The sequence below is a fragment of the Lissotriton helveticus genome, chromosome 10 (genome assembly GCF_964261635.1).
Source record: "Lissotriton helveticus chromosome 10, aLisHel1.1, whole genome shotgun sequence".
Classification (NCBI taxonomy): Eukaryota; Metazoa; Chordata; class Amphibia; order Caudata; family Salamandridae; genus Lissotriton; species Lissotriton helveticus.
This window is the reverse complement of record NC_136071.1, coordinates 530323476-530900191: the sequence shown is the minus strand read 5'-3', so window position 1 is coordinate 530900191 and position 576716 is coordinate 530323476. Positions and strand designations below refer to the sequence as shown.

The 576716-nt window shown below is 46.5% G+C and overlaps 1 protein-coding gene across 2 annotated transcripts; it reads left to right on the top strand.

Annotated features, from left to right (window-relative positions):
- The first annotated feature begins 138028 nt into the window (after positions 1-138028).
- NPRL3 (NPR3 like, GATOR1 complex subunit) lies at positions 138029-481740 on the top strand. 2 transcript variants are annotated; one of them, XM_078663074.1, is made up of 14 exons: positions 138029-138236; positions 170053-170122; positions 177843-177881; positions 203910-204039; positions 222740-222814; positions 257630-257783; positions 262048-262129; positions 322891-323028; positions 344098-344254; positions 363066-363172; positions 380419-380548; positions 403489-403678; positions 409889-410081; positions 480748-481740. In XM_078663074.1, exons 1-14 carry the CDS (start codon positions 138119-138121, stop codon positions 480911-480913), a joined length of 1749 nt encoding a protein of 582 aa, XP_078519200.1. In that variant the 5' UTR covers positions 138029-138118; the 3' UTR covers positions 480914-481740. The 2 variants fall into 2 exon arrangements, with proteins under 2 accessions (XP_078519200.1, XP_078519201.1); XM_078663075.1 differs by lacking the exon at positions 177843-177881.
- The last annotated feature ends 94976 nt before the right edge of the window (positions 481741-576716 follow it).

Below are 576716 nucleotides of genomic sequence, written 5' to 3'. Positions count from 1 at the left end.
ATTAAACACCAACAGCTGGAAGGCCCAGTAGTATATCTGAGTGTCGGCCATTCCTAGGCCCCCATCATCAACTGACTGTCTACATTTATCTAGGGCAATACAAGTGGGCTGGCCGCCCACAGGAAGGCATGCATCTGCAAGTCTGTTCAGGTAGACAGGTTTGCATCTGGGAAACAGAGGGGAGACTAGTTACCAAAACCACTCTTTTCTGTAGGTGTGTAGCCCCCAGGTAGCCACCTCCCAAGCTCCACACACCGAGAGAAGGATTCAGCCATCTTGGGAGTGGGCAGGATAGTGCACTATGGGATAGCTAGATGGCGCACATTTCAAGAAGTCGTCATCAGGCAACAAATGACCAGGTAGCCCATTGGCTAGTAACCGCTGTTTCCCTGAGGGCACTTTCATAAATATGGCACCCCTGGCACCCATATTTCAGCTAATGGAGAGAGGACTGAAGAAGGAGTGCCATGCTGTACCCTGGACCTGGCAAGAGAGGCTGCACCAACCTCCGGACTGCACCTGCTGATACTTGGGCTAGTGCTTGTGCCTGGCTTGTAGAAATGTCGCTTCCAAACCAAGAATACGTTGGTTGACTTCCTGTTACAGCACCACAGACACAAAATCTGAAGCCCGTTCTGGTCAGTCAATAGTCACAATTGCTTGTTGACCTCTGACCACTGACATGCAGCCCAGACACCTTAGTTCTGGTGTTCAAAAGTTGCACCCAAGTCTGCTGGACCAAGAGAGTAATTGGAGAGCAGTTTGGTGGCCCAAGATAGTCACTAGCCTTCACAAAAAGGAACTGATGATTTCACTGTGATCGCATACCAGTAGTCCAGTGGAAACATAACTTTTGCTTGATTCAAGAGAACTTCGAGGGACATAAACCTCTGTGACCACACAACATCTTCAGTATTCTGTATCCCTTGCAACAGAACCACTACATTAATGTCTATGGCAGTCAGCCCATACAGCCTGGAATTGTAACTGTCACAGAACCTCTTTCCGGCCCCTTTGACCTCCTCCCTGCTGAAGAGGGTCACCCAAATCAGGCCGGAGTAGCCAAACACAACTCTTTAAAAGTTTTACAATGTTTCCAAAGTTTCTGCTAACTGTTTTAGTTACCATTGCTTGTTGGCTTTTCGAGTGAAAAGCAGTGATTTAAGTTTTTCTTAAAAATCTATATCTCCGGAACCCTCCAGTGACTTTTGTTCATTTTGGTGTTTAACAATGTATAATAATAAGATATATTTTTATAAATTGGTGTCAGCTTTCTTTCGTGTTGCGTGACATTTGTAATTCGTTGTTTTGGTACTTCTAAATACTTTACATTTGTTCCTTTATTCAAGCCTGACAGCTACCCATGGATGAGCTAAAGGTTTTTCAAACATGCCTCACTCGTTCCAGATGGTACTGTGAGTGTATTACATGGTGAGATCTCACAATCACACTATATAACATATCACTTCCCTCATACAGTCCATTCCTCTATTTGGGTGGTGAGGTGATCCCACCAATTCTTTATTACTCTGCAGGACCAGACCATGTGTCAGAAATATGTCCTGTGGAGAAAGTTAACCCCTTCGGGGCTGATGACGAGCTGGGCTCGTCATGGCGTAGCCTCCTCGCACGCTCATGACGAGCCCAGCTCGTCATGAGCCCCACCCTCGGGGGAAGCGCCAGCGCTCCCCCCGAGTCAGCCCGATTTTTTTAGTTTCTGCGGGGATGGCAGGGGAAGACCTTCCCCTGCCTCCCCCCGCCCTCCCCGCCCGCGTCATCAATGACGTCAGCGCGCGAGGCGCGCTGACGTCACCGGAGGCTCCTTTTGTTTACCGACGCGCAGGGAAGCCATTTGCTTCCTGCGCGTCGGATGGGAAAGAGGTTTGTTTTGCGGCTGGGGCGGGGGAGATTGCATTTTCACTTCTAACGAGGGAAAGGAAAGGCTTTTCCTTTCCCTCGAGGGCACTTTAGAGGTTTCTTGCTGCACGATCGTGCGATCGTGCAGCAGGAATGTTAGGGATTTTTTTTTTTTTTCATGGATGATCAATTTCGTAGTTCGGGGAGCGGCCCCTTGGGGAAGGGTCGCTCCCCTTGTTGGGGGAACATTATCTATGAAGTCTTCTCTTTGCTGCAATGTTGTTGAAAGGCCGTTTTTTCTACAAAAATGCCGATGGGGGTCATTTATAAAGTAAAATAATAGTGCTCATTGTAATGAAGGATGCAAGTGCCTCTGTCCTTCATTACTTATACTGATGTGTGTTTCTGAAGTGGCTAAAAAACACACCTGTGCTGCCTAGGCAAAGCTCACTAGTGTTTTTGGCCTGATGAATGTTTTTTTTTTGTGTGCTGCTTTTCAAACACATGCTTTGTCTCCAGTGACCATGTGTGTGTTACTATGCCATGTGCGAAGGGGTCCCTTGAGTGAGCTGTCCATCATAGTGGGAAGCTCACAAATGTTTTTGGGCTGTTGATTGTTACCTGAATTTGTGCTGCAACTCTAGCGCCATCTTTGTCTCCATTGACCATGGGTGCGTTACTATGCAACTGCACAAATGTGCGCAGGGGTCCCTTGAGTGGGCTGTCCATCATAGTGGGAAGCTCACAAATTTTTTTGTGTTGATGATTGTTTTCCTGAGTTTGTGCCGCAACTCGAGCGCCATCTTTGTCTCCAGTGTCCATGTGTGCGTTACTATGCAATTGCACAGATGTGCGCAGGGGTCCCTTGTGTGAGCTGTCCATCATAGTGTTTGGGGTATGCACGAAACATGTCGACGATAGGAGTTGATAGGTACATCTGGACACATTACGTTTAGGGCAGCCTATCTTTCCACCCCGTTTATTACCACCTAGAGGCAAGAATAAAGTTTATTGTAAACCTACTGGGCAGGTATTTCACACATCACATAGTCCACTCCTCAAATACACATGCACCACACATAGTCTAATAAAGTGCTCCTACGTAACTTTCGCAAGTCGCAGCACGCCCCAGCCCGTAGAGGACTGGGATGGCCCCAATGATGAAGCATGTCACCGTGGGGCAACCCTGGTGAGTGAGGGGACACCTAAAAGAGGAGCATTTCTCCCCTTTTTTGTACACAATACCATATTTTCACAATCGACCCCAGTGTGTGTTGGTTGTTATCTGAATAAACTAGCAACGCTCTTAGGTATCTGGAAGCAGAGACCATTTGTTCATCATAGTGGGAAGTTCACAAATGTTTTTGGGCTGATGATTGCTTTCCTGAGTTTGTGCTGCAACTCGAGCCCCATCTTTGTCTCCAGTGTCCATGTGTGCGTTACTATGCAATTGCACAGATGTGCGCAGGGGTCCCTTGTGTGAGCTGTGAATCATAGTGGGAAGGTCACAAATGTTTTTGGGCTGATGAATGTTTTTCTGAATTTGTGCTGCAACTCGAGCGCTTGCTTTGTCTCCAGTGTCCGTGTGTGTTACTATGCCATCGCACCAATGTGTGCACAGGTCCCTTGAGTGAGCTGTCCATCATAGTGGGTAAATTTAGGAAAGATGGTGCACTCCGCTAGTTGGTGGGCGTTGCCAATAGGGGATCTTCTGTGTGAGTTCACATGCCTCTTATGTGTATAAATGGTCAGAGACTGTTGAGAGCAGCAGATGGGGAGAAAGAAGCTCCTGGTCATAGGAACTGTTTTAGGATTGCGCTTGTGAAAATCAAGGATGCAAGTGCCTCTGTCCAGCATCGCAGTTAACCACAGTAATTCTGTTGTCCCCCTCCCCATGAGAATCCCTGATGATGTCAGCGCGCACAGCACGCGCCAACATCTTCAGGGATTCCCAGGCGGTCGGGAAGCCATTTGCTTCCTGCGCCTGGAGGTGTTAGGTTGGTTTTGAGATATTTGGGGGGGTTTGCAAAGAGGCTTCAGGGGAGAGGTAAGTGATTTTCCTCTCTTCTGATGTCTCTTTGCAGGGCATTTCTGGCTCACGGTCGCGCACAGCATTGCGATTGTGCGGTGGAAATGCCCTCACTAGCACCAGGGATTTTATTTTAGATTGTAGGAAGTGACCCATTGTGCAAGGGTCGCTTTCAGGTGGGTCGGATTTTAAATTTAGATGTTCTGGCCCCCCCCCCCCCGGTGGGCAAATCAACCCGTACTTTTGTCCGTTTTGCCCTTTTTGATGGCCCATCTGTGTGGATGTGATTTTGGGGGTACATTTGTGTATTGTTTATTCATTTGTTATGTTGTTTGTGAAATGTAGTATTAAATTATTTTTTTTCTTCTTTGTTTTTGATCCAGGCTTTTGCTGTTTGTATTGGTGTAGGTTGTGGTTCGGTTAATGCTGGTTTTGCAGCTTGTGTAGTTGCATGTGCTTGGTAAGTAAATGTTTTTTGTACTATTTTTCCTAGATAAATGTGTTGTTATGAAAAGTGAAGTTATTGCTGTTTGTGTGGCTTTGTGTTTCTTGATTGTTAACTTTTTTTTTGTATTGCTGCTTGATGTGTACTTTGTCTAATCTATACTTGTTTTTTTTTCTTTCCAGTGGGATTTCCTTTCTTTTTGCTGTGTTTCAGCAGAGTAGGTGCTGGTGAGTCTTCTTATATTTGGTTAGATTTGAATTGTTTTTGAGTGTATTGATTTTTGTGTGAAGACTCTACCTTGTTTACTTCTTCCTTTGCACAGTGTAGGTTGTTGTTCACTTGTGTGTGTAGTCTTCTTGATTTGTAAGGATAATGGCTGCTCGCAGGATTACTGCTAAGCAGGTTGTTAGTTTGCTTTTTGAGTCTTCCTCTGACCATGGTCCAGACACTGACTCCGATTCGGAGCTTGAGTTAGGTGCAGAAGATTCAGGCAGTGAGTTTTCTCTTCGCATGGTATCATCGGATGATGATTCTTCTTCTAGTGCTGATGAAGTGCCTGTGGTAGAGAGGGACATTGATGTGCCGGTAGAGAGGGAAGAGCCATGTGAGCGGCAGCCTAGGTCCTCAAGGTTTCCCTTTTTTTCTCGTCAGGAACAGGCAAGTGTGGTAAAGGCTGCGCCCAAAAGGTTTCACATTGCTGTGGTGCGCCAAAGGTTATCTGGTGCTGCTAGTCTTCCTGTTGTTGAGCAGCATGAGGCATCTGGTGCTGCTAGTCTTTCTGTTGTTGTTGAGCAGCAAGTGGCATCTGGGGATGCGAGTTCTTCTGTTGATGTTGAGATGCAAGAGGCAGCTGGGGATGTGAGTTCGTCTGTTGGTGAAGAGATGCAAAATGTATCTGGGGATGCTAGTATTCCTGTTGGTGTAGTGAGGCAAGAGGCATCTGGGGATGCTAGTGTTCCCGTTGATGTAGTGCAGCAAGAGGCATCTGGCCTGCAGGCTAGGGTGGCTTCTTCTCCTCATGTTAGTGATGACGTCTGGGTTGCCCCTGGCATGGTGCAGCCGGAATTGCCAGACTTCACTGGTGTTCCAGGGTGTAGAGTGGATACTGACAATTTTTTGCCAATTCAATATTTTCAATTGTTTTTTGACGATGAGTTTTTGCAGGAGATTGTGGAGCAAACTAATTTGTATGCAGAGCAGTATTTGAGGGACCACAGTGCCAGCCTTAAGCCCCATTCCAGAGCTACCCATTGGTCTCCCACATATGTTGAAGAGATGAAGAAGTTTTTGGGATTAACTTTTTTGATGGGCTTGCTAAGGAAGCCATCAATGTCTTCTTATTGGTCCACTAGTCCCTTGATGGCAACATCTATATTTCCAGCACTTATGACTCGTGATCGATATATGCTTCTTCTTCGCATGATGCATTTTGTTGATAATGATTTAGCGTTGCCACGCGATCACCCTGATTGTGACCGTCTTTTTAAGATTCGGCCTGTCCTTGATCACTTTGTTGATCGTTTTCCTGAGATGTTTGCACCTGGAAGAGAAATAGCTGTGGACGAGTCTTTGGTGTTGTTCAAGGGCCGCTTGGTTTTTAGGCAATACATTCCTAGTAAGAGGGCACGCTATGGCATCAAACTGTATATGCTGTGTGACAGTGAGACTGGATATGTTTATAATTTCAGGGTGTACACCGGTAAGGATTCCAGCATTAACACTTCTGCTTGTCCGTCCACTTTTGGAGTGACTGAGAAAATTGTGTGGGAACTAGGTAGACGATTATTTAACAAAGGCCACCATTTATATGTAGATAACTTCTACACTAGTGTGCGTTTGTTCAAGGAGTTGGCCAAAGTGGGCACTGTTGCATGTGGCACGATGCGCAGTAACCGGAAAGGTTTTCCAATAGAACTTGTTTGCAAAAGGCTTGTGCGGGGACAGTCTACTGCATTGCGATGTGGGAAGCTTCTAGCTGTGAAGTTTTCAGACAGGAGAGATGTTTACATGCTGACTACTATCCATGACGAAAGCACTGAAGCTCTGCCAGTTCGGGGTGAGACTGCTGAAGTGCGTAAACCTGTGTGCATTTTAGACTATAATAGGCACATGGGTGGTGTTGACAGAGTAGATCAGAGGTTGGAACCTTATGCTGCTCTTCGAAAGGCTTACGTTTGGTACAAGAAGTTGGCTATCCATCTTTTCCACTTGGCATCCTTTAATGCTTTTGTTGTTTTCCAGAAATCTTGTCCTGAGTCAAAGATGCCTTTTGTTAAGTTTCAGGAGACTATAATAGGCAGCCTTGTACTAGTGGAACAGGCAAGTGTGCCAAGATTTGGAGTGGTGGAGGAAGTGGCTAGACTGAAAGATCGCCACTTTCCAGAATACATTCCTCCCACAACTGCAAAAGACAAACCCACTAAAAGATGTAGAGTCTGTTGGCGAAGAGAAGTGCGGAGGGAGTCTCGTATGCACTGTCCTGACTGTCCTTCAAATCCTGGATTGTGTGTGCCAGCTTGTTTTAAATCGTACCACACACAAAAGAAGTTTTGGGAGTTTCATTGAGCTTGTAAGTGTACTGTCTGGTTTGTTTTCTGTAATATTTTTTTGTTTGCTTTTAGGTTTGCATTAGTGCAAAGCATTTAGGTTTTGAATTTGTGTTAGCAGATTTGTAGGTTTCTACATTTGATTTGTGGTATTTCTTTAAAAAATTCTAATTTTGATGGTGGTGTGTGCAGGATTGTGCTTGGATTGTTGGTGTGCGTGGACAGGCGCTTGGCTGGTGGTGTGCGTGGTCTGGTGCTTGGCTGGAATAGTGCATGGATTGGAGTTGTGCTGGGGGGGTTAGTGGATTTTTGCTTGGCTGGCGGAGTGTATGGTTAGGTGCTTGGCTGGCGGTGTGAGTGGAGTGGTGCTTGGCTGGCGGTGTGTGTGGAGTGGTGCTTGGCTGGCGGCGTGTGTGGAGTGGTGCTTGGATGGTGTTGTGTTTGTGGAGTGGCGCTTGGCTGGTGGTGTGCGTGGAGTGATGCTTGGCTGGTGGTGTGTGTGAAGTGGTAGTTGGCTGTCGGTGTGCGCTGAGTGGTGTTTGGCTGGCAGTGTGCATGGTCTGGTGCTTGGATGGTGGTGTGGGTGGACTGGCGCTCGGCAGGCGGTGTGTGAGTAGTTACTTTCTGTTGGTCACTACACACACTGCTAGTTGAGTGACACTCCACACAGTCCATCATTTTGTGTAGTTGCAGTGTCAGAAATGTGGGCGTGTGAAAGTGATGGGCCCTTGAATGGCGCTGTTTGCTGGTGTGAGTGTTGAAATGTGATGGGTCCGCGGCTGGCGGTGTGAATGTTTTGTATGTGTCACGCGTACGAAAGGTGTATGAATGGCCTGTAAAGAGGTTGGTGCCTTGACGTGGCTTTACAGCTCACGAGCTGCGAGTCAGTGGTTCAGTTTATCATACTTTCAATTATACGCAGTGTATTTCATTTTTGATGAAATTACTTGCGTATCCAATTGTATGTACTGAATCATCACTCACCCTCGTGCCAAATCCAACCAGTATGTGTGTGTGCTTGCGGATTAGATGGGTGTGCAGTAATAATTGTTTTTTTTCTAATTTCTGCAGTAGGGTGTACCTTGCCCCTTATTGTGATTGTTGTTATGTGTTGCTTTTCCATTCGGATGGTGTCAATGGTCTGGTTTGTATCAGGTATGAAAGGTGCGTGAATGGCCTGTAAAACGGTTGGTGCCTTGTCGTGGCTTTACAGCTCACGAGTTGCGAGTCACTGGTTCAGTTTTTATGCATTTATTTATTGACAGAGCATTTCATTTTTTTGAAATATCTTGTTAATAAAATTTTATGTACTGAACCATCACTCGCCCTCGTGCCAAATCCAACCTGTATGTGTGTGTCTTTGAGGAATAGATAGCCGTGCTTGAATGTTTGACTTTTGAGTAACTCTGTTAAGGTGTGGTATCCTTTTACTTGGGAGAACAAGGGGAGCGCAGGGTGGTAGGACTTTTTTGCCGGCACGGCGATCCCACGCCAAAATGTTTGGAAAAGTGCTATTTTTACCTATTTTTAAGGTTTGCAAGGAGTTCTGGGTAGGAAAACATTGGTGGACCCACACATGCCATACCTCCCTGGACTCTCCCGGGTGTCTAGTTTTCAGAACTGTTTGGGTTTGCTACTTTCCAAAGAATACCACCCATCCCGGGCCAAAAACTCAGGTGCCTCCCCCCCAAAAAATCAAAGTTATATTGCTTCAGGGTATTTTATATTCACCACTGTTAGATTTGGACCTTTTCCTGTTGCAGCCACTATGGCTACCCACGCAAGTGAGGTACCGTTTTTATCGGGAGACCTGGGGGAATGCTGGGTGGGAGGTAATTTGTGTGAGCCCAGTGATGCCACGCTTTCCCAGACTACAACGTGTGAAAAAATTGATTTTTTTCTGCTAAAATTGAGGTTTGCAAGGGATTCTGGGTAAAGGAACGTTGGCGGATCCACGCAAGCCATACCTCCTTGGAAGCGCCCGGGTGTCTACTTTTCAGAAATGTGTGGGTTTCGTAGGTTTCCATAGATGGCTGTCTCGCACGGGGCCAGAAACCCAGGTAACCCCTAAGTCCACCAGCTTTTGCAAGAGGGGTTACCTGGGTTTTTGGCCCCGTGCGAGACAGCCATCTAGGGAAACCTACCAATCCCACACATTTCTGAAAAGTAGACAACCGGGGGCTTCCAAGGAGGTATGGCTTGCGTGGATCCTCCAACGTTCCTTTACCCAGAATCCCTTGCAAACCTCATTTTTTGCATGGTAAAAAATCAGTTTTTTCACACGTTTTAGTGTGGGAAAGCGTGGCATCACTGGGCACACACAAATTACCTCCCACCCAGCGTTCCCCAAGGTCTCCCGATAAAAATGGTACCTCACTTGCGTGGGTAGGCATAGCGGCTGCTTTAGGAAAAGGCCCAATTCATACTGTGGAGACAAAAACTTTACCTTTAGCCAAATAATCTTATTTTTTGAGGGGGTCACCTGAGCTTTTGGCCCGGGGCTTGGCAGGCATCTTTGGAAACTACCAAACCCAAACAGTTCTGAGAACTAGACACCCAGGGGAGTCCAGGGTGGTATGGCATGCGTGGGTCCCCCAATGTTTTCCTACCCAGAAACCCCTGCAAACCTGAAATTTTGGTCAAAAAATCCACTTTTCCATACTTTTTTGGGTGGGATCTCGCTGCCGGAACAAATGTCCTACCACCCAGTGTTTCCCTTGTTCTCCCGAGTAAAATGATACCTCACTTGTGTGGGTGGGCCAAAGGCATGTGACTTAGGCTGGGGTGCTTAATTTGTAAAACGTAAATATGAGTAAAAACTACTTTTTTCAAAATTCATTTTTGGCGTATTCTGCTTTGGGGCACCCACACAAGTGAGGTATCCTTTTACTCGGGAGAACAAGGGGAACGCAGGGTGGTATGACTTTTTTGCCGACCCGGCGATCCCACGCCAAAAAGTTTGGAAAAGTGCAATTTTTACCTAATTTTAAGGTTTGCAGAGAGTTCTGGGTAGGAAAACATTGGGGGACCCATGCATGCCATACCTCCCTGGAGTCCCCCGGGTGTCTAGTTTTCAGAACTGTTTGGGTTTGCTACTTTGCAAAGAATACCACCGAGCCCCGGGCCACAAACTCAGATGCCCCCCCCCCCAAAATCAAGGTAGTTTTGCAATAAGGTAATGTAAATTCACCACCGTACAATTTGAACCGTTTCCTGTTGCAGCCACTATGTTTACCCACGCAAGTGAGGTACCGTTTTTTTCGGGAGACCTGGGGGCACGCTGGGTGGGTGGAAATTTGTTGATCCACGCAGATTCCAGAACTTTCCACCACAGAAATGTGAGGAAAATGTGTTTTTTTGGTCAAATTTTTATGTTTGCAAGGGATTCTGGGTAACAAAACCTGGGGGTAGGCAGGCGAGTCACCCCATCCTGAATTCCCCTGGGTGTCTAGTTTTCAAAAATGTATAGGTTTGCTAGGTTTTCCTAGGTGCTGGCAGAGCTACGGCGCAAAAACAAAAGGTAGTCTTTTTGTCCGAATCGTGCTAAATTTCACTGGGAAATTGAGGTGCGACCATGCTGCGTTTTGCGCTGTTTCATGTCGCAGCCACTATGCCTACCCACGCAAGTGAGGTACCGTTTTTTTCGGGAGACCTGGGGGCACGCTGGGTGGGTGGAAATTTGTTGATCCACGCAGATTCCAGAACTTTCCACCACAGAAATGTGAGGAAAATGTGTTTTTTTGGTCAAATTTTTATGTTTGCAAGGGATTCTGGGTAACAAAACCTGGGGGTAGGCAGGCGAGTCACCCCATCCTGAATTCCCCTGGGTGTCTAGTTTTCAAAAATGTATAGGTTTGCTAGGTTTCCCTAGGTGCTGGCAGAGCTACGGCGCAAAAACAAAAGGTAGTCTTTTTGTCCGAATCGTGCTAAATTTCACTGGGAAATTGAGGTGCGACCATGCTGCGTTTTGCGCTGTTTCATGTCGCAGCCACTATGCCTACCCACGCAAGTGAGGTACCGTTTTTTTCGGGAGACCTGGGGGCACGCTGGGTGGGTGGAAATTTGTTGATCCACGCAGATTCCAGAACTTTCCACCACAGAAATGTGAGGAAAATGTGTTTTTTTGGTCAAATTTTTATGTTTGCAAGGGATTCTGGGTAACAAAACCTGGGGGTAGGCAGGCGAGTCACCCCATCCTGAATTCCCCTGGGTGTCTAGTTTTCAAAAATGTATAGGTTTGGTAGGTTTCCCTAGGTGCTGGCAGAGCTACGGCGCAAAAACAAAAGGTAGTCTTTTTGTCCGAATCGTGCTAAATTTCACTGGGAAATTGAGGTGCGACCATGCTGCGTTTTGCGCTGTTTCATGTCGCAGCCACTATGCCTACCCACGCAAGTGAGGTACCGTTTTTTTCGGGAGACCTGGGGGCACGCTGGGTGGGTGGAAATTTGTTGATCCACGCAGATTCCAGAACTTTCCACCACAGAAATGTGAGGAAAATGTGTTTTTTTGGTCAAATTTTTATGTTTGCAAGGGATTCTGGGTAACAAAACCTGGGGGTAGGCAGGCGAGTCACCCCATCCTGAATTCCCCTGGGTGTCTAGTTTTCAAAAATGTATAGGTTTGGTAGGTTTCCCTAGGTGCTGGCAGAGCTACGGCGCAAAAACAAAAGGTAGTCTTTTTGTCCGAATCGTGCTAAATTTCACTGGGAAATTGAGGTGCGACTATGCTGCGTTTTGCGCTGTTTCATGTCGCAGCCACTATGCCTACCCACGCAAGTGAGGTACCGTTTTTTTCGGGAGACCTGGGGGCACGCTGGGTGGGTGGAAATTTGTTGATCCACGCAGATTCCAGAACTTTCCACCACAGAAATGTGAGGAAAATGTGTTTTTTTGGTCAAATTTTTATGTTTGCAAGGGATTCTGGGTAACAAAACCTGGGGGTAGGCAGGCGAGTCACCCCATCCCCATCCTGAATTCCCCTGGGTGTCTAGTTTTCAAAAATGTATAGGTTTGGTAGGTTTCCCTAGGTGCTGGCAGAGCTACGGCGCAAAAACAAAAGGTAGTCTTTTTGTCCGAATCGTGCTAAATTTCACTGGGAAATTGAGGTGCGACCATGCTGCGTTTTGCGCTGTTTCATGTCGCAGCCACTATGCCTACCCACGCAAGTGAGGTACCGTTTTTTTCGGGAGACCTGGGGGCACGCTGGGTGGGTGGAAATTTGTTGATCCACGCAGATTCCAGAACTTTCCACCACAGAAATGTGAGGAAAATGTGTTTTTTTGGTCAAATTTTTATGTTTGCAAGGGATTCTGGGTAACAAAACCTGGGGGTAGGCAGGCGAGTCACCCCATCCTGAATTCCCCTGGGTGTCTAGTTTTCAAAAATGTATAGGTTTGCTAGGTTTCCCTAGGTGCTGGCAGAGCTACGGCGCAAAAACAAAAGGTAGTCTTTTTGTCCGAATCGTGCTAAATTTCACTGGGAAATTGAGGTGCGACCATGCTGCGTTTTGCGCTGTTTCATGTCGCAGCCACTATGCCTACCCACGCAAGTGAGGTACCGTTTTTTTCGGGAGACCTGGGGGCACGCTGGGTGGGTGGAAATTTGTTGATCCACGCAGATTCCAGAACTTTCCACCACAGAAATGTGAGGAAAATGTGTTTTTTTGGTCAAATTTTTATGTTTGCAAGGGATTCTGGGTAACAAAACCTGGGGGTAGGCAGGCGAGTCACCCCATCCTGAATTCCCCTGGGTGTCTAGTTTTCAAAAATGTATAGGTTTGCTAGGTTTCCCTAGGTGCTGGCAGAGCTACGGCGCAAAAACAAAAGGTAGTCTTTTTGTCCGAATCGTGCTAAATTTCACTGGGAAATTGAGGTGCGACCATGCTGCGTTTTGCGCTGTTTCATGTCGCAGCCACTATGCCTACCCACGCAAGTGAGGTACCGTTTTTTTCGGGAGACCTGGGGGCACGCTGGGTGGGTGGAAATTTGTTGATCCACGCAGATTCCAGAACTTTCCACCACAGAAATGTGAGGAAAATGTGTTTTTTTGGTCAAATTTTTATGTTTGCAAGGGATTCTGGGTAACAAAACCTGGGGGTAGGCAGGCGAGTCACCCCATCCTGAATTCCCCTGGGTGTCTAGTTTTCAAAAATGTATAGGTTTGCTAGGTTTCCCTAGGTGCTGGCAGAGCTACGGCGCAAAAACAAAAGGTAGTCTTTTTGTCCGAATCGTGCTAAATTTCACTGGGAAATTGAGGTGCGACCATGCTGCGTTTTGCGCTGTTTCATGTCGCAGCCACTATGCCTACCCACGCAAGTGAGGTACCGTTTTTTTCGGGAGACCTGGGGGCACGCTGGGTGGGTGGAAATTTGTTGATCCACGCAGATTCCAGAACTTTCCACCACAGAAATGTGAGGAAAATGTGTTTTTTTGGTCAAATTTTTATGTTTGCAAGGGATTCTGGGTAACAAAACCTGGGGGTAGGCAGGCGAGTCACCCCATCCTGAATTCCCCTGGGTGTCTAGTTTTCAAAAATGTATAGGTTTGCTAGGTTTCCCTAGGTGCTGGCAGAGCTACGGCGCAAAAACAAAAGGTAGTCTTTTTGTCCGAATCGTGCTAAATTTCACTGGGAAATTGAGGTGCAACCATGCTGCGTTTTGCGCTGTTTCATGTCGCAGCCACTATGCCTACCCACGCAAGTGAGGTACCGTTTTTTTCGGGAGACCTGGGGGCACGCTGGGTGAGTGGAAATTTGTTGATCCACGCAGATTCCAGAACTTTCCACCACAGAAATGTGAGGAAAATGTGTTTTTTTGGTCAAATTTTTATGTTTGCAAGGGATTCTGGGTAACAAAACCTGGGGGTAGGCAGGCGAGTCACCCCATCCTGAATTCCCCTGGGTGTCTAGTTTTCAAAAATGTATAGGTTTGCTAGGTTTCCCTAGATGCTGGCAGAGCTACGGCGCAAAAACAAAAGGTAGTCTTTTTGTCCGAATCGTGCTAAATTTCACTGGGAAATTGAGGTGCGACCATGCTGCGTTTTGCGCTGTTTCATGTCGCAGCCACTATGCCTACCCACGCAAGTGAGGTACCGTTTTTTTCGGGAGACCTGGGGGCACGCTGGGTGGGTGGAAATTTGTTGATCCACGCAGATTCCAGAACTTTCCACCACAGAAATGTGAGGAAAATGTGTTTTTTTGGTCAAATTTTTATGTTTGCAAGGGATTCTGGGTAACAAAACCTGGGGGTAGGCAGGCGAGTCACCCCATCCTGAATTTCCCTGGGTGTCTAGTTTTCAAAAATGTATAGGTTTGCTAGGTTTCCCTAGGTGCTGGCAGAGCTACGGCGCAAAAACAAAAGGTAGTCTTTTTGTCCGAATCGTGCTAAATTTCACTGGGAAATTGAGGTGCGACCATGCTGCGTTTTGCGCTGTTTCATGTCGCAGCCACTATGCCTACCCACGCAAGTGAGGTACCGTTTTTTTCGGGAGACCTGGGGGCACGCTGGGTGGGTGGAAATTTGTTGATCCACGCAGATTCCAGAACTTACCACCACAGAAATGTGAGGAAAATGTGTTTTTTTGGTCAAATTTTTATGTTTGCAAGGGATTCTGGGTAACAAAACCTGGGGATAGGCAGGCGAGTCACCCCATCCTGAATTTCCCTGGGTGTCTAGTTTTCAAAAATGTATAGGTTTGCTAGGTTTCCCTAGGTGCTGGCAGAGCTACGGCGCAAAAACAAAAGGTAGTCTTTTTGTCCGAATCGTGCTAAATTTCACTGGGAAATTGAGGTGCGACCATGCTGCGTTTTGCGCTGTTTCATGTCGCAGCCACTATGCCTACCCACGCAAGTGAGGTACCGTTTTTTTCGGGAGACCTGGGGGCACGTTGGGTGGGTGGAAATTTGTTGATCCACGCAGATTCCAGAACTTTCCACCACAGAAATGTGAGGAAAATGTGTTTATTTTGTGAAAAACTTAGCTTTGCAAGGGATTCTGGGTAACAAAACCTGGTGGTAGGCAGTCGAGTCACCCCATCCTGAATTCCCCTGGGTGTCTACTTTTCAAAAATGTATAGGTTTGCAAGGTTTCCCTAGGTGCCGGCAGAGCTAGGGTGCAAAAACTACAGGTAGGCACTTTGCCAAAAAAGGGTCAATTTGTAACTGCTAAATTTAGGTGTGACCACGTTGCATTTTCCGCCGTTTCCTGTCGCAGGCACAAGGCCGACCCACACAAGTGAGGTACCGTTTTTATCGGGACACTTGGGGTAATTCAGATTTGTAAATCAACTGTTATTACCAATTGAGCTTTCATGCATTTCTCCCTTTGAATGAAAGACATTGAGTAAAAAAAAAATCTTTATGAAAAATGACCAATAATTCTCATGCTAGTATGAGTATTCCCAACTTTGAAAATGTGCAATTATATACTGTTTCTGAAGTCTATAATTTGTACCCAATTCAGAAATACATAGGTGTCTTTCATACAGATTATTCCATGTATACATTTTCCAAGACAAAGTGCACTATACCCAGTAAATGAAAAAATACCATTGCAAGTTGCTGCTCAGTTTTTGGATCTGGGTTCGTCGGGTTCTTGGTGAAACTACAAGTCCTATATATCCCCACAACCAGGAAGGTCTAACGGATGTAACGGTATATTGCTTTCCAAGAGCTGTCAAAATTAGAAAAAGTTATAGGTGAAAACGTTGAGACAAAAGGCTGTTTTTTTCAACAAAATTTCAAATATTCCAATATCTAACTGTTAGTTTCTATAACGAAACCTTCATGGATTTAGACAAATGACCCCTTTCTGAATTCAGAATTTTGTCTACTTTTCGAAAATGTAAAGCTTTCCAGGATCCATTATTGCTTTCAAACTCATTTCTACCATTAACTGGAAGGAGGTGGAAAGCTCTAAAAATAGCAAAAATAGGCTATGTCCCAGAAAAATGCCAAAACTGAGTGAAAAATTTCGGTTCTCTGACAAAAGTCTGTCATTCCCTGAAAGCTGAGAAAATGGAGATTTCAGCCCCACAAACCTTTTTGTGATACCATTTTCAGGGAAACACCCAGAGGCTTTCATTTGCAGCCCGTTTTTCCCATTTTTCTGAAAAAAACAAAAAAATCACTATATTTTGCTAAATTTCTGGGCCCCCTCCAAGGGAATCCACAAACCCAGGGCGCCTTTAGAATCCACATGATGTTGGAAGAAAAGGACGCAAATTTGGCGTGGATACCTTATGTGGTCAAAAAGTTACAAGGGCCTAAGCGCGCACTACTCCAAAACGCCAAAAAAAGCCTCAGCACAGGAGGGGAAAAGGCCTAGCAGCGAAGGGGTTAAACTGAATGAGATTCAAACAAACATTTATTGTGACGCAGCAAACATATTGTAGGGCTCGATCCCATTCAGCGTCATGAGCAAGGTACCCAGATCTCGATCACATTTGCCTCTCAATGAGGCCAGAATCTTAAGCCTAGTGCTTCCTATAGCCTATTAGGCAAGTGTAATAAAATGCTTGCCCTTACCCATGGTTTACAATGTACAGGTGAAAGGGTCTACCAGTGTTCCTCACAGCCCCTCACCCTGACTCCCCCGGTACGTGCCACCTCCTTTGTCACAGTCACATACATCAGGAACTGCCACAGGGGGTGATCATGCACCTGCTGTAATTCCTCAAAGGGCAGGACATAGACAGAGTTGTATAGGTCGTCAAGTTTTGTTATTCCCGCTCAGGCCTACAGACATCTGATCGCCTTGGTGGTCAGCCGAGCAATCAGGGGAAAGACCATAATGAGATCTCTAGGGGGTATAGGGTCGAGCCAGACCGATGACATAAGTGGTTAAGCCAATTTGGCATGCCTCCCTCAAACGTATAGACCCAGGCTGGGAAATTTAACGCTGGCCCAAGATATAGTCTGCCATGTCTTCACAACAGAGTCTATCCCTCAGGTAGGGAAACGTAAAGGAAGAACCTGGACAAAGCCATCCCTTGGAGCTGGGCGACTAGATAGTAGGACTCAAAGCCCGGGACCTCCAAGCAGCCATTATCATGCTCATGGAACAAGATGTCCAGAGTGGCTATCCTCTGTCTTGCTCCTCATACCATTTCCATCAGCAGCATGGCTGACTTACAGAAAAAATGGCCTATCTGCTATAAAGGGATATCAACAAAGAGGTACAAGAGCCGGGGTACTAGTCCATTTTGGCTAGGACCACTTAGCCTAATTCTGACGAAGGGAGCTAGTCTAGAAACCAATGAGGCCCCTAACCGAGGTAAGGGCCCTCTCAAGACTGCCCTGCACGACATCTTGCCAACCTCTATATACGTGTACACCCAGGTACCTATTCTCTACCGGGAATCCTCCAAAAATGGTGCAGTCAAGCTTTATCTGGTATGGATAAGGTTACTGATAACTAGATGCCAAAAAAGCAGTGCTCTAGTCCTTGGCCTTTCTCTTACAAGTGATTGTTTTCAGGTGTGCTACTTAACAACTGTAGTATACCTGGGATACAACTCTCGGAATTCATTAGATTGTAATATCAAACCTCTGGAGCGGAGCACCACGTCCTTGGTAACATGGAGTCATGTGCACGTGAACCATGGCAGATTTGGAGCTCACGCCCATTGCAAAGCTGACACAAGCATATGAGCTACCTCTCATGATTTAGACAGGAGATTCCAGATTGTTTAAGCTGAAAATCAAACTATTGTAGTTTTCTCCCATTTAAACCTTTTTCCCACCTAAATGCACGTTGATGAAGACTTTAGTTTTCAAAGTTTTTTTTCCTAAATATCACTTTCATTTGTTCGCAAATGTTGAGATGTAATATAGAGCTCTCAAACTTCCCAGGACCGTAAGTGAGTAACTCATCCAGTCCAGGTTCACATTTTAGGACTTGTAGTCCTGTTTATCACACCATAAAATCAGAACAAGTCTCAGAATGAAACCCAAAAATCCTAGATTCCATAAACTACTTGCACATTGACTTGGGAAACTTGTAAGCTTTGTCTGTATGACACAAGTCAACCAAGACAATCATCTATAAAAACATGTAATGTATATGTGACTAAGCTAATGTGCGGGTGTAGTTATAATTGAAATTTACATTAGGGTCACATGTAGTGACCTGCCGGCCGCAGATGGTCATGGGCTTTGTTGGTGATACTATCTGTACATCTCCCTCTACCTTACTATTCACCACCAGCAACAGCAACTTCTTTGCATGATGACGAGCTGTTGTTGACTCCCTGTGTGATATGAAACATAATAACTCTCCATGTATCTATACTAAAAGAAAAATAGACATTCTTTTTTGTATGTGTAGCATTTATGTGTGCGCAGAGCTCAGGCGAAGGTTGTGATTTGGGCTGAGGTATGTACACCACTTAATACAGAGCCGTGGATGGATAAGACCAGGTTATATTGTGAAAGCTAATAAAAGTAACCAGAGGACCAGTGAACAAGTAGTTCTGGAGTATGGGAACATCTCACTGTCTCCACTGCTGTGCTCCAGTCCAACATAAGGTTGGTGACATTGCGGAGGCAGTCACACCCCACCAACATCCTAGCCAACAAGATTCCCGGCATGCCTGCCGGATCTGCTGTGTGGATTCTGTGTACTTACATGGTATGTGGCCCCATCAATACCGGTGTACCAATTCTGTAACCAGCCATGTTATGGCAGCCATGCAGCCTAGTCATGTGGTCCTCAGAGGCACCGCCATGGAAACCTGCCAAATGCTTCAGGCTTCGCTGGACCTGATTTATCGTGTCCACTGGGGACTGCATTTGATGCGTCATTGTCTGCCTGAACTGCCCAGTGATCACAAGGTGGGCAAAAGAGAATGTAAAACTGGAAAAAAGAACAGAAAGGGTTAGACTGTGCTCCTTGAGCAAACTTTACCCGAAGAAACAAATCCAACAGGTGAGCAAGGTATCAAACAGTTGCAGTTGGAGTAGCCCACACCTGCCTATCCAAGACACCAACTCTGATCAAGCTGGTCACACCTCAAGATCACCTCAATCTGGCAAGGAGGGACAAGTTGAAAGCACAAGCATCAACCCACATACTCTTCTCACTGACTGCCCATTCCACTATCACCAAACACTAAACACCAATACATGTCATTTATCCTAGCTATCAAACCATTCATTTTATCAGGGTCACCATCCTCACAAGTACCCATGTGAAAGCTGTGGGGGGAAAGATTTTAAAATGTTCTTTGCTGTCTCTGCAGTCTCAGAGGAAAGAATGAGGCATCTGCTGTTACATCTAGCGGGACAGGACATCTTTAAGTGGTCCACCCCACACCTACCGCACAATAGCCATGACCCTCATATTAACATTTTGCTCTGACGGCCATTCTGGATTACATAAGGTTCTTGCTTCAGGAGGCCCAGATGAATCAATCGATGAGTTTCATAATCAACAGAAGTAATTTGTGAGTACTTGTACAATACTAGACAAAATTGAAGAACAAATTGGTCAATTGATCAATGGATGTGCCTCTGTGAAACTACAAGTTCAGATTCTGACAGAACCTGGAAAATCCATGACCAAAACTTTGACGTTGAGGAGCTCATTAGATCTTTCCAGTGCCAAAGCCTCCCATAAGGAAGCAGTGCTTTGGAAGCCCATTAATTCTAAACCAGTCAATCAAATCAGACTGTCCGAAACATACGAAGAAGCCTAAAATTGCCGGTGTAGACATTCAGGCGAACTGACGTAAGGTAATAACTGCTTGTGGGAAACAAAATCATCTTGCCAAGATATGTCAGTTCTCTCACCCCTTCTGACAGGTCAAAAAGACAAATGTAAATGCTGTTGCCCCAACCCTTCAAGAAACACTGGCATAAGATATGGATGATGATGAGGGGAGTGAAGGAGACCAAAGGGTGCTCCCAACACACTTTCAACCCCGCTGCAAAATACTTATAGGATAGCAACTGGTGAGTGCACTCTTTGACACAGGGTCATCGATCGATGCCATGTCAAAGATGAAGTTTGAGTCCCTAACCATGCGGCTGGAACTGAGGCCATCAAGATAAAACTCTATGCTTACCGACACCAACACCAATCTTTTTTTTATTTTATTTTAATTTTATTTAATGCGATTTTATATAGCGCGAACTTTACCCGAAGGTGTCAGAGCGCTTTACATAAGAACCAGTTGCAAAACATAAGGACTATGGATTACATGCATTACATAAAAGATACAAACAGAAAAAATTACAAATGTACAAGATGTAAAGTCACACAAGGAAGAGATACACACAGAGAGAAAAATTGCAAATGTACAAATAGTAAAGTCACTCAAGGAAGAGATACGAATGGATATACTCTAAGAGGCACAAAGGAATGGTAGAGAGTAAAAAGTTCTACTGCATATACTAGTGATTAGAGTTATCTCTATATACATAAGGAAGGGATACGAATGGATATACTCTAAGAATCACATAGGAATGGTAGAGAGTACAAAGGTCTACTGCATATACTAGTGATTAGAGTTATCTCTATATACATAGGGAAGGGATACGAATGGATATACTCTAAGAGTCACATAGGAATGGTAGAGAGTGCAAAGGTCTACTGCATATACTAGTGATTAGAGTTATCCCTATATACATAGGGAAGGGATACAAATGGATATGCTCTAAGAGTTACATAGGAATGGTAGAGAGTACAAAGGTGTACTGCATATACTGGTGATTAGAGTTATCTCTATATACGTAGGGAAGTGATACCAATGGATATACTCTAAGAGTCACATAAGAATGGTAGAGAGTACAAAGGTCTACTGCATATACTAGTGATTAGAGTTATCTCTATATACATAAAAACAGAGTTCCATTAAGTGGGGTCGCAGTCACAGCACCAAGGGAGGGTGGGAGGGATACACGGGTATGAAGAAAAGGCAAATCAGAAAAGGGAAGAAACATTTGAGGATCGTCAAGGGGGAAACGAGGGAAAATGGTTAAGGGACGAGGGAATGGGCAAGATGGCGGGTCAGGGTCCAGAGAAAAGCAGCCGAGAGCAGCAGCAAAATGGCGGCCAGGACAAAAGAAAAAGTAAAGAAGTCCAGGAGAGTCCATGGCGTAGTTTCTTTCCTTCGAATGTGGCTGCAGGGCTGCTGCCTGCATCTGGTGTTTTCACGGCCCCGCTGCTTTGTTTTGCGGAGGGTGTGTGTGCCCCGAGGCCGCTCCGCATGGGCCCTCTCTACTGGCCCAGAATTGCGGGGGCTGCTGCAGACGTGGGGCGGCCAGGGAGCGCGGCCAGGGCTCACCTTTCTTGGCGGGGGCTGCATGGTGATCCTGCAGGTCCGGAAGAACCATAAATCTCTGGTGTGGAGAGGAGCCTCCGGTGCTGCTCTGGCTCCCGGGGGCACGGGAAGCCCGGGCTCTGCTTCAGAGCGGGCCGGGGGAGCCCCTGTTGTTGGGGGGGCGGGCTTTGGAGCTGCTCTGGCTGCTGCTGAGATCTTTGCTTTGAAGAGTCGCCCCGCCTGCAGAGCGCTCACGCGGCGAGATGTGAAGCAGTCTCGGCTGCCGCTGCGGGTCGCTCCTCTTGTCCGGCTCTTACCCCGCTCTCCAGAGTTCTTGCATCGGATCCCGGGGGCCGCGTCTCTCCGGTGGCCCTGCGCGGTCAGACCATCATCATCGCCCAGCTCGGGAGCGCGATCATGGGGCGAGCCGCAGGTCTTCCTTTTCCATTTCATGCCTTGCTGCCACTTGCCGCACTAGAGCGCTGACCTCCCTATGAGGGTGGCCCGGCCCCGGGGTGCAGCCTGGGCATCTTCCCTCCTCCCTGGGCAGCGCTCATCCTTTCGGTCCCGGAGTGGAGGCCTCGGGTCTTCATGCCTCCCCCCGGGTCTCAAGAGATGACCTGAACCTCTTGGGCCTGAGCTCTAAGAGAAATCTTTTTGCTGGGATAATCACTGTTGCTCTCACCCGTGACAACCAAATGATCAAGGCCAAGATCTATGTCACCGATGAGTTTCATAATCAACAAAAGTAATTTGTGAGTACTTGTACAATACTAGACAAAATTGAAGAACAAATTGGTCAATTGATCAATGGATGTGCCTCTGTGAAACTACAAGTTCAGATTCTGACAGAACCTGGAAAATCCATGACCAAAACTTTGACGTTGAGGAGCTCATTAGATCTTTCCAGTGCCAAAGCCTCCCATAAGGAAGCAGTGCTTTGGAAGCCCATTAATTCTAAACCAGTCAATCAAATCAGACTGTCCGAAACATACGAAGAAGCCTAAAATAACCGGTGTAGACATTCAGGCGAACTGACGTAAGGTAATAACTGCATGTGGGAAACAAAATCATCTTGCCAAGATATGTCAGTTCTCTCACCCCTTCAGACAGGTCAAAAAGACTAATGTAAATGCTGTTGCCCCAACCCTTCAAGAAACACTGGCATAAGATATGGATGATGATGAGGGGAGTGAAGGAGACCAAAGGTTGCTCCCAACACACTTTCAACCCCGCTGCAAAATACTTATAGGATAGCAACTGGTGAGTGCACTCTTTGACACAGGGTCATCGATCGATGCCATGTCAAAGATGAAGTTTGAGTCCCTAACCATGCGGCTGGAACTGAGGCCATCAAGATAAAACTCTATGCTTACCGACACCAACACCAATCTTTTTTTTATTTTATTTTAATTTTATTTAATGCGATTTTATATAGCGCGAACTTTACCCGAAGGTGTCAGAGCGCTTTACATAAGAACCAGTTGCAAAACATAAGGACTATGGATTACATGCATTACATAAAAGATACAAACAGAAAAAATTACAAATGTACAAGATGTAAAGTCACACAAGGAAGAGATACACACAGAGAGAAAAATTGCAAATGTACAAATAGTAAAGTCACTCAAGGAAGAGATACGAATGGATATACTCTAAGAGGCACAAAGGAATGGTAGAGAGTAAAAAGTTCTACTGCATATACTAGTGATTAGAGTTATCTCTATATACATAAGGAAGGGATACGAATGGATATACTCTAAGAATCACATAGGAATGGTAGAGAGTACAAAGGTCTACTGCATATACTAGTGATTAGAGTTATCTCTATATACATAGGGAAGGGATACGAATGGATATACTCTAAGAGTCACATAGGAATGGTAGAGAGTGCAAAGGTCTACTGCATATACTAGTGATTAGAGTTATCCCTATATACATAGGGAAGGGATACAAATGGATATGCTCTAAGAGTTACATAGGAATGGTAGAGAGTACAAAGGTGTACTGCATATACTGGTGATTAGAGTTATCTCTATATACGTAGGGAAGTGATACCAATGGATATACTCTAAGAGTCACATAAGAATGGTAGAGAGTACAAAGGTCTACTGCATATACTAGTGATTAGAGTTATCTCTATATACATAAAAACAGAGTTCCATTAAGTGGGGTCGCAGTCACAGCACCAAGGGAGGGTGGGAGGGATACACGGGTATGAAGAAAAGGCAAATCAGAAAAGGGAAGAAACATTTGAGGATCGTCAAGGGGGAAACGAGGGAAAATGGTTAAGGGACGAGGGAATGGGCAAGATGGCGGGTCAGGGTCCAGAGAAAAGCAGCCGAGAGCAGCAGCAAAATGGCGGCCAGGACAAAAGAAAAAGTAAAGAAGTCCAGGAGAGTCCATGGCGTAGTTTCTTTCCTTCGAATGTGGCTGCAGGGCTGCTGCCTGCATCTGGTGTTTTCACGGCCCCGCTGCTTTGTTTTGCGGAGGGTGTGTGTTGGACTTGGCCCGCAGGGCAGGTTCGCCCCTAAACTTTTTGCCTTATTTGTGACCCTGTGTCAGTGATTTTTGGGTCTCTGCGCACTTTCCCCTGGGTCCCAGAGTGAAAGTGCGTGCGTGTAGTATGGCTGGCCTGCCCTCCCATAGGAATGCATGGGGAATGTGTGTGTCCCTGGTAGTTCCTGATGCGTGGGGAGTACAGGCTCGAGTTTAGTATGTATGAACTCGTGAGAGCGAATGCTGCGCAATGGTATGTGCGGCTTGTGTGTGTCTAGAAGGGAAGTGCTACTTCTGGACATTGATGTATGTGTGCAGTGAGGATAGTGGAGCGTGATTGGCTGGAGCTGGCTGGCATGCCAGGCTCCAGGAAGTCTGGATGGGTCTGCCCGGTGGTGAGTGTGAGATCAGCATGAGTGATGTGTGGGAGGAGTAGATCTGTGTCCTGGATGGGCTGGGTTTTTCCCCACACAATGCTGGCTCCGCCCCCCTGTGGTTTGTCTAATGACCCAAGCCTCCCCAGTGAATGAAAGGGGTGGTTGGGCCATCAAGGGTACTCCCAAGCCAGCTGCAACTGGTTTCCCCCCACCCTGCACCTCCTAACAAAGGAATTCTCTGTATAAATATGGGGCTGTGTCCCCACAGAAATTGTTCTACTTGTGGATCCTTGCCAGAGGGGGCTGTTGCTGCTGGGGCCAGGAGGACCGCCACTTGGCTTGTCTCCCTGCCTGGAGACCCAGTGTGCTGGCTCTGGCCCTGCCCTGCCCCTCTGCCTGCCTCCAGTCCCTGCTGGAGCTTTTGCTTTGACTTAGAGTGCCTGGAGGCGCTCTTATTTGATTTATAGCGCTAGGAGCGCTTTCCTGGTGCCACAGCGCTCAATAGCGCTTTTGCTGATATCAATAGCGCTAGGAGCGCTTTCCTTTAGCCCCCAAGCGCTGGGTGCGCTTTATTTCTATTATAGCGCTGTGGAGCGCTTTTTGCCGCTTTTTGGCATAGCGAGTGCCTACCTCGCTTTACCTTTATTTTGAAGGCCGGTGCCACCCGGCATTGCCCCGTGGTCTGTATTTATTTTCGAGCCGGTGCCACCCGGCATTGCCCAGGACATCACCGCCGCAGCCCGGGCGCACTGGAAGCTGCCGGGCCGCCGCGCTGCCTGCAGCGACCCGGAAGTCCCGCCTCCTGACCCCCAGGGCCGCGCTGCCATTGGCGGCCCCGGCGGAAGTCAGGCGGCGTGTGGAGGAGACAAGGCCAGGCGGGAGACGAACGAGGCAGCCGGTCGTGTCCCCGAGGCTCCCCGAGTGGAGAGAGGAGCCCCGGGACGAGAGGAGCCCCGCCCGCCCTGAGACAGCCGGTGAGTGAAGCAGAAGGGAGGGGCGCCGGGACACATTGTCGGTGTCCGCCCCCTCTCCCCCCGGTAGCGCGATCTCGCGCCCATTGAGAGAGTGAAGCCACGAGGGCTTCAAAGCGGCATACCCTTGGTTTTCTGAGCGGCCCCGGTTGGCAGAGGGCCGCTCCAACGTGGGCAGCATTTCTTTATTTTGAGAGCCACGAGGCTCTGAGGGGCCATTCTGTTCTTTGAGCCCGAGAGGCTCCACCCGCCCGCATTGGTTCTTTTCGAGCCCCGAGAGGCTCCAGAGCCCACAGTTGTTCTTCGAGCCCAGCGAGGCTCATCGCCCTCATTGATTGCGAGCCAGAGAGGCTCTGGGGGCATTTTTATGATTTGAAGAGCGCTGAAGCTCTAATTGCGCATTTGTTTTGCGAGCCACAGAGGCTCTAGGGGGACACAGGCAGTTAGTTGGTTGTAGCCCCGAGGCTCCCACGCTGTGTCTCCCCACCTGTGTTCTTGAGCCCACGCGGCTCCAACGTTTGCCCAGTGCATATTTACAACTGTCCAGCACTTAGTGGACAGTTGCTACGTTTAGGCTTTTGTGTCTGTGCTGCCTGCGCAGACCTCCCTGACACTGAGACTCAGGGCATTCCGCCCCTTTCGAGGCCAGTTGGCCTGAGGGACATTTTGAGTGTTGTGCTACATGCACCCTGCGCATTGTGATTTCTTTGCTATATGATTCTTGCGCAAAAGTTCTAACCTGCACCTCTGAATGTGTTTTAATGTTACATGTGCAATTCTTGTTTATTATTACCTTTGCTAAAAGTGACCTGCTTAGGTAATTCTTTATGTGTTTATCCCCTTTGCTAAAAGTGACCTGCTTAGAGGAATGTTGATGTTTAATTGCCTTTGCTAAATGTTACTTGCCTAGGTGATTATTTTAGGTTTCCTTCCCCCTGCGTGATTTCCCTACAGAGACTAGGGTGGCGTAGGAGGTATTTTCTCTTTACCAGTAGTTACTGGTTGTATGCTACATTTACTATTTCTGTGTTACAGTCATTGTATGTTTATGTGCTAAAGTGTTATACCTACAAGTATTATTTCTAACAAGTGCATACCCCTGACAGTGGTCCAAGTGGCCCTGTCCTGTACATAATCCCTTGTAAATCTTGCCCGTGCCTGTTGGCACATTGTAAAGTGTGTGTGTTATCTAATGTGTTTTTATTATTATAATACAAAGGCTATTTTTGATATAACCTTGTGTGGAGTTTCCTTTGTGGTGGGCCTTGGGTTGTTGTCGCTGGGGTGCGCGCGCAAACGCTTTACACATCGCCTCTGAGATTAGCCTTGCTGCTCGCGCCACGTTACCTAGAGGGTGAGCGGGGGTTATCTTGGTGTGTGACTCCCTTGCCCTGACCTTGGAAATGGTGATCCCTGACTGACCTTGGCGCAAGCCTTGGCCAGCCAGAGGTCCCGTTTCTAACATTGGTGGCTAGCGGTGGGATAAGGATTTGTGTTTGCCTTGTACCTTGGTAGCGGCTGGCTGCACCACAAAACTCTGCATTTTAGATAACCACATTTTGGGGATTATTGTTGTTGGTAAAATTCTATTGTTTCTTCTCCTGAAGAGTGTCATTTGATAATTGTGTCCTGTACATTTGTCCCCCGCCCTGCTTCCAGAGTTTGGTACCTGTGTCGCTTTTGGTCAGGTTGAGAAGTCAGGGGTGGTAGAAACTGCCTTACCGATCCGAGGGGAGGGTGTGTGTGGATGAATGGTGTGTTTTCCTGGACGCATGAGTGAGTTCTTTTTTAAGGAGAGTGTGGAAGTTTTGGAATTGTGTACTCCTACTTCAGATTGCAAGGTCCCTTGTGTTGCACGTGTCTGTGAGCATCCTGTCAAGATGGAATCGCCTTTTAACCTTTGTGGCCTGTTTAAGTACAGTGTGCATGAGTTGGTACGGTTATGTAAGGAGAGAGACATCCCAGTGAGTGAGTCAGACACCCAGTCCAAGCTTAGGGATAACATGATCCTGTGGCAGAAGAGTGACTGGGAGCGTGAGCACAGAGAGAGAGAGAGGGCCCGGGCCGCACACCAGGAGGGTGGTGGGCCTGAGGGGAGCCCTGAAGAGTCTGATGTGGAGAGTGAGTTTGACAGTGGGTGGGCGCCAGCAGAGAGCGAGTACCCCCTAGATAGGGAGTCCCTTGCTGGGTCCAGTGTCAGATGTAGCACCCCATCCCTTTCCCTGTCCCCAGAGGTGTGGTTGGATAGGAGAGAAGAGAGGGAGCACCAGCTGGCCATGGAAAAGCTCAGGTTAGAGCATGCCAGAGAGATGGCGCAGTTGGGTGTGAATGAGCGGATTGCAGAGGCTGAGAGGGCCTTTGCCAGAGAGAGAGTAGCTCGGGAGGGTAGATTATCCCCTGACCGCAGTCATAATGTTCTGGATCCCCCAGGGAGGGTTGAGTCCAGTGGTGGCAGCTATTTAGGTTCCAGTATAGGAAGTCCCACTCCCAGTGCCCCGAGTATGGTACCTGTTTCCCAAGAGGAGGAATATAGGTTGACATTCAGGAACAGTAGGAGGAAGCCGTCTCACCGGGTCTGGGGAAATTATGTGGATGACTGTAGTAATGCACTGATGGATTGGTTAGAGGTTAACCCGCAACAGGAGTGGCTTGGAGTGATCTACATGGTTCTCAAAGAGCAGTTCCTCAGTATTTTGTGTCCAGAGTTGCGCCAGCACCTGTTGAGGTTGGAATGCTTTGATCCTTATGAGCTGGCAGAGGAAGCAGACCGCTGGGAAGGGACCAGAGGTTCTGTAGAGTCATTGGTGAGTGATTCCAACAGTAGTGGGTCAGGGATCTTCCAGCCCAGCGTGGTGGAAGAGGCTCAGTGTAGCCCAGCTAGGTCCCAGTATAGTGAGAAGGGTGTAGGGGCTGACTGCCTGGCTCAGTGGAGCAGGAGTCAGTGGGTGGCTGAGAGCCCCCAGAGGCCCGAAGCCCTGTCTCAGAGCCTGGGTGGTTTCTTGAGGGAACACCAGGTTGGGGACCTAGGCTGTCCTGTTAGCCCATTTGAGGAGGATCTCCTAGTGAGTAGAGGACCTGGAGCGTCTGTAACCAGAGCTCCTGTGGTTCTAGAGGCTGGCAGTACCGCTCCGGTAGGGAGGGTACAGGAGTCCAGCGTGAGGAGTGATTGGGGGATGAGTTTCCCAGTGGATGCACCAGTGGACCAGAGACTAGCCAGTTGGGCTAGATCTTCTTGGAGGGACCCGGGTGGCACCACTTCTGGTCTGGGGGATCGTCCCGCACTGTCAGGTGGACAGAGGGCGGGAGATCTGCGCCAGACAGACAGTCACACAACAGATGTGTCAGTTGTTAACCTCAGGGGGATTGCGTGTGAATCCCCAGAAGTCCTGGAGTGCCAGGCAATTGTTCCACCAAAGGTTTTAGACCGGAGGTTGGATGGCCAGGTTCAGGATCAGCCTGACCTGAAGGGTAGGACGACTGTAACCAGTGTCCTGACCGGTTCTTCTTCCAGAGGAACTTCTCCAGGTGGGAGAGGGCAGACCTCTGGAAGGGGGTGCAGAGGGTGGGAGAGCCCACCTCTGACCCCGGTGCAACCTGAGGGGTTAAACCCTGGGTTGGAATGGCGTTCTAGGTGTCCCCCTCGCACGGGGAGGAGGAACCCTAAAAGAAGAGGTAAGGGGAGGAGAGCCTTCCCTGAGACTCCTGGTCCACCTGAGGTTGTAGACCCTAGGCTGGAGAACCAGTGGCGGTCTGGCCCTGTCTGGCAGACAGGAAGAGTGGAGAGTGGCTACTATGGGCCTGGGGTTACTACCCCCCACTTCGTGAGTAGGCAGGAACCAGTGGCACCTGGGTGGCCTAGGGCCTGGTCCTGGCCGCAAACAGCTGAGGAGTACCAGTGGGGTAGCCCAGCTGGTCCTTACGGTAGCTTTAGAAGGAACCCTAGGGGTTCACCTTGGCATAGAACAGGAGGGTGTCCCGGCAGTGGCGGGCCTGCGTCCGTGTTCTATCGCCCCAAGCAGGGAAGTCCATCACGGTGGTGATTGTTCTCCCCTGCGTTTTGGCTGGAAGGGGGTTGTGTTGGACTTGGCCCGCAGGGCAGGTTCGCCCCTAAACTTTTTGCCTTATGTGTGACCCTGTGTCAGTGATTTTTGGGTCTCTGCGCACTTTCCCCTGGGTCCCAGAGTGAAAGTGCGTGCGTGTAGTATGGCTGGCCTGCCCTCCCATAGGAATGCATGGGGAATGTGTGTGTCCCTGGTAGTTCCTGATGCGTGGGGAGTACAGGCTCGAGTTTAGTATGTATGAACTCGTGAGAGCGAATGCTGCGCAATGGTATGTGCGGCTTGTGTGTGTCTAGAAGGGAAGTGCTACTTCTGGACATTGATGTATGTGTGCAGTGAGGATAGTGGAGCGTGATTGGCTGGAGCTGGCTGGCATGCCAGGCTCCAGGAAGTCTGGATGGGTCTGCCCGGTGGTGAGTGTGAGATCAGCATGAGTGATGTGTGGGAGGAGTAGATCTGTGTCCTGGATGGGCTGGGTTTTTCCCCACACAATGCTGGCTCCGCCCCCCTGTGGTTTGTCTAATGACCCAAGCCTCCCCAGTGAATGAAAGGGGTGGTTGGGCCATCAAGGGTACTCCCAAGCCAGCTGCAACTGGTTTCCCCCCACCCTGCACCTTCTAACAAAGGAATTCTCTGTATAAATATGGGGCTGTGTCCCCACAGAAATTGTTCTACTTGTGGATCCTTGCCAGAGGGGGCTGTTGCTGCTGGGGCCAGGAGGACCGCCACTTGGCTTGTCTCCCTGCCTGGAGACCCAGTGTGCTGGCTCTGGCCCTGCCCTGCCCCTCTGCCTGCCTCCAGTCCCTGCTGGAGCTTTTGCTTTGACTTAGAGTGCCTGGAGGCGCTCTTATTTGATTTATAGCGCTAGGAGCGCTTTCCTGGTGCCACAGCGCTCAATAGCGCTTTTGCTGATATCAATAGCGCTAGGAGCGCTTTCCTTTAGCCCCCAAGCGCTGGGTGCGCTTTATTTCTATTATAGCGCTGTGGAGCGCTTTTTGCCGCTTTTTGGCATAGCGAGTGCCTACCTCGCTTTACCTTTATTTTGAAGGCCGGTGCCACCCGGCATTGCCCCGTGGTCTGTATTTATTTTCGAGCCGGTGCCACCCGGCATTGCCCAGGACATCACCGCCGCAGCCCGGGCGCACTGGAAGCTGCCGGGCCGCCGCGCTGCCTGCAGCGACCCGGAAGTCCCGCCTCCTGACCCCCAGGGCCGCGCTGCCATTGGCGGCCCCGGCGGAAGTCAGGCGGCGTGTGGAGGAGACAAGGCCAGGCGGGAGACGAACGAGGCAGCCGGTCGTGTCCCCGAGGCTCCCCGAGTGGAGAGAGGAGCCCCGGGACGAGAGGAGCCCCGCCCGCCCTGAGACAGCCGGTGAGTGAAGCAGAAGGGAGGGGCGCCGGGACACATTGTCGGTGTCCGCCCCCTCTCCCCCCCGTAGCGCGATCTCGCGCCCATTGAGAGAGTGAAGCCACGAGGGCTTCAAAGCGGCATACCCTTGGTTTTCTGAGCGGCCCCGGTTGGCAGAGGGCCGCTCCAACGTGGGCAGCATTTCTTTATTTTGAGAGCCACGAGGCTCTGAGGGGCCATTCTGTTCTTTGAGCCCGAGAGGCTCCACCCGCCCGCATTGGTTCTTTTCGAGCCCCGAGAGGCTCCAGAGCCCACAGTTGTTCTTCGAGCCCAGCGAGGCTCATCGCCCTCATTGATTGCGAGCCAGAGAGGCTCTGGGGGCATTTTTATGATTTGAAGAGCGCTGAAGCTCTAATTGCGCATTTGTTTTGCGAGCCACAGAGGCTCTAGGGGGACACAGGCAGTTAGTTGGTTGTAGCCCCGAGGCTCCCACGCTGTGTCTCCCCACCTGTGTTCTTGAGCCCACGCGGCTCCAACGTTTGCCCAGTGCATATTTACAACTGTCCAGCACTTAGTGGACAGTTGCTACGTTTAGGCTTTTGTGTCTGTGCTGCCTGCGCAGACCTCCCTGACACTGAGACTCAGGGCATTCCGCCCCTTTCGAGGCCAGTTGGCCTGAGGGACATTTTGAGTGTTGTGCTACATGCACCCTGCGCATTGTGATTTCTTTGCTATATGATTCTTGCGCAAAAGTTCTAACCTGCACCTCTGAATGTGTTTTAATGTTACATGTGCAATTCTTGTTTATTATTACCTTTGCTAAAAGTGACCTGCTTAGGTAATTCTTTATGTGTTTATCCCCTTTGCTAAAAGTGACCTGCTTAGAGGAATGTTGATGTTTAATTGCCTTTGCTAAATGTTACTTGCCTAGGTGATTATTTTAGGTTTCCTTCCCCCTGCGTGATTTCCCTACAGAGACTAGGGTGGCGTAGGAGGTATTTTCTCTTTACCAGTAGTTACTGGTTGTATGCTACATTTACTATTTCTGTGTTACAGTCATTGTATGTTTATGTGCTAAAGTGTTATACCTACAAGTATTATTTCTAACAAGTGCATACCCCTGACAGTGGTCCAAGTGGCCCTGTCCTGTACATAATCCCTTGTAAATCTTGCCCGTGCCTGTTGGCACATTGTAAAGTGTGTGTGTTATCTAATGTGTTTTTATTATTATAATACAAAGGCTATTTTTGATATAACCTTGTGTGGAGTTTCCTTTGTGGTGGGCCTTGGGTTGTTGTCGCTGGGGTGCGCGCGCAAACGCTTTACACATCGCCTCTGAGATTAGCCTTGCTGCTCGCGCCACGTTACCTAGAGGGTGAGCGGGGGTTATCTTGGTGTGTGACTCCCTTGCCCTGACCTTGGAAATGGTGATCCCTGACTGACCTTGGCGCAAGCCTTGGCCAGCCAGAGGTCCCGTTTCTAACAGTGTGTGTGCCCCGAGGCCGCTCCGCATGGGCCCTCTCTACTGGCCCAGAATTGCGGGGGCTGCTGCAGACGTGGGGCGGCCAGGGAGCGCGGCCAGGGCTCACCTTTCTTGGCGGGGGCTGCATGGTGATCCTGCAGGTCCGGAAGAACCATAAATCTCTGGTGTGGAGAGGAGCCTCCGGTGCTGCTCTGGCTCCCGGGGGCACGGGAAGCCCGGGCTCTGCTTCAGAGCGGGCCGGGGGAGCCCCTGTTGTTGGGGGGGCGGGCTGGGGAGCTGCTCTGGCTGCTGCTGAGATCTTTGGTTTGAAGAGTCGCCCCGCCTGCAGAGCGCTCACGCGGCGAGATGTGAAGCAGTCTCGGCTGCCGCTGCGGGTCGCTCCTCTTGTCCAGCTCTTACCCCGCTCTCCAGAGTTCTTGCATCGGATCCCGGGGGCCGCGTCTCTCCGGTGGCCCTGCGCGGTCAGACCATCATCATCGCCCGGCTCGGGAGCGCGATCATGGGGCGAGCCGCAGGTCTTCCTTTTCCATTTCATGCCTTGCTGCCACTTGCCGCACTAGAGCGCTGACCTCCCTACGAGGGTGGCCCGGCCCCGGGGTGCAGCCTGGGCATCTTCCCTCCTCCCTGGGCAGCGCTCATCCTTTCGGTCCCGGAGTGGAGGCCTCGGGTCTTCATGCCTCCCCCCGGGTCTCAAGAGATGACCCGAAGCTCTTGGGCCTGAGCTCTAAGAGAAATCTTTTTGCTGGGATAATCACTGTTGCTCTCACCCGTGACAACCAAATGATCAAGGCCAAGATCTATGTCACCCAAGGAGTAGCAGGGATGCTCCTAAGCTGCCAGATGGCAGAAAGGCTTCATTTAATTCAGTTCATGTCAGCGTACATGCTGGGGAGCTGAACAATCTACTTCAAGGAGTAGTCATCCTCCTTCAAGGCATTGGCTGCCTGAAAGGGAAAACGAAAATGATGCAGCTGCATACTGACTGTTCTATTCGATCAGAGTCCTTATGCCATTGCAGAGTGGCTTTCGATTTTCGCCCGAAAGTAGAAGCAGAGTTATGCAAGCTGGAAGAAGCTGAACAACAAAAAGAACCGGAGGTCTGAAATGCCTCAATTCAGGCAGGTCAATCACACACTCTCACTAGTAGTGTGTTGTCTTAATTGTACAAAGAATACACATAACACAGGGACTCATGAGAAAAGAAAAGAGATCTACACATGGTATATAAGGGAGAATCCACGTATAACAGAATCTGAATAACCATCAACTCTTCATAGTGATCAGTTTTATCATTTGGTCATCCAGTTAAAGGGCTGGTGTACCTCTTGATCATAGAGAACACCATGCCAGTATGTACTCGGCTGGATCCTGCCCAAATATACTCTGGAAAAGTACAGTGAACCATACTCTACTAGATCACTAAAAAAATTGAAGCAGTGCAGAACAAACAACTGTGAGTGGTGAATTAAAATAGGGTGGTGTTCCCCAGATTAGCTAACTTTAGTCGAAGTGCGGACACTACCCCCTAACTAAAAACAGAACAGTGCAAAGCACAGTGTAAACAAATAACTGCAAAAATGGGCCAACATGTTTCAGCCAAGCGGGCCAACTGTCCCTGGGCTTTCTTCAGGGCCTCTGCTCTCTACCATTTGCTACTGCATCTATCGGTCAAATCTTAGTCTAGGGGGAGACTCAGTGAAGTCCTGAGGTACCGACGGAGAGAGCGGGCCTCCACATCCTGAGCACGGTCCAGGTGAGGTGAGGTCCAGTCCACGGTCAAGCTGGATGCCAATTGCATTCCTTGATGTGTAGGATTATGTTTCAATGTATTCACGTCATTACACTGATGTATCACAGCAAGTATTCTGCATGATTAATTTTCACTAAGATTTGACCGATAGATGCAGTACCAAATGGTAGAGAGAAGAGGCCCTGAAGAAAGCCCAGGGACAGTTGGCCCGCTTGGCTGAAACATGTTGGCCCATTTTTGCAGTTATTTGTTTACACTGCGCTTTGCACTGTTCTGTTTTTAGTTAGGGGGTAGTGTCCTCACTTCGAATAAAGTTAGCTAATCTGGGGCACACCACCCTATTTTAATTCACCACTCACAGATTTTTGTTCTGCACTGATTCAATTTTTTCAGTGATCTAGTAGAGTATGGTTCACTGTACTTTTCCAGAGTATATTTGGGCAGGATCCAGCCAAGTACATACTGGCATGGTGTTCTCTATGATCAAGAGGTACACCAGCCCTTTAACTGGATGACCAAATGATAAAACTGATCACTATGAAGAGTTGATGGTTATTCAGATTCTGTTATAGGCGGATTCTCCCTTATATACTGTGTGTAGATCTCTTTTCTTTTCTCTTGAGTCCCTGTGTTATGTGTATTCTTTGTACAATTAAGACAACACACTACTAGTGAGAGTGTGTGATTGACCTGCCTGAATTGAGGAATTTCAGACCTCCGGTTCTTTTTGTTGTTCAGATTTCAGTAATTGGGGATATGAACCTGGGCTGGTCTTAAAAATTTCCCTACGACCCTCCCTCTCCCTGTTTTGTTATGATAGCTGGAAGAAGCTGACATAATCAAGCATGTTGAATGACCTATACAGTGGGTATTCCCCTTCATAGGCATACAAAAGTCCAAGCAGCCCGATGAAATGCAGTTGTGCTCCTACATACGCCTTCCACCATTTAGATTAAAAGAGAACAGCACCGCACATTGTCAATTACTTCTTGATTGAAATCCACACTGTATGTTAGGCTTCAAAAATATACTTTAAATCAGGTTACCAACAGCTGCTACTTGACGCAGAGTAGTGGTATATCATGGTATTCTCGACTCATGTAGTCCTGTGAAGATATAAAAGAATACATTTTGGAATCTTCCGTGCTGCAGAGGTGCTCCAGAACACTATCAGGGAGGTACTATGTGGGTAAACAGCCATCAGCAGTGTCAGCGATGACTTCCTGGTGTGTGCACGCACGCAGAGAGAACATCAACTATGGCTAAGAAAAGCGCTGCAGCTGCTTCAAGATTGTGGTCTCACCCTCAACCAAAACAAGAGCAAGTCCTACAACAAGATATTAGTTTCTTTGACTATTGATTTGGCAGAGGGGTAGTACATGACTCAACCAAGGTCAAAGGTATCAAACAACTGAATGGCAACAACTGAAGAAAGACTTTTTCTCTGAATGGTCACGTATTGTGGTTGATTTATTAAAAAAAAGTAACATCTCTGTTCTGACTCTTCAGAGAACTCACTAAGATGAAATTCACTAGAGAGGGTTTCAGAACACCAAAAATGCACTAGCTGCTGAGATGACCTTGCTGAACCTCGATCCAGCTGAAGAGTCTGTGCTAATCATGGATGCCAGCCCCACAGGCCAGAGATGATTCTGTCTCAGAAACAGACATGTGGTGAATGTGCATCTGTTACATTTGCAGACTGGGCCCTGCTCCCAACAGAACAAGAATACTCATAACTTTCAAAAAGAGGAAATCCCTATATGCAGGGGGTGCTGCCACTTTCATTTACACTTATATGAACATCCTTCCATGGTTTGTACAGACCATAAACTTCTTGTTCCACTGTTTCAAGGGTTGGCTTTAAAACCTTCCCCCAGAATTGAAAAGTGGATTTTTCAATTACAAGAACATGCCTTCTTTATAATTTATTGATCCAGAGCTCATAATTCAGCTGATTACCTATCATGGTACCCCCAAAAAGCTACCTGCTAAGACTAAGCTTCATCTCATATTGCCCACCGACTTTAAGCTTGCCTTTGACCATGTACATCGCTTTGATGTTTTTTGGCTAGGCTTGTGCTATAGAAATGCCATATACATGCATACATACACATATAGACAAATAAGCAGAGATAGTAGTGGAACTGTCTCACTAGCTTTATATGTCACTGGAAGAAATCAAGAAAGCCACAGACAAAAAGTGACTGCTTACAGCTCACTCGGAAGGCTGAGCACTAAGGCAACCACAAAATGGTTACCTCACATGCCAGAGGTGGCCACATCTTGATATCACTGGGGAACATGTAGCACGAATTAGCCTCGTTTAATGAAGGATGCTTGGCTTATGATCCCCAAAGTTTTAGTACTGCAAGCTGTGCACCAAACTCAAGCAGGATAAAGGTGAAGGCAAAAAAAGACTTTGCAATAAAGTGTGGATTCAGCTACTAGAGGATTTAGTAGAAATTGTGGTGGGCAGATGTTCGTTGCATTGGGCATCAATCAATCCTGACCCCTTACTCACTATCATCACTGAGGACATTCCAGAGTTTCCTTGGATATAAGTTGGTGCTGTCATTAGGAGCTTACCCAAATGTCTGAACTCCCTAATAATTAATAATTACTCTAAGCTTGCTGAAGTGTAAATCTTGATTACTATTTCAGCAGATGAAGTGATCCCAAAGTTCAAAAAAGTGGTGGCTACTTATGGGATCATCCAAGAAATCTGTTTGGACAGGTAACCGACTTTCTTTTCAGGGACAGGAAATAGTTGCCTTTTTAAGCAAATCCACACCAAGCATTGATAAATGATTCTCCTCTGGCCGCAAGCCAAATGAGAAGTGGAACGCTTCATGAGGGCACTTACGAAGGTTAAAGGATTTCTTTGGCCAAGAACCATAATGTGCATTGAGCAATGTAAATTCCCAAGGGAATACCATCAGACCCCTCACAAAACCACCCAACGAAGAGTGATGGCGGATGTGATCCGTCATCAACAGACTTGGATCCAGCCATAGCATTATGCCATGCCTGTAAGATGAGTTAAGCACAAGCATATCAACATTTGGAGTAGGGACAAGGAGACGGTCTCAGGAAGCAAATGTAGGTGTCCATTACAATTGGCCCCATGGAGGAAAATACAAACTCATGGACCCTGGCCACTGCCCAGAGATGGTCTGAAGCGGTAAGTGAGAATGTATCCTATTTTCATAGGTTCCATGATCCCCACCCATTGGCCTCACAGTCTGAGCCAGTTCTGAATATTGATGGTGACAACTCCAGGATTAGTTCCCAAACTGACTGTTCATCAGGCGTAATTTAGAATTGGCAGCGAGGCCTTGCTTCCTGTACTCTGTCTGGAGGGACTACTACTGCTGGTGGGAAGTGCAGAGAGCAAAGAATTGAAGTCCACCTGGAATGTGGCAGAGCCCAATATCAGCATTACTTTGACCATCCGAGGTATCATCTCTAAGCAAATCCAGCTCCCTCTCAAAGCTTTGAAGGATATGAGCAGTAAAGTGCCTGTTTACATAAGAGTCTAATGGTGATCTTAACTGTGTATAGGGTCCGTGTGCTGTTCCATTTGTTATTAAAGTTTAGGAGGAATGTAGTATTTTTGCCTGTGACACACTCTGGGGAAGGTCTTGATTTGGCCTAATGTATGTGCATCCCTAAAAACACAGACCAGAATTGTGTAGTGTTGCACAAACTTTGCATAGAATGTTATCCCCGCTGATGAGGGGTATTGTTTTTGCCTTCTTCATGTTAATGAAGAGGACCTGGCTGCACTCCTGTGGGTCATTGTGTGTGTTGAACTTCCATTCCCCAAGTGTGGCTCCCAACCATTGTGGCCTACTTACTTCCCACCACCACGGAATAGCGATGAGGATGGATGGTAAGCCACCCTACTGGCTCTGTGCACCCAGACCTGGCAAAGAGCACTGCGACGGAGGTTGGAACAAAGCTGAGAACCTGATCGGCCTCAGCCTAGTGAGGAGCACATTGGCAGTCCACTGCGACCAATCCGCTTGGTGCAGACCATAGTGCCGCCACAACATTGTGACGCCCTGAGAAGTGAGGGCAGTGTGCAATGCGGGTCGGCTCCAGGGTGTAGGGGCCAGTCTACGAGGGGGCAACCACCTGAAAAGACCAAGGAAGCTGCAGCCTCATAATTATGGCTGCAGCAGCACTGAAGGTGTCCCTTCAGCAAGTTATAAGAAAACTTCGATGAGCAGAGATAGTCAGACTGTGAAGGGCACCAGACTACTGACCCAGTCCTATCCATGTGAAAATGCCACACACGGGGTGGCAGACAGGCTTCAAAACATCATCCCAGACACAGTGGGAGCACAGACTACTGGTAGCTCTGATCTTATTGTGGTAAAGGGGGAATAAACGCACAAAGCTCCGGCTCAGCCGAAGATTCAGGTCTTGAGGCGCTACCTGAAGGTGTGCAGAGTAGGAGAGCATCTGATGTTGACTGGGAGTTCGTTCCAGGTTTTCGCCACGATGTAGGACAAGGCTCTTCCACCCGCTCTCGTTCTGCGCATGTGCGGGGTTTCTGCTTGGGCGAGGTCGGCAGAGCGGAGGGTTCTATTGGGTACGTGGAAGGAGAGTCTATCGTTGAGGTATTTGGGTCTGATGTTGTGGAGGGATTTGTAGGAGTGGGTGAGTAGCTTAAAAGTTACTCTTCTCTTTTTCTTCTACTTTTGAAGGTAAGGGCATCTCACATGAAGGTAGCCCAACACAAACCCATTTAAAGTGAGCTGGTGAACCAAATCACAAAGGCACTCACCCATTGAAGAGAGGAGAATGGCAGAAACTACACGAACCCTATGGGTACTGCAGAGTACTGTGCTGTCACATAGGATATTGCCCGGCCAGTGGGAAGAAGTGCCCACCCTGTGTGAAGATAAATTACTTCACAAAAATGCACAGATCTTCCTGACCTCTACAGCAATCTCAAAGAGAATGGTGAGCACTGTAGAAAAATCAGCTGTTTTGCAAGATAAAGACATGGAAGATGACAATGCCGAAGCAACAGTGCATATGGTGTGCACCACTGATCAATTTCAGATGTGAACCCATTGCCTACTCAAATGTCTGGTGCTGGTATGAGACTGCCCAGTAATTGTCATCACTGACATAGGGACATCAATCAAAGTGATAGCCCAAGAGACATTACACCACACACCGTCAATTAGACTGGCTGTTCTAGTGCATGCCTATGGGCATCCTTGTCCTCTCCCAATGGCTAGAAATGAAATTACAGGAATAAAAATAAAGAAGTGACCACCTCTGCCAAGTTATATATGACGAAGGGAGGAGCAGGCATGCAGTGAGCTGCCACACAGCAGAAAGGTTTCAACTAATTCAATTCCCACTCACTGTACACCCCACCTTTTAGTGGAACTCAAAGAATTCTTTCAAGGTTTGGATGCCTGAAAGTGAAAATAATACAATATACATGGCCCAATCTGTACAACACTATGGCACCGTTAGGTGGCATTCCACCTCTGGCCCCCACTGGGTGTCCAAAACTGAGGCGACCCACAAGCCAAAGCAGCAGGGGAAGATGAGATTCGGCATCGATATGCGCCTCCCAAATATGGCAATCAGACGTGAGAAAGACATCTCCCCAATGGTAGATGAACTGCCTGGTTTTCCCAAATGAACCTCGGATCCGGATATCACCATATCATGTTGGGACCCCAGTCCCAATAAATTGCCACCTTCTCTATCCTCTTGTCCCTCTGCCAAAATAAATGCCTAAACTTCGGAATAGCCAGTGTGACAGAGGTTTTCCAAAACCAAGTATTGGAGGTACTGTTGGGGCTAATTGGGAGTCATCAGTGCAATCAATTATCTTTTAGTCTATGCTCCAAGGAACACCATACCTGCCTGCAGGAAGATGATTCTCAAACTTATAGACTCGGGCTTCCCCTCAATTCTGACCAGGTTGAGTTCCTGAAACTGCATATCAGCTTTTTCAGACACCACTTCTTGGCAGATGGGATGGCCCCCTGAACCTGACAAGGTGAAGGACATATAGATGCCGCCTTCCCTGACTTCTATGCTAAAAATAAGAAGTTGCCTCAGCATGGTAATTTAGTGTGTGGTCTAGCTCCCCGCGGTCACGTGACCTGGCCAAGGATCGCGAGAGATCGTGACGCGGGGGGCTGGCCACTGGAGACTGCGATACCAGGGACAGTGGACCGGCTCTCCCCTTCATGTATTATACGGAGTTGAAGTAATGCCAATAAAGTAAAGTTAAGCTGCCCTATAGTGTCCCCATCATCCTTCCGAGGGACATACACCCCCCCCCACAGTGGCGACGAGAGGAGACGGACTGGCGCACCGCTTGTATGCGGTACGGTAGGGGAGAGCCGGCACTTGCGACCAGGGGTGGCGGCACACTGATCACGCACCCACTTTAGCCCCGCTCCCAGCGGCTACGCTTCCTGCATTTTGGCTCCCCAGCTTCAGGGTGACGGGTGCATGCTGGAGCGGAGCGCGGCCTCCCCGCAGTCATCTCGGCGTGCAGTTCGGCGCGCAGCGGGGCTCCACCCATTAGGCTTCTTCCCGCGCCGTGTTGCCAGTGCGCAGAGCAGCCTCGTCCTGGCCCCATTAACGAAGATCCAGCCAGTACACCACCCTGCAAAGCAAGCTACTAGCAGTCATCAACAGGAGCAGTCACCTCCTGGCCCCAATTAAGGACAATCCAGCAGCTACACCACCCAACAAGCACGCTACAGGCAGCCATCAACAGGTTTAGGCATCAACTGTATAGCCAGCTACTGCACAAGTTCGTGCACAGCACTGGACTACCAGCGGGTAGAGCAGTCACCTCCTGGCTCCAATTTAACAGGATCCAGCTATCAGACCGCCGACCAGGCACCCCACAGGCTGCCACTACCAAGCGTGAGTGTTGCGGCAGCAACCAGCCACTGCATCAAGCAGTGCGAAGGGGCATAGTCCCCAGGTCCACCTGCATGGGCGTTCTCCTCTGCATGCCTTTCAGCTCGGCGCGCATACCGGCGAGCACCACCCAGACCGTCAGCATTCCCAAAGGCCTGTGGTCCCCACCGCCTCCTTCATCTAGAGACCTCAGTCTGCCCTCCTGCAACCCTGGTAGTTTCAAGAAAGCACCAACCCCAGCCAGCAGGAGCCCCCGGAGCTCTATAAGAACCATACAGAACCACTGCTGTCCTCGCCACACACACCATGTGTGCCCAGACCTTCTCCTTAACCAACCCTGTGCCCTTTCAACCAAAGCCTGGCTAACCGGCCATGAAGTGGGCCGATTGGAAGGGGTACTTCTTAAATTACCTCTCAGCACTGGAGGAGGAAGGCAAAGAGGAATTCTCCAGCAAGCGGTGGAAGAAGATACTGCTACATATTCTGGGACCGGAGAGTCTGCACGTTTACTACCAGATGGTTAAGAAGACCAGGGCCTCGACGGACGACGATATATTCCAACATGCCCTCGAAGATCTGGACAGCCACTACCAGCCCGTGATATGCACGGCCATCGACCATTACAATTTCTTCCAACAGAAACAGGCGGAAGCAGAGTCGGTGAATGACTACGTGGCGGCCCTCAAGAAATTGGCCATTAACTGCAAGTTTGGCACCCTACACGATTACCTCATATGGGACCAAATCATCATGCACTTCACCCACACAAATGTTCAGGAAAAGCTCTGGGTAAGCGGTGACGCACCCCTCACAAAGATCATCGCCACAGTGAAACGAGCTGAATTATCTAAACTATGCGTCCTAGCAGCCAATAAAGACGCAGCACCACAAGTCACGGTGTGCAAGATCTCCGACCGCAAAGTTCCATCTCCAAAAACCACAACAGACTCTGCCGACCCGCCAATCTACATCTAGGAACAGAGGTCCCGGTCGCACCCCTCCAAGCAAACAAGGAGCCTGCTACAGATGCGGCAGCCACTCCCACATGGGTAATGACCAAAAATGCCCGGTGTTTCACGTCAAGAGCTCCTTCTGCGGCATCACAGGACACTTCGGCAAAGTTTGCCATCAGAGACCCAGAAACGCAGTGGTCAAATACGTCCAGGATGCCTCAGAGGACCAAGAAGGGGTGGAGCTTTCGGACCCGGACAGTATCCTGTGCATCGACGACTGCATCCTGAGCATAGGGGGCACCCCAACAAAAAAAACTCCTGCGTCTCCATAGGAGGCGTCCAAGTCATTATGGTAGCAGACTCGGGATCGCCCTACACCATCATCCAGAAACAGATCTGGGATTGAGACTTCGCCCAAGTGGTGGGTGACCATCTGCACCCCACGGACGTCCATCCAGTCACATACATGGGTGAAAGGATCCCCATGGTGGGCTTCAGGCAGCTCCCATTCGAGTTCAAAGGACGACACACCACAGCGAAGTTGTACGTGGCACAAAAGGGCCCATCGGTTTTGGGTTGGGCCAACTAGGGTGCTCTGGGTATTCAGCTCAACCCAGGCAGCGACACGCAGGTACTATTAACGGAGGATACGTCCATGCCATCCTCACTCCTAGCAGAGTTCCCCTCTATCTTCAGCGACCAAATCGGGAAGTTGAGCAAGTTCTCCCACAGGATCGTCCTAAAAGATGGAGCTGTACCGGTTGCCAACAAAGTCAGGAACATCCCGTTCAACTGCCGAGAGGCAGTACAGCTAGAACTGAAGCGCTTAGAAGACGGGGGCATTATTGAACCAATCGAATGCACTGAATGGCTCGCGCCTTTAGTGGTGGCGCGCAAGCCGAGCGGGAAGATCCGCTTATGCATAGATCTCCGCAAACATCGTTGTGGAAAGATTTCCGTTGCCAACAATCAACGAATAACTCGCCCAGACCAAAGGCATCGAGTGGTTCTCACCATCGACCTCAAAGCCGCCTACCACCAGGTATCACTTCACCCGCCATACCGAAAACGTACATCCTTCATCACCCCCTTTGGGTGCTACAGGTTCAGATGCATGCCCTTTGGCCTCGCATCCGCGGTGGCCGTTTTCCCAAAACTAATGCACAAGCTGTTCCAAGGTGTCCACGGTGTCCTCTACTTCTAAGACGACATCCTCTTCATGGGGAAATCCAAAGCTGAACACGATGACACACTGCGCACCGTCCTACGCACGCTTGCAGCCAATGGCCTCAAGGCCGAATTAGAGAAGTGCAAACTCGGTCTCCGCAAGGTCACTAATCTAGGGCATGAAATCAGAGACACAGGGATCACCCCCAAAGCAGCAAATGTGGAGGCCATACGGTCAGCTCCCGCCCCGACATCCAAAGACGACGTTCGTTCGTTCCTGGGGCTGGCGGAGTTCTATAGCAAGTTCGTCAGAAAGTTTGCAACGAAGACGCACAACATACGCCAACTGCTCAAGAAAAAGAACAAGTTCACCTGGTCGGAGGAAACGGAAGCGGAGTTCTTGGCCATCAAACAAGACATATGTAAGGCTTTTCCCTTACAAGGATTTGATGGCACTGCATCCAGCATACTCACCATGAATGCTAGCGACAAAGGGCTGTGAGCAGTCCTCTCCGAGCGGGTCTCCGATGGCACCGAGACCACTGTGGGCTTCGCATAATGATCTCTCACCCCCAGTGAAGAGAAGTACAGCGTGACCGAGTAGGAAATACTGGCTGCCATATGGGCGATGGAAAAATGTCGACAGTATCTGTGGGGGGTCAAGATTCACACTCCGCACTGATCACAAGCCTTTGATCGAAGTCCTTACATCCAGCGTCAATGTAACAGCCACGCCACGCATTGCCAAAATGACGTTGCGTCTGTTGGACTTTGTCTATGATGTGGAATACATCCCAGGCTCAAAGAACAAAGTGGCGGACTTCTTGAGCAGAGCGGCAGCCATGGAAGAACCCGTCACATCCTCAGAGTGGGATGAATACAGTGTCGCCTTCATGACTAATCATGAACACACCATCAGTGCCCAAGACTGGGCAGAAGCCTACACGCAAGACACGGAACTCACTCAGATCAAAGGGTACGTCATGCGAGGCTGGCCGGAGAATAGACACATTGACGGCAACCTCAGGAAATACTGGGAAGTCCGCAAAGAACTCTCCATTGGTGAACATCCCATATTCCTGCTACGGGGAGACAAAGTGGTGCCCCCGAAGGCGCTGTATGACTGCATTCTTCACATCAACCACAAAGGCCACCTGGGCATCGTAAAAGACAAACTGTGGATAAAACTACTATACTGGTGGCCCGCCATGGATGTCCAAGTGGAAAGGTTTGTGAGGGACTACGCCCATTGCGCCAGAGCGAACAAAACCCTGGTCACCATGAGGCCCCCCATGGGAGAGTTATCCACTCCCAACAACACGTGGGAGGATTTGTCCTTTGACATCGTAGGCCCGGTCCTAGATACCTGGGGCACACCCAAACACCTCATTGTCATAGTGGACCGCTACTCCAAGTGGCAGAGGTCGAAATCAGAGACTCTGTAGATTCCGATGCCATCATCACTTTCCTCACCGACATCTTCTTGAGGGAGGGCATTCCCAAGTCCATCACCAGCTACAATGGACCCGAGTTCACGTCGGCAAAATGGACAGCCTTCACCAGCAGAAATGGGATCTGGACGAGGCACACCCCGGTCTACCACCCTACGGGTAACGGCCAAGTAGAATGCTTCAACCGGGTGATCATTGGCTCGATACAAGCAGCCATCAGCGCCGGAAAAAACTGGGAGTCCAAAGTCAGAAACACGGTATGGGCATACCGCATCACACCCACCTTGACAGGCTACAGCCCGTTTAAGATTTTAAGAGGCAGAGAACCGTTCACCAGAGACAATATAGCCTGGATGACCATGATACTCCAAAGCAAATGGTCACCAAGACCAAAAATTGTTTCAATTACAAGATTCATTCCTTCTTCTGCTTCCATAGAAAGTTTATGCTGTTTATTTCTAGCAAAAATAGCATTAGGTTTTGCATCAATATTCACAGCTTGGCACTTTTTTTGATAGACCACTGTCATTGTTTCTCAATAACACACTAAGCACCTACAGTAGTAGAATCAGTACCCAGCCAACTGACATCGTTCAGAGCAGTACAGGAATGTATATTACATTTGCTTCAATAACGTTCCAGTCCGTGAAATGCCCACCATTTGCCCTATATCTTAGCGTGCTTTCTGAGGGCATCCTCTCACCTGGTAGATCAGCAGTTACATTTTAATGCACCAGCCCTCCCTTCTGCTTCCACTCCTCCATGGTGAAGGGACCTCCACTTACATGCAATGTCTCGCTTGGTAACCATTATAGCCACTTCCACCATCGTCTGTTCATGTTGAGGTCCATGAACTCTTCCAATATGCTGAGAAGACCAACACGTGGGTTCAAAATCTGTGAGAGAGTCTCCATGATTCCTCACCAGAAGCGGGATATGAGAGGTCATGTCCATACCATGGAGAAGAAATTTGCGTCAATGTGAATGCACTGAAAGCATGTGGGGTGGGACAGTTTACCTGCATGCCATAGGTGCCGGGGCATGAAGTATGTGTTGTATAGGTATTTCAGCTGGATCAGCCTTAGCCTGGAGGTGATAGCTAGCTCCCGGGTAGCCATCCAGGCATCTCACTAATCAGCTTCATCAAGGGGCCCCACCCATTCCTCATATTTCTTTTTAAAGTTAGTGAGCACCTCTAGAGTGTTCACCACTCGTAAGCGGTATATCTTGGATATTGCTCGCCCTTCTCAGGGACCCCGTCAGGAGATGGGCTTCAAGAAGGGTGTACTCCGGTAGGTCAGTACCACCACATATGTGGCTTGCCAGAGCATGCCACAGTTGAAGATATTTGTGGAATTAAGTACATGACAGGGAGAACGGTGAATAGGGGTCTTGTAAGGAATACATGTGGCCGTTATGCCAGACGTCACCAAGGGTCATGATGCCAATCCTGTCCCATGTTGCAAACCCTTTTAATTGAGCAGAATGGTGGAATCACCTTCCTTTCCACAGTGGGGAGTACTGAGTCAGTTTTCTTTCCCAACCAAGGAATCTCTTGGCCAAATACCAGATCTAGAAGACCACCATTGTCACTGTCGGGAGGCGACAGGAGAGTCGGTCTCCATAAAGCAGCCACAAAATATTGTCCATGCACAGGCAGGAGAGCTCAACCCAGTATCCTGGGTCGTCCTACCCGCCCGTCAACAACTCATTAAACACCAACAGCTGGAAGGCCCAGTAGTATATCCGAGTGTCGGCCATTCCTAGGCCCCCATCATCAACTGACTGTCTACATTTATCTAGGGCAATACAAGTGGGCTGGCCGCCCACAGGAAGGCATGCATCTGCAAGTCTGTTCAGGTAGACGGGTTTGCATCTGGGAAACAGAGGGGAGACTAGTTACCAAAACCACTCTTTTCTGTAGGTGTGTAGCCCCCAGGTAGCCACATCCCAAGCTCCACACACCGAGAGAAGGATTCAGCCATCTTGGGAGTGGGCAGGATAGTGCACTATGGGATAGCTAGATGGCGCACATTTCAGGAAGTCGTCATCAGGCAACAAATGACCAGGTAGCCCATTGGCTAGTAACCGCTGTTTCCCTGAGGGCACTTTCATAAAAATATGGCACCCCTGGCACCCATATTTCAGCTAATGGAGAGAGGACTGAAGAAGGAGTGCCATGCTGTACCCTGGACCTGGCAAGAGAGGCTGCACCAACCTCCGGACTGCACCTGCTGATACTTGGGCTAGTGCTTGTGCCTGGCTTGTAGAAATGTCGCTTCCAAACCAAGAATACGTTGGTTGACTTCCTGTTACAGCACCACAGACACAAAATCTGAAGCCCGTTCTGGTCAGTCAATAGTCACAATTGCTTGTTGACCTCTGACCACTGACATGCAGCCCAGACACCTTAGTTCTGGTGTTCAAAAGTTGCACCCAAGTCTGCTGGACCAAGAGAGTAATTGGAGAGCAGTTTGGTGGCCCAAGATAGTCACTAGCCTTCACAAAAAGGAACTGATGATTTCACTGTGATCGCATACCAGTAGTCCAGTGGAAACATAACTTTTGCTTGATTCAAGAGAACTTCGAGGGACATAAACCTCTGTGACCACACAACATCTTCAGTATTCTGTATCCCTTGCAACAGAACCACTACATTAATGTCTATGGCAGTCAGCCCATACAGCCTGGAATTGTAACTGTCACAGAACCTCTTTCCGGCCCCTTTGACCTCCTCCCTGCTGAAGAGGGTCACCCAAATCAGGCCGGAGTAGCCAAACACAACTCTTTAAAAGTTTTACAACGTTTCCAAAGTTTCTGCTAACTGTTTTAGTTACCATTGCTTGTTGGCTTTTCGAGTGAAAAGCAGTGATTTAAGTTTTTCTTAAAAATCTATATCTCCGGAACCCTCCAGTGACTTTTGTTCATTTTGGTGTTTAACAATGTATAATAATAAGATATATTTTTATAAATTGGTGTCAGCTTTCTTTCGTGTTGCGTGACATTTGTATTTTGTTGTTTTGGTACTTCTAAATACTTTACATTTGTTCCTTTATTCAAGCCTGACAGCCACCCATGGATGAGCTAAAGGTTTTTCAAACATGCCTCACTCGTTCCAGATGGTACTGTGAGTGTATTACATGGTGAGATCTCACAATCACACTATATAACATATCACTTCCCTCATACAGTCCATTCCTCTATTTGGGTGGTGAGGTGATCCCACCAATTCTTTATTACTCTGCAGGACCAGACCATGTGTCAGAAATATGTCCTGTGGAGAAAGTTAAACTGAATGAGATTCAAACAAACATTTATTGTGACGCAGCAAACATATTGTAGGGCTCGATCCCATTCAGCGTCATGAGCAAGGTACCCAGATCTCGATCACATTTGCCTCTCAATGAGGCCAGAATCTTAAGCCTAGTGCTTCCTATAGCCTATTAGGCAAGTGTAATAAAATGCTTGCCCTTACCCATGGTTTACAATGTACAGGTGAAAGGGTCTACCAGTGTTCCTCACAGCCCCTCACCCTGACTCCCCCGGTACGTGCCACCTCCTTTGTCACAGTCACATACATCAGGAACTGCCACAGGGGGTGATCATGCACCTGCTGTAATTCCTCAAAGGGCAGGACATAGACAGAGTTGTATAGGTCGTCAAGTTTTGTTATTCCCGCTCAGGCCTACAGACATCTGATCGCCTTGGTGGTCAGCCGAGCAATCAGGGGAAAGACCATAATGAGATCTCTAGGGGGTATAGGGTCGAGCCAGACCGATGACATAAGTGGTTAAGCCAATTTGGCATGCCTCCCTCAAACGTATAGACCCAGGCTGGGAAATTTAACGCTGGCCCAAGATATAGTCTGCCATGTCTTCACAACAGAGTCTATCCCTCAGGTAGGGAAACGTAAAGGAAGAACCTGGACAAAGCCATCCCTTGGAGCTGGGCGACTAGATAGTAGGACTCAAAGCCCGGGACCTCCAAGCAGCCATTATCATGCTCATGGAACAAGATGTCCAGAGTGGCTATCCTCTGTCTTGCTCCTCATACCATTTCCATCAGCAGCATGGCTGACTTACAGAAAAAATGGCCTATCTGCTATAAAGGGATATCAACAAAGAGGTACAAGAGCCGGGGTACTAGTCCATTTTGGCTAGGACCACTTAGCCTAATTCTGACGAAGGGAGCTAGTCTAGAAACCAATGAGGCCCCTAACCGAGGTAAGGGCCCTCTCAAGACTGCCCTGCACGACATCTTGCCAACCTCTATATACGTGTACACCCAGGTACCTATTCTCTACCGGGAATCCTCCAAAAATGGTGCAGTCAAGCTTTATCTGGTATGGATAAGGTTACTGATAACTAGATGCCAAAAAAGCAGTGCTCTAGTCCTTGGCCTTTCTCTTACAAGTGATTGTTTTCAGGTGTGCTACTTAACAACTGTAGTATACCTGGGATACAACTCTCGGAATTCATTAGATTGTAATATCAAACCTCTGGAGCGGAGCACCACGTCCTTGGTAACATGGAGTCATGTGCACGTGAACCATGGCAGATTTGGAGCTCACGCCCATTGCAAAGCTGACACAAGCATATGAGCTACCTCTCATGATTTAGACAGGAGATTCCAGATTGTTTAAGCTGAAAATCAAACTATTGTAGTTTTCTCCCATTTAAACCTTTTTCCCACCTAAATGCACGTTGATGAAGACTTTAGTTTTCAAAGTTTTTTTTCCTAAATATCACTTTCATTTGTTCGCAAATGTTGAGATGTAATATAGAGCTCTCAAACTTCCCAGGACCGTAAGTGAGTAACTCATCCAGTCCAGGTTCACATTTTAGGACTTGTAGTCCTGTTTATCACACCATAAAATCAGAACAAGTCTCAGAATGAAACCCAAAAATCCTAGATTCCATAAACTACTTGCACATTGACTTGGGAAACTTGTAAGCTTTGTCTGTATGACACAAGTCAACCAAGACAATCATCTATAAAAACATGTAATGTATATGTGACTAAGCTAATGTGCGGGTGTAGTTATAATTCAAATTTACATTAGGGTCACATGTAGTGACCTGCCGGCCGCAGATGGTCATGGGCTTTGTTGGTGATACTATCTGTACATCTCCCTCTACCTTACTATTCACCACCAGCAACAGCAACTTCTTTGCATGATGACGAGCTGTTGTTGACTCCCTGTGTGATATGAAACATAATAACTCTCCATGTATCTATACTAAAAGAAAAATAGACATTCTTTTTTGTATGTGTAGCATTTATGTGTGCGCAGAGCTCAGGCGAAGGTTGTGATTTGGGCTGAGGTATGTACACCACTTAATACAGAGCCGTGGATGGATAAGACCAGGTTATATTGTGAAAGCTAATAAAAGTAACCAGAGGACCAGTGAACAAGTAGTTCTGGAGTATGGGAACATCTCACTGTCTCCACTGCTGTGCTCCAGTCCAACATAAGGTTGGTGACATTGCGGAGGCAGTCACACCCCACCAACATCCTAGCCAACAAGATTCCCGGCATGCCTGCCGGATCTGCTGTGTGGATTCTGTGTACTTACATGGTATGTGGCCCCATCAATACCGGTGTACCAATTCTGTAACCAGCCATGTTATGGCAGCCATGCAGCCTAGTCATGTGGTCCTCAGAGGCACCGCCATGGAAACCTGCCAAATGCTTCAGGCTTCGCTGGACCTGATTTATCGTGTCCACTGGGGACTGCATTTGATGCGTCATTGTCTGCCTGAACTGCCCAGTGATCACAAGGTGGGCAAAAGAGAATGTAAAACTGGAAAAAAGAACAGAAAGGGTTAGACTGTGCTCCTTGAGCAAACTTTACCCGAAGAAACAAATCCAACAGGTGAGCAAGGTATCAAACAGTTGCAGTTGGAGTAGCCCACACCTGCCTATCCAAGACACCAACTCTGATCAAGCTGGTCACACCTCAAGATCACCTCAATCTGGCAAGGAGGGACAAGTTGAAAGCACAAGCATCAACCCACATACTCTTCTCACTGACTGCCCATTCCACTATCACCAAACACTAAACACCAATACATGTCATTTATCCTAGCTATCAAACCATTCATTTTATCAGGGTCACCATCCTCACAAGTACCCATGTGAAAGCTGTGGGGGGAAAGATTTTAAAATGTTCTTTGCTGTCTCTGCAGTCTCAGAGGAAAGAATGAGGCATCTGCTGTTACATCTAGCGGGACAGGACATCTTTAAGTGGTCCACCCCACACCTACCGCACAATAGCCATGACCCTCATATTAACATTTTGCTCTGACGGCCATTCTGGATTACATAAGGTTCTTGCTTCAGGAGGCCCAGATGAATCAATCGATGAGTTTCATAATCAACAGAAGTAATTTGTGAGTACTTGTACAATACTAGACAAAATTGAAGAACAAATTGGTCAATTGATCAATGGATGTGCCTCTGTGAAACTACAAGTTCAGATTCTGACAGAACCTGGAAAATCCATGACCAAAACTTTGACGTTGAGGAGCTCATTAGATCTTTCCAGTGCCAAAGCCTCCCATAAGGAAGCAGTGCTTTGGAAGCCCATTAATTCTAAACCAGTCAATCAAATCAGACTGTCCGAAACATACGAAGAAGCCTAAAATTGCCGGTGTAGACATTCAGGCGAACTGACGTAAGGTAATAACTGCTTGTGGGAAACAAAATCATCTTGCCAAGATATGTCAGTTCTCTCACCCCTTCTGACAGGTCAAAAAGACAAATGTAAATGCTGTTGCCCCAACCCTTCAAGAAACACTGGCATAAGATATGGATGATGATGAGGGGAGTGAAGGAGACCAAAGGGTGCTCCCAACACACTTTCAACCCCGCTGCAAAATACTTATAGGATAGCAACTGGTGAGTGCACTCTTTGACACAGGGTCATCGATCGATGCCATGTCAAAGATGAAGTTTGAGTCCCTAACCATGCGGCTGGAACTGAGGCCATCAAGATAAAACTCTATGCTTACCGACACCAACACCAATCTTTTTTTTATTTTATTTTAATTTTATTTAATGCGATTTTATATAGCGCGAACTTTACCCGAAGGTGTCAGAGCGCTTTACATAAGAACCAGTTGCAAAACATAAGGACTATGGATTACATGCATTACATAAAAGATACAAACAGAAAAAATTACAAATGTACAAGATGTAAAGTCACACAAGGAAGAGATACACACAGAGAGAAAAATTGCAAATGTACAAATAGTAAAGTCACTCAAGGAAGAGATACGAATGGATATACTCTAAGAGGCACAAAGGAATGGTAGAGAGTAAAAAGTTCTACTGCATATACTAGTGATTAGAGTTATCTCTATATACATAAGGAAGGGATACGAATGGATATACTCTAAGAATCACATAGGAATGGTAGAGAGTACAAAGGTCTACTGCATATACTAGTGATTAGAGTTATCTCTATATACATAGGGAAGGGATACGAATGGATATACTCTAAGAGTCACATAGGAATGGTAGAGAGTGCAAAGGTCTACTGCATATACTAGTGATTAGAGTTATCCCTATATACATAGGGAAGGGATACAAATGGATATGCTCTAAGAGTTACATAGGAATGGTAGAGAGTACAAAGGTGTACTGCATATACTGGTGATTAGAGTTATCTCTATATACGTAGGGAAGTGATACCAATGGATATACTCTAAGAGTCACATAAGAATGGTAGAGAGTACAAAGGTCTACTGCATATACTAGTGATTAGAGTTATCTCTATATACATAAAAACAGAGTTCCATTAAGTGGGGTCGCAGTCACAGCACCAAGGGAGGGTGGGAGGGATACACGGGTATGAAGAAAAGGCAAATCAGAAAAGGGAAGAAACATTTGAGGATCGTCAAGGGGGAAACGAGGGAAAATGGTTAAGGGACGAGGGAATGGGCAAGATGGCGGGTCAGGGTCCAGAGAAAAGCAGCCGAGAGCAGCAGCAAAATGGCGGCCAGGACAAAAGAAAAAGTAAAGAAGTCCAGGAGAGTCCATGGCGTAGTTTCTTTCCTTCGAATGTGGCTGCAGGGCTGCTGCCTGCATCTGGTGTTTTCACGGCCCCGCTGCTTTGTTTTGCGGAGGGTGTGTGTGCCCCGAGGCCGCTCCGCATGGGCCCTCTCTACTGGCCCAGAATTGCGGGGGCTGCTGCAGACGTGGGGCGGCCAGGGAGCGCGGCCAGGGCTCACCTTTCTTGGCGGGGGCTGCATGGTGATCCTGCAGGTCCGGAAGAACCATAAATCTCTGGTGTGGAGAGGAGCCTCCGGTGCTGCTCTGGCTCCCGGGGGCACGGGAAGCCCGGGCTCTGCTTCAGAGCGGGCCGGGGGAGCCCCTGTTGTTGGGGGGGCGGGCTTTGGAGCTGCTCTGGCTGCTGCTGAGATCTTTGCTTTGAAGAGTCGCCCCGCCTGCAGAGCGCTCACGCGGCGAGATGTGAAGCAGTCTCGGCTGCCGCTGCGGGTCGCTCCTCTTGTCCGGCTCTTACCCCGCTCTCCAGAGTTCTTGCATCGGATCCCGGGGGCCGCGTCTCTCCGGTGGCCCTGCGCGGTCAGACCATCATCATCGCCCAGCTCGGGAGCGCGATCATGGGGCGAGCCGCAGGTCTTCCTTTTCCATTTCATGCCTTGCTGCCACTTGCCGCACTAGAGCGCTGACCTCCCTATGAGGGTGGCCCGGCCCCGGGGTGCAGCCTGGGCATCTTCCCTCCTCCCTGGGCAGCGCTCATCCTTTCGGTCCCGGAGTGGAGGCCTCGGGTCTTCATGCCTCCCCCCGGGTCTCAAGAGATGACCTGAACCTCTTGGGCCTGAGCTCTAAGAGAAATCTTTTTGCTGGGATAATCACTGTTGCTCTCACCCGTGACAACCAAATGATCAAGGCCAAGATCTATGTCACCGATGAGTTTCATAATCAACAAAAGTAATTTGTGAGTACTTGTACAATACTAGACAAAATTGAAGAACAAATTGGTCAATTGATCAATGGATGTGCCTCTGTGAAACTACAAGTTCAGATTCTGACAGAACCTGGAAAATCCATGACCAAAACTTTGACGTTGAGGAGCTCATTAGATCTTTCCAGTGCCAAAGCCTCCCATAAGGAAGCAGTGCTTTGGAAGCCCATTAATTCTAAACCAGTCAATCAAATCAGACTGTCCGAAACATACGAAGAAGCCTAAAATAGCCGGTGTAGACATTCAGGCGAACTGGCGTAAGGTAATAACTGCATGTGGGAAACAAAATCATCTTGCCAAGATATGTCAGTTCTCTCACCCCTTCAGACAGGTCAAAAAGACTAATGTAAATGCTGTTGCCCCAACCCTTCAAGAAACACTGGCATAAGATATGGATGATGATGAGGGGAGTGAAGGAGACCAAAGGTTGCTCCCAACACACTTTCAACCCCGCTGCAAAATACTTATAGGATAGCAACTGGTGAGTGCACTCTTTGACACAGGGTCATCGATCGATGCCATGTCAAAGATGAAGTTTGAGTCCCTAACCATGCGGCTGGAACTGAGGCCATCAAGATAAAACTCTATGCTTACCGACACCAACACCAATCTTTTTTTTATTTTATTTTAATTTTATTTAATGCGATTTTATATAGCGCGAACTTTACCCGAAGGTGTCAGAGCGCTTTACATAAGAACCAGTTGCAAAACATAAGGACTATGGATTACATGCATTACATAAAAGATACAAACAGAAAAAATTACAAATGTACAAGATGTAAAGTCACACAAGGAAGAGATACACACAGAGAGAAAAATTGCAAATGTACAAATAGTAAAGTCACTCAAGGAAGAGATACGAATGGATATACTCTAAGAGGCACAAAGGAATGGTAGAGAGTAAAAAGTTCTACTGCATATACTAGTGATTAGAGTTATCTCTATATACATAAGGAAGGGATACGAATGGATATACTCTAAGAATCACATAGGAATGGTAGAGAGTACAAAGGTCTACTGCATATACTAGTGATTAGAGTTATCTCTATATACATAGGGAAGGGATACGAATGGATATACTCTAAGAGTCACATAGGAATGGTAGAGAGTGCAAAGGTCTACTGCATATACTAGTGATTAGAGTTATCCCTATATACATAGGGAAGGGATACAAATGGATATGCTCTAAGAGTTACATAGGAATGGTAGAGAGTACAAAGGTGTACTGCATATACTGGTGATTAGAGTTATCTCTATATACGTAGGGAAGTGATACCAATGGATATACTCTAAGAGTCACATAAGAATGGTAGAGAGTACAAAGGTCTACTGCATATACTAGTGATTAGAGTTATCTCTATATACATAAAAACAGAGTTCCATTAAGTGGGGTCGCAGTCACAGCACCAAGGGAGGGTGGGAGGGATACACGGGTATGAAGAAAAGGCAAATCAGAAAAGGGAAGAAACATTTGAGGATCGTCAAGGGGGAAACGAGGGAAAATGGTTAAGGGACGAGGGAATGGGCAAGATGGCGGGTCAGGGTCCAGAGAAAAGCAGCCGAGAGCAGCAGCAAAATGGCGGCCAGGACAAAAGAAAAAGTAAAGAAGTCCAGGAGAGTCCATGGCGTAGTTTCTTTCCTTCGAATGTGGCTGCAGGGCTGCTGCCTGCATCTGGTGTTTTCACGGCCCCGCTGCTTTGTTTTGCGGAGGGTGTGTGTTGGACTTGGCCCGCAGGGCAGGTTCGCCCCTAAACTTTTTGCCTTATTTGTGACCCTGTGTCAGTGATTTTTGGGTCTCTGCGCACTTTCCCCTGGGTCCCAGAGTGAAAGTGCGTGCGTGTAGTATGGCTGGCCTGCCCTCCCATAGGAATGCATGGGGAATGTGTGTGTCCCTGGTAGTTCCTGATGCGTGGGGAGTACAGGCTCGAGTTTAGTATGTATGAACTCGTGAGAGCGAATGCTGCGCAATGGTATGTGCGGCTTGTGTGTGTCTAGAAGGGAAGTGCTACTTCTGGACATTGATGTATGTGTGCAGTGAGGATAGTGGAGCGTGATTGGCTGGAGCTGGCTGGCATGCCAGGCTCCAGGAAGTCTGGATGGGTCTGCCCGGTGGTGAGTGTGAGATCAGCATGAGTGATGTGTGGGAGGAGTAGATCTGTGTCCTGGATGGGCTGGGTTTTTCCCCACACAATGCTGGCTCCGCCCCCCTGTGGTTTGTCTAATGACCCAAGCCTCCCCAGTGAATGAAAGGGGTGGTTGGGCCATCAAGGGTACTCCCAAGCCAGCTGCAACTGGTTTCCCCCCACCCTGCACCTCCTAACAAAGGAATTCTCTGTATAAATATGGGGCTGTGTCCCCACAGAAATTGTTCTACTTGTGGATCCTTGCCAGAGGGGGCTGTTGCTGCTGGGGCCAGGAGGACCGCCACTTGGCTTGTCTCCCTGCCTGGAGACCCAGTGTGCTGGCTCTGGCCCTGCCCTGCCCCTCTGCCTGCCTCCAGTCCCTGCTGGAGCTTTTGCTTTGACTTAGAGTGCCTGGAGGCGCTCTTATTTGATTTATAGCGCTAGGAGCGCTTTCCTGGTGCCACAGCGCTCAATAGCGCTTTTGCTGATATCAATAGCGCTAGGAGCGCTTTCCTTTAGCCCCCAAGCGCTGGGTGCGCTTTATTTCTATTATAGCGCTGTGGAGCGCTTTTTGCCGCTTTTTGGCATAGCGAGTGCCTACCTCGCTTTACCTTTATTTTGAAGGCCGGTGCCACCCGGCATTGCCCCGTGGTCTGTATTTATTTTCGAGCCGGTGCCACCCGGCATTGCCCAGGACATCACCGCCGCAGCCCGGGCGCACTGGAAGCTGCCGGGCCGCCGCGCTGCCTGCAGCGACCCGGAAGTCCCGCCTCCTGACCCCCAGGGCCGCGCTGCCATTGGCGGCCCCGGCGGAAGTCAGGCGGCGTGTGGAGGAGACAAGGCCAGGCGGGAGACGAACGAGGCAGCCGGTCGTGTCCCCGAGGCTCCCCGAGTGGAGAGAGGAGCCCCGGGACGAGAGGAGCCCCGCCCGCCCTGAGACAGCCGGTGAGTGAAGCAGAAGGGAGGGGCGCCGGGACACATTGTCGGTGTCCGCCCCCTCTCCCCCCGGTAGCGCGATCTCGCGCCCATTGAGAGAGTGAAGCCACGAGGGCTTCAAAGCGGCATACCCTTGGTTTTCTGAGCGGCCCCGGTTGGCAGAGGGCCGCTCCAACGTGGGCAGCATTTCTTTATTTTGAGAGCCACGAGGCTCTGAGGGGCCATTCTGTTCTTTGAGCCCGAGAGGCTCCACCCGCCCGCATTGGTTCTTTTCGAGCCCCGAGAGGCTCCAGAGCCCACAGTTGTTCTTCGAGCCCAGCGAGGCTCATCGCCCTCATTGATTGCGAGCCAGAGAGGCTCTGGGGGCATTTTTATGATTTGAAGAGCGCTGAAGCTCTAATTGCGCATTTGTTTTGCGAGCCACAGAGGCTCTAGGGGGACACAGGCAGTTAGTTGGTTGTAGCCCCGAGGCTCCCACGCTGTGTCTCCCCACCTGTGTTCTTGAGCCCACGCGGCTCCAACGTTTGCCCAGTGCATATTTACAACTGTCCAGCACTTAGTGGACAGTTGCTACGTTTAGGCTTTTGTGTCTGTGCTGCCTGCGCAGACCTCCCTGACACTGAGACTCAGGGCATTCCGCCCCTTTCGAGGCCAGTTGGCCTGAGGGACATTTTGAGTGTTGTGCTACATGCACCCTGCGCATTGTGATTTCTTTGCTATATGATTCTTGCGCAAAAGTTCTAACCTGCACCTCTGAATGTGTTTTAATGTTACATGTGCAATTCTTGTTTATTATTACCTTTGCTAAAAGTGACCTGCTTAGGTAATTCTTTATGTGTTTATCCCCTTTGCTAAAAGTGACCTGCTTAGAGGAATGTTGATGTTTAATTGCCTTTGCTAAATGTTACTTGCCTAGGTGATTATTTTAGGTTTCCTTCCCCCTGCGTGATTTCCCTACAGAGACTAGGGTGGCGTAGGAGGTATTTTCTCTTTACCAGTAGTTACTGGTTGTATGCTACATTTACTATTTCTGTGTTACAGTCATTGTATGTTTATGTGCTAAAGTGTTATACCTACAAGTATTATTTCTAACAAGTGCATACCCCTGACAGTGGTCCAAGTGGCCCTGTCCTGTACATAATCCCTTGTAAATCTTGCCCGTGCCTGTTGGCACATTGTAAAGTGTGTGTGTTATCTAATGTGTTTTTATTATTATAATACAAAGGCTATTTTTGATATAACCTTGTGTGGAGTTTCCTTTGTGGTGGGCCTTGGGTTGTTGTCGCTGGGGTGCGCGCGCAAACGCTTTACACATCGCCTCTGAGATTAGCCTTGCTGCTCGCGCCACGTTACCTAGAGGGTGAGCGGGGGTTATCTTGGTGTGTGACTCCCTTGCCCTGACCTTGGAAATGGTGATCCCTGACTGACCTTGGCGCAAGCCTTGGCCAGCCAGAGGTCCCGTTTCTAACATTGGTGGCTAGCGGTGGGATAAGGATTTGTGTTTGCCTTGTACCTTGGTAGCGGCTGGCTGCACCACAAAACTCTGCATTTTAGATAACCACATTTTGGGGATTATTGTTGTTGGTAAAATTCTATTGTTTCTTCTCCTGAAGAGTGTCATTTGATAATTGTGTCCTGTACATTTGTCCCCCGCCCTGCTTCCAGAGTTTGGTACCTGTGTCGCTTTTGGTCAGGTTGAGAAGTCAGGGGTGGTAGAAACTGCCTTACCGATCCGAGGGGAGGGTGTGTGTGGATGAATGGTGTGTTTTCCTGGACGCATGAGTGAGTTCTTTTTTAAGGAGAGTGTGGAAGTTTTGGAATTGTGTACTCCTACTTCAGATTGCAAGGTCCCTTGTGTTGCACGTGTCTGTGAGCATCCTGTCAAGATGGAATCGCCTTTTAACCTTTGTGGCCTGTTTAAGTACAGTGTGCATGAGTTGGTACGGTTATGTAAGGAGAGAGACATCCCAGTGAGTGAGTCAGACACCCAGTCCAAGCTTAGGGATAACATGATCCTGTGGCAGAAGAGTGACTGGGAGCGTGAGCACAGAGAGAGAGAGAGGGCCCGGGCCGCACACCAGGAGGGTGGTGGGCCTGAGGGGAGCCCTGAAGAGTCTGATGTGGAGAGTGAGTTTGACAGTGGGTGGGCGCCAGCAGAGAGCGAGTACCCCCTAGATAGGGAGTCCCTTGCTGGGTCCAGTGTCAGATGTAGCACCCCATCCCTTTCCCTGTCCCCAGAGGTGTGGTTGGATAGGAGAGAAGAGAGGGAGCACCAGCTGGCCATGGAAAAGCTCAGGTTAGAGCATGCCAGAGAGATGGCGCAGTTGGGTGTGAATGAGCGGATTGCAGAGGCTGAGAGGGCCTTTGCCAGAGAGAGAGTAGCTCGGGAGGGTAGATTATCCCCTGACCGCAGTCATAATGTTCTGGATCCCCCAGGGAGGGTTGAGTCCAGTGGTGGCAGCTATTTAGGTTCCAGTATAGGAAGTCCCACTCCCAGTGCCCCGAGTATGGTACCTGTTTCCCAAGAGGAGGAATATAGGTTGACATTCAGGAACAGTAGGAGGAAGCCGTCTCACCGGGTCTGGGGAAATTATGTGGATGACTGTAGTAATGCACTGATGGATTGGTTAGAGGTTAACCCGCAACAGGAGTGGCTTGGAGTGATCTACATGGTTCTCAAAGAGCAGTTCCTCAGTATTTTGTGTCCAGAGTTGCGCCAGCACCTGTTGAGGTTGGAATGCTTTGATCCTTATGAGCTGGCAGAGGAAGCAGACCGCTGGGAAGGGACCAGAGGTTCTGTAGAGTCATTGGTGAGTGATTCCAACAGTAGTGGGTCAGGGATCTTCCAGCCCAGCGTGGTGGAAGAGGCTCAGTGTAGCCCAGCTAGGTCCCAGTATAGTGAGAAGGGTGTAGGGGCTGACTGCCTGGCTCAGTGGAGCAGGAGTCAGTGGGTGGCTGAGAGCCCCCAGAGGCCCGAAGCCCTGTCTCAGAGCCTGGGTGGTTTCTTGAGGGAACACCAGGTTGGGGACCTAGGCTGTCCTGTTAGCCCATTTGAGGAGGATCTCCTAGTGAGTAGAGGACCTGGAGCGTCTGTAACCAGAGCTCCTGTGGTTCTAGAGGCTGGCAGTACCGCTCCGGTAGGGAGGGTACAGGAGTCCAGCGTGAGGAGTGATTGGGGGATGAGTTTCCCAGTGGATGCACCAGTGGACCAGAGACTAGCCAGTTGGGCTAGATCTTCTTGGAGGGACCCGGGTGGCACCACTTCTGGTCTGGGGGATCGTCCCGCACTGTCAGGTGGACAGAGGGCGGGAGATCTGCGCCAGACAGACAGTCACACAACAGATGTGTCAGTTGTTAACCTCAGGGGGATTGCGTGTGAATCCCCAGAAGTCCTGGAGTGCCAGGCAATTGTTCCACCAAAGGTTTTAGACCGGAGGTTGGATGGCCAGGTTCAGGATCAGCCTGACCTGAAGGGTAGGACGACTGTAACCAGTGTCCTGACCGGTTCTTCTTCCAGAGGAACTTCTCCAGGTGGGAGAGGGCAGACCTCTGGAAGGGGGTGCAGAGGGTGGGAGAGCCCACCTCTGACCCCGGTGCAACCTGAGGGGTTAAACCCTGGGTTGGAATGGCGTTCTAGGTGTCCCCCTCGCACGGGGAGGAGGAACCCTAAAAGAAGAGGTAAGGGGAGGAGAGCCTTCCCTGAGACTCCTGGTCCACCTGAGGTTGTAGACCCTAGGCTGGAGAACCAGTGGCGGTCTGGCCCTGTCTGGCAGACAGGAAGAGTGGAGAGTGGCTACTATGGGCCTGGGGTTACTACCCCCCACTTCGTGAGTAGGCAGGAACCAGTGGCACCTGGGTGGCCTAGGGCCTGGTCCTGGCCGCAAACAGCTGAGGAGTACCAGTGGGGTAGCCCAGCTGGTCCTTACGGTAGCTTTAGAAGGAACCCTAGGGGTTCACCTTGGCATAGAACAGGAGGGTGTCCCGGCAGTGGCGGGCCTGCGTCCGTGTTCTATCGCCCCAAGCAGGGAAGTCCATCACGGTGGTGATTGTTCTCCCCTGCGTTTTGGCTGGAAGGGGGTTGTGTTGGACTTGGCCCGCAGGGCAGGTTCGCCCCTAAACTTTTTGCCTTATGTGTGACCCTGTGTCAGTGATTTTTGGGTCTCTGCGCACTTTCCCCTGGGTCCCAGAGTGAAAGTGCGTGCGTGTAGTATGGCTGGCCTGCCCTCCCATAGGAATGCATGGGGAATGTGTGTGTCCCTGGTAGTTCCTGATGCGTGGGGAGTACAGGCTCGAGTTTAGTATGTATGAACTCGTGAGAGCGAATGCTGCGCAATGGTATGTGCGGCTTGTGTGTGTCTAGAAGGGAAGTGCTACTTCTGGACATTGATGTATGTGTGCAGTGAGGATAGTGGAGCGTGATTGGCTGGAGCTGGCTGGCATGCCAGGCTCCAGGAAGTCTGGATGGGTCTGCCCGGTGGTGAGTGTGAGATCAGCATGAGTGATGTGTGGGAGGAGTAGATCTGTGTCCTGGATGGGCTGGGTTTTTCCCCACACAATGCTGGCTCCGCCCCCCTGTGGTTTGTCTAATGACCCAAGCCTCCCCAGTGAATGAAAGGGGTGGTTGGGCCATCAAGGGTACTCCCAAGCCAGCTGCAACTGGTTTCCCCCCACCCTGCACCTCCTAACAAAGGAATTCTCTGTATAAATATGGGGCTGTGTCCCCACAGAAATTGTTCTACTTGTGGATCCTTGCCAGAGGGGGCTGTTGCTGCTGGGGCCAGGAGGACCGCCACTTGGCTTGTCTCCCTGCCTGGAGACCCAGTGTGCTGGCTCTGGCCCTGCCCTGCCCCTCTGCCTGCCTCCAGTCCCTGCTGGAGCTTTTGCTTTGACTTAGAGTGCCTGGAGGCGCTCTTATTTGATTTATAGCGCTAGGAGCGCTTTCCTGGTGCCACAGCGCTCAATAGCGCTTTTGCTGATATCAATAGCGCTAGGAGCGCTTTCCTTTAGCCCCCAAGCGCTGGGTGCGCTTTATTTCTATTATAGCGCTGTGGAGCGCTTTTTGCCGCTTTTTGGCATAGCGAGTGCCTACCTCGCTTTACCTTTATTTTGAAGGCCGGTGCCACCCGGCATTGCCCCGTGGTCTGTATTTATTTTCGAGCCGGTGCCACCCGGCATTGCCCAGGACATCACCGCCGCAGCCCGGGCGCACTGGAAGCTGCCGGGCCGCCGCGCTGCCTGCAGCGACCCGGAAGTCCCGCCTCCTGACCCCCAGGGCCGCGCTGCCATTGGCGGCCCCGGCGGAAGTCAGGCGGCGTGTGGAGGAGACAAGGCCAGGCGGGAGACGAACGAGGCAGCCGGTCGTGTCCCCGAGGCTCCCCGAGTGGAGAGAGGAGCCCCGGGACGAGAGGAGCCCCGCCCGCCCTGAGACAGCCGGTGAGTGAAGCAGAAGGGAGGGGCGCCGGGACACATTGTCGGTGTCCGCCCCCTCTCCCCCCGGTAGCGCGATCTCGCGCCCATTGAGAGAGTGAAGCCACGAGGGCTTCAAAGCGGCATACCCTTGGTTTTCTGAGCGGCCCCGGTTGGCAGAGGGCCGCTCCAACGTGGGCAGCATTTCTTTATTTTGAGAGCCACGAGGCTCTGAGGGGCCATTCTGTTCTTTGAGCCCGAGAGGCTCCACCCGCCCGCATTGGTTCTTTTCGAGCCCCGAGAGGCTCCAGAGCCCACAGTTGTTCTTCGAGCCCAGCGAGGCTCATCGCCCTCATTGATTGCGAGCCAGAGAGGCTCTGGGGGCATTTTTATGATTTGAAGAGCGCTGAAGCTCTAATTGCGCATTTGTTTTGCGAGCCACAGAGGCTCTAGGGGGACACAGGCAGTTAGTTGGTTGTAGCCCCGAGGCTCCCACGCTGTGTCTCCCCACCTGTGTTCTTGAGCCCACGCGGCTCCAACGTTTGCCCAGTGCATATTTACAACTGTCCAGCACTTAGTGGACAGTTGCTACGTTTAGGCTTTTGTGTCTGTGCTGCCTGCGCAGACCTCCCTGACACTGAGACTCAGGGCATTCCGCCCCTTTCGAGGCCAGTTGGCCTGAGGGACATTTTGAGTGTTGTGCTACATGCACCCTGCGCATTGTGATTTCTTTGCTATATGATTCTTGCGCAAAAGTTCTAACCTGCACCTCTGAATGTGTTTTAATGTTACATGTGCAATTCTTGTTTATTATTACCTTTGCTAAAAGTGACCTGCTTAGGTAATTCTTTATGTGTTTATCCCCTTTGCTAAAAGTGACCTGCTTAGAGGAATGTTGATGTTTAATTGCCTTTGCTAAATGTTACTTGCCTAGGTGATTATTTTAGGTTTCCTTCCCCCTGCGTGATTTCCCTACAGAGACTAGGGTGGCGTAGGAGGTATTTTCTCTTTACCAGTAGTTACTGGTTGTATGCTACATTTACTATTTCTGTGTTACAGTCATTGTATGTTTATGTGCTAAAGTGTTATACCTACAAGTATTATTTCTAACAAGTGCATACCCCTGACAGTGGTCCAAGTTGCCCTGTCCTGTACATAATCCCTTGTAAATCTTGCCCGTGCCTGTTGGCACATTGTAAAGTGTGTGTGTTATCTAATGTGTTTTTATTATTATAATACAAAGGCTATTTTTGATATAACCTTGTGTGGAGTTTCCTTTGTGGTGGGCCTTGGGTTGTTGTCGCTGGGGTGCGCGCGCAAACGCTTTACACATCGCCTCTGAGATTAGCCTTGCTGCTCGCGCCACGTTACCTAGAGGGTGAGCGGGGGTTATCTTGGTGTGTGACTCCCTTGCCCTGACCTTGGAAATGGTGATCCCTGACTGACCTTGGCGCAAGCCTTGGCCAGCCAGAGGTCCCGTTTCTAACAGTGTGTGTGCCCCGAGGCCGCTCCGCATGGGCCCTCTCTACTGGCCCAGAATTGCGGGGGCTGCTGCAGACGTGGGGCGGCCAGGGAGCGCGGCCAGGGCTCACCTTTCTTGGCGGGGGCTGCATGGTGATCCTGCAGGTCCGGAAGAACCATAAATCTCTGGTGTGGAGAGGAGCCTCCGGTGCTGCTCTGGCTCCCGGGGGCACGGGAAGCCCGGGCTCTGCTTCAGAGCGGGCCGGGGGAGCCCCTGTTGTTGGGGGGGCGGGCTGGGGAGCTGCTCTGGCTGCTGCTGAGATCTTTGGTTTGAAGAGTCGCCCCGCCTGCAGAGCGCTCACGCGGCGAGATGTGAAGCAGTCTCGGCTGCCGCTGCGGGTCGCTCCTCTTGTCCAGCTCTTACCCCGCTCTCCAGAGTTCTTGCATCGGATCCCGGGGGCCGCGTCTCTCCGGTGGCCCTGCGCGGTCAGACCATCATCATCGCCCGGCTCGGGAGCGCGATCATGGGGCGAGCCGCAGGTCTTCCTTTTCCATTTCATGCCTTGCTGCCACTTGCCGCACTAGAGCGCTGACCTCCCTACGAGGGTGGCCCGGCCCCGGGGTGCAGCCTGGGCATCTTCCCTCCTCCCTGGGCAGCGCTCATCCTTTCGGTCCCGGAGTGGAGGCCTCGGGTCTTCATGCCTCCCCCCGGGTCTCAAGAGATGACCCGAAGCTCTTGGGCCTGAGCTCTAAGAGAAATCTTTTTGCTGGGATAATCACTGTTGCTCTCACCCGTGACAACCAAATGATCAAGGCCAAGATCTATGTCACCCAAGGAGTAGCAGGGATGCTCCTAAGCTGCCAGATGGCAGAAAGGCTTCATTTAATTCAGTTCATGTCAGCGTACATGCTGGGGAGCTGAACAATCTACTTCAAGGAGTAGTCATCCTCCTTCAAGGCATTGGCTGCCTGAAAGGGAAAACGAAAATGATGCAGCTGCATACTGACTGTTCTATTCGATCAGAGTCCTTATGCCATTGCAGAGTGGCTTTCGATTTTCGCCCGAAAGTAGAAGCAGAGTTATGCAAGCTGGAAGAAGCTGAACAACAAAAAGAACCGGAGGTCTGAAATGCCTCAATTCAGGCAGGTCAATCACACACTCTCACTAGTAGTGTGTTGTCTTAATTGTACAAAGAATACACATAACACAGGGACTCATGAGAAAAGAAAAGAGATCTACACATGGTATATAAGGGAGAATCCACGTATAACAGAATCTGAATAACCATCAACTCTTCATAGTGATCAGTTTTATCATTTGGTCATCCAGTTAAAGGGCTGGTGTACCTCTTGATCATAGAGAACACCATGCCAGTATGTACTCGGCTGGATCCTGCCCAAATATACTCTGGAAAAGTACAGTGAACCATACTCTACTAGATCACTAAAAAAATTGAAGCAGTGCAGAACAAACAACTGTGAGTGGTGAATTAAAATAGGGTGGTGTTCCCCAGATTAGCTAACTTTAGTCGAAGTGCGGACACTACCCCCTAACTAAAAACAGAACAGTGCAAAGCACAGTGTAAACAAATAACTGCAAAAATGGGCCAACATGTTTCAGCCAAGCGGGCCAACTGTCCCTGGGCTTTCTTCAGGGCCTCTGCTCTCTACCATTTGCTACTGCATCTATCGGTCAAATCTTAGTCTAGGGGGAGACTCAGTGAAGTCCTGAGGTACCGACGGAGAGAGCGGGCCTCCACATCCTGAGCACGGTCCAGGTGAGGTGAGGTCCAGTCCACGGTCAAGCTGGATGCCAATTGCATTCCTTGATGTGTAGGATTATGTTTCAATGTATTCACGTCATTACACTGATGTATCACAGCAAGTATTCTGCATGATTAATTTTCACTAAGATTTGACCGATAGATGCAGTACCAAATGGTAGAGAGAAGAGGCCCTGAAGAAAGCCCAGGGACAGTTGGCCCGCTTGGCTGAAACATGTTGGCCCATTTTTGCAGTTATTTGTTTACACTGCGCTTTGCACTGTTCTGTTTTTAGTTAGGGGGTAGTGTCCTCACTTCGAATAAAGTTAGCTAATCTGGGGCACACCACCCTATTTTAATTCACCACTCACAGATTTTTGTTCTGCACTGATTCAATTTTTTCAGTGATCTAGTAGAGTATGGTTCACTGTACTTTTCCAGAGTATATTTGGGCAGGATCCAGCCAAGTACATACTGGCATGGTGTTCTCTATGATCAAGAGGTACACCAGCCCTTTAACTGGATGACCAAATGATAAAACTGATCACTATGAAGAGTTGATGGTTATTCAGATTCTGTTATAGGCGGATTCTCCCTTATATACTGTGTGTAGATCTCTTTTCTTTTCTCTTGAGTCCCTGTGTTATGTGTATTCTTTGTACAATTAAGACAACACACTACTAGTGAGAGTGTGTGATTGACCTGCCTGAATTGAGGAATTTCAGACCTCCGGTTCTTTTTGTTGTTCAGATTTCAGTAATTGGGGATATGAACCTGGGCTGGTCTTAAAAATTTCCCTACGACCCTCCCTCTCCCTGTTTTGTTATGATAGCTGGAAGAAGCTGACATAATCAAGCATGTTGAATGACCTATACAGTGGGTATTCCCCTTCATAGGCATACAAAAGTCCAAGCAGCCCGATGAAATGCAGTTGTGCTCCTACATACGCCTTCCACCATTTAGATTAAAAGAGAACAGCACCGCACATTGTCAATTACTTCTTGATTGAAATCCACACTGTATGTTAGGCTTCAAAAATATACTTTAAATCAGGTTACCAACAGCTGCTACTTGACGCAGAGTAGTGGTATATCATGGTATTCTCGACTCATGTAGTCCTGTGAAGATATAAAAGAATACATTTTGGAATCTTCCGTGCTGCAGAGGTGCTCCAGAACACTATCAGGGAGGTACTATGTGGGTAAACAGCCATCAGCAGTGTCAGCGATGACTTCCTGGTGTGTGCACGCACGCAGAGAGAACATCAACTATGGCTAAGAAAAGCGCTGCAGCTGCTTCAAGATTGTGGTCTCACCCTCAACCAAAACAAGAGCAAGTCCTACAACAAGATATTAGTTTCTTTGACTATTGATTTGGCAGAGGGGTAGTACATGACTCAACCAAGGTCAAAGGTATCAAACAACTGAATGGCAACAACTGAAGAAAGACTTTTTCTCTGAATGGTCACGTATTGTGGTTGATTTATTAAAAAAAAGTAACATCTCTGTTCTGACTCTTCAGAGAACTCACTAAGATGAAATTCACTAGAGAGGGTTTCAGAACACCAAAAATGCACTAGCTGCTGAGATGACCTTGCTGAACCTCGATCCAGCTGAAGAGTCTGTGCTAATCATGGATGCCAGCCCCACAGGCCAGAGATGATTCTGTCTCAGAAACAGACATGTGGTGAATGTGCATCTGTTACATTTGCAGACTGGGCCCTGCTCCCAACAGAACAAGAATACTCATAACTTTCAAAAAGAGGAAATCCCTATATGCAGGGGGTGCTGCCACTTTCATTTACACTTATATGAACATCCTTCCATGGTTTGTACAGACCATAAACTTCTTGTTCCACTGTTTCAAGGGTTGGCTTTAAAACCTTCCCCCAGAATTGAAAAGTGGATTTTTCAATTACAAGAACATGCCTTCTTTATAATTTATTGATCCAGAGCTCATAATTCAGCTGATTACCTATCATGGTACCCCCAAAAAGCTACCTGCTAAGACTAAGCTTCATCTCATATTGCCCACCGACTTTAAGCTTGCCTTTGACCATGTACATCGCTTTGATGTTTTTTGGCTAGGCTTGTGCTATAGAAATGCCATATACATGCATACATACACATATAGACAAATAAGCAGAGATAGTAGTGGAACTGTCTCACTAGCTTTATATGTCACTGGAAGAAATCAAGAAAGCCACAGACAAAAAGTGACTGCTTACAGCTCACTCGGAAGGCTGAGCACTAAGGCAACCACAAAATGGTTACCTCACATGCCAGAGGTGGCCACATCTTGATATCACTGGGGAACATGTAGCACGAATTAGCCTCGTTTAATGAAGGATGCTTGGCTTATGATCCCCAAAGTTTTAGTACTGCAAGCTGTGCACCAAACTCAAGCAGGATAAAGGTGAAGGCAAAAAAAGACTTTGCAATAAAGTGTGGATTCAGCTACTAGAGGATTTAGTAGAAATTGTGGTGGGCAGATGTTCGTTGCATTGGGCATCAATCAATCCTGACCCCTTACTCACTATCATCACTGAGGACATTCCAGAGTTTCCTTGGATATAAGTTGGTGCTGTCATTAGGAGCTTACCCAAATGTCTGAACTCCCTAATAATTAATAATTACTCTAAGCTTGCTGAAGTGTAAATCTTGATTACTATTTCAGCAGATGAAGTGATCCCAAAGTTCAAAAAAGTGGTGGCTACTTATGGGATCATCCAAGAAATCTGTTTGGACAGGTAACCGACTTTCTTTTCAGGGACAGGAAATAGTTGCCTTTTTAAGCAAATCCACACCAAGCATTGATAAATGATTCTCCTCTGGCCGCAAGCCAAATGAGAAGTGGAACGCTTCATGAGGGCACTTACGAAGGTTAAAGGATTTCTTTGGCCAAGAACCATAATGTGCATTGAGCAATGTAAATTCCCAAGGGAATACCATCAGACCCCTCACAAAACCACCCAACGAAGAGTGATGGCGGATGTGATCCGTCATCAACAGACTTGGATCCAGCCATAGCATTATGCCATGCCTGTAAGATGAGTTAAGCACAAGCATATCAACATTTGGAGTAGGGACAAGGAGACGGTCTCAGGAAGCAAATGTAGGTGTCCATTACAATTGGCCCCATGGAGGAAAATACAAACTCATGGACCCTGGCCACTGCCCAGAGATGGTCTGAAGCGGTAAGTGAGAATGTATCCTATTTTCATAGGTTCCATGATCCCCACCCATTGGCCTCACAGTCTGAGCCAGTTCTGAATATTGATGGTGACAACTCCAGGATTAGTTCCCAAACTGACTGTTCATCAGGCGTAATTTAGAATTGGCAGCGAGGCCTTGCTTCCTGTACTCTGTCTGGAGGGACTACTACTGCTGGTGGGAAGTGCAGAGAGCAAAGAATTGAAGTCCACCTGGAATGTGGCAGAGCCCAATATCAGCATTACTTTGACCATCCGAGGTATCATCTCTAAGCAAATCCAGCTCCCTCTCAAAGCTTTGAAGGATATGAGCAGTAAAGTGCCTGTTTACATAAGAGTCTAATGGTGATCTTAACTGTGTATAGGGTCCGTGTGCTGTTCCATTTGTTATTAAAGTTTAGGAGGAATGTAGTATTTTTGCCTGTGACACACTCTGGGGAAGGTCTTGATTTGGCCTAATGTATGTGCATCCCTAAAAACACAGACCAGAATTGTGTAGTGTTGCACAAACTTTGCATAGAATGTTATCCCCGCTGATGAGGGGTATTGTTTTTGCCTTCTTCATGTTAATGAAGAGGACCTGGCTGCACTCCTGTGGGTCATTGTGTGTGTTGAACTTCCATTCCCCAAGTGTGGCTCCCAACCATTGTGGCCTACTTACTTCCCACCACCACGGAATAGCGATGAGGATGGATGGTAAGCCACCCTACTGGCTCTGTGCACCCAGACCTGGCAAAGAGCACTGCGACGGAGGTTGGAACAAAGCTGAGAACCTGATCGGCCTCAGCCTAGTGAGGAGCACATTGGCAGTCCACTGCGACCAATCCGCTTGGTGCAGACCATAGTGCCGCCACAACATTGTGACGCCCTGAGAAGTGAGGGCAGTGTGCAATGCGGGTCGGCTCCAGGGTGTAGGGGCCAGTCTACGAGGGGGCAACCACCTGAAAAGACCAAGGAAGCTGCAGCCTCATAATTATGGCTGCAGCAGCACTGAAGGTGTCCCTTCAGCAAGTTATAAGAAAACTTCGATGAGCAGAGATAGTCAGACTGTGAAGGGCACCAGACTACTGACCCAGTCCTATCCATGTGAAAATGCCACACACGGGGTGGCAGACAGGCTTCAAAACATCATCCCAGACACAGTGGGAGCACAGACTACTGGTAGCTCTGATCTTATTGTGGTAAAGGGGGAATAAACGCACAAAGCTCCGGCTCAGCCGAAGATTCAGGTCTTGAGGCGCTACCTGAAGGTGTGCAGAGTAGGAGAGCATCTGATGTTGACTGGGAGTTCGTTCCAGGTTTTCGCCACGATGTAGGACAAGGCTCTTCCACCCGCTCTCGTTCTGCGCATGTGCGGGGTTTCTGCTTGGGCGAGGTCGGCAGAGCGGAGGGTTCTATTGGGTACGTGGAAGGAGAGTCTATCGTTGAGGTATTTGGGTCTGATGTTGTGGAGGGATTTGTAGGAGTGGGTGAGTAGCTTAAAAGTTACTCTTCTCTTTTTCTTCTACTTTTGAAGGTAAGGGCATCTCACATGAAGGTAGCCCAACACAAACCCATTTAAAGTGAGCTGGTGAACCAAATCACAAAGGCACTCACCCATTGAAGAGAGGAGAATGGCAGAAACTACACGAACCCTATGGGTACTGCAGAGTACTGTGCTGTCACATAGGATATTGCCCGGCCAGTGGGAAGAAGTGCCCACCCTGTGTGAAGATAAATTACTTCACAAAAATGCACAGATCTTCCTGACCTCTACAGCAATCTCAAAGAGAATGGTGAGCACTGTAGAAAAATCAGCTGTTTTGCAAGATAAAGACATGGAAGATGACAATGCCGAAGCAACAGTGCATATGGTGTGCACCACTGATCAATTTCAGATGTGAACCCATTGCCTACTCAAATGTCTGGTGCTGGTATGAGACTGCCCAGTAATTGTCATCACTGACATAGGGACATCAATCAAAGTGATAGCCCAAGAGACATTACACCACACACCGTCAATTAGACTGGCTGTTCTAGTGCATGCCTATGGGCATCCTTGTCCTCTCCCAATGGCTAGAAATGAAATTACAGGAATAAAAATAAAGAAGTGACCACCTCTGCCAAGTTATATATGACGAAGGGAGGAGCAGGCATGCAGTGAGCTGCCACACAGCAGAAAGGTTTCAACTAATTCAATTCCCACTCACTGTACACCCCACCTTTTAGTGGAACTCAAAGAATTCTTTCAAGGTTTGGATGCCTGAAAGTGAAAATAATACAATATACATGGCCCAATCTGTACAACACTATGGCACCGTTAGGTGGCATTCCACCTCTGGCCCCCACTGGGTGTCCAAAACTGAGGCGACCCACAAGCCAAAGCAGCAGGGGAAGATGAGATTCGGCATCGATATGCGCCTCCCAAATATGGCAATCAGACGTGAGAAAGACATCTCCCCAATGGTAGATGAACTGCCTGGTTTTCCCAAATGAACCTCGGATCCGGATATCACCATATCATGTTGGGACCCCAGTCCCAATAAATTGCCACCTTCTCTATCCTCTTGTCCCTCTGCCAAAATAAATGCCTAAACTTCGGAATAGCCAGTGTGACAGAGGTTTTCCAAAACCAAGTATTGGAGGTACTGTTGGGGCTAATTGGGAGTCATCAGTGCAATCAATTATCTTTTAGTCTATGCTCCAAGGAACACCATACCTGCCTGCAGGAAGATGATTCTCAAACTTATAGACTCGGGCTTCCCCTCAATTCTGACCAGGTTGAGTTCCTGAAACTGCATATCAGCTTTTTCAGACACCACTTCTTGGCAGATGGGATGGCCCCCTGAACCTGACAAGGTGAAGGACATATAGATGCCGCCTTCCCTGACTTCTATGCTAAAAATAAGAAGTTGCCTCAGCATGGTAATTTAGTGTGTGGTCTAGCTCCCCGCGGTCACGTGACCTGGCCAAGGATCGCGAGAGATCGTGACGCGGGGGGCTGGCCACTGGAGACTGCGATACCAGGGACAGTGGACCGGCTCTCCCCTTCATGTATTATACGGAGTTGAAGTAATGCCAATAAAGTAAAGTTAAGCTGCCCTATAGTGTCCCCATCATCCTTCCGAGGGACATACACCCCCCCCCACAGTGGCGACGAGAGGAGACGGACTGGCGCACCGCTTGTATGCGGTACGGTAGGGGAGAGCCGGCACTTGCGACCAGGGGTGGCGGCACACTGATCACGCACCCACTTTAGCCCCGCTCCCAGCGGCTACGCTTCCTGCATTTTGGCTCCCCAGCTTCAGGGTGACGGGTGCATGCTGGAGCGGAGCGCGGCCTCCCCGCAGTCATCTCGGCGTGCAGTTCGGCGCGCAGCGGGGCTCCACCCATTAGGCTTCTTCCCGCGCCGTGTTGCCAGTGCGCAGAGCAGCCTCGTCCTGGCCCCATTAACGAAGATCCAGCCAGTACACCACCCTGCAAAGCAAGCTACTAGCAGTCATCAACAGGAGCAGTCACCTCCTGGCCCCAATTAAGGACAATCCAGCAGCTACACCACCCAACAAGCACGCTACAGGCAGCCATCAACAGGTTTAGGCATCAACTGTATAGCCAGCTACTGCACAAGTTCGTGCACAGCACTGGACTACCAGCGGGTAGAGCAGTCACCTCCTGGCTCCAATTTAACAGGATCCTGCTATCAGACCGCCGACCAGGCACCCCACAGGCTGCCACTACCAAGCGTGAGTGTTGCGGCAGCAACCAGCCACTGCATCAAGCAGTGCGAAGGGGCATAGTCCCCAGGTCCACCTGCATGGGCGTTCTCCTCTGCATGCCTTTCAGCTCGGCGCGCATACCGGCGAGCACCACCCAGACCGTCAGCATTCCCAAAGGCCTGTGGTCCCCACCGCCTCCTTCATCTAGAGACCTCAGTCTGCCCTCCTGCAACCCTGGTAGTTTCAAGAAAGCACCAACCCCAGCCAGCAGGAGCCCCCGGAGCTCTATAAGAACCATACAGAACCACTGCTGTCCTCGCCACACACACCATGTGTGCCCAGACCTTCTCCTTAACCAACCCTGTGCCCTTTCAACCAAAGCCTGGCTAACCGGCCATGAAGTGGGCCGATTGGAAGGGGTACTTCTTAAATTACCTCTCAGCACTGGAGGAGGAAGGCAAAGAGGAATTCTCCAGCAAGCGGTGGAAGAAGATACTGCTACATATTCTGGGACCGGAGAGTCTGCACGTTTACTACCAGATGGTTAAGAAGACCAGGGCCTCGACGGACGACGATATATTCCAACATGCCCTCGAAGATCTGGACAGCCACTACCAGCCCGTGATATGCACGGCCATCGACCATTACAATTTCTTCCAACAGAAACAGGCGGAAGCAGAGTCGGTGAATGACTACGTGGCGGCCCTCAAGAAATTGGCCATTAACTGCAAGTTTGGCACCCTACACGATTACCTCATATGGGACCAAATCATCATGCACTTCACCCACACAAATGTTCAGGAAAAGCTCTGGGTAAGCGGTGACGCACCCCTCACAAAGATCATCGCCACAGTGAAACGAGCTGAATTATCTAAACTATGCGTCCTAGCAGCCAATAAAGACGCAGCACCACAAGTCACGGTGTGCAAGATCTCCGACCGCAAAGTTCCATCTCCAAAAACCACAACAGACTCTGCCGACCCGCCAATCTACATCTAGGAACAGAGGTCCCGGTCGCACCCCTCAAGCAAACAAGGAGCCTGCTACAGATGCGGCAGCCACTCCCACATGGGTAATGACCAAAAATGCCCGGTGTTTCACGTCAAGAGCTCCTTCTGCGGCATCACAGGACACTTCGGCAAAGTTTGCCATCAGAGACCCAGAAACGCAGTGGTCAAATACGTCCAGGATGCCTCAGAGGACCAAGAAGGGGTGGAGCTTTCGGACCCGGACAGTATCCTGTGCATCGACGACTGCATCCTGAGCATAGGGGGCACCCCAACAAAAAAAACTCCTGCGTCTCCATAGGAGGCGTCCAAGTCATTATGGTAGCAGACTCGGGATCGCCCTACACCATCATCCAGAAACAGATCTGGGATTGAGACTTCGCCCAAGTGGTGGGTGACCATCTGCACCCCACGGACGTCCATCCAGTCACATACATGGGTGAAAGGATCCCCATGGTGGGCTTCAGGCAGCTCCCATTCGAGTTCAAAGGACGACACACCACAGCGAAGTTGTACGTGGCACAAAAGGGCCCATCGGTTTTGGGTTGGGCCAACTAGGGTGCTCTGGGTATTCAGCTCAACCCAGGCAGCGACACGCAGGTACTATTAACGGAGGATACGTCCATGCCATCCTCACTCCTAGCAGAGTTCCCCTCTATCTTCAGCGACCAAATCGGGAAGTTGAGCAAGTTCTCCCACAGGATCGTCCTAAAAGATGGAGCTGTACCGGTTGCCAACAAAGTCAGGAACATCCCGTTCAACTGCCGAGAGGCAGTACAGCTAGAACTGAAGCGCTTAGAAGACGGGGGCATTATTGAACCAATCGAATGCACTGAATGGCTCGCGCCTTTAGTGGTGGCGCGCAAGCCGAGCGGGAAGATCCGCTTATGCATAGATCTCCGCAAACATCGTTGTGGAAAGATTTCCGTTGCCAACAATCAACGAATAACTCGCCCAGACCAAAGGCATCGAGTGGTTCTCACCATCGACCTCAAAGCCGCCTACCACCAGGTATCACTTCACCCGCCATACCGAAAACGTACATCCTTCATCACCCCCTTTGGGTGCTACAGGTTCAGATGCATGCCCTTTGGCCTCGCATCCGCGGTGGCCGTTTTCCCAAAACTAATGCACAAGCTGTTCCAAGGTGTCCACGGTGTCCTCTACTTCTAAGACGACATCCTCTTCATGGGGAAATCCAAAGCTGAACACGATGACACACTGCGCACCGTCCTACGCACGCTTGCAGCCAATGGCCTCAAGGCCGAATTAGAGAAGTGCAAACTCGGTCTCCGCAAGGTCACTAATCTAGGGCATGAAATCAGAGACACAGGGATCACCCCCAAAGCAGCAAATGTGGAGGCCATACGGTCAGCTCCCGCCCCGACATCCAAAGACGACGTTCGTTCGTTCCTGGGGCTGGCGGAGTTCTATAGCAAGTTCGTCAGAAAGTTTGCAACGAAGACGCACAACATACGCCAACTGCTCAAGAAAAAGAACAAGTTCACCTGGTCGGAGGAAACGGAAGCGGAGTTCTTGGCCATCAAACAAGACATATGTAAGGCTTTTCCCTTACAAGGATTTGATGGCACTGCATCCAGCATACTCACCATGAATGCTAGCGACAAAGGGCTGTGAGCAGTCCTCTCCGAGCGGGTCTCCGATGGCACCGAGACCACTGTGGGCTTCGCATAATGATCTCTCACCCCCAGTGAAGAGAAGTACAGCGTGACCGAGTAGGAAATACTGGCTGCCATATGGGCGATGGAAAAATGTCGACAGTATCTGTGGGGGGTCAAGATTCACACTCCGCACTGATCACAAGCCTTTGATCGAAGTCCTTACATCCAGCGTCAATGTAACAGCCACGCCACGCATTGCCAAAATGACGTTGCGTCTGTTGGACTTTGTCTATGATGTGGAATACATCCCAGGCTCAAAGAACAAAGTGGCGGACTTCTTGAGCAGAGCGGCAGCCATGGAAGAACCCGTCACATCCTCAGAGTGGGATGAATACAGTGTCGCCTTCATGACTAATCATGAACACACCATCAGTGCCCAAGACTGGGCAGAAGCCTACACGCAAGACACGGAACTCACTCAGATCAAAGGGTACGTCATGCGAGGCTGGCCGGAGAATAGACACATTGACGGCAACCTCAGGAAATACTGGGAAGTCCGCAAAGAACTCTCCATTGGTGAACATCCCATATTCCTGCTACGGGGAGACAAAGTGGTGCCCCCGAAGGCGCTGTATGACTGCATTCTTCACATCAACCACAAAGGCCACCTGGGCATCGTAAAAGACAAACTGTGGATAAAACTACTATACTGGTGGCCCGCCATGGATGTCCAAGTGGAAAGGTTTGTGAGGGACTACGCCCATTGCGCCAGAGCGAACAAAACCCTGGTCACCATGAGGCCCCCCATGGGAGAGTTATCCACTCCCAACAACACGTGGGAGGATTTGTCCTTTGACATCGTAGGCCCGGTCCTAGATACCTGGGGCACACCCAAACACCTCATTGTCATAGTGGACCGCTACTCCAAGTGGCAGAGGTCGAAATCAGAGACTCTGTAGATTCCGATGCCATCATCACTTTCCTCACCGACATCTTCTTGAGGGAGGGCATTCCCAAGTCCATCACCAGCTACAATGGACCCGAGTTCACGTCGGCAAAATGGACAGCCTTCACCAGCAGAAATGGGATCTGGACGAGGCACACCCCGGTCTACCACCCTACGGGTAACGGCCAAGTAGAATGCTTCAACCGGGTGATCATTGGCTCGATACAAGCAGCCATCAGCGCCGGAAAAAACTGGGAGTCCAAAGTCAGAAACACGGTATGGGCATACCGCATCACACCCACCTTGACAGGCTACAGCCCGTTTAAGATTTTAAGAGGCAGAGAACCGTTCACCAGAGACAATATAGCCTGGATGACCATGATACTCCAAAGCAAATGGTCACCAAGACCAAAAATTGTTTCAATTACAAGATTCATTCCTTCTTCTGCTTCCATAGAAAGTTTATGCTGTTTATTTCTAGCAAAAATAGCATTAGGTTTTGCATCAATATTCACAGCTTGGCACTTTTTTTGATAGACCACTGTCATTGTTTCTCAATAACACACTAAGCACCTACAGTAGTAGAATCAGTACCCAGCCAACTGACATCGTTCAGAGCAGTACAGGAATGTATATTACATTTGCTTCAATAACGTTCCAGTCCGTGAAATGCCCACCATTTGCCCTATATCTTAGCGTGCTTTCTGAGGGCATCCTCTCACCTGGTAGATCAGCAGTTACATTTTAATGCACCAGCCCTCCCTTCTGCTTCCACTCCTCCATGGTGAAGGGACCTCCACTTACATGCAATGTCTCGCTTGGTAACCATTATAGCCACTTCCACCATCGTCTGTTCATGTTGAGGTCCATGAACTCTTCCAATATGCTGAGAAGACCAACACGTGGGTTCAAAATCTGTGAGAGAGTCTCCATGATTCCTCACCAGAAGCGGGATATGAGAGGTCATGTCCATACCATGGAGAAGAAATTTGCGTCAATGTGAATGCACTGAAAGCATGTGGGGTGGGACAGTTTACCTGCATGCCATAGGTGCCGGGGCATGAAGTATGTGTTGTATAGGTATTTCAGCTGGATCAGCCTTAGCCTGGAGGTGATAGCTAGCTCCCGGGTAGCCATCCAGGCATCTCACTAATCAGCTTCATCAAGGGGCCCCACCCATTCCTCATATTTCTTTTTAAAGTTAGTGAGCACCTCTAGAGTGTTCACCACTCGTAAGCGGTATATCTTGGATATTGCTCGCCCTTCTCAGGGACCCCGTCAGGAGATGGGCTTCAAGAAGGGTGTACTCCGGTAGGTCAGTACCACCACATATGTGGCTTGCCAGAGCATGCCACAGTTGAAGATATTTGTGGAATTAAGTACATGACAGGGAGAACGGTGAATAGGGGTCTTGTAAGGAATACATGTGGCCGTTATGCCAGACGTCACCAAGGGTCATGATGCCAATCCTGTCCCATGTTGCAAACCCTTTTAATTGAGCAGAATGGTGGAATCACCTTCCTTTCCACAGTGGGGAGTACTGAGTCAGTTTTCTTTCCCAACCAAGGAATCTCTTGGCCAAATACCAGATCTAGAAGACCACCATTGTCACTGTCGGGAGGCGACAGGAGAGTCGGTCTCCATAAAGCAGCCACAAAATATTGTCCATGCACAGGCAGGAGAGCTCAACCCAGTATCCTGGGTCGTCCTACCCGCCCGTCAACAACTCATTAAACACCAACAGCTGGAAGGCCCAGTAGTATATCCGAGTGTCGGCCATTCCTAGGCCCCCATCATCAACTGACTGTCTACATTTATCTAGGGCAATACAAGTGGGCTGGCCGCCCACAGGAAGGCATGCATCTGCAAGTCTGTTCAGGTAGACGGGTTTGCATCTGGGAAACAGAGGGGAGACTAGTTACCAAAACCACTCTTTTCTGTAGGTGTGTAGCCCCCAGGTAGCCACATCCCAAGCTCCACACACCGAGAGAAGGATTCAGCCATCTTGGGAGTGGGCAGGATAGTGCACTATGGGATAGCTAGATGGCGCACATTTCAGGAAGTCGTCATCAGGCAACAAATGACCAGGTAGCCCATTGGCTAGTAACCGCTGTTTCCCTGAGGGCACTTTCATAAAAATATGGCACCCCTGGCACCCATATTTCAGCTAATGGAGAGAGGACTGAAGAAGGAGTGCCATGCTGTACCCTGGACCTGGCAAGAGAGGCTGCACCAACCTCCGGACTGCACCTGCTGATACTTGGGCTAGTGCTTGTGCCTGGCTTGTAGAAATGTCGCTTCCAAACCAAGAATACGTTGGTTGACTTCCTGTTACAGCACCACAGACACAAAATCTGAAGCCCGTTCTGGTCAGTCAATAGTCACAATTGCTTGTTGACCTCTGACCACTGACATGCAGCCCAGACACCTTAGTTCTGGTGTTCAAAAGTTGCACCCAAGTCTGCTGGACCAAGAGAGTAATTGGAGAGCAGTTTGGTGGCCCAAGATAGTCACTAGCCTTCACAAAAAGGAACTGATGATTTCACTGTGATCGCATACCAGTAGTCCAGTGGAAACATAACTTTTGCTTGATTCAAGAGAACTTCGAGGGACATAAACCTCTGTGACCACACAACATCTTCAGTATTCTGTATCCCTTGCAACAGAACCACTACATTAATGTCTATGGCAGTCAGCCCATACAGCCTGGAATTGTAACTGTCACAGAACCTCTTTCCGGCCCCTTTGACCTCCTCCCTGCTGAAGAGGGTCACCCAAATCAGGCCGGAGTAGCCAAACACAACTCTTTAAAAGTTTTACAACGTTTCCAAAGTTTCTGCTAACTGTTTTAGTTACCATTGCTTGTTGGCTTTTCGAGTGAAAAGCAGTGATTTAAGTTTTTCTTAAAAATCTATATCTCCGGAACCCTCCAGTGACTTTTGTTCATTTTGGTGTTTAACAATGTATAATAATAAGATATATTTTTATAAATTGGTGTCAGCTTTCTTTCGTGTTGCGTGACATTTGTATTTTGTTGTTTTGGTACTTCTAAATACTTTACATTTGTTCCTTTATTCAAGCCTGACAGCCACCCATGGATGAGCTAAAGGTTTTTCAAACATGCCTCACTCGTTCCAGATGGTACTGTGAGTGTATTACATGGTGAGATCTCACAATCACACTATATAACATATCACTTCCCTCATACAGTCCATTCCTCTATTTGGGTGGTGAGGTGATCCCACCAATTCTTTATTACTCTGCAGGACCAGACCATGTGTCAGAAATATGTCCTGTGGAGAAAGTTAAACTGAATGAGATTCAAACAAACATTTATTGTGACGCAGCAAACATATTGTAGGGCTCGATCCCATTCAGCGTCATGAGCAAGGTACCCAGATCTCGATCACATTTGCCTCTCAATGAGGCCAGAATCTTAAGCCTAGTGCTTCCTATAGCCTATTAGGCAAGTGTAATAAAATGCTTGCCCTTACCCATGGTTTACAATGTACAGGTGAAAGGGTCTACCAGTGTTCCTCACAGCCCCTCACCCTGACTCCCCCGGTACGTGCCACCTCCTTTGTCACAGTCACATACATCAGGAACTGCCACAGGGGGTGATCATGCACCTGCTGTAATTCGTCAAAGGGCAGGACATAGACAGAGTTGTATAGGTCGTCAAGTTTTGTTATTCCCGCTCAGGCCTACAGACATCTGATCGCCTTGGTGGTCAGCCGAGCAATCAGGGGAAAGACCATAATGAGATCTCTAGGGGGTATAGGGTCGAGCCAGACCGATGACATAAGTGGTTAAGCCAATTTGGCATGCCTCCCTCAAACGTATAGACCCAGGCTGGGAAATTTAACGCTGGCCCAAGATATAGTCTGCCATGTCTTCACAACAGAGTCTATCCCTCAGGTAGGGAAACGTAAAGGAAGAACCTGGACAAAGCCATCCCTTGGAGCTGGGCGACTAGATAGTAGGACTCAAAGCCCGGGACCCCCAAGCAGCCGTTATCATGCTCATGGAACAAGATGTCCAGAGTGGCTATCCTCTGTCTTGCTCCTCATACCATTTCCATCAGCAGCGTGGCTGACTTACAGAAAAAATGGCCTATCTGCTATAAAGGGATATCAACAAAGAGGTACAAGAGCCGGGGTACTAGTCCATTTTGGCTAGGACCACTTAGCCTAATTCTGACGAAGGGAGCTAGTCTAGAAACCAATGAGGCCCCTAACCGAGGTAAGGGCCCTCTCAAGACTGCCCTGCACGACATCTTGCCAACCTCTATATACGTGTACACCCAGGTACCTATTCTCTACCGGGAATCCTCCAAAAATGGTGCAGTCAAGCTTTATCTGGTATGGATAAGGTTACTGATGACTAGATGCCAAAAAAGCAGTGCTCTAGTCCTTGGCCTTTCTCTTACAAGTGATTGTTTTCAGGTGTGCTACTTAACAACTGTAGTATACCTGGGATACAACTCTCGGAATTCATTAGATTGTAATATCAAACCTCTGGAGCGGAGCACCACGTCCTTGGTAACATGGAGTCATGTGCACGTGAACCATGGCAGATTTGGAGCTCACGCCCATTGCAAAGCTGACACAAGCATATGAGCTACCTCTCATGATTTAGACAGGAGATTCCAGATTGTTTAAGCTGAAAATCAAACTATTGTAGTTTTCTCCCATTTAAACCTTTTTCCCACCTAAATGCACGTTGATGAAGACTTTAGTTTTCAAAGTTTTTTTTCCTAAATATCACTTTCATTTTTTCGCAAATGTTGAGATGTAATATAGAGCTCTCAAACTTCCCAGGACCGTAAGTGAGTAACTCATCCAGTCCAGGTTCACATTTTAGGACTTGTAGTCCTGTTTATCAGACCATAAAATCAGAACAAGTCTCAGAATGAAACCCAAAAATCCTAGATTCCATAAACTACTTGCACATTGACTTGGGAAACTTGTAAGCTTTGTCTGTATGACACAAGTCAACCAAGACAATCATCTATAAAAACATGTAATGTATATGTGACTAAGCTAATGTGCGGGTGTAGTTATAATTCAAATTTACATTAGGGTCACATGTAGTGACCTGCCGGCCGCAGATGGTCATGGGCTTTGTTGGTGATACTATCTGTACATCTCCCTCTACCTTACTATTCACCACCAGCAACAGCAACTTCTTTGCATGATGACGAGCTGTTGTTGACTCCCTGTGTGATATAAAACATAATAACTCTCCATGTGTCTATACTAAAAGAAAAATAGACATTCTTTTTTGTATGTGTAGCATTTATGTGTGCGCAGAGCTCAGGCGAAGGTTGTGATTTGGGCTGAGGTATGTACACCACTTAATACAGAGCCGTGGATGGATAAGACCAGGTTATATTGTGAAAGCTAATAAAAGTAACCAGAGGACCAGTGAACAAGTAGTTCTGGAGTATGGGAACATCTCACTGTCTCCACTGCTGTGCTCCAGTCCAACACAAGGTTGGTGACATTGCGGAGGCAGTCACACCCCACCAACATCCTAGCCAACAAGATTCCCGGCATGCCTGCCGGATCTGCTGTGTGGATTCTGTGTACTTACATGGTATGTGGCCCCATCAATACCGGTGTACCAATTCTGTAACCAGCCATGTTATGGCAGCCATGCAGCCTAGTCATGTGGTCCTCAGAGGCACCGCCATGGAAACCTGCCAAATGCTTCAGGCTTCGCTGGACCTGATTTATCGTGTCCACTGGGGACTGCATTTGATGAGTCATTGTCTGCCTGAACTGCCCAGTGATCACAAGGTGGGCAAAAGAGAATGTAAAACTGAAAAAAAGAACAGAAAGGGTTAGACTGTGCTCCTTGAGCAAACTTTACCCGAAGAAACAAATCCAACAGGTGAGCAAGGTATCAAACAGTTGCAGTTGGAGTAGCCCACACCTGCCTATCCAAGACACCAACTCTGATCAAGCTGGTCACACCTCAAGATCACCTCAATCTGGCAAGGAGGGACAAGTTGAAAGCACAAGCATCAACCCACATACTCTTCTCACTGACTGCCCATTCCACTATCACCAAACACTAAACACCAATACATGTCATTTATCCTAGCTATCAAACCATTCATTTTATCAGGGTCACCATCCTCACAAGTACCCATGTGAAAGCTGTGGGGGGAAAGATTTTAAAATGTTCTTTGCTGTCTCTGCAGTCTCAGAGGAAAGAATGAGGCATCTGCTGTTACATCTGGCGGGACAGGACATCTTTAAGTGGTCCACCCCACACCTACCGCACAATAGCCATGACCCTCATATTAACATTTTGCTCTGACGGCCATTCTGGATTACATAAGGTTCTTGCTTCAGGAGGCCCAGATGAATCAATCGATGAGTTTCATAATCAACAGAAGTAATTTGTGAGTACTTGTACAATACTAGACAAAATTGAAGAACAAATTGGTCAATTGATCAATGGATGTGCCTCTGTGAAACTACAAGTTCAGATTCTGACAGAACCTGGAAAATCCATGACCAAAACTTTGACGTTGAGGAGCTCATTAGATCTTTCCAGTGCCAAAGCCTCCCATAAGGAAGCAGTGCTTTGGAAGCCCATTAATTCTAAACCAGTCAATCAAATCAGACTGTCCGAAACATACGAAGAAGCCTAAAATTGCCGGTGTAGACATTCAGGCGAACTGACGTAAGGTAATAACTGCTTGTGGGAAACAAAATCATCTTGCCAAGATATGTCAGTTCTCTCACCCCTTCAGACAGGTCAAAAAGACAAATGTAAATGCTGTTGCCCCAACCCTTCAAGAAACACTGGCATAAGATATGGATGATGATGAGGGGAGTGAAGGAGACCAAAGGTTGCTCCCAACACACTTTCAACCCCGCTGCAAAATACTTATAGGATAGCAACTGGTGAGTGCACTCTTTGACACAGGGTCATCGATCGATGCCATGTCAAAGATGAAGTTTGAGTCCCTAACCATGCGGCTGGAACTGAGGCCATCAAGATAAAACTCTATGCTTACCGACACCAACACCAATCTTTTTTTTATTTTATTTTAATTTTATTTAATTCGATTTTATATAGCGCGAACTTTACCCGAAGGTGTCAGAGCGCTTTACATAAGAACCAGTTGCAAAACATAAGGACTATGGATTACATGCATTACATAAAAGATACAAACAGAAAAAATTACAAATGTACAAGATGTAAAGTCACACAAGGAAGAGATACACACAGAGAGAAAAATTGCAAATGTACAAATAGTAAAGTCACTCAAGGAAGAGATACGAATGGATATACTCTAAGAGGCACAAAGGAATGGTAGAGAGTAAAAAGTTCTACTGCATATACTAGTGATTAGAGTTATCTCTATATACATAAGGAAGGGATACGAATGGATATACTCTAAGAATCACATAGGAATGGTAGAGAGTACAAAGGTCTACTGCATATACTAGTGATTAGAGTTATCTCTATATACATAGGGAAGGGATACGAATGGATATACTCTAAGAGTCACATAGGAATGGTAGAGAGTGCAAAGGTCTACTGCATATACTAGTGATTAGAGTTATCCCTATATACATAGGGAAGGGATACAAATGGATATGCTCTAAGAGTTACATAGGAATGGTAGAGAGTACAAAGGTGTACTGCATATACTGGTGATTAGAGTTATCTCTATATACGTAGGGAAGTGATACCAATGGATATACTCTAAGAGTCACATAAGAATGGTAGAGAGTACAAAGGTCTACTGCATATACTAGTGATTAGAGTTATCTCTATATACATAAAAACAGAGTTCCATTAAGTGGGGTCGCAGTCACAGCACCAAGGGAGGGTGGGAGGGATACACGGGTATGAAGAAAAGGCAAATCAGAAAAGGGAAGAAACATTTGAGGATCGTCAAGGGGGAAACGAGGGAAAATGGTTAAGGGACGAGGGAATGGGCAAGATGGCGGGTCAGGGTCCAGAGAAAAGCAGCCGAGAGCAGCAGCAAAATGGCGGCCAGGACAAAAGAAAAAGTAAAGAAGTCCAGGAGAGTCCATGGCGTAGTTTCTTTCCTTCGAATGTGGCTGCAGGGCTGCTGCCTGCATCTGGTGTTTTCACGGCCCCGCTGCTTTGTTTTGCGGAGGGTGTGTGTGCCCTGAGGCCGCTCCGCATGGGCCCTCTCTACTGGTCCAGAATTGCGGGGGCTGCTGCAGACGTGGGGCGGCCAGGGAGCGCGGCCAGGGCTCACCTTTCTTGGCGGGGGCTGCATGGTGATCCTGCAGGTCCGGAAGAACCATAAATCTCTGGTGTGGAGAGGAGCCTCCGGTGCTGCTCTGGCTACCGGGGGCACGGGAAGCCCGGGTTCTGATTCAGAGCGGGCCGGGGGAGCCCCTGTTGTTGGGGGGGCGGGCTGGGGAGCTGCTCTGGCTGCTGCTGAGATCTTTGGTTTGAAGAGTCGCCCCGCCTGCAGAGCGCTCACGCGGCGAGATGTGAAGCAGTCTCGGCTGCCGCTGCGGGTCGCTCCTCTTGTCCGGCTCTTACCCCGCTCTCCAGAGTTCTTGCATCGGATCCCGGGGGCCGCGTCTCTCCGGTGGCCCTGCGCGGGCAGACCATCATCATCGCCCGGCTCGGGAGCGCGATCATGGGGCGAGCCGCAGGTCTTCCTTTTCCATTTCATGCCTTGCTGCCACTTGCCGCACTAGAGCGCTGACCTCCCTACGAGGGTGGCCCGGCCCCGGGGTGCAGCCTGGGCATCTTCCCTCCTCCCTGGGCAGCGCTCATCCTCTCGGTCCCGGAGTGGAGGCCTCGGGTCTTCATGCCTCCCCCCGGGTCTCAAGAGATGACCCGAAGCTCTTGGGCCTGAGCTCTAAGAGAAATCTTTTTGCTGGGATAATCACTGTTGCTCTCACCCGTGACAACCAAATGATCAAGGCCAAGATCTATGTCACCCAAGGAGTAGCAGGGATGCTCCTAAGCTGCCAGATGGCAGAAAGGCTTCATTTAATTCAGTTCATGTCAGCGTACATGCTGGGGAGCTGAACAATCTACTTCAAGGAGTAGTCATCCTCCTTCAAGGCATTGGCTGCCTGAAAGGGAAAACGAAAATGATGCAGCTGCATACTGACTGTTCTATTCGATCAGAGTCCTTATGCCATTGCAGAGTGGCTTTCGATTTTCGCCCGAAAGTAGAAGCAGAGTTATGCAAGCTGGAAGAAGCTGAACAACAAAAAGAACCGGAGGTCTGAAATGCCTCAATTCAGGCAGGTCAATCACACACTCTCACTAGTAGTGTGTTGTCTTAATTGTACAAAGAATACACATAACACAGGGACTCAAGAGAAAAGAAAAGAGATCTACACATGGTATATAAGGGAGAATCCGCGTATAACAGAATCTGAATAACCATCAACTCTTCATAGTGATCAGTTTTATCATTTGGTCATCCAGTTAAAGGGCTGGTGTACCTCTTGATCATAGAGAACACCATGCCAGTATGTACTCGGCTGGATCCTGCCCAAATATACTCTGGAAAAGTACAGTGAACCATACTCTACTAGATCACTAAAAAAATTGAAGCAGTGCAGAACAAACAACTGTGAGTGGTGAATTAAAATAGGGTGGTGTTCCCCAGATTAGCTAACTTTAGTCGAAGTGCGGACACTACCCCCTAACTAAAAACAGAACAGTGCAAAGCGCAGTGTAAACAAATAACTGCAAAAATGGGCCAACATGTTTCAGCCAAGCGGGCCAACTGTCCCTGGGCTTTCTTCAGGGCCTCTGCTCTCTACCATTTGCTACTGCATCTATCAGTCAAATCTTAGTCTAGGGGGAGACTCAGTGAAGTCCTGAGGTACCGACGGAGAGAGCGGGGCCTCCACATCCTGAGCACGGTCCAGGTGAGGTGAGGTCCAGTCCACGGTCAAGCTGGATGCCAATTGCATTCCTTGATGTGTAGGATTATGTTTCAATGTATTCACGTCATTACACTGATGTATCACAGCAAGTATTCTGCATGATTAATTTTCACTAAGATTTGACCGATAGATGCAGTAGCAAATGGTAGAGAGAAGAGGCCCTGAAGAAAGCCCAGGGACAGTTGGCCCGCTTGGCTGAAACATGTTGGCCCATTTTTGCAGTTATTTGTTTACACTGCGCTTTGCACTGTTCTGTTTTTAGTTAGGGGGTAGTGTCCTCACTTCGAATAAAGTTAGCTAATCTGGGGCACACCACCCTATTTTAATTCACCACTCACAGATTTTTGTTCTGCACTGATTCAATTTTTTCAGTGATCTAGTAGAGTATGGTTCACTGTACTTTTCCAGAGTATATTTGGGCAGGATCCAGCCAAGTACATACTGGCATGGTGTTCTCTATGATCAAGAGGTACACCAGCCCTTTAACTGGATGACCAAATGATAAAACTGATCACTATGAAGAGTTGATGGTTATTCAGATTCTGTTATAGGCGGATTCTCCCTTATATACTGTGTGTAGATCTCTTTTCTTTTCTCTTGAGTCCCTGTGTTATGTGTATTCTTTGTACAATTAAGACAACACCCTACTAGTGAGAGTGTGTGATTGACCTGCCTGAATTGAGGCATTTCAGACCTCCGGTTCTTTTTGTTGTTCAGATTTCAGTAATTGGGGATATGAACCTGGGCTGGTCTTAAAAGTGTCCCTACGACCCTCCCTCTCCCTGTTTTGTTATGATAGCTGGAAGAAGCTGACATAATCAAGCATGTTGAATGACCTATACAGTGGGTGTTCCCCTTCATAGGCATACAAAAGTCCAAGCAGCCCGATGAAATGCAGTTGTGCTCCTACATACGCCTTCCACCATTTAGATTAAAAGAGAACAGCACCGCACATTGTCAATTACTTCTTGATTGAAATCCACACTGTATGTTAGGCTTCAAAAATATACTTTAAATCAGGTTACCAACAGCTGCTACTTGACGCAGAGTAGTGGTATATCATGGTATTCTCGACTCATGTAGTCCTGTGAAGATATAAAAGAATACATTTTGGAATCTTCAGTGCTGCAGAGGTGCTCCAGAACACTATCAGGGAGGTACTATGTGGGTAAACAGCCATCAGCAGTGTCAGCGATGACTTCCTGGAGTTTGCACGCACGCAGAGAGAACATCAACTATGGCTAAGAAAAGCGCTGCAGCTGCTTCAAGATTGTGGTCTCACCCTCAACCAAAACAAGAGCAAGTCCTACAACAAGATTTAAGTTTCTTTGACTATTGATTTGGCAGAGGGGTAGTACATGACTCAACCAAGGTCAAAGGTATCAAACAACTGAATGGCAACAACTGAAGAAAGACTTTTTCTCTGAATGGTCACGTATTGTGGTTGATTTATTAAAAAAAAGTAACATCTCTGTTCTGACTCTTCAGAGAACTCACTAAGATGAAATTCACTAGAGAGGGTTTCAGAACACCAAAAATGCACTAGCTGCTGAGATAACCTTGCTGAACCTCGATCCAGCTGAAGAGTCTGTGCTAATCATGGATGCCAGCCCCACAGGCCAGAGATGATTCTGTCTCAGAAACAGACATGTGGTGAATGTGCATCTGTTACATTTGCAGACTGGGCCCTGCTCCCAACAGAACAAGAATACTCATAACTTTCAAAAAGAGGAAATCCCTATATGCAGGGGGTGCTGCCACTTTCATTTACACTTATATGAACATCCTTCCATGGTTTGTACAGACCATAAACTTCTTGTTCCACTGTTTCAAGGGTTGGCTTTAAAACCTTCCCCCAGAATTGAAAAGTGGATATTTCAATTACAAGAACATGCCTTCTTTATAATTTATTGGTCCAGAGCTCATAATTCAGCTGATTCCTATCATGGTACCCCCAAAAATCTACCTGCTAAGACTAAGCTTCATCTCATATTGTCCACCGACTTTAAGCTTGCCTTTGACCATGTACATCGCTTTGATGTTTTTTGGCTAGGCTTGTGCTATAGAAATGCCATATACATGCATACATACACATATAGACAAATAAGCAGAGATAGTAGTGGAACTGTCTCACTAGCTTTATATGTCACTGGAAGAAATCAAGAAAGCCACAGACAAAAAGTGACTGCTTACAGCTCACTCGGAAGGCTGAGCACTAAGGCAACCACAAAATGGTTACCTCACATGCCAGAGGTGGCCACATCTTGATATCACTGGGGAACATGTAGCACGAATTAGCCTCGTTTAATGAAGGATGCTTGGCTTATGATCCCCAAAGTTTTAGTACTGCAAGCTGTGCACCAAACTCAAGCAGGATAAAGGTGAAGGCAAAAAAAGACTTTGCAATAAAGTGTGGATTCAGCTACTAGAGGATTTAGTAGAAATTGTGGTGGGCAGATGTTCGTTGCATTGGGCATCAATCAATCCTGACCCCTTACTCACTATCATCACTGAGGACATTCCTGAGTTTCCTTGGATATAAGTTGGTGCTGTCATTAGGAGCTTACCCAAATGTCAGAACTCCCTAATAATTAATAATTACTCTAAGCTTGCTGAAGTGTAAATCTTGATTACTATTTCAGCAGATGAAGTGATCCCAAAGTTCAAAAAAGTGGTGGCTACTTATGGGATCATCCAAGAAATCTGTTTGGACAGGTAACCGACTTTCTTTTCAGGGACAGGAAATAGTTGCCTTTTTAAGCAAATCCACACCAAGCATTGATAAATGATTCTCCTCTGGCCGCAAGCCAAATGAGAAGTGGAACGCTTCATGAGGGCACTTACGAAGGTTAAAGGATTTCTTTGGCCAAGAACCATAATGTGCATTGAGCAATGTAAATTCCCAAGGGAATACCATCAGACCCCTCACAAAACCACCCAACGAAGAGTGATGGCGGATGTGATCCGTCATCAACAGACTTGGATCCAGCCATAGCATTATGCCATGCCTGTAAGATGAGTTAAGCACAAGCATATCAACATTTGGAGTAGGGACAAGGAGACGGCCTCAGGAAGCAAATGTAGGTGTCCATTACAATTGGCCCCATGGAGGAAAATACAAACTCATGGACCCTGGCCACTGCCCAGAGATGGTCTGAAGCGGTAAGTGAGAATGTATCCTATTTTCATAGGTTCCATGATCCCCACCCATTGGCCTCACAGTCTGAGCCAGTTCTGAATATTGATGGTGACAACTCCAGGATTAGTTCCCAAACTGACTGTTCATCAGGCGTAATTTAGAATTGGCAGCGAGGCCTTGCTTCCTGTACTCTGTCTGGAGGGACTACTACTGCTGGTGGGAAGTGCAGAGAGCAAAGAATTGAAGTCCACCTGGAATGTGGCAGAGCCCAATATCAGCATTACTTTGACCATCCGAGGTATCATCTCTAAGCAAATCCAGCTCCCTCTCAAAGCTTTGAAGGATATGAGCAGTAAAGTGCCTGTTTACATAAGAGTCTAATGGTGATCTTAACTGTGTATAGGGTCCGTGTGCTGTTCCATTTGTTATTAAAGTTTAGGAGGAATGTAGTATTTTTGCCTGTGACACACTCTGGGGAAGGTCTTGATTTGGCCTAATGTATGTGCATCCCTAAAAACACAGACCAGAATTGTGTAGTGTTGCACAAACTTTGCATAGAATGTTATCCCCGCTGATGAGGGGTATTGTTTTTGCCTTCTTCATGTTAATGAAGAGGACCTGGCTGCACTCCTGTGGGTCATTGTGTGTGTTGAACTTCCATTCCCCAAGTGTGGCTCCCAACCATTGTGGCCTACTTACTTCCCACCACCACGGAATAGCGATGAGGATGGATGGTAAGCCACCCTACTGGCTCTGTGCACCCAGACCTGGCAAAGAGCACTGCGACGGAGGTTGGAACAAAGCTGAGAACCTGATGGGCCTCAGCCTAGTGAGGAGCACATTGGCAGTCCACTGCGACCAATCCGCTTGGTGCAGACCATAGTGCCGCCACAACATTGTGACGCCCTGAGAAGTGAGGGCAGTGTGCAATGCGGGTCGGCTCCAGGGTGTAGGGGCCAGTCTACGAGGGGGCAACCACCTGAAAAGACCAAGGAAGCTGCAGCCTCATAATTATGGCTGCAGCAGCACTGAAGGTGTCCCTTCAGCAAGTTATAAGAAAACTTCGATGAGCAGAGATAGTCAGACTGTGAAGGGCACCAGACTACTGACCCAGTCCTATCCATGTGAAAATGTCACACACGGGGTGGCAGACAGGCTTCAAAACATCATCCCAGACACAGTGGGAGCACAGACTACTGGTAGCTCTGATCTTATTGTGGTAAAGGGGGAATAAACGCACAAAGCTCCGGCTCAGCCGAAGATTCAGGTCTTGAGGCGCTACCTGAAGGTGTGCAGAGTAGGAGAGCATCTGATGTTGACTGGGAGTTCGTTCCAGGTTTTCGCCACGATGTAGGACAAGGCTCTTCCACCCGCTCTCGTTCTGCGCATGTGCGGGGTTTCTGCTTGGGCGAGCGCGGCAGAGCGGAGGGTTCTATTGGGTACGTGGAAGGAGAGTCTATCATTGAGGTATTTGGGTCTGATGTTGTGGAGGGATTTGTAGGAGTGGGTGAGTAGCTTAAAAGTTACTCTTCTCTTTTTCTTCTACTTTTGAAGGTAAGGGCATCTCACATGAAGGTAGCCCAACACAAACCCATTTAAAGTGAGCTGGTGAACCAAATCACAAAGGCACTCACCCATTGAAGAGAGGAGAATGGCAGAGACTACACGAACCCTATGGGTACTGCAGAGTACTGTGCTGTCACATAGGATATTGCCCGGCCAGTGGGAAGAAGTGCCCACCCTGTGTGAAGATAAATTACTTCACAAAAATGCACAGATCTTCCTGACCTCTACAGCAATCTCAAAGAGAATGGTGAGCACTGTAGAAAAATCAGCTGTTTTGCAAGATAAAGACATGGAAGATGACAATGCCGAAGCAACAGTGCATATGGTGTGCACCACTGATCAATTTCAGATGTGAAGCCATTGCCTACTCAAATGTCTGGTGCTGGTATGAGACTGCCCAGTAATTGTCATCACTGACATAGGGACATCAATCAAAGTGATAGCCCAAGAGACATTACACCACACACCGTCAATTAGACTGGCTGTTCTAGTGCATGCCTATGGGCATCCTTGTCCTCTCCCAATGGCTAGAAATGAAATTACAGGAATAAAAATAAAGAAGTGACCACCTCTGCCAAGTTATATATGACGAAGGGAGGAGCAGGCATGCAGTGAGCTGCCACACAGCAGAAAGGTTTCAACTAATTCAATTCCCACTCACTGTACACCCCACCTTTTAGTGGAACTCAAAGAATTCTTTCAAGGTTTGGATGCCTGAAAGTGAAAATAATACAATATACATGGCCCAATCTGTACAACACTATGGCACCGTTAGGTGGCATTCCACTTCTGGCCCCCACTGGGTGTCCAAAACTGAGGCGACCCACAAGCCAAAGCAGCAGGGGAAGATGAGATTCGGCATCGATATGCGCCTCCCAAATATGGCAATCAGACGTGAGAGAGACATCTCCCCAATGGTAGATGAACTGCCTGTTTTTCCCAAATGAACCTCGGATCCGGATATCACCATATCATGTTGGGACCCCAGTCCCAATAAATTGCCACCTTCTCTATCCTCTTGTCCCTCTGCCAAAATAAATGCCTAAACTTCGGAATAGCCAGTGTGACAGAGGTTTTCCAAAACCAAGTATTGGAGGTACTGTTGGGGCTAATTGGGAGTCATCAGTGCAAGCAATTATCTTTTAGTCTATGCTCCAAGGAACACCATACCTGCCTGCAGGAAGATGATTCTCAAACTTATAGACTCGGGCTTCCCCTCAATTCTGACCAGGTTGAGTTCCTGAAACTGCATATCAGCTTTTTCAGACACCACTTCTTGGCAGATGGGATGGCCCCCTGAACCTGACACGGTGAAGGACATATAGATGCCGCCTTCCCTGACTTCTATGCTACAAATAAGAAGTTGCCTCAGCATGGTAATTTAGTGTGTGGTCTAGCTCCCCGCGGTCACGTGACCTGGCCAAGGATCGCGAGAGATCGTGACGCGGGGGGCTGGCCACTGGAGACTGCGATACCAGGGACAGTGGACCGGCTCTCCCCTTCATGTATTATACGGAGTTGAAGTAATGCCAATAAAGTAAAGTTAAGCTGCCCTATAGTGTCCCCATCATCCTTTCGAGGGACATACACCCCCCCCCACAGTGGCGACGAGAGGAGACGGACTGGCGCACCGCTTGTATGCGGTACGGTAGGGGAGAGCCGGCACTTGCGACCAGGGGTGGCGGCACACTGATCACGCACCCACTTTAGCCCCGCTCCCAGCGGCTACGCTTCCTGCATTTTGGCTCCCCAGCTTCAGGGTGACGGGTGCATGCTGGAGCGGAGCGCGGCCTCCCCGCAGTCATCTCGGCGTGCAGTTCGGCGCGCAGCGGGGCTCCACCCATTAGGCTTCTTCCCGCGCCGTGCTGCCAGTGCACACAGCAGCCTCCTCCTGGCCCCATTAACGAAGATCCAGCCAGTACACCACCCTGCAAAGCAAGCTACTAGCAGTCATCAACAGGAGCAGTCACCTCCTGGCCCCAATTAAGGACAATCCAGCAGCTACACCACCCAACAAGCACGCTACAGGCAGCCATCAACAGGTTTAGGCATCAACTGTATAGCCAGCTACTGCACAAGTTCGTGCACAGCACTGGACTACCAGCGGGTAGAGCAGTCACCTCCTGGCTCCAATTTAACAGGATCCAGCTATCAGACCGCCGACCAGGCACCCCACAGGCTGCCACCACCAAGCGTGAGTGTTGCGGCAGCAACCAGCCACTGCATCAAGCAGTGCGAAGGGGCATAGTCCCCAGGTCCACCTGCATGGGTGTTCTCCTCTGCATGCCTTTCAGCTCGGCGCGCATACCGGCGCGCACCACCCAGACCGTCAGCATTCCCAAAGGCCTGTGGTCCCCACCGCCTCCTCCATCTAGAGACCTCAGTCTGCCCTCCTGCAACCCTGGTAGTTTCAAGAAAGCACCAACCCCAGCCAGCAGGAGCCCCCGGAGCTCTATAAGAACCATACAGAACCACTGCTGTCCTCGCCACACACACCATGTGTGCCCAGACCTTCTCCTTAACCAACCCTGTGCCCTTTCAACCAAAGCCTGGCTAACCGGCCATGAAGTGGGCCGATTGGAAGGGGTACTTCTTAAATTACCTCTCAGCACTGGAGGAGGAAGGCAAAGAGGAATTCTCCAGCAAGCGGTGGAAGAAGATACTGCTACATATTCTGGGACCGGAGAGTCTGCACGTTTACTACCAGATGGTTAAGAAGACCAGGGCCTCGACGGACGACGATGTATTCCAACATGCCCTCGAAGATCTGGACAGCCACTACCAGCCCGTGATATGCACGGCCATCGACCATTACAATTTCTTCCAACAGAAACAGGCGGAAGCAGAGTCGGTGAATGACTACGTGGCGGCCCTCAAGAAATTGGCCATTAACTACAAGTTTGGCACCCTACACGATTACCTCATATGGGACCAAATCATCATGCACTCCACCCACACAAATGTTCAGGAAAAGCTCTGGGTAAGCGGTGACGCACCCCTCACAAAGATCATCGCCACAGTGAAACGAGCTGAATTATCTAAACTATGCGTCCTAGCAGCCAATAAAGACGCAGCACCACAAGTCACGGTGTGCAAGATCTCCGACCGCAAAGTTCCATCTCCAAAAACCACAACAGACTCTGCCGACCCGCCAATCTACATCTAGGAACAGAGGTCCCGGTCGCACCCCTCCAAGCAAACAAGGAGCCTGCTACAGATGCGGCAGCCACTCCCACATGGGTAATGACCAAAAATGCCCGGTGTTTCACGTCAAGAGCTCCTTCTGCGGCATCACAGGACACTTCGGCAAAGTTTGCCATCAGAGACCCAGAAACGCAGTGGTCAAATACGTCCAGGATGTCTCAGAGGACCAAGAAGGGGTGGAGCTTTCGGACCCGGACAGTATCCTGTGCATCGACGACTGCATCCTGAGCATAGGGGGCACCCCAACAAAAAAAAACTCCTGCGTCTCCATAGGAGGCGTCCAAGTCATTATGGTAGCAGACTCGGGATCGCCCTACACCATCATCCAGAAACAGATCTGGGATTGAGACTTCGCCCAAGTGGTGGGTGACCATCTGCACCCCACGGACGTCCATCCAGTCACATACATGGGTGAAAGGATCCCCATGGTGGGCTTCAGGCAGCTCCCATTCGAGTTCAAAGGACGACACACCACAGCGAAGTTGTACGTGGCACAAAAGGGCCCATCGGTTTTGGGTTGGGCCAACTAGGGTGCTCTGGGTATTCAGCTCAACCCAGGCAGCGACACGCAGGTACTATTAACGGAGGATACGTCCATGCCATCCTCACTCCTAGCAGAGTTCCCCTCCATCTTCAGCGACCAAATCGGGAAGTTGAGCAAGTTCTCCTACAGGATCGTCCTAAAAGATGGAGCTGTACCGGTTGCCAACAAAGTCAGGAGCATCCCGTTCAACTGCCGAGAGGCAGTACAGCTAGAACTGAAGCGCTTAGAAGACGGGGGCATTATTGAACCAATCGAATGCACTGAATGGCTCGCGCCTTTAGTGGTGGCGCGCAAGCCGAGCGGGAAGATCCGCTTATGCATAGATCTCCGCAAACATCGTTGTGGAAAGATTTCCGTTGCCAACAATCAACGAATAACTCGCCCAGACCAAAGGCATCGAGTGGTTCTCACCATCGACCTCAAAGCCGCCTACCACCAGGTATCACTTCACCCGCCATACCGAAAACGTACATCCTTCATCATCCCCTTTGGGTGCTACAGGTTCAGATGCATGCCCTTTGGCCTCGCATCCGCGGTGGCCGTTTTCCCAAAACTAATGCACAAGCTGTTCCAAGGTGTCCACGGTGTCCTCTACTTCTAAGACGACATCCTCTTCATGGGGAAATCCAAAGCTGAACACGATGACACACTGCGCACCGTCCTACGCACGCTTGCAGCCAATGGCCTCAAGGCCGAATTAGAGAAGTGCAAACTCGGTCTCCGCAAGGTCACTAATCTAGGGCATGAAATCAGAGACACAGGGATCACCCCCAAAGCAGCAAATGTGGAGGCCATACGGTCAGCTCCCGCCCCGACATCCAAAGACGACGTTCGTTCATTCCTGGGGCTGGCGGAGTTCTATAGCAAGTTCGTCAGAAAGTTTGCAACGAAGACGCACAACATACGCCAACTGCTCAAGAAAAAGAACAAGTTCACCTGGTCGGAGGAAACGGAAGCGGAGTTCTTGGCCATCAAACAAGACATATGTAAGGCTTTTCCCTTACAAGGATTTGATGGCACTGCATCCAGCATACTCACCACGAATGCTAGCGACAAAGGGCTGTGAGCAGTCCTCTCCGAGCGGGTCTCCGATGGCACCGAGACCACTGTGGGCTTCGCATAATGATCTCTCACCCCCAGTGAAGAGAAGTACAGCGTGACCGAGTAGGAAATACTGGCTGCCATATGGGCGATGGAAAAATGTCGACAGTATCTGTGGGGGGTCAAGATTCACACTCCGCACTGATCACAAGCCTTTGATCGAAGTCCTTACATCCAGCGTCAATGTAACAGCCACGCCACGCATTGCCAAAATGACGTTGCGTCTGTTGGACTTTGTCTATGATGTGGAATACATCCCAGGCTCAAAGAACAAAGTGGCGGACTTCTTGAGCAGAGCGGCAGCCATGGAAGAACCCGTCACATCCTCAGAGTGGGATGAATACAGTGTCGCCTTCATGACTAATCATGAACACACCATCAGTGCCCAAGACTGGGCAGAAGCCTACACGCAAGACACGGAACTCACTCAGATCAAAGGGTACGTCATGCGAGGCTGGCCGGAGAATAGACACATTGACGGCAACCTCAGGAAAAACTGGGAAGTCCGCGAAGAACTCTCCATTGGTGAACATCCCATATTCCTGCTACGGGGAGACAAAGTGGTGCCCCCGAAGGCGCTGTATGACTGCATTCTTCACATCAACCACAAAGGCCACCTGGGCATCGTAAAAGACAAACTGTGGATAAAACTACTATACTGGTGGCCCGCCATGGATGTCCAAGTGGAAAGGTTTGTGAGGGACTACGCCCATTGCGCCAGAGCGAACAAAACCCTGGTCACCATGAGGCCCCCCATGGGAGAGTTATCCACTCCCAACAACACGTGGGAGGATTTGTCCTTTGACATCGTAGGCCCGGTCCTAGATACCTGGGGCACACCCAAACACCTCATTGTCATAGTGGACCGCTACTCCAAGTGGCAGAGGTCGAAATCAGAGACTCTGTAGATTCCGATGCCATCATCACTTTCCTCACCGATATCTTCTTGAGGGAGGGCATTCCCAAGTCCATCACCAGCTACAATGGACCCCAGTTCACGTCGGCAAAATGGACAGCCTTCACCAGCAGAAATGGGATCTGGACGAGGCACACCCCGGTCTACCACCCTACGGGTAACGGCCAAGTAGAATGCTTCAACCGGGTGATCATTGGCTCGATACAAGCAGCCATCAGCGCCGGAAAAAACTGGGAGTCCAAAGTCAGAAACACGGTATGGGCATACCGCATCACACCCACCTTGACAGGCTACAGCCCGTTTAAGATTTTAAGAGGCAGAGAACCGTTCACCAGAGACAATATAGCCTGGATGACCATGATACTCCAAAGCAAATGGTCACCAGCCATTGTCCGCAGCCACATAGCGAACGTACCAAGTATCTACAAAGCACATTATGACAAAAGAAACAATGTGCGTGACACCTCATTGGCAGAGGGCGAGTGGGTCCGAGTTAAAAAGGGCCAATCAGGACTTAAAGGAGACAGCAAATTCAGTGAGCCCCTACAGGTGGTAGAAGCATACTCCCGCTCTGCCTTATTGAGTGATGGCAAGATCTGGTCCCAATCCAGAATGGCCAAGTGCAACAAAATCCTACATTGGGGCATAGGCGACAGTGAGCTGGGAGAAAGCCCTGGGGCAGCGGGAGCGGCCGCACCCCCTTGAGACCATATGAGTGAGACCGGACCAGCCAGGGCGGAAGGACAATCACCCTGACAACCAACGCTGTGTCCGCCCAACCAGGACGCAGAGGAAGGGGGCATCCCGGGTGAGACACCCTCTGCCATCCAGAGAGATAAGGAAGAAGGCCCAAGGTCAATCGGACCCCGCTGAGGAAGAGAGCAGGGGACCGGACACACACCTGCAAGGGCCGTGTGGTGAAGCTACCGAAATACCTCAGTGACTTTCAGTTGTAAACCCTCTCCATATCTTTTCTCTGTCCTTGCCTCCCTCTCTTTCTCTCTCTCTCTCTCCCATTCTAACCATTTCTCTCCCACCTAGGGGGGCGCACCTACAGTTGTCCGTGATTGTTAAGGGGAAGATGTGTAGTGTGTGATCTAGCTCCCCGCGGTCACGTGACCCGGCCAAAGATCGCAAGAGATCGTGACGCGGGGGGATGGCCACCGGAGACTGCGATACCAGGGACAGCGGACTGGCTCTCCCCTTCATGTATTGTACGGAGTTGAAGTAATGCCAATAAAGTGAAGTTAAGCTGCCCTATAGTGTCTGCATAATCCTTCCGAGGGACATACATCCCCCCCACAGGTAAACTATTGCAGAGGCTTTATAAAGAAGCTGACATACCAAAATGCCCACCTACGAGAAGTCACCAAGACATCAACTGTCTGAGTCTCAGAGGAAGAGGCCAGGAAGGTTCAAATCATAAAAGACACACTGTCTGCCCAAATCACCTTGGTGACATTGACCCATAGAAAGGGTCTGAACTGTTGGCACACGCCAGCCCCATAGGACTGAGACGTGATAAAGCAAAGACATGCCTGTGGTTGATGAGCATACGCCAACTGGGCTCTCAGCCCCACTGAACAGAGATGCTGATTGAGAGAGAAGCAACTGCAATACATTTGGATGCCTACATTTTCATCAATCAATCAATCAAACAGCATTCGTACAGCCCAGCACTGTCACCCCCAGGGGTATCTGGGCGCTGTGTCTGCACTGAACAGCCATGTCTTGAGTCTCTTTCTGAAGTCTTTAATAAGATAAAGTAGCTTTCCCCAACTGGGGGTTGTCCCCTATTGCACTGCCTAGTATCCCTAAGGAAGGGATTGCATCAAGTTCATAACTGTAAATCACGAGTTGTTGATCAAAGTTCAATCTGTATTTGTTTTTCAATGGTGTTATTGGGTATTCTTCATCCCACCAGATTTGTATTAACAATTCTTCATATCATAAATTTCCAGAATAAGAAGCATTCATTTTTCATCCCATTCCAATGCATTTCGGGCTGGTATAGCCCTTCGTCAGGGGATAATCAATCTTGCTTATCCGCCAAACCGCCTCCACTGTGCCTCTGTCTCGGGGGGGGGGGGGGGGGGGGGGGACTGCCTTCCGCCAGTTTTGGTCTGTGCAGGGGGCCTCTGGTGGGACACTGTCAGGCGTGACAGTGCCCCACCAGAGGCCCCCTGCACCAGCTAGTCACGTACATGCACCTAGACTAGTTAGGAAGTTCCACATACTACATCCTTCTAAGCCCAAACCTGTGGGGGGGAAAGTAGGGGGGGTGTACTGTCACACCTGCCAGCTCGCCTGCCCGTGTACACCGTCCAACAAAGATGGCCGACCTAGACTGCGCATGTGCGAGGGAGGTCAGGCAGAGCCAAAAGCCTGACTTCCCCAGTTCCTGACGCTTCGCGCTTTAGTGTTTCGGGACATTGCCGTCACGTCACTTCCGTTGACCCGCCCGTCTGTTGCACCCTTGTGAATCCTAAAGTTCGGACCCGTGTGAGAGTCTGTCTCTACGTTTTCTGGAGCTATTTTGGTTTCCTGTGCCCGCAAGTGGGGATCTCTGTGCTCTATTTCCCCGAGCACGTAACCCTATCTCCGCCTCCGTTAGCATCCCCCGACGGACCCGGAAATCCCTATTCTGCTGTTTGCCCCTTACCGGCTTTCCCCGCACCGTTTCATCGGAGACCTCTGCTCGTGGCCCACAATTCCGCCCACTGACCGGACCCGTGTTCCGTTGGTTGGCCGGACTAGCTGGGAGCTTGTGGGGTGTCAAGGAGAAATGGTGTATGGGGGGTCTATTTGGAGGAGTCCCATAACTTCTATCCCTTATTTTGCTTTCCTTTGACCCCCCCGGGCATTTTCAAGACTGGCAGTCGTCACAGAACTACAAAACCGAAGACCGGATATCAGAGTCCTGAAACCCGTTATTCAGAACAAGTTTTACAGTTGTTATCCTCACCTTACATGGCAAGGAAGAGTCCTTTTTATTTTCTATTGTGAGGAGAGAGAAAAATACTTAAAATACCTGTTGGTCACTGCACTACATATAAGTATTGAGGTGAATATACAAACATTATACCTTTATTGTGTTTTAGTAGCAATTGTGTTTATTAACTTCCACACATTCTTTCCAGCTACTGCTTCCACCTTGAGGATACCAGTCCGTGGAGTCGTGTTTTCCCTGCCTATCCTTGTTTTGTTCCCTCCTTTCCCTCCATATCACCGTTGTGGTCTAGGATTTGATAGACACAACCGGTGCAGGAGGGAGGGGTTGGGTCTGTCTTCGGTTCCTGGCACTCCTGCAGAAACAGCTACGGGATCCTTACAGAGCGCGAAGCCCACGTTGTTTTTTCTGCCCGAGTGCCATGACCCCCGTAACCATGGAAGACTAGGCCAATATGTTGGGTAATTTACAGTTAGAGACCCAAGCTCTATCTAGCAGAGTGGATGCATTACAAAGAGAGAGAAGGGCCGACTCTGAAGTGGGGGGAGCAGGTGGAGGTTCTACAGCACCCATCATACATATATCTAATCCCACAACCGTTCCCTTAGCACCACCGAACGCTTTTTTGGCGACACCACCAAATTCGCTGCGTTTATCAGTCAATGTCAGTTGCACTTTATGTGTAAAGCCAGTTGTTTTCCGACCGACCAATCAAAGGTGGCCTTTGTAATATCGTATTTGGGAGGGTCAGCAGCCAATTGCGCCATATCGTTGATAGAGAGGAATGATCCCCTGTTATAGGATTATGGCACTTTTAGGAGAGAATTGAAGAAGCTCTTCGATAAACACACTTTTACGCATTCGGCTGATACTGAACTGTTGTCACTGAAACAAGGAACAAAGGAACTTTCTGCGTATATCACTACATTTCAAAGACTAGTAGCAGAGGCAGGTTGGCCCGACGAAAAACGTAGTGCTTTGTTCTATAAAGGCTTACGTGAGGACCTCAAGGATGCTTTATCCCAAGTAGTAGATCCGCCTGAAGATTGTCCAGACCTCATTGACTTGGTAGTAAAGCTAGACCTCAGGATCCAAGAACGAAGGAGAGAAAGAGGACGTTCAGATCACAAGCCCTTTGTATATCTAAAAAAGACAGAAACGGAAAAGACAGTAGATGAGGTAGAACCAATGCAGATAGGGACAGTAAGAGGACCTTTGACTCCTGAAGAGAGACAAAGAAGGAGAGATATTAAGCTATGTCTCTATTGTGGCAAGGCCGGACATTTTTTGAGAACCTGTCCCACCAAACCCGCACAGGTCAAGAAATCGGAAAACTAGAAAGCCCGAGGTCCTGTTAGACTGAGATTTCGGGTAATTCAGGTCTGATAGTCTCTTCCCTTGAAGTTCCAACAGACCATGCGAGTCATTTCTTTGTACCTGCTCGGTTAATCCATAACCATAAGACTGTGAATGTTCCCATTATGTTGGATTCTGGGGCTACAGGGAATTTTATGGATAGGGTATGGGCTCGTCAACATTTCATAGACCCGATACCAAAGGAGATATGGGAAAAGGTCACTACAATTGACGGTAGTGTAATAAAATCAGGACCCATCACTCATAAAATGGTATTATTGCATTTAGTACTGTTACAGACACATCAAGAACAGTTGTCGTTTGACCTCATACAGTCTCCTCTGTTTCCAGTATTACTTGGGTCACCATGGCTCCGTACTCACAACCCTTGTATAGATTGGATTAAAGAAACCCTTGTGTTTAATTCGGAGGATTGTCGAGATCATGTGGTAAGGGTAGTATTTGAGAAGACGACCGAAGACACTTGCTCCGCCTCTGAAATTCCAGTCCTGCCTTCTGAATACCATGACTTTCAGGGAATTTTTGATGAAAAGCAAGCTACGAGTCTTCCACCTCATAGGCCCTATGATTGCCGTATTGAATTACAGGCAGGTGCCAAAATACCCTGCAGTAGGGTGTATTCACTCACTGAAAAGGAAAACTTATACTTACGTGACTATTTAGACGACATGCTTAAAAAAGGTTTTATTCGTCCCTCCCGGTCTCCAGCCTCTTCGTCTCTCTTCTTTATCCCAAAGAGAGAAGGGGGCTTGAGGTGTTGCATCGATTATAGAGCACTTAACGGCATCACCATTAAGAACAAGTACCCTCTTCCTTTGATTTCCTCCCTCCTTGACAGAGTAAAGACCGCTACCATCTTCACGAAACTGGATTTGCGGGGGACGTACCATCTTGTGAGAGTCAGGGAGGGAGATGAATGGAAGACGGCATTCTGCACAAAGTTCGGAATGTACGAATACCTTGTGATGCCGTTTGGGCTCTGTAATGCCCCTGCGGCCTTTCAGTTGTTTATTAATGAAGTATTGAGTGTCCTATTGGAAGTATGTGTCATAGCATACATTGACGATTTACTAATGTTTTCTTCGTCCATGGTGGAGCATCACACTCACTTGCGGACGGTTTTACAGAGGCTGGAGGACAACTTTCTTTATTGCAAACTTGAAAAATGTTTGTTTCATGTTCAAGAAGTGGCTTTTCTAGGTTTTATCGTGTCATCAACAGGGTTACGTATGGATCCAAAAAAGGTAGAAGCAATCCATAAGTGGCCTACCCCTAAGAGTGTCAAGGAAGTACAAAGCCTATTAGGTTTCGCCAATGTTTACCACCGTTTTATCAATGGCTTTTCCAGGGTGGTGGTTCCTTTTACGGCTTTGTTAAAAAAGGGTGTCCTGTTCCACTGGTCCCACGCAGCCAATTCTGCCGTTGAAACCTTGAAAGAAGCTTTTACTCAAGCCCCTATACTGCGTCATCCCAATCCAGCCCATCCATTTATGGTAGAAGCAGATGCTTCCCAAGTGGCAGTGGGTGGCATACTCACCCAAGTAGATCCAGAAACAGGAACATATCATCCTGTAAATTTCTTTTCACGCAAACTTACTCCCGCTGAGATTAATTACGGTACAGGAGACAAGGAGCTCCTAGCCATTAAAAAGGCGTTTGAAGAGTGGAGGCAATACTTGTTGGGGGCCAATCATACAGTAATTGTGTTAACCGAACACCGCAACCTGCAATTTCTGAAATCCGCTAGAGCACTCTATGAGACAACTTAGGTGGACTCAGTTTTTTAGTGAGTATGATTTTAATATCAGGTATCGGGCAGGACATAAGGACGGTAAGGCGGTAAGGCGAACGCCTTATCCCGGTTAGGATATGACCCTGTTGAAGAAGATAAGGAGGGAAACATCCTTTACAACGCAACTTTTACCACGCAGTGCTTTTACATCGCAACTTTTACAACGCAAACCATTAAAACGCATTGCACTGGGGGGTGCTCTAGGATAGGGAATAGATTTAATTTACTATCCAACACCTTCCCTACTATCCACGGGGACTGGAGTTGGAATAGTAAATTAAACTATTCACTATCCAGCACCCCTCAACACTATGCATTGTAAAGGCATGCGTTGTAAAAGTTGCGATGTAAAAGCATGCGTGGTAAAAGCATGCGTTGTAATGTCATACATCCAGATAAGGAACCACCTCCCATAATAGCCCAAGATAGGTTCGTAGGAGGGGTTAGTTCAGAGGAGGGTTTTCTTGAAAAGGTTAGGAAGGAACAAGAGTCTACTAAGATGGAACAAATCACACAGTTACAAGAAATGGTCAAGGTGGGAGAATACTACTATGTTAACTGTGGTCTAGTTCTTCCTTCCTTAGAGTTACAACGTCAAGCTCTCGATTGGTGCCATTCCCATCAGTTAGCAGGGCATCCTGGATATAGAAAGACAATGGAAACTTTGAGAATATATTTTTGGTGGCCAGGGATGGGACAAGACACCAAACAATACATACGAACATGTCACATTTGTGCCCAAAGTAAGGTATCCCATCAAAACCCTGTAGGGCTGTTACATCCGTTACCCACTCCTCCAGGTCCATGGCATACGGTTTCCTTAGATTTTATTATAGAGTTGCCTCACACAGTCAAGGGACACAATACATTGTTGGTTGTGGTAGACACATTTTCTAAGTTAGCCCATTTTATACCCTTGACAGGACTCCCTACAGCACAAACATTAGCCGTGGTGTTTTTACAACACGTGGTTAGGTTACATGGACTCCCTTCTGTGTTGATTACAGATAGAGGTACCCAATTTGTATCCAGATTCTGGCAAGGTCTATGCACACTCCTGTCTGTCGATGTGAGACTATCGTCTAGTCACCACCCCCAGACAGATGGGCAGACGGAGAGAGTTAACCAGTGTTTTGAGCAATATATCAGATGCCAAGTTTTACAATCTGTGACAGAGTGGGATGAGTTGGTCTGGATCGCAGAAATGGCATATAACAACAGCCACCATTCATCCACTGATTTTACACCATTCTTCTGCACTTATGGTTATCATCCCCGACTTATACCTAGCCACACATCCAAGTCCACTTCTTCTTTTTGTTCTACACCTGCAGCCAACGAACTGATACAAGACATACAACGAGTTTATAAATTCACACAGGACAATCTGCAAAAGGCTAAAGATAGGTACAAGAAGGGAGCTGATCTCCACAGACGTAAGGAACCCCCTTATACACAGGGAGATGAAGTATGGTTGTCATCAAAGAACATAACCCTGAAGGGAACTTGTAAATTTAAACCCAGATTTATAGGTCCTTTTAGAATCCTGAAAGTAGTGAATCCTGTAGCCATGAAGCTAGACCTCCCTGCCTCTATGAAGATACACCCAGTGTTCCATGTGTCTCTACTGAAACCTGTTGAGCCTGGTACAAGATTGCCGACGTCCCCTCCGCCTGTGAACATAGGCGAGGAGCAGGAATACGAAGTAGAAGCCATTATTGATTCTAGGAGAGTCAAAAGAAAGCTGCAGTATCTCATTCATTGGAGAGGATATGGCATAGAGGAGCGTACTTGGGAACCAGCTAGTCACGTACATGCACCTAGACTAGTTAGGAAGTTCCACAGACTACATCCTTCTAAGCCCAAACCTGTGGGGGGGATTGTAGGGGGGGTGTACTGTCACGCCTGCCAGATCGCCTGCCCGTGTACACCATCTGACAAAGATGGCCGCCCTAGACTGCGCATGTGCGAGGGAGGTCAGGCAGAGCCAAAAGCCTGACTTCCCCAGTTCCTGACGCTTCGCGCTCTAGTGTTTCGGGACATTGCCGTTGCGTCACTTCCGTTGACCCGCCCGTCTGTAGCACCCTTGTGAATCCTAAAGTTCGGACCCGTGTGAGAGTCCGTCTCTACGTTTCCTGGGGCTATTTTGGTTTCCTGTGCCCGCAAGTGGGGATCTCTGTGCTCTATTTCCCCGAGCACGTAACTCTCTCTCCGCCTCCGTTAGCATCCCCCGACGGACCCGGAAATCCCTATTCTGCTGTTTGCCCCTTACCGGCTTTCCCCGCACCGTTTCATCGGAGACCTCTGCTCGTGGCCCACAGTTCCGCCCACTGACCGGACCCGTGTTCCGTTGGTTGGCCGGACTAGCTGGGAGCTTGTGGAGTGTCAAGGAGGAATGGTGTATAGGGGGTCCGTAAGGAGGAGTCCCATAACTTCTATCCCTTATTTTGCTTTTCTTTAACCTCCCGGGCATTTTCAAGACTGGCAGTCATCACAGAACTACAAAACTGAAGACCGGATATCAGAGTCCTGAAGCCCGTTATTCAGAACAAGTTTTACAGTTGTTATCCTCACCTTAAATAGCAAGGAACAGTCCTTTTTATTTTCTATGGTGAGGAGAGAGAAAAATACTTAAAATACCTGTTGGTCACTGCACTACATATAAGTATTGAGGTGAATATACAAACATTATACCTTTATTGTGTTTTACTAGCAATTGTGTTTCTTAACTTCCACACATTCTTTCCAGCTACTGCTTCCACCTTGAGGGTACCAGTCCGCGGAGTCGTGTTTTCCCTGCCTATCCATGTTTTGTTCCCTCCTTTCCCTCCATATCACCGATGTGGTCTAGGGTTTGATAGACACAACCGGTGCAGGAGGGAGGGGTTGGGTCTGTCTTCGGTTCCTGGCACTCCTGCAGAAACAGCTACGGGATCCTTACAGGCACGCTGCTGCCTCGGGTACCGGCGGGAGAGCCACGACAAGTGTACCTGCTATTGCGATGCTCGTGTCCGGTTGTAGAAGTACCAAGCCTCCCCGGTGCCCGAAATCAGGTGTCTTAGCAAAAACACGGACCTGTGTGCCTAGATGTTAGGTGCATCCCACGTGGGGGCACTCTATACCTTTATGTTGCTCTATTGTCTGCAGTTGCAAGTTGGTTTTGGTGTTGGAGGTGTCCTCGATGAGCGAGAAGATCATCTATACTTTTTTGGGCATGCCCTTTTCCACATGGACGATAAGCTGCTTATTCAACTATTGAGAGGCTCAGCTTCCAACCCATTGCCCTGAAAAGAAAATTGTTACTACAGCCACAGGAATACTATGCCTCCTTGAAAAATAAACCAGCGTCTCAGAATCTTTCAGACTACCTGTCTGCCACTTCGGTTGGTCACAGGAAAGGAAGAGCTAGCAGTGCTAGAAGCAGAGTATTTGCAGCTGGGTGTCGAATAGCCTCAACCTCTGTCAATCTCCTTAGAAAGGATTATTAGTATGACTGAAGCAGATGACTGCCGTCAACTGGATGACTGCCAGAGGACTCTGGAAGCTCATCAAATGATATCCTCCTTATACAACATTCAGCATGAAATGGCTGCTTTGGAGGAGTGCTATTTTATTAGAGGACCCCACCTGGTTATCCTGCAAATCAAGCCCTGCGAGTGGTCCACCTGGCCTAAAGGGGTTAAAAAGAATTTGTCAACACCAAAAACAGGAAGAAAGTATGGTTTTCCTAGTTGGATGCTATGGTGGTACAGGTAGTCAGAACACGTTAGCTGTGCCCAGATACCGGGAGTCCTAATCTGCTGGCGCCCGTCATCACTGAGTCTGTGTTAGTGCCAAATATAGCAGTCTGCCAGAGGCAAAACACATACTGGTAGTAATTGATGATTATTCTAAGTAGCCTGAGGTTGAAATTATAACCTACACCTCTGACTTCGAGCAGATCTCCAAGTTGGAGAAAACATTGGTGAGCATGAACAAGTAAAAGAGAGTTGGTCAATAACTGATAACTGAGACGCGTTTCAAGGTCAAGAGATGGATGAATATCTCTAGTCATTTTGTATTAGGCAACTTATCAGCGCGAGCAGGGCAGGCGGCGGTTAGGGAAAAATTGAGGTTTTTTAGGTTAGGAGATTGGGAGGCTTCGTTTTGTGATACAAGCCTTGCTTTTAACCCCTTCATTTTTCTGCTAGTTTTTGGGTGGGGGTTTTATGTGAGGAGATTGGGAGGCTGTCATTTTGTGACACAAGCCTTGCTTTTAACCCCTTCCTTTTTCTGCTAGTTTTTTGGTGGGGTTTTTATGTGAGGAGATTGGGAGGCTGTTGTTTTTGTGGCACAAGCTTTGGCTTTAACCCCTCATTTTCTGCTAGTTTTTGGTGGGTTTTTCTTTCGGCTTTGCTTTAGGATGGCAGAGTCAAAGGCTGTGAAGGAGGCACTGCACATTTTATGGTGCAGGTCGTGAGGACCTATTGAAGCCTGGTGTTTCAACAGTTTTAGCGGCAGTGGGGAGACGCCCGAAGAGGATGGCAGCCCAGGGAGTTTCAGAAGCAGTGGCAGCTTGTTAACCTGCGAAGAGCCAGTCGCAAGGGGCTGTGGGTCGTGCTGAGGTGGAACCATCGACGCTGCAACATAGAGATCATGCGTTTCAGAAGCAGTGGAGCCAGCAGGTCACAGGCTACCAGACGTCACTCGCTTCCCGACAAGTCTTCAGGTCAGTTGAGGGCGGTATCTGCTCTCCGCATGGGTCGTGCTAGGAGGAGAGTACAGGGGAAGGTGGTACTGCCTCCAGAAGCCTTATACAACAAGTTCCCTCTCAAGCAGGGGTAGGAGGGTTGTTATGACATTGAGGTGAAGGAAAATTTGGTTTTGCCGGCACCTCCGCCAGTTTTTAGGGGAGCGCACGTCAGTGGCAAGGTGCTCACAAACATTGCTAATTTTGAAGGAATGTCTTCCATTAACATTGCGCCTCCTGTGTCTTTTGAGGGACGCTCTGCTGTTTTGGTGGATTATTCCAGTGACAGTGGTGATGACAGTGATGGGGTGCAAATTTTGGCAGCTGGAAAGCACAATAGCCCGAACGATATTTTTGCTCAGGTGTAGGGTTCTGCAGGGAAGGGAGCCGTTCCTGAGGTGTTTTTGGCTCTGGTGCCTAGGGGCTCGCCTGGGGAGTATGTCAACTCATATTTACAAGACAATACGAACAATTTAGCTGTTGATTTAACAGACTCGGCTTTTGAGGAGGTTCAGGATTTGGATGGAGTTGACTCCCTGTCTCATAATATATACCCTACGTCACGCTCTGAACCTCCTGGTTATTCTTCAGGATTGGAAGCTATTTTTCCAGAGTCTCGTTCTCCTCCTTGTTTCTCACAGATTTCTTTTGACTCTGCATTAGGGCCGTCGAGGGCAATGGGTCTGGGTAGATCATGCCACTCCATCTTCGGAACGGGCTGTGTCACGCAGGTTTGGGATGGTGGTAAGTTGGTAGCGGCGTCTGGCACGATCGGCTGGAAGTCTTCATCTTACAAGGCCCCGCAGATGGAGGCGGGCGTTTCCACGTACAAGAAGGCAAAGCAGGGTGCGGCTGTTGGTAAGGGTGTTGTTTCACAGAGCGGATCAAAGGCGGATTTTGCTGTGACCAATTGGGATTGCTATGATGGCGGGGTGGGTGACGAGGAAATGCCGAGTGGGAGTAATACTGATTTCATCATACCTGATGAATATGCTGGTCAAGGTTTGGTGGATGAAAATATACAGGAAGGTTTTCTATTTGATGATGGGATTTTTGATTCAAGATCTATAAGTCAAGAACAAGTGGCGTCAACAAAGGGTTCGGGGTCAACTGTTGTTGCTAGTATTTTTCAGAGGTCACGAGCGAACAAAACAACGGAGCAGGAACGGCTTCGGGGGCAACAACGGCGAGAAGATCCAAAGGAGTTCCAGAAGCGGGCTACTCAAGTGACATCAGGTAGGCCTCAGTGGTGGTCTTCGTGGCCGCAACCTTTGACAGTTAAACCCAGTGTACGTTCAGTGGGGGTGGGTGATGACTCAGTGAAGGTAGGTTCGGGTTTCGGGGAGGGGGAGATGGTTGGTAAATCTGCAGAACAGGTGAGAGTGGGTTCAGGTGCTGTGGGATTAAATAAGGCGACAAACACTGATAAACAGGTTAGCACTGATAAGCAGATTTTGGATGGGTCTGAATCCTCATCTGGGCACGTTTCAGGTGCCGTTCACCCTATACATAAAAAATTACCTTACATGGGTTTGTCCATGCCCTTGGGAACGCATTTGGCTGAGAAAACTAAGAAGAGGATTTGGGACCAGAAAATTGTTGACGATTTCAAGCTCCTTCATAGGGATATTCAGGTGAAGGAGGGGTCCAAGGAAGAAGAGTGGGAGCTTTCGAGGCGTCCCAGGGTTCCACAAAATATCGAAAATTGGCGGCAGCATTTTTAATCTATGCAAGCCTCTATTGTGAAAAACATCAGGACAGGACTGTCGCAATGTTTAAGTATATTGATATCATACGCAAGGCACACTTACAGTCCGGGGGGTTCGCTTGGCTCAACTATGATGAGGAGTTTAGGGCTAGAGTAAGTCTTTTCCATGATAAGCCTTGGGGGGTTGTGGTTCAGGAACTGTGGCTTCAGTGGATGTCCTCGACTCAAACGCCCGCGACAACGCATTCTGCAAGCAGGGTCCCAATTACTTATCTGCCCTTTCTGCCTCGCCCTGCCCACTTTGGGGCAGGTGTTGTGGGTAGAGGACAACTACCAGTTAAGGGATCCTGTTGGAACTTTATTCGAGGTTCCTGCATCAGGCAATTTTGCAGGTTTAAGCACGAATGTTCACAGTGTGGTGGGAAACATGCCATCATCCAGTGTTTTGCCAACCAAAGGTTTGGGTGAGGGTCCAGGTACCAAACTTACATTCTTATGTATTGAAATTGACACAGAACTTATAATGGCAAGGTTGCCAGCGGCTAAGGTGAGTGAGATTAGGTCCTTTTTATTGGAAATCATTGACAAGTTAAAAATTCAGCTCAGGCAGGTTCAACGTCTTTTGGGCTATTTGAATTTTGCTTGCCATATGGTGCATGCTGGCAGGACGTTCTGTAGACGTTTGGGGATGGCGATGTCTGGGGCATTTCTTCCTCATCACAGGATTAGGCTCACCAAGCAGATTAAGGAGGATTTACTAATTTGGCTGCAATTTTTGAGGGATTTTCATGAAGTCTCCCTATATTTTGCGGAGGATGATACCATCTGGCATTTTCAAATTTTTTCAGATGCCTCTGGAGCACATGGCTTCTGCATTTTTTGGGAGGGTCGTTGGTGCGCGGAAAAATGGACTCCACATTGGCTACAACAGGGCTGAAGCATAGCCTTTCTTGAATTGTTCCCTCTCATTGTGGCTGTTTTAGTTTGTGGGGAGGAGTTTGAGGACAGGAATGTTCTTTTTCATACTGAAAATATGGCTGTTGTGGAGCTAATTAACAAGCAAAAGGCAAAAGATGTGCATGTATTACACCTGTTGCGTGTTTTTATGCTGCAGAGTCTCAGATTAAACATTGTTTTTCGAGCGAGACACATTCCAGGTGTTAATAACTCAATTGCAGATGCTCTGTCTTGATTCAATTGGCAGACATTTCACAGTTTGGCACCTGATGGCTGCAAAACTTCGATCCCGAAAGACATCTGGGTGCTGGGGGAATGAAAATCGTTGATCTGGTGGAAACTCTATAGCCCCTTCTACTAGACGCAGTTATCGTCAGGCCTGGTTGGAGTTTTTAAGTTATGTTAAGTTACACAAAATGGATTTTTCTACAGAGGGTATCAGAGAGATTATGTTACGGTTTGTTTTGCACTTGGTTACCTTGGGGTTATCTCATACAACAATCTCAGGTAAATTGGCTGGCATGTCTTTTTATAGTCAGTTGTGGTGGGCACAGGAGTTTATTTAGGCGCATGTTGAAGGGTTTGGGGAGGGAACATTCCTTTTCTTCAGAGTTGCGGGAGCCAATCATTTTTCACATTTTGCAAACATTTTTAAAGCAGTTAACAGTGTGCTGTTATGATTTGTGGGAGGTTTCACGTTTTAGGCTTTCTACAAAGCTAAAAGACTTGGCTGTTTTTTGGCGCTTTTAGAGTTTCTGAGTTGTTAGGTTTGCGGGATCAGAAAGGCATACAGGTAGAAGATATTCAAGTGCAAGGTGGGTCGGTTAGGATTCTTTTGAGGAAGTCAAAAACTGATCAGCTGGGTAAAGGCACTTGTATCTTTTTAAAGGGTAGCGGAGTGCAGGATTGTTGTCCAGTAAAGGAATGGGAGTCATTTTTTGTTTCCTTAGGCCTGCAATGTGGGGACATAATCATTCACAAGAATGGGAGCAAAATGACTAATGGACAACTTTTGGCAGTTTTACATAAAATGTTGGCATTGTTGGGTAAAAACCCCACACTTTTTGGGACTCACTCTTTGCGGATAGGGGCAGCGACTGAAGCGTACAGATTGGGTTGGGGTTTGGATAACATTAAAAAGATTGGGAGATGGAAATATGAGTGCTGCTCACGTTATGTAAGGAAATGAGATGCTATTTACTATGTGGACTAATTTTGGTTTTTTCCCGCATAGGTCGTGATAAAAGTTCAGTGTCATCAAAGAGGCGGACATGGATAGTGGGCCATTCATTTGTAAAATGGTCAGCTAGCTTCGCTCAACAGCAGATTTATGGCCGAGCTCTTGGTTTGGCTAGCAAGGGACATGAAGTTGTATGGCAGGGGAAAGTGGGGATGAAGTGGGATGATTTATTTCCTATGCTTTCTGAGCTGTCTTCTACTAGAGGTTTCCCTGATTTATTAATAATTCATTTGGGGGCAAATGATCTGGTGGCATTGTCTGGTTTATCCCTTTTGAAGAAAATGAAATTGGACTTGGCGGTGCTCAAAAATAACTGGGTTGGTACAACTCTGGTTTGGACTGAATTTATTTACAGGCACCATTGGGTGGAAGCTCGCAACCACACAGCGATGGAAAGAGCTCGCAGGAAACTCAATCGGGAAATGAAAATCTTTTGTTCCGCAATGGGTATAAAGTTTTTGGCTCATGATAACATCACGGGTGCGGAATATCATCTTTTCAGGGAAGACGGGGTGCACTTCTCACAAATGGGCCAGGGATACTATTTAATGGGGTAGAGAGATCTGAAGAACCGGGATAACCCACTTACTGGGTCTTGGCGGTGGGGGAACCGGCCAAATCTTCCATACCTTCCATACTTAGTAAAAGGAGACACGGGAGCCTTCGTCTGCAGGAGGAACCCAGATTTATTTCAATAGCCCGGGCTATGGAACAGAGTCCCAAGCTAGTCAGAGACAAAACCCAGGAGGCTGCTACTTCACTCTGTAGCTTAGAAGCCTTTTATACATTTTTCATCCCAGTCTTTTGGCTGGGATGGCTCTTTTGGCAGACCATTGTTTAACCAGGGCAGTATTTACAGTTGATAACCAGATCCAGACGATGTTTGTAGTTAGTGACCTGGTCTAGGCTTGTTATGTTATGTTATGTTAAGGGGTGCTTATAAAGCGCACTGTCACCGTGGGTTTCCTGGCGCTAATCTGATACTGAGGGAGGCAAAAAGAATTAACCAGATTGTGGGAAAAGCCAGGTTTTTAAGGATTTACGAAATTGAATGAGCGAGTTAGAGGATTTGAGTGAGGGAGGGAGAGAGTTCCAGAGTTTGGGGGCCAGGAGAGCAAATCTCCGGCCACCGGTTCTGCAGAGATTAAAGGAGGGGACGACCAGGAGACGGAGGTGAGAAGATCTAAGATTACGTGAGGGGCGGTAGGGACAGATGAGGGATTTCAGGAAGGCAGGGCAGGGGCCGGTGAGGGATTTAAAAGTAAGGCAGCCGATCTTAAAGGCAGCCCTCGAAGTGACCGAGAGCCAATGAAGTTTAGCAAGAAGAGGTTTGGCGGATTGCCATTTCGGAATCCCAAAGGCCAGTCTGCCCGCTTGGTTCTGAACGATCTGTAGTCTAGAAAGAAGAACCTTAGGCAGACCATGGTAGAGAGAGTTCGAGAAATCCAAGCGGGAGAGGACAAGAGCCATGATGACTAGAATCAGGGCTTCGGGGGTTAAGAGGTATGCCACTTTCTAATCCTGCGCAGCTGATACATGCAGGTAGAGACCACCGTCCCTATTTGGGGTTTAAGGGATAGTTCGGAGTCAGTAATGACTCCGAGGCTCTTTACCGAGGCCACGGGAGTGGGGGAGGGACCGAGCTCTGCCGGCCAAAAATGCGGGCCCCAATGGGCGGAGCTCTTACCAGGGAGGAGGAGCTCCGTCTTCCCGGGATTCAGTTTCAGTTGGTTCTGGCTCATCCACTGAAGAATGTGGACCATAACTGCCTGGAAATTAGAGATAGCGAAAGAAGAGTCAAGAGGGAAAATAAGTTGCAGGTCGTCAGCGTAATTAAAGACGGTGACATCCACTGCCTTAGAGAGAAGAGAAGGGGTTGGAGATAAAGATTGAAAAGAAGAGGGGATAAGGAGGAGCCCTGAGGGACCCCGCAGAGTGAGCGCTCCCTGGGTGCCCTAAAGGTGCCCAGGCTGACTGTCTGAGACCTCCCGGTTAGGAAGGATTTAACCCAGGCCAGCGCCAGGCCCTGGATGCCGGCCTGCTCGACACGGTGGAGAAGGATGTTGTGGTCCACCGTGTCGAAGGCGGCCGACAGATCTAAAAGAACCAGGGCCTGGGGGGTGCCCCTGTCAACGCCGACTCTCAGAGCATCCAACACAGCCAAGATCACTACCTCCGTGGAGTGGCCAGGTCTAAAACCTGCCTGGTTGGCTTCAAGGAAGTTGGAGCTCTCGATGAACTGAGAGAGACAGGCGGTGACGTGGGCTTCCAGGATTTTAGCAAAATAGGGCAGAAGGGAGATAGGTCGATAGTTCGCCAAAGCTGTGGGGTCGGCGCCAGGTTTCTTCAGTAAGGGCACCAGGACGGCTGCCTTAAAGGAGCTAGGCACCGAGCCCGAAGAAAGAGAGGAGTTCAACAGAGGGAGAATGCTATCAGGGAGAGAAAGGCATATGTCGCGTAGTATGGATGGTGGACAGCAATCGTCCGGAGAACCGGATTTCACCCGAACGGCCAATGTTGCCAGGGATTTTGAATCAAGAGGGGGAAGATGTGAAAGGGAGAGTGCGTTAGGAGGGGGGCAGACAGAGTTAGAGCCGTGAGAGGTGACCGGGATGGTGTCCTTAATCATAGCAATTTTCTCTAGGAAAAACGTGCTGAGGGCATTGCATGACTCCTGTGTGGGGGCCTTGGTCGGGAGCGTCCGAGAGTCGGAGGTAAATTCGTCAAAGACTCTAAAGATTTCCTTAGATTTACAAGAGGCAGATAGAATTCTATTAGATACATAGGCTGTTTTAGCTGCAGCGATGGCTTTTTTGTATTTGTTGCGAGCAGCCACATAAGTGTCTCTGCTCGTGGGACAGTAGGTTCTTCTCCACTTACGCTCCAATTGGCGTAGCTCCAGGTGTTGGGTTTTTAGTTGGAGATCAAACCATTTGTGGGAGTTACTGTGCCGAGAGCGGGGAAACTTGGTAAACGGAGCAAAGATATCGCTAGCTGACATGAGCCAGCGAGAGATATTGCCGTCTAGCTCATCGGCGCAGATATCGTTGGGAAGGGAAGGACAGAACTGAGACAGATGGGAGAGGAATTTAGAGGGGTCGACAGCCCTCCACTTACGGGCGACACCGCCCTCCAGAGGGGGGGCCCTGGTGTTACCATCGACTAAGATTGTAGTCTCGATCAGGGAGTGATCAGATCACACACAAGGAGTGATCTGCGGGCAGGAAGACTTCACCCCATGAATCCAGATGTGGTCGAGGATATGACCACCGCTATGGGTGGGGGTCTTAAGAAGTTGAGTGAAGTTTAGACTTGAAAGAGTCTCGAATAGCTCAGTGGCATGTGGCCCGGCATCCTTATGTTGGAACCAATAATTAAAATCGCCAAAGATGGCGACACGAGGGGTGGAGGTGATGAGATTGGCAAGCTGCTCAGTGAAGGATGAGGGGAAGAAGGGCATAGGGGAAGGGGGGCGGTAGAGAATTATGACTGTGACTGCACCCACCTCAGTTCCCAGGCTAAGCACCATATTATCCACTTCGGGGAGAATAAGAGAGGCGGTAGCGATGGTTTTTAAGTTCTTGCGTATTACCGCTGCCACCCCGCCACCGGGACGGCCCCCGGGGCTTGGTACACAGATCATTGTTCACTCTGCTTTGATCAAGGCTCAGTTTTTCAGGTCTTTGTTCAATTGCCTTGATCAAAGCCCGGTCCTTCAAGTCATTGTTTAATCACCCTGATCAGGGTCCAACAGTCAGACCATTGTCTAGATAATCTGATCACGGTGTCAAGGATGTTTACCAGGCTGGGAGCAGGAGATGGAAAACAAGCTTGTTTACACAGTGCGTGGGTGTCTCATGGCTTTCTGTTGAACTGCAAAGAACAGGGGGTTGGGTGTGCGTCAGTTCCTGGGCAGAAATGCAGGCTGCAAGATGGTTTTTGTCGTGTCAGTTTAGATTTTCCTCAGGCATCAGCAGAAATGACCAGGTGGGTTGTGTGGAAGTGTTTGACACGAGATGGCAATGAAAAAACAATGGAGTCCCGGTACAGATGATGCTAATCAGAAAAACACTTTTCCTCAGACCCTTTTTTTGCCATTGAGTGGCAAATACTTTTAAGAAAGTCAATGTTCATAAGACCATCTGTTTCTTGTTGGAGCATCATCATCATCATATTGGTGTTGTGAATGTTAGAGGGTGGAGGCTTGATGGTCTGGACACACATTGTACAGAGCACTGGCAGGCACTGAAAGCACAAACAGCAGGAGACCAGGACAGCTACTCCCAAGGCAATGAAGATGAGGACCCTCCAACCCCACTGGGAAAGGAGGCCCCAGATCCAGCCGGTGAGGGACCAGCTGCCTTCATCCAAATGATTTTCGGAAGAAAGGCGATGCAGACGTCGGATGGCATCGTACACTGTAGGTGCGTTGTCTGGGATGTACACGCAGCAGCTGGAGCCGATCAATTTACATACACCACCATGATCAGCAAGGATGACGTCGAGGACCATGCGGTTTTGGAGTGTTATAAGGCGGTCTGCCTGTAGCTCTGCAGTGATATTGGAGAGGCCACCAGCTGTTACTGTGATGGTGGCCTCAAGAGCCCTGGTCAGTCCTCGTACAGCCCGACTGTTTGCCATGGGGCCCCAGAATGGAAGGAAACCTTTAAAGAAGTCCCCGGCAGTTACGGGGGAGCCAAGTGTAGGCGGCAGTGCCACAAATGAAATAGGTGTTTGGGGATGCCACCAGCTTCGGAGGAGGTGTAGAGTTCAAAGCTTTTGTGATATCACACGTACTGGTACCAACTTTCTTAGTCCCTAGGCCATGGATGCAGACACGGCCTTGCACATTTATGACATTCACAGTGTCTCTTTCATCAGGCAGTATCCTTCTTGTGCGGAATCTGGAAAATGTTTGTCGAGTGGTTGAGTTGAATACTACCATTTCACTGAGTTCATCTGGTGGTAGTAGCAATGTGGACGAGCTGGTAGGGCAAAAAGGAGCATTGGCATTGCCAGATCTGTTCCGCCAGAAGTCCTCCCGAAATTTCCCAAGGATAGAATTGGTAGTACCATTGACAGTGTAGGCCTCCTGCATCAGCATCCACCATGCAAGACAAGACCCAGTGATGGAGAACGGGTAAGGAAAGAATGGAACAGGGTGTATCATGGAATGCGGCATCAGTCAACAAACCCAGCAGTTGGAAGTGTTCATGATCAGCTGATGATGATGCACCATTTGGATGAAGGTGTTGTTGAAGATTTCTGCACGGCGGGGTAATTTGTGGGCTGGTAGTGTATAATACTGGTGTTCTGCAGGAGTCGGGGTAGGAGTTGGTGAGGTAACAGGATGGTAGATTCGTAACAGCCAACCAAGGATAGACAGGATGAGGGAGACAAACAGCGTCACCAAGGTGGCTATGAAGCATTTACTATGTCGGAGACTGACATCTTGTTTCTGGATTCGGGTGTTTTGGACGGCTGCCATTGTGCTAAGCCAGGGACCTCTAGCGGCTGTCTGTGATTGATGGTAGCTTCACTGGGCGCAGGTGCCAAGGAGCCCTATGGCATACCTTAGTCTGACACACCAGCACTACTCTCATCTAGGAGGATCACAGCCCTACAGCCTATCGCCACTTGGCGAAGTCAAGGGCAAGCCTTCCCTCGGGGGCGCAAGTTATATCGGTCGGAAGTAGGAACAGTATGGTCAGGGAACAATTGTTCTTGGTGTTGAGCAGAGTTAGGGGAAGGTTCCACGCTTCCTTTCAGTATGTTGTCACTCTCTGCTTCCTTAGATGTAGAATGCAGTCTGGCTTCGCTGAATGGGACAAACGTCGGAACTGTTTCTAAGTCTCCTTGCCCTCCCCTCACCCACTGATCATAGGGGTGGGGCAGAGGCAGTGAGACGAATGAACCCAATTCTTCCGATCTTCTACTTTCACAGCTGTGCGGATGGCCAGTAACACCTGACGGGGCTGTGTCCAGCAGGGCTCGAGGCTCTTAGTCCGTTGAAAGTTCCGGATCAGGACATATTCTCCAGGTTGGATAACGTGTCCTGGGCCCTCGCTTTTGGCAGGTATGGCCTTGTGCACCTGGTGCTAAAGAGTACGAAAGGTATTAGTTAGACTGTACAGATAATCAGTTAATACAGGGTATTCAACATTAGACAGTTTCTTAGGCCGTGGGACACCCCAGACATTGGCAGGCCTCCCGAACACGATCTCGTGGGGGGATAGCCCAATCAGGGTGTGTGCCGTTGTTCTTGTAGACAGTAGGGCTAAGGGCAGAGCATCAAATTAAGTGACACCTGTCTCTGCTACTATTTTGCCCATTTTCGTTTTTAGGATGCCATTGTACACTTCTACTAGACCTGCTGACTGGGGGTGGTAAGCTGCATGAAATTTTTGTTTTATACCCAATGCTGTACAGACATATTCCATAATTTGGGCTGTAAAGTGGGTCGCGTTGTCACTCCAGACCAAGCCGGGCAAACCGAATCGTGGGAGGTATTCTTTTAATAGCACTTTGGCGGTAGTGATAGCAGTGCAGTCTTTGACGGGGTAGGCCTCCACCCATCGGCTGAAGGTACAGACCACCACCAGGACATATTTTAGATTGTTTGTGGAAAGTAAAACACCCAGGCAACACACAAACACTGGCAAAGTTCAAGTGACAAATTAAATAATCAATAATAAAGCACTAAGTTAGCACAGAAAATATAATTTAATAAATTTGATAAAAGATGTCATGAGAAAAATCATTGACATAATTACTGATTAAAAAACTGTAAAAAATGTGTTGTGTTTTACTTACTTTCCACAAATTACTTGCCCTGACCCAGGAACGTTATCCTCATCAGGGGGTCCTTGTTGTCTACATATTTTAGATTGTTACATCTGTCCATCTGGATGTAATCCATTTGGAGGACTTCAAAAGGGACGGTAGGAGGAGAGAATCCTCCTTTAGGAGTAACTGTGCCTTTTCCTGGGTTATACATTAGGCAAATCATGCATGTTTTAACCAGCTTTTCAGCATATGCTGGTATCTTAGAGTTGTACCAAGTAGGTTCCAATAGCTTGCATATCCCTTTTACACTAATGTGAGCAGGACCATGGGCCATCGTAACTACTGGTGGCACGTGACTGTCAGGTAACATCCATTGTCTTTCCATAGTCGTACGACCCAGAAACCATCAATTCCCTCCTTTGCTAATTGCTCCTTCCACACCCTTAGTTCCTCAGGAGTAGCTTGGGACTGAATATCTATCACGCTTTGTACTGTGTTTCAACCATGCCCTCATCTGTCACCCACCTAGCGGGACCTCCTACATACATTCCTTCTCTTTTCCTAAGAGCTGTTTATCTGGCCGCCTTGTCAGCCAGGGCATTGCCTTTCCCAACATCATCTGTCACTTTCTTATGGGCCTTACATTTTATAATGGCCACCTTTCTGGGGAGTGTCAGGGAGTCTAACAGTCTGTGAATTAGGGGGCCAAGTTGGATCTTGGTCCCATGGGAAGTAAGGAAATTCCTTTCTTTCCACAATCTCCCGAAGTTTTGGGCCACCCCATAGGCATATTGACTGTCAGTATAGATATTAACTGTTATTCCCTTGCTTATCTCACAGGCTCTAGTGAGGGCCACTAATTCTGCTGCCTGAGCAGAGAACTGTGGAATATGAGCTGTTTCTACTACTTGCCCCAATGTCGTGAGGGCGTAGGCGGCTGAGGTGTTACCATCTGGCCCTCTGAGACATGATCCGTCCACATACAGTGTACCTTCTGGTTCTGCTATCGGGGTATCCTGTAAGTCAACCCGTCCCTTTGTCTCCTCCTCTGTCCTTAATATGCAGTCATGTGGGTCTAAGCGGGCATCCTGAGTATCCAGTGGGAGTAATGTGGTGGGGTTCAGTACAGTGCATCTTTTGATGTTGATATGGCTGGCAAAGAGTGTCAGTTCATATCCTGTGAGTCGTGCGCTAGTGAGGTACTGTGTCTTGGTGTTATTAAGGAGGGTATCTACAGAATGGGGGACCATGAGAGTCAGGGGGGAGTTCATGACGATTCCCGCACTCTGACGGACCATGAGGGTGGCCGCAGCGCAGGCATCCTGGGAGAGCCCTTGAAACAGGATCTAAGGTGGCTGAAAAATAGGCACATGGCCGTTGGTGACCTCCAAACATCTGGGTCAAGACATCGCATGCACAGCCGTCTGTCTCATGTACAAAAAGAAAAAATTGTTTGCTATAGTCAGGAGTACCGAGGACTGGAGCAGTACACAGGGCCCTCTTCAAATCTTGGAAGGCCTGCGCATGCTCTGTAGTCCATGGAAAAGAACTGTCAGATAAGTCCTTAGTGGTGAGGGCAAGAAGAGGTTTGACCATGGCCGAAAAATAGGAAATCCACTGTCTACAGAATGAGGTTAGGCCTATGAAGGCTCACACCTACTTTTGTGTTCGTGGGGCCGTCATAGCATTGATAATGGCTACACGATCAGCGGTGAGCTGCCTACCCTCCTTCCAGAGTAGATGACATAAATAGGTCACCTTCTATTGACAAAATTGAAGCTTTTTCAAAGAGACTTTGTCATTATGGAGGGCAAGGTTGCGTAACAACCAGAGAGTAGCTTCTTTACATGCTTGGGCAGAATTTGCAGCAATGAGGAGGTCATCTACATATTGTAATAGTGTGGAATTATCAGGGAGTTCCAAGGAATCTAGTTGACTTTTTAGGGCTTGACTATAGATACTGGGGCTCTCGGTGAAACCTTGAGGGGCGCGGCAGAATCTAACGCTCCACCCACCAAGGGAGAAACCAAAAAAATGTCTGCTGTCAGGATGTATAGGAATGCTGAAAAAAGCATTCTTCAGGTCTATGACTGAGAAGTGTGTGGCGTCAGAAGGGACCGTCGTTAAGAGGGCTGTAATGTCGGGGACAACAGGATATTGGTATGTGCATGCCTGGGCCCCTCCTTACCCTAATTAAAAAACTCCATGAGCACAATTTTGCCCAGATTAGGTGGGGAGGCCCTGGTAAAGTCACCACACAGTTTCCTGTAGAAACCGGAGTGCGCCAAGGCTGCGTCTTGGCGCCCACTTTGTTTTCTATGTACATTAATGATATGGCTAAGTTGGTAATAGATTCCAATGTTGATGCACCTTCCCTCGCTGGGGCGAAAGTTCCCATTTTAATGTTTGCGGACGATTGTCTTTTAGTAGCAAAAACCCCGAGCGGGCTGCAGAAGGCCTTGCTGATTTTCAAAAACTTCTGCGCCACCCGAGGATTAGAAGTGAATGTGCTTAAATCTAAATTCATCTCTTTCAACGCTCCAAAAGCCTTTAGGGGAACTGTTTGCATGAATAATCCACCTCTCTAGAAGGTTCAGGCCTTTAGCTACCTGGGGGTTTGCATCCAGCATGATCTCTCTTGGAACCAGCAGATCGAACTGGCCACCCTAAAACATCGCCAGCTTACAGGCGCCCTGAATCTGGAGCATGCAAGGTCTCTCACCAAACCGATTTCCCCTGTTTTATCAGTATATAATGGCAAGGTGGTTAGGTCTGCATTATATGGAGTGGGAATTTGGGGGTTTGAGAACCTACGGGGGATGACTGTCTCAGAAAATCGTTTTCTTAGAAATATAGTAAAATTACCACAGAGCACCCCCCTAAGCCCACTATTCCTAGATTTGGGGTTGTCTCCCATTGCCCTAATTGCATCCTTACGTCCAATCCTATACTGGAGGTGGATTTGGACAACTCCTGAATTGGAAATATATACCAAGGGGCTATTGGATGTAATAAGAAGCGACTCCTCTCATAAAATCAAGTGGCTAGCTAACATCCGAGGGGTATTAAGAGAACTTGGTCTTGGGGAATTATGGGATGATCCAACAAAAGCTAGTTTTCTTCCAAAGAAGGTACTTAAAGATTTATATTGGAAGTCTGTAGCCTCCAAATCTTTTAGGAAAACTGCTCCCCTTTCTCTGTCTGGCATGTTCTTGGACTTTAAAGATAGCCCAAACTTCGAACCCTACTGGGACGTTATTTCAAAGCCTTTAGATCGGAAGCTCTTTTTTCAAATGAGAGTTGGGAGCTTGCCGATCCGAGCATTCGTCAACAGGTGGACTAGCGGAGGCAAGGTAGCGTGCCCTGCATGTTCAGCACCCTTGGAAAGCATTAGTCATCTGCTGTTCGAATGTCCTGCGTATGCAGTTCCTCGGCAAATCTGGCTACGTCCCATGTGTAGGCTCTTGGGTACCAGGAGTGGTTTCGTAGCAGTTAGAATAATTTGCTCTAGCACAAATCTGACTGTGTGTACAGCTGTGGCCAAATTCCTAGGCTGGGCTTGGACAATCAGAACTAAACTGACGACAGTGTAATTTTATCCTCTGGGGTGATAATTCTATGCATGTGACATCTGTTTTTGTCTTTTTACATTGTCATTCACTTTTATGAATTTGTAATTTTATAATTGTATAATACTTTGTAACATTTATTCAACTCCTGATGTTTTATATGTATAAAATGCTTTTATGACAATCGTCGAATAAAGCTTGCTAAATGAATGATATTGGGAGATTGTTATTTTGTTAAGAACTCTCAGGTCAATCACAAATCGGTATATTTTAGGGGAGAGAGCATCTCCATTGGTATTTTAAAGAACAGGAATAATGGGACTGTTACAGATATTGCCACGTGTCTCCTCCACTACGCCCTTGTCCATCAATTCAGATATTATTGTCAAAAGGACCATTTCTCCTTCCGTGGGTAGTCAATACTGTCGGAGGCGGGGGAGAAGTGCACCTGGCTGGATGCGTACCACATGAGGGGGAATGTTGAGACACCCTACAACAGTGTCTGTTGATGCCCAGAGGGAGGAAGGTAAAGACTGCAACTCTGGTGGGAGGGGACCGGACAGATACATGTAGGAAGCTGCGGTGGGAGAAATTGTTAGGGATACACCTTGGGGATATCATGATATGGTCGCATACAGAGCTTTCAGTAAATCCATGCCTAACAAGTTTTCACTGCAACCTGTAGTAAGGACCAAGGGAGCATCAACATGTGCAGGGCCAAATTCGAGAGGGAGGGGTTCAGAGACAGGGCTGGTCACAGGTGTTCCTGCAAAACCCATGGAGACATTCATATTGCCAGAAAGGGGTGCCTCCGGGACTGACAGACGTGCAATAGAAGACCTGGTGGCCCCAGTATCCAAAAGAAAATTCTTATCGTTCCCCACAACTGACATTTGAACATACGGCCCCTTTGATCCACTGGAATTTGCACTCTGGTAATACCCCTTTGCTGGTTGTCCTATGCTTGGTAGAATCCTGTCTCATCAACTTCGTCATAATCATGATTGTAATAAGTGCGTGTTGCTTCGTACCCATCAAACCTGTTGGCCGGGCGCGGCCGGACGGGAGCGTCATCCCTGGGCCTACTTTCTTTATCCTGTGGATGGGGCGGGCCATGGTCCCTAGTCGGCCTCGCGCTCCTAGGGAAGCGAGTCTTCCCTGTTCGGATGTTTTCAGCTAACACGGGACACTCATCTATCCAATGGCCGTACCCCTTACAATAAGCACACTGATCTGTTTGGAGGGATCCTGTGCTTTGAGGGCTGGAGGGGGTAGACTGGCGAGCCCTTAGAAGGGGTTGGAGTTGAGGTCTAAAATTCCCCCGGGCATTGGGATCTCAGGGAGGGTAAGCCTTCTGCAGAACTGCCTTAGTCTTAAGATCCCTGACCTTCCTACTTTCCCTGTCTCTATCTTCATTCTCCCTATTCTCGTGATATTGTGCCATAGCCAAGATACCAGTCATAGTTTGGGCAGACCACGTACTTTCAACTTTCTTAAGGATGGAGGAGATCTCAGGAAGCAAGTTGCTGACAAACTTATCGACAAATACTGGGCTAGAACCTGGGGTCCGGGGATCCAAACCACTTGTATTCTGTCTCAAAACGGGTAAAGAAGTCAGCCACATTCTCATCTTTTCGCTGCCTACAGGCATTTATTTTATCCCAGTTAATGACAGTTTCCGGCAAAAGTGTTTTTTTAAACGTCATTATTTTACCGGGCAAAGTCAGGATGGCAGCTTCTGGTTTAGTCCCTCCTACCCTTGCTTCTTCCATAGCCTCTAAGTCAGCCCATTTACCTCCCAATGCCACTTCATGGTCAGTATGTCGAATCTTGTCCCAAATTTCAGTGGGGACAACCGTACCAAAAAGTACATCTATATCCTCAAGAACAAGAGTACCTGCAGATATAATCTGACCTAATTCTCTGAAAAAGGCAGCCGGATTCTTCCCGGGATCTGGTAATTGTCCTTTTAACTGCATTACTTCTGACCTTTTCCAAGGAACATGAACCCAAAGCCTGCGCCAGTGTGCTTCAACAGCCCCTCGGCCACTATTTTTGGCATCGGTAAGTGCGTTAACAAAGACAGGGGCCGCCACTCTCATTGGCATAGCTGTGTCCAGAGGGGTGTTGAGAAAAGCTGTCATATCACGGTAAGCCATTACAGCAGACATAGCGCCAAACACCCCCTCTCCCTGAACATCGCCTCTTTTTATTTGTGACCTAAGGTCCATTCATCCGGTGGGTACCTGTTTAAGCGCATTCTCAAATCTTTGCATGACCAAAGTACACATATATTCAGCCCAGGTGGTCTGTTCCATAATCGTCCACTGAGAAAAGGTGGACCCTATTTCTTTAAAGGTATAAATATTCCCGTTATTTATGCAACATTCACACTGTTGCCTCTGTAGGTCATTTTCTCGAAGGGACGAAAAGCTGACTGCAGAGCGCAGAGAGGCCAGTCGGGGGGGAATTCAACAATTTATATAAATCCTGCTTAACTGTAGACCACGGGGAAGTAGGAAAAGGGCGGGTAGGGGTAAGGCCGCAGGGGTTGGGCGGATGGAGACTTGTTGTCATTCCCGCAGCGAGGACAGGGTTAACGGGTGTGGTTGGTGTCATAGGAAAAGTCAGGAGGGTCGGTGTGACAGGGAGAACAGTAGGAGGGGCAGGAGTGGGTGGTGGCGGGAGGACATGCGGGGTGTGAGGCGTCAGGGCAGGGTACATTGGGGCATATGCAGGAGGGCTTTCTAGCATGGCATCAAGCAAGGAATCACCTTCTTCTCCCCTTCCATAAGGCCAATTCCTTTCTCCTCACGAGCTGGATAACATTTTTGTACCCGTGCCCCATGCTCCCTAACGTCTATTTCTACTGATTTTGTCATTTGATTTTGTAAATTTTCTCTGGCGTGGTCGGCCATTGACATACGTTCCTGTTTTCTTTCTTGAGCCTTCTGTTTTCTAGCTCTCTGCTCTATCTCTTTCCTCCAAAATCGGACAGATTCAAACATAGACGGGCGCGTTTTTCTTTTTATTAAATGTTCCTCTAAGTTGGCGAGAATTTGGGAATTAAAGGAGCGATAAAGTGGCCACTGTAATTCCGCGTTACTTTTTTTTTTTTATATTTTACCCAGAATGAGGAAAACATTATGGCAGAAGGGCCATGTTTAACATACATCGTATGGCCAGGGGTCCCTTCTGGAGGAAGCGGACAGGCCGCCTCCAGCTGGGAGTCTTGCGTACACATACAACAACATAATCTATTGAACTTACTACTGACTGGCATGCTTAAAAACAGATAACAGACACCAGCAGGTTTTTTAAAACTCACCTCGCTTGCTTGGCTTTTGCAAAAGTCAATAACAGCAGAATCATACAGAACAGACACCAGCGGGTTTTTAAAACTTCACCTCGCTTGCTTGGCTTTGGCTAAGGTCAATAACAACATGGCTTTTGCGAAAGTCAATAACAGAATCATACAGACTTGGTGGATGATCAGTCCACCCTTACCATACAGGGGTAGTTCTCTTCTGCAGACATAGGGCTTTGTCCTGCTCCAGAAATTATTTGCTAGGGGACTCCAGCGAGAACGCGGTCATGTGGCCCAGACCGGGTGTGGAGGGACAGCGGGCGAGTCGTTCGGTCTACCGGAAAACAAGAATCCCTCGGGTAGGGCGCCTCCGTCGGAGTCTCTCCGTGCACCTCCTCACATCCACCGGGCCTGACCTTCGTGCTCGTGGAGTACCTGTTCAGGCGCCATTTGAAGAACTGGGATAATCCACTTACTGGGTCTCGGCGGCGTGGGAAGCGACCAAATCTTCCATACCTTCCATACTTAGTAAAAGGAGACACAGGAGTCTTTGTCTGCAGGAAGAACCCAGATTTCAATACCCCGGGCTATGGAACAGAGTCCCAAGCTAGTCAGAGACAAAACCCAGGAGGCTGCTACTTCACTCTGTAGCTTACAAGCCTTTTATACATTTTTCATCCCAGTCTTTTGGCTGTCAGACCATTGTTTAATCAGGGCAGTGTTTACAGTTGATAACCAGATCCAGACGATGTTTGTAGTTAGTGACCTGGTCAAGGCTTGGTACACAGATCATTGTTCACTCAGCTTTGATCAAGGCTCAGTTTTTCAGGTCTTTGTTCAATTGCCTTGATCAAAGCCCGGTCCTTCAAGTCATTGTTTAATCACCCTGATCAGGGCCCAACAGTCAGTCCATTGTCTAGATAACCTGATCACGGTGTCAAGGATGTTTACCAGGCTGGGAGCAGGAGATGGAATACAAGCTTGTTTACACAGGGGGTGGGTGTCTCATGGCTTTCTGTTGAACTGCAAAGAACAGAGGGTTGGGTGTGCGACAGTTCCTGGGTAGAAATGCAGGCTGCAAGATGGTTTTTGTCGTGTCAGTTTAGATTTTCCTCAGGCATCAGCAGAAATGATCAGATGAGTCGTGTGGAAGTGTTTGACACGAGATGGCAATGAAAAAACACCCTCCCTATAAGAAATACAAAAAAAAAAGAAAAAGAAAAAAGTCACGTTAGGTCAGGAAGCATTTTTCCGGTTCGCTGATTTTCATTGGGGGCGTTTTTTCTTGGGGGTTGGATGGTCTGGAGCGGGCTTATCCTTCCCTCTGGGGTGGGGGAGGGGGGTTGGAAAGATTGATTGGGATTGTGCATTTCATGGGGCATTTTTTGTCACCATACATATATATATACCTTTTATGCTAAGTGCAAATATTTGGTGTGGTTGTTCTTATTGCGCGATTACTTTGTTCAATGCTATCAATAAATACACACAACAAAAATATAAAGATATCAACCTTATGTATTTATTCAAAATAAAGGTTCATTACAGATAGGAAAAGCAGTTAGTAACTCATATAAATGAACAACAAACTGTCATAAGGTCTGTCTTCCAAAGAAAAGCTGCAAGAGCTCTCAGGAGAAAGCAATACATTTCAAAACAAATATCTTGAAGAGCAAAATCTGCTAGCAAGAGGTTTGGCTCTTCTCCAAATAGGACATTTCTTTACAATGTTTCAAGAACAGAAAGCATACACATTTCAAAACATGATATTACGCTGAAGGGTTGTAAAGAAATGTTGCAGTTATTACAACCAATAAATCTATTAGTTCACACAACACCACTACAAACTCATAATCCCTAAAGCATCCTATTGGTTAAAGCTGTACATTTTTAATTAAAGACATTGTTATGTTGTGTAATATGTAATGTACCTTTAACTTTGCACATTCCACATTCTATGGAATTGAGTGTACGGTGTTCCACTATGCTCCATGTGTTCTACATTTATTCAGTTGACGCTGACTGACTATCTGTCAGCTGTGGGAAAGAGAATTGCATAGCTGATTTTTTGTCTAGAATGCCCAAACAGCTTGAAGAATGTGAAGATGATTTGTGGAATTCTTTTCAAGTTGCGTATGTGCAAGACCTGGAAGGTACTGGTATTATGAAAGAGAAGTGGGATGAAGAATATCTTAATGATGATGAATTAGCATCAGTGAAATCACATCTAGCTGGGTCCTGGCCGAAAAAAGTGGATAGTAAACATCCTTTAAAGTTCTTTTGGGAGGTCAGATTTGATTTAAGTGTCAGGGAAGGTAATATCTGGTTTGGTGAAAGGGTCATTCCTCCCAAAACGTTGCGTTAATCTATCATGGCTTTATGCCATGAAGGACATTTTGGCATTGTCCATTCCAAACGCACTGTTAAAACTTCATTTTGGTGGCCTGGAATGGATGCAGATATAGATAAATTTGTGAGGAATTGTAAATCATGTCAAGCTGCTGATAAATCTTTGGTGTCGTGAAGCCCCCTATGGGCACTATGGTGGAACCTAATTCACCATGGGAGCACACAGCTATTGACCTTATGGGTACCATTGGTAATGACCAGAAGTATATTTTGGTGTTGATGGATCTTTTCTCAAGGTGGCCTTTTGTAAAGATTGTTAATAGAGCAGATACTGATACTGTTTTACAATTTTTAGATAATTCTTTCACTTTGGAGGGTATTCCTTCTGTTTTATTAAGTGACAATGGCGTTCAGTTTATGTCCAGTAAGGCTAAAGAGTACTTTGATAGATTAGGTATCAAGCACAAAACCACTGCTTTGTATAATCCAAACAGCAACGGCATGGTTGAGCGCTTCAACCGAGTCATCAAAAACACCATTCAGATGTCTGCAAGTAACAAGGATTGGGAAACTCAGGTGTTAAAAATGGTTTGGTCTTACAGAACTTCTGTTTGTGAAGCCACGGGGTTTCCTCCTTTTGTTCTTATGCGTGGTAGAAATCCACGAACAAAATTTACTCCTGGGTGGTTGTTCAAATCTAATGTGGTTAATTGGTCTGAAAATTTTGTAAAAGAAAGGAGTCAGGCTTCACACCTAAAGAGTAAAGCTTGGTATGATTCAAAGCATAATGTTCAAAATGTTGATATTACTGTTGGTCAGTGGGTAAGAGTTAAAAAACCTAACAAATCTCCGAAGGAGGGAAGTTGTTTTTATGAGCCTATGCAAGTTGTGGAGATCATGAATAATTCTGTTCGCCTTACCGATGGACGGGTGTGGAATCTTAAAAGGATAGCTAAATGTTGTGATCCTTTGGATTCCCTTAACAAAGTGAATCACTGCCGTTTGTTTTGATACAGTCCGTTGACTGTTGCGTTGAATCACATGCTTTTATTATCGAGTCTATGATCTTTGGAGTTCAACGACTAAGTTGAGTTTCTAGATTATTTGGATTTCTGTCATTCTTTCATTTTGTATATTCTTCCTCTGCCGTTGTTTGTTCCTTAGTTTACACTGTAAATTGTGTTATTGTAGGTCTGTTATGTGTAGCTGTATGAGCACCATTCGCCATCTGTTTGTAGTATTTCTTTGATACACTTTGGGCTTTATAAACGGGTTGTTTTAATGACAAAAGGCTTTTTTCAAAAAGTTTTGTCCGTCGGTACCTATACACGTCTATTTGTATTTTTGATGCGTTATGTCATGATAAACTCTCCTAGGATGGTTAGATACACTTCTCTTCTAATAATACCACAGCTATAATCGGCAGGGGGAATTTTTCATAACATAAAATTCAGACAGGAATTCGAGAAAGATTAGGACTCTCAGTAACTACCTCAAATAGTCAATCAGTCCATACAGCAATTGCCAATTTTTGGGGGAATAATTTGGTACAAGAAAAGGAAAACCGCTTCCTTCCCAAGAGAGATTGCACAGATTACAAGATTTAACAGTTCGGAGTTAATCCAATAATAAAATCTTTAAGCAGCATTACTATCTGGAAGAGATAATACGGAAGCATGCAGCAGTATGCCAAGCAGTGTTAAACGGTCTTTTTAATTGAGACAAGCCATACTTTAATTTCCCTCATGCATTGAATTGATTTATTCTGACTGCTGTCTACTGCTTCTTACTCTGATTCAAGCAGGGGAATCTATGAAAGATCAATACTGGAGAAGAAAAAAGTTGCCTACTTGTGATGGTAGTTCTGCATTATTGAGATCTTTCATAAATTCATGTATAACCCACTCTCTTGCTTGCGAAAGGCTGACCTAAAATTATTGGTCCTTCACAAGTGCTTTGAAATCTGAAGGATGGTGGCCTCGAAGGGTGTGACTGTCATTCTGATTATCTCCGATGGGCTCACGTTTGGTTGTTTTAAAATGACGTGACTAGGCTACTTAGGAACCATGCTTACAGCCTCTGGGCTGCATTTGGCCTGGGACTACTACTGTAGTGGTACGGTGGGACTCCTAGCTAGACTTCTGGGATTATTCAAGCATGTGAACCTCCGGGGCTAGGGATCACTTTTTTGTGAATATCCCCGTTTATGCCCGTACGCCCACCCCTTTGCTTGACACCGCAGCAGTGAGCATTGCCACCGCCTGGCTGTGGTTTGCCATCTTTTCCTGGCAAGTTACCTGTAGCCTAGATTGCGACAACGAGGCTCCCCCTGATTTGCTGCGGACCAGGGAGTAGATTTTAACATCATCGGAAGGAAATGCTGGTCGGCCGCGCAACCATTCTCCCTGAAACTGACACTGATACTCGTGGAAGAGGCTGATGATCCCCCTGGGACTATGTCTACCCGGTGAGTGGATTGAAATAAGCTGAGTCTCATCACACCGGTGCTGGTGAGTCCCGCCGAAACAGCGAAATCGCTCCAGAGGGACCCCTGTGTGGTGCAAAAGCTGTGCTAGGTCTCCTGAATTCAGACCCCGCAGACACTGGGTTGAGCCTGGACACTGATACCATTGCAGTGCGCCCCGGGCTCCGATTGCTACGTAGGCAGAAACCTGAAGCCAGTTCACTATCACTACCTCAACTGTGTGAGATCGGCAGAGGGCTGCAGGGCTACTATTGTTTTGAGCACGGGGTACTCCAGCCCTTACTATCAGGCAGAAGTTGCCTACTCGGTTTGTCTGGCTTCTCCGGATGGGCCGTCCTGGTCCTGCTGCCACGCTGAATGGCCGCAGGCTTGGTTATCTGTAAAGAAGGGCGCCAATTTTTGACTGTCCTTGCTGGGGGCCATTGGGGGGGTTTCCATTTTGTCCCCTGCCACTCATTAGTGAAATCGGAGAAGGGGAGTTCCCTGGTCTCTCGGTTCACATAGGCATAGAAATGGGGCTGTTCCACCCTCTACACTTGGCGGCCATCTTGAAGCGGTCATGGTCAATGCACCACGAGGAAAGAGACTAAACAGACTACAATTGAAGATCAAATCCTCCAAAGTAAAGCATCCCAGTTTGAGACTAGCAGATGCGCCAGGGGACTGCAAAAGAACTCTGAGAGGGACACCCCATAGAATATGCCTGCAAGAGGTGGCATTGAGCCTCCTAGGAACAACTAGTCCAGTCGAGGCGGCCAATAGATGCGTAATATATATACTTTATATTCAATTTTTAAAGCCAAAAACTTGCCTATCTATTAAATTGCTGTCTTGAAGCTGCGATGTAGTCACCCCACACAGTGATCGCTCCTGAAATACTGCCTGTACCTGCCTAAAATGACGTCCGCAACAAACCCTCCTGCGTCTCTCCTGACCTTATCTCCCTCCCCCCCTACGCCCTACCCCTCCCCGCTCTACTCTTCTCCACTTTCCTGCTATTGATATTTGCCCTCACCTATCCTGGCCCTTAGTCCCCACCCTGTTTATCTGTGAACTTTCCCTCGTCAATTGAGATCTAGCTATTTTGTCTGCTGCCCGATGGAGCTACCTGGTTTAGCTATAGGGGAGACAGGTCGGGGATTCCCTCCTTGGACATCACCTACCCAGTCTGTCTTTAGACAGACTTCCTTTCGTCTCTCCTATCGTCTCTTCCCACATCCTCCCTCTATTTATGTCTCTCCGTCTCTCCTCTCTCAATGTATTGAGACCAAACTATTTTGTCTGATGCCCGATGTAGCTACCTGGTTTAGCTATAGGGGTGATGGGCTGTGGATTCCCTCCTTGGTCGTCACCTAACCAGTCTGTCTTTAGACAGACTTCCTTTCTGTCTCTACTTGTTGTCTCTTCCCTTATCCTCCCTTTCTCACCTCCCCTGCCCCCTCCACTACTTTTCTCTCTCCTTCCTCTCCTCTCCTAATGTATTGCCTATTTTATTATGTATTGTGTAATTGTTCATGTTTTTCTGTTACATTGTTGATTCTCATGTAAAGCGCTCTGATACCTTCGGGTCTAGCCAGCGCTATATAAAACTCTTTAAATAAATAAATAAAAATAAAACAAATCTTCTGATCTGTTTGATTCTGCTTCTTTGCACTCGTTTAGCAAATCCTCCAATTTGTTTGACTTGGAAGATTTGATGTGCTCAACTTCATCTGAGCCATCTAATGTGAATGTCTCCAATGAGGATGTTGTTAGCTCTAATTTAGCTGTTCCTCGTGTATCTGGTTTAGCTAATCAAGATGTTTTGACAAGTTTGACTGTTCCCAGTGTTCCTGCTTCAAGTTGTGCCAGTCAGTAAGTATCCAACACCAACAGGAATTCTAGACGTGAAAAAAGGCCTCCAGTTTGGTTGGCTGATTATATTTCTGAAAGTTTTCCATTATAAAGCAGGATATACATATATATATATATATATATATATATATATATATATATAATTTATTTCGTTGTTTTTTTTGTTTTGTTTAAGAAAAGGGATGATGCTTGTTATAAATTATTTTTGTGGTTTTTTTATTGTGTTCCGAAGGGGATGTGTTATGTTGTGTAATATGTAATGTACCTTTAACTTTGCACATTCCACATTCTATGGAATTGAGTGTACTGTGTTCCACTATGCTCTATGTGTTCTACATGTATTCATTTGACGCTGACTGACTATCTGTCAGCTGTGTACCTGCTCGCTTAAGGATTAAACCTAATTTTAACCTACATTGAAGTGTCCTTCTTCAATTCAACAGACATCAACTCGTGCTTTTTAAATACAGAAATGCAATGGCGTTGTTGCATCCAAGGAAGACAGATCCAGTCCAATAGTTTAAGTAGATTTATTCTTATAATAAGTACAGCTCTCTAACTGCCAGAGTGTCTCTCTATCAAGCTTCAGTCTCAAGTGAGCCATTAGAGCCTAAACATTCTAATATCTCTAAGCAACAATGACATGTACAAAAGGCTTAAAGGAGAAGCATATTAATAACGTAGATAAAGATTAACTTAATATATATACAAGATGTTCATAAAGAAGAAGAATACTGATACAGGGATATAACACACCTCCTCACCTGTAAAACAAAAAGTTAAGTCACATAGTCCTCAAGATACCTTGGAGTAGCCCTTTGTCTGGAGCTGACTCTAATGGAAGGGTCAGAAACAATCTCAGGACTGTCCAATGCATCATCAGGAATATCATTATTTACAGAAAATCTATTACAAGGAAATGAAAAAGGAACATTGGAAACAAAATTGTGAGAATCACCATCGGGGTGTAATGATATATCATTTTCAGCGAGTGTTGTAGAATTATTACCAACAACTTTAGCAATGCGTCTGTTGCTCCACCATTTGCCACCTGTGACCATGACAGAGTGTTTACCAATTTTTATAATTGTAGTTTCAGGATAAAATCTAGATCCTCTGACTTTACTTGGTCTCCTTATTCTGACCTTGTCTCCAACAGAAAAACATAGATCCTTAACATGTTTATTGTCATCATATCTAACTTTTGACAGAATCTGAGAATTCTCAACTCTATTCTTTACTGCATTCAGGTCAGGAGAGGTTTCACCAGATTTGGTTTTGGTAACCACCCATTGAGGGGATAATTCATTAAATGATTCTCTACCTCGTAACATAGCAAATGGAGTAATGCCTGTGGTGGAGTGAGGAGTGTTATTGTACGACCACACTCTGTCACTGACAACGTCTTGTACAATTTGTCCAGAAGAGATGGCAAGTTGAACAGAGTCTTTTAAAATACGGTTCACCCTTTCTACTAAACCATTGCCTTGTGGACTGTACAAGGCAGTGGTTAGATGTTTAATTCCATAATTGTTCAAAAAATCTCTCATTTTGTGTGAAACAAACTGCACTCCATTGTCTGAGACAATATAACCAGGAATTCCTTCTGACCTAAATAATTTGGACAAGAAACAAATCACATTTTCTGTATTAGGATCCTTCATAAATTTAAAAGATACCCATTTAGAGTGATAATCTACAACAGTCAAAATAAACCTATAGCCTTGGTTCAAACCACCGATTGGTCCTAAAAAATCTATACCTAGTTTTACCCAAGGATTTTCTGGAAATTTCACAGGAGATAAAGGTGAGTTGACTGTGCGTAAAGACTTTTCTGCATGAGAACATTCGGTACAGTTATTTAATAACGTTTCAACCGAAACGTCCATGCCTGGCCACCAGTAATGTAGTCTTAGACTTTTCTTTGTACTGGTAATTCCTCCGTGTCCTTTATGAGCTAAAGTAACTACTTTGTCTCTGATAGATGTTGGAGGAACAAGTAAAGATCCTCTCATTATTAGGTTTTCTTCAAGGCTCATTTCGTCTTTAATTTTAGCAAAAGGAATCATGTTTTTATCAATCTGACTTTCTCTCGGCCAGCCATCTGAAATCCATTTCTTTAAGAGAATTTGGGAGTTGTCACTATTAGAGGCTTGTAGCCATTCTGACTTGGAAATGACCCCTTCAGTTAACTTTAATACTTCCACTAAACTTATTACTACTTCTTTATCATCAAGTACTGATTCAACCTTCGAAGAATTCACAGGACATCTTGATAAAAAGTCTGCCTTAAAATTTTTTCCTCCTGGGATGTGTCTCATTGAAAAATTAAAGTCATATAGTTTTGAAAATAAGCGAACCAATCTAGGACTTGCATTTCTTAATCCTTTATCATTCCATATGAAAATAAGGGGTTTATGATCAGATACAAGTGTAAATTCTTTGCCCCATACATAAGTGGAAAAGTGTTTGACACCCCAGACACAAGCAAGAGCTTCCTTTTCTATAGTACTATAATTTTTCTCTGATGGCGAAAGTTGTCTGGAAGCAAAAGCAATTATGTTTTCATTTCCATTGTCTAACTGACTAAGTATAGCACCTAGACCCATGTTACTTGCATCAACAGTAATGTAAGATGTGAAATCCTCATTGAAGGGTTTAAGTGCTGGGGCAGAAATGATCAATTCCTTTAATTTCTCAAATGCAGAACTTTGATTATCACCCAAGACAAATTTGACTTTGTTTTTTGTTAACAATCTTAGAGGTTCACTGATCAGAGCGAAATTCTGTACAAATCTTGAATAGAATTCGCTTAATCCTAAAAATGATCTCAATTGATCTTTATTGGATGGTTGAGCACATTCACGAATAGCTTTAAGTAAGTCTTGTTTGGGACTAATGCCTTCTTGAGATATGACATGACCTAAATATTCCACCTTGTCGAGTAAAAATTTACATTTCTGTTTCTTTACAGTCATTCCATGTTTGCCCAAAATGTCTAGTACCTGATCTAATTTAGCTATATGTTCCTGAACAGTATTCGTGGATATAAGGATGTCATCTTGGTAAGCTAAAACATCCTTTACATTACCAAACAATTGTGACATTAGTTTTTGAAATACTGAGGCCGCTGAGGCTAGGCCAAACGGTAGTCTAAGAAATCTAAAAGGGCCAAATGGAGTGTTGAAAGCAGTGAGGTCTCTAGACTCATCATTTAGTTGGATCTGGTGATATGCTGCTCTCAAATCAATCGTAGAAAATATCTTCGTACCTTTGAGTTGTGCAAGCATATCCTGGATGCGAGGTAAAGGAAAGCAATCAATCTGAATATTTTTATTTAATGACCTAAGGTCAATGCAGAGCCTGATCTCATCACAATTCTTTTTAAGAGCAACGACAATTGGAGAAATCCATAATGATGAATTAATCTGCTCAATCACACCTTCATTACATAATTGATCCAGATGAGTTTTAAGTCTATCCCTGATGCTTAATGGAACATGTCTGACCTTGTGAATTACAGGAATTGCATCAGGTTTCAGGATAATTTTATGTTCATATCCTATGACTGAACCCAACTTATCAGAAAAAACACTTTGATGTTTATTAATTATTGTGTCTAATGAAGGATGTTCAATATTAACAGCATTAATGTTTTCAGAACGGTCTAGGGAAATAGGATTATCAGTGCCTGGTCTTAAAACCATTTTAAATTTCCCTTGGTCCTTCCAACCTAAGATTTTATATCCTTTCTTAGAAACATATATTTTTGTATCAATGGTTCTATCCTCAAAGGTGATAATATCTAAGAAATATCCCATCATTTTAATTTCAATATCATTGAAGGCAACAGTGTGTATATCAGTCGGTAATAAATCAATCCCAACCCATTCTTTAAAAAAGAATACATCAGGAATAATAGTTACTGGAGAGCCAGAATCAACTGTGACTTCAAGAGAAACTTTTCCTATGATTATATCACACACAGGATCACCACCATCTGTGTCATCTTGTGAATTAATCATTGCAACAGACAGTAAAATTTTGTTAATGGATATGTCTTTGGATACTAAGTTCACTTCAGTTGTGGGATTATCTGATGACACATACATAGTTTTTGTTTTAAACTTACACACCGAGTTAAAGTGACCTATTTTCTTACAGTTAGTACATTGTTTTTTTAAAGCTGGACAAGTTGGTGAGTTGGCAAGATGAGACTTTGAACCACATCTATAGCATTGAAGAGACTTATCAGGTTTTTTCCATTCAGTCTTATTAAGCGTTTTGTCTTTTTCGCGTTGTGAAGAGGGTTGTGAACCTTGTTGAGAAATCTTATTAACTGTTTCTGATATGGAAGGCTTGTTATTACCTAATTCTTTGGAAGCTGATACTGATCGTTCTATTCCTCTTGCAATTTCCAAAGTTTCAGTAATTGAAGGATTTCTACAACAGAGGATTCTCTTTTGTACTTCGTTAGAATGACAATTAACCACTAGTTGATCTCTCAAATACTGGTCAATAGGGCCTTCAAATTCACAGGAAGCTGCTAATATTCTCAATTCTGCTAAAAAGGTATCAATACTTTCATGTTCCCTTTGTTTTCGAGTGTAGAATTTGTGTCAGCTGTGCACATCAGCGAGTGCACGGAGCGAATGTTTTGAAGCGCGTTGTTGATGTTGTTTGGTTGCTAGGAGTTTTCTAAGATGGCGGATATGTCGTATGACGTAGCAGCGTCGTGCGTGCGACAAGCTTGTGGGAACAATGAAGGAGACTCGTAATGGATTCTCGTAGGTGCTTATCCAGACGTCAGCAATGAAGAGTGTTCGCGCTCTCAAGTCGCGCTGAGAAGTCTGGTAATGTTCTGATCCGGTAAGCAGTTTCCGTTGATATTTTAAAGGACGCTTGTGTTTGAAAAGTTCCACGCGAGCCTCAGACTGCACCCTAAACTGTCTGAAGTTAAAGCAATGTGACAATAGTAATCAGAAACTTCAGTATGCAGTGAAATTATTTTCTCCGTTATTTGCCAGATAGAATTCAAAGCAGAGGTTGCAGTAATTAAGGACGCTAAGATTGTAGGTGTCCATAAAGATCTGTGCGTGCCTCAAAATTGCACCTTTTTGACCGTCCGAAGTCAAAGCAATGCGTTAATATCAATCACAAATCTCTGCACAATTGTAATGAAACTATCTCACTTGTCATTTGCTAGACAGAATCCAAAGTAGAGGCCGCAGTAATCAAAGCGCTGATGTAGTGAGAGAGTCTATGTGATAATCGAGTTCAAAAGTGAAGGGTTACTTGTGTCTGTGCTGTGCTGTGCATCAATTAATCAAAACAATCAGTGAATGTCTTAACGGAGTGCACAAGGCTTCAGTTTGAAAATAGAAGTATGAAATCAAGTTGAGGTTTGAGTTCAAGGTTTAGTAAGTTCAAATTTGTAGGTTTTCAAAAATAGGTATCAAAGTTGAAATTGCAGTTAATTTTCAATTAGAAGATAAAATAACTTATCTTGAATAGATGTGCTGGTTGAATGTTGAATTCAATATTGTTGATTGAAGTTTCATGAATGAAGAAGTTTTGAGGAGGGCACTGCAGTCTGGCAGTTGATGTAGAAGATGTTGATGAATATTGTAGTTTTAGATTTGGATGTGGGTCCAAAGAGGGCTGACTAGACCACCTCGTCGCCAAGTTTATGTTGCATCCAAGGAAGACAGATCCAGTCCAATAGTTTAAGTAGATTTATTCTTATAATAAGTACAGCTCTCTAACTGCCAGAGTGTCTCTCTATCAAGCTTCAGTCTCAAGTGAGCCATTAGAGCCTAAACATTCTAATATCTCTAAGCAACAATGACATGAACAAAAGGCTTAAAGGAGAAGCATATTAATAACGTAGATAAAGATTAACTTAATATATATACAAGATGTTCATAAAGAAGAAGAATACTGATACAGGGATATAACACACGTGTTCAATTTCCAGCAGAACTCAGCTAAGCAGCCTTGACATTGTTACAGTGAAATATACTCCCCCCTTCTCTCCGGCTGAGCAGAATGGATTAGACATGTATAACCAGACATACTTACTGTGGCTGAATTTTTATTAAACATCTGAAAAAGAGGGAGACACAAACGTGTTGAAAGGTCATACACCTAAAATAAATGTGCACTTTCTTTTCTGCAGCATTTCGTGTATGATTGTGAACGCGGCCTGATAAGGCATAGTTATGCTACCTGAAGCATGCCTAAATTAAACATGATTCTTTTTATGTGGAACATATATTTAACTAATGAAAGCATTGTCAGAAAAATCTACTGACAAGTTAAACGATTCAAAACGCTGCTGAATCGCATCATTTGGCCTCACGTCTAGACTGCCGACTTTGGAGGTGGGACACCAAGGTTCGATCCTCTGTAGTCGACTCCACATGCTGTGATTCTGGGCAAATCACTTAATCTCCCCGTGCCTACCACAAAAAACAAATTCTCCTTGTGTAACTTAACTGGTGCTCATGTAAAGCGCTCCAATAACTTCGGGTCGAGTTCGCGCTATAATAAATCTGAAGAAAAAAAATACCAATATAAACTTTTATTGTAAAAAAACAAAAAACGGAACATGCTTTTAAATACCAGGTGAGCCTCACTAAAACTTGGCTATACATTGGCGAACTAACAAACGAGGACGTCCGATTTAAAATTTTACGTTTTCTATCAGGACTGAAATTTAATGTGCTCCAAATAATTGCAGTAGATGACAGAAAGATGTACAAAAGTCAATCGACCACAGTTATAACTTTTGATTTCGAACACATAAAATGTGGAAACTAAGTTCACGAGTGAGTAAAATATACGGCTAACCAAGTCATGTTTTCACAACATCCGGTAGTCGCATCAGGAGGTTGCCTATTGGGTGCTTTCGTTGGCTTGACTAGCCAATCCAAGCCGGTTTGCTTTGCTCTGTCCATTCCAAGCGCACTTTACACGCCAATACGAGAGCGCTTCATTATAAGTGGTGGTAGACGGTCATGTGGATAAGTAAACTACTTCTATGAAAGATACATACATCTATCCCATCCCAGGATAAATACATACATGAAGCAGTGTAGCCAGCAACCTCAGAACAGTGAAACAGTGATTGTTGGTTGATGTGTATGGGAAGGAGCTTGTGCGTGCTGCAGCTCACTCAATCGCTCCCTGTCGTTTTGTTAGGACTAGGTTTGTTTTGGGTCTATTTTCTGCAGAATGTGTCGGGCCAACCCTTTCCGTGTTTCCGGTTTCGCGTTGCTTCGGTGTTGCAGAGCTGTCAGATTTGCGACAGAGGTGCCTTTCACTCAAGGGGCTCCGTTCCCCCAGCCTGCAGGCATGGGAGAGAACAGCAGCCCCATCAGTGTCATTCTGGTGAGCTCTGGCAGCAGGGGCAACAAGCTGCTGTTTAGGTTCCCATTTCAAAGATCTGCAGAGCATCCTGCTTCACAGACAAGTAAGTGCCAGCAGTGAGCAGTTGGCTGCAGAACAGCAGAGGGTAGAAGCTAACAAACTAGCCTCAGAGAAAAAGACTCGGCATGCCGGCTTGACCAGGGTGCGGACAGGCTTTTTGTGGCAACCCCCAGGGCTTTCATGACGGCAGACTGACAGAACACACCCTAGGCTGAGTGAATATACGTCATTTTCTGCGGGATCCCCGCTCTCACAAAGGACAACAACCGTGTCGTTCTAGGATAGCAGTCTCCCCCAAAGGGAACCACAAGCTTCTTATATCTCACGTAGAGCAATTTTATAAATAAACGTTGATTCGCACATTCTTTACTGCACTGCAAATGTCATTTTGCAGTTTATTTTCACTGCAAACCTGCCATTCGAAAAATACTGTTTACTGCCTCGTTCATTGTATATTACAATTAACTTAACAAATGGAGACCATTGTAATTGTTACATGTCCTCTTCAGTTTGAAAGCATTGTACAGCACAAATGTAACTCTTTATATTCTGGTTTTTGGTTAAGTATCTGTTAAAAAAAACATGAAACAATACAATGGCATAAAAATACATGCAGATGCGCAAAATGTAATACGTTATTTATTACAATTTTGTGAAGGAGAGGAAGGGCAGTATGACTGGCTCAACACTTTGCATCTAGATAATCATGTCCACTACCCACACACAACGTTGTTAATAAATAGCATATTGCACTCTGTGAATCGACATATACGCTATGTAAATTGACATATACATACATACATTTTAATGTCAGTGGAGCAGGAACGATCCATCCATTTTTTAAGACGAAGTTTCACAGCTTGGCCTGTTGTGAGACTTTATTTTGAAATGAACAGAGTAAGGTGAGCTCAATCGCTTTCATTTCCATATTCAACATTAACCCCTTGAGCGCTCATGACAAGCTCAGCTCTGGCACTATGCTCATGGCGAGCTGAACTCGTCATAACCGCCGCAGAAAGCCCACGCGGGAATAGTTCCCCTGCTGTGCTATTAAACGGGCGTGGTCATGACGAGCTCAGCTCGTCATGAGTACAGCGCCACTGTGCTGCGTGACGAGCTGAGCTCTTCACAAGCACCGCAGCGCCGCGTGCAGCCCCCCTCCCCCCAGCACCGTGGGGTTAAATAATGGAGCAGCTGATCAGTATATGAAGTATTTCAGCAGTTCAGAAACGTCGAACTGCCCTGAATTTGTGCCCCATTCTACCTATTTACCCCCAGATGTTTGCACCTTATTTACTTATATCAGGTTTTGTTTTTGGTCTGTACACAAATTATTTCTTTACATTCTCTATTAGGTAGTAGAGAAGGATAAAACCTCCAAAACAATGTGCTCATCCTGCATAGTTTTGCTGTGATGTTTAATATCATGCATTACCTCCTGTTATAAGTGGCATCTAAAATAAACGTTTCCACGCCACAGTAATCACAGAATGAGCTGAATAAAGCTATACAGTGGGAAGGAGGACTAGGACTCGGAGTAATGAATATTACCCGTAAGTAACCGGGGCATTTCACTCCATCTACAGAACGTGTGCTGATATTGTGTAGCCAAATCACTATTTATGGCATGTTTCATATATTTCACAGAACAGGGTGTACTAAAAAGGTTCCCCCTTCAAAATATATGTTAAATTATTATACCATTCATCCCGGTCCTCTGGTTGCTATGGGGCAGTATTCCTTGTGGGAATGAATGTTAACCACTATTGTCCTATATCTTAGGATTCTATTAGACTCCAATTGAAAATCCAAGATTAATATGCTATACTTGACTTTCTGGAGTTAGTATAGTCAAGTGCTCAAGGTTTATTCTAGGCAGTGTCGGTAAATACTCATACAATTCCATAAACGGCCAAAAATTGCAATGGTATTCTGAGGTTACAGAAGTACATGTCTTTGTTTACAAATAGTACTTTCAGAGCAGTTACATTTGGTAAAGGTTACAACATACATAGAAAGGTGTATTTGCTATTAGAGACCTGCACATCAAATAGTGTCCCCTTATTATAAAAAATGCATACAAATACTAAGTTCAAAGCATCAAGTATTGAGTGCAACTTTGGTGTTTGATGCGCATCTACCTAAGGCACAGCTTTCCAAACTTTTCATGTTGGTGACACACCTTTTTGTGAATTTTTTTTCAGGGACACGGTAACGCGAGCGCAGCGAGCTAGCCCGAACCACCCACAACCCCACCCACAACCCCACATACACAACCCCCCCCCACACACACACACATGCCCAGACACCCACACACACACACACACCCACACAACCACACAACCCCCCCACCCCCACAACCCCACCCCCACACACACACAACCCCACCCCCCCACAAACCCACACAACCCCCCCCACACACACAACCCCCCCACACACACACAAACCCCCCACACACACACAACCCCCCACACACACACAACCCCCCACACACACAACCGCACACCCCCACACACACAGCCCCACACACACACACACACCAGAGCTGGAATTAAAACCAAAAGTTCCAGATCACCAGGTCACCAGTAGTTTTGCCCCTAGACTAAATCTCTGTGGTCTAGAATCCCAGAATGTTGCATGTTCTTTGAGGAATTCTGTCTCGTAAAACTCTGCTCTTCATGGCCACACTTTTGATCTAGTATCCTGGCTTCAGCTGGGTTTGCTTTTCCTCGCAGTGGGCACTGCCCTCACTGCAGTGAGAGCCACCACTTCTCCCCATTCTTATGCTTTCTCTCGTGGTTTCCTCTCACTTTAATCACCTGGCTCTCTTCCTCTTGTTGTATTTCTCCTCCTGTTTCACCCCTCCCCTCTCCTATTACACCTCTACCCCCAGAGCTCACCCTAGAGTGCAGGGCCTCTTCCCAGAAGCTGCTCTTAGAATGTGTGCCTTTCCATTCCTGGTGCACTACAGCTCTCACTCAGGCGGACCTCTCTCCAGGGCCACCTCCTGTCTCTGCCGAAGACTAGAGGGCATATGTCCTGCACCCCCTCCTTTCCCCCATGCCACATTTCTACTGCCTGGTAACGTTTGCTTTTGTAATTTGCTCTCTTGTAATGTTCTCATGTATCAGTTCTGTTCCTATTGTGAAGTGCTCTGACACCTTCGGGTAAAGTCCGCGCTATATAAAAACGCATACATCCATTTTTGGACACGGGGAGTTTATGCTATTTACCCATGTTAGACCTGGCCCCCTTGGCGTCGGTCCCCTTACATTACTCTCCCCCACCCCCCTCCCAGCAGCCCCCTTTATGTAACCCAGGCCTCTGCCCTCACCAACCCCGGGGAAGTAGGAAAGACACCAGTATAGCAACTCGATCCCCCGGACTCCTGAAGCCCAGCCCTAGAACGAAACAGTCCCCAGCCTAACTAGACTGCACCCGTCCTAAGACCCCCTGGCTCCGAAAACCCCCCATGCAGGGCCTCGAACCAAGAAGAACAGGAGCGCCAAACGCTCATGCCAGGCCTCGGAGCAGCGAGCATTTCCCAAAGGAGGGGGGTGGAGGAGTTTCGATCCCACCTCCTACCTCCCCCAGAGATGGCCCCACTCCCCGCTGGTCGCCTGGGCATCGGGCGGCAAAACTTCAAAGAAGCTTGACACCAGCTGGCAGGAAGCCCTCGATCAACCCCAGAGTGTGTGCGAGTTTCTGTAGCACAAACTCCACTGGAAGGGACGCCCCTGACGTCATCACATCACATCCCGCGACACACCTCCGCATAGGGCGCGACACAGTAACGTGTCGCGCCACACAGTTTGGAAAGCTGTGACCTAAGGCATCAAAAAGACTTTCCGCCCACAGAGAGTCCAGCAGATTATCACAACAACCGAAACAAAACACCAGCGCACATCACATATAGTAACTTTTATCATCAGCACTTTTCGTCAATTAGTATTCTTGTAGGAACACTCTTTTCCAATCCAAGAAAGCCACGTTGTGTAGACAATTCAAACTTTATTTCTCTTAAAAGACAATGCTCCACAGCAGATGAGCCTTTCGTCCTATGCGGGCTTCCTCACGGCTTGTTCACAACGTATTGAGCACTAAAGTCATAAAAGCACAGGTTTTGCCAATGTATGAAATTATTTGTATAAGATTCACCGTACATGTAATCCAACTCATTCGAGCATGTAAAATATATGTAGTCAGGTCCTCTTTATTTTCAATAATCGTAGAGCCATGATAAGTTCCATCATAGATCATAGTAGTCCCGAACTCCGTCAACTCTCCATGCACGATTTCCGACAAAGTCTGAATTGTCTACACAACGTGGCTTTCTTGGATTGGAAAAGAGTGTTCCTACAAGAATACTAATTGAAGAAGAGTGCTGACTGCACTGAGGATAAAAGTTACTATATGTTATGTGCGCTGGTGTTTTGTTTATGAAGGTAAAGGTTATTTAACATTTAGAAAATTATACTTGAGCAACCATCAGTCTTCAGGGTAATCACTAAGTCTATGCAGTAATCATAATGCACTCCTGTCCCCAAATTACAGTAAATCCACAACAAGAGTTCGGAATTGCACCACAGTCAAGAAACGGACACAAGCGGACTGATCGAGAGTTTGGTGGTAATGGCAAATCCTTTAATTTCTTGGGGAAATGCAAAATATCGAGGGGAATTCACCGGTGGAATGTAATGCACCGTATTAACGCTATATTGAAGGAATGAGTCTTCCTGAATTAATCACTTCCTTCATAAATCGGAGATTAATATTCCATTCAGTCCTCAGTGAGTTGGAGCCTGTACTGCAGAGTCTCTGCCAAAGTTTAGTAATAATTTGCCTCTCAAATGAATTGAGGATTTCAAATCACTGGTTTGCAACTGGACCAAACCCTAGTCATTTGTGCATGGCATACCATGCCTCCTCCATTGCTGGTAACTGAAAGTTACCCAGGACCAGTACAGACTCAAAACTGCTCCAATTTACTCATGGGTGGGGGCAGGATAAGCTGTCACAGGCTCTATTAGTACTTTGTGGTTGACGCCCAATCGTGACAGAATCCTTTGGGTTCGTTGCTCAGAAACAACTGGTTACGATCATAACTTTGTTGTGGCAGAGGCCACACTGTTCTAGTTTCCACTTTTCAGGAACAGAGGGCATCCTTTTTTTAGGCTGGAGTTTCATAAATGATCAGACTGCAATAACTTCAAAACCTTAAGGCATAGGATAATGGTTCCAAAAGTATAGACAGCGCCAACAAGAAAACAGATCTCGAATTCTTAAGCATGTTGCAAGACCTGAAGCTGTAGCAATTTGTATGATATGCTGTATCCAAAAGTAAAGCAGTTGACCCATGAACTGGGCACCATATTATATTCTTGAACATTAAGTTTGCCCAATGTATTCCTTTTTCTACAACTGACAGCAACATGTTGTTATAACAACACGATTCTTGTAAGTTTATGACACATGATATATCTTTGTCCGGCGTTTGATGTTAGCCAATGAAGCACCACTGGTGGATGGATGAAATGTGTCATCCTCGTGCCCATCTACCTGGACCCTCATTCGCCTCAGCTTTTTGGGCAGGTACACAGCTGATATTTTTAATTCTTTTTGTGCTGCTAAATCCATGTTCAGACATTGAAGATGTTGGCTGATACAACACATTATTTTCAAAATTGGAAGTACATGTTTCAGTTCATGCCATCCTTAAAAATATGTGAGCAGAGGGAAAGGCTTGTGCGTTCTGTGGTGAATTGCAAAAATCTAGTCACAGCCCTTAAGACTCTCCTTTCCCAAAATGTGTTTTCTGATCTGAAGTCTTTGTGGAAACCGAAATAGAAAATTTTAAACAAAGAGCAAGGCTGGCCACTGTCTATAACTCCAATTTCACTGTGGCAATTCCCAAGATTTGCCACACGATGAAAGTGGCATCGCTACATACATAGTAACTTTAAATTCTGAATTAAATTGATTTAATTCCTTTCTACACCTTGTCTTCCTTTGTGTTACCTTCTATTAAAACTCCTTAGATTTTCCTGCAGATTTAGAAATGAGTGACCTCTTGGTAGAATGCTTTAGACTCTTGTTTGTTCAGCTCTGTGAAGTCTAGCATAAAGTGTAAGAAAGAAATTACTTTGATTTCAAGTCATTAAGAAACATCTTGTACTTGGTGAACTAGTAATCTTTACAAGCACAACGGCGCTCTAGTTAGAATACTAGAGACTCACAGTTTGTCTTGAGATCCACCAGTGAGCTGACATGCCTTGTCTGTCAGATACGATCCACCAATTGCTTTAACTGCTTTTCAAGATTGTCTATTTCCTGAAGATCCCTTCCTTGCTTAGGTGAATACAAATACTGGTTAAAGCATCATGTAAGTGCTTCTTCGAAACTGTCTAAATAGATGGTTCTTTTTTTTACCGCGCACACAGCAAGTTCTACATTATTTATAAACTACATAGTGCACTACTGCAATGTAGCCGTGGTTGTCCCATGCCTAGTAAGCAAACATGTTATCAGGTAACTGCTTACCACTTTCTGTTGTGCTACCAAGTTCGTAACTGTGCCATTTTTATTCAGACCAATACATTTCTAACCCGGTATCTCCAAGGATAATCCCACATATTGCAAAGAATTAGTAAATCACATTTGACTCCTCATGCTCTGGAACGTTTCATGTTTACATTGTCTCCCATGTGTAGTGGGATTTGCATCACACATAAATCAGTTTTTGTATTAATATCCCTTTATCAGTTCACCCATTTGACAAGATACTAATAAATCTGGCATTTTGTATCACTTCAGTTATTTAAATGGTATCTGAAACTGCCAGCAAAACACCTTTGCATATGTAGTCATAGATGTAATGGTCCATGTTCCAATTGGGGTTGCTAAGCTTTGAGAACATAGCTAAGCGCTCACAATCTTTTACTGCCTACTAGACTCTATTAAGACTTTTAATTGTATTTTCATGTCAGATTTTGCTAGGAAGCCTGCTTATGCTATTGCATTGCACCTTTATGTAAAAATGTTTTTCCCATGTCTTATACTTTTATTGTGCCTTTCCAAATTCTCTTTTTTTAGTTGTTGGTTATCAATCAATCAATTAGTCAATTTGTAAAGCGCACTATTCACCTGTGAGGGTCTCAAGGTGCTGGGATGGGGGGGGGTGCTGCTACTGCTCGAACAGCCAGGTCTTGAGAAGTCTCCTGAAGGTCAGCAGGTCCTGGGTCTGCCGCAGGTGGGTGGGGAGGGTGTTCCATGTCTTGGCGGTGAGGTGGGAGAATGATCTGCGGCCAGCGGTCACTCTTCGGAAATGGGGGATGGAGGCGAGGGTGAGGTCACTGGAGCGAAGCTGGCGGTTCGTGGTGCAGAAGGTGAGTCGTTCGTTGAAGTATGCTGGTCTGGTGTTGTGGAGTGCTTTGTGGGCCTGGGTGAGGAGCTTGAAGGTGATCTTCTTGTTGACTGGGAGCCACTGCAGGTCTCTCAGGTGGGCGGTGATGTGGCTGTGGCGACGGATTCTTAGGATGAGGCGTGCGGAGGAGTTTTGTATGCGTTGGAGTCTTTTCTGGAGTTTGGCCGTGGTTCCCGCGTAGAGGGCGTTGCCGTAGTCTAGCTTGCTGCTGACGAGGGCTTGGGTGACCGTCGTTCTGGTTTTGATGGGGATCTATCTGTAGATCATGCGGAGGGTGTTGAAGCAGGAGGAGGAGACAGTGTTGTCTTGTTGGGTCACAGAGAGCGTTGAGTCCAGGATAAATCCCAGGTTGCATGCCTGGTTGGTGGGTGTGGAGGCAGCTCCCAACGTAGCTGGCCACCAGGAGTCGTCCCATGCGGAGGGGGTGGAGCCGAGAATGAGGACCTCCATCTTGTCGGAGTTCAGTTTCAAACGGCTGGCCTTCATCCACTCTGCGACGGCCTTCATTCCCTCGTGGAGGCTGGATTTGGCGGTGGCCGCATCCTTGGTGAGGGAGAGGATCAGCTGGGTGTCGTCGGTGTAAGAGATGATGTTGAGGTGGTGCTTTGGGACAATGTTGGCGAGTGGTGCCATGTAGATGTTGAAAAGGGACGGGCTGAGGGATGATCCTTGGGGTACGCCGCAGGTTATCGTGCTGGCTTCGGATCTCAATGGGCAGATGGACTTTCTGGGTTCTGACAGTGAGGAAGGAGGTGATCCAGTTCAGGGTTTTGTCACAGATCCCTGCGTCGTGGAAGTGTGTGTGTAGGGTGTGCTGGCAGACGGTGTCGAAGGCGGCTGAGAGGTCCAGGAGGATGAGGGCAGCGGTTTCGCTGTTGTCCAATAGGGTACTGATGTCGGTGGCGGCGATGAGGGCGGTTTCAGTGCTGTGATTGCTGCGGAAGCCGGATTGGGAGGAGTCCAGGATGTCGTTCTCCCTGAGGAAGTGGTTTAGTTGTCTGTTGGCGGTCTTTTCAATGACTTTCGCCGAGAATGGGAGCAGGGAGATAGGTCGAAAGTTCTTGAGGTCCTTTGGGTCCGCCTTAGGTTTCTTGAGAAGGGCGTTGATCTCTGCGGGTTTCCAGCTCTCTGGGAAGGTGGCTATCTTGAAGGAGCTGTTGATGATCTTTTGTAGTTGGGGTGCTATGATGGTATTTGCTTTGTTGAAGATGTGGTGGGGGCAGGGGTCAGAAGGGGAGCCGGAGTGGATGGTGTTCATGACTTTGATGGTGTCTACGTCGTTGACGTGGTTCCAGGAGAGAAGTAGGTCGGTGTGTTTGGTGGGTGTTGAGTCGGGGGTGTCGGAGTCTTTTGTCGATGTCTGGGTGTCGAAGCGGTCGTGGATGTCAGCGAACTTGCGGTGGAAGAAGGTGGCCAGGGAGTCGCAGAGTTCTTGTGACGGCGGGATGGCATTCAAGCTGGAGCTGGGTGAGGGGAGTTCTTTCACGATGTTGAAGAGCTCTTTGCTGTTGTTTGCTTTGCTGTCGATGTGTTCCTTGAAGGAGGTCCTTTTGGCGGATCGGATGAGTTGGTGGTGCTTGCGTCTGGCGTTCTTGAGGGCTACATGGTTGTCTGGTTTCCGGTCTTGGCGCCTCTGGTTTTTGAGTCTTCGGCAGGTTTGCTTAGAAGTTTGGAGGTCGGCGTTGAACCAGATGGCTCTCGTGGCGGCGCGCCTGTTAGAGGGCTTCCTGATCGGGGCGAGGGTGTTGGCGCAGTCGTCGATCCATTAACTGAAGTTGTGGTTCGCTGCGTTGGTGTCCGAGGGCTCGGTAGGAGGGTCTCGGGCGAGGGTGGTGAGGAGCTGGTCTTCGGTGACTTTGTTCCAGCTGCGGTGTGGGATTCGATGCGGTTGGATGTGCGCGGTGTGTTTCTTGAAGGAGAAGTGGATGCGGTGGGGGTCGGTCCAGTGGAGTTCGGTGGTGTGGCTGAAGGTGACGGGGTTGCTGGCAGAGAAGATGGGGTCGAGCATGTGTCTGGAGGAGTGGATGGGTGTCGGGATGAGCTTTTTGAGTCCAAGGTTGGCTATGTTGTCGATCAGGGTTGTGGAGTTGCTGTCGTTGGAGTTCTCGGAGGAAGTTCAGGTCTCCGAGGAGGATGTAGTCTGTGGAAGCGAGGGAGTGCGTGTTGATGAGGTCGGCAATAGAATCTCTGAACTGTGGTCGGGTCCCGGGGGTCTGTAGACAAGGGTTCCTCCGAGGGTGGTGTTGTGATCGGCGTGGATCTGGAAGTGAAGGTGTTCAGCCATGCTGAGGGAGTCTTCGATGTTGGTCAAAATTCTGATGGTGTTCCTGTGGACGATAACGATTCCTCCTCCTGGTTTGTTGGTGCGGTCCCTGCGGGTGATGTTGTAGCCATCTGGGTTGACTATGGCTATGTCGGGTGCCGATGAGGCGTTCATCCAGGTCTCCGTCAGGAAGGCGACTTCCGGAGAGGATGAATCGAGAAGCTCCCAGAGTTCGATGGCGTGCTTGTGGACTGAGCGGGTGTTGAGTTGTGTGCATCTGAGACTGTTGTGGCCTGCTTTGGTGGGATGTATAACACAGAAAACACAGAGGGTCTATTAGCTTAATTATATAGCTGGACTGCTTTGGTGGGATGGGCAGGACGTGCCGGTGTGCGCTGGCTGGTGTAGCTGCAGTCTCCGCAGGTGAAGGGTCCGTGGGTGTGCTTCGGGGTGGCCTGGAAGCAGGTGGAGGTTCGGCCAGCGTTGAATGCATGGGGATGTTGGAGTTGTAGGGGCAGCTGTTGTCGAGGCGCTCGCGGGGGCCAGGGAGTCTGGCACTGGGCGCGGACGGGCGCAGACGGGCTTGCCTTAGGCGCACACCGGTCAACATTAAGGAGGGGAGGGAGGCTCAACTGGGATGGCGCGGTTGGAGGGGAGGGGCAGGGGCTGCAGTGGCGGGAACGGGGGAGAAGCTCGAGGGGGCGGCACAGAAATGAGCAGTGACACATAGCAAGCACAGTTACACAATTAAAAAATAAGATAATTTGGCCAATGACAATAGCAAAACAAACAGAAGCGTTGGAGAGAACCCAGTAATACAATTTATGAAAATATCACAAAGTGACCAATGGAGACGGAAGAAAAACCTCGGAGGCAGCAGCCTCGATCACCCAGGACAGGGGGCTCTGCAGGCAGCGACGAAGAGCAGGAGCTGTGGGGAGAGTGCAGGCTTATGACCGGAGTCAAGGTCTTACCTATATAGACCGCTTTAGCTGTCTGCAGGCACACCAATTGTTTCTAACACAAAACATATACTTAGTGTGCATGTTTTGGCTCCCCAGTCATAATTGAATGGCTTTGTTGTCCACCTCAGTAGTCTACTCTTGATTTCATGGGGGGGCAAGGAGATGTCACCATAGACTTCCCGGTGGAGCGGGGAGTCCGGCAAGGATGTTCAATGGCCCCTACACTTTTCTCCCTTTTTATTAAAGGAGTAGTGGCTCGTATGTTATCTGCTAATGTGGACGCTCCCACCTTTGGCGGGTATTAAGATACCGATTTTAATGTTTGCAGATGATACCCTGATTTTATCAAAGACTCCGAGCGGTTTACAGCGAGCATTACTCATTTTTGATAAATTCTGTGGGGAGCATGGCTTAGAAGTCAATGCAACAAAAACTAAGCTAATGGCTTTTAATCCCCATCGAGGCTTTAGATCTAAACTGAGTATGAATGATCGCCCTCTAGAGATAGTCAAAGCTTTTATGTATCTGGGTATTCACGTAACAGACGATTTTAGATGGTCCCAGCACATAGATATTGCAGTTCTAAGACATAGACAATTGGCTGGGGCTATTGGTTCGGAGCATAGAAAATCCAGGACCAAACCGATTAAGCCAGTACTGCAGGTCTATGAGGCCAAGGCCCTTGGCTCTGCACTATATGGAGCCGAGCTGTGGGGCTTTGAGAAGCTTGAGGCATTACAAACATCAGAAAACAAGTTTCTCAGGGCAATCACTGGTCTCCCTAAAAGTACTCCTTTACTTCCACTGAGGTATGATCTGGGCAGAAAGGCTGTAGTAGACATAGCTAGGCTTCGTCCAATTTTATATTGGAGGAGGCTCTGGACTACCCCCGAACTTTATCACTATGCCGAGGGATTTCTAGCTATAATTAACGCAGATGTGTTTCATAAAATCGGTTGGTTAAAGGTCCTTAGAACTATGCTGGGTGATCTTGGTCTCCAACTGCTCTGGGATGATCTTATAGGTTCCCCATTCCCAAGTAAAAAAGCTTTAAAAGAAATTTATTGGGAACATGTGGCAACCCGGAATTGGAGAGTCACTAAGGCTGGCTCTATGGCTGGAGGTTATTTAGAAGCCAAACTGTATCCCAGTTTAGAACTCTATTGGGATGCTATTACCTCGCCTAGGGATAGGAAGCTCCTTTTTCAAATTAGAGCTGGTGTTCTCCCCCATAGGTCCTTAACAGGCAGGTGGGGGGGGGGTTATCTAATAGCAACTGTCCAGTCTGTGGTGCACATAAGGAAACTATTGGTCACTTCTTATTTGCTTGTAGAACCTATGCTGAACCCAGGCGCATCTGGCTAACACCCGTGTGCAAAAGTTAGGTACTACTAGTAGTGATGTAGCTTTAAGAATAATTTGCACTAGCACTTTTCTGCCCCTAATTATAGCTACAGCTAAATATCTTGGATGGGCATGGACTATCAGACAGAGGGTTTTATGCAGCTGACTGTTTTTATAGTATCCAGGGATAATCTGTATTTTATTTTACCCGCATACTCTATTTGCAACTTTTAATAATGTACTAATGTCTTTTCTTTTTTTTTCAAAACAAGTTTTATTAGTTTTATTTTGGGTGTTGAAGCATTGCAAAAACGGCACCACTCCCTGAGCACCAGAGAGATAGTGTGCAAACAGTAATCATCATCATCAAGCAATGCAAGCAATATTCAATAGGTACACCCATCCCTAAACTCCCTTTCCCCCAAACCCCCATCCCAAGAGTCTCCCGCCCGGATCCCACCCCTAACCCCTCACAGTGTCAGCGTGGTCCAATAGTTAATACAATGCAGTAACAAAGTTTGTGCGTGAGTCCGTTCACCCCAGGTCCATAAGCGAGTGTCCATCATCACCATCTTGACTTGTCGGCGGTTCCAGCCACAACCCCCTATATTCCGCCCATCTCTTCCAGATTTTAAAATGCTTTTGGGGGCAGCCCCTGGCAACAAACACTGGACGCTCCAGCCCCATACAGAAGTCCAATCCCCTTTTCCATACCCCTAGCAAGGGAGCCCTTGGGTCTTTCCAGGCTCGGGCGATATCACGTTTGGCCACTGTAAGGCCTAAAAGTAGTAAGTGTCGTTTATAGATGTTACCCCCCACTTGTTCCATAACATGCAAGAGGCCCAATTGCGGGGAGCGGGGAAGGTCCCACCCCAACACTTCAGACAGACAGTCCCAGACACCAGTCCAGAATCTCGCCAGTGTAACACATTCCCACACCGTATGTACGAAGGTTCCAATCGCACTGCCACACCGCAAGCAATCAGGGGAGGCTATCGGGCCCGCCCTCCACAATCTCTCTCTAGTATAATACGCCCTGTGCAAGTATTGGAACTGGATAAAGCGCAGGCGAACCGCTATCGCTGCCCCCTCGGGGCCTCCAGGGCTTCCCTCCAGTCCTCTTCCTAAGGTCTCCTATGGCCCTCTCCCAAGCAGATCGCAGAGTGTCTAGAGAAGAGGAGCAATGCGTGATTAACGTTTGATATATGCTGGAAATTTTCTTCGTGCCTAACTCACCCATGAAGACCTTAGCCTCCAGCGGGCTGAATTCGGGCAGGGAGTCTAGGCCGACCAGGAAGGGAGACAGGGCGTGTCGGAGCTGCAGATATCGAAAAAACTGTGTTGGGGGCATATCATATTCCTCTCGCAGGGCTTGGAACGTCTTAAGAACCGTGCCTTTCATTACATGACCCAGGGCCGATATGCCTATCGCGTCCCAGCCACTAAAGCCCCTCAGGGATGCCAACGCCGGCAGCCACCCATTGTGCCAGAGGGGAGTCTCCCCTGTCAATTTGTTCCACCAACCCATGCGGTGCAGCGCGCTGCCCAACACCGAAAGACCACCTGTGTGACCTCCGGAAGCTTCTTCCGTGTCGCCGCTGAATACAAGATGGTGTGTAGCGTGTCTGGGTCCATCAAGAACCGCTCGAGGGCATAGGCCGGATCGCTCCGATCCCCACCATTCGTTTAGTATCAAGAGGTGGGACGCCTGATAATAGGACAGAATGTCCGATGTGGCCAGCCCCCCGCAGTAAGTGGAAAGAAAACAGGTGCGAAGTGCCACTCTCGCTAACCCACCCGCCCAAAGGAACTGGCTTAGCGCCGAGTTCACTCGGCGAAACCATACCAGTGGAATAGGGTATGGATGATTCTGCAATTGGTACAGTAGGCGCGGGAGAGCCACCATCTTAAATATGGCTGAGCGGCCGTAGATATTCAAGCGCATTCTGGACCACGTCATCATGTCCGAACGTACACGATCCCACACAGGCAGTATATTACGAGCCCATGAGACCCCGGGATGTCCGTCAGGAATATCCCCAAGTACTTAATTCCTCCAGTAGCCCTCTGCAACCCCTCCGCCCAGGGCCCCAGACTTACGCAGTCTCCCAGCATCCACAGCGTAGACTTCCGCGGGTTCAGGCAGAGGCCCGACAACTCACCAAAGACACGCATAATTTCCAGGACTCTCGGCCCGGACCTATTTAAGTCTGTAAGAAAGAACAGGACGTCGTCGGCGTAAAGTGCTATTCTGTCAGACGGTCCCGCCACCCATTCCACGCCTCTCAGTTGCGCGTCTACACACACCCAGGCCGCAAGCGGTTCCATCGCCAGGGCGAATAGGTAGGGCGAGAGGGGGCAGCCCTGGCGTGAGCCCCGGCCTATAGGGAACGGGCTGGACACCGCTCCCGCCACTCTCACGGACGCCGTCAAGTCCGTATACAGCAGTTGTACGTAGGAAAGAAACCGGGGCCCCAGGTTCAGGCGAGACAAGAGGGCACGTAGGTAGACCCAACTCAGGGAGTCAAACGCCCTGTCGATGTCTGCTAGTAGAAGTGCCGCCGGAAACCCGGCCGCTCGAGCCGCCTCCACCACTACCTGGGCACGCCTGCTATTGTGGCGTGTCACCCTGCCGGGCATGAATCCGGCCTGGTCCGGGTGGACCAGGTCTGCTATGTATGGGAGCAAACGATTAGCCAAGGCCTTTGCCAGGAGTTTCGCCTCCACATTCAGGAGCGAGATCGGCCTATAAGACTCATGCTGTTTAGGAGACCTCCCGGGTTTACAGAACACAACAATTTCAGCGTGTAGCCAATCTGCCGGAAGGCGACCACTATCCTTGGCCGCTTCTAACGCTCGCCTATAGTATGTTCCCAGCTGGAGATGAAACGTCTTCATGAACTCGCAGGGAAAGCCATTGGGCCCGGGGGCCTTGACGGTGTTCAGTTCTCCCAGCGCTGTGCCCAGCTCCTCGGCCGATAGGGGAAGGTCGAGGTTGGTTCGCCCCTCATCCGACAGCGCCCGTGGTGGGAGATCTGCCAGGAATTTGTCTACGTCCTCCGCCGAGATAGATTCCCGAGGAGTATATTGAGACTCATAATAGCGCGCGAAACTAGCCGCAATAGCAGACGGGGCCGTCACCACTTCACCCGCCTCATCACAGAGGCCTGGTAGGGAGTGCGCCTGGAACGTAGTCTGGCAGAGCCTATAGAGCATGGCGCTGGATTTGTCCCCCCACTGATAGATCCTACTTTGTGTAGCTAACCAGAGTTGGCGAGCCTCGTCCATCAACAAGGAGGTGTATGACTGTTGCTGCAGAAGCAGCTGTCCCACAGCAGCGGCATCATTCCCAATCGTACACTTCTCCTCCAGGTCTCGGACCCTATCTGCTGCGTCAGTGATAGCCTCCCTACGGGCCACTCGGGCTGCGGCACACCAGGCAATGTCCACCCCCCAAAGCACAGGTTTTAAGGCTTCCCAAAGGGTCACCGCATCCGTTTCCGGCCTGTCATTTTCATCCCAATAATGGGCTATTGCGGTCCTCATATGCGACTGATAGTCTACTTGCTGCAAGTGCCAGGTAGAGAGGCGCCATCTGAAAGGCTGTCGTCTCCTGTCTAGGTGGAGGTCCAGCAGGACCGGGGAGTGATCGGACAAACCGCGGGGGAGAATGGAAGTGGAGGCCACCCGCCCAATACAGCTCTGAGGGACGAATAAGTAATCGAGTCTTGAGAACGACCCATGGACTGCGGAAACATAGGTGTATTCGCGGCTATGCGCATGTTGATACCTCCATGCATCAATCCAGCCCATCCCCTGCACCATGCCGTTCAGTCTAGTTAGGGTATCGGCTAGGCGGCCCCCTCCCAGTCTATGGCGATCCATACTCCCATCCATCACGTCATTCCAGTCACCACCTACTATCGCCAACGCGGTCGGGATTTCAGCCCACACATCAAACAGTTTCTCTACAAGGGCTCCCTGCAGTGGAGGCGGGGCATACACACTTCCAAAGACCATAGTTTTGCTCCCCACCTTTCCTTTAATGAATACATATCTACCATGGCTGTCTACCCATTGTGCTTTGTGAGAATAGGACAGTCTACGATGGACAAGGATCGCAACCCCCCGCGACCCTCGCACAAAGCCATCATGATATACCTGCTGATACCCATAGCGCTGTTAGCTCAGAGTCTTGGACCCCAGGAGGTGCGTCTCCTGCAGGAGTAGCACATCTGCCCTTTCTCTCTTTCCCAGCCGCAAGACCGCACCTCTCTTGATTCTGTCAAGCATACCCCTTACATTCCAGCTCACAACTCGCAAGGACGCCAGCGGGGAGTCAATGTCATGGGTGTCACCCGCCATCAGGGGGCAAGTACAACAAGGCCCCGGGTTCCATAGACCGCACGCACACATAGGTTGTTGAGCGGACACGAATAGACACTGTGACTGAACAAGTTACCCCAGTTTCCCCAACTTCCCCTCCCGCCCCCCTGCCCCCCAACCTTCCCCCCGCAGCACCCCCATCCCTCCAACTCCACCACCTCAACCCACAACTACCCGACCACCCCCCACCCCATACCTCACCAACATGGAAGTACCTGTCGCGGAATAGGGTATCACCAACCCCCAACGGGGGGCCAGGTACCTACTACCCCAATGGATCCCCACCAACTACCCACTCTAAACTTACCTACCCCTTACCCAACTAATCTACCAGCTCCGTGGGTACGTCCGCCCTCTCACAGGCATTCCCCAACCCACCACCCCCATGTACACATGCTGCATGGAGCACACAGTGAAATGGGAATTCACAAGCAATATCTTCTCGTCCAATGCAGCCATGGTCCATCGAGAAATTAGCAGAGCCTTCAGGCCCGGGTGTGCGGTTGAGCTCGGGGCCTCAAGACGCTGATGTCGGTTTTTCCGCCTCCTCAGCCGCCCCAGCTTCTCCATTGCGGGAAGGTTGAGTCTTCTGGGAGCGCGAGCGCCAGTTGCTTCTGCTGCGCGACCTCCGGGGAGCCCTCGAGGGTCCGCCTGTAGAGGAAGAGTCAGAGTCTCTGCCCGGAGGAGTATGCACCCTAATGCTGACTGTTTAGTCCGTCCAAGCGAAAACCTCCTCTGGTGAATTAAAGAATTGTGTCCGAGATTGGAAGACCACCCGGAGGCGCGCAGGGTAAAGCAGGGCATACTGTATTTTTAGTTCTCGCAAGCACGCCTTTGCCGCAGTGAAGGATTGTCTTTGTTGCTGCACAAGCTTAGTATAATTAGGAAAGATGAGGATCTTGTGGTTGTCAAACATCAGGGGCTCCTTCGCTCGCGCCTGTCGCAGTATAACATCCCGGTCGTGATAATTGAGCAGTTTGGAGATCACATGCCGAGGACGGGCACCCAGAGGTGGCTTCGGGAGTAGCGCTCGGTGTGCCCTCTCAACCACAAAGCAGCGCGACAGGGATTCCGGGGGGAGCCACCCCTCCAACCAACGGGTCAGGAAGTCCGCCATGTCGCCCTTCTCACTATCCTCCGGAAATCCTACAAAGCGAAGGTTGTTTTTCCGGGCCCGACCTTCTGCGTCCTCGACCCTGAGCGCGAGGCCCTTCTGCAAGCCCTCCATGGTAGCCACCTTCTTTTTAAGGATTACCACCTCATCTTCAACCTCGGTGATTCTAGACTCGGTTTCAGTAATGCGGGCCACAGCGTTGCGTAGATCCTGTCGGAGCAGAGTGACATCGGCGCCTACGGCCCCAATTTTTTCGTCAAGCATGTCTCTGGACTGCGTAATAGCAGCCATGAGGGCCGCGTTGTCAGGGCCTGGTCCCTGCGAGCCTCCCGCGGCCCCAGCTCCGCCGCTCGGCCCCAGCTCCGCCGCTCGGCCCCAGCTCCGCCGCTCGGCCCCGTGAATTTGTCGATAGGGCCTTGTTTTGCAGTGTTGCCGCTATTGCCTCCCCTCGTCATGGTGAGCCCCTGGCACAGGAACGCAGTCCAAGCCGGCCGCGTGGGCGTCGGGTGCACCTCTTCCTCACCCCGGGCGTGGGCCCCCGGACACAGTCACTCGGTCTCTGTCGGCCTCACTGAAGAACAAACGAGCCTCTCAGTAGGGTGGTGACACTGTAGCACCCACCGGCCCCAGGAATAGCGCCAGCGCGCAGGGTATAGCGTTCAGTATCCCAGGTATTAGGGGGCAGAGGCGTCAGCACCCAGGCAACCGCGCACCCCGCCAATCGGCCAGCCGCGTCCGACGATTTCCATGCAGGAGCTCCCTGTCAGCAGGTCCCACGAGCCTCCACCGTTGGGGAGGGGGGCTCGAGCAGTGATGGCTACAGCGGCAATGATAACGAGCCCCCACCACCCCTGGGCCGCCAGGCTCCCGCGGTCCGACTAGGCCGCCGAGTGAGAGCTGGCCCAGTCGAGGATATCACTCCCTCCCCGCAATGACTCCCGCCAGAGTCGGCGGCTTGCCCGGCCCCCGATGGTAGGTCGGCCTCGGGAAGATGGCGGGCTCCTCCGCAGCAACCGCCGGCGGATCCCAGTGCAGCTCCAGGTCCGACCGCCTCCAGATGTGGGGCCCGGCGACTTCCGCCTCGCTGCACTCCGCGTCGGCTCACTTCCGGCCGGGCGCGGGCTGGCGCAAGGTCCCGGCTTTCTCAGGCGGCGCAGGCCCGTCAGCCGCGGGACCCGGATCCTCGGCGTGGACGCCGCTAGCGCTCTCAAGACCCCACTGGATCGTTCTCCGCGCTGTTAGCGGCCAGGCATCTCATCAGGGCGGTAGTGGGTTAGGGCAATGCAGGATAGTTAGTAGGATCTTGCGCCGGCGGGACGGAGCTCTTTAGAGTGCGTCCGCCATGATCGCCGCCTTGGCCACGCCCCCTACTAATGTCTTTTCAAATGTAAATGTGCTTTTTTATTGATGTTTTTTATATTTGTGATTGTATGTGCTTTTATGAGGAAAACTCGAATAAAGCATCTTTGACTTGACTATCCTCTCTTTTCTTGTGTTTGTCCCACCCAGGAGCATTTCGGTCTCACAATGTTCTGATTAGATGAGTTGTATCCTTTAATTGCTGATGTCAAAGCACATGTTTTTGCTTTATTTTTTTCTTGTCATTTTAGATTGACCACTCTGTGGGTACGCATATTCTGCTCTTCAATGCTTCTCATTCTATTTCTTTCTCTCTCTTGAGAGAGAGAGAAAGAGCTCTCCTGCTGTTTAGCTTACTCCTGCACTTGGTGAGTTTAAAATGATTCAAACTCTATGTAACGTTTTGTCATAATCGGCATGTGTTGTTATAGACACTTGCTCAGTAAGGTGGACTAATGCAATGGGGGTTTTACTTTTACTATAGTTGCAAAGTTGTTGCATTTAAAAAATAACTGCACTCTACTGCCCCAATGCTTACCCCATCGTTATTTTAGGCACTCATTAATTTTCCTCTTCTTGAACAGGGGTTAAAACCAAGTCATCCACCACAGCCCTAGCCATTTTCTGTTGACCCCACCCTGCTTCCTCTGCCCAGGTTCTCCTTCCCCCTTCACCAAGCACTGCTGCAGTTTGGTGTCACCCTCTGATAGCAAATATATTACTTTCAGTTTAATTGAAAGCAATACTTTTAAAATAAAATGAGTCAACCGTGCAAGTGCGGCTGAATTGCTATTGTAAAACATCTCTTACATTGGCACAGAAAGGGTATATAGCCCTGGGCTACTAGAGAATAACCTCAGTTGTGTCATTATGCTGTTTTCAGTAGTAGATTTTCTAACCTATAAGCATTGTGTGGGTTTGATTAGGTCTTGCCTACGCAGCACGCATGTGCTGCATAGGAGGGCTTTTAGCCGTCTCTCTTCTCATTTTTTTTTTGTAAAGCAGTCATTTACTGCATACTGAAATGGTAATTTTCCTGCAATTCATTCGCTCTCGCTTACAATGTAAACAAATAATAGCGGTTTGCAGCAATCAAGGAGGACCGCGTAAAATATAGGCTGGGGCTGCCAGGCCACCAACTTTCTGAATGCCTCACTGTGATGAGATGAGGCCTGTGAATTTTACTTGGGCACAAAGAGGCCTCGCTCGTTTGCTTGGGAAACTCCTAATTGAACAGGCTTGGCCTTTTGTTGCCGCCTCCCTTTCAGTGGTATTTATGGTTCTAAACTGACGAGGCTTCTCTGCTTTGTGAAAGAGCCTTTCTTTTTGAAATAAAAAGATTTAATACTAAACTGCCCAGGCTTCCCTTGACTTTCAATGTACAAATTTGAGCACTTTTTTCTTCTTCACTTCTTCTCGGCTCCCTTTGTCCTGAAGAATGACATCGTGTTAGGTTTGCTTTCAAAAGCCAAACAGGGGAGGCTGGATCCAGTGAGGGAGGCTGCAGGGAGGGGCCTGGGGGCAGAACCACTTCCCATTCTATCAGCTGCCTGAATGGCTATTTTACATAATTACAGGAGGAACCTTCAAAGGGCCCTCTCCACTTGGAACCACATGGAGTGAGAAAAGGGCATAAATAAAATGGATGGAAAAAAGAGTAGGTTTTGGCGTTTTTTCCCTTCTTGCAAATTGATATATATATATATATATATATATATATATATGTATGTATGTATATATATATATATGTATGTATGTATATATATATATATATATATATATATATATATATATCTTCGCTCTCTGCCCCAAAGATGCGTGGCACTCTTGTAGGCGGGTGCGGTCCAAGCGCGTCGGAGCCTCGCGCTGTATAAATGAAAGCTCAATCCCTCCCGATCCCGGGTTGGGAAATAAGGACTGCACACACGGGGATCTTTGATTTCCAACAGCAACTTTACTTGCACAGACGCGTTTCGGAAGCTGCGCTTCCTTCCTCAATGTAGTTACATCGCACCGCGCTTGTAGGTGCCATTTTATTTACCAAAACACACAGGTCAAAGTGTGGGACGTAGAGAGAGGACTAGCGCATAAGCGCCATATTGTTAGTACAGAAAGTCATAAGTACTAAGACGATGTTATATTGATTTTTTACAAAAATAACAGATCTGTAATAGAAGCATGCATATTTTAAGAAAAACAATGAGAAACCACATTCTCAAATTACGCCGTGAATCGGCAAATGTCCTCTCATTTTATCACATTTGGGCAGGAAACAAAAATCTTGCCGTGGATCGGCCTATGGCAACCATTCAGGTTGCCCCCTTTTTAGAATCACAAAGCCCATTACTTGATACTGTCCCACTTCATATGTTCTGTGTCAATCATTGGAATAATAAAGCTAAAATCTTTTCAATGTCACTAACAAATTCTTGACTTCTGTCGCTATTATGTTTGATGGAGAAATGTCTTGCGACTGGATATGAGAAGTCCCTATTTGCTATGGCCCTCATATGTTCCAGAATGCGCAATTTAACGGGATTGATGGTGCTCCCTATGTACTTGAGCCCGCATGGGCATTTCAGGCAGTAAACCGCAAATGGCGTGCTACATGTAAGAAACTGGTTAATTTTCCTTTGTCTGCACCCTATGATGTCATAAGTATAAACCCTTTTACTATTGGCCTGTGCCATCAAACATAATAGCGACAGAAGTCTTCTACAATATTATTGCTTGGACGCAATTTCCGACAACATCAGGGGAGGAGATAACTTGCAGAAATTGCGCAGATTAGAATCTCGACATATCATAGATTGTCAGACCAAAACCCCTGAAGGACTTAATTGCGGGGAGGAATTAGCTGTACATTTAGGCAGTTAAACAATATGAAACTGTGATTCGTATGAACTCATACTCTGTTATCTTATAGGGCTTTTAGCATAATTGATGAATGAGAGTAATTGATGATCACCATCCATGTAATGGACATAATGTTTCAAGTATGTTTATATTTTCGGATTTTGCAAGAATTTGTTAGTGACATTGAAACGATTTTAGCTTTATTATTCCAATGATTGACACAGAACATATGAAGTGGGACAGTATCAAGTAATGGGCTTTGTGATTCTAAAAAGGGGGCAACCTGAATGGTTGCCATAGGCCGACCCACGGCAAGATTTTTGTTTCCTGCCCAAATGTGATAAAATGAGAGGACATTTGCCGATTCATGGCGTAATTTGAGAATGTGGTTTCTCATTGTTTTTCTTAAAATATGCATGCTTCCATTACAGATCTGCTATTTTTGTAAAAAATCGATATAACATCGTCTTAGTACTTATGACTTTCTGTACTAACAATATGGCGCTTATGCGCTAGTCCTCTCTCTACGTCCCACACTTTGACCTGTGTGTTTTGGTAAATAAAATGGCGCCTACAAGCGCGGTGCGATGTAACTACATTGAGGAAGGAAGCGCAGCTTCCGAAACGCGTCTGTGCAAGTAAAGTTGCTGTTGGAAATCAAAGATCCCCGTGTGTGCAGTCCTTATTTCCCAACCCGGGATCGGGAGGATATATATATATATATATATATATATATATATATATATATATATCTTTGCAAGAGTACTCAGCAGCATCGCGGCTCCTCCCCCACCAGCCTCGCCCCTCCTCCCCGCCGCAAAAAATCCCAAGCGTAAACATCTCACCAACATCACGCATTTTAAAATCTGTGCCAAATGTAGTTTATGTGAAAGTAGAGCAGAAACATCGTCAAAAACCACGTCCATTCAGGATATTGAGTTCAGCCAGTACTGCGTGACAGAAAACACGTGCACACAACACACAGCTACGATTTCCGTGAACCACGGCCCACTGGCTTCATCGGATCCTAAATTCGCTCCATGAGAACCCCACATATTTCCCAGCTGCCTGTCATACTGCGGTGTGCATATGATCGGCTGGAGGGAGCCGGGCTGCCTCCTGGGCAGACAGTGTGTGTTTGATTACAGCCTGTCAAGTTCACACCTTGGGCTTCAATTATGCCTTTTTGAAACCCAAGTCCCCTCAAGTTACACCCTGAAGGAGCTCAGGTGTACCAGCTATTGGAAAATGTGCAGCCTGCAGGCCGCTGCAGCGATTGACTCCACATCTTCATAACGCATGGGTTTCATTTCAAACATTTAGCGCGACAGTACTGACCCGCATCGCCGCTCCTCCCCCACCAGCATCGCCGCTCCTCCCCGCGCTGGGCACTCCAACTATTGGAAAATGTGCAGCCTGCAGCCCGCTGCAGCGAATGACTCCACAGACTCATAACGCATGGGTTTCCTTTCAAACATTTAGCGCGACAGTACTGACCCGCATCGCCGCTCCTCCCCGCCGCTCCTCCCCGCACTGGCACTCCATCAGCTGGGCACTTGTGTCGGTCCCGCGCTCCTTCCAGGGCTCTGTCCGGACACCTAACGCCGCGTTTACGTACCGCTACGCCCACACGCCATTGCGCCTCTGGAACACCGCGTGCATATCACTGCATGCATACGCCCGGACTACTTTTCCCCTAACGTTCTTCCCCCCCCTAAATGTATATGGTGTGGTGCTGTATAGCCTATGTCCATCTCCTGGACCTCCCCTTTCCAACGCTGTATTGGGTGTTGTGATTGGTGGTGTACTTTTCAAGTTTACCCGCCTCAAAGGTTCCCAGTTCTTGCTTTATAATAGTAGTATAGATATATATATATATATAATCTCCTTTCTCCAGCAGCCCTGTTTCAGGCTTAGTTGGGCACTCTTTCGACGGTGCAAAGAGGCTACGGCACAGCCCAGCCGTTACAACATTTGTTCCTATTCTCCACAGAGATTTGCTCATGCACTCCTGATAGGGTATATACAACGATTCACTCCCAGTATGTGGTTAGGTTTTCTTTAATTCATTACAGCTCAGCCAGCAAACTGAGTTGCTGCTGGCTGAGCTGTAATGAATTAAAGAAAACCTAACCACATACTGGGAGTGAATCGTTGTATATACCCTATCAGGAGTGCATGAGCAAATCTCTGTGGAGAATAGGAACAAATATATATATATATACACATACATACACTTGTATAAAGTCAGCCACCCTCTCAACTTCTCTCGCTCTCCATCCATACATCCAACCAATTGTTATCCATACATCCTTCTCGCCCTCAGTGTCATCTCTCCATTTTTGCGTTAATCACACCACTCACACTCCATCCATACATCCAGTCCTTATTTTATCCAACCATCTGTCCATTCATTGTCATCCAGCCACAACCCCATTATTTATGTTGCAGTTACGTCCATCCCGCCTTTCCCCGCCCATCAGTCACACCCTCCTTACACTCCTTCTCTTCCATTTCCATTCATCCATCTATCCTTCCGTACAACCATCTGGTCCTCCCATTACCACGCTCCATTTATCAACCAATTTACTCCCCCAACTAATTTGTATTTTATGTTTTTAGCAGGCTAAACATATTGCCTTCCCTTTATGTCCTTCCTTAAATTTTCGTCTTTTTTTCCCCTCCATCTTTCCACCATCCATCACTCCTGCCCGCTAACCCTCATTGTCTCCCAGTCTCCGGTCTTGCATTCATCCCTTCCTTCACACTATTCCATCCATCTCGCCATCATTGAGTCTTTCCATCCATCCATTCACAATGCTCTACAACACATATTAAAAAGGTTAACAAATCCAATAGCTCTGTCTAAACACTTATACCGCCCCAAAGGTGAGACCTATTGGCTTTGCTAATGCTCGTTTTGTTTTGAAGTTGTGTATAGTTTGTTGGGCTTCGTTTTTTCTGCCTATCACAAACTGGGCCATTGCCTCTTGTTCATGAGACAGCCTGATGTTTGTTACCTCAGAAGTGTGCAATAGGAAATCCTATTATACTCATCATCAAAGACACATATGTCTTACGATATTACAGAAGAGCACAGTCAGCAGTAGCAGGATTCAGTATTGTTTCAGCGCTCACCAAAGAAGTGTGCCAGTTAGAAATGCCATTCACAGTACCTCCCCAGAAGAGAATTTCAGCTAGTTTCAGTTCATTCAGGTGAAGTGGTGAACCCCGTCCAATATTCTTTATTCACGACCTGATAAGGAGAAGCTCAGAAAAAAGTTGAATTAGAAGTGAGCTTGAAGGTTCTGTTTTCAGGCCTTTTCTGAACAAATTGTTCAGTTTAGCCCTTGGACATGGACTCGGGAAGTTCTACACTCCACCATCCAGAACACTATCCTCAGCGTTATCTGCAGAACAAGAGGGGCCTTGATTGTCTTGTAGGTAACGTTCCAGTTCAAAGAACAGTACAAGATCTCTGGCTTAGTATTTTCCACTGGCTCTTGCCATACAGTCACATGAAGTGTCTCTGTTTATCTGTGCCTCGAAGTCAGGAATGTCTCTTCAAATTATGATGCTCATGGTCTGTTCATAAACAATCCTGCCCTATCCATTGCTTCTATCCTCCCCTTACATGGACCGTTCACTATGCTGTAATTGTTTAGTGGGCGCTGTTCGATCCTATGATTACTAACACAGCTAACAACAATTCTGCCAGGAGAGCCTGGAATAAGATCAACCCAGGGCTCTTAGAAACCCAGCTAATCCAAAGCTTTCCCGCCCTTGAGTTGGAGGCAGACGGGTCAGAGAGAGGTTATACTTCCTGGCTAGACCTTAAGTTCACCAAAGCAGCCCCTATGTCCGAGGTCAATAGAAATCGGAAGAACCCCTCGGCCCTATGGTTCACTGAAGCCCTTAGACTTGATAAACAGGCGTGTAGGAGACAAGAAAGAATATGGCAGAAAAACAATGACACAGCTGAAAAAGAACTTTACAAGCTTATGTTAGCAAAATATAAAAATAAAATTATTACAGAGAAGAGTCATTTTTACACGCAGAAAATAAATATGGCAGGGAAGTCCAGCAAGGAGCTTTTATCAATCATATCCAATCTGACTACCTCTAAAAAGGATAGCAGTCAAAATTGTACCCAAGATTTTTGCAACCTAGTGATCAGACTTTTAAATCTAAGGTAGATCAGATTTTTTACCAAAGCTATTGGCCTGGGAGGCAAGGCCCTGTCGATTGTATCATCTTTTTTATCAGATAGGTCTCAGATAGTGCAACTACGCGATTTTAAATCTTCACCTTTTACATTGCCGTGTGGGGTGCCTCAGGGCTCCTCTTTGAGCTCCACACTTTTTTAATATATATGTGTCTGGAATGGCACCCCTGATTATACGTTTTAACATAATCCTGACCTCGTACGCAGATGATACTCAATTGGTTATTTCAACCATTGATAAGGAGGTCGATCATGCTAAAAATCTGCACAAATGCATGATTTCCTCGAGTTCCTGGATGAGCAAACACTGTTTGAAGCTCAACTCAAGTAAAATCGAGGTTGTGCTTTTTGGTAAACTGGCCCCTCTCTGGCCTCCAGCTTGGCGGCCAAGCGTTTCCCCCACCTCCCCCCAACGCCAGTGGTGAAGACTAAAAACTTGGGGGTCATAATCGATGAGAAGCTGAATTTTAAATCCCAAGTCTCCAAGGTGTTGTCTTCTGCATTCCTCACCATTAGAACAGTGCGCAAAATCCTTTCATTTGTTCTGGAAAGCGCAAGAAAAACAGTTGTAACCTCCCTTGTATTGTCCAAGCTGGGTTACTGTAATGCCTTATACATTAATTTACAGTCTAGTTAACTTAGAAGACTGCAGTCAGCACAGAATGCTGCTGCCAGAGTGGTACTCAACGTCCCAAAACACTAGTCCATAAGGGCTGGAATACAGAAGCTGCACTGGCTGCCAGTAGCTCATCATGTAAAATTTAAAGCCTTGTGTTTAGCACATAAGGCCTTACACAGAGTTGGCCCACGTTTTCTTTGGCAGATTGTTAACTGGTATTCCCCTTCTAGACAACTGCGTTTGGCTACTGCCTTCTTAATGCCTACCTACAGAATCAGGACAACCAATTGGGGTGGCAGGAGTTTCAGTCATAGCAACATTAGGCTCTGAAACTCTCTCCTGCTTACTCTCAGAAAGATACCATCTTTGATAGAGTTCAGGAAAACCCATAAAACATGGCTATTTAAAAACTAAGCTCTTTGTGCAGTATGCGGTCCACAAGTGCCTAGACACCTAAGGGTACTAGTGCGCTATAGAAATTGTGATAACATAACATAACATGGCGTTCTCTGTCTTCTGTTTATCTTACTGTGAGGCTTGCAATGTCGTCTTTGCAAAACAAATTTATAATCCTCCATGTCACAATTTCTTTTCCTCCTGTTACATTTCTCTACAGATTGGTCAGGGCAAATGTAATGCATTCCTCTTATCATGTTTCTATACTTGTTTTTCCATCATTCAACCACAAAGGACTTAGCTTTCAAATTTTCATTCTCTCCATGTAAATGCTGTTTAGCCTTTTTGCGGGTTTGCTACAGTTTTGTATAGAACCACGGAAGTCGATTCACCAAAATGCCAAGGATAGCAGAAGTGACATCTCATGCCCTTTGACCTTAATGCAGAGGTCTTCAAACGTTTGGGTGCCGAGACCCCCCTGTCAACATTTTCTGTCGTAAGGACCCCCACCTGACAAGCAATTCTAAACCTGTAGGTAGAGCTACTGGAATTATGAGGCAGGTGAGGACCAAATTACACGACAGGCTTGACTAAATTGTGTGAGAAGAAAATTTAAATAATGTTATGTGATGCCACCTTATTTTGGGATAGAATTGCTTCATTATTTTGACATTTTTTGCACACAGTATCACTGATGAAAGATTTCACCGCATCAGTACCAGTTTATAACCAAACTACAGCAATTAACATCAGAAAGATCTCTAGTCAACCTTTGTGATGGGCCTTCCGCTCCGCAGGAATACGTGCTGCCACATTAGACGCTCACCTAGCCCTGGCTGGGAGCAGCATGGGTCTCTTAAAACCCTGGCGGTCTTGTGCAGAGTTAAGCAATTTACCCATGCTGTTTTCCTCTCACTCCTCCCTTCCATCCCTCTCTCCTCTCCCAATCCCGGATCCCTCTTTTACTTTGCAGCCCATTTTCTTTCACCCCTTTTTATAACTTCTGAACTCTCCCCATTCAACTTCTCACTTCACCCTTAGTCACCTCTTGCCATTCTGTCTTTTCACTGCCTTCATCTCTAACAGTCTCTTGCATTTATCTCATGGCCTCTCTGGCCCCGTCACCTCCCGTGCCCCTCAGCACGTCTCATTCACCCCAAGACTCTCCATTCAAATTGTTGTCTATTTGTATCTTACACTGCTCCAGTCCCCCATTCATCTTTCACATCTCCCCTTTGTTCTTCCACACCTTCTTGAAACAATGGCCCTCTCCCCTGTTACCTCAGCACTAGTGCTTAATTTGAGTAGGTGGTTTCCGGTGCTCTGCACTGGCAACTAATTGTGCACACTGGCACTATGACCGTCTGCCAAATGGGTGCTCTGTCTGTGTAATTTAGAGATGAGCAGGACAGCTGTTTATTAATTCAATATACATTAAAAACGATAAAATCCTGATATCCATGCCATTCTTATAGCTTTGGGGGCTTGAAATAGTCACACTTGTACAAGTGTTATGGTTGGTAGTTGCATAGGTATTATCCTTGGTGGCCGCACAGGCAAGGCAATGGGTGGGTGGTTACAGTTGCAGTGGCCTACTGGTGAGGTCCCTGGCACATGTTTTATTACAAATTAATCACTGCTCAGCACCCACCCTAGTACTCCCTCTCTTCCCCTATCGCTACTGTCCCTCACCCATGTCGCATCAAATTACTTTTTAGGTCACAGATCATCTCTCAGCTATCTTCTCTCACAGTTTGACTGTAGCCCTTCTCTGTGCCTTCAACTTTTCCTCCTTACTTGGAACAGCAAATATAAATAGAAAGCACTTTTAATTGTGTTCTAGGGCTGCCTCAATGATCCATGACTGATAATTAAAGGGAACACAGAGAAAAGTCACATTACGAATGACTGCATATGATTTTATTTACAATCCTGTTTAGTGTCAAGAAGAGCCCTTTGCAGGCTCTTTAAACATCAAATGGCTGGTATTTTCTAGTAACCCTACTTTATATTTCTTTCCAGGAAATGCATTCTCACAGTACTGCAGTAAATGTATAATCCAAATGTAAGGATTAGGCAGAGTGGGGGCCCAGGTGGTACTGGAAATAGAAAAAAAACTAAGCCTCAGTAACCAGTTTACAAAAGGTATATAAATATGTAAATGGTCTTTAACGACCTGTGAAAAACTCAGGCGTGCGGGGCTGTGCTGGAGATAAGACTGCAGACACAGCCCAGCGGAGCCCACAGCAGCTTGAGCTGAGACACACTACGGAAGGTGGGGGGCTGAAGCCCTTGTAGTCCTATGGGCCTGGGTAGAAGTGTGACCGGGAATGTGCGTCCCCCTTTCCATCCCTCCACGGCCCCATTGGGGGTCGCGCCCCACACTTTGAAGACCCCTGCCTTAATGACATCAGAGGTAGTGACATATATGAGCTTTGGACTGAATTTTCCCACAAGGTCATGTCCAATAAGTGACATTTCTAAAGTTCCATAATAACTGCACAAATATAACAAGACAAGATGTAAGCGTCTATTTTTGATGCCACTTATAACAGGGTGCTGACATGATCTTTGAAAATTATGTGGCATAATACTAGCCCTGAATTGTAGCAAGTGAGTGAAGAAAGTGAGACAGGCTTCTTCTAAGAGGGTTCGGAATTCCCACCAATGGTAACATTTTGAAAAAAATGAGGTCAAATAGTGCATTTTTGAAGCACAACTTTAAGGTAAATTTGTGAAAAAGTCATAGGCTCTAAAGCAACATTCCTTAAATATTCAGGTCCTCTTATGGTGAGCATAGCCAATGAAACCTGACACTGCCCAGGAGTTGACCCACTTTTTTCAAAAGGTGCTATGGTTTCCCCCAATGTCAAAATTACCTCCATAGTGCCAGGGCCAGTATTTTGACATGGGTGACAACTAAGCCCAAAATTACATGCAATGTACCAGAGCTAAATGATTGCCATCCATATAAAGTGGGTGACCCTTATGTCAAAAACGACCTCCGTACTCAGGTTCAGCATTTTGTCATGGTTGCCCCCCTCGCATATGCCACAGGTGTCCTCTCTCATGACAATAATGCCCTCCAGTGTGGCAGTGCCAGCATTGGGCCATGGGCGCCCCCTGTGCCAAGAATTCCTTCAAAGGTTGCCTGCTCCAGCATTTTTTCACTGTGCCAAGAATCACCTCCAGGATGTTGGTACCAGTATTTTACGAATATGCAAAAAATTACATCCTGTCAGCCAGTATTTTGTCACAGGTTCCTGTCATGCTTAGGATTGCTAATACTATTATTTTGCCATATGTGGCTCCATAGGACAATAATTACCATCACTATGCCAGCGCAAAGGGAAGACTCAAAAGTATAATACCACATTTGCACTTATACTCATTTACATTCTCTTCTCACACTCATTCTCACTCAATCACATTTACTCATTTTCACTAACTTGCAATCATTCCATAATTCTCACTCACTCTCACTTATCACTCATTCTGTATCACATAGCATCATTCAATAATGCTCACTCTTCCTCAGATTCACTCTTACCTTGACTCAATGATACTTCCCCACTCACAGTTACTTGAGCTCCGTTTCACTCTCACTAAATCTTTTTTCTCATTCACTCTCACTCATTTTCACGCTCATTGATTCTCACAATTTCTAACATTCCCTCACACTCACTCGCATTCACTCTTACTCTGACTTACTCACAATCTCTTACTGACAGTCACATTCATACATTATCACTCACTATCTGTCACTGACACTCCCTCACTTTAACTTACACACATATGCTTACACATACACACTAATTGACACTTACACACGCTGTCTGTCACATAAACGCACTCTCCCTTTCAAGCAGACTCAACATACACAGCTGCCAGGTAAGGTCCATTCCATCTAATTGTACTCCATTTTTTAATACACTACTAGTGAATAGTATAATATTATTTACAAGTAGTGTAATAAAAGATTGGTAGAAAACCAGAGGTGAGCCCCAACTGACGCCCAAAAGAACAAGCTGCCCCTGTGTTCCTGGGACTGAATTTGCCACCTCTTGGTTCAGGGTTGCAAAGGCAGTGCCAGGGGTCGCAAAGGGGCAAGACAGCTGCGATCCCTGATCACCCCTAAATGACGTCATACTATATAATACTACATAGAAGTAGATTTGGAACTGTACCTTCTTCATAACCGAGATGGGAGATTAGCTGGTCAGCGGGTGTCCAGTGGTGTTTTCTGCATTCTCTCTTTTAGGCCTAAGTAACCTAATTTGTATTGCTCTGACTCCCTTTGAGTTGAACCTTTTTAGGTCGAGCCTGGGCAGCGCATGCACTACGGGGCATGCTATATTAAGGTAGGCACCTGAAGCTCTGCCAACTCTCCGCCCAACTTTTAATTGGATTGTGTCCTTTTACGCTGTAAACTCTGGCTGTTCATTGGTCAAAAGACTTAGTAGTCCCTCCTTAGTACCACTGTGTCTCATTTAGTAACCTCCTATGGCGACACCCCCTGTTACGTGTGTTGTTGCTCAGTGGGCTTTAATTAAGCCACCAAGCACTATTTTCTCAAATAGCTTTGTCCTGCCTGCTGTCGCAGGCAGGACACAATTTCTTCTAAGGCTTTAAAAAAAATTTTTAGCACGTATTTGCAATGCAATAGGTCTCGCATTTGCGAGAGTTTAAGATACTGGCATTGTAAAAGAGAATGCCTTTTATTTATCTGTTTTAAAAACAACACATAAATAAAAGACATTGTCATTTACAGTGCCAATAGCTCAAACTCTCATAAATGTGAAACCTATTGCATTGCAATTGCTTGTTTGTTATTGCACTCCCCAGGGGTTACATATGCTATAAAAAAGATCTGCAAGCTATGGTTTGAAATATGTACTTTATCTTACAGGCAAACCCCGGAGCCGATATGCTTTAAACCATTCTGGCGATAATAATGATGATCAAGATGGAGACTCCAGGTAAGGTTACCATTGGTGAAATGCACAGGATGCTTTCATGAGGATGCACAATCTTATAGACTCTGACTGTTGGTTCCAGAGATATTGGACTTTTAAGCATATTTGGCAGGCTTTACCATTCTCAGTCAGCTTACTAAGTCCTCTAGACTCCTCAGGCACCAAAGACGTTTGACCTGGACTGGCCTGCTTTAAGATAGTGGCATGTGAAGGCCCTCTTCATTGGGGCACCCAAAAACTCCCACTTAATTATACCAGTTAGTCCACAGTGACCCATGAACCTTTCCCAGGACCCCCCAACTATGAGTCTTGGAGGCACCAGCTAACACATTGCTGCAAAAATGAGTTGAAGTCACTGTGAAGAAGAGGCATTCCCCCCACCCTGTGTGACTTAGTTCTTGGCGGGGAGGGTCTAATCATGCATTTGCTCTGGCTTTTGAGGCCACCAAATTGACTTGTCTTACAATTGTCTACTTTTAAGGCAGCAGTCAAGGGACAATAAGAGTAGCCCCCGATGCTAACCCAGTGGCGCATCTGTGGCTACCTTTATTATTTTATTGACTACATCTTTAAAAGAGCCAGTAGTAAAATCCCCGACGTCCCTAACCCCGTTACTAACCCATGTTCTATGCTAAACCGATAATGACAGTTCAGCAGATTCCCCAAGGAAACAAGTGAGGTATGTCTGGGGTCCAGGGGCTGGACACATTTGTTTGTGATCTATGCAATCTACTCTTTCCTAAATGTATGTTCCAGATGGATTATCTTCAGAAGACATACCTGTGATTGGTTATTCAACATTGTTGTGTGCACTAACTACTGAGATATTGTAACTGAACCAAAACCCTTCACCACCTCCTCTGGTAATCCTTGGCTGCTCGATCGCAGCTACACTTGAGAGTGTAGTGCACCGAGGGAGCCTTGAGTATATGTAATGCAAACTGAACTAACAAGCGACCTGCTACTGAGAAGATACTTTACTGCAATAAACAGCTGGTACTGCCTAATACTCTCTGCCACAGGACGTGGTAAAAGGCCTGGCAAGCTCCAACACTTCACTACTGATGGCAGTAATATGCAACTCAGTCTGATGTTTCTGAAGCAACCCCAAGCTGGAGTATTCCACAGTAGTCGCCATTATTTATGGGAGTGGTGACTCCCAAATCCAAGAAGGCACTTGTGCAGCTGCACAAAAAAGTGAAACGACTCCAGTGAGTTTGCAGATGTCGGACAAAAACCAATAGGGCTCTGGAATTTCTGTTGACCATCTACCCAGAATAGAATGAATGCATCAAGGCGAACCAGTCTGCATATTTATTTTGTCGCTACCTGCCAGTTTACAACGAATAACATTATGATTGCAGGAATGATTTGGCTACTACAAGATGTGCATCCTTGAGTGTAAAAAGTTCAAATTAGGACTTATGGTCCTTTAGCTCTAAGCGATAACTTTTACGGTGAGGGCTTCAAGACCAATAGCAAGTTGTAAACTCCCCTTGCGTTAATAATAGTATAAAACCAAAAGTTAACGATTTGTGGCGTTTTATGATGCTTTCTGATGCTTCTTTAAAATACATGCAGAGGAATGGTAGCAAGATTTTTGACGACTTTACTTTGTAAGCAAGCAACCTACCCAAAAATTAGGTGGTACCTGAAATAAATAAGGCCAGAAACAGTTTCACTATAGTTTATTACTTCTAAACTACATTGCATTTTAAGGACCACTTTAGATATAATATTTCAAAAGCATCATGTAATTAAAGTTTTTTGGGTTCCTGCCAATATTGAGGAGGAGAAAGACCAGTAGGCATATGACCTTCAATTGGTGCAGAATTACGACGTTCATAAGTTGCCAAAAGTTTTTAGAAACCTGGAAACCTGCGGCAGTTGCAGGTTTCCACACTCCTTGCAACGTTTTGTAAATTTAATTTCCTATAAATGTAATCTTTGCATGAGTAATTTGTGCTCTTGCTTAAAATCTGCAAAGCAAGTGCACATTTGCTTGTTAAATCGGTTATTTCTGGAAAATGTTGTCCCACCGTTAAGAAACTCCCTTATTACCCTAAAAAATGTTTTATTCCTTCCTGTGCCAGGAGTATATGTCCAGCTTTTTCCAAGTTGTGAAATGGTTGGAGAGACGTTGCTGAAAACCGTAAACATATAAGTTTGTTGGTGTGCTCAAACTCACACACTATTCCAGCCCTGGAACCTCCTGCGTACACTTACTATGTGGCCACAGTTATGACAAACTGGAGAACAGTGGCACAGTTAGATGAAGTGATCTGCCTAAGAATTTCACCTGGTGGTCAAGTGGATAGTGTCAGATTGAGGGCGATGTCCTTGACCACTAGTTAGCAACCAAGACACTGGTCCGTATAGAATGTAACTTTATTTATAGTAATATTTTCTGAAATTGAGTAAATGCTGAAAAGTAAAATTGACACAGCAAAGCACACGACATTCCTTAGAAATCAAAGTAAGAAAGAGAGAAATTATATATGCGAAACACTGCTATAATTAGAACATTGGGCTAATGAAAGTGTGGCATGTTCAGAGTCCTACCGTGAGCTCAAAGCATGCCTAAACGGTAGCCATTCTTAAATAGAGCCTCTGCACACGCAGAGAGTGTACCTATTTAGAGAGATAAGATGCAAGGAGTCCTGGTTTGCTCATCGTCTGGTTTAATCAGAAATGTATACGATGAGAGCCTTACTAGAATCAAAACCCTTACCTAATATGAACTCTTGCATATCACAGAGCCTTTATAGTGGTTCTGATATATTGATATTGTTGCCTTGATTTTGCACCTCATTATAGAGCATCAAAAGGACAAGTGCATTTGGTTCTGTAGGACAAGCAGATTTCTGAATATCTAGGCTATTGGACAAGTAGATAGCTCTAATAAAACTCTACATGCCTAATAATAAGGTAGTTGGACACAAATTCGAACATGGACATTATGGCACAACTTTCCATGTAATGACCGTAGAGCCTCAGGTACAGGAAATAAGATTTTATTTTATTTTTCAGCTTGCATCAAGTTTGGCAAGGTTTCCTCAATGAACCTGGTGTGCATGGACAAGTCTGCTTGTTGTGTTGTTTACCTTAGTATTACTACGGAAATGGAAATTGGGATACTTGTTTAGACTTCAGTTCTAAGACAAATTACGTCGATGCTGTTAAGTAAGAGAGGGAGGCGGGCTGCAGATGACTTCATATTGGGGGAAGGTGTCCGGGTTGGAGTTCCTGTGCGACTGGTCACTTGATTTCTCAGTGATGATTACAGGATCCTGAAATAGTGTTCTTCAAAGAGGTGTGTCTTCAGCTCTTTCCTAAAATGGAGGAGGCCTAGCGCAGCCCTGGTGGATACTTGGATGTTGTTCAGATCCTGGGTGCATAGATTAGGATACCTATTGCATTCTGTCTCTGTTAATCTGAGAATATCAGTCCAGCAAGGATATTGTTTCGACTTATGATTGCCCATCGCATCCAAGCTATTTTGCTGTTGATATTGGCTGCTTATCTCCTGTTTTGGGCATTGTTAAATGCTGTTCCTTGTTTATCACACAGTTCGAACAGATGGCACCGTTTGGTTTTGGATTCTAGCTTGGAATCGAACACACACTTATTGGCATAGAACTTGAAAGGTCTGACTAAGATTTCAGACCAAAATGGACATTGGAAAAACAATGGATGTTCTAAAACAGCATGTGTCTTTAGTGAACCCCTTACGGCATGTTCGAGCTACATTTTCAGACTTCTTGCTTCTATGCCCAAACTCTGTGCTAAATTAATCCGGCCCCTTGTTGTCTGTGCTCCCAAATATGCGTGACTGGCATCTAAGATGTACACAAGACACGCATACTTTTGCCTTGTCAATCTTTCAATGAGAAGCAATCTTTCACCAGAGATCACCTTTAATAATACGTGAACGTCCCTTCCTTTTGCAGACCTGATCTTTCTTTGTTGGTGATCAAGGCAAAAGTTATTTGGGTTCAAGAGGCTGTATCCTGTTTCATGACTATTAAAAGAAGTAAAAGTCATAAACCGCATTTAGTATTTTTCTTGAAACATGGAGTTATGCTGTTGTGTAGTTCCTAATAATACATAGGATCTGAGCGTTTAGACGACATAAACTAAGGGATTGGTGTCCAGACTGATTCCAGACACTCCCAAAGGATATGTTAGCCTTTACACCTGCTATCTCACAGTGCCACCATGAACCCCCTAACTTTACCAAGGAGCCAAGAGTTTCTGGCAACTATCGAACATAAGAACCCTTGATCCTTCAGGGATCGTGGAAACAGTGCAGTACCTTTTGCTTGGTAAATCATGCTCATTGAGTCTCAGAGAGATACACAGAATAAACTGTGGGGACGTTTTCAATAAGTATTTATTGAACCAGCGTCATTCTAGTATAAAATATGCTTGCTGCAACAATCGGGAACTATACTCTTGTTACAGGTCAGTAACGTTCCTTAATTGTTTTCTATAAGTAATCTCAACTTTCATTTAGTTCATAAAAATTGGTTAAAATTAGTTAGATTCTGAGCACTGAACCAAACTTTCTTATAAATGGTCATGCACAGAAGAATACTATGTCCTGTTTCTGTCTCTGATAATGTCTCAACCAAAAAGTTATTGGGGAAATGTTGAAATAGCCCCAGGTACTGATAATTACTCTTAGCTGCTTTCCTTTTTGTGTTTTTGCTCTCAGTGCCACACCAGACAGGGATCAACCATATGCAAATTCGCCTTAGTTCTGCCCTCGGTAGGTACATTCCAACCCAAACGGGCTGTTGTCATTACCCCCTACCTCATGACTGGTCAAGTGCGCCCTTCGTATTCCCTGGTTAGCTTCTATAGCAAATTTGCATATGAGGTGGGTAAATCTGAAATTTCTAGCAATTCTGGTTCTCGTTGTACCATTCCCAAGAATGATATTAAAACGTTGTTCCTGAATCTGTACAGAGATAAGAAGTTTCAGGTGTAAGCAGGCAAATCTCCCAACATTGCTCCCTTCTTGCTTTTAACCGCGCAGGGTAAACCGCGCAGGGTATGCAATTTCATTTATCTGCTGTCACCAACTCTCAACACAGGTATATGGTGATTTGCTTATAGCTAAACACTATAAATTTCTAGATTCATTTTCCGAAAATGGGTGAGTGGTCAAGAGCTCATCCTCCTTGCCCGTATGGTGCAATATCAAATCAAAGCACCTTACGTTATTTGTTAATTTGTAAATTTGAGAAAAGTAGCTAGACTGTGCTGCCCTAGGCCATTACTGAAGAAATATAGTTTTAGACAATGCATTCTAGCTTTACTATTTTTGCTCTAACTACAAGATGTGGGTACATGTTTTTCTTGATATCTTTTTGAAATCAATCATTAAGGTTTAGGAGACCGTAACTTTTATTTGAATAAGAACTTTATTTATCCCAGTGCTTCTTCAAATTATTTTATTGCTGTAATTTAATCTAAATATCTTTGAAAAATTGATTGATTGTTTTATTGTGGATTCTCAATCTTTATGGTTGATTAACCAAATAAAGATTTTATTGATTGATCGACTGACCAAATACGATCATGCCATTCACTGATAATCTTTCCAAAACGTTCCATTTGCGTTTATAAAAAGGTCTGTTAGAAGAGTTTGCATTCTAAAGTGTGTCCAGTATGGTCTGTGAAGCGTATTTGTTGGGCACCGTGGAACTGGTACCCGCCGCAGCATAACACCAATCTTCTATTACGTTAACACTGCTGCTCCTTTTGGAAAGGGGCTATTCACAGGTAAATATCAGCAGCCACCATGACTTGGACGATACGCAGACAAGACATGCTCAGTATTTAGTGATCTTGTTCCTAACTAGCTTAGTTACTCAACCATAGATTAAGTATTTTAAAGCTTTTTATTTAAAGACTCCTAATGCTGAAGTAGATTGAGGTCTGTGGGCTATCAGTTGTATGCTATGGGACTGTGTGTTGCAGTCAACTGTAGCCCTATTAACTGCTAGCTCTTTGTTTTATTGTCAACTAGCTAATATCTGTACTTTGCTTTCTTCAGTTTCTTATGTCTCCTGTGCCACATCCTTAGATTTGTCCTTCTGAGAGGCAATGCTTTATGTTAGTGGTGCCTGGTTAAAGTGAAGTTCCAACAACACTTTTCTGATCTAAAGCCTGTCCTGGGGCAGACAAAGGCCCAGTGGCCCATTTCGTGTGAAGGCCACCCAGAATGCCTCTGAATGTCTCTCTTGCCCAGTCTATGTAATGCCCTTTGAACTAGAAATAGTTATGACACTTTCATTTCCAGTCTCTAAAAACACCTTCAACAGATTGATCAAATTCTACCAACTGTGGTTGAACGCATATTTTAACGTAATTCTTTTACACTTTGTTTCTTTGCTGTCCCATACCTAGTGGCACAACTGTTTCAGTCCATTTGAGCATCAGGCACGCCTTTAACCGATAGCCAGCACACTGACGATAGGTGGAAACATGTGATTCTATCTAAGGAACTGCAAATCACTGTGGCCAGCATTCAGTTGCTTTGTTTGCAGCTTTTCTGTTGCATTAAAAAAACGGACCAACCATGTGCATTTCAGTTGTGCCCACCACCACACAAGGACGAAGGCACATTCAGCTAATAGACTCTCATAGTTCGTCATATACCCACGTGGTGCTTCATTATTTGATTCTAACCTTCTGGTGGCTGCTAGGGTCCCTGTGTTTGTACAACTTTTGGTTTGGGAGGCAGGCCCCTTGCTCTCTAAGTTCAGCAACACACCTTCCTCCTCTTCTCCCTCATTGTGTGGTCTGGTTTATGAATGGCACCATTGATGCACCTATCATGAGGTTGAAAGTCTCACATTTCCTACATGATTCAGATACATGAGGTGTTATTTATATACCAAAATGAAGTGTGCTTGTTTTTAAAATGTCATTTTCTATTGCTGGATATGTAAATTGCAGTTTATTCTATGGCTAATCTGAAGGATACCAACAGAACTTGTTAGGCAGTTTGTGGACTATTAGGGAGCCATTGGACAGACCTCAGTTAGTTTGGTTAGTACTGGTGGCTATTTAACAAGGCTGTGACCCTAAGGGACTATGCAACACATGTTATCACTGGGCCCCTACAAGGGGATCCAGCATCTAATCTGCCTTCATCATATATGAGGGTTGTGCTAAATTGTGTGGATACTCAAGTGAAGTTGACCTAGTTCATAAGCCGCTAGCTGACCGTCATCAGTTTGCCCATGGAGGTTGTGTACCATCTCAGCGACAACGGCTCCCAATTATAAGTGGTGATCAATTGTACTCATTTGTCGCTCCTTAATTTTCCTAACAACGTACACAAATCGTTCATTCTCATTTCACCCATCTTCTAGTTGTTTCATCGACAACCAGTACATCTCCTACCTAAATAAGTGTAAAAAAAATTACTATTTCCCTGTCCAGTCTTAAACAATCGTATTGTAAAAGCGAATTTGCCTCCATTTTTGTGTTTGTGTTTCTAGCAAATGATCATTGTAAGCTCATGAAATATATGTAACTCTCTTTTCTTGCATATATTTATTTCCATGTTTTTCAGCTGAAGCATTCGTGTATTTTGTGGATGTGGAATGTATATTTTAAAGTGTAATACATTGCTGCCATTTTGCGTACTGTATGCCTGTTTTATCCATTGTTATGTTTTTTGTTCACTTCCATGTTCTCATTTCAGAGAGCAATGTCCTCCAACTGATGAGCAATTGGTTGAGGGGTAAGACCAGACATTCTAGACAAGGCCTCGTTTGTCTAGAATGCATCTCACTTTTTAGTGTCCTTTGACGTCTGCTCAATGTTTAATTTCACTCTAAAAATGTAGACTAATGCAATATAATACTAAATCTCAAATCTAATCAAAGGCAAAACTGTGTTGCTGCCAAAAACCTAGAAGGGCACCCTAATAATGTATGCTTTCTATACATGTGCTTTATGTTTATGTGCTTTGTGTGTCTGTGTTGTTTACAGCAAGTGGTTATGTAGAACATGTTTGTTATAGTTGACAGCTGTGGTAGATCTTACACTAGCTGGTTACACCTAGAGAATTTGAATGCAGAAACAAACCCACAGCATACATTTCTTTTTTGGTTCCGCTTGACAGTACAGCAGTCTGCAGACCCATTGTCACCAATTCTTCAAAGTATACACAGAGCAGGCTTTAGCTTCCTTTGGAGGGGTATTACTCTCACCTCATGCTATTGGTTGTTTAGTGGATCATTACGCTTCCTATGGCGTGCTTGTATTTCCATGCATGAACAACATGCTTGCATTCCAAATGTACACCCAATCCTCATACATTAAATTATTTATCTTGTATATGCATTATACTCGGAAAACAATATGTTTTGTTTGCAACTGTTCTTTTTTTAATGTTTTATTTAGGACTTATTATGCAAGCCAGACCTATTGACTTTGCCAACGCTTGCTTTAAAATAGGTGTTCTGACTCTTTTAGTAAGCTTGGTGGCCTCTTTAGAGAAATGATGGTAAGAATATTTGTGACTGCAATTGACAACTAATGTATGTGGTAAAATGTGTCCCATTTCAGAAGTTGCAAAAAACAACAAGTGATGGACTGAATGTGGATCAATGTCACACACTCCCCCAGTCAAAAGATCTGGGCCCAAATCCATCGTTTTTTTGCACTCCACACCACCCTGGGTCAGATAATGGCTTTATGCAAATCAGCTCTGACCCTGTTGCCCCATGGGAACAGTCCAGTCCGAACTACAACAGCCATATCTTTCCCAGACCGGAATCAAGCATCCGAGGACCGGACCGGTTTCGAGGTAACACCTCTCTTCAGCCCGGCTAGCTTGACTCCAAGTGGTGTGGAGTGCCTGGGACCCACGTCTGGGCATCCCCTGCGCACTTAGGGCGGAAATTGCAAAAAACAACAAGTGATGGACTGAATGTGGATCAATGTCACACACTCCCCCAGTCAAAAGATCTGGGCCCAAATCCATCGTTTTTTTGCACTCCACACCACCCTGGGTCAGATAATGGCTTTATGCAAATCAGCTCTGACCCTGTTGCCCCATGGGAACAGTCCAGTCCGAACTACAACAGCCATATCTTTCCCAGACCGGATTCAAGCATCCGAGGACCGGACCGGTTTCGAGGTAACACCTCTCTTCAGCCCGGCTAGCCTGACTCCAAGTGGTGTGGAGTGCCTGGGACCCACGTCTGGGCATCCCCAGCGCACTTAGGGCGGAAATTGCAAAAAACAACAAGTGATGGACTGAATGTGGATCAATGTCACACACTCCCCCAGTCAAAAGATCTGGGCCCAAATCCATCGTTTTTTTGCACTCCACACCACCCTGGGTCAGATAATGGCTTTATGCAAATCAGCTCTGACCCTGTTGCCCCATGGGAACAGTCCAGTCCGAACTACAACAGCCATATCTTTCCCAGACCGGAATCAAGCATCCGAGGACCGGACCGGTTTCGAGGTAACACCTCTCTTCAGCCCGGCTAGCTTGACTCCAAAAAAAAAAAAAAAACGATGGATTTGGGCCCAGATCTTTTGACTGGGGGAGTGTGTGACATTGATCCACATTCAGTCCATCACTTGTTGTTTTTTGCAATTGCCGTCCTAAGTGCGCTGGGGATGCCCAGACGTGGGTCCCAGGCACTCCACACCACTTGGAGTCAAGCTAGCCGGGCTGAAGAGAGGTCTTACCTCGAAACCGGTCCGGTCCTCGGATGCTTGATTCCGGTCTGGGAAAGATATGGCTGTTGTAGTTCGGACTGGACTGTTCCCATGGGGCAACAGGGTCAGAGCTGATTTGCATAAAGCCATTATCTGACCCAGGGTGGTGTGGAGTGCAAAAAAACGATGGATTTGGGCCCAGATCTTTTGACTGGGGGAGTGTGTGACATTGATCCACATTCAGTCCATCACTTGTTGTTTTTTGCAATTGCCGCCCTAAGTGCGCTGGGGATGCCCAGACGTGGGTCCCAGGCACTCCACACCACTTGGAGTCAAGCTAGCCGGGCTGAAGAGAGGTGTTACCTCGAAACCGGTCCGGTCCTCGGATGCTTGATTCCGGTCTGGGAAAGATATGGCTGTTGTAGTTCGGACTGGACTGTTCCCATGGGGCAACAGGGTCAGAGCTGATTTGCATAAAGCCATTATCTGACCCAGGGTGGTGTGGAGTGCAAAAAAACGATGGATTTGGGCCCAGATCTTTTGACTGGGGGAGTGTGTGACATTGATCCACATTCAGTCCATCACTTGTTGTTTTTTGCAATTGACGCCCTAAGTGCGCTGGGGATGCCCAGACGTGGGTCCCAGGCACTCCACGCCACTTGGAGTCAAGCTAGCCGGGCTGAAGAGAGGTGTTACCTCGAAACCGGTCCGGTCCTCGGATGCTTGATTCCGGTCTGGGAAAGATATGGCTGTTGTAGTTCGGACTGGACTGTTCCCATGGGGCAACAGGGTCAGAGCTGATTTGCATAAAGCCATTATCTGACCCAGGGTGGTGTGGAGTGGAAAAAAAAAAAAAAAAAAACGATGGATTTGGGCCCAGATCTTTTGACTGGGGGAGTGTGTGACATTGATCCACATTCAGTCCATCACTTGTTGTTTTTTGCAATTGCCGCCCTAAGTGCGCTGGGGATGCCCAGACGTGGGTCCCAGGCACTCCACACCACTTGGAGTCAAGCTAGCCGGGCTGAAGAGAGGTGTTACCTCGAAACCGGTCCGGTCCTCGGATGCTTGATTCCGGTCTGGGAAAGATATGGCTGTTGTAGTTCGGACTGGACTGTTCCCATGGGGCAACAGGGTCAGAGCTGATTTGCATAAAGCCATTATCTGACCCAGGGTGGTGTGGAGTGCAAAAAAACGATGGATTTGGGCCCAGATCTTTTGACTGGGGGAGTGTGTGACATTGATCCACATTCAGTCCATCACTTGTTGTTTTTTGCAATTGCCGCCCTAAGTGCGCTGGGGATGCCCAGACGTGGGTCCCAGGCACTCCACACCACTTGGAGTCAAGCTAGCCGGGCTGAAGAGAGGTGTTACCTCGAAACCGGTCCGGTCCTCGGATGCTTGATTCCGGTCTGGGAAAGATATGGCTGTTGTAGTTCGGACTGGACTGTTCCCATGGGGCAACAGGGTCAGAGCTGATTTGCATAAAGCCATTATCTGACCCAGGGTGGTGTGGAGTGCAAAAAAACGATGGATTTGGGCCCAGATCTTTTGACTGGGGGAGTGTGTGACATTGATCCACATTCAGTCCATCACTTGTTGTTTTTTGCAATTGCCGCCCTTAGTGCGCTGGGGATGCCCAGACGTGGGTCCCAGGCACTCCACACCACTTGGAGTCAAGCTAGCCGGGCTGAAGAGAGGTGTTACCTCGAAACCGGTCCGGTCCTCGGATGCTTGATTCCGGTCTGGGAAGGATATGGCTGTTGTAGTTCGGACTGGACTGTTCCCATTGGGCAACAGGGTCAGAGCTGATTTGCATAAAGCCATTATCTGACCCAGGGTGGTGTGGAGTGCAAAAAAACGATGGATTTGGGCCCAGATCTTTTGACTGGGGGAGTGTGTGACATTGATCCACATTCAGTCCATCACTTGTTGTTTTTTCCATTTCAGAAGTGGCAAATGCTGCTTCATGTTTTATCTAGCAGTAATTGCATTACCCTTGGTAGTAACACGAAAACAATACCAACCTACAATGGCAGAAGATGTACTCTATTTGAAAAGGGAGTCTGTGTTTTCTCTCTTTTAAAATATATCAAAGTGATATCCTTTTACTGTTTGGCGTGTGCTCCTTTATTTCAGGTGAGTTGTTCCATGTGCAGATAGGGGTGAAATATGCTATATGCAGACAGCTGACACGTGTTTCGCCCATTATGGCTAAAAAGAAACCGATTCAATCATGTCTTCTTAGTCTATGCCTGATCTAAGTATATCTAAGTCCTAGGATAAATCCCTGTCTGCCGTCTCTCCTCGGGTCGTGTTTTAGTGCTGTGCTACAGTGCTAGATCTACCATAGGCTGGTTTCATTAACCACTGTTCAGACTTTTTATGGTATGAGAAACCTATTGTTTGAAGCAATATAACTCAATTTTGATTCCCTATATCCAAGTTTTGTTCAGCCCGCAAAGCCACCTATAAACCTTAAAGCGGTCAGGTTCAGTTTTATGGTTAATAAACTAAACATTAAATCGTGCACTGTAATGTGCTGTAAAAAAAATAGACCTCCCAGTCATTGATTACAAATTTGCTTGCTCAGACTTATTGTGCCTTGATTATTTTGTGGGAACCAAAGTTAAGGGGTTGGAGTGGAGATGAGTGGCTGGTAAATGTTCTGTTATAGGGTTTCTTTTCTGGAAGAATATATCTCTTTGAGTTATTTATTTCTGATGCTCAAGTGTTAACATTTGAATGGTCTCTTGTATATATGTCAAATTCTAAAGCAAGGTGCGTACAAAAGGCATTCATACTTTTAGACAATTTATTTTGTTACTGGAAACCGATCCAGCTCCATCTTAAACCTTTATTTTGTGAATTTAGTTAACCAATTTACAAGAGAAGCCATGAATCTAAGTGAGTAGAAATATGTTCACAGTTGTCTTGTAATTCACAATTCTTTTTCCGGGCGTCTGCCACGGAAATGTATGCATCATAGAAGCCAAGAAAGATGCGCCTAGTTTGAGTTGGTTTAAATCCAAAACAATTATTAGATTATTATAACACAATTGTGCCCAGGCGCGCAAAGGGAAAGGGGGTGGGGGAGTGCTAGTGATGTGAAAAATATAGGTGAAAAATGCAGGAAAAACTTCATTGGTCAAAAAAGGGTAGAATTACATTTCATTCTATTTACAATCACAAATCGTTTTTTGAAACGATTTGTGAATGTATATATATTTTTCACATCACTAGCACTCCCCCACCCCCTTTCCCTTTGCGCGCGTGGGCACAATTGTGTTATAATGATCTAATAATTGTTTTGGATTTAAACTGTATGAACCAATTTTAGGTTGCGGTATGTTGTGAATAAAAACAACTGTACTGGTGAAATTCAATTCCTGCATATTGATTAATTTAAATTTGAACTTTTCAAGATTCTAACTTTTCCCAGTCTGGGACACTTCTGTCTTTAATGCTTACTTACCCAGGTCCCCTTGACTATTTTGGGTTAACCCTTTCCTATACTGACTAGTTTGAGTTAGACAGAACCGTACATTTGCACTTTTCCTGCCTTGTATTTTCTCTTTAGGGTAACTGCGCCCCCTACTCGTCCATAACATTTCCAGTTAATCCCTTCCTTTTTCACCCCTTAAAACACATACACCAGTGTTGTCACTCTACATTTACGAGTCTTTGCCTGGTGAGAAATTACCAGCAAAACCGAGAAGATCCAGCTGTGGGGGAGTTTCCATAATTTTTGAACAGTCAGCACTTTATGTACTAACTCAACTGGAAAACATCCTCGGTAAGCAGACCTTTGCTCTCGAGTATGTACACGTCCACTTGAAAACCCTGATTTTGTAAATCGGCATTTTTTTTGGGGGGAGATGGTGACAATTTTTCTTTTTTTTTTAAACAAAGTGCACGATGGAACAGAATACCATTGAGCTAAAACTTGAACCCCCTTAGATTTGTACTGTGCATAAATGTGCATAAAATGCTCAAAGAAACACCTCTGTAATATGTAGTGAAAAAGAAATAGTCCCTCTAGTGACTTAACACCTGGGCTTCAAGTGGGGTGGAAAAAAAAGTGGGGGAGGGTCTCTAAAAGTGGCATGGCCTAAGAAGTGTGAATAGGAATCCTTTCCGAGAGGCGTGACCTATGTAATTATATGCATGGCTTAAACGATCTAAACTGAAATCTTGTGCTTTCCATAGCATACCGCCTGACGAGTATTTTGTTTCTCAAATGTGAGCTTTCTGTTATTATATCCAGACATGTAAAGGCAATGGACAGACACCTAAAACAAGCCTGAGCTATTGGCTTAGCCATTGCTTATTAGTCATATAAGATAAATGTGTAACAATGAATTTGATCAGAATTAAAAATGTTCCAGTTCTAAAAATGACTCCATAATTTATTCATTAAACAGTACTTAGTTCCGTGTAATGGGTAGTGGTCTTTAAAATGGCTGTCATTCCTGTTCTTCCCTTCACACCTCTTTCCACTACTCTGCAGTGATATTCAAAGAATGGCCCTGGGACCACATTCGGCCCTCCTGTCCTTTACGTGCGGGCCCCCTGGTTCAAAGAAGCATTGGGATGATGTTCACTCGACTCCCACTCCACTAAACTTAAAAAAGATGTTAAATAAACGGGGAACTGAATCTTGCAGCAAACGTGTAAAATATGATAAAGTAAATACAAAAAGTGTATTTCATTAACCTTCAGAACGTACTTCAGGTTATATCAGTGCATTGAGAAGTACATTTTAAAAGTGATTGTTTTCCAACATGAATTTAGAAACATTCATGCTCCCACCTTCCCTGACAACAATACCAGTATGAACTAAGAGGCAAGCTAGTTATGTGCACCCTTTGACAGACTGGGTTGCTATCATACAGAAACAATGGTATAGTTGATTAAATCAAACTCAGGAGGTTCTGTACAGCACAAATCCTGAAGTCTTGTATTTTGAGGTCTTCTTGTATGTGATAAGGAAGTAAAAGGAGGGGAAATGAAATATAACACTAGCCTAGGATGACACAGTTTGATGAGGTGGGGAAGCCGACTAGATGTACATGCTTTGCCTCCGCTACTCACACCTTCTCTCTCCCTGCCCCCCTCGGCAGCCACCCTGCCCCTTCGACAGCCACCCTACTGACTTTGATCACATCACATGTAGTGTAGTTCCTATATCCCTGATAGGCTCTGCGCATTAGAATAATATACACTATAGTTGTGACATAGGACTGAGGTCAGTATGCCTCTATTGAGTACATTAAACTTAATTTCTTGTGTGTGCCAGCTAACTCAGAGGTCACTAGAAACTTCTCGAATGAACAAGAAGGGATTAGTCCCTGACAACCGCATAAACATGACAACTTTGTTCCCCTTAGAATCGGAACAGTCTCAGAATCGTGGAAACAATAGATAACAGTGTCACTCATTCAATGGTGCATGCTTCGTTTTTACAGAGTTTACACAGAAATAGATAGACAGGCTTTTCAATAAAAAGGGTTTATTGAACAGCCTTATTTCTCGTGCAAGAGATATGAACTGCTACAATCGTAAGACAGAATGCGAAGTATAATACGTACAGTGTTAGCAGTAAGATTAGATAATACTACAATAGCATGGTTTGTAGCTATGACATATATTCATAAAAATACATAGAGACATAACACAGGCTAAAATGTGAATACTCATCTGATGCTTCTAGTTAGTTCTACCCCAGTGTACCTAACCAAAGTGTAGTACAAGGTAAGAAGTAGGTGCTGTTTCTAAAGTATAGCTAGCTATAGTTTAGTTTTGCCAGAGTTGCCAAGAGTGCCTCTAGGTTCTAGTCTGCTCCATACCGTAGAATGAGAGAGGCTGGAATCTCTTTCCGGGTCTCGATCTCTAACACCCCGCAATGGGAGTCAGAAACACTGGAGCTGGATTCTCTGCGAGGGGAATGACAGCGTCTGTACAGTGCGTCAGGCGGGGACTTGACTTGACTTCCGAACTTGCTGTGGCGAGCTGCGTCGTGCAAGTAGGCAGCCGAACCGTTGTTTGCCATGGCAAGTGAAGGTATATTTATACCTTAAAGGTGTTTAGGAATGCCAGTATTGAAGAACGTCATGATTGAACCCCTAAGGAATAGATGTTCATGCATAATAAATGAGTTCTTGGAAAAATCAATAATCCAAGCAAGGGGAAGTCCTAAAGGCTTAAGAGTCTGGTTTTCCAAGAACCCGTTGTGACATTGATGGACGGATGTAGGTGGCCATGCCTGTTTTTGGTTAGCATGGATAATGCCTAAATAAGGGTACGATTTCTATGCCTAAATATGGGCAATGGGAATTGTGGTCGTATAAGGGCATAAATCGGGAAACCTATATACAGTATCTAAATCAACACACAACGCACAGACCAAACTTTTTGACCCCTGGGAACTTTTTGCAAGTACCCATGCTCTACAGTCTCTTTATTAGACACATACACACTTTTTTCCGACAGCATCTTTCTGAATTCTTCCATCTGCATTTCTCACACCTCATCTTGTTCCTCTTCGGAAACTCTTTCTACTCTTGCCTGCATAAACCTGCTTTACTTCACCATTGCCCTGCACAGACTCACTCACATGTAAGCACTGACTTTTCTTTACTTTTGCCCTACTAGTAATCAAATCAAATCAAACCAACTTTATTCGGTTTTTCATAGTGATAGAAATACCATAAAAGTTCATAAATACATTTTACACATTTGCTCAATTTATAAAAACAGTTAAAAAGACAGAAATTAATTATTACTGTTCTTATTTAAAAAGACAAAAAAAATGAAAAAACAGTTCATATAAAAGACACAGCTCCTAGGGTCTTGACCATGACGCATATTTTTTGTACTAAATTCATCGAATCTCTGTTGGGCCAGTATGGAGACTCATCATTATCAAAGATTTGAGCGATGGCGTATGCAAAATTTAAGAAAGAGTGCAATCGCTTTTGCTATTAGTTTGTTTTCGAGATATTGAAGAGCCAAATATGCTGGGCGACATTGGCGTAGACCCCAGTTTTTTAATATGGGCAATAGCCAGTGTCTCCGTGGTGCTATAAAAAATGTCCAAAATAATTTTGTATGTATAGTTGACTGTTTTGACAGAGAATCACAAGGGCATGGTAATAGTTTTGTTGACCAATCTTTCTGAATGGGGAAGGAGACCATTAAGTGGAACATGTTGAACCTAAAACGTGTCAGCAACAGTTTTTCGAATTGCGTTACTCTATACGTCAAATAAGGTTCTACGGAGAACACAGTTTGTACTAATAGACCCTGTTGCACAGAAGGTTTCTGTATCTCTTTTAGCAGACGTACCTGGCGCAGATGTGCAAGGCATGCTTTCTTTAGATCCGCCTTTGAGATCTCATTTATGGATAATGGCTCTGTGAAAAAATTTTCATATTCCAAGTCTGTTAGTAGGGCTTTAACGTAGGCTAGCCATTTTATCCTTCTGCAATGATCAAGTGTCTGAATGTCTTGTACAATAGATCTTGTTAGATGACATTGTTCAGTTACCCAAATTCGACGCCACAACATTACTGGCTGGGCTTTTATGGTATCTTCTAAATAATCTATGCCCAACTCTAAATGGCAGGCATATGTAGAAGAATTCTTTGGCACTCCAAGTAAATATCTTAAAAAAGAATTTTCTATTTTTTGTAGTTCGTCCACATTTACGAGGCCCCATATCCCTGCCCCGTAAGTGGCGGTACTGACACATTTGGCATTGTATATTTTTAGCATTTCTACCGGTGGTTTCTGGCCCAGTTTTTGTGCAAAAGATCTTAATGCCGTCGTAGCTCTTAGAAAGGATAGTTTCCTGGCATTAATTGCTGCCTTCCACTTAAAGTTTTCGTCAATTACGATTCCCAAGTATAGGTATGTTGGTGTTCTTTCCAGTGGTTCACCTTTCACAAATAGTCTTCTGATCTTTGCACTTTTTTTCCCCGCGTGCATAGTAAAAGTGTTTTTTACATTCAGGGTCAAGTTTAAATTCAACATGAAGGCACAATATCTGTCCAGTGCTCGCTGTAGTTCAACAGAAGTTCTAGCTAAGATGACCGCGTCGTCGGCATATAACAAAGCAGGTATCTGCCGACGACCAATTGAGGGGAGATCTTTGCTTCCTTCCAACATGGCGGCCTCAAGCCCATTTGTGTAAAGGGTGAATAAAAAGGGGGCCAGCACGCATCCCTGTCTGACCCCCTTTTCCACTCTAAAACTTTCTGTGAGTTGGCCCTTGGTCCCAAATCTCACTCTACCTGTTGTTCCGGTATATAGTTCCCGAAGGAAGTCCACAATAGGAGGGTCAACTCCCATTGTTAAAATGATTTTCCACAGCCTTGTGTGTATAACACAATCGAATGCTGCGGATAAATCTACATATACCATATGGAGCGCAGTCCCCTTAGCCTCCACATACTTTCCTGCCAGTAAAGACAGGTTTAATGCTTGGTCTACAGTACCTAGCCCCTCTCGGAATCCGTACTGTATTTCTGATATGATCTTTTGCGTAGCTGACCACTCCTGCAGTCTCTCGAGAAGAATCCGACCGGCCATCTTCCCGAGGGAGTCCAGGAGTGAGATGGGCCTATAACAGGTAGGGCAGTTACGGTCCCCTTTTTTAAAGATTGGGACAAGTATCGATGTTTTCCATGATTTTAATATGCCCTCTTCTATGGTGGCATTTAGGACATTCGTCAGGAGCGGGGGACCAGAGATCTTCCTCATGTTTAAAAATGTCAACAGGAACCCCGTCTGGGCCTGGGGCTTTACCTGTTTTCGAGGACTTTAGTGCTTTTTTTACCTCGTCGTGTGAAAAGTGCAAAGTTAGTGGATAGGTGACTTGATTCAATGAAACTATATAATCCATGCCATGTGGTTTCCCTTTACTAAAACATCATCTTTCTGAATTCTTCCATCTGCATATCTCACACCTCATCTCGTTCCTCTTCGGAAACTCTTTCTATTCTTGCCTGCATAAACCTGCTTTACTTCACCATTGCCCTGCACAGACTCACTCACATGTAAGCACTGACTTTTCTTTACTTTTGCCCTACTAGTATTTTGACAGCTGTTTAACCCCTTCCCAAATGTTCACATAATATGATCAGAATTGGCATCTGAGGCACTCTTTGTGCTCTGTAGAGAGGCCAAGGATTGGGAGAGCATGTATTAAGAACGCTTTTATGATCCATTGACAGCCACTGTGCGAAATCTGCACTGCCTTCCATCTGAAATCCAGAGCACTCACTTGTGTCCCCTCATAGACAGCTACCATAGGATTGTGACCTTCATAATTAAAAAAGACACATTGTTAAAAAGACCTGAGAGCTCCTACCAAATTGCAATGTTTCAGCAGCTCTTATGAGAGCGAGCACACTCAGTGGTAACACTTCTCTTCCTTGCTGCAAACTTCCAAGGGTCAGAGAGATGCTTGAAAATGCTCATAAACTGACGCATTTGTGGGTGTAACAGATTGGCAAAGCTAGCCTTACTACACCAGTAGCTACTGCTTGTGTTGAAATACTACTGCCAGGTCGTACAAAGTTCTGACATACAATTATGTCAGATTGAATGAATTAATACTTGCAAGGTATCCTCTTAAAATACATAGAAGGCAAGAATACCACCATTTTCATCCGTAGACACACATTTAGGGTTGAAAATCCATTTGTATATTGCACCCTTACTTTCTAGTCCAACCAGTATATCATGTGCTTGCACACATCCTTAAGGAACTCCTTTTATTTATGGTACATGAGTTGAACAAGAAGATACCAGTAATCGATTAAATCCTCAGAGTGCCATATATTTGGGGTTGTGAGCCTGAGGATCCATACGAAACAGTAAGAATGCAGTATTGAGGCAGTAGGAAGAGTTCCAAACTCAATTTGTTTGGCAGAACGCCACCACCTGGGTTGTGAGCTGTGTTTGAGGATCACGTGTTAGTAAGTGACAGAAAAGCACAATTTAACAAGTTGTGTTTATCTACTTATTGTGTAGTGACAACAAACAGATCACACAGCAACTGGGTCAAATGGATACAGATAGGGAAAATAGCTATTGAGATAATGTTTGGAAGGGAGTGGGAAAGCATTTTTAAAATCCTAGATCTATAATTGGTCTTGGTAAGGTTGTTACTGTGAGTGAATATCTGAAGTGCCTGGGCAGGTGATCATATTTATGTACAGAGCCCTATGTAATGAGATGCAAATCAACTTGTAGTCTGTGGTGTTATCAAAGACACAAACTGTGTGTGTGTCTCTTTGTAACAGAAGGATAGGGAGAGAGAGAGATAGAGAATGTGGCAACTACTTCCTTCTCTTGATATGCCTTCTTCAGGTTATCACCTTTGTAGAGACATCTATGACAGACTTTATTTTCTGCCATAGGATTTTGATGTGTGTGAGTGAAGTTTTGCTACCTTCCACTGTTAAAGCTCCTGGATACGCTATCTGGTTGCAAACAGCGTGAGGCAATTATGCTAACATTTGCCAAGCAAACTTGCCCATTTGTAGTCTGAACACGTTTTTCACTCCTGTGTCATACTTCTTTTGCTTCGAGGTCCTAAGTACAGTGTATTTCCCATACTTGGCCTGACCTTCAGCACACTACTTACTGAATTACTGTTTTTTATGATGCTCTGTGCATTTTTCTCACTCTTCATCTGCAAAATGGTCTAGTTATATTTTGACCTCACTCTTTAGTGTGTATATTTTGGGCTGACATTTCAAGAGTGCTGTCCTCTCTAAAAGGTAGGTAGTAAATACCTTGTGTTGTGTTTCCTGACCATAGATTCCCGTCAGTCAACACTAACCATGCTTGGAATTTTTGTAATAGACTTTCAAGCAGATTTGATGCTTCAACCAATCTTTGAGCCTCCGTTCATTAAATATAGTGGTAGGGTGAGTTATCTGGTGTCTGAATAAGACAACAACTTCTATGACATGTCTGTCTTTCCAGTTGCCCTCTACTGGCAAGACAAAGGGCAAAAGTGTTTTTCTCCAGGTAGCTGTTGAAAGACAGTGTTGATCTCTTTTGGCATATAGACTCGTAGTTGGAGCCAAGTCCCTGTTGTTATGATATTCATCTTCATTTACTATATGCACTCACCATGTTTCTAAAAGTAGTTACAACCTATCCACTGATTTTGCAACGTGAGATGCGGATAAATCCCGAAAAACCAGCTAACCGTCTTTGAGGTCAGGATCCTGATTTTGGCACTAGAGTGCACCTTCAGTCTCAGCCCTGAGAACCGCTCTCACTTTGGCATATCTCGTATTAATCAACTCTAGTGCTCCGCCAACGTTAAATATGTGCCACCCTGATATTAAACTAATGGTTTAGTCCCACAATCTATAATACTGCATCTTTCTGGCATCCACGGCAGCAGCTGTTGTGCGCCAGATAGTTCATAGAATCCTGGAACCGTAGCAGCTCTTACAGTCCCGTCTGCGCGGATCCTTCCTTGGAACGCAAACGCATGACTTCCTGTTTCGCGCGTATTTTTGGGTCCTCCATTTTGACGTCTTCCGGTGTAGCCTCGAGACGTCCGTGCGTAATGCTGCCATTCTGTTGGATGTGGACACATCTTTCCGTTTAGTTTAGCTCTTGCAGTCCCCCATTTCATATTCCCCCTGGTTCTGCCGACTTTCCACGCTTTAAAGGACCTATTTTACTGTCCGTCAGCCTTAAGATTTAGTTAGATCCCTTTAGTTTCAGAGTTCGATTCCTCTGCGGCCACTATTTCTAGTCTTCCCTTTGGGACTTTTCATTTTTGTTCACACGACATTTTTTACTGAAAATATCGGGGTTTTTTTTGTTGCAAATACTATTCACATACTGCGTGCAGTCTGTCTGATTTATTTAGCAAATTTTAAACAAGGATAGCTGGCTGCGTTGCTGGTTGACATTTGGGCGGGGGACCCACTGGCTTTAAGTGTTTTCAGAGAGATTACAGGAAAGGGACGACACACCCTATAGCTGTCTGTAGATGCAGACATGTGTTCCAAAGGTGTTACGTTATCTGCCGCACATGAGTGCAGGGGGCCAGGAACAACTGTATGCAATTTCCAAATGCTACTAGTTTAGGAACTGGGCTCCAAACCGAGCTATTTATTGTGTTTGTGTTGTAAGAAATACCATTATTTTTGTGTTAGCATGCATATGTACCTTTATATCTGAGTTTCTATCTTTGTATGGTAAGCTCTATGTTGTTATGTTACTGCAGTTTGAAAGGCACGTAGCTTTGTAGTGCTATTAGCACCTCCTGTTTGTGAGTTTTCCATCATAGGCTAATTAGTATTGTCTTGTGAGGCATTTAGGTATGTTTTATTATGGTCAGCCTCTAAAGATATATTGCCTGATTTATAGTTTGGTGGACGGTACTCCATCCATCAGGGTGGCCGAGTTCATTTCGTCCTGCCCCATTTTAGACCATCAAAGGAGACTCTGGCTTAAACCGTTTTTTGGGGCCAGAGACATCCTTAGTAGCAGGTCCTTCATTGTGCTGGTGAGATGTGCTAAATTTGTGAAAAGTTTAAAGCAGCAGCTCTCTCAAGTAGAGGCAGCAGTACCCCCAACGGGAACATGGACAGACTTTAATTGCATCATTTGCGTACTGGCTCAGCCACGATACAGCTAGGGCAATCACCAGGACCAGTGTAGCAAGACTCTTGCCCCCCCCCCGAACAGCCATGGGAGCTTTTTTTACTAGTTGTAAATGCTTATGCCATCAACTTCACAATTTCTTTTTTTTGCTCTGTCGCATCCTGGTGGCATGCCGTTATTTTTACTTGCACCCTGGACTTTGACTGCTGTAGCTACGCAGTGATCCTTAGCCTTCGGTAAGGTCGCTACCATCCATTGCACTGGAGACTCGCATATGTTTCTTCCCTCTTTTATCACATCACTTTGAACAATGGCTGTTTTCCTCTCTTGGCTTCAACGCCCAAGAGGGTACTGTCCGGCAGCATTATTATTGTGTTATTCATTTTAAAATTTCATTAATATGCAAAGACCTTACTAACCAGTGTAACTGTACATTAGCCTTGTATTATGCACTTTGAATCCCTGCCTGTCCCTTTTAATGTGCCACGCTATTTGTAATATGCTAAAGAAACAGTTGATGGACGGAATGCTGGACAATGCAAATGTGTCACCCCAAGTCACAAGGATCTGGGTTTGATCCATCATTCTTTTGCTCACCACACCACCCCAGTTTGGACCAAGCCATATGCAAATCAGTCTTAACCCTGTTCCTTGTGGGAACAGTCCAGCCCGAACTGCCAAGCCAGGTCCTCCCTGGACCGGAAACGAGCACCCTGGGACCGGTTTCCGGGCATCCCCCTTCATCAGCCAAAATATAAGATTGCTGACTATCCCACTTCAAGGAATGAAACACCTCACATTCCAGAAACATGTAGAAATTGGTGAGAAGCAGCAGTGCGACTCAATATGGGGATACGAGTTGTGTACCTCCAAAACTCTCCCAAGCTAACTACTTTTGAGGTGCAAATCACAAGGCTGATTTTCTGTAGCCTCTTTCTGCTAAGGCGAGCACGTACATGCCTGGTTTCACTTTCTTCATTCTTCTCCTTCAGTCCCATATACCTGACGTATGGCTCCCTGCATCATTCATCATGCTGTCTCCCCTTCTAGTGATTGGTGTACTTCAGGGTCAATGACTGTCATGATTGATCACCAACCTTGTGGTCAGTGCTGCTGGAACTGGGGGTGCATAAAGTTGTGATGCACCGACAGAATACATAGAAGAGCATAGAAAGACAATGAACTATTAACCCCTCCCATGCTGGTGACAAACCCCAGCCGTCACGCTCCGCAGTGATCGTGTGCGGATGACGGCTGGGGTTCGTCACGGCCCCGCCCTGTTCTTTTGTTTACCGCACAGGGGGGAAATGGCGGCCGCAACAAAGGGGTTAAAGGGCCCTTCAAATGATTTTCTTCTGGAAGCATTTGTTGTGTTTTCAATGAAGCACTTTGAAATATTCTCTACGCCTTTTGCGAGGGGACGTGATTGGCCAGCACCCCTGCTCCAAAAAGAGTTCCAGCACCACTTCTAGTGCTCATATGGGAAAAGTGGTGAGGTTTGTTTATGAATAAATGAATACTTACTTGTATGGGGCATGGCTACCCAAGGGCATCCCAGCGCTTCCTGTAAAACCATATCATTCATCACTGCGCATGGAAAGAGAAAAGTTTTCAGCAGTTTCCTAAACCTAAGATAGTCAGGTTCAAGACGAATAACATCCGGAAGCTGGTTCCAGAGTTTAGCCGCATTGTATGGAAACCCCGTACGTGACTGTTTGATTCTAGGGACTGCAAGAAATTGTTTATTGTTGAATTTAAGAGTCCTATTGGTGCGATATAGTTGCACCATGGACTGAAACATAGGAGGGTCATTACCGACAATGGACTTATGAATAATACACATTGCCTTGAACCTGATTCTTTCCTGCACAGGGAGCCAATGTAACCGACTAAGCACTAACTTAGCGGAGTTATGTTTTGGAACATTCATTAAGGGGCAGAACGCACAATTCTGCACAATCTGTAAGATCTTAATGGTTCCTTGTGGCGCACATAAATAGACTGCATTCGCGTATTCCAACCGTGATAAAATAAGAGCTTGCACCAACGTGCGTCTGGCTTCAAACGGGGGAAGAGGAAGAATCTTCCTTATCAATCTAAGAAGACCACAGCAGTTCACAACAACTTTACGTGCTTGTACTGCAAAGTTCAGGTTACAGTCAAACCATACTCCCAGACTCTTAATTTGCTCCCTCTGTACAGGAGGGGGGCCAAGACAGCTAGGCCACAGAGGATCTAAATTCCTTGGGGCCGCATGGCCCATTATCATAATTTCTGTCTTGGCACCATTCAATTTAAGAAAGGACAGATCCATCCACTCCGAAATCTTCCCAAGGCAGGAGGTTAAACCCAGTTCACCTTTATCTTGCTGACTAATAGACACCATCATCTGGGTGTCGTCAGCATACGTAACAATATGAATCCCCCAGGGGAGTACCACATCCTCAAGGGATCTCATGTAGATACTAAACATGGTGGGACTCAAAGAAGACCACTGCGGGACTCCACACTGCAAAGGAGTCTGCTTCGATAGAACATCCTCTTCAGAGACCACAAATTACCTATCTGAGAGGAAGGAGTGTAGCCATTTAAGGGCCGTCCCTACAACTCCCACCTACCTGAGTCTTTGAATCATAATTCGATGTTTTACCATATCAAAGGCTGCGCTGAGATCTAACAAAATGATTGCAGCGCAGCCTCCGTTATCCAAGATTTCTTTGGACTCCTCAACCACGGCAAGAAGGGCAGTCTCCGTACCCTTGTGGCGTCTAAAGCCGGTCTGGGTAGGATGGAGGCAAATATTTTCCTCCAGAAAAACAGCCAACGTGTTTAAGTGAAAGTCCTCTAAGTAGAAACTATAGATGTGCCAAGATGCAATTTTTTTTCTTCCCTAGCAACCTAGGAAAAGCTCTGTGGGAATGTTGCATTTTAAAGTTTGATATATATATATATATATATTGCTTGAAGTTCCCCGAGGGGAAATGAAAACGCACTCTCTCGTCTCAGTATTGTGACAGCGGTTTAATCAACAACCAAAACCCAACGCGTTTCGCTTCTTTACAAAGCTTGCTCACGGGATGTCGAGCCGGTATTAAGTTCTCCTTTTAAACACCAGGTCATGTGATTTCCTTTGTCACGTACTTTGATAAGTTGAACAACACGAGTACCAACTTGAAATTCACAATGGAAACCAGCACAGACAGGGTAACATTCCTGGACACAGAGATTTACATCAAGAATGGGAGCATACAAACCACCTTGCACCGAAAACAAACAGCCACCAATGCAATTCTCCATGGTAGGAGTTTCCACAACAAGAAACTAAAATGGAGCATCCCATATGGGGAATTTTTGCGCTTCAGGAGAAACTGTTCAGATGATGAAGAGTTTCAACGACACAGTGCAAATGCTGTAACTAGATTCAAAGCAAGGGGTTACCCCAGGACAGTAGTGGAAAAAAGCTTAAAAAGAACATTCGCACAAGATCGCAAAGGGATTTTACACAGACAAGAGAAGGAACCGACGAAAAATGATGTCATCCGGCTAATTACCACCCACAGTGCTGAAAATAATAAGTTGGCAAAAATCATACAGAAACACTGGCCAATCCTGAAAACTGACCCCACCTTAACACGAATCATAGGTGATCACCCGAACATAACTTACAGACGAACCAGAAACTTGGGAGATTGTCTGGTGAACAGCCATTACAAAGAAACACCAAAAGCTGACTGGCTGCAACGAAAGGGCTTTTTCCCGTGCAGATACTGCAAAGTATGTAAAATCGCTAAGGCAACGAAAGAAGTAGAGATCAAGAAAGGAACCAAATGGATAATACCACAACATCTGACATGCAAGAGCACCTATGTGGTTTATCTAATTGAATGCCCCTGCAACAGAAGATATATAGGGAGCACCACCTTCGAAGCCAAGAAGAGTATATTGGAACACACAAGGGCCACAACGAACAAAGATCGCTCATATGCAGTGGCGAAACACATGGAACAGTCACACGGAAGCAACTGGGAACTCTTTAAATATTGCGCAATAGAACAAGTCCCACAGTCAGAAAGGGGTGGTGATCGCCTGAAAATCCTACGACGAAAGGAGTTGAAACACATCATTAATTTCAGAACCCTGGAGCCCAGAGGCCTGAACTTAACTGAAGAACTCTATGTACGTCTTTAATCTTGAAGATAGTAAGCCAAAAAGGACCCCTGATGAGTATGGAAATAGCCCACCAGAGGGCAACCCATATACAAAAATACAGTAAATAAAACTGTAACAACCACGACTAAAACCTGACTTGGGAACAAGAATGATGTAACACCATCACATTGCATTCCAAATTCTCAATGGAGTGGATGCAAAGATAATAAATAAATACACTCACCAAAGAGTAAAAAACTGTCTGCACACCAAATTGACTGGGTGTGAATGTTTGATTGATTCAGATGCTCCGTCCATCACCACCCCCTTTTGTACCGCTTTTGGCCGCCATAAGTGTGGCAGGGTATGCTCAGACATGAGTCCCTTGCTCACTTTGCCACTGGATTCAAGCAAGCCGGGCTGAAGATGGCTGGAATGCCAGAAACCGGTCATCGGAAGCTTGTGTAAAGAAGCGAAACGCGTTGGGTTTTGGTTGTTGATTAAACCGCTGTCACAATACTGAGACGAGAGAGTGCGTTTTCATTTCCCCTCGGGGAACTTCAAGCAATATTAAAACGACGAGCCCAGTCGTAGAAAACTGCACCACGCTAAAAAACGAGCGCCGACACCAACTTGGGTGAAAACTGATATATATATATATATATATATATATATATATATATATATATATATATATATATATATATATATATATATATATATATATATATATATATATATATATATATATATATATATATATATATATATATATATATATATATATATATATATATATATATATATATATATATATATATATATATATATATATATATATATATATATATATATATATATATATATATATATATATATATATATATATATATATATATATATATATATATATATATATATATATATATATATATATATATATATATATATATATATATATATATATATATATATATATATATATATATATATATATATATATATATATATATATATATATATATATATATATATATATATATATATATATATATATATATATATATATATATATATATATATATCCAAACCTGGCCGGCAGAAAAATAGCTGCACACCCTTATTGCAAAGAAGGGCATTGACCCGAGACAGGCTAGGAAAGCTGCCTGGGACACGTAGAACAAGAGACCATGAAACAGATTTGCACCAAATGCTTCCTGTCCTGGGTTTACCTGACCTTTCCACCCATTAAACTTCTGCAGGCTTGACCTGCGGAGATGTATTTAGGGGTATGGGCTTTATCACCAGTGGTAATTATGGGGGGCGGTAAACTCCGCAGTAATTGTGATCCCCGCACAAAGAGGGATTGGTTAAAAACATGAATTGTTTAGTTCCTCCATGGTCGAACAATAATTAGAGAAATGTTCCCACCAGGACCAGCCAGCACAGCCACAGATGCTCCACACCCAGTGGCGGCTCGACCTCCATTTGCAGTTTAGTCTTGTTCACCTCCATCTAGTGCTGCTCAGGGTCTAGTGGATAAGTGGTGTGTTAAACCTGGAGTCCCTTTATTGTTCTCCGATGCTGTTAGCGGAAAGCTTGTGCGTGAGGGATATTTGCGTTCCTGCATCTTTTAATGTTCAGTGATGCCTAGGCAGTTCAGGGTCTTAGTTTCAAGAGACTAGATCAGTTCCCTTTTTGATAGTGCAAGGTATGTCCTAGCAATTGTTACCACAAGGAATCTGCTCTCTTCTGCTTTCTGTGTAGTGTGTGGAAATATCTGGTGGGCAGGCATTCCACGACATGGTAACTGGGCAGGCATCCAGGTGCAGGCGGACAGGACCCCTGTGGCACAAGAGCTTGTGGGCAGGCATTCTGTGGAATAGTAACTAGTGTTCAGGCAATTTCTGGCACACCAACTGGTGGTATGCCATCCTGTGACACAGCAACTTATGTGCAGGCATTATATGGCAAAGTAGCTTGTGATCAATCATTTATTGGTACAGGAGAAAGTAGGCAGGATCTGTGCACTGTAGTTGATGAGAAGTACATTTTTGCACAGCGACTGGTGGGCAGGCATCCTTCGATGCAGAAGCTGAGGCATGCTGTTGCGCAGTAACTGGTGGTCTGCCATTTGTTGGGACAGCAGGTGGCGGATAGGCATTCTGTTGCACAAGAACTCATTAGAATGTATTGCACCCTAGAATAGCTTATGGATAGGCATTATTTGGCACCACTGTGAACTATGGATGGGATTCAGGTGGCACCTTAGATATGAAGAATAAAACTACCTTTCCACGAGCATCAATTCAAACACATGCCACCAAAATGTAATCAATCCACCAACAAAGGCGGCAACAATTGTCTCTGCAAGACATCAGGCAGAAAAGTGCATTTCAGAAGCACCTAAACCGCACCTTTCCTCAAACTCCAGAACTGTAAATTCCATGCAAGATGGCACTCTCCAACGCACATACTGCACACTACTGACAGAAGGCCAAAGCTAAATTCATGGGACTGGAGAATGGGCAACCATATAAACTTTACTCTGAAACCCTGGATCTAAGAATGAACCACCGCACCTAGTCGGACCTCCCACACCTCCTCCCCCTCACCCAGCACTTTGAGACCCTCACATGTGAGTAGCCACGCTTAACAAGTACCGATTGATTGATTGCGTGGCCCTCCAATCCTGCACATGATACTGAACAATATCCATTAATCAAGCTTTGGCCCACCATATACCCTTTGTAAGTGGAATACACAGAAGACAAACCAATCTCAAGCCCTATGAGCACTACCCCAGGTCAGTTATGCACCATACAATATAACTAACTGATGAGTAAGAATTCTATGCTGCCATAACTTGCTTGTAGCCAATCTGTGCCAGAATAAACCGTTAAAGCCACTAGGCCTGATGTATAGAGCAAATTTTCAGTTGACAAGCTGGGATTCACAAAATCACAGAGTTTGTGATCCTAGAAGGGCTTTTTTATGTACTTAATCCATTTTCCAATTCGGTAAAAGTTGCCGAATTGGCAAATGGTTTTAAAAACCCTTAATGACTCACTATTTGGAGGGGTGTGCTTATGGTTTTCCTTCAAAATAGCTATTCGTTAAGGTATGAATATAAGTTTGTCTGGGAGTAGGCAGTGGGCCACGCAGCCAATTTCCTTTAAGAAAAATGGACTGCATGCTAATAAAATGCTGATTTTATTTTAAATGTGATCAGATATTTTGGTCATCATACCAGCAGCCCACCATCCCTTGGAAGGCATACAATCGTAGTGAGTCGCAATTTATGAGCTCCCTCATAAAATAGATGAGGAAGATTGGGCTGCGACCCACTACTGTACGGAATTTCCTGAACCGACAATTACTACATATGTCGGGTCGCAAAATCCTTTCTTACTTCAGAAAGTTGGTGTGCAATTCACAACCACTTTTTGCAAATGAAAATTTTGTACATCAGGCCTCTCGATACTATTAGTGTAGTAGGTGTAGTGTTACCATGAAAAACACACAAGAGGATGGACAGAATGTTGCACAATGGCAAAACATTCACCCCCAGTCACAGATCTGGGTTTAATCCATCATTATTTTGCTCACCAAGCCACCCCAGTTCAGACATGGCCATATGCAAATCAGTCTTGACCCTGTGCCTCATGGGAACAGTCCAGCCCGAACTGCCAAACCATGTCCTCCCTGGACCAGAATCAAACATCCTAGGACCGGTTTCTGCAAATCAGCCGTCTTCAGCCATGATAGCTCAACTCCAGTGGCTTAGTGAGCACGGGACCCACGTCTGGGCATACCCTCCCCACATAGGGTGAACAGCAAAACACACAAGATGATGGACGGAATGTTGCACAATGGCAAAACATTCACCCCCAGTCACAGATCTGGGTTTAATCCATTGTTATTTTGCTCACCAAGCCACCCCAGTTCAGACATGGCCATATGCAAATCAGTCTTGACCCTGTGCCTCATGGGAACAGTCCAGACCGAACTTCCAAGCCATGTCTTCCCTGGACCGGAATCAAGCATCCTAGGACCGGTTTCTGGCTATCAGCCGTCTTCAGCCAGGATAGCTTGACTCCAGTGAGGAGGTTAAGATCATATCATAACTTGCTAACTTCACCTCTTTTGGGGCCAAAATGACACACCTGTCAACCATAACCCTCCCTTGACTGTAGTTGTTTTCAGAGAGTTCTGATGTTTTTTTACATGTACATTTCTTCTGATGTGGAAGCAAATTTGGTACCAGGTGTCCTGGAAGTTGTAGGGGGTCTCCTTCACCATAATGTGTTTTGGGAGTGAAGGATACTCTCCCGGTGTCCTGTTCATTTTTGTGAACTTGGCTCCAAGGCAGCTGTTCCCTCTCGCTGACATTGTTATGTTGCAGAATAACGAGAGAGTAGTAGGTGTAGGACCTGTTCTAGAACGGTGCTTGTTCATTCGAAGAGGGTGGTGTGGTACCTAGCCATAACCCCATGGTCATGTTGAAGGAACAATTGGAACCTTTCTCACCACTGCTGCCGTGTACAAGTGCGAAGGCTCTGTAAGTTTGCTTCCCCTTATAGCTGAAGGGCATAGGTGCTGTTTATGGGGAATTTGCCTCCTTTATCCAATGCATTTTCTGTCAGATCCACTTTGCCCTAGGGCCAGCTTTGACCTTCCCTCCGCCTTTCCCAAGGGCAGTGGTGCTCTGTGGTGCATTGTGTTCCTTTTGCCTACTTTCCTGGCTGAAGGATGATTGGTATCTATATTTACCTGCCCCAGTCTGGGTGAGGAGAAGGGGTGCATGTATCCCCCCACCATGCCAAGTGGCTGAGGTAGTGCATATGTGCACCACCCAAATTTCCCAAGTATGGGTGGTATGTTTTCCCCTCCAACACTGCTATGGTGGATGTGGGACTCTGAGCCACTTTCCTGCCTTGGTCAATAGTTAGGGGGAGTGTGGCAGGAAACATTGCATCATTTTACACTGTCCTTTGCCCAAGAAGGTGTTTTTTTGTAGGCCTCTACCCCTTATCATGTCCCACGGCGGAGTAGTAGACCGCCGCACTCTGTTTGCACTTGACCACAGGGTACACAACATGTGTGGGCCCACCCACTTACCCATCCTGTATGTCCTGCTTTTTTGTTTTTGTTTTCCACTCAGTGTTCATGAACATTAAGATGGTAAGGATTGTGAGGGCCTAGTGCGCATGCATCTTATTGTAACTTACACAACCAGTGTTAATGAGTTTTGGAGCCCTCTTTTAGGCGTTTGATCTGTCCTGCAGTAAGTTCACCAGCCTCAACAATTGGCTACCTGGATGCTGTCTCTGAACCCTGGTGCACATTGCCCAGGGCTGGGGGGATTAGTTATTAGGGTCAAAAGTGTTATTTCCTGTGAAGTGACACTTTTGTAAGACCGCAGTGACATTATAAACACTCAGATAGATAGATTGTATGCCGGAAAAAATACTTTATTTTCTCTCCGAGCAAACATATTTGAAAAGCTGTAATTTTTTACTGGTAAGCCACAGATCATGTCTTTGTGGTATAGTTCTAGATGGTGTAATTAGTGAAATTAGTGATGTCATCTGTCCTGTCAGGTATAGGCTCATATCCAGTGCAAGGGGGTGTCTTTTTGTTTTGTAGGTGGATTTGACTGTGTTTTTTGTTGTAACCATGATGTTCTTTCTATTGATGATTACGACCCATTGTTTTCACTGCTCCTTAAGAACCTTTTTATAAGTTCTCCCCAAGTTTGGCCACTCCCTGGAGTTAACTATTTAGGGATGCAAGTTATTCTGGTTGGTGAAGTTAACAGGGATCATAGATTGAACTGAGAGATGAGGAATTACTGGGCTGATCTGTAACCCTAAGTCGGGTCAGTGCATTCGTGTCATCAGCATCAGTCTATTGTAATGTATTTTGCCTAGCACTCTCCGCCAAAACGGTACAGAAACGTCAGCTAGTACAGAATGCGGCAGCTAGAATGGCATTTAGAAGGACTGACTCACTGGAATCTGCACTGGATTCTGGTGGCTTGAAGAATTAAATTCGAATCTCTATAGATTGTGAATAAAGCCCTCCATGTCTCCCGGCCCAATCTTCTAGTAGAGTTACCTTTCACAAATTCAGACTGTCGCTGACATTAGAGGGCTGTCCCTTTTAAATACCCCAAAGTGTAAGCGAGTCAGCTAGAATGCACCGTGTTCACCTCTGCAGCTCCAAAAATGTTGGCTTAATCTGCCATTTGATTTACGAAAATAAACTTTTTTTTTATCCAGAAAGCTACTTAAAATATAGGTTTTTTATGTGACATAATATATAGTGGTATGGTATGATAGAAATGATGAATTTAGCGCCAAGGTACCTCTGGGTGAATGATGCGCTTTATACATTTAATATATAGATAGGTAATTTTCCCCCAGCGATATACACAGAGATTTCAGATGCTGAAAGTAAACCATTATGTGGTGTTCCTGCGGATCTCCTAATTCTTGTGGGTCAGAGAACTGCTGTTACTGGCCCTTTTGAAATGAAGTGGTCACTGTAACGAGTCCCAAATGTAGCTATTTGCTTTGTTGTATGGAGCCTTCCCTTCCCCACTGTAGGGTGGCTTCAAATGCGTATGCTTTTGTCAGAATCTTCGATCGCTATTCAACCATTTAAAAGGATTCTGCAGATTGGGTGTAACCAACATGGCGGACCCTCTGCGTTCTCGCTCCAGTCTTCTCTCCCGCCCTTCTTCCGGTCCAGCAGGTTGACTAGTTGTCCTTCTGAAGCTGGTTGTTGGTGTTTGTTTCCCTGCATTACGCATGGTACTTCCAGTTCAGCACAGTTGCGCCTCGTGTTAAGTTTCACATGTTGTTCGTTTGCAGTGGGCAGCTACAAGTTGGAGGCAGCGCGTGGCAAGTCCTGGCACTTCCGGGGTGTCATGACATCGAAGGCTGGGTAGACAAATAACTGCTTTGTAACCATAGAGCTTCAGTGGCCTTGTGGCTTCTTCACTTCATCAGCTGGTCCAGCTGTAATGCTCCCCCTGACCCCTGATGTACATGTCAGACAGCATGCCCCCCACCCCTGTATGATCATGCATGCCCCACCTCACTCCCCCTCTGACATTCTGCACACTGTAATTTTGCAAGCTTTAAAAGTATGCTCCATATCTAATTTATCTTTAATTAATGTTAATTACATTAACCCGTGGTCTTCTGTTACGGTTTCCCAGTGATGCCCCCTTCTCTCGCTGCACCGGTGACGCTCAAAGACCCATTAACGCTTCTTTGTGGTTTTAAAGGTTTTCAGATGTTATCCTTGCAACCATTTTGGCTACCAAGTCGGACATGTGCGGCAAGAAGTTCGAGCTGAAGATAGACAATGTGCGCTTCGTCGGTCACCCCACCTTGCTGCAGCATGCCCTGGGACAGGTACTGTTGGTACGAATGTGTGCCTTTTTGCTTTTGTTGCATTTACTGAGACCTGATAGCCAGATGTTCGTTTTGGCTTAGTTCAGTTATGTGGTCTGTGAGCCATTGTGTATGTGGGGGAAACTGTGTAAGGGCATAACTACTTTTGTCTACAGTGTTCATCTTACCAACTGTGTGTTTCCAGTACCAAACAGTAATTGAGTTGTCAGTACAATTGGCAAGTTATCTGCATACCATGAGCTTGAATCACTACAGGGCCAGCTTAGCATTTCTTCTGTCTGAGATTGATAAATTGAGTGTTGTATGGTAGGAAGTCCCTACACAATGTGCGTGTTACAAACTGTTCATTATTATGATTCTGGCATTTCTAGTAGGTTTTCCTGTATAGGAGCCCAACATTATAAGTTTCAAGAGAAGACCTTTCTGTTATATGGGTTTGCAGCACATCAATGGAGTGCTGGATCCTATTGTTTAACAGGGTTAATCAAAGCTGTGTCCTTTTAATGACAAAAAGGCCACAACACTACTAACAGTGGTCGCCGAATGTATGGAGTGTGCATGGAAGTTCTTGGTGGGGTACCCATGCACTGGGGTTCCATCTCAGTGTATGCGTCCCTGAAGATCGTAGGATGCTCTATTGGGATCAGACCCATGGGTAATTGGTGTTTCTTCCTTATCTCTGCATATCCCTTTGTCACTGCTCTCCTATTTCCATTTTCCCTGTAGAATTATTTATAAAGCCAAGTACACCTGTCTGACTTTGAATGTCCTTCCTCTGATAGGTGGGGAAAGAATCGTTGGCTTTCCATGGGCTTGGCCCAAGTTTCAGGTTTTCAGAAATACACACTTTGGTCAGCAGACATTAGGTCCACATGTAGGCTCTTTAAGGACTTTGGTTTCTTTCAAGTTTGTCCTCCCCTTTGAATTCCAAAATGCTCTTTCTTTAGTATTCTGGAATTTCTTGTTTCTATTCTTATTAGCCTCGCCTGAGTGTTCCCCTTGAAATCATCAAGATAGACTTGGGATCTTTGGTATTCAGTATATTGAAGATGCTGTTGCCCCCTAAACGTTGAAGTAGTTAGTTGCGTCACAGTGACAGTCTGTGGGTTTGTGGTCCTCTGAAGGCCATGTTTGGTTGCGGTGTACCAACACTGTATTTGTGCATCAAGTACTTGGTGCTGCCTTAGGTACTTTTTCCATTCTTTTGCGAAAAAGACGGAGCGTGAATGGCTTGTGTGCTACAGCATACACACATATGTCTATTGATGACGGTGCGTACACAGTGATTCTGATCATTCAGATTGCTATTTGATGCTATGATTCTCTTTGTGTGCACAAACTATATCCATTAGCTCTTGCTATATGAAATGTGGGTCATCATCGGTGGTTGTTGTTCGTGGGGTTACTAATACTCACTGTTGGGAATTCTGGAGAGTGTCATTCAGGAATTCCCCTTGATTCACAGGGGATAGTAGATGCCACAGCAATACTAATATGCTTGATGAGCTCTTCAAAAGGTGTGTTTCCTTGTTAATTGACCCACTAGAATATTCTATGGCTGACATTAAGCCAGAGGTGGCTGAGAAGTGATAGGAAGAGTATAGAGATCAAGGCGGAGCTGTGGACCAGACTCTAGAGTCCCTCCTTTCCTCCATCTCTCCAGCTTTTATCCAGCAAGGCCTGATTTCTTGACTCACTCTTTCCAGGAATAGAAGTGAACAGTTCGGAACCCTCCCTCGGACACTGTCCCTGTAGATAGCAGACATTCACCATCGACTATACTTGTTTCCTTAAGTGTTTGAGTTGTCATACATTCTCACCTTTTTCCCGCTAGAAGTTAATGTATTTGTAGGATAGGTCCTCTGCCCAGTTGTTGACGTGATGCTATAGCCATCTCTGTAGTACTTGGTCCTACTTCAGATGCTGTGGGCCTTGGTTTGGAGTTTTGCTGCTACAGGCCTTCTGGTTGTCCCAGTGGCTTAATTGTCAGATTGTCGAGAGGGCCTACCCCTTGTATCTTGAGGGGGTTTCTTTGGCTCTTGGTAAGTTCCTGGATGATCCCTTACCTGGCATTGGAATTTGTGTCCAGGTGATAGGTGTAAATGTGATGGGAGGCTCTATTAATGCAGTTTTCCTCATTAGTCCACTGGTCAAGGACTTCTACATCTTCTTAGACATGCAAACTCCTATATTTTCTGAGTTGCAATTTGGTAAAGATTTCACTGTGCTACCAAAACTGCAGAATTTGGGTGTGCCTGTAGTACATAATAGTGGGGTGTGCCTGTAGTACATAATAGTGGGGTGTGCCTGTAGTACATAATAGTGGGTCAACATCACAGGAAGACAATGTCAGTATACAGATAGCTAAATCAGACAGTGCACAGACGTAGTCTACAACACAGACTTCAAAATAGACTAAGAGGCCCCTGCCGTTGCCCTTCTTTCAGTTGGGGAATTGTTGACGATTTTCACTACTAAGATTTACACACTATGCTACGTAATTCACATGAATCAGAAATTAACCAGCATTAACCGCCAGTATTGTGGAAGACTTTAGATGTAAACAGAGGACAGAGACCGACCGATAAGGCTATGATATACTCACAGACTACCATCCTCACTTATTTCTGCCTTGTGCCGCCCCCTTCCCTGGTCTGTTTAACTGCAAGGTGAGGCTTCTTAAATCTTCTTAAATCTTGGACCCCTGCCAATATCGGTGTAACATTGTGGCATGTCCGGCCATTTACCTTGTCTGTCTTCTTCTCCTACTTCATCACTATTGATCAATTGGCTGCTTGGCCAGAGTCTAAATTGAAAACAGAGCTGATTTAGCCAGAAACCGGTCCCAGGATGCTTGTTTCCGGTCCAGGGAAGACATGGCTTGGCAGTTCGGGCTGGACTGTTCCCATGAGGCACAGGCTCAGACTGATTTTCATATGGCCATGTCTTAACTGGGGTGGTATAGTGAGCTAATGATGGATTAAACCCAGATCAGTTGACTGGGGGTGAGTGCTTGCAATGTTCAACACTCCGTCCATAATCCCCTTTGGTTTTGCTGCATTGAACATTGCAAGCACTCATCCCCAGTCAACTGATCTGGGTTTAATCTATGCTTGTTTTTTATACCTCTTTGCGCATGAGGTTAGAGCGAGGGTGGCTGGCAGAAGCCACACGAAAGCTCGGCTCGCCATGGGCTCCAGGTTCCAACGGGATCACGAGCTGAACAAGAGCCACGCTACAGGCTCGAGCCTGGCTCGAGTTTTCAGTGGCCCTGCCCACCTCTATTACCGTAATATCGTGCATTGTATAGTTTTTATAAAGAATATGTTCACCTTTCGATTACATTAATTAAGAACAATTACAAATTATGCTCCTTAATCTGAAATGCAGCCTTCAAGGCGACCGTTTGTATCCTGACTAGGGAATTCATGTTTTTTTTTTTTAATTGCTGCCGTTTGTTAATGTGAGACGTGTTCATTTTTATTAATATATTTTTGCCGCTTCCAAAAGCTGTAACAGGTGTTGCGATTATACATTTTAACGGTGCTCACCATGTCTATAAAATATGCTAGAATGATAGTCGGTTTATTGACTTTGGAAGGATAAAGCGGCCCAGCCTGGAGTGATAGTCGCATCTGCCGGTCACACACGGGTGTCAGTAGCGAGGGACCAATCCGTTGAGCATTCTTTCTAGCTTCTTTCCAAGTGCATAAACAAAACTTTGACTAGCAGTAAAAAAAGCTGAAAAACTCCGACATTTTTCACCGTTACTAAAAGCTCGAAGTCTGAGCAGATTCCCTAATAATGATGAGTCGTGTAGAGAAGCGCTCTAGTGGTTGCACGTCACGTCGGGACGTGACGGCGGCCATTTTGGAGGCTGCGCGCGCACCCGGCAGATAGAAGCGCGAAAGCCGGAGAACGAGCACATCGGCTCGGCGCTCCTTTAGCTGTACAGTAAATAAAATAGTGTTCTGCCATATACAGTCTCCTGTGGTCATTATGCAACTCACCATCATTACAATGGCGACGAGGAGTTTGGATCAAGCATAAGAACCATGAAAAAAAAATATATGGGAAAGTCAGCAGAGTACAGGAAACAGTGGAAGCTGCCCTGCTGACCCAGCCCCCCAGGCAACCACAACGCAGCGGTTTACAAGTAAGAAGCCACACAGGCAAACAGCATTAAGGAGCGCGGCAGAGCCCACAGTCTACCCCCACAGCACCCAACCTGGACGTGGGTGGAAGCAAGTAAGCAGGGGGCGCGCAGACGACTAGGACACCCGGGTGCCCAGTAAACCCACCACCTAGGGCGTCAGAGCTGGCTACCCCAGGGAAGAGTGAAGGGGCAGCCACCGGAAGCCCCCAGTCACAGACGGAGAAACAAGAAAGGGACAGCACACCAGGCAGCCCTAGCAGCCACAGCGGCACGCCACCCACAGAAAGGCGGGAAAGGATGTGTGCACAGGCGGCATCCGCGACAGCACCTGTACAATTCTTACCCAGACCGGGGGAACACCTCATGAAGTGGGAAGATTGGAGAGACTATATAGACAATTTTATTGAAGTGCTTGAAGACGAAAATGACAAAGTTCACCAGCAAGAGGAAGAAGCGGATACTGCTACATAATCTATGCCCGGAGGGGCTCAGAATCTTCAAGAATCTGGTACCTAAACAGCGGGGGAGCACAGATGATGACGTGTATGCTCACGCCATAGACGACCTAAATGAACACTATAAGCCAGCGGTGTGTGTATCAATTGACAGGTTCAATTTCCAGCAAAGGAAGCAACGACCAGGAGAATCAGTGGAAGAGTACGTGGCGGCGCTAAGAAAACTAGCGGCCACGTGCAAATATGACACGTTCCAAGATGAATTTATCAACGATCAGATCGTGATGCATACTACGAGCACAGCTGTGCAGGATAAGCTATGGGCCAGCGCCGACGTCACACTGAAGGAGGTAATAGTGATAGTAAAGAGAGCAGAATTGGCGCGAAGGTGCGCAGAGGCGGTGAAGAGAGAAACGACGGCCAGCCCAATGGTCAATAGAGTAGAAGATGAAGAGCCTCGCAAGGAATACAGAAGCAAGGGATCCTCATTGAAAGGACCGCAAAGGTGGCAAGGCAACTCGAGACCCCCGGAGAAACCGACAGGTAGCAAGAAAAACGCCTGTTACAGATGCGGGAGCTGGTCCCACGAAGCGCATGACCGGAAGTGCCCGGCGTTCCGTGCCAAATGTATGTACTGTGGAATCGTGGGGCACTACGAGAAGGTGTGCCGCAGGAAGTCATCCAGGAGTGTGGTGAAATACATTGAGCAAGAACAGGAGGTCCGAGAGGAGAACGAGGACGAAGATGTGGACACGGTACTTTGCATCTACGACCAGGTACTAAGCGTCGACAACAAAAGGTCAACCAAGCCGGTGCTAGACATGACGATCGGAGGAGTGCCAATAAGCATAGTGGCAGACACCGGATCGCCCGACACCATAGTCCAAAGAGCGGTATGGAACGAAACATTCAAGCCACACCTGGGCCCAGACCTGGAACGACTAGACATCCGGCCAGTCACGTACAATGGTGATTGCATACCCATGGTAGGATTCAGACCATTAAAGTTTGAATTCAGAGGACGAAGCGCACATTGCAAGCTGTACATATCGGAAAAGGGACCATCAGTACTGGGGTGGCTAGGCCAGGGTGACTTGGGCATCAAGTTGGATCTAGGAGGAAAAAAACAGATACTGCTCACAGAACCGGAGGCCTGGCCAGACCTGGACAAGTGGAAGAGAGACGTCCCCAAGGTATTTGGAGGCACAGTGGGAAAATTAGAAAGGTTCGCCCACAAGATAGTACTCAAGGAGGAAGCCGTACCAGTATCGCACAAAGTGAGAAACATACCACTGGCAGTGATAGAGGCAGTGCAGGAAGAACGGCAGGATCTAGAAAGGAAGGGGATCATTGAACCTATCACGTGCGCTGAATGGTTGGCGCCATTGGTGGTCGTCATGAAGCCCAGTGGGAAGGTCAGGCTATGTGTCGACCTGCGGGAATTGAACAAAAACATTGTCGTGGAAAAGTTCCCCTTACCAAGGATCGAAGAGATGCTAGCCAAAATGCGAGGGATCAAGTGGTACTCCACCATAGACTTGACCTCAGCATATCACCAGATTGCCTTACACCCGGAGAGCAGAAGACTGACGTCGTTTATCACTCCCTTCGGGTGCTACCAATTCAAGCACATGCCATTCGGCCTTGCATCGGTGGCGGCGGTGTTCCAAAAACTAATGCACCAGCTGTTTAAGAACATGGATGGCATCCAGTATTTCCAGGATGACATTCTGGTGATGGGTCGAGACAAGTTGGACCATGATGCCAAACTAAATAAGGTACTGAAAGTCTTGGCGACTAAAGGACTCACGGAAGAGTGGGCAAAGTGCCGGTTGGGCATGGAATCGGTGACCTACCTCGGGCATGAAATCGGGGTGCGAGGCATCACACCAAAGACTGAAAACGTAAAAGCGATTTGCAGTGCGCCACCACCCACCAGTAAAGAGGAGGTGAGGTCATTCCTTGGTATGGCCGAGTACTATAGTAAGTTTGTCCAGCATTTCGCGACAAAAACACACCACCTGAGAAAACTGACGAGAGAGAGCTCAGTGTTTCAGTGGACAGAGGAGGCACAAGGAGAATTCGAGGTCATCAAACAAGATGTGGTGGGAGCCATACCACTCAAGGGATATGATCCTCAAGGCAGAACAGTACTCACAACGGACGCCAGTGACAAGGGTTTGGGCGCAGTCTTGATGCAGGATCGTGGGCAAGGAGTGATGGAAACCCTCAGTTTTGCCTCACGCACGTTGAGTGACACAGAGAAAAAATATAGTGTCATCGAAAAGGAGATGCTAGCTGTCGTGTGGGCAACAACAAGGTTCAGACAATTCCTGTGGGGCACGCGATTTCAATCAAGAACGGACCACAAACCCTTGGTCAAGGTATTAACGTCCAGCGGACATGCGAGTGCCACGCCCAGGATTTCGAAAATGACACTGAAACTACTGGAATTTAGATATGATGTTGAGTACATCCCTGGCAGCCGGAACAAGGTGGCTGACTACTTAAGCAGAGTGGCAGCCATGGAACCTGGGGAGATGGACCAAGCAGGGGAAGAAGAAATGGTGGCCCTGATGGATGACCAGGAAAGGGTTATCAGTAACCAAGAATGGAGCGAAGCCTACTAGGAAGACATCGCATTGCAGGAAGTGAGAACATACATCACAATGGGATGGCCAGACAAACGACACATCAAGGAGGACTTAAGACCGTACTACGAAGTCAGAGAAGAACTATCAGTGGGCGATCAAGGAGTTTTCGTTTACAGGTGGGACAAGGTCATCCCTCCAACAGGCATAATTCTCAATCTACTGACAATACTCCACGAAGGCCATTTAGGGATAGGAAAGATGAAGTCGCGGACCAAGCAAAATTACTGGTGGCCAGGCATGGACCTAAGGACTGAGCGCCACGTCAGGGAGTGCATGCAGTGCCAGGGAGCGGACAAGACACTAAAACCCCTGAGACCCGTGTTGGGAAAATTCGTCCCGCACAGAACCCGTGGGAAGAACTGTCCATAGACATTCTAGGCCCGATCTTAGACGGACAAGGAGTGCAAAAGTATTTGTGCGTCCTCATCGACAGATATTCGAAGTGGCCCGAATTGAAGGTGGAGGAGGTTATGGACACAGAGACCATATTGAAGTTTTTGACAGCCACGTTTGTGAGAGAAGGAATTCCAAAAAACATCTTGAGTGACAATGGCCCCCAATTTACCTCCGACAAGTGGAGCAGCTTCATGGAAAGAAATGGCATTCTCTCCAAACACACCTCGATCTATCACCCTGCAGGCAACGGGTTGGTGGAACATTTCAACCGAGTAGTGATGGGGTCAGTGCAGGCTTCGATATCAAGCAACAAAGACTGGGAGAAGGAAATCTGGCACATGGTTTGGGCATACCGCATCACCCCCACCGGGACGGGATATAGCCCCTTCCAAATATTGAGAGGCCGAGACCCCTTCACGAAGGACAACAGAGTATGGAAGGAGAAAACCATAACAAGCAAATGGTCTCCTGCAGTGGTCCAGGCAAACTTGAAGAAGGCACAGGAAATATACGCCAAACACTACAACAGGCGCAGGAACGTGAAAGACACAGGCCTAGAAGAAGGCGAATGGGTGCGAGTCAAATTGGCGACGTTGCAGAGGAAGGGGGACAGTAAATACAGCAACCCTTTGCAAGTCAAGGAGGTGTATGACAGAGCAGCCTTGTTGAGTGACGGAAATGTATGGTCTCAGGACCGCATGGCAAGGTGCAACAAGGTACTACAGTGGAGTCTAGCGGGGTCGGCGCTAGGAGATGAGGAAGAACAGTGGAATGAGCTGGAACGTAATGATGAGGACATGGACTTGAGCAGGAGAGACAGGAGTGAAGGGCAAGGCAACAACAGAAGCCTAAGAACGGCGAAGGATTCGAAACCGAGAAGGTCAGTGGAGAGTGCGACCGCACAGAGCAATGAAGGAGGTGGTGCGGAGACTCAAGAGAGAGAGAGACCACCGCAGTCCCGGTGAGATGCACCCGGAGCGGTAGAACAGTTACGAGACCAGCCCGGTTCCAAGACTTTGATATGAGCGACGGACTGTAAGTTACAAAAAGTTTCATTGTTTGGAAAAAAGGGAGATATGTAGAGAAGCGCTCTAGTGGTTGCACGTTACGTCAGGACGTGACGTGCCGGCGGCCATTTTGGAGGCTGCGCGCGCACCCGGCAGATAGAAGCGCGAAAGCCGGAGAACGAGCGCATCGGCTCGGCGCTCCTTTAGCTGTACAGTAAATAAAATACCCACCCGCTGTTGTGCGTGTGTTTGTCTGTTAGCTTCCCCAGCTCCTTCAGCCCACCGTCCCATTCTCCATGTACTTTCACAGCCCCCCCCACCCTCTGTTGTCCATCTCATTGCCCTAGCCATGGATCACCAGTCCACCCAGTGTCCTTGTACTTGCCACCAACACAGCATCACCACACCCTCTGTTATCCGTGTGTTTGCCTCAGCAAATAAAATAGCGTTCTGCCATATACAGTCTCCTGTGGTCATTATGCAACTCACCATCATTACAAGTTGTTCGTTGTATTTGAACTACCATTGTGTTTTTTTACGTATGGTGTGATGTGTTTAATAGTATCACAGACGGCATGTCAGTTTATCACCAGCATCTAAAAAGTTTTGTTTGTTTTTTAGTTAACGGTTTGCACACCACAATGGGAGCGAGAAATGTACTTTATGAAAAGCGCGAGTAAAGCTTCGGTGTTGATGGCTCGTCTGCTCCACCATGTGGCTCCCTCTTGTAACTGTACCCATTGTGATGTTACCACACTTGTTCTTCGACAAGAGGCCGAAAAGCGACTCTCACTGTGTTTTTTTAAAACTTTGCAGTAAATATGTTTTAACGTCTCAATCCATCAAATGCGTTTTGTCGCGCTACAGTGTAATATTAAAATATTAGTTTAAAAAAACACGTTGCATAGTTTTAACTTAAACAGCTATTTTCTAATGCACGTAAGAGTAGATTTGGTCAGTACTTGAAATATAAAACATCTTCAGGGGACTCATCATTGTGTAAAGAAAGGCTAGGAGTGGGCTAACGTTATATTGTCAAACAAAGGGTATGCAGTTCCTTGAGGGGGAGGGAAGTTATTGTCAATAAACCGGGAGAGGGGCGATTCGGGGATCTGATCCTTAAGGAACAAGGGACCTCACGTACCCAAGCCAAGTGAGTGTCATGCTTCATCATCGCCCGGCAGCTCCTTGTTGGGCTGGCACTGCAATGCCCAACGGGACCGTCCCTTTCCTCCCTCCCTTCTAGGAACTGCATACCCTTTGTTTGATGAAACCTGTTTGGGTGTGTGTATGCTGTTCCTTTAATCACCCTCTGTCCCTCCTTTATATTAACCTCTTCGCTGCGGTGGCTATTCTGCCGCAGCGCTAGGGGGGTGGGGGGGCCGCGCAGCACGCCCATGCTGGTGACGGAACCGCTCCGTCACCAGCCTCTGTTGAGCTGTGCTGATGACGAAGCGGTTCCGTCATGGCCCCGCCCGCTCAATAGAACGCGGCACGCAGGCGCGAAATCAGCGCCCGCAGGCGCGTCGGGCGGGCCATGACGGAACCGCTCCGTCATCAGCACAGTGCCACCGCGGCTGATGACGGAGCGGTTCCGTCATCAGCATGGAAAGAGTTAACTAAGATGTTTATTGACTGGTAAGTAAAAGACTTCTCTGGTGAGGGAAATATAATTCGGAAGCCAACCATTCTGCAATGCAAGTATACCAGCATTTTTCAAGACTGTTCCCATACCTGTAACATCACATTACAAGTTTTTCACAGCTTCGTTACTGTGCTTGTTAAAGACACTGGCACTATTTCGACGCAGGGCTGCTGTACTGCTAAGCAACATTAGCAGCGGTTCTCATTAGGGCTGGTTTATTTGGTCTCGTCTAATACAGCGCATGCGCTGCCTTAAAAAAAAAATTAATAATAATTTTTATTGCCATTTCAAGAATAACAGTACAGTAGTAGATATTAAGAATGTAGCGTAAGTTCCATTAATTATACATCATGTCATGGAGTAGAATAACATCTGAGTACATGCTACACCAAACATTATTAAACAGGATCTCATTATTACAGGTTGGTAGGTAGGGCTAGGTCTGGGTCTATGCAGGGTAGTCGATGGGCTGTACCGACAGTTGGGAGCTCACTCTCAGTTTCAGCCCTATGCTGTAAATGGTTCTATATGCCAGCCAATGATTTAAACTGGAAAACTCGGGAAATATAACTGGGGTACACTGTGTCTTATGTGTAGTCGCATGAAGAGGGCCGTTGAGTTACCACTCTCTGGCTAAGCCTTGGGTCACGTCTTTGCAGGGGGGGGAACCCGGGAACATCGCATAAAAGATGCTGCGTTCGCCGTCTAACTTAGCACATGCGCTGTCTCTTGCAAGACCTTTTGTTACCTTACATTGGGCTTAGAGCCGCGCTTTGCTTATATTGGTCGGCTTCTTTGTAGCTCTTGTTTGCTTGTTTCTTATTCATCAGCTTCCATGGGCTTTCCTTTCTGTTCTTGGGTTTGTCCCTCCCATAGCCGCATTACTGTGTCTGTCTTCTCGCTTTTTTAGGCTCTACTTTTATTTTTTTGTTTAACACAAGAGTGCTTGTGCTTTCCGTCCATCTCTCTTGTGTACTTCTCCCCCTCAATGTTCCCCTCTTCCTCTTCCACCCACCCCCCTGTTGTCCAAGTGCTGCCTGAGCCCTTGCCACCCACCCTCTATTGTCCTTGTGCCCACCCCAGCCTTTCGAACCCACCAGCTGTTGTGCGTGTGTTTGTCTGTTAGCTTCCCCAGCTCCTTCAGCCCACTGTCCCATTCTCCATGTACTTTCACAGCCCCCCCCCCACCCTCTGTTGTCCATCTCATTGCCCTAGCCATGGATCACCAGTCTACCCCGTGTCCTTGTGCTTGCCACCAACACAGCATCACCACACCCTCTATTATCCGTGTGTTTGCCTCAGCCCCTCGCCCGCCAACCCTCCTACATTTTTCATGTTCTTGTCTGTGTATTTCCTCTTCCCCTCCTGCCTTCCCTTCAATGTCTTTGCACCCCCCTCAGCCCTTCCCCCACCCTACTTTGTGTGGTTGCCCAGTCTCATCCCTTGTACCTGTACTTCCCCAGTCCTAGCACCCACCCACCCTCTGTGGTCTTTGTCAATAGCGGCCTGTCCCCTGCCAGAGTGGCGGGCTGGGCTGGAGGAGGGAGCTGGGGAGGTGGGGAGGGTGGTTGGGATACAAATTAAAAATAATTGTAAAAAAATTACTTACCCGTTCACTGCTTCACGCTCTTCCGGGCACAGGCTCCTAGAATGCACTGTGGCCAATCATGACGCTACAGAAGAGCAGCATCAGGATTGGCCTGAGCACTGGGACTTTGCGCTCCCAGGCAGACTGGGAGCCTGTACCTTCCTTCTCTAACCCCAGAAACTAGCTGGGGACGGGGAAAGCTTCACTGCGCATGAGGGTTTGGCTGGCCTGAAATAGCTGGCCAAACCCTCATGCACAGAGAAGGGACAAGGGCGTGCACTACCACTCCCCCACCACAGTGTCATCCCCCTGGACCCTCCCCCAAGACTTGTCAGAGTCCTGTGGGGGATTAAAATAAAACGATAATAAAACGGGTTTAAAACCTGTTTTATTATCGGTTTATTTTTCAGGTGGTGGGGGGTGACGCTCCTCCACCCTAAGGGAGGGGCCACCGCTGATCTTTGTGCTTGTCCGGGTGCTTGCCACAGCCCCTCCCGCCCACTCTTTGTTGTCCTTATGCTCTCCGTCCCCTCCCGCATTTCCCCCTACTGCACCCTTCTCCCCCTTCCTCTCTGTTGCCTTGTCCTCCAAGCCATTCCCCTAACTGTTTTTTTCCGAACAAATGGGAAGCGCGTTGGGGACAGGGCATGGATGAAGGGAGGAAGGGCTGGAGAGGGTGACACAGGTGGGTCGGGGACAGGCGAAGGAAGAGCACACAGCTAAAACGAATTAAAATGACATCCCCTAAAGCAGCCAATCCAAATGCCCATTATACAAACAAGAATCATTAAAAAAGCACATTCGCACTGGCTGCCTCATAGTGTTTTTTTTTATTAGCTTTAGCCATGCTGCACAGCAGCCGCGCTGCTATATAGCTTGGCTACAAACCATCGACAAAGCCAATAGCCTTCATAGGTGAGACCAGTTGCCTTTACAAATGCTTGTTTTTAGTGAGACCGTTCCAAGCACTTTTCTGCATAGCTGATGTGCTACCAGACATAGGTGCTTGCTGGACGTCTCCGCCAGACAGGTATAATTTCTTTGAGACCTTAGTTCAGACAGCATTGGGTTCCCTTACAGCGTACTGAGTCTGCCTTTGAGAGATTGGTTATCTTTCTCAGCACAAGGCCACCTGCATGACCAGATTGGCAAGACCCTGGGAGGAACTTTTGCCCACGTAGTCCAGGCTCCCCCTCCAGGTCGGTGTATGCTGATTAGTTCCATTTGGTTACGGCCATTTAAGCACCCAGCCAACTTTGAATCCATATTTTGTTTCCCTTTAAACTTTCACCTAAATTGGTGTATGTTTAACCCCAACCACGAACCAGGAATCCTTTCTCTGTATGCCAGGAATCGCTGCTAGATATGAGGCGCCCAATATCCATAACAAGTACCCCCATATTTCCTTTTTTTCTTGGCTAACATATTAACATCCCTACTTGTCTTTAGCAACCCAGAGTACTGTAGCAGCTTATTTGTCGGCCTTTCTCACTACACACACATTCTTACCACTGAACACTGTACTGAACTTCTCAGCAGCAAGTGACCACTTCTGTGGTGGAAGTTGCTCTTTACAAAATACTGCAACACGGCACAACACAACATTACCTTTGCCACCACAACACTCTACATTATCCCCTGGTAATCTCTTCCCCACTTCTTCTACCATCACCTAACTGACTATTTTTCAGCATAAAAACTAGTGACATGCAAACTACAAATCCCAGCCTTCAAAACTTCTAATATAGCCTTAGAGCCTGGTGTAGAAGACTTTACCAGCCATTTTTAATTCCTGCTCCAGGGTTCGGCGAGGGCCTTTAAGAAGGGAGTGGGCCTTTGATGGCCGGTAGAGCTTGCTAGGGAGGGCTCTAAGGCTATTAGAACATTCCACTCCTAAAGGGCAGAATGTTCTAATTTGATCACAACAGCTGTGAAATGAAAAAAACTTTGGAATATTGCTGTCTGGGCTTCTATTAGTCATTAGAAGCCTGGAGCACTCCATTGTCTTCAATGGAGCGCTTAACATTCCAGTGTTCCAATATTCTTTCTCTTACTAACTGATTGCATTTGGCAATCCAATATGATCCTCTTGCAACTTCCATTCTACTTGTCTAAAACTCCTCGTGCTACTTCCTGGTTCGGCTCCTTCTGCTACACGGCCCAAACCACTGAGCCAACTCCCTCCAAGACATTCATTGGATCTCCACCTCTCCCACCTGCCAAAGTGATCTGAAAATGCACCTTCTACAGCTTTACAGCAGTCACCCTGAGTCCTATGTGTCCCTTATTCACCAATTTTCCTTTGATATAACTATGTGAATAAGAGGTAAAGACGAAAAGTTTATTGTTAGGGTCTGAGTTGTGCCTCAGTCGCTGAGCCACCCCATATAATTCCCACAAAACAGAAATAATGTAACGTTAGACTTTTGCTATTGTACGGCAATTTGTGTGAAATTTATTTTTGACACTAGAATAGATAAATAATGTTGGGGTGCACAGAAAGTTGTTTGTAGGTAACTCGGACCTTGGTGCACAGACATGGGTCGGTTGCCACTGCAAGTTGGTGAAATTTCAGCCACCTCTAATGGAATCTCTAAAAATGTACACAATCAGTAGAGCTCTGATTATAACAGGTTTGGAACTTAAAATGAGAATTATGTCCAAGTCTTGTCTGGGACGTCAGTAAACAGCAGTGGTAAACTGTTTTAAGGTCCGCTTGAGTGTACCATAAGGAAACCTTTTTAGATAAGTACGATGCATCTTTTTTCTACAAAATCTAGAAAGTTTACTGGATATTCATGCCAGAACCCTCTTCAAGGGCTTCTGCTTCACACTTGTATCACAGTGTCCAGGATAGTGCTATCACCAGGTTTTAGTCCAAAAGTACAAGAAAGAAGAGACCAATGGGCAGGTTATCTGCTTCTACAGCACCCTGGTGGTCCAACCTGATAAAGACCAGACAAGCACTCCCTGTCCCCCAGGTCCAAAAAGATTTGAAGACTCACTTCTTCAAGGAAAGTCTAATCTGCAGTTAAGTAGACCTTCTACACGCATACACCTTCACGCTTCAAGAAGAGTAACGTGTAACTTCAAAATAAGTTAGATGTAGTTGTTTCACTCTATATATCCCTTCCTGACTCCTTAGATTCCTGTGCATTTAGAACTAGGTCTGCTTGTTATAAGTACACATTTGTACATACATACAGAAGATTAACTGTTTTATGGAAGTTGGATTCAATCAATCGAGAGTGATTTCTGGACTCTTTAACCGTCTCCAAACTTGCTGTCATTTGCATTGTGTTGGGCAAGAAATTAAGATTGGTTCCTCACCACTTGTCGCCAGTTAGCTAAGGGTGGATTTATAGTCATAGTACTTGACTGGTAATCTTAATTAGGCGGTCAGCATCATGCTGGGGTCAGGGGGGCTTTCAGCACTCTCTTATTAAAAATCTCATAAATATCACCTCCTACCAGTGCTTTCTGTTATCCCCCATTAAAGAGAGCAAAATAATTCCACCCAGTGTGGGGAGAGGCATTGGGCTTCAGTCTTAACCGCATCACTGCGGCAACTTTTCCCGCTGTGCGCGGCCATTTTAGAAACCCCGCAGTTCATGACGAGCTCAGCTCGTCATGAGCGCACGGCAGGTTAAGCTCATGACGAGCTGAGCTCGTCATCAGCATGGAAGGGGTTAAAGAAAACAACTAAGGGATTCACACTCCTAGGAATATACTTATCGGTGGCTTAGGCTCAGTGTTCAGAGGGTGATGATGGCTCCTCAGCTGGTTGGGCAGTGGAACAACTTGACATTTTGGTCCCAACACCCTTTTTGTTGACAGGACGGACCACCATAATTAAGATGGGCTATCTCCCAAACAACTGTGCAATTACTCCTACAAAATCCCCCCTTTTTTTTAACATGGCTCGACTTCTTAACCGCATGCGTGCGGGCGGAATTCCGCCCGTACGCTGAGTTTTTTTAAATCGCACTTTACGTGACGAGCTGGGCTCGTCATGAGCGTGCGAGGAGGCTACCTCATGACGAGCCCAGCTCGTCATGAGCGTGGAAGGGGTTAATGCAGGGTTTCCTATGGGATAGGAGTATCCCCGGGAGGCTTGATGAATAAATGTTTCAACACCCCATTTTACAGAGACCTCTGCATGGTCATACTCCTGGACCTTACAACTGGTAGTAGTAAATGAATAACAATATGGCTTGAAGTCGAGCTCTGCCTCTGCAGCTAAAGGATGGTTGAAGGGAACTTTTCAGACTTTGCTTTCTTCGTGTGGCTGAGCATTTTAACTGGGATGTATGCCGTTACAACGCATGCTTTTTCCACGCATGCCTTTACAACGCAGGTTTCACAATGCAAGTCGTTACAACGACTTGCGTTGGGGGGCGCTGGATAGTGAATAGTTTAATTTACTATTCCAACTCCAGTCCCCGTGGATAGTAGGGAAGGTTTTGGATAGTAAATCAAACTATTACGTATCCTACAGTGCCCTCCAGCGCAAGTCGTTGTAATGACTTGCGTTGTAAATCCTGCGTTGTAAAGGTACTGCGTGGTAAAAGTTGCGTCGTAAAGGATGTTTCCCTTTTAACTGACTTCTCATAGCCACTATAAAGGTGCTTAAGCTGTGACGTCAAATCCTGAGGACAATGAGCTGACGGGACTAATTCACCAGAATTCCCCTTTATGGACAAGTGTTACACCGGGTCAAGTATTTACTTTTTATACTTTTAAAGACTGAGGCAAATAGGAGTCTCCAAAGGCGGCCGGGGGGGGGGGGGGGGGCGAAAGGAGGGGGTAGGGGCTCCTTGTATCTCACACCACTCTTGGTTTCTTGGTGGACCTTCAGTCAGAATTTGGCCTCAACAAACTTTTATGTTTTGATATCTATAGCTCTGTAACGCCCTGTCCCCATTCATGAGTGCTCAGGATTGTCTGCCTTACTCTAACACACTAGAGACCAAACTCTTGCTGGGAGAGATGGGCAAGCATGAATGTTCCCAGCGATATCACTCCTTAGTGATCAGTAACCCGGATATGTTTCCAACTCTTTGAGGGTCTTCTGAGGCGGTCCTTCATTCCATCTTAGATGAAGATTGGCAGAGTGCTCCCACTGCCCCATTAGATGCCCTAATTCCTGCCCAGCTCAGACAGATCCAATTATATCTACCCGAGTCTATCTGATGTGCAAGAGGCTAAGGCACATTCAATGAGACACTTTCCTCAATGTGCGTGACACAGGAACTCTCAGAGGGAGACTTCCTATGTACAGTATGGCAATGGCGTTGGCTGATGTGGAGTTGCTCAGATCGAGACAGACATAGACTGCTGGTCAGTCAATCTCACCTTTAGGGAAACAGCCTTTACAACAAAGTTTTTACCACGTTGTGACTTTACCACACGTTTTTAAGCACACATGTTTTTACAACGTGTATGTGTTTACAATGGATGCCTTTACCATGCATTTAAGGTACGTTGGAGTTGTGGGGGGTCTCCCCTCGCCAATACATTGGTTTTAAATTAATAAACAATGTGTGGTAATGGCATCTGTCGTAAAAACATACACGTTGTAAAAAAAAAAAATGCGTGGTTAAGGCTTGCGACCTATTTCCCTCGTTGTTCCGTTGTACAGCCTCACCTTAAAGATGGCGCTGCGTAATGTTTTCTCAGATATATATGCCAATAGATAAATACAAGCATTCCTTCTAATTGGTTTGATTGTAGCCAATCTGGAACTTGCATTGAGCTGGTGTGATGTTAACTCCCCTGATTTAGACTGATGGGGTCTCGGAATGGGTCATTCATTGGCTTTGGTGGTCCCACTATATGAGAGGGGCTGCCTGTAGAAACATTACAAGGTGTGCAAGGCTGGAATTTACACAGAAGATTTGAATTGATGGGTATGGATTGGAGACAGCTCTAATGGTAACCAAAGCCTTGATTTCAGTGTACACTCATATTCATATCTACGGACACTTGTTGTCGATATATTGGATTGTAGTGGATGAATTTAGTCATGCGTGATTACCTGTGTGTGCTAGCCATGTTTATTTAACATGCTGACCTTTTAAAACTATTTTATTTAGAAATGCTAATAAAGGTGTTGATAAAAAGAGAATATGAGATTAGCAGGTCTTAAACTGACCGAATTTGGTTTAAAGAAGGAAATCTATAATTGTGTAATTTGATGTTCACTAAAGACATTATCTGTACAGGTTTTGATGATGTAGGCTATGTTCCCATTTTAAGAATAATGTCTTATTGCCTTTACTGGTTTAATTAATGCAGCTTCCAGCATTCATGCCCGTCCTTTTATAAGCATGGATGAACTGACTGCAGCGAGACAGGTGTGTGAGCATCAGGCTGAAAGAGTGAAGCTTCACTCCTTTGCCTTGTAATGTGGCATCTGATGTTTTCATGGGTGCCCTGGAAGATATCCAGCCAGCCTGGGCATTGGTGGATTGTAACAAGCTGCAGCAAGTCTTTTTATCTTTTCCAAATTGCATTACAACAATGAATTGCACGGACCTCCTGATGCTTGCATGGAAATCTAAATATTGGCAATAAAACAATATGAAGGAAGAACTGCAAATTTAAATTCGTGTAATTGTTAGTAAGGATGCCAAATTTTTTGTGCAGAATGCGGATCTCTTCATAACGGGTGAATTTGATAAATGTCTCCAGTGTTGGATCCAAGCAGGGGTATCTAGATTAAGGTGACAGGGGCTCTTTTGAAAGTCACAGCAGATGCTTGTTTTGCATGTTAACTCCTAAATCTGTTTTTTCTTAGGTGTCCAAAACAGATCCCTCACCAAAGAGAGAAATGCCAACTATGATTCTCTTCAACGTAGTATTTGCATTACGGGTAAGATTGTCTTTTCAGCTAAATGAATGTAAATGTGAATTTGGTTGGCTTTATGAAAGCCACTAGTTGTTTTGAGATCCAAAATCCTTTTCTATATGAGGGTCTTGGGTGCACCGTGCTGTCAAGAGAGAAAGGAAACAAGTGTTATGCTACTGGAAAGGAGTTAAGCTCTTTCGCCCTAATAATATCGTTTATAATGTTTTCATTGGTACACTTTTTAAAAAAGAAATCCGGTCTTCACCAAAATCATTTGAGGCTGATAGTGTGTTGATGGTAACAAGGTTCAGAAAGTGTCTTCTCTGTCTCATTTCCCATTACCGTGATTATTGCATAAGACAGTGAATGCCTTCATTGTAGTGTAAACATTGGTTGTAAATAAGGCTCCCTGTTTTCCGTTTTTACTGATTTTTACAGATAAATATAGACAGAAACCCATTTATTTTCCTGTCTGTATTTATTTTTAAACATGGATAAAAACGGAAATTGGATTCTTTTTTGAGTGAATCTAAATGGTGTCAGTTAGGGCTGGCAAGCAAATGACTGTATAGATTGGTAGGCAAGAGGGTTAGTAAAAGAAAGACATTTTATTAAAAAGGCTTAAACAGTAGTAGATATGTACAAGGTTGATACTAACCCTGGGCGGAGAACTCCGCTCCGCCCGCGGAGTGTGTGGAGTTGTGCCTACTCCGCGGAGTAAAAACAACAATTGATGGACAGAATGCAGATCAATGTCATACATTCACCCCAGTACAGAGATCTGGGCCTAAATCCATCGTTTTCTTGCACTCCACACCACCCCAGTTCAGACATGGCCATATGCAAATCAGCCTTGACCCTGTGCCTCATGGGAGCAGTCCAGCCCGAACTGCCAAGCCATGTCTTTCCTGGACCGGAATCAAGCTTCCTAGGACCGGTTTCTGGCTATCAGCCGTCTTCAGCCAGGATATCTTGACTCCAGTGGTGTAGAGAGCATGGGACTCACGTCTGAGCATACCCATCCCACTCGGGGTGACAAATGCAAAAACAACAATTGATGGACAGAATGCAGATCAATGTCATACATTCACCCCAGTACAGAGATCTGGGCCTAAATCCATCGTTTTTAGGCACAACTCTGCACACTCCACGGTGAAACGGAGTAGACCATCCCCCGCCTCCACCTCCATGGAAAAAGTACATTAAATATACATTAAAGGTAAAGAAAATAAACACTTACCTTGACTGCGGCGTCCCCGGGCTGCCGTCATCTTCTTCCTCGGTTTCACAATGATCTGCGCAAGCACGCGCATGCACATTTCTTTCAAGGAATGCCCGGGCGCATGCTTAGATTATCGTGAAACCGAGGAAGAGGAGGACGGCAGCCCAGGGACGCCGCAGTCATGGTAAGTGTTTTTTTTTTTACCTTTAATGTATATTTAATGTAATTCTTTCTAGGGGGGGTGGAGGCGGGCGGTGGAGCGGAGCCGAATTTCCACGGAGTTGGTCCCCAACTCCGTGGGCATCCGCATAGTGCTGCTCCGCCAGCTCCGGCCGGGAAATTATGTGTAGGTTTTCATGTAAGTGCATTGACTTATCATCTGTGGGTTTTCATATTTATCGGTTAAATAAATGTGGAAATATACTAGTTTCAGCTTAATTTTTCCACAAAACTCAAAATAAACATGGATAAATACAGATAAAATTAGCAAAAAAGAAATATGGATAAATACAGATGGAAAAGCCCACCCAAAAAATACCAAAAAACCAGGATCCCCAGTTATAAAAAGGTTTAAGAGGCTCCATGCAAATGAAAAAGAGTGCAATTGATGACTAATACACTTTAACTCAGAATGTGTAACAAAGACTACATTAAAAGAGGAAACCATAAAAAGTCCCCATTTTGATATAAAAAAAATGTTTTTCTCTATCCATTCCCAATTTTGCAAGGCTGTCAGGTGGCCCTTATCTTGTGTGACACCTTTAACCAGTTCTTGTCTTTTGACCAATAAATCCTTGCCTGTGGGGCTTAATGTATTGCTTTCACCATTGTAAGTGTTAGCTAAAAAAAAATCCCAGCCAAAAAATGCTTGAGACCAAAAAACAAACACTGGCTGAAAGCGCCCCAAGGATCCCTGCAGGTACGCAGTTATGCTTCTGTTCCTATAACTGATTTAAATGTGTCCAAAACTAACAAGCATTTGCAATACAATAGGTCTCGCATTTCGAGAGTTTAAGCTTTTGGCATTGTAAATGACAATGCCTTTTATTTATTTGTTTTGATAATTAATTCATAAATAAAGAAGGCATTTTCATTTACAATGCCAATAGCTCAAACGCTTGTAAATGCGAGACCTATGGCATTCTAAAGTACCGCCCGCATTTGTCCCTGCTGCTTGGATAGTGAAGGCGCGCATGGTGCTCTAAATGTTGCAGGAAAGCATGTTGTGCCTCCAGTAGGAGAAATTCATTAACGAAAGTAGTGCTTACGACTAAAAAAGACATACCATGTCACAACAGAAGTAAAAGGGCCAGTCCTCATGGGAGGTTACAATTGAAGATAAGGCGGTACTAAGGAGGGACTAACAAGCCTATTAACAAATCAGAAGCCAGCATTTACAAAGGACAGTGACACAAGCCAATGAAAAATGTGGGCGGTCAAAGGGCGGAGCATCAAGTCCAAACTCTAATACAGCATGCCTCACAGAGCGGCGCATGCGCTGCCCAGGCTTGACTAAAAACGGCAGAAATTGATAGGCTACTCATGATATACCGGGGAAAGTGTGAGATCTCTTTGATGGAACGCTACTGCACATTGAGGCCTGCAATATTTTGTGCATCATATGTGTCCGTGCTTTACATCACTTATAGGCCCTGTTGTGCGCCCCTTAGCTGTACATCATCCTGTGCTCACAGGATGCGCAGCGTGGTGGCTTGTGATGTTAATTCTATATGACAATGTTCTTGGATGGAATCCAAGGGATGTCATGGGAGGATTGGAATCTGGAGGGAGTGGCAGTTACTGGGAGACTACAAGAATGAGAGGTTGATGGCTGAGGTGTTACATAAAGAAGACTTACCTCTCTCCTTCTGTTCCTGTAATTATTGATGGTGTCGCTTCGTTATACACAGTATCTATTGCTACCATGAGCCACACCAGTTAGAGCGCTTGTGGGTCACATGAACCCATAGATCTGTGAGGCAGGTCACCTAGTGGACCTAGCACCCCCTGCATGGACACCTCGCTTCACCAATGCACATCACCCAGTGCTTCACCGAGGCATGTTAGTCAGTCGTTCCTTTACGCACGGCACTCACTTCTCCCCTGAAGTTCATTAGTGGTGATCCCTGTTACACAGAACCTTGTACTTCCCTGCTGAATCATTATTCATTGTGATGCACATCACCTTGTGGTTCCTATTTCACACTATTTGGTTGCACATCACGCTTTGCCTCCTTCAGCACGTGGTGGGTCAGTGGCCGTACATGTGCAGGTATCTAACCTTTAAGTATAAATTCTATGCATGTAACGCTTGTTTGCACCTGGCAAGGACACAGAAGTGCTCCGATTTTCCATCAACTTTGTGGATGCCCTTCAAGAGGATGCTTAAAAGCGTGTTGCTTGTAGGACTGTGTTGCCCTCTGAAGGTGTGCCTTTGTGCATGCTCTTTACATGCATATTTGGCTGTGTGTTGTGAACCCCTGTGCGCGTGCACTATAACTAGGCCAATCCTGTTCCCTTTGCCCATGTTTCTTTTACTCTAGTGCTTAATACTGAAAGGTACCTCATTTCTAAGCTCTCTCAATGTCTCGGAAGAGAAAGCAGCCAAGGCACTGGAAAATAGCTTGATATACTGAAGATCAGATTTTTGGAGCTGAAATTAGAACTCTGATTCTGGGTTCAACTGGCCAATAGGCAGGACCCCTGGAATTATGCATAATTAAGGATTTGCCACATAATACTTAATCTGCTGCATAATATGCAGATTTTAATGAAAAAAGTTGTTTCTAGCACAAACAGATCAAAAGTTACTAATAAGCATCGGCAAGGCCAATAGGTCTCGCATATTCAAAAGCTATTAGCTTTGCCAATATGGTTTAGCCATGCTGTACACCAGCGTGGATGCTGTTTAGCATGGCTAAAAGTTAGTGGCTTAAAGGAGAGTTGAGAGGAGTAAAGTGGAGTAAATAAAAAGTGGAGTGGTGTAGAGTTGAGTGGAGAGAAGTGGAGTGTCATGGAGTGCTGTAGAGTGTTGTGGAGTGTCGTGGAGGCAGTTGAGTGTTGTAGAGTGCAAGGGTGTAGAGTATCATACAGTTGAGTGGCATAGAGCGTGTTGTGTGGAGTGGCATAGAGTGCAGTAGATTGTCGTAGAGTTGCGTGGAGTGGAACGTCATAGAGTATTATAGAGTGGAGTTACATAGAGGGAAGTAAAGTGGAGTGGCATAGAATGTCATTGGGTGGCGTAAAGTGGAGTAGTGGAGTGGAGTAGTGTGTCATAGATAGAGTGGAGTAAAGTGCCCTGGAGTGGCATTAAGGAAGTTGCATAGAATGTTGTATGGTGGAGTAGTGTTGTAGAATGGGATAGAGTGGAGGATAGGTTAATTGGCTGGAGCGCAGTGGAGTATCATGGAGTGGAATGACGTAGAGTACAGTGGCCTAGAACGAAGTGGCATAAAGAACAGTGTTGCAGAGTAGACTGATGTAAAGTATATTGATGTAGAGTGCAATTACGTATAGTAGAGTGGCACAGAGTGCAGTGGAATATAGTAGAGTGGAGTGACACACCTTAGATTGCAATGGTGTAGAGTACAGTGTTGCAGGGTGGAGGAGCGCAGAGTGGTGTAGTGGCCTAGAGTAGATTATTTCAGTCTAGAGTGAAGTGGTGTAAAGTGGAGGAGAGCAGGGTAGTGTGCAGAGATGTAGAATAGAGTGCCATAGAATGCAGTGGTGTAGAGAGCAGTGGTACAAACTAGATTTGGGTGGGGTAGCGCAGAGTGCATTTGGCGTCGAGTGGCTTACAGATGAGTGGTTCAGAGTAGAGTGCAATGGTGCAGAGTAGAGTGGCATAGAGTTCAGTCACAGAGAGTGCAGTCTTGCAGAGTAGAGTGCCCCACAGTGCAGTGCTGTAGAGTAGAGTGCAGTGACAGAGAGCACAATGGTGAAGAGTGGCGTGGAGTGTTGCAGAGTATAGTGGCATAGAGTGCAGTGGTGCAGAGTAGTTGGTGTATAGTGCAGTTGCGTAGAGTGCATTGGTTTTGTGTAAAGTGGTGTAGATTCTAGTGGTTTAGAGTAGAGTGGTGTAGAGCTCCATTGCGTGGAGTGGTGCAGACTAGAGTACAGAAGTACAGCATGCATTTCAGTGGGGCAAAGTGAAGTATAGTGTCGTAGAGTAGATTGTTTCATTCATTCATTATTCTTTATTTCGGTTACACAACCTTAAAAGAATGCAATACAATACAATTTTAAAACATTACAATACAATATATATGTCTACACAGTACCGGGTTAAGATTAAAAGAAAACTAGCAGCAAGGTCCTTCTCAGTTAAATTAACACACATATTCGAGGAACGCTTAATAAATAACAGTTCATTAAATTTAAAATAATACTATAAAACAATAAAAACAAGGCATCAGGAAACACTGCGATCATGCCAATTCCTATTGTCATTATTCTAGTTTAAATTGCAGTATAAATCTAAATCAAATTGGATTGCATGCACCACTTGATAGTGATGTTATCAGTTCAGTTGCATTTATAATTACATATTGCACACATGTTCCAATAGGGATTACATATATACAATTAGTTCAGGTACAGTAGGGTACAGTTTAGAGTGTATTTCAGCTGCTAGACTACAATCATGCCGGCTATCTACTTACATTTTATAGCCATTTCTCTTCCTAACTATCGCTACTGATAGGAGGAAGCGACTCAAACTGAATACTATTGGGCGTGCAGTATCTCCTTTAAACACTCTTTCGCCATCTTTAATGTGGTGAAGACCCAAGAGTTGGCATATGGGTTTTAACCATTTTTTCCTCGCCTGTAGGTAAGCGGGACATATAAATAGCACATGGGACTCATCTTCCCTCAGGCCCATTTCACATAATTCACATAAATCAGATCCAATACTACCTCTTGGTCCTTTATTGCAGTGCCACTTCGAAGTCCTAGATTTAATTTGAAGGGCACTATAGCGAAATTTTAAGTATAACGATTTGGCCATAGGTGGGTAGATTTCATCCATAAAGGATTCTAGTTTCATGTCCATTTTTAGTTCAAAGAACCTGAGGGTCAGAGTCCCCAAATTGGGATTTCCCAACATAGAATCTTTGATATATTCCCAATACCTATTCTTTAGCAGTTTCTTAGAATTATTGGTAATCGAATCCGGGTCTGACCAAAAGCTACTTAACCCCAACTTTGTAAACCACTTTTCGATATAGGCCAACCATATTAGACATGTGGAGTTTTTTATTGCCATTATCTCTTTTAACGCATCTCTATAGTCCACTAACTCGGCAGTGGACCAAAGACGAACCCAGTATAACAATGGGCGCAATGCAGCGTGGTCATCTGATCGGCGAAAATTAAGATCCCATACAACCGGAGTGAGGGGAGTGGAGGCAGGTACACCTAACAGCTGTCTGATGAATTTGTTTTCCTGAACTAAGAGCGTGCCTTTCGAAACATGTCCCCAAAGTTCTGCACCATAAAGGGAAGCAGATTGTGCTTTGTATTTGAACAAACTGATTGCTGGAGTGACTGATTTATAATAGCTATTTTTGTGTTTGCTTAAAATAGGAGCTTGATTCTGGACTAGTCTGATCTTTGAGGTTTCTAATTGAGATTTCCAAGATATTTTACTATCTAAAGTGATACCCAGGTACTTAAAACTTTGGACTTCTTCAATTTTTTCATTGTTTATGGAGAAAGTTTTATTAAAACCTTTATGTGGGTTGATTGTCATGACCTTGGTTTTGGACGAGTTGATTTCAAACTTCTTGTCCTGACAATACAACCTGAATTTATTAAGAAGGTTCTGGAGTCCTTTGGGGGTTTGGGAAATTAAAATAGTATCATCCGCAAATAATAATGCCGGAACGGCTTGACCACACAACTTGGGAGAGTCATGCTCGCAGCCCAAGAGGGTGCCAGGGATGTCATTAACATAAAAGGAAAATAAAGTAGGCGCCATAACACATCCTTGCCTAACTCCTTTCACTATATCTATTTTCTCACTCAGCTCCCCATTGGTCCCCCATCTGACTCTTGCAAAATTATTTTCGTGCAGCCTGATCAGTTGTTGGAGAATGTTCCAAGGGACACCCATATCACTTAGCGTTCTCCAAAGTTTCCCCCTAGGAACAAGATCAAAGGCTGATCTTAGGTCGACGAAGGCCACATATATATGGGAGTTCCTTATGTTAATATATTTCCATACCAAACATAAAAATCTAAAAACCTGGTCCACTGTACTAATTCTAGGTCTAAAACCAGCCTGGTACTTTGTAAGAATAGAATGGTCCTCGACCCATGCATTAAGCCTACTAAGGAGTTGGCGGGAAAAGATTTTTTGCAGCACATCGATCAAGCTAATAGGTCGATAATGGGATGGGTTAGACCTATCGCCTTTCTTAAATATGGTCATGATTTCTGCGCCCCTCCAGGTCTCCGGGATTGGGGCCCCTCGAGTTATTTTATTTGTAAGTAGATTAATATAGGGGGCCCAAATAAAATCCTCATGCTTCCAGAGGGATATTCTATCTGGACCTGGAGCTTTGCCCGATTTTACCGCCTTAATTGCTAAGATGGTCTCCGTTAAGTTAAAGGTTAAAGGATTCTCATATGGAGCTAGCCTAATTTGTTTTATTACACAATCTTCCTCATCTCCCTTACAGGAATAGAGCAAGGAGAAGTGTTTAACCCAGATACTTTCTTCAAGAAATCTGTCTTTTGCCACTGTAACCCCTTTCGTGCCCCTTGCAATGAGGCTCCAGAAGGAGGTCTGATCATTTAGTTTGCAGGCCTCGAGCAAATCCGACCAGACTCTCTCGTCCCATTCCATCTTGGCTAACTGGACAATTTTTTTATACTGTGTCCTCTTAGCTCTAACAATATCTAATTGGTTTCCTTTCACGGCTTTGACAAGATCTGTTTTGGCTTGTCTACAAGCTTGACTGTACCAAGGATTTTCCTGTGAAGGGGACTGGCGATCAAGGTCCTTCCTTTTTATCGCCTTTGTCAAAGTAATGCCGAGTTCAGTAATTAACTGGCCATGGGTCTCCATAACGAGGGAACTGTCAATAGCAGCATCAGCGTCAACTAATGGGGTCATATGTTTAACAAAAAGTTGATAGATCTTCCTGACAGTACCCCCATTGCCCAGCACCGCGGGCCACTTCAGACACCTGCGATTGTTGGATTCTAAATGTTCATGTGAGGGTATAGAGTCCATACTATCTTTTGCGCTAGAGGGAGTAAAAAGTGAGTTTTGAGCGGACAAGGAGAGTGGAAAGTGATCACTTTCGGTACGCTTATCCACCTTTATGTCCACTAGCATTGGCCATAAAGCCAAGGAGACTAGGATATAGTCTAGATGGCTTGTACAGTCCCCTCTAGCAAACTTTGGTCGGGTAGGACAGTCAGAGGGAAATCGCCCGTTACATGCACGTAGTCTATATTCTAGTGTCATGCTTAGAATTTGTAGGGCACTTGTTGTGCAGGCTACTTTATGCTCTGCATCAACATAAGGAATGTTATTAACACTATCCTAGTCCCTATGGACATCTTCCAGACCTAGTATAGGCTCAAAATTCCTATTGAAATCACCACCTATAATTAGCATAGGATTGTGACCAAGCTCCGAGATAATGTTACATAGCTGCGTTATTACTGATGACTCCTTACAGGAATTATGCGGTCTGCTACAAATATTGATCACATAGAGTGCGGGTCCTTTGTTTTTTTTTAGTTCTATGATCAGTATATCGGGGTTTTTTAAATCTTTTTGTTTAAAAGTGACCCCCATTGTGATTCTAGCCCAAATCATCAAGCCCCCAGAAGGTCTACCGCCATATATGTTGACAGCTGGGATAAAAAAAGACCTATACCCAATATTGTAGTAATTTTCTAGCCCCCAGGTTTCTTGGAATAGAATGAGGTCCCCGCTATCAAGATATTGATGCCAAGTTGGATCAGGCAGATTCTTTTTTTATTCCTGCAATGTTCCAGGAGATTAGCCTAACCTCCCTTATTTCATTACTGATCACATGCCCAGAGGCCATAATAGTACTCTCAGGAGCAGCTAGTATTGGTAAATCTGCGTCTGCTGGACAAGCCATTATGGTAGCTGGATATGTAGCGCTAAGAGTATATTGGGTCTCGTCATCTAATATAGGCAAAGATATAGGCAAAGATATTTCACTAGCCAGTGGGTTGCCCAGTATCGCTGCTAGTTCCTGCGATTCTTGCCCTTGATAGTTAGATGGGTCAGGAACATTGAGGTTGGAAGTTTGACTAACGCTATTCAGCCTTTCTAGATCCTCAAGTACATTACAGTTTCCCATCCTATTTATCTCTTCCGTGGGGATATCATTTATGGAGGCAGTTCTCTGGGTTATAGAGTCGCATGCTCTGGGGTCATCAAGTGCTATGCTGCATACCATATTGTGGCCCATCTGGAGTCAGTCGCAGTCATTTAGGCCTGACAATATCCCAAATCTATTTTCTAGGCTTATCCCCCAATCATTTACTGGAGCGCCCGCATCCCATCTGTGTGCCCCTGTATTCCACCTGGACCTTGAAGTATTAGGGTGTGCTCCCCCAGATCTATTTCCTAAACGTATCCCCCAATCATTTACTGGAGCACCCGCATCCCATCTATGCGCCCATGCATTCCACCTAGGCCTCAAAGTATTCGGGTGTGTCACACTTTTCTGCTCACCATAGAAAAATTCACGGGTGAGGGGAATAATAGTTCCACTCCTACGTTGGGGGGGAAGAATGTTTGACAAGACATTAGGTAATACAGCCGTGTTAGAAAAATTCAACACTACACAGTCACCTTTGAACTTTTTTGGTCTATTCCCTATCCATGCTACCCTCCTAGCCGTCTTGATCTCCCCAGCTAGCTGTTGTTTCCCCCATGGAGCCATCTGCATGTTACCTGACAGCCAGTGTAGTGCCTTGCTGGTCAGAGATTAAACGGATTCTGACTGGCCAGGTGGCAAGACGGGTACATTAGTCAACACCAACACCAAAGGTGAAGCCTCTACTATAAATTGGAGAGAATCTGTCTCCAGGCACGGTGCAGTTGATTCAATTGGTCTTGTTGAAGGATCTTCTCTTGTCACTGCATCGTTATCTGAATTTCCTAATACCTGCCCAGGGGGGATAGTCAATGCGGCATTTCCGCTGCCCTCTGTCCCGCTCGCAATATGCTCGTTATTTATGTCTGCTAAATTTGATACTAGGGTTGTCATACTACCCACCTCCTCAGCTATCTTGTTCTGAACCCCGCCCAATCTTTTTACCTCAGTAGTGAGCTTATCAATTTTGCATACCAGCGGTTTGATAATAGCCTTTATCTTGCAATCGATCATGTCTGCTATCCTATCAAAAAGCTCATCACCCATAATTTGCCTAACACTATCTTCCTCATGATCCATACCTATATCCTTGGATTTAGGTGGCGGTGTAACCCTTTTTCTCCCAGACCGTAGCCCCCCACGCTTAAGCTGTGTTTTTCTACACATCCTGACTGCCCTCGTTGCGGATACAGGGGGGGGGGGCTTGCTCAATTATCACATCCACCTGTGTATCAGGGTCAATGTCAACATCCGTTTCTGCCTCCGCCATCAGCAGTGCACTTTGGTCAGAAATTTCATTAACATGAAGATCAGTGTCAGGGGCGTCTGTTAGCAGCATGCAGTGATGCAGCCATCGGTGGCGAATCAGAGTTTTGACTCGGGGTAGAGGATGGGAGATTGGCTCAGTCCTAATGACTAATGAATGTATACGGGTCCTGCACTCTACTTAACTAATGTTTTTAGTGTTTATACGATATGTGTGCTGTGTTGGATTAGTGCCTGCACACTATTGCAATGATAGAGTATGTGGCCTGGTTCCGAAGATCACCAGGGCTCTAACACGCACAACAATGAATTCAAATTCTCCAATAGTACATTCAAATCAAATTTTATCAAAAATATCAAAGATGAAATATCACATTTTCATATTGTTATCATTCATAGTTATTTATATAATAAACACTTATTGTTCCATTGCATCATCATGTAACAAATTATATTACATTGTCAATATAATAAAAACCCAATGCATTTCGGGGCTGAGGCCCCTTCATCAGGGGTCTATTTAAAGGAAAGAAAAAAGAAGAAAAAGGAAACTCAGTTACTTTTGATGCTTACGAGGATTACTAAATTTCTACAGCTTGTTAATTTAACGGTTCTTACCACAAAGGTAGGGTAACACAACAAATCCTATGTTGGTTTATATTATTGTGTGGCAATGGTACATCTAAAAAAAGAATTTTTGAATATCGTGTTATTTTTTCAACTATTGAAAAATATACGGCATTTATTTGATTAATCGAGTTAGTCAGTTTACCTGAGTCTTTTTTGCGCATTAAATATCTGCAAAAAAATATTTTATTTGTAGTTACTTAAGGGTAGACCAAACTAGATCTTTTTTAACCACGTAACGCGTTATCTTACAGAAAACGTTTTCATTTGCTCACCTGTGCGTATTCTGATGGACGCATAAATGAAAAATCCTGTATGGATTAAAAAATATACAAGTTCTAATAAGCATTTTTTCATGCGTTCAGATAGATCTTGTTTCCGAATTCTCTGGAGTTATAAATGCAATTTTTACCTGCGAGCCTCGTGAGCAGTATATTGGTCTCGCTACTTCATTATGTGTTTTCCGCTGTAAATAAAAGGATAAACTCATTCAGAAGCCTACTCTTGATTATTAGAGACGATGCGATGCACGTTAGTGCTTGCTCGTATTTTTGGGCTTACCGTTTATGCGGACCGTCTCGCTAGATACGGCGTCCTGAGAAGAGTATGCCGACCGGATCTTTCTCTAATGGTATTAGTCCTTTCTTTAATGTTTGTTTACTGTCGCACGATGTGCAACAATAAACGAAGGACTTATTCAGATTGTACTGTTCGGTCGCCATTGGTAAATGGTGAAAATCAGTTGTTTACTAATGAATACGAACTTATTACGCGATAGGCGGTATTTATTTAGAGTGATACCACTCAAGAAGTAATGGAATATATGTGTGCGATTGCATACATACAACATGATTGGAGAAGCAGAAAATAGAGTGAATAGGTGAAGTTTAGAAAATCTTAACATAACGCAACTAATAATAAAAACATTGTTCAACATACATCATCCTACCTATTTACAATCTTATTCATTGAAAAAGACCCCTTTTAAACTCATGCATGTCTGTATGTATTTATACGTGATATAAGGATGTGAGTTAATGTATTATTGTGTCATGTATAGATACAAATCACTGTGGGTTCGAGTCCCTAGGGGGGTCATCTTAATCGAAATTTACAAGAAACAAATCATTTCCATTTTATCATTTAACCCATTTGGGGTCAATGTTTGCAATTTACGTATCCAAAAGGCTTCCCTCTGGAGAAGGATTTTCGCATTATCCTGTCCTAATTGCTGTGGGATAAGTTCGATGATTTGAAATCTCAATTGGGCTATTGTGTGGCCTGCTTCCATCCAATGTTTAGCCAGCGGAGAGGTATAGTTCTTATTACGAATCCGACTTTTGTGCTCGGAAAGTCGCAATTTCATTTTCCTGTCGGTTTTCCCGACGTACAATAGTCCGCAGGGACATTTAATTGAATAAACTACATGCTCTGAGTTACAATTGGTGGTGTGCCTGAGTTGGATTTTTTCACCAGTACGCGGGTGTAGTAGGATATTGCCCAGTATAACATTATTGCAATTCTTGCAATTGAAGCATCGGGTTCAATCAAAATAACACGATATTCAAAAAGTCTTTTTTTAGATGTACCATTGCCACACAATAATATAAACCAACATAGGATTTGTTGTGTCACCCTACCTTTGTGGTAAGAACCGTTAAAAATTACAAGCTGTAGAAATTTAGTAATCCTCATAAGCATCAAAAGTAACTGAGTTTCCTTTTTCTTCTTTTTTCTTTCCTTTAAATAGACCCCTGACGAAGGGGCCTCAGCCCCGAAATGCATTGGGTTTTTATTATATTGACAATGTAATATAATTTGTTACATGATGATGCAATGGAACAATAATTGTTTATTATATAAATAACTATGAACGATAACAATATGAAAATGTGATATTTCATCTTTGATATTTTTGATAAAATTTGATTTGAATGTACTATTGGAGAATTTGAATTCATTGTTGTGCGTGTTAGAGCCCTGGTGACCTTCGGAACCAGGCCACATACTCTATCAGTCCTAATGACTGCCTTCTTTCACTGTTGATTTTGGTTACCACCTGAACCAGATAGTTTTCCATCGCATTGGACGCGGGGGCTGCAATTTTCCTAGGCATATTATACAATCGCACAGATTAATAAAAGGATTGATGCCGAGGAGTGATCAATGCATAGAGTGAAGGAGGCTGAGTTCAATAGAGTCCCTTGATACAATACATTCAATTAAGCAATGCAGTCTTACTTCATGGATCTGTCTCTGGTACAGAAAAGGCAGAGGTCCTGGCCCAGTTCAGTCACGGACAGTCTCGGACTGTCTAAGATTGTCCGCCCTTTGTCCGGGCTTAGTCCGGCGACCCGCTCGCGTCCCGCGACGCGGGTGAGGTGCGGATTTTGAAGCGCCTCCGGGCGCTGCTGCTGGCGTGGGCGGCTCCTGCCGCTGGTGTTCCTGGGAGATGCAGTCCCCACACAGCGGCCGCGTCAGGTCGAACTGCGGCGGCGGGTGGACCACAAGGCAGGGACCCAGTTAGGGGTAGCGTCCTCTCGTTCTCGCTACCAAAATGCCCAGAAGCTCGGTCTGCAGGGGAGAAAGTGAAGCACCAGCTTCACCGGTAAGGCGCGGATTTTGAAGCGCCTCCGGGCGCTGCTGCTGACGTGGGCGGCTCCTGCCGCTGGTGTTCCTGGGAGATGCAGTCCCCACACAGCGGCCGCGTCAGGTCGAACTGCGGCGGCGGGTGGACCACAAGGCAGGGACCCAGTTAGGGGTAGCGTCCTCTCGTTCTCGCTACCAAAATGCCCAGAAGCTCGGTCTTTCTGTTGAGTTTGCAGCTCCCGTGGCCTGGACGCCAAACACAAGCCGCAGAGCACGAGAGAAGCGGAAACCACTTCGATTTGTGGCGTTTAGATTGTTTCAGAGTAGAGTGAAATAGCATAAAGTGGAGTGGTGTAGTGAAAAGTGCAGTGGCATAGAGTAGTGTCATAGAGTGCACTGGCATAGAGTGGGGTGGTACAGAGTAGAGGGCATTAGTGTATAGTGAAGTGGCATAGAGTGCAGCGTTGCAGAGTTGAGTGGCATAGAGAGGAGTGACGTAGACTAGAATGGTGTAGAGTACAGTGGCAAAGAGTGCAGTGGTGCATAGGAGAGTATATTGGAGTACAGTGCATTGTCATAGAGTAGAGTAGTGTAGAGTAGAGAGGCCTTGAGTGAATTGGCATAGAGTGCAGTGGTGCACAGTAGATTAGAGTGGTATAGAGCGCAGTGGCAAATAGTGGATAGTTGCAGAGTGTGGTGGCATAGAGTGCATTGACGTAGAGTGGTGTAGAGTGGTCCAAAGTAGAGTGCAGTGGCACAGAGTAGGGTGGCTGCGAGTTTAGTGTTGCAGAGTAGAGTGGCTTAGAGCGCATTGGTGTAAAGTGCAGAGACGTCGAGTAGGGTGATGTAGACAGCAGTGGCTTATAGTACAGTAGTGTAGAGTAGAATAGGGTGGTATAGAGTTCAGTGACCAAGAGTGCAGTGGTGTAGAGTCGAGTGACTTGGAGTTCAGTGACGTAGAGTGGCATAGAGTTGTACAAAGTAGAATGCAGTGGCGCAGAGTAGAGTGGCAAACAGTGCAGTGGTGTAGCATAGAGTGTTGTAGAGTGAATTATTTTGAGTAAAGTGGTGTATAATGCATTTGCATAGAGTGCAGTGGCGTAGAATAGGGAGGTATATAGTGGTGTGGAGTTGCACAGGGAAGATTGCAGTGGCATAGTGTGGATTGGCTTACAGTGGAATGGCTCAGAGTGTAGTAGAGTAGCTTAGAGTCCAGTGGCATAGAGTAGAGTGTAGTGTCACAGAGTGCAGTGGTGCAGTGTAGATCGGAGTGGCTTAGAGTCAATTGGCTTAGAGTGTCGTAGTCAGAGAAATAAAAGTAACCACCAAGCTCTCTCAGAAGGCAGAGTCTGACATTTGACCTCTGTCTTTAAATGCACAGCAAATGTGACAAGATAAGAACAATAATTAAAGATCTGTTTACAGCAAGCGAGTACTAGTTGAATAATACGGTAAATAATGTTTGAGCAACGGAAGAGACTAACTCAAGCTAGACAGCCTAAAACAAATAAAGCCAGCAAATGGAAAGCAAGCAAATGTGAGTTACAAAACACGAGACCAAAGGTAAGCAATGGGCGAAATGCATTACCTGGGCCGCTTACTGAATGTCCCCAAATGTTGTTACCAAACAAGACAACTGCGCTGTCTGGTAGGTGTCGACCTAAAAACATGGTGATATGTGTATGTGCACATTGAAAGACACTTCATTAAAGTTAACTGGTCATCTTTCAGTTGCTTATTTATGTATTTGGTTGTGAAACTGGTCCTAAGGAGGTGAAATTTAGCCCAGGCATATTACCATATATAAAAATTACTAATGAATAAAAAAATCTAAAAAATGTGCCTCATTATGCTGTATAATTTGCCTTTTCTTGCTGCATAATTTAGTCAACCCTCCCACACATTTTGGTGCGGCCTTGCTGCATAATTCCACTGGCACTGCCTATAGGGTAAAGAGAGATTGACCGAAGGGTAGGTCTAACATGTCAATGTGTATGTGTCAGTTTTTTGGCTGTTTATGGCCCTGTTTTGTGTTCTAGTGGCCTGGTTTTTATTTTTGTTTCATTTTCTGGAATGATCACAAACATTGCCTGCAGCAAGCTCAAATCCATGCAGTCTTCGATCACTTGGAAAACAATTATACTGTACAGCGTGCCTTTACAAGTTAAAAACTGCACGGACCTCCAAACATGGACCAATTTTTATTGCTTACTAATTTGCTAATGGGAGCCGATTTTATTTTGGTGCCTGGGCCTATTTTCAGTCCCAGTCCGAACCTCAAACCGCTGTGTATAGCTTTGTCAATCCTATTGCCTTGTTTCTTTTACTGTTGGACTTAAACTGAAAGTTAAGGGAGAGGATGTAGCCTTACGGGTAGCGCGGTCGACCTCTGACCTGGGGAACCGGGTTCGAGTCTGGCAACAACGCTCAAAATCCTGTGATTCTGAGCAAATCACTTAATCTCCGCGCGCCTAACCAAAATGAATGTGTTCATCTGTAACGAAATTGGTGCTCATGTAAAGCGCTCTGATACCTGATATCTTGGGTCTAGTTCGCGCTATATAAAACAATAAAAAAATAATAATAAAAATAAATTTCTAAGCGCTCCTTGTGTCAGGGCAGAGGAGGCACCTTAGACACTGGAAAATAATGTGCTGAGGATCACAGGTTTGGTCCTGAACTCGGATCTGCAGGCCTCACAGACAGTAAACAGGTCGCTTAGCCACATCTCTTATCGCCTCCCTGTTCAAGGCTATGGGCGGGTGAGGCAGTCTGCTTGCAACCCGGAGATATCAGACACCAGCGTGGGCTCCTAATATGACCCGCGAACCAGGATTCTTGAAGTGAAGCACTTTAGTCGTTTCTGGTCTGTTCTAGAAGCTGAGAAACTGAGCGCCTTCCAGTGATGATGAATAACTGACGGGCCTTCCTGGAAGAAAAGAGAAGTAATGGAAAGACAGAAATGAGTGTATTTGCATATTTAAATATGTGCAATTTAAAGTGTTTTCTTGTCTCACAAAGCTGCATCAATTACTCTTGTGTGTGAAACTCAGATTGCTGCTCTAGGCCATGTGTTATACTGAATTAATTTCCCATTTAAAGAAAAAGACCATTCATCACCCAATCAGTATGTTGCTTTCCATACCTCGGCCTGATCTTCAGGAGGAGGCTTTCTTATTTGTTACACACATTTTTCGATATGTTTACCAGTTGCTATTAAAGTGGCGTTTTTGGTCTGTTGGGTGTCTAGGTCAGCTGTTTATGGGCAGGGCCACTAGAATTATGCGATTTTGCGCCTGCAGCGTTTTCTGCATAATTATGGATTTGTCGCAGTTGCACATAATCCATCATCTGCAGCATAATCTGTCAAATTTACCCACAAAAAGTTTGGTTCTAGGTCAAACTGATCAAAAGTTAGTGAAACCTCACCAGCACGGTCTGCAGCACAGTGGAAGGACCTTAAAAAACGTTGACTGGTCATCTTTCTTTTGCTTATTGCTGTATTTGGGTGTTAAACATGTGTTACTGAGGTGGAACCTTTGCACAGATAGTGAGAGCATGTTTAAAAATGGCACAATATATAACTAAGACTATCATAAAATGTGCTGGTTTAGGCTGCATAATTTGCCGCTCCTTGCTGCATAATTTAGTCAACCGTATGCATCATTTGGCCCTCCTCTGCCACCATATAAGATACTGCCCCATAACTAAAGGCTTGCCAGATGTCTTCATGTCAGCAAGATCACACGTTTTCAGTACAGTGCTTTAAGTTACCACATCATTGCAATCCTGGAGATGTAATCTTGGTTCAATTCAGTTGAATCAATTGCACCAACACCTTATTCATTTAGTAAATCGCACAATTGGAAAAGGTACGGCCGATAACATGGATTTATCTAGCAACACCCAGTAAGTGCTAGGACCAAATAGTAGGTTAAAAGATATTCAGTAAATCCAGCACATCAATTTAATGTTGTTCAACAATACCTTTTCCATATTGTGTCACTGCACACAAAGACCAGCCATATGCAGACCAGCATTGGTGCCGCTCCAAAACTCCCAGTCCATCCTAAATTTCTCAACTAACTCTCCTCCGGTAGGAAACACGAACAAACATAGATTGGGAAATAATGGGTTTGAGGGACAAAAGGCTCTATCTTGACTTTTTCAGACCTCAGAGTATATAGTGTCAATCTCTCTGACACTGTGAATAAAATGAATAAGTCAGAAAATTTGAGGTCATCGGTCTCTTTGAGTGAAATTCAAGTTACAGATGCTGTTGCTAGAATAAACATAGTTGATTATAGCGGTTTCCGTGGTCTGGAAGAACAAGCATCGGCCAACATATGTTTCGCGACTTTTAATATTAATATGCCTCTTCTTCATGGCCTAATAATTGTTTATATATGATCAAAGAATATTAAAAAAGTGGTATAAAACCAGTGCCCACTAATTTATGGAAGAGGTAGCGCATCTTCCAAAACCATACATATGAGAACAGAGAAACAAAATAATGAAATGGAGATGACAAAAGAAGATAGAAGAAATGTGACTACATAGACAAAATATCATAAAGCATATAAATCACACAATCATGAGAAGACCACCCAAAGCAATGTAAAGATGGCTCCTCAGCAAAGAAACTAGATAACAACAAATGCACTATGTAGGGATAAATTAGTAAATAAAGTTTCCAACGTGAGTGCAAATATGTAAGAAGAAGTACATTGATTACAATCAGATTCCCTTTAAATATCTCCACAACAAAATTCTGTGTAGTATATGTTAAAGATCATGAGTCTCGAGTCTTCATTAGTGCTCTTTACTCAAAATCAAGACATGGTTTACTTGTAAATAAACTATAAAAGTTCTTGAATGTAATACATAGGTGTATACCTCACAATTTGTGTTTACAGTGATGAACAGCCTGGGTTTGTCGTCTAGTTGTAGTTTAGATGCTCGTTAGAAAGTCACAAGTTTCAGGGATTGGTTTCGGCCTTGTTAGTTCGCGAGTGTGGGCCATTTGTGTTCTTTGAGACATTGATGTACGGGCCCACATCTGGTCAGACCCCTGGCACGTGATCTATGGGGCCCACATCTGGTCAAACCCCTTGCACGTGATCTATGGGGCCCACATCTGGTCAGACCCCATGCACGTGATCTATGGGGCCCACATCTGGTCAAACCCCTTGCACGTGATCTATAGTGCCCACATCTGGTCAGACCCCATGCGCGTGATCTATGGGGCCCACATCTGGTCAAACCCCTTGCACGTGATCTATGGGGCCCACAACTGGTCAAACCCCTTGCACGTGATCTATGCGGCCCACAACTGGTCAACCCCTTGCACGTGATCTATGGGGCCCACATCTGGTCAAACCCCTTGCACCTGATCTATGGTGCCCACATCTGGTCAGACATATGGTGTACGCATGGATATGCAAGTACATCCCCTGAATGAGGCACTCCGTGAGGGATCAAAACAATGATTCCAAAGTTATTTTTGAAAAAAGTCGGTTTATTTTTCAATCATGGTTATATGAAGATTCTCAATGATATTGTCGTCATATCAATGAAGGTGATTCAATGCATAAATGGTAAGTACGAACTCCAATGCATTTCGGGCTGGACGCCCTTTATCAAGGAGAGTTCTAAGAAGTGGCGGGAACCGCTACTCCGGCCGGTGTGTCCAAGTTGGACACACCGGCCGGAGTAGCGGTTCCCGCCAGACCCCATGCACGTGATCTATGGGGCCCAAATCTGGTCAAACCCTTTGCACGTGATCTATGGGGCCCAAATCTGGTCAAACCCCTTGCACGTGATCTATGGGGCCCACATCTGGGCAAACCCCTTGCACGTGATCTATGAGGCCCACATCTGGTCAAACTCCTTGCACGTGATCTATGGTGCCCACATCGGGTCTAATCGCAGGAACACAGTTATGGGTCAATTCACCTGATAGAATGAAGGAAGAGAGAGGACTAAGAAGTAGAAAAAACATGGAAGAGAGGGAGAGACAGAATTGAGAGGGTGACACAGAGAGATCGTGCGTGGGGGGGTTATCAAGAACTGAGTGCACAGAGGTTTTAAAATAAGAATCCACTGAGTGAGTAAAAGGAGGGAAGAGAAGGAGCATACACGGCTCGCCAAAGGAGCCAGACTGCTAGAAGGAAAAACTGCACAGGATAGTAAAGGCTGCAAGCCTGTGGGGAACATGCAGTATATTTCATTACATGTGTGTGCAATATTTTCGATTAAATATATACCCCCTTTTTAAGATAGAAGAAACTATATCAATGATCTAAAATTAGATTTTTGCTACTGCCAAAAGGGGTTAAATGGGTTGAAAAAGCTTGAGTCTAGGCACTTGATGAAGCGACTTGTTCGCCGTGCCTGGTGGCCAGGGGGTTTATTGTTCACACCCTTATTGCATTTTGCAAGGACTGGAATTCAGATGGCCTTGTACTTAAAATGTATTCCTCTGACGCTGCGTAATCGCGGCTAGTACTCCCAATGAGGCCAAACCAAGGAGAAGAGTGGAAGAAAGGGCATGTGTGGCAGTTGTGGCCAAGTAGCCCACTAATGCTTGAAGCACTTCGTATCCAGGCGCTTTGGCACTATGAATGCCTCTTAGATAGAACAGCAGTATCTGCTTTTTCACTATAAATGCATCTAAGCACTATAAATGTATAGAAGATAGCACAGCAGTATCCAAGCTCTTTGGAACTGTAAATGCATCTAAGGCAGTAAAGTATCATCTGCTTTGGTCGTATAAAGGAATCTAGGCACTATAAATGCATCTACAATAGTACAGCATAAACCAGCTGAGTGTCCCAGGCAGGGGCTCATAAACGTTGCAGAGTCTAGCCCGCTAACGTATTTGCGCCTCGACGAAGCAAATACCGACGTCATGCTGATGGGTTCCAGAGGCTGAACATTGATCCCATTCGACTGGCTTTGCTATAATTTGTTCCCCCTGTTGTTGATAATGCTAGGTCAGAAACCTGCAGAGGCGGGACATCTTCAAATTAAGAGCTCCCCTTTTTCCCTGAGATAATAAGACAAACCTTGTGTTTTATCAGTTCCATTGTGAGATCCTCCTGCTATTTGCAACATACCACCATATTTCCTTTATCCCTGCAATCGAGCTCTCGCTCACCAACTAGACTATTGCAATGGAGTCTGTGGAGAGCTTCATAAGAAAAAGTTGTGTAAGCCCCAAACTGTCCAAAGGTTTGCCACCCTCTTCATCCTCAGTTTAGGAAGCGGTCATGTCTCCTTTCTTGATGCCACTCTGGTGGATGCTGGTCAAGCAGAAGAGTGAGTTCAAACTCCCTTGCCTAATTATGAATAATACCAGTTTATTGAGTACGTGTCTTTGATGGTTCTATTGTTGATAAAAGTTGGCGACCATTGAAATGAACCTGATAAACATTGCATACCCCCATTTCTCAAACACTGCCTGAATGTGCATTGACCGTACATTGTCCTGCAATAGCAGTCCACGAGTCAACTACCTCTTAAATCACTGTTGGCAGCATCCATGCATTTGTCAACTGTATCTCTGTTATGGACCCTGTACAGGACAGGGCTTCCTTTGGTTGGGCTAGCAATATACAAATACCACATACATATATCCTTTGGTGTTGCCACAAATATTAATAATATACATTTAAACAACACAGCTTCCCCTCTTTCTCAAGGCTGCTGCATATGACGTGTGGTCATTACTACAGTAAGCATTGATGTTATCCATGTAGCAAAGGTGAATGTGTCAAGCCATCATAATATGTAAGTTTATACGTCAGAATTCAAAGGCACCTGATTAGACGGCGCATTGTCACACACATAAAGGCCTTGATAATGCTCGACCTCCGCGCAGCGTTTGACACTGTAGCCCATTCCATCTTGCTACAGTGTCTACACGAAGCTGGGGTCGTAGGAGCCGCCCTGAACTGGCTGCAGTCATTCCTGACGGGGCGCTGCTTTCAAGTTCAACAGGGGTCCTGCGGTTCCTCCGAGGTGCCTCTAGACCAGGGAGTGCCACAGGGCTCAGCATTGAGCCCTACACTTTTCAATCTTTACATGGCCTCCCTGGCCAAGGTTGTCCAAGCATTTGGGGTGGAGTTGGTGTCTTACGCCGACGACACTCAACTGCTTATCTCGCTGTCTCAAAACCCCACAGGAGCATCCTCCAATTTCAAGGCATGCATGCAGGCCTTGGCCGACTGGATGGATGCCCATTGTTTAAAGCTCAATGGCTCCAAAACCGAGGTTTTGGTGGTGGGTGGGAAGAGCAGTAGCTGGTCAGCCGATTGGTGGCCATCCTGTCTGGGCGCCACTCCTGTACCAGGTGAGGAAGCAAAAAACCTAGGATTGTGGGTTAATCCCACACTGTCCTATGAGGGTCATATTAGACGCCTTGTGGGGAAGTGCTTTGGGGTCCTGAAGGTTCTAAATAAGACTCTGGATCTGCTACCCCTGACTGCCAGAAGGACGATGACGCAGGCTTTGGTCGCCTCTCGGTTGGACTATGGGAACGTTTTGTTCCTTGGTACCACCGAGAGGAGTATGGGCCGCCTGCAGGTCATCCAGAACGCGGCTGCTCGCCTGGTGCTGAGGAGGCCGAGGGGAGCCAATTCACAGAAGGCGCTTGATGCTCTCCACTGGCTCCCCATAAAGAAACGTGTTCTGTTTAAATGCCTGCTTATGTGCCACCGGATTGTCTGGTTGAGGGCTCCCGCCTATCTTCGGGACCTAGTCTGCAGATACGAGCCGCTCGGGAGGTACGGGGCTGCTGACGGTTCCGCAGATAAAGAGATCCAGAATGGGAGGGCGGTCGTTTACATTACTGGCCGCCCAAAACTGGAACAAACTCCCGCTGGCTCTAAGGCTGGAGAGCAGAGAGGCAATATTTCGGTCTCTGCTGAAGACCCACTTGTACACACTGTGAGGCTCTGGTGAGGGGGTTTCCTAGTGAGTTTTTTGTTTGCCACTTCTCCATAGCGCGGGGACACGACGTGATGGCGTTACTGAGCGCTCTACAAAACCCTTTATTATTATTATTAAAGATTGATGATGCTAAAATAACCTGTTTATTGTTAAATGGCTCCCCCAGTATAAACTCTTCCCAGTGTTGCTTTAGATCCCCCGAAATAGACTCCTTTTAAATGTGTGATCAGAACCTCCAAGGTGACTGTCCAGTGTACCATCAGTTAACACCCTTTAACTTTTGTCTAATGTTCTGCCAGGTTCTCCAATAAAACCTCTTTCCATTGTTCCTTCTGCTCCTCCATTGTAACCTTTGTCCAAGTCTGCCACCCTATACAATGCAGACACCATGCAAATCTTCGATCAGCACCCCAATCTATAACCTCTGTCTAGTGATCCACCGCCTCTCATGAACTGGCCCCTCTCTAGTGGATAATCAGCTGGGGAAACAGCCTTTGCAACGTGGGCCAAGCCACACGTGTCATTTCCACGCAAGCGCAACCACGCTTGCCTTAACCACGCATATGCCTGGTTAAGGTAGTACGCAGTCTAGATGCGCGGATGGGCGGGCACAGGAAGAGGAAGGATCGGGAGAGGACACGGAATGGTAAGTGGTGCTGGGGTTAGTTTTAGGGGTGGTGGTAGTTTTTAGGGCTCGGGGTCAGGTTGTTTATTGGCCAAGGGTCAGGGTTTTAGGGCTCAGGGCGGAGGGGCTGGGGTGTGATCATAACCGCACATCCCTTTACCAATCATGCCTTGACCACGAAATTGCGTTGTTCACATGCTTTTGTTGTTTGGGGTGCGTTGTAGAGGCACGCGTGGTTTAGCCATGCCTGGTAAAGGAATGCGTTGTCCAGATGCATTCATTGTTCGGGCTGCGTTGTAGAGGCACGCGTGGTTTAGCCATGTGTGCTTCTGTCAGACAACCAATCAGCTGCCCCAATATAAGGTTTGTCCCTTATTCCATCAGTTCCCCCAGTTTTATCTGTTTCAGCAGCATCCCCATTTTAATTCTGCTTCATCAGTGCCCCCAGGACGGCCTCTTTCAAAGCTCCATTGCTTCCCCCACTTGCAGAGGACATTACCGTGTTCCCTAACACCTTTTCTCTTTCTAGTAGTTATCGGTGATAATGCCGGAAAAGGTTGTAACAAATAAACTCATCCAGCTCTATGCATAGTGTTGTAGTCTTTTGAGAGTTTTATCAAAGTAATGTAATGTAGTGAGTAAAATGTTGGTGATTTAACATAGTGATGAGAAATTAACCAAAAGTCACAGTTGGAGCTTTACCTCGTGTACGAGGTAGAGCAGTCGTTGGGCCTGTGAGGAGCTCACCCGGCTTCATTCTCAAAGCTAGCTACTTGCATCTGTAATTTGGACTCGCATGCTATTTTATTTTGGAGTGCAAAACAGCTTTTGTAATGCAGAAAGATTGGTTTCAGACTCGTAAAAAAATTTACGCACACCGAGGATTCATTGTGAGTAAATCCACTCCTGATGGGTTGTCTTTTGAGGACGGGTGTGGCAGGTAAATTTGTGACACTATACACACCTGCACATTTGGGGTTAATCACAAACTCCCCTAAAGTCCCTCCCCGCCCTGGAAATAGAGATTTAATGACGACACGGGCAAGAATAAACACCTTTCGGGACCAGGAAGTGGGGAGGCACTCTCAAAATTGATGGGGAATAGAGGTACAGGTTTCTGCACCTGATTTGGTTTTTCTCATGCAAAGTCATATTTTTGTCTGAGAACAACGAATTAACTATATTTTTTTAAGGACTACGCCTGAAACGCTGCAAGGGCCACACAGGCTCACAGCTTAATGTAGAAACATTTTGTGAATACAGAACTGTTTGTACACTCGTAGTTATTGAAGATTGGAAGCGCAGGAGTGCAGATTAACAACTGTTTTTCAAGAACGAGGCCTACGTTGTAAGCGTGACTGCTACCGATACCAAAGTGCTGTGTCACGGTTTCTTAGGAGGGACGAGCCACTTATCAGAAGGCCCTGCACAGACCAGCTTGCATCTCCGATGACTCATCAAACAAACAGGCTCTTGGAAGTGCTGCGTCATGCTTGCTTTACTAGTCAGCTTGGCCTACTCGTATGCCGAGTCAGACTTCAGTAGAGAGAAATCTTTGAAAAACATGCTTTTGCCGATGCTACCTCTACGCCCGGGGCAGTTGTCGTGTAGGCCAGATAGCCAAGTCATTAAAAGGTCAAGATACAATTAAGTTGCACAGACCAGTTTTGTAATAGTGACTCAATTGGACACCTGTACATCAAGGAGAGCTTCGACCTTCAAGAAGTCAGTGCAGAGCATAGTTATTTAAATGACGTAGCGCAATGTTTGTCAAACAGTGACCAACATCTACATGGTTGTAATAGGAGCCACACAATTAGGAAATATTTTTGTGGTTATTTGGAGGAGGCTGGTTGATTGTGGCTACTAAAACGTACTGTTATTGAAGGCAAAACACATCTCCAACAGGCCTGATTCACCAAGTGCACCTATCATGACCAACCCCCTTATGCAGTCGGTTCTTCCTCTCCATGTATACATTAATGGGTGTTCACTTGATACTCATTGTCCATGAGGGTTAACGTGAGGGACCTTCTGATGTCATCAGGTCCCTGGATGCGTAGTGCTGGGGCGGCAGGTCCATGCCCTGCGTGAATCAAGAATTGGGTGTACACTTGATGCTTGCGGTCCATTCAGGTGGAATGCGAGGGACCGTCCGTTGCCGACAGGCCCATGATACTCGTTCACGGGGGTGGAATGCGAGGTACCTTCTGATGTCAGAAGCCCCCTTGGTGGGTAGCGCAATGTCATCAGCACCACCCCCTGCACAAATAAAATATTGGGCGTGACCTTGGTACTCGTCCATGCGGATGGAATGTGAGCGACCCCTGATGTCAGCGGGACCCTGGTTAGGCAGTACAAGGGCACCAGGGACATATTCAGCATGAACAAAGTATTTAGTGTGCACTCGGTAATGGTTATCCACACCGATGGGGTGTAGCGGGCCTTCTGATGTCAGCAGGCCCCTCGTTGAGTAGGACAAGGGCATAAGGGCCATAAGTCTGCATGAATAAAGTATTGCGTGGGCGCATTATACTTGTTGTCCATATTGGTAGAATGTGAGGGACCTTCTGGTTCCAGCAGGTCCCTGGTTAGGCAGAGGAAGGGTGGCAGCACCATGCACTACTTGAATAAAGTATTCTGTGCACTTTATACTTGTTTGAATATCATCACACATTGTTATTTAATAGATTGGCTACAGCGGTACGGGCAAGACGGGACCACGCAGTTTCTCATATTTGAGCAAGATTTCATCACCACGATCGACTGGTGGCAGGCCAGCAAGAAACATTATAGATCTCCCCCAAGCCTTTAAGAAGGGATAATCATGGGCTGCAAACCGTTTTTCAGCATTTCCTCCTGGGCCTCTGATCCATAAATAGCTGTCTATCTTAGCCCTCTAAGACGCAAACAGAATGATTAATATCCAAAACCACCAGACAGAACCCAGTGTCAAGGATAGTACTCGCAAAAACAACAAGTGATGGACTGAATGTGGATCAATGTCACACACTCCCCCAGTCAAAAGATCTGGGCCCAAATCCATCGTTTTTTTGCACTCCACACCACCCCGGGTTAGACAATGGCGATATGCAAATCAGCTCTGACCCTGTTGCCCCATGGGAACAGTCCAGTCCGAACTACAAAAGCCATGTCCTTCCCAGAACGGAATCAAGCATCCGAAGACCGGACCGGTTTCGAGGTAACACCTCTCTTCAGCCCGGCTAGCTTGACTCCAAGTGGTGTGGAGTGCCTGGGACCCACGTCTGGGCATCCCCAGCGCACTTAGGGCGGCAATTGCAAAAACAACAAGTGATGGACTGAATGTGGATCAATGTCACACACTCCCCCAGTCAAAAGATCTGGGCCCAAATCCATCGTTTTTTTGCACTCCACACCACCCCGGGTTAGACAATGGCGATATGCAAATCAGCTCTGACCCTGTTGCCCCATGGGAACAGTCCAGTCCGAACTACAAAAGCCATGTCCTTCCCAGAACGGAATCAAGCATCCGAGGACCGGACCGGTTTCGAGGTAACACCTCTCTTCAGCCCGGCTAGCTTGACTCCAAGTGGTGTGGAGTGCCTGGGACCCACGTCTGGGCATCCCCAGCGCACTTAGGGCGGCAATCCCCTTTTGTATCGCTTTGTTTGCCCTAAGTGTGGCAGGGTATGCTCAGACGTGAGTCCCTTGCTCACTTGGCCACTGGATTCAAGATAGCCTGGCTGATGAGGATTATGAATCCGAAACCGGTCCCAGGATGCTTGTTTCCGGTCCAGGGAAGACATGGCTTGGCAGTTCGGGCTGGACTGTTCCCATAAGGCACAGGGTCAGACTGATTTGCATATGGCCATGTCTGAACTGGGGTGGCTGAGTGAGCTAAAGAATGGTGATGGATTAAACCCAGATCAGTTGACTGGGGGTGAGTGTTTGATTTGCTCAAGCGCTCCGTCCATCATCCCCTTTTGTAAGGATAGTACTCAGCATCTTATCAGATCGATTGAGACGTGAACCTGAGTGACATAATCAATGTTTGACCATAACAAGCTACAGACTACAGATTTTAACCTGATTCAGGACTTTTCTTCTGCCAACATTTAGATACTGCGTAACATCACTTTGAATACATTTGAGTAATTAATCATCAATTGAAAATACAGAACTCCTGATGAAGGCAACTCGCCGAAACGCGTTGGGGATTCGGTTTTGTATTTGGCGATGAAAATCAATTGTTGATACATGTACTAGAATATATATTAGAAGCTATCGTGATTGGTTGTATATATATGTGTAGAATTCTATGAATTATTGTTAAAAAAAAGTAGAATTTTAAGAATTATTGTTAAAAAAAGTATATAAACTGTAAAAGAAAAAACTATACAATATTTATGAGAAAAAAAGACAATTAAAAAAAAGTTTTATAAATTCATATACCATGGTGTTAGTCAATCTATTAAATAACAATGTGTGATGATATTTAGAAAATATACACATAACCCGGTGTACAGGTTAGATTTCTAAGAAGTGTAATATCCCTACCAGGGTTTATCCATTTAGGTAGGGGCCTCTTTCTTCCAAAACACTTTATACTTGTTGTCATATGGTTGGAATGTGGGGGGGCTTCTGATGTCAGCAGATCCCAGTTAGGGAACGGAATGGCGGCAGTGCCATGCGTGATTAAAGTTTTGTGTGTGCGGTTGATACTCATTGAAATGAGAAGGACCTTTTGATATCAAACGGATGGTACGCCTCTACCTGGGATCCTGCATTGATCGCATTTTAGAAGGAGCTTAAAGAGTACACCATCTGAAATACTATTTTTTCCATTTTAACAGCTAATAAAAGAGTCAAGGGTCAAATTCAAATGCTTATTCAGAACTTAAATGCATCTATGTGGGCTCTGTAAGGAAGGCAGACTGCACATGCGCTAGTATATCTTCTTTTTCGCCGTCACCCTTTCACCATCACCCTGTAACACCAGTGTGTAAATGTTGCCAGTGACTGTCATTCTGGGTTCCAAGCCGGGTGCAGCAAAGTTATTGATTGCTGCTGGCATTCGCTGTCTGCCCCTGCATGTTGTTTGCTGCTCTTTCGTGACCTCTTGGTTGCCTTTGATGCAGTTGAGTATTGTGTCCTCATTTCACTTTTGAGGAACAGTGTGGTCCTTGGTAGTAAGCTTGTTTCTTTCCTGACCAAATGTTTCCATCAGTTCAGATTTGGGGGCACTTGTACGGTGTAAGACCGCACCACAGGGTGCCGAGTGTTCGATCCAGGAACCTGCTTCGTTAATTTTGTTTATGGATTCTCTGATGGCTCCTATTACCCAGGGGGCATCTCAGTATACCATGTACCCATTTATAATTAAGGCTCTACACCAGAAAATCACCTTTACAATTGAGGAAAGTGAATTCCATTGGTGAGCTCTTCCCATACTCTGTACTTAAATATGATGAACTGATAAAAGAAGGGAATCATTAAAGAGCATAACTCCCCTACCACATGGGAACATTGATTGTTCAGCTTATAAACAGTATTGATTGAAACAATAAATATATTTCTATTTTTTGGGACACTTTTTATGTATCTGATTGTTTAATTTTAATTAAACATGATGATGTAGTGAGTGATATATAGTTTTACCAATTGATTATATTTCGTAAGTCTTTTCAAGCATTTGTCTAGTATCAAGTGTATATGTACTTATGAGAAAATGTACCAAAGACATTGTATCAACTTGTGGTTAATTTAAAGGGCTATTCATTTGAGTCTTGCATATTGTTACATTTGGCCCTTTTTGCAGGGTCACCCGCAAATGCTTTGTCTTCACCTTCCTGAACCCATTTTTTTCACGTTTATGACTATGTGGATTTTACCACTGCTAATAAGTGCTAAAGTACTTGTGCTCTCTCCTTCAAGCATGGTGAAATGGGCTTACACCCAATTGGCACATTTAATGTACTTGTATGTCCCTAGTAAAGGGGTACTATATGTAAATTAAATGCTGCTAGTGAGCCTGCAGCACTACTTGTGCCACACTTAAGTCGCCTTTTAAACATGTCTCAGGTCTACCATTGTAGCTTGTGTATGGAATTTTAAACTGCCATTTCGACATGGCAAAGTAAACCTTTTGCCAGGCATACATTTTCTTTTCTAATACTTATAAGTCACCCTTAGGGTAGGTTCTAAACAACCCAGAGGGCAGGGTGCAGTGTACTTAAAAAGTTGGAGAGGCAGGAATTTCCAAGCACCTGTGGGGGGTGGAAACCTCCCAAATCTTCTCTCTACTTCAAAGTGGGCAGCTAGTTTAATTATTCACCAGTTGACAGCAACAGGGAATGGGAATGGGTAGGATGATATGGCGTAGCATGAGTGGGATCTGGGCCTGGTAACCCGCCCCGAAAGGTAACACTCTCGGGAGGGAAATGATTCATCATCTTCTGTATTGGAACACCCAGCCAGAGCGGAGCGGCGTGTCTTCACAAGGCCTGTCCACAGAGGAGCTGGCTGTTCAGGCTGCCGATGTCCAAACTCAAAATTGAGGAAAAGAAATCTAAGGCAGAGAGAGCCTTGACTGAAGAGAAATTGGAAATAGAGGCTCAGAATAGGACCCAGACTCTTGAAAGGAGCCTCAGAGCTGGATTTTAGAGCCAGACAGACGTAGTCCAGCAGTAAGGGTGGCAGCATACCCGCACTGCCCTTTGGAGACAAGAGGGTCCACATTCCAAAGGAGCCAAACTTTGTTGTGAAGATGAGATGACATTGACAAGTGGTTAAAAGCCTGTGAGGGTGCTCTGGAGATTAATAGGATTCATGAGGAGGTCTGGGGGCTAGTCTCTGGGGGCACATGCTTCGCAAAGGGAGTGAATCCCTACTGGCCCTAGAGACGGGGGACAGGATGAGGTCTCCCCCTTGAAGGACATCCTTGTCAGGAAGTATGGTCTCACCCCAGAAAAGTACAGATAGGCGTTTAGTGACAGACAGAAACTGCCCCATTAGTCTTGGGTGAATTGTGTAGAATCCTTTTGCAAGGCCCTGAATGGTTGTGTGAAGGGCTTTGATGTGCATGATTACAAGGGGTTGTACAATTAGGTGACGAGAGAAAATGCTTTATTCTATCAGTGGTGTTTAATATCCTTTTAGCATATATGTACTGATTAATTATGTTATATTTAATGTGTAATGGTGGAATAATGTATTGCAAGCATTCGCACTTTAATGGTCGTAATGACTGAGTAAAGTTTAATGAATGAATGAATGAATGAAGAGAGTACATGTTCAGTCTTTGTTTTTCAGAGCTGCTCCAACACCTGATTGATAGTAATCTCATTAACACCAGGGAGCTTGCTAAGGATGCGGACCTCTGGCTCAGCACCAGGGGCCATAAGAAGGTACCAGGGAGTGGCCCAAGAAGGGTGATTCAGGTTCCCCCAGCAGAGTGTGGGGAAGGTCAAAGGTGACCCTTGCAAGTTCCAGAGTAAGGTGAGGGGAAAGAGTTCCCAAGCCCCTTCTGAGAAACAGGCAGGGGGATTTCTGGAGGGCGGTGGTCCAGCACGCCCCATTTCCAACCCTACTGCTTTCAGTGTTCCCAGTTAGGAGACAAGCAGGGGGACTCTGTCTGTCTTAATAACCCCCCGCTGGTGGGAATTCTACAGGCTTGGCCATTGTGGGTTAGGGTACTCGCCCCTTTCCCCTGCTTGCTTAGCCACAGGGTACTTACCCTAGTTTGGAGCACCAGTCTCAGGATACCACCCCTGAACTGGGAGGAGGTTGAGTGAACATAGGGTGCCTAACACCTGGGGATGTTGCCCCCCACTCTGAGAAACATCAGAGGTCAAAGATCCATCAGTAGCCTATAAGGAACTCCTAGCCAGCACCAAGGCTGAAAGAGATGCCTATCCAATTACCCCACTTGGAACTTCCCCCTGGCAGTGGGTGGTCTGGGGCCTGGTTCTTAACACTGACACCTGTCATTGGCCGCTGTTGGTTACTGTCCTGTTAGGCAGAATGTTCCTTGGTTGAGGACAGAATTCTGACCCAAGACGCCGAGGGGGCCACATCATTTGGTTGGCTATGGTGGTACTGTCTGCCTACTGGGATGCATTTTTTGACCAAGTTAAGGTTGGGTGCTGCACAGATGGGGCCCACAAGTGAGTAGAAGGGTTCCCTATTGGCCTGGTCAGTGGCTCAGATGAGTGTCGATAGAGGGATCCAACTGAATTTGGACAGTTGTAGAACTGACAAGTGCCCCTTCATAAAGGGCATTCGCCAATGTTCTATCACCTTAGCAGGAAAGCCCATCAAGGTATTGATTAGTCTACCCTGGCTTTTGGCTGGAGTGGGGGGGGGGGTTATGCTGGACTTGGCTCTTTCTGCATGGTCACTGACAAACCTTTTGCCTTCACTCTTGTGTTTTCTGAACCCATTTGTGTAGCTTCCTAGGACTTTGCTCTCTTTAACACTGATAATCAGTGCTAAAGTGCTTGTGCTGTCTCCTTTAAACATGGTAAAATGGGCATACGCCCAATTGGCACATTTAATTTAGTTGTGTCCTCCAAGCGGGATCTCGCCACCCTCTACAAACCAAGATTTAAGGTACTTTGCTTGGTGGGCCTAATTTGGCCCCTGTATCCGGCCTGCACTCCATCGCAGTTGGCCTGCACTTGCAATTTTGTCCCGGTTTGGTGCGACCAGGTAAACACAGTTGGCACCTTGTGCTTTTAGGCACTATTTTTAGTTAAATGTTTAAAATTGCACATCTCCAGTTCTACTGATGGGGTGTTTGTCGATTTGGTTCCAAAAAAGTTTACATTTTACTCTATTTTCCTAAATTGGTGTGGGATTTTTATGTTGTATTTCACTTTATTGCTGTTTGAAATGCTGCATACATTCTTTACACATTGCCTCTAAGTTAAGCCTATCTGCTTGTGCCAAGCTATCAGAAGGTTAAGCACAGGTGAATTTGGGGGTTGTTTGTGCCTTCACCCTAATAGAAATTGTGGTTGCTGCTTGAGTAGGGTTTCCTTATGATGTGTGCATGTACATAAGAAACAATGGAAATGACATGAAACACTATTAATAATATGGGCTAAAGTTGTTTAACGTAATTAGAAATACTTGTATACCTTGGTTGGGTCAGTTGGGTACCAACAGGAAGAAATACTGACAATGTATGGTCCAAGGAGGCCATTTAGGTAATTAATAAGCTATAATCAGGGCCACTAGAATTATGCGACTTTGTGGCTGCAGGGTTTCCGCATATTTATGGATTTGACACATTTATCACATAATCCATCATCTGTTGCACAGTCTGCAGAATTTAGCAAAACAATTCTTTCTAGCTCAAACAGACCAAAAGTTACTAATTAGAAATACAATGACGTTTGCTTTGTGGAAGGCCTTTCGCAAAGGTTGATTGGTATCATTTCTGTTTTTCATTGCTGTTATTCGGTGTTAAAACCAGTACTATTAAGGCGAAACATATGCCCAGACACTGTTACTAAGTATAAAAATGACAAAATTATGATGTAGTACTATCACAAAATGTGCCTCATTACGCCACATAATTTGCATTTTCTTGCGGCATAATTTAGTCACCCGGCCACATAATTTGGTCCTCTCATGCCCCTACCACAAATTAGGGGCCCAGGCTATAATGCACCTGTAGTACGGCAGATGGAAAATTCGCAACATTTATGATGGAGTATCACGTCCTCCATTCCAAATTAGGTCATTATTAAGTGGCCCTTGCTATAATGCATTTGTGCCATAGGTTCATGTCCTCCAAACTAAATAAGGCCATAACTCAGTTGCTCTGGCTAAAATGCACCTCTAATACTGGAGATGCAGCGTTCACCACATTTGTGCCGTAGGATCATGTCCTCCAAACTAAATAAGGCCACAATTCAGTGGCTCCGTTTATAATGCACTTGTAATGTGGCGGACAGGACATTTACCATCTTTGTGCTAGTGTCATGTCCTCCAAACTCTGAATAAGGCCCCAAGTCTCAATCCTGCACTCTCAAGGCCCAGATGCTCGGGTCAGGCTTCATTTAAATCTCAGAGTAACTCCCTCCATCAATCAGGTTTAGAAAAAAGAAAGCTGAAAACTCTTTTCTTTATATTCGTCTTCAGGTTTGGTTTTCTTTCGCAATGGTTTCGTGTTGATCGATGAAACGCTTTTATATTGTTAAGTAATAATTTTAACAAACCAGATGAATTGTTCAATTTCTTTTTAAGTATAGTGTTATTGGTTTAAACGTGTGTGCATATGAGTCATGAATTTAATGTGTTCATGTTCTCTTAGATTATTGTCGGTGTTCTAATCAAGTATAAAATATCAGCATTAAAATACGAAGGGCCACATGTATGTTCCTTTTATAATTCACAGAATATGGCCTTTTGCACCTGCACAAAAGGCTTTTCCTGTGTACCAAACCGTATTTGCGATTCGTAACCTATTAAAAAATCGCAAATACGCTTTACGATTCAGTATTAGGAAGGGACGTGTTTAGGGCATCCCTTCCTAATACCGAATTGCAGTGGTATGTAAGAATGATTTGCGACTGAAATGTGGTCGCAAAACATTCGCATTTTACCACCAACTTCAAGTTGGCTGTAACGCTTCGCAAATGGAAAGGGGTCCCCAAGGGACCCCTTTCCCTTTGTGAATGTTAGTGCAAACATTTTTCAGAACAGGCAGTGGTCCCACTGACCACTGCCGACTCAGAAAAAAGGAAAAGAAAACTTTTTTGTTTTAAACGCAACCCGTCTTCCTTTAAGGAAAACTGGCTGCATTTAAAAAGAAAATGATTGCTTTATTCAAAAGCAGTCATGGACATGGTGGTCTGCTGACCCCAGCAGGCCACCATCCCTGTGATTTTAGTGATTCCTAATGCGGCGCAAATAGCGACCTTCCCCATTAATATTCATAAGGTAGGTTGATTTGCAACCCCCTAGGAATCGCTAAATGAAACTCCTGGAGTTTTATACATTAGAAATAGCAATTACTTAATTGCGATTTGCAGAAAATCGCAATTAGGTAATCGCTATTCCTAATATTGAGACATGTGGCCCAAAATGCGTAAACATTTGATTAATTTCTCTGTGTAGTTAAGTGCTGCGTATCGTGTGCCCCTGGTGAGATTTTTCCAGTGTCATTGAATGTGTTCTCCTCCTCTCCTCCATAGGCTAACGCAGACCCGTCTGTCATAAGCTGTTTGCACACCTTGTCGCGCCGCCTTGCAATCGTTCTGCAGCACGAAGAGCGACGCTGCCAGTACTTGACCAGGGAAGCCAAGCTCATTTTAGCCATTCAAGACGAGGTGTCTGCTATGTCTGAGAGTAAGTCTAGGGTTTGCTTCACTTCCGCCTACGTTTATGTGACTTTGCTGGTAGGTGTGCTGTAGAAACCATGGCTCTCAAGCACCTAAGCCCCAAATCCTGTATCTTGGCTGAGGGGAAAACGAGCCCATATTTTCAATTGCTTGCATTGTTTTGAATTCGTATACACAATCTGTATTAAAAGGAAGTCTGCATGTTATTGTGTATTTTATTGTATGATGAGCTGTCTTCTGAAACTGGGTTTTTAGAAATGTAACTGGGTGTCCAATGCAAAAGCAAATTGTCATTTAACTTTTTAAAAATCTTATCCTTTTGTGCTATTTTTTAAATTGACCAGACATCCAGATGTATATAGGTACAACTAAAAATGTGACCATGCACGTTTTAATTATAAGTACATGATTTTCATAGTGGGTGGAAATTTAATTTAAAGAGCTGACCCCATTATTAAGGCACGTGCTAATCGATATACTGCTACTGAATGTCTCCAGTCACAGCAAACATTTTGCACCTAAAGTGAACATTGTCTCCATTGTCACTTAATACGTTTCAATATTTTCTATTGATTCGTTGTGCAAATGATTTGGAAATTTAGTTAATTTATCCATCCATACTTAAAATGTCATAGAAACTTTTCCCAAAGTTAGAAAGTCTAGTTAGACATTTAAAACCAACTAGTCCTTGTTCAATGCCCACTCTGCTCATCATTTTTATTATTTTGTATGTGACCAAAGCAAGATTTGTTAATCGAGCTCCAGTTATTGGTTCTGAAAGAAGTATGTAGATGAAGCATCGAGCTGACTAAAGTCTAGCATTTTAATGACCGCCACATCTCTGGGTCTGTCACGATATGGAGAGGAAATCTATCAGGCCCAGCATATCATCCTATAGATCTAGCACATATACATTCTACAACATTGGCGCCTGGGGACTCTTTGCTCATCTACATTATGTGCTGAATAATCTGAGAATTCTTTGGGTTCCATGGTGTAGCTGAGATGTTTCGCTTCAAGGCTTGGAGCCAACAAAAGCAGTATTACAGATGGCTTTGCAGAGAACTAAATATGTACTGGAGCTAGGTGACCTAAGTTTCCAACACTGTGGCTGGAAAATTAACAGATCCCACAAGAGATATTTAAGAGTTTCGTCAACCTTTACACGGTAAAGGAATAAACCCATGTTCTATCCAGGGCCTGGACTTCTGAATCCTTTAGTCCTGATCACTGAGGTCTAGAGACACTTTGGGGAAACACATTGACACACATGTTATAAAACATTGTTTAAATATTGTGTATTGTTCCCAAACTTGCAGGTTGGGAATAACAGGTTAACAACCTACATTTGCCCAAAATATGAACAGTGAAGGACATATATTTCTTACCCCATATGTGTAAGAGAAAAAAAGGGCTAACCTGGAGACCTATATAGATTTACTAACCCGCTGGCAACCTGAAGGAAAGAAAACATTGATTTCCACTTGAAAACTGTATGTGTTAGGAAGCCTGGAATCCTTTACAGTGGAGTTGTGGGTTGGTGGCGCTGTGGGATAGTCCGCAACCTCGTGCCTTTGGTATCAGCCCTGTATGGCAGTCTCACTACTCCCTGAGCCATTGCTGTTGAACGACATAATGGGTCTGATCAGCGGGCGCTCATCTTCAGCATTTGTTGTCTCTGGTTGATGCATGCGGATACTCGTTTTTGGCAGTTGTGGCCCCAGGCCGATGCAGGTGGGTGGCCATCTTCAGAAGTTGCATCCCTGGTCTCATGTAGACGGCTGGTCCTGGACATACAACCCAGCCAGTAAGCGGACTTTCCAGTCCTTAGGGACCTGCGGCGAGACTGCTGGTCAGCATGATGACATTCTGATGCATAGCTTCTTCTCACAACTCATGACCGACACTATAGATGCAGACTCAGAAACTTCTCACAACTCCGTGTACCCAATGGCAGTGATAAGTGGGAGCCCTGTAGCCACCTTCCCACACTTTAATGTCTGGGTGTCTACCCCACAGTAAGAGGAATGCAGTCAGTACTCTTCCACTATCTGTGGAAGCTGCACTCACCCTCCATCTTGAGCCACGCCAACCTAGGGGCTATTCAAAATGGATCCAGCAGGAGCCTGTACTCACACGCTTACCGTACACACAGTGCTACTGGCACACGTTACACATCCACCGTACTTTCATACACTTGACAGAGGGGTTAGGTGTTCTTGTTAAAGCTGAAGTTTACATGAGCATGGTGAGTAGACTCATTAAGCTACATGCTCAGAAAAATAGGTGTGCCCATAAAAGAGAATTCACAAATCTTGTTACACAGCCACGACCGCTTTATGTGACTGATATAGGACAATGATAGTAGTTATAGCCCTACAATGAGGAGATGATTGGTGTGCACTTCCAGGTCACATAGCAGGTTCTCAAATTCTTATGCTTTAGACAGGCCTAGGTCTCTACAAACTCAATAGATTAACTTGATTACAGGGCCAAGCAAAAAGTCAGGATACCAGCTTCACAAGCAGCCAGACACTCATGGAAGGGGTGCTCGCCCTTTTACCATGCAGGGGGCATTCCCTTTCCAACGCTACTTTTTTAATTCTATTTTTTATACTGTAATTCATTTTTTCTCTTCTGGCCTTGCTTTTATCTATATCCTTTTTCTCTTTTCTCTTGTTGGTTAAGTAGTAATCTTCATTTCTCTCCAGGCAACTGTGAATTATTAGAATGGGGGCTTGTTGTATTTAGACTAATAAATGAGTCGTGTTAAATGATGTAGGCGTAAGTATGGTTAGAAATGTGTGTAAATTGTATAGCAAAAGTTATTGTTAAAATTAGAAGATCATACTTGCTAATTGAGTAGTCAGCTATGATACAAAACACAACTTCAAGACTCAATAAGGCACGTTTGAAAAATGCAGAACAGATAAATACAGGTCAACTTAAGGATGAAATGAAATAGAACACATATTGCAGAAACTCATGTGAATAATATCTGTCTTGCTGTACCCTAAGAGAAGGCTGGATACACTGGTCATCATTAATGCTAAGCAGAAAGAGGCACCTCCCATTAAATGGCTGGGTTTAGGTCTCTGACTGAAGTGGTGTGCTTGTAAAGAGAAGGGTCCATTTTCACAGCCGAACATCTTTGTGGCTTTGCACTACGAAAACATGAGCATTATGAGATTTCTGAGGTTAGCTTGGTGTCCAGAAAATCAGCACTTAGCTAAATAGGTCTGTAGGTTGGGAGAGGTGTGGCGTAGCGGCCAGAAGGGCTGACTCTGGAGCGCAGGGCTCGTGGTTTGATCCCTGGCAGCAGCTCAGCATCATGTCACTCTGGGCAATAGCACACTAGGGGCCAGATGTAGGTAATCCTATTTTACCGATTCTAAAATACCGAATTTTACCGATTCGCTAATTCAGAATCGGTAAATGGGATGTAGCTAATTATTCGGTAAATGTTACCGAATCGGTGGGATTCGGTATTACTGATTCGGTATTTACTGTATTTACCGAATCAGCAATTCCCATTCATTCCTATGGGCCTGGAGGCCCATAGGAATGATTGGGAATTACCGATTCGGTATTTACCGAATCGGTAAATACTGATTCGGTAAATACCGAATCGGTAATAGGGGGACCATGTTCAAGGGTGGCAGGGTGTCACATTGACACCCTGTTGCACCCCTGAATAGTGCATGGGTGCACATGCGGCACACATACATGCCCTAAGGGCATGTATGTCTGCCACATGGCACAGTAAAAAAAGCACAAAATTGCTTTTTATTAAGGTTTTCAATATTTACCACCAACCTTTATTTGGTGGTAAATACCGAATCCTTAACTGTGCAATGCACTCATTTGAGTGCTCCCTACATTTCAGATTCGGTAATTTACTGATTCGGCATTTTAAGGAATCGGTAAATTACCGATTCCTTAAATTACCGATTCGGTAAATTACCGAATCTGAAATGTAGCCACCTACATCCCAAATGCCCAATACCGGTCGGTAACGGGCGAAATTCGGTAATTTCGGCCCGACCGACCGGTATTGGGCTACCTACATCTGGCCCTTAGTCTCCCCGACGGCCGCCAGTGCCTGGATACCCTTGGGGTGATAAGTCAAGCTTTACAAATCTGGAATTATTTATTATCATAAAAATGACTTAAGGGAGCCTTTGAAATCGAGTTCGCAAGTGGAGTAACAGCACTGCCAGAAATGTCCTATTATATTCATGTCTGCTAATCCTCATTTACCCTTCTTGTAGCCGATGGCGGTCCACAATCTCCATTTCACCATATTCTACCCAAGTGCAAGCTGGCCAGAGACCTGAAGGAAGCGTACAACAGGTACATAGGTTTTTCTGATTCGTTTGTGCTTGAAAAACTGTTAAGAACTTTTTTTTTATATAAACAAAATAATGGTTCTTTGGTTAATGTCTATTATTGTTAATGTGCCTTATTTTATTTTTTACAAAGTCGCTATTTTATGCCACCAGTGTGAAACATATTATATATAATATGGGACTTAGCTTAAGGTCAGAATTTACCATCTTAACGCCCAAAAAAAGAAACAGTGGTCTGCCGCACTGAGCTGCAGCCTGACCAGTCTCCTGGAATAGGTGCCGCGGGTCGATTTATGGCCTATGGCAGTGAGGGAGGAAGAGCCGTGGGTCGGGTTATGGCCTGCGGCAGTAAGGCGGGAGAAGCCGTGGTTCAGGTTGTGGCCCGCGGCATAACATAAGCAGACACAGGAGCAGGTACAGGTGACACCCAGAAGCACACACATAAGCGCTCATAGAACCTGAAACAAAAGCCTGCCGTGACATTTCTCTTCCTTCTCTTGTATTTGCACCTATGTATCCTCCTGTCCTGTTTCTGTGTTTGAGTATGCTTCTGATTATTGCCGCTCTTGGTGCTCAAGTGCACACTCCTGCCAGTGTTCCTGTTTACACTCCTCTGTCTTCCTCCTGTCTAAGCTAACGATTTAATGTCAAAATGAAACCGTCCAGCAGCAGCGCGGTGGGGGAAGCTGACAGATGACGGAATAGCTGTTATTTATTTATTTAATTATACATACTTCATCGTCTGTCGACTTTCCCCCACTCCTTCCCCTTCCCGCCACACCGATTTTACATGTGCCGGCCACCACTGAAACCGTCAATGGTTAAATGGTTAATTACCACGTTTGAGATGCCTTCGCTGAAGTGGAAGTGGAGAGAGTATTCTGTGCTGTGAAGCAGAGGGAGAGACAGACAGCTGAACAAGAAACAAGCCTTCATGCCAGGGTGTCTGATGCCTGAAAGAAATGTAAATGTTTGCATAGGGTTACTCTGCAAAAGTGAAGGCAGTTTGCAGTCACTTGAAGGGTATTCTTTTTGCGAGGTATTGTAAGGTCACCCAATGAGCTGTGGAGCTCGTGCTTTTAATGGACAGTTATAAAAAATGTTTGACCTAGGTACAATCTGTATATTACTCAGATCTCTATTTTGGAAGCACTTGTTTATATTAAACCAAAATATTTGCGTGCAGTTAGTGCCAGCCTATCTTATACTTTGTGAAATGCAAGTTTAAAATATTAGCATCCACAGCCACACTGCTCTCTGTCACAGGCTAAGACCTCATAACACTAAAAACACAAAAGTCACTATTCCCCACTGCACCAACCAAAATTCAGTCCTGTGGCTCTCTGGTTATACACACAGATATCTGCAGTGATCACATTAAACAATGGAGGTTTCACAACAAAATAGTGCGTCTCTAGTTTATTAGTTTAACTTGCATTTACGGTGTGTTTCTTTTTATATGACGTTACTAGAAAGTAAAAGAGAACAAAATCGTTACAGAATAGTTTTTTGGGCCACACCTTTTTTTCTGAACCCACCCACATTAGACTCCGGATCACACGTACCGTTTTTTTTTAATGTACTTTGACCACTGATGAAAACGGATGGTGACATGGGAGACAAAAGAAGCCTACACAAGAATGCACATAGCAGATACAAAAGAAAAAATTAGCTACCACACGAGCCCTAAGGATTGTGCAAGGCGCAAATAAAGGCGTACATAAAGAATCATGCAAAAGTGTTGAAGCTAGAATTCCACGGTAGTGCACCAAAAATCCTTGTATTTCAAAAATGGCACCCCATATCTAAATACAGTAAAAACATAACCAGATCTACAAACAGCAGTAAGCCCCCACGTGTATTGTACTGTATTGTGTTCAATTTATTATAGCATTTATATAGTGCCTACCACCCCTATGGGGGGGGGGCGCTGAAGTGCTTGCCTATATGAGAAACATGCTGCAACATGTAGGATATCTGGCTTGAAGGATGCTGTATTTTTTTTCATCCTATATGGGAAGTGTTTCCATGTTGTACGTGATGACCACCGAGGTGCTGGTATCATGTTATGGGATGCAGCACATAGCAGTGTGTTGAATGATGAACAATGAGAGACAGGTGCACAGTTTCATGGTTTTCAGTACGCCGTTAGCTTTGATCAGCTCTGTATATCCCTTTATTGTGTTTCATATGATGTAGTCTGCTTAGCTGGTTATTTTGTGTGTAGCTGTTTTCCTGAGGGAAGGCGAATTGGAGAAGTCTGTAGGGATGGATATTTTTATTGTCATCCCATATCTGAGTGTCTATGTGAGATGTAAAGAAGTGGTCAGATTGTATAGATACTTGGGACCCTAGTGAATGGAATATATTAAAGTCATCCCAAGCTGATCAGTAATGTGTGACAGATCTCTTCAATTATTCCATGCCTATTCATTTAAATCCAGTTACTTTTTACTGGGGTATACAGATCTCTTTAGGAAACAAAAGCAAGTGGAACAATATAACTGCTTACATGACAGTGAAGTACTTAAAGCAATACAAGAGAAGGTATAGATATCATTGACCTTCGCAATGTACAATTCCCCAACACAAACTAATACAAAATAAAACACAAGCCCTCAAACTCATCCACCAGCCCTTCTACAAAAAATAACTACAATGCAGTTGCTCCAACAGTGCTAAAAATCATGTTTGCCAATGGATGAAATGCAGCGGTTAGTGGAAGGCACTGCAACCATAAACGTTGGACAGCGGGGAAAAGGTCTGCCTTAAAATTTTGGCCTTTTTAGATTTTGGCATTGTATGCTGCGAAATTATGCAGTGATTTGTCAAAAAACACAAGCACAGGGCCACACATGCTGCAATATACCCTCCCTTACCACTTATGCCACTCATGTAATGAAGGCAAAATGAGTGTTCATGGGCCATTAAAATGTATATCTAAAAAGAGTGACAGTTGCAGTCAGTCATTGGGCAGTAATACCATGTTGTAAGGTAAATTTGCTGTTTTATCCAAATCAGTGCATCGCCATCTTGTAACTGAGCAGTGAGAGACGCATGACCCTGTCGCAGTTTGCCACTGCAGCTTTACGCATTTATCAAGTAGTTGCTTGGTGAGAAACGCACTGAGGAGTAGGAGCAGTGCCTAATTTACACCAGTGGTTAGGTGATGAGGTGAAGCGCTCATATTTTGCGACATGGACTTATTTTTTATCATCAGAGTTTGATCCAGAGCATGAGAGAGAAAGGCAGAAAAAAGAGAAAGAAAAATTAAGAAATTCGGAAACAGTGGCAATGAGAGAAACCTGGGATGAAAAAGAAAATGCAAGAGTGAAATAAAGAGACCCGAAGTATAGGTGGTAGAACAAAAGAGACAAGTTGGATTGAAAACTAGACAGGCTTGGTATGAGGCTACCACAGCTTTAGGCAGCAGGGTCATAAGAAAAAATATGTTGCATTAAGTTTTTGAAAAAAAATACAAATTAACCACCGTAAGTAACCCTCTGTATACTTCAGGTTTGCCCTAGTTTCTAGCTGTTACATGATTGACCCAAAAGTTGCTTTTGTGTCAATTTAATGGGAACCGCATGAATGATAAATTAAGTGTTAACAGTTCAAACACTGGATCACAAGGAACCAAAACCTTACTATCTGATAGCTACCAGCCTGCCTCAGCCATATTTCACCTCACTGCGCCCACAGCTGATGGACGTTGTAGGCCAAGAGGAGCTCCAGATGTCGGCCGCGTATGTTTTAAGCTTCCGCCCTGCTAATTGTTACAGAGCGTCAATTAACGGCCCACTCATTTAATTGCAGCTTATGCAACTCATAATGTACGAGGTACTGACCACCATCCATATCTGTAGATACTTTATCCCAGACCAGCCTTATTGGAACCAGCAGTATGTCAGATCATTTCCTCGCCTTAGATTTAAGGATGCTCCTCTAAAGACAGGCACATCGTAGTAGTACCCCCAACTATTATATGTTTGAAGGTGGCACATGCTTGTAGCCATGCCCCTCACAATTGTGGTGATTTTGAATGGCGGGATAAGCAGTGTGTGATGGTGGTCCCCGTGGTCAGGGCAATCTTCAAGTTGATTTCTGAATGCTAAAAGCCCTAACCCCTCCTTTTCTCAGTGCCATCACTCATATGGCAATGATTCATTCCATCAACCAGTACATAGCTAATTACAGGGTTTGAAAAGTAGACTACATTGAAGGAGCTACCTCTTCTATGTGTGCCTCATCGTGTCCTCTCAGGCTCCAAAGCTACTAATATTAATAATAATAAAAACATATTGTATGGCGCCTGGTTACACTAGGAACAGTCTGTCCCCGCGCTGTATAGACAAAAGACTGGGCCGCTCCCGAGAGAAGAAGAGAAAGAAGTTGGGAGGCAAAGAACGGAATCTCATAGCTTCGGGAACTGATAGGTTTTTAGTTTTTGACGGAAGCTCCTCTCCGATGGCTCCATCCGGAGTTCAATGGGTAGGGAGTTCCATTGTTTACTGGCCAAGTATTTGAAGGACCGCCCGCCCATACGCGCCCGGTAAATTCTGGGCACTTGGAAAAGCATACAGCCCAGGGATCTCAAATGGCGTTTGGGTTGATACTTGGTCAGTAATTTTTGGAGATATATTGGCCCTTTCCCTTGGACAATGCGGTGAGTCATGCACATTGTTTTGAATACAACGCGCTCCCGTATGGGCAGCCAATGGAGAGTGGCTAAGGCACGTTTCCCTGAGGACTTTCTAGACAGGTAAAGTGCCATTCTGGCAGCTGCGTTCTGCAATCATTGCAGACGATGAAGACCTTTTTTGCTCAGGCCCATGTACAGTGAATTGCTGTAGTCAAGATGGGGAGTTACAAGGGTATGGATTAAAGTTTTCCTACTAGTTGCAGGGAGAGAATCCAGGGTCTTACGCAGAATCTTAAGGATGCCGTAGCATTTACCTGCAATCCCTCTAGTGTGGTGTTCGAAGGACAGAGTTGCGTCGAATCTGACCCCTACATTTTTCACCTGCTCTGCGAGCTTTGGGATGGCGCCGAGTTCTGATGGCCACCATGCCGACGACCAGATGAATGGAGTCTTCCCCAACATGAGAAGCTCCGTTTTATTCGCATTAAGACATGCCGAGAAGCTAGCCGAGGCCTCCTCGGGAGGCCGAGAGAGTGTCACTACCAGCTGAGTGTCATCCGCGTATGACACTATCTAGACCCCATAAGCCTCAACTATCTTGGCCAGGGGTGCCATATAAAGATTGAATAGCGTAGGGCTCAAGATTGAGCCCTGCGGTACCCCGTGCCTGAGGGATCGTACTTCCGATTTAAAAGGTGGGCAATGAACTTGGAATTACCTATTTATCAGGAGCGCGCGCATCCATTCGTGAGCCAAGCCCTCCAATCTAGCCTCGCTAAGACGAGAGAGCAGTAGGGGGTGCGAAACAGTATCGAATGCCGCGCTCAGATCTAATAGGAGTAGCGCAGCTGTCATCCCCTCATCTACTCTACCTCTTAATAGCTCGGTGGAAAAAGGAAGAGCTGATTCAGTAGAATGATGCGCTCTGAACCCTGACTGCGAGGGGTGGAAATAATGACCCTCTTCTAAGTGTTTTATCAGCTGAGCATTAACTATCTTTTCCACCACCTTGGCACAGAAGGGCAGAAGTGATATAGGGCGATAGTTATCTAGCTGGGTTACACTGAGATTGACCTTTTTCTTGATAGGGATAACCTGCGCTGTTTTCCAGTCTTGTGGTACGTGGCTCGTCTGGAAAGATAATTTAGCCATATGGCTTATGTGATTTACAAGAAGTTCAGCCTGATTCCTGAAGATCTTGGGACGAGCTACGTCTTTAGGAGAGCCCGATTGAATACTGGGAATGATTCTCAGCAACTCAGTGTTATCTGGCACTGTAAAATGATTGAGGCGACAAGTGTTTGTCAACTCAACAATAGTGGCGTGGTCTGTGAGTGAGCCATCCGTTACCTCCGGAAAGGTTTTGTATATATTCTCAACTTTTTGTACAAAAAAGTCCGCAATTGCTTCGCAAGTTGCTATACAGTGCATATCTGGGGCTGTAGTCCTCTCAGATGAGGTGAGTTCCTTGTAGATAACAAAGAGTTCCTTGGCAGAATTCTCGGCCGATTCAATTCTTTTATTTAGAAAGTTTCTTTTGGCTATTCTGATCATCCTATGATAATTTTTATGCTATTTTTATATTCGAGCTTGGCTGGTTCTTCATATTTACTGCGCCAGATGTGCTCTAGCTTTTTGCACTTCGATTTAGTTGCTTTTAAGTCAGCGTCAAACCATTGTGCCGACTTAGAGCACCTTGCTGGCGCCTTGGTTGTCCATGGTGCAGCTGCGTCCAGCGCTCTTGTTAGCCAATTCTCGTAATCCATCCAAGCTTCCTCTACACTTTCTTTCAATGGGGGACTACCTGCCTTAAGGGCGAGCTCTAAATCAGCTTGCTTAAGTTTCCCCCATTGTCTGCGCTTGGATGCCGTTGGCTTGGTTCGTGGGGGTTGTTTAGGCCCTCCTGGGATAGTAAACTTGATCAAGAAGTGGTCCGACCATAATACCTGGATAGGAGGTTGGACCATCACTCCCTCCCAGTTACAAAGATCGGATCAAGGAGGTGTCCCGCCTTATGGGTAGATATCTGGGATTGTAATTTAAGATTAAACATTTCTAAGGATGCAAGTAATCCCCGGGCGTCCCTATTATTTTCATCTTCAAGATGGAGGTTTAGGTCTCCTAGGATAAGAAGCTTATTATAACGCAGTGCTGGTTGGGCACTTACCTCTGTCAGACTGTCTATAAAATTTGTAGACCCTTCAGGCGGGCGATAAATTAGATAGCCATTGATGGTTATATTAGGCCTATATTTGATCGCGAAGAAAGCAGCTTCACTATCCTTAATCGTAACTGCTTCCAGGGTGCATGTCAATTCAAGTTTATGAATGACTGCAATACCCCCTCCCCTCTGTTTGTCTCGGTCCAATTTTAGTATGCCATAATCTTGGGGTAGAGCCTCCAGAATATCCGGGGTGGACTCCTCATCTAGCCACGTCTCAGTCAGAAAGAGTACTTCTGGCTGTTGTTCTATTAAAAGGTCAAATATTTCTAATTTGTGTTTCCTAAGCGATCGGCAATTGACCTGAAACATAGTCAGAGACTCCATCTTGTGCTCAAGTTCATTTCTATTCTTGGGGTTGTAAGAGCAAGTCTTACAGCTCTGGGGCATCATTTCAGCTTTCAGTGTATGCCTGCATGCCCTCAAAGTAGGTGGGCAGAGGCGTTCTAGCTGTTCTTTAGAGTATTTGATCAATCTAAGGGATTCTGAGGGAATTTGAGCAGGGGTTTGTGCCCCTAGCCCCGTCCGGCCACGGGATGACATAGCCCTTATATTCTGTATGGAGGAGGGTGAGAGGCGTCCAGCAGCTGGACCGCAACCGGTTTCCTCCTACCAATATGTCTGCTGCAACCCTTTCTCCTACGGCGTCAGCACCTAATCGGCTACGCCTGGGATCAGGGTCCAAGGTAGGACGTGCTCGGCAAGTGCAGGTAAATAAAAGCACACAGAGAATTTTAAATCACATTCCAAGTGGAACCACAATTTTTAAACGACAAATACAATTTTTAAAAAGTGTCAAGGATAGCAGAGTAGAACCCCCGGCTTCCGCCTCAGGGGAGAGACACAGAGCTAAGTCCGCGCGCTGCGCTCTGACGAATGTTAAATACCCCGGGAGGGCGGGAGGCGTCCAGCAGCTGGACCGCAACCGGTTTCCTCCTACCAATATGTCTGCTGCAACCCTTTCTCCTACGGCATCAGCACCTAAACGGCTGTGCCTGGGATCAGGGTCCAAGGTAGGACGTGCTCGGCAAGTGCAGGTAAATAAAAGCACACAGAGAATTTAAAATCACATTCCAAGTGGAACCACAATTTTTAAACGACAAATACAATTTTTAAAAAGTGTCAAGGATAGCAGAGTAGAACCCCCGGCTTCCACCTCAGGGGAGAGACACAGAGCTAAGTCCCCGCGCTGCGCTCTGACGAATGTTAAATACCCCGGGAGGGCGAGAGGCGTCCAGCAGCTGGACCGCAACCGGTTTCCTCCTACCAATATGTCTGCTGCAACCCTTTCTCCTACGGCGTCAGCACCTAATCGGCTGCGCCTGGGATCAGGGTCCAAGGTAGGACGTGCTCGGCAAGTGCAGGTAAATAAAAGCACACAGAGAATTTAAAATCACATTCCAAGTGGAACCACAATTTTTAAACGACAAATACAATTTTTAAAAAGTGTCAAGGATAGCACAGTAGAACCCCCGGCTTCCGCCTCAGGGGAGAGACACAGAGCTAAGCATTGAAGCTTCTTGGCTCTGCACGCTCCCAACATCAGGCAAGCAAGGAACAGACAGATTTAGATAGTAGATTTAGAGTCCTGTCGGTAAGCGCCATGAAACCCTTGGGTGTGCGAGCGCTATATAAAACCTTGTTAAGATAAGATAAGACAGCTGCTAGAAGTCACACTGCTCTTTAGATACACAGGGCGCTGACATACCCAGGTCTGGCAGGCACGTTCTCTAATCCAGGGTAGTCAGGGGTGCAAATGAGTAAAGTTCTTTGGCTGCTTGACAAGGAGATAAATGAGTAGTGACAGAAAAGTTTCTGACTCAATATTAAAAGACCTTGAAGTGCAATGTGTCTTGGACCAATATCTCCACAGACATTCAAGGTGGAAGTCCAAGTCCAAACAGTGTTTGTTCATGCCCTTCAGCACAGGTGGAGGTTGTGTCATGTAGTTCCAAAAAATACATGGGATCTCTGCGTTTGTTGGACAACATAAACTAAGATATCGGTGCCAAAACTGATTCCGGACAACCCCGTAGGATATGTCGGCCCATAGACCAGCTTGCTCGCAGTGCTACCATAAGACCCCGAACCTTACCAGGAAGTGAATAGTTTCTGGCAACCATCGAACATGACCACCCTTGATCCTTCAGGCATCGTGGAGACAGTACAGTACTTTTCGCTCAGTCACTCATGCTCACTTAGTCTTAGAGAGATGCACAGAATAAACATTGGGCACGTTTTCAATAAGCATTCATTGAACCATCGTCATTCGACCCGTCATTCAGTATAAAACATGTGTGTTGCAACAATCAATAGATAGAAGCTAACGTATGAGATTACAAGCACCAACAAAGTTAATGGAAGGTAGAATTCTACCATGGTGCCAAAATGGTGAATATATGCAGGTATATATACATGAACGTAATCAAGCATACTCCTACGATGCAAACCCTGTCTAAGTGTACCGAAGTGTAATTAGCATGTTTGCGGGTGTAGAGCCAAGAATCCCCTAGGAAAGAGCCAACCCCATTACCTGATGGGAGAGAGTGAAGGACCCCTTCTTGGTCTCGAGTTGGACAACCCGCAAAGGATGTCAGAACACTGCGTGTTGTAGCTTCTGCAGGCCCGGGACCCCCGTGCCTTGTGTCAGCATGGAAGCTTCTTCTCTTTCTATCTAGGGTAGGTATGGTTCTTTTATACCATAAAGATAGCATCGGAGTTCCTTACACAATGAATGTGTTTTGAGTACGATTATATAAATGAGCCTAAATCAATATCTGCAACTGTGCAAAGTAGTTATTTCGCCCTAGGATAAAGATGACCATGACACTTATACAGAGTATGTTAATCCTGTTATGTACTTCATGTGCAGGGTACTCTTCTAAGAATCCTCATGCATAATAAATGAGGCTAGTTTCAAGGAAACCGATCAACTTTTATTCAGCACATAACTGGGTAAAAGGTCAGTGCTAGAACCATAATGCAGAGCAAGGTAGGGCAAATGTAGGCGAAAGGTCATTTAACTATTTAGCCTATATTGGGGTACATACCAGTAGAAAATATCCCCAGAAACTTTGGCAACACCTCTTCGGAGCTTCAATGCACAGCTGTGCATCGTGAGCAACTTCCCCATGTCTCATTATTAGGTTGTGTCTCTAAAACAGGCCAGAGAGACCAGTAAACAAGGCGAGAGGAGGGGAAAAGGACCTTAGCACACCTACTTCTGTTCACTAAAGCTATCTCCTGTCACTGTCCCTCTCTACTCTGTGACTGGTGATGTCGCCCTATACTGAGGTCCTCACAGTTCTGCCCTCCCCTAAATGAGGTGCAACTAAGACTGCTACACATCTAAATTATATTTGGTGTGCCAGCATTTAATTGTTATCATTACATAGGACATTCCATTTAGTAGACATAGTTGACATGTTTCAATGCAGTCTGCAAACGTAGTCAATTTCATCAACACAGTATACTTAAGGAGACTCTGTATACTCACGTAAAGGTCCCCACAGCAAACAGATTAAAGTTTCAAACGTCAACAGAGGTATGGGAGTGTTCTTTAATTGGAAAAGCTGTTTGCCACTTGGTGTTTTTTCTAAGCTATCGTGCACAGATCTATGCCATTCCTTATACTGGCATACAACCCCTTTTTAGGTCTCACGTGCAGAAAGGATTTACCTATTTGTTGCAGAAGACCTAGTGAGGATAATTCCAATGCCTACAATGAGATTTGGGCCAGCCTGTTTCTTACCAAGATTAAGTTTCCTGTCACTCATTTGCTTTCTTTTGTTCCCTTCCTCTTCTTGAGCTTTTCCATCCACTGGTTCATAGTTTCTTTACCATCCTTTTGACTGGATGACTTATATCGGCCATCCTTGGCTTCATTCATGTAGAAAATAAATGGGGGGCACTACCAACCAGAATATATGATCCTTAAGTATTGCCCGGCGATGTCGCCTCTCGAACCCACAAAGAAGTTAAACTATTGAAGAGGCAGGCGCTGGAGACTGGAAGGCAGGAAACAAGGTTTTTATTCGCTCCGGAGGAGAACACAACGAAACGGACAGGAGGTATCGTTCTGAGGTGCTCTAACTGCATCCCTGAGGCCTGGCCTCTTATACACATGTTTATCTGTTTATTGCATGTAACACATTCTCGTCGATACTTTGATGTACGGAAAGACATCCCCAGAATCCCCCCTTTCCCAGCCCGTTCCCACGCACGGTTACAGTGGAAGTCCCTGCCCCGTTCACAACAGGTGATGATCATCGCGCAGCTGGATATTCCGCCGATTCACGGAGTGTGTGAGGTTCGATCGGATCTCGTGGGGCGGGGGGCTTTGATCAACCCGGGGATCCCTTGCTGGGGGAAACTTTCTATTGCACGGGGAGGGGCAAGGAACAGTATCGGCAGAGCTGGGTGTCGGTCTGGGAACGAGGAAGACAAACGGGCACACGGGGAAAAGGGGGTTTGCATCAAAGGGCCGGGGATCATAAATGGGAAGAAGGGAGGTGTCGCGCTGGGAACAGGACGAGGGCCTGGGGCAGAGCAGCGCCGAAGAGGGGTTTTATGATCCGCGGCAGGTGCAGGCAGGGGGGTTGTCAGTGAAGCTAGGAGGGAGAGAGAGAGAGAAAGGCGCGCTGGCTCTCGGCGAGAGCAGGGAAGCCATGGTGCCCAAAATGGCGGTTGTTTTACGCGCACAAAAGGTTTAAGGAGAGCAAGAGGGCGCCGATAATGTTGACGGTTTCAGCCCAACTTTCAACAGTCCTCCCTTTTCAACATATCTAGCCACCTTGCTTTATTCAATGTCAATTTTCATCAAATTCCTAACTTCGGTATCATACAATGCTCTCATATGTTCGCTTCCAATGTCCACAGTTTTGGGAAAAATACAACTCGCACATAAAGAACACATAGGTGGCAAACATTGAATTCCTAAGCATAGGCCACATATTACAACTACGGGAATCAGGATAATGGTGAGCAGTCTCCAGCCCCAGCTTTTGACGGTGTTCCAGAACCAACCACCAAGCGACCATTCTTCTTGCTCTTGGTGAACTTCCGAAGAGAGTCTGTGGAGATGTTCGATGGCTTTGTACACTGAGGGTGAGTTGTCCGGTATGTATGTACAACAGCTGGCTCCAATAATGCGGCATGCTCCTCCACGGTCCGCCAGAACCACATCTAGAACAAGGCGGTTCTGAAGCGCCACCAAACGGACCGCTTGGAGCTCGGCAGTGTTGTTGGCAAAGATGCCCGCTGTGATGTTCATGGTTGTCTCGACTGCCTGAGTCAAATGTCGGATGGCACGGCTGTTTGCCATCGGGCCCCAGAGGGGGACGAGTCCTTTCATAGCATCGAGGAACTGTGCCCCTGTTGAGTCGGCTTGCTCAACGTCTTTGGCTCGTTTTTGTCTGTGGTGATTCGCTGGGGCCACATAAGTTGGAGGAAGCACGAAGGAGATGTAGCAAGTGCCCCCCCAGCCTTTGGGGAGCCAGGTGTAGGCCTTCGTGCCGCAGATGAAATACATGTTTGGAGATGACACAAAGGAAGGTGGATCCGTGGAATCCAAAGTGCTGGTAAAACGGCAAGCGCTGCGACCCACCAGCTGCGTCCCAAGTCCTTCTACGCACATGTGGCCTGTGACGTTGATGACCGTCAGGGCCACAGTCAGAGTGGCAGCCGTTCGTTTCCGCAGATAGGAGAAGGTGGGTCTGGTTGGATTGTTGAACACCTGCATTTCGATTCGTTCTTTGGCCGGGATGTCCATTTGGATCGAGTCGCTGGGGGTCAGCGGGCAGAAGTGTGTCTTTGTCTTGTTTCGCCCGGCCCCATGAGAAGAATGTGCTGCAGTTCTGCTGGAGGTGGCATTTCCCGTATAGCTCTCTTGCAGGAGGATCAGCCAGGCAAGGCAGGAGCCGTGGACGGAGAAGGGTGAAGGGATGAATGGTATTGAATGTCCAGTGGCATGGGGTAGCAACCCACAGATCCAGCAGTTGGTGGCGTTGGTGGCAAGATTGTGCTGGTGAAGTAGCTGCACGAAAGAGTTGTTCCAAAACTCCTTTCGCCTCTCTCTTAGTTGAGGAGAGAGCGAAATTAGATAATGTTCCTTCATGGTGGTAGGCTGAGTAGTGGTTAGGAATGTTTCGTGAGCAGGTGCGTGTTCTTCCATAATCCAGAGCGTAGTCATGAGGAGAAAACAGAGGAGGATTACGATGAAGAGTGCAATTGTCTTTGAGCTATGGAGTCTGTCTGTTCTCGGATTTCTGTAGTGGGTATTTCCTGCTGTCTCCGTCGGCTTCTTATTTGGCGCTTCCATCATCTTCTTATCTGGCGCTTCCATCATCTTCGTCTTCAAGGTGCTCGGTAGTGGGCAGGACCACAGACTTAGTTTTGGCTTCTCTCCAGGTAACCCTTGGTAGTTTGGGTCACCGTTCTGAGATTCTTTAACCTAGTCCGTGGCCTACTTAGCCGAAGCTCCCTCCTTTCGACGCAGGAAATACCCTTCTCGAGATGGCACAGTGGGGTCAGGATGTTTTGAAAGTTCAAGTGTCTCTGTATCAGGGTAGCAGTTCAACGATGGTCGGTCCTGGTTCAGGAGCTCTTCTTGGGTGTTGACGGTGTCTGTTGTGGCCAGGGCTGGAGAGACCTTTTTGCAGTGATGAGCGTGCAGCCAATGCTTCTTCCCCTCCACTCGAAGTGCGGTCCGAGTGGTGATCAGCACTTGCCAGGGGCCCGTCCACCGGGGTTCCAAACTCTTTGATCGCTGGAAATTTCGGATCAGCACGAAGTCCCCCGGCTGGATGGTGTGACCCGGACCCCTGGAAGCATCGGGGATGGCCTGCTGCACCTGCTGATGAAGGACAGACAAAGTTTCAGTCAATTTGTACAGATAATCAGACATTAGGACATCCGGAACGTCATGAATGGAAGTTGGTTTCGGGGCAGACCAGACGCTCATGGGTCGACCGAAGACAACTTCATAAGGGGTTAAGTGATGTCGGGTGGGGGTGGAGCGCATCGATAGCAATGCCAGTGGGAGGGCGTCTGGCCATTTCAGGCCCGTTGTAGCCACTATTTTGGCCAGTTTAAGCTTTAGTGTGGCATTGTGTCGTTCGACAAGCCCAGCAGATTGAGGGTGGAAGACTGCGTGGAATTTTTGTTTAATACCCAGCCCATTTAGGATGAGCTGGATAACGTTGGCTACAAAGTGGGGGCCATTATCACTCCATAGAACACGACAGAGGCCATAGCGGGGGAAAAATTCCTTTAACAGAACCTTTGCAGTGGCCATAGCGGTGTTGTCACGGGTTGGATATGCTTCCACCCATTTGCTGAATGCGCACACCACGACAAGTACATATTTCAGGCCTTGGCATCTGTCTAGCTGGATGTAGTCCATCTGCAGGACTTCAAATGGGTGGTTCGGGACCCCAAATCCCCCCCGGGGTACTACAGTTCCCTTCCCGGGGTTGTGTTGTAGGCATATTAAGCATTGTTGGACCAGGCGTTTGGCGGAATCTGGGATCTTGTCATTGTGCCAGACCCTGGAGACAAGTTCGATCATAGGGGCTGATCCTATGTGGGCAGGGGAGTGTGCCATGGTTAATATGGGAATCAAGTACGAATCAGGTAGCAACCATCTGTTTGTGTCTTTTGTCCGCCAGCAGCCTTCATCGTCTTTCAATCCCACCCGTGCCCATCCAGTCAATTCGTGTTGTGTGCTAGCCGTTTGTATGTCTCTAATTGTGTCCTTGGCGTCAGTCCAGTTTTCTGCTTGTGACCTGGTCACGTACATATGTGTTGTCGTTCTATTTTCAGCTGTCGTTCGGGCGGTGATGTCGGCTAGTGCATTTCCCTGTCCGATAATGTCTGTCACTTTCTTGTGTGCCTGGCATTTGATAACGGCAAGTTTGTTGGGGAGGAGGACAGCTTCGATTAAGGCGGAGACTAAATCCCCGTGCAAAATGGGTGTGCCGTGTGAGGTCAAGTATCCTCTCTCCCTCCAGAGGAGCCCAAAATGGTGAACCACCCCGAAGGCATACTGGCTGTCGGTGTAAATGTTCGCTGTGGTTCCTGTTGCCAGGATGCAGGCTCGCGTCAAAGCAATCAGTTCCGCTGCCTGGGCAGATCGCTGGGTGATGCGGGCTGTTTCTACTACAGTTCGAGCCGTGGTGACTGCATAGGCAGCGGAAGTGGTACCATCGGAGAGTTTGATGCAAGAACCGTCCACCCACAACTCCCCGTCAGGGTCAGGGAAAGCTGTGTCTCTGAGATCGACCCTACTCCTGGTCTGTTCGTCCGTAAGAGTCACGCAGTCATGTACGGGGTGCATATTGGGATCGTTCTCTGGCAAGGGTAACAGAGTTGCTGGGTTCAGTGTGGTGCATCTTTTCAGGGTGATGTGGGGGGCAAGCAAGGTCAGTTTGTATCCAGTCAGTCGTGCACTCGTCAGATGTTGCGTCTTGGTTTGGTTCAGGAGGGTGTCGACTGCATGGGGTACCAGTACCGTGAGGGAATTCGAGAGTACAATCCCCTCACTCTGTCGGATAGAGACTGCAGCAGCAGCTACAGCTCGAAGGCAGGCAGGCAAGGCTCTGGCGACAGGGTCAAGAGTGGCAGAGAAGTAAGCGCACGGTCGTTGCTTAGGGCCGATGGCCTGGGTTAGGACAGATAAAGCGCACCCCTCCCTTTCGTGAGTGTAAAGGGAGAAGGGCTTTTTGTAATCAGGGGTACCCAGGACAGGGGCTGAGCAAAGGGCATCTCGCAGTTCTGTGAAGGAAGTTTGACACTCAGGAGTCCACGGGAGTGGGAAAGGGACGTCTTTGTTTAGCAGAGAAAGCAGTGGTTTTACAACGAGGCTGAAGTTTGGTAACCATTGTCGGCAGAAGGAGGTGAGGCCTAATAGGGAGCGAACCTGCTTCTGGGTTTTAGGGACAGGGGTATCTAGAATGGTTTGGATTCGATCAGGGGTGAGTTTTCTTCCATCTTTGGACAAAAGGTGGCCTAGGTAAGTGACCTGGGGTAGGCAGAATTGCAACTTCTTCTTGGAGACCTTGTGGCCATTTTCCGCGAGGAAGTGCAAGAGTTGAATGGTGGCGGTAACCGCTAGAGGGGTGGTGTCGGCTGCCAAAAGGATGTCATCGACATATTGTACCAACACCACCCCGTCGGGTAACTGGACTTGGTCTAGTTGTCTTTTGAGGGCCTGGCTGTAGATGCTAGGGCTCTCCGTGTAGCCTTGAGGAGCTCGGCAAAACCTATATGAGCGGGCTTTTAGGGTAAAGCCGAAGAGATATCGGCTGTCTGGGTGGATGGGGATGGAGAAGAATGCGTTCTTGAGGTCGATGACGGAAAAGGTGGTGGCAGTGGACGGAATCAAGGTCAGGATGGTGGTGATGTCTGAGACCACAGGGTACTGGGGTACCACCACTTTGTTGATCTCTCGGAGGTCAATGATGAAACGGTATGCTTTCTCATCTCCCTCTCCCTGCTTCTTGATAATGGGCAAGATAGGGCTGTTGCAAACGTTGCTAACCACTTCCTCTACCACTCCTGCGTCTATCAGTGACTGGATAATCATTACCAATGCCTTCTCGCCCTCTGGCGATATCCGATATTGTGGAAGTTTTGGGAGTGTTGCGTCTGGTCGGACAGTAATGTGCACTGGGTCAATTAACATACGCCCTACGTCCGAATCCGCTTTTGCCCACAGATACGGAGGTAGAGTGTCAAGCAGGGACGCGTCAACGTCGGTGATGGAAAACATGTGTCGGGGGGAACGATGTCCAAGCAGAACGGGGTTGTCGTAAAGAAACACTCGAACTCCATCTTGAGAACACCTAATCGTCGCTCGGAAGTGTTTCAGTAAGTCAAGTCCCATAATGGCGTCAGGGCTATTGGAGGAAAGCAAGAACGTGGTGTCGGTGGTGTTGTTTTCTACGTCAAAGAGAATCGGGGCAGACAAAGGGTTGGTGGAGGGCGTTCCATCGAAACCTGTCGATGTTATGAGTGAGCCAGACAAGGGTGCCCTTGGAATCAGTCGTTTAGATAACGCACTACGTGTTGCGCCAGTGTCTACCAGAAATGGAGACTTGGTACCCAGGACCTTAGCAGTGACATAAGGGCCCTGCTGGTCAACATAGAGCTCGACTGGATCCCTCCCTCGCCCTTGGCTGTCCTATGCGAAGGTGTGAGTGTCGTCATAGTCAGATTGTTGATATTGGTTCTGCCTGGGTCGATCGAACATATTTGGTCTGTTTGTTCTGTCATTAGTCGCGTCATTCGGGGGCCCTCGTTGTTGTCCCTTAGGTCTCGGTCCGTTCGCTATATCCCTGGGGTCTTTGTTTCTGATCATTTCCAGAAGAACTGGGCACTGGGATTTCCAATGGCCAGTCCCTTTGCAGAAAGCGCACTGGTCTTGTCTAAGATCTGTGCGTCCACTGTAGGAAGTCAGAGTGTGGTCCTGGGGAAATGTAGTCTTAGGGACGTTTGTCTGGTAGTTTTCCCGGTATTGGTCTCGTCCTATAGTCGCCCCTTGCAGTTTGGCAATCATCACCCTCTCTTTTAAGTCTTTCTTCTTTTTCTCTGTCGCCCTATCGTTTTCATTTTTCTGATGCTCATAATATTGGGCCATTTGGAGAATCGCTGTAGGTTTGGAGGCTGCCCAACTACTCTCGCTGGCCTGTAGTTTCTGGGAGATCTCCAATGATAGGCCCTTAACATAATTCTGGACAAACAGATGGTGTCCGGTTGCGGTGGTCATGTCCTGGCCGCTGTAATCGGAGAACACCGTTTCAAACCGGGAGAAGTATTCCGATACGTCCTCCTGGGGTTTCTGGCGACAGGCTGTTACTATCGACCAGTCCACTTTCTTTTCTGGGATTAGGGTTTTTAATTTCTCTACGATTTTATCTGGGAGGTCTAGAATGGATTTCAACGGCTTTTGTCCTGGTCCCCGTTGTTTGTCCAGGTCATCGAGTTGTGACCAGGTATGTCCAAACAGCTCAAGGTGGTCGACTTTCCGGATTTGCTTCCACACATCAGCTGGTAGACATAACCCGAAGAACAAGTCGATGTCAGCCAGGGTCATGATCGTTGAACCCAGGGCTGTACCCAATTCAGTATAGAAGGCAGTGGGGTTTTTACGTAGGTCAGGCAGAGATTTTCGGAATGTCAGTATCTCTTGCCGGTCCCATGGCTGGTAGACCCAGTTGTACACTACCCTTCCCTTCGCATCTTGGTTGTTTGCATCATCGTGAGTCCCTGTACCCCGAGGAGGAACCCAGTAAGGGGCAGCCTCGCGTATCGGCATCATGGTGTTAGATTGCTCGGTTGGTGGTTCGGTCACTACGGGGGCTGCGGATTTAGCTCCCGGCTTTCGTTCAGTGAGGTGGCGGAAAACCTCAAGCGTACGCGTAAGGAGGTCCGACACATCACACTCGCCCTCATCCCCGATATCGACCTTCCGGTACAGAGTCCTTAGGCTCTCGGGACCTTTGTCTCGATATCGGTCCTCGTATGCATTCAAGACATGATAACACAGTCGTACGGTAAAATGTCGTCTGTGACTCCCTGTATACGAGCTGAACATATCTGTGATGTACTCTTCATCATCCTTCCTTTCTACCAGTGTCCTTGCTATTTTGTCGATCCCCGCTCGCTCATCTTTGTCTAGCCTGTTTGTTCTTGCAGGGCCAGCCCCTCGAGTCTCATGGTCATCTAACGTTGTTGTTGATACGGGTTTTAATACAAGGGGTTCGGCTGGCACAGAGGCCATTGGGGCCGACGCTGTGGCGGTACCTTCGTTTGTACCTGGGGGTGGCGCGTGTTGCGCCAAGGTTTGAGAAGGGGCATATGGAGGGGGCATGTAGATGATAGGAGGACCTAACAGCAGGTCCTCATTGGCTTGTCGTTTCGAGGGTAAATCAGGGTAGAGCATGGAGGGGGTTCTAACCGGACACTGGCTTGGTGTTTCCATTTCTAGTTTCTGTTTAGCTTTCTCTCTTTCCTTTATCTCTTTTTGTAGTTTCTGAGCAGCTAGGTGGGCTGCTTTTCGCAGCTCTTTTTCCAACCTACTCTCAGTTTTCTTTTTACGTTGTTCAGTTTCTTTTCGCCACATGCCGAAGCTGTCAAGCATAGTAGGTGTTGTTTTGTTTTTACTCAGGGCAGTTTCTAGCGTTTTTATTCTATCATCATCGAAGGATCCTATCAGGGGCCATTGACTTTCTTGACCCTTTTTTGTATATTTATGCCATAGTTTACTATAGGCTATAGCGGTCAATCCATGCTTCGTGAACATGTCCTTATTAGGGGTGCCTTCCAGTGGGGCTGGATGGTCCATCTCTAATAGGCGGTCCGGGCTAAACAGGCTACAATTCAGTGGGGAGAAGACAGACATGACGGCTCGTAACGAGGGACTAAAAAGTCAGCACTGCCTATCTTATCACTAGGTGCAAAGACTGGACAGACTATTTCTATACTACGTTGTTTGCAGGCAGTGAATACCTCATGGATCAAAAAAAAATATATAAAACCAAAGACCAATAAATAACAATGGGGAGAATGAGTAGGTCCGCAAAGATTTGCGTTACCTACCCTTTTCACTATCTGCAAAAAGGGTGGTCTCTTCCCTGTTTGCAGACCGGGAATCTCCAGGAAACAATAGTTTGCGAACAACAGTTCAGTTTCAAGTGATTATTGAGTGGGGGAGAAAAAATAAGCACGGCTGCTGCCCTACCTATCCTCCACTGTTTGCAAAGAGAGAGCCCGTTGTTTCTCAGTTTGCAGACAGTGAATCTCAAAATAAAAGATAAAAAGAGCAATACTAGTATTTTTTTAAACAAACAAGCAATCAAGTAATTTTTCGCAACTTGTCGTGACTACACGACCTTACCCGGACCGCATGGACGGTTTCCTGTCTTCCGAATCCAGCGCCCGATCGTCCTCTTCTTCTCCGTTATCCTCGCGGCACTCCTGATGGTTCCCAGTCAGGACCGTAGATCACTCGAGAGAGGTCTGTTCGGAACCAGTGAAGTTCGGATGATCGGCTGTCAGACGAGGGTCTATCGGACAGACGCGTTCCCGATCGTTGCAGTCGTTCACTTTGTCGTCAGGACCTCTCCCACTGGATCCATGGGTCGCTGATGGGCCCCACGCTTGGGACGCCAATTGTAGAAAATAAATGGGGGGCACTACCAACCAGAATATATGATCCTTAAGTATTGCCCGGCGATGTCGCCTCTCGAACCCACAAAGAAGTTAAACTATTGAAGAGGCAGGCGCTGGAGACTGGAAGGCAGGAAACAAGGTTTTTATTCGCTCCGGAGGAGAACACAACGAAACGGACAGGAGGTATCGTTCTGAGGTGCTCTAACTGCATCCCTGAGGCCTGGCCTCTTATACACATGTTTATCTGTTTATTGCATGTAACACATTCTCGTCGATACTTTGATGTACGGAAAGACATCCCCAGAATCCCCCCTTTCCCAGCCCGTTCCCACGCACGGTTACAGTGGAAGTCCCTGCCCCGTTCACAACAGGTGATGATCATCGCGCAGCTGGATATTCCGCCGATTCACGGAGTGTGTGAGGTTCGATCGGATCTCGTGGGGCGGGGGGCTTTGATCAACCCGGGGATCCCTTGCTGGGGGAAACTTTCTATTGCACGGGGAGGGGCAAGGAACAGTATCGGCAGAGCTGGGTGTCGGTCTGGGAACGAGGAAGACAAACGGGCACACGGGGAAAAGGGGGTTTGCATCAAAGGGCCGGGGATCATAAATGGGAAGAAGGGAGGTGTCGCGCTGGGAACAGGACGAGGGCCTGGGGCAGAGCAGCGCCGAAGAGGGGTTTTATGATCCGCGGCAGGTGCAGGCAGGGGGGTTGTCAGTGAAGCTAGGAGGGAGAGAGAGAGAGAAAGGCGCGCTGGCTCTCGGCGAGAGCAGGGAAGCCATGGTGCCCAAAATGGCGGTTGTTTTACGCGCACAAAAGGTTTAAGGAGAGCAAGAGGGCGCCGATAATGTTGACGGTTTCAGCCCAACTTTCAACAGTCAGGGAGCTACTTTTTTTTGCCTTTATCATTCCATCGGAATACATGTGTTTTCTTACTGTTTTTCCAAGTTGCTCTGCTATTTCTGACATCTTCGGTGCTCAGCCCCGGACCCTAGTGCTGTGTTAAAAGCTCGTCTGTTGCTTCGTTCCTCATCCCATTTGGCTTTTTGGCAATTTCTACTCAGCCGTATCTTTTCTTGAATTTTTATTCCTTTTTAAATGTTTGTTATGATGGTTATGACTTCTATGTCGCGGTTCTCAAATAACTCTGTTAACTCCTGTTTTGAAGTTTAAAGCTTTTTGCTCTAACGGAAGAGTATATATTCGAAGTGATGGAAAAAAAACATAATTCTAGTCAGTGGAGGCTGGTGACATTTGAAAGTGGTGAGGCTTAAAAGATGGTTATGACTTCTATGTCGCGAGCATTGTGAGCAAGCTTAATAGACTAACCTGGGGTCCGATGTGGGAAAAAATTGAAAAAAGATTGGCAGATGCTGCATTTTACAGCAAATGGATGTAGTGTTAGAGCTAGGCTTATAACGCAGTGGTAACATATATTCTTGAAATATTAAACACATTATGAAAAATCTTACTACACTGATGTGTTAAACGCTTACTGTAATTTGCAAACTGTACAGCACATATCGAAATATTTGCAAACATGTCTTTAGGTGGCATAAAAAAAAGTGGGAGCTCTCTAAAAGGGATCATGTTAAATCCATTTCTGTGATTACCATAGTGTGCCACCCGACCAGAATTTTGGTTTCTCTCTGAGATGTAATTGTATCCAGATATATAACACAACAACTGACATACACCTAAAACCTGTCAATACGATTTACTTTATCAATGGTTGTTAGCTGTTTAAGATAAATGAGTAAGTAATAACAATGATTTGTTATAAATAATTAACATTAGAAATGTTTTAATTCTGAAACTGTGAGTCTGGGAATTAATTAGTATTGAGGCCTTTGGAAGATGTTAGATATGTATGCCCTTTTTCTCTGCATATCTCTTCCATCTGCACATGTTCAACTGCCTCTCTTTCCTCTTAAGAACCCTCTTTCACTGTTCCCCAAATGCACTTCCTCTCATCTCCCTCACTTCACCACTTCCAAACATACACTCAAACAATTTATTTCCAGACAGCCAGCTCAGACTTAAGTACATTGATTTGTTTAGAGAGATTGTATCTCAAAACAAATTGATCTATTAATATTTGTGTAGGAATCTGTAGGAGTTTCAGTAGGGTGCAGCCTCAGAGCCCTAATGGAGTAACCGCCCCTGGTTCTAGTTAAACGTTTTTAAACATCATTTGAAATGTAGAGGTTATTTTCTCCTTACTTTAAAAAATAAATTGGAGTGGGTATGCTGCCAAAGAGACGTTAAACCTAGACCATGACCTGATTTAGGGTTTTGTGTATAAGGTAAACTCGTTGGGATGATTATGCCCTGGATGGAGATGGCGCTCAATCTTTTCAGTGTTTGTTCTATTACTGCTGAATTCTAGTTTAAGGTGCCCAAGGAGGCGGTAATCATCCAATATCCCACAATTCAAATCCACGGATCTGTACACAATTCTTAGCAAGCCCTAGCACACGTATAAACAGTTTAACAAGTCTATAACTTATATTGAGGAAACAAACATATCATAAATGAGTTGTTTTAATGATTTCTTGTTGATGATGCTCCAGCCAACACGTGTTTCGTCGTTCGGGACAAGAGACACACAAATTCTTCAGGGCTTTGTGTGTATAACAGTGTCTTTAGAGCCTTCTGGCTGGTTATAATTCCGTCCCAGCCTAAGTATGGCTGGGAAAATGTCCACGTGAAGTAGTAGCTTCAATTGTAAGGATTTTCAACGTGCACGATTCAGAGTGAGGTCCGTGCGGGATTCTTATGTTGTATATCTAGTCAGCCATCGGTGCGCTGTGTGTGGCAGCGTCCTGGCTTTATCCGACAGTGGCACCTCGGTATGGCTGCAGTAAGGCCAGAAGGCTCTCAAGACTCTGTTATACATACAAAGCCCTGAAGAAGTCGCAGGTCTCTTGTCTCGAATGACGAAACACGTGTTGGCTGGAGCATCATCAACAAGAAATCATTAAAACGACTCATTTATGATATGTTTGTTTCCTCAATATAAGGTATTGACTTGTTAAACTGTTTATACATGTGCTAGGGCTTGCTAAGAATTTGTGTATAAGGTACTCCACCACAAATGTGACTGATATCCTGTCTGCTAAACTGGCGGTCCGCCTACTCTGTTTAGAATCAGGTGGACCAGTATGTTTTTGACGGTGGGGCCCCCTCTGGCTTTCAACAGCGAAGGCCTGACAGAGTAGGTGAATCAGAGCGTCCTCCCCCTATTTAAAGTGATCAGTCTAATTTACTTTTCTTAATTTTGAGACCACCAGGAAAACCCTGGAAGTCCTAGAAAAAAAATTACAAAAAGTTCCTCCTCAGCTGGGGAGAGAAAACTCCCAGGTGGGGATGCAGTCAGGAAAATAATTTGGAGGACCCTATTAGTAGACTATCATCGGTTTGTACGATTATGTTCCTAATGACAAGGGCGAGTACATATGCAATAGTTTTCCGTTTGTTGTGAGGATGGCTCCGGTCAAATTCATATCTACTGGTCTTTGTTAGAGTGGCTTTCTCTTCCTACTTGCACTACTAAAGAGCGCCATCTAGTGGTTTTGCTTTGAACTTGCGCATTTTAGACTAGAAGCTACATTGTATCTTCCACAAGTAATATCGTACTTTTTGTGGCTAAACAGGTTTTTGCCGACTTTTGATGACTATCCCTATACCCACTAACTAATGATAACCCGCATTCCATCCTATTCGTCCCCTTTCCACAGACCTTACGTTAAAGAAAGGGTCCAATTCACAAACTTTTGTGTGGTCACGCATTCAGTGGCACCGATAATAAAAGCTCTAATCTCACATGCACATAAAATCTTCCATTCACAATCAAATGTAACTTTACTGTCTACCTGACGCAAATTGTACTGAGTGTGGAAGATTAGTAGTGGTAGTTAGTAGGCCAAGTACAGATGCTCAAAGGGTGAGCGTTTGCACAATAATGGGTGAAAAATAGTTGCTTTTTTATATGCAAAGTGAGGGTTTTCTAGGACTGGCCAAGGCCAGGAAATGTAAACCTTTCAAGTGCTCAAAAAAGTGCTAATTTCACTCAAACGTGTTGCGAGTCACAAAACAAGAGCAGACCATATGCATTTTTTTACCCTGGTCGCCAAGTGCCCTTTTCCTACCTGGCATGAGTCTGGTGTTCCACAAAGATGATTGTATAGGCAGTGGTTTTTTCTTGTTTTCTTTAAATAATGTTTTTTTTTTTTTTTTAAAACTGATGAACGCATTCTCTATTGACTTTGCGCACCTCTGCACCACCAGGATTTTTTTTTAGATTGTTTTCGTCCATGCATATTTCATAAAGGCCTGTGCTTGTGACTTGTTTTTTTACATTTGATAACACTAAGCAGCTTTTTTACACAATTTACAAAGTTTCATACACATTATGCACTCACTGTTATTTTGCAACTGCCATGAAGTAACGTTTTTGTGATCTGCACACAACTAAGCATTTTGTGCCTAGTACAGAAACTTCGCAGTTGCTGCATTTTACACCTATATTTTTGTGAATCGGGCCCAGAGTCTTTGTTGTTCTGGCAGCCAGTGCAAAGGTTCCAGATTATGGAGACATGATTACATTTATGGACAAGTTTTGTTTATAACTGTGGTGCTTTACAATGACTCACCAACGCCTGTATCATTGAATGTACTTAGAACACATTTATATGAAACATAATGTAAACATTCATGGTCTTATCAGCTGTTGAAGCTTAAACTTCACAAATTGAAAACTAAAATGCAGAGCAGGAAGAAGGTGGTTCTGAATTCCAATCCTGAGAAAAACTAAAAAGTGCTGAATAAAATGCTTGAATTAATCCCAGCCACAGGCAATCACTCTGGGCACATTATAGTTAGGGCTCCCGGTTTTATGGTATTTATTTTTTGGTCATTTCCGTCTGTATTTATCCATATTTATTTTTTGGGCCTTTTTTCTGTATTTGTCCACATTTATTTTTGCCGCAAGCAAAAGATGAAGCTACAGCTAGTATTTTTCCACATTTATTTATATTGACAATGCACACATGCACTCACTTAAACTAGCGATTTGTTGTGGCCTTAGCAGTGCAGTGAAGTCAGGGGCATTGGGCGAGGCTATGGCATGATGTAGGCGCCCCTAGGTGGAGAAGGGGCTGGTGAGACCCCAGACAGCACCGATGTGGGAGTGCGAATTTTGGGGACTAGTTACCGTAATAGGGTAGTACTGGAGAGGAAGTACCGATCTGCCGGGCCCCGATGAGTGGGTGGTGGTGTGCTCTGGTTCTTTTAGAGTCTCAGATATTTACTTTTTACATAGGGGAAATACACCTACCTTTCGTGTTGAAATAGCGGAGGGCTGGCGCAGAGGTCACTTGTGAGGCAGAGCCTTGGTGATGGTGAATTCTCCGAAGGGCCGGGGCAGCAAAAAATGCTCCTACCTGTACACAGATTCTAAATGTGTTTCAGAATATGTGGGGAACTGAAGCTGTCTTTGTTTAATAACGTCGTACTTACTGAAAATATGGTTCTCCTAAATGGAATGGGATGCCTTTATTTTCCAATCAATGTGTACACGCTAGGCAATTCTTCAGGTTTAAAAAAACGGAGCATTAGCCAAGATTATATGATAAGGGTCCATGTGTACATATGTACAGTATGATACGGGTACTACATGCAGGCGTGCCAAAAGTATGAACATGACTTTGCGGCAGTTAACAAGGAGCTATTTACGGTAACTCATTTATTTTATTCCTCATTTTAGCATTCTCCTCTGCTTCTCTGCCACCAGCCTTGTGCTATCAGTTGGCAAAGTCTGGAATTAGCCATGCGTTGTGTATGTAAAGATTCTGGAGTGTGCATTGAAATATGGGAGTGTACATTTAAATGTTGTGAAGAATCGCTGTATTTTTTTCTGTGCGTTCCAGACCCCAAATATTGTTCTCTTCATATAGAGAATAGAACAAGACAGTACTGGCTTCTGAGCAGCTGAAGCCCTTTGAGCCCAATGGGCTTTGCGCGCATGGTATTAACCATTGTGCAAGATACAGGCCCCACGTTCAATCTCTGTGCAGTCTCAGTTTTTAACCCTTCTAAACCTCGGCACATTATCCCATTTGCAGTGCTATGAATCCATAAGTATTTGGCAGCAAGCACTACACAAACAAGTATTTGCAATGCAATAGGTCTTGCATTTGCAAGAGTTTAAGTTATTGGCATTGTAAATGACAAAGCGTTATATTTATCTGTTTTGAAAAACACAAATAAAGGGCATGTCATCTACAATGACAATAGCTCAAACTCTCGCACATGTGAAACCTATTGCATTGCAAATGCTTATTATTATTATTATTATTTGTCATCTGGGTGATGGGGACACAATGAGAAAAATTATAAAATATAGGCGAGACACACTGGAAGAGGCTGCATTTAGGGGAGAGGGGGAGTTAAGCAAGCTAGATTGCCTTTTAATTGTATCTCTCACCATACTCACGTTCTGGGAAAAAATGAATTAACTATTATAGTTGACACAATATCGGTTTGCCAAACTGAAATTGGAAAGACACTGCAGTCCCAGGTGTGACTGTGTGTAAGCACCTGTCCATGAGTAAGGGAGTTGCTATGCTTCCTTCGTTGACTTTTGTGTAATATGTAACAGGCTGAACTAATGTTTGTGGGGAAAATTGCCAGCGACAAAGAGCTTTTACACGCAACAACTAAAGTGATGCCATTCAAGACCAGGGCAAGTATGAAATGTGCAGTCCATTTCATTGCACCTACCTGCAAAACTGTCTCACTTGGCTTCATTGCTAAATTCACTACAAGAGGACTAAAGCACTCCTGCCACAGAGGATCCTCCTGATTCCCCAGCAACACTATGCAAGCTCTTGTCTGCAAGCCAACAGCATCACAATGCGAGGAGCGCCTGTGTAAATACAAAATAACAGCATACGGACCCAAGCTGCTCGTGATTTGCGTTGCCAGAACTCCATCAGACTTTAAGAAGGTGGAATGCAAGGATTATGTATTCTTATATAACACTATTTCCAGCAGGAACACTTTTATCTTGTCAAAACACGGGCCAAATGGCATTCGCGGATTGTGTTCAAAAGGCCAGGACACTTATCGAGGGGATTACAAGGAATAAGTGCTGGAAATCGGAGCACGCAAATATGCGTGCTAGCAGCTCACACCGAGCACCTGTGAAAACAAGTAACTACAACAAATCTTATCACTGGAAAACGCACCCACTATCAACGGATTAAAACTACAGCTCCCATCAGCTAAAAAAACAAAGAAATAATGACACACAGCTGATAAAAACAATACAATGACTGATAAGTGGACCTGATTGCAAACAACATTGCTGCTGAGACTTGATGAAGCAGGTGACATACAACCAGACAGCATATTACTGAGCCATGAAGTGAGTAGTATGCAAAGTGCTCCAGGTAACACGAAGCCCTACCAGTGAGCGTCAGTGGCAAGCAACTGTACCACCACTACAAACAGCTGGTGCCTAGCAGCACTGCCACTGTGAGAGATGGCACAGGTAAAAAAAATCGGGGGGGGGGGGCTGAATCAGAGTGGGGCTGCAGGGACCTAAGAGGTAAACAAAGCTTGATTAACATGCAAATGGTCTTTTAACGACCTGTGAAGCGCTCGGGTGCGGCTGTGTGTGTGCCCTAGAAGCTGACTCATCCCGGCCTGCCACACACGACAGGAGGGGGAGGGGGAGATACCTCTGGATTCGAGCAAGGCAGCGCTGCAATTTTCTAGTATTTTGCCGTTTTTACATATAAATACAGACAAAGGAAAAGTAGTTTTCCGTCTGTATTTATATGTAAAAATCCGTTTAAACGGAAAACCGGGAGCCCTAATTATAGTCTATCATGCTTTTCACCAATGGTGCAGGGGCGGCTCCTCAACTAAGGGGGAGGAGCATCGCCCCACTGCTTTTCAGCAGTTGAAAAAAAGGAAAAATAAAATGGTAATAACACCAGTTTTGTGGCGGGTGGGACGAGACTGTTGTCACAGCCAACAGAGGGGGAAGAGTGGTGAGTACACTTAAGTGCACATGAGGGTTTGGCTGGTCATCTTGGGCCGGCCAAACAGTCATGCACACGTAGCATGTTCTCCACCTGGCTGTATTGCACAGCCTGGGTGGAGAACATGCACAGGCTCACACTCCCTGTCTGAGCACCGAACCATGCTGCTCAGACCAATTACGATGCTGCTGTCATACTGGTGACCTCAGCGTCTTGTTTTGCTAAGGGAGTCTGGGAGCATGTGTGATGCAGGTTCACAGAAGGAGAGGACAGAGGAGAGGCAGTAGTTGGCCAGCCAGCAGGTAAGTGATCTTTTATTTCCTTTTTTTTTAACCCCCCCCCCCCCCCCCCCCATTCCCGCCGCACTACTGCCCGGGAGCAGCCCTCACTGCTATTGTGCCACTCTAGACAAAAACCAACCATATGCAGATCAGACTGGTCCCAGCTGAACTGCTAGGCCAAGTCCTACTGAATGGAAGCACAAGCAACCCTGATCGGTGACCACCTTTTTGGGCTGTCCTGTGCATTGACCTTTCAGCTTGGTGTAAAGACACTTCTCATTAAAACTTACTAGTTCAGTAGTGCATGTGTTGCATCTGTTCCCTGCTCATAGTGCATCTGCATGATGCTTTACTGGGGCTGGTGGAGGTGAAAAGTGTGGCTGCGTTAAGCAGGTATGCGTGACTTCTGTCTCCAGTGTAAACCCACAATAAAACAGAGCTAAAGAGGCTGTATGGATGTGGAAATTATTGGTAATATATCATTTAGGAGTGAAGTCACTCTGAACATTCGTGATCTGGCCAAGGCGGGTGTTTGATATCTAACATTTTTTTTTCTGTCTTTCTTTCAATAATCCTAAACAGTTTTTTATTTTATAAAGAACCATAAAGCACTGGAAAAGCCATTGTAAATGGGAAACAGCCAGAATGTTTATAAAATGGCAGAAGATCCCAGAATGTTTCCATTAAAAAAAAAACAGTTCTCCTGCTGTGCGTGCAGTTGTCTAGAGAAACCACCCAAGGGTTTAGTGGGTGATTTCCTGCTTGGGGATTGTGGTCCGGTGGCAGTTCTCAAGCAGGGATCCACTATGAGGAGGTACAGGAGACCACTTTCCCCTGTCCATCAACACCCCAACTGCACTGATCGGTGCTCGGTGCAGAGTTATGACAGCGGAGCACTGATGAAAGTGAAAGCAGACTGCGACAAACGATGCGACCTTTCACTTGTGTCACTGTGACGTCAGTGCGCTTGTGCGTGCTGGATGTCATAGTGGCAAAAAAACTACGAGTTTCCTCTTGGTCTGGCGGGTGGTCGTTTGGCGGTCCCACTGTGGTGCCTATTAAAAAAGGCTCAAAAAGTGCCAAAGCCTGTTCCTGAACGCCATGGACTGTGTAGTCCATGCTGTGCGGGTAAGTGGGTGTGTGCACACAGGGGGGCATAACATGTGCCCCCTTGTATGCATCCCCAGGCACAGAGGTTAGGGGGCCCTCTTAATTTCTTCACCAGCAGCATTTTGATGGCGTGAGCACCGCCATGAGAGCGCTGATATTGAGGAAACTCCTAATATGCTTGTTGGTGCAGCAGCTGCACCTCCAAGCATATTGGGGCCTCAGACCACTGCCAAGCATAATGAGGCCTCAGACTGCCGCTCCACCTCCAGGGATCGCCGTTCCTGGGTGGTTGGGGCAGTCCCAAGGCAGTCCAACCGCCAAAGGCGTCAAATGGCCTTTGGGGTGCCAACGCGGGTTTGTCGGTCCAGGGACCGCCAAACTCATAATCAGGCCCTAAGACTGGCAGAAACTTGCATCAAAACATGTAATCCCCCCCCCTCTTCTTCTCCAATTCAGATATATGTTTATAATTTAAGAATGTATTACATTTGTGTGATTTACTTTTGGATAAGTATGTGAAATTTCGGGAAAATTACACAGTATTAGGCTCATGAAATGCATGCATATATGGTACTGAATCAAATTGTCATTGAAAATGTGTGCTTGCTTTTGGGTTGTTTACCCTGTTCCAGTGCTCTCCTTGTGTATTTTAGGTAATGTGGCATAGTGACATAATTTTGGCCACAAGCATGTCCTAGAAGTCAAATTTTGCCGGCGTCTAGTTTATATGTGGGGGCAGCACTCCTTCATCAACTCCCCCATACAATTTGAGGGTCTTCCTTACATCGCTGGAAACTCATTTACTCCTTCCTTTTTGACACGTGTGTACAGGTTAGCGTCCAGTGGCGGTTGGCGGCAAATCACATGATGGGCGCAAACAAATCTACACATAACAAATACTCATAATATAAATAACATATACACACTTAACACATAATACACATGACAAATACACAATAATAAACACATTAACATAACTATACAAATTTAAAAAATCACTTACCTTACACTGCCACCAATTCTGCTGATCCTAAGTGCATTGAAACCATTAAATAGGAATTCTCGAAAATCACATTTGCTCTGCCTTACATCTCCACCTAGTGGACACGCTCATGTCCTTTAGTTTAAAAAGTCAAAATCGACTATGCGAAATACAGCAGTCATACAGACTGGTGGCGTTACACTTGCAATGTTAGGGGTTGTTATCTTACTGATCTTGTCGTCAGTAGGATCGCCTTCTCTAATTGTGTGTGTGTATATATATATATGTATATATATATATATATATATATATATATATATATATATATATATATATATTTGTAGACTTGTCTTTTTTTAATATCCATAGAAAAAGAGAGAGGTGGAGGGGAATTTGTTTTTTGAGTAAAGTGCATTTTTCATTTCCAGTTTTTTAAGTACAACTGCCTGTTTTCTTAAGGCAAGCCCTTGCAAAAGATATAGACAGAGAACTGAGGTGGCTCTTTACTCCTTGGAGAAGTATTTTACTACCACAAAAGGCTCTCTAAAATTTGCAGCACACACACTAATATTGATGTAATTTTTTATAAATGTGAAAAATAAATTTTAGGTCTATAAAACAGTCCACTAACAAAAAGCAAATTAAATGCAGTCAGAATAGATAACGTTGTCCATAATCATTAGTGAGTAGTTAAAAAAGGTGTGTTTGACACATAATATGCTTTGGTGCAATTATGCAAAATTACGTGTAATTGCGTGAAAGGCATCTCACACTCAATATGTTACTCTAACGGTACACTCAGGTAAATTTCAACTTGAAAATTTAATTTTCCATTGATTTCCATTCACTCGTGTTCATAACCCTGCAGCTCGTGTTCTTATTTCTAGTTTTGCACTCAACAAATAGCGGGCTGCTCCAGTTAAAACATCTATATGAAATGTTTGTTTACTCTCCACATTGGCAAAACTGCCGCTCTGTAATTTTGCATACATTTTGTTATGTGAACTTAACAGAATTACAACAATTGTGCTGGCATATTAAAATTTTCGCTAAGGCTAAAAAATGTTTTAAAAAAAGGATGCAGATGGAATGTGGTCCTGTTACATGGCTCCCTTTTGATTCACACTTACAGATGAAAGTTAATTAGGCCTGGGTGAAGTTCGCGGAGTTCCGCTACATGGTACAATTTTTCCTGGTACATTTTAAAAGGTTTCACCTGCTGAAATGTACTTGAGGAAGAATGCCGGGGTATGCTGTATTCACTTTAAAATGTATAATTCTGTTTCGTGTGCCAACAGCTGTTGATCATGAAACAGAATCCGGGCCCTCGTAATGAGGGCCTTACTCTGGCAAATTGTGGTTGTTTGCCAGCTTCCTCATAGCCACAGCTACTTCTCTCCTTGGAACCTGTTTGTTGCCACCCTAAATCCAGAACTGCGAAAACTCTGCAGGACCGGTTGTTTTTCACTAATAGTAAGTGCCACTTGCACACTTTCTGCTCAATAAACTGGACCTTGGGTGAGCAGAAAGATTTTAAAATGGGGCCTTTAATTTTCAGCATTAGTGTAATATATGATTTTGTGACACTCACATGGTTTAGTTTCCCATCTTCTGGTGCCATCGTCCCAGGTTGTTTTTTTTCAATAGTGCAGTAGCAGTTTTTTCAGCACCGCTAATACATAGTTAGACACTGGTTATGTAAATGTAAATGTAGTTGAGCTTATATAGCGCACAGCTACCCGCAGTGGGTTTCCCGGCGCTTGCTTAGGGAACCCTTCCTGGTATTCCCCTGTGAGATAGCAGGGTATCCACAAGGTGAAAGTCAGGCATCCCGCCGCGAGGGGCCGTTGTGGAGATTAAGCAAGCTATTGCCCAGAGTCGCAGAGTGTGAACCCGTGAGTCGAGGAGGCACCGGGGCGAGAATTATCGAGTCCGTGGAATTTTTAACCCAAGACCCGCCGAGGCGGGGAATTGAACCCTGGTCCAGGACCGATCTCAGCTTCCGGGTCTGCTGCCTCTAACCCCTGAGCCACACTTCTCCACATGTAAGCAGTAGTGCAGTAAGAAATCCCCTGTTAGAACATATTGGTGCTTATTAGGATGTTGGGCAGATCGCCACTGACAGCAGGCGCGCAACACCCATTGGGCTCACCGGGCTTCAGCCCCCCCCCGTCGTGCGCGTCAGCCCGGGCTGACAGAGCTTCGAGGCTGGCGACGTCTAATTGCAGCCACACCCGAGTACTTCACAGGTCTGTAAAAGACCATTTAAATGTAAATGAGGCTTTTGTTATGTTTTCACCCCTTCTTACAGCCACTCTGGTTACAACTGGAAGAATTAGCCCCCCCCTCAAATCTTTTTCAGCCCCCCCGGACTGCCCCCCCCCCCCCGAAATTTGGCTCTAGTTGCCCGCCTGACTGACAGGCCGTCTGTGGCGGTCTGCCGGACAGGCAAGGCATCGGCCCGACTGGCGGATTCCAATATTGGCGATCGGAGCGAATTGAACGGGGGTAAACACCACCGCCTCTGATAGGGTCAAGGAGCCCGTCAGGGCAGTGGTTGAAGCCTAATTCCCTACAATGCAGGCGGAGCCTGCGGAGGCACCACCGTAGGGATTAGGATGTCAGTTTCAGACCGCCTTTTCATAGCAGTCATACATACTCCCATGAAAAGGCTGTCAGAATGGGACTTTGGGGGCTCCCAGACATCGTAATGAGGTCCTTTGTGAGGAGTTCTCATGCTCTATAGGAATCTCTGTTTTGCATGTTTCCCCCAAGAAAGCAATGAACATAAATAGGTCTCTTTCTCCAAACTTGAGCGCCGGTGGCCACACCTGCTACCACCAGCACAAATTAAGCTTTACCTAAAATAACAGAGGGCTGCTGAAAATATCGCTTCTACGGCAATGCTTTTAAACTTCGAAACAGGAATGAGAAAATAGCTCCACGTGATTGCTAAAGTCTAAAGCTGGGGTAGCATTCTCTTAGTCCTGTGGTGTGCAAGTGACATGAGTGAGAGCAGCACGTGGAGCGTAGGAGAGCATCAATAACTAAATAAAAATAAGTTAGGCATTCCCCTTATTGTAAGCCGATAGGTTGGGACGATGCTGCAAAGTAAGTGCATTGGCAGGGATAAAAACGCAGGAACACGCAGCCATGCTGCCGTCTTTAGTCGAGGACTGCTTTCAAGTGGTAGCTGAGATGCCTGCTTATTTATTTACTTGCTTTATAAAGCGCAGAATGGTGACTGGCGGACACTTCGTGGCGCTAGTGTCAATGATAAAGGAAGTAAATGGGAAGACAGATTCCCTTTCTCGAAGATGTTAAAGTTCTGATAGCGCGGAAGTTGCAGTGTTTGAAGGGGCTGCTGTTTACTGACCGGCAGGGCTGTGAGCACTAGGCAGGGACTCCGTGGACTAGGAGTCCCTGCGCGCCCTATCACGACCAGCTGGGCTGCTCTCCCTGCCAGCCCGCCCACCCGCCAATCACGCCCTTTGGTATTTCAAGGTCGTCGTGTTCACGCTGCGCGGGAGCGCGCGGGAGTGCGCCGGGAGAAGCCCGGGACAAGGGCGGGACCGTCTGTGGCCGTCCGTGGTCGGACAAGGTTGGGTTGGGCCTGAACCCCTGGCAAAATCGTTTCCTAAGCAATAGGTGCTCAATCCTCATTGTTCGGGACCAAAAGGTACATTGACATAGTCTGTCTCTGAAAGGGAGTGTGTTATACTGTACATTAAGGGTATAAGGTTAAATAAGTTGGAAATCATTATGCCTTTGAGATCAGGGAAAGAACGATTAGTCCAGTTACAAACATCAAAGGGAGTTGTTTCTGGCCCGCTGGACGCTTTTATTACTAGAGCCACAGGGATTTTGGAGAAAGAAATAGACATGGTGGAAAAAAGGTTGTCGCTAGACCTGGTTACTGGTAAGCGCTCTTCGATGGGTGGCTTGGCACTAGCCAAAAGTCCCGTTCCCTATGCAGCATCCAACTGCATTTATTCTATGAAGACTGATGCAATAGTCCATGGGGATGGAGAGGGGGTGGCCCTACTTACATCTCCAGTCACTAATGTCCCGAAACCAAACGTCAGTCAGCCAAGGGAGGGGGATGAAAGCCAGAATAATGGGGACAATGAACATAACTCAATGGACAACTCTTCCCAATCTATTGATTTCACTTCATCTAACCCGCCTGAGGTTGATCCTACGAGCCCGAGATTGATATCTCGTAAGAGAAAGTATGATTCGAGTCCTCAGGGGGCAAAAGACTTAAAACAGCCTAAATTGAATGACACTCGCAGCCTTTTTCTATCAGCCCCACACCCACCCTTGGGTTTTCCTAATGTGTATTGTCCCTCTTTCACTCCCTTGGGGTCATCTAATCCTTGTCCAACATGCCTCAATAGTGATGACATTCTTTTGGTCAAAATTGAGGCTATGTTTAAGACTATTCTGCTTCCTGTTCTGGAGCGAACAAGGTTGATGACCTCCAAAATCGATGCTCTGGAAACTGTAGTTAACACAAATCTGGGCCTATTGCAAAAATTATCCACCCCTAGTTCTGCTGCAGGGGCCCGTAATCGGACACTATGTAAAACCAAATCAGCTAGTAATCCCCCAGCGAATCAGGTAACTAAGTTAGCACCAACAGGGGAAGCTATTAATAAACTTATAGCAGGGGCAAGGTCAGTTGATACACCTAGTACCGTAAGTGGAGGCTCCCTGTCATACGCTCCCAGAAAAAAAGACTTACCTAAACCTAGCTCAGATAAAGGGAAACCATCTACGTCAGATGGCATGATAAAACCGCCCAATAGTACTCCAGCTTAGACACCTAGTATGCAAAAAATTAACCATCAGCCTACCAGGACGCCGTTTGTGGGCAAACAAAGGATGCGCTTAGCTCCCCGAGTAAACCTACCCCCGGAGGCGACCCAATACACTATAGTTTTAACTGGTGTTGCTCCCTTAAGAGATGGTATTAAGGAGACACATGGGGAACTGCGTAACAAGGCGACATTTTGGCTAAATAAGAACCGCCCCTTACCACCATCATCTCCAACAGAAATTCTCTATGTAAGGAGAGTAGATTGGGTGGGTAATGGCACCAAAGATCTGGAAGGGGACTGTATTCTAATTTCATTTAAAGATCCCTGGGTGGTTGATTTCATACGACGGAAAGCCAGATTTGCTCGCCAGGGTGATGTACAGTCCTTGGATCTTGCGTATTTTTACCCACATAGACATAGCAACTATTCTTTAGGCCCAACTCAGTTGAGAGTAAGAGATGGGAGGTATAAAGGGCTAAGAACACCTCACTTACAGCAGTATCCCCCACTCTTTAACCACTTTGGGCTCCTGTCTGACCTGGAGCAGATAGACTGACTGTATACACCGAGAATGAAGAATAAATCTATTGCTGTTAGTGGGAATGAGGTACATACATTACATCAAGCCCCAATGGCAATTGAATTTAGCGATCAGTTTATACCTAACGCAGTGGAAAAAATAGTGGTTATGGTAGAGGGGGAAAGTCTGCAGAAAACTGACATAGAAGAAATAGGGGAGAGAAACATGCCTATACGGACCACCCTAATGACCCCCTTGCCCCCTGCTAATCTTGGAAATAATACAATAGAACCCACACCAGTAACATTTAACATAGTGTCCTGGAATGTTGCAGGAGTGAAGGGTCGCATGGACTCTGAGGACTGGCTTGAGTTTGTTGATAAATATGATGTTGTGGCATTACAAGAGACCTGGGCACCCGAACCAACTCATAAGGCTGGCTTTATAAACTTTTTTAAACCCGCAATCAAGAGTAGTAAAGGGCGAGCATCAGGGGGACTGATAACGTGGGTAAAACAGGCATCGGGATATAACATCACCGAACTGTATGAGGATAATCCTGACCTACTGGCCATCAAATTGAGCAAGGGAGGTGGACAGGATATGATCATTATTAACATTTATTCTCGTGGCCTCCCAGGTGGTCGGTGCCCTCCCATTGTGGATGCCCTGGATAGACATTTAGCTGGATTGAGCAAAGACACCTTAATCCTTTTAGCTGGTTGTTGGAATTGGGGGTTGCCCAAGTCTCAAAGGGGGTAGCATGGCATCAAGCGGGCAGGCCAAACTTCGAGGACATGTGAAGCATTCACGCAGCACACACAGACGACCCACCAATCACACTACAAAAGAGTCACGACACCACCTTTGGTTGGAAAAAGATTAAATTTAGTTATGTCTCCAACCTGCAAGGTAAAAAGAAATAGAATATTGGTAGCCACAACAAGGTGCCAACTGGCACCAGAGCCAAGTACTTTATAGGGAATTATTTACATGGGACAAAAAGGGGTTGAGTCCAAAGTCCATGCTGAAATAAAGAAAAGTTGTGATTAAATAACAGTAGACCTGGGGCCAATCTGGCGGGGCCAACTCAGGCTCTCATCCTTAGGGGGTTGGCTGAAATTGTAAGTTGCAACATTAGCGTAAGTACACCTCATGCGTGACAACACCAACCCCTGTAAGGGAAAACATCATAACATCTTGGCACATAATAGACAGGAACACCTGTAACAATTCCACATGGGATGCAACCAGGGACCTAGTATTACATGACAGGCCAACCTATAGACCGACATTATGCAGAACGCCCTCCATCAGCGTCTCTTGACGGAAGAACATTACCCATCTTATGTGACGACAGGCATAGGCCTAAATCATGGGGCAGGACACCTGCAATCAAAGGGCATAAGACATCAGGCGGAGCCTGTGATGCTTGAACTCTTCCAGGGCCATTAATAGCAATAGCAACCGGCAACACCACATTAGGCCATGAAGATAACCGTTTCATCAGGTAAGTAGTCACCTTGCATTAAATGAAACCTTAGGTATACACACTAGGCATCAAAGGTAACCAGGGGGAACAGGACTCCTCTACTCCGCTACCTTCAACACAGACAACAGGCAGTGCATTGGCATAAACTTCTTCCCGGGGTCATCTTAAGGGGACAATAACCCATGGGGCCCAGGAACTAAGCATAGGATACCTTCAAGGCCAACATGGCCAGTCCCGGTGTCCAACAGAAGAAGATATGGGGGGGGCGAGCACCGACTTTGTGCCCCGTTGCCTTCTCCACCACCCCACACAGTCCATATATGGCCCCACTCACCGGCTGCTCCTCGACTCTCTGTTGCTTAGGGACCTCAGCAGGCACGGAGCTTCACCCTGGGAAGCGCAGGCACCAAGAAGGTGCCACGAGGCCCCTCCCTCCTGGCCTTCCAGGCTGGCCCGGTCTCCTCTGTCCCCCACGGGGTTCCCTCGACTCCACGGGGCCCCGCTACACCACCTCTGGGCTCCGGCTCCCAGGGGTCCTCTGGGACTCTCACCAGATGCAGGGTGAAGGACAGGCACCAACAATGTGCCTCGAGGCCCCCCCTCTGGGGCCTTGCAACCAGCCGCAGGACTTGCGGCAGCCCTCAGGGCACTTCCTCCCCAGCGGGGATATTCTGGTTCCTCCTTTGCGGGCTCCGTCCGGGCCCTCTCCCTGCTTTCCCACAGGTCGGGAGGCGGGCTGGCGCCGGCAATGCGCCCCGGCCCCGCCTACCTTTACCGGCCCCTCGCGTAGGGCACAGACCGGCGGGGTGGCCTCCCGCTCCGGTCGTCCTTCACAGGGCTCCCTCCTGACCACGGGAGCCCTGCACCGAAGCTTCACCCGGGTCCTCCCTCCCTCACGGGGACCCGGGGCTATTCTTCCGCTTCCTCCTGTCTTCCCGGCCGCCCGGGCAGGCGACCAATCCCTGCGCGGCGTTGGCGGGGGCGGGCCAATGACGCGGCCGGACGCCCCCGTCACATGGGCAGGTCGAGGCTGGCTCCTCGGGCCCAGCGCGGCCCTTTCTCTACTCCGGCGGCCCTTTCCTCACATCGGGGGCCGCCGCAACGTTGCACACCCCAGCAAGGGGGGGGGGGTCTCCTCACGGCGGCGGCGGATTCCGGCGCTGCCACGCAGCGCGTGGCAAGGACAAGGGGTAGGCTCCCTTCTTAAATTAATTATTTATATAGCCGACAGCGCGCTGACACGAGGGTAGGCTCCTCCAGCATGATTCTCCTCAGGAAACAGCGTTTTCCACCACGCACTACTCCTCAAACCACAGCGCTATTCACAGCGCACTGCTCCTTGCGCCCACACGGCAGTTCTGGGGCAGATTAGCGCTTCCAGATTATAGCGCTTCCTAGGGGGAACACAGCAGGCCCTCAGAACAACGCGCTTTTCTTCCCACAACGCTGGGTAGGCAGTCCAGGGCTTCTAAGGACATGCAGCTCCTCCCAGTCCAACGCTTAAGGTAATGCAGCAGCAGCACTTCCAAAGGGGCCACAGCTTCCTGGGGGCACCAACCTCCCCAAACAGCGTCTGACAGGCGCGCCTCACGGAAAGGGGGGCGAACAGTTCCACAGCCAGCCCCAGGGGCACACTCCTCACCTCCTGGGGGGGGGTTCAAGCCCACAGCATTCCTCCTCTTCTGGGCACCTCTTTTCCCTCAGCGTTGGCGTGGTACCCGGTCAAATAGCGTCAGTGACCTGGATTGGGGCCCTCCCTTGTCAGGGGCCCATGGGGACAGCAGAGGGGGGGTTATAGGGGGGCAGGGCCCAGCTCACAGGCCCATGTGGCGGTAGCACCTCACAGCAGGACCCCTCTCTTCTTTGTCCCAGCGCTGACTGACTCTCTGGTGACACTTCTCCCTACTTATACCCTCCTCCCAGGCAGTGCCAGGACCTTCTAGAATGTTGGCTCATCTAGCCTAAACTGGTTCTAGGGGAGGGGGTGAGCACCCTGGGTGTCAGGCTTTCCCTCCAAAAGCTAGGGGTAGCTGGGTAATATTATCTAGACCGCTGACCTATGTCAGTCCAGTGGCAAAACCCAGGGCCATGGCATCCATTTTAAATACAATACATTTCAATCAGGTGCAGTTTTAAAATGGGGGATTTTACAAGTGCTCACATTACTTCAGGTAATTACATTTTTCACAAGGTGTCTCACACCACTCATGGCCTATACAGGTTTAATCCCATGGGGGAGACAATCTAGATAAGGGGGTCAAAAGCGAAAAATTTTGGGGGGAAAAGGCCAAGTCCAACACGACTCCCCCCAGCCAAAAGCCAGGGTAGACTGATCAATGCCTTGATGGGCTTCCCTGCTTGGGGCGGAAAAAGGTGGACGCAGGCCTGCAACTACAGGAGCACCTGCAGTCTCTCCTCCACTCTGGAACCCAATGGTTCTCTTTCGCAACCCTCCCTTCACCAACAAAACCACCCCGCTGGTGTTCCCTAGTGGGATGTTTCTCCTTCCTAGAGTGGGAGGCTCTAGCCTCAGGCTTGTAATTCCCTTGGACCACTCTCTTCTCTCCAAACTGCCACTGGTCCACCCACCTGGGGTCTACACCCTCAGACTGACCAGCCCTTAGGGGCGAGGCTCTCCTCCCCCTACTTCTCCTCCTAGGGTTCCTCCATCTCCTACGCTGGGGGACACCCTCACACAACTCTCTCCCCAACCTGGAGCCAAAACCCACAGGCTGAACCGGTGACAGGGGCGAGTCCTCCCTCTCCCTGCACCCCCTCCCAGAGTCCCGCACACTCCTAACTGGAGTAGTACCCCTGGGAGTCACCTCCGGGGGGACTCTGGTTACAGATGTCCCTCCCACCAGGGCAGGCAACCCCTGTCCCTGGCCACCCAACCCAGGATCTGCGCCCTGTGGCTGAGCTGGTGACAGAGAAGAGACCTTCCTCCCTCTGCACCCCCTCCCAGAGTTCCGCACCCTCCCACTGGGAGTAGTACCCCTGGGAGTCAAATTGGTAGGGACCTGAATTACAGGTACCCCACCCTCCAGGTCAGGCAACCCCTTAACCTGGAACCCCAGTCCAGGATCTAAACCCTGTGACTGGTCAGACCCCCGAACCACTGGAGCTCCAATTATTGATGCTCCGGGTCCTCCTGACATGAGGGGATCCCTTCCTCTGGATGACACATCGGGACAGCCTAGTCTCCCAACCTGGGGTTCTCTTAAAGAACACTCCAGGCCCGGTGACCACAGCTGGGGCATCTCGGGACACCTCCCCGTCTCACTCCCTTCAGGATCACTCCCCTCAGCCTTCCCAGACACTCTGGCACTTACCCAGAGGTCTGCCTCCCGTGCAAGTTCCCTGGGGTCTGAGAACCCGCACCGCAACAGATGGTGACGCAGTCTTGGGTCACAACTCCTCAGCATGTGCTCCCGGATAACGGCATGGCACAGCCCTTCCCAATCCTCCACTGCTCTCCTCACCACCCAATCCTCCAGTACAGTCCAACACTCCTCCTCGAACTCTCCCCAGGACTGATGGAACAGCTTTCCCCTGCCCCTAAACACTAACCCGTCCTCCTCTTCTGGGGAATCAGGCACAGTCTCTTGGGCTTCGGGAGTGGGACTCCTTGCACAGGACCTACACTCGCTGCCACCACTGGATCCCACCCTCTTCGGTGAATCCAGACTCCTAAAACCACTCTCAGGGGACAACCTACCCACCTGAGCTGATCTCTCTCTGGCGAAGGCCCTCTCCGCCTCCGCCATCCTCTCCAGCGCTAGGACTTTTTCAGTCTCTAGTCGCTGCTCTTCTACCCTCAGCTGCGCTAAGCCCTCGGCATGCCTGAGCTTTGCCAGCGCCAGCTGATGCTCCCTCTCTTCTCTCCTATCTACCCATTCTTCTGGGGACAGGGAAAGGGATAGGGCAGTGCCCCCGGGACTGGACCCAGTGCGAGACTCCCTATCTTCGGTGTCCTCCACAGCTACTGGCGTCTCTGCCCTGCTAAACTCTTCCTCCTCCTCATCGGAGCAATTACCTCCCAAGGTTCTGGATGGGGAGCCCTCTCTCTGGTCTCTAACCCACTGACCCTTCAAAACTTCGGGAGGGTAGTCAGACAAGTCCCCATCAATCTCTAAGGGCTCTCCCCTCTTGAGGGCCTCATAGAGAAACAAATTCCTCCTAATGTTCCCTACTGGGGGTATCCCTCTCTCCAGGAGGAAGTCTATCACCTCCTGTTCGGTGTACTCCATCAGTTCCACTTCCTGGTAAATCAACCCCATCGTGGCGAGGTACAACCGGGACACACCCTCCCAGTGGAACAAGGGGACAGTTCAGAACACTCTTCAGGAGGAAGCAATTTAGCAAACAACAATAATCCCCACAACAAGGCTCGGATTACATCCAAAGCTCTATTTGCAGTGTAACCCGTGGCCGCTGTGGTACTGCGCAAACACAAGTCCTATCCCACCGCTCTGCCACCAAATGTTGGAATTGGGGGTTGCCCAAGTCTCAAAGGGGGTAGCATGGCATCAAGCGGGCAGGCCAAACTTCGAGGACATGTGAAGCATTCACGCAGCACACACAGACGACCCACCAATCACACTACAAAAGAGTCACGACACCACCTTTGGTTGGAAAAAGATTAAATTTAGTTATGTCTCCAACCTGCAAGGTAAAAAGAAATAGAATATTGGTAGCCACAACAAGGTGCCAACTGGCACCAGAGCCAAGTACTTTATAGGGAATTATTTACATGGGACAAAAAGGGGTTGAGTCCAAAGTCCATGCTGAAATAAAGAAAAGTTGTGATTAAATAACAGTAGACCTGGGGCCAATCTGGCGGGGCCAACTCAGGCTCTCATCCTTAGGGGGTTGGCTGAAATTGTAAGTTGCAACATTAGCGTAAGTACACCTCATGAGTGACAACACCAACCCAACCCCTGTAAGGGAAAACATCATAACATCATGGCACATAATAGACAGGAACACCTGTAACAATTCCACATGGGATGCAACCAGGGACCTAGTATTACATGACAGGCCAACCTATAGACCGACATTATGCAGAACGCCCTCCATCAGCGTCTCTTGACGGAAGAACATTACCCATCTTATGTGACGACAGGCATAGGCCTAAATCATGGGGCAGGACACCTGCAATCAAAGGGCATAAGACATCAGGCGGAGCCTGTGATGCTTGAACTCTTCCAGGGCCATTAATAGCAATAGCAACCGGCAACACCACATTAGGCCATGAAGATAACCGTTTCATCAGGTAAGTAGTCACCTTGCGTTAAATGAAACCTTAGGTATACACACTAGGCATCAAAGGTAACCAGGGGGAACAGGACTCCTCTACTCCGCTACCTTCAACACAGACAACAGGCAGTGCTTTGGCATAAACTTCTTCCCGGGGTCATCTTAAGGGGACAATAACCCATGGGGCCCAGGAACTAAGCATAGGATACCTTCAAGGCCAACATGGCCAGTCCCGGTGTCCAACAGAAGAAGATATGGGGGGGGCGAGCACCGACTTTGTGCCCCGTTGCCTTCTCCACCACCCCACACAGTCCATATATGGCCCCACTCACCGGCTGCTCCTCGACTCTCTGTTGCTTAGGGACCTCAGCAGGCACGGAGCTTCACCCTGGGAAGCGCAGGCACCAAGAAGGTGCCACGAGGCCCCTCCCTCCTGGCCTTCCAGGCTGGCCCGGTCTCCTCTGTCCCCCACGGGGTTCCCTCGACTCCACGGGGCCCCGCTACACCACCTCTGGGCTCCGGCTCCTAGGGGTCCTCTGGGACTCTCACCAGATGCAGGGTGAAGGACAGGCACCAACAATGTGCCTCGAGGCCCCCCCTCTGGGGCCTTGCAACCAGCCGCAGGACTTGCGGCAGCCCTCAGGGCACTTCCTCCCCAGCGGGGATATTCTGGTTCCTCCTTTGCGGGCTCCGTCCGGGCCCTCTCCCTGCTTTCCCACAGGTCGGGAGGCGGGCTGGCGCCGGCAATGCGCCCCGGCCCCGCCTACCTTTACCGGCCCCTCGCGTAGGGCACAGACCGGCGGGGTGGCCTCCCGCTCCGGTCGTCCTTCACAGGGCTCCCTCCTGACCACGGGAGCCCTGCACCGAAGCTTCACCCGGGTCCTCCCTCCCTCACGGGGACCCGGGGCTATTCTTCCGCTTCCTCCTGTCTTCCCGGCCGCCCGGGCAGGCGACCAATCCCTGCGCGGCGTTGGCGGGGGCGGGCCAATGACGCGGCCGGACGCCCCCGTCACATGGGCAGGTCGAGGCTGGCTTCTCGGGCCCAGCGCGGCCCTTTCTCTACTCAGGCGGCCCTTTCCTCACATCGGGGGCCGCCGCAACGTTGCACACCCCAGCAAGGGGGGGGGTCTCCTCACGGCGGCGGCGGATTCCGGCGCTGCCACGCAGCGCGTGGCAAGGACAAGGGGTAGGCTCCCTTCTTAAATTAATTATTTATATAGCCGACAGCGCGCTGACACGAGGGTAGGCTCCTCCAGCATGATTCTCCTCAGGAAACAGCGTTTTCCACCACGCACTACTCCTCAAACCACAGCGCTATTCACAGCGCACTGCTCCTTGCGCCCACACGGCAGTTCTGGGGCAGATTAGCGCTTCCAGATTATAGCGCTTCCTAGGGGGAACACAGCAGGCCCTCAGAACAACGCGCTTTTCTTCCCACAACGCTGGGTAGGCAGTCCAGGGCTTCTAAGGACATGCAGCTCCTCCCAGTCCAACGCTTAAGGTAATGCAGCAGCAGCACTTCCAAAGGGGCCACAGCTTCCTGGGGGCACCAACCTCCCCAAACAGCGTCTGACAGGCGCGCCTCACGGAAAGGGGGGCGAACAGTTCCACAGCCAGCCCCAGGGGCACACTCCTCACCTCCTGGGGGGGGGGGTTCAAGCCCACAGCATTCCTCCTCTTCTGGGCACCTCTTTTCCCTCAGCGTTGGCGTGGTACCCGGTCAAATAGCGTCAGTGACCTGGATAGGGGCCCTCCCTTGTCAGGGGCCCATGGGGACAGCAGAGGGGGGGTTATAGGGGTGCAGGGCCCAGCTCACAGGCCCATGTGGCGGTAGCACCTCACAGCAGGACCCCTCTCTTCTTTGTCCCAGCGCTGACTGACTCTCTGGTGACACTTCTCCCTATTTATACCCTCCTCCCAGGCAGTGCCAGGACCTTCTAGAATGTTGGCTCATCTAGCCTAAACTGGTTCTAGGGGAGGGGGTGAGCACCCTGGGTGTCAGGCTTTCCCTCCAAAAGCTAGGGGTAGCTGGGTAATATTATCTAGACCGCTGACCTATGTCAGTCCAGTGGCAAAACCCAGGGCCATGGCATCCATTTTAAATACAATACATTTCAATCAGGTGCAGTTTTAAAATGGGGGATTTTACAAGTGCTCACATTACTTCAGGTAATTACATTTTTCACAAGGTGTCTCACACCACTCATGGCCTATACAGGTTTAATCCCATGGGGGAGACAATCTAGATAAGGGGGTCAAAAGCGAAAAATTTGGGGGGGGAAAAGGCCAAGTCCAACACGACTCCCCCCCAGCCAAAAGCCAGGGTAGACTGATCAATGCCTTGATGGGCTTCCCTGCTTGGGGCGGAAAAAGGTGGACGCAGGCCTGCAACTACAGGAGCACCTGCAGTCTCTCCTCCACTCTGGAACCCAATGGTTCTCTTTCGCAACCCTCCCTTCACCAACAAAACCACCCGACTGGTGTTCCCTAGTGGGATGTTTCTCCTTCCTAGAGTGGGAGGCTCTAGCCTCAGGCTTGTAATTCCCTTGGACCACTCTCTTCTCTCCAAACTGCCACTGGTCCACCCACCTGGGGTCTACACCCTCAGACTGACCAGCCCTTAGGGGCGAGGCTCTCCTCCCCCTACTTCTCCTCCTAGGGTTCCTCCATCTCCTACGCTGGGGGACACCCTCACACAACTCTCTCCCCAACCTGGAGCCAAAACCCACAGGCTGAACCGGTGACAGGGGCGAGTCCTCCCTCTCCCTGCACCCCCTCCCAGAGTCCCGCACCCTCCTAACTGGAGTAGTACCCCTGGGAGTCACCTCCGGGGGGACTCTGGTTACAGATGTCCCTCCCACCAGGGCAGGCAACCCCTGTCCCTGGCCACCCAACCCAGGATCTGCGCCCTGTGGCTGAGCTGGTGACAGAGAAGAGACCTTCCTCCCTCTGCACCCCCTCCCAGAGTTCCGCACCCTCCCACTGGGAGTAGTACCCCTGGGAGTCAAATTGGTAGGGACCTGAATTACAGGTACCCCACCCTCCAGGTCAGGCAACCCCTTAACCTGGAACCCCAGTCCAGGATCTAAACCCTGTGACTGGTCAGACCCCCGAACCACTGGAGCTCCAATTATTGATGCTCCGGGTCCTCCTGACATGAGGGGATCCCTTCCTCTGGATGACACATCGGGACAGCCTAGTCTCCCAACCTGGGGTTCTCTTAAAGAACACTCCAGGCCCGGTGACCACAGCTGGGGCATCTCGGGACACCTCCCCGTCTCACTCCCTTCAGGATCACTCCCCTCAGCCTTCCCAGACACTCTGGCTCTTACCCAGAGGTCTGCCTCCCGTGCAAGTTCCCTGGGGTCTGAGAACCCGCACCGCAACAGATGGTGACGCAGTCTTGGGACACAACTCCTCAGCATGTGCTCCCGGATAACGGCATGGCACAGCCCTTCCCAATCCTCCACTGCTCTCCTCACCACCCAATCCTCCAGTACAGTCCAACACTCCTCCTCGAACTCTCCCCAGGACTGATGGAACAGCTTTCCCCTGCCCCTAAACACTAACCCGTCCTCCTCTTCCGGGGAATCAGGCACAGTCTCTTGGGCTTCGGGAGTGGGACTCCTTGCACTGGACCTACACTCGCTGCCACCACTGGATCCCACCCTCTTCGGTGAATCCAGACTCCTAAAACCACTCTCAGGGGACAACCTACCCACCTGAGCTGATCTCTCTCTAGCGAAGGCCCTCTCCGCCTCCGCCATCCTCTCCAGCGCTAGGACTTTTTCAGTCTCTAGTCGCTGCTCTTCTACCCTCAGCTGCGCTAAGCCCTCGGCATGCCTGAGCTTTGCCAGCGCCAGCTGATGCTCCCTCTCTTCTCTCCTATCTACCCATTCTTCTGGGGACAGGGAAAGGGATGGGGCAGTGCCCCCGGGACTGGACCCAGTGCGAGACTCCCTATCTTCGGTGTCCTCCACAGCTACTGGCGTCTCTGCCCTGCTAAACTCTTCCTCCTCCTCATCGGAGCAATTACCTCCCAAGGTTCTGGATGGGGAGCCCTCTCTCTGGTCTCTAACCCACTGACCCTTCAAAACTTCGGGAGGGTAGTCAGACAAGTCCCCATCAATCTCTAAGGGCTCTCCCCTCTTGAGGGCCTCATAGAGAAACAAATTCCTCCTAATGTTCCCTACTGGGGGTATCCCTCTCTCCAGGAGGAAGTCTATCACCTCCTGTTCGGTGTACTCCATCAGTTCCACTTCCTGGTAAATCAACCCCATCGTGGCGAGGTACACCCGGGACACACCCTCCCAGTGGAACAAGGGGACAGTTCAGAACACTCTTCAGGAGGAAGCAATTTAGCAAACAACAATAATCCCCACAACAAGGCTCGGATTACATCCAAAGCTCTATTTGCAGTGTAACCCGTGGCCGCTGTGGTACTGCGCAAACACAAGTCCTATCCCACCGCTCTGCCACCAAATGTTGGAATTGGGGGTTGCCCAAGTCTCAAAGGGGGTAGCATGGCATCAAGCGGGCAGGCCAAACTTCGAGGACATGTGAAGCATTCACGCAGCACACACAGACGACCCACCAATCACACTACAAAAGAGTCACAACACCACCTTTGGTTGGAAAAAGATTAAATTTAGTTATGTCTCCAACCTGCAAGGTAAAAAGAAATAGAATATTGGTAGCCACAACAAGGTGCCAACTGGCACCAGAGCCAAGTACTTTATAGGAAATTATTTACATGGGACAAAAAGGGGTTGAGTCCAAAGTCCATGCTGAAATAAAGAAAAGTTGTGATTAAATAACAGTAGACCTGGGGCCAATCTGGCGGGGCCAACTCAGGCTCTCATCCTTAGGGGGTTGGCTGAAATTGTAAGTTGCAACATTAGCGTAAGTACACCTCATGAGTGACAACACCAACCCAACCCCTGTAAGGGAAAACATCATAACATCATGGCACATAATAGACAGGAACACCTGTAACAATTCCACATGGGATGCAACCAGGGACCTAGTATTACATGACAGGCCAACCTATAGACCGACATTATGCAGAACGCCCTCCATCAGCGTCTCTTGACGGAAGAACATTACCCATCTTATGTGACGACAGGCATAGGCCTAAATCATGGGGCAGGACACCTGCAATCAAAGGGCATAAGACATCAGGCGGAGCCTGTGATGCTTGAACTCTTCCAGGGCCATTAATAGCAATAGCAACCGGCAACACCACATTAGGCCATGAAGATAACCGTTTCATCAGGTAAGTAGTCACCTTGCATTAAATGAAACCTTAGGTATACACACTAGGCATCAAAGGTAACCAGGGGGAACAGGACTCCTCTACTCCGCTACCTTCAACACAGACAACAGGCAGTGCATTGGCATAAACTTCTTCCCGGGGTCATCTTAAGGGGACAATAACCCATGGGGCCCAGGAACTAAGCATAGGATACCTTCAAGGCCAACATGGCCAGTCCCGGTGTCCAACAGAAGAAGATATGGGGGGGGCGAGCACCGACTTTGTGCCCCGTTGCCTTCTCCACCACCCCACACAGTCCATATATGGCCCCACTCACCGGCTGCTCCTCGACTCTCTGTTGCTTAGGGACCTCAGCAGGCACGGAGCTTCACCCTGGGAAGCGCAGGCACCAAGAAGGTGCCACGAGGCCCCTCCCTCCTGGCCTTCCAGGCTGGCCCGGTCTCCTCTGTCCCCCACGGGGTTCCCTCGACTCCACGGGGCCCCGCTACACCACCTCTGGGCTCCGGCTCCTAGGGGTCCTCTGGGACTCTCACCAGATGCAGGGTGAAGGACAGGCACCAACAATGTGCCTCGAGGCCCCCCCTCTGGGGCCTTGCAACCAGCCGCAGGACTTGCGGCAGCCCTCAGGGCACTTCCTCCCCAGCGGGGATATTCTGGTTCCTCCTTTGCGGGCTCCGTCCGGGCCCTCTCCCTGCTTTCCCACAGGTCGGGAGGCGGGCTGGCGCCGGCAATGCGCCCCGGCCCCGCCTACCTTTACCGGCCCCTCGCGTAGGGCACAGACCGGCGGGGTGGCCTCCCGCTCCGGTCGTCCTTCACAGGGCTCCCTCCTGACCACGGGAGCCCTGCACCGAAGCTTCACCCGGGTCCTCCCTCCCTCACGGGGACCCGGGGCTATTCTTCCGCTTCCTCCTGTCTTCCCGGCCGCCCGGGCAGGCGACCAATCCCTGCGCGGCGTTGGCGGGGGCGGGCTAATGACGCGGCCGGACGCCCCCGTCACATGGGCAGGTCGAGGCTGGCTTCTCGGGCCCAGCGCGGCCCTTTCTCTACTCGGGCGGCCCTTTCCTCACATCGGGGGCCGCCGCAACGTTGCACACCCCAGCAAGGGGGGGGGTCTCCTCACGGCGGCGGCGGATTCCGGCGCTGCCACGCAGCGCGTGGCAAGGACAAGGGGTAGGCTCCCTTCTTAAATTAATTATTTATATAGCCGACAGCGCGCTGACACGAGGGTAGGCTCCTCCAGCATGATTCTCCTCAGGAAACAGCGTTTTCCACCACGCACTACTCCTCAAACCACAGCGCTATTCACAGCGCACTGCTCCTTGCGCCCACACGGCAGTTCTGGGGCAGATTAGCGCTTCCAAATTATAGCGCTTCCTAGGGGGAACACAGCAGGCCCTCAGAACAACGCGCTTTTCTTCCCAGAACGCTGGGTAGGCAGTCCAGGGCTTCTAAGGACACGCAGCTCCTCCCAGTCCAACGCTTAAGGTAATGCAGCAGCAGCACTTCCAAAGGGGCCACAGCTTCCTGGGGGCACCAACCTCCCCAAACAGCGTCTGACAGGCGCGCCTCACGGAAAGGGGGGCGAACAGTTCCACAGCCAGCCCCAGGGGCACACTCCTCACCTCCTGGGGGGGGTTCAAGCCCACAGCATTCCTCCTCTTCTGGGCACCTCTTTTCCCTCAGCGTTGGCGTGGTACCCGGTCAAATAGCGTCAGTGACCTGGATAGGGGCCCTCCCTTGTCAGGGCCCATGGGGACAGCAGAGGGGGGGTTATAGGGGTGCAGGGCCCAGCTCACAGGCCCATGTGGCGGTAGCACCTCACAGCAGGACCCCTCTCTTCTTTGTCCCAGCGCTGACTGACTCTCTGGTGACACTTCTCCCTATTTATACCCTCCTCCCAGGCAGTGCCAGGACCTTCTAGAATGTTGGCTCATCTAGCCTAAACTGGTTCTAGGGGAGGGGGTGAGCACCCTGGGTGCCAGGCTTTCCCTCCAAAAGCTAGGGGTAGCTGGGTAATATTATCTAGACCGCTGACCTATGTCAGTCCAGTGGCAAAACCCAGGGCCATGGCATCCATTTTAAATACAATACATTTCAATCAGGTGCAGTTTTAAAATGGGGGATTTTACAAGTGCTCACATTACTTCAGGTAATTACATTTTTCACAAGGTGTCTCACACCACTCATGGCCTATACAGGTTTAATCCCATGGGGGAGACAATCTAGATAAGGGGGTCAAAAGCGAAATTTTTTTGGGGGAAAAGGCCACGTCCAACACTGGTGATTTGAACTGTACAATTGAGCCGCTTTATGTTGCAGGGGATAGTTGGGGGTCCAAAGAGGATGCAACATGGAACATACCGGACTTACTGACCAGTAAAACTGTCAAAGCAACGGAGGCTGCCTTGAACTGGACTGCACTATGCCTCACTTGGGGGTTAAGGGCAGTAAATGGACGCTCTCTTTCAGATCTTGGTGCCAACTACACCTTTGATAATGGATTGAGGAAGAGTCGTATAGACTACTTCCTTTTGAAAATGGAATTTTGGTCACTGATGGCCGATATGGAAGTTGTCCCTCGTCCAGAAAGCGACCATAATCCCCTGTCATTGAAACTAAGGTTGCATGGTTTGGAAAGATTGGAAGATCCAGTTCCCCCAGGGCCAGGGGTTGTTATCCTGTCTAATGATCGCAGGAGGCTGAAATGGTCAAACCTATCAGGAGACGAGACCCTACAGACTAATATTGAGAATGTGGTTATGAATGCATTAAACGAAATGATGTTAGAGGATACTGGGAGGGGCACTTTAGAACCTAGCACCATCTTGGACATGCATGAACGCTGTTTTGACCAGCTCAAGCTTTTTCTCTCTAAACCATGCTTGAAGGGTACAGTACGACCACACGGTATTCGGGAAAAGTGGTACAATAAAAAATGTAGGGAGGCTCACTGTAATCTTGTTAACTCTGTTAAATCTAGAAATATGTGTGCTGTAAAGGAGGCTAGGGCACGGTATAAAAGAGCACAGTGGGAAGCTAAAAGGGAGTGGGAGGATGGCTATTGGGCCGATCTCTTGGATGCCTCCAAGATGAACAACCAAACTAAATTCTGGCATATAGTAAAATGGGGGAAGGATGTTGATTCCCGTACTCCAACTAACCATGTGTCCCCGGAAGATTGGATAAAACACTATTCGACCCAATTTAGTATGGTGGGCACTGATCCTCCCCCTATGTTGGATAAGTTGTACATAACGCCCATATGTGGAGAAAAATTGACCTTTACTAACATTGAGGCGGAGTATGCCCTCGGCATGACTCAGCGGGGGAAAGCACCAGGGTTGGATCTTATACCTGCAGATTTGTTCAAAGCAAATACTGACCTCTGGGTGCCATATATAACCAAAATAGCCAATGCGATAGCAAAAGGTGCAAGCATCCCCAAATCATGGAAGGGGGCTGAGATCCTTCCAGTATATAAAAAAGGAGACAGGTCAAATCCGGGTAATTATCGCCCGATTAGTTTAATTGACTGCCTCCAAAAGGTCATTGCTTGAATGATCTTGGCTAGAGTGCAAGGGTGGATGGAATCGGAAAATATATCGTCACCTATGCAGGCAGGCTTTAGATCGGGGACGAGCACTATTGACCAGGTGTTCCGATTCTGTTTGATTTTCTGGAAGGTGGTCATGCTCGGCGGTGGTACTATCTTTGCCGCATTTATAGACCTGAAGTCAGCCTTCGATTTAGTGCCTAGGGGCAAACTGTGGCAGGTACTGAGGGACCTTGGGTTACCAGGAGAACTACTTGAGTTAATTATTAAAATGCATGAAGACAACTATGCGAGGGTGAGGTGGGGAGGCCAAGGACAACACACAGATTCTTTCGCGGTCACTCGTGGAGTTCGCCAGGGGTGTGTCCTTGCGCCCACACTTTTCCTGCTCTTCATTGATCAGGTAGTTAAATTTTTTTCAGCTACTGATACCGACGCCCCATCGCTGGCAGGGACTAGATTCCCTATGCTTATCTTCGCTGACGACACTCTACTCCTATCCAAAACACGGAAAGGCTTACAGCGGGCCTTGAACTGTTTTGAGGAGTTTTGTGTGAAAAATTATCTCCAGGTAAACGTGGGGAAAACTAAGTTTATGGTCCTAACCAGGAATAACTTTGTCCGTAGTAATGTAACAATGAGTGGGGTCAACTTGGAACAAGTTGAAACCATGACTTATCTAGGGGTCATCTTGGACCGCCGTTTGCTATGGAAAGAGCAAATCGCTGCTCAACAGCTAAAATGTGCCCAACTCACCGGCTGTCTTTTGCGTGAGCAGAAGAGATCCATAACAAAACGGGTTATCCCTGCTATAAATGCTTGGTAAACAACAGGGAGGGACAATAGGGGGACAATGTTTATAGGGGTCCAGTGTGCATGTCCCATCAGTCTATATAACAAAAAGAGGCACACAGTTCCCCAGGGGAATGGTAATTAATGCAGTGAAGTAAACTTTCTTCCTCTCTCCATGGGGTACAAAGATGTAGGTGTACCAAAGTGAAACAGGGAAGGGTATCCCTTTTCGGAACTAGGGATGCCTCACACAACAGGCTGGCTTAACGGCTGTTGTCATATCGCCAGCTAGTCGTCTCGTGTCATCATCGGCTTCCTGCTCCAACGTCAAGCCGGCGCTGCAATGCCTGACAGGTAGCACTCGGTGCTACACTTTTGTGGAGATCTTTTGTTCCTGGCCGTTGAGTGAGTGGGTGTGAGGGCCCCTAGAGTGAGAAGTAGTGAGTGTGAGGGAAATGTGTGGATAAAAAAGGTTGGTATGGTCTACTCCATTCAATTTATTCATGTAGTTCACCACCTTCTTAAAACAAGAGGGGTAATGGGACGCAACCGGTTAATAGGGATTGGTCCCGTTCAACCCTCATATGAGCCGGCTGCTCTACGTGCCAAACCACGTCAGAGCGTGGGACTAGGTGGAGAGGCTACTTTGCTGCGCCAATAAGACAATTGTCACACAACGCAGGTCCTACGGGAGCAGCCTTGGGGTACTAATGCCCACCAGTGAGTGGTAGACCTATGATCCAGGAACCCTTCCTGCTGGAGTGGGCAACCACACAGGTTGTATCCGCCACACTCCTCAGCCCTCTTTTTGGGCTTGTCACTAAGTTTATGAGCGCACCCTAGGTCCTGAAGAATTGCCAATAGGGCATGAAACATGTTGACCTTTTCACATATGAGGGTTGAACGGGACCAAGGTGAACTACATGAATAAATTGAATGGAGTAGACCATACCAACCTTTTTTATCCACACATTTCCCTCACGCTCACTACTTCTCACTCTAGGGGCCCTCACACCCACTCACTCAACGGCCAGGAACAAAAGATCTCCACAAAAGTGTAGCACCGAGTGCTACCCGTCAGGCATTGCAGCGCCGGCTTGACGTTGGAGCAGGAAGCCGATGATGACACGAGACGACTAGCTGGCGATATGACAACCGCCGTTAAGCCAGCCTGTTGTGTGAGGCATCCCTAGTTCCGAAAAGGGATACCTTTCCCTGTTTCACTTTGGTACACCTACATCTTTGTACCCCATGGAGAGAGGAAGAAAGTTTACTTCACTGCACTAATTACCATTCCCCTGGGGAACTGTGTACCAAAATAAATGCTGCCATACTTTATGGCGCTGACCTATGGGGATTCATGGATCTCTCAAGTCTCTACAAAACTCAGTGTAAATTCCTTAGGAACTTGGTAGGGCTACCTCAATCCTCTCCATCGATACCTCTCTGCCAAGATATGGGATGCTTTCCAGTTAACGATATGGCAAGATTTAGAGTGGTGGCTCTCTGGAGATGTTTGTGGACCTCCCCGGATCTTACTCTTTTTGCAAAGGAGTTAGCAGAAGTGAGGTCAATGGGGGGCTCTGAAAGAATCCCTTGGCTTCGCTCTGTAAAAAAGAGTTTACAAGACATGGGGTTAGAACACCTGTGGGCTTCTCCTGGTACCAATACCTTTCCATCAAAAAAGGAATTCAAAGAATTATATTGGGCCTCGGTCCGCCAATCTTTGGTAACTGCCTCCAGCTCTGGCAGTCTTACGGGAAGATTCCTAAGCTTTAAGCTGGACCCATCCCGTGAGACTTACTGGGATATCATCACCAGACCACTGGATAAGAAACGTTATCACCAGTTTCGAGTAGGTGCCCTACCGCTGAATTCATTTACATCATCTTGGGTTAAAGGTACAACAAGCTCCTGTTGTTGGTGTCCAGGCCAAAAGGAAACCGAGGGTCATCTCCTGTTTGCCTGCCCGCTGTATTTAGAACCTCGCACTAAATGGATAAAACCCCTGTTTCAGCGCCTCTCATGTAGAAGGTCTTCTGAGGCGATCTGGGTCCTAAAAACTAATACCTCTGAAGTATTTGTGGTATGCTTGGCTAAATTTTTAGGCTGGGCGTGGGCAATAAGGGCCAGAAGGAATTCACATCAGCTGTACTGTGTATGACCTTATTAATCCTGTAAATTGAAATTTGCATATTTTAGCTTTTTTAATACTAGGTTTAGCTCTGTCTTTGTAATTTTTGGATGTTTAATAATCATTTTTAGTGGTGATTTTAGTGTAATTGAAATACAATATAACAATATGGTTATCTAATCAATTGCCTAGTGGTTAAAATGCCCTAAAATGTTTTTAAACTTTGTCTTTTATGATTTTATCATCGAAATAAAGACTTTAAAACCTGATAGCAGTAGGTGCCTGAAAAAAAGACATTAAATTCAGCTACAGTGTGACGCTTTGGTCTTTACTCGTTTCGAAACTTGAGACTACACACTGTGATATTTTTTTTGTTTCTTAATTCTTTCTTTTCACAGCTAACTTATAGGTTGGTGTATGGTGTTCCGCTCAGCGAGGCGCCAAACGCAGGAAATCCAAGTACTGGCACGCCTTCATGAGTGTATACCACATGGTGGTGCTCTCAGCCTATTTTGCAATTCACTCTATTTAAAAAAGAAGAATTCTTGGACTTTCAAGCAATCCATGCAGCTAGGGGTTATCTGCAATAGTCCAAAATGTCAGTGTGAAAGCTAGTATGTAACGCTGGCACTGCCATTCGGCAGTAGTGGCTGGAGCTGTGAGTGGTGCATGTTCCAGTGCAATGCATTGGGCCCTGGCACTTGGATTTTTTTACAAATTAAGCACTGCATATTGGGGTGAATTTTCCAAGTGGTTGGTTAATGCAAATCCTTCAGGTGTCTGTGGGCGTAACCAAATGGTCACTGATTTGACTCCTGTGTAGTGCTCGGGGAAAAAGTGACCTGTATTTAAAGCTCTAAGAGGTCCAATCAAGTGACAGGAAGCACTGTGAATATGTAAGTCAGCATTGTGAATATGTAAAGCATTAGCTTAAAACTGTGTTGCATACAATATACAAAAGATTCCATAGAGGAAGTCGCAAATAGTGCAAAAATATTATATTTAAATGTTTTCAATGCTTTCAAACGTTATGTTTTTAGTAAGACGCTGACTCTACCCAGTGCAAATCTTTTTTTATAGGTTTCCATTACAAGGACAAATTGCTGAGTATTTCAATTAAAGCCTATACTAGCTCCAAATCCGCCTTTAGATTTTCTGATTAACCATTTGCGCACATTTACATTTAATTCGGGTAGCAGACAGCCTGGAAAGAAAAACGTTTTCTTCTTTAGCTGCCTCTCCCATTTCTCACCCCACAGTAGAGGAGATCCTTCTCCCATTTCAAACTGCGGCAACTCAACCGTTCAGGGACAGTTGTTTTTTTTCTTTAATAAAAAATATGAAAGCCGTTTTAATTAAATCAATAACGTCGTTCCCCTGCTCACCTCAACCTCTGTGTGAAGTACTTGCATTTAAAAAGGCAATTAATGTTCTCCTCTTGACGCTTTTTCTTTGCTTGGCCTATTTAGATCTTGCCTGGAGGCAGCTTTAGCTGTCTGGGGATATCTATTGTATATCGAACCTTTCTTCCTTCCCTTCCTCCCTCCATACATTCCTCCCTCATCAGCCCACATGATCTTGCTGATGGAAGCGTGAAAATAGTTAAGCTCACTCTTTTTTTTGCTCCCACCCCACCTTACCTCTAGTTACTCAAACGATCGCTATTCCCCTTCCCTGCACGTTTGGCGCTCCCACCTATCCCTATCACAATTAGTTGATTTTCCCGCTGCTTCTGTCCGTTTCCGTTGCTAATTATTACAGTTTCACAGCTTGCCTGCTGAGAGTTGAATACTCTGCTGAACTGATGTCCGGGAGCAAGGGGCCTTATATTACACGATTAGTTCTGGCGAGAAAACTTTATGCGGTAAATTTGGGATTTCTGAATTTTGGGGTGTCATCAAATATAGGAGTACGGTTATGGATAGTAACAATAGCATAAGCACTTTAACTGGTTGAGCACAGATGGAACAAACCCCCATCCTCTCCCCTCCACCTCCACTCTGCAGTTTTATTCGGGGTGTAGTAAACATAATAGAAATCTGTTGGAGTTTTCACTTCAGGGCTATAAGGACAGAGTCTGTGGTGTTTACGGGAAACGACCTTAACAACGCGGTCAAAACACCGCAATACATTTACATTGTTGCTTTTACAACGCAAGTCGTTACCACGACTTGCACTGGAGGGCGCTCTAGACTAAGGAATAGTGTGATTTACTATACCAAGGCCTTCCCTACTGTACGTCGGCTGGAGTTGGAATAGTAAATCATACTATTCCTAACTCCAGCACCCTACAGCGCAAGTCGTGGTAACGACTTGCGTTGTAAAAACAGCGATGCAATGTACCGCAATCATTTTGATAACGTTGTAACATCATACATCCAACAGATGAACAGTGCACCGGGCCTGCTACCTCATGTGTGCCTCTGACCTGGAAGGAGCTCATCTTGTTTGTGTGAGGCAGAGGTTGTAGAAAAGTAGTGAAGAGCCGCCACACCCTGCCTTGGCTCCTGTGTGTGCAAAGCCCAGGAGCCTCTCTGCCTCTGTGTCAAGACAGCTCAGCTGTCCCTACACAGACACCGCCCTGCTGCCTTTCCTATCTCTCTGCCCTAATCATCCAGCTCCATGCCAAGAGGTTCCTGCACTCCTCGAGTCTCATAGTGCGCTACAAGGCACTACACCGTGGCATTTCAAACCTGGCAGTAATTCACACATAGTGCGCCTCAAAGCACTACACCATGCCATTTCAAGTGAGACAGTAATTCACAACAATATAGTCAATCTAAGAGTAATCTACCCACAGCTCAGTGGTTTGGACAGGACGTGGCCTTGAATCACTACTTCGGCATGGCAAAATTCTTGGCACTTTACTGCTATGAGCCTGTGACGTCAGTGTATATACGCCTCAGTTTGCCTAACAACCTGCATAGTCACCTTCAAAAAGGACCTCAAGCTCCTCCTATTTGACAGGCACCTGAGTTAATCACCCTCAACTATACCCAAGTACTCTATCCAGGAGACAAACTACCTTCATTGTGTGGCCCCACCATCTTAATCAGTGCCTGAACCGCGTACGTCCCTGTCTAGCGGCTGCTTATGTACTGGCCGCAGCTACCGATGCAATGTGTCTGACCGTAATTATTGTAAGTGTAACGTGCTGTACCCTTGTATCATGCTACTGTTGTAAAGTGCTCTGATGCCTTCGGGCCATGTCCGTGGTATATACAATTGCAGAAATTAAATAAATAGCATTTCTGAAGAAGCAATGAGAGGCAAAACAGTGTTCTCTTCCAGTGTTGAGATGTTTACTTCATTGCACTGAGTGGGGGCTGGAGAGAGACAGACACTTCAACAGAAAGAATTACACACACTCTCACTCACACTCACTCTTGAACCCCCAGGAAGCAAGCCGAAATATGCTTTGCTTTCATCTGCTCATTTTCAAATAATGTTTTGCTTCTTACAGTTCTCCAATAAATGCTGTACATACTTGTGAATAAGTGCTAAACAAGGGCTTCCCTGACTGGTGTGTGTAAATCGTTATGGTGGGGGAGGGATGTTCCCCAGAGTCAGATGAAGGATACACTGGTGCTTTACTAAAAATAGTAAAAATAAAGTTTGTCACCAACATGTCAATAGATTAAAAGGGTTGAATGTTGGACCTCATGGACAGAGCTCCAGGAGTAAAGCCTGAGATGATGAGGAATGGACCTAATAGAGGATGGATGACTGACTGCATGGATAGTAGCTTCCAACCACTCTGTTATAAACCATGCCTTTGGATTTTCCAGTCAATTGTTTAAAAAGTGAGACTTATTAGCTTTACCAATGTTTGTTTGTGTATGGTTTCTCTCCTGTCTTCTGAGTCCAGGGGCAACTTTACTCCCTTTCTTCTACAGTATAGGGGTTCACCAAAGCTCAATCCTGGCACAATTTCTTCCTAATCACTTCTATAGTCATTATTCTCAAATCTAAATTTCCTTCTTCCCTACATCCCTATTTCCATGACACAGACTCTTCTTGTCCTTCCTCACTTTACCACCTGACGTCTAGTTTAACTTGTAAAATTATTTTCTACTCTTTTACCTTATTCCTGTTTTCCTCTGTGTCTATTAGTTCTCCCTTTTATTTATGCCTTTACCCCTTAACTTGTGCATAGTGTTTGTTGCCTCCCTATCGCTACCCCAAATTGTATCTGCGGCCTGGGGACTGTGAATTTCACCTTTTATAGTATCTAAAAGATTACCTTACTCCTCACTTTTAAAGGTAGATAACCTCTTATTCTCACTCTAAGGCTTGATTACTGCCTTTTTTCTTGTACATCTTCCTATTCACTCCCTAACCCCTTTAGTCTTTTCTGGTAGCACATCAGTTCTCTATCCTAAGGTTCTATTCACTAATCTTTTTTATCTGTTTTCCATGTGTTAACTTCCTTTTGTTTTTTTACCTGTCTTCAGTTTTGTTTGTGCCAATACTGCTAATGCTCCCTCCCACTCCAGGTATTTTGCTTCATAGCTTTTAAACTCTGATAGTTCATGTTCCTTCTGTTTGTGCCACATCCAATGTTGCAAATTATTTTTGTATGAAAAAAACTTATATATTTCAAATGTCCTCATTTATTTCCGTCAGTATGATTTTTACAGATATGTATTTCTTAACTGTATTCTAGTTTTTAGGTTTCGCCTACCAGATAGAACAAACTACTAGGTTGCAAAAGACTTATTGTGACCATACAGTGGGTTTAGTGCCCACACATTGTTTATTATCGGTTAGCTTTATGGTCTCACATTAGCTTGCTATTTATTCATTTCCTTATGTGGGCTTTCCTTATTCATCTGTGTTTTTTCCCTCCCATGGAACATAGTCTTTTTACTTTTGGGAATACATTTTCCTTTTTGGTTAAGCACTTCTTGAGGATGCATGTGTTTTCCAGCATCCTCCCTTGTATACTTCTCTTCCCCCTCTCTGCTGCGCTGTGTGCTGCTCTCTCAAGTGTGAATCTTCCCTGCTCTCTCTGTGCTTCTCTCCTCTGTGTTGCTTTCTCACTCGTGTGTTTCAGTCTTGAGTGCTGCTTTTTCCCCTCACGCCCACCCACTGTCCTGTGCTGTGACCTGCCCACCCGCTCCCCAGTGCTGCACCCACCCGCTCCCCTGTGCTGCACCCACCCGCTCCCCTGTGCTGCGCCCACCCGCTCCCCTGTGCTGCGCCCACCCGCTCCCCTGTGCTGCGCCCACCCGCTCCCCTATGCTGCAAACCCCCTCCCCTGTGCTGCGCCCACCCTCCCGCTTCGGCCGCAGCACAGGGGAGAGGGAGGGTGGGCGCACACCTCTTTCACGGTAAGTGAAGCATGAAAAGGGGCCTTATTTACAGGGCAGCATTAAACTATGTTAAGTGGCTTAACACCGCTTTGTAAATAAGGAGTAGGAGATATTTCCACCAGGGGCCCTATTACAGATGGTGCCCGGGGGCGCAACGGGCAGTTGTGCCCACTTTGTGCGCCCCTGGGGCTTTTTGGTATTATAGAAGCGGACGCTTGTGGGTCCCCTTCTATAATACCAATAGCGCTGGCACACTTAAAGCGCCAGCACTATCAACAGAGGATGTTCCCTCATTTGCATTGGGGCGTGCCCTTTGCAAATGAGGGAATTCCTTTGACTCTGGTCCGCACCATATTACAGACGTGGGCACAAAGTCAAAGAAGCCCTCAAGAGGCACACTGACAGTGCGCCATTTAAAAGGTGGCACACTGTCAGTGCGCCTCCTGACAGCAACTCTCTGCAGGTGGGTAAAGGGGGTGACCCCCCCAAACATCCCCTTGTAGGTGGGTGCCCAGTCACTGACTGCACCCGCCTGCAAGGCGATCTCTAAACGCCTTTGAAATTGCAAGCGTGTGCCGCCTGCACTGTGAATGCACGGAGCGGCTGCTTCGTGTTTTCACATGAACGCCCTGGGGGGCAGCGCATACACCATAATGGGGCGCATTATCACAGTTTGCGCACCTTTCAAAAGGCCGCTAGTGGTGATACTCCCTTGTAAATATGCTCCTCCAAAAAGTGCTCTGTTTTACTGGGTACAGGCTTGCACATATGTCACTCCCTGCTCCCCCCCCCCATGCCCACCTCCCCCTTTGGTAATGGGTGTCATGTGCAGATACGATGTTGAACGTCGCTATTTCTGTTGCCACTGCACTAAACTGCCGAGAGGTGCTTTGCTATTCTACCACTAGATGGCAGCGCTACCCAAAGAGATGGTAACCAATAACTACCCACTGAGTTGCTATTGTTGACTCTCTTTTCATGATATCATCACTGTGGCCCGAGGGTTGGCGCTATTCACAGTAGATTATCTGCCATTCTATACGTTTATTTTTGTTTGCCTGGCATGCCGTGTCTTGTCACCTATCCCGTCTCTGTCTCCCGTGCTTGGCTACGGTTTGTTGACATTTTCTCATCTTCTCTTTCAGCCTTTGTACGACGGGGGTGGTGCGTGTGCACATCAACAACTGGCTGGAAGTGAGCTTCTGTCTGCCTCACAAAATCCATTGTGTGGGAACGGACTTTATCCCTCCCGAAGCCATCGAGAGGAGCCTGAAAGCTATTAGGTAAATGCCTTCCCCATGTTTGTTTACACCTGGACCCGTTTCAAACCTTGATGTGCTCCCACGGCGTTGAGTGCTTTCTCTGTTTGCGCGGGCGGGATTTGGCGGGAAGCGAGGCCTGAAGTCACACTGTGGGCCCATTGAAAGGCCGCGATGGTCTCGGAGATAACGCACGCGGACAAATGTTGTCGAGTCTGCATTTTTCTGTTCCCCACCCATGCATTACTTCTTGTGGAACGGCCTGTTCCTTTCACATTGGCATTTTCGTCGAGTTGCCTTTCACTGACCGCACTGCTCAACAGAAATGCATTTGATGAGAAACATTCCCGCCTCACCGCACCTCACACCGACCTCTCTGCCTGTTAAGTATCTGAGGTCTTTTCCTGGTTGTCTTAAAAGAAAGTTCTTGCCTCTTAGTCATTAATCAAACTCTCGGCCATTATGCACAAGGGGAAAAGTCCTCTCCCCCACTCGTGTTCCTTGATAAATGGGCGTTCCCCTGGTCCTCGCGCCAGACTGATCAATGAAGTGATCTGATAGAAACGTCTGGAATTCCTCCTCTTGACAGAAACAGGAAGCGGAGTTAATATTACAATGATACATAGACTAGGTCGTTGTATAGGTCCCGCCTGAGTCCTGACCCTTCTGTTATGCACATTTGTCTGCCTGGCTATGCACCACACCAGTCCTGCTCGGAGATGGTTTCTTGCTGAAAAAGAGCACTGGGCTTTAGCTAATTAAGAAAGCATTTGCAGAATAAAAGCAAGATGTCCGACTTTTTCCCCAGGCAATAGCAACTGTCACAGGGAAGGTTTTCAAAACATTCAACAGAATCCCTAGAAAACACAAGGCACTTAAAAAGCTCTTAAGAGGGAACACATCTCCTCTCTTTAAACCCTTTAGGTCCCAAAGCAAATTATGTATAGAAAGATAAAGGTAAGGCAAACGAGGAAGGAACACGTATGTGTAAGCACATTGGACAAAAGAATGTCAAAACAAACTTGTTATGTAATCCATCAGATGCTTTGGGGTGGGGGTGACCCTTTTTAGAACTCCCGCTTCCAACCTAGAGCATCATCCCTCCAGACCAGGGGTCTCCAACTTTAAAAAAAAATAATAGCTACTTATGTTCACTGAAAATTATCCTGAGCTACTAAAGTTTGTTAGTGGTGTCATAGTGGCTATATCAAAATAGACTACATTAAAGGCCACTTCATTCAGGATTGACACCAGCGATCATGGCCGTTCATCAGGCAGGGTTGCCAGCAGCAATGTAATGTAATGTAAGTGTGCACTTATATAGCGCAGCTGTCACTCCAGGGAGCATCTTGGCGCTTGTAGCCCGTAGCCTAGATGGAAGGCCGGAAAAGTCAGCTCGCACATCCATCTCGTCAATACTGAACACACTATATCTAAACCAAAGTCATACAGACCGTATCTGAGAGGTTGAAAATCCAAGTTTTCAGAGCCTTGAAATGTAAACAAGCTTTTGAAATGCAATCGGTCTCACCTTTTAGACCTTATATGTATTTAGCTATGCAGCACATTAGCCTGGGTGCTGAAACATCTACTGTTCTTTAACATGGAGGGACAGTAAGCACCAAACCGCGTGGCACGCCAGATATGGGAACACATGGAGAGAAATATTGCCTTTCAGCGGGAAATGGTATAGTCCAAAGCTCTGCTTTTAATATAAAATCTGGGCCTTCGATGGTCATATCACTGAAAATGCAAGATTTGAAAAAAATATTATTCTCTACAGGTGCTCGTGGAAGACCATTTCTATGGACTGGAATCTAGAGAATGCTAAAGTGATTCTGGTATTTTACTGACCTCTGCTGGTCATTTTCTGTCAAGAAATTTAAATAGAGGGAGTTGCCAGAAAAATAATAATAATAAAGTCCCTCAGCAGAAAGCAATTCTGGTATTTTACTGACCTCTACTGGTCGTTTTCTATCAAGACAGTGACAGTTAAATAGAGGTAGTTGAACAGAAAAAAAGTCCCTAAGCGGAAGCAGACAAGTCCTAGGGATGATCTCAAGAGCCCGCAAAGTACATACACATGTAAGTATATATTAAAGTATATACAAGAGGTCTCGAATGCTCGACCTAAAAAGGTTATATCTTTCTTTAATGCTTCTATAGGGGTAATACATAACAACCATAGTTGCAATGCCACTGGCACCAAGGTAACAATATTAGTAATAAGCCATCTAATTTATCACTCAAAAAAGTTCTGAAAATACATACATTTTCATCTGAATGCACTCTTTTCGATTTTGGTATACACAGATTAATTCAACCTAGCTTAAGCATCTAATTTAGTAGGCTGGGCTGCACACAGGAGAGCTACTTGTAACTAGTTGGAGAGCTGCCAGTAACTCACAAGCTACTCTGAGACGAATGGGTGATTCCTGAAGTAGTAATTACTCTTCAACATCACTATATTCTTAAGACCATCGGAATTATTGACAACGTAGTCTTACTCCTCCCCTTAGCATCCTCCGAACCCAGCAAAGTATCCTCGAACTTCACCACCTATTTGGTTTTGGAAAACCTCATGCTCCCTTTGCATGGCAGGCCTCTTCACCCTAAATTTATGCAAGCAGTGGAACGCCAGCTATTTAAAAGTGATAGTCTTTTATCACTAGGAACTTTTAAGAACTTCTTCAGACTAAAACAAAAAGCCCAGATGTCCAAAGTCAGCTTCACCCATGGTCAGTTAGGGGCAGCTACATGGTTGATTGGACAGATGACCTTCAGCTGTGATTTATTGGTCACAACAGACAGAGAGCAACCCCAGACAAAGTGTACTACCTACCATTCCAATGCTGACGCGGGTCCCGTGCTCTCCATGTCACTGGAGTCAAGCTATCCTGGCTGATGAGGGATGGCCTGGTGAGCAAAAAAACGAAGAATTTAGGCCCAGATCTCTGTACTGGGGTGAATGTATGACCTTGTTCTGCATTCTGTCCATCATTTGTTCTTTTTGCAGTGTTGACTACTAGACATTCTCCTTGGCCATTGCCCTCATCCCTTTGGGATCTTAAAGCACTGCCTCCATTATCCTTTTCCTCAAACCTACTGGAATGACTTACAAACCCAACCTCCGATTCACTCCATTGTCCAGGGTTCCTCAATTGCAACCATATTCATCCTTGTTGTTGGAAATGGGGGTTCTGGTTGTCAGAGTATGCACCATGAGCAAGCAGGAACCATCACGCTAGTCAGGGTAAGAGTAGCACACACTAAGTTTATCTCTTATCACCCTCGGGGAGCTTGACACAGAGCAGTCAGTCTAAACTAAAGAAGCAATATGTGAAGTATTCATGCAAACACACAGAGTAACACAGTGAACACACCACAGAAGTACTCCACGCCAGTTTAGAAAAACGGGCAATATTTATCGGAGTAATACAAGTACAAAAAACAGACATATACAAGTCAAGATATGAATTTTTCAATACTACATGCAGTTATAGCACTTAGAAAACATTACCTCCAACTGGGGCTCTCTGGTTGCGCTTGACCGGGCCAAATCCACAAGTTCAGTCCAACCACGATAGAGTGCAGGCTGGCTATAGAGGTTGCACGTATCCCGGTACAGTACCTTGGATGAATCACAAAGTAAAAAAACAGTGCAATGTGCAGAGGAGCTACGGTGTCACAAAGTCAGGCGATGCGATGGTTCCTTACTGCTATGCAGGACGTTGAAACTTGGGGACGATTCATTGCACAAACGAGGTGAGGTGTCACTGTACCAAAGTGATGCGTCCATTCCTGGAGGCGCTAACGCCACTGGACGATGCAAGACCTCAGATCCTGAAGGCAGCGTAGTATCAATGATTTGTCGATGTCACAGTATGGTGCATCAATTCCACGCATTGATGTCGAACCAACAGGCCGCAAGCGCAGCGTCGTAGTAGGAGCGGTGCATCATGGACATCTTGGAAGCGGTGCTTGATACTCACGCAGCAGCGGTACTTCGGAGGTGCTGCGGCAGCGTCGGGGCTTGCGTTGTAAGTTGCTGTTGTTGCATCGCGCACTCAGCGAGTGAGGACCAAGGCTTCAGGGCAGGCAGCGGTGATGTGTTGATTCTGCAGGGATGCACCAGTTTCGAAGTGACGCTTGAAGCCGATGCATCGATTTTTTTTTTGTTGCAGCACCGGAAACATCTTCAAGGTTTAGGACTGGGTTTGGCCTCACTTGGCAGGCCAGGAATCATGGAGAGGAGACCAGGTGCTGGTAGCAGGAGGCGGGTGAGGCCTTTGATGACCCTGAGACTTCCAGCAGGAGGCAAGCTCAACTCAAGCTCTTGGAGAAACTTCAGAAAGCAGGATACGAAGAGCAAAGTCCAGTCCTCTTTCTCCCAGGCAAGAAGCAGTGGACAGCAAGCCAACACAGCAAATCAAGCAGCAACATGGCAGTCCGTCCTGGCAGTCCAACAGCTATTCTTTCTGGCAGAATCTCCTCAGTCCAGCAGTGTTCAGAGTATATGGTGTCAGAGGTCCAGTACTTACAGCCATTTCAGCCTTTGAAGTAGGGAGAATTTAAAGAAAGGTCTTTGTAGTGCACAGGACCCTGCCCTTCATGGCCCTGGCTCTAGACACACATCGGAGGAGGAGGGGGGTATGCAGCTCTTTGTGAGGGGACAGGCACAGCCCTGTTCAGGTGCAAGTGTTGTTGTAGACGAATCTAGGACTCTAGTTAAATATTCCTGATTTATGCCCTTATGTGGTTATATCAAATCATATCCTTATATAGGCATAAGAATCATACCCATATTAAGACATAGCCAATGCAGTCCAAATACGGCAAGGCTACTCCCATAGACTCCTAGAAAGCACAACGTTTTCATAAACAAACCAAGCCTCCAGCAGCCTGGGAATTTCCCCTGCTTCTGTATTGATTTGTCCTAGAACTCCCGGAGTCCTGAAAGAACTGCGAGTTCTTAGTGACGTCTTATGTCCAACCTTACGTCAAACTCCAGGTATAAATATACCAGCATCTGCCCTAGCAAAACACACAGTAGTTTGGAGCAGATCGACTATCTACTTGCCCGACGCCCTGCTGTAGCAAGTGCCGAAGGAAGCCAACCCTCCCGCTGATGCACTGAGAGAGACGCTGTCTTTTCTCCTGCCGAGAAATCCAGCTCCAGTGTTTCCCTGTCACCCTTGCGGGTTGCTGGGAGATCCAGTCCTGAGAGAGAGATACAAGACCTCCTTCATTCTATAACCAAGGTACGGAGCTGATTAGACCCTTAGAGAATTCTTGATTTAGATTCTTGGCAGAAACTATCTTAACTCAAACTACATCTCACTTACTCCTTCCCATGCACTAGGCTTAGGTTAGGTACACCGGGGTAGGTGTATCTTAGAGGCACCAGTTGAGTACGTTTAGTCATTATTTGATCATTGTATGTATTTTATCCACTTTAAACACCGTAAGGCTTAGAAACCATTCTATGCTTTTACAGTATTATTTTATAATACTCCTTTTACTGTACGCACTTTACTTCATGACAAGTATTGCGATTGTAGCAATTCACTTCTCTTGCATGAGAAAGAAGACTGTTCATTAAATAACCTCTTTTATTGAAAACGCCCTTCTCTTTGTTTCTCTGCACTTCTGGTGAAACTAAGCATACACGATTGACTGAGTAAAATAGCTATCTATTGTTTCCGCGACTCTGGAGATATACTCCTTATTCTTGAGGGAGCAAAGTTGTCACGTTTATGCGGTTGTCAGAAACTAATCCCTTCTTGTGAATTCGAGAAAGTTTCTAGTGACCTCTGAGCTAGCTGGCATTCATAATTAAGTCTAACATATTCAATAGAGACCTAGTCGACCTAAGTCCTACGTCTAAACTATCGTTTGTTATTCCAGTGCGCAGAGCCTATTGGGAATATAGGAACTACACTACAGCGTGACCTCCTCCCTCCCCTCTAACCCAGGAAGACCCAGCAGCCTGGTGATGCACCATCAGTATATGCAGGGCACACCTCAGCTCCCTTTATGTGTGAGGGTCTAGAGTGAATTCACAAAGCCTAATTGTCATGCAAATCAGACATGTATTCTAGGGACATGCAAAAGCACAGAATGGTTAAATTAAGAAAATGCCACCTTTCTAAAGGTGGCATTTTCAGACCTGCAATTTACAAACAAACCACTAAAATATGTGTTCTTAAATTGTAGTCCCAGAGACACCAGCTAACATTTTCTATCAGCTCCCAATTGGAAGATGCACTTGTAAAGTGTTACAAGGCAGCTCCAATGTTTAATCTGTAGGAGAGATGGGCCTTGCTGTAGAAAAAAAACTAATTTATCGTTTTTTCACTACCAGGACATGTACAACTTAAATGCACCTGTCCTACCTTTTAAATAGAGTGCACCCTGCCCATGGGGCTACCTTGGACCTACCTTAGGGATGACATACTTGTAGTAAAACAGAAGTTTTGGGCCTGGGAAGTAAGTGTACTTGCCAGGTTGGCATGGGAGTTTAAAACTGAACACAGAAGTCCTGCCGCGGCAGGCCTGAGACAGGTTTTTCAGGCTAATTATGTAGTTGGCACAATCAGTGCTGCAAGTCTACTAGTAGCATTTGATCTACAGGCCCTGGGCACACACAGTGCACTGTACTGGGGACTTATTAGTAAATCAAAAATGACAATCCTGGAGAAAACAAATGCCAATACATTTAAGACACAGAGCACATGCACTTTAGCACTGGTCAACAGTGGTAGAGTGACCAGAGTCCTAAAACCAGTAAAAAATAATCTCAGTACACATTCAAAGACTGGAGATCAGAAGCAAAGAACAGGGGAAAACACACCGAAAGATGGCAGGCCTAACATATACCCCACCAGCGGAAAGTGGGGAGAACTACCCAACACTCTTGGTAGTTCTCTTCACTAAGACGTTGGCGTTGGCATGCTATTTTCCAGGACGGTGTTCCACAGTAAAGTTAATTTCCTGTAGGCAGATGGACCACCTCAACAGTTTAGGATTCTCACTCCTCCTCTGCATTAACCATCTGAGGGGCCTGTGGTCTGTCTAATCTGGAAGTGAGTCCCAAACAAGTAGGGTCTTAGCTTCTTCGATGCCCAGACCACAGCAAAAGCTTCCCTTTCTATTGTGCTCCACCTCTGTTCCCTGAGTAGTAACCTACCAATAAAGGCTACCGGTCTTTGTTTTGCTGTGAAAGCATGGATCCCACACCATGCTCTGAGGCATCAGTCTGCACAATGAATTCCTTGGAGAAATCACGAGTCTTGAGCATGGTTTCCCTAAGGGTGTCAAAAGTGGTCTGACATGCCTCTGTCCAGATCACCTAAGGGGCTGTTTCTTGGAAGTCGGTTCTGACAAGGAGGCAAAAATTGTACTGTATCCCGGGAGCGGAGCTTGCCAGAGCCGATGGCGGACGTGTGATTCCTCGGCTCCGCGCCATCGCATGTACTATCCTGCATTTATCCTTTCTTGACGGGCCTTTCGGGGCATGGACCATCCCATCTGACGTCTAAAGGTCTCCGGTGTCAGGTGCGGACAATATTGAATACGCCTGATCAGCGCGGAGCTGCCGACGGGGGGCTGATATGGCCGGTGGACATGGCTGCGGATCCCCGGCCTCGAGTTGCACGCACGCCGGCTGGCGTGATTCGACGTGCGGATACGCTGTGGGGCTCTGATCCTGTGAGCACCGGAGCTCTACCGCTACTTGTGTGACAGACTTGTGGGCCTGAGTGGAAGCACGCTGTGCCGGTACCGGCCGTCCTTGCCACCACATCCAGGCCGGGAGTGCGTCGCGGGGGCCCAGAGGGGGTCCATTCTGAGGTGAGCGGGGGCTTTCTATGGCTCCCCAGTTCGGTCGCCCCCCTCTTCCCCCGCGTGTGCTGGCGCAGCCCAATTTTAGGCGCTGGCCCCCCTCCCCCCACTGGAAGTTGGGACGCGGTCGGGAGCCGAACTAGAGGCTATCCTTGAGTTACTGTCCACGGTGCAATCAATGCCATTGAGGCCACGACGTGCCTGACTCGGGGGTCCCTCGCTGGTGGCAGTGGGGTGCCCCGGTGGGCCTTTATGCCAACGGGGAGTGAGGCCTAGACTCTGCGGAGTTATATTGAGACCAGCTTGGAGTGCGCAACACTGCGAGGCACGGACGGAGTTGCCGAGACACCGAGCCTGGACGAAGACACGCGAGGGACAGTGAGGCTAGGAACGCCTACCGTGATACACCTACTCAAGCCTGTAGCGAAATACTGCTGGGGAGGAGTGATAAGAGTGGCGCCATTCCTGTTGCCGGTTGCGTGGTGTCTTCGTGACCTCGAGGGGATCAGTGCCTGACTTCAACATGGGCAAGGGGGACAAGACCCAAAGTAAACTCCTCTTTGAGAGCCGGCATGCTAAATCCTCCGAGACCCAAGAGGCGGACGCTGCACCCGCGCCCAGAGGCGCTGAAGGCACGATCTACTCGGACATTAAGGCCCTGCTAGTCACCATGGAGAAGGGCCTGCAAGATAGTATGGCGTCCATAGGCACTAAGATCGATGCCCTCACCTATCGGATGGACCGCATGGCAGAGCGCGTGGACAAGCACGCGGAGCGCCTGGACATGTCGGAACGGCGCCTGACGGAAGTAGAAGAAGCCCAAACTGAACTGGACAAAGACCGCAAACAGATTGGCAAGCTCTTGCAAGTGATACAGGACAAGTCGGAGGATTTGGAGGCCTGCTCGCGACGCTCTAACATACGAATCACTGGAATTGCGGAGACGATGCAAACTGGGAATATGGAGCTCTTTGTTGAGAAACTCCTCACCTTGCTGCTGGGAGCAGACGCCTTCTCTCCAATGTTCATCGTGGAGAGAGCACACCGCTCATTGGGCCCTCGACCTCGACTTCCCCCGAGACCAATAATTGCAAAACTGTTGAATTACAGAGATAGGGACACGGCTCTGCGGATCGCCCGAGAAAAGAAGACCCTACATTATGAAGGCTCAGAAATCTCCTTATATCCGGACTTCACAGCGAATGTGCAAAAAGAGCGCAAACATTTTGCCCCCTACAAGAAGCAACTGCGAGAGCTCGGTCTAGACTATGCCATGCTGTACCCAGCGAAGTTAAGAATCAATCGGCAGGGCCATTCCCACTTCTTCACGGACCCGAGGGAACTCCAAAAAGCCTTGAAGGTTTGGTCTAGGGAACGTCGGGGAGACCCTAGCAGCCAGAAGGACGGAGAGTGCAGCAGCAGCCAAGTGGAAGAACAGGAATGAGAGCGGAGGGCAGCGCGATGACCGGACTTTTATATGAGACTCTGTTTTTGATATGACATCCTGGACCGGACCTGGAGTCCGGAATTGATAGGGACACCTCTCACCCCTGTTTGATGATTGAACCTGAGCGCTCAGTTCACCCATGAAAACCACATATTCACCGGCTGATGGGTGAGAACATTCAGAGCTATATATTTTAGACTGCCAGTGTACAAACACGTTGGAAACTATGTTTCAACGCACCGCTCCTTGGTGGGTGGGCAAGATGTTAAACCTTGTGCACATTATAAAGACTGCATGCGGGTGTTGAATCGTATCTGAGGTGTTTAATAGTGCTATTCTGGTTCATGTCGTTAAGGGTGGTCGAATAGTCGGAACTTTCGAAAGTTACTGACTGGTTTTACTGGCAACCTCGGCCCTAGCGCTGTGTGCATCTACTGCTCCCTTGGGAGCTATTTTACGTTCTCAGGGAATTTAGAATGGGGTGGGGTGTTGACATGCTAGGCCGAGTTGGGGTTGGTCTGCTGTGGGAGGGGGGTGGGAATGCGTTAGGATGGGTAAGTTCAGTCCTTCAGGGATACGTTGTTATTGGGAATCTGACCAATCTGACTTTACACTCTGTGAATGTGCTGTGCATTGACGTAAGCTGGCTCCATTTAAATCCACTGATATTGTGCTATGGCTGACTCCGCCTCGGATAGTGGGATATCACACACACCTAGACTAAAGGCACTTACCTGGAATGTTCGTGGCCTAAATGACCACCGCAAGGTCAGGAAAGTCCTCAGTTATCTACAGCGCCAGCATATAGACATTGCCCTGCTTCAGGAGACACACCTCCCAACACACACTCATATGCTCAGATGCAGGGGGCTGGCAGGTAATGTCTCCGTAGCGGGGTTCACCTCCAGCTCCAGAGGGGTTTTGACATGGGTGAACCATAGGTCCAAATTGCAGATACAAACCCTGGAGACGGATGCTGAGGGCAGATATGTTATATCTAGATGCCACGGCCATGCCATAGACTTCACTGTGGTCAACACTTATGGCCCCAATTTTGATTCACTGGAACTGGAATTCTATAAGACTTTTGCTGCCAAGATTAAATGCTTTGACCAGAGAAATATGCTGCTGTGGGGGGGAGAACTTCAACCTAACCATGGACCCGACTCTAGATAGATCGTCCGGTCCTGCTCGCAGACCTGCGGCTGCTGCCCTGGAGCTGCAGCGTGCAATGATTTGCCTGGGCCTGGGGGACGTATGGCGTTCTCATAATCCTCAGCAAGGTGGGTACACGCACTATTCAGCATATCACAATGTCCATACCAGGATAGATTACTGCCTTGCTCCCTCTTCCCACTTTGACCGAATTAAAGACTGCAGAGTGTTGCCCAGAACACTGTCCGATCACTCGCCAGTGCTGCTGGAACTACGCATCCCAGGTAAATCCATACTGCCATTTACATGAAGGTTTCCGCCCAATTCTCTCTTGGACTCGGTGTTTTAGGGAGAGCTGGCTGAGGCCATAGATGTATTCTTCGGAACTAATATTGGCTCGGTGGATAGCTTCCAGGTGGTCTGGGAGGCTTTCAAGGTCTATATCCGAGGGGTCGCGATGTCGAAACACTCGGGCATACTCAAGGCCATTCGGCGAAGACTGGCGGACCTTGAGGGGCAACTAGGCAAGCTGGAGCGCAGACAGTGCGACTTGGTAGATACCACCGTGGGAGAAGAGATTAAGACCTTGCTTGCAGAATATCATAAAGAAGCAGATAGGGAGGTCAGACACATGGGCAAATATGCCACTGCCAGGGTGTATGGCGAGGGGGAGCGGCCGAGTGCGGTTTTGGCCAATCTTATGAAGGGTGCAAAACGTCGACAGCATATAACGGTGGTGAATTCTGCCGCTGGAGAACCGCTCACAGACGAGAGAGAAATAGCTGATGTCTTCAAAAGCTACTACTCAGATCTGTACTCCTCTAAGTGCGGTGATTTGGAGGATGAAGTTAATGACTATCTAGGCCACATTGACATTCCCACATTGACCAACTCAGACAGGGAATTCCTTATGCATCCTATAGAAAAGGAAGAAATCCTAGAAGTGCTGGTCGGCATGAGGTCGGGCAGCGCTCCGGGAGCGGACGGACTTACGCGGGCTTCTACAAAGCCTTTCAGAACCAACTACTCCCACACCTGTCGACTCTCTTCGATGACATATGCGTGGAGGGCAGCATGCCAAGCTCTATGAAGGAGGCACTCCTGGTTACAATACTGAAGCCGGGAAAGCCTCATGATGAGTGCAGCTCCTATAGGCCTCTATCGCTACTAAATGTCGATACCAAACTGTTCGCCAAGGTCTTGGCCCCCCGTTTGGCGCTCCTTGCTGATCGTCTGGTAGCCCCGGAACAGGCAGGCTTTATCCCAGGTAGGAACCTAGTCTACAATATACGTACGGTCCTGGGCACGATACAGCATGTGAGACAAGATAGAAAAGCACAGGCTGTATTTCTAGATATGGAGAAAGCCTTTGACTCGGTGGAGTGGCCTTTCATGCGTCTGGTACTGCAGCGTATGGGTCTAGGGCAGCCGTTTCTACAGATGATAGGGGCACTCTACCACGATCCGCGGGCTCGGCTCCGCATGGGAGACCTGGTCTCGGACTCTTTCCCTATTAGTAGAGGTACCAGGCAGGGGTGCCCTCTCTCGCCCCTCCTATATGCCCTGGTGGCTGAACCACTGGCGTGCGCTCTGCGAGAATATGAGGGCATAGGATTCCCGGGCTATAAGATTATAGTGTCGATGTATGCAGACGACACCCTGCTGTATGTACGTGACCCTGATAACAACCTATCATCGGTGCTCAGGGAGGTGGTCCGCTTTGGGGCACTCTCTGGCTTGAAGGTCAATTGGAACAAATCGCTGGCTTTTCCACTGACACCGATCACACAGCCAACACCAATGGAATATCCGCTCCAGTGGACCACAGATACGGTCCGCTATCTGGGGATTCAGTTACACACGGATGCGGAAATTCTCTTTAGAGCTAACTATGGTACTGCTGTCAGTAAGCTTGAAGACGACGTAATAACCTGGAGTAAACTTCCTTTGTCCCTAATGGGACGCATATCAATAATGAAAATGGTAGTGCTCCCCAGATTTTTGTTTTTGTTCATGACCATCCCAATGGTTCTCCCCAAGTCATTCTTTGCACGACTGCAGCAGCAGATGACCAAGTTGGCCTGGGCGGGCGGACAACCGCGTGTCAGGTGGACGATACTCACTAGGCCATATTCAATGGGGGGGCTCGGAGCCCCAGATTTGGAGGCATATTACCGTGTAGCTCAGGCGTCACATCTACACTCTTGGCTATATGGGGACCAGAACATTCCGCATGGAGACTCTCTTCGCTAGCCCTAACTCACTCCCACATACGATCTTCCAATCGCTTGATCGCAGAACAGGCCTACTGGATTCTGTAACAGCCACAAATCATGCATGGCATAGTCTCTTACAGATGCAAAACGGCGTGCTGTTATACTCGCCGGAGATGCCTGTAGACTGGGCCAGATGGTTGCCCCCGCTTAAGGAAAAGGGAGTAGTTGCTGCCTTACAGAAACTGAACATAAAAACGGCGGGTGACCTATTCATCGATGGGATTGCAAAGACATGGGAACAAGCCCTGGGGACCCGTGACATGCCCCCACTCCTGACACAATTCCAGTACCACAGGGTGCGCCGCGCTCTCAGTGACCTCCCGGTCGGGGACATGGCTGAGGTTCCCGAGCTCACATATGTCCTTAAAACTGCTTCTCCCCGGAAACTGTTGTCCAATCTATACAAACGAACGCAAGCGACCAAATAACAAACATACACTAAGGCGCGATTAGCATGGCAGACTGATTTAGATACTGCGATGGACGATGACACGTGGCGATATTGCTGCACTATCACTAAGAAAGTATCACTCAATGGCAGACATAGACTGGTTCACTTCAAATTCCTAAATCGGGTGTACTACACCCCAGCTAGACTCTGCAGATATGGCCTGAGGGATTCTGCTCGTTGCGAGAGGTGCAACGCCCCAGATGCAGACTTCCTACACCTTGCTTGGCAGTGCCCTGACGTCTGGGATTTTTGGGGGAAAATATTCGCCGATATTAGCGAGCTGATGAAGGTTGTCATCACACCTGACCCCCTGGTGGCTCTATTAGGATACACCAAGAAGCTGCCAAAGGCGATCAGACGTCTGGTAGACATGGGCCTGCTCGTGGCCCGCCGGGTGCTGGCTCGTTGCTGGATGAGAGGTCCATTGCCCACTCCTAAGCGCTGGGCGCACGACATGCTCTACTGCTGCACTCAATCTGAAAATTATAGTGAACTACAGCCCCCCACTAGCAGACCTAAGACCTTCTGGGGCCTGTACCAAATTTACTTGGGGAACAGAGAGGGAGCTGAAGGGGCCGCAGAGGGATAGTGCACTGTGTGTTACAAAGACGGATGTGACTGGGGCTGGGGCTCAAAGTGCTGCCTTTGTATTGCTATTGCGGACTGTGCAAAATTTCCCTCAACAGAAGTATAATTTGCAATTCTGGTGAAGCGCCGCCTGCCCAGCTATGGGTTGTTGGCTAAATGGCTGTGTATATACTAATTAGTGGGATGAAATGATGCCGTGTACGCAGAGGGAGTCAGAAATGTCAGACGGGGGGAGGGGGGATACTGAGCGGGACTGTTATTTTATCTCGCTGTTCTCAATGTAAACGCAATAAAGAAACAAAAAAAAAATTGTACTGTATCCCTTGACAAATCTTTTATAGTAACGGGTGAGGCCTAAGAAGGCTCTCACCTCTGTCTTGGTCTTGGGGAGGGTGCCAAAACCAGAATGGTATAAATCTATGGTTGCAGGGGCTGCACCTTGCCGTCCCCCAAGTGGTGTCCCAAATAAACCACTGACCCCTGCCCTAGCTGGAACTTAGTGGCCTTGAAAGTGAGGCCTGTGCTCTGCAGTGCCATTAACACTTCGCATAGGTGGTGCAAATGGTACTCCTCAACTGGAGCTGAAGATTTCAATGTCATCTAGGTAGGCGGCACTGAAGTTCTCCAACCCAGCCAGGACCTGGTTGGCCAACCTCTGTAAGGTGACCGGGGCGTTCTTTAACCCAAAAGGCATGACACAGAACTGGAAGTGCCCTTCTCGCTTTGAGAACGCGGACCTAGCTTGTGCCCCCTCGGTCAAGAAAATCTGCCAGTACCCAGACGGTAAGTCAAACGTGCTGAGTAACTTGGCAGCCCAAAGCCGATTAATGACTCATAAGCTTTGGGGATGGGTTGCATGTCAGTCTTAGTTACTGCATTGAGCCCACAGTAGTCTACACAGAACCTGAGCTCTGGTGTGACACCGGGTGGAGCAGCCTTGACGACCAGAACCACTGGACAGAACCAAGGGCTGTTGGAGGGCTCAATAACCCCTAATTCCAGTATCTTAGAGACTTCCTCTCTGATGCTGTTCCTCACTCCATCAGACAACTTGTAAGACTTGTGCTTAACAGGAAGGCTGTCTTCAGTGTCATTGTCATGGGTGCACTAATGGGTGACTCCCGAGATGAGTGAAAACAGTGGAGCAAACTCTCCCAAGATCTAGCAACAGTCTCTCTGCTGCTCTGGGGTCAGTGGAGGGGAGGGGATCACACCCTCCACTAACCCCTCCTGCTCTTTGAAAGACAGGAGGTCGGGGAGAGGTTTGCTCTTCTCTTCCACCCAATCATCTGGGACCAAGAGCATGGTCAACTCTGACCTCTAAAAATGTGTCTTGAGGTGGTTCATGTGTAAGACCCTCAAAGGGTTCCTAGGAGTCTACAAATCCACCCGGTAAGTTGCGTCACTCTTGCACTCCTTCACCTCAAATGGGCCAGACCAGTGATCGTGTAGGGCACGGGGCTCTATTGGCTTCCTTACCCACACCTTTTGACCATGGTGAAACTCACCCAGAGTGATATTCTGGTTGTACCACCATTTCATATCCTCCTGGTAACCTTCCAGATTGTCCTCGGCAAGTTTCCGGAAGCAGGCTGTCTGGTTTCTGAAGGCGAACATGTAACTGAATACACCCTGGGGTTGCTTCTTAGGAGCTTGCTCCCAGCCCTCCTTTACCACACTGAGAGGTCCTCTCACAGGGTGCCCATGCAAAAGCTCAAAAGGGCTGCAGCCAACCCCAGTCTGCAGTATCTTCCTGTAAGCAATCATAAGGCATGGCAAGAGGACGTCCCACTTATGCCTCATGGGTTCTGAGAGACCCATAATTATGGGTTCAGTTGAACCTTTCAACCAACCCATTGGTCTAGGGGTGGTAAGGTGTGGAGAACTTGTGGGTAATTCCACATGCTCTTCATCTACAAAGACATGAAGTTGGCACAGTGGTCAGATACCACCTCCTTGGGGAAACCCACATGGGTAAAGATCCGCATCAGTTCCCTGGCCACGGCGGGGCAGTCACCGTCCTCTGAGAGATAGCTTCTGGGTACCAGGTGGCATGGGCCACCAAGACCAGGATGAACTTGTTACCCATGTCTATCTTGTGATCAAGAGGACCCACAATGTCAATGCCCACATGCTCAAAAGTGGTGCTCAGGACAGGAAACAGTCGGAGGGGAGCCTAGCATCTCCCTCCATCTTGCAACTCACCTGGCAGGCAGGACAGGCATTAAGAACGCATTTGAGGCCTTCCTCTTTTGGGGCCAATAACAGTGAGTTAAAAGCCTGTCAAATGTCTTGTCTTGCCCCAAATGACCTGCCAGAAGCACGTCATAAGGCAGACCCAGTAGGAAGGCTTTGAAGCGCTGGGTTACCACCAGCACACAGGCTGCATCAGGTTTAGCAACCTTAGGCTCACTATACAGGAGACCATTCTTCCAATAAATCAGATGAGTTCCGGAGGCGTCACCAGCGGCCTGGGCATGTTTCCGAAAACCCACAAAAGAAGGGCACTCATTCAGCGCAGAACTCCTCCCTGGAGGGACCTTCATCCTGCTGCCACTGGGAGAGGTCAGGCTGGTTCCCCAGTTTGGCTACTTCTTCCCCAATAGTTTCTGGGGCATCCCGCTCAGGTTCAGCCTTCTCCCGGACAGTGGGAATTTCTGGAGCAGGTTTCCCGCACCACTTTCCCCTTCTCTTCTTGGCAGAGACATGGGCCACTTTTTCAGGCTGCCTGTCCTTCTAACCACCCTCACGTGTTGCCATTGACCATATGGTCAGGCACATCCATTTAGGCAATCCCAACATCTCCAAGTGTGACCTGAGCGCCACCTCATTCCAGGCAGTATGCTCCAGGTCATTGTCTGATGGATTAAACCCAGATCTGTTGACTTGGTGTGAGTGTTTTATTGGTTCAGATGCTCCGTCCATCACCACCCCCTTTTGTACCAGGTCATTGTCCAGCAGACAATCCACAGGCATGGATGGACTCACAGCTACCCGTAAGGAACCCTAGACCCCCACCCCCCTTCAAAGGGAACCTGAGCCACCAACCATTGGCACTCACTGTTGTCAACAGCATCTACTTGGTGGATCACATTAGGGACTACTTGCTCTGAAGACAGTAAATTACATCTGACTGTTGTCATTCTGGCTCCTGTGTTTCTCAGAGCCCCTACCATCCTCCCGTGGATGGTCACCCACTACCTGTACTTCCTAGAGTTTTCAGGCATGCAGGTTTTCTAGACCATTTTGTTCTCACGAAGGGAAACTAGGGTCATCTCAGCTGGCTCCCTACCACTAGCTGGGACCAATTCCTCCCCAAGCGCTACACTCGCTATCCCCAGTGACGGCCCACTGATGGGTGGCTGTGCCAGCTTGAGACACTTAGTATCCCCCTTATAGTGCATTTCCTGACTACTGGCGAAACACTTCAGAGCTCCCTTTCCTGAAGGCTTTCCTGAAGGGAACCAACTCTTCTCCACAGAGAGTTGGGAATCCTTACCCTGGGAACTCGTTTGGGGACCTTTAGAGAATTCCCTACTTTTATTTTTGTACCCCCACTCCTTCTTCTGTTGGGGTTCCTGCCCACCCTTGGCGGAGCCTCACACATACAACTTCTTTTGGACCCTGGTGCTGGGCCAGAGGTCTGCCTCCTTAGCAAGCTTCCTGGGGTCAGTTAGTTTACTATTAACCAAGTGCTGGCGCAGCTCTAGAAAACAAAGACTAAACATGTGATCACAAGCAATCAAATTGTACAGTCCCTGAGAGTCTGTTACCTCACTGCCCTTCACCCAATCATACAGTGCTCTGCAGAAAAAACACACTCTACCCAAGTCTGAGGACCAAGTTTCACATTTTCCCCAAACTTTTTCCTGTAGTTTTCTGGGATCATTCTTTATCTCATGACCAAGGCTTCCTTCATGGTGGGGCACCTTGTCGGGTCCCCAACTCCTAGGGCCAATAAGGTGTCCCTCCTCTGTGAAATGCTTCCATAAACGTGCACCCCAGTCCCTCTCTAGGATCCTGTGCATCTGCAAAGCAATCTTATAGGCCTGAAACACTGATCTATGTCGTCTTCCACTCCCTAATCCGACACCAGACAATTGGGCATGCGTACATTTCCCTCTGACTATACTGAAGAAATGCTGCCACCATCTGTGCTGGGTATTGACTTTCAACTCCAGCTCCTTCAAGCTGAGCTCTTGATCTCAAAGCGTCTTCCTTTCATCCCTGGCAAATGTACCCATTTCCACAGCCAAGTTCTGCTTTTCCGCATCCGCATTGTGTTTTGCTTACTCTAACTGGAGCTTCCTTTCTTCCCGCCTGTCTCTCAACTCTGCTGCAGACAGTCTTTTTGATGAGACACTACTTCCAGCTCTGGAAGCAGCTTTTGCACCATTCAGGCTGACCCCCCCCCCAACAGGCAAAACTGGATTCTCCTGCCATTCGAGATGCAAGCTTGGTTCTACCTCCTCCACAGCAGCATTCTCATCCTCTGGGTGCCCGGCTGCATCCGTGGCTTCTAACCAGGCCCTCACGCCTTTTGCAGCTCCTCCTTTTTAGTGAGGCCTTTAAAAGAACACTTAAAATCCCTGCAGAACTTTTTGAGATGAGGCGCTGTATAGGTAAAAAGGAAAAAGAAAATATAGTGTGCCGGTACGTAATGATTTGAGATATGGAAGCAACATACACCAATCACTGTATGTAATGCACAAATGCAAACCCTATCCCACTGCTAATCACCAATGTTAAACATTGGGTATCTGGTTGTCAGAGTATGCACTCTGTATAGGCAGGAACTACCACTCTAGTCCTGGTAAATGTAGTACATACTCAGTTTACCTGGGCTCAACCTTGACGCAGAGCAGTCAGGCTAAACTAAAGAGGCAATGTGTAAAGTATTAGTGCGCACGCACACACAGTAACACAGTGAAAACACCACAAAAGTACTCCACACCAGTTTAGAAAATTAGGCAATATTTATCTGAGTAATACAAGACAAAACGACAATAATAAGGCATACACAAGGCAAAATATGAATATTTGAATATTACACGCAGTTATAGCACGTAGAAAACTATAGCCCCAACTGGGGACCTCCGATCATGCTTGACCGGGACAAATCCACAAGTTCAGTCTTACTGCGATGGAAATCGGGCCGGATACAGGAGTCACACGGGCTCTGGTACAGTGCCTTAGCAGAGTGCTGCATCAGTACCTGGAGGTGGTCCAGGGTCATTGAGCTGCTAATGCCGGGGGACTGTGCGGGGCACAGGGAAGGTGATGCATTGGTTGCAGGTGTGAGACCTCAAGTCCTGAAGGCAATGCGATGTCAATGATGCATCGATGTCACAGAGTGGTGCGTTGATTCCACAGTGTCTATGTCGAACTACCATGCTTCAGTTTCGGAGTCGGAGTGGTACATCACTAACTTTGTTGAAGCGGCGCTCGAAACTCATGCAGCAGCAGTACTTTGGAGGCACTACAGCAGCGTTGGGGCTTCCTTTGTAAGTCGTGGTCTTTGTGTCGCACACTCAGCGAGCGGGGACCACGGCTTTGGGGCAGGCAGCAGCGATGCGTCTGTTTTGAAGTGATGCACCGGTTCGATGCAGTGGTTTCTTGGTTGCAGCACTGAAATCTCCTCCATGTATCTAGGACCAGGTTTGGCACCACTTGGCAGGTCAGGACTCGCAGCAGAGGAGCCCATGTGCTGAAAGTAAGATGCCGGTGAAGTCTTTGATGGCCCTGAGACTTTCAACAGGAGGCAAGCTCAACTCAAGCCCTTGAAGGACCTTTATAAAGGAGGATGCAGAGAGCACAGTCCAGTCCTATCACTCCCAGGCAAAAAGAAGCAGACAGCAGGTCAGCACAGCAAAGCAAGCAGCAAAGTGTCAGTTCATCCTGGCACTCCAACAGCTCTTCTTTCTTGCAGAATGTCCTCAGTCCAGCAGTATTCAGAGTATATGGTGTTAGAGGTCCAGTACTTATACTCATTTGAGCCTTTGAAGTAGCGAGACTTCAAATAAAGGTCTTTTAGTGCACAGTACTCTCACCTTTCTGTCCAAGGCTTCAGATACACTGCATATGGGTATATAGCTCTTTGTGATGGACAGGCACAGGCCTATTCAGGTGCAATTGTCAACTCTTCCCACCAGTCTAACTCAAGAAGACCCATCAGCCTAGTGATGGGCCATCAGGATATGCAGGGCACACCTCAGCTCCCTTTGTGTGTGACTGTCTAAAGCAGGGGTCTTCAAACTGGGGGGCGGGCATCAAGTGATCCCAGGAGGGGCACCAGGCTCTGACCATAAGAAGCCTTGTGCTGATAACAGTGCTTTGTTTTAATCTGAAAAAAATGAGCGGCACCAAGCCGCTCTGAAATGGGCCATCAATAGCATCTTTTTTATTTTGTTTCCTGGCTGTGAGAAGGTGTCAAAAAAGAAGGGAACCTAAATAGTCTTCAAACCCCCTCCCCCACTTCTGATAGTCACACTGTGGATACTTGGACGTGTTAGTAAGGCCTGCCTGACCAGAATAGTATGTTTGGCAATCATGTATTGGATTGCAGTGCTGTGCATGTCCGTTGGCTGATGCAGCCCCGCTCACTCATTAGACCTGCCACACCGCGGCAGAATTTGCACTACGGTTAAGTAGTTAAAACAGTAACTGAACGTAACTGCATTGTTTAAATATGTATGGCCAATTTAATAAAGTAATTGTGGAAAATTCTGAGGGGGGACCAGATGATTTTTTTAGTTAGAGGGCGCATTAAAAAGTTTGAAGACCACTGGTCTAGAGTAATTTCACAAAGCCAAACTGTCATCCAAATCAGACGTGTATACTGTATACTGTGCCTGCTAATTGTCCCCACATTTAGATTTTTTCTAAACACATTTTGCCCTATCTTGCTGCTTATTTTGCATATGGGATCCCCCTGGTTTGTGTTACGCCGCCACTGTCAATCATATCTCTCCCACTCCTCTCTTCAAAGCCAGTAGTTGCGAAGAACTTTAGTCTAATTTAAATCGATTTCTTATTCTGACTGCACCAGCTAACGTGGTCCCAAAGAAAGGCATTTCATCAATGGAAATGAAACTAATGTTGAAAAGGGCGGTTATCGCACGTTCACTTTGCTTCTTTCCATTTCTATTTGAACATTTGAAAACGTGTTCATTTATTTAGCTATTTGTAACTACATGCAGATCAGTGATCATTAACCCCTTGTGGGCTTCTTAAGTCAGCGGAGATGTAGTTCTTACCTGAAAAGCGAAAGCTGCATCTTGATGTAAACTACTGCTGATCCCATACTGATGGTTAAGATCTCTTCCTTCTTCTAGGCCGTACCATGCCCTTTTGCTGCTGGGTGATGAGAAGTCCCTGCTGATGGAGCTTCCGCTGGACTGCTCCCCTGCTCTGGTCCGAGTGATCAAGTCCACATCTGCTGTCAAGAACCTGCAGCAACTGGCCCAAGATGCTGACCTCGCATTGTTACAGGTACAGTGCAAGCCACTTTTAAAGGGGATAACTCAACTTACATTAACTGTTTAGCCAGTTTAGAATGAAGATGTCAGGGCGTCGGGAAATTGAATGTATGACGTTACAACGCATACTTTTACAACGCATACCTTTACAATGCAATTTTTACAACGCAACATCCATTACAACGCATTCCATTACAACGCATGCCATTACAACGAATTTTTAAAAACTACCTTTACAACGCATTCCATTACAACGCATACTACCTTTACAACGCATACCATTACAACGCATAACATTACATTGCATGTATGGTAAGTATTGGATAGTGTAGGGGTAAAAATTACTATTCTAACTCCAGGAGGGTGCAACAGTAGGGTAAGTGTTGGATAGTGTAGGGATAAAAATTACTATTCTAACTCCAGGGGGTGCAACAGTAGGGTAAGTGTTGAAAAGTGTAAGGGTACTATGCGTTGTAATCATATGCGTTCTAATGGTATGCATTGTAATGACATGCGTTGTAGTGGTATGCGTTGTAGTATCATGCGTTGTAATGGTTGCGTTGTAATAGCATGCGATGTAATGGATGTTGCGTTGTAAAAGTTTTGTTGTAATGGTAGTGCGTTGTAAAAGTTGCGTTGTAAAGGTTGTTTCCCCGGGAAATTCAACCTGCATATTAAAGACTCACCTTGCAGATATTAAGGACTGTTACCCTGTTGTTTGATTGTAATTCAAAGTGCACTTCCTGAAGGATGAACACCTGAGACCTTATTACATACACTTAGGTCACACTGTCCGTGTTTGCGTCTGGCATGCCTTTAATGAGGTGTGTCGGGTGCAAACCATGACAGTGTACCCTATTACATATAATGTGCTGTCCCCAAGGCAGCCGTAAAGTCATTGCTGCCTTGAGGGCAGCATATTTATAAATGGTGGCAACTACTCCGTCTTACAGTGCAGGCAGCACCCAGCTTTCCCTTTGGCGGGGAGGGGGGGGGGGGATACAAGATCCCTTGGTAGTTGGGTGAATTGAGTGTGAATACCCTCCTGCATGGGGATGCCTGTGGGGGGGCATGGCACTTCTTCCTCCCCTTTCTAAGGGCACCCTTATCCACAATTGAGCACATTTCAAACTCCTCACCCATACTTTCAAGGCACTACATGAATCTGGCCCAGCATACCTTAACCATCGCATCTGCTTTCACAAACCTTGCAGACGCCTTCGCTCGGCCAAAGTCCTTCTTGCACACATCTCACGCTTTCAGAAAACTAGATCCTGTAGTCAAGACTTCTCCTATTTTGCACCTGAAGTGTGGAATGACCTGCAGCTACACATCCGAGCCTCATCCTCCCTTCTTGAAATCCGCAGGAAGCTGAAGACCTGTCTTTTCAAATAGTCACTCTTAGCCCTAGGCTGGCTAGACTTATACCTGGCCAGTGACAGGTTATTCTCCTGGGGGAGAGTGCACTTTACAAGGCACAGAAAAGGGGGGCAGGAGCACTCTGCTTATCATCTCAGCGCTGTTTGACCCCGTTGCATCCTGGTAAACGCAGTAAGTTCGCACTTTCAAGTCGTTGTAGTTTGTAACCATTGTTGGTTCTGGCAGTGCAGATATCTCTAGACACTAGTGTTTCAGGGTTTAGCCCATCGTCAGTAGAGAGCATATAGTTATTTAGAAACATGGAAAAAGTCTTTGGGATTGCACCTTAACATAACACCCTTGTGGGTGCGTTGACTGTGCACCACCTCTTTGTGGTGCACATTTTGTGCATCTCCTGATGGTCTCTTTGCCTCAGCACCCGCGTCCATAATACAGCACTGGCCCACTGGTAAACATGGAACCACTTGCTGAAGGAACACCCCGATAACATAGCGTGGGCGCTATATGTGCTTTGACCCTACCTGTGTTACAGATGGACTGTGCAAGCTTCTGCAGCCCTTTCCATGAAACTACTGTGCCCTGAGAGTACAGACAATGCAGCCACGTGCTCCGATGTGGCCCCAGTGCACCCTATGTAATATATGCTCCGGTGGCCAATTCATGATGGGCTCCATGGCCTCAGCGCATAGCCGGTCATCTGTTTTTGTGCTCCTACAGTGGTTAAAGTCTTTTAATTTAAACCAATATTTCATCGCGCTAGGGCTTCATTTTCAGAAAGTACAACTCTGATTCAGTGAGCAAGGTTTACATCTTTGTTTCTGTGCTATGCTGTCTAAAATAATGCACTAACTTGATTAAATATTGGGTTAAATTCATTGACTTTCAGGCTGATAAAAATGGGCGCTCTGCTCTGAGCCAGCAGAGCAAATGAAGTACATCACCATGACCATTATCACCGCTATTCTATTGTCATTATTTGAACTAGTAACCTTCTAGCTGTTTTGGAGCATCTCAATATAACAGGCTGCTGTGGGGGAAAGATTATAAAGCATACGCATTGAGAAACAATTCTGTACACTTTACAAATGTATGCTTTGTGATATTTATAGAGAATTCCAGCCTCAGCGACAGCCTGTAGCAGTGAAGTACAAGGCAAAGGCTGGAGAGAGACCCTCTTCCAATGGCATCAGGAATGAAAGAGCAGATCGGGCTTGGCCATGCAGTGCTTCAGGCTATGTTTTGCACCCAAAAGTCTATTTCTGATAAGGATACAAGCCCAGGTGCCATCATCAAGCCAACACAAGAGGTTGGAAATGTAGACAGACTACTGCTGAGATACTGTGACTGACCAAACAAGGAGTTACATTTGATGAGGATGATGATATGTATTTCTAAAGCATAGGGGCTACCCACCCAGAGTGCCCTGATGCTGAAATAAACAACTGAAAGTCATAGTCTCACTGTAAAAAAACACTGATTCGGTAAACCAGAAGAACCGGGAGTTAAATCTTTTTTTGTTGGAGTAACCACGTTTTTAAGCCTCACAAAATCTTAGATGGTTAGTTTTGGCTCTTAAATAAAAGGGCAGTTAGTTCCAAATTTTAGGTGCAAGAAAGGAGAAAGCTCTCCCTCCCTGGCAAGCAAAATTTATCTCAGGAACACCAAGGAGGCACCCATTTGTCGATCACCGCAATTTGTCAAACTCATTCTGGCTAATCTGAGAAGCGCACTCCAAAGATCCAAGTATGTACTCTTGGAGTTCTAAAGTAAATCTGTGTGAGCTCTTTCAGTGTGGTCAGGGAACCTAAAAGGGACAGGAAACTAATGCAGAATTGTTTCTTAAATGTAAATTTGATCAGGTGAGTATGGTTTTCATGCAGGTAGAATCACAGGGTAGTTGATCATTAACACTTTTTGATGCAGGTCTTGATGCAATTCTTGGAATTCTTTTAAGGTTCATACACAGGATGTGACCAGAAGCCTGGGTCAAGATGCTGTGATTTCCTTGCCTAATGAATACTCCGCTCCCACTTCCAAGGGCTCCTCATCTTAGAATAACATGATGTTCAATATCAGTGTTCAGATAGGAGGTGACGACAGTCAGTTCTCAGTTAAATGAGATGGGCAATTATCCTTGCATACTTCATGCAGAACATTCAGACACCTATGAGCAAGCACTCTATGCTTGACAGACGAGCGGTTCAGCGAAGGAAATGTGGGTTTATATCCCTAAATCTACAAGTTGTTTTATTCAATCATTCTTTGAAAACAAAGCTAACAGGTACATTTTGCTTTATAGTGCTTGCATTGGACTTGCTTTTGTCAGTAGAGAAACAGACCTGTAATCGTTGGTGAAGTAGCATTTTTGCCATTGAGCAGTAGTAGACATTTTATAGACGCGGGGACATTGGGGTCTTTATGATGCTTTGCACGCAATATTGATGGTTAAAGACACAAATGGTCCTGTGGGCACTTTCGGACACATTTCCGTATAATAGTAGCAGAGCCAGTGAGGTGCATAGAGCTAACTTGCCATAGGCGTGAAGTCGTTCAATTATGGCTGCTTCCACTTTTGTCATTTGAGCAGTAGTGACAAAATATTAACACGTGTTTCCTTTGCAAATGCTTTCTGTTGCCCATCATACAATTTCCCTATAGTGGATAGCCATTTGTGTCCTAGAACAAAACCAATTTTATTATCTAAATGTTGTTAGCCTTTTGATAAACTCGCTCTTTGTTAATCTTCTGTAGACTTTCCTTTGCGATATATTTCATCCATACAAACAAACTCCCTAAAAGTGTATATCCCTCACATAATTTTTTCGTTGTGTTAAGATAAAGCAGACAAAAAGTGTAACAACAAACAAAGAGAGAGAGAGATGGTTTAACCAGTAGACCTGCGTTCATAGACGGCCTTTCATAGATGCCACAAAAATAACCGCGTTTTGAAAGAAAGTCCCAGTGTTGGCACAAGTATGCTTTTTCATTTGTAGAATCCAGACCTGAAGCTCAATAGATCTTAGTGATAATATGGATTATATTCTATACCATCTTAAATAGTCTAGGAAAACCCTGTATGCCATATGACTAGCTGAAGTGACCCCACGCTTGCTCCTAATGCATTGCCAGTCTCTACCTACAGCTTGCCCTGCCGGACACCAACTCATGACTGACCTGCCAGACCCACACCAGGCAGCTCATGTTCAGTCATTCTCTTCATTTTCTGGAACCCCAGGGTGTGCCAGCCCAGACCAAAGTAGGTGACCCCTTGTTTTCATTTGTGATGGTCTCTAAGGAAGATAGGTCGCAACACTCCAGGGAAGTGCACTTGTTGACTCCTTCAGCACCGCCCAACCCTGGCCTTGTTGCCTGTGGTGGCCTCCTCACTACATGTTATCATGGACACTGTTTGAAGTATTGTGGTTTAGTGTGTCAATATAATGGATTCGGAGTTTTCCAGTCTGTTTGCTTCCATTGAACTAATTAGACTAACACACCTGATGCAGTGATTTTTATTTTAACAGCCGAGGACTGGACGCCATGTCTGTGATGATATGTAGTGATTTGGTCAGTTTCATTGACTTCTGAACACCATCCCGCATACATAACCCAATCCCGAGTACCTGACTCTCCAGCTCTGAAAACCGTACCCCTGCTGCAACCATTATCAATAGAGCGCCTCATCTCACCATCGATCCAGTCTGTCATGCTAATCGGTGCCCTTTCCTCCATCAGACACACAGGAGGCATCTCAGACACAACCGACTGGAATGACAAAGGCAGACGCTGTACCTAACACATGGCTGCCTCCCATTTTCAAACACTTTCTTAAAAATGTGCCCCAGTTAGTTTTAACCTTCTGCGCTCCACAGTTGCACTCATAAAACAGTTGGTATCTTCGCCATCAAATACAAATAGTCACACATTTTCTCATCTAACTCCACCATCCCCTACCTAATACACCCTTCAGAACTCTCTCTGCATCCTTCTTCCTCGCCTTAGCTAAACTCTCACCACATTTACAGGGTGCCAGGGTAAAGAAGAATGCATTGAAGAAAATTTACAGACTGAGCCAAATCCATCTCGATCTTGACTGAGGGCATGGTCCGGACCCATTCCAGCTCACTGGGTTCCTGTTCCTGTGGCAACCCACTTCAGAAAAAAACACTTGAACTGTGGAGCCCCCCTTAAAGGCTTCATCATCGTTTCTGTTCCAATTCTAAACAGAGCTTACCACCACTAGGGTATGATTTATCCAAGGGGTATTTATGATGATATTCAGGCATCCCGATAGATATGCCTCCTGGGGGATCCAATGTATTTGGCGAAAAAGGAAAGCCTTACTAAGGCGCGTTCTTTTGACCCTGTCTGACGATTTTCTCATCAGTTAACGCTTTTCCAAGGCTACTCCAGGGGGTTGGCAATTACCCCATGGGAATCAGGATCCAGCATTTTCTGCCAGGGTGGCAGGCCATGACATCGGACACACGAGTCCTTCAGATGGTCCAGCTGGGCTATGCCCTTCTATTCCTGTCCGACCCGCTGCAGCTTCGTCCCACATCAGATAGTCTTTCAGAGCAGCACCTATCCATCTTACTGTAAGAGGAGTGAGCTCTACTGTCCATTCTGGACTCAGAAATTTGGACGGGTTGTTACTCCTGTTATATTCTCCTGCCAAAAAAAGAATCAGGCCTTTGATTATATTAAATATTCGCCCTCTAAATTCCAGTTGGACTTCCTGAAAAAAGTATCAAGCATTGGCTAAGCCAGTATGCCGGGCCTCAAGCTGGAGTGATGTTTAATATTTTTTTCATTGCAAGCATATGCCACAAAAATAAAATATGCTGACATCTAAACACAGTCAGTATATATATATATATATATATATATCACCACATAACTAAGGGCCAGATGCTCAATGGATTGTTCAGTGCAAAACCTCGAATTCAGTAAAATACAGGGTTTCTGACCACAAAAATCCTTTAACATTTGTACTGACTCCATTTTCTGATTCTGGAAAGCTTTTCCGAATTGAAAAATAGTTAGAAAGCATCAGTTAAGCGCAATTTCAAAGGGAGCATTCCTTTCAAATTGGGATTGAGTAGCTTATGTATCAGTGGTTTACAATGTAATTCCAATTGCAAACCATTGATCAGTTACCGACTCCCAAGTTGGCGTCCCTTTTTGAAATTGGTATGGCAACTCCTTGAGGAGAAGACAGAGATTCCGTAGACTCCTGGCAGCTGTCAGTATTTTCTTTTTTTTTAAATATAAAAAGCAGCTCCATTTTCTTTAAGGAACGAGTGCTTCTTTTTGGGGGAAAAACGTTTGCCTTTTGGAATGCAATCACATAGTTGGAGGTCTGTTTTTTCTTGCAAGTTACTATTCAAGGGAGTGCAAATTGCAAACTGTCTAATGAATATTATGTGAGACCCCCTGCAATTAGTTATTCTGTGACCAGACCTATTAGTACATAGTTCAGCCGGCAAAATACAACAGTGGTCACAAAAAGTTACACAATTTGCGGTCGCTTTTTGTGACCGCTACTATTGTACATTTGGCCCACAGCTCTCAATTCACAAGCAGTTACGGTGCCCCTTGAACATTATTTAACAGCAATTTAAATTGAACCCTGAAAAAACACCGTCTAACTGGGAACCCTTCAGTTTAGGGAAAGAAAAATAAATTGCTATTATTTAAATAACATTTGAACCTGCCATGTCACTGAAGAGGAAGAGACTATTTTTGGTGGATGTGAACAATGTGTATAGGCATTGTGCTGTCACTCCAAGTGCAAGGAGAGAATGGGAAAGATGGGCTGTATGCTGTAGTGGGTTGAAGCATAATGTGAATGACAATTTAACAGATCACTAGAAGAAGCGTGCTGACTGAAAGCCCCTTTGTGTGTATTTATTATGTATGCATATTTTGGAAGAGCAATAGTCTGGGGAGCTAAAGCTGTCTCAAATGCCAGACCTAAACAATTGCCTTCCCTTCACCCTCTTCTGCTGACTGCTATGGTCTCTCTGATTCCACTGATTAAACAATCACTAGCCATAAGAGCTTCATTAACACCGCTTCCTTTGTGAGAGCCCTGAACTCCAACTCTCTATCATTCGCTACTGACTTTAAGGCCAATTAAAATTCTCATAACTTTTCATACCAACAAAACATAACACCTCACAAACAAATGAGCGTATTCTTGTGGCAATTTGGCCATCTCGAAATTTAAGAGCTGGCAGATGAAGGGTACTCCGTCGAGATGGTGGAGGACATAGCACCCACCGTCCCAAGGAAATCTAGAGTTGTCCCCCCAGCCCCACGCACAGATCTTAAAATTGACAGGAACTGGTTTCTGTTACTGTTGTAAAAGTTGGACAGAAACATCAAACGTTTACACGGTTTTTCATTTTTCAAAAATAAACTCCCAAAGCAGGAGGTTGTTTTTGAAAGATGCAATACGAATTTCCTGTCATGGGAGATTTCCTTGGTGGGGATGGACAGCAAAAAAAAACGACAAAAATAAATAAAAACAATCTCCCACTTTAACTTGGGTGTGCGGTCGGATGGCCAACCACTAATGGCTCGTCCTCCGGCTGGTCGTGGGAAGAGTAGTCTTGAGGTCCACGTTCCTCTAAACTGAGCAGGTGGACCATGTGTTTGGTGGAGAAGGTGCTCTGTTGCCGTTAGTACAGAGTACCCTCTCCACCAAACTCCAAACCAGCCCCTTTGACAGTAAAGAAAGGAAAGTCTTAGATGCAGCCATTCTTAAATGTCCTTTCATTGCTGTCACCATCCCTACTTCAATTCAGATGAGGCTCATAAGATGAGGGATGTGACTTTTTCACCACCTGCGGAGGTGTTGTATTTTTTGGGGGGGGAGTGAGTGCATTGGTGGCGATGGAGTATTGTTCGAAGGGTAAAGGTACGAAAGGGGAAGAAGAAATCAAATGTGGATTTATTGAAACTGTAAAAAAAATCAGATTAGGAGTTAATGTCGATGGAAGCAAAATTTAAAAAAAGATTAGCAGGGTTTTAAAGCAGACATGAAAATTAACGTATTATTCCATCGAACTGGTGTAAAATGTAAGAACAGCTCAAAAAATTGCTTGGGGATTGAATGATAGGGCGTCAAATCGGAGATGCAACAGAGCATGAGGTTTCTCATCATGTTAAACCGCCGTAAATGTACAGGAAGCCACCAAGTGCCAGCTCATGTAGTTAAGGACAAGCATGTAACGGTTGGAGCAGGTAGCCATAGGGTAGATTGTAGAATACGGTTTATTAAGACTTAGTTACAGGAGAACAAGATGGTACGTTTCAGATAAGTTGTTTAGCCCCACCACGAGAAGTCTCCTTGGTACTCAGCCCGCACACTCCAACTGACACTCTCTCAATCTCACTGAGCACTCCAGCATTTCATTACCTCCCCAGGCACTCCAGCATTCCATTACGTCACCAAGCACTCCAGCATTCCATTACCTCACTAGGCAGTCCAGCTTTCCATTACCTCACCAGACACTCCAGCATTCCATTACGTCACCAAGCACTCCAGCATTCCATTACCTCACCAGGCAGTCCAGCTTTCCATTACCTCACCAGACACTCCAGCATTCCATTACGTCACCAAGCACTCCAGCATTCCACAGCGTCACATCCATACTGGCTGAGCAGCAGGAAACAGGTAATTAAGGGAAAGGATGCATAGTAACAATTCAAGTCACAACATCCACTATTAACCCCTTTGCCGCAGCGCGAATTATGGAGCGGTGTGAAGGGGGACTGGGTTGGGCGAGGCGCTGCGGTACTCATGACGGCTCCCGGCCCTCATAAATCACGGTGGGCATGTGCTCATGACGGCCGGGAGCCGTCAGAACTCCGCCCACTGATTAATTCTCCCGCACAGGTGGGGAATTAACAGCGCATGGGCGAAGTGGCAACGTTCTGACAGCTCCCGGCCGTCATTAGCACATGCCTCCCGTGACTCATGATGGCCGGGAGCCGTCATGAGCACCGAAAAGGTTATGGTACTTTTTCAGGTCAACATTTTAAGGCTTTTTTATTTTGGTACTGTGGTTAGGGTAAACTGTATTGGGTAGTATGCGTAGGCGTCCTATAATTATATATCTTTGAATCAGAATATTTACCTTCATTTGCAGAGTGTAGAGTCTTGCTGAACTACTTGAAATGGAACATACAGGAATGTGTGGATTAGTGCATGGATGCGGGGTTGGTAGAGTGAAATGAGCTGGGTACACATTTACTGTTGCTTTGAGGGGCGGGGACTGGGTTTAGTGTTGCGGTGGTTGCATAATGTTGGATGATCTATGTGTGGTTGGCGGTAGGCAGCCAATATGATACATTGTTTTGAGATGAGGATGAGACCAATTGGTTTGTCATAAGTGTGGATTGGGAGCAGGTCGTGGTGTATGTTCAGAATGTCATACATTAATGGGCATGTCCTGCTCATGGTTGTTGATGTCAGAACTATCTGTACTAAGAGAGTTGGACAGGAAGTGTGCCATTAGAAGATCATCCCAAACGTGGGCCGTGGTCAGAGAAGTGTACTCAATAGTTTATAGTGGAAATGATGGTGATTGCAGTGTAACTTGATACCGCGCAGCTCAGCTAATGTAATCCCCCACTCTTTTCTTCCTCTTCTCTCTCTTTTCTGCCTTCTGGCTCCACCCCATACCACAGCTTTGAACTCTATCTCAGAAGGCCCTGTATATAAAGGGTCTGTAAGAAGAGGCATGTCAGCGGTGTTTGCTGCATGCAGCGCCTCACCTTCCAACTTCTTCTCTCAATCTTTAACATCCTTGCATAAGTGAAAGGCATGATGGAAAAGTGTCCGCGCCTCCATTCCCTCTGTCCAGGCTCACTTGTGTTCTATCCCAACAAGGGACATTAAGATTGAGTGATGGGGCAGGAAGGGACTATTCCTAAAACAATCATCACTTCTCCCAGACACTGTCTTCTTGTCCCACCCAATCAGTGTTGAGTGCCCAGGAAGGAATATACAGTTCACTTCCGGGTCTTCACAAGTGACATTAGCACATTGTGCTGCGGACACCAAGAAGATGAACGGTGCCCAAGATCATATTTTATAAAAATTATTATTTACCCTGGCATTTGCACACACCCTGTTGACATTTTCCATTATGTATGTAAATAAGTGTTAAGTCCAGAGAAAGGTTATTAGGCTGAAGTTAGCTTCTTATTCAGCCAGCATCTCATTCTCAAAAAATCAGCTGCCATGCTCATGGTCTTCCTTTCAATTTGAGACTTTAAAGAAGAATAATTTTGCTTAGAGTAAGATGTAGTACCTAAATGCCAACTCTAAAATAATTTTTTGCCCATAATATCCTGCAAAAAATATCACAAGTGCCTAAAAGTTGAAGGACATAAAACTGAATGTAATATATCTTGTTTTACATTTGTTAATAATATTGATATTCAAAATATAGGGCCCTATTACGATTTCGACCAACAACGTTGCGCGATGGAATCCGCCTAATTATCAGTCGACGGTTCCACCTGCAGTATTAGAATGCAACCACGGTGGGAAACATCTATTTTTCTATTGCATCTTGTGTGGTGGCTGGAAAAAGGCCGCAGCACAATCTGTAATAGAAAAAATTATGTTTTCAAACATCCCTGCACCGTGTGGCAGGCACCATGCGGTGCCTGGCACATGGTGAAGGGATGCTTATGGGGGCACCGCAGGTGGCCACCTGGCCACATAGCGGAGGGCCAGTGGCGGAAGAGGGCGCTTCTAGGGGCCCCCAAAGTCACTTATTGCTTTTCTTTTCATGGCGGGTGGACCGCCATGAAAGGGCAGGCGGAAAGCGACATTGTAATCCTAACGGCAGAGCCGAGTGGCTCTGCTGCCATTTTGGGATTACAATTCTGCCCGCAACCCCGATGAGCTCCGTGAGCCCGACGGTAGCAGAGCAGAATTTTCCAGAGGGTTTCCCTCCAACTGCCAATATCGTAACATGGCGGTCAGACAGAAACCTATGGTGTCGAGGGGAAACCCTCCAACGCAGTGTTGGATGGCTTTCCGCCCGACATCATAATGAGGGCCTAAATATTTTAAAACTTTGTTGTAGGATTACAGAAGGTTCAAAGGGGGTCCCATGTGGTTGTTCCCCTGTGTGCCAGACACAGTGACTTAAATTGTATTCCTTCCTCCACTGGGAGCCAGTGCAGGGTGGCCAAGGTGCCATTCGCAGAAGTGTATTTGTGCAGCTTAATGATGGTCCTTGCTGCCTTGTTTTGGACTACCTGAAGTCTCTTTGATAACCGATTTGGGTGAACCCATGTACAGGGAATTCCCATAGCCCACGCGGGGAAGAATAAGTGCCTGAACCACTGTTCTCCTTGATTGTGTGGGTAACAGAACTAGGACTTTACGTAGAGTTCTCAACTTGGCAAAGCAAGATGTGCTCAGTTTTTTTGCTTGGGCTTCCTTGGTTAGGGAACTATCCTAACTAATTGCGTGTCGTCGGCATACGAGACAATTGACACCCTAAATTCCTTGACTATGTCTGCCAACTGCTTCAAATAAATGTTAAAAAGTGTGGGCCTAAGTGCAGATCCCAGTGGAATCCCACACTTCAAGGGCACAACCTCTGAATAGCAGGAGGATCACAAATCTAGAAGGACCTATATTTTAGGGTAGAAGAAAGACAGTTTAAAGCACAATTTTGTATTCCTCTTTTCCTCATCCTAAGTACAAGGGTCTTGTGGTCGACCGTGTTGAACGCTGAACCCAGATCGGGGGGAGGGATGTAATGGCCGCTGGACCTTCTTTTTGCAGCTGTATTTTTAGCTCCTCTTTTATTCCTAGTAGTGCAGATTCCATGCTATGTTTTGGACGGAATCTGGTCTCAGTGGGGTTGAGGAGGGAGTTCTCTTCTAGGAATAGAGAGAGGTTTTTAATTGAAATGTTTTTCTAATACTTTCCCCATGGCTGGAAGCAGGAATATGGGTCTGTAGTTCCCGGGGCAGAAGGGGTCAAGGTTAGTTTATTTTTAACAGAGGTTTGACCACTGCATGTTTCCAAGCTCGGGGGACTATGCCAATGGAAGGTGACAGATTTAGGAGATCCAAGAGAATGGGGAAGATTTCTCATGCTTCTGGAAGGAGAATGTGGGTGGGGCCGGGTCTAGACGGGAACCTGATTTAGCCTTTCCAAATAGAGCTGGGAGCGCGTCTCTGGTGATCAATGGAAAATTTGAGGAACCTGTCTCCCAAGCATAGTATGTGTCTCTGGTAGAGTGGGTACATTTTTATTTGTCATTTGTAAATAACTATAAATGACAGAAACTTTGTCTTGAAAGTACGCCGCAAGTTCGCTGCAAGGAACGTCTGTGGGAGTGTGGACAGGGAGTTTTCTGATTTTGGAGTGGTGAGGGATTTAACAATCCGAAAGAGCTCCCTGAGGGCATTAGCACAATTGACCATTAAGGCTTGATGGTATAATGCCTGTGCCATTTTGATTTCCTGATGGTATTGTCTGGTGGCCAACCGATAGGAGAGTTTTAGGTTTTCTTCGCAATCTTGTCTCCATTTTCATTCTAGCTTTCTGCACCTTTTTGTTTTAGGTAGACGGATGGTGTATCATTGGTAATGGGGATGGTGTCATCTAGTGAATATTTTATCCACTCTTCTACTATGGAGTTTGCCTTTTCTAGGCCTGGTTTGGCAGATGATGGAGAGGTCAACCAGGATTAATTATTCAGTTCTGACCATCTTCGGCCTTGGCCAGGAAGATTCTTGTTGTCCGATGATGGTAGGAGACCCTCCAGAGTAAACGAGATCAGGCGGTGGTCTGTCCATGTCAAAGGGCAGGGTTTCTCAATTTTTATGTTAGGATCATTGCTAAACACAGGGTCTAGAAGATGTCCGTGTTCATGGTTGAGGCCTCTTCTACTCTTTGCGTTAACTGAAGGTAGCCTAGGTCATGTAAGATGCCTGGGACTATGGGGTTGTTAATCTCATCAAAATAAACATTGAGATCCCCTAGGAGATTGAAATTCATTTTTTTCAGTGTTGTAGCTAACTATTGTCTCAGGCAGGACTTCAGTAAAATTAGTGCACAGGCATGGGGGTCTATATACTAAGGTTCCCAAAAAGGAGGATGTAGGAGATAGGTTTATTGTAAAACACAGATTCTCACATTCATTCTGGAATGGGGAGGAACATTGTGCATACATCTGTATTTGTCTTTCAATATGATGGCGATACCCCCGCCGCTTTCATGTGTGCGGTCTTTTCTACATATATAGTATCCAGGAGGAAGCGCTTGATTAATGCCAGGTGTAGAGCTGTCATGTAGCCATATTTCTGTTAGAAATAGGATGTCAAGTTGTTAGTCCTCTATTAACGTTAGTAGCTCAAACTTGTGGTGTGTCGTAGATCTACAATTCATAAGGCACATGTTCATGTTATGGGCCCGAGTAACTTGGCCCTTTCTTCCTCTACACTCCAAACAGAAAGTTGTAGGGGGACAGTGTTGTTCCCCATTCTCTTGCCACATGGGGGCAGGCATCTGAGGATGGTTTGTACGTAAGCGAATTTATGTATTCAGCTGAATAGCTCACCATTTTTGTGACGGTTTGGACAGGGGTCCTAGCCTCGGGTCCCGTCCAGGTACAGACAGGCTGGCCTCGGGCACAGACGAGCTGGTCTGTGGCACGCCTTCGGCGAACCAGTGGCACGCGTGCATCCCAGCTTCCATTTAAGGCTGAGGTATAAAGACTAGAGTACCAAACACACGTCTCTATGATCCTGATTGCAGTAAAGTGCAAGTGCATTCTCTGTGGTGTAGTTTCTGGTACCCCCTTTCCCCATCTAATACACTCATATGACATTGTTCTTCTCTAAACTCAGATGAACTGATATCACAGAGACTTACGCAATTGGCAGTTGTGTAACAGAGATGTCATTTATTTGGATGTAAATGTTGCTTGCCTCTGGGTAAATTCCCCTAAACATTGTAGGGGGATGTGGTGTGCATGTGTAAACCAATGTAGAAATATTGCATGGCTCAGGCAAAATCGTCTGGAAAAACAAAATAAATATTTGTGAGCCAATGTGCTTTTCCTATAAAAAAACACAATTACTTATTCGGATGTAACTCTATAGCAATGCATTGAGATGAGGGCTACCAGTTTGTTGCCACCTGTTGTGACACATGTTGCTCGGCTCAGGCAATTTGCATATAGGTAATGTAGAGGGATGTTCCCTTTGTTAGGATCAAGATGAAAATCGTTGAGCTAAGTTGATCTTGATGGGAGAAAGGAAGGTAACGTGTCTATAACTCCATAGGAATGCATTGAGGTGAGGGCTACCCGCTTGGTGCCACCTGTTGTGACAAATTTTGCTTTGCTCAAGCAATTTGCATACAGGTAATGTAGAAGGGTGCTCCCTTTGTTAGGATCAAGATGAAAATTGTTGAGCCAAGTTGATCTTGATGGGAGAAAGGATGGTAACTTGTCTATAACTCCATAGGAATGCATAGGCTTGGGGGTGTAACAGTGGGCACAGGTGGAAACATTGTTTGGCTCAGATTAAATCCATATGGAGCTTGCAGGTAGATGTGGTGTTTGAAAAACATCATACATATCTGTGAGCCAATGTGTTTTTCTTATAAGAAAACTACAAATATTTTTTCCAATATAACTCATAGGAAATCATTGGGGTGAGGGCAACCTGTTTGGTGGCACCTGTTGTGACACATTTTGCTTGGTACAGGCAATATTCATACAGGCAGTATAGAGGGGTACTCTCTTTATTAGGATCACTATTATAATAGGTGAGCCAAGTTTACCTACATGGGAGAAAGGATGGTTTCGTATTTACATATAGCCCTATAGCAGTATTTTGGCTGATGGGTGGCACAGTGGGTCCCTGTTTTGGTGGAAGCATTATTTGGATGAATCCTTTTGGACCTTGTAGGGGGATGTGGTGTGTTTGAAAAACCAAATACATATTTGAGAGCCAATGTGATTTTCCTTTAAGATTTGCAATGACCTATTCAGACATAATTGCATAGGAAGACATTGAGGTAAAGGCACCGTATTTGATGCCATCTGTTGTGACAAATTTTGTTCAGCTCTAAAAATATACATGCAAGAACTATAGAAAGATGCTCCTTGTATTAGAATCAATATGAAAACTGGTGAGCCAAGTTGCTCTTGATGGGAGAAGGATGGTTAAGTTTTAGTCTAGAAACCCATAGGAATCCATTGGCTTGAGGGTAGCACAGATTGAAACATTGCTTGACTCCAGCTAAGTCCTTATGTAACTTGTAGTAAAATGTGGTGTCTTTGAGAAACAACTTACTTATTTGTGAGCCAATGTATTTTTCTGATAATAAAACTACAATTACCCATTCGGATGTAATTCCATAGAAATGCATTGAGGTGAGGGCAACCAGTTTGGTGCCAGCTGTTGACAAATTTTGCTTGGCTCAGGTAATTTACATACAGGTATCATATGCTTGTATTGTATTGTATTGCGACTTATATAGCGCACGTATCACCCGAAGGTATCAAGGCGCTTGCTTAGGAAACCCGTCCTGGTATTCCCCTGTGAGATACCCCGGCAGGGTATCCACAAGGTGAAAGCCAGGCATCCCGCAGCGAGGGGCCGTAGTGGAGATTAAGCAAGCTATTGCCCAGAGTCGCAGAGTTTGACCCCGTGAGTCGAGTAGGCACCGGAGCGAGAATTGTCGAGTCCGTGGAATTTTGAGCCCGAGACCCGCCGAGGCGGGGAATCGAACCCTGGTCCACGGCTGATCTCAGCTTCCGGGTCTGCCGCCTCTAACCACTGAGCCACGCTTCTCCACGCTTAGTTATTTGTCTATAACGCCATATGAATGCATTGGCTTGAGGGTGTACCAGTGAGCACAGGTGGAAGCATTTTTTGGCACAGTCTAAGTCCTTATGGAGCTTGTAGGGGAACGTGGTGTGTTTAAAATATTTATGAGCCAATGTGAATTTCCTATAGGAAAAGTTACTTATCAGAAGAAAACTGATTTGGGATACATTGAAGACAAGGTGACCAAATCGGCTCAGACAATTTACATACAGGTATTGTACAGGAGTGCTCCATTTTGTTAGATAAATATAAATTTTGAGGATGGAAAGGTTGCTTGTGTGAAACTAAATCCTAAAAGACTTTATAGTGCTATGTGTTGTGATCGAAAAACACCACATTCATAGTATGGCAATGCAAAGTCTGATAGAAGGGAGTTAGCGGAATTATTTATTATTTACTGTTTTAAAATGTAAATATTGACCAAATGGTGGTAAGTTCCACCCTTTTATGATTTTTTTTAAATCAAATAAAAGTATAATCAATCAACTATATAAAAATGTTACCTGTAAATAAGAGGCTAACTTCCACCAGCAGATAAGATACTAGCCGAATAAGAGGCTAACTTCAACCTCAGGAAAAGTTGACTTAGTACTGAAATAGACTTTGGAAGTTTCCAATATAGTACTCATGATCTCTTTGCCACTGCAGCGCATGTGCAATTGACTGGTAACCAAGTAACAAAACCCAGCACCCCCTGCTTCCCTAACATGCACAACCACATGAGTGAGGTGGGAGGTGTGAACAATGTCGCAGTTTCCTGCCCTCTGTGTTTGCTTTCTCTGTGCACTTCTCAGGCAACAATATCCACAAATGAGTCTTTAAACATGAGAACAGTCTTGGACGAGGGAGGGGGTGGCAGAATGAAAGGTGAAAAAGAAAACTGGGTGCGAGTTCCTCTTCAACTGCCAAACCACTATGCAAAAAAAGTGTAAAAAATGAATATGTGGGTGTTTCCCTTCAACTGCTAAACCACACGCCTTTTCGCTTGAAACCTTCTATCATGTTTCTATAGTCGGTTGAGCATACTGCTTACCTTATTGTCCAGTTGTGCGTTCTGCTTTGTTAGGAATGAATATACATCTTTGACATTTGTAAACAATTGTGGTTTTTATGCTGACAGGAAAAAATTAAATATGTAAGACATCTAGGCTGACTTCAATCCAAGGGCTAATTATCAGAAATGTGAAGAACAATTTAACACATGCTGTGCGAACAGTTTGTCATTGTTTTCGCCAGTGTGTGGTGAGATTAGTGAAAGGAAAGCATTGTGGTGCAGCTGGGCCATTCTGACTGTTAAACCACCGTGGAAGTAACTTATAACCCTGAAACAATGGAAAGCTTATTTTTGCACAAGCCTGTGCTTTGTTATTTGTGTGCCTAAGAAAGCAAATGAATCACTTTTTCAGCTGATTCTTTGAGAAAAACAATTAGACCGGGGCGGGATCTGTAAAAAAAAAAGTGATTATGTTTATGCTGCAATATTTGTCACAAAGCAGTCAAACCAACTTTGTTTATTAAATCCTTTTTTTCAACTTTATTCACTCATTTTTATTTGAGAGTTTTTCCAAACTATTAAACGTGATGACGAATTGACATTTGACTTTTTTGGAATAACCGGATGATCTCAACCGGATTCAGCGTTTGCTTCAGGCTATTTCACAGGTTATCAAACGTGAAATGCTTCTTAGCTTCAGTTAGACTGAGAATCAAAGGGGCATGGAGGGAAGTGGTGAATTAGCTATCTGTTGTTGAAAGCATGTGTCTAAAATACACACAGGGCCATGCCTTTGCTCCCAGTTTGATGGCTATTTAGTTTATCTCTGTTCAGTGCTCCTCATTAGATGGCTTTCCTCCCTTTTCCTATTTTTGTCCCACCCCTGGAACATACTTTCTTTACCATTGTTTTGATTGGCTGACTTGAATGGTAGCACATCTACTCGCACTCTCCCGCTGCACTTTTTGCACACCTTATGTCCCCTATATACTCTCCGCTTCTCCGTTGCTCCCCATCCACACATGCTTCATTTTTTATCTAAATAATTTATTTTCTAACTATGCTTTTTCAAAGGCTCATCACCAAGTCGCCTAATTCCACACTTGTTCAATGCTCCCCCACCCCTGCTTTACTTATTATTATTTTTGGGGACCAGGCAGCTAGATGCTTAAAGGCCACTCACTTCCCAAGCAAGCTTTATTTTTTAATTCGCTATTCCGGAGGGGCAGTAGGCCATCTCCTAAAACTGTAGAGTAAATTTACTCCATTGTAAAGAAGGTCTTGAGGGGCTTTCAGGGTGAAAAAGGGAAGAAAGAACGGTATATATTTTGGGGATGTAAAGTTTTTTCCATGTAGAGGAAAACAACTGTGCACAATTGTTCTTGATTAATTCATTAACAGTTTTCTAAACTTCAGTACTTAAAACGTATGAAGATTTTGTATTGAAGAGAGTTCTGAATTATAGAAGCCTTCCTTATATCAATTTCATCAAGTTAAAACCTCCTATTTAGAGCACTAAAATGTACTGTCCTCTGCTTTAAGGCTTGATGTTTTTGTGCAGGTTTTCCAGTTGGCAGCCCACCTGGTTTACTGGGGCAAGGCCATTATCGTTTATCCTTTGTGTGAAAACAATGTCTACATGCTGTCCCCAAATGCGGATCTTGTTCTGTAAGTACGCGAACATCAATTCTGTAAATATGTCTTGTCATGCTTTGCTTTGGGTCTTTTGTGTGGAAATTGATTGCAATTGTTATGATTGTGCAGATGGTTATTTCATTGGTAGATTAAGGAAAAGAAGCAAGACCTGGGAGGGATGATCCAAGATAGAACTTATTCGTAGAGTTGGACTTTCAACTATAATTATATTTCAAAATGTGCACTCTTTCTTTGTTTTGTTTTTTACAAAAATTCTGACCCATCTCTTACAAAATAGACCGCAGACTCAGTTTCAAATCTTAACCCACTTGTATTTAGTATATAATAGATTAATAAATTATTGAAGCAAGTACTGTGGTACTGGGAACAGGGGTGTGAGGGGACCACTGCATCCTAATTATGGCTGTCTTTCACTAGGAAGTCAGGTGAATTGGATCTCTCTTTTGCTCACTTGCATTAGTGCCCATGGCACCCCTGCTTCCCCACATTACTGGACTTTTCATAAACCGCCAATAGAGTCCACCACTCCACTCTGCTACAGAGGCAGAACAATTTCTGTATTCAAGGCAATGACCTTAACTGATCGCATCTCTACCTGTTCCTGAAAAATCTAACATCATGCCGCTCCCACTGTATCCTTTACCTCCATTCATCACACTGTCATCCTGCAAGGCTCCATCTTCTCTTGATTCCTCTTCAGTGCACACTCCTGCCCTCTACCCAACTTCCTTAGATCATTCAACCTAACCTACTACAACTATGTGGATGACACGCAGATCACTCTCATTCTAAATTCCGCAGAGGCTCCTCAGACCTTGATAAATGCCTCCAAGCCATAGACCAGTGGATGCTACGCAGCCACCTTAAATTTATCTTGTAAAAAAAAACAAGATCCTCTTCTGTGGAATTGGGTGTATGACAATACCACCATCTGCCCAGAGGCACTTGAACCAATCCCAACCAAAGCAATGGAAGTAAAGTGTCCTGCAGGGTTTGTCGTTGTTGATCCTGCCGTAGTGCCGCAAGTAAATCAAATTACCAGAATTGCCTTATTCTGCATGTAATTTTCTGCAGTACATTTTCTGTTATCTAGGATTCCCACAAACGGTCGAGACCCCCTGCCCTTGGTGCTTTGTTACTGGAGTACGCCTATGAGCTATAACTTGAAACTCCAGTCTACATTCTATGCAGATTTCAGAATATCCAGGACACAGTGGCCAGAAAGCTGTAGCACCTCTTCAACAACATCACTCCAGCCTTACAAGCACTCCACCGTTTGCCAATGACCAGGCACAAGTTGTTTAAGGCTCCCTGCTTCAGCCACAGAGCCATCTACTGCATCAGGACCAGTTTGCTTTCAATTTAAAGCTCTGTATCACTTGCAAAAGACTAGTTTATACTGGACCCTCAGTGGGCTAACTATCACCCCATGTCATAATCTCAGCCAACGGACTACGCAAACTCATTAAATCTCTCATACACGAATCACAAGTAGGCTTTGTACCCAAGTGTTTCTAACTGAATCATATAAAGGCATTATCACATTTCCTCTGGAGCACTAGGGACCTGAGGACAGTGGCACTGTCCGTCTCATTGGATGCAGAGAAGGCTTTTGATAGAGTGGACTAGGGCTACCTTTTGCATGCCCCGAGAGGGCTAGTCTAGGCCAGAACTTTATCGTAAAGTATGGTGGCTGCATGAGACCCTCCCATGTAAAACGTGGAGGACACCTCTCCCAGCCATTTGTATTCGTCATATTAGAACGTAAATGGCGTAAAAAGTACGACCCTTATGCCAAAAAATGCTATCATGAAGCCAGAAACCACTATCACGCGGCATGTACAAAGGCAAGAGCGGCCTTCGTCTCAAAGGCAATCACCGAAGCAACTAACATGCCCAAAACTCTTTTTGCCAAAGTTAAGGAATTGGCGGGCGCACATACTACAGCCGCTGCACCCCCCTTAAGCGCTCAACAATGTCAGGCATTAGCTTGCTTCTTTACTGAGAAAATCGACAAAATTATCTCAGACATCAATACTAAAATATCTAATGATGATCCTCCCCCTCTGTCTAACCCCAGCCTACCTCAACCCACTACTGTTGACAACAACCTGCTGGAAGCCTGGCCGAATCTCTCATTAGAGAATCTCAAAGGAATCCTAAAAACTGTCAAATCCGGTTCCCCTAGGGACCCCATCCCTATTAAAATTATAAAACAATTGGATGACCAGTCCCTGAATATCATTGCCAACCTCTTAAACTTGTCCCTCGACCTCGCCACTGTCCCGGCCTTATGGAAGCACGCTATGGTGACACCCCTCTTGAAAAAGCCTAATGCTAACCCAGAAATACTGGCCAACTATAGGCCTATATCTCTGCTTCCTGCTTTTTCTAAGTGCCTCGAGAGACACGTACACTCCACGCTAGCCACTTTTGCAGAAGAAAACCTCCTACTCCACCCTTCGCAATCTGGTTTCAGGGCTGGTTTCTCGACGGAGACCGCCCTGTTAGGTGTCACTGAAAATATCCGACAACGTCTTGACCAAGGCCAAACGGTAGCACTTGTGCTGCTGGATCTAAGCGCGGCGTTCGACACCATCTCCCACGAAACGCTCCTTAGAGAATTACACACAAATGGCATAAGAGGAAAGGCTCTGGAATGGATCAAATCCTTTCTGGCAAACAGAACCTTTCAGATCGCATCAGAACAGGCCGAATCAGACACCTTACCCGCAGCTCATGGAGTGCCACAGGGGTCCATTCTGAGCCCTCTGTTTTTTAATATCTATCTCAAACCATTGGTAGAACTTGTTGAGAAGCTAGGGCTCACACTCATGAACTACGCTGACGACACCCAAATCATTTTTTCCTTGTCTAATTCTTGTCCCCACTCCCCGTCACTACTCAAGGAAGGATTACTAAAAATACTGAACTGGATGACAGCAAACCAGTTAAAACTGAACGGGGACAAGACGGAAATTCTGATTTTGGGAAAAGACAAAGATCTCTGGAACCCCGCGCATTGGCCAGAACAGATGGGTATTCTTCCTACCCCGGTGTCCCATGCTCGAAATCTGGGTTTTGTACTAGACAACGCCTTATCCATGGATAAGCAGGCCAGCAAAGTTACTGGAGTGTGTCTCACCATAACCAGATGGTTGAGAAAAATCCTATGGATGTTGCCTATGTCAACTCAGAAGACCGTAGTCAATGCCCTTATCACATCAAGGCTTGACTACGGCAACATCCTATATTTAGGCGCAAATAAATCTGTTATTGGACGACTACAAGTGGCGCAAAACGCTGCGGTCAGACTCCTGTGTAAGATTCCTAGGAACGCTGGTGTCTCGAACCATCGCCGAGACCTTCACTGGCTCAGGATTGAGAACAGAGTTCGCTTCAAGGCCTTGAACTACATGTTCAAAATAAAAACAGGAGGAGCCCCAAAATACCTCCAATCCCTTGCTTGCCTTTACACACCTAAGAGAAACCTTCGGTCCCAGACAGCAGCACGGTTCTGCATACCAAGGTTCAAACGTGTAAGATCAGGGGGCAGATCTTTTGCCTATCTTGGACCCTCCCTGTGGAACACGCTTCCTCCAAGCATTCGGAAGGAAGATAACTACCATAGCTTCAGAAAGCTTGTAAAGACCTGGTTGTTCGAACAATAATCCCTCAATGTTCCCTCCGTTTCTGTCTCTTCGCTTCTAGCTGTGTCTAGGCGCCGGGAAACCCTTCTTGGGTAGCTGTTGCGCCCTACAAATACTTCCTATTCTTGTTGGCATTGGTGCTCTTATCTTCAGCACTGCATACAGCAAGAGAAATGCAGGGGATAGCCACACCATCTGTCCTACTTAAAGCATTCCTGTAAGCTGATGAAATTATACTAACAGTAATGGAACCCCATACGTCCACTACCAGTGTCCATCATTCATTCTGCCTCAAGATTTTCCAATTACAAAATTACCTGGGATAAGTCTGAGGTGCTCCCCATGTCCAGACACAGCACTGGAGAAACTATTTACTGCCACCCATGAAATGGATAACAAAGGAAATAAAATACCTGGGTATCAGACTCAATCGTGGACTAGAAAACATAGCAAAGGAAAATTTAAATCTGCGTATGTCCCAAAGGAGAAACAATTTTTTGCGATGGATACAACTCAACATTTTGATGTGGGCAGGATATAAGGCATAAAAAGGATGGTGGCGCCCTGCTACAGTTATGTCCTGGGTATGCTTCCCATTAGAGTTAAACAAGGTATGTCAGGCCAAATTAATTCTGATATCAGGTTCATTAGGGGAGCGGCATGGCCGAGGTTGAAACCGTATGCTTTATGGGCTCACACAGTTTAAGGATTAATAGTACCCCCTATAAATATGTACTGTTCTGTCAATCACCTACTCGGATTTGCTAGTTTCCTACCTCAGCCATGTAAAAACCAGTATGGGTAGGCACAGAGAGGCACGTGCTTTAATGTCCACAGTCGCTGATTCCTCTATATGGTATATTACCATAAAGAGAGGCAAGAAGTAACTTGATCATAGGTTATATACATTTTCTTTGGAAACAGAACAATAGAGTATTAAAAGTTTGTCTATTTCTACATGTCTTTGCTACCTATATAAGGAAAAACGTGATACAAGTTGAGAAATAATCACTGCTGGAGAAGGATTGGGCCATTAAAAGTATACAGATTCTTCACCAGTTACTCCACAATGAAATATCTGACATTTCTACAGCAAAATAGGATCCAAAACAGTAGTTCATATACTCCAGCTTAGACCTTGAGTAAGTCCAGCCCCACTTATGGCCAACCACTGTTACTGCAACACCCTCCCGTAGAAGATATTTATTTTATTTTAAAGGTTTTATATAACGCTGTCTAGACCCGGAGGTATCAGAGCGCTTTACATGAGTATCAGACCATAATTGCAGGTTACATTGTTACAAAGGTTACACAGTTATTAGAGCCTGGCAACATAGTGACAAGTAAGGTCGAGACAAACAAAAAGGACATATACGTAAGGGTAAAAGCAGGCAAGGAGAGAGAGTCCGGGGAGGAGGAGGTAAGAGCAGGGGAGGTAGAAAGAGAATGGAGGAGGGAAGAGGAGGGGAGGGTGAGAGACACAGCGTGGAAAGAGGAGGGAGGGGTGACGGGGACACAAACCGGTAGACGAGTCAAAGCTGCGTCCAAAGTCCAGTAAGCTGTGATCCATGGGGAAGTGGTATCATTTCCCCATCTCTGTCGCGAGAGGCTCCCTATACGCAGTGTACTCTCTCAGAGGGGTCTCTGAGACTCCTAGGCCTACATACTGGATCCTTCCGCAAAAAGGGGAGAGGGAGTGCTTTGGCAAGGGGTGCCATACCATACCTCAACTGTGAGTGGCTCCCTAGGCGCTGTGGACTCTCTCAGCGGGTTCGCTGAGACTCCAGAGTATAAATATTGGATCTTTCCACAACAAGGGGAGAAGGAGTGCTTAGTCAAAGGGTACAAAAGGACAGGGGGCTAGGCGGTGTAGCAGGCAAGGGGAAAGATTCAGGTGAGAAGGGATAGGAGTAAAGGAAGTAGGACAAAGAAAGAGTGCTAAATGGGAACAGATAGATAGATAGGAGACAAGGAAAAAAGCAGAGTTACATAAATACGATGGGGGGTGTGTGCGAGACAGGGAGATGGAGAGAAAAACTGTGCCTAAAGTCCGGCTGGGTAGGTGACGGTCAGGGGATGAACCAAGGCCGATCTCCTCAATAGTTGAACAGAGCAGCTCCACCGGCCATCGGACATAGTGTTTGGACTCCGCTGTTAGGATGGAGATCAGGAGTACTTAAAAAATGTCAGATTTGGGGGGGGGGGGGAGAGAAATCATGGACCGAATGAATTCCAAACATCATCTTGAGGTCAGGCACAGTCCTGGTAGGATTATTAGGAAGATTGCAGCTGGGGGGAAAAAAGTAAAAAATGGCGGCCACGTCGCTGTGGCGCCCACTGCGGCAGTTCTCGCTCCTCTTCACCTCTGCCAGGCCAATAGGGACAGTTATGTTGCAGCAGGATAACTCTGTAGGTAGGGGGTTAACGATTTCCTATGGCTTAGGGACAGTTATGTTGCAGCAGGATAACCCTCAAGGTAAGGGGTTAACGATTTCCTTATGGCTGCGGGCGCTTATCTTCAGATTACGATTAGCACTACACCAAAGTCATGAGGAAGCTCACTTGTCAGCACCAGATACTGAATGCCCCTCCAACTTCAGCAGACCCAATGGGGACCTACAATGTCGCATGCAGCTATGTATTGTGTAGTGCACAGAGCAGGCCGCCACTCAATTAGACCAGCCCACCAGCCCAGCGCAGGAGTGGCTCCCGGTTCTTTAGTAGGCCTCTCGTACGATACTGTCCTCTGCTCTCCTCACCCAGGTCAGGCCCGTACTCCCAGGAATGGCCGTCGCCAGCTGCCAGCTGTTAGATGGCCTGTGGCAGGAGAATGAGCGTTGAGGTGCGTAGGCATCCAGATATTTCAAGGGGAGGCACAGCGCACCAGCGGGGACACAGAGTCTCAGCAGATCCAGCCCCTGCGCCTCACATGTGGAAATGTGAATGAACTTCACCCATGTTGTCCAGTTTCTTCTGCTGTGTGCGAAACCCAAGGTAGGGCAATTATCGTGAATTTAATCGGCAAGGAGGCAGCAGCCGAGTAGTCCTGCACGGCATCCGCTGTTAGCACGGGCCTTGATGCGGGCTAATATTTTCCCCAGCACGGCCACCTCACTTGCGGTAGTGGGCCCGGCTACAAGGCACCATGTGGCGTCAGGCGATCAGGTGTGATTTTAGGCACAGGGGAGCCCTCTGCGGGTAGCCCATCGGGGGAGAGAGCAGCCGACCTCGGCATCAGCGCCGAGGGTAGGGGGTATTCTTATGGGACCCAGGCCAGTGGGACATTCAACGCATTGTGGCGTGGGGGTCGTAGAGTCGCATCGCCAGATGATGCATCTGTTCGGAGGCGAGCCCCCTCGGTTTGCACGAGGGTCGGGGATGTTAGAGCGGAGCCAGGCACACCTGGCGCGTTGTGGAGTGGGGGGGTGGCGAGACGCGTTGCCTCCCCCCCACGTTGTGTGCAGGTGTACCTTGCGGGGGCTGATGGAGACATCACTCTGGCACTTGGGTTAGAGGGTGACGTGCGAGGCGAATAGAAGAGGCCAAGAGATCCCCTCTTCTGTCTTACAGGGTATTGAGTGATGCTTCCTGGGGGGAAAGCTGCCCAGAGCACAGGGCTCTCCAATCGTACAGGCTCGGGAATCAGGCAGAAGGGACGCGCCAGCTCTCCTGGAGGCTATCTGCAACGTTCGGAGGCCTCCGAGATCGTCGTCGGGGCGCTGCATGGGCGCATCAATAAACTGCGCACCCAGCGCCTGAGCGGGTCACTAAGAAGCAGTCTGCTGGCGGTCGCCAGGCTAGGTATCACTTGCGGGTGAAGGGTTGGGTCCCACCACAGCCCAGTGAGAACTTTTAATCCTTTTAATGAGGGTCGCACCTGTAAGTCCTCTTCTGCAGGCGCAGTGGTCCGCCGTATGTCCAGGGGCAGGTTGGTAAGTCGGGTGCGCTCACTGGTCCCTTGCTGTGAGTTTCAGAGCATATAGCGCCGCATTTCCCAGCATGGAGGATCCGCCACGGCAGACCTAGCAGACAAAATGGCGGGTGACACACAGACCTCGTACTGGCCCGCCACTGTGCCCCCGCGGTGTGCAGTCAGCTCCTTCCTCAGTAGGCTGAAGTAGGTTATCCGGGTATAATGTGACCCTGGTGCCACCTCCGAGGCGCACTGAAGCGGCGCTGCCACAAAGCTCTCTTCAGCCTCACCAGGAGCTTGGCCGCATCCGCCATCTCCCTCATCTCAGCTCCGGATATTACCGATCATACACCCTGCCAGGAGCACCAATACGGCCGGCATACACCTCCACCGCTAAACCGGAGGGAGTACAAGCATATTATAGCCCGTTTTCAGCTATAGGGAGGGTCCTTACAGTCTGCCCCGGGAAGCAAGGCCATAATATAGCATCCTGTTGGAAATTATGGTAAAGTAAAAAAATATATACATAAAAATGAATTATTTTACTATAAAATATTTTAATAACCTTTTTTAATTTAACAAATATATATTACATTAATTCTATTGGTAGATTTAAGTAATTTTGATTATATAATAAATATAAAAATGTTGCTTTGTGTTTTCTTTAATGAATCAATAGACTAATGTAATGTTTAAATGAATTATTTAATTCAAAATTAAGTTAATGCTGTAGTATTTTTGTATTTTATTATACATTTAAAATAAATATATAAAATGAATTTACTTTAATATTTAACATACAAATATTTGTAGTAACTTTTTATTAAACAATTCCCCTATAGTCTACCATAGGGAGAAATCCGCATCAGCGACAGAAATCTCTGCATACTTTTGAAAAGTTACAAGTAGTAACTTTGTGCTTGTAAATTTGTCTCCACCCCCTGGTTTCCAGGGGTGTAGACATGTAAGTTTACACTTTAAATAAATATACACTCGTAAATGATGAATAGCTTAAAGTAGTACATTTACTAGAGTAATAGTAAATGTATATGCATAGACGTATTCACACGTAAACTTGCCTTTGTGATTTGCCCACAAAAGTTGTTCTATTTTAAAATTCTACATTACTGGTCTCATCAGAGACTGCACACATTTGCTCTACTACCTAATATTGAGTGCTGGAGATACAACGTGGATTATTGTGAAATCCCCCCTATTCTATGGTACTGCAAATCGTTAAAATCATATTGGCAGCCAGTGTGAACAGAACTTTAAAGAGTGCATACTAGCCAGATTACTCCCTCAGCACATGTAGTATTATTCCATGATATAGCAGACATAAAAGACCTAAATCCGCATTCACCACAGATGGTTAGCATTCTTTCTATGAATAATCCCATCACTGGCAGCAGGTGACCATTCCGACAACAGACGGATGGCTCATGGAATCATATATAATCCATGACTGGATTCAAGCTAACCTGGCTGATGAGGGGTGTTTCCCTGCTGAAACTGGTCCCAGGATTCTTGTAAGTCTCTATTATATGCTACCCAGGAGACACAGGGCATGCAAGGCAGAGTGTCCACACATGGCTCCAGCTTTAGTTGTCCCACCCTGAGTGTGACAAAGGACAAAATGGACTCCAGCTTGCCACTGCAGACTGGAAGGGCAGTGTGTACATTGCTAATTCGACTCTGCCATTAAAACCAATGGAAAAGCTACCACTCCCTTAACATTTTATGTAAGACTACCCTTAGGAAGGCTTATGAAGTCCCATGGCAGGGAGCTGTATATTGTTAAGTAAGACATCTTTTTTGATATGTCTTGACAGCCACACTTCAAAATTGTAGTTTTGCTGAGGAAAAGTTAGTAGCGTAATTTGCTAACACAGAGTTACTGATTGGCATCCCAGCCTGGCTAACTTCTGAATGGTACTCCCTAATTGGGTACTGTAAGGTATTAAATTAATTGGACCACTAAATCCGACTTGAGGCCCAAGTTGAAATTGATGTCACTTTTACAGTTAAGCAACTTTTAGAAAGTTGCCACTCTGTGTCCAGTGGCATCACAAAAGAATTAGCACACCAAAACCTTTGTGCCCACCTGGGGAGATATGTGAACGACTCCCAAGCTAAGGATCGAAAGCAGTTGGCACAGAGTAAGGTGTAACCTCCTCGCCCAGGAAGGCCACTCAGGGTGTTCACTCAAAAGGCGAGCTTCTAAGGGGAAACTGCCTTTGAAGGGCCACCTGCAACAACTCTCCTGGGTAGGATGCCTTTTGTTCCTGCAGACAAGTTGGAGACAAGGACAACCGGTTGTCCCCGTGGTTGTGTAGCCCACAGGTAGCCACACTTATAGGGTGGGGGCTACAGAGCTCCTGGCAGCTGGGGAATGGTCCCTCCATGTTTAATGTGGCTAGAATACTGCACTCTGAGATAGGCAGGAGCCTAATTTTGAAGGAAGCACATCGCTAGGAGAGAGGGGACCCAGTAGACCATTGGCTAGTGACCGTGCTTTCCAGATCACTCTTTACTTGAAGAAAGGACCGAAGAAGGACTGCCCTGCTGCCCTTGAAACTGCATAGAGAGAGGCTACACCGTTGGAAGGACTACACCTGCTGCACTGTGAACTAGTAAGGTTTGGTCTGTGCCGTTGGCTCCTGGCCCATAGAAAAGTTGATTCCTGGCCGTATCTCACTTCAATGACTCCAAGGATCTGGTGGCTGATCCCCTGGAACCAGCTCCAGGGACACAAGAGCTGAAATAGCCCAAATCAACAAGTTGTTAGCCACTGCACACGTTTTGCCGCTTCCGGTCATCGGGCGCACAAAAGGACAAATCCGAGGCAGCCAAAGTCTGCTACACCCATGTCTGCTGGGCCCGGGAATGCTATCAGAGTCTGGATTTATCGTACCCAAGGGACACAAGCCCCCATCTAAGGATTTCGCCCCAACCCCGATGCAACAAGACCGGTATCCCAGCATCGACTGGCCTGCTACTCTAACTTAGAGGGACTTTGATCGCTGTAGGCGGAGTCACTCTTCAACACCCATGGACTGGGGAACAACTACAAAGACACCCCCATTGACCACACCTCAACTGGAGCATCTATTGAGCATCTTTAGCCTGCATCCCCGGCATCAAGGTCACTCTGTTGTAGTCTACGGCGGTCATCCTGTAAAGCTTGGAACTTGCCCTAAAAATGGTCTGGTGGCCAGGTAACTGTTCATATTATCCTCTCTAGCCCCCTAAATCTCCATCCTACCGACCAAGCCGGGCCGAGTTTCTAAACAAAATCGTTCAATCTTTTAAAAAATATACAAACTTTTTGTTGACCAATGCTTGCTTGTTGTATTTAAAAGTATTTAAAAGTTTACAAATGTGTATCTCCACAACCCTCCAGTGGGGTTTGATCATGAAGGCCTCTAAAAATTCATAAAATACGCATTATTTTTATAAATTGCTGTTGTGTCTGTTGTTGTGTGACTTTCTTGTTTCCTTGTTTGGTGCTGTTACATGCTTTACACTAAGTTCCTTTGTCAAGCCTTGCTGCATGAAGCCACAGCCACGAAAAGTTGAGCTTAAGATTTACAAACAAGCCTGACTGGACCAAAGACAGTTTTTGTGAGTGTATTACACTATGAGGCTCGCAACAACTAAACAGTTATTCTGTTAAGAGTGCCATGTGTATCCTAGTCGCATTTGACGACGTTTAGGTCATATCCTCACTTATATATTGTAAGAACACATTATATATTCTCGTTTCCAAGATTCCTTAGAAAAGTTAATACAAATGTTTTAATATTTTGTTACTCATGCAAACATCTCATTCGAATTAGAACTTCCCACTTCACTTCTCGATCAAATCACAATTATTTAACTCAGTATTTGAACTGCTTATATTCCTGTTAATTGGTGTGATACTTTGATGATACCTAACTTTCAAAAGGGCACAGCTACTTTAGCCCAAACAATTATTACCCAATTTCCCTTTTGGGCGGTCTTGGTGAATTATTTGGAAAATCGGTACTCATTTTATTTAGTGATTAATTGTGTTATCTTTGATAGTCAAGCTGTTTGTTGAGATATTTGTACAACTGGAGAGGGACTTCGGATATCATTAATAGCGGCATTAAAATAGGTTACATTTTTATGGAGTTTTTTCTTGATGTGCATGAATCCTCTGCTATTGAGATCAAAAGATACTAAGAAATTCCTTGGTGGTGGAAGATATGTTTGGTTAAATGGTTAAGAATAAATAGCTTCTTTTTTACTAAAATGCAGCCCATGTTTACTGCATTTTTCTGTTGCACACAATCAGCTCACACTCACAATGCTTTTATCCTAGAGAGGAGCATTGTGGGAGAAAGGCTCCACATCGCTGTGCTCCAGGAAGGAGCCAGATGCTGTTTGCATTATTTTTAAGTAAGAAATCATTCAGACAGCCTCGGTTTCTTTCAGGGGCACAGATTTGTCTGTACCTCAGATAGTAAACAGACACTCTTTTGAGTAATTCTTGGGTTAGTTAAGCATGCAAAGACAACAGACTAACAGCGTCTTCCTCTCACAATGCTAGTAATAAATAGATAAGCATTGGTAGACAAAGGAGCTGTGTGAAATGAACCAGGAATTGAAGATGAGAGGAGGCGGAACGATCCTAGTCCCTCTCCGTCCAGTCTCCCCCTTCTGTTTTATTTCTTATCTTGGTAGGATGGGAGTGATGTGTGGTCAGAGCTTGGCTTGCTCGTCCCACCCTCTTTCCCAGCTGCCTCCCTCCCCACATCCCGAAAAAGTGGATCAGGCCAGTAGGCTTGGTTAGGCGTCATCTGGAGCAGTAAAAGCTGCCTTTAGCCTCGTCCAAAGCCACACCCATCCGCCCAGTCCTGATAGGACGTCACAAGCATATCAATGAGGCGGCCCATATGTAAGTGCTGGACCATCTCATTCAGGAATTTGTCAGTGCCCAGAAGGGATCAGGCAGCAGCAAAGTTCTCCCCAGCATCCACACTACTTTCAGGAGATTGCCCCTCATTGTGGGAACAGTTTTCTTTTTTAATATAAACCTGGCACCTGACAGCGAATCCCAACTCAAAATTGATGCATATCAATGCATATATATAAGGGCATCATGAAAACAACCTCTCTCTCTCTCCTTCGATATATATATATATCTTCCAATGTGATCCGTCACAGTTTGGCGCGCTTACAGGCTGGTCCTCTGCTTAGGGGCCGGATCCTGGCCCAAAGTAATTTTTTACAACAAAGGACGCTGCACTCCAGAACTGATTTTGTGCACAATTTATTCTTGGCAACTTCTCAAACCAACGCGTTTCAGCCCTCTCACAGCTTTTCTTTTCTCACAGTTAGTGTATTTGATATACAAAACTTTATTAAGTTGCAAATCATACAATGTCGTAAGAGGTATTAATGGTATCAAGGATAGTAGCGTTTGATATAACAATGACATAAATCTAACAAACGGCAATAACAACGCTGAACCTGACACAAAATGCAAGTCCTGATTTTCTTTTATTATGTTATTAAAGTTTTGTATATCAAATACACTACAGATCCTACAATGCCCCATTAAGGCTAAAGGTGGGTATAAAGAAGTGTAACAAAGAAAGGACTCACTAACAGTGAGAACAAGCATTTGCAATGCAATAGGTCTCGCAGCATTAAAGTTTGAGTTACTGGCATTGTAAATGACAATGCTTTGCATTAATTATTTTTCTAAATTTGCAATTGGTATATAAACATTGTTTGTGCTCGCCACTCTCGCCTCGCACATCGCCCTATAGTGACAGATTGGGGATCAGAGAGGATCGAGGCTTCTCCTTAGTCCCGTGTAGGGTGTCAACAAAATTGCTTGTCATCCGTTTCCCAGGAGTATTCAATTAGTGTCCTAACTGTGCGGCCATTTTAAAGTGAGGCGTTGTGTAGCTCTGGAGCAGCTCGCACACCAGTTTCCTAATGGTATTCCATTTGCTGGCCAATGTGAGGGGAGCGATCTGTGTCTGTGGCTGTCTGGACTCTCATGGGTCTGAGAGGTGACCTTAAGGAGTGGCCCGTTAGATTCGGGGTTCTGGCAATCGGATGCTGTGTCGGCGGGGCAGCCATTTTAAGGGCAGGCAGTGCAGAGCTCTGCAGTGACTCTAATACAGCTGCCTGCAGAACCCCTTGTGCCAGCTTGTAGATCAGGGATGGTCGAGGCTCTCTCTGGCCCACTGCAGGATGTCCTTCAGTTGCCTGCAGCCCGTTAGCCGCGAGTTACCTTCAGCGCTGTCTTGATTGAGCGGCCATTTTAGGGTCAGGCGCTATGGAGCTCCGTTTTTGGGTGGCAGCCTTCGCGGTGTCCAAGTGCAGGGAGCGGTCTGGGGCTGGAGGCACTCTCGAGGGTCCCCTTTTGCATCCCACGAATTCTTTCTGAATTTGGGTGCTGCCTGCGGCGGTCCTCAAACTGCAAAGATGGATGCAGCCTGTTCCGGTCGTCCGATTGCGATCACCCTTGAGGGTCCGATTTCTGGAGTTTGTGTGTGCCGGTTTCCTTCTCCGAGTGTGCTCTGTGCACAGTGCATGGTCCTCGCTCACATGTCCGCTCCTCTGTGTGTCGTGCGTGCACGCTGTGACCCCAGTCTGCGGCGCGAGGAGCACCGCGCACGAGGCAGGCACATAGTGCCCGAGCTGCGCACGAGAGAGACCCAGCGAGCACAACCTGCAGCGTGGAGCGCCCCGAGCAAGAGCGGACAGGGCACCATCATGGCAGAGGTAGATTCAGACGCGCACCTTCGGATTGCGTCGCGTGCGTGAGCTTGTAACGTAGACAGCTCACGCGCGCGATCCAATCCGAAGGCGCACGTCTGAATCCGCCTCTGCCATAGACAATGCTGCGCGCGTGGCCAGCTCTTGTCTCCCCTCGTTGTCGGCTGAGCCGACAGCTATAGTTCTCTCAGCGAGAGCACGCTTTCGCGCGCTTTTCGCAGCGAGACCAGAAAACCGTGAGAAAAGCCGTGAGAGGGCTGAAACACGTTGGTTTGAGAAGTTGCCAAGAATAAATTGTGCACAAATTCAGTTCTGGAGTGACGCATCCTTTGTTGTAAAATACATATATATGTGTGTGTGTGTGTGTCAGTTGAGCCATCGAAAGATTAGAGAACTCAACTCTGATTCCTCTTACGAAGATAGCATCATAGGACCCAGACATCTTACAAAATGATCATCCTGTTGCTGGTCTAGAATGTCTGTCGACATGTCTATAGAGGATAGTGTTGTTTCGGCTCCAGGATTTTTGGGCTGTCATCAGTGGTTAGATTCTCAACAACTGGTCTTTCTGCTACTCCCAGCTAGTGGACTGCACTGCAATCGCATTTTGCTAACTGCTGTACCACCTTCTTCCACTGTGTTGTTGACTTTCAAAAAGCCCATTCAGAACGCAGCATGGCTTTTTTTTTATCTTCCCCATCATAATAAGTGTGTTAAATAGTCAATTTGTAGATTTTTGGAAACCTTGTCTGTTATCCAAAGCATAGATGGTCTTGTTCGGGCATTCACGCTCCCTACCTTTATTAGCTGTAACTCCAGTCACACACCAAACAGTGAACCACACTATAGGACCAAAGGCTGTTCGAGCCACCATCCCGTGTGTTACAGGAGCCACCTAGTTAACTGTTCTTGCCAACAATGTGCACGCTGCCCAGCATGACTTATTTATCTTGTTTCCAGTCATTGTCCCTTAAGCCTTCACAAAAGGATAAGCGACCCCACAAAACTTAAAAGTGTCCTCCCTGTGCACCCCCATGCTCCGGCGTATAATATCCCACATCAGCAGCATGAATGCATTTGAAGACCCCATAACCATTGTGCTTACTCCCTTTACATGGCGAGTCTCTGGAGAGGGGCGGTCCCATGCTCCTCATCCTTGAGGTGGTATTAACAATCTCTGATTTGGAGTGCAAAACACTCGAGGGCACACAGTCTCCTGCTTCCCATGTACACAATTCTCTGTGTAGACCCAAACTTGTGTCCCACATTTACCTCCTAAATGTTGGCTGAAGGGACATGCTCCCTGCTGTCTTATTGGCTAAGCCCTGATTGTTTGGGATTAGTGTCAAAGAACTATGAGGAATCTTTGGGCCTTCACCTATGCCACTTTCCCTGAACACTTATTGTCTGTTTTATGATTCTTCATAGTCATCCATTGGCCACTCTTGCTCTTCCTCATAAAGCTTACGTCTCTGCCTGTATTGCCTTGTACCTGTTGGTTACAGTACCATTCACCAGGGTGGCGGTTAAAATGGATTCTGTTGTAAACTTGCCTACTGAATCCACTCAGCCTATCTTATTTCTCCTCTCTTGCCAGATTCTTCCACACTCTTTTAATTTCTAGCAGTTTTGTCATTTGTAAAACCCGTTCCTTGTCAGAGGATAAATAAAAATCAAGACTCTCTTGGGATCACCCAAAGGTTCACAAATAGCCTATAGTCTCATGCACAACCCAACATCCAGTTATACAAAAGTGGCACAATCCTTCCTCATCAAAATCAAAATGGACCCTATCCAACAATTAAAATACACACAATGATAAACCCCAAAATGTTTATAACAGAAATATATTTATTAAAAACTTTGTTTTCCTCCCTAAAAAAGTAAGGATTGTGCCGCTTTTGTATAACTGGATGTTGGGATGTGCATGAGACTATAGCCTATTTGAGAACCCTTGGGTAATCCCAAGAGAGTCTTGATTTTTATTTACCTGTGGAACCCGTCTCTTGGGCAGTGGGGTCGCTCCCTTTTCTTACAAGTAACCTTGGCTGAGGATGACAACACTTCCTCTTTCTCCCCACCCGCTTTTAATAGCAATTAGGATTCAAATAAGGAATGAGATGAGAGAACCTTGTGAAGGAGACCAACCAAGATCCTAAGAGATGTCGGTGATGGTGTGGAAGTGGGAGGAAAAAAGATGAAACTACCGGCATTACAAAGACTTGTGGTTACCACTAGTGACAGTACAACATGGCCACCTTTTTAGGTCCCCAGGCATGTCCTTAAAAGAGCATACTTCTTGAGAGTCTTTCCTTTACCCATACATTTTGTGAAAATACATTTTTTTAAACATGCTGAACAGTCTTCAATATCTCTAAGCAAGGGTTATGACTGGCGGGTATGGAAGAGACTGGCAGGCGTAGGTGGAGTGGATTGTGAGAACGAAGCAGGAGGAAGAGCAGACAGTGAGATCTGTAGGTCCTACAATCTGGGCAGATGGAGGGGAGAGAAGCAACTGGGGTAGACACTAAAGAGGAAAAACGTCTGCCAGTATTAGAATACATCACAGGATCTGATGTACATTCTAAACATGCAATGTATGGAAGTCTGACTTCATGGCTCATATTTTGGGAAGACATTTGTCTATTTTTTGGACGTAAAACTTGCAAAAAGGTCCTAACTGAATAACTAAGGAGAAAACCATAATTAAAAAAATGTATAAACTTCGTCATAGCTTTTAATTTTGTAAGCACACCACATCTACTTGTGAAGAGCCAATCTTAAGCAACCGCAGAACTAGTAAATGCAAATAGTAAGTTGTTTTAATTTATATTTAGATGGTGAACGTTAATTTTTAATGCAAACTGATATTTAAAGCACTGAAGTGGCCACTACATGACATTCACATCTTTCCAATTTTATTTTGTGTGTAGGTACTCACCTTTGGCGGACCAATTTTCATGTCAATTTCCAGGTCATGATTTGCCATCTGTTCTCGCCAAGTTTTCGCTGCCAGTTTCGCTGTCAGAGTTCAAGAATCCATTGGCCCCTCCAGGTCAGGAGGTAGGTTCAGCTTCTCGTGGTTGAGGAAAGCGTGATGCTCCAACTTCCCTGAAAACATGCTAATACTTGACTGTACCTCATGGATTACTATCAGTTTACCTGTTTGGACCCCATACTAGAAAGAGTACATAACTTACTACATCACTATTTAATGTGAACATGGCTTGTACTCCTGGTTGTGCTCTATTTAATAGTTTTCTTTCAACTTATTTGAGCTAGTGTGTAGGTGTTACAAACAATTGCTGTGGTGTCATGTATAGGAGGGATCTTGAATGATTTCTGTTTTGTTACTGAGAACAAGGCTAATTCTTATTTTTCAGTTCTGTGATCCAATTCATTAGCACATACTGAGGGAGTATTTCAACAGAAAGAAACCTAAAACATTAAAAGAAAAACAACCTGAAATACTTTAAATAGTTTCTGTTTCGTTTTTGTTCTTACACTATGGTAGAATGGTAGGAAAAATACAAAACAGGACGTCTTTTAGATCTGTTGTTGTATAGGAGTGAGCTGTGGCAAGAACGTATTCCACGCTAACAGAAACTCAAATCAATTATAAGAGATGGCTGAAGTGTGTATCAGCCAGAGAATGTCGGTCTCTCCTCAGAGTGCAGTGGGAAAAATAAAGTACTGTCACCACACAGCTGAACATCAAAATTAACAATTGCTAATTGCAGTTTTGATGAAAAACAACGACTTTAAGTACCCTGTTGTTTTTAATGAATCATTACCACATAGATCCCATTGTTACATTATCAAATATAGATGAGAAATAAATTGTAATATTGGATTTTCCCAAATTCAGAATATAAATGTTTGTGGTGCCTAAAAGGCTAATGTTTAAATTGCATGACCCCTTTGATGAGAGCGCGGGAACTGGGCGCATTTGCTGTAGTTGCAGTGATGTAATAATAGTATTTTCTTTGCTCTTCACTCCTAGGTAACCCTGGCTTTGTACTACAGTATCGTGGCCCAAGTCAACAGTTTCGAAAGGATTATCTACCTAACCCAATGTACTAACAGTTTAGTTTTTTAAAGGCTGTGATATTCCCATACTGGGAAGCCATTTCAAAAGTTGTTTAAACTCAACATTGCTGGTCATCGAAGGCCAATTAGATGTACAAATCTCAAAGCGATTGAGTTTAATTTTGATACTACATTGTAAAGAGTTGTGTGTCGTAAGGTACTAAACAAGAGTTAGTACTTGCTAGAGAAGATTAATCCAGTTGTACATTTAAGACCTATTTTAGCATTGCTGAGTGGGTGACCCTATTACTAGAACATCAAGATAGATTGCATTAATTAATTTTCACCAACCTTCTGTAGTATTTCTGATTTATGGGAGCATTGAGGATCCACCTCATCTGTCCCACGTAAAGCCGGGAGTCTGCAAAAAGCTGTTAACAGACTACCACACGATCGAGAAGGAAGGGAACAGATGGAGAGAAAGCGTGTGATGCTTAAGCAAAGCAACAGCCTTAAACTAGTTGTGGTTTCTTTAGCACATTTAATGTTAATCTGAACAGGAAGTCTAGTGTACAAGTCCTGGAATACAATCTGAGAACAGTTATTATATTTGAATACTATATTTTCCTTAATGATTCCATGACAAACCCAGGAGTATTTTTAGGTTCAGATCCTTAGATATTCTTCCTCTAGCTCCCTCTCTCCTATAGTCTTTCGGTGAAGATGACAGCAGTTTCACTATCACCAAATTCCCCTAATGAATCTTAGTTTGGAAGGCACTCAAACTGTATTTCCCACTACTTTTTCACCATCTTCTTTTGTAATTCACTGGTGAACAAGTTATAGTTTAATTCCTGAGCTACAGCTCTAGCAGATACCTCACTCAGAAACAGAGGGTAAACCCAAAATATATGCATGCTCCCGAACTACTACCAAAACAGATACCTCGGGAGTAAAATCAAGAACTGAATTACATACTCTATTGAGCTACTACCAGAAGAAACACTTCACTCAGAAATAGGGGGGAAATCCTCCCTTCTAGATGTTTTTGTAGAAAAACTCAATCAGATTAGACGTTGGGGCTAAGCACCACTAAACCATGACACCCCATGCCACAGACTGCTCAACAGATTAGCGAACCTTGAATTCCAGTCGTTTCTTCACAAAAGTCTTAACAGAAATACTAAACTACTGTAACGTACCACTGGGGTGACAGAACAGGAAACTCACCAGGAGCGTTGTAAGCCAACTTGTTTTCTTGCTCCCACCACCAAATAACACCAATACTCTGAAAACGAGTGCAGAAACTGCTTTCCAAAAACATAGACTCACGAATGCTTGAAGGCAAACTTCTTGCTTATAGACTTTGCTCCTTAAAAACAAGCATCTTGCGAAGTGGCATGGTGGCCTTCTCGTGAGAGGGCACATAACCCGGAAGTAATGCAACTTCCAGTAGAGCAATTAGAACATGTCTCAAACATAACGCGTTTGTACAAAAAACTTCTCATATAAACGCTGTCTGAAGTAAATTTCTAGCACCTGACAGCAAGCTCCATTACAAACAGTGTAATTGGTCAGGGCCAGTAATGGCAAATGGAGACCTTCTGCTCCAAAATTGAAACATGTATCTTGTGTTTATCCCTGTTTAATTTAGAGTAGTCAGTGTGTAGAATGTTTTAATAGCATTAAAGCACTTTAGCCAAGGGCTATATTGGTCCTTAAAGAGACTCTACAACTCAGAAAGAGGGTCTATAATGACCAGGGAATGGTATATTAAATTATTAAACTCACAAAACACTAAAAAGTGCAGAAGGTCTTTATACTATTAGCAGAGCATGTTAAATACTGCAGCATCTCTTCAATGTGGCTCTTAAAGAAATGCCTAAGATTTACTATAACGTGTGGCCTGTTAGGGTAATCAGCAAATTAGAAACACGAAAACATTAAATATAGCTATTTTTGTGTGTTTTTTGCTTTGTTTCTGAGCCGAATGAAGGAAAGAACATAACAAGGAGTAAGAGGTTGGTTATGAGGAGAAACAATAAATTCATCCTTGGTGATCCCACTCGTATGTCAAAGATTTATAAATCTCTCCCACTTGTTTCCTTTAAGGCCACATGTCCCTTTCACCCATTCAATTCAAGCTGATTTCTCTACCTATGAGTTTGTCCATTTTCATAAAGGGAACATATTCCCCCGCAACATTGCGCGGAAGACACTGTCTCTGTGGTGGAGTAAGCATTTAAGATTCATATTCATCTGTAGATGTAACATTACCAACGCAGGAAGTGCATTCAAGTATTTGCATGTAATCAAAGGGCATTGAATCTGTATTCATAATTGTTCCTTAATTTAGTGTACAGCCCTAGAGCTGTTCTAAATTACCTTCATTTGTTCATATCTGCAGCACAGTTCTAAAAATTGATGCTTCTCTCGGATTCTATTCCCTCTTTTGTTACACCATCTCTGATTCATCCATTAACAAACATTTTAACTCCTAGATTTTCTGGCAAAACTTCTGACTTTTGAGGTTTCTGTTTGGGTGCTATCTTTTTAGGAGATTCAGAGAATTCATACCGTTTTCCTTATAATGAACTGTCCAAAAATAAATCATAATCCAATACAAATTGACTACTAATTAATGAATCTAGACGATTGTAAAGCCAGTTCTGTTTATCCAAATGCACACCATGTCCACCTGGTCTGTGTATGATGTTTAGCAATATTTATAATCCCTTGCTGATTAATTCTTCAGATTTGATTACAAATTCCCCTCTCATCAACATTCATGGGATTTTAGAATATGGGGAGATGGGGTTAAGATAAGAATTTAGCTCTTGCATCAGTGCCTGGTGCATCAGCTGAGATTGTTTCATTGAGATAAAGTGGTTCCGTCACCTCAATTAAAATGCAACTCATAAATTTGGAACATCCTGAAAGATTAATTTGTTTGTGCCTCAGTGAATAGGCCATGGGATATAGTATAATACATTAGTTTCCCTTCAGTCTCTTGTAAGGTAGTCCTTTCAGTCCTTAGCATTCCAATAGAAAAGAATATTCGGAACTTGGGGGTGAAGGGGTGTGTGGCGGGGATCAAATGGCACTGAAACCCAGAACCAGGGCGAATGTGTATATTCTATTTTTATAACCTTTAATGGCAGTGGTCTGTCATTTCATTTCTGAGGATTCTATGCATCTCAACAAACCTCAGTAGGTATGGGAAGTACTTTATGGAACAAAATATACAGCTCCGTTGTTCGCTATTGGGCAATGTTCAATGTATGAAAGCACAATTTTATTCCACTGCAATGATGAATTATTTTGATAGCTTAAAAAAAGTGGAGCAGCAATACACTTCAAAAAATACATAGTTACTGAATACAGATTCTACCTCACACACCTGATATTATGCACTGTGCACATTTGTGTTGCCTTCCCGCTAATTGGGTACTGTCTTCCTCCCTGCCTTGTTTGTTGCCCATGTGATTCTCTTCACCACAATCAACCACTCATTTCATGCTTTTCTGCAAATTATATAGTACTCCGAGATCACGCTTTTTGAGCCCCATTTTGCAGTCGCAAGGCATTTTATCTTACAAAGAAGGCCTTCAATTTTTACACCGTATAGATACGGAATCCACTTGTTATTCAGTGATTAGTTATATTTGTTGTGCCATTAAGGTCAGGAAGAATTACGCTTCATTCTAATTTGATTTTAAGGTACGTATTGTATTTTATTTTTATTTTGTTGTGGAGTCCTCGCCTATTTTCTAATAACTGTGCGGCCCCTCTCTTGAGGCTTTTGCCTTCAGGTTAATATTGAAGGAGTCGCCCAGACTGCGTAGCGCCAGGTTTACCGCGTTCCGGATCTGCAACTCTGAATTACTTTTCTATGTGGAGTAATATTTTATGTGTGAAGAAACGTATTTATATTTTTGTCTTAAGTAGCTTTCAAGGTTGCACAAGTACATTTTCTATGTGTAACAGTATACAAATGCTGAAGGGACCCGTGTGGTCTTGGCAGTACTATTCCATTTGTGAACTCAACTTGTATATCAAATAGAAGGCATCGAAATCCACCACTTCTAGGTTGTTTTTCAGTTTTATGCGGTGACAAACAATTCCTTTTTGGAGGAAAGGCAAGACTATACCACCTTCCTTAAGGCTGGTAGTGTCAAGAACAGCAGTCTGCTGTTGCAATGCCACACCTCAGGTTACTTTGGGTAAAATGACCGTGAGCCTTGAATGTTGACACACAAACCGTTGGAATATTATGGGCTCATGGCTATTTAGATATCTGGTCTCTGCAAACTCGCACAGAAATGATGCATCCTGAGTTAAGGTTACATCTTTCTTCTCGGGCTGAAATTGTAATATGGAGTATTTAATGTCACTATTACTGTCACCTGCCTGGGGCGCAGCACTGATAGTACACGAATAGTGGAAAGCGCTTGCGATTTGGTGAAGCGTCTCCTGCACTTTGAGTGAGTCTTTGTGTACCGGTTACAGTAGTGACGCTGGCAGGTTTTATCTTACCAGGATTACCTTGTACACCATGGCCATCCGATCCACATTGGGTAATAACCTGACACTTACATACTGTAGCCACTGTGCAAGAAATGTCACAGCAAATGTATATCCGAAAGTAGTGCCTATATGATTTCCTTAATTCTGACCAAAACAGGAACTAGTGTTTTAGTAGCCAGATATCTCAGATGTTCCATTTTGTGTTTCCTCTCCATGTATTGAAACAAAACGTACGCAATTGTCTGTACATTTTCTTTTCATAAATACTCGGAGTGCCACTCAGACGCGGTGTCGTAGAACTAGTTTATAAGCCTTCATTCATTTACCATTTACGTCTGTGCACATCCTCAACTGTTGGGATCACAGCAAACGAAATGACATCTGAAACTGGGGGGGGGAGAGGGGGGAGAGAGACAAGCAACCCCCTCCAGCCTAACAAGATGATGAAACCCTTTTCTCCCACTATCTTTTTTTATTCTCTTAAATAAAATGGGGAGCTACAATGGTATGAACACAAGAATCACTGCAATCTGTGATCTCTGTTTAAGTCTTCACTCTTCCTTCCTTCTTACTTGTGAGAATACTAAGGGGAGGCAGCAACCAAAACCTCACAATGTTCCCCTCAATATATTCTTCACTCTGGCTCTTCCAAACTGAACTTCAGCTCTGCAGCAGATGCGCCATAGGCAGTGCTTACCAATTACTTTTGGCATTCTTCTAAATGGCTTCCTAAAGGGTCTCATCCAGAAGAATGTGCCATCGGTAAGACAATAATTGCATGGCATGTATGCCTTCAGGAGATGGGTTGCCCCATAAGTGTAACATTCCATGATGATGGATACTGACAGGCAATGCAGTACTTGGGAGTCTAACCTTAGTGATCGCAACTGAGGTTGTGTGGTGTTCCATTTAGAATCCAAGAGTCCCCCTGACATTGAAGTTATGAAGGGCTCTTTTAGAATCTGCTGAAGGTTTTTAAAAGAAACCGCAATAATAACCATATGGTTGTGAAAATGCGGTAAGACCCTTGGCTAACAATGGAGGAGTTTGTAAGAACTACTTTGGAAATAAAGCACTCTTTCTAATCTGCTTCCCCACGTTCCATCATGTCAGTCATATTCAGTGGACTGCATATCCTCCTGCCTTATGACGCGGAGCTTCATGGTGAATGTTGCTCAGAATTTCATGAGCAGTCGTTCTTACATATTTAGGGTGTCAGACAGGTTACCCTGAGACTCCTTTGTAATAGCAGGGCACTAGATGTCACCGCATTGTCGATTTCTGCTCACCAAGTGAATGCTTGAATCATTTGGGATTATCACAGAACAGCTAATAGACAATTTCCCAAAGCGCTATACTCTAGTATGTTTTACTTTACAGCCCTGTGAGGTATATGGTATTATTTGAGTTGCTCTTTAATTTTCTTCACCCCCAAAATAATCTTTTTCCTGTGCATCTACAAGCTAAGATTTTCAGGCTCAAATCTCTCTCCTGCGAGTGAGACAGCTGTAATGTTCTTTAAATGTCCCCTTTCCTACAGCAAGCACTAGGCCGTATCACGCTCTATTGAGCCTTCCAACTCTCCGGAGTTTGAAGTTAGAACATCCAGTATTTCTTCGAGAAACATGCAAGCTGTTGCCATGAACAATACATGTGTTTTTTATGTGGCAATAAGGCTGCTCGTAGTGTTTTACTCCCCCTATTTTATTTTACTCCTGCTAGAAGAAAAAAATCCTAGACATTTTTCAGGCCTCTATGACGCTCAGCCTTCTCATGGAAAAGTTTATTGTGGTTGGTTAGCTCGCATGTCTCGTGTTCTCCAGGGTTTAACATGACAATGACCTGTACATTTATGAAATTGCTGTTATGTCACCTGTCACTTGTTAAGAGAGGTCAAAAAAGATGATCTCTGTCAAGGAACGAGTACCTTATGATCCTGGTAGAAGATGGGTCGGCAGTTGATTGAAGTCCATTGCTGTTGCAGGTGACCTTTGTCCCTGCCTGCAGGGCCGGTCGCTCCTCACACCGCGCGGCTCCCCCCGTGAGTGCCAGGACCCCTGACCCCTCCGCTGCTGCCTCGCTACTGCTGTGTGCCTGGATTGCTGCACTTTGCCAGTTTCTTTGCCAGTGCTGTGTTTTACCTTCGCTTGTGCCCTGTATTTTGTTGTGTCTGCCTGTGCCCTTGTATTTTGCCAGTCTGCCGTCCCTGTCTTAGCTGCGCCCCCTGTAATTTCGCCATCCCCATGTACCTTTTCCCGCTGCTTCTCCCCCTCCCCGCTCCCCGCCCCCCTGCGGCCCCGCCCCCTTTTCTCTTTTGTACCCCGCCCATTGGCCACCCCGCTCCCGCCTCCCAGCTGCTCCTCCCTCCCACTTGGCCATTTATGGAGGTCGCCGCGCGGTGGTAAGCTGTGACCTTTGTCCTTGCCTGCAGGGCCGGTCGCCCCTCACACCGCGCGGCTCCCCCATGAGTGCCAGGAACCCTGACCCCTCCGCTGGATTGCTGTTCTTTGCCAGTTTCTTTGCCAGTGCTGTGTTTTAACTTCGCTTGTGCCCTGTATTTTGTTGTGCCTGCCTGTGCCCCTGTATTTTGCCAGTCTGCCGTCCCTGTCTTAGCTACGCCCCCTGTAATTTTGCCGTCCCCATGTACCTTTTCCCGCCGCTTCTCCCCCTCCCCACTCCCCGTCGCTGCTCTCCTGCGGCCCCCCCTTTTCTCTTTTGTACCCCGCCCATTGGCCACCCCGCTCCCGCCTCCCAGCTGTTCCTCCCTCCCACTTCGCCATTTATGGAGGTCGCCGCACGGGAGCGCAGCGTTGCGCCGAAGGCGCGCCAAAGGCAATCCCGTCTACGCCCATCCGCGCCTGGACCGCGCCCAGCGCCAGGACCCCTGGCCCCCGTTGATGCCAACCCACACGACGGACCTACGACGCCGCCACCCTCAACGCACTCAAACCCGACCTGAATCCCGCCTGCTACCGAGCCACCCCGAAATGCTCCCACGGACCCTTCACCTGCCAAGCCTGCAAGTTTACCTGTCTCCTGACCTGCACCGCACCCGATAGGCCAGGCACCAACAACAACCACCTCAAGTGCATCCTGCTCAATACCCGCTCCGTCCACAGACACGCCGTCGAACTCTGGAACCTCCTCGACACAACATCACCGGACGTCGCCTTCCTCACGGAAACCTGGATGAATGCCTCCTCGGCACCCGACATCGCCATAGCCATCCCGGACGGATACAAGATCACCCGGAGGGATCGCGTCAACCAGACCGGAGGAGCCATTGCCATCGTCCACAGGAACACCATCCGGATCACGACCAACTCCAACGACACCTTCACCGCCGGCGAGCACCTCCACTTCCAGATACACACCGACCCCAAGACCACCCTCAGAGGTACTCTCATATACAGACCCCCGGGACCACGCACACAATTCAGCGAAGCCATCGCAGACTTCATCAGCCCGCACGCCCTCACCTCCTCTGACTACATCCTCCTAGGAGACCTCAACTTCCACCTGGAGAACAACAAGGACAACAACACCACCACTCTGCTGGACAACCTCGCCAACCTCGGACTCAAGCAATTGGTGAACACCCCACCCACTACGCCGGCCACACGCTCGATCCCATCTTCTCCTCCAGCAAGCACATCTCCTTCAGCCACTCTACCGGACTTCATTGGACTGATCACAGCTGCGTCCACTTCAGCGTCAGGAGAACCACGACCCACCACCACCCGCAACAAGTTCCCCGCAGGAGCTGGAGCAAGATCACCGCCGACCAGCTCACCACCTCCCTCAGCCAGAACCCTCCCGCCAGCACAACGGACCCCAACGACGCAGCCCGCATCTTCACTCAGTGGCTCACCAACTGTGCCGACGACCTCGCACCACTGAAGAACCCTCCCAGCAGACCCGGCAGCAAGAAAGCCTCGTGGTTCACCGACGAACTCAAAACATCCAAGAAAAACTGCCGCACCCTTGAAAAAGCCTGGCGCCACGACCAGACTACAGAAAACATGACTGCCCTCAAGAACGCATCCCGCACACACCACCAGCTGATCCGCACCACCAAAAGGACAACATTCAAAGAACGACTGGACAACAACACCCACAACAGCAAGGAACTCTTCAACATCGTCAAAGAGCTCTCCAACCCCAGCGCCGGAAACAACAACATCACTCCCTCGCAAGACCTCTGCGACTCACTCGCCGCCTTCTTCCACCGCAAGATCGCCGACATACACAACAGCTTCGGCGCACCAACCACGCATCCCACCACCGAACCAACGCCCCCCACCACCACCCTGTACGCCTGGACCCCGGTCAGCACCGAAGACACCACCCGCATAATGAACACCATCCACTCCGGATCCCCAACCGACCCCTGCCCCCACCACGTCTTCAACAAGGCCGACTCCATCATCACACCCCAACTCCGGGACATCATCAACATCTCCTTCAACACCGCCACCATCCCGGAGAGCTGGAAGCATGCCGAGCTCGGCGCCCTCCTGAAGAAACCAACAGCAGACCCCACCGACCTCAAGAACTTCCGCCCCATCTCGCTCCTCCCTTTTCCGAGAAGACCGTCAACAAACAGCTCGCCGCCTTCCTCGAGACGAACGGATCCCTCGACCCCTCACAGTCCGGTTTCCGAGCCAACCACAGCATTGAGACTGCCCTCATCGCAGCCACCGATGACAACAGATCCCTGCTCGACAACGGGGAAATAGCTGCCCTCATCCTCCTGGACCTCTCTGCAGCGTTCAACACTGTCTGCCACCGCACCCTAATACAGCGCCTCAGCAACATCGGAATCCAAGAGAAGGCAGTGGAGTGGATCATCTCATTTCACGCCGGAAGAACCCAGAGGGTCCGCCTCCCCCCGTTCAGATCCCAGGCCACCAAAGTCATCTGCGGCGTACCACAAGGATCCTCACTCAGCCCCACCCTCTTCAACGTCTACATGAGCCCCCTTGCAGCCATCGCACGGCAACACAACCTCAACATCATCTTCTACGCCGACGACACCCAGCTGATCCTCTCCCTCACCAACGACCCCGCCACCGCCAGAGCCAGCCTACACGAAGTAAAGAAAGACGTCGCCGAGTGGATGAAGAACAGCCGCCTGAAACTGAACTCAGGCAAGACGGAAGTCCTCATCCTGGGATCATCCCCCTCCGCCTGATGGTGGCCCCCTGCCCTGGGCACCACTCCCAAGCCAACAGACCACGCACGTAACCTGGGCTTCATCCTGGACTCCTCCCTCTCGATGACCAGACAAGTCAACGCCGTCTCGTCATCCTGCTTCAACACCTTGCGCATGCTCCGTAAGATCTTCCGATGGATCCCCATCGAAACCAGGAAGACGGTCACCCAGGCACTCGTCACCAGCCGACTGGACTACGGGAACACCCTCTACGCTGGGACCACCGCCAAACTACAGAAAAGACTCCAGCGCATACAGAACGCCTCCGCACGACTCATCCTGGACATCCCCCGCCACAACCACATCTCCGTCCACCTGAGAGACCTGCACTGACTCCCCGTCAGCAAGAGGATCACGTTCAGACTCCTCACCCACGCACACAAGGCTCTCCACGACCTGGGCCCCAAGTACCTCAACAACCGCCTCACTTTCTACATGCCCACCCGCCAGCTGCGATCGACCAGCCTCACCCTCGCCACAGTATCACGCATTCGCAGAACCGCCACCGGAGGAAGATCCTTCTCCTACCTGGCGGCCAAGACATGGAACTCCCTCCCCATCCACCTACGGCTGACCCACAACCATCTCTCCTTCAGGAAGCAACTCAAGACCTGGCTTTTCGAACAGTAACGGACCCCTCCCTCCCAGCGCCTTGAGACCCTTCCGGGTGAGTAGCACGCTATATAAATTGTTGATTGATTGATTGATTGATTGTGACAAAGCACTCTTCCAAGTGGCAGAAGTGTAGATTAAGCTATTTTAGTCAAAGTAGAACACATCTGGGAGGAAGTCACTGCCAAGCAGTGGCACTTGTGATTGAGAGCAACAGGTTCAAGAAGTCCTCACATCTGGCCTGGTTACCTTTGACATTCCTGCTTTTATACTTGCCTGGTTGTTGGGCTTGCTTCTTTGACACACATGAGCCATGGTTAAGCGGCTGACTGATTCCTGACTAGGGTTCTGTTCAAGCCGCTTCAAACCAGTTGCCCCTGGAGCCTTTTACCCGACAGCTGCGGGTGAGATTGATCTTGTGTTTCCAGTGATTGGCACTGGTTCCCAGCTGTGACCTCCCACACCAAATCTGCACTGGTGCTACCATTATAATTGTTTATTAGGCCAAACTGACACAGCAAAGTTCCTCTAGTCCAAATGATGGCCTTCCCAGAGCCACATACATTGATAATCTGACTCCTAGCTTGAGAAGTAGCTTCTTTGCCTTAAAAAGGATGTCTGATGCTACACAAATGCAAAGAACATAGCATATTTCAATCTTGTCATAAGGCCCCATTCCCAAAACTATTTGCATGTGTGTTTAGCTTACTCGTGCAGTAAGCCTTTTTTATATGTAAAACTATTTTTGGCATTAATAAAAGTTGGTTTTACACTTATTAATTCGTAAAAGGATATACTCGTATGAAGAGTACATTGTGCTTAAATGTATGTCCAGGTGCGGGAAAGGGACATTTCGTAGCGGAAATACTAAAAGTATGTTAAACGTGTATGGTTCTGAGTGTTCACAGACTTTTCCCTCTTGGAAAAAATTAGATTTACTCCTGGGAGGGATAGGTTTGGAGAAGGTGTTACTTTCAATTCATAAGATACAGTCCTCATATAGCACAGTGACCTATCAGCTGTCGTCAAAGAGATGCATGCAAACCATGTTATAGGTTAGAACGTTATGTTTTTCCCCAGTCTTTCATCATCCTAATGTTGCTAAAAAGCGTAGTTTAGGTAGAAATACATTCCTATTGGTAAGGCAAACCCCAGCCACTGTGCTACTTTTTAAATGCTGAGTGTGTGCTTCGCCAGACCAAACAATCTTAAAATATAATGCCTACTAGTATGGATGACACGTGATTGCTACACCTTGTAATCCTCATAGTCTTAACTAAAATTTCCTATAGACTGATTTACACACGTAGATTCATTGTCTCTGTGTATGTGACGTAAAGTGCTCTGACACCCTATATTGGTATGAGTAGCTCTAACAAACCAAATGAAATGCATGTGAGAGCGGGGCTATAGCAAGGTTAGGGAGGGTCAGTGTTGAGGGGAGGTAGTGAGGGAATCAGTGGAGAAGGTGGGGGTAAAAAAGATGGTTGCACTGGGCTCAACCAATGCTAAAGACGGCCCTATTTGTGGTAACCTTTCATGCCACAGGCTTCTTAACAAAGATATGGGCCTGGCAATTATTAATCTTTTCAATTTTTTTAATACAAATTATTCAGAATAAACGGTCCTTTGTATTAGCTATTTGGTGAAGGGCTCGGATACTAAAGTGCCTTGGATTTGTTTTGCTTTTACGCCACTGGACGTATTTTGTGGTTGGTGTCCCAGTTGCCTGGGTGGGTGGATGCCACGGTTCTGTGATCCTGTGGGTTCTGATTGATGACACATTTCTTTATTTTGGCCGGTGTATTTTTCCCTTTACTTCTCTGTAATTACTGTTGATCTGCGAGTTGCTTGTGGGTTTCTTACAGGTCGTCATTGGTATTCATTATAAGCACTGCTCGCTCTTTGTCAGGGAGTTTCATCATTGTGTGGGTTTGAGCACACTTTCACCCTTTACCCACTCAAGCCATGTAGATTGGTCCATTTTCTTTTCCCTTTCCGAGTATCGCTAATGAGATTCTGTGACCTAAGTTAGTTTATTTTTTTTCCGTGTTTGATTGTCTCTTTGTGGTGAAGCTGAGTTTATCTTCTATTTGGCTTGTGTTGAGTAACTTTATTCATCAGTGTGCTTATTTCTCGTTTTTTTTCTTTGACTTAATAATTAAGGGTGATCTGAAAATCCCTCCCAGGTCCCTGCATAATTTCGTTATGTGTATGGGTTTAGCCAGACAAAACGTGAGTAATTTTGTATAGTTAAAAGTTCAGCTGTGTTTAGTCTATAATCTGTGGTTTTCAGGTCGACTTTTTCTGTGTGCGCCGAAACAGTAGGCATAACATGTTGACAGTAATTATTTATGTTTCGATTTCTACCTCTTGGTCTGTGCAGAAATTATGTAGAATAGCAGTTCTTAAGCCCCAATGGATCACTAATGGAAACTGGGGACCCCGCCTAAGTATTTTTATGATTTGGACATGAAAATAATACTCGAAATACAGAAACAAATATACTTTAGGCAAATTTATAAATTATGAAACGTTCAGTTAAATTCACAAACAAAAAAAAAAAAATCGAAATTTTAGTTTTTGGGGGGAAGTTCGAGCTTTTCAGAATCTGGTTTTATTTCTAAAAGACTAAGCCATATGCTAGACTTGAATATTACTTTGCATGTTTTTTGCTCCTAAAGTATGCTTTCTCTGCATTGAGTACTCTAGCCGTACTAAATTCTGTTTGCTGGAAATGTGGTGACCCCACAAATAAGCTTAGGACGCCGGCTCATTTAGCCTCCAAATTCTTTCACACTTACAGAGCATTTAACATTTTTCAGTTTTGTGTTTTTATGTGTATATTCTTTATTAATCTACTAATATTATTTTATTATGTAAACATTCACAGACAACGTTATTAAACATTGCAGGCGCAACGTAAGAACGACTGGTCTATAATGTTTTTTATTACTAAACAGTACAGGTAAATTATATTATGATTAGTAATATAGAGGCTTATGTAAATTATCATCCTTACTTCCTGACACCTATAGCATTAAAGGTAAGAGCAGTGAGAAGTATCCCACCTGAATACCCCTCTGCACTCTTGACACTTCAAAGGTGTGCAGCATATCCCCAACATATGTATCCCCTATCCATTTATAGCCAGACTCAGTCACACCAACTGCCCTAGTCTTTACCTGCAATTTACTGAAATCCCAGGGTCCACATATCAGAGCCAAAGATGAAAAAGGGAGTCCTTCAGATAACCTTTTTAGATGGCTAGTCCCATATTTTGTGACATCAGAGACATGCGACAAGGAACCATCTGACCAGCCTGCACCAGGTCAAAAAAATATCCAAGCTACCCTAACAGTGTTTCTCCCTTCTTGGAGTATCATCAAGCCATCAGGCAGGTGTAATCGGGATGTCAGGTCGGGTAGGCCAAGTTGATCACTTTTACTTGCCAGTTTCAATGTAGCTTCTTTAACTCATCTTGTCATCTTCTCAGTTGTCATGTACTATCTTTAACAATATTCCAATTCATGATCTCTATCTATCTATGGATATCTGTGATGAATTCCTCATGTCATCACTCATGAAAATGTAGTCTCACTCATGCCCCCTTTGTGAATGCTGCCACACTGCATCAGCCTTTAAGTCTCGGGCCAGACAATTTTAATGTAGGCGTAATATAGAGGACATTAATGGTAGAAATTATATTCTTTTTGTGCCTTTAATAAAATTGTGATTTTACCATAATATTAGTTAGGGAAAAAAACTCCATTTATTTCTTATGGCATATGTTTAAATAGCAGCTGATCATACCTGGTGATTGATTTACAGTAACATATTTTGAATATTAACTATTTAATATTCTGAAGACCGCTCCTCCTCCGAAATGGTTTTGTAGTCAATGTCCCCTAGCAGTGTGGGCCCCAGGATGTGAAGAACCAGTTCTAGCTTCAACATAGAAGGTAGGCATAATGTCTTGCAATTCAGGTTAGACAAGCAACTTTTTAAAATTGATACAATCTCAAAGAAAGTCAATTGTGCGGTGGTAAAATTATTTTTTGTCTATGTAAATTATGAGCTGGAATAGCTGCATTTGTTTGAATTGATTGAGCCATGAAATAGCAGTTAAAGTGGTTTATTTGCTGTGACTAATGAAGTGGTCTTGAGTAAACCTGCTAGTAAGAAAGTTTGCATCATCGTCAAATAGTGAAGATATTAACTTAATTGCGGTATTTTCTTGTACGAAGCAAATATTGGGTTATTTGTAGCCGAGAGGCAGTACCGTTTAAACAGCAGATCAAAGGTGCAGGCAGTATTCAACCACTATGATGTCATTCTTACTACCTGGGAATTATAAAAGACATACTCTCCTGAGGGGAGTTGAGGTTATGGGCAGCAATCCAAAGGAAACCAAGCAGGCTAGTACTGGGGGTCTTTTTCAAGTTATTTAAAGGAAGAAAATAGGATCGCATGCAGATGATGTGCACAACATGGTGCAAGTGTTTTTTTGTGAATAAATACGATCATTTGAGTAAGGATAAATCTTTTTCACTGGAATTTAAGAGTGTTTCAGTAAAGCACACAATGCAAATCTGCTCTGCCAGCTCTTTACAAAAAGCATAAAATGATACATTGTTGTGTAAATAGCAACAACTCGCAAATCATGTGAAGTATTTATAGTAGATGATCATTTTACTTTGATCAGTTGTGCTCTTTTCATAGGTCAATGAAAGATGAAATAGTGCGTTGGCCCCGTCGATATTTAACCTGCGGCTTGTATGTCTCACAAAATTGTCTGTCCTAGGAACTTTGTTCACTTGAAAATATGTTGCTTCTGTACTCCATCTGGTATCCACCATGAGAAGGAATTGCTTTCCCAAATCTCCAGTCCAGGACTGTCTTCGAATTATTTTGGCTTACTCATCTGGTATCTGTGTTTTCCTTTCAGCCTGAGACATGCTCTTTATTTATATTTTAGTGAAAACCTTATCCCCAAGGGAAATCGAGTGGTGTACAAAGGTTAGGTGAGTAAATCATGATGGTCATCAATTAATGAGAGCAAACCTGAGTAAAAGGGCTATAGGTGAGAGTATTTGATTAATCAGGAATACTTAAAAAAGGAAAACGATGGAGAAGCATCGCCAGAGAGCCTTTTATTGAGGTATGGCACGTATAAGCATGGTTTGACGATTCAAGGGAGATCAGTGGCTTAGGATAAAGCTTTGTTAAACACTCTTGACTTTGGATGTGTTTGGTCTAAGATGAGAGCTACTGTAAGTGATGAGATTGTCAATGAAGGTCTTTGGATCAGTGGCTGGAGTGGCGGTTTTCCTAAGGAAATTGGTAGCTGTAATGTTAGCGTAGTTAAGCATGTCTAGAAAGCTGTGGTGAGGGCTAAGTACAATTTCAATTTCTTTTAGGTGTGATAAGCAGAATTTTTTTAAATGCAAATCTGCCTTTCTCCGGAACCGCTTCTGTATATGGTGCACTAAAAAAGAAACATGCAAGCAGCTGATGGCTATCCTGCAACAATCCACTGTTCCCTGCGATAATGGATGGCTCATATGCGAGACCTGGGAAGAATATGCCACAGCTTTACTGAGCGGCTAGCAGCTGCTTATTGAAATGGGTCTAACACAGAGACCTAGTCTTTTCTCTTGCTAGGGAGGTCTATCAGATTCCTGAGAAAACATGTGTTTCAGCAGTCCCGATTGGCTGCCCCTTTCAACCAATAAGAATGGGTCCCTGTTTTAGGGCCATTGTGATTGGCCTCCTGTCAGGCAGGCAGAGTAGCTGTAGGTAGCCACGTCTTGCTGGATTGTGTTTTGCACTTCACAGAGGCACGTGGAGACCGAACTCTTAAGTTTATCTGTGCTCAGGTACAGAATCCTTACTTTTCTATAGGCCAACCACTAAGTAGACGCTGACAATTTTCAAAACAAATTCCACCCCTCAGGCAGCCTAAAAAAAGGCAGTTTTCACCATGTTCGTGAACAATTTTTACAAGACCTTCCTGTTGTGGTTTTCTGGGTGCTTGACTGTAGAATTGTAGAGTGGATTTTAGTCATGCTGATTGTGTCTATCGTGCTTCAGTCCATGTTTATCTTGCTTCAGTCCACTTAGATTTGTTTTAAAATGTCCTTTTCTTTAAGGTGTCTCAATGATCTCAAGTGTATGGAGGCTCATCTTTTTTGCCATACCAACTGTTTTGTCCTTAATGGCCGTATCAAGTGACAGAGGTTTTTGGTTTTGGTTTTGAGTGGTGTATCTTAGCTTTTTGTGCGTTATAGGGTCCAAGAGAGTGTGGATCACATAGAAAAATAAAACTGAAGGTCATGAAAATCAGTTCTTAAGGAGTAGAAATTTAAATTAAGAATTTAAGAATTTGGACAACATGAAAAAGTGACAGGCGTTTAGGCATTGAACAGTACCAGAGCACGCCATCGCGGAGACAGAACAATGTGTTTTTTTCAGAATACAGATACATAGGTAAACTGAATATGTGTGATTTCAGGAGGTGGCAGAATTTCAGTAAGTTATTGGTCGCCCTGCCTGTAACATGAAGAGCAGGCTTCCGTAATTATATTGCAGCAACGAAAACCTGTGCCAATATTCTCAGTTTTTTTAGTCAAACTGATATTCAGCACTGTATTAAACAGTTTTTTTGGTATGCATGTCCAGGAGTATGGTTCAGGAAGGATGATGGGCACAATAAATTAAGTTACCTACCTTACAAATGTTATGGATCAGGGGAGCAGTACAACCTGTTTTAGGGTTAGACAGGTGGATTTTCCATCTGATATTTTGTAAAATACATATTCTTAGCTCTGCATTGCTACAACAGGGGTTCTCTACCAGTGCTGGATTCTGGCATTGAATAAGTTAACTGGAGGCGATCTCTTTGGTAGAAAATTTTTCTCTGCTGGTAGGATTTCAGGCCAGCAGCAGCGATGGGCATCAGAGCTATACCTTCTCAAAAGGGGTACATTGTCGTGCCCACGTATCTATAATCTCCCTGCCATTCCGGGTAGTGTTTTCGAGCATGTTACGAACACCTTACTTTTCCATGAAAGTCTATAACCCTTTCTGTTGCCATCTTTTCCAGAGTAACTGAAAGACATAGGGTCTGATAACCTGTCAGTCAAAATATAAATCCGTTTATATCCAGTGGGGTTTATATTTTGGCAAACGGGATATCCGTCACCGTTGTGATGGACTAACCCCTCCGCCGGGATCTAAATCAGGCCCGTAGTCGGGGATCATCCTCTAATAACCAGGTAGTTGATCTTCAAAAGATTCTGTTGCCTAGACAGGGGAGTTGCCATTTGCAGGAATACCACTGTCTCTGTAATTTAAATTGGTCAGATATCCCACCATAGAGTCATCTACCATGTCATAGAACATTCTGCGTTATAGTCCACCTCTGAATCAGTCCCTGCTTTTCACAAACAGATGATTAGGTCTGGCTTGACAACAGAGATATCTGCGGATGTAATGTTACCAATGTTTTAAAATATTGATCAAGAGGGTTTTGGCTCCACCCAGAGAAGTATTACTTCCACACCTCTTGCTGTTGGCGGTTTGGTTCCATCATTCTATTTTCCAGGACACGCTATCATTAGAACGCATGAGGGATTATTTTACATTGATAAAGTACACTCAATTATCATGCTGTTTGTGACATTCAATTCATATACAGATTCTCTATATAAATCAATTGTTTTACTAAATTTTTTCCAGTTCATTGTTAATGTCTACATGAAGTCTTTAATGAGATAAAAACAGCTGTGCATGTAACGCTTGTAAACAGCATTCATGAATGCTTGTGTACATGCATTTGATCATGAAAGCCAAACCTGCGGCTGTATGCTTATTGACTCTGCACTCATTGCCGAGGTTGGATTAGACCGTTTGTTAATTCCTTTAAGGCAGATAGTGTGATCATTTAGGCTCCTCTAATGCAGTCTAATCAGCTCCTAGGGCCCAACGATATCCTCTGGGTGATATGTGCGAAATACTAACAACAAACACCATCGCATGAAGAAGACTAAGCAGCTTTGCAAAGCAATGGGTTCTGCCCATCAAATCTGCCTGTTTTTTTGTGTGCTTTTTGACCCCCTGGTATGTGATCTTTTTACTGTGGGTTAGCCCCACTACTGGTGACTCACCCAAGGTAAATTCATGGTAAATGACTGTGCATGTTTACTGCCAGTGTCCTCCTTTTAAGGCAAGGCCGCTGGGACGCAGCAAGGGTAAGGGGCAGTTGACTGGTTACATTTGAGCACATGTGCACACGTCTGTAGACGTGTGAGGGCTGCACATGTGAGACTCCTGTCATGCGCAGCCTGGTAACTGCTTACAGGTAGGCTGACACAGTGAGGACTCTGCAGAGTTGGATATTGACGCGGGGTAGGCCTCATAATGTTAGTTTCCACTCATAGGGAAAGTCTGTGTGGTTTGCTCTCTTGTCTGCAGTGACATTCCACTATACACCTATGAGGATGATTGCTTTAAAGTGCAGTTTTGCTTCCCCTTGACCTACAGGGACCAGTAACGTATTAAAATGTGGTGGAACCAGTGTGCCATACCCAAATATGAGAGTTTCAAGAAGATATCCGTACAGCTTAGGGGTAATCCATGATTGTGATATTTCTCTGGCTCAGCTGAGGATCAGAGCCCGGGAATTTTGTCACCTTGCTTTGCCAAGTTAATTACATTTCTCTCCAGCAGCAGGAACAAAAGCCTCCCCACACAAAAGAGCAATTAACAGTTCTTCAGTCATATATTGAGGAAGAAAGGGATGGGGATGAAGGATCCGCATCCATCAATCAATCAGCTGTCACACTGTACCCTGGGTGGGCCAGCTCAAGCCCACTGAACAAAAAAGGGATCCCAGACCTCTGGGGCTGATACAGGAGGGGGCTCCCTTTGAAGATTTGGTGAGGAAAGCCCGGGCAGTGATGTCGGTGAGGGGCAGAGGTGAGGCCCCCAAAGGACATGTGACTAGTGGCTTCTAGGTGACACTATATTGAATTGTCTCAGCATTCTGTGCAGGAGGGTTGGGACTGGGATAGAGAGGTGATGTGGCACCCCAGTATAGGCCATAGGTGCCTCCCTTCTGGAACCTTCTGCCCCCCCCTTAAAAAGTCTTGCTCAAGTGGGGAGAGCTCTCCCTTGGTTGTGTCTTTCTGCTGGAAACTCGGACTGGAGGAGACCACCATGGACAACTGGAAGTAGGAACCCCTAATGACTAGGAAGGACTAATTTCTCTGCCCAGTTGACCCCTGGACCAGTGTGTCTCCCCAAGTGCCAGTGAGACTGGCCCCATTACAGCCCCTGAGCACCAGTTGGGGGAAAGCCCTGGACTTCTGTTTCAGAGACAATGACCAGGGGGAGGCTGGTGCAGGAAGCTAGGAGAACCAGCTTCCTGCGGGTTACTCCGCTTTGTAGGTGAGGAAATCCTCTGTAGGAGTGAAATGAGCCCAAGATCGTTCAAACCCGTCCAATGGGGCCTGATTTTTTGCATTTTAAGGTCTGCAGTCTTTTACCTTTTCTGAGCAACGAAGAGCGTGCAGCTCTGCTGCCCGCCGGGATACTTCCCCCGGGGTGGACCAGGGCCCAGAGGTCAGCACAAAGATCATCTCTTTATTTTTTTCCCCAGCGAGGTGGCATGCATGGGACTCCCTTCCCAGGCTCATTCCTGCCCCTGGGAATGCACACAAAGGGCCCAGGGTCCCAACTCCAGGTCCCAGCAGAGCAAAAGATAAGGGGGGGAGCTGTTGTGCCCCCCCCTCCTTAATGGTGGAGGCATTGCCCCTGCACCCATGTCTGGGGGAGCGAACGGCCACTGCAGACAAAACTCACTGCCCGCATGGAACAGCAGGGGAAAACACAGCTTCCCCGAGTTGCCTTCACCAAGTGGAGGCATGTGTGGTGCCCGGGTGGGACCGGGCACCACTAAAAAAAAAGAAAAGCGTTTGTGGCTCTCCCTGGCACAGCACGAGAGCTGTTATTCGGATATTCACTGCTCCTGGCTGGAGCGCCATATAATGACCTGCGGAGCAGGCCTATTTACATATTTTTCTTGTCTTGTGGTGACCCCAGGATGGCAGAGGCACCACCAACGTAAAAAAGAAAATGTTTGTGGGGGGGGGGGGGGGATGGAGGGGGGGGCTGTAGGAGTGTAGAAGCTTCACCTCCCCAGGAAGTTTGAAAAAGTACTGACCCTATCTTTGCGGGGTCAGGAAATCCATGACCCTCTGGGGTTTTCTGGTAATTATATAAAAGCCCTCCCAAGGCTGGAGCTTCTGCTCTACTGAGAGTGCAGCGCCCTTTAGGGCCTTATTCTGTGTCTGCATTTATTGCGGCCTGAAGCTTTTCAAGGAGGTACAGTGTTCTCTAGGGGATGAGTCTAAGTCTATGATTGCATGTTATGTGATTAGAATGTGATGCCCTCTAGGGGATGTTTTTATGATTGCATTTTCATGGTTGGAAAGTATATAAAAAGCAGACAGACACATAATGTTCATTTTTAAAATGCTTTATTGACATAATACTGAAATAACATGTGGTTTGTTGATTTTGAACCTTTGACCAAGCCAATAGACTTACCTTACATGTTTGTATGACCCCTTTAAGGGATCAAAGGTGATTATGCGATGCCATCTATGGTATTATCCATCTGCCTATGTGCATATTTGTAAACCGATGCGCAGTATTAGTGGTGCCTTTGTGATAAATATGCTTTTTCTTTTTCTAAAGAAAAGGCACTGACTGGACAATCATTTATGGAGTGTAATTAATAAATGCCAGCGAATGGGGATTACTAGCCCACACCACCTCCCCTGAGTAGGCCTTGCACTGCTCTGTTTCGCTACTCTGAGAGAGTCAAGTGCTACTACATTGGGGTGTTTGGTTCCAGTGGAGGGTGAATGTGGACCCATTACCTGTGCAGGCCACACACCTTACAAGCATCAGTCTTAATTACAAATAGTTGACCCTTCAGCTCCCAAAAGTGAATATTTTGTATCGTACAAATAGAAGGCATTTTTTTTCACCTACAGACTCTGTTCTTACTCATTCCCACAGGTGTAGTCCGCCTTCGAGAGAAAGGTGTACCCCTCAATTTATCCAGACGTTCACCTATTTGCTGTATTCCTCCAAATGTTGACTTTCCTCCAACAATTGATCATCTTCTCCTTAGATATCCCTTCACCCTGTTTTCTTCCATCATCTTGTTTTCTCCAGCAGATGGAATGCTAACTTAATTAAGAAGCTCAGGAGAGGAATCAGTCATGTCTGGAGACCTCTTATGTCATATGAAAATAATTAGGAATGGAAACTAAATTAAATTATTGGAAGGGTACACATACGTGTTTCTGGTTTTAATGAGAGCATTGTGAGCAGGGGACTTGTACGTAATGATGTAAACTGTTCCTGCCAGTATAAATTGTTGGTGGATTCTGAATAACATGACATACAACTCTCTAAGACACTCAATCTGCATTCACTAACGCTTCACAAATATTGTTTTATTTAAATTAGAGTATGATGTTGCTGGTTAGCATATTGCACAGTGTATGCCAAATAACTACAAATGTAAATTTGTTTTTTTTCCCAGCCTCAGCTCATACAGATGGTGATTTGGATGCTGCAACATAGGCTACTTATCCAGCTCCACACATATGTCTGTCTCATGGTACCCCCAAATGAGGAAGACGCCCTTCCTAAGGAAGACGGCATGCCCTTTGCTGCCCGCGTTGGAGGGAGAAGTCTAAGCACCCCCAATGTTCTAAACTTTGGGTCACCAAGTAAGAAGTGTTTTATTGATTTCCCTTCATCCAAAGCACCACTTTACTTCAACACCTGGCATTTTGCAAATAATTTTCATATATGTAAAAAATTGGGCTGTAATTTGTCATTATGATCTTTATATATTAGATAAAGTACCCCATGCCATACATTAATCGCAAGTCACTGAGGAGTTCCTTTAAAAGGTAATGGAACTCTGAGCTGACTTACAGTACCCTTTTAATATATGGCAATGGGTATTTTATTTCTTATACTGCATCGTCAACCCATCACGCTTCTAGCAATCCACTTAAATCCTTGGTATCTTGCTCATGTTCATTGCAGATATGAAGAATACAAACTGAACTAGTATTGCGAAATTAAGCACCCGTAAAGAAGTTGATAATTCCTAAGAAAAATATTAGAATCTGTTTCACTCAGGTTAAAAAGTGTTGTGGCTTAGATTATGTGGAAACTTGTATTGATTCTACATTTCATTTAATAACCCATAGAATGGAAAAACGAAACATTTTGCCATTGATATCTTCTTTCTGATTATGGCTAATTTCTTCTAGAAAAAAAGAACAAAGAAAAATCAGTTTCCACTTTCCATTAAACTGCAGCTGTAATTATGCTGTGTGACCTGCCTCTCACCCTGGCTGCTGGCTCTGATACCAGGCATTGTGACATCAAAATTCACCTATAATCAATTATTACAGTCGAGCAGCTATGTCATTTTCTTATTACAGGTGATTAGAGATGTCACAACTGGATTGTGTTAAGGAAACTAGAGACGGGCTTCTATACTGGGATTGCAGGCTTTTATATACCATAAGGAATTACACTTTCTTCGCAGCTCTTGGCAACCCAGGTAGCATCTTATGTTAAGACCATGATCCATGTATTGGCAGTTGGTAACATTAGGCTGCGCGGTGCAGCGTGCCAGACCCATGCTTCCATTACCCTGTTCCATTACGTCTTTTGCATCCGTAACTGGTAACAGTTGCTACCCCTGACTTACCCTTTGACGCCACTGGCACTGCCTTTGCTACCCCCGGTTTCTGGGTTCATGCAAGCAGTGTCACAAACCGAAAGTAAAGACTGCTTCTCCTCACTTTCCATAATTTTCACTCATTGCATTTCTTTAGCCTCAGAGTGCAAATAAGAGGCGGTTTAGGTGTTAAGGAGAGGGAGAATTCAGAGCAGCCATAATACATTTTCTACAAATATTCTAGGGCTGGACATTGATATACAAATATCTTTCCTAGAATAATTCTGTATGCTTGGTACCATGTCCCCAATGTGCGTTGAGAGAGAGGAAACAGGATAAAGTATCTGAGGAGCAGCTAAGTAAAACATGGAGGTGGACAAATGATTGTGTGGTGCTGTGCAATGGGAACACCATGCCAATGGTTTCATCCCAGATTATTGTTAACCAGAACTACCTGCCAGTAATTTGCAGCACTTATAGACAGAGATATGCTCTATGGTCCTGGTTGAAGGACAGGGGACTTCATGGGTAGCAGCTGCCAGAGACTGATCCACACTCCAGTCTTCTCCCGATAAGGTATTGGTATCTAGTGAGTTCCTTCCAACTCTGTTTACAGATCGCGCTCCTCGGTGAGCAGTGCTCTCCAGTGGGAGCGAGATGGGCCTCCTGGCTGATGTCATAGGAGGCTACCTATTAACCTTGAAGCAGTAATGGACAACTGTAAATTTGAAGGGGCACCAGGTATTTATTCCACCACCCAGATGTGGCAGAAGGGGGGGGAATGTACCCAATGGACTTCAACCTGTGCTAGTCACTGTGAGCTCAAACAGCTCTCCGAGTTCATTAGGGGCCAGTGTACTCGCATTGTGAGAGTATGGCCTGTGCTTTCACTACAAAGACTCCAAAGATTCAAGAGAAAGCCTTGTACTGTGCATGATCATTTTGTGCCTTTGTTGTGTTTTACCTCTTGGTTTGGATTGAGAAAGATGATGTACCTTTGTGTGGATGAAGTATGGGTGTACCTATAATTATAAGGATTTGTGATATCCTGGCTATAGTGCACATCAAGGAGTCCATTAGACATGCTGGGCCAGGAATCTGAGGTGGCGACAAGTAAGATTAGGGATTGAAACACAGTAGTACCCGTGGAAGAGAAGCGGTGGCAAGATTCCACTTGCCTATGGAAGTACGTAGTGTGGCTGGATGGGGACGCAGCTTGTCTTTAGGGTGGTTAGAAGGAGTATTTTTTCATTGAGGCGTGAGCAGTCGTGGCTGGCATGGCTCAAGGGGGGTGCAGGGGGTCACGTGGGGGGTCAATGGCTGGTCACGCGGGGGTTAATTTAATAATTTAACAAAATAAATAATTAAAATTTACCTTTACGCCAGCCGGGTCCGCGTCTACTCGGCTCCTGCTCTCCTGCCTCTGGCAGAAACAGGAAGCAGGCAGCCAGGCTCCCTTTCCTAAGCCAATCACAACGCTGCAACAGCGTTGCGATTAGTCGGGGCGGTGCCCAGCCAGGCGCTTATGGGGTGGCCATGTTCTCCATGTAGGCTGCATTGCAGCCTACATGGAGAAGGGAAGAGTGCGCATGTCTGGTTTGGGCGGCCCCAGAGGGCTGACCAAACAGTCTTTGTGCATCCAGGGCAGGAGTGGGCACACCACTCCTCACCTGTTCACAGAGCAGCCCCGCCCACCCGCATCCAAACATAAAATGGTAATAACTGAAAGTTATTACCATTTTATGTTTCTGCTTCTCGCACTGTGAGAAAGCAGTGGGGCGACGCTCCTCCGCCCTATTGGAGGAGCCGCCCCTGGGCGTGAATAATGTTTGGATAGACATGTGGATATACCTTAGTGTCTCAGAATGTTCCTTGCAGGTCATAGCTTCACCTAAGCATATGAGGCTGCACCTAACATGTGTTGCTCCATCTGGTATATATGGTTGCACCGATCATATGAGGCTGTACCTGCATGTGACACTATTCCTGAGCACCTATCATCCGTGGAACCAGAGGGTAGGATATGGGGGCGAGAGACCATCATTTGAGCTGTGAATGATGAACAGAAGGATCCACAAGACTATTCTGGTTTCACAAGGTAATCTGTTGGTTCCCTTTGGTAGCCTGGACTGAAGAGACCGAACCATCAAATGCTCAAGATCAGTTCTCAATAGATAGAGTTCAGAATCTGTCCACTCCAGTTACAAGTCTTGTAGAAAAAGGTACCAGTGCATTTCTCTAAACTGAGAGATTGTGCACTCCTTGAAGGGATTGCAGGGTATTGTGAGGGTTATGTTACTTCTCACAGAAGCTAATGTAGACCAAACAAATGCCCACTTCCCAAAATCACTAGAAGAGCCCACCAAGACTTGGTGATGCTGATCAGGCAATGAATGGGCAGTTCCTAATTCACAGGAACCTTCAATGGTGAGAACCCTATCATCTGGAAAGTCCACGCTTTTAATGATTCTAAGAAATAGTGCAATATCTCTAAAACTGCCAGTTGCAATTGAGTTTTTCTCTTGCCAGATTGGCCACAGACCCAGGGACACAAACTCTTGCAGTCGAGGAGCAGTTTCATTTTATAGGTCAGGATTTCAAATGCTCAACTGATTCAGGGGATTGTGGGTAGGGATTCAACAAAGCCTCACCTTGCAACGTCTCTGACTGCTTCAGGTCAGGGGTGGAACAGAGGTGGTCTTCGAGGTTCCGTATAGGCAACGAGGGGCACACACGTTTCCTGGTAGCTTTGCACAGGAGGGTCACCGAACAAGAAACAGGTGTCAATCCTTTCCAAGCACCCAACCAAAGCAGACTGCTGTTAATGATTCTTCTCATTCACATCAGCTTGGCAACCTAAGGGCATCCCAAGAGTTCCAAAAGGTCATCTGGATGCCAGGCTGAGGAACTCTTCTCCAAGCAGGCTCACTTCTGCAGGGTGTGGCCCAGCAACTCATCCCTCAGCAGACAGGGCTCTGTGTTATATCAATTGCATTTTACAAATTGCATGCGTAAATGTCAGTTTGTCATCATGATGTGTACTGCTCAAATTACTTCATATGTCACTATACTAATTCACCACTAAGCTTTATGGGTTCTGGAATAGCGTGCTACTCACCGAAGAAGCACGTCAACACCTCATCAATGGTAGCAAGCACTATATAAATGCAAACCTTTTCCATCTTCTATTCTTTTCAATCCAAATAACTGCCTAACGTATCCACCACTCAAATTACTTTCATATTTCAGTATAAAAATTCACCACTAATCCTTTATGGGTTCCGGACTCACCGAAAACACGCTTCTACGCCTCCTCAGGGGTAGTAAGTGCTATATACATTCAATTACAATACAATACACTACATACCCATAGAACTAGTGGTGGCAATTCTGTGTCGTCATTAGCTGCTGTGACAAGCTGTGAGGTGGCTGGTGGTTCCCATCTTCCACTTTGCTTCAAATATACCCCTCTCACCTGAATTCTGGAGTCTGTGTTACCCTGAGAGAAGACAACCATGCTACTGAAAGGTAGTCCAGCCTGATTCTCTTAACGGTCACCAGAACAAACAGTCAATAATGTAGCGTCAAAGTTGCAAATTCCGCTCAGAAAAACGGCTACATTTTTCATTATGCTACATGTTCTGGACCATGGGAGTAACAACTCGTCGATCTATGCATGGGAGCAAACACGTTGGCCCATACCTTAAAGTTAGCCTACTAACTATCAATTATTAATATTTCAACAGTCCGCCAGAGCCGCGTTTTAAATAATTTTGTATTATTTATAAAAATGTCATGTGCCTTTTAGTTGGTAGCTATAACTAGCCTTTTTTTTAATGATGCTACTGAAAGCTGTACTTTCAACAATCTTTCTTTTTTTCCCTACATTTATTATTGCCTTTGTTTTACATGGAGTGGTTGATAACATTACTAACAGGGGAATTCAGCAATGTTCCCGGATCCTGCTTATAATCTTATGACTGTTTGCAGTCTCAGTACTGGAAGTCTGATGACTGAATTGAGGTGTTCATGCTGTGTCTAAGCTTTTTACGTCGTGTCTAAAATGGTGAAAGCTGGCGCGTTCTCTAGAGATTGTCGTAATGTGGATCATTTTCAGCTATTTCAAGCTAGTGGGCAGTTTGTAAGCTAGTGGTGAGTTTGTTCTGGGTGGATATTACCCTACAGCTTACTGATCACCTCCTGTACAAATAAATGTACCTTCTACTACGCTTGACAGGTTGCCTTTTTTCCTTCTACATCACAACATAAAATGGCAACGAGGATGCTTTTGGAGGAGGCACAACAACGCACCTCTGTTTCATTTACACAAAACAATTAATTTAAGTTTACAACACAACTACAGAACCTCTAAACCCTTCAAGCACCTGGAGCCAAAGGCTTGGCTCAAATGGGAGCTAAGAGGGGAAGAGAACCAATGTTCATTGGCTTTCCAATGACTTTGATCAACCCACCTGGATAAAAGCGCAGACTAACCATAGGTATGGAGGGGACATCATTGAACAGGTTTGTACACGAACACCACAATATTTGTCAAGACAATGTTCATCAACATCCTCTGTGTAATGTTTTATTATACTGCCGAACAACCCTCTGGCTACAGTGGTCTGCATGAAGAATAGCTCCCTAATTGAGCAGCATTTCATAGGTGTGCCACAAAACATGGAATTAGGACTCTTTTCACAGCCTCTAACTCCTTTCTCCTGTGCGATATGTGATACATCGGTGAAGACCCATATTTTAGTGTCATGCAGGAGAAAGATGTGTTTCCAACCCATGGTTTTGGACGTGAGTTTAGGCTGATTTGGGCTTCAGTTTCTTTGTTCTGTTTATGGCCTTGCTCAGCTAGCGTGTATTGTTGAGTTCCAACATGTTGCCGTTTTGCTGTTATTCTAGCTGTTCTTCTAGCTCATGGTCTTTAATTCTTTATAGCAAGTTTTAGCTGCCAGCTTGCAAGTATTTACATTACTTAAAATACAAAAAAAAAAATCCTCAGGCTTCAACATAAATATGATCATGTGTTCGTTAAAGTTGTATTTGGTTCAAGTGCCCCATCCTTACGTTTTGTGGAAAGCCATGTCTTAATGCAGTCCTCCTCTGAAAAGGGTGCTTAGTCTCAATGTGTCCTCAAGTAGGTGTGTGTGTGTGTTTCAGTGGCCATGATGTGTAAATAGAAGAGTATGTATAATTAGTAAACTAACATTTTCTGTTTTGTTTCTAGCCAGTAGTGATGATATGACCTTAACCAGCCCCAGTATGGATAATTCTAGTGCTGAGCTTCTACCAGGGGGAGATTCACCTCTGAACAAAAGGATGACAGAGAACTTATTGGCAAGTCTATCTGAACACGAGCGAGAGGTAATCCTCAACGTACCAGCAGCACAAAATCCAGAGGATCTGCGCATGTTTGCAAGGTGAGAGTTGCCTTGGTATGTGTAGGACAACATTTTTGCTTTTCCCCTTTGCCAGGGGAATTGGTGAATTTCAGGTCCTTTTCTCTTGAGTGCTTGTGAGATCTTGTCCTAGTGGCCCCAGTGGAATCAGTGGCTCCTGGGCTCCAGCTGTGGTTTGTTTACCAATGATGTTCTGGACCCATAGTATTACTAAGCACATTATATGCATGAAACGAGGAATGAACAAATATAAACACATCTCTTGATCTCTTTCTTAGCCAGAGACATGACCGAAACACTTATGTGCCAAATGCTATAATTTCTGTTATTTTGGAGTCTATGGCCCATGTTAGTCTTTGGGACTGTTCGTGTACACCAGTCTGACATAGCCACCATTGACCAGGTTACCAATCGATGGGCATTAGATGTTCAATCAGGATGAGCGTACTCACATAGGTATTTAGAGTTAGCACCAGCCTTTCTGGGGGACTTGCAACTCAAATCGTACCTAGGTTCCACAGTCCTACAAAGATACTTCTTCGAAGGTTAACCTCAACCTTATAACTCTTAAAATACTAATATCTCACTCCACAACAATGATTTGTGATCGTTTACATGTGCCAAGAATAATGTGAGGTATATGTCGCAAACCTCTCAGGCCCAAAGCAGAGCACACAATCCAACCAAAATAGCTTTAACGTATTTATTTATTTATTTTAACTAACAAGATTGGTCACTATCACTTAAGTGGCAATTGGTGAAATGTCTGGTACCTGGGCAGAGTCCCATGGAGTCCCCTAGCCTACAGGGGGAGCAGATCATTCTGTATGTCAGAATCCCTGAACATGGAGCAATATATTTAAAAGGCCCTACTTCAGAAGAGCTGCTAGTCATGGCTGGAGTATTAGAGTTGGAAAAAAACAGACATTTCTCCAGGAGGGCACGAGTGCAAACCTGGCACTGACAAAGAATGTCAAGAGTTTGGTCTTCTATGGGCGTGTCAGGAAGGGATTTTTGTTTGAAAGGACACTGATATGCTTCATCACTGGACCCTCTTCTCACCCATGTATAGCATTGTATAACATGGACAGGCTTGCCACAGTATTAAGGGAGTTATTTTAGCTCGGTAAAGGAGATAAAGCTATTGGAATGGAATATGGAAGTCTGTATTGAAGTCACTGGTAATATTCTGTCCTTAACTCTGATTCTGAGGGGGAAAGAGGAATCACAAAGAAAGTGAGAATTAATTACCTTGTGCCCTCCCATCATATTTAAGGGACGGGAAATAGTATTCCGGTGATTTTCCCTGAAATCTACCCCTGAGGCGAAAAGCCGGGGGCTACGCAGCTTACTTTAAGAGCGCCTTAATTACTTGGTCTGATTCGAAGTACTGCACATTTTTAAAAAAAATTGTAAATATTTTAATGGTGTGTTTTAACTCTACTTGCATGCACGTTGGGCGAGATTAACATCGCGCCAACGACCTGAGGCACTTTTCTTACATTCTCGGTGCAGCCGATCTAGGGGCTGCCACCGGAATTACACACCCCTCAGACGCCATCTTGAGGGGAGGAAACGGACGCGCTCCAGTTGTTGGACGCTCTGCGCCCTCCCATCATATTTAAGGGACGGGAAATAGTATTCCGGTGATTTTCCCTGAAATCTACCCCTGAGGCGAAAAGCCGGGGGCTACGCAGCTTACTTTAAGAGCGCCTTAATTACTTGGTCTGATTACGAAGTACTGCACATTTTTTTTAAAAATTGTAAATATTTTAATGGTGTGTTTTAACTCTACTTGCATGCACGTTGGGCGAGATTAACATCGCGCCAACGACCTGAGGCACTTTTCTTACATTCTCGGTGCAGCCGATCTAGGGGCTGCCACCGGAATTACACACCCCTCAGACGCCATCTTGAGGGGAGGAAACGGACGCGCTCCAGTTGTTGGACGCTCTGCGCCCTCCCATCATATTTAAGGGACGGGAAATAGTATTCTGGTGATTTTCCCTGAAATCTACCCCTGAGGCGAAAAGCCGGGGGCTACGCAGCTTACTTTAAGAGCGCCTTAATTACTTGGTCTGATTATGAAGTATTGCACATTTTTTTAAAAAATTGTAAATATTTTAATGGTGTGTTTTAACTCTACTTGCATGCACGTTGGGCGAGATTAACATCGCGCCAACGACCTGAGGCACTTTTCTTACATTCTCGGTGCAGCCGATCTAGGGGCTGCCACCGGAATTACACACCCCTCAGACGCCATCTTGAGGGGAGGAAACGGACGCGCTCCAGTTGTTGGACGCTCTACGCCCTCCTCAAACCTCCCCACCATCATGCATAAATGTAATCAGTCATCTCGGCCGCGCCGAAGGCGCGCCAAAGGCAAGCCCGTCTACGCCCGTCCGCGACCATACGCGGCCCGGGGCCCGTCCCCCTGGTCAGAACATCACAGACCGGTGTGGGATGGTAACCTATACGAGGCAGGCGCTATTACATCTGCGCAAGGTACCTCTACCGGAATGCTTGCATACGCTGCATGTGGAGCAATGGCCCTCTAAGTGTGAGAGTTGTGGCTACATAATCCACAGAGACCATGAGACGGGTAGGGAAGGTAATGAAATCTCTGCCTTACTATTAAACTGTCGATCATTGAAATGTCACAGCTTGAACATTTATGATATGCTGATGGATGACGACCCTGACCTGGTTTTCTTGACAGAAACCTGGCTGGACGAGCAATCCCTCCCTGATATTAGAGAGGCCCTCCCCTCCGGTTATAATATTCTTCAAATTAATAGAGGGATCCAGAGGGGGGGGGGATAGCTATTGTCCATAAAACCGAATTGCCATGTTCACTTGAACCGGCTGCCATTAACAATTGTGAAGCTGGGCTATTTTCCATTTCGGCTGGCCCGAACTGTACCATTAAGGGTTTTCTTATTTAAGGCCCTCCTGGTATGGCTACCATGTTCATTGAGAGTCTCCTGGAGGCCATAACGCTTTCTGCTTTACGCCACAATAAGTTCATGATTGTAGGAGACCTCAATGTACACTTGGATGATGTTAATTGCCGTGAGGCTGTGTCCCTGATTAATTCCCTTAGAGCTTTGATGTTTGTTCTGGCTGATAATAGAGCCACTCATCAAGCGGGGCACCTGCTGGACCCAATCTTTGTAAATTGGGAAGATATAAGCGTATCTGCCCCGATTAAGATCTTGTGGTCGGATCACTATGTGATCCCTCTTAAAATCAGAAGACAGCCCAAAAGGGTGCCTTTGCAGAAACCCGCCGCAGTGAGGCGCAGGGACTGGAGGAAATTTAGTCACGATGTTTTCAGTCAAACCCTAGAACAGGACCCCCCTAAGCTCAGTGATAATTTGGCTGAGGCATGCAGGAGGTACGATGACTGGGTTGGGAGTGCACTCGATAAAGTTGCCCCCTGGACTCAAAAAGCTATGGCACGGAGCACGAAATCCGCTCCGTGGTTTACTGCCGAGTTGCGTGCCGCTAAAACTAAATGTAAGACTTTGGAACGTAGGTGGAGAGTGGAATATGCCTCCTCACTACGTGAAGTCTACAAAAATGAATTAAGGTCCTATCACAGTCAGATTAGGAAATCTAAAAGAGACTATTATCACAGGAGGATTGACGGTTCGGAGAATACATCTAAAGAGCTTTTTATGATCCTGAAGGAACTATCCGCCCCTCTAGTGAGTTCAGGGGAAGTCCCCCCATCGATAGAGTCATGCAATCAGATAGCGGACTTTTTTGTGGGGAAGGTAGAAAAGATCTATGCTTCTTTTCAGACAAACTCAGAACCCACAAGCTCACCAGATCCCAGTCGTGTAAAACAGGCAATGAAAAATCTTGGGGAATTTGTGGTCCCCCGAGCAGAGGAGCTAACTAGTATTTTATTGGACATTCACTCCGGCTCCCCCCTGGATGCGGTCCCTGCGAGGATTCTTCGCAATCATCTTACCCAGGTAACGGAGCACATAGGTAATATGGCCTCACTATCCTTCCATGAATGCTTGGTTCCAGACAGCTGGAAATTGGCACAAGTTGTCCCGATAAAAAAGAAAGCCCATATTAGTATGACACAACTGGACAATTTAAGACCAATCTCCCTCCTTCCCTATTGTGCGAAGGTAGTAGAGAAACTGGTTAACCAACAGTTGGTGAGCTTTGTGGAGGAAAATAAACTCCTCCACGTGTCTCAATCGGGATTCAGGGCCAAACATTCGACGGAGACCGCCCTTCTTCTATCTACAGAACTGTTGCGGAGTAGGGCTGATGAGGGTCACACGGCCGCACTGGTCCTAATGGACTTAACTGCGGTGTTTGACACCGTATCACACTCCGTATTACTTGGTCGTTTAAGTGAGAAGGGAATAATTGGTCCTGCTCATAAGTGGTTGGTCTCCTTCCTCATGAACAGGAGATTTCAAGTGCATTGCCCTCCATGTAAATCCAGTATAAGATGTCTTAGACAAGGGGTTCCACAGGGCTCGATTTTGAGCCCCACATTATTTAATCTGTACATGGAACCCCTTGCCAAACTGGTAGAGTCATATGGTGTTGATATTGTCTCATATGCAGACGATACCCAACTGGTGATCAATCTGTCCCGTGATCCAGTTGTGGATGCTGAGAAATTTTCGACCTGTTTGGTGGCACTTGATGGGTGGATGAAACAGAACTACCTCCGCCTTAATGGTAATAAGACAGAGGTTCTTATCGTTGGTTCTTGTCCCTCTATCTGGACATCCGCCTGGTGGCCTGCAGAACTGGGCTCTGTCCCTGCCCCGGTGGACACAGTCAAAAACCTGGGTATATACCTGGATTCTAATCTTGCCTACACTAAACATGTTAACAATGTTGCTGGCAAATGCTATGGCATCCTGAAGGTCTTGAGGAAGATCCTTGACCTATTGCCTCCCAACACCAGGAAAACAATGGTTCACGCATTAGTCACCTCCCATTTAGATTATGGGAATTCCCTCCTATGTGGACTCAGTAAAAAAGGCCTAATGCAGTTGCAACGCGTCCAGAACGCTGCTGCTAGGCTTGTCCTGACCTCCCTAGGAGGGCTTCTGGGAAGCATGCTTTGCGTTGCCTACATTGGCTTCCAATTAAGGAACGCATTAAATTTAAAACTATGTGTATCACCCATCGCATAGCTCACAAAAAGGCACCTTTATATCTCCAGGACTTGCTTCCTATCTATCGTCCCTCGCGCCATCTTAGGTCGATGGGCAGCATGCTATTAGTGGTTCCTCGGATCCATAGAGCAAGGATGGGAGGTCAGTCGTTTAGACTTTTGGCCAGTAAGGACTGGAATGACCTGCCCATCGAATGGAGGATGGAACCGTCTGAAGCAAGGTTCAGACAGAGGCTGAAAACCTTTCTTTTCCCCAAGGCTAATTAGTTTAGTTTTTTCTGCAGGGCCTGTGTTTTCCCTCTTTAGTTTGGCTGATATGATGATTATTGGGATTTTCAGCGCGGGGACGCACTGTTCTTTGTGCAACCATGCGCTTAACAAATGCTATTAATAATAATAATAATAATAATTGTGCGAAACCTGGTCTAAATTGTATTGAGGTCACATAGGAAGGAAAAATATCAGGTGAGTCAATCAACCATAAGCGGGGGACATTATATTTCTGCCTTCAAAGAATGCCCACTCGGGGGACCAAGGCTTTCTTCAGAACCCTCATCCCAGCAACAGATTGGGCGGACAGACAGAAGAGCTGGTAGAAAAGATCTTCCTATGAAGCCCATAATGGTGCTGGTGCTTCTGTATGTAAGTCGAGCTCCGCAAAAGCATCTCCAGTGACTCAAGTCCAGTTACAGACCTTGTAATATCTACAGAAGCACCATCTCCACTCTGGGCAAGGAACACCAGGTACCCCGTAGCAGTAAAAAACCAACACTAGGTCTTGACGCAAAATGGATAGACTTCATTTATATCTGGTTCTGTGTTATCCTTTTTTACTTTGAGATAAGATTCTCATCTATGATGTATCACTTCACATGCTTTACAGGTAGATGTTTTTTGTTGCTATCAGCTCTTCTGTCTGTCCCGGGGATTTCCGTGACCATATTGCTTGCGAGTATTGGCACTCCTGCCTGACATGGCAGGTGGTTAGTGGGTTGTTTGCAGAAGCATTGAAATGGAGGTTTGTTTAACAGGATCCTTACATCTATTTTCCATAACTTAAAAGATGGTAGCAATGGGGCAAACATAGAGGCTTTGGTAGAGGGGAGTGCATACCTGCCAACTCACATGGTGGCACGGTGTGGCACACGATATCGGCTCCCATCACACGTTCTCCCAGTGAGGAGATGATATCACACAATGGCAGGGAAAGTGAGCTGAAAACCGGTGTAACTAGTGGTTTTCCAGCTCTTTTTCCAAGGCTTTGAACTGCCGGCGTCTTATTAAGGGGTAGGGGGGGAGGGGGCTTGTTGGCGGGGTGTGTCTCAAATGTGCCTCGTAGGTTCTTCTCGGCACGATGCCCTGCCCCCTTCAAGACCCCGCCCCCTCCTCACACAGTGAGAGTGTTCTTCAGGTTGGTAGGTATGGCAGTGCCACGGTCTAACTACAGGTTTTAGAGTATCAGAATCACAGCGAATGCATTTTTCTGATGTGCACTATATAGAAATGAATGAATTTAAACTGTTAAGACATTTTGACTAGATTTAAGAGGGATTATCATCAGAGCTTAAGGCTCAGCTCTCCACCTGTGAGGGCTGTAAATTTAGTTATTTCCAGTCATCAGAATGTATACCTTCTAAAATACTTTGCTCACTGAGACACTGGTTTCAGAGAAAGGATATTTTGTAATTATCACCAAACAATCTTTGCGAAAAAGATCCAAATTTAGGAAATTGCATCAACTAATTTTCAGTAGTGATGGAATTGAAAGCATTTTCTGGGAAACAATATTACAGAATGTATGTGCTTATCTCACATCCCGCTAGATCCCCACTCTGCACCTTAAAACAAGGAGGGAGTCATTCTTCAACACAGGTAGCGTAATTAAAAAACATGACGAGTAGGGATTGGTCAGGGATGGCTTGTGGCCCCCTTTGTTCCACCTTATTCCCATTTCCGTGCACCTACCTTGTTAAGGAGGGTTATCTCATATGTTTGGGGCACACAAAGAAAAAGAAAGTTAAACACTATAGTGTGGACTACTCTTTTCTGTGGTTTCTCTCCTTCATCTTTTCTCCACTGCATAGATCCGTGGTCTGAGCGAGTCGCTATACATATAACGTATACAGTAACCTGTGTTTGTTTTGGATATTTTAGAAGATGCTTCTATAATTCAACTAGTTGGTACTAACTTAAGCTTGATTGCGAAATAGGCTAAGTAAGCCCTCTTACCTTTAACTATGTATTGGGAGGTTACAGTTGGATTAACTGATTAACGTATTGTGCATTGCCCTTCCATTGTGACCGACAGGAAAGATCCTTCGCCCACTGGAAGAGCTAGTGAAGCTCCAGCTACCGTTCCAAAGAGATCCGCCACTCCTTTGTGACGCAATTGAAAAACACTTCTAGGCTAAGTGCATATTTTAAGTAGGGATCCCGGTTTTATGGTATTTATGTTTTTTGCCATTTCCGTCTGCATTTATACATATTTATTTTTTGCTAATTTTATCTGTATTTATCCATATTTATTTTGGGTTTTGTGGAAAATTTAAGCTGAAATGAGTATATTTCCACATTTATTTAACTGATAAATAGGCACTTATGCTTGAATGTCTGCCAGGTTTCAGTGTTGTGAACAGCCGCAGAAGATAAACCAGTGCACTTATATGAAGATATGCAAATTTCAGTATCATCCTTGTGCATGCATATCTACTGCTGTTAAAGCGTCCTTACTAAAATTCCTTTCTTTTTTAACCCTCTTATCTATCAATCTACACATCTATTGACCTGGCAGTCATGGCATACAGTATTTAGAATTACTAAAAAAGCAATCCGATTTCCGTTTCTATCCACATTTAAAAATACATACAGACAAGAAAATGAATATTTCTGTCTGTATTTATCTGTAAAAATCAGTAAAAACGGAAAACAGGGAGCCTCAATCATAAGTCGCCACTCAGTGCCCTCCGAATACCACAGGAACAAAGATACCATTCTTTAAACAGATAAGGGGCGTGGGGTGGCACAGACCACAAATAAATATTTTTCTTTAACTGAAGTACCCTTGGAAGAATCTCAAGTAGAGCCAATCATAGGTCCCGCCCGTCAAAGGAGGCGTTATTCGAAAGAAGAAACTCTACCATGTCATTGCAGTAGGAATGGTGGCAAAGTAACAAGTTAGTGCTGGAGTGCCGCGGGATCGACAGTGAATGGGAATTGCAGGGGACCACTCCCTCTGACATAGAGCAAGGTCCTTAAATCCCTCATACAAGCTTCCCATACAGAGGAATAGCTGAAATGTGACTTCAAGGCTCCACGATGACCCTGTTATCAGATAGGCTTCGGCTTTGGAAGTGATATGGCTACCAGCTGATAGTTTCACTCTCTGGCACATGATGCCTTTTCATCAGAGTATACCTATTTCAATATGACTGATTAGATTTTGTGTCTGATGGTCTTTTTAAATTGCCACCACCTGGCATCTGAAGGTATTGCCAGCCTTTTCAGTTGTTTTGTGAAGATTTTTTAAAGTTTACTTTTTTTTTCTCTCAAGATGCCAATACTGTTTGTGAAGAGCCCCTCATAGAAAACATAAGCAGTCAGAGAAGGACCTTCACGCCTTCACTTTTCTTTGTCTGCCTGATAGTCCTAAACCAGAGGACTGCTCCCTCTGTCGAATCAATTCTAAGAGAACCCAAAGGCTCCAAAAGACATCCACCTGTAGGGAAAGGATATTTCAGAGTCTCACAGGCCCCTCATACTCTGATTCTGTTTCCCAGAAGGAAAACCCCACACATGCTTCCGCCGCAACCTGTGAACAATCTCTGACCTCTATAGAGCCTTCGAGAGAAAAAGTCAAGAAAAAGACGAGGAAAAGAAAACACTATTTGTGTGCCAAATTACATGTTCTCCACTATTAGCAATACTGAAGAACTCAATGGCTGGTCACTGGACTTCGAATGGTAGGTCATGTATGGCCTAGGTGGGAGTAGGGATGGGACTGAGTTCTAAGCACACACCATCAAATGTTTTCAATTGACATATTCGATGTTAAGACCATCCCATAGAAAAATACACTTGTGGGCGATTGAGAAGCAAGGGACACAGATTCAAAGTAGGAAAGTGATTTGGTTTATTCTCTTTGTATATGGATGCATAAAAGAAAGTCAGAATGTTCAGCATTCATTTGAGAGAGCATCAGGGCTTTAAGTGGGATGTAAAATCTGGGGGAGTCTCTCGAAGGGGTGTTCATCCATGGGGTTACCTACCTACGAAAATCTATCACTATATAATCATCTGGGCCCATAAACACACTCACTCAAGGCTAGTCAACTCCGCTGGGGGTCAATTTTTAGAAGAGCTTAAAGTAGAGATCATTTACCTATCATTTCTCTGATCTATTACTGATCCAAAGCCCTCTCTTTAATAAATGGATCTATTTTAGTTGAGTAGTAATTGATGGTATGACATAGGTTCATATACCTTACTATCTTATTAAAAGAATCACAGACTCTGGAAGGTTTTAAATGTTTATCTGATTAATCATATGAGTAAAACAAATTACAGTGGTAACTCCATCTTTCTGAAGAAGTAAGATTGGTTTACCCAATTTAGAATAAGATTTCACAACAACAATTACCCTAGGAAAAAGATGATAGAGAGAGAAAGGTACATTGACACAATACACAAGGATATATTTGCCTAGGATGGTGTGAAAATCAGACCCCTCTGGCCAAGAGTTAGTGATTGCCCTTGAAGGTTCAGGTGACAGAAGACTTCAGGGCAGGTTTCAGGACAGGATAGATGGCCTCTTCTGGATTCGACACCTGTGTCTCACCCCTCTCTGACACTAACTTCCTCCTGGATTCTTCCCCGATCTTCTTCTAATTCTATCACCTCCTCGAGTCTTCCGTGATCTTCTTCTAATTATTTAGCTTTAAAGTTTTAAGTCTGCTTCTTCAGGTATTAAGCATTCGGACAGCATCTCCATCTCGCAGCGTTTTCTTGCTGCAACTGCCACACTGCTCTAACTAAACTACCTCAATTATACTTTCCTAATTACATGTACCACCCCTAAATGTTTCAACTTTATGAAACCCTTACTTCTGATTGGACAAGCTAAGGGGATGATCATCACACCATGCTAAGTTTTAATAATTTTCTTTAGATCATTGTTTTAAGTTCCCACCCATTAATTTGTTCTCCCATGCTTTATTTCCCACCCGTATTTGCAATCTTTATTAAACAACAATGTATACATTTCACAGTAGTCCATTGAAACTTCAGGATATTCAGCTGGTTCCCAGGACATGTACTGAGACTGTCCTTGGACGAGTTATAAGACTTGTCATCACTGTTTCGGACTTGCCATCTTTGCGCATGCGGGAGGAACCACGTCGGTGGCAGACTTTAGCATCGTTCAGAGGCCCAAAAACAAACTAATAGAGAGGTCAAAACAAAAAGTATTCATTTCAAATAAAATTATTTCACTGTATACCACCTATCCCAACTCTAATCCCATTTATTTATAAAGACTCTTCATGCATTAGCATTTAGTATACAACTCATTTTAGTTTCAGCAATGCAGATGCTTAGCACGTGAGTTTCAAAGCATCCATTTTAGATGCTATTGCGCAGAAGCAAAAATTTCCCTCCAAGCGTAAAGACGTCATTCTGCGTAAATGCAGTTGACGCATGCGCAATACAGTTTCCTACGTTAGCAGCCATCCTTAATCACACTCGGGTTACTTGTTAGTAAAACACATAGGCAAGCTTCCTCTATCTAGAAATATATTAAATGTGGTGCATATTAGTATCAAAGTACATTGTTAATACTTCATTACAGGTTTATATGAGAGGATTGCGTCCGAGTAAGTCTCTTTTATACGAATCCTTGCTCCATCAGTTTGGCCGATGTAATTAAGGGCATGGCTTAAAATCACCTAGGCTAAAAATCTGTTCTTAGCATCGTGTGCTTCCCGACTGGTATTTTGCTGCTCCTGTCATTGCATCCAGATATATAATACAGCAAGTAACATTACAGCTACAAGAAGCCAGGACTATTGGTTTTGCTAGTGATTGTTAGTTGCATATGATATATAAGCAACAACTATGACTTTGTTGTATATAATAATGAAAATGCTTCTATTCTGAATTGATGAGACTGTGAAGGAACGAATGTCTTTGAAGTTTAATTAAAAGCAGTGAAGGTGGTACTGCTGCAGAGTTGAGATCAATTTTTCACCCTGAGGTTGAGGGCAAAAATGGAGAGCCCGATGAGGACCCTTCTCAGCACCTTCTCTTTAGAACTGCCGGGGCTGAGCACTGGCAGGACTCGGCCCACTTGAACCTCTGAAGAGCATGATCTTCTAGTATCTGGAGGTGTGCCTGGGGATGATGTAGAAGGAAAATCACTAACTTGTAAATCGATGGTGAATGGTCACTGAATATATGAACAACCGTCATCTTACTGGGAAACAGGAATGCAAAGACGAGGCAGACAACCATCAATCTAAGTTTGAGTTTCAAAATGAACTGAGATAACTGCCAAAGCTGTGCACTCTGGAATACCACGGTCACTGCAGAGAGTTAAAGGCAACCATAGTTAAAGGGACAGTGTACTGTTTTCTCTCAAAAAAGTGCCGCGCTGTCTATCTGCAGCATTCTTTAAAAAAAAAATTTTTTTAAATGTAGAAAACGTTTAAAGCCTTGTTTAGCCGTTGTACTTTTTTTTTACAGTTAATTGGGTATCTTACTAAAGAAAGGAATCGTGCCATATTTTGAAACAGGCATACATAAAAAAGAAGAGTTCTCTTTAAAAAAGTGTCCTTTGATCCTGAATGGGCCTAGTGAATTTCACCATATATGAGGTCCATAACGATTCTTACGGTGGAGAATCGAAATTTGCCTAGCTTATGTAACGGTAAGTTTCAATTCTATTAAGGACACGGAGGCGAGGATTATGCTATATCTTCCTTCGCTTTATTAACATAAGAACTCCACAGCAGCTTAGGAAAATATTCAAAACAGTGAAAGAAAAATGCTTTAGGTCCCAAAGCATTTGAAGGAACGTTTTAACAGTCCAAAACCACAACTCCCATGAGTCTCTTGTGTATCGCTAGTCCATAGTCCTTCCATCATGTCTACCATAGCTAGATAGCCAGTCCTCTCTTCCTCCTCTTTCTTCGCGCAGATCACGCATTCGCCTCACTGATCCTGCTTAGCACCCTCGTTGCCTGCCGGAAAAAAGGACAGCGTAAGCGAGGGGTCACAGGAGCCGAGTAATTTGACAGAGGAATAATCAAATCTAGTCACATAACATAACTGCATAAAAGGAAAACGCTTTACTTACTGCCATACGGGTGGGTAGAAACACTGTGAGTACTGGGTGGGATAATCCTCGCCTCCGTGTCCTTAATAGAATTGAAACTTACCGTTACATAAGCTAGGCAAATTTCGATTCTATGTCAGGACCGGAGGCTTCAGATTATGCTAGTTCAAAGCTTACTTACCACCAACTGGGCTAAATCCACCACAGGCTTAAAATAAAACCTCTTAAAGGTGGAGTCCGAGGACCAATCTGCAGCTCGCATTAAATCCTCCAAGCGAGCACCCACAGCGAACGCCTTAGAGGCCATGGCCCCTCTGGCAGAGTGTGCTCCAAACAGCTTCGTATTGATGCCTGCTTCTTGCATGACCCAACGCACCCACCTAGCAATAGTGGGGGAGGAGACAGCTTTGTGTGGCTTTCGCAAGGCAATCAATAATTGACGCTCGCCCGGTGGGCGCAATTCCAATGTTAAATCCTCACATGCTTTGAGGCATTGCACAACACACAGCTTAGGGGTGTCTAGAAAAGCTGGATATGAAATGGATCGTGACGCCGTTTTAGTGCGGCGGCCCACAGTAAAGGTAACCCCATCCGGGGAGAAGATGCGCGCTGATATGTCCAGGGCGCGTACGTCAGACACCCGTCTACAAGAAACTAAACACAACAGCATGGCCAACTTTGCCGAGAGCTCTTTTAGAGACAGATAGGAGTTGGCCGGCCATGAAAGGAACAAATTCAGGACCAAATTGACGTCCCAAAGGACGGAATACCTGGGTTCTGGAGGCAACGCGAGCCGAATAGCCCGCAGAAGTCGACAAACAAAAGGATGCTCCCCCACCGGAGAGTTATCGATGTTGTCATGACCTACCGAGATCGCTGATCGAATCGCATTAATTGTTCTGTAGGCAAGGCCTTTGTCGACTAGTTCAGCCAGGAAATTTAGGACGGGAACGAGACCCGCGACCAAGGGATCCAAATCCCTTCGAAGACACCAACGCATCCACTTAAGCCAAGCGGATCTGTAGCGCTTCGTCGTACTATCGGCCCATGCTTTGGAGAGAAGGTTCTCAGCCGACCCCGAAAGGCCCGGGAGCGTCCAACGTCTCCTGAGAGCCTCCACGCCATGAGGCGGAGCGAATTCCGCACGATGAGAGGATGCGGTTCCTGATCTGGATTCCTCAGGAGGAGAGGAAACAGGGGGAGTAGGATTGGAAAATCCCAAGAAAGTTCCAGAAGAACCGGAAACCATACTTGAGACCTCCAAAGCGGTGTAATCAACACCAGCTCCACTCCTTGGCGGCGAACCTGGGCCGCTGTCCGCACCACCATGGAGAACGGGGGAAGCGCAAACGGTTTCTCCCGACTCCAATCCTGCAGAAAGGCGTCCGTGGCCTCCGCGAGAGGGTCCGGCCTCCAACTGAAAAAACGCGGCAGTTGGTGGTCCAGACGGGACGCAAATAGGTCCACCGAAAAGGGACCCCAAAGGCTTTGTAGCCACTGGAAAACTACCGAATCCAGCTTCCACTGACTGGCATCCCTGAGGTATCTGGAGTGCCAATCCGCTACCTGATTGTCCTGGCCTGGCAGGTACTCCGCTGTCACAGCAATGTGACGCGATAGGCAGTAATCCCAGAAGTCCTTCGCCAAATTCGCCAGAGCGCGAGAGCGAGGACCCCCTAGATGGTTCACATAACGAACCGCTGAAACATTGTCCATTTTCAGTAAAACACAGGCCTTGACCGAATCCTTGGTCCAGCAACGGACCGCGAAGAAGCCCGCCAGGAGCTCCAAACAGTTGATATGCAACCGTTGTTCGTCTGAAGACCAGGCGCCGCCGGTGGAGAAATCCCCGCACCGAGCGCCCCAACCCGATCTGCTGGCATCGGACTCTATGACGAGATCTGGGACCGACCCGAAGATCGCCCGACCATTCCACGCCTCCATGTGAGACAGCCACCATGACATTTCCTCCTTCACCTCCTCCGTAAGAGGAACCAACTGATCGTAGCTCATCCCTCTCCGGAGGTGCTGAGCCTTGAGGCGTTGAAGCGCCCTGTAATGTAGGGGCCCCGGAAAGATCGCTTGGATGGAGGACGACAGAAGTCCCACCACCTTGGCGACATGTCGCAAGGACGTACAATCCTTTGTGATCGTCTGCCGAAGCAAATGTCTGATCTTCGCGATCTTCCGGGACGGGAGACTCAGAACAGCCTCCACCGAGTCCAAGACGAAACCCAGGAAGGTAAGTCTCTGAGTGGGGATCAAAACCGACTTGGAGCCGTTGATAACGAACCCCAGTTTCTGAAGAAGGTGTACGGCCTGTTGCAGCTGCCCGGCCAAAACTACTGGACATTGACCCATGAGGGGGATGTCGTCCAAGTAGACTAACATCCGCACCCCTTGACCCCTGAGGTACTCCACCCCCGGATGCAACACCTTTGTGAAGCACCAGGGGGCCGATGAAAGGCCGAACGGCAGCGCCGTGAACTCGAACACTCTGTCGTTCCACAAGAACTGAAGGAAACGACGATGTGGCGGGTGGATAGGAACGACTAGATAAGCATCCTTGAGGTCTAGCCTCACCGTCCAATCCCGAGGGAGGAGCACATCTCGAAGGAGGTGGATACCCTCCATCTTGAAGTGCCGATAGATCAACCACCCGTTGAACTCCTTGAGGTTGATCACAGGCCTCTTGCCCCCATCCGTCTTGTCCACTAGAAAGACATTGCTGACAAATCCATTGGGGTGGCGCGTTGATTGACGGATGGCACCTTTGCGAAGCAACTCCGCGACCTCTCCGTCTATCAAAAGCGCGTCGGACTCTGAAAACACCATCGGACGTGGAAAAACTTCCTGAGTGGGTCGGTCGTAGAACTCTATATGGAACCCACGGACGGTTTGCAAAACCCAAGCGTCGGCAGTGAGCAATTCCCACTCCTCGTAAAAGGCTGCCAACCTCCCTCCTATCGGAACCTGATCCAAACAAAGTACACTCACCAGAGGTATGTCCTGGTCCGGAATTCTTCCTGAAACCTCTGCCGCCGAAACGTTGCCCTCTGGTGGGATAGAAATTATTGAAGTTTGCAGAGGTCTGGTACTGGCCTCTGCCGGAGCCTTGCCCTCTATTATTGGCCTGCTGGCCACGGCCGGTCGCGCGGCCCCTGACGCGACCGGCCCCTCCAGAGAAACGCTGGTGAAACACGCGCTTGATGCTGGACTGTGCCTTGTCCAGCGATGTAAAAGTGGACACGAACTTGCCCAGCTCTCTGATAAAGGGCTCGCCGAAGAGGCCCCCCTGGGCTACCGCGCCCGCCTCCGACGAGGCCAGGTCCCCCAGCTTAGGGTCTAATTTAATCAGCAAGGATCGTCTGCGCTCGGTGGACAGGGCGCAATTGGCATTACCCAGAAACACGATAACACGTTGCGCCCAATTCGATAGCACCTCCGGGGAAATGACCGTGCCATTCGCCTTCGCCTCCTCCGCCATGTCGAGGATTTTTGTGGCAGGCCCCACGGCATCCAGTAACTTATCCTGACAGGACCGCCAGGATCGGTCAATACCCTTGCGGGGATCTTTCATGAATTTGGCCAGGAAGGTGGCCATTTTCGCATCCAACTCGGGGGTCATAGCCACCTTCCCTTCCAAAGTCGGCCTCGGGCATTCCCCTCGCAGACAGCCTCTGGCTTCCTTTTCCAGCGGCTTGCGCAGTCGACCCGCAACGAACTTCGCCACAGTCTCTCCCGGTGTCCAAGCTGCGGACCACGGATGAACAATCTCGTCCGGGTCCAACATGCCCGACTCATCCCGAGGGAGCTCCGCGGTTGAGCCCGAAGGTCGCCAAGAGCGCACCGACTCCCCGTCATCGTCAGTGTCCGGTGAATCATACACTGGTGACGCGGGGGCCGTGCCAACGTCCCCCTCAACGTCAGGGCTCGCCAGGGGAGGAGGGGGCGCAGCCGTTGCCTTTGCCAAAAAGGCGTCACGGAGACGCTCAAAAGCGCCTCTGTCTACCCCCTGCGACCCTGAAGAGGGTCCCTCTCTGCAGGGTTTCTTCGGTGCCGGCGGTTTCCCGCCTGATGTTCCCGGGGGGTCAGTAGGCGCCCCTGAATGCACGGACGCTAATTTTGCGCATTCTTCAACAATGCGTGCGGAGAGGCGGTCCTCCATGGGCCCCACCACCTCCGTCACACAGCGGTAAATGGAGTTATCCACCGCATGGTAAAATTCATCGTCCTGGAGGTAGAAATAGGGTTCCTCCACATACTCCCCTTCCATCACGAACACACAGAAACAAGGGGGCAAGCCACAGGACAGAAGCCAGGGAAAAAACGCCCCCCAAATCCAGTGGCCACCCGGCCCTACAGACACTCAAGAGGGTGTTATTTGAAAGGCAATTCGATTTTGGGCAGACAAAACTGACTGCGATTACTTTGTGGGCCAACAGGCGTGGCAGGTAGGGCTGCACCAACCCCCCAGCGCGCGGACTCTCCTCACCGGGACCGAGTCACGCCACCCCTCAAGCGCGCTACGCCACACGAATGTAACTGCGGTGCACAAAATGCGCCCGAAGGCGTTTCACGCGGTCTACGCCGCAATACAGACCCCAGCGGGGCGTCAGAAAGCAGGAGTACAGACCCGGCGAACCAGGTGTCAGAGGGGCAAGCGAGGGCAGGCTCCGGCGCAGGCAGGCTCCTCAGCGCGGCTCCCGTAACTGAAGAGACGCGCCGAAGAGCCGGCGAGACGCGCGGGCGCCCTCTAGCGGCTTTATCAGTCACCGCACACAAACGGGAAAAGAAAAAGTCGCGTAGGAACGAATAGAACGTTCCCGCGACCGGGGACTCTGCAATGAAGAAACGCAAACCATGCGACGAGCCCCCAACAAATCGTATACACGATATATACAGGAAATCTCATACAAAAGGAAAAAACATGAAAAGCACTTATCTGGCTGCGGGAGCAGCGAAGAAAGAGGAGGAAGAGGAAGAGAGGACTGGCTATCTAGCTATGGTAGACATGATGGAAGGACTATGGACTAGCGATACACAAGAGACTCATGGGAGTTGTGGTTTTGGACTGTTAAAACGTTCCTTCAAATGCTTTGGGACCTAAAGCATTTTTCTTTCACTGTTTTGAATATTTTCCTAAGCTGCTGTGGAGTTCTTATGTTAATAAAGCGAAGGAAGATATAGCATAATCTGAAGCCTCCGGTCCTGACATAGAATTAGAGCTACCAGTAAGTAACCTTTCCTTCTGCCCTTGCCGAATGACCCATTCCAAAACTTCTCTGAACCCCACCTTTTCAAAAAAGCATGGCTCCCAGCTCAGGCAGGGTTAATGCTATTTTGGATATGTGCCAGGCTGACTGTCAAACAACAGAATTTATTGTTGCTTTATTAGCTCTCACTCGCCTGTCCTCACTTCTAATGGTCAACTCCAGGGAACTGAAACCACGTTTACATTCCTTGTTGGTTTGAGCAGATTGAAGGATGTTATTGTCATTCGTTGGAAATGACATTGTAGGACAACAAGTCAACTCTGTTTTTACCCCCATTAAATCCACACTGTACACTATCGAAAGAGTTTTATTACACTAGGATAACCGGCTCCAACCGAAGAGAGACTACATTAAGTGACATATCAAATGTGGAAGCCGTTGTCGTCCTTAAATATGTTTATAATGATTACAGCTCTGGCTTCCCCGTCTCCCAAAGTCTGTGTGAACCTACACTTATGGTATCGCTTCTGCTTGGAAATACACAAAGTGTACATTGTAGTGTAGCATGGTACAACCGTCTAGATGGTATCTGGTACTTTGGGGAGCCATGGGTAGAAAAACCTGTGCAATGGTAGCAAGTGTTATTTGATATCTAGAATTGGTACAGTTCCCCTAGCTAAGAAAGTTTAAGCACTTATAACTCACTGATTCACTCACTAGTCTCCGCTATCTGAACCCCACTACGTCTCAGCCAATCAGAAAATGTTACAATGACCCTCCTTACATGTTGGCTGTTAAATTGCAATATGTGTGGTAACTTGCATATTGGAATTACAGCACCGTGACCTACCTTTATCTGTCGAATAATGCCTAGTACATGCCGGAACATGTGGATTTTGGTGTGGTATACACCGAAATCAGTATTATTCGCCCGAGTGTTTTTTAACGCACCCGATTATTGGCCAACGTGTAATGAGTACCCATGTATCACTTGTTTACTGAGACATGGCAAACAGACCCTCTTTTACCAAGGAACCCATTTGAACTCAAAGGGTATTTGGATTAAAATGGACTCTCATCTGTGTCTCTAGTCTCCGGAAGCTCAACTGCTTATTAAGCCTAGTTGTTTATGGCCTCTAGGGATCTATAGGTGGGATTCGAGCCCACCATGTAGAGAGAATTACATCAAAGGACCTACACCAGGGTTTTGATCTTCACGCTACTTGTTCTGACCGTCTAAATGCTGATTTATTCAGAATTTTTTTTAAATTTACAGAGCCTCAAGCACTCTGAATATGTGATGTTAGCACTACATAAACCATCAATATGAACCAAACTAATCGGAATCGGAACACCCAGTTTTCCTCTATTAGTATATGAACCCCTGTGCTTTTCATTGGGATGAACTTACGGATCTGGAGCTGTGTGATGTCATGATTCCCATAGTAGCGGGCGGATTGGTAAGGCTGGCACTCGGGCAATGGCAGAGGGGCTGGTATCTGAGGTCCACCTGTTGGGCTGCTTTTTTGGGCAGCCTGGGGGAGAATTTGGACGGTGTCTGTGTTGTTTGGATGTCGCCAGAGGCCCAGTGGGTACCTGAGTGGCCTTTCTGGAGGCAGATAGGCCTCCATTACCTCCCTTTTATCAACGGGCAGAGGTGTCACTCCCTTTCTCTCGCTGGGCCGGCCTATTAATGTATGCATATTGAGCGGGGGCAAATAGCCAGAGCAGAAGTGGCCACACTTGTTTTGAGGTGTGTTTCACCAGTGTGAACTAATCCGTGCATTTTTTCTTAATCTAAGTAAAGTTAAGAAAACATGCCTGTCAGAGGCCCCCTTCTTTTTATAGAAATTCGCAGAAGCCGTGTTTTGCGTAAAGGCAATGTGCAAATATGGGCCACTCTTTTCTGGCGTGCCCGGACCGAATTTTAATCCCAATGCAACCCTGAATAGTAGGACTGGTCTACAGGAAATTTGTGCTCATTTGCGAGTAATGCAAGGAAGCCCAAATACTTTCACTCGTATATATGAATTTTAGAAATGTCTGGGTCGCTAGTTGAGCCTACCTTCTGATCTTTCCTTGGTGTGACACTTCATCATGTTATCATGTTAGTTATAGAATTTTGAAAGAAAAATGTGTGCCAAAATCTACCCTTAATAGGATTCTTCTACATCTCATGAGCTATATATGTTGATAGTATGTGGTCCCATTTTCACTCGCCGGATTGCGGACAGCAGTTTGCATCAACATCAGAATGACTTCTAAGACACATCTCTGCAGCCATACTCGATAGTACTCCTTGTCCGATTGTAAATAATGTCGTATTTCCAAGACATCGCCCATGTTCTGCGCTCCGTTGCTGCCCATTTAGGTTCCAGCTACCTACTCATAAATGTGTCATGCAAAGATTTTTCTTTTTGTGCTTCCCTATTCATAGAGCTCTTAGCTATCTCTTAATATACATTTGCCACAAAATAGTTTTCTTGGCAAGTTAGCTTTGGAGGTTGGCGAGTGAATCTCAGAATATTTTGCGCTTTTAGCATCTTGTTCGGTGCTGGGCTAGCGAGTTCGAGAGGATGAAGCCCTATGTACAAAGTTCTTTCCCAATATATATATATTTTTTTAGGGAATACAGGAACAGCTTATTCTAGGTAGCCTACATTATACCTCTGCTAAGGGTAGAGGAACACCCTTGCCAGGTACCTTGGTTTGCGACCATTCGCGAGAGGGCTTTGAAGTTTGTTGGAAATCCCCATGTTTAAACATGCAGGCCCAACGTTTAGTAGTCTGGGAACCTATAATTTATTAAATATATTGAAAAATGCCCTGAGGTGTTCAGGGTTTCCATTTTGACGATTCATCTTTGATCTCGCAATAGTTTGATCCTCTGCTTACAGGCAGCATGTTTTTTATTAACTTTAAAGGTGATTAGAATTATTTTGTGGAAAATGGCTGGGGGGCTTTCCTTGTGAGGTTTTTGGGATGCATTTAAATTTGCTCTCTGGTGTCGCCTAAGTTCACTTGTAGCTCTCCTGGTACAAGTATAACATGCGGTAAAAGCTGTCTTGTGCGATTTGTGTAATGTCATTCCTCAGTTTTGTAAAACAGTTTACAGTTTATAGCTTATAGGCGGCAAGAACTACCGTAGCAAGGCAAGAGTTGTCTGAGAATAATTATATATTATCAACCTGGTTACATCATTTGTATGCTTTAGAATGATCAGCGTGTAAGTGGCTCCTCTTACCAGTATTTGCATTTACCATTATAGACTTAATCTACCGGCCTTTAAAGTCCCACTCCAGTGTAAAAAACCTAACCCGAAGGTGAGGGCCTTTGACAAGGAAGCAGGCATTTAATGGCAGGTAGAGCCCGCTACGGAGGGCTCTAAGGCTATTAGAACATTCTGCCACTAGAGGGCAGAATGTTCTAATTTGTAAAACTAAGACCTCACGGAGCCTGAGGGGGTTGAAATCTCATCAGGTTCCATGAGGTCTTTCTTCACAGCAATAGCAGTGCCAAACATTGGAATGTTGATGCTCCGGGCTTCTATGAGCCATTAGAAGCCCAGGGCACTCCATGGAGCACTCAACATTCCATTGTTCTAATTCTCGTTACAAATCATCCATATTGACCACAAGAATCTTCACTGAGAAAGTAGTACATGAAAAGGTCAGAAAGGATGGCAGCCATCTTCTCTCATCACAGTGTACAGGGCTGTCAAATGTGACTTTCCATCCTGTGCTTCGTACTTCTCATTTGGGTTTAGTTCTTTTAACCACTGCAGTGGGTGGGAGTTGACAGTGGGGAGTCAGTTCTGGAGGTCATTGCTTAATGTTTACTTTTTCTCTGTAGTTTATTGATTGTGACATATGTGGTCGCTGAATGCAGGCAGGGATGGATGGATGGAGAGAAGAATGGAGTGATGGAGAGAAGGATGAGTGGAAGAAAGGATGCAAGTAAGGAAGATAATTAAAAATAATGGGTGGGTGGAGAGAAGGAAGGGCAGAGAGAGGAAGGATGGTTGAGATAACTATTTATGGGTGGATAGAGATGAATGGATGGATGAAGAGAAGAAAGGAAAGCTGGATGGATAACTAAATTCACTGAAGATGCAAGTGCAATAGACACAATTTGCCAACATTGCTCCCAGAATCCCTTGGGAAGCCATCGAACCAGTGCCTGGCTTGCTCCCCTCACTCACTTAATCTGGGTCAATAAAGATATGGTTCAAATTGGGGTTGGTAGGGTATATTATTTTTCTGTCTACACCCTTCCTGGCAGCTGATTCATAACGTTTGGGTAAAAGTATGTTTATCTGCATTCCAGCGGGGTAACTACACGCTGCCTGTTCTTGTATCAATACATATAGCCTCGCATGAAGGCGCCCCCTGATTTACACTGAGTGTGAGTGATGTGTCTGAACAGTGCTTGAGTAGGAGTCGGAGGGGGGGTCCCTAGGCTCAGGATCCCTAGAAGTATGTACACCAGCCTTAAAGTTTCATCTTGCTCTATAGGGTTTGGTGGTAATTAAAGCTACCGTCTACTCCCCCCTTCCCCCCCCCTCGTGCCCCCCCCCCCACCACCACCACCAGCTGCTCTCTTTTACTCTTTCTCCAGAAACCACTGTAAAGCAAATAATCTAACTTGGAAATCACATCAATGTCAATTATTTGTTTACACCCTCACTGGACCAAGCCAGTTCCAGCAGGTCAGCCTGTGTCCTAAGAGGTGGAATGCCTAAACAAAGGACTGGTGCCAGTGGCATGGCCACAGCTGCACACCAACAAAAAGGTGGACCACCTTTCCATCCCCTACATACTGTTCCCTGCTCTGCCTGAAAAGTCAGGACTCCGCAACAGCCGCTGACTAGGCAGATATCTCTAGTTCCATTTTTCCAAACTGGAGTGGTAACTCAATTGGTAGTTAGCTGCTAAAGGAATGCACTTGAATCGAGGGTTGGTTTTCTCCAGATGTTTGGCGACGACGTTAAATCCGGCTTGTACCTAATTGCCATTTTTTCTGAATGAAAACCTTCCGCTTCGACTTATTCAGAGTTCACCTGTTGATTTGGAAGCATTCTGCACACCTGTGTAGAGAAATCCTGGAGCCAGAGACATGAAATTGTGTCTGTCTCCTCTGAAACAGTAGCAAAATACTATAGATTGAGGAAAATACTGCTGTTGCAGCCTCAAGATGAGGTACACTGTCTGACAGATAAGGAATCTGTCTAACTGTAGCCCAGAGACAAAGTGCAAGCATACATTTCACTAAAGTGACCATCTTTATTCTACAGAGACTCTAAAGACTATTGGCCTTCTACTGGTGCCCAGCCCGACCAATTTCTTATCACCTTGTGTGATGTGGGACCTATGGAGAAAATGTTGTAGTCCTTGTGTAAACTGCTTGAAAAGAGTATGGTTCCACAGTGGCTCCCCCCTTTTATATGTGGGTGTTGTAACTGGTGAGTGCTGCACCACACTGACCACACTTCTGTGGTGCCGTGTATGTGAAAACCTATTCGCTTTTGTGGTATCGACTGCCACATTGGTCCCCCTGCCTTGGTGTGTACTTGTGCATGATCGCCCTGTGAGTTTTCATCTTGGCGTCCCACCTGCCTCCTATGTCGACCACTTCGAAGCAACTCCTGCGAGATTCAGACTAAGCCACTGTCCCTCTGCAGATGCAATAGTGATAGTGTATTCCTCTTAGCAGTCCAATGGTGATCAAATTGAACATGGAGAAACCACTGTGCTGTTCAGCTGGTACCCAGTCAAGTGTCTGTCTGCAACCTGCTAATTTGTGTGCGATTCCCTGACCTCTAGGAGTCTGATGAGGCTGGACCTCTGAGCCCTGTTATCATGTATACACCAAACACCGTACTTGGCTGGAGGTTCCCTTGTAAGTTTGGATCCTTGCGATCAGCAAGCACTGAATACCTTGACCATCAGCCACACTTCATCCAGAATAATGACTAATGTAGCTGAACTTCCTTAAGTTACTACAACTCTTTCTTCACATAACCAAAGTTTTTTCTTTGTAGTAACACTGCATGAACATTACATTTATTGCTAGGGATACGAGTGCTGGCTGGATCTAAATATTCTACCCCATCTCCCTCCAAGACTAAGCTTTGACTGGTTCTACTTCCTCATGGGCGTGGTTACCATTGGTGCAGCAGGTGCAGTGGCACCAGAGCCCCGAGGGGCCCATTGAATCCTGCCAATGCTGTGTTTTAACATGATAAATTCAGTCAAAGTGGCAATTGTCCTTGACTGTACCAGGGCCCGTGGCATCCTTGCTAGTCTACTGTACTTCCTGAAAGTCAAAGCCTAAACAATGTTGTACTTGGCAATTGAGTGATCTTGCCTCACTACCTGTGGTTCCAGGGAGAATGACAATGCTTATTACTACAAGTTCCAGTGATTATTGCAAGAGCAACCCCTGAGTTCCAAAGGCCCCAGGCAACTGACCGACCAAATGTCAGACTGAATGAGTCAATTTTAGTGTTCTCTACTGGTTATGAAGATGGTGAATTCAGCAATAACATTTGGGACAAAATTGCTATTTTCACTTGTCACAAGCAGATACTTATACAGGGAGAGTAACCCTTCTCTCCAGAAAATCACAACAACGTTTCTGAGATGTTACCTCATTTTCCTGGACCTTCTTCTGTCCCTGTTTGCTGTGATTTCTCCAAGACCACTCTCCTTTGCATTTACATTAAATATTTCTTTTCATATGTTGCCGTATGGCAAGCTGGTACACTTTTTAGGTCACAGCCTACCAGGCAGCGCAGCTGTCTGGTTTGCTAAAGACGTCTTGGGGACATTTAGAAAGTTCACCTAGGAATGCATTCTGCCAGTTGCTTACCATTGGCTTTGTGGTTTGCAACTCACATTTTCTGGCTTTCTATTTTCTGGCTATATTTGCTTTAGGCTGTCAAGCTCGAGTCCGTCCCTCCCGTTGCCCAAACCTTGTTTACTGTATTCTTCCATGAACTCGCTTACTGTAAACATGCATTTAAATCTTGTTCTTATCTTGCCACATTGCTGCTCATTCAAAGGCAGAGGTCAAAAGTCAGGCTGTGCCTTCCAGAGAGCTTGGTGTTTATTTTCTTGTCTTACTTCAAAGTGAGAGGATTTGTGTGACAATCATGGTGGCTAGTGGGGGCTGCTTGAGAGCGGCTGTACAGATTATTTTTTTCTATCACACAACAATATGTAAATGTAAGTGAACTATGATGAGGATCAAATCAATATATTGGGTGAATACATTTCCATATATTCTCGTTTGTGCGCTGTGTACTTTTATCAGTAAAACTCTATATGAGTTCAATAGTAATGGTAATTTCAGTTCAAGATATGTTTTCTGTAATGGCCGTATACTACCATACCAAGCATACTCCACCACGTTACCCCACCCCACTCTGCACCACTCCATGCCACTGGAAGCTACTCTGCACCATTCCACAGGACACCACTCAACGCCACACTGCGTTACTGCAGTCTTTTCTGCCCCAATCCACTTTACGCTTCTCTACTGTAAACCACTCCAGTCTACTCCACTGCATTTAACTCCACACTACTATGCACTACTGCACTCTAAACCACTCCTCGTCACCCTACTCAGCAACACTGCACTCTGCCACTGCACTATACGCTAATGCCTTCTACACCACTTAACTCAAAACCAAAGCACTCTGTGCCAATCTACTCTGTCTACTCTGCACTAAATCACACTCCGCCACTATACTCTGTACCACTGCACTCTATGCCATGCCACTGATCTCTACGCCACTCTACTGTGTGCCACTGCACTCTGTCAATGCACTCCACGTCACTCGACTGTACACCACTGCACTCTTCGCCAGTGTACTCCGCAACACTGCACTCTTTGCGCTGTACTTTATGCCACTGAACTCTACGCCAATCCCTTCTAAGCCACTCTAATCTACTCTGCACCACTGCACTCTACGACTCTGTACTCTATACAGCAGCACTTTATGCCTCTTCACTCTACTCTGAAACAATCTACTCTGCACTGCAGCCTACGCCAGTTTATTGCACTCTGCACCATGCCACTGCACTCTACACCACTTTACTCAAAACCAATACACTTAATCAATCAATCAAAGCATTTGTGAAGCGCACTACTTACCTGTGAGGGTCTCAAGGCACTAAGCTACTGTTCGAAAAGCCAGGTTTTGAGAAGTCTTCTGAAGGTCAGAAGGTCTTGGGTCTTGATGGGGAGGGTGTTCCATGTCTTGGCGGCGAGGTGGGAGAATGATCATCCGCCGGCGGTCACTCTTCGGAAGCGGGGGACAGTGGCGAGGGTGCGGTCGGCGGAGCTGGCGGGTGGGGGTGTAGAAGCTGAGTTGGCTGTTGAGGTACGCTGGTCCGGTGTTGTGGAGTGCTTTGTGTGCGTGGGTGAGGAGCTTGAAGGTTGTCCTCTTGTTGACCGGGAGCCACTGCAGGTCTCTCAGGTGGGGTGAGATGTGGCTGCAGCGAGGGATGTCGAGGATCAGGCGTACGGAGGCATTCTGGAGGCGTTGGAGCCGTTTCAGGAGTTTGGCCTAGGCTCCTGCGTAGAGGGAGTTTCTGTAGTCCAGTCTGCTGCTGACGAAGGCCTGGGTGACCGTCCTTCTCGTTTCGGTGGGGATCCACTTGTAGGTCCTGCAGAGCATGCAGACGGTGTTGGAGGAAGAGACGACGTTGACCTGCTTCGTCATGGAGAGAGTCGTGTCGAGGATGACCCCTAGGTTGCGTAAGTTGTCGGTGGGCGTTGGATCTGTTCCTAGTGCGGTCGGCCACCGGAGTGGTCCCAGGCCGAGGGTGTGGATCCGAGGATGAAGACCACCGTCTTGTCAGAGCTCAGCTTCAGTCGGCTGTTTCTCATCCATTCGGAGACGGCCTTCATTCCTTCGTGGAGGTTGGTTTTGGCGTTGAGGGGGTCTTTGGTGAGGGAGAGGATCAGCTGGGTGTCATCAGCGTAAGAGATGGTGTTGAGGTCGTGCAGTCGGGCGACGTGGGCGAGCGGTGCCACGTAGATGTTGAACAGTGTTGGGCTGAGGGATGAGCCCTGGGGTACACCGCAGATGATCTCGGTGGCTTCGTAGCGGAAGGGGGTGAGGCGGACGCTCTGTGTTCTGCCGGAGAGGAAGGAGGTTGTCCAGTCCAGGGCCTTCTCTTGGATCCCGGCCTCGTGGAGGCGTGTTCGTAGTGTGTGGTGGCAGACCTTGTCGAAGGCGGCTGACAGGACTAGGAGGTTGAGTGCCGCGGTTTCTCCGTTGTCTAGCAGGGTCCTGATGTCGGTGGCGGCGATGAGGGCAGTTTCGGTGCTGTGGTTGCTGCGGAACCCGGACTGGGATGGGTCCAGGATGCTGTTCTCCTCGAGAAATCTAGTCAGTTGTTTGTTGACGGCCTTCTCGATGAGATTGGTCGGAAGTTCTTGAGGTCTTTGGGGTCCGCCTTGGGTTTCTTGAGTAAGGCTTTGATCTCAGCATGCTTCCAACTCTCCTGGAAGGTTGCTGTCTCGAAGGAGATGTTGATGGCTTTCCGGAGATGGGGGGCGATGGTAGTGCTGGCTTTGTGGAAGATGGGGGGCGATGGTAGTGCTGGCTTTGTTGAAGATGTGGTGTGCGTTTTAGACAACAATGGTCCCTGAAAAGGAGAGGGAGTTAAGAACAATAAATATAGACTCAATTGTTTCTATATTAGTTTGACATATCCAGCCGGATAGAGGTCTGATATTTACTTAGAAAAATTAGGGAGTGTGCCCTATTGAACACATCAACAATGTACAAATAAGTGACAAAACATGAAACAAAGGGCTTTTCGGCAAAAGCTCAAGGTTTGTTGCACTAAGAATTGCACAGTGTCAAAGTACAACAGAACATCACCTACACCTTTACACTTTTTAGTACATATAAAATTTCGAGTGTATAAGGTGTTTATAAATTGTCGACGGTGTTTCGATCCGCCTATAAGGTATGCGGATCATCATCAGGACATAAGTGTTATGCCTAAGGATAGCAAGCCTCAATTGCCGAAGATTAAAATCGGAAGGGATCCAGAAATTTATCTGGACACACAGCTCAAACGTGCGCAATGGCACCGAAGAATCCAATGGGGACCGGGAGATTGGCAGTGACCGGTAGCGCTAAGGCCGGTCTAACAGCGCGGCCTTATCGCTGGTTCTTGTAGAGTGAATTCACTTCAGGAACCCGCGATCGAGCAGTCCTTAACCCCTAAATACCGACTATCTTGTCGGCTCCAAAGAGCTGAACATTGTACTCAGGTTTATCGTTGTTAGACCGGCCTTATCGCTACCTGTAGACGAGGGTTCCTCTGAGGGTGGTGTTTGGGTCGATGTGGATCTGGAAGTGCAGGTGTTCGGCGGCGCTGAGGGTGTCGTCGGTGTTTGCCGTGATTTTGAGAGTGTTCCTGTGGATGATGGCGATTCCTCCTCCTGCTCTTTTGGTGCGGTCCTTGTGGGTAATCTTGTAGCCTTCCAGGATGGCTACGGCGATGTCCAGTGCCGAAGAGGGGTCAGCCAGGTCTCTATCAGGAAGGGGACGTCTGCAGCCTCAGTCCAGTAGTTCCCAGAGTTGAAAGGCGTGTTTGCTTGCGGAGTGGGTGTTGAGAAGGATTCATGTGAGGTAGTTTGGTTCTTTGGTAGGTGGGTTGGCGGGCAGGATGCTGGTGAAGCTGCAGTTCCGGCAGGAGAATGGCCCTTGGGTATTCTTCGGGGTTGCCAGGCAGCAGGTGCGTGAATGTTTAGCGTTGAGTGCGTGGAGGGTGCTGGAGTCGTAGCAGAGGCGGGCGTTGTGGCATTCCAGGCGGCCAGGGGTCCTGGCGCTGGGCGCGGTTCAGGCGTGGACGGGCACAGATGGGCTTCCTTAGGCGCGCCCACTGAGCGCGTCCTCCATATAAATGGATGTGGGAGGGAGGAGCAGCTAGGAGGCAGGAGCGGTGCGCAACTGGGAGATCAGGGGGGTGGGGCTGCAGGGGGCACAGAGGCAGGAAATACGAGGGGGGGAGTGGGCGGGGGTTACCGGATGCAAAGTAGAGGGCACAGAGGTGAAAGAACACAGTAGTGCTAAACACAGTACAAAATAAATGGCAGAGGCAGAGCAAAATTCAAGCAGTCAAAGATATGCGGGTCACAATACCAATGCGAGCAGCAGCAGCGGGCTCAGGGCACACAGGAGGGGCTGTGTGGTGGCGAGGGGAGCAACCTGCCTGGTGACAGGGTCAAGGGCCGCTCCCTTCACCGCTGCACGACCTCCATATAAGGGGATGTGCGAGGGAGGAGCTGCTGGGAGGCGGGAGCGGTTGGCGAATGGGAGATCCGGGGCCACAGAGGACGCAGCGGTGGGAAAAACGAGGGGGGGAGCGGGTGGGGTTCACCGGATGCAAAGCAGAGGGCACAGAGGTAAAAGAATCCAGTAGTGCCAAACACAGTACAAAATAAATGACAGAGCAGAGGCAGAGCTGAATTCAAGCAGTCAAAGATATGCGGGGCACAACCCCAATGCGAGCGGCAGCAGCGGGCTCAGGGCACACAGGAGGGGCTGTGTGGCGGCGAGGGGAGCGACCTGCCTGGTGACAGGGTCAATCTACTCTGCCCCACTGCATTCTACATCAGTGACCTCTACGCCACTCTATTTTACATCACTGCACTCTACGACCCTACTCTGCAGCACTGCACTCTGTGCTACTGAACTCTGTCATTCTACTCTGCACCACTCTGCTCTGCGCTACTTTATTCTATACCAATCACTCTACTCTGTACCACTCTACTCCACTCTACGCCAATGCACTCTAAACCACTCTAATATACTCTGCACCCCCCACTCTACGCCACTTCACTACGCCTCTCTACTTTGCACCACCCTACTCTATGCCAATGCACTGTACCCCACCCCACTCTACTATGCACCACTGCATTCTTCAGTACTGCACTCTACAGCAGTCCACACCACTCCATACTTTAAGACTGCACTCAATGCCAGTGCACTTAACACCACTACTCTATACCACTCCATGCCACTTCACTCTACTCTAAAGCAATCTACTCTTCGACACTGCGCTTTACACCACTCTGCGCCACTCCACTCTACACCACTGCGATCAACGCTGCGCCGCTGTACTCGACGCCACTCTACTCTACGCCAGTGCACTCTATGCCACTACTCTCTATCCTACACCTCTATACTCTGCCCAACACCACTATGCTCTGCCCTCACCACACCACTCTACTCTGAAACAATCTAGTCTATGCCACTGACCTCTATGCCACTCCATTTTACACCACGCCTCTCTACGCTGCACTACTCTAAACCACTGCACTCTACGCCAGTTTACTCTACACCACTCTGCTCAAAACCAATGCATCCTATGCCACTGTACCTATGGCAACTTCTTTGCACCACTGCACTTTACGCGACTATACTCTACAACATTCTACTCTGTGCCACTGCACGCTAGGTCACTCTACACCACTGTGCTCTGTCACTGTACTCTATGCCACTCTGTTCTACTCTGCCGACCGTACTCTCCTTCACTGCTCTCTGCACCACTCTATTCTGCACCACTCTAATCTGCACCACTGAACAAAACACTCTACTGTGCATTATTGCACTCTACGCCACTATAATGTATGTTTGAGAAAGTGGCTCTATATATACTGGACCAAAGTAAGGTACAGTATGGATAGAGACCACAACCCCCAGAGGCTAAAGTCAGGGCTGGCCTTACTCTCCAAAGTGGTAGCTTGGTCGAGCAGTAAGGCAGTACCAGAGGACAGTGTAAAGCATTTGTTGTACACACTCAGTCAGCAAAAGGTGTCACACACTCAAGGAATGAACTCCAGGCCAATTGTTTTAGAACCAAAAGGTATCAAAATATACTTTTCTCAATATGAGTGTTCTCGGATAATTTCTTTGCAGAAAGGTAAGAAACTTTGTAAACACAATAGGCACAAGGGTTGCAGTAGGCAACACCATTCTAAACACAATTTAACATTGAGCTCAATGGGTTTTTCTACATAAATGCAGTTGATTACTTTATAGATTACTTTTGTAACTCCAGGACTAGTTTCAGTCCAGGGGTCTAAGTTGAAAACAGTTTAGTATAAACGTTTTGGTTATTGCAATGATTTTTAAATACTATAAAGGTATTTTAAAAGTTGACACTTAGAAACTTTTCAGTGAAAAACTAGCAATGTTATCCTATGGAATGAAATTCAAGTCACGGGTAAAGTAGGTTCTTGTTACTTTTGTAATCCAGGACTGGACTCCTAGGTTCAGTACTGCGGTCTCTACCTAAGACAGGTAAGTATGTACGTTTTAGTAGATGGTTCGATTTTTAAGGAATATTTGCAATTTTCAAAAGTAGACAGAAGAAATTTCAGAGAAAAACAGTCAATGGTTTCCTATAGAAGAAAATTCAGGTAACGGGTAAGTACAGTTCTAATTACTTTTGCGGTTCAGTTCTGGGCTGAGAGTTACAGTACTGGCTCCTCTCCTGACTCCAGGTGAGTAATTCGAAATTCGTTACTCGGCTGATTTTATAGGAATATTTTAGAGTTTCAAAACTTCACAGTTAGAAGATTTTTCGAGTCAAACCAGTCAATGTTATCCAATGGCAGGAAAGTGAGTTATCGGTTTCCAGGTGAGTACTCGACTGGTGAAGTTAAGGTTCTGGGCATAGACTCAGGGGTCTCACAGGGTCGGGAAGGTTCAGTAGTTACACCCTCAGCGGCACAGGGGCAGCCGGGTGTAGAAAGAGTAGGCCAAATGCAATCCAATGGAGGGTAGGGGCAAGCAGGCCACGCGGCTGTGGGAGATGAGCTCCTGGTCACTTACTCAGGGCAAGTGGGAGAGTAGGGTAGTATTTGCACTTCCAGCGGCACGCGCCTGGTTGGGTACAGGGTGCTTTTGAGCCGTCGGGCGCTCAATGTTAGCCAATGGGAAAGTTAAAAAGGGAACAAAGGCTGCAGGCTCGGGGATGGAGATTCTTCAGGTGCGACCACCACTTCAAGAGGTAAGTTGGGATCCTGGAGAAGAGGTAGGTACCCCAAAGAAGGGGACCGTGAGGTGCCGGGTGCAGGGGTGTCTTTTGGCGTCTGGAAAGCTTACCCTCAGCTGGTCGTGGTTGGGGGGTCCCTGGTTCTGAGGCTGCAGGCGTCGTCTGGGACATCGAGGAGGGTCTTCGGGCACTGGACTTCGTGTCCCAGTCGCTAGGGGGACGTCCTCGTGGTATTGGATCACTCGGGCTTGGCGGGTGCAGAGTGGGCTCGATTTGCGGTTCCTGGCTAGCACCAGGGGTATTGCTGTTGGAGCAGAGCCTCTGCTCAGGGGAGTCCCAGTCTGTTAGAGGGTCAAGGCAGGCAGGTCCTCCAGGTTGTCCAAGGTTGTTGTCCGCAGGAGTCGCCGGGATTAAGCAGGAGCAGGTTCCAGGATCGACAGGCCGGTAGAGCTGGGGCCAAGTCAGTTTGTGTCGTCCTGTTGTTAGCAGCTGCACGGCGGGTCTTCTTCTTCTTAATCTTCTTTCTTCTTCTCTTATCGGGATCTGAGGAAGGAAGGTTCAGGGCGCCCCTAAATATTGAATTTAGGGGCATTACAGGTAGGGAAAGGGCAGGGACCAATAGGTTCCTGTCCTGGGGTGGGTACACCCCGTAGCCTGCTCCTCTCCTGTGGGAGGGGGGCAGGAGCCTAACTGGGATTGGGCAGGGCTCCCCATCTTCAAGATGGCCGGAGCCCGGGGTCGTGCTTCACCTCACCTCTCCCACCTGAGGGGTGGGGTTGGCACAGGCTGGCACAACCCCTTCCTGACGTAGGGTTTCCCGCCAGTCTTTCTGCCAAAGTGGGGGTCAGAACTGTTGGAGGCCAGTTGCTGAGTACAGCAAGTGGTCTGGAGAAGCTCACAAGGGCGGCAGGCCTTTGAAGCTTCCCTCTGCCCAGCCTGGGGGAGGAGACCTCGCACCTCCCCCAGGATGTGCATTACTGCAGGCCCAGGAGAGCGGGGGCTCTCCGCCCAGGGGTCCAGCAACATGTCTGCTGTGTGGCAGCCTAGGCTGCCTCTCAGACCAGACGTGGATTGTAGGTTAGGATTTCAGGGGGCATATCTAAGATGCCCTCTGGTGCATTTTACATTAAATCCCACACTGGCATCAGTGTGGGTTTAATGTGCAGAGAAGTTTGATATCAAACTTGTCAGTCTTCAGTGGATCCATTATGGTGCTGTGGAGTTCGTAATGACAACCTCCCAGCACCATATACTCTTAATGGCATCACTGCACTTACAGTGCCCAGGAATGGCCCTGGGTACTGTAGGGGCACAGGACTCATGCACATGTGCCCACACCACTGGCATAGGGCACCCAGCTAGAGGGGTGACTGAGGTTTGCCAGGGTAGTGGGTCTTGTGGGCATGGCACACAGGGATGTGTGCCATGTCGACTCTTTGTTTAGTTCTGTACCTAGACACTCAGCCTGCAAAGGCAGTGTGTGGGTGTCATAGTACAGGGCCCCTAAGGGTGGCACAATAAGTGCTGCAGCCCCTAGGGGTCCTCTCTGGTCACCATGCTCTGGGTACCTAGGGTACCATTTACTAGGGGCTGATAGGTGGCCAGAGATGCCAATTGAGATTTAGTTTAAACATAGTTTTAGGGAAGGAACACAGGCCCTGGGTACCTGGTTGGCAGGAGCCCAGGCGACACTCAGTCAAAGCACATCAGCAGTTTAGCAAAAAGTGGGGGCATACCAATGCAAGAAAGATGGCACTTTCTCACAGTATGGCACTGCACCACTCTACACTATGCTAATGCAATCTACACCACTCTACTCTGCAGCACTGCTCTCTCCACCTCTGAACTCTATGCCACTCAGCTGTTTATCACACTGCTCTACGCCACTGTACTCTACACCAATCCACTCTAATCTACTCTACACTACTGCACTCTGACACTTTAAACCCCTGCACTCTACGCCACTTCACTCTACTCTTTGCCACTGCAGTTTACGCGACTCTATTTCAATTCAATTCAAAAACTTTATTCGATCATTTGTTAACAATAATCATAAAAGTACATATAAACATGATACAATAAAATACATTTTAAAATGCGATTGATTTATGAATACTCATGTGACAAAGGACATATTTCTCCTCAAGTGTACCGACTTTAAAATATATACAGCGGTGAAGAAACAAATATCCTGTGAATCAAGCGCAAATAAAAGCCTCATGGCAGATTTGATAGTGGATACATTATATCTTTTAAAAAGTGGTTTCAGATAGGTTTTACGTAGATGAAGATAAAACGGGCATATCAATAAAAAATGCTCCGGGCTTTGCTTTGAAGTCCCATCGCATGGGCAAGGGGCAATAGTGTGAGTCTTAATGTGCGGACATGCTACAAGCGTATGAACGGTCCCCATCCGCAGTCTTGTCAATACATATTGGTGAGAGCGAATGGTAACCGTTTTAAGGTATCCTGCAAAACCCGGTTCCAACATGTTATACTTGTCATAAAAGACATGTGTAGGGTACTGAGAAATGGCAACATTACGCTTTAGGATCCTGGCCCTCATAAAGACTTGTTTGAGTTCTTTCTTAGGGATGTCTATAACTCTAGAGGGATTATCACAAACATGCAGCTTGAAGACATCCTTAAATACACAAATAATGTAATTAAGCCAGGGGATACGGGAACACTTGTCCATATGGAGACAGTCTAAAATAATCTTTCTTGTGAACCCTGTCTGCTCCTTAAACCAAATGGATCTCCACACCAGAAGTGGTTTTAGACTTATTAGATCGGAAAGATATTCCAGACCAACCTCCTGGTGGATCAGGTTGGTTGAAGCGGAGGGTGGTAAGCAAAGAAGATTTTTCACAAATTTATTTTCCTCTTCCTGAAGCATATTGTGGTTACAGTGGCCCCATACCCCTGAACCATAGAGGGCCAAGGCTACACATTTATGACGGTATAAATACAACATGTCGGATATACGCCTGGATCCTAACCTGGAAGCAAACTTAAAAATGCCAAAAGCACACTTGCCCATTTTAGCTCTTACATTGGTCACTTCAGACGCCCATATGCCCCTACTATTAAAAGTAATACCTAGATAGCAAAAATTATCCACCACTTGTATTATTTGATCCATAACTGTAAAGGGTCTTACATTTTTGACTTTCTTGCCACAGGCCATAATAAAAGTTTTTGAATTGTTGATCTTTAATTTCCTCCCATTAATAAAATCTACGAATGTATCCATGAGTCTCTGCAGCCCGACAGGGGTTCTGGATAGTAAGACCGTGTCGTCAGCATAAAGCAATACTGGGATAGGTATGCCGTCAACAGTCGGTGCATCAGCACTAATATCACGTAATTCGGACTCAATGGAATTGATAAAAAGGGAGAAAAGAAGAGGGGCAAGGACACATCCCTGCCTAATACCAGAACCTACAGAGATATTAGGAGAACACTCACCCAGTTGCCCATAACGTATCTTTGCTGATAGCTTCCTATACAATTGTGCCAGGAAATAAATGATTTCCCGTGGGGCGCCCATATCCAGCAGAGTTGACCACAGAAGACCATGGTCAACCAGATCAAAGGCGCTGGAGAGGTCCGCGAAACAAAGAAACAGTGAGCCTTGCTTAGCGCGTGTATATTTGCCTATAATGAGGTCCAGGTTTATGCACTGTTCTATTGTGCCTAGCCCCTTGCGGAATCCAAACTGGGAGTCCGCAAGGATACCCTTTTCTTCGACCCAGTCCTCCAAACGGCTCAATAACACCCTGCTCATGATTTTAAGGGAGGCAGTAAGGAGTGAGATAGGGCGATAGTTTTTTGCCTCACCTCTCTCTCCTTTTTTATAGATAGGGATGATGATGGACTCCCCCCAGACCTGTGGGGCCGAGGTCGTTGCTACTGCATTAAACACCTTGGTCAGTAATGGACTCCAAAGGGATACCTCAGCTTTATAAAGGTCCACGGGTACCCCGTCGGGGCCCGGTGCCTTCCCCCCCTTACTACACCGAATGGCCATGTCCACCTCGGTAACTGTAATATTAAGTGGTAAGGGGGTGTCAGCCACAACGTCCCTATCGCTCCTAGCATCTAATCCATCAGGGTTAAAAATGCTAGAAAAATGGGCCACCCACTGTTCCTCGCTCACCTGGGCAGACAGTACCGGGGATTCATCCTTCTGGAGGAATGGACTATTGACCGTGGCCCAGAATAACTTGGTATCCCTAAGATCCACGGCCTTAGTCAGGTTGTCCCAGGCTTCTTCCCTTAGTTCCTGTTTCCTGGCCTTCAGGTGAAATGTATAGGCCCTCCTTAGGGCCCTAACTGCTTCCCTATCCCTGGGTTTACAATTGAGAGCAGCTTTTAATTTTTGTAGGGATTTAGTACATTCCCTATTGAACCACCCGCAGGTTGTCCCAGTACCTTTTGGCTTTGTACCAGTTAGAATTTTAGCAATATTTTTATTGATGGTATCAAAGCTAACTAATATACCGGCACTATCTATATCAGACTCAAGACAATACTCTACCTCATCTAGACAAGCTGACACTATGGTACTCAATAGACGTTCCTCATTGTGCCTACCCCATTTGATTCTAGGGCTGTTGGGTCTGTGTGGAATAACGTCTGACACTATACCATGCGACGCCTTTATCTTGTCCCCCCCCACAGGGATAGATACATTGTTAAGCAATTGTGGTCGCTAAGGGCTAAGTCTACTATTTGGGGGGTGGTACACAAAGCGGTAATACTGGTGGAAACAATGAGGTAATCAATAACCGTCGCACAGTTCTTACCTATAAAGGTTGGTACCGGATTTCCCTCTTTGTCTTCCCCCGGTAGCATAATACGTAAGTCCAATTTAAGCATGAGGGTATTGAGAGAATCGCCATAGGCCGAGTGTAGAAAATGGGCCTGATCTTCCCCGTCCTCCCCACCATAACCACATACCCTCCTGCCAACAAAAGGACACATATGAATGTTGAAATCACCTCCCCACAGAATTTCAAACGGTACCCTAGTTCGACCACACAACTTTTCAACCTCCATATCAAGTTCATCAACTATAACAATATTTGAATGATTAAAGACGTTGTTGTAATGATTAATTACTAGAACATTTCGCCCATCCCTATGTTGTAACCATAACAGCTGCGAATGCAAGCCAACAGTAAGGTGAGTTTTCACTCGCACCGGCAGCCCCACAGACAGCAGTATCACCAAACCTCCACTAGCTCTACCCCTATTAGAGGGCTGGGCTGGGCAGTTATAGGCAACATAGCCATCAAGGTGGACATCTTCAGTTGCCCAGGTCTCCTGGAGACATAAGATATCAAATTGGGTTACAAATTCTAGCCACCCTAAAGGTTCCGCCTTGTTATTCCACCCGGCAATATTCCAGCTCCCCAACTTAATCCCTCCCACTAGAGATCTTGGGGCCTCAATGGACGGAGGGCCCGTGTAGGGGGGGGGGGTACGTCCCTAATCAGGGGGTCATCCGGTAGCCAGGGGGTAATACCACTCACCGGCGAGACCATAGGGGTTGTGATGACATCTTCCAAAGTGAGGGGGTCCAGGTTGCGTTGAGGCTGCCCAATACTCCCTTTATTGCAGCTGATGGTACAAGCAGCATTAGACCCAGTAGACAGATTATCCTTGATAAACCCTCTCTCCACCATACCTCTGTCCACATCCCCCCCACCATCTCCACATGTTCCCTCACCCACCTCCCCAGTGTCCTGCTGGCTTCAATCACACTCCTCCAGGCCGCTAAACAGGTCAAACCTATTGGTGGTCTCCAAGGGCGTAAACGGTTTAAGATGGTCCATTCTCCTATAGGAGGAGGAATTATGCCTTGGGGCCACAGTGTTCCACCCATGTGGGTCTGCTGCCGCTGCAGGATAGTGACCTATTAATGGATACACATTGTTATACACGGGTGGACAGTATGGATTAGAATACATTTGCCTGGGTAAAGGTGGTGGGGGGGCTGGCGGAAATGGGTAAAGGGGGGGAACACCACTGTACGTGGATAGAAGTATGTGAGTGGGCGAGGGGTGATATGGTGACTATCTTGATCAGGGGACCAGTTAAGTATAAAGTGGACAGCATTCTGGTCTCTAAAATTTATGACCACCACGTCGCCCTCTACATCCTTGGGTCTTCCTCCCAGCCAGGGGAGGCGACGAACATGGAAAATATCACCACTCTATTTCACTTTGCGCCAATCCACTCTATGCCACTCCTTAATATGGCACGTTATTTTATACCGCTGCACTCTATGCCTCTGCACTCCACACCACTTTACTCAAAACCAAAATACTCTACGCCACTGCACTCTTTACCAATCTACTCTCCACCACGGCACTGTATGCTACTATTCTATACGATACGATACTGCACTCTATCACTTTACTCTGCACCACTCTACACCACTGCACTCTACACAAATACCCTCTACACCACTGCACTCTGACACTCTACTGTACAGCACTACATTCTGCCACTGAGATGTATGCCACTGTACTCTGCACCACTGTTTTCTATGCCACTGAACTCTACTCTGCACCACTGTACTGCACTCTACGCCAATGTATTCTACGCCACTCTAATCTACTGTGCACCATTGCACTCTATAACATTTCACTCTATACCACTCCAGTTTAGGCCACTCCACAGCACTCCACTCTGCAATACTGCACTCTACACCACTACTCTACGCTACGCCACTCTACCCTACACTACTCCATTCTACGCCACTTCACTCTACACCACTGCAATCATTGCTGTCACTTTACACCACTCTATACCACTGCACTCTATCCTGCACCACTATACTCTGCCCTGAAACAATCTATTCTATGCTACTCCACTCCACGTTACTCTACACTCTGTTCCACTCCGATCAGCAACATTTCACTCTACACCACTGCAGTCTACTCTGCACTGCTCTACTCTATGCCACTACACACTACTCTACTCTTCGTCACTGCACACTACGCCAATGCACTGTACTCCACTTTACTCAAAACCAATGCACTCTATGCCAATCTACTCTGTACTCTGCACCACTGTACTTTACGCTACTTTACTCTAGACCACTCAACTACATTCCATTGTATGACACTCCACAATACTCCACTCAGTGTTGCTCTACTTCAATAAACTCTACTCCACTACAATCTACTCACTCTATGCCACTGCACTCTACTCCACTCTGTGTCATTCTGAGACAACTCCTTTCCTTTCCACTCTGACAATCTACTCCGCTGTATGCCACTCTACTCTACAACACTCTATGCAACACCCTCTACACTACTCCACGACAATCTATGCCACTCCACTCTACACACTCTTATCAACTCTGACACTGTGCTGCAATCTGTACCCTTTCACTCTTTGACACTCCACTAGCTCCACAACACTACGCCACTCCGTAATACTCCACTTTACGACACTCCTCTCCACGACATTTCCTTTACCCTACTAACTTTTTGCCATGCTAAACTGTACTCTGGTGTACAACATTGCTAAAACATATTGGCAAAGCCACTAGCTCTTGCATAAGCGAGACCTATTGGCTTTGCCAATGCTTGTTTAGTTTTTTCCATCAAAGCCACTGTGCTTGGTCGCTACATTTAATTGTCCTGCTGCTGGCCCTAGAAATTATATAAATAAGGTTGAAATCCAGTTGATTCATGTGGGTGAAAGCCTTGCAAATGTCTGCTTGTGGACTGAGATACATCCTGTTCACTCACACAATTTATTGTTTCACTTTATATCTCTGTGCGATCACCAAAGCCATGGCCAGCTTGGCATCGTTTATAAATGTATTCAATGTGTGTTAAAATGGAGATCATTTAATGTGGCGCCTGTTTCTTTCCTTTTTTTAGATTGATTCTATTTGGAGATAATCCAAAAGTCTCCTATTTATGGTTTCAGTCATAATAACACCATTGTTGTTTCACAATGCAGTGGATTTATAGGCTCTTTTCACTTTCTTTTTCCAGTAAAATTGTGACAGTGTACCGATTGTTGAAGGTCTGTGAATGGTTTCAGTCCTGGATCGGCCTGTGAGACGCAGTCGATCCTTGAGGCTTATAGTGCCAGCCTGAACTTTAATGCGGTTTTGTTAGCAAAATGGTCGCTGGTACAAACATGTGGTGCAGCGCTCTTGGCCAACAATTTTACTATTTGTCCTCCGATGAATCGTCTCTTTCCTGCCTGAGAGGAGATGAGAGTTAACATTACATCAATACATGTCAATTAACAGTTTAACCTATTTGGCTACACAATAAGAACCAGGAATCAGTGACTATAGTTAAGAATGCTTATTACAAGTTAGCAGTCAAGTTAAGGTGCGCAAGTCTTAGCACCATGCTATAAAGGTACTGAATAATAACTGGGAAACTGTTCCTCCTAAAGAAGTTTAGGTGTACCAGTATGAGACAAACAAGAAGGTCACTCACCGCAATACAAAAGATCAATAACAAGACTTGATGCTCACAGAAAAGTTTCTGGTTCGCTCTTCTATGCATGAGTAACACCTAGAATCATCTTTTTTAAAGTCCAAACTAAGAGGATGATTCAATAGTCTAAAGAGATCTCAAAATTCAGGAAATTCCGTATAATAGGAAAACTTGAAAATTCGGAAAGTATGAGAAGGTGTCAGCATCTCAGAGGCTCGGTCAAGAGTCTTCTTGGGTCAAAGGAGTTTGAGTGTAAGCCTAAGCTACTCTCAGCAAGAGACAAAGGGAAGAAGCACAGAGGTTGAAACCTCTCAAAGTCCAAGGAAAAAGTGGTGGCAATCTCTGACCGTGTAGGCTCCCTCCAGTTATTTTCATCAAAATCACTAGGTACCACCCCTCTGTTCACATCATCAGGGGTTCCATTGTCCTTTTCCATTCTCAAGTTGTGAGCTTCAACATATTCAAAATGTCTCACACTGAACATCGGAACGACATCATCCTTGTTCAACCAAGCCATGTTGCAATAATGCTGAATAGAACTCTACACTTAAGGCTCTGGCTCTCCATGTTACTTTGTCAAGGTCTTCTCAGGCTCTCTCTCTATCGCTAGCACAGTGTTCTCAAACTAACAATGTATGTGAACGCACTTGCAAGGAAAGGTCATGTAAGCAGAAATGAAAAAAACATATGCAGAATGGAAACAGGCCTAGTCAGGACAACTTTAGAGTATTAAATCAATAGTGCTCCTTTAATATGCATGTGCACTTTTAAACACAAATGAATAAACCTTGTCCGTACATTATATTTATATCACGTTGCATACAGTAAATCTTTAATAAACATGTGTAAGTATGGCTAAGAACTACATTTTAGATGAAATATACAACACATTAATGCACACATTACACAAATCCATTGTCGTTTTTAAAGTAAACACATTCTAAATAGGTGAGGGTGCTTTATTCATCAAGCCTCCAAAGAATATCTCTTTTAATACAGTTAAGGCTCCCAGCGTATGTATGAATTCTCTAATTCTACAGTGATGGCACTTCAGTAATGATGTTGAGTGGAATACTTTATATTAATGTTGTTAGGCAACACAGGAAACGTGCTAAGTGCACGTTTATGTTAAGTACTTGTGGCGTGTAAGAGTAGAACCAAAATTGCACTGTTCAACATATCCAGACCACAATGCCTGATTGTCCATTCATCAACACTGTGATTGCTTTATTCTAGTGATAATGCAAGTGAACCCAAACACGAATAATAGAATGCTCGCAAGCTGTTGGTGGTGTATGTGACACATTGAACACTCTTGGGATGAAGGGAACACTGCCAAATTAAGAGCAAGTGAACTACAGTGATCTACGGTCACCATTCCAGCATCATTGTACTCAGTAGATCATATTCCCTATCAGCCAGGCCTGGTCATTAACACCTCGAAAACTAAGCTTCTCTATTTTAATCCCAGTAAGTCCTCCAGGTCCACCCTCTTTCTTGATGGAGAACCATTGGAGCGTGTAAAAGAATTTGATTACCTGGGAATTAGAATTTCTCAAAACTTGAAGTGGCAGCCCCATATTGATAAAATGCTTCTGAACCATAAAAGGGTGGCTGGTGTCTTGGGGCGGGAACATCGTATGTCCACCTCTAAGCCCGTTGCCCCTGCCCTGGATATATACGCTGCAAAGGCTGTGGGCTGCGCCCTCTATGGCGCAGAGCTGTGGGGCTTTGAATGCATTAGCGGCCTCACTACTTCCGAGAATAAGTTCCTTAGAGAGCTTGTATCTCTTCCAATGGGCACCCCCATCAAACCATTACTGAGCGATCTGGGTCGCCGTTCCATCCGGGACCTAGCTAGACTACGACCACTTTTATATTGGGCCAGGCTATGGCGGACCCCCGAGCTCTCTAAGTACCTTGATGGTTTGATGGAGGTTATGAATCTTAATGGCTCCCATAAAATCAGCTGGATCCGTAACATCAAGAAGCTTCTGAATGACACTGGCTTGCCAACCAATTGGGAGCTTGGAGTTCCTTTATCCAAGCGTGAACTTAAGCGAGTCTACTGGAACTGGGTGGACGAGCAAGATCTAAGGGACCTAAACCAAGGAAGGCTGACCGAAGAATTTAAACAGCATAAGCCGAAGCCTTACTTGGAGCCTTACTTGGATTTCATTAAAAAACCAAGGGATAGATCGCGGTTTATCCAGTTTAGGCTGGGTAATCTACCCTTACGTGATTACACCTGTAAGTGGAAGCCCCCGTACCAAACTCCACCTGACTGCCCAATCTGTGAAGGCGTCACTGAAAGCATTGCTCATGTTTTTTTCGCATGCCCCACCTATGCAAAACCGAGACAGAAATGGCTAAAACCTGCATGTCTATTGCTCGAACTAGAAACCATTCCGTAGCTCTGAGAATACTTAAAACTGATACTAGTACATGCCTAGTCTGTGGGGTCGCCAAATTTCTGAGCTGGGTATGGGTAATTAGAGCAAAATCTATGAGATGACTTAGCTTTTAATCAATTCTTTTTAACTCCACAAAGCTGCTATTGTTTAATATGCCTCTTAACTTATTTATTGTAGCATGAATGTTTTTACTGTAATCAACCCTGCAAAAATGTAAGATTTATGAATTGTGGTTTCATTTTTTTAATTTTTGTATGTGCTTTTATGATATCTTGTGCATATCGAAATAAAGCTTTGAAGACTATCAGCCAGTAAGGAAACTGCAGCTGACAACGCAATACCATCCCCCTACAGTAGAATGCCACCCCCATCGCAAACCTGATGCTGGACAGCAGATCTGGGACCTTCTGTACCTCTCCCACCTTCAACAATTTAGTGCAAGATTATGTTTTTTTGCTAGAGCTGGCAAACTCCTGGCTTCCAAAGGCTGCTAGTCCAGGGTTCAGCTGTAAGTTCTGGAATTTCAGTCAACATTTTGCAGTCCAATGCATCTAATCTTTTTTGTAATACTCTCTATGGGTATAACGGCTTGACAGGTAGTACAACATTTGTAGGATAACTATGCTTTCTCTTAGAGTGGCCTGCTGGAAGTTTAGGAGGATTACCTGTTTGAGCCATAACATCTGTGATACCTTTCTCAGTAAAGTGTGAATACCCTTTGTATTTGAGGGAAGGTGTCAGTTTCAAATTATTAAGAGCACATTTGCCAAGTATTGATAATAACATTGTGAAGAGATACCCGAAGTAGTTGTATGTTTATCCTTAGCAATGTCTTCAGCATGAACATCAAATACTGTCCTTGTTGTGCTTTCCATTCTGGGTGTTTTCCTTAACTCACTAGTATGCAGCTCTCTCTTCATGGGCCTCAGTAAATCTAGTGGTGCAAATTGCCCGTGGGCCATATAATGAGACTCTCGGGTGTGTGTGTCAAAATATTTTACCATATCTGTTGTCACTAATAGAATCAGTCAATGAAGCATATGCGAAGCTTTCCAAAGTACAAAAATGTTTCAACAGCTGTCTGTTCATGAAAATAGTTAAACGATTTAGTTGGCATTAAGTTCCCTTCTTAGTGATCAAAAGGATTGAACTGGTGAGTAAAAATCATTTGAGGACCCTGCTCTCGATAGACTGGTTTGTGACTACCTGCTGTGCTTTGACTGCCGGCCTATGAGGAGGGGTCTGTAACGAGCGACATAAAAACTAGTGAGGCGTCCTGCAGCGCGGAAGCCACTCAGGCCCGGACTGGCCATTGCGGGCACCGGGCAATCCCCCAGTGCGCCGCAAGGGTGGGGGCCGGTTTTCCCTTGTTACAGGACCGCTTTTGCAGCATAGCTGCAAAATCGGCCCTGTAATAAAATCTGCCGAAAACCGGCGCCGGAAAAGAGCTCGGTCGAACCCCCAGGGGGCCGGCCGAGCACTTTGCCAGGGCCGGTTTTGGTTCTCAGTCTGGCCCTGAAGCCACTCGCCTACCTGCTGTGCTTTACCTGCCGGCCCGGGATGAGGGGACCGTGATGCGGAGGAGAGGCACTGGACGGCAATAAAAACTTGCAAAGCGTCCATCAGCACGGGGTGCTGGCCGTGCTCAGGCGAAGACCGGGCCCGTTTTAGCCCATCATAGCCCGGATGAGGCTGGGCCATCCCTCTTATTTTGCTGATGGTGAGTGGAAACGCCCCTGGAGTGCATTCAGTGGTCTTGTAACATTCTGATAGTACTCTCCACTTTTATTGTCGGGGGCTAGCTCGACTTCAGTTCTGTGGCAATTAAACTTTGAGCATGGCGAAGGGAAAGCCGGAAACTGCTAATGGGGCTGATACAAGGCCACGAGCTAGTACATCTATATTGTCTTTCTTGAACCAGGCCGTGGGGGTGTTATTAGACGAGTTTACCATTTCTAAAATAGAGCTGGTGGCGAATCATCGAGCCACATCTCAAGAGATAGATACTCTGACTAGGGGAGAAGCCTAGGGTGACCAACTAGCATGGGTGCAAATTCTGGACAGTGAGTGTAAAAATTCATGACAAAGGGTCAAAATTCAAGACAAAAATTCAGGACAGAAGGTCAGAATTCAGGATAAAAATTCGGGACAAAGGGTGCGTTTTGCAGACACAACAGAGGAGGTTGCGCAATAATACATACGTAAATAGACAACCAACACAAGTTCAAGTCAAAATAAGTTTATATTAGTTGAGAGAACTTTGCACTGCATCTGTTGTGTGTGCCAGTGAAACTTAAACACCTGCATTTGCATATTAAAACAAAAAAATGAAGAAAATGATCAAAGCTGAAGGCTTCTCAGATCTTACATACCCCCTCTCCCCCAATCGAAAAAACCACCTGGTCTGATCAGTCATCCCAAAGGGATGTGATGTGTAAACGCTAAAGGGCTCGGAAGGCCAGGGTAAACATGAAAATAATAAAAGCACAAAAGCAGAAACTTTGCACTATTGGAAAAAAATAAATAAATAAGAAAGGACAATTGTATTTGTACCATTATCACTGCTTGTGTGACAGTTTAAGAGGCTAACAGTGGATGCACCTGGGTAACACGCGCCAAAATGAAACCTCCACCTCCCCAGAGCTTGGCCCGTAGTAAGGTGACAGGAGCCCGTAAACAAAAGCAGTTTGCCAGGCCCCGGGCTCTGGCAGGAGGAGCCCCAGCAAATGCTGCACTGATCTGGCTCACACAATATGTGCACACTCTCATCACAAAGTTTTCCCCTTTCCAGGTTGTCCAACCTCATACCAGCGCCAGCCTTCTGCGGCCCCGCAGAGATGCTTGTACCAACAGATGCCACCGGGACTGTACAGCACGTGTGATCTTGGGCACCAGGCGCTCACGATCCCAGGCTGGTTCTCTCCATGGTCAGGCAGATTCATTGTCATGATTCCGATCTGGGAGATAACAATGTCCTCCCAAACCACCTGCCCTGTTAGGTGACCTCTGACCTTCCGCTCCTCTCTGGGAGGGCCATCAAGAAGCATGGGTGTGCCAAGATGATGGATGTGGTGGAGGTAAAAAATCAAAACATTCAGGAAGAGAATGTAGCCAAACAGCTAGGGTGGTCGACCTCTGAGCTGGGGAACCGGGTTTAAGTCTCTGCATGGACGCTCCCTGTGCCTCCTAATATGAATGTGTCCATCTGTAACGTAACAGGTGCTCATGTAAAGCGCGCCGATACCTCCAGGCCTAGTTTGCACTGTATAAAGCTCCACAAAAAAAAAGATATGCTGTTTTAGACACTGACAATAAATACCCACTTTTTACAAGTCTGCGAAGAGAAAGATGCATATGTTTATTAATGTTTGGCCTCATTGAAAAAAACATTGGCCCTTCTCAGTACCCAAATTGTACTGTTTGCAGCGGTACTGGGCATAAGGCATGGCTGCAAACCTTACCCTCTGAGCACTGCTGCAGGAAGTGCCAGTTTGGATGCTCATGGCACTTGTTAGAGGGCAAGGGTAGTGACCATGCTCAAGGTCAACTAAGCATAGTCATGCCTAGACATAATAGTAGGGAAAAGATTTTTGGCTACAGTGCATGACTAAAATGTATGGGTTGCGAAGGTGGAAGTGCTCTGTTACCATAACTGACCATACTCTTTGTGAAAGGCAATGTTTTTAGGTTGTGGATCATTAGTTGAATATCCTTTCAGCAGCAATATCAAAACTCATATTTCACAGGAATAATGCCATACTGATTAATTAATTCTTCTTATTAGGCAGGTTAATGAGGTTAATGAGACAATTTGTCTCATTGTAATAGGTTCTTTGCCACTGTAAAAAATTATCTTCTTTCTGGTAGCACAAGCATCCCTCTTTCTCCTGTACCTATTCGAAGTCAACAAGGGTGAATTATAAATCTCAAATTTGTCTCCAATATTATTAGTAATCAGACTACAGTAGGTAGTCCTCTTGTAATGTGGGACGTTTCTCTGATTTTACTTATGAGTGTGGGGACATCAACATCCATGCCTGCTGACTTTCACACCTATACATGCAAATACTTTTAGGAGCCTAACTAAACATCATACAAGTGAGGTGATTAAACAAGGTGTAAGGGCACACAGTCACTCGAATATCAGAAAACAAATGGACACTATTTGCTGGAGTACAGACCTTCGGAGGGCTAGGGGCTCTCTTGGGTGGGCTTGGCCCACCCGTCCCTCCCTCTAGAACCGGGCCTGTGTAGGAGCCCTCAGCCGCACAGTAACAAGCTTTTAAAAGGTTCACAAACTTGTGAATCAAAAAAAGAGACCCCAGGGTGTCCGAGTCAAAAATCTGTGATGATGGTATGTTAGGGAGAGTTGTAGGCTCAGATCTTACAAGCCTCCTCTCCCCCACTGCAAAAAAGAAAAAAAACTGATCTGCTCAATCATCCCCAGTGGATGTGACGTGTAAACACTAAGGGGGCATAAACAAAAAGCAGTTTGCCATGCCCTGGGCTCTGGAGGAGAAGGCCCAGCAAATGGTGTCCCTGCGCAGAGGCCCATTATCATTCTGTATGTGATAATTAGGCCGACATACAGAATGTTAATGGGCCTGATAGCAGCCTGTGCCAGGTCCGGGAGGGGCTGTTGCAGGCCATTGATCACAGCAGGGGCCCGAGCTGGGCCCTGCAGTGAGTTACAGAACTCTCAGGCTGCTTGCAGGGGGCAGCTCGCTCAAATACTTGGAATTACGGACAAAAGGCGTCCGTGGAAGAAACCCTGACGGACAAGAGGCCCAAATTACAGGCAGTCCGTGAAATTTACTGACGGTTGATCACCCTAGAGTGGCCAACTCTAACAACATCATTACTAGTGCATTCCCTTTGCTCCCCCTACCTCCACAGACCCTTTGGCTGACTCCTCTAGCATCCAGGTATTATAGCCCGCTACTAGGAACACTATGTTGAAATGTCCTGCTAAACTTCGCAAAACAGGGGCCTGATGTAAAACATCTGTTCCGGAGCAACCTGTTTTTGCTAAGCCAACGAAGAATTCTACAACCAGATCTGGTAAGGCTCCAGTTACATCAGCAATGGACAATCTTGTAGCCCGTGGGCAGGACACATCTGATAATACCCTTATGGTGTCTTTTAAAAACCTAGAAATTAAGATCAACATAGCCTTAAATGCCTTTGATACTCTGATAACTGCACTTGAGCAAATAGTGGGGTCTGTAAAGCATAAACAGTTGGCTCTCTAACTTTCAGAAATATTTGTCGAGCACAGGTTCAAGTACCATCTCTTGCGATGTTACTGATAACTTAAGGGCAGGAGCATCCCCCCATGTCCAGGCTTAGGTTCTTCCTACAGCCTCATTACAATCATCAGCGAGTGCCGGTATCTACCATCAAACTGGTCCATCTTGTATAGCCGAGGCTAATTCAGGGCGGCAAATCTCTGTCAAAGCCCAGACATTTTCCCAGGGAAGTTCTAACCCAGTTTTGGGTGCCCCCAGCGTATTCCAAATTGCTCCGGTAGTGCACCACCCCTCCAATGTTACCATCAGCTGTCTCCAGCAGCCACCCCTCACATTGTTGTCCTGGTGGACGTACCCCCTCTGAAGAACCTCTGGGGAAGGACGCACACAAATATTACACCCATCTTAAAAATAAAATAGTTCACTGGTTGGCAACCAGGGTGAATGCTCACCACCCTCTCACTCAGATATTTGCAGAAGAAGTCATAATGGGTATTAGGGTGGACTGGATAGGTCAGACTCAAAAAACATCACTGGGTGATTGCATAATAGTCAATTTTAACAACTCAGCACGGGCAGGCTTGATTCTTCATGCCCTGAGATTAGAATGATTCAGAAAAGGGGGTGGTGATGAACAGAGTGTCTGAATTAAGCAGACCACTCTTACCCAGTCCAAAGATCAGGGCTTGATCCATCACCGTTATTTAGCTCACTGCCCCATCCCAGCTCAGAACCTGGCTATATGCAAATTAGTCTGTCCCTGGCCCAGTGCATCATGGGAACAGGGCAGACCAAACTACCAAGCCAATTCTTCACCAGAAAGGAGACAAGCTTCCGGGGACCGGTTTCTGCCATTACAGGCGTCGTCGGCCCGGCTCGCTTGAATCCTGATGGAGCAGTGAGCAAGGGACTCATGTCTGAGTATACCCTTCCACGCTTATGGTGGACAAAATGATTCAGAAAAGGGGGTGGTGATGAACAGAGTGTCTGAATTAAGCAGACCACTCTTACCCAGTCCAAAGATCAGGGCTTGATCCATCACCGTTATTTAGCTCACTGCCCCATCCCAGCTCAGAACCTGGCTATATGCAAATTAGTCTGTCCCTGGCCCAGTGCATCATGGGAACAGGGCAGACCAAACTACCAAGCCAATTCTTCACCAGAAAGGAGACAAGCTTCCGGGGACCGGTTTCTGCCATTACAGGCGTCGTCGGCCCGGCTCGCTTGAATCCTGATGGAGCAGTGAGCAAGGGACTCATGTCTGAGTATACCCTTCCACGCTTATGGTGGACAAAATGATTCAGAAAAGGGGGTGGTGATGAACAGAGTGTCTGAATTAAGCAGACCACTCTTACCCAGTCCAAAGATCAGGGCTTGATCCATCACCGTTATTTAGCTCACTGCCCCATCCCAGCTCAGAACCTGGCTATATGCAAATTAGTCTGTCCCTGGCCCAGTACAAGAATTGGCTTGGTAGTTTGGTTTGCCCTGTTCCCATCATGCACTGGGACAGGAACAGACTAATTTGCATATAGCCAAGTTCTGAGCTGGGATGGTGCAGTGAGCTAAAAAACGGTGATGGATCAAGCCCTGATCTTTGGACTGGGTAAGAGTGGTCTGCTTAATTCAGGCACTCTGTTCATCACCACCCCCTTTTCTGAATCATTTTGTCCACCATAAGCGTGGAAGGGTATACTCAGATGTGAGTCCCTTGCTCATTGCACCATCAGGATTCAAGCAAGCCGGGCCGACGACGCCTGAAATGGCAGAAACCGGTCCCCGGAAGCTTGTTTCCTTCCCAGTACAAGAATTGGCTTGGTAGTTTGGTTTGCCCTGTTCCCATCATGCACTGGGACAGGAACAGACTAATTTGCATATAGCCAAGTTCTGAGCTGGGACGGTGCAGTGAGCTAAAAAACGGTGATGGATCAAGCCCTGATCTTTGGACTGGGTAAGAGTGGTCTGCTTAATTCAGGCACTCTGTTCATCACCACCCCCTTTTCTGAGATTAGAAGGCGCATCAGTGGACCGCATATCTGTTCTTCCTTTGGGCTTTTTCTACCTGCCTAAAAATTCTGATGTTCGGGTTACGAGAGACTGGAATTTGTTACAGAAATAGTCACGCCGTGGGCTAACCATCCCTTCCGCCTAATCTGATACCACTGCTTTACAACTAAGCAACCGCTTTCTACCCTTGAGTGAGCTGATTACCCCGATTGGCTGGGCCCTATTTCCCCCACTGACACTCAGAACTTTGTCACTCCGAACCAGGAACCGGATTTCACGAGTCAAGACTCCATTGTGGTACTTATTTGGAACATTGCTGGGGTCCAGAGTAAGCTCACAGATGCTGGTTGGCTGTGTATGATGAAGAATTTGAACTTTAATTGTTTAAAGAAAACGTGGGATACTGAGGGTTGCTTACATCTTGATGGTTTTTCCTCATACTCAGTCCCAGCTACCTGTTCTTCTACTGGGCGGGCTAGTGTGGGCCTCACAACCCTAGTAAAATTAGAGCATAAGTGTAAAGTAGAGGAACCAGATGCTGTTATCAGTCTTAAACAATTAATTGATGATTTTTTTTACTCTGAACTTTTAGATTTTAAGCTTCTTAAACACAACCTGAGTGATCACAACCCACTAACAGTCTCGTTTTACTGAGATAATAAATCACTGGGAGCAGTACCGCTTTATAAGGAGCCCATCAACCTGACTGATCAGGACCGAGGATAAGGTGGGCCAGTATTGTTTCCTCAGCTTTTGTCCTAAAGTTGATCACGTCATGTCTACCTGGCTTTTACAAATGTTTGTCCGAAGTAGAGTCACCACAGAGAATCCTGGTGTAATTTTCTATTATCAGTAGGTTTATTAAATCCGCACTCTGCAAATCTGCCTCTTCTCTAGCAACAAGGGTAGAAAGATGGTGTTCTAAAACCCATAAGGACCTCTGGAATTATTTGCATGCCAAGCCCCGCTGCCAAGAGAAGGTTAACAGGGCCAGGGCTGCGTTCAGAAAGGCCTGCAAGGAACGAAAAGCCCAAATTAAAGAGGAGTCCTGGGATAAGCTATTAACTGCCAGTCAGCAGCGCAACAGCTTTTTGTAAAGATCATGTCTCTAACCAGGCCTGTACTATCCCTTCTCAGGCCTGGGTTGACCATTTTAAGGCCATTTATAACCTAGACGAGGAGCCGGATCCAAGACCCCTGGACTGATCATCACATAACTTTCAATTTAGCAGCGGTCAGAGCTGCCATCTCCCAGTTAGCTTTAAACAAAGCTCCCGGGCCTGACGGAGTACCAGGGGACCTTTATAAATCCTGCATAGATTTGTGGGCCCCATTACTGAGACAGTATTTAAATTCTGCATCTTCCGGCCTTTTTCCACCAACCTGGTCTCAATCAATAATAGTCCCTGTTTTACAAAAGGGCAACAGGTCAGACCCTGCCTGCTTTAGGCCCATCTCCTTTATAGATTCAGAGGTGAAAATTATTGGCCGGATCTTACTAAACTGCCTCACGGAGTGGGCCGAAGAAAGAGGCTTTTTATCTGACCTTCAGTATGGGTTTTGCTTCGGCCGGGGCACAATGGAGCAATCCTTGAACCTCTGCTTATTAATTTTTAAATACACTAAGGTTAAAAAGAGGGCAATCCATCTGGCCTTCATGGACCTTAGCTCAGCCTTTGATAGTCAACCACTTTAAGCTCTGGTCCATGATGGAACAGATGGATGTTTAGCTAGTTTTAATTAATTTCTTGCGTTATATACACATGAATCTTTCAGCCAGTGTCATGTTTTGTGCCAATGGGAAATGCACTGAGCCCTGGGGAATGCACTGTACCCCTTTGAAGTGCAGCACGGGGTTTGGCAGGGTTGTATTTTAGCTCCTTTTTTATTTAATTTTTACATTAACAACATAGAGCAAGCACTGACGACTTCAGGTGTTGACATCCCTAGAGTACGAGGTTGTTGTATACCTGCCTTGCTCTATGCGGACGATACAGTTTTAATTGCCTGTACAGCTAAAGGTTTACAAAAACTTCTTACCCTTTTTTATTCATTTTATTAATAGTCTTGACTTGTCAACAAACTTTTCAAAGTCACATGTTATGAAGTTTGGTCCATCAAATACGAAAACTATGAAATACGTAATAGATGGTGTTGGAACTGGCCCTTCTTGCGGGGTCATCCCCAAACTTTTTGCTTCTCCCTCCCCTATTTTTCCTGACCCGTGGCTGTTGGCAATAGGACTCTGCGCACTTTACCACTGCTGATCAGTGCTAAAGTGCATATGCTCTCTGTGTAAATTGTTATTGTAATTGAATATACATGATTGGCATATTTGTATCACCATGAAGTCCCTAGTAAAGTGCACTGGGTGTGCCAGGGCTGGTGATGACAAATGCTACTAGTGGGCCTGCAGCACTGATTGTGCCACCCACATGAGTAGCCCTAAAATGGTGTCTCAGGCCTGCCACCGCAGTGTCTGTGTGCAGTCTGAACTGCCATGTCCTCTTGGTCAGTGTCCCCACTGACCAGGCCTAACCTTTCCCTTTTTGTGCACATTGGTCACCCCTATGGAAGGCCCAAGGTACCCCCCTGGGCAGGGTGCAGTGCATGTGAAAGGTAGAGCATGTACTGGTGCAGGTGACATGCTCTGGTAGTGAATTACAGCCATTTTGGTTTTTCACTATTGTAAGGCTATCTTGCTCCATAGATTAACATGGGGGATGCTGGCTACAGTGGCTACCAGCATTTCTTCCCATAGGAACAAGATAAGAAATAAGAGTCTAGTATCCCTGAACTCAGAATTTAATAACACATATTTTAGGAAAGGTTGTTTTTAAATCCTGTGTTTGAGAATAGCACTTTTAGAAAGTTGCTGTTCTCTTGTCTGACCCTTCTGTGTGCCTTGGCCTGTTTGTGTATTGACTGTCTGGTTTGAGACTGACAGGGGCTGGGGATTCCCCATGAGGCTGGCTGAGTCAGCCCTAGGCTGAATGACTGCATTTGCAACTTAAGTGGTGGGAGGGGATAGCCCCTGGGCCTGAATAGGGCTGTGCCTGCCTTCCACAATGCTGGCTCCACCTCCTGCTGGGCGGCTGACGACCCTGCCCCTCACTCTGAAAGGAAAGGAAAAGCCAGAAAAACAAAGTGCTCAAGAAAAACCCATAACTGGTTCAGACCGGGCTCAGGGCCCACTTGCACAAAGAGAACAAAGACTTTTAGGGGTATAAGTACAGGACCCCTGACAACAGAAAATTAGACCATCCTGGAATCAAGAAGGAACCTCTGCCAAGGAGAAAGCTGAAACTGAAGAAGGAAGATTGTCCAGCTGTTGCTCTGCTGGATTGCCCTGCTGTTGCTTTGCTGCCAACGAGAGAGGAAGGACTTTGCTTTGTGCTGTGTCCCCTTGCTTGAAGGAATCTCCAAGGGCCTGAGAAGAGCTGGCTCCCTGTTATGAAGTCCCAGGTTCAAAAGGACTTCACCCCCAGCTTCCCCTGAGCTCTACTGAGAGAGTTCTGTCCTTCCTGGAGTTCTTGGCCCCTGGAGTTCTTGGCCCCTGTGTGGTGCCTCTGGAAGTTGTACCTGTGTTGGGAAGCTGGAAACTAAGCTTGAGAGACTTTGCTACAGAAAAGTTATTGCTTCGCTCGCTGCAGAGCGCATCCCCAACAGTGCGAGGAAATTCCTGCCGCTACGAAGGTCGAGATCGTCGCAGCGCCTGTTGCCGCTGTCAGAGCCGTCGCATTCTTCGCTTGCGGGACGCACCCGATCGGTGCGGGAAATCTAACATCGCTGCGAGTGTCGTCGCAGAGCCTGTCGTCGCTGGGTGAGATCGCCGCACCACCTGCTTGCGAACCGCATCACGTCGCTGCGAGAGTCATCGCCGAAGTCAACGCATCGAGGAGCTGCGAGAGAGAAGATCACCGCTGGTCTGCGCATCGTCACCCCGGAGATCGCCGCACCTCCAAAGATTATTGCATCGTGCCTTTGCGATAACAAACTTCCTACGGAACCTACGCACCGGAATCCATACAACTGGCCTTCCTCCCCATACATACCGGATTCGTCGCAACACACCCACTGCTGCAGCGGGGCTGTTGCAAACGCCTCCCCAGGGTCTCAGGAGCAACGCATCGCTTGTTTTCCACCGCACCAGCTTCTGCTTTTGGAACTTTGTCGTAACTAAAGGTACTGTTGGCTAAACGTGACGCAACTGTGAACTTTTCACGCATCTGTGGATTATTTTATCGCAACCTTAAGAACTCTATCGCAACCATTTTCTTGAACTGTGTATGTTGGATTTTTGTCGTTTTGGTCTTGTGTAGTTTAGATTAAATACCTTTATTTTTCTAAACTGTTGTGGAGTCAGTTTGTGGTGTTTTCACTGTGTTACTGTGAGTGTTGGTACAAATATTTTACACATTGCCTCTGGTTAGCCTAGACTGCTCGTGCCAAGCTACCTAGAGGGTGAGCAGGGGTTATCTCAGAGGGTTTCCTCCTTATCCTGACTAGAAGCATCGGTCCCTATTTGGACAGTGGTACCTACCCCTGCCAACTAGAGACCCCCATTTCTAACAGATGGACAACACATCAGCCGGGTAGACAAGTTTAGATACTTGGGGATCCAACTGAATTCTGAGTTTAATTGGCACTCACTTATAGATCAGAATGTTTTGTCTTTCAATAGAGCGATATTCAACATTGGAGATTTTTCACACCGGCTTGTGCGCACTCAAATTCAATCGGTCCTTGAAATTTACAGGGCTAATTGTATCCCACTAGAGTGTTTTTTTCAGTGGAATATGGGAATATGGCCAGGTTGCTCCACGTCAAGTCGCCGAAAATACATTTTTAAGGAGCCTCTTGAGAGTTTCTCAAAATGTATCTTATGAAATTGTCCACGCAGAAGTAGGTTTAGATTTTTTAATTGACCAGCTCCGCCTTTGCCCTTTAAAACTTTGGAATTCAATTTGGTTAAAAGAGGAACTCTGTTTTAGTAGCTTAGTTTTGCAGGATTGCTTAAAACTAGAAAAATCCTCTCCGATTCTGTGGCTGGCATGTGTGGCGTGTAATTTGCGGGACTTAGGGAGGCCAGACACGTTGGTTAACCCTTCTGACATAACTCGTACTGATGGCAAATGGTTCGTAATTGCCTTTACTAACAAGTTGGCATCAGAATGCGAGGACACTGCACCAATTAAACACTCTATAGGACACGCAATTACTAAAAACAGTCAGCAATATTGAATCTTATCTGAACTGGAATATGTATTGCCATCAACGCCGCTTGCTGACTCATTTCAGGCTTAATTATTTCCCCGTCTAGTCCTTTTTAATCATAGTTGTTTTACGTACTCGGATTTGCCCCTTTACAATTGCAACAATTCATCAATTAATGATACATTTCATGTTGTTATGCTCTGCCCAAAATATAATAATCTGTGACATAAATTCATACGTCCAATTTTAACACCTTTGAATTTTACCCAAGTCAGGCAAGCCTTATTGTTTTTACAGCTGCTAAACTCTCCCTCTATTTGTTTTTCTCTTGTACGCCTTTTGACAGGGATTTTAAAACAAGAATGATTTTGGTACTGAACATCAGTATGTTGTTTTAAACGATCTGACTTTTATGATTTTATTTGTAAAATTATTTAAAGATTATGAATTGAATTGATTGACTACATTTATGAAAAAGATTTTGGGCTGTGTTTGTGTTTTCTCAATGTCCACATCTTTTATCTCTCTGAACACCAGTCAGTCTGCCAATGGGCGCAGCTTTTTTGCCACCTACCTACTTTGTATCTATACACTTGACTGTTAAACAGAGAAAATCTGAGCGCACAGCTAGCCCATTTTACATGTTATGTTTGTTTTTTTGTTTAGTGAATTACAGTAGTACTTATTACTTTGAAAATAGGTGGTCCCCTTTTCAGAGCAAGAGAACTTGTAGGTGTCCGTCTAAACACATCCAAACTGTATTGCTTACTAATACAAAGCCAAGCCAATCAAACGATAGCACGGGCTGCGATAAAATATAAGGTCATTTTAACAGGGGGTGTGTGGCTAAGGCTAGAGCAGAATTTGAAAATTCAGAGAGATAAACAGCCAAAAAGCACTGGACACACCTCAGGCCGTCAGAATTCGTCTCAGGAGGTTTTATACATGATTGATCTTCTTGGCCACAAATAGTCCATGATTTGTTATACAAATTTCCTCCTCTATATTGAAAGGAAGTAGAAAGTCACTGCAGACTCAGCTTCTTAAAAGGTTCTGATGTGTTGCTAACGACTTTTTATTAGCTGTGGGTATAGTGGTGAATACCTCGTGAAAGAAAATGAGGCGTCTCTGCAGTAACCAGTGTGCGATCAAAGATACCTTACCTTATTAGAACTTTTTTATCTTTGATCCTGGATTGTCTGCCAAGGAAAACTGACAGTTCATTGCTTCTTTATGTGAGGTTGTGATGCTGTCTAGCCTTTTAAATGACTTGGTACACCAGTTTGTCTTTGGTCATGTATTACACCTTAGTTGGACCACAATTTAGTGTTGGCACTGTTGACCGGCTCACCACACGAACATTTTCACAGGTCTGACTTAAAGTATTCTTCTCCGAAGACTGGTTGGTGACAACATCCATCTAAGGCAGTGTAGCCTTGACTCCAGGAAAGCGCTCAGTCATATGTCCTGATGTGATCCTCGGTTAACAGACAGCTATTTGTCTCCTTCCAAGGGCGTCACTGATGCTAAGCAGTTGCTTTCAAGATGACAGTGTTAGGCACCAGGGAGTGCTGTGAACCAGCCAGCTGGACTCTGCATCAGGAAATGATAGCACATTCTACTGGGGGTGGGGTGGCCTCTGTTGCATTTTTGAAGAGGGTGCCTCTGTTGGAATTTTGCAAAGCAGCCACTTAGACTTGCTCCATACATTTGCAAAACAATATTGCCTACACAGATGTGATGTGTAAGCAGTTCACCCTGCTTTGCATGTTTCCCATTGTTTTTTGCTTACTTGGTTTTGGTTGTGGTTTGACTTCTAGGCAGGTGGCAAAGAGAGGTACCAAATATGCATAAGCACACTATTTCAGCTAAGCTTTAAAAGCAGACAGCCTGGTTACTAATATTATAGTTATTACAATGAAAATGAATACAAGGTGTCTCCCCCATAAACATATAAACTGTTAAATAATCAGACAGGCAAAACAGCTCAACCTTGAGCCTCCTTTTCTAACCCTGCAGGTTACTGCTGATGAGATTCAGCATATGTAGAGGATTGTAGTAAGTTCTACAAGAGGAGACTGAATTAACAAATGGATTTGAAACAGTTTACTGTTTGAGGTATTTGAAAACCTGTTTACATTATATTCCAACTCAGGCTAGGCCAGAGGGCATTCTCATTTCTTTCTGCAAGAGAGTACTTAAATAAGCAGTTCAACTTCTTCAAGTGGAATATTTTGCCTGTCACAGGCAGAATAGCTTCCGTTTAAGGAAAAACACTTCAAACGCAACTGTTCAACTGCTATCTATGCCACTAATTATATGCCTTTGACTTTGGCCTCCCCTTGGCTTCTGGCTACTAAACCGTCTCCTCCTTCTCTCCATCATGCATTGCACACAACCCACCATTACGAACACTATTTGAGTGGTTGTGTTTCTTTCTACTCCCCCTACCCTATTTTTTATGAGCCACATTAGATAGGTAGTTTTTCTTAATTTTTTTAGTGCATGTTAAGACAGCCTCAATTAGGTTCTTCTTTCATTCTAAGGATACCCTGCCGACCCATCTTTGTATTTCATAGAACTGAAAGCTGGCCTCAATTGAAGGCTCGCTTGCCTTCCTGAAAGTCCTGATTTTATTTCTTTATGAAATGAAGTTTGGGTGGCAAGGAAGCCTCCATTATAGTTTTTTTTGTTGCAGATTTATAAAGCGCAAACTCGACTCGAAGGTATTGGAGCGCTTTACATGAGCACTGGTTACTTTACACAAGGACACATTCATTTTTTTGGTAGGCACGAGGAGATTAAGTGGTTTCCCCAGAATCACAGGATGTGGAGTCGACACCGAGGCTCGAACCTTGGTTTTCTAGCTCCAAAGTCGGCAGTCTAACTGTCAGACTACATCCTCTCCCCTATGTCATAGAAACAACAGTAAGACTGTAAGGAAGGCTCCCTATGTTTCACACATAATAAAACGAGCATTTGCAATGCAATAGGTCTTGCATTAGGAAAGTTTGAGCTATTGGTATTGTAAATGACACATTTTTTTATTTATGTGTTGGTTTTGAAAATAGCTAAATTAATAGCATTGTCATTTACAATGCCAATACTTTTTACTTTTGCAAATGTGACACCTATAGCATTTGTAATGCAACATGTTTTGTATTTACGTGACTTAGATGTATTGATATTACAATTAACAATGGCTTTTATTTTTTTAAATAATTAATACTTAAATAAAAGTTATTGTAATTTATAATGGCAATAGATTAAACTTTTGTAAATAACTTTTGTGAAGATTATGTTCAGTGTATTTTATTGTGACGAAAATCCAAGAACAGAAGTGAAACATTAACATCTTTTTGTGACATTTGTAATAAAAGCTTGAAATATTGAGAGAACATATTTGAACCAGTTGTTGTTAAATGGTTGCACAGATTGATGCTGTGGTGGCGCTGAGTGATGTTGTGGTGGCGACAAGTGATGCTGTGGCGTTCAGTGTTGCTGTGGTAGCTCATAGTGATGTTATGGTGCCCCTGAGTGATGCTGTGGTGCCCCTGAGTGATGCTGTCGTGGTGCGATAGACAGATAGAGGGAGGGCGATAGATAGATAGATAGAGGGAGGGCGGTAGATAGAGGGAGGGCGGTAGATAGAGGGAGGGCAATAGATAAAATGAGGGGTATAGATAGACAGATAGAGTGAGGACGATAGACAGATAGATAGAATGAGGGCGATAGATAGAGTGAGGGGATAGATAGACAGATAGAGTGAGGGCGATAGATAGAGTGAGGGAGATAGATAGATAGATTGATAGAGTGAGGGTGATAGATAGATAGATAGATAGATAGACAGATAGATAGATAGATAGAGTGAGGGCAATAGATAGATAGATAGAGTGAGGGTGATAGATAGATAGAGTGAGGGCGATAGATAGATAGAGGGCAATAGATAGATAGATTGAGGGCAATAGATATATAGAGTGAGGGCGATAGATAGATAGAGTGAGGGCGATAGATAGATAGATAGAGGGCAATAGATAGATAGATTGAGGGCAATAGATATATAGAGTGAGGGCGATAGATAGATAGAGTGAGGGCGATAGATAGATAGAGGGCGATAGATAGAGGGCGATAGATAGATAGAGGGCGATAGATAGATAGATAGATGCAGATAGATAGATAGAGTGAGGGCGACAGATAGATAGATAGAGTGAGGGTGATAGATAGAGTGAGGGCGACGGATAGATAGATAGATAGATAGATAGATAGATAGATAGATAGATAGATAGATAGATAGAGTGAGGGCCACAGATAGATAGAGTGAGGGCGATAGATAGATTTGTGTGTGTGGTTGTGTGTGTGGTTGTATGTGTGTGTGGTTGTGTGTGCGGTTGTGTGCGGTTGGGTGGTTGGGTGTGGCTGTGTGTGTGGCTGTGTGTGTGTGGTTGTGTGTGTGGTTGGGTGTGTGTGTGTGGTTGGGTGGGTGGTTGTGTGTTTGGTTGTGTGGGGTTGTGTGTGGTTGTGTGTGTGGTTGTGTGTGTGTGGTTGTGTGTCTGGGTGTGGTTGTGTGTGTGGTTGTGTGTCTGGGTGTGGTTGTGTGTGTTGTGTGGTTGTGTGTCTGGATGTGGTTGTATGTGTGGTTGTGTGTGTGATTGTGTGTGGTTGTATGTGTGGTTGTGTGTGTGTGCTGTGTGTGTGGTTGTGTGAGAGATTGTGTGTGTGGTGTGGATGTGTGTGTTTGTGTGGTTGTGTGTGTGGTTGTATGTGTGTGTGCATGGTTGTATTTGTGTGTGTGTGTGCGGTTAGAGAAGGATGTATGTGGAAGAGAGCAGCAGATCAGCACAGCAGAAGAGAACAGGGAGTTAAAGAAGGAGGCAGGTGGAAGAGAGCAGCAGATCAGCACAGGAGAAGAGAACAGGGAGTTAGAGAAAGAGGTGGGTGGAAGAGAACAACAGATCAGCACGGGAGAAGAAAACAGGGAGTTAGAGAAGGAGGCGGTGGCAGGGAACAGCAGATCAGCACAGGAGAAGAGAACAGGGAGTTGGAGAAGGGGGCGGGTGGAAGAGAGCAGCAGATCAGCATGGTAGAACAGAACAGGGAGTTAAAGAAGGAGGCAGGTGTAAGAGAGCAGCAGATCAGCACAGGAGAAGAGAAGAGAACAGGGAGTTAAAGAAGGAGGTGGAGTGGAAGAGAGCAGCAGATCAGCACAGGAGAAGAGAACAGGGAGTAAAAGAAGGAGGTGGGGTGGAAGAGAGCAGCAGATCAGCACAGGAGAAGAGAACAGGGAGTTAGAGAAGGAGGTGGGTGGAAGAGAGAAGCAGATCAGCACAGCAGAAGAGAACAGGGAGTTAAAGAAGGAGGTGGAGTGGAAGAGTGCAGCAGATTAGCACAGGAGAAGAGAACAGGGAGTTAGAGAAGGAGGCGAGGTGGAAGAGAGCAGCAGATCAGCAGAAGAGAACAGGGAGTTAAAGAAGGAGGCGGGTGGAAGAGAGCAGCAGATCAGCGGAGGGAGAAAAGAAGAGAACAGGGAGTTAGAGAAGGAGGTGGTGGAAGAGAGCAGCAGATCAGCACAGCAGAAGAGAACAGGGAGTTAAAGAAGGAGGTGGGGTGGAAGAAAGCAGCAGATTGGCACAGGAGAAGAGAACAGGGAGTTACAGAAGGAGGTGGGGTGGAAGAGAGCAGCAGAACAGCACGGGAGAAGAGAACATGGTGGTAGAGAAGGAGGCGGGTGGAAGAGAGCAGCATAACAGCACAGCAGAAGAGAACATGGAGTTAAAGAAGGAGTCGGGTGGAAGAGAGCAGCAGATCAGCACAGGAGAATAGAGCAAGGAGTTAAAGAAGGAGGTGGGGTGGAAGAGAGCAGCAGATCGGCACAGGAGAAGACTACAGGGAGTTAGAGAAAGAGGCGAGTGGAAGAGAACAGCAGATTAGCACAGGGGAAGAAAACGGAGTTAAAGAAGGAGGCAGGTGCAAGAGAGCAGCAGATCAGCACAGGAGAAGAGAAGAGAACAGGGAGTTAGAGAAGGAGGTGGGTGGAATAGAGGAGCAGATCAGCACAGCAGAAGAGAACAGGGAGTTAAAGAAGTAGGTGGGGTGGAAGAGAGCAGCAGTTCAGCACAAGAGAAGAGAACAGGGAGTTAGAGAAGGAGGTGGGTGGAATAGAGGAGCAGATCAGCACAGCAGAAGAGAACAGGGAGTTAAAGAAGGAGGTGGGGTGGAAGAGAGCAGCAGATCAGCGCAGGAGAAAAGAACAGTGAGGGCAATAGAGTGAGGGCGATAGATAGATGGAGTGAGGGCGATAGAGTGAGGGCGATAGATGGATAGATAGAGTGAGGGCGATAGAGTGAGGGCCATAGATAGAGTGAGGGCCATAGATAGAGTGAGGGCGACATAGATAGAGTGAGGGCGACATAGATAGAGTGAGTGCGACATAGATAGAGTGAGGGCGACATAGATAGAGTGAGGGCGACATAGATGGAGTGAGGGCGACATAGATGGAGTGAGGGCGACATAGATAGAGTGAGGGCGACATAGATAGAGTGAGGGCGACATAGATAGAGTGAGGGCGACAGATAGATAGAGTGAGGGCGACAGATAGATAGAGTGAGGGAGACAGATAGATAGAGTGAGGGCGACAGATAGATAGAGTGAGGGCGACAGATAGATAGAGTGAGGGCGACAGATAGATAGAGTGAGGGCGACAGATAGATAGAGTGAGGGCGACAGATAGATAGAGTGAGGGCGACAGATAGATAGAGTGAGGGCGACAGATAGATAGAGTGAGGGAGACAGATAGATAGAGTGAGGGCGACAGATAGATAGAGTGAGGGCGACAGATAGATAGAGTGAGGGCGACAGATAGATAGAGTGAGGGCGACAGATAGATAGAGTGAGGGCGACAGATAGATAGAGTGAGGGCGACAGATAGATAGAGTGAGGGTGACAGATAGATAGAGTGAGGGCGACAGATAGAGTGACGGCGACAGATAGATAGAGTGAGGGCGACAGATAGATAGATGGATAGAGTGAGGGCGACATTGATAGAGTGAGGGCGACATAGATAGAGTGAGGGCGACATAGATAGAGTGAGGGCAACAGATAGATAGAGTGAGGGCGACAGATAGATAGAGTGAGGGCGACAGATAGATAGAGTGAGGGCGACAAATGGATAGAGTGAGGGCGACATAGATAGATGGATAGAGTGAGGGCAACAGATAGAGTGAGGGCGATAAATAGAGGACGATAGATATAGTGAGGGCGATAGAGTGAGGGCGATAGATAGATAGATTGATAGAGTGAGGGCGATCGATAATCGATAAAGTGAGGGCGATAGATAGATAGAGTGAGGGTGATAGATAGAGTGAGGGCGATAGATGGAGGACGATAGATAGAGTGAGGGCGATAGAGTGAGGGCTATAGATAGATAGATTGATAGAGTGAGGGCGATAGATAGATAATAGATAAAGTGAGGGCGATAGATAGATAGATAGAGTGAGGGTGATAGATAGAGTGAGGGCGATAGATGGAGTGAGGGCGATAGATATGTATAACGCCAGTTTTTTTTAAAAGCCACGCCCTTAATTACATTGACCACGTCACTTTGAGAGACCCCCCCCCCTCCCAGTTCATCCCAATTAAAGCCTTGCTGAAAGGAGCACCCCAACCTGCAGCCTTTATCGTATAAGCTCTGCAATAAATGTGTAAATGTATGCACGTGAGCTCAAGCAAAGCCTGCGGGTTTACAACCACCATTAGAGTTTCAGAAAGACCACAAGACCAGCTCTTTCTGTGAGAATGTAGTGCTCCGATGTTAAATGGGAGAAGCTTTGCTGATTTACTGCTGATGAGGAGGTTGCCAGGATATTGTTTGTATATTTAGCTCTGCCATGACACCACATCTTCGCCATGCATAATCATCAGTCTCTTCCAAAGAAGCTGTCAAACAAGTGGGACATCAAAGTGCTACCCTGTTTGTGAGTGTGTGTGTTTGTGAGTGTGTGTGTTTGCGAGTGTGTGTGTTTGCGAGTGCGTGTGTTTGCGAGTGCGTGTGTTTGCGAGTGCGTGTGTTTGCGAGTGCGTGTGTTTGCGAGTGCGTGTGTTTGCGAGTGCGTGTGTTTGCGAGTGCGTGTGTTTGTGAGTTTGTGTGTTTGTGAGTGCGTGTGTTTGTGAGTGCGTGTGTAGATGGAGCCCGTGATTGTCTGAAATGGAGGGGGGATGGAGAGCGATGGGTGAAAGCAGAACCAGTGCGCCGCTTTGAAGTCCCCATAAAGTCTTTCAACACGGATGCCAGCAGCGCCGAAGGATTGTTTGTTGCCTTAGTAGCCCATGAGCTTAGAATCCTCCAGGAATATGATGGATAAATAAAAATCCATCGGAAAGAACATATTGAAAGTGTCTTTCGGTTACCAGTGTATATTAGTGTTTAATAACGAGCGGGGGAAGTGGGAAATGAACCTCTCGTATCGTCCTGTGGTTTGGCCCGACTCTTTAATTAATGGCCAGTTGTGTCAACATTGCAACAGGCGTGGCTTTCATCTGGCGCCAAGGGTCGCAAGCGTTGATTCTTGAGAGGGGAATGAGGCCTTGTCAATTGCTCCCCTCCACTGCCATCCTTGTTGGGCAAAGGGAGGGGCGGAAGGCTGCAGCCAGAGGCCACCATCCTCGCAAACACACAGTCGTGCAAGAAAGAGCCGCTATCCCCACTAAAAGCCAAATGAATGTTGTGCCAAATGAATGCTGTGTAATCGTGCCATAGACGTGCAGTCAAATGCGCTCGCCACTCTCTTTGAAAGCGTTTATAGAGGAACACTCTATTAAGTAATGAGCTTTGCAAACTTAAAAAGTATGTATTTAACAAATGCGTTCTTTCAGTATGTATTGAATTTAATGCCTCTTTTGAAAGGGTTGTGTTCATAAAACAGTACATTGTGTCGATGTTGGAAGCATGACCTGCAGAGTCAGCCATGCTTCGATGTAAAGTTCCCATGCAGGTTAGAAGTACATATGCGGTTGGGGCGCGCAGCCTACTGACCTATCTTGGCAGCCAGTTTAAGACGGGGCACTTTAAAAGCGGAGAGATGTGAGTGGATCAGCCATCTTACTGCCCCAGTAAATATTGTCTGGACACCACCAACGGCACCGAAGCTGAGGGGGGGGGGGGGGGGAGATGGGGGGGTTGGACACGATGGAAAGCCTGGCAGGGAAGGGCCAGTTTTGGGGGTTTTTCTCAGTCTGATGTGACATTGTTTATCACACACCGAGGCTGAGGGGTAGGGACGCGATGGAAAGCCCGGCAGGGAAGAGACAGTTTTCATCAGTCTGATGTGACATTGTTTAGCAAGGCTCCGTGAGAGCATTTTACTGAAATAAAACTAATTACGGTCATGGAAGCGGGGAAAAAGACACAGAGATGAAGATGGAAGAGAGAGCTGGCAAAAGAGAAATAAATAAATATAGGTAGAGCGAAAGAAATCGAGAGAGAAAAGCAAATGAAGACGGAAGAGAGAGAGAGATGGAGAGAGAGAGCGGGAGAGAGAGGATGGCAGGAGAAGAAGGCGAAAAATATGTATTTAACGAATGCGTTCTTTCAGTATGTATTGATTTTAATGCCTATTTTGAAAGGGTTGTGTTCATAAAATAGTACATTGTGGCGACATTGGAAGCATGACCTGCAGAGTCAGCCATGCTTCGATGTAAAGTTCACCTGCAGGTTAGAAGTACGTATCCGGATGGGGCGCGCAGCCCACTGAGCTATCTTGGCAGCCAGTTTAAGACGGGGCACTTTAAAAGCGGAGAGATGTGAGTGGATCAGCCGTCTTACTGCCCCAGTAAGTATTGTCTGGACACCACCAACGATACCGAGGCTGGGGGGGGGGGTTTGGGATGGAGGACACGATGGAAAGCCTGGCAGGGAAGAGACAGTTTTGTTTTTTCTTAGTCTGATGTGACATTGTTTATCACACGCCGAGGCTGAGGGGGGGACGCGGTGGAAAGCCCGGCAGGGAAGAGCCAGTTTTCATCAGTCTGATGCGACATTGTTTATCAGGGCTCCGTGAGAGCATTTTACTGAAATAAAACTAATTACGGTCATGGAAGCGGGAAAAAAGACACAGAGATGAAGACGGAAGAGAAAGCTGGCAAAAGAGAAATAAACAAATATAGGTAGACGAAAGAAATCGAGAGAGAAATGCAAATGAAGACAGAAGAGAGAGAGGGATGAGAGAGAGAACGGGAGAAAGATGATGGCAGGAGAAGAAGGTGGGAGAGAGCGTGGTAGACAGAGTGAGGTGAATACGGAAAGAAGGAAGACAGAAGAGTCGAGGTGAGAAACAGAACAGCAACAAGCTCTCGGCATTGCTGTGGCGGATCAGTCTGATGTGACATTGTTTATCACACGCCGAGGCTGAGGGGTAGGGACGCGATGGAAAGCCCGGCAGGGAAGAGACAGTTTTCATCAGTCTGATGTGACATTGTTTATCAAGGCTCCTTGAGAGCATTTTACTGAAATACAACTAATTACGGTCATGGAAGCGGGGAAAAAGACACGGAGATGAAGACGGAAGAGAGAGCTGGCAAAAGAGAAATAAATAAATATAGGTAGAGCGAAAGAAATCGAGAGGGAAAAGCAAATGAAGACGGAAGAGAGAGAGGGATGGAGAGAGCGAGCGGGAGAGAGATAATGGCAGAAGAAGGCGGGAGAGAGCGCGGTAGACAGAGTGAGGTGAATACGGAAAGAAGGAAGAAAGAAGAGTCAAGGTGAGAAACAGAACAGCAACAAGCTCTCGGCATTGCTGTGGCGAGGGAGCGGCAGCCTTTGAAGTCTGATGCCGAGGCACAGACAAATGGTGGTGCGCGATGTGCACGCGGGGGGACGGGGGACCGGCAGCCTTTGAAGTCTGATGCTGAGGCACAGACAAATGGTGGTGTGTTATGTGGCTGGCTCTGTGCACGTGCATAGCTAACATGAACTGTATGTGATCATCAGCGTTTTGGTAGACTTTTGTTTTCCGCTTACTATAATCTCGCCGTAGCAATGCGCAAGCAAATTGACTCAGGCGAGACCTAAAAACAGGACTGTATTGAAGTCAAGTTTGCTTTCAATGTAGACGGACTTTTGCTTCTTAGATTTGTCTGACTTTAATCCACTCGCTGCATGAGTGCATGCACCAGCATATCAAACCCAGACTTATTGACGTTGCTATTGCTTTTTTTTTTTAAAGAACAATTGAGACTCCTAATTAATTTGTGTCCCCGGAGTCACTAAAAGGTCTTTCAGCATTAATACACTGACCTATGTTTGCTCTGCCTTCTAGTTTTTCAGATAATGTATTAAAGTTAACTTTTGATATGGTCGCATAAAAATGACCCACGTGAGAACAAAGCACATAAAAAAAAAGACAAACATGAATCAAAATAATGTTATATACATTCGAAATGCATACTTGTCTTCTTTATGGATTTAAAATTTGTCATAGAAGCCAAAGGTCGTGGGGGCGTTGGTATGAAGATGTAGCAGAATGTAGGCATTTTATGCAGCTGGGTTATGGGTTTTTGAAATCGTGTATTTTATCAACTCGAAGTGCTGGCTTATTTTAAAATGGTAATAAGTCGTTCTTCCAAATGGGGAACATCTGTGCAAGATAAGACTCATTTTGAAGTAATTGAGATCGTAAGTTGTATAATATTTAACTGAATGTAAAATATTGTTAATAATGTAGCCCTTTCATGTCACGTAGTGGTATATTGCTTGTAAGTCTGTTTTTTTTTTTTATATATTTTCGTTGAACTGAAAGCATTGATGGAAGTTTAGTTTTGTGACCTGTTCAGTGGAAAACAGTGTTATTTGAAATCTGTTTTACAGTGTTATAGTTTTACGTACAATGCAATTAAAGAAATATTCTAAATGTTTCACCTGCAACAGGGTGCTGATAGAGCAGTCTGAACCTACCCAGGAAAGAACGGCCAAACCCCATTTTCTTTAGCGCCGCCCACAGGTTAGGCCACTCCAGAGAGTCACAACTCTTTTCTATGACTAATGATAAAAGAATCACAGGTTCCCCAATTCTCCTACTACGTTCAAGGCAGCCAAACAAGCGTCTATTTGGCATAAAGCCCGACTGGTTCGCAGTCTCCAAAGATTCCACCACCCGTAGCACACGGCATGTTAGGGCCCTCGACAGTATTTTCACCACCACATTAAGCTGGGAAATAGGGTGATAGGATGCACACAGCGCCCTCGGATCCCCTCCTTGTAAATGGGACAATCCGTGCCCGTCGCAGGTCCTCCGGCAACTCCCCTCCTGTTTTGTGCACCTTAATCGCTCCCCCAAGTGAGGCACCACCTGGGTCGTGGAGACACTTAAAGAACTCAGGTGGGAGGCCGTTCGGGCCTGGAGCACAAACCCTATGCAAATGGCTCAGAGCCTCTGCAATTTCCGAGTCAGTGATCTCAGTCACTAGACCCTCCTGGTCCTCCCACGCAAGGGTGGGAGTCAGGAGATCCGGGACGAACTCAAGCAATCGATCCCCCAATCTTGAAAATGTGTGGGCTACAGGCGACCCGCAGACGAGTTTCGATCTCCGCGCGATGGCCACCGTTCTCCACCAGGGCTCCGTCACTCGCCCTCAGGCACAGTATCCACCTCTGCCTTTCCTCACATTTAGCTAATAATGTCACGTTTCTTGGCCTTATAGCCAAATTCATACACATGCCCCTGTTTCGCACCGAAATCGGGCCTTAGTTTCCTGGTCTGCCAATGCTCTGTACACCTCACGGGCCTGTTCGATTCTGATCAACAGGTCCCGACAAAGGTAAGACCACAAAGTTCAGCCTCCCTGTGCACCAACTTCTGATCAAGGTACGAACACTCCCACTTCCACTCCCTCTCTTTCCCAACTAAATGGCTCTGAACCACAGTCTTGAAGGCCTCCCATAGCACAACCCCCTAGGATAACGACCACTTGTTCTCTTCAAAATACCTAGTAGTCTTGGTCACCAAATGTTTTCCTGTGCCCAAGTCCATTAGTTTCCATGGATACACTAGCCCCCCCCCCCCAGGTCTCCAACGCGCCACCACAATTAGGGAGTTGTCTGAGATACCTCGCTGTAGGTATTGCACATCCTTCCACCAATCGGTATGATACATTGGAACCAAAAGATAGTCCAGCTTGGAAAGCGACTGCTGAGCGTTAGCCACATATGAGAACTGCCTTGTGTCGGGATGCTGCACCCGCCACAAATCTTCTAGGCCCATGGATCCCAGGAACGTAGCTAGGTGCATGTCTACGCTAGGTGCCTGGGGGCCTGCGTTATCATATCCCAGTCTTCCTGTGCCGTCAAATTGAGATCCCACCTAAAATCGTGTGGGCATCTGGCACAGCCACCATCTATTTTCCCATTTGGGTCAAGCCTTCAGTCGGCAAGCCTGGCTGGAGGTACCATAAAACTATGGTGAGGGGGGGGCCCTTCCCAGGTACCGGAGGCAGCTGCCCTACACTTTTCCGAAGACACCCACATCCTCCCCATCTGGAATGGGACAGTATTCTGAATCAGAATCCTGACCCTCTAGAGCCACACGAGAACCCTGCATTAAACACTAGTCTATAAGGCCCTTTGTTAAAGAGCCCTAAGTGGGTCTCCTGTAACAGAACTACATCTGGGGCATGTCTGGATAGGAATTTTGTAACCACTCCCCTTTGATGCTTCTACCAAGACTATTGACATTCCAGGAGAGGCTCCACAAGCCACCAGCCTCAGAAACATGGGGGTCGGACTCCCCTAACCCATATGCCCTGCCTGTAGCTTTTCGAGACCTGCCCACCCAAAGTTTTGCCACCATAGCCGCTGTCTAGCCTTAAAACCACCCCATCCCCCACCAAGAACCACCCCTCAACCTCGTGCAATGAGTTTTTAACTACCCCCCACCCCTAAATGCTCAAAGGGTCTGTTGCCCCCCCACACACAAGTACACACTGATCCAGCTTGTCTAAGAAGTTCAGAACTTGGAAGCTAGGATGCAGACCACAGCCCCCAGAACCCAGTGTCCAACAGCACAATCAGGTCGTCAGTCATAGGAGTAAACACTGGCAGCCATCCTGCTCTGCTTTCCCCCCATGCAGGAGACTCTCCATCCGTTGTATCTTTGTCAGCCTCTTTATCAACATCCAACGCCGACCACCTGTCACCCACAGACCAGGCATCACCACCCTCGCTCTTTCCCTCTGCTTGTGCTTGTGGGGGTTGCCCCAGGCCTACATCACTTCCCTGGGTGGCGGTCTCTGGGTCGTCCAGTGCTCCTTGCCATTGCCCTCTGGGCATCCTGGCACCAGGTTCCCATTTGCCTCTTCCCAGTCCTCAGGCTTCCGCCGCCGCCCCAAAGAAATAGGAGCCCTCAACTCAGTGACACAAACCTTGACAGGGCACAAAATCGCATATTGAAGAATCAAGGACCTCAGTTGCCTCTTAACCTCAAAGTAAAACTCTCTCTGCTTCTGTACCCCTTCCAATGGCCTCTGGTCACAGGCAGCTGCCTCTGCCATTTTGAGGGCCTCCTGTAGTGCCCCTGCTCATCAGCCCTCCTTTATCTGAGCACAGAAGAGCGCCAAGCTTTCTGCAGCACTCCTGGGGTGCACAGTAAGCTCCCCAGATGGGGAAATAGCTTTGGCGCTTCCCAATGCCAACAGGGCCGCCTTCAGCAGGCCGACAGCCTTGCACCGCAGGCCCAGGCAACGCGCCCTCTCCCGTGCTGCCACACCTCCACAAGCTGCATGTCCCAGTTGCGCTGGCATCGCTCCAGCCACAGACCGCCGACAGCCTCCAATTATCACCGCCGCAGACCGTATTCTATGGCCGGCTCTCCTGCCTGCTGCTTTCTTTTCACCACAAACGCCAATCCGATCTCATCTCTCCCCTGTAGTGACCAGCTGGTCACTGTCTAGTGTTTAGAAAATAATGTGTTTCCACCAGCTACTCCTTGAGGGCTAAATTCCACACTCCGCATACACCCATCCATCACAGGTGTCACCGTTCAGTTGACCATGCTAATAAAAGTGGCCATGCTCATGTGCCCTTGGCCAGTTCTAGACCATATCACTATATGTCTGTGTCGGGAATAGCTGTGCATGAGGGCCTAGGGCCCTACTGCTTACATCCCCAGCCCTGGATAGGTTTCCCAGACAGGCAAGACAGTGCCACCAATTGCTCCTGTTTTTCGGTGCCTCCCGTCAAGTTTGGGTCCCCCAATCAAACTCCGGATTCCAGGATAAATGTCTCTTTGGGCCGCCGCCTCTGGAGCTCTACAGAGACTCTACCGGCTCTATGCGGCTTCAAGCCACACCCACACCAGTGGCGGTTGTGTTGGACACCAATACTAGATAACTGGTTTTGCCCCATGGGCTCATGTCTGTCCATTCACAAAGCTTGCAGCTGTGACTTGTCTCCTGTACACTTAGTGCAAACACATATTTCGTATACACAGTTCTGCCAGGATAGACATTCTTAATAATGGTAATAACATTAATGGTGCTGGAAGGCTTAATATCGAGAACATAGTCTGAGATTTTAATTGTGTTTTTCCTGTTCTTACAGACTTTTGCACTACTTTCGTGGACGACACCACTTGGAAGAAATCATGTATAATGAAAATATGCGCCGTTCCCAACTTCTCATGCTCTTCGACAAGTTCCGCAGTGTGCTAGTAGTGACAAACCACGAGGATCCCGTTATTTCTGTATTTCAGTCTTTGTTTAAGTGACTTTTGTACATATATTTGACAGCGTAAAATTATTCAATTTTAGCTATCAAAAAATTTGGCATATATTTTATGTTGTATATATTTTAATTTATAACAATGATTTATATTTGTGAATTATTTTATGACTCAGCAGATCTTCTCTCATACCCCTTTAAAACACATTTTCGGTCATTTAAACACTTCATATTCGGAGCAAAAAGCAAATCATGTTTTATAAACTCGAGATGCATCTGACTCGAAGAGTCCTTCGTCCATTTGTAGAAAAAAAAATTACAACAATAAAAATATAAAAGTTGTTCAATTGCATTGAAAAACGTGAGTAATGTTTTGCTTTACTAACTTATTTTTGTTAAAATATGTATGAACCACTTTGGTGATGATGAATAAATCGATCTGATATTAGGTGTGTAAACTTCTATAAGATCTTAAAAAGAAAGTGAAAAATGTAAATGTCAGCAGGCTACATCTTTTTTTTTTTAGCAATAGTCTACAACATCTTTCAAACCTGTTGACCGAGGTGTTGGGAAACTGCACCTACTACTGAATGTAATTTGCCACATTGTCACTCTGGGAATATTATAAGTGCTTTCTTGTCTTGCCTTTTCCTCAAGCCTCACATACGAGATGTTATTAGGCAAGCAACCTAAATACTAGGCAAATGGCAGTTATGAAATCTGTATAGAAGACTATAAATTGAAATATGCAGACATGCAAAGCCTGTTATGCATACCCCATTCTCTTGTAGATAATGTAATTGACTTTGTTTGATTTGAACTTCTAAAACAAAATGAAAAACATGATTAGATTAATTGTTTTGTATTTTGAAATAGTCTTTTTTCTTGTCTGTTTCCTCTTATGTGTCAATGAACAAAAGAATGAAATGAAAGTGTTGTAAAAGTTATCAAATGTTATTGTGGACAATATTCTTTATCCAGCACTTGTATTCCGAAGAATATACTTTCTACATTGAGATAGTGGTCTTCATCTAAATATCACCCAAACCACTCCGGCAGATTGATGATCCCATATGTTGCTGCACCTGGTGCGCCCCTCACAGTCATTCGCGTATGCCTCCAGGAACTGCACCCACTTCGTCAGGTCCTACATATGCTTCTGAAGGTATGATGCCTGGGACTGAAGGTCTGCCAGGGAGTGTTTCATGTGAGTGACCCTTTCCAACAGTTTCTGGGGGTCCTGAGGAAGAAAGTTTTGATCGCTGCTAAGATCGCTTCCAACTTGTCTGAGCCTTGGTGGATCCCATGTGCCTCCAGGCTTCTCTCTGGGGATTCCACAGGTGCAGGCGTCACCCTGGCCGGCATCCTGCACCCGATTGTGCCTGGCGGGGAGATTGTGTCCCATCGCCTGGGCCTGCTTGGCCTCCCACTTCTGGCAGAAGAAAGGTGCAGCATGAGCAGTACGGGAGAAGAAGAGGATCAAATGTGGCGGGTACTGATCATCCTCGGGGGAGGGGGCGCTTACCCCACAGCCTCCCAGATGATGCAAAGCACGAGGCCAGGGAGCAGTGGACAGCAGCTGGCGTGCACCACTGTAGTCCCAAAGGGGTCTAGTCCTGCACAGGGAAGTGTACCCCGGGGGCCCCCAGCAGCCCCTGCTGAAGATGACGCAGGCAGAGAGCAAATTATGATGAGGGACCCCCACAAATTATGATGAGGCACACTACCCGTCCCACCAACGTAACCCGAGCACAGGAAAGGCAGGACAGCCAGGAACCTGGCCTGCAATCCTCTGGCACCCCCCCAGGTGGGTCGAGATGGCCCTGGCAGCCCGGACGCCCAGGGCCCACAAGACCCACAGCAGGAAATCCAGAGGGCCGGGATCGCCTCAGCTCAGCAGATGGTGGCGGATGGCAGGGCTTGAAGCTCCGTTCTCAGACGGCGGCCATGATGCACGCTCGGGCCTTGTCCCCCGTAAGGACACTGACTCTTAATTTAAAAGCGTGAGACGCAAAATGTAAATGACAAGTCACTGTACGACATGTTGTCTTGGCCTAAATCATATATGCATGGATAACATTAAGTCCAAATTCATCAGGTTAGTTTTGGAAGCAAATGAGTACTCCATTCAGCAAGACTGAACTGGACATAGACATTGGTAAATTAACTTTGACATATTCTGTATTGCTCCATTTAGTAAATGCGATTATTTCATTAATATTGAAAAACATTTCTCAGTAATTCCCTAGTGTATATTATGATGGATTCACATCTTAATATGATTTCCTTTTCATTCAGTGTTATTAAACACTGTAACAAGATTTGATTATAGAAGCAGTATTAAAGCGTTTAAAGAGTATGGTTGAGAACACAAAAATTCTGTTTGACTAAAATTTTAATCTAATATTTAGATTTTCGCCAAGAGCATCTTCACTGCGGAAGTCTTTTTGATCTAAACACTAGTCTTCATCTTGCACATTTGTCATAGTCCGGTGTTGCGTCATAGTTGACATTTTAGGAGTACCCAGAGTAGAACAGCAATATGTCTGAAATTATGTTTTTGTTAAAAATATACTGTGGTTTGATCCTAATTGGACATATGCAAGCCTTATTTGTATCAAAGGTACTCAAGAACCACAAAAGAGCCTTTGAATATACCTTGAATAATGAAATTTGGAACTCCATATATACAGTAAATACTTATAAATAAAGAAATATTTGACTGAATGACCTTTTCTGTCCACCAGGGGAATCAGTGGAGGTAGTCTTTTGGCTGTATCTTTTCCCTGATTTTTGTTGTTGCTATTATGCAGTGTTTTAATATTGACTAATGTGGTCTATCTCTAGTGCATTGAGATTACTTTACCCCAATTTCTGTTTTTTTCTGAATACGACTGGATGAAGTTTAGCGACCTTTAAGGCTATTGCATCTCTTCCAATTGTTTTTAAATTTTGGCTTGTTTTGCAAAGATTATTTGAGCAAGGTGTTTCGTGATTCCCCTCTTCATTCTTCTCTTTGTCGGTGGTTCAGATTAAAAATGCGAAGTGATTTTTACTGTTTGGCATTTGAATTTCATTTCTCATGAGGTTGAGTTTAGGTGTCACGTTTGAAAATAGGCGTAACTAAGTGGGGCCCTTTTTCAGTTTTTTTCTTCCCTGTTTTCTACTAGTTCCATCAATTGTTGGCAAAAGAAGTTTGTGATTCATACTTTTAGGAGTTGAGGTTTTTTCTTGGCTGCCCTATAGTGGGTCAGTGGACTTGAAAAGTAAACCTTTTGCCTTTTTTAATATCATGGTCGTGAAGTAAGGCCTCAACAATGTGTACTGCCAAGCTGTGCCTGCTGGTTCATGGCACAGTGCAATGTCTTTTGTAAATTGTCCTTGTCTCTATAATCAGTTTCTCTGAAATATATTGGATCTCTGAAAAATGGTGAAAGAAATTAGCTTTGAAGAAAATTCTGTGCAGGCTCCACAGCTTCGTGGGGTTAATTAAACTGTGAATTAGAGTGAGAATGTATTAATAAATCAGCAGATCTAGACCTTTGCAGCTGAAAGGTAATGTTTCTCTAGCTGCGAGGTGAGGTCTACTTAGGAATGATCTGCACAAAGACCGGAGACCTTATCAGTCAGCTATTCTGATATGTTTTACTGTCGGCAATACATGGTTTGTGCCGGTGGTTAGTTTTTACTTCAAGCCTGGGCAGCCCATGCTCTTCTCTGCGAGGCATGCTGTATTGACGTACGGTATAGAAGCTCCGCCCATCTTTTCAATTGGCTCCTGTTACTGTCCTTGCAAAATCGTTGCTTTTCATTTGTCAATAGGCTTAGTAGTCCCTCATGGGTGCCGCCTTTCCTGAATTTGTAACCTCCTATAACGACTGGACTTGACCTATTGCACTGAAAATGCTTGTTTAAGGTTCCAGTTAAGTTCCTTCTAAAATGTGATTGTGTTTTGTTGAAGCACTTCTCTACATGAGTTGCATGCTACACCATGTAGGGTGTGTGCTTGGAATATGCGGTCTTTGTTTTGATCCTATGTGGGAAGTGTTTCTATGTTGTGTGTGACGGCCACTGAGGTGCGGTTATCATGTTATGGGACGCAATGTATAGCAATGCGTTGGATAATGAAGTGTGAGAGACAGATGCGCAGTGGTATGGTATTCAGTATGCTGGTAGTTTTGAACTGCTCTGCACGTCCCTTTATGCTATTTCATGTGATATGGCTTACATTTGATTAGCAGGTTACTGCACTCGGTTGTCCAATCTGAGATTTTGTATACAGTTATGGTCCAGAGAGATCTGTTGCAATGAACATTTTTATCATCCCCTATCTTGACTGTCTTAGTGAGATGAGTATTTGGACCTGCAGTGGCGTACTATATTAACCCCTTCCGTGTTCGCGTCGGCCGACGCAACCCCCCCCTTCTGGTGCTGCGCATGACCGATGGCTGACGCAGCCCCGCCTACCCATTAGAATGCCTGCACCGCGGCATAATGTTCACCGCAGTAAACGGGTTAAAGTACTTCAAATTCTCCAGCAACGTGACAGATTTCTTCAGTTATTCCATGCCTGTTTGTTTGTTGATGGCTGGCTTTTTGGCTGTACAGTGATCTTGATGGACAACCGTGAGGTATAAGCAGACAACGCGACGCATTCTGCATCTGTTTTCAATATGACATAAAGTGCAAATTTTGTGTGCATTTATTTTGGCACATATGGACTACTACAACTGTTTACCTTGATCAGTCCAGTCATCATATTCCAAACTCCAGTTTACTCCGAATTATGCGATTAGGCATTGCACTGGGGCCAAAGTTAAGGGATTATATTTCCCCAGCTCTAACCACTCTGCACTGCCTCCATGTGAAATAAAACATTATGTTTACATTTCTTTGCTTAGCTCATAAAGCTATTTTAGCTCCCAGCCTTCCTCTGCTGTACAAGCACTTCAACTGATATAAGTCTAAATGGCTGCTTAGACCAAGGGGCCAATCTCTTCTTGAGATTCTGACATTTCAGCTGAAAGCTTTTGGTGTCCGAGCCTTTTCTGTATACGCAGTGACTGATTGGAATTCCAAGCCTCTCCATCTCCCGCAGGAGTCAGGCCTCTGCAAATTTAGAAAAGCTTTCCCCCCAACCATGCTAGCTTCCTGTATCATTAACCTTTGTCTGTGGTAGAATGGTGTTAGATGACTTGTGTCTGTCCTAACGCCAAGATACCCCTTGGGGTATATGTTAAACATAGTAAGTACTTAACCTAACATGCCCAGAAGGTACTGGGGATGTGCACCTGGGCACAGAATGTTGGCTGCAAGAATTTAACGAAAAGAGAAAAAGGGCAATGCCCATTCGGTACTGGAGATGGAAAAATAGCTATAGGGATTAGGAGGGCACACCCTAAAGCCAATGTCCACTGGGCACAGTGCATGCCAGTGCCTGGCAGAATGAGGTGCAGAAGTGTGCCCAGAGCCCTTTGGGTAATGTATGTATGCCCGGAGGCGGTGTCCAGGGAGAAGCTAGGATGAAGGGTAGCAATTTCTGGGCAGGAGTAAAAGCTGCAGCCAGCAGATGGGGCATGGGGTTCTCTGATTATTGAAGTCGATTACTGCAAAACCAAAAGGCAGCACCCACACACTTCTGCTTTAGACAGGGCAGATGTGGCCTAGCGGCTACAGCTGCTGAATTTGGAACAAAGAAACCACGTTCAACTCCCAGTCTTGAGAAAGAAGAGGCGGTTGAATCTGCTCGAGAGCATTACCTGTCCTCATGGCCGTTACCCGCAGTTAGAAGGCGGCAGGCTCACTTTCAACCTAGAGATGTCCTGGCAAAGAGTTATGGAAGGGAACAACGGCCAGCAGCGACCACGACCTCAGCAGGCTTACCACATACCACCAGAGAGTAGAACCAAGGACAGAGGGAGGGTGAGGATGATGGAGACCAACAGAGGAGCACTGCCCAAGGCCAAATGAGGCAATTGTTCTGGATGGCAGTAAATAATGGTTACCACATGTACGGAAATGCAGTTGTTAACCAATGACTGCTAATATCCAGAGAAAACCCATGTCCTCTGCCTCATCACATACTTTTTATCTAGTCATGGCCTCTCTTCCTAGAATGATCAGAAAAGGAAAATAAGGGGGTTGCCCATCTCACCCCACGTCACCTTGGCAGTGAAATGGTCAAAAACCAAGAAAGAAATTGGTGTACCTTAGGCACAGATTCGTTCAACACCATTCAGCCATAGTGAAATAATTAATTTTCATTGGGATAGAGACTCGATCTAGCAACAATTCTGTTATCCATTTGTGCATAAGTTAGTCCTAATATCTGTTTACATTCCATCCTACTTACAGGTCTCTGGACTAAATGTAAACACCACCTATTACAACATATCAGCATGACAGGTCTCTAGACAAAAACGAAACACCACAAATTACATAAAAACACATCATTATAACTTTTCAGATTATTGCAGAAATACCGAGGAGACGGGAAAGTTCATTATCTGAAGTTTTATCTCCTTGCTTCCTTGTTGATTGTTAAACACAAAGTGGGTGCGGGTGCGTATACAGTCCAAATAGCATTCCAGTGAGAGGTAGTCATTAAATAAAGTGAGTCTCAGGGCAGCCGCCTCTTAGAGTTCCTATAACCGTGCTATTCAGGGCTATTTTGATTTTATTGGACTCCTCTCACTCTAGAATGGCACGTTAATAGGTCACATCTATGCTACATATCTCTGGTACCAATAACACATTCTAAACTTGGTACACACACCATACTCCCAAATCAAGTACATTCCTAAGTATAAAGAAAACAAACAAGTAAATAAACAAAAACTGATCTTAGGGACAATATTCACATATACTCTACTTGTCATCCACCTGCCGTTCAAAATATTAATAACTGTTCCTTCCAGTTGCATCCGCATTTTGACCTTGGGAACAACCTTGAGGTCAGTATTAGTCAGCATGTAGATTCACTGGATGGAAGCAAGTTGGGGTGTTAGAATGGAGAGCAAAAAGCCCTTCTCCCTTCAGTTCCTAGTGGCTAGAATTTTGAGGAGGCCACATAAAATGCTTTTTCAATAAAATGGCAGGATTATCAGAAGTGACATCAAGCTCCCATTGGGCTAAGAGGCATTACATGTTTGACTTCTTGTCCCAACCATAGTCCTTCAACAGTCTCCAGTCCAATGCAGGACTCGGACATCTGCCGGCCTCTCTTTCAATACTGCCTGCTCTGTCGCCTGGATTCCTTCCACCGCACTCTATCTTGTAGGTGGACACACTTTAACATCTGGCAGTCTACCGCATTCAACTTCTTCTGCTTAATTATTCTGTGCATTAAGCAGCCTGTAGAAGCCATAGGCACTGGCTTCCATCGACTCATTTTATTTTTTCACTGTGACTGGAAATGTTGACTTGATGTTCTCTGTCCTTATGATGACCGGTCAATGATGTCTTCGACGACTTCAGCTATTGAGACTAAAAATCTAATTGCTCATGTATACATACAAATGGATATTTTCTCCCTATATTTTGCGTTTTACTAAGTGTGATCACTCACTGTAATGATCACATTAGTGTCCTTGTTGTAATAAAACTGTTAAGTAGAATATGTTTCTATGATATCCTTGTACGAACATTTAGTTAAGTTTCTACAACAATTTCAATCAATGAGGCTGGGGAACTCAGTAAACCATTAAATCAATTAAGGATAGAAATATTGAAAAATATTGACAAGCTGTGGGGTTGCAGTTGTAGAAACGTACCTAAATTTAGGTTTCTACAACAGCAACCACACAGCTTGTCATTATTTTTCAATATTTTTATCCTTAATTGATTTTATGGTTTACTGAGTTCCCCAGCCTCATTGGTTGAAATTGTTGCCATTGACATACAAAGGTTGCCTCACTGAAAAATTGTTGTTATTAACATTTCTATATTGATGTTTCACAGAGCTCTACAGGGCAGCTTCTGGTGTTTTTACTGGCGAGGGCGAGGGAAGCACACTTTTAATCTCCTCACACAGAGGTTCTTAACCTTTGAGCTTCTGTGGACTCCCACCAATATCAATCACTACGGGAAGGCACGGACACCAGCCTAAGCAATTTCTACGATTTGAACCTCAAAACAATACACAAAAAATTGGAAATCAGTATAAATTAAATATAGAAATCATGTTTGTTTTTTACTTTATTCACAAACAAAAATTAACATTTTAACAAGATGGTTGGAGCTGTTCAGTTTTGATTTCCTAAAATAAGAAGCGATATGCGGGTCTCTAATATTTCTCCTTGTCGTTTTTTAAGGTCTGACTTGACAGCGCAGCTGTTGCCAGCCAATTATGTGAGCATCACTAGAAAGGTGCTTTGGCTTTGCCACACAGCTGTGATCTTATTTTTTTATTTGTCAAGCTGCCTAAGCTTTGCTTAAGTTTTACTCTGGCAGCAGCACAGGTGGGAGGAGGGCAGTCATTAACTTACTTAGATTTTTAGGTCTGGCATGACTAGTGCCGCCGTCAACTTACCTTTTAACCTACACCAATATTATGCTACAGTATTTTGCTTCCACACAAATCCGTATCTGCTCCCATGCTATTCTCTTGTAATGCTTCACATTACTATACACCGTTACTTTAAAGCCAGGCCTATGTTCATTACCAATGCTTGTGCTCCTAATGGATCGTCTCTTTATGTTGGCTCATATCAGCTCTTCAGTTGAGGCCGCCAATTGCCCTTACTAGATTCTTTCTACTGTTCTTGGTGGATCCCACAAATCAAGCTACGGATACCAGCTTCATTTTTAGCCTCCACTTTCTCACTCCTTCACTTTTACAGAGCGATTCAGATTTTCTATTTTGCTCTTTTATGTATGTATGCTTTATCCATCTGCTGATATTATTATTTAATTTTTAAAACAGTCAAGAACATCCTTGCCCTAAGTCAGCCGGTAAGACATTAGTCCCTATTTAATGGCCAAAAGCAAATAAAGCATTAAGGAACAGTTGAAGACATGCATACTTTGTTCTTAATTCAAGCACACAGCTGTTCAAAGGGCCTAGCGCGATTGCTGCTCTGTTTATAAATTATTTACCTGCCCGGTGTTATGAATGAATCACTTACCATGGTGTTTAGGGTTTCTGTCTGTCACATTTGAGATTATTGCACAGCAAGTATTTTCACTTGCTACACTCTAAAAACCCTTCAGTTTATCATTTTAACAATCCTGAAGGACTGCTGTCCACAATGGAAATCGGTCATGTAAAATTAGATGAGGCTGAGGCAAGAGAGTAGCCAGAAAATTAAAATATCTCCCACTTCAAACCAAAGCTCCTATTGCACCAAGCAAACAAAGCAAGTCCTCACAGCCCTCCCCAGAAGAGCTCTCTTGTCTCTTCTGTCCAAGCTCCTATCCATTCATCCTTACAGCCTCCCATCCACCTGCTGGTACCCACAATGTCACCATTACATTCTGTCATCCATTCATTATTTCTTCCATCATTCAGTCTTTTACCATTCCGTCTGTCTGCCCATCCATATCCAAACGTATCCAGCCATCTGCAAACCTATCCATCAAACCCATTCATCCATCCTTTCACTCCATCCATCCTCCTTTTCACTCATCCATCATGCTTTCACTCTGCCATCCACCCTTTCACTCATCCTTCCCTCATGCACTCATCTTCCATCATCCCTTTCACTCATTCATCCATCCACTCACTTATCCATCCACGCTTTAACTCATCCAACCATCAATTCACCCTGGCTTTAACTCATCCATCCACCCACCCTTTCATCCATCCCTCCATTCACCCTTTCTTCCATCATCCAATCACCTTCTCTTTCACTCACTCATTCATCCATTTTTTCACTGATCCATCCTTTCTCTCATCCATCTTTTCATTCCTCTATTCATTCACCCTTTCACTCAATCCATACACCCACGCATCCTTTCACTCCAGCAAACCACCCATCCTTCCTCTCACTCATCCCATCCATCAATCCACCCACCCTCCCTTTCACTCAGCCATCCATACTTTCTCTCATCCATCCACCATCCCTTTCACTCGGACATCAACCCGTTCTTTCTGTCATCATCCATTTACCCTCCCTTTCACTCACACACATATCCATCCGGTCGTCCTTTCACTCGCTCAATCAACCACCTACACTTTGACATTATTTATGTGCCTTTGTCTGCCGAGTTGCAGACAGAAGAGGCACAACCCTGCTTTAGCTGCTAAAGTGGGGTGTTCATTATGCCCCTGGACAGTGGCATCAGAAGCTTTATTTTAGGTCAGGAAAAATTTGACTTTTTGCCTGTTCCAGACTCTGACTGACAGTCCCCATTTTTATTTATTTAGACGTTTTCTATAGCCCACCTGGACATTTTAGGCATTACTGTGCTTCACTTTGCATCCAAAGAAATACAAATTGTAGTGTAAAATGTTGAACAAATCCACCGTAAATAAAGTATAAACTTCAGAAAATCGAGTCCATAAGATTGAGGGTCAGTTGAAATGTATAGCTCACCCAGCTCCCCTCCATATGTCTCCCTTCCCAGTCCCCCGCCCTCAAAATACTACTCTGTACATTGAGAGCAATAGACGCCTTTTATTAGTCCCCTTGTTTAACACACCATGATTAGTATCGGACCATATCTGGTTCTACATTTAAATGGATACCTCCTCCTACAAGTACATCATCTCAGAAGATTCCACGAGGAAAACTGGATCTGGAGCACTTGACATGTTCCAGCCCAAGCCAAAGCAGATTTGGGTATGCGTAGATCTGACACAGTGAAATCATCGTATATACTATACATGGCCCTCACAGGCACCAAATAGTGCCCATGGATTCATGTAGGTCGAAAGCACGAGGAACATTCACCTGCTGAAGACAGATCATGCTAGACACAACTATTCCAGTTTTTCTGTTCCAGACTGCGCTGGATACATTAATTGAATCATCTGACCCAAAGAGGGTTGTTACTCACTTCAACACGCTATTTCAGAACAGATTGTTGCAGCTGCCTTTGTTAACCCTAGAGTCAATGAATATCTAGGCTTCCTAAAAAGCTCATGGAAATGTTTGTTGGATAAAAACTGAAGTTTCAAGTCATTTCAGATTTCTGTTATTGGTTTACTTTGGCCTTTGTAACATTGTCTTATTCTTTTCTGTTTAAGAAAGTTTTTATTTTGTTTAGGAAAGATTACAGCATAATATAACAGTATACAAAAAAAAAATCAGAACCAATGTGAAAAGACAAGGAGAAGGCGATGAAAAGGAGAGTTGGTTCGGAGAATGTGAGAAAAGGAAGAGAGGGGAAGAAGAAAGTAGGAGGAGAAAAGAAAAAGAAAGAAAGAAAGAGAGAAAGAAAGAAAAAGAAGGAAAGGTTAGGAAGAGGAGGAGGAAGATAAGAAGTTAGAGAAAGGAAGCCAGGTAAGATCGGATTTAATTTTTAAAGAGACAGAAGAAGAAGCAATTGCAATTCTATGCTCATCACATATGAAATTCCACCATGTATGAACAGACAATTTAGTATTATCCTTCCAACAAGACAGAATTACTTTAAAAGCAGTTGCAATGAAAAGATCAAATAGTTTAGCATTATATGAATGTAAGTCTAAAATATCAGATTGGGAGCCTAAAAAAAGTGTAACAATGAAAATGGAACAGAGAAATGAAAAATACGCATGCAAAAATCCCAAACTGAGTTCCAAAAAACAAGAACAGAGGCGCATTCAAACAGTAGATGTTTGAGTGTGCCGGGGTGGGAAGAGCAGGACCAACATAGGGGGGAGGACGAGGAAGAGAATTTTGTTATGCTAACAGGGGTGATAAGAGCTCTATGATATATGAAAAAAAGTGACTGAGTAAGGCGAGCTGAAATCGATGTCTTAAACAATTTGCACCATAAGTGATCCCAAACATCAACGGATAGTGAGATAGAAAGATCATTTTCCCAGGCAATTTCAGTAACAGTTTTAGGCCTAAGCGCAACATTAGGTAACAACAGCTTATAAACTAAAGCAGCTTTAGGGATTTGTTGGGAAAACAAAGGGTATAAAGGAGTGGAAGGAGTGAGGGAATCAAAAGTAGGAAGGGTAGACAAATGAGCTATAATAGCGGAAGTAATAATGTCATATTCTTTGCTAAAATGAGCAGGTAAATCAAACATGGTTTGCATTACAGGAAATGAAATAATGGACGAATTAGAAAAAAATTGGTATACAAATACAATGTCCTTTTCTTTCCAATACATGAAATAAAAAGATTTACCCTTATACTTAAGATATTTGTTGTACCACACACTTGATGAGAGAAAACATTGTAAGGGGGATAAATCCTTCGAGAATACAGTGTGCAACAGAGTATGTGAATATTTCAGTACAGGGTGTTTAGATATGAATGAACAATTTGACATAAAAAGAGATTGTTGGAAAGTAAAATCTTTTAACAAGGACCGTTCAATGACGATCCATTTGGGCAGAGGGGTATCATTGAAATTAAAAGCCAAAGAAAAAGATTGCTTTATTAGAAAGGCAGAGTGGTATGATTTAAAATCAGGAAATCGAACTCCACCTTCAGATTTAGGGCATATAAGCTTATGTAAGGCAATACAGGGTCTTTTATTATTCCACAAAAATTTGGAGCAAATGGAGTTCAGCCTGTTAAAATATAAATTAGGGATCTTCATGGGGAGCATTGAAACATTGTACAAAATATGAGGGGAAATCATCATTTTAATGGTATCCAGTCGACCCCACCAGGAGAGGAAAAGGGGGGACCAGGATTGAAGGAGGGATTGAATTTTTTGAGTAAGGGAGGCAAAGGTAAATTTTAGGGTTTCACCCAACGAGGAGGAAAACCAAATACCCAAGTATTTGATCTTGGAAGGACACCAGGCAAAATCAGTTGATGCAAACATATATTGGTAACAAGTTGAATTTAAGGGTAAAACCTCCGTTTTGGAGAGATTAAGCTTATAGCCAGAGACAGAGAAGTACAAGCGAACTTCTTCCAAAAAGGGAGGGAGGGAAGAGACAGGATTGGCCATATAAACCAGGATGTCATCAGCATAGGCCGAAATTTTCGTTTCAATCGATGACAATTGAAACCCAGTAATTAGGGGGTTTGAGCGGATTCTAATCAGGAAGGGTTCAAGGCAAAGAATAAATAATAAAGGGGAAAGAGGGCATCCTTGTCTCGTTCCTCTAGATATGGGGAAAATTTTTGAAAATTGATTATTGACAAAAACGCTGGCACGCGGGGCTGAGTACAGGAGTTTAACTAAAGAGATAAAAGAGGGGCCAAAACCAAACCATTGTAATGATTTAAACATAAAATTCCAATTAATACGATCGAAAGCTTTCTCAGCATCCAAGGATAGGGCTGCTAGGGGGGCCTTAAAGTGTTTATTGTGTGAAATAACATTGGCAAAAACACAGGCATTATCAGCAGCAAGTCTACCCTTCACAAAACCGACTTGGTCCGTGCTAATTAAATGAGGGATAAGGGATTCGAGACGGGCAGCTAGAATTTTGGCAAAGATCTTGCAATCGTAGTTAATTAGGGAAATGGGGCGAACATTTTTACAAAGAGAGTGATCTTTGTCAGGCTTGGGGATTATGATTATCAGGGCGTCCAAAAAGGAGCCAGAAGCCTTAGCGTTAACAATAAAGGAGTTGAAAAGTTGTAAAAGGTGAGGAATAAAAATAGAATGGAAGGCGGAGTAAAATTCAATAGGGAGACCATCTGGACCAGGGGCTTTCGATTTTTTTAAAGAAGTAATTGCCTTAAGGATTTCCTGGGGTGTAATATCAGTTTCTAATTGAAGGAACTCAGTAGGGAGAGATGGGGGCGGAGGGAGATCTCTGAAAAAATGGGAGAGGTCATCGTCAGTAGGATGAGTGTCATCAGTATAGAGGAGTTTGTAGTAGTTATGAAAAACTTCTGCAATGTCCTCATCTGAATTAACGAGTGTGTTGGAAGCGTCATTAAGAATGGGCCCAATTGATTTCCGTTCAGACTTAATTTTGAGGTAATTTGCCAACATTTTGCCGGCTTTATTCTGACCCCTGTGAAATTTAGATGTAATCTTCAACAGGGTGTTACAGGCTTCAACTGTGGCAATTTGATTGAGTTCAGATTTAGCTTTGATAAGTTGGAGGAGAGCATCAGGATTTTTGGAGGAGAAGTAGGAGTGTTCCAGTGTCTTGATATTGGCAAGTTGGGCAGTATCTTTAGAGCGATTGAGTTTCTTCTTTTTAGATACATAGGAAATAGTGAAGCCGCGTAGAGCAGCTTTAAAGGCATCCCAATTGTTCGAAATCGATGTGTCATGGGGTAGGTTAAGGGAGAAGTATTCAGAGATAAAATCTTTGACTTCAGACATAAAAACAGAGTCTGAGAGGAGAAAAGTGTTAAATTTCCATCGGTTAAAGCAGGAGGAAGTTTGGGTAAGGTCAAAAGTGGCGTAGACAGGGGCATGATCCGAAAGAAAAATAGAACCAATTTCGGACTTCTGAATCGCAGGAAGAAGGGACTTGCTGACTAGAATATAGTCGATTCTGGACCGGGTGTGGTGAACATTCGAGTAAAAGGTATATTCTAGGGAGTCCGGATTGCAGGTTTTCCAAACATCAAAAAGGAGACGGGAAGCAATGGCTGACTGGAAACATTTGTGCGTCTTATCAGGTTGGAATTTGCTGGATGATAACCTATCTGAAAAGGGATCTAACCATTGGTTCAGGTCGCCAGCTATGACAATATTGGGGCAATCAATGGAGGAGATGAGGATTTTGATGTCAGACCAAAATTTGGGGTCAGGACGAACAGGACCATATATATTCAGGAGCACCATAGTTTTGTTTTGTATGATAACTTTAGACATAACCCATCGACCCACATCATCCGTTTGAGAAGAGAGAATTTGGACATTCAAACCTTTACGAAACAATATAGCAACACCACCCTTTTTATCAACAGCAGGAGAAAATACAACTTGACCTACCCAGGCCCTCTTAAGTTTCAACGATTCAACATCTGTACAATGAGTCTCTTGAAGAAAAACAATCTGAGAATTCAACTTGGATAAATGGGACAGTACCTTTTGACGCTTAATAGGGTTGCCGAGACCACGAACATTCCAGGTTACAAAATTACACATGACGGAAGGCAGGAGAAGGGGGTAACATCTGGGTCCAACACACTGCAAGGAAACAACTACGAGGGAAGACAATGCAAACAAATACATTACAAATGAAAATCGAGTATAGTAGACAGACAAAAGCAGGCAAAATCAGGTAAATAGAAAGAAACAGTGAACGGGTGAACATACCGAGCATACAGAGAAGAAAAGGGGAGCAAGGAAAAATACGATGAGCAATAATAAGCAAGGATGAGGGGCAAACAGAAAAGAGGAAGAAAAACAGAGGAATAAGGGAAGAAGACGCATGGCCTGTGAAAGGAAGGACCGAAAAAGAAAAACAGAGAAGAAGAGAAGAAACAAACAGATCATGGCACAGAAGCCAGATCTGAGAGAAAAGAGAATACCAAGACATTAGGAGCATGGAAACACCGGCGAAGGCGCCAACCGCACAGAGCGAGGGAAACGCGGGAGAAGCAGAAATAGGAGAAAAAAGAAAAGAAAAATCTTAGGAAATAATTACATAAGAGAGACCAGTACAAGGCCACAACAGTCGTCAAGACATAAGGTAAGTAAATGCAGGAAATAAAGAAGAGTCATTTTCAGTCATTGGTGTCCATAGTGGAAGCAGATACACTTTGAAGATATGCTCGAAGTTTCAGAGGGTCATCAAATGTACGGGAACGACCGTTGTGAGTTATTTTGCAGAGACATGGGTGCAGAATTCCATATTGAATGTTCAAGTCCCTCATATGAGGGCGAAGATTCAGGAACTCCTTGCGACGTGCATTCGTAGCGTTTGATAAGTCTTGGGCAATAAAGATGTTATGACCCGACCATGTGAGGCGACGTTTTAGACGTGCAGCTTTGAGAACAGTCATCAATTCAGTGAACTCAAGGAATAGCAGAATAATGCCCCTAGGTTTGGTCGGGTTGGAGGTGAGACGACCCAGACGGTGAGCACGCTGGATGTTGAGAGGATTGGAGTCTGGTTGGAGGTCCAAAAGATCATAAAGGAATTTGCGAATGAAGGACACCATGTCAGCCCCCTCAAGGGACTCCGGAATGCCATAAATACGTAGGTTATTCCTCCTGTTGCGATTTTCAAGGTCCTCTGTGTGTAGTTTCAACTGCTGAATTTCTTTTTCAAGAAGGGGAATTTTGGTGGACAAATCCTGGATGTCACTGACGCGTTGCTCTAAGTCCAAGACCTTGCCTTCCATGACAACCCATCTATCTTCTATCTGCTTGAGCTTCTCATTGGTTGCAGACATAAATGGTTGTAAACCACAAACCTCTTCTAGGATGGAATCCAACACAGGGTTCGAGGATGAGCGAATTGGAGACGGAGGGTCATTCTTGAGGCGTTTTGGTTTGGTACCAGTGACGGAGGATTTCACGTGGCCCACGTCCAAAGACATTTTGCCAACAGAGGGGCACACTAGGTGGGACGCAGTGATGGAAGCCACACCACAAAAACCAAAAGCTGAGACCCTATATGTAGAGCTATACGTAGAGCCAAGAAAGGCAATAGCAGGAAGAGGTTACATATGAGGTAAAAAGGAGCAATGGAGAAGCAATACCTCAAATCCACAGTGCAGGCGTCAGAATTGAGTGAGAATCAGTTCAACACGCAGGCAAAAAAAACCATCCAGTGATAAGGCAGTAGAGAAACAGCAAAGCGTCCATAATTCATGAGACCCAGGGGGGTCAATTGATAATTCACAGAGGGTTGTAGGCATGTGAGAGAAAGATGTTGAGCATTGCGCAGGAAAACACCACAAAATGGCCGCCGTTACAAAGGAACGATGTAGTCACAGGCTAGAAAGAGAGTTGTGACGCAAAAAGTCATGACGGTATAGCAGAGTAGCATGCTGGGTTTACTCTACAACATACCTTGTGAGAGTGTGCCCACACGATGAAGCAGGAGGATTGTGGGCCGCTGAGGAGACAAAGACGGGAAAAAAACGGGACACGAGCTCGGTGGCACAAAATGGCGGCCGCCCGCGTCCCGTAGCAGCTGCGGAGAATAATCGGCAAAAATGAACCGAAGCGGCAATTACAGAAGCCGCCGCATCGGGCAACACACGGGACCATGTTCCGACGTGCGGGGATGCTTGTAGCTGGTCTCCGTATCCGGGGAAAGTATCAGGAAAACGCTGAAGAGTCCCGCGTCGCCTCGGAGCTCACGGAGGCAGCGCCATCACTCGCCGGCGCGTAAGCCACGCCCCCCAACATTGTCTTATTCTATAGTAGCTGTGCATCGAAGTATGTCACATCATTGAACCTTTATCACATCATTAGAATTTTGGAGGTTGGGTGATTCCAGACTGCTTGGCATTTGCTGAAAGATCCTGTTCAATTTTAGAGGTATTTATCTTGTACTCAAGTAGTTTATACCTGCCAGTTTTTTTTCCCACTGTGATGAGAATTGGATCCTTTCATGTCCTGTAAGTGCATGAAAACTCTAGTGGCCCGCGACAGACACTTTACAAGTATTAGGTAGTCTGAAGGGTGTGGTTAATAAAGTTTGTGACACAAAATGTTCAATTAACAGTTGCATGCTGAGGAATACAGATGTGCAAACCAGAGCTTCCTATGTGGCACGGTCTGTTGCATGCTTCCAGGCTGGGGAGGATGCTACAGCTGGCAACAAGATGTAACCCGAAGAAATGAGAGTGCTCTCCCTGTGAGTTTGCAGAGGTCCAGCAAACTCCTTGTGCGTGCCATGTGCGCCTCAGTCAAAGTGAAGCCCTTGACAGTTGGCATATGTGGAGTTAAAGCACCACTCCAGCCAGTACAAGGTTTTCGAAGAAGATGAAGTCCCCAAGGAAAGTACAGTCACAGTTGGTCTGGAACCTGCTGGTAAGGCCGAAATAAGCCACAACATAACACAGAGTCAGCATAGGTACAGTACAATAGCACTAAAGGCAGCAACAACCTGGTACAGAGAAACACAGAAGGGTGAGATAGCAAGGTGCACAAGGGAGTGAAAAGCAGCAGCATCCATGCGCCAAGAAATGCTAAAGACCGTGAAAACCAGGTATGATGCAGAAGGTTGAGGATGGTGGCGACCGTATACAGAGACAAAACTGCAACTCACTGCCAAAAAAAAAGTTGATGCCTCACATACTCGGAGTGGGCGCAACAACCCAGATGTCCGCACACGGCTAGTGCTTGGCAAAGGTGCCTGTCCAAGTGGGTAGCCAACATCGCCAGAGTGGGCCCTGCTCTCAACAGCAGGAAGTTCCACAGGTGATTATGATGATGCCATGTTCTTGAAACCACAGCTTCATTCGATACCGCCAAAAAGCAGAACATTGGCACAAGATAGAATACATTGATTGAAACATTTGATGATTTCTTCGACGTGCTAGAAGAAACAGATGACAAAAAGATCATCAAATACTTAAAGAACCTTGCAGGTGATGGAGTAAAAGAGGTGATAAAGAAAATATCACAAGCTGGTGAAATAGCATACCGTCAAAACACGAAGTCGTTGGAGGCCAAGTTCAATCCAATGCCGAATGTCGACTATGAAAGGTACATTTTCAATCAAGCAAGACAGCAACCTGGTGAGATGATGGATGAGTCTTTTGAGAGTCTTAATGCGCCTATAAAGCATTGCGAATTCAATGATGAAGAAGCCATGAGTCTTCGAGTTAATGGTGGATGCCTCTCTGACTCATTCTGATGAAGAAAGCTGAGAGAAACACTCAGTTTGGAAAAAGTGCTCATTGCTACAAGAGCGTAGGAACGTGCCGATTGACAAGCTACTGATATGGAATCTGGAACAACCCAAAAAAATCAGCTTTGAGCATGAAAAGTGAGTTGAAACACAAGGCAGATGCCCACCAAGTGATGTCTCCAAAAAAAAAAGAAATTATATTTCCTCTGTGGATTCTTCTTTCCAAATTACAAATGGGGTTGGTGTCGCACACTACTCACACACCAGCGGGATTGCCCCTGAGGACTGTGGTAAGTGTAGTTCGTGTTCCGCGATGCATCTTCTTTCGATTCTCTGCTATCTTCGCCATCCCTTGACACGTGTTTTGGGGTATTTACACCTCATCAGCAGGGATTAGGCCGTGTTCTGGGGTTGCCGGTGGCTGCCAAATATTGCCAGGTTTAGTACCACTCAGGCGCGCAGGTGCGGGGTCCCAGGCTCGTCAGCCAACTGCTCGAGGGAGCTTAAACATTACAAATGGGGTTGGGGTCGCACACTACTCACACACCAGCGGGATCGCCCCTGAGGACTGTGGTAAGTGTAGTTCGTGTTCCGCGATGTATCTTCTTTCGATTCTCTGCTATCTTCGCTATCTTCGCCATTTCTGGACACGTGCTTCGGAGTATTTACCCCTCCTCAGCAGGGATTAGGCCGTGTTCTGGGGTTGCCGGTGGCTGCCAAATATTGCCAGGTTTAGTACCACTCAGGCGCGCAGGTGCGGGGTCCCAGGCTTGTCAGCCAACTGCTCGAGGGAGCTTAAACATTACAAATGGGGTTGGGGTCGCACACTACTCACACACCAGCGGGATCGCCCCTAAAGGACTGTGGTAAGTGTAGTTTGTGTTCCGCGATGCATCTTCTTTCGATTCTCTGCTATCTTCGCCATCCCTGGACACATGTTTCGGGGTATTTACCCCTCAGCAGCATGGATTAGGCCGTGTTCTGGGGTTGCCGGTGGCTGCCAAATATTGCCAGGTTTGGTACCACTCAGGCGCGCAGGTGCGGGGTCCCAGGCTCGTCAGCCAACTGCTCGAGGGAGCTTAAACATTACAAATGGGGTTGGGGTCACACACTACTCACACACCAGCGGGATCGCCCCTGAGGACTGTGGTAAGTGTAGTTCGTGTTCCGCGATGCATCTTCTTTCGATTCTGTGCTATCTTCGCTATCTTCGCCATACCTGGACACATGTTTTGGGGTATTTACCCCTCATCAGCAGGGATTAGGCCGTGTTCTGGGGTTGCCGGTGGCTGCCAAATATTGCCAGGTTTAGTACCACTCAGGCGTGCAGGTGCGGGGTCCCAGGCTCATCAGCCAACTGCTCGAAGAAGCTTAAACATTACAAATGGGGTTGGGGTCGCACACTACTCACACACCAGCGGGATCGCCCCTGAGGACTGTGGTAAGTGTAGTTCGTGTTCCGCGATGCATCTTCTTTCGATTCTCTGCTATCTTCGCTATCTTCGCCATCCCTGGACACGTGTTTCGGGGTATTTACCCCTCATCAGCAGGGATTAGGCAGTGTTCTGTGGTTGCCGGTGGCTGCCAAATATTGCCAGGTTTAGTACCACTCAGGCGCGCAGGTGCAGGGTCCCAGGCTCGTCAGCCAACTGCTCGAGGGAGCTATCCCGAAACCCGAGCCATGTCTCGGGCAATATCCAAAAACCCGGGACATGTATCGGGTCTAGAGATCATCAGTCCAACAAGTACCTACTTGCACCCACTGGGGTGAACCACTCAAGAACTCCATGTACCAGAGTCCCTAGGGGCGATCCGGAGGAGGGGCTAGCGGTGTGCGGTCCATTGCGATTGTGTCTACAAATTGGCTCCCTTGAGCTTTGAGCCGACGGGCTCCTGGACGACGCACCTGCGTGCCGGTTCGGGCATCGAGGCCTTTGACGGTTGCTTGGCGGCCTTCTCTTCCACCCCTAACTATTTTCTCAACTGATGAGGGAAGTTATCCCGAAACCCGAGCCATGTCTCGGGCGATATCCAAAAACCCGGGACATGTATCGGGTCTAGATATCATCAGTCCAACAAGTACCTACTTGCACCCACTGGGGTGAACCACTCAAGAACTCCATGTACCAGAGTCCCTCGGGGCGATCCGGAGGAGGGGCTAGCGGTGTGCGGTCCATTGCGATTGTGTCTACAAATTAGCTCCCTTGAGCTTTGAGCCGACGGGCTCCTGGACGACGCACCTGCGTGCCGGTTCGGGCATCGAGGCCTTTGACGGTTGCTTGGCAGCCTTCTCTTCCACCCCTAACTATTTTCTCTACTGATGAGGGAAGTTATCCCGAAACCCGAGCCATGTCTCGGGCGATATCCAAAAACCCGGGACATGTATCGGGTCTAGAGATCATCAGTCCAACAAGTACCTAATTGCACCCAATGGGGTGAACCACTCAAGAACTCCATGTACCAGAGTCCCTAGGGGCGATCCGCAGGAGGGGCTAGCGGTGTGCGGTCCATTGCGATTGTGTCTACAAATTGGCTCCCTTGAGCTTTGAGCCGACGGGCTCCTGGACGACGCACCTGCGTGCCGGTTCGGACATCAAGGCCTTTGACGGTTGCTTGGCGGCCTTCTCTTCCACCCCAAACTATTTTCTCTACTGATGAGGGAAGTTATCCCAAAACCCGAGCCATGTCTCGGGCGATATCCAAAAACCCGGGACATGTATCGGGTCTAGAGATCATCAGTCCAACAAGTACCTACTTGCTCCCACTGGGGTGAACCACTCAAGAACTCCATGTACCAGAGTCCCTAGGGCGATCTGGAGGAGGGGCTAGCGGTGTGCGGTCCATTGCGATTGTGTCTACAAATTGGCTCCCTTGAGCTTTGAGCCGACGGGCTCCTGGACGACGCACCTGCGTGCCGGTTCGGGCATCGAGGCCTTTGACGGTTGCTTGGCGGCCTTCTCTTCCACCCCTAACTATTTTCTCTACTGATAAGGGAAGTTATCCCGAAACCCGAGCCATGTCTTGGGCGATATCCAAAAACCCGGGACATGTATCTGGTCTAGAGATCATCAGTCCAACAAGTACCTACTTGCACCCACTGGGGTGAACCACTCAAGAACTCCATGTACCAGAGTCCCTAGGGGCGATCCGGAGGAGGGGCTAGCGGTGTGCGGTCCATTGCGATTGTGTCTACTTCTTCTTTCCAATTGAAGGTAAATGCCCTGCTATTGGACAAATGTGCAAAAGTTGCAAGAAGGAAAACCATTTCATAACTTTTTGGAAAGTGAAAGAGAAGCTAAGTGCATCACAAAGGGATGAGAAGGTGGACACCAGAAAGTTCCACAAGCATTCTAGCCACTCCCAAAACACCAAACTGCAACATCAACTAAAGCAAATGGAAACAAAATGAAGTCTATCATTATCAAATTGATCGTCAAAGGATTCATTGACGTGTTCAAAGTGACAACGAGGAAAATGGATGTGCCATTGTGATTTCAGTCATAGATCGATGGGCTCATATATGATTGGCCGCTTGCAAGAAAAAAAAATTGTAAAAAGAATCACCACATGGAGCAACAAAGTTCCGTGTGACATTTTCCTAAAATCACGCTCAATGTGAAAGGGTGCCCCACAACTGTCATAATAAATAGTGGTGGGTCGATAAACATCATGCCCGCAAAAAAGCACAAAGAACTGTCTCTTATACCATGTCTCACACCATCAGGAACCAGGGTGTATACCTGGGCAGCTTCTACACCATTGCAGAGTAAGGGATCCTTTGTGGCGACTATATGGCACAAGAAGATAATAGTGGAGTGGTAGTGTTAATTCATGCACTCCCAGGTACTTCGTCGAGTGCATGCCTATCAAGTTTCAATGATGCTGCTGACATGGAACTGATTTCTATTAACTACAACTTGAATGCCCATTTTAAAATAGTGAGTCAATTCCCAAAATAATTTCATGGATTTGGGAAACTTAAAACAATGAAGGTACAGATTTACAAGGAAGATATTCACCCCATTGCACAGGGACACAGTTGTATTGCCTCTCACTTACAGGAAGCTGTTAAGAAACAACTAGAAATTCTGTTAAGGCATGACACCATAGAGCACTGTAACTGATCCAACACCGTGGGTTTCACCCATTTTGATTGTGCCAAAAAAGGACAGTGGAGGCTCAGTACGCATTTGTGTTGATATGCGACACAGCCAACAATGCAATTGAAAGAGAAAGGCATCCAAGTCAACACATTGCGCACATGATCGCACAGCCGAATAACGTCTTTTCCTGCCTTTAACTGAACAAAAGTTACCATCAACTTGAACTGGTAGTAAACTGTAGGTACATTACAACTTTTTCAATGCATATAGGTTTGTTCAAATATAAAAGACTTCGTTTTGGTGTGTTGCCAGCTGCAGAATTCTTTCAAGATGTAATTCATAGAGTAATTCAGCCTGTCACTCAAAAGTTTTTAACTACAGTGATGAAAAACTGGTGTTTGGGGCTACACAAAAGGAACATTACAAAGCACTCATAAAAGTTTGCCATCTGCTTGCTGATGCAGGTCTCACACTGAAGGCTGAGAAGTGTAAATTTCACAAAACAGACTTCAATTCTTTAGGCATATTTTCTCTGAAAAGGGGTTGACTACTGACCCTGAAAAGGTACAAGCAATGTCATCTACTTGCCCTCAAGAAGATGTGGCCATGCTGCAATCCTTCCTGGGCATGGCTAGCTACTGCTATTATTTGTGACTGTGAGTACCCCCTCTAAAAGAACTAACAAACCGAGATGTTCCGTTTGAATAGTCCTCTAAATGTGACCAAAGATTCAAAAATATAAAATGGGCAATTGAAAATCCAACTGAAATGGCTTACTTTGATCCGAAATCGCATTCAGAGATTGAGGTGGATGCAAGCCCGATGGGGTTGGGAGCGATCCTTGTTCAACATTATGGACAACCCGATGCTCAGAGACACATTGTGGCCTATGCTCTCCGGAGTCTATCTCAGGCTGAACTTGCTTATTCTCAACCAGAGAAAGAAAGCCTAGCTGTAGTATGGGCATGTCTGTATGGAAAGCATTTCCCCTTATTGCAGATCATCAAGCGTTGCTCACCATTTTCTGAAATCTGAAAGCCTAGATGCCCCCTCGCATCAGGAGGTGGGGGTTGCATTTCCAAGAGTATGATTGCACAATTGTGCACAAAACAGGGAATTCTCAAAACACTGGAGACTACTTTTCACGAGTGTCATAGCACAACGTCCAAAGCTGCTGGAGCCTGCACCAATTTCATAGTAAAGACAAGTGTGCCTGAAGCTCTTTCTATTGAAAAGATTCTAGCAGCTACCAATACTGACAGACATGCTCAAGGAAATCATTACAACACAATCATGGAGGAAGCATACACTACCACTTACCGATGATTTTGAATACCAGAAATTCAAAATTGTTTGTGAAAAACGTTCTGTTACACATGATGTTGTCACACTAAGAGGGGAAAGAATAGTTATTCCTAAAAGCCTAAGGCAACAAGTTCTTGAACTGACACACAAAGAACATCTTGGCATTGCTACAACTAAAAGAGCCCTCTGGATCGAGTGTGGTTCCCTCGTCTCTACGAACGAGTTAAAGTAAACTTAAAGTTTGTCATCTATGCAACTGCCATTTCTCCCAAAACGAATCAGCATGCACTAAAGATTTCTGATCTACCTAAGGAAGCTTGGGAGAGTATTGCTATTGATTACTTCGGACCTCTCAACAACGGACATCATCTCATGGTAACTGTTGATGAGTACTCACATTTTCCTCTAGTGGAAGACTTATCATCAACCACACATGACAGTCACATTGTCACATCAGTGTCATTTCACAACATGGGGTGTTCCCTCCATTCTCAATTCTGAAAACAATCCATCCTTTAGTACCAGGAAGTTCAAAGACTTAATCGTTTGAACATCAGACAACAGAAAAGTACACATCTCCTGCCACAGGCAAATGGTGTTGTTGAAGGATTTATGAGCACTTTGAAAAGGGTGGTTCAGCGTGCTGCATTGTAAGGCAGTGGCATCAAGTCTGCTGTGTACCCAGCCCTTCATGCTTACTGTTTCACTCCTCATTCCACGACAGGAGATAGTTCTGCCACCTTCCTGTTCGGGAGAGTGCTTGGAACAAAGATACCTCAATGGACCACTAGCCGGTCGATAGACCCTGATGAGGTTTGTGTCACTGACACCTCTCGCAAATGCAAGAAGGGAAACAGAGTTCTTGTTAAACACGCGTGGACCTGCAAAATGGACACTCCGTTTGATGCTGAACCTCTAAAAGTTGTGTCGAGCAAAGGACAAATGGTAACTGCCCAAAGATCTAGAAGATCCATATCCAGAGATACGTCACACTTTAAGCCTTTGCCTCGATGTTCATCAGCTCCAGACCTTGAGAGTAAGGCAGGTCCTTGGGGAGAGGATGTAGGCTTACGGCTAGAATGGTCGACCTCGAAGCTGGGGAACCAGGTTCGAGTCTTGACAAAGACCCTCAACATCCTGTGATTCTGGGCAAATCATGTAATCTCCCCGCACCGAACAAAAATGAATGCCTCCATCTGTAACGAAACTGGTGTTCATGTAAAGCACTGTGATACCTGATATCTTCGGGTCTAGTTTGCGCTATATAAAACTCTAAAAAAAGAAAGAAGTCCACTTGAGTGCCTAAATCAAGCATCTGACTCTTCTCCAGAGGTGCTAGAAGAAGGCGCCCCTCCTCTATCTTGTACAACTAGATCTGGAAGGCTAGTGTGAGCACCTTGACGACTCATCAAAGAATTTAATGCATATATGTGTATATATTTGGCATACTTTTTATTTAACAAAGGTGGTGTAATACCACGCTACCCGCACCGGAGAATTCCAACATGGCCACTAGTATCAGTACGAGTGGAACAGAAGTCAGCACACCAGTATTTCAGGGCTGTGTCATAGAAGAGATAGTGATTGCCATCCTTGCGGACACATCGGGAGGAAACGAAGTCGAGTCGAGTGAGGGAAAGAGAGAGCTTACTACTGATGCGGAAGTAAGGAACCAAGAAGTGTCAGCAAATGTGGAGTGGACCGACGCAGTCGATAGTGAGAGGGTAGAAGAGTTAATCACAAATCCCGAGAGAGGGCAAAGACACAACTTCCCCAAGTCCTGTGGTCCCCAGGGAGAGGAGGATGCTGGGAATCCATCTGCCACGACCCAGGAGGGCCGTGGCTGCAGGCAAGTGCCTTTTGTACATTTATTTTCTTTAAAGAGGTGGTGAGTTGGACACTTAACACTGCCACTGATGTAAAAGTAAACACAAAGGTGAATACGACCCACGGATGTGGTGTAGACAATTGGTGAAGGGACGGACCTAGCCTATGTGCAGCCCACTTATGATATTCCCTGTTTGATTCTTTCTGAGGGTCAAGAAAAGCCTTCTCTTCCTGCGACTCAAGGCAGAGATGAGAAACTCTTAAAGAAAGAAGAGTACTTAGGAGCCAAAAGGAGTCACTGGGGAAAGGTTAGTGCTTGAGAAAGACAGAAACCCCACGTTACCATTAGGTTTCTTTTGAAACCCTACTGTGTATTTTTGTTTTCACTAACTACACGCCTGGGCCTCTTACATTCCTGGAAGGTCGAGGGACAACCGGGGGAGATGTTGTGTCCTGTGTTTATTTGTATGAAGACTTTGGTGGCTCTTGACAGATTCCTTACAAGTATTACGTAATTTGATGGGTGTGACTGGGTGTGGTTAATAAAGTTTGTGATGCAGTAAGTTCAGTTAACAGAAAGAATAAAGACGCGCACTACAGCGCTCCATGTGTGGCATGGTCATTTGCATGCTACCAGGCTGGGGCAGACGCTACAGATCCCAACTGTGCTATGAAGTAGAGGATGCCGTGGAACAGCTGGCAATTTCTATAGAATGATCCTGTCTGCAGGGAGTCAGCTGCCTTCAAGGTGGGGCAGTAAGGAGTGTCCTTTGGGTAGCAAAAATACCTGAAAATAAATGGAGCTGGAGTGTTAAGCCCGTACCCGGGTGTCGCCGCGCTGAGAGCCATGGTCAAGTAGGAGGGTGCTGCGGTGCGCACGGAAGCCTGAGGCAAGGGCCCAGTTGGACACTATGTAAGGTAAATTCCTAGACAATTATATACAAACTAATCTTATGTGTACCATGTGTCCAAATAAATGGTGTAAAGCTAATTTAACACAGATAAATTTAAAAAAAGATCAAAAACAATTAGTATAAAAGACTGGGAGGTTATTTTATTCAACAAATCATTCATTTCATTAAAAAAGAGAGTACAGATAAATAATACGTTATTATTTTACATACCTTTAAAAACATACAGATCATCAAAATTCAATATAATCAAAGGGAGAACAGAGATAGTGCTGTGGCAGAACTGTAAAATATTTCAGTTTTTCGACGCGCGTTTCGGCGTGAGTGACGCCTTCATCAGAAAAAAGCCACAATTCCTAAAGATGAATAAAAACAATGCTAAAACATTTCTTATATTTACTGTACAATATTTTAAAGTGATATTACATTACATATATTGGACTAGACACATAATAAGTGGGTATGTCTTCAATGGTGTAACAATTGAAATTTATATACAGGCAGAGAACATTATAAATGCAATAAACTGCACAGTAGTGATATTACAAAAAACAGTGGATACCTTAAAGACACATGGTTTTTAGGTTGGCCTCATACACGATAATAAGAGTAGAGGAAAGGATAATGAGGCCCAAACGACCCAAATTGGTCAGTGCTCAAAGCCTGAAGGTGAGTTGATACCGTGAATAGGTATCTTTATTAAACTACCTCTAATTCCGATGTCTCTGGCCTGTGAAAGGGGTATACAGTTTCTCTTGTAGGCAGATATTTAATGCTAAAATAAAATAAACATATCTGATATAATTGCAGGGAAAGGGTGAATGGGAGAAAATAGATAGTTAGCTGTAGAACATAATCTGTGTACCTAGTATATGACGTATCAATCCTCTGTAAAATGGGTTCCGTTTTTTCGAAATTCCGATAGAAACTTTTGGATAGGTAAATACCAATGAATTAAAAACAATGATCCAATCTACAAATCAAAAATGGATGCGATGTAATTTAATAGCAGTGTTTTAATTGGCGGGACAGCAACTAATACAGAGATGTTAATGATTTTTATTGTTTACATTAAAGGTGGATGAATTGGTAATCCATAAAACATTGAAAACCCAATATTTAGGGCCAGATGTAGGTAATCTCAATGTACCTATTCTTAAATACCGAATTTTACCGATTCGGTATTTAAGAATAGGTAAATGGGATGTAGATAATTTTTAGGAAAAAATTACCGAATCGGTGAGATTCTGTAATTAAGAATCGGTATTTACCGATTCGGTATTTACCGATTCGGTAAATACCAAATCGGTAATAGGGGGAACCCTTTCGAGGGTGGCAGGATGTCTCTTTGACACCCTGTTGCACCCCTGAATTGTGCATGGTTGCACATGTGGCACACATACATGCCCTAAGGGCATGTATGTCTGCCACATGGCACTGTCATTAAATGCAAAAAAATTTTTTTTTTTAGGGTTTTCGTAATTTACCACCAACTTGTAGTTGGTGGTAAATAACGAATCCTCACAGGTGAAAAGCACTCACTTGAGTGCTTCCTACATTTCAGATTCGGTAATTTACCGAATTGATATTTAAGAATTCGGTAATTTACCGAATTCTTAAATACCGATACGGTAAATTACCGAATCTGAAATGTAGCCACCTACATCCCAAATGCCTAATACCGGTCAGTAACGGCCGAAATTCTGTAATTTTGGCCGTTACCTACCGGTATTAGGGTTCCTACATCTGGCCCTTAGTCTTGCATAGATAGCAGACTGGGATTAGCACTATGCCATAGTGTGATTTAAACAGATGATCCTATAATCAAAAACAAAGGGCAGAGATGCTCTCGGTTATACTGATAACGTAAAACATACATGCAATGTTCATTTGTCCTTACGGGGGTGTTGCCTTTAAAGAAAGAACCTACTCTCGTATGTCGGCAAAGTATGGATCAGAAAGGATAAACTGTGGTAAAAATAAACTCCTGTAAATGAATTACTCTACATTTAGAGGAGTTTATTTTTTACTAATTACCATACAGATTTGCCCGTTAACCCCATTGATGCTGCCGTCGGCCGCTGAACATTCGGAGCACTACCTGGCTGGTGCTGCGAACGTTCAATGGCAGACACGGCCCCGCCCACACTATAGAACACCCAGCACTGCGCCAAAATAACGGCCGCAGTAAACCGGTTAATATTCTGCCATGTACTATTCCGTATCTAGAATCTGCAAGGCTTATCCATTCTCTGCACGCTGATAGTCGACGGCTTAGAACACAAGCTTTTTAATATTTTTACCACAGTTTATCCTTTCTGATCCATACTTTGCTGGCATAAGAGAGTAGGTTCTTTCTTTAAAGGCAACACCACCGTAAGCACAAATGAACATTGCATTTATGTTTTACGTTATCAGTATAACCAAGAGCATCTTTGCCCTTTGTTTTTGATTATAGGATCATCCGTTTAAGTCACACTATGCCATAGTGCTAATCCGAGTCTGACATCTATGCAAGACTAAATATTGGGTTTCACCCTGTCCTAGAAATTGGAATTTACCGGGGGGTCCTTGTTACTTTCAAATAAGGGCCCAGTTGGAGCCTTCACAGGTGCATTCAAACAAGAACTTTGAAGGCCAAATTGGAGAAGGTTTCCATGTGTACATCAGTTGAACATGCGTCAGTCTGTCCTTAGAGAAATGCAATTGCCATTCAGAAATGTTTAGGTGATTGCCTCCATTGCCCTTGGATGATCAAAAGGGAGTCTTGTTCAGAACACGGAAAGGCGGAGATGGGCAACTTTTCGACATCAAGTGCGATAGCGCAAATGATCTAGAAGCCTGCGGGATCCCCAGGGAGAGTTCTCTTTTCTTTGTGCTCTGCTATCACTGCAGCACAGCAAGTGTTTTCATTTAACTCAGACTGCATTTTAAGGTATGGTTGGGTTAACATGTGCGCCCTTAACAGTTGTGTGGGCACATGGATCTGGCACAGGTGTATGAAGTGCATAAAAAGTCTGACACAATGAGCATGCCTCAATAAGTCGAATATTACCAGGACTGAAGTATACCTTTAAGATCCACAGCCAAATAAGGGCCAGGAATTGGCTAATGTAATAACTTGAACCATACTATTCCAATTAGTGTTCATCCATTAACATTGTGTATAAAATGGAAAAAAAAACATTATTGATCCATGTCCAGTATATGTAATCTGGACACATAGCAGGCAGAATGCAACTCATGAAGAAAGTAAATATTATTCAATTTACCAGTGTGTCTTTTTTCATGCAACACAGTCTGCATGCTACTTGTCTGGTGTGTGTTGAATAATTTACTATGCTGGCGTCCCTTGTGAAGCAGCACCTCCAGGATGTGCTGCACTGGTTCAGTGCAGGAACCGTTTCGGACGCTCCACCTAATTCGCGCCAATGTCTCGTCAGACATTTTAACTTCTACTACTTGCAGTGTTCTGACACATATCTTTTTAGCACACTTTTTTTTAATCCAAGGAGTGTTAATGGTTGCCAATTACCAGTGAGATGTTTGCATCTGTATTTGCAAGGCTATCTCTGCCCTCTCACCCATAGGGATAGTTGACTCTAGATTGACTATAGGATAAACAAGCACTGGTAAAGCCAATTTGTCCGGTCTTGGCTGCGAGGTAATTCTTGTTTTGTGGTGGTTTTTGTAAACCATTATTGTCCAGGAAGGTGTAGGGCCCATAGCCCTTACCAATCTAAAAAAAATTGTCTAAAGGCAAAACATTTTTTGATCAACAAAAAAAAACAGACATTGCCTTTTTTGCTCCCTGGCACTGGAGGGAAATACTTTGTGTGTAAATGTGTTTCTTGTGAAAGGACCGCATGCCATAAGTCATAGTGAAGTCAACCAATGGCTGAAATGGGCTGACTCATTGCCCCTTAGTGCATGCTAGAGTTGGTGGAAGAAACATGTGAATGACATAACAGACTAATGGCTGAAGTCTGGCTGAAAACCCCAATAAGTAATCAATCAATCAATCAGTCATTTGTAAAGCGCACTACATACCCGGGAGGGTCTCAAAGCGCTGGGGGGTGGGGGGGCAGCACTGCTGATCGAACAGCCAGGTCTTGAGCATCCTCCTGAAGGTCAGCAGGTCTTGGGTCTGTTGTATGCTCAGTGGGAGGGTGTTCCATGTCTTGGCGGCAAGGTGGGAGAAGGATCTCCCGCTGGTTGTTGTTCTTCAGATGCTCGGGACGGTGGCTAGTGAGAGGTCGGCTAAGCGTAGCTGGCGGTTGGGGATGTAGAAGGAGAGCTGTTTGTTGAGGTAGGCTGGGCTAGTCTTGTGGAGTGCCTTGTGTGCGTGGATGAGGAGCTTGAAGGATATCCTCTTGCTGACGGGGAGCCAGTGCAGGTCCCTCAGGTGGAGGGTGATGTGGCCGTGGCGTGGTACATCAAGGATCAGTCGTGCCGAGGTGTTTTGGATGCGTTATAGTCGTTTGATGAGCTTGGTCGGGGCTCCCGTGTAGAGAGCGTTTCCGTAGTCGAGTCTGCTGCTGACGAGGGCCTGGGTGACTGTCTTTCTTGTGTCTATTGGGATCCATCTGTAGATCTTGCGGAGGGTGTTGCAGCAGGAGGAGGAGACGGCGTTGACCTGCTTGGTCATTGAGAGCATTGAGTCTAGGATGATTCCCAGGTTGCATACGTGGTCGGTGGGTGTCGGGGTTGCTCCCAGTGCCGTCGGCCACCAGGAGCCGTCCCAGGCTGAAGGGTTGGTGCCGAAGATGAGGACCTCTGTCTTGTCCGAGTTCAGCTTCAGACGGCTGGTCTTCATCCAGTCAGCGACGGCCTTCATTCCTTCGTGGAGGTTGGCTTTGGCGGTGATGGGGTCCTTGGTGAGGGAGAGGATTAGTTGAGTGTCGTTGGCGTAGGAGATTATGTTGAGGTCTTGCTGTTGGGCGACGTGTGCGAGCGGGTCCATGTAAATGATGAACAGTGTCGGGCTGAGGGAGGATCCTTGGAGTACGGCGCAGATGATCTCGGAGGCTTTAGACCGGAATGGGGGAGGCGGACGCTCTGGGTTCTGCCGGAGAGAAAGGAGGTGGTTCATTCCAGAGCCTTGTCTCAGATCCCTGCGGCGTGGAGGCGTGCGCGTAGTGTGCGGTGGCAGATGGTGTTGAAGGTGGCAGAGATGTCTAGAAGGATGAGTGCTGCGGTCTCGTCTTTGTCAAGCAGGGTCCTGATGTCGTCGATGTCGGCGATAAGGGCAGTCTCGGTGTTGTGGTGGCTGCAGAACCCTGACTGGGACTGGTCCAGGATTTTGTTTTCTTCGAGGTATCGGGTTAGCTGTCTGTTGACGATTTTCTCGATGACCTTGGCTTGGAAGGGGAGTAGAGAGATGAGCCGGAAGTTCTTGAGGTCTCTTGGGTCTGCCTTGGGTTTTTTCAGTAGGGCGTTGATCTTGGCGTGTTTCCAGCTCCGTGGGAAGGTTGCGGTCTGGAGGGAGAGATTGATGACGTTGCACAGGTGGGGTGCGATGGAGCTGCTTGCTTTGTTGAAGACGTGGTGCGGGAAGGGATCTGACGGGGAGCCGGAGTGGATTGTGCTCATGGTCTTGATGGTGTCATCGATGCTCACGCTGGCCCAGGCTAGCAGGGGATCATGGTCGGTGGTGTGAGGGGGTCTGTTGTGTTGCTGTCTGTTGGGGCTGTCTGGGTATTGAAGCTGTCGTGGATGTCTGCTATCTTGCGGTGGAAGAAGGTGGCAAGGGAGTCGCACAGGGCTTGCGACGGCGGGATGTCGTTGGTGTTGGAGCTGGGGTTGGAGAGTTCTTCACGATGTTGAAGAGCTCCTTGCTATTGTATGTGTTGTTGTCGAGGCGGTCTTTGAATGAGGTTCTCTTGGAAGCCCTGATGAGGTGGTGGTGGTTGCGGATGGCGTCCTCGTGTGCTGCGCGGTTGTCCGGAGTTTGTTCGCTGTGCCATTTCTTCTCTAGTTTCTGGCAGGCTTGCTTGGAGGCTAGGAGTTCTGGGGAGAACCAGCTGGCCTTCTTGCTGGTGTCTCTGTGGGGGGGTTTCTTCAGCGGGGCGAGGATGTTGGTGCAGTCCTCAATCCAGTGTTTGAGGCTGTGGGCAGCGTCGTCTGTGTTGGAGGGTTCGGTGGGTGGACTGAGGGCGAGGTTTGCATGTAGTTGGTCTTCGGTGATTTTGCTCCAGCAATGGCAGGGGATCTGTTGGGTGCAGTGGTGTGTGGAGGGTTTCTGGAAGGTGAAATGGATGCAGCGGTGGTCGGTCCAGAGGAGTTTGGTGGTGTGGCTGAAGGAGACATGCGGGCTTGAGGAGAAGACGGGGTCGAGCGTGTGGCCGGCGGAGTGGGTGGGCATTGTGACGAGTTGCTTCAGTCCGATGTTGGCGATGTTATCGATTAGGGTTGTAGTGTTGTTGTTCTTGTTCTCAAGGTGGAAGTTTGGGTCTCTGAGGAGGATGTAGTCGGGGGAGGTCAGGGCGTGCGTGCTGATGAAGTCGGCAATGGAGTCACTGAACTGGGTGCGAGGTCCAGGGGTCGGGAGACGAGGGTGCCTCTGAGGGTGGAGTTGGGGTCTGTGTGGATCTGGAAGTGCATGTGTTCGGCGGTGCTGAGCGCGTCGTCAGTGCTAGTCGCGACCCTGATGCTGATCTTGTGGACGATGGCGATTCCTCCTCTGACTCCGTTGGTGCGGTCTCTGCGCGTAATCTTGTAGCCATTTGGGATGGCTATGGCGATGTCGGGTGCGGAGGAGTCGTTCAACCAGGTCTCTGTCAGGAAGGCGACGTACGGGATGTTGTGTCCAGCAAGTCCCAGAGTTCGATGGCGTGTTTGCGTGCGGAGCGGGTGTTCAGTAGTATGCATTGCAGGTGGGTGCGGTCTTTCTTGGCGGGTGGTTCGTTGGCTCTGAGTCTGGTGTAGCTGCAGTTCCGGCAGGTGAAGGGACCGGTGTGCGTTTCACGGCGGCTTTGAAGCAGGTGAGGGTCCGTCTGGGGTTGAGAGCGTGGAGTGTGCTGGCATTGTAGGCGAGGCGGTCGTCGTGGTGGGAGCGGGGGCCAGGGGTTCTGGTGCTGGGCACGGTCCAGGTGTGAATGGGCGCCGACGGGCTTGCACAGGGGAGGTGGGAGGGAGGAGTAGCTGGGAGGCGGGAGGCGGGGGCATCGAATGGGCAGTCAGGGGTGCGGGGCCGCAGGGGACACAGCGGCGGGGGAGGTGAGGGATGACGAAAGGAAAAGAGGGACGGGCACAAGAATGTGTGAAAAAACAGGTGTTACAGAAGGCAATGGGCACAGGAAACGGGGGAAATGAGTGGCACAGAAGGCAAAAGGGCTAAAAAAAAACGGGTGTTACAGAAGGCAAAGGGCACAGGAAACAGGTGTTACAGAAGGCAAAAGGGCTCAAAAAACGAGGGGGACAGGAGTGGAACAGAATACAAGAGGGCACAGAAATACAGGGGCTGCTAGGAGACAGGGCAAAAACGGGCAGAGAGGCACGGGGCAGTGAGGGGAACAGAGGGAAAAAAAACGGCACAGATCAAGTACAGGCAGCGGGGAAAGACGGGGAACAGCAGTCACAGGCACAGTATTGAAGACAACGGCAATACAGGAAGTACAGTGAAAACAATAAAAACAATGCACTACAATACAGGGACAAACAGGTAGTGCTGTGCGGAGGGGGAGCGACCAACCAGGTAGGGTCAAGGGTCGCTCTCCTCACAGCACAGCGGCCGGCATATATGGGGAGGTGGGAAGGAGGAGTAGCTGGGGGAGGGGGCAGCGAATGGGCAGTCAGGGGGGCGGGGCCACAAGGGACACAGCGGTGGGGGAGACGAGGGATGATGAAGGGAACAGAGGGAAGGGCACAAGAATGAGTGAAAAAACGGGTGTTACAGAAGGCAAAGGGCAGAGGAAACAGGGGGGCAATGAGTGGCACAGAAGGCAAAAGGGCTCAAAAAACGGGTGCTACAGAAGACAAAGGGCACAGAAAACAAGGGGGAAGTGAGTGGCACAGAAGGCAAAGGGCTAAAAAAGCAGGTGTTACAGAAGGCAAAAGGGCTAAAAAAACGAGGGGGACACGAGTGGAACAGAAGGCAAGAGGGCACAGAAATACAGGGGCTGCTAGGAGACAGAGGGCAAAAACGGGCAGAGAGGCACGGGGCAGCGAGGGGAACAGAGGGAAAAAAAGGCACAGATCAAGTACAGGCAGCGAGGAAAGACGGGGAACAGCAGTCACAGGCACAGTAATGAAGACAACGGCAATACAGGAAGTACAGTGAAAACAATAAAAACAATACAGTACAATACAATAACTAGCGGAAAATAGCATAGATGAACAAACCTACAGCCTACCACTTGCCACCAGGGATGAGGCGCAGGTGGTAGCCTGTGGGTGAAGGAGGGCCTCGAACTTCCTCGGCAGCTGGGGCAGGGATACACATGCGGCGCTATACGGAGGGGGGGCGACCTACCAGGTAGGGTATACTGAAACCGTTAGTAAAATCAAACGCCATGGCTAACACAGACCTAATAAAGCTCATAGGTCTGGTATTAACTGCTAGCCTTTTGCCTCTGAGAAAGATAGAAATCAAGAAAGAAAGGACAAAAAGAAAGAAGAAAAGAAAAAAAGGATGAAAAATAAAGAAAGGATGAAGGAAATAAAGACAGGGTTTCAAAGACAGGTAAACCACACTGATTAGCTTATGTATTGAGTTGTAAGCTCAAGGCAAGCAAGAAAGAGGGAAGAAAAGAAAGAAAGAAGGGAAACCCAAGGATGGAAAAAAGAAGGAAGGAATGAAAGAAATTTTAAGAGGAAGATGGCAAGAAACAAGAAAAGATGGAAGGCAGGAAAGAGAGAGGGACATAAAGACAAGGTTGCACAGATGGAGCACACTGGTTAGCTTATATTCAGATTTCAAGTGAGTTGATGTGAAATAGCAGCAGTCATAAACAAGGTCACAGAAAAGGAATTTACAGCCTCATTAGCCTCAGGTGGGATCTGATGCAGCCGGAGTGTGCCCTGTGATTCCTTTTATCACATTAGAATCTAAACACAAAGGCAATATTAAAGTATTTAGAAATTAAAAACAAAAACACTGGCACTGAGGGAACAATCATGTATGCGTTTGGCCTCCTTGTGAAAGAGCAAAATGAAGTCATTTAAAGTGACATTAACAAGTGGCTAAAGTAGGCTGACCATGCTACATGCTGTAGAGGGCAGAAGCAAAATGTGAATGACACCACAATAGGCCAATAGATTAAGAGAGGTGGCTGAAAGCCCCTTTATTAAGCATATTATACAAGCTCGTAAAATCAAAAGGTCTTGGCTAATGCCATACCTAAAAGGCAGGAAGTCAGAAACTTAATTTTATTTTTTGTTTCAAAAATCTGCCAAATGACAATGTGACATATAATCAGGGGCACTGGAATTATGAATTTGTACAGCCAAATCTTTTCCACATAATCATGGATTTTGCTCATTTGCCAGATAATGCACCATCTACTGCATTATTAGAAAATGTTACCACAAAATACATTTAGTTTTTACCTCAAACAGAAAGTGTTACATGTAATTTGGAACAGTGACAGATTCTTTGCAAAGTTTAACCGTTCACCTTTCACTTGATGATAGTTGTATTACGGTGTTAAATTGCTACTAGTGTGGTACAACTTTGAGCATTCACTTTTTATAGTTGCTAAAATTACACAATAAAGAAATAATCGGATTATGCTACCATAATTTGCCTTTCCTAGCTTCATAATTTTGTCAACCACTGCTGCATAGTCCCTGGGGCCCTGCATATAATACTATTTGCCATTCCTGTTTTATAAGCAATCAGTATGTTCTGTTGTTGTCTTGTAGTTTTTTGGCCCTATTATGGGTTCATAACACCAACATGTAAAGTGATGTCAACCACTACCCTCTTCAAGTTACAACCTTCTCCGGCCACCTAATGGCACCTCAGACATCCACAATCTCAGAAACCACTACCTCAGCTCTATGACCTCGATAATTAATGAGGTAGCACCCCTTCAACTAAAGAGTCTTTCCACTAAAGTCTCTAAGCCCTGGTACAATGGCCTACTTAACGAAAATAGACGTTCGCTTAGAACCCTCGAACGGAACTGGCGATCAGTCCCATCTACTAATCACCTTAAGCTATTAGGGAAGAAGAAAAATGCCTACTACCAAAAGATCAAGCGCATTAAAGCAGACTTCTTCAGCCACCAACTAGACCAAGCTAGAAATCGCCCAAAAAAACTCTTCGAGTTAATCAAAACTCAAACTAAGGAAGCACCTCAACGACTACAAGACGCAGTCAGACCACATCTCACCTGTGAAGAATTTTCAGCCTTCTTCAATCAGAACACTGATAACATTGAGAAGGATCTTCTAAATGATCTATTAATGTACTCTGTGCCACATCTGCAAACATCACTTCCAACTTCCCCACTCCCAAGCCCCTCAAAGTTGGCCCTTAAGAACGAAGCAGCCTGGTCATCCTTCGATACCTACACTGAAGAGGCTTTGGGCAAGATTATCTATGCCCTGAAACCGTCTAACCACCTCAGTGATCCACTCCCCGCCAACGCTGTTAAAGACTTAACCCCTTGGCTTCTATCCCTATGGACCAAAATCATCAATAGCTCACTGCAACAAGGCTGCATCCCAGACTCCCTCAAGGTCGGACAGGTCTCACCCATCCTAAAGAAACCAACAGCGGACCCCCTGGACCTTAACAACTACCGTCCTATATCTAATATTCCTACCTTGGCCAAATTACTTGAAAAATGTGTGCACCACCAACTGTCTAAACATATTGATCACTTTGACCTCCTTAACAATCACCAATCAGGCTTCAGAGCTGGGCATAGCACTGAATCAGCCACGACGCACATTATTGACAATGCGCTACAAATCCTTGACCAGAACGGTTCATGCTTATTAGACCTACTAGACCTTTCTTCAGCCTTTCATACGGTCAAACACGAGAATCTGCTAGATCTTCTCAAACTTAGAATGGGTCTTTCAGGGTCAGTGTTAAATTGGTTTACTTCTTTTCTCTATAATCGAACACAAAATTTATTGGTCAACAACACCCTATCCAAACCAGTACCAGTAAGTTTGGGAGTCCTGCAAGGGTCCTCTTTATCCCCGATGCTGTTCAATCTGTTCATGAAACCACTCACCGAAATTCTACAGCCTCCAACATGCAATACCATATGTACGCTGACGATACACAGCTGTATCTTAAGATCAACACTCTAGAAGACATTAAACGGCTTAACACCACACTCACAATTACACAGTAATGGCTGGCAGAAAATTATCTCAAAATGAATGCTAAAAAAAAAACGAATTCCTCCTTATCGCTCCACCCGCCAAAATCCCCTCTATGCATGACTTGATCCAACACCTGACTGCACTCAACGTCCAACCCACCATTGTTGACTCTGCAAAATCATTGGGAATAACTCTAGACAACAATCTCACCATGCAAAAACACATTAGCAACACCACAAAAGGAGAAAACTTCCAGTTAAACACTCTGAGGAAGTTAAAACCCTTCCTGCCAGTCAATTACTTCAAGCTGGCTGAACAAGCTCTAGTCATACCTCGTGTGGACTATGGAAGTGCATCTTTATGTGGCCTTCCAAAAGCTTTGACAGTTCCTTTTAGAGCCTCACTAAACGCAGCCGCGAGACTCATCACAGGCTCGAAAAGAAGCTCCCTCATCACCCCTGACTTAAAATCCCTGAATTGGCTCCCGTTGGAAACAAGAATTTATTTTAAAATTGCATGCATGACACATAAGGCCTTACACTACAATGCTCCCAGCTACCTCGCACAGAAATTGACAATCTCTGGCGGATCAAGATCCTCAAGGAGTGCAGACAACCTACTACTGAAACCCCAAAGATTCAACAAGTAGAAGATATATAAACAAACTTTTTCGGGAATGGCGCCAAGGATTTGGAATATCCTTCCACCAGAAATTAGATTAAATGTCTCCACCGTCTTTTTCAAAAGGAAGATAAAGCGATTCTCATGGCAAAATTCACCTGATTACAGACTAAGTAACGCTGAAGATGTATTAGTACCCTTTCTAGTAGTCCACCCTTATGACCCAACTAAGACCCAACTAAACATTCTGTCACATGTTTCTGACCCGATTTGTATCAAACCTGATGTTCCTGTTAAGTACTCCACGTTTATTATCTATTATGCTATGCTAGACTTCCCCCTCATTTATTGTTATGTATACCCTGCGTGTTCATTGGAAAGCGCTCTGATATCCGCAAGGATCTTGTCCGCGCTATATAAAACTTTCAAAATAAATCAAATAAAATAAATAGTTGTTATTATGTATGACATTAGATCACTTATCAGCTGTGTTTTACATATTTACAAAGCAATCCAGTCCTTTGCAAAAACTGCTTGTTTTGACCCTAAAACCCAAAAGTAAATTCTGCTCACATATTTTGTGAGTGATCGCTCTTTCACTCAAATCATGAATTAAAACAAGCGTTGTCAAAGCAAATAGTTTTGTTTCATCCATAGTGGAAAGTTTAATACTCACCTTCAAAACACAGAAGAGGTGCAACATGAACAGCAGCAGTGAAACATTCCCTAACACAAAGAATATGTAAAACACAAACATGCATGAAGTACAACAGTTGTGGAAGAAACAGCCAAACCAATTATGGAATTACCATATATTCATGTACTCATAGGGTGATGAACCATCTCTTACTTACTCTGGTATATTTCCACAGTGGGTTCCACTCTAGCTCTGGAAGCATCTGTAAGTACAAATGCTCACTGGTTGTGCAGTTTCCTAGGCATGGGCTCAATTGGTTGAATCAGGTTGACATTTATACTCTCCCTTTGATACCCACTGACTTCTATCAAAATTGTGTTACAGCGAGCTAAATGTGTCCTTCTACTGCATGATTAAACAAAGCATTTACAATGCAACGGTTTCGCCTTTGTAAAAGTTAGAGCTATTGGCATTGTAAATGACAAATTTTGTATTTATATGTTGGTTTTGAAAACAGATAAATAAATGGCATTGTCATTTACAATGCCAATAGCTTAATCTCTCACAAATGCGAGACCTATTGCATTTGCACACACACACAGAGCACAAACACACACACAGAGCCACACAAACACACACACAGAGCCACACACACACACACACAGACACCGCCACACAGACAGAGCCACACACACACACACACAGAGCCACCCACAGAGTCATTCACATAGAGCCACCCGCGCACACAGAGCCACCTACACAGAGCCACCCTCACACACACAGAGCCACCCTCACACAGACAGAATGGGGGGACGGACACCTGCACAACGAATAGTAGCGGGGGTGGGGGGAGGGACACCAGCACAACCAGGAAGAGCGGGGGTGGGGGGTGACAGACACCAGCACAACCAGGAAGAGCGGGGGTGGGGGGTGATGGACACCAGTACAACCAAGAAGAGCGGGGGTGGGGGGGTACGGACACCAGTACCACCAGGAATAGAGGGGGTGACAAATATCTTTTACACGAAGGGGGCCTGAGGTTTTAAGAGCAGTGTGACCGACTGAAGGACAGTGGACAAGCGGCCATTGTTCTGCTGGGAAGCCATCTCCACACTGCTGCCCATCACAACCAGGAAGAGCGGGGGTGGGGGACACCACACTTGCACCAGGATTGAATCCACGGCCCGGCCTATACAGCAGTCTCAGTAGCAGGGGCCCACTCACTGAGGATGCTCCACCCTCCTAATCACAAGTACATCCCACGCAGAGTTTTGCAGCAGAATAGCGCCCCAGGGGAGGTGTGAGTTTCCAGGAGATAAGGGGCAGGGTGAACCACTCCCCCCGTTAACTGGAGGAGCATTAGTTCAGGCAATGAGAGCGCTGGCATCCGCGAAGGCCCCATAATCGGGCCAGCAAGCTGCACATGCAATCACAGAAATCAGAGTATGCTCACTTACCGGTAGTGCCATCACGAAAGGCCTTAACACCTTCGAGTCTTACAGGTTCCGTCGCAGACACCAGTAGGCAGTCTCCGCTGTTTCGTGATGAGAGTTGCATTAGTCATCAATCAGCTACGCTGCCAGCCGCAAAAGCACCAACCATGCCTCCACTTGCATATGGACACAGGCCCAGTACAGGTAACAAAGCAATTTTCAGCCGGTGTAAAGGCTCCGTCACACAACAACAAGAGGGCAATACATTGCGTGATTCAAAGCACGGCCCGGCCCAGCGCGTGCAGACGCAGCCTGCCCCGGACGCCTCACCTTTGTCGTCCACAGCTTGAGATGCGAGATTGAGTGGCAGGGGCCCACTCACTGAGGATGCTCCAACCTCCTAATCACAAGTACATCCCAGGACAGAGTTTTGCAGCAGAATAGCGCCCCAGGGGAGGTGGGAGTTTCCAGGAGATAAGGGGCAGGGTGAACCACTCCTCCCGTTAACTGCGCTACACAAATGTTGGAGACTGCGCTCCAAGGAGTGAGAACCCACCTACTCCCTGATACTGTTGTCCAATCTGTCTCACTGATACCCAGTGACTGAGTCTGTGGTCAAATGTTTTATATTTACACCAATTAGGGATGTTGTGCTCCCAAGTGTGAGGATTAGATCCAGTAAGTGAGACTGCATTCTACTGAGTGAGACTCGGGCCTATCAGGTGAGAGTATATTCAAATGTGTGGAACACCGAATTCCTCGGGGTCTGAGGGTGAACTAAAGTAAATGGGTTCACTGGGGCAGGGCAGCATTGGGGTTGTCTTCATCAGAGTCGGATTTGGTCACATTAGGCCCGGACATCAAAACAAAATCGCCCCGTTAACGAACTAGAGAGCTAAAAAAGAGACCCACATTTGCAAATTAGGCCGGTTTTGAACTTGTAGATCTGTGTGTGCGTATTTGCAAGGTATGGGAGGCTGCAGGCGTTTGTGCTTACACCAGGCAATGTGTGTGGTAATACCAGGACAATCAGCAGTAAAAACCACCTTCGGTCCATAAAACAGGTTCGCAGACAGGCAAAAGTGGCCCACACGCTGATCTGTCAGGGCAGTCCACCCGACACTGGCTGATTGCTCCACGACCAGTCCGACCCGGGTCTCCCTGCGTCCTCCGCGCGAAGTGCTTGATACGGCGGGTGTTTGTGTTCAATGGCTGTGTTCACATAAGGCCTAACCCGTAAGAATCGAGTTATTAACTGAAGACGTTTCCGAACAGTTCTCTTGATGCCTCGTGTACTCTTGGGCAGGTTAAAAGCCCCTGATTCCCTTCAGCTTCAACGCTGTACCGAACGCGCCCCCTCCCGGGCAGCCATCTGGTCTGGGGTCGCTGCCAAGGAATGGGTGAACGCTGGAACCTTCTCAGAAAACAGCTGAACTCGCAAGTGCTGCCCCGGGGAGGCATGGGAAGGAGGTAACCCGAGCAGGCATAGCATGGGGAGCGAGGCAGGAGCTCCCCTGCCTCGCTTCCCATGCTATGCCTGCTCGGGTTACCTCCTTCCCATGCCTCCGCGGGGCAGCACTTGAGATGGCATGGGAAGGAGGTAACCCGAGCAGGCATGGCATGGGAAGCCAGGCATGGCATGGGAAGGAGGTAACCCGAGCAGGCATGGCATGGGAAGCCAGGCAGGGGAGCAGGCATGGCATGGGAAGGAGGGACCCCGAGCAGACATGGCATGGGAAATGAGGCAGGGAAGCAGGCATGGCATGGGAAGGAGGTACTCCGAGCAGGCATGGCATGGGAAACGAGGCAGGGGAGCAGGCATGGCATGGGAAGGAGGCAGGGGAGTAGGCATGGATGGCATGGGAAGGAGGCATGGAAACAGGCATGGCATGGGAAGGAGGCAGGGAAGCAGGCACGGTATGGGATGGAGGCAGGGAAGTAGGCATGGATGGCATGGGAAGGAGGCACGGGAGTCTCCGAATACTGCGAGAGATGGGTGAGAAATTAGGGAAGAGAGTGAAAGAGATGGAGAAAAATAGAGTGAGTGAGCGGGGTGGAGCAGTAAGAAGTGCCGAGAGTGCGGTGTAAGTGAGAGGCTTGACGAATCCTAGAAGATTGCAAAGGAGACATTAGTGGCGAGGTGTGAATGAAGGAGGAGTGATAGGAAATGGGGAGAGATTGACTGAGGGAAAGAATAAATACATCCCGGCAACTTAAATCGCGCACCGGGCAGAGAAGAGCTGTGGCAGAGGGAAGGGGGGAGGGAGAGGGAGGTGAAGCGAGAACTGGACGGAGAAGAGCTGCGGGGAGGAGAGCTGTGGGCAGAGGGAAGGGGGGCCACGCACGACAACAAACCGAGACCACAGGACACCCAGTCGCGCAGCCCATCCCTGCAAAGCACACGTCAGAAATGACAAAAACATGCCGAGACGAAAAAAAAACATCTGCCCACCGCCGCAATGACGTTAACAAAGGGGTGGAGAGCGAAAAAATCGCCGGAACGCCCATGAATCTGCTCCGACAATTACGGACAGATCTCTCTTCTAATGGCTAGCCTCCATTTATATCTCTTGACAGGGTGAGAGTATTCTGCTTAATTCAGAGACTCTGTCCATCACCACCCCTTGTTGTAAATATACAATGGAAGAGAGAGGCGGGACAAAGCCCTGTACTAGTAAACATAATATTTCGCCTGCGCGAACACTGCTGTGCAGTGCTACGCCAGGCGAAACCTAAAAAGGAGGGGTGAACAACAGATGCTGCTTCTCTTTTCCGTCACCAAGTTTCTGCTCTCGAATATTGCCCCTGTGTAGTCAGGCGTCTCCTTGAAGACTGCAGCTCTCGGTATTGCTCTTACATTTGGCGAAACAGTCTCTAATTCAGAAGAAATGTTATGCAAATGCATTCAATATTTCTTTAGCTTTTCCATAAGATGGGGCAACAGGAGTGAAAACAGCCCTTCTTTATAAAACGGACCCATCCTAGGCAGACACAGCGTAAGCTTCAACCCTTCAGAGGACAGGTACAGCTAGAGCAGCATCAGTACAAGCTTTCCCTATCTCAGAGCACATGCAAAGCAGGTTGGAGCAGAACAAGATTTGCATCCTCACAGAACAGGTACAGCATTTCAGTAGTAAACCAAGCTTTCTTCTCTCACAGAAGGCAGCAAGTGCCAACTTCAATTCCCAGCTGAACAGATTGATCATGGCAGACTAGTATGAATTTTCATCGCTCACAAAACTTGCACAGTTAAGGAATATGTGACATGTAGGTTGCAGATAAATCTCTGGAGTGGGCGCTTAACTCACCAAGAGGAATGCATTGGTGGATGAGTGAGTGAATATGCAATTTCAGACACCATTTCTCAGTTAGGCGATTTCCCACGTCAAGATCCTGAAAATCCTGCTGCTGTCACTGCTCTAACCCCTGGTGTTGTATACTGTAGTTTTGCTGTCACTTCCTTTCTATCTAGATGCTGCCACACTTGTGGACATTTGTCAATGAACCTTAGATCTCAGATGCAGATCCCTTACTTTACCAATACAGAGACCTTCGCTACTCATAGCATGAAAGGCAGATGAAGGAAGCAACATTCAAAGACAAAATGGAAAAAAGACATAACGGCAAAAGCAAAAAAAACACACCTCTTTAGTGCTCTATATGTCTCCCTCAAACATTTCACTTTGTGCCTCTGTAATTCCCTCTCTCTTAGATTTTCTTTTCTTTCTCACACTCTTTCTCTCCAGCCTCTCCTTCTATCCATTCTCTCCTTGCCTAGCTTTTCCCCTCTTTCCTATTCTCTTCCCCCTCCCTCTCGCTCATGCACAGTTTGGCTCACATGCTTAGCTTTTCTCTTGTTTCACCTCCATTTGTTTATTCACCCGTTTCTCTTATGCTCAATGCTCTCACACTCTTTATTCACACCTGCTTCTCTCTCACCCTCTTCTATCCCAATATAAATAATTGCCTCAGCTGCACTCTTCTCATTTTTCCCAGTCTCTCACCTCTGTCGCACATATCCCCTCTCTCTTTCTTACTTGCCGCTACTACTTCTATCGTCATCTGGCCTGCCTATGGACAACACAAGGATTTTTGCTATCCCTCATTCAAGATAAATGTTTCTGTACTTCCCTTTCGAGATGTGGTGCCACGATCGCTTCTTCTTCCTTGGAAAAAGGACTCTGGTGGTGGGTGGCAGCCTAGGTACCTACCTAGTATTCTCTTCCTCAGAAACTGCTCCCTGCTGTCACATGTATCTCACTCTGTCCTCTTTTCTCACCAGAGGCATTTCAAGGCATGGGCAGAATGGGCACTTCCCCAGGGCGCGACCTTTCTGGGGCCCAATCATTAAGCTTTCAAGACCGTCCCAGGCAGTGGTATAAAGCAAAAACAATGGCCACCCTGCACAATATGAAAAGGGGCTCCCAGGTCTCCAATATGTCATACATATTCAAAGGCTATGCACTGAATAGAGGCCCGTGAAGGACTGGTCCCCTTAAAGGTTTGGGAGCCAACTAAGAGGGTTGTCATTGTTCAGACCATAGTTGCTGAGGGCTTGACTGAACTGAAAATGGATAATAAACTCAGAGTTGTTCAGAGCAGGAGGCCCCAAATTAGGCTTGGCCCAGGGCCCCAAATATCCTTAAGATGTGTCTGCTTCTCACATCGACTCTCTTGAACTCTATTTTTTTCATTCACCGCCTTTTTGTTTCTTGCCTACCACCCATACATCCTCTCTCACTCTTTTCATTTGGACGCCCATTTCCATTCATCCTCTTATACCCTGCTCTCTCCATCTTTCTCACTTCTCTCAAAGTCAGCACACTCACTACTCTTCCTAACAGACCGCATTATCGTACACTCCTCTATCACATCTTCCTTTCACATATTTTCTAGTCTTTCTTCTCACATCTTTCTCTCAAAGGCCCTCTATTCTGTCCCCTTACCATACCATTTTCATTCAAATACATTCTCAAACACCCACCTGTCAAACAAATGCCCCTCTCACAAACGCATGTGCACATTTAATTCCCTCTTTCAAATACTCCTTTCCCTTGAAATCCCTTCTTCCTTGCTCATCTCACTCAAAACCTACCTTACACTGCATTCTCTTTCTCCTATAGTTCTCATTGCCTGTTCCTCCCTTTCTCTTACACAAATGCAGACACTCAAGGATGGCTGTGTCCTTAAGTTCCCTATAATCAGTTCTAATGTTGATTGACCAGTTTTGAAAATTCTCATGGTGAAAACAAAGCTGTGTTCCACAATTTGGCAATATCTTCTTAGAGGTCCTGCTGATGAGGTCTAGGGAGAACTGAAATTTGTGTATCCTGGTTATGGATCGATAAAGTATTTCCCACTGTATAGACCATATTTATGAATCAACATTCATTTGAATAGTATAGTGCAATGGTGAAAAGAGTAGCTAAGCCTGACATTTATTTCCCAAGCAATGGGGGTGCAAGTGATCTGAAAGAAAAGTATCCCTTGCAGTGTGTTCTCTGGCCCAGTTCTGCTGGCTGGTGTCGCTAGCGGTTGATCCAGCAATGGAGACTCACAGAAGGGAGCTATCAGTAGCAGCGTAAGCGGGGGAAAAGACCAGCAGCCATTTTCTTGAGCTGGTGCATCCTTAGTAAACATTGTAAGGCTTCTGCTATTATGGAGAGAGCTGCTGCGGGGCTTGTGTGTTTTTGTACGGGCTCTTCACTGCTGTTAAGATACTATGCATGTTGTAGGAGAGTAGGATCTGCTTACTATGGTTACCCCCACTTTTTGCAGGTTTTTCACTATTTTTCGACTTCAGTCTGGCTGAGGCCCTGCTAACCAGGACCCCAGCCTAGCTGCTTCCTCGCTAAATTGATAGCATGTACTTTAGCTACACTCCAGATTGGTTACTGGGTTACACTTGTTAGTCCCTAGTATATGGTACCTTTGGTACCAAGGGCATAGGGACCCCAGAGGCCTACCAGGGGCTGAAGCATGAATAATGTCACCCCTGGGAAGCCTTTCAAAATGGCATCACAGGTCTGCTACTGCAGCCCGGGTAAGGTGGTGCTTGCACCCCTTACTAAGATATAGGCTACCTATATCTACCTTGTAATACAGACACATATAAACCTAAAGTCACTCCTATGGCAGGCTTTAACTATCCTGAAGGCAGAGTGCTTGGTTTTGTGTGAGAGGGTGCCCAAGCATGAGCTGAGCCCCTCTGCAGCTTTCGGACTCACTTCTCCGTGGCTGTTCTGTGATACAGCCATACCATATACTCTTAAGTGCATTATAACCTCGCAGTAAATTCTAACTTTGGAATGGCGGCATCAAAACATGTTGTGTTTGGTGTCAAACTCTTTGAAATCCTACCCCCCCCCAACCCCCGCCAGTCCTGGCGGCGGGGGTAGAATTCCACCCTCCTAGAAGGAGAAGACATGTACACCTTTACTTAACCGGTAATAGTTTAAAAGAGCCCCAGCATCACAAAATGGATGCTGCTGCCAGAGACACGAGTCTGACCTCCTGCTGCTTTAGCCATGTCTGAAGTGGGGTGGCAGAGTGGGCTAAAGAACGGTGATGGATTAAACCCAGATCTTTTGACTGGGTGTGAGTGTTTGATTGATTCAGATGCTCCGTCCATCACCACCCCTTTTTGTACCGCTTTTGGCCGCCATAAGTGTGGCAGGGTATGCTCAGACGTGAGTCCCTTGCTCACTTTGCCACTGGATTCAAGCAAGCCGGGCTGAAGACGGCTGGAATGCCAGAAACCGGTCCTCTGAAGCTTGTTTCCGGTCCAGGGAAGGCATGTCTTGGCAGTTCGGGCTGGACTGTTCCCATGAGGCACAGGGTCAGACTGATTTGCATATAGCCATGTCTGAATTGGGGTGGCAGAGTGGGCTAAAGAACGGTGATGGATTAAACCCAGATCTTTTGACTGGGTGTGAGTGTTTGATTGATTCAGATGCTCCATCCATCACCACCCCCTTTTGTACCGCTGGACGAAACTCCAGCAGGGGAGGCCTGTACAATAGGTTTCCTGTCACAGGGAGGTGTAACCACTTCCCCAGACAGGCTTTAATGTATTGGGGCAGGGTGGGTGCATTTAGTGAATGCTTTTTAGACAGTGCCTGGGGCACACAAGGTGTCCCTGTGCATACCCCAGTACAAACTGGTTGCTGGGGCACTCAGTCCCAGCTCTGGCGCAAAAGTGGACAAAGGGGAAGGGGTGTAACCACCCCCTCCCTAGGTCCTCCCACAGGTGGGACCTTAGAGTTAGTCCATCCCCTAAACTTAGTATAAGTATAGGAACCCAGTCCCTAGGACTTTAGATTACCCTGGAAGCAACATATATCCTGGAACTAGACATTCTATTTCGACTAGAAGATGGGAGGATCTCCCTTGGGGTCAAAGAGTGACTCCCCTGTTCAAGCAGGCACCAAAGAAGCATCTTGCCGGTCTGCATTTCCAAGGCTCCTGCCGAATCCCGAAGGATTTGCAACACAGGACATGGACTTCCAGACATCTCAGAGGCAAACACGAGTTCACAGCAAAGCTGAGAACTGTAGCCATCACGAAAGACATGGGACGGGAACTCCTGGACACCATGCACATTTGCAAGTGCATCTACTTCCGAGCTTTCCCGAAGTTGTGTTTTGGGCTACTTGTAGTCCAAGCCCTGAGCATTATCTGCACTGAAGATCCTGGGCCTACTCTCCACGAGTGTTCCGTGGGCCCGCTTCTAGCATTTCAGCTTGAGGTCCCTTTGCGATCCCTAGTCTGTCGACTGGTGCGTCCCCACGAAGGTAACTCTTTTGTTTCTTGGGCTTCCCTGGTTGCTTCAGATGTGCCCTGACTTCCCTCCAAAGGGTGAGTTTCTCAGACCTTGCTGGTTGGCTCCAAAGCCAAAATTTCTATTCTGCGTGTGTTGCTGTTGCCAAGGCTTGTTGGGTCCAATCCGGATACCGACGCTGCAGCACTCAACATACGACGTGGGTCAGCTCAAATCCAGCTCCTGGTTGTCGTTGACACCTCCTGGTCCTCGTGGCTGAAGGGTCAAGCTTCACCTCCTGCACCTGAAATCACTCAACATCGGTGGGCATCTTCTTACTGCCTCCCTGGTCACTGGCAAGTGACTCAGACTCTTTCCCTAATGCTTTCAGGTTCTTCAGATCTTCGATCCACTCTTGGATCCACCCAGACACTTTTCACCTGCAGCTCTCCATAGGAAACGACGACGAAACCCGACACAAAAAGACACCTATGCACCCGGCTTCCCTGGGTGAGGTAACATGAGTAGTTTGGTGCTCCCGTGGGTCTTGATTCTCGAACTGTCCAGTTCTCAAGGGGTTTGTTCCTAGTGCACTCCTAAGTCCTAAGGCGATCCTAGACCTTGCCGAAGGTCTACGCGCGCCCCAAGCCGCACAGCTCCGTCGGAGTGCCGTGCCCCTCCCGACCGCTGCTGCCGTGAGATCGAGCCTCCTGAGCTGCCTGTACTGGTTTGTTGTAGTTCTGTGCCGCTATTTCTGTTTTCTGTACCCCACTACTGCCAACTGCTTGCATCATTGTTGCCCCTTTCTTCCTGTAACCCTCACCGTCTCCCGCCGCTGTCCCCTGCGGCCCCGCCCCCCCTCCAGCCCATTGGCCGCCCCGCTCCTGCCTCCCAGCTGCTCCTCCCTCCCTTTCTGCCCCTTATGGAGGCCACTGTGCGTCCGTGCCGCTGGCGCGTCGGAGGCGTGCCAAATGCAAGCCAGCACCAGAAACCCTGGATCCCGCAACCACCACAACGCCAGACTCCGCTACGACTCCAGCACCTTCCACGCACTCAACGCCGGACGACATCACACCTGCTTCCAGGCCACACCGAAGCGCACTCACGGACCTTTCTCCTGCCACAACTGCAGCTTCACCTGCGACAGAATGACCAAACCACCAAGGGCTGGACCTAACCACCTCCGCTGCATACTCCTGAACACCTGCTCCGCACGCAAACACGCAGTCGAGCTATGAGACCTACTCGACACCTTCGCCCCAGACACCGCCTTCCTGACCGAGACCTGGTGGAACGACTCCTCGGTACCGGACATCGCCGTAGACATCCCGGAGGGCTACAAGATCTCCCGCAGAGACCGCACCAATGGAATCGGAGGAGGAATACCCATCATCCACAAGTCCTCCCTCAAGGTCTCCACCCACGCAGACGATACCCTCAGCACCGCCAAGCACCTGCACTTCCGGATCCACACCGACCCCAACACCACCCTCAGAGGAACCCTCGTCTACATACCCCCCGGACCCAGGCCACAGTTAAGTGACTCCATCGCAGACCTCGCCAGCACCCACGCACTAGACTCCACGGACTACATCCTCCTCGGGGACCTCAACTTCCACCTCGAGAACAACAACGACACCAACTCCACCTCACTGATCGACAACCTCACCAATTTCGGACTCAGACAACTAGTCACCACACCCACCCACACCGCAGGCCACACGCTGGACCCCATCTTCTCCACGATTAAACACGTATTCTTCAACCACACCACCGAACTCCACTGGAGGGATCACCACTGCATCCACTTCACCTTCAAGAAACCCGCCACGCACCATCGCACCCAACAGATACCCTGCTGTTGCTGGAGCAAAGTCACCGAGGACCAGCTTGCCAACACCCTCACCCAGAACCCACCCACCGACCCAGACACCGCCGCCCGCAACTTCAGGCTCTGGAACGACGACTGCGCCAACACCCTCGCCCCGCTCAAGAAACCATCCAACAACCGCACCAGCAAGAAAGCCGCCTGGTTCACCGAAGAACTCAAGACATCCAAACGAACATGCCAGAAACTGGAGAAGAAATGGCTCCATGAACGAACACCGGACAGCCACGCAGCCCACAAGGACGCCACCCGCCGACATCACCACCTCATCAGATCAGCCAAGAGATCCTCCTTCAAAGCCCGCCTGGACAACAACGCACACGACAGCAAAGAACTCTTTAGCATCATCAAGGAACTCTCCAACCCCAGCGCCATCACCAACGACATACCGTCCTGACAAGAACTGTACGACTCTCTGGCCACCTTCTTCCACCGCAAGATCGCCGACATCCATGACAGCTTCAACACCACGACAGCACCTACAACACCAGACACCACCCCTACGGCGACCACCACCCGTGCCACCCACCTGACCGCCTGGACCAGCGTCAACGATGACGAAACATGCAAGACCATGAACACCATCCACTCAGTATCACCATCAGACCCCTGCCCACATCACATATTCAACAAAGCAGATGCAATCATCGCACCCCAACTCCGGAAAGTAATCAACTGTTCCCTCGAGACAGCCACATTCCCGGAAAGCTGGAAGCACGCCGAGATCAACGCCCTCCTCAAGAAGCCCAAAGCGGACCCCAAGGAACTCAAGAACTTCCGGCCCATCTCCCTACTCCCGTTCCCGGCAAAGGTCATCGAGAAAGTCGTCAACAGGCAACTGACCCGATACCTCGAAGACAACAGCATCCTGGACCCCTCCCAGTCCGGTTTCCGAAGAAAGCACAGCACCGAGACAGCCCTCATCGTCGCCATAGACGACATCAGGTTGCAACTAGACAACGGTGAGACATCTGCCCTCATCCTCCTGTACTTGTCGGCCGCCTTCGACACGGTCTGCCACCGCACACTAAAGACACAACTCTAAGAGGCCGGGTTACAAGAGAAAACCCTCGACTGGACCACATCCTTCCTCTCCGGGAGAACACAGAGCGTCCGCCTCCCACCCTTCAGATCCAAAGCCACCGACATCATCTGCGGCGTACCCCAGGGCTCATCTCTCAGCCCGACACTATTCAACGTCTACATGGCCCCCCTCGCCCATGTCGGCCGCCAGCACCACCTCAACATCATCTCCTATGCCCATGACACACAGCTGATCGTCTCCCTCACCAAGAACCCGCACGCCGCCAAAACCAACCTCCACGAAGGAATGAAGGCCGTCGCAGAATGGATGAAGATCAGCCGACTAAAGCTGAACTCGGACAAAACGGAGGTCCTCATCCTCGGCTCCACCCCCTCAGCCTGGGACGACTCCTGGTGGCCAACCACGTTGGAACAGCACCGACACCCACCGACCATGCACGCAACCTGGGTATCATCCTCGACTCCTCCCTCTCCATGTCAAAGCAGGCCAACACCGTCTCCTCCTCCTGCTTCAACACCCTGCTCATGCTCTGCAGGATCTAAAAGTGGATCCTGACTGAAACAAGAAGAACGGTCCCCAAGGCCCTCGTCAGTAGCAGACTGGACTACGGCAATGCACTCTACACAGGGATCCCGGCCAAACACTTCGACGTCTGCAACGCATTCAAAACACCTCTGCCCGACTGATCCTCAGCATCCCACGCTGCAGCCACATCATCCCTCACCTGAGAGACCTCCACTGGCTACCCGTCGGAAAGAGAGTCACCTTCAAGCTTCTCACCCACGCACACAAAGCCCTATACAACAATGGACCAGCATACCTCAACGACCGACTCACCTTCTACACCCCCACCCGCCAGCTCCGCTCCGCCTGCCTCGCCCTCGCCGCGGTCCCCCGCATTCAACGAACAACAGCCGGCGGAAGATCTTTCTCCTTCCTCGCCGCCAAGACCTGGAACACCCTCCCGATCTTCCTGAGGCAGACCCAATACCAGCACATCTTCAGAAGACTCCACAAGACCTGGCTTTTCGAACAGTAGCAGCACCCTCCCCCCCCCCAGCGCCTTGAGACCCTTGCGGGTGTGTAGTGTGCTCTACAAATTGCTTGATTGATTGATTTATAAGTGTCCCTAATCTTTACATTTCTAATCGCAACTTTCTCCAATGAAAGTCTATGAGGATTCACAGCTGTGTAGACACTGCACGCATCCCCCGTGGGCCTCCTGTAGCCCTACGTTGGGTGGTTCCTGGTTGCCCCAGCGGTTCTACAGGCCCTAGGCCTTGTCTCTATGTCCCTTGTGGTTCTTATACCACTTTCTTAGTATATGGTTTGTGACGCCCCTAGGGCTAAACGTATACTGTGCCAATTTACTGTGTGCTAAATAGGTTTACTGTATGTACTTTTGTCTCTAGCCTCATAAAGAGACTAGATTGATGTGTTTAGATTAAATACATATATTTTATACATATATATGTGGTGTGGTTCTCCTTTCATTTGGGCATTACATGAGATTATATCCGGATAAAACAAGCTGCTTTACATTCCTTCAAGACTTAGCCTGAAGGCTGCTCTCCGCAGCTACCACTAGGATAGCTTTCTATACAGGTTGTCTTTAAACCTACCATCAATAAGGGTCGTTTGGACTGGTGCAAGGTACCCACTAGAATAGTGGACAGCATATGCCAGGCCAACTTCTCACACATGTGTTCTCCAATTGAAACGGGTCAGCTGCTTATATTCAATTCATGTATTTTCTATATCCCATTGGCAATACTATTACACTTGCTGGATGCAGTTCTAAGTTATGAAACTCTGAAGGATCTGTACAATTTTAAGATCTGCACACCAGACCTGCAATCCAGGTGTTCCTCTTGTGTCCCAATAATTTTGTTTCTTTCCTCTTTATTTTTCCCAAGCAACTGAGTTGAAGTGAATTGCTGAACACTGAAGTTTGACAGTCTGACCAACAGGGAAAAATGTCAAGGAATAAAAGAAGGAATAGATAGTCAACTCTACAGCTAGAAGTAAGGTTCAAAGGCTAAGATAATGTTGTTGGTGGGGATAAATGTACAGGAAATACAAACTTACACTACACTAATGCATCACACTTCAGAACCCTCCTCGACTCAGCCACAAACAGACCCAAAAAACAATTCGACCTCATCAAAAATCCAAACTGCTCTCCCCCAACCTCCAAGCGGAAGATTCTCGAAAGAAAGCTACAGAATTCGCTATATTCTTTGACGAAAAAGTGAAATCATTGGTGGATCAGGTCCTTCATCCTACCCCTCTAGAGGAGCATAAATCCTTAGTTATTTGGCAGAACTTTGACGCCACCTCTGAAGATGCCCTCCTGAAATGCATCCTTGAAACAAAACCCTCCAACCATTCGCTTGACCCCATCCCAAGTAACATTGCTATTGACTTCTACACCCATACTCTTTCCTATTGGACCAGTCCGATTAACCTGTCCCTCAGTCAAGGCTCCCTTCCTGTTTCCTTTAAAACAGGGCAGGTTACTCCTCTTCTTAAAAACCCCACCGCTGATGCAAATGATCTCAACAACTTCCGCCCCATCACCAACCTCCCTTTTCTTGCGAAAATCACAGAAAGATGTGTAGCAAAAAAACTTTTCCGTCATATCAAGTACAATGATCTTCTTGACAATATCCAGTCTGGTTTCATTCAAAACTACAGCACTGTATCATACCTGCTGCAAGTGATCGATGATGCGCTGCATATACTCAATTCAGGGCAGTCTTTGTGAGAAGTTGGCCTGGTATATGATGTTCACTATTCTAGTGAACACCTTGCATCAGTCCAAACAACCCTTATGGTGATGGTTGTAAGTCAACCTTATAGACCAGCTATCCTAGTGGTAGCGGGGACAGAACAGTCTTAGGCTAAAAGACTCTTGAGGGTGTGTAAAGCCAGCTGTTTTACCATATGTAACCCCTTGAATATCAAATGAAAGGACACCACACAGGATATATATAAAATATATATGTATTTATTTACTAACACACTCCTTTGAGCTCTTTATGAGATCAGAGGCAAAAGCACATAACAAGATATTTAGTCAGAATACGTTAAGTTGCACAATTTACAGTTAGGCCCTAGGGGCGAAGCAAACCATATATTAAGAAAGTGGTATAAGTACCACGTCACGAGAAAAGGAAAGGCCTAGGGCCTAGGGAATCACTGGGGCTAGACTATCTGAACCTTAGTTTAGAAGTAGGAGGCCCACAGGCAGCGCGTGCAGTGTCTTTACATTCACGGGAGAGTCAATGTAAAGTCAATGGGAACTTAGAAGTTAGATAAAGAAGGATTTAGGACACTTTTGATTTAGCTAGGAGGAAACAACTAAAAACCTAGACACTTGGATAGTCAATACCCTTAGGAGCACCAAAGTACTCGCGTTACCTCACCCACAGGAAGCGGGTGCATTGGTGTGAAGATGTGTCGGGTTTCGCCGTTGAAGTCTATGGAGTCTGTGAAGAAAGATGCTGCAGGCGACCAGGAGGAAGATGTCCGGGTGGATCCAAGGGTGGATCGAGGATGAAGAGGACCTGAAAGCAGAGGGGACAGAGTCTGGGTCACTAACCAGTGACCGGGTGGAGCCAGGAAGGAACCAGACGACATCAAGGAGCACTCAGGTGCTGTCTTGAAGCTTGTCTCTTCAGCCACGCGGACCAGGAGGCGTCGTGGACGACCAGGTGCTGGAGGCGAGCTGTCCCACAAAGGTTCTCGCAGATAGAGGGGTCGACTGCCGGATTGGAGTCAACAAGCCTTGGCAAAGGCAACCCACGCAGGATTCAAAGAAGGCTTCTGGTGCAGACCAGCAAGGTCTGAGGTGCCTCACCTTTGCAGGGAGGCAAGGGCCAGTCTGGCGCAACCAGACCAGTGAGTTGGTTCAAAAGGATTGTCGTCACAGAGGCTACTAGCCAACGGGCCAGCAACCGGACAATGCGTCGAGCAGACCACAAGCAGAAGGGCCCCACGCAGAACTCGTGGAGTGTGGAGGGCTGATCTTCGATGCAGGTGGAGCTCAGATTCGGGGCTTCTCAATCCCCAGTGCACAGCTTCGAGGATACCTCAGGAGCTGCACAGTTAGCAAGTTGCAGGCTTTTCAAGATGTCTGGTCCCACGTGTCTCGTCGCCTCCACGGATCTCAGCTATGCTGCAGTCGTGAAGAGAGGGTCAGAGAGGTCTGGAAGTCTGGGTCTTGTCAGGCTCTGTGCTCGGGTCCCGGCGGGAGCATCGACAAAGCAAGCCGTTGATTTGCTGGATGATGCCTGGTTGCCCAGGGTAGTCAATCCTTGGCCACATGGGAGATTCTTCAGTCTTCAGCTTCAGCAGAACATCGAAGGTCCAGAGTTTCATGTCAAGTTTTGATTCCAGGATTAATCTAAAGTCCTAGGACTCAGTGCCTACCTTTATACAACTAAAAGGGTCTGGATTACTTTCTAGGTCCCTCCTATGGGTGGGGCCAGGAAGGGGGGTGGTTACACCCCCTTTCCTTTGTCCAGTTTCGCGCCAGAGCTGGGGCTGGAGTGCCCCAGCAACCGGTTTGAACTGGGGTATGCATGGAGCACCTAGTGTGCCCCAGGCAGTGTCTCATCCTATTCAGCCCTCCCTGTCCCAATACACAAAATCCTGTCTGGGGTGGTGCTCGCACCCCTCCAGGCAGGAAACCTATTGTCCAAACCTCCGTGACTGGAAGGATTCCCAGCAGCAGGAGGTCAGACTCGTGTCTGTGGCAGCAGCGTCCATTTTGTGACGCTGGGGCTCTGGTTAACTTTAACCGGGATAGTCAGCACTAACATATCTTCTCCCTCTAGAAGGGTGGAATGCTACCCCCGTCGCCAGAATTGGCGAGGGGGTAGTATTCCAAAGTGTATGACACCTTACACGAAATGTTTTGATAAAGCCAAACCAGAGTTAGCATTTAACCGCGAGGTTCATAATGCACTTAAGAGTATATGGTATGGCAATATCATGGAACAGCTATAAGGACATGGTTCCGAAAGCTGCAGACAGGCTCAGCTCATGCTAGAGCACCATCTCACACATAACCAAGCACTCTGCCTCCAGGATTGTTAAGGCCTGCCATAGGAGTGACTTATAGGTTACTGTGTGTCTATATATAAGGGTAGATATAGGACTACTGTTGGACCCGGTCCTTTGGGCAGGTTCACCCCGAGACTTTTTTGCTTTTTCCTAGCCTGTTTCTGGAACCTGGGTTGGTGATTTTAGGCCTCTGCGCACTTTTTCACTGTGGCACAGTGTAAAGTGCGTGTGCTCTCTGTGTATGTGTGGTGAGTGACCTGCCCTCCCATAGGAATGAATGGGGAATATGTATGCCCATGGTAGTTCCTGATGTGTGGGGAGTGCAGGGTCGAGTTTGATATGTATGAACTTGTGAGAATGAATGCTGTGTAATGGTGTATGCAGCATGGTTGTGTCTAGTCTAGAAGCGCCACTTTTAGAAGTTGGCATATTTGTGTAGTGAGTCTGCTAGCACGTGATTGGCTGGTGAGCCTGGCCCAGGAGTGCCTGGGCCTGCTTGTGGATTGACTGTCTGGTCTGAGGGTGACAGGCGCTGCAGAGCCCCCGGAGGGAGGGGGTCGGAGTCAGCCCATAGATGAAAGGGCACATCTGCTGCCAGGGAAGCGGGAGGAGATAGCGTCTGGTGGTTCAGGGCTGTGTCTGCCTGGCCACCCTGCTGGCTCCCCCTCCTGCTGGCCCACTATCACCTCTGACCTGAGGCTGACAGGAGAGGGAAACCAGAAACACCCAGGGCTCAGGGCCCGCTTACACAAAGACTTCAAAGGACTTCAAAGACTTTTCTGTGTATAAGAAGTGGCTGTGTCCCCTTCCAAAATGTTCTTGTTTTCTGACTTGAATCTGCCAGGGGCGTGCTGCTGCTTGGGCTCAGGGGAATCCCTGAGTCCTGCCCAGCCCCTGGACTCCTGATGGACTTTCCTGGACTCCTGGGGGACCCCTCTGCCCTGCCTGGGCTGATGGGGGGACTTGGCTTTGCCCCCCTGGGAAGCTCTGGGACCTTGGCAGCATGGAGAAGCTGCATTTTTCTGTGGAGAGCGCTGGAGTTGTATTTCTAGCGCCTGGAGGCGCTGTGCTTCCCCCTGAGCGCCTGGGAGCGCTCTGCCTGCTGTTCTAGCGCTAGGAGCGCTGTGGATTGTGCTCTAGCGCTAAAGAGCGCTTTATTTTTGTTCTAGCGCTGGAAGTGCTGTATTTGGATTCTTAGCGCTGATAGCGCTTTATTCGTACTTGAGGGCGCGTGTTCTTGCCCTTTAGCGCTGTGGAGCGCTTTATCTTGCCCAAGCGCTTTGTTTTTCATGTTTATTAGAGGCCGGTGCCCACCCGGCATTGCCCGTGTGCTCCCCGCCGCGGCCGGGGGTCCTGAAAGTGACCAGGAGCCGAGGAGAGGAAAACGAAGGGGCCGGGACCTGATTGGTCCCTCGCCGACAGGAGACGCGCTCTGATTGGCCGCTGCAGTGGGCCTGTCCTGGAGAGTCGCGCTCCGGTTGGTCGAGACGCCGCAGAGGCTCTGACGTCACTGGGGCCCGCTGAAAGAGCCGCGATGGGATTGGCCCATCGCTCGTGACCTGGTGGAGACGAGTCGGCGAGGAAGAAACGTGGCGGCCGGTTAACAGGGCTCCCGTGTGCCGAGGGAGCCCTGCAGCGGAGAAGAAGAAGGCGCCGGAGAGATGGCGGCCGGTGCGGGGCTCCCATTGCTGTGGGAGAGCCCCGCAGGCACCACCCGGCAGTAAGGAGAGGGCGGAGGGGCGCGCGGGGCACATTGTCGGTGCCTGCCCCCGCCGCCAGTGAAGCTGCCCGCCGGAGAAGAGCTGCCGCGTCAGTTCGGGCTGGACTGTTCCCACGAGGCACAGGGTCAGACTGATTTGCATATAGCCATGTCTGAAATGGGGTGGCTGAGTGGGCTAAAGAATGGTGATGGATTAAACCCAGATCAGTTGACTGGGGGTGAGTGTTTGATTTGCTCAAACGCTCCGTCCATCATCCCCTTTTGTATCGCTTTGTTCGCCCTAAGTGTGGCAGGGTATGCTCAGACGTGAGTCCCTTGCTCACTTGGCCACTGGATTCAAGATAGCCTGGCTGATGAGGATTATGAATCCGAAACCGGTCCCAGGATGCTTGTTTCCGGTCCATGGAAGACATGGCTTGGCAGTTCGGGCTGGACTGTTCCCACGAGGCACAGGGTCAGACTGATTTGCATATAGCCATGTCTGAAATGGGGTGGCTGAGTGGGCTAAAGAATGGTGATGGATTAAACCCAGATCAGTTGACTGGGGGTGAGTGTTTGATTTGCTCAAACGCTCCGTCCATCATCCCCTTTTGTATCGCTTCGTCAAAGAGGTGAGGCGGACGGATGGGTGATTGCGGGGCTCCCGTGTGCTGAGGGAGCCCCGAGTAAAGAGAGCCGCCGATCACCAGCAAACCGGTGAGTGTGCAGACGAAAGGGAGGGGCGCCGGGACACATTGTCGGTGTCCGCCCCTCCCCCCAGTAGCGCGAGCGCGCTTATCGACAGTGTGAAGCCCCGGTTGGCAGTGGGTCGCCCCTACGTGTGAGAGCCCCGAGTGGCTCAGAAGCGCCGCATTTGTAGGGGGAGCCTAGATAGGCTCCGGGACAATTCTAGTTAGAGGGGGCGCCGGGGTACAATGCCGGTGCCCGCCCCCTCCAGCCTGCAAGTGTATGTTTAGGGCCCAGAGAGGCTCAACGGCCCATTGATCTCGAGCCCAGAGAGGCTCAAGGGGGCACCGTTGTTTTAAGGGCCTGTGTGGCTCCAACGTTGGGCACGTGTCATGCCAGAGCCTGTGTGGCTCCAACGTGGACATAGATGTTTGTAGAGCCTGTGTGGCTCCAGCGTGGGCGCAGTTTGCGCCTGAGGGTCAGTGAGGACCCTGTCGCAGTATGAAGTTCCCAGCTGCCCAGCAATTAGTGGGCAGCTGCACCGTTTAGGTTTTGTGTGATTCCCAGGGGCCCAGCAAGTAGTGGGCACCTGCTATGTTTAGGCTTATGCTGAGACTGGCGCTGCATGGCAGCGCACCCAGACATTGAGACTCAGGGCATCTTTGCCCCTACAAGGCCAGTTGGCCTAGGGACTGCCACAGGTGGTGGCTTATGAAAGGCTGTGCGCAATTGTATGGTTTTTTTATTCCTGCACCTCTGAATGTTTTTAGACATCATGTGACTTTTGCGCAACTCTATTGTTATGATACCTCTGAATGTATTTTTATTGCATCATGTGCTTTATTCTTAACACCGCTGAATGTGTAGGTTTATACATTATGGGTTTCTTTTTACTACTCCTCTGAATGTATATTTATGCATCATGGGTAATGTGTTCTTGCTTAGACCCCTAAACGCTGTGTGATACTTAGGTGGTTTTCCTTTACTACTCCTCTGAATGTATATTTATGCATCATGGGTAATGTGTTCTTTCTTAGACCCCTAAATGCTGTGTGATACTTAGGTGGTTGTTCTTTTTAGTACAAGTGGTCCTAGTGAGGTCCTGGTCCCCTGCGTGACAGTCTCCTAAGGGTTTAGGGTTGCGTAGGTGGTACTTACCTGTTCCCAGTAGTTACTGGATGTGATCTATAACTGTTACTTTGTGTTACAGTGATTTTATACACTTTTATTCTAAGTTCTATAAGTACTATTTCTATTTCTAAAAGTGCTGATTATGACAGTGGCCCATGTGGCCCTGTCTTGTAAATAATCCCTTGTGAATATGGCCGTGCCAGTTGGCACCATGTACATGTGTGATTTCTATCTGATGTGATTTTTACAATACAGAAGATATTTTTATAATAACCTTGTGTGGAGTCCCTTTTGTGGTGTGCCTAGGATGTTGTTGCTGTTGTGCGCTGGCGCAAATGCTTTACACATCGCCTCCGAGTTTAGCCTAGACTGCTCGTGCCAAGCTACCTAGAGGGTGAGCAGGGGTTATCTTGGCGTGTGACTTCCTTGCCCTGACTAGAATGGTGATTTCTGCCTGGCTTTGGCGTCAGCCTTAGCCTACCAGAAATAGCCAGTTCTAACATTGTTGGTCAGCGGTGCGGATTTGGACTTGTGTTTGCGCAGTGCCACAGCGACAACGGGCTACATTACAAAAACTCTGCATTTTTTTCAGATAGTCACATGTTTGGGATTACTGTTTTTGATTTTGTTTTTCCTCCAGAGTGTCATTTTCAGATGGTGTTCCTGCGCTTTATGTTTAGTGGCAGATGAGAGAAAATGACAGGGCGGGACGCCAGTAGAGAGGGGAGGTTCCCATAGATTAGGAACCCCTTGCTGGGTCCAGTGTCCAATTCCTGTTCCTGTCCCTGTGTGGGTAGATGGAAGAGAGGGAGGGTGGAGTAGAAATTGCTTGCTCAGGAGGGTGGTTATTCCCTGAGTGTAGTGTGTGTGTCTGGATTCCCCAGTATGGTAGGATCCAGTGGTGGCAGCTTAAAATGTGTCCAGTGCGTGAATTCCCATTCCCAGTTCCCAGAGTATGGTGCCTGGTGCTCAGTAAGAGGGTGACAGGTTGAGAGTCAGAGGCAGTGAGGAACTGTCTCACCAGTCTGGAGGGGGAGTGTGTGGATGAGTGCTGTGTTGAACTGGAGGAGTTGGTGTGAGTTTTTTTTTAAGGAGCTTGCACGTGAGGTGTACCTCTGGTGGTGTGCAGGAGGTCCTGCAGAGGCATTGGACAAGAAGGTGGATGTCTGGCGGTGTGCTAGATGTCTTGCAGAGGCATTAGGGAAGTGATTCTAAAAGTAGTGGCTTGTGTATCTGATGATCCTGTGGAGGTGAAGAGGTTCATGTGTAGCCCGGCTAGGTCCCATTAGGATGGTAGGGGTGTAGGGGCTCACGTCCTGTCTCAGTGGAGGCGGAGTGAGTGTGGGACGGTGTGTCCCACGTTGGCCCGAAACCCTGTCTCAGGGCCTGGAGGGTTCCCTAAGGGAGCGCCAGGTCAGGGGCCTAGGCTGTACTTACAAGTCATTTGAGGAGGAGCTTCCTGTGTCTAGAGGACGGGGAGTGTCTGTAATCAGAACTCCGGCGGTCCTAGTGTAGGGCAGTACCGCTCCTAAGTGGAAAGTGCAAAAGTCCTGGTTCGCTGGGCATTTGACCGTCTAGAGTGCTTGACCATTTGTGGGGCCTCTGGAGGGTGTTCCCCGAGGAGGGGGGAGGCCAGGTTCAGGTTCAGCTTGACCTGGAGGGAAGTAATTACAAAAAGGGGGTGGTGATGGACAGAGTATCTGAGTTAATCAGAACACTCCTACCCAGTCAACAGATTAGGGCTTGATCCATCACCGTTTTTTAGCTCACTGCACCATCCCAGTTCAGAACCTGGCTATATGCAAATTAGTCTGTCCCTGGCCCAGTGCATCATGGGAACAGGGCAGACCAAACTACCAAGCCAATTCTTCACTGGAAAGGAAACAAGCTTCCGGGGACCGGTTTCTGGCATTACAGCCGTCTTCGGCCCGGCTTGCTTGAATCCTGATGGTGAAGGGACTCATGTCTGAGCATACCCTTCCACACTCATGGTGGCCAAAATAATTACAAAAAGGGGGTGGTGATGGACATGGAGGGAAGGGCATCCGTAATCAGTGCCCTGACCTGGTGTTGGCTTCCGGGGGTACCGCTCCAAGGTGGGAGGGTGCAGAACTCTGGATGGGGGTGCAGAGGGACGGTGTCCTTACTTCTGACCCCGGGGGGAGGAAAGTGTGTTGCTGATACGCTGCTGGCGTGTGCTCTGTCTAGCCTGAGACCTACTGAGAATCCCACTGTGATAGGGAGTACTGGAGGAAAGTATGTTGATGATACGCCGCTGGCGTGTGCTCTGTCTAGCCTGAGACATACTGGGCCTGTAATCACGGAACTGGAAGGGGGTGCAGAAGGACGGTGTACTTCTGACCCCGGTGCAACCTGAGGGTTTAGATCCTAGGTTGGGAGATTAGGAAACTTCTAGGTCAAGAGGAACTCTACCAAAGTGGATCAGCTGAAGAGACCGAGGGGGCTGCCCTTGCTGTGTGTTCTGGGGCCCACCTGCAGTTTGTTGTTTCCACTAAGGTATAGGAAAGGGGGCTTTGCTGTGTGCTGTGCCCCCCCACCTGCTTGAAGAGGGACTGTGCTGTGTGCTTTGTACCTCAGAAGTGGAATAGTTTCCAGGTGGTAGACCAGTGATGGAGTGAGGTCCTGATCTGGTAGGAGAGTTGTGTTCTGGTGAGTGCTTCCTTGTGAGGGTGTGGAAACCCAGGAGTAGAGGTAGGGTGGGGCATGCTTGCCCGTGACCTCTGGTCAGCCTGGGGGTGTGGACCCTAGGTTGTTGGATCAGTGGTAATTGTAGCTACACTGAAAGAGAGAGTGGAGATTGGCTATTGTGTGCCAGGGGTTACTGCCCCCCACTCTGTGGATTGGTTAGGACCTGTGATATTTGGATGGCCTAGGGCCTGGTCCTGGCTGTGGATGACTAGTGTGTACCAGTGGGGTATCCTAGTTGTGCCAGAGAGTTTGTTTTTAGGGAAATCTATGTGGGTTCAGAGTGGCGAAAAACTGGAAGGTGTCCCTGCCGTGCGGGCCCGTGTCCGTGTTTTGTCGCCCAAAGCAGTGAAGCCCATCAGTGGAGTGATTGGTCTACCCTGCGTTTTGGCTGGAAGGGGGTTGTGTTGGACCCGGTCCTTTGGGCAGGTTCACCCCGAGACTTTTTTGCTTTTTCCTAGCCTGTTTCTGGAACCTGGGTTGGTGATTTTAGGCCTCTGCGCACTTTTTCACTGTGGCACAGTGTAAAGTGCGTGTGCTCTCTGTGTATGTGTGGTGAGTGACCTGCCCTCCCATAGGAATGAATGGGGAATATGTATGCCCATGGTAGTTCCTGATGTGTGGGGAGTGCAGGGTCGAGTTTGATATGTATGAACTCGTGAGAATGAATGCTGTGTAATGGTGTATGCAGCATGGTTGTGTCTAGTCTAGAAGCGCCACTTTTAGAAGTTGGCATATTTGTGTAGTGAGTCTGCTAGCACGTGATTGGCTGGTGAGCCTGGCCCAGGAGTGCCTGGGCCTGCTTGTGGATTGACTGTCTGGTCTGAGGGTGACAGGCGCTGCAGAGCCCCCGGAGGAGGGGGTCGGAGTCAGCCCGTAGATGAAAGGGCACATCTGCTGCCAGGGAAGCGGGAGGAGATAGCGTCTGGTGGTGCAGGGCTGTGTCTGCCTGGCCACCCTGCTGGCTCCCCCTCCTGCTGGCCCACTGTCACCTCTGACCTGAGGCTGACAGGAGAGGGAAACCAGAAACACCCAGGGCTCAGGGCCCGCTTACACAAAGACTTCAAAGGACTTCAAAGACTTTTCTGTGTATAAGAAGGGGCTGTGTCCCCTTCCAAAATGTTCTTGTTTTCTGACTTGAATCTGCCAGGGGCGTGCTGCTGCTTGGGCTCAGGGGAATCCCTGAGTCCTGCCCAGCCCCTGGACTCCTGATGGACTTTCCTGGACTCCTGGGGGACCCCTCTGCCCTGCCTGGGCTGATGGGGGGACTTGGCTTTGCCCCCCTGGGAAGCTCTGGGCTCTGGCAGCATGGAGAAGCTGCATTTTTCTGTGGAGAGTGCTGGAGTTGTATTTCTAGCGCCTGGAGGCGCTGTGCTTCCCCCTGAGCGCCTGGGAGCGCTCTGCCTGCTGTTCTAGCGCTAGGAGCGCTGTGGATTGTGCTCTAGCGCTAAAGAGCGCTTTATTTTTGTTCTAGCGCTGGAAGTGCTGTATTTGGATTCTTAGCGCTGATAGCGCTTTATTCGTACTTCTGGGCTTGAGGGCGCGTGTTCTTGCCCTTTAGCGCTGTGGAGCGCTTTATCTTGCCCAAGCGCTTAGTAGCGCTTTGTTTTTCATGTTTATTGGAGGCCGGTGCCCACCCGGCATTGCCCGTGTGCTCCCCGCCGCGGCCGGGGGTCCTGAAAGTGACCAGGAGCCGAGGAGAGGAAAACGAAGGGGCCGGGACCTGATTGGTCCCTCGCCGACAGGAGACGCGCTCTGATTGGCCGCTGCAGTGGGCCTGTCCTGGAGAGTCGCGCTCCGGTTGGTCGAGACGCCGCAGAGGCTCTGACGTCACTGGGGCCCGTCGAAAGAGCCGCGATGGGATTGGCCCATCGCTCGTGACCTGGTCGAGACGAGTCGGCGAGGAAGAAACGTGGCGGCCGGTTAACAGGGCTCCCATGTGCCGAGGGAGCCCTGCAGCGGAGAAGAAGAAGGCGCCGGAGAGATGGCGGCCGGTGCGGGGCTCCCATTGCAGTGGGAGAGCCCCGCAGGCACCAGCCGGCAGTAAGGAGAGGGCGGAGGGGCGCGCGGGGCACATTGTCGGTGCCCGCCCCCGCCGCCAGTGAAGCTGCCCGCCGAAGAAGAGCTGCCGCGTCAAAGAGGTGAGGCGGACGGATGGGTGATTGCGGGGCTCCCGTGTGCTGAGGGAGCCCCGAGTAAAGAGAGCCGCCGATCACCAGCAAACCGGTGAGTGTGCAGACGAAAGGGAGGGGCGCCGGGACACATTGTCGGTGTCCTCCCCTCCCCCCAGTAGCGCGAGCGCGCTTATCGACAGTGTGAAGCCCCGAGGGCTTCTAGGGCGGCCCCGGTTGGCAGTGGGTCGCCCCTACGTGTGAGAGCCCCGAGTGGCTCAGAAGCGCCGCATTTGTAGGGGGTATTTACAACAAGGGGTGGTGATGGACAGAGTCTCTGAATTAAGCAGAATACTCTCACCCAGTCAAGAGATCAGGGCTAGATCCAACACCGTTTTTTAGCTCATTGCACCATCCCAGTTTCAGAACCTGGCTGTATGCAAATTAGTCTGTCCCTGGCCCAGTGCATCATGGGAACAGGGCAGACCAGACTACAAAAGCCAATTCTTACACTGGGAAGGAAACAAGCTTCCGGGGACCGGTTTGTGGTAAATAAATAATTAATTACCGGTACTATTTTTGAATACAGTGAATAAAACAGATAGCTCAATAAATAAGAGACAGGATTCGAGGTATCTTGAGTCTTACAGGCTTTAATCAGGCATAAGGGAAGGGACAGGAACGGGATAGCCTGCACGGAAAATAGAATGGATGGCAGCTGCCAGGGAATGGGAATGGCATGGGGGGCTTTCAGTAACAGTACACAGTATATATATACTAAAACAATTACATTACATTCAATACAGTAGGCGTAGCAGTAGGCGTAACTCGTAGCAGTCGCGAAAGATAAGAACAAAATGGGTGTAACAAAAAGGCGTGTACAGGGCGTATACATAGACATGTGGTATGAAACGTCACAGAAATGTCATGAGTGGGCGGAAACATGGAGGGGGCTACCTGAGAGCAGCTGGGACCTTTAACCTAGTGGTGCGCACAAACGGGCAATGACGTGTTACCAGGAAGAACTGGGGGCTATGACTTCTGCGCTAGAAGAGGAGACTGAAGTCGGTGGGGTCAGTACGACATGTACCTATAGCATATCTGGTATCTTGTGTTTGGAGTACATGTTGATAGAATCCAAAAGTTATCAGGGCAAAGGCTACTTGACACTAAGACTGGTGCATGCATTTATTCTACATGTATTGCGTGTGCTAGGAATATTATACGAATATTAATACAGTATTTCTCTTACATGGAGACAGAAAGACTAGACCATGGCTGGAACTGTTGATGTAATTCAGTAGCTTAGGAATGCAAAGACGAGAGGCTGGACTGATAACTAGAAGCATAACATACTCTTGGCAGACAGGCAGGCAGGCAGAGCCAGGCCGGGCCGGGCACCGCGCGGCAGAAAGTAAGTGAAGGGTCAGGGATGCAGGTGGGGGCTGCATCGCTCCTCGGAGCGGGTTCAGAAGACTGGAGCTTGAATCTGGTGTCCGGGCCCTTTTGAGGCCTAGAAACGGGGACAATGCGGTGAATTAACGTGCACTGTAAATCGTGGTAACATGGGCCTAATACTCGTTGCTTTCACGAGAACTGGAAACTGGCATACTAGAGTTGGACACAACTATAATTGCGTCTTTAATCGATCATAGGGGGATACATGCATATCAATCATGCACATATAACATAGGATGGGGAACACGTAGGCACATATAACATGGCAAAATTTACTTTTCCACATTCCCTCCTTGTGCCCTACGTTTCCATCAGGAAACATCAATATTCATGATACCATCTATCTGTTCATATAGCATCATTTGCTCGTCTCGAATTGTCTTGGAACGGGACTTAGGACTAGGAATACAGGATGTAGCACACAAGCCGCAAATCGCAGGGCCACATTGTAAACAGAGGCAGCAACTGAATATGATCATTACTGCTATACCTAGGAATGACAATACTTTCCATCCCCAGGCGGATATGATACTCCAGAGCCAACCGGACCATGTCCAGGTGCCTGGATCTTGGTGTAACTGATGGGCAATTTTATGAAGTCTGGTTATAGCTGAATAAACAGACGGCGCGTTATTAGGAATGAAAATGCAGCAACTAGATCCGATGACTCTACAAGCTCCTCCTCTATCGGCCAGTATGACGTCAAGAACGAGACGATTTTGGAGCACGACAAATCTAATGGCAGATTGCTCTTCGGTTAAGTTACCTAGAGCGGAAGTAGTCTCATTCACTACTGCTTCAAGGGTTCTGGTTAACCTACGTATTAACTTACTATTCTGGACAGGGCCTATAAAGAAAAAGAAACCTTTATTGAAGTCTTGATATTGTTCTAGAGTAGTTTCAGTTTGATCGATAATTGGGGACTCAGTCTCCCTTCTATGTCTAACGTGTACTAGATGTGTGTTTCTGTGATAATCGGATGGGGCTAGAAAAACTGGTGGCAGTAGGAAGGCAATGTAACATGTTCCATCCCAATCGAGGGGCAGACGAACATATGCGGTCTGACCACAAACAAAATAAGAATGACGTGAGGCTTTGAAAATAGATTTCCCACTGTCACTATACTCGACCACAGTAGTACAATCACTATGTCCTACATGTGCGGAACCATTCTTTCTGACACATAATTCGCCTTTGACGGGTAGGACTGAAATAGCAGGCAAATCTGGAGTAGTCTCGGACTGAACATTCAAAACCATGAAATTCGAGGAATAATTACCTAAATCATATACTTCGTTTTCTAGATCTAACCCTGTTCTATGGGAAAGACCTTGCTTGTCTGGGAAACATGTTCGATTCAGAAGGGACATATCAGTGGAGGATGACGTTAACGTGGACCATGCTCCACACGAGCCATTATGTGAAAACGGATAAGGAAAGAGTGGCAGAACTCCCTTCGGTGTCTGGAAAGGGGGGAGTCGACCACACACCCAACAATTAGTGGCATTGCTGGTCTGGTGTGAATAGTGTAACATTCTGATAAATGTGTTATTACGCATAGCAAGACGATAGGATAACTCGTGAGGAGGCAGGTCACTAAATGTGTGCTCTACTGTAGCATTAGGAAACATATGTACATGTGAAATAGGAAAACATAAATGTAAAGCATAACTTATGCATGTAACCATAAGACTCAAAAATAATAAAAAGAATAGAACGATAATACATCTTTTAGAGTTTTGACTAACTCTCTCACTGTGTGGGTCTGTCTCATACATGTCAGGAATCTGTCTAACCGCTTCACCCGAGAGGGACTTAGACAATTAAACTGGCTGACTTATTTTACTAGACCGGAGTTTTGCTTTATACTCCTGCTGTGGAGTTTTCTCTAGCAGGGGAAGTTTAGAGTCTGTGTCTGGACAGTCCTTAAGAATAGGGCAGTCTTTGATAAATGTCTTTGGCCGTAATCCATGGAATTTCTTGATATGGCTGGTATGCACCCAGCCCTTGCGTCCCTCGAGCTTGACGGCAGTCCTTGTTGTTAATAACACCAGCTGGGGCTCCTTCCAACGGGGCTCCAACGGACTTGAACGATCGAAATTGCGCACCAGGACGAATTCTCCCGGAACGACTTCATGCGGTTTCACCTCAGTGTTGTCTGGAAATGCAGCGGCAACCTGTGAACGACAAGAGTGTAGGGCAGACATCAAGGAAGCTAGGTAATCTGTCAGCATATTACTGGAAACGTCTGTAATCTTTCGGGGCATAGGTGTACCCCACATATTTGGAGGACGGCCGAATACGACCTCGTACGGGGACAGACCTGATCTAGAGTGTGCAACCATTCTCATATAAAAAAGGGCAACTGGCAGTGCTACCAACCAATCTACACCTTTTTCTGTACATACTTTTGCAATGCGGATTTTCAAAGTCTGGTTATGTCTCTCCACGAGACCGGCTGCTTCAGGATGGCGTACACAATGGAACTTCCACTGGTACCCTAACAGAAGGGAAACTTGTTTCATGAGCTCGGATGAGAATGGCTGGCCGTTGTCTGAATACACGACCCTAGGTAAACCATAGCGGGGGAAAAACTCACGAACCAACTGCCTGGCAGTGGTCGCGGCAGTGTAATCTGGAACTGGATATGCTTCTGTCCATCTGGACAAAGCACATACAACTACGAGGACATACTTGAAACCTCGACATCTCTCCATCTGAATATAATCCATCTGGAGGACTTCAAAAGGGTGGTCGGGAGGTTGAAATCCACCTTGTTCCACCGGGACACTTTTACCTGGATTGAACTGACAACATATCATACAGGTACGTACTTTCTGCTTGGCTGCTGCTCGTAAATGCTTGTTGAACTAAATGTTCTGGATACTGTCTAACATGGCCTTTTCTCCTAAATGTGCTGGACTATGTGCGGTGTTAATAATGACTTGAACCATAGAGTCGGGGAGAAACCATGTGGCTTTTCCCTTCGTCAACCATCCTTGATCTGTCTGGACCCCTCCTTGTTCGGACCATTTCTTGATTTCATCTGGAGTGGCATGTGACTGTATATCTATTACATCTTGTGTAGGGTCCTTAACTGTCATACAAGTAGTCTGATCTGGAATGAGTGTCGGTGTCGTGTTAACTGGAATGTCTGGAGTCTGAGCTGTAAGCTTGGCTGTTCGATCTGCCAGGTCGTTACCCTGGGAAATGATGTCAGTAACTTTCGTATGTGCCTTGCACTTCATAATGGCAATAGCTGTCGGCAAATGTATTGCATCTAACAGAGCTTGAATGAGGAGACCATGCTGAATCTTGGTTCCATGAGAAGTCATGAAACCTCTCTCTTGCCAGAGCACTCCAAAGTCGTGTACGACTCCGAATGCATAACGTGAATCTGTGTATATGTTAACTTTCAGGTTCTTGGCACGTATGCAGGCTTGGGTCAGAGCGACAAGCTCTGCTGCCTGGGCGGACAGGGTGTCAATACGATGTGTTTCTATAACTTCGGTTTCAGTAGTCACTGCATACGCGGCTACTAGTTCTCCTGTACTTGTTCTCATACATGAACCATCCACATAAAGTGTCAGGTCAGGATCAGGTAATGCAATATCTGTCAAGTCTTGTCTTGGCTTTGTCATGGTGTTAACAACTTCCACACAGTCATGTGTGGCAGGATTTGAAGTAACTGACGGTAACAGTGTAGCTGGATTTAGAATGCTGCAGCGTCTGATTTCTATCTGTGGCTGAAACGGTGTCAGTTCATAACCTGTTAAACGTGCAATTGTCAAGTGCTGCGTCTGTGTTCGGTTTAAAAGAACTTCCACGGAGTGTGGAACTTGTACTGTCAGGGAGTGTCCTAACACTATGGAATCACTTTGTCTGATAGCTAGAGCTGTGGCTGCAACTGACTTGAGGCACGCTGGCAGAGCCTGGGCCACTGGATCTAATGTGCTAGAAAAATAAGCACAGGGCTTGTATTGTCCTGCTTGATCTTGTGTGAGAACAGATAATGCAGTACCATCACGTTCTGTGACAAAAAGTGTAAAAGGCTTACTGTAGTTCGGTGTTGCTAGAACAGGTGCTTGGCATAAGGCTTTCTTTAACTCATTAAAAACAAGTGTATGTTCCTGGGTCCAAGGGAGGACAGTCGATACGGCTGCCTCCTGTGTCGTTAACTGTATCAGTGGTTTGGCTAGATATGCATACTGAGGAATCCATTGTCTACAGTAAGAAGTGAGGCCGATAAAAGCTCGTACCTCCTTCTGTGTCTTGGGCTGTGGAAGACGTGCTATTAACTGGATACGGTCAGGTGTCAACTGCCTACCCCTCTTGGACAGTAAGTGTCCCAAGTAGACCACTTGCTGGACACAGAATTGTAATTTGGAAGGGGACACCTTGTGCCCCATCTCGGCTAGAAAATACAGAACTGTAAGTGACGCCCGCTCGCAGTCACGTTCAGAACGGGCTGTAATTAACAGATCATCGACATACTGGAGTAGGGCAGTGTTAGTTGGCATGTGAATATTGTCTAGTTGTCTTTTCAGTGCTTGGCTGTAAATGCTAGGACTCTCTGTGAAACCTTGAGGTGCTCGTGTGAATTTATAGCTTCTTCCATTTAAACAGAATCCGAAAAGGAACTGGCTGTCTGGATGAATGGGGACACTGAAAAATGCATTCTTGAGATCGATAACTGTGAAGAACGTAGCTTCAGAATCAATGGCTGTCAAGAGGGATGAAATATCTGGGACTACTGGGTACTGCGGTATGATACACTTATTAAGTTCTCGAAGGTCAATCACTAATCGATACACTGGAGGTGCATTTGGATCAGTACGTTTCAAGACTGGAATGATAGGAGAATTACATACATTGGAGTCAGTTTCTACAACCACTCCTTGAGCAATAAGTTCGTTAATAATTTTGGATAAGGCTGCTACAGCCTCAGGTGGCAATTTGTACTGTCTGATTCGTGGTAAAACAACACCTTGCTTTAGAGTCACACGATGGGGTGTGATATGCATACAACCTACATCAGTTGGACCTTGCGCCCATAAATGCTGTGGTACATTCAATAATCTTGGATCAAAATCACGTAATACATAATGACCTTTAAAATCTCGCAGGAACAGTCTTACTCCCTCTGGGGAGCAACAAATGACTGCTCCTAATTCTTTTAATGTCTTAATGCCTAACAAATTTTCTGGACAAGACTTCGTAAGTAACAAATCTGTAGTTCGGGACAGTGGACCAACTTCTAGAGTAACTGGTTTCGATATTTCATTAACAATAGGCTTTCCTGAAAATCCAAGGGAAACATTTCTTGAGCCTGAGAGCGGAGCCCCTGGAACCTCGTCATGACTGATGGTAGTCCTACTTGCCCCTGTATCAATCAGAAACTTTCTGTCTCTCCCTAATACTTGACTATGTACATAGGGACCCTCTTGATCTACAGGAATTTTGATGAGAGGCAAGCCTACCTCCCTCTCTAGGCTGTTTCATGAATACGGCTGATAATCTGGATACTCTGACTGTGCATACTGGTACATCTGCTGTGTAACGTGCTGTGTTGCAGCTATAGGCTGCGGTACTGTAACTGTCTGTTGTGCGTTCTGCGGTGGCTGGGAAGTCTGTAAAACTTGTTCTTGTCTAGGTGGACGTGGTCTTTCTTTAGTCTTACCAGTAGCTATGTTGTGTTTCAGAACTGCACACTCGTTTATAAAATGACCTGGCTGTTTACAATAATTGCATGTCCCTTTAACGGGAGCTGCAGGATGACTGGCTTGATTCGGACCCCTCTTCTGACTGTCTTGTGGAACAGATTGTGCAACTAATACTTTCATTTTCGTGTCTTTCATACGTCTTCTTTCATGTTCCTGCTCTTCCCTGATTCTGTTCTGGTGATACTGGAGCATCTGGAGCATCTGTGACGGAGTATTAGCTTGCCAAGTACTTTCGACTTTCAGGACTCGATTTTTAACTTGTGGACTTGAATTCTCGACTAGTTTGGTAACAAAAAGATGAGGGTACGATTCACTACTTGTTTTCAGACCACTATTAATAATAAAACATTTCTCAAATCTAGAATAAAAATCACTAGTATCTTCATCTTGTTTCTGTTTACAGGCTGAGATGGCATCCCAGTCTTCCTTTTTCGTGGCTAGTAATCTTGGCAAAACTTGTATCAATAACTCGGGCAATTCTTTAGCTTTATCCCCAAGACCGGTACCTGGTACTCGTGAATTATCTTCAGCTTCTAGAGCTGTCCAATCTATCTTTTTCTCTCCCACCTCCCATTCTTTTTCTTTAAGTTTTTCATATATGCCCGCAGGCAACAAGACCTTTAACATTTTAATGATATCAGGATACGTGTATTCTCCCATACGGAGCATGTCCTTTAATTCACGGTGGAACCCTGCTGGATCCTTATCATGACAGGGAATTAACTTTTTCATTTCTAAGAGTTCCATTTTTGTAATAGGGGTGTAAACAAATACTCGTTCTAGATCACCACCCGCTGTCCTAACTGGATGTACTTCTCGTAACGGATTCTGTCTGTCTATGTAGAATGACTTCCTTACTGGGGGTGGAACGGGAACAAAATGCGGATTCAGAAACGTTCGGTATTTGTTGCGCTGTTCTAGAATGACATTAATTAAATCGGTACCTAGACCTTGCCATCTGTACTGGAGTAACTCGTTCAATATATTATGTAGCGGACCTGGATCAGAATGCTGTTCCTCATACAGGGTAATGAGGTGCTGGATCATATACATACCCACCAGTCGCTGCTCGGCTGGGGGCAGTTTCAGAAACATCTGTGCCACTATTTCGTCTGGAAAAGTGGTAGAATCAGTAGTCCACCGGACTGCTGATCGGGCTAGTTCTTGTTCATGCATTGTACTGAGCTCACTATAGCCTATTCGTGATTTCAGAATTTTATCGGTAGCTTGGAACACTTGCTCAAGAGAACACTGTTCTGGTACTGGAGGAGAAAAACTTTTCTTGTAATCTAGGCGTGAATGTCGGTCGGAAAGTCTAGTTCTACCTACATACGCTATTCTGTCGGGATTCTCGTTGTCTACCTCTTCAGTAGAAGAGTCATTCTCTTTCTCGGTTGCTTGTTTTGCTTCTCGTTTCTCGTGTAACTTTATTATTTCCCTACGAATTTTCTTGTACATACTCTCTATACAATTTTGCGTTTTGTGTTTTCCCTCGGCTATATTGTCACTCCACCTGGTCAGGACTTTCATTTCTTCTTGATCTTTTTCCAGACAATCTTGCTCTCTAATTAAACAGTTAATTAGAAACTTTAAAATCATGAGCTGAGTCTCGACTTTTCTTTGAACCATGGCTTCGTGAACACCTTCTGGATTTGCTCCTGTACGGATAAAACGATATATTCTGTCTAGATGTTCTCTCATATCGGGCAGGGTATCCAAATAGTCGGTCACCCGTCTTAAACGTAATGAATATATGACCATGTTACCATCGCCTGGAACTGGATCATAACGACATTCGGTAAGTGCTCGCTTGATATCTACGTATGTATTCACTTTTGGCGTACGCTGTAACGCTAGTTCATGTAGCGTCATACGTCTGTGTTGAGGCGGGGAGGCGGGGTACCAGGAGAATCTCCCCCCGCGGCTCCTAAACTAGAATCGTCGGTGTGTACTGTACGTGCTGGTAGAGTGACTGACGAAACGGGTACATGTACTGTGGGCTGGGCCGGGGGTGCTGTAACGGGTGTTGTAACATGAACTGAACCCACGGAACCAGCAACTGGAGGGGCAGGAATTACATTATTAACAGGGTGCTGAGGTTGAACAGGCGGAATATGATTTGCATATTCTGGGACTGTATCGTCCAAATAGGATGAAAGGAAAATTTCAGCTGCGGTCGGTTTATGACGTAGCTTAGTCGGGACTAATGGTGGCGGAAAATTACTGGATGCTTCCGGGGTTGCTTTCGGCAAGCCCTCGGCAAGAAGAGGATACATACCCTTAATAAGAGCATTTCTCTGTCTGTCTGACTGTTCTGCTCTAACTCGTTCACCTTCTTCGATTAATTCCCTTTCTTGGGCTTTTTCTGCGGATTCCCTACTTAATTCGGTTTTTCTGAATTCTTTTTCGGTTCTTTTATGAGATTCTTTACGCCATAACTCAATGGCATCTTTCTGGGACTGTCTGGCTTTCTTTTTCCATAATGCTTCTTCTACTCGCATGATGCACTCGGCATCCCATGTACCTGATACAGGCCATCTATATTTCTCTTCTAGATCCTTGGTATAGTCCACCCATAAGTCTAGATATAATATGGCAGCTAAGCCATGCTTGTGATACATAAAGTGTCCTGGACTGTCCCTAGGAGGGACAGGAACTGCTTCTTCGAGTAACCCTTTTCTGGTTTTTAACTGACGTAATTTCGAGAACAGAGGCATTTCCGGAAACACAATACACAATAATCACAGTAATAAAAAAAATAGCGAACAAAACACTCATACCACGACATAAAAATACATAAATAACATTAATAACAGTTCGAACAGAATATTACCTGGTACATTGAAAACAGAACACATGAATTTCTCGAGAACAGACTTACTAGAATTACTGGATGCACTGCTAAAACAGTACAGAACATACCGGTCCCATAAAGAGACACGTCAGACCCGTATCCACCTAGGTGAATACTTCGGACTGGATCTGTGTACCCAAACCCAACGGACCAGAGACAAATTAATTGACCCTGTCTAGATACTACCCCAGCAACGGTACTCACCGGGCAGCAAGAACGGAAGGCCTCGGACTGGACTGGACTGCTACGACGTCGGACTACGAACTTCGGACTTCAGTTACAGGTGGGCCTCCGGATACCTCGGACCTTGTACTCTCGGCTTGGGCTCTGGTCGGGACTCGCCGCATTCCTCACCGCCTCGTCTGGATGCTGGACCGCAGTCTCCGTCTCCTCCGTGGGCCTGAGGGATACTTGAAGCAGAAATATCTGCACGTGCACGGTATGGTTCCGTCACGGCTGCAGAGGGTCAGGGGGCCTGCGTGGCTTCGCCGGCGCGTGGGGAAAGGGCAAGTCCCTATTCGGGCGCCATTATGTGGTAAATAAATAATTAATTACCGGTACTATTTTTGAATACAGTGAATAAAACAGATAGCTCAATAAATAAGAGACAGGATTCGAGGTATCTTGAGTCTTACAGGCTTTAATCAGGCATAAGGGAAGGGACAGGAACGGGATAGCCTGCACGGAAAATAGAATGGATGGCAGCTGCCAGGGAATGGGAATGGCATGGGGGGCTTTCAGTAACAGTACACAGTATATATATACTAAAACAATTACATTACATTCAATACAGTAGGCGTAGCAGTAGGCGTAACTCGTAGCAGTCGCGAAAGATAAGAACAAAATGGGTGTAACAAGAAGGCGTGTACAGGGCGTATACATAGACATGTGGTATGAAACGTCACAGAAATGTCATGAGTGGGCGGAAACATGGAGGGGGCTACCTGAGAGCAGCTGGGACCTTTAACCTAGTGGTGCGCACAAACGGGCAATGACGTGTTACCAGGAAGAACTGGGGGCTATGACTTCTGCGCTAGAAGAGGAGACTGAAGTCGGTGGGGTCAGTACGACATGTACCTATAGCATATCTGGTATCTTGTGTTTGGAGTACATGTTGATAGAATCCAAAAGTTATCAGGGCAAAGGCTACTTGACACTAAGACTGGTGCATGCATTTATTCTACATGTATTGCGTGTGCTAGGAATATTCTACGAATATTAATACAGTATTTCTCTTACATGGAGACAGAAAGACTAGTCCATGGCTGGAACTGTTGATGTAATTCAGTAGCTTAGGAATGCAAAGACGAGAGGCTGGACTGATAACTAGAAGCATAACATACTCTTGGCAGACAGGCAGGCAGAGCCAGGCCGGGCCGGGCACCGCGCGGCAGAAAGTAAGTGAAGGGTCAGGGATGCAGGTGGGGGCTGCATCGCTCCTCGGAGCGGGTTCAGAAGACTGGAGCTTGAATCTGGTGTCCGGGCCCTTTTGAGGCCTAGAAACGGGGACAATGCGGTGAATTAACGTGCACTGTAAATCATGGTAACATGGGCCTAATACTCGTTGCTTTCACGAGAACTGGAAACTGGCATACTAGAGTTGGACACAACTATAATTGCGTCTTTAATCGATCATAGGGGGATACATGCATATCAATCATGCACATATAACATAGGATGGGGAACACGTAGGCACATATAACATGGCAAAATTTACTTTTCCACAGGTTTCTGGCATTTCAGCCGTCTTCAGCCCGGCTTGCTTGAATCCTGATGGTGCAATGAGCAAGGGACTCACATCTGAGTATACCCTTCCACGCTTAGGGTGGACAAAAATATTTACAACAAGGGGTGGTGATGGACAGAGTCTCTGAATTAAGCAGAATACTCTCACCCAGTCAAGAGATCAGGGCTAGATCCAACACCGTTTTTTAGCTCGTTGCACCATCCCAGTTTCAGAACCTGGCTGTATGCAAATTAGTCTGTCCCTGGCCCAGTGCATCATGGGAACAGGGCAGACCAGACTACAAAAGCCAATTCTTACACTGGGAAGGAAACAAGCTTCCGGGGACCGGTTTCTGGCATTTCAGCCGTCTTCGGCCCGGCTTGCTTGAATCCTGATGGTGCAATGAGCAAGGGACTCACATCTGAGTATACCCTTCCACGCTTAGGGTGGACAAAAATATTTACAACAAGGGGTGGTGATGGACAGAGTCTCTGAATTAAGCAGAATACTCTCACCCAGTCAAGAGATCAGGGCTAGATCCAACACCGTTTTTTAGCTCATTGCACCATCCCAGTTTCAGAACCTGGCTGTATGCACATTAGTCTGTCCCTGGCCCAGTGCATCATGGGAACAGGGCAGACCAGACTACAAAAGCCAATTCTTACACTGGGAAGGAAACAAGCTTCCGGGGACCGGTTTCTGGCATTTCAGCCGTCTTCGGCCCGGCTTGCTTGAATCCTGATGGTGCAATGAGCAAGGGACTCACATCTGAGTATACCCTTCCACGCTTAGGGTGGACAAAAATATTTACAACAAGGGGTGGTGATGGACAGAGTCTCTGAATTAAGCAGAATACTCTCACCCAGTCAAGAGATCAGGGCTAGATCCAACACCGTTTTTTAGCTCATTGCACCATCCCAGTTTCAGAACCTGGCTGTATGCAAATTAGTCTGTCCCTGGCCCAGTGCATCATGGGAACAGGGCAGACCAGACTACAAAAGCCAATTCTTACACTGGGAAGGAAACAAGCTTCCGGGGACCGGTTTCTGGCATTTCAGCCGTCTTCGGCCCGGCTTGCTTGAATCCTGATGGTGCAATGAGCAAGGGACTCACATCTGAGTATACCCTTCCACGCTTAGGGTGGACAAAAATATTTACAACAAGGGGTGGTGATGGACAGAGTCTCTGAATTAAGCAGAATACTCTCACCCAGTCAAGAGATCAGGGCTAGATCCAACACCGTTTTTTAGCTCGTTGCACCATCCCAGTTTCAGAACCTGGCTGTATGCAAATTAGTCTGTCCCTGGCCCAGTGCATCATGGGAACAGGGCAGACCAGACTACAAAAGCCAATTCTTACACTGGGAAGGAAACAAGCTTCCGGGGACCGGTTTCTGGCATTTCAGCCGTCTTCGGCCCGGCTTGCTTGAATCCTGATGGTGCAATGAGCAAGGGACTCACATCTGAGTATACCCTTCCACGCTTAGGGTGGACAAAAATATTTACAAAAAGGGGTGGTGATGGACAGAGTCTCTGAATTAAGCAGAATACTCTCACCCAGTCAAGAGATCAGGGCTAGATCCAACACCGTTTTTTAGCTCATTGCACCATCCCAGTTTCAGAACCTGGCTGTATGCACATTAGTCTGTCCCTGGCCCAGTGCATCATGGGAACAGGGCAGACCAGACTACAAAAGCCAATTCTTACACTGGGAAGGAAACAAGCTTCCGGGGACCGGTTTCTGGCATTTCAGCCGTCTTCGGCCCGGCTTGCTTGAATCCTGATGGTGCAATGAGCAAGGGACTCACATCTGAGTATACCCTTCCACGCTTAGGGTGGACAAAAATATTTACAACAAGGGGTGGTGATGGACAGAGTCTCTGAATTAAGCAGAATACTCTCACCCAGTCAAGAGATCAGGGCTAGATCCAACACCGTTTTTTAGCTCATTGCACCATCCCAGTTTCAGAACCTGGCTGTATGCAAATTAGTCTGTCCCTGGCCCAGTGCATCATGGGAACAGGGCAGACCAGACTACAAAAGCCAATTCTTACACTGGGAAGGAAACAAGCTTCCGGGGACCGGTTTCTGGCATTTCAGCCGTCTTCGGCCCGGCTTGCTTGAATCCTGATGGTGCAATGAGCAAGGGACTCACATCTGAGTATACCCTTCCACGCTTAGGGTGGACAAAAATATTTACAACAAGGGGTGGTGATGGACAGAGTCTCTGAATTAAGCAGAATACTCTCACCCAGTCAAGAGATCAGGGCTAGATCCAACACCGTTTTTTAGCTCATTGCACCATCCCAGTTTCAGAACCTGGCTGTATGCAAATTAGTCTGTCCCTGGCCCAGTGCATCATGGGAACAGGGCAGACCAGACTACAAAAGCCAATTCTTACACTGGGAAGGAAACAAGCTTCCGGGGACCGGTTTCTGGCATTTCAGCCGTCTTCGGCCCGGCTTGCTTGAATCCTGATGGTGCAATGAGCAAGGGACTCACATCTGAGTATACCCTTCCACGCTTAGGGTGGACAAAAATATTTACAACAAGGGGTGGTGATGGACAGAGTCTCTGAATTAAGCAGAATACTCTCACCCAGTCAAGAGATCAGGGCTAAATCCAACACCGTTTTTTAGCTCATTGCACCATCCCAGTTTCAGAACCTGGCTGTATGCAAATTAGTCTGTCCCTGACCCAGTGCATCATGGGAACAGGGCAGACCAGACTACATTAGCCAATTCTTACACTGGGAAGGAAACAAGCTTCCGGGGACCGGTTTCTGGCATTTCAGCCGTCTTCGGCCCGGCTTGCTTGAATCCTGATGGTGCAATGAGCAAGGGACTCACATCTGAGTATACCCTTCCACGCTTAGGGTGGACAAAAATATTTACAATAAGGGGTGGTGATGGACAGAGTCTCTGAATTAAGCAGAATACTCTCACCCAGTCAAGAGATCAGGGCTAGATCCAACACCGTTTTTTAGCTCATTGCACCATCCCAGTTTCAGAACCTGGCTGTATGCAAATTAGTCTGTCCCTGGCCCAGTGCATCATGGGAACAGGGCAGACCAGACTACAAAAGCCAATTCTTACACTGGGAAGGAAACAAGCTTCCGGAGACCGGTTTCTGGCATTTCAGCCGTCTTCGGCCCGGCTTGCTTGAATCCTGATGGTGCAATGAGCAAGGGACTCACATCTGAGTATACCCTTCCACGCTTAGGGTGGACAAAAATATTTACAACAAGGGGTGGTGATGGACAGAGTCTCTGAATTAAGCAGAATACTCTCACCCAGTCAAGAGATCAGGGCTAGATCCAACACCGTTTTTTAGCTCATTGCACCATCCCAGTTTCAGAACCTGGCTGTATGCAAATTAGTCTGTCCCTGGCCCAGTGCATCATGGGAACAGGGCAGACCAGACTACAAAAGCCAATTCTTACACTGCGAAGGAAACAAGCTTCCGGGGACCGGTTTCTGGCATTTCAGCCGTCTTCGGCCCGGCTTGCTTGAATCCTGATGGTGCAATGAGCAAGGGACTCACATCTGAGTATACCCTTCCACGCTTAGGGTGGACAAAAATATTTACAACAAGGGGTGGTGATGGACAGAGTCTCTGAATTAAGCAGAATACTCTCACCCAGTCAAGAGATCAGGGCTAGATCCAACACCGTTTTTTAGCTCATTGCACCATCCCAGTTTCAGAACCTGGCTGTATGCAAATTAGTCTGTCCCTGGCCCAGTGCATCATGGGAACAGGGCAGACCAGACTACAAAAGCCAATTCTTACACTGGGAAGGAAACAAGCTTCCGGGGACCGGTTTCTGGCATTTCAGCCGTCTTCGGCCCGGCTTGCTTGAATCCTGATGGTGCAATGAGCAAGGGACTCACATCTGAGTATACCCTTCCACGCTTAGGGTGGACAAAAATATTTACAACAAGGGGTGGTGATGGACAGAGTCTCTGAATTAAGCAGAATACTCTCACCCAGTCAAGAGATCAGGCCTAGATCCAACACCGTTTTTTAGCTCATTGCACCATCCCAGTTTCAGAACCTGGCTGTATGCAAATTAGTCTGTCCCTGGCCCAGTGCATCATGGGAACAGGGCAGACCAGACTACAAAAGCCAATTCTTACACTGGGAAGGAAACAAGCTTCCGGGGACCGGTTTCTGGCATTTCAGCCGTCTTCGGCCCGGCTTGCTTGAATCCTGATGGTGCAATGAGCAAGGGACTCACATCTGAGTATACCCTTCCACGCTTAGGGTGGACAAAAATATTTACAACAAGGGATGGTGATGGACAGAGTCTCTGAATTAAGCAGAATACTCTCACCCAGTCAAGAGATCAGGGCTAGATCCAACACCGTTTTTTAGCTCATTGCACCATCCCAGTTTCAGAACCTGGCTGTATGCAAATTAGTCTGTCCCTGGCCCAGTGCATCATGGGAACAGGGCAGACCAGACTACAAAAGCCAATTCTTACACTGGGAAGGAAACAAGCTTCCGGGGACCGGTTTCTGGCATTTCAGCCGTCTTCGGCCCGGCTTGCTTGAATCCTGATGGTGCAATGAGCAAGGGACTCACATCTGAGTATACCCTTCCACGCTTAGGGTGGACAAAAATATTTACAACAAGGGGTGGTGATGGACAGAGTCTCTGAATTAAGCAGAATACTCTCACCCAGTCAAGAGATCAGGGCTAGATCCAACACCGTTTTTTAGCTCATTGCACCATCCCAGTTTCAGAACCTGGCTGTATGCAAATTAGTCTGTCCCTGGCACAGTGCATCATGGGAACAGGGCAGACCAGACTACAAAAGCCAATTCTTACACTGGGAAGGAAACAAGCTTCCGGGGACCGGTTTCTGGCATTCCAGCCGTCTTCGGCCCGGCTTGCTTGAATCCTGATGGTGCAATGAGCAAGGGACTCACATCTGAGTATACCCTTCCACGCTTAGGGTGGACAAAAATATTTACAACAAGGGGTGGTGATGGACAGAGTCTCTGAATTAAGCAGAATACTCTCACCCAGTCAAGAGATCAGGGCTAGATCCAACACCGTTTTTTAGCTCATTGCACCATCCCAGTTTCAGAACCTGTGAGAGACTGGACTATTTAAGGCCCAGCGGTGCCAGGGAACAACACCTAAAACCTTCGTGGGATACCTGTTCTGGCGCACTAAAGACAGAGACACGGGAGACTTCCTTCGGCGTCAAAGATCAGCGTTTATTACTGCAGGGAGGCAAAAGTCACGAGAAGTACAACTACATGTAGTTCTGAGAGTCTGCTTCAAATTGCATTTGTGGATCGCTCTCTTTTATACAAGATCTTGTCATTGCACAATATGTAAGCAAAAGGTTACAGCTCAGTTCCCACAGTAAAATTCAAAAGGATCGCTTTCATGTATTCAGAACCCCGGAACATAATTACATTAACATCACCAGTTCCAACTGTAAAAAGCACATCTTCCCACCATTAGGTACCTTCCACTTGAGTTGTAAATAAGCAAGAGAAAGAGACAAGAACAGCTGCAGGGAAGTCAGACAACAGGGAGGAGAGAGTGTGAGGATAATATTGGATGCGTAATCGTAGCTTAAAAGGGCTTGATCCCAGCACGTGCGAGGCTGAAACAATAGACCGGCACGGCAGGATCACCTCCGGGCGGAGGCAACTGCTTTAGCAGTGTCCTCCCCTACTCATAAAAGACGCATGAAAAGGCATATGCTTCTTCCGTGAAGCTTGGGAACAAAAGGTCACGATGCGGACAGTTGCCTGTTCGCTGACTACGTGAGGGCAAGAAACAAAATGGATGCCGTATCTAAAATGGAACCAGAGGGTTCATTGGAAAAACCTGTAAATGAGACGAACTCTTCTGGGTAGCATGGCGATACCGCGTACACTTACTAAACTCGTCATTTACGGTTCATAGATACCACACTCGTCCATATTCGGCGATGCCCAAAACGTCGTAACGATTTTCACGGAACCTCAGACGCTCCTTTTGCCCTCATGTAGGCAAGAACTAGTCGAAGTCAGAGTCAATCTCGATTCTCATCAGATCATTTAGATGTTGTTGGAACATAATTCTATCCATCAATGCCTCTTTGGTAACAGATGGCCTTCTTATACACGTTGTAGCACAAAGGCCACATAAGGCAGGACCACACTGTACACAAAGGCAACACGTGAACAGAAACGTCACAACAACCCCTATAACCATGAGAATCTTCCAACCCCAAGTCGACATTAGATTCCAAAACCATCCTAGAAGCGTCCAATCTCCCTCGTCCACGTGTATGGACTCTGAGATTTTGTGCAACTTGGAGATGGCTTGATAAACCATTGGAGCGTTATCCGGTATGAATATGCAGCAGCTCGAATGGATGACTTTGCACACACCACCTCTATCTGCTAGAACAATGTCTAAAACCATACGGTTCTGTAACGTCATAAGCCTATCCGCTTGAAGCTCTGTTGTCAGATTACCAAGGGCGCTTGCAGTTATGTTAGCGGTTGCCTCTACTACACGAGTTAACTGTCTCAGATTTCTGCTATTGACCATAGGGCCCCAAAACGGTAGGAAACCCTTGAAGAAGTCTCCTGCTTCTTGACCGGAAGTATCCTCTTTACTAATGACGCCTCTCACAACTCTGATTTTGTGATAGTCGGCAGCAACAGTGAAAGTCGGGGGCAAGAGATTTGCAATATAGCAGGTACCTGAGAAGTCATGAGGTAACCACGTATATGCTCGGTCATAACATACAAAATAGGTACCCTTGGCAGTCAGAAAGACAGGGGAAAAGAGCATCGGTAGAACGTAAGTATCCACACAAGCACTCTTCCCAAGCTGGGCTCTTGGATTTCGGCCACGACCTTGCAGACAAAAGTGGCCTAGGTGAGGTACGATCAGATCGGAGATGAGCTTTTAAGCTGCCTATCACCCACTGATATACTATACTCAGCCTCACTAAGGTACTTATAGGCCTGCACTTCCTCCTCTGGGATGAGCGAAGCATCAAAAATGTCTCTATCTAGATCAGCCATCGCTATCGCCAGAGACTTATGGTACGGGCCAGGACCAAAGTTTGCTGAGCGTGGCTCTCGATGGGGGTAGGAATCTAGTGCACTACGGAACATGATTTGGAATGCCCGAGCTGACCCTTGGGGGCTGTACGGAAGAACCAAATATGGGATACCTCTGTCCATGGTATGTGGCATTAGCCCACACACCTAACAATTTGTAGTATTTACCACTAACTGATGCTGATGCAAAAGTTGCACAAAGGAATTGTTTCTAAATTCCGCACGTCTGACTTGCTCATGTTGGGGCAGTAGGTGAAAAGAATGTGGAGAAACAGTAGAGACGAAATTTAGATCGTGAGAAGGAGAGGTAGGTAAGGCAGAAGGCAGTAATGATTGAAAACCAAAATATACTCCACCCACCAGCAGCATAGAAACAGTTAGGAACAACATGAAAACCTGTAATAAAAAACATTTTGTTCGAAATGTGCTGTACAATTTAGATCTTTGCGCCGCCTTTTCCTCTAGCTTCGACAGCTTGGAGAACTCCATCCTCTAACAACCGTCCGCAACGTTCTTGACGCACTTTGTTCTGAGTAGCGATTATCAATTCCCAGGAGTTCCCAGAAATCGACAAAAGGAATTGACCTAATGTCAATAACTGCTAAACAGAAAGAAGTACCCGCGCGGCCCTACGGCCAACCCAGATGGCAGGTTTTAATCAGTTAAATAATCAATTTTATATACGTCTCCTAGCTGTTCTGGAAAAGAAATACATACATAATAAAATGTCCACAATGGTCAAGGCAAAATTTGAGGGGGTATTTTGAAATCAAAATGATAAAAAAAAGTTTATTCATCTTTATTGCGTGTACGAAGAAAGTATCGGTTTCTTCCGGGTCGAGTCTGATCTTCAAACAGTGGATTGGATGGCGAAAGAGTGTTCGATTGTTCAGGCAATTGTTCAGTACTTGAATTCTTCAATGGTGAAGGAAAGGAAATTGTTTGAGAGGAATCAACAGGAGTGTCAGATAAAACTGAAGTGTTCCCTATGAGCTGAGCTTCGCTAAATGGGACAAAGCGCTGGGGAACGTCAGTTTCAGACGAGGAAAAACCTTTACGTATCCATGTGTCTGCCGGCAGAGGAAGCGGAACCTTCTTGGTGTGGGTGGCATGCACCCAGTGTTTTCGTCCCTCCAGCCGAACCGCCGTCCTCGTGGCTAGTAGCACCTGGAAGGGTCCCACAAATCTCGGCTCAAGGTGACGTTTTCGTCCGAAATTACGGGTGAGGACCCAGTCCCCTGGTTGGAGCCGATGACCAGGACCCTCTGTTTGTGACGGCAGAGCCTCAAAGACCTGTTGATGAATCAAACTCAATTTAGCAGTCAGATCATATAGATAATCAATCAACATTGGATATTCAAGTCTGTTAAACTCTTTAGGCCTCGGAACCCCCCAAATGTTCGCAGGACGGCCGAACACAATCTCATATGGGCTAAGCCCTACTCGAGAGTGTACAGTAGCCCTGGTCGATAAGAGAGCTAGAGGCAAAGCGTCGGGCCATGATAAACCAGTCGTTGCCTGGATTTTAGCAAGCTTCAATTTCAGGGTGCCATTATATCCTTCCACCAAACCTGCTGACTGAGGATGATTAGCACTATGAAATTTTTGGGATATTCCTAAACCACGACACACATTCTTCATCACACTTCCCACAAACTCACTTCCGTTGTCCGACCATACAATCCGAGGCATGCCGTACCTGGGGAAATACTCTTTGAGCAGAATTTTAGCTGTGGATAGAGCAGTATTATCCTTAAGAGGGTAAGCCTCAATCCATCTGGAGAATGCGCATACTGCGACCAAAACATACTTCAAATTGTTGCATCTCTCCATATGGATGAAGTCCAATTGGATAACTTCGAAAGGACATGTAGGAGGGGCAAAATGACCAGGTGGAGTGGGGGTGCCCTTACCGGGATTATGCATCAAACATACCATGCAATTCTTAACCACTCTCTCTGCACATTTAGTAATCCCATCATTCTTCCATACAGGAGACAATAACTTGCATATGCTCTTCGAGCTAATATGTGCTGTGCCATGGGCCATTGTAACAACAGCAAGCACATATGCATCCGGTAACATCCATCTCTGTTTCTCTGACAAGTCAACCCAACATCCATTCTCGTCTAACTTTCCCGTGCTTTCTTTCCACTTAGTCTTTTCCATTTCAGTGGCCTCATTCTGTATTTCCTTCACACTTTCAACTGTGTCCTCACACATGCTAGTCTCGGCTGGCCATCTTACCGAATTCGCAACGTACATTCGATTTGTCAGATCTCTAGCTGTCTCTTTAGCAGTTTCGTCTGCAAACGCATTACCATGACCAACATCATCTGTCACTTTTCGGTGTGCACTACATTTAATTATGGCCACCTGCTTAGGCAATGTAAGTGCATCTAGAAGGTCATTCACAAGCTGTCCATGTTGAATCTTCGTACCATGCGACGTAAAAAATTCTCTTTCTTTCCACAATCGCCCAAAACTATGTGCCACACCAAAAGCATACTGACTGTCTGTAAACACATTCACCCGTTTTCCTCTAGACAACACACACGCTCTCGTCAAGGCAATCAACTCAGCTGCCTGAGCCGAGTTCTGACTCAATCTCGCAGTTTCCACAATCGTACTCAACGTCACTACAGCATACGCAGTCGTCACATCACCATTCGGTAACTTAAAACAGGAACCATCAACATACAAAGTACCATCGGGATCTACCAATGGAGTATCTTTTAGGTCAATACGACCCTTCGTTTCTTCTTCAGTTCTCAGATAACAGTCATGTGGTGCTACATCACTTGACTCCGTGTTGATCGGCAATAATGTTGCTGGGTTCAACACATTACACCGTTTTATCCGTATGTGACTAGCCAGTAACGTCAGCTCATACCCAGACAACCTTGCGCTCGTCAAATGTTGAGTTTTCGTTCGGTTCAAAAGAGTGTCAACTGCATGCGGAACCATCACCGTAAGCATATTATCCATGACCAGACCTGCGGACTGTCGAATGGACGCCGCAGCTGCCGCTGTTGCTCTTAAACAACTCGGCAAAGCTCTAGCTACTGGGTCTAAGGTCGAAGAAAAATATGCGCATGGGCGCTGTTTGTCACCAAATTGTTGCGCCAGAACACTCAACGCACAACCATCCCTCTCGTGAACGTACAGTGTAAATGGCTTACTGTAATCAGGAGTACCTAACACAGGAGCCGAACACAACGCATCGCGTAATTCAGAGAAACCTTTTTGACACTCTTCAGTCCATGGCAAAGGAGTCGGAACATCCTTGCAGGTGAGCGCTAACAATGGTTTCGCCAATAGTGAAAAATTTGGGATCCATTGTCTGCAGTATGACGTGATACCTAGAAAGGCACGTACATCTCTCTGAGTTTTTGGCACAGTCATTCGGGTAATCGCTGCAATTCTCTCTGGGGTCAACCTTCTCCCTTCTTTTGACAATAAGTGACCTAAGTAGGTTACTTCTTGGCAACAATATTGCAGCTTGGAAGGTGACACCTTGTGATGTAAGTCACATAAATGCCGCAACAACGATACTGTAGCAGTTCTACAAATATCTTCGGTATCAGCAGCTACCAACAGGTCGTCAACGTACTGAATCAAGGCTGCGCCTGTCGGTAATACAAATGAATCAAGTTGACTTTTAAGGGCTTGACTGTAGATCGACGGACTCTCACAATAGCCCTGTGGTGCACGTTTCAGTCTAAAACTGCGACCACCTAATGAGAATCCGAATAGGTCTCTGCTTTCCTCCGCAATCGGGATACTAAAGAAAGCATTCTTTAGGTCGATCACCGTGAACCAGGAGGCAGACGCTGGAATCAGGGTCAACAAAGTCGTGATATCAGGGACCACGGGGAACTGTGGAATCACGATTTTATTTACTTCTCTCAAATCGATTATGAAACGGTACACAGGAGGTTTAGATGGATCAGTTCGTTTTAAAATGGGTAACACAGGACTATTACACACATTTCCCCGAGTTTCTTCAACGACGTCCTTTTCGATCAGATCGTGTACAATCGTTAATAGCGCCCGTTCTCCCTCAATGGAGATACGATACTGAGGTATACGTGGCAATCGCACATTTGGTTTCAGCTTGATCATATAAGGTGAGATGTCCAAGAGACCCACGTCATTGGGACCTGTGGCCCATAGAGACGCAGGAAGGGAGCTCAATTCCGGCGGGAGTTTATCGATCGACAAGTACATAGGAGAGATTACTCTTCGACCTAATGTAAGCTCCACTCCTTCAGGAGAGCAATACAATGTCGCATATAACCGTTTTAACAAATCCAAGCCCAGAAGATTCTCACCACAACCAGTAGATAAAATCAATGGAGCCTCCAGCTCACGAGGGCCAATTGTAAGGGGTAAAGGGCTAGAGACAGGATTGCTAACAGGGGCGCCAGAGAATCCAACGGAAACATTTGTTAAGCCGGACAAAGGTGCGCCAGGGAGTTTCGAATGCATGATGGAACTTTTCGTCGCACCAGTGTCTAACAGAAAAGGCTCAACTACGCCAGATGTAGCAACTGCGACGTAAGGCCCACTCTGATCAACCGGGACTGACACTACTCCCTCTCTCTGTCGGTGGCTGTCCTAGTAACGATCGTTTACAACAGTCTCATGTTCAACGTAATAGTCGTCCGCATAATACTGCGCTGATTTATCGGACCTTACATTTCGCTGGTCAAAACAATTAATCGCGTCCGAGGACGTATTAGGGCGCTCAGTCTGATTTTGAAAGGTACCGCGGCCTCTACCTCGAGATGCTTGTTGAGGACCACCACGACCCCCTCGTGCCGATACACCATTAAGGCGATCACGTAAAGCCGGACAATCATATTTTATATGTCCCTCTCTTCTACAATATGCACACTGGTTATACCCAAGCATAGATCTGGAGTCAGAGGAGTCAGGACGTGACTGTATTCTGGAGTATTGCGATTGTGGTCTATATTGCTGTTGCGAATCATTTTGATTTGAACGTGGAGGATACGCTTGCTGCAACAAAACCTTCGTTTTGAGCTCCTTCGTTTTCTTATCTACACGATCACTTTCTTCTTTTTCCCTATTCTCATAATATTGAGCCGTCGCTAATATCTGTGCAGTGGTTGAAACAGCCCATGCACTTTCTGAATTCTTCAATTTGTTGCATAGTTCAGGTAACAGATTTAACACGAACTTATCAACGAATAACCGCTGACCTCCCTCAGTGCTCATATCCTGACCACTATGATCGATAAATGCTTCCTCGAACCTAGTAAAGAAGTCCGAGACACTCTCGTCTTTCTTTTGCTTACAAGCTGATAATTTATCCCAGTTCACCCTCATCGCTGGCATGAGAGTTTTCATAAGTGTAATTATTCTCTGAGGTAGATCCGTAATTAACTGCTCAGGCTTAGCCCCACCAACTTGTCGGCCATCAGCTGCTATTAGTGCAGCCCAATCACCGCCTAACTCATTCGCATGATTTTCCTGACGAATTTTCGCCCAAACCGGTTGTGGTACAACGTTACCGAACAGCATGTCGATGTCGGCAATGTTCATAATAGTAGCATCTACCAATTGAGACAACTCTTTATAGTAACCCGCCGGATTCTTGCGTGGATCAGGCAAGGACTGTTTGACCTGTAAGACTTCTGATCGCTTCCATGGGAGGTGTATCCAAACTCTTTGGAAATGTGGCAAAACTGGGGGAGCAGCACCAGGATCACCTGGCATCCACACTGGCGGGACCTCTCTCATAGGGTACTGACCAGGAGCCGCTTTCCAATTCTCAGAGTCGTCATCAAACGACACTCGAGAAGGTACTGTCGACCTATGGGCTAACAATCGCTCTAAGGCACGTCGTACATCTCCACCTACAATCATACCGCTCAAAAATTGACTCTGAAGTTCAATCATATCGGGCGGTACGTTATCTAAATTGTCATTATACCATTCTTCCCTCAAAAAGTTACACATTTCTTCGAACACGAATCTCTGTGTCGGCTCATTAAACTGAGAAAACGTCTTGAAAACCATGCGTGGAGGGTAGTTGGCAGGATGTCTTATCCACCTATGTGCCATTGTCACTAACGTCTCTTTTTCCCTTCCACTAGGGATCTGACGCCGTCTTTGGGGAGTTTCAGAAGTATCGGATGGAAATAACTGACCAGAAAGCGGTGAATAAAGGGTAGCAACAGTGTTAGGGATACGATTACGAACAGAAGGAGAAAGGAGAGCAGGAGCCACAACGTTTGAAGTGATGGCAGACACAGCAGAAGCAGGCAAGATAGTCGGGGTGGCAGGGACAAGAGGCTGAGAAGGTACAGGCAAAGGAGCAGTAGGAATAGAGACAGGTGGTGGGACAAACGTAGGACCAACACCGGGCTGACCCGCAGCCGCCGGAACAACAGGAGGGACAACAGGAGGAACAACAGGCGGAACTACAGGAGGAACTACAGGGGCTGTAGCACCCTGTGCATAAGGAGGTGGCGATTTCATCAAATACGCTAACAAGGGATCCTCCTTTAAATCCTCTTCTTTCTTATCCTGACTAGTTGGTAAAACCGGATAACATTTGTCTATCCTCATGTGATGCAGTCTAGTGGAAACTTCTATTTCTTTTTCTTCTTTATCTCGCTGACATTGTTGTACAACTTGCATTATCGGAACGATCCCTTCTCTTCGATCCTTTTTAAGCTGTTTGATTTCTTTCTGCTTGGCCTCTTTACGCCACAACCGAAAGGAATCAAACATAGCTGGCCTAGCTTTCTTTTTAAACAATTTAGCTTCAAGATTATCTAAAATCGTAAGTTCAAAACTTCCGTGCGGTGGCCAACTAAGGACACCATCTTTTTTCGTGTAACTGACCCAATATTTATTATATATAATAGGGCCCACACCATGCCGACTATAGAGCTCATATATCGGAGTTCCAACTGGAGGTATCGGACACGAGTCCTCCAACCGGGAATCCTTGTTGCAACATTTAAAGAAACCAAGAAAACCACTATGGCTAGGCATCGTGCACACTAACCTAGTATCAAACTTCAAGGGTTACCGAAGTACTGAATCTTCGTGAAAGACAAAACCCTCGGTTTTTGGCAATTGCAACTGTCAAATAACAACTAAGAACCAACAACTAAGAACCACAAATGCAATGGAACCATGCAAACAACAAAGCTTCAACAAGCTGAAACAACAACTAAGGACTGGGAGCGACCCACAAATACTTAACTGAGAGCTTCAATGGCGTCACCAGGAAGGCCCGTCTATCGTCTCGCTGTACGAAAGGTCTACGCCAGGCGTCGAAAACAGGTCGACAGTCAGGGCATCGGTCCGTCGCAGCCGTCAGGAGGCGGGAATCTTCGCGGGAAAAATCTTCGGACCACTTATTTCGACAACAGGATCGATGAAGCGGGGTGCACCTTTTCCTCGGAGATTTCACACGAAGTTCCTCACAATCGTCAGGCTTTGGAACCGGTACCGCCGATGTGGCCCTGCGTTGGGCGCCAACTGAGAGACTGGACTATTTAAGGCCCAGCGGTGCCAGGGAACAACACCTAAAACCTTCGTGGGATACCTGTTCTGGCGCACTAAAGGCAGAGACACGGGAGACTTCCTTCGGCGTCAAAGATCAGCGTTTATTACTGCAGGGAGGCAAAAGTCACGAGAAGTACAACTACATGTAGTTCTGAGAGTCTGCTTCAAATTGCATTTGTGGATCGCTCTCTTTTATACAAGATCTTGTCATTGCACAATATGTAAGCAAAAGGTTACAGCTCAGTTCCCACAGTAAAATTCAAAAGGATCGCTTTCATGTATTCAGAACCCCGGAACATAATTACATTAACATCACCAGTTCCAACTGTAAAAAGCACATCTTCCCACCATTAGGTACCTTCCACTTGAGTTGTAAATAAGCAAGAGAAAGAGACAAGAACAGCTGCAGGGAAGTCAGACAACAGGGAGGAGAGAGTGTGAGGATAATATTGGATGCGTAATCGTAGCTTAAAAGGGCTTGATCCCAGCACGTGCGAGGCTGAAACAATAGACCGGCACGGCAGGATCACCTCTGGGCGGAGGCAACTGCTTTAGCAGTGTCCTCCCCCTACTCATAAAAGACGCATGAAAAGGCATATGCTTCTTCCGTGAAGCTTGGGAACAAAAGGTCACGATGCGGACAGTTGCCTGTTCGCTGACTACGTGAGGGCAAGAAACAAAATGGATGCCGTATCTAAAATGGAACCCGAGGGTTCATTGGAAAAACCTGTCAATGAGACGAACTCTTCTGGGTAGCATGGCGATACCGCGTACACTTACTAAACTCGTCATTTACGGTTCATAGATACCACACTCGTCCATATTCGGCGATGCCCAAAACGTCGTAACGATTTTCACGGAACCTCACCTGGCTGTATGCAAATTAGTCTGTCCCTGGCCCAGTGCATCATGGGAACAGGGCAGACCAGACTACAAAAGCCAATTCTTACACTGGGAAGGAAACAAGCTTCCGGGGACCGGTTTCTGCCATTTCAGCCGTCTTCGGCCCGGCTTGCTTGAATCCTGATGGTGCAATGAGCAAGGGACTCACATCTGAGTATACCCTTCCACGCTTAGGGTGGACAAAAATATTTACAACAAGGGGTGGTGATGGACAGAGTCTCTGAATTAAGCAGAATACTCTCACCCAGTCAAGAGATATGGGCTAGATCCAACACCGTTTTTTAGCTCATTGCACCATCCCAGTTTCAGAACCTGGCTGTATGCAAATTAGTCTGTCCCTGGCCCAGTGCATCATGGGAACAGGGCAGACCAGACTACAAAAGCCAATTCTTACACTGGGAAGGAAACAAGCTTCCGGGGACCGGTTTCTGGCATTTCAGCCGTCTTCGGCCCGGCTTGCTTGAATCCTGATAGTGCAATGAGCAAGGGACTCACATCTGAGTATACCCTTCCACGCTTAGGGTGGACAAAAATATTTACAACAAGGGGTGGTGATGGACAGAGTCTCTGAATTAAGCAGAATACTCTCACCCAGTCAAGAGATCAGGGCTAGATCCAACACCGTTTTTTAGCTCATTGCACCATCCCAGTTTCAGAACCTGGCTGTATGCAAATTAGTCTGTCCCTGGCCCAGTGCATCATGGGAACAGGGCAGACCAGACTACAAAAGCCAATTCTTACACTGGGAAGGAAACAAGCTTCCGGGGACCGGTTTCTGGCATTTCAGCCGTCTTCGGCCCGGCTTGCTTGAATCCTGATGGTGCAATGAGCAAGGGACTCACATCTGAGTATACCCTTCCACGCTTAGGGTGGACAAAAATATTTACAACAAGGGGTGGTGATGGACAGAGTCTTTGAATTAAGCAGAATACTCTCACCCAGTCAAGAGATCAGGGCTAGATCCAACACCGTTTTTTAGCTCATTGCACCTTCCCAGTTTCAGAACCTGGCTGTATGCAAATTAGTCTGTCCCTGGCCCAGTGCATCATGGGAACAGGGCAGACCAGACTACAAAAGCCAATTCTTACACTGGGAAGGAAACAAGCTTCCGGGGACCGGTTTCTGGCATTTCAGCCGTCTTCGGCCCGGCTTGCTTGAATGATGGTGCAATGAGCAAGGGACTCACATCTGAGTATACCCTTCCACGCTTAGGGTGGACAAAAATATTTACAACAAGGGGTGGTGATGGACAGAGTCTCTGAATTAAGCAGAATACTCTCACCCAGTCAAGAGATCAGGGCTAGATCCAACACCGTTTTTTAGCTCATTGCACCATCCCAGTTTCAGAACCTGGCTGTATGTAAATTAGTCTGTCCCTGGCCCAGTGCATCATGGGAACAGGGCAGACCAGACTACAAAAGCCAATTCTTACACTGGGAAGGAAACAAGCTTCCGGGGACCGGTTTCTGGCATTTCAGCCGTTTTCGGCCCGGCTTGCTTGAATCCTGATGGTGCAATGAGCAAGGGACTCACATCTGAGTATACCCTTCCACGCTTAGGGTGGACAAAAATATTTACAACAAGGGGTGGTGATGGACAGAGTCTCTGAATTAAGCAGAATACTCTCACCCAGTCAAGAGATCAGGGCTAGATCCAACACCGTTTTTTAGCTCATTGCACCATCCCAGTTTCAGAACCTGGCTGTATGCAAATTAGTCTGTCCCTGGCCCAGTGCATCATGGGAACAGGGCAGACCAGACTACAAAAGCCAATTCTTACACTGGGAAGGAAACCAGCTTCCGGTGACCGGTTTCTGGCATTTCAGCCGTCTTCGGCCCGGCTTGCTTGAATCCTGATGGTGCAATGAGCAAGGGACTCACATCTGAGTATACCCTTCCACGATTAGGGTGGACAAAAATATTTACAACAAGGGGTGGTGATGGACAGAGTCTCTGAATTAAGCAGAATACTCTCACCCAGTCAAGAGATCAGGGCTAGATCCAACACCGTTTTTTAGCTCATTGCACCATCCCAGTTTCAGAACCTGGCTGTATGCAAATTAGTCTGTCCCTGGCCCAGTGCATCATGGGAACAGGGCAGACCAGACTACAAAAGCCAATTCTTACACTGGGAAGGAAACAAGCTTCCGGGGACCGGTTTCTGGCATTTCAGCCGTCTTCGGCCCGGCTTGCTTGAATCCTGATGGTGCAATGAGCAAGGGACTCACATCTGAGTATACCCTTCCACGCTTAGGGTGGACAAAAATATTTACAACAAGGGGTGGTGATGGACAGAGTCTCTGAATTAAGCAGAATACTCTTACCCAGTCAAGAGATCAGGGCTAGATCCAACACCGTTTTTTAGCTCATTGCACCATCCCAGTTTCAGAACCTGGCTGTATGCAAATTAGTCTGTCCCTGGCCCAGTGCATCATGGGAACAGGGCAGACCAGACTACAAAAGCCAATTCTTACACTGGGAAGGAAACAAGCTTCCGGGGACCGGTTTCTGGCATTTCAGCCGTCTTCGGCCCGGCTTGCTTGAATCCTGATGGTGCAATGAGCAAGGGACTCACATCTGAGTATACCCTTCCACGCTTAGGGTGGACAAAAATATTTACAACAAGGGGTGGTGATGGACAGAGTCTCTGAATTAAGCAGAATACTTGAATTGTAGGGGGAGCCTAGATAGGCTCCGGGGACAATTTAAGTTAGAGGGGGCACCGGGGTACAATGCCGGTGCCCGCCCCTTCAGCGTGCAAGTGTATGTTTAGGGCCCAGAGAGGCTCAACGGCCCATTGATCTCGAGCCCAGAGAGGCTCAAGGGGGCACCGTTGTTTTAAGGGCCTGTGTGGCTCCAACGTTGGGCACGTGTCATGCCAGAGCCTGTGTGGCTCCAACGTGGACATAGGTGTTTGTAGAGCCTGTGTGGCTCCAGCGTGGGCGCAGTTTGCGCCTGAGGGTCAGTGAGGACCCTGTCGCAGTATAAAGTTCCCAGCTGCCCAGCAATTAGTGGGCAGCTGCACCGTTTAGGTTTTGTGTGATTCTCAGGGGCCCAGCAAGTAGTGGGCACCTGCTACATTTAGGCTTATGCTGAGACTGGCGCTGCATGGCAGCGCGCCCAGACATTGAGACTCAGGGCATCTTTGCCCCTACAAGGCCAGTTGGCCTAGGGACTGCCACAGGTGGTGGCTTATGAAAGGCTGTGCGCAATTGTATGGTTTTTTATTCCTGCACCTCTGAATGTTTTTAGACATCATGTGACTTTTGCGCAACTCTATTGTTATGATACCTCTGAATGTATTTTTATTGAATCATGTGCTTTATTCTTAACACCGCTGAATGTGTAGGTTTATACATTATGGGCTTCTTTTTACTACTCCGCTGAATGTATATTTATGCATCATGGGTAATGTGTTCTTGCTTAGACCCCTAAACGCTGTGTGATACTTAGGTGGTTTTCCTTTACTACTCCTCTGAATGTATATTTATTCA

Excerpts from the sequence above, each read along its gene's own strand:
- NPRL3 (XM_078663074.1), top strand. The coding sequence starts at position 138,119 with ATGGGAGAGAACAGCAGCCCCATCAGTGTCATTCTGGTGAGCTCTGGC. Across the intron at positions 262,130-322,890 it reads CTGAAGGAAGCGTACAACAG|CCTTTGTACGACGGGGGTGG; the intron begins GTACATAGGTTT and ends CTTCTCTTTCAG. Across the intron at positions 380,549-403,488 it reads TGGCCCCTCCAGGTCAGGAG|CCTCAGCTCATACAGATGGT; the intron begins GTAGGTTCAGCT and ends TTTTTTTCCCAG.